This window comes from Gopherus evgoodei, chromosome 12 (genome assembly GCF_007399415.2).
Source record: "Gopherus evgoodei ecotype Sinaloan lineage chromosome 12, rGopEvg1_v1.p, whole genome shotgun sequence".
NCBI lineage: Eukaryota > Metazoa > Chordata > Testudines > Testudinidae > Gopherus > Gopherus evgoodei.
The window spans coordinates 19006267-19527266 of NC_044333.1; the positions used below are offsets into that span (position 1 = coordinate 19006267).

General features: G+C 40.4%; 3 protein-coding genes across 12 annotated transcripts; 2 read left to right on the plus strand and 1 right to left on the minus strand.

The window, feature by feature from the left end:
• Nucleotides 1-4556: 4556 nt before the first annotated feature.
• Nucleotides 4557-211527, minus strand: PHKB (phosphorylase kinase regulatory subunit beta). 6 transcript variants are annotated; one of them, XM_030581827.1, is made up of 34 exons: nt 211356-211527; nt 211177-211184; nt 208554-208614; nt 194821-194838; nt 191204-191293; nt 184281-184419; nt 175963-176062; nt 167618-167725; nt 164791-164871; nt 139087-139202; nt 126647-126710; nt 112980-113075; nt 110039-110236; nt 107998-108055; nt 102480-102557; nt 101559-101717; nt 91059-91153; nt 71186-71241; nt 70863-70956; nt 57501-57584; nt 56901-57005; nt 55411-55493; nt 55237-55327; nt 51387-51448; nt 51136-51298; nt 49115-49196; nt 46003-46060; nt 43780-43870; nt 42324-42526; nt 25953-26087; nt 19963-20092; nt 19441-19548; nt 17749-17889; nt 4557-5650 (listed from the first exon to the last, which is right to left on the minus strand). In XM_030581827.1, the coding sequence occupies exons 1-34, from the start codon at nt 211420-211422 to the stop codon at nt 5513-5515; spliced, it is 3360 nt and encodes a 1119-aa protein (XP_030437687.1). In that variant the 5' UTR covers nt 211423-211527; the 3' UTR covers nt 4557-5512. The 6 variants fall into 6 exon arrangements, with proteins under 6 accessions (XP_030437687.1, XP_030437683.1, XP_030437684.1 ...); XM_030581823.1 differs by lacking the exon at nt 211177-211184 and having other exon boundaries at nt 208554-208623; XM_030581824.1 differs by lacking the exon at nt 211177-211184 and having other exon boundaries at nt 19441-19545; nt 208554-208666.
• Nucleotides 211528-211587: 60 nt separating this feature from the next.
• ITFG1 (integrin alpha FG-GAP repeat containing 1) lies at nt 211588-399001 on the plus strand. The gene is made up of 18 exons (XM_030581828.1): nt 211588-211839; nt 216108-216177; nt 217245-217387; nt 219069-219126; nt 221582-221656; nt 233725-233819; nt 267173-267234; nt 274917-275001; nt 297733-297827; nt 303562-303722; nt 337406-337556; nt 341016-341124; nt 348596-348639; nt 360007-360085; nt 385404-385528; nt 386573-386655; nt 394875-394992; nt 397642-399001. The coding sequence occupies exons 1-18, from the start codon at nt 211668-211670 to the stop codon at nt 397699-397701; spliced, it is 1785 nt and encodes a 594-aa protein (XP_030437688.1). The 5' UTR covers nt 211588-211667; the 3' UTR covers nt 397702-399001.
• A 5680-nt stretch (nt 399002-404681) lies between these two features.
• Nucleotides 404682-449917, plus strand: NETO2 (neuropilin and tolloid like 2). Of its 5 annotated transcripts, XM_030581698.1 has the most exons (10): nt 404684-404804; nt 421709-421765; nt 423691-423831; nt 426226-426474; nt 429388-429432; nt 429522-429649; nt 434284-434512; nt 443752-443865; nt 445727-446329; nt 446441-449917. In XM_030581698.1, the coding sequence occupies exons 1-9, from the start codon at nt 404771-404773 to the stop codon at nt 446305-446307; spliced, it is 1578 nt and encodes a 525-aa protein (XP_030437558.1). In that variant the 5' UTR covers nt 404684-404770; the 3' UTR covers nt 446308-446329; nt 446441-449917. The 5 variants fall into 5 exon arrangements, with proteins under 5 accessions (XP_030437561.1, XP_030437559.1, XP_030437560.1 ...); XM_030581699.1 differs by having other exon boundaries at nt 404683-404804; nt 429388-429411; nt 429501-429649; nt 445727-449917; XM_030581700.1 differs by having other exon boundaries at nt 404683-404804; nt 429388-429411; nt 445727-449917.
• Nucleotides 449918-521000: the final 71083 nt, after the last annotated feature.

A 521000-nucleotide genomic window follows, 5' to 3' on the forward strand; every position in this document is an offset into this window, starting at 1 on the left:
AAACATTTCTTGCCATCTGCAAAAATATCACTTGAATTGAAAGATTCTGATTAAAATTGGCAAGCTTGAAACTCATCATAGCTGGCAATATTGTGTTGAAGGAGTGGATCATGAGTGAAGCAGTCAAAATGAGGGCCAATGGGTCAAACAAGCTGCAGAAATGGCATCCCTGCAGTGTAACAAGCAAAAGAAAAACGGCTATTTAAAGCTTAAAATTTGATTTAAATTCTAAACTCAAACTCCAAACTGGAAATGGGTAAGTGATTCCTGACATTAGGCCTCCACACAAGTTGGCGTCACTAACTATGCCACTGTTCAGCAGTGTCCTGGTGGCTCAGACACAACCTTTTAAATCAGAAACTGGCTTTCAGTAGGATTCAGTTTGCACATAACAGAAGAAATCTTCTTCTTCTTCGAGTTATGGTCCCAATTTGTATTCCACATGCGGGTGTGCATGTGCACCATGCACCTGAGTTTGGAAGGCTTTCCAAGCAGTGTCCACTGACCCGCACATGCATAGTGCATCTCCTCGTGCTCTTGACTGAGGGTATAAGGGGCAATGCAGATCAACACCACTCCAGTTGCCTCTTACCACTGTATGGCCTGATTCAGAAAGCCTGTTCCTTCTTTGCCCTTAGCTAGCTAAGAGTTGCTCTTCATGTTTGCAGATAGTTTGTAGTTTATCGTAGTTTACAGAGTTAGTTAACTTATCTTGAATAGCATAGATTAGTGTAGCATATAACTTCCCTGGTCGCGGGACTCAACCCCTCAGCACCTGGGGACTATGTCCAGCATCCTGGGCTTCAAGATCTATGTCTCCTGTCCTTTTCCTTTCTCCATCAGCAATGAGCATTAACAGTGCCTCTGTTCTCTGGGTGAGGCTCACATCTCGGGCAAAGTGCACTATTTAACTCCTTCCTGCCCAGAATCAGAGAGGTCTGTGAGCTTTGCCTCCCCAGGTACCAGATGGAAGAGGTAATGAGGCCCCAAGTGCACTTGGATCCTGGCCAAGGGAACCCCCCTGTGCAGCAGCTGCTGCTCACCTTGAGTGCCCCTTCAAGCACCCCACATGGTGTGGAGCCACCACAACTAAGGACAAACCCCATCATGAGAGCAAGAGACACTCTCACAGACACAAGAGCAGGTCCCCACAGCAAACTGCTCATAAGCACAGTGTTCCCTCCCTGAGCAGTGCCTGCTCGGGTGAGATGTTGCATGCAGATCCTGTGGGACCAGCGACGAAGGCTAAAGGCTGGAGGGTAAAGCCAAAAAGAAGTGGGATCCATTGGTACCGCTGGTGATCCTGATACGGAGACAGTCAGATCGCCCAGCTGCGAGCATGACCCCAACTTCTCCAACGGTGCCGTCTCACCACCAGGCAGATCGGCGAACTCCAACTACTTCACCGAGTCCCTCCAGAGTGACTATGGGTACTCCACAGACTGCTGGATGCACAGAGACCTTCCTTACAACAGAGGAGGTGATTCTGCCATACCTGCAATCTCCACTTCTCTCGGGCCTAACCCTGCTTCATGGCATTCTCATACCAGAGGATGAACCCCTGCTGCTGCTGCAGGAGATGTCCCTCTCTTCTATACTACATTGCAGCCCTCTGGGTACCCACAGTACCACTTCCTCTAACGGAACTGCCATCCGACTCTGAGGAGTCTTTGGACACAGCACTGCCAGCATCACTGCCACCAATCAAGAGCCTGGACACATGGCCCAGGCACCCTTACCTTCCTGCCCTGAATCCACTCAGGGAAGTCTGGTACTGCTTCTCATGGGGCCCACCGACACGTGGACCCCTCATTCTGGGACCCATAACAGAGCTGTCTGGAGCTGTTACAAGGGTCACTGTGCTTCCTCCACACACCATTCTGCATCATCGATGTACGAAGAGGAAGACATCAGATTTGTACCTCCACCACTGACCATCCCAACCGGAGCTTCCTCATCACCAGAGAGGCAATCATCCCTCTCCCACTCTTTCCCCCAGATGATCACTGTCAGTGTCAGGAACTGCTATAGAAGGTGGCTGCAGATCTGAAGATTTCCTTGGAAGAAATCCAGAACCGACATCATCATCTCCAGGACATTCTCCAGTCACAAGGCCTTTCCAGGGTGGCTCTCTCAATAAACAAGGCCATCCTGGAACTGGCCTGAACCATGTGGCACATGCTAGCCACATTACCTCCACTCCAAAGAGAGTCTGAGAGATGCTACTCCATGCTGGCTAAAGGGGCTGATTTTTTTATTCATGCACCAGGTCCCCAACTCACTGGTTGTTCAGGTGGCCACAGAATGGGCTTGGCAACAACCGATGTCCACCTCACCTGACAAGTCCTCGAAGTGATGGACCTTCTGGGCAGGAAAGCCTTTTCTTCAGCAGGCCAAGAGATCTGCATCACGGACTATCAGGATCTACTAGCCACATAAGATTTTAACACGTACAATAGACTCGCAGAGTTCAACGATGAGCTTCCTACAGATGACCATGCCCAGTTTCGGGCTTTCATAGATGAAGAGTGCTTAGTGGCAAAGGTGGCCCTCTAGGCTGCAGTGCACACAGCTGACATTGCTTGCTCTCGCAAGCCACTGGCCTCATGATGAACAGGGACTCATGGCTGAAACCCTCTGATTGCCCCAGGGAGGTCCAAAATACCATCAAGGATCTCCATTTCGATTAGTCCAACCTCTTCTGTAAGAGACTCCCTGTACTTTTTGAAAGACTTGTGGTCTATCCTGCCATCCCTGGGAATCCCAGCTCCCAGGTGCAAACCCGAGGTAGACCTTTTGGCCATGGCCGCACACGACCTACCCATCCTACTCCCATCATCTATTAGCGATCCATGGAAGTGCCAGAGACCCCAATTCCCTGCCACTGCAAGCTCCTTGACCCTCTCCCAGCTGCAGGCCAAAGGTCTCTTTTGACATGCAATTTGAGACCTACGAACCACCTCCAGTGCCAACCACCTCACCCACTCATCATCTTCAGCTGCTGAATTGCCCGATTCACCCCACAATCAGGGCAAGATCACCCCGGAGAGTTGGGTACTGGAGATCATCCACCATGGATACTCCATGGAGTTTCTCTCCTTCAAGCCTCATTGTCCTCCCACCTAAGCGCCTCTGGAGGATCCCTCCCATCAACTGATTCTTCCACTGGAGGCCGAAGCCCTGTACCTCCTGGGTGTAATAGAGGGCCTCCATCCCCAATACCAAGGGAAAGGCATCTACTCACCATACTTTCTCATCCGGAAAAAGGGCAATGAGTGGAGACCTATCTTAGTCCTTCATCTACTAATTACATTTATCAGGAAGTTAAAGTTCAGAATGATAACATTGGCATCAATCATACCCTCCCTCCAACGGGAGCTTGGTTTGCAGCTCTTGACGTGAAAGATACATACTTCAATGTAGACATCCACCCATCTCATAGAAAGTTCCTCCACTTCATGGTGGGACACCAACATTACTAGTTCCATGTCCTCCCATTCAGCATCGCAATGACACAAGCATTCACAAAGGTATTCATGGTGGTAGCGGCCCACATGAGACACCAAGGACACACAGTCGTCCCATACCTGGCTGACTGGCTCCTGGTGACACAGGCGTAGCAAGAAGTTGTCTCTGCAATCCAGTCTCTTAAAAACCTCCTGGCAGGATACTACTCAATGTGCTGAGAGTTCACTGGGATATTCAGCTGACAGCATTTCATCATTGTTAAACATTAGAAACTTGGTTTTTGAAAAAATTATGAGTCATTGTGAAATCATAAGCTTTAAATCAGATTTAAGTCTTGCAATGTTCTGATAAATGGGTTAATATTTTTACTTAATTTCTCTTGCAGGTGTTTATAAATATTTTGAAACTAAAGGGCCAATGGCACCTATTTTTAACTCTTACTATTAGCCTCAAAACAAGAAGTTTTCCAATTTGTTTTTAATTCTGTCGACCACTTAGAAAGAGATCCTTTCTCTACTTAGCAACCAATTGCCTCATTGTGTGGTTCCAGAAATATTTAATTGTGATCACCAAGAAAAACTCTGTAGATTACTGTAGGCCCAGGACTATCATCAGAGAACACCAGCTCTAAATTCATTTCTGGGTAGGTACTTAAACTGCACCGATCTTCACTCCATCATTTTCATATTATATTCACCATATATCTGTGGCTCAATTTCACTACATATTTAATATAGATTTAAAAGAAATCAATTTATTGTAAAACATTCTTGTGGTGGACCACCATTTATTAGATTACCAACGCTATACACAAATCTCAGTCAGTTGAATATATTTTATTCCGTCACAACATCTGTTTTGATGATATATGCTCAAAAGGGCCTCATCCAATAGCCATAAAAGCCAATGGGAGTCCTTCCCACAAGATTTGGATCAGACTCAAAGGGGATCAACAGAAAAAGCAAGCTATTATAAAGGAATGTGGAAACTACCTTCTTCAAAATAATTCAAGCTTTGTTATTTTAGGCTCTGTAGAGTCTGTATTAATCTTCAAGCATAGGAGACAAATAAACTATCAATACAGGAAAGAACTTGTCAAATGCTTATATTTAATGAACGTCTCTCTTTAGTCATCTTCCCAACATTAATTTCAATTAAATACATTTTTAAAAATTTTCATCCCATATTAACTGTTTCCAGTTTTAATTTATAAATCTCATACAAACTTTTGAACATGTGGCTAGCTGCAATGACATTTATTTAAAATATAAAAAGCAATTCTACATATTTTATATTCATTTTCTGGCAGTCCGCAATCTGTGTAATCAGGTTATAACTAAGCCATTAAAACCCTAAACAATTCTCATACATTTATAACCAATTAAATTGAATTGTAAAGAAAATATTTTGTGCAGAATATTGTTTTTCTTTTACCTACACTTTGACCAAGGTGACCAAATAACGTGAAAGCAAGAGTGGTTTTGTAAGTGTCAATCTATTTTGTGTGCTAACTATTAGTTCAAATGCATTCTCTGTTTTTTAAAAATTCTGGCTGTATTTTACTCAGCATTTACAGTAAACATTTTGTAATAATTACAGTACAAATGGAAGAAAGAGGTAATAAATCTTGCATAAACTGTTAGTTCAAAATTACACAAATAACTAAGTGTATCATTTGTTTTTAAACAGTTGCATAAGCAAAAATACAGGCCCAGCCAACTTTATTGAAATGTCATTGGGCTCATTTAATATGAACTGTATGTCATGTTTCATGCATAATTTTCAGTCAGCACACTATTTTGACATTTAGGTGAAGATTGCTGATTGCAGTTGAGATTTTTTTCTTGATTAAATACATTTATTTTTACTGCCAAATAATCAGTTGTGGCATTTACTACCCTAAGAAATTCTGCTTATCACAGTGAAGGATGGTACAGATTTATAGTACTGCCCATGACTACTCTTCAAAATAGGAATTAAACATCACATGCAAAACTACACTAAAACCTAAATAAGCAACGGTTCCTATATTTCTTTCTGAACTTTAGCTAATGGTACAGGGATCATCACTGCATGGCTTCACTTCCCCTTCCAACAATAAATTCATCACAGCTTTAGTCAAGTAGCTGCATGTTCCTCTTTTTCCCATTGGGGGAGTGTTGTAAAATGAAGTCATGTCATCCTATAAAAACAAAAACAAAAAAGTGTATTTTTCTATCAAAGTGTTGATTGATAAGAATCAAGATTAACCATTGGTACAGAGTAAATCAATTGAAACCATTTTATAGGAGAAAAGTGCAATTCTCATTGTTGACATTGTCAGTCTTTTTGTATGACACTCATTGTTCAATGATCAGAGGGGTAGCTGGGTTAGTCTGGATCTGTAAAAGCAGCAAAGAGTCCTGTGGCACCTTACAGACTAACAGACGTATTGGAGCATGAGCTTTCGTGGGTCAATACATGCATCTGACAAAGTGGGTATTCATCCATGAAAGCTTATGCTCCAATACGTCTGTTAGTCTATGAGGTGCCACAGGACCCATTGTTCAACGAGTTGTCAAACAGGAATTTTAAAATCTAAGATTTTTCTAAAGGTACAATATATATGTGTTCAATTGCTTAAAGACTTTCTTAGAAATCTTAGAGTGCGCCTACTATATTTGGGCATAGTTTTGTGAAAGAACTTATTACATATTCTGGTCAGATAATTTCCTCTTCATTTCCTAATGACAGGTCAGTTTCTTCACAATGTTTGCAAAACATATTAGTTAGGTAATCTCTCTTCAAACATTATGGTGGGGCTGGTTTCAACTCCATGACTAAAGTTGTGTTTAAAAATGCAGCTAAAGTATGGGACTTATTCCATTAACCTTATAAGAAAAAACAAATATTTTCTTCCTAGACTCATATCACATAAAAGAGTCCAGGTATTTTAAAAGCTCAGTTACGGATGAAATGAAAATTTGGACTTCTTACTTATACTTAAGGCCATGTTTACACTACAGAGACTATAGCAGCATAGCTACAGTGCAGAAGCTACACCTGCATCGTCCCTTAGTGTAGACGCAGTCTTCAGTGGGTCTTTCCATCATTCTAGGAACACTAGCACCCGGAGTGATGGCAGCTAGGTTGACCGAAGCCTTCTTCTGTTGACCTGGCTGTCTACACTGGAGGTTAAGTCAGTGTAATAGCACTCAAGGGTATGGATTTTTACCCCTGATCTTTCTTGCTACGTCAACTTCAATTTTAAATGTAAGCCAGGCCTTATTTGTGAGGATATTGTCTAATATACATGAAAGACGAAGTGATTTTTAAAGGTCTTGATTTAGTAAGGTAGTTAGAAATATTATAATTACCTTGCTGAATCAGGGCCAGAGTTTGTGAAAAAACCTGAACTAAGGATTTCTTGTATTTTTAGTTTATGTTTGGGGAATGAATGCAAGTCACCTTAACTCCATGTGAAGCTTTCTGTGCTGGAATAATTATTAATAGGAAAGTATTAACAGGAAAGTACTAAGACGCAGAGCTGGTCAGGAATTTTTTGACAGAAGGATTTCTCATTGGGAAATGCTGATTCATCTACACTGGAACTTTTTTACTGAAACGTATTTCTGGTCTGAGAGAGACACCCAACCAAGCCTAGCTAGCAGCCTCGTGGCTAGGGCCCTCACTCAGGCTGTGGGAGGTGCACAGACTTGAACCTGGATCTCCCACATCCTGGGTGAATACCCTAGCTACTGGGCTACCAGCTAGGCTGGAGTGGGTGTCCCTGTTATGCTTTTTTCATGAAAGTTTTCAAAAGATCTTAGGTTGGTCCTGCTGTGGAACATGAACATTTTTGAAATGTTGAAAATTTTCATGGGTGGAGAAACCATCTGGGTCTAAGTAATGCATTCTGGCTTCAAACCACTATTTTATTTTATGTTACTGACAATTCTTACTCCTAAAACTAAGAAGCTAATTTAATACATTTTCCAAATCTAGGATCTCTCTTTGTAAACAATCATATAAAGTTCCATTCATGAGTATTTAAGGAAAATGCGTTACTTACTAATAACTACTGTTCTTTGAGAGTTGCCTGCGTACATTCGCAATTTAGGGATTTGGCTTCTCAAGTCTTGAGCTGTGGAACTGTATAACAAACCATTTCCCACTGTGGTGTACATCATTGTCTTAATCTGTGTAAGGAGGAATCCTCTCCTCACCCTGACCACCTCAGTTCCTTCTCCCTAGCCTGCAGATTCCTAAGGCAGAGGACAAGGAGGAAGGCAGCATGTGCAGAGGTAGCTCTTGAAGAACAACTGCTATTAGTAAGTAACCCTTATTATTTCCTTAAAGGTCTCTGTGCATTCCTCTGTATGGGAGATTAGCACAGTGCCCCCCTCTCATCATAGACAATTAAGGGCCAGGAGTTCTAGGAAAAATAAACCGTAGCACCAGGGCCACCCGGGGGGGGGGGGTTGAGGGGGGAAATTGGGGCAATTTGCCCCAGGCCCCGCAGGGACCCCCATGAGAATATAGTACTCTATAGTATTGCAACTTTTTTTTATGGACAGGGCCCCCAAAATTGCTTTGCCCCAGGCCCCCTAAATCCTCTGGGCTGCCCTGTTTAGCACCACCTTACCAAACAAAGCACTGGATCGCTGTGCCACATCCAATTAGTAGTGCTTAGTGAATGTATGAACAAAACTCCTTATTCTTGCTTTGCAAATCCCTACAATTGGGATCTGTCTCAGGCAAGCAACATAGGCAGCTACATAGTGCATCTTTGGCTGGAGAACTGGTACCTCTGGGTTTAATGTATAACAATGCTCAGTACACTTTTTAATTCAACAAGAAAGACTCTGTTTACTAATAGGCTTTTCCTTACACTTTTCCTAGTGGCAACACATAATGTCAGATTTTCTGAAGGGCTTTGTAGGTGTGAATGGGAGGCAATTTTTATGAACTTACTGAGATGCCAGTTAGATTTTAAAGGTAGTGTTCCCAGCCCTCTGCTTGCCAGAAACTGGGAATGGGCAACAGGGGATGGATTACTTGATGATTGCCTGTTCTGTTCACTACCTCTGAAGCACCTGGCATTGGCCACTGTCAGAAGACAGGATACTGGGCTAGATGGACCTTTGGTCTGACCCAGTATGGCTATTCTTATGTTGAAATCTAACCAACTTGGTTTGCCAATTGGATAACTGTTATAGCCAATATAGAATGGTATCTAATAAGATGACTTCTTTTTACTGAGTGAGGGGAGCATTAGTTTTTTGGTTTTAAAACTGCGTTCTTTTCAGGTCAACTTTTAAATTGAAGAGTATTTCCCAAATCAGGACATTTGCTTATTCTTAACCAACTAACAATTTATTAATTCGCCCAGAACCAAATTAGTATATAGTCAACGGTTCACCACTCAAGTGTAGACACAACCAGTGTTCTAGATCTGTTACACATCCAGTAGTCTTGCAAGCAGTTATCACATAGTAGAATTGAGGCTCAGTGGTTATATCAAGGAACAACACAAATCACCAAGATTTCTTATTACATTTACTTACTATCATAAATTCTCAATTCCTAATATTTATCACACTTCCAATGATGCACTTGTCTTTAAAGCACTTTTAAGAGTATGATCACTACTCTTTGACTTGATTGATCCAAAAGGGACACGTTTAGAATAGTAAAAGCATTTACTTAAAGCAGGGGTAGGCAACCTATGGCACGCGTGCCGAACGCAGCACGCAAGCTGATTTTCAGTGGCACTCACACTGCCCGGGTCTTGGCCACCGGTCCGGGGGGGCTCTGCATTTTAATTTAATTTTAAATGAAGCTTATTAAACATTTAAAAAAGCTTATTTTCATTACATACAACAATAGTTTAGTTATGTATTATAGACTTATAGAAAGAGACCTTCTAAAAACATTAAAATGTATTACTGGCACGTGAAACCTTAAATTAGAGTGAACAAATGAAGACTCGGCACACCACTTCTGAAAGATTGCTGACCTCTGACTTAAAGTTATGATTTTCAGTCATATGCCAGTTTGTTTGGACTTCCAAAGGAGTTAAAATCTAAAATATGGTTACATGAGGTCTCACTAGAGAGTGCAGACTACAGTTATTTATGTTAAAGAATAAAAGGGTAAATATAAACTTTGAAATGAAATCTAAACACTTGTTATCCTTCTTAACCCTGAGATGGAGGAAGAGTCCTTTCTTCTTCGAGTGATTGCTCACATCCATTCCAGGTAGGTGTGCGCGCCGCGCGTGCACGTTCGTCGGAAACTTTTTTACCCTAGCAACTCCAGTGGGCCGGCAGGTCGCCCCCTAGAGTGGCGCCGCCATGGCGCTCTATATATACCCCTGCCGGCCCGTCCGCTCCTCAGTTCCTTCTTACCGCCGTGTCGGTCGTTGGAACTGTGGAGCGCGGCTTAGCTGTCCTCCACGTCCCTAGCTCTCCTAGTTCTCTATCGTTTATCTATAGTTCATCTCTAGTTCCATTATAGTTGTTAATTAGTTTGTTAAGTAGATAGTTTAGTTAAATAGTTGTTAAGTAGTTCTTCGCCGGGGGCTTAGCCCTTCCCGGCACCCGGCGCCAGGCTCATGCCTGTTTCGCCGGGCTTCAAGCAGTGTGCGGCCTGCAAGAAGCCCATGCCTACCAGCGATCCCCACGAAGCGTGCCTGAAGTGCCTCGGGGAATCGCACAGATCCGACAAGTGCCGCATCTGTAAGGCTTTTAAGCCGAGGACAAAGAAGGAGAGGGATCAGAGGCTCCGAACTCTCCTAATGGAGGCGGCATTTGACCCGTCGGCTTCGCAGGCCGTGGTATCGGCACCGGCACCGGATCGCTCCGGCACCGAGAAGACTCCTCGGCACTGACCCTCTCCGGCACTGGAATCAGAGCCAAGGCCGTCGAAGTCTGATACTCCGGCCAGGCAGACCCGGCTTGAGCGCCCGGCCTCGACATCGGCCACGGCGCCGCCGGCACCGTCAGCACCGTTGACTCCGGGCCCGGCGGGTCCGTTGAGTCCGGTGCCGCCGAGCTCCCCCATGAGATCTGGGGTTGAGGTAGTGGTCCCATCCACACCGGAGACCTTCGCCTCGGCTCGGGACCTTATCACCCTGACTGAGCCCACTCGGCTGCCACCCCCGGTACCTCCGGTGCGGGTTGTGTCCAGAGGCAAGCCCATGATGTCGGCGCCGCCCAGAGACAGTCGTTCGCCATCCAGGTCCCGACGTCTTGGGCGCTCCAGATCCCGACGCCGCTCGCAGTCCCGGCACCGCTCCCCTCAGCGGCACCGGTCGCACTCGCGGCAACGGTCGGCATCGAGGCGGTCGCGGTCAGGCTCCAGTCGGCGACTCCGGCACCGCGACTCCAGGAGCAGGTCCCGACGCTACTCGCCGCACCGGTCGACCTCCCGGCACCGAGCTGGTGGCAGGTCCCGGTCTCGGTCGACCTCCCGGCGCCGAGCTGGTGGTAGGTCCCGGTCGACCTCCCGGCACCGAGCTGGTGGCAGGTCCCGGTACCGAAGCGGCGCCCGGTACCGATCAGGATCCCGGCACCGTGACAGATCCCGGTCCCGATCCCGGTCCCGGCACCGATATGACTCCCTGCACCGGTCCCCGGCACCGAGACGATCCTCCGTGCCGGCCCGCGCAGACCCTTACCATCCGGGGTCAGCCCCACCGTGGCCCTCGAGACAGCCGTCCGTATCCTCCCAGACGGACAGCGGGTATGCGCTGGGCACCGACCGGCAGGCGGTGCTGTTCGGTGATCCGCCGCTGCAAGACCAAGGCCCACAACAGTGGGGATTCTGGACACCCTGGGCATATCATCAGGCCCAGGGCCCCCAGCAGCTCCCTGCTAGACCGGCGACTGCGGAGCGTAGGGCCCCTGAAGCCTCCTTGTCTCGCCCCCCTCCCTCCCCGGAAGGGGAGGAAGGGTCCAAACAGCAGGACTCCGCTGCGGCTCCGGAGGCAGAGGCGAGGGCTGAGGAAGACCCTCAGTTAGACACTCTCGTGCCTGGGGTCTCATCATCCTCCTCCCCGGATGAGGCGGTGGCGGGTACCTCCTCCAACAGTCCCCCCCCGCTGGATCTCAGGGCGCACCAGGACCTCCTCAGGCGATTGGCTCAAAATCTGAGTCTGCAGGCAGAGGAGGTCTTGGAGATAGAGGATCCAATTGTCACCATCCTCTCTTCTGATGCTCCCACCAGGGTCGCCCTGCCCTTTATACGGACCATCCAGGCCAACGCCAATACTATCTGGCAGTCCCCGGCCTCCATCCCTCCGACAGCGAAAGGGGTCGAGAGAAAGTACATGGCCCCTTCTAGGGGATACGAATATCTACATGTTCACCCGACTCCCGGTTCACTGGTGGTGCAATCGGTGAACGATAGGGAGCGTCACGGCCAGGAGGTTCCAGCCCCCAAATCCAGAGAAGCCAGGCGGATGGACCTCCTTGGCCGTAAGGTGTATTCGGCTGGGGCGCTGCAGCTCAGGGTCTCTAACCAACAGGCCCTGCTGAGCAGATACGCCTTTAACTCCTGGGTGGCAGTGGACAAATTTAAGGAGCTGCTGCCACAGGATGCTCGCCAAGAGTTTACGGCCATCTTGGACGAAGGCAAGAAGGTCGCACGCACGGCCTTACAAGCCTCCTTGGACGCTGCGGACTCGGCTGCCCGTACCCTCGCGTCAGGAGTTACGATGCGTCGCATCTCCTGGCTGCAGGTTTCCGGCCTTCCGCCGGAGCTCCAGCACACTATACAGGACCTTCCTTTCGAAGGCCAGGGCCTGTTTTCTGATAAGACAGACCCCAGACTCAAGAGTCTAAAAGACAACCGGGTCATTATGCGGTCCCTCGGGATGCACACCCCCGTGACGCAGCGTAGACCCTTTAGGTCGCAACAACAGCAACAACGTAGGCCGTTTTCCCAGTTCCGCCAGCGGCAGGACCTTTACAGGCGCCGCGGCAGGAACGGTAGGCGCAGGCAGTCTGGGAACCAAGGGGGGCAGAACCAAGGCTCCTCAAAACCCCCGCCTGGTCCTAAGCCTTCATTTTGAAGGTGCGCCCGAGGGCGCGGTAACAGTTTCCCCTATGGATCCTTCCCCCCCATTTTCCAACCGCCTTTCGTTTTTCCTCCCGGCGTGGTCCCAAATAACATCGGACCGCTGGGTCTTAAGCATGGTGCAGACGGGATACCGCCTGCAGTTTGTTTCGTTTCCTCCTTCCCGCCCTCCTTCCTCGTCCCTCTTCAGGGACCCCTCTCACGAGCAATTCCTTTGGCAGGAGGTGCAGACGCTCCTCAGCAAAGGAGCTATAGAGGCGGTTCCGGAAAACGAGAAAGGCAAGGGGTTTTATTCCCGCTACTTTCTGATCCCCAAGGCCAAGGGGGGCCTCAGGCCTATCCTCGACCTGCGAGAACTCAACAAATACCTCGTGAAGTTGAAGTTCCGCATGGTATCCCTGGGGACCATTATTCCATCCCTGGATCCGGGAGACTGGTACGCCGCCCTCGACATGCAGGACGCGTATTTCCACATTGCCATTTGGCCGCGCCACAGACGCTTTCTCCGCTTCGTTGTGGGGGCTCTTCATTATCAATTTGCAGTCCTCCCATTCGGCCTGTCCACGGCCCCGAGGGTGTTTACAAAATGCATGGCAGTTGTCGTGGCGCATCTTCGGCGCAACCGTGTCCACGTGTTCCCTTATCTGGACGACTGGTTGATTCGGGGCACGTCGGAACAGCAGGTCAACAGCCATGTCCGCATGATCACCGCCATATTTGCAAGTCTGGGCCTCTTGATAAACACAGACAAGTCCACTCTGAGGCCCACGCAGAAGGTGGAATTTATCGGGGCCGTCCTGGATGCCACTGTGGGCAGGGCCTCGCTGCCTCTGCAACGGTTCCAGACCATGGCGGCGATCGTTCAACGTTTGCGGTCAGCCCCATTGACGTCAGTGAGGACATGTCTAACCCTGTTAGGCCACATGGCGGCGTGCACTTTTGTGACCGACTACACTCGGCTCCACATGAGGCCTCTCCAGCTGTGGCTTATCAGTCATTACAGGCCGGCAAGGCAACCTTTAGACATGTTAGTCACAATCCCCCAGAAGGTCTTAGATTCTCTCGGCTGGTGGTTAGACCAGTCCGTATTATGTGCGGGTCTTCCCTTTCACCCCTCTCAGCCCTCGGTATCCCTGACAACGGATGCCTCAGATCTAGGCTGGGGGGCCCACCTAGGGACCCTGCGGACACAGGGCCTGTGGTCCCAGGAGGAGGTGGGGCTCCACATCAACATGCGGGAGTTGAGAGCGGTCCGCCTTGCTTGTCAAGCGTTTTGTCATCAGCTTCAGGGTCGTTGTGTCGCCGTGTTCACGGACAACACGACGACCATGTACTATATCAACAAGCAGGGAGGCACCAGGTCCTCCTCCCTGTGCCGCGAGGCGATACGACTCTGGGACTTTTGCGTAGCCCACTCCATTCACCTCAGGGCTTCCTTCCTCCCTGGAGTACGGAACACTCTGGCAGATCGATTGAGCAGATCCTTCCTGTCACACGAGTGGTCCCTTCGCCCGGACGTCGCTCTCTCCATTTTCCGGAGGTGGGGTTATCCCCGGGTGGACCTCTTCGCGTCCAAAGGGAACAGGAAGTGCCAAGCGTTCTGCTCCTTTCAGGGCAGGGAGCCGGGGTCGATAGCGGATGCCTTCCTCATCCAGTGGTCGACCCACCTGTACTATGCATTTCCCCCGTTCCCTCTGGTCCACAAGGTCCTCCTGAAGGTGCGCAGGGACAGGGCTCTCGTGATCATGGTGGCCCCGGCATGGCCCAGGCAGCACTGGTACACCATGCTGCTGGACTTGGCCATAGCCGACCCAGTTCCCCTGCCCCTTCATCCGGACCTGATTACCCAGGACCACGGGACCCTCTGTCACCGAGACCTGCAGTCGCTGCACCTAGCGGCGTGGCTCCTGCGTGGCTGACTGGTTCCGAGCTGCGCTGCTCCACGCCTGTGAGAGAGGTGCTCTTGAGCAGCAGGAAACCGTCCACAAGAGCCACATATTCGGCGAAATGGAAGCGCTTCTCCTGTTGGTGCGTAGAGAGAAATCTCCGCCCTATGGAAGTTTCGGTAACCGAAATCTTAGACTACGTTTGGTCCCTCAAAGGGCAAGGTCTGGCCTTATCGTCGTTGCGAGTCCACCTAGCAGCTATCTCCACCTTTCACCCGGGTGCGGACGGTCGCTCCGTTTTTTCTCACCCGACGGTGTCGAGATTCCTTAAAGGGCTGGAACGTTTATTCCCTAACGTCCGTCCCCCTGCTCCAACCTGGGATCTTAACCTGGTGTTGTCCCGGCTCATGGGGCCCCCTTTGAGCCGTTAGCTACTTGCTCCCTGCTCTACCTCTCTTGGAAAACTGCCTTTCTAGTGGCTATCACCTCAGCTAGACGGGTGTCGGAGCTCCGAGCTCTTGTGGTAGACCCCCCATATACGGTCTTCCACAAGGACAAGGTGCAGCTGAGACCACACCCTGCTTTTCTGCCCAAGGTGGTCTCAGCCTTCCACGTCAACCAAGAGATTTTCCTTCCGGTTTTTTTCCCAAAACCTCACTCCTCAGGCAGGGAGCAGCAGCTCCACTCGCTGGATGTTCGTAGGGCTCTCGCGTTCTACATAGAGAGGACTAAGCCCTTCCGAAAATCCCCCCAGCTTTTTGTGGCGGTAGCGGACCGTATGAAAGGGCTTCCTATCTCCTCCCAGAGGGTATCCTCTTGGGTTACGTCCTGTATCAGGACCTGTTATGACTTGGCCCATGTCCCTACGGGCCGTGTGACTGCGCATTCTACCAGGGCGCAGGCGTCGTCGCTAGCTTTCCTCGCCCGTGTGCCCATCCAGGAAATCTGTCGGGCAGCGACCTGGTCATCGGTCCACACCTTTGCTTCCCACTACGCCCTGGTCCAGCAGTCGAGGGAGGATGCGGCCTTCGGAACTGCAGTGCTCCGTGCCGCGACTTCTCACTCCGACCCCACCGCCTAGGTATGGCTTGGGAGTCACCTACCTGGAATGGATGTGAGCAATCACTCGAAGAAGAAAAGACGGTTACTCACCTTTGTAACTGTTGTTCTTCGAGATGTGTTGCTCACATCCATTCCACACCCGCCCTCCTTCCCCACTGTCGGAGTAGCCGGCAAGAAGGAACTGAGGAGCGGGCGGGCCGGCAGGGGTATATATAGAGCGCCATGGCGGCGCCACTCTAGGGGGCGACCTGCCGGCCCACTGGAGTTGCTAGGGTAAAAAAGTTTCCGACGAACGTGCACGCACGGCGTGCACACCTACCTGGAATGGATGTGAGCAACACATCTCGAAGAACAACAGTTACAAAGGTGAGTAACCGTCTTTTCCACACAGCTGATCCAAGTGTCAGTTGGACTCAAGATTCTGCAGCTACTTGATGGGTTCAGTCAACTTTCTTGAGCACATAGTGACTTCAGCTTTATATACCTTAGTTTTAGGGCTTGATGGACGGGGCCATCCTCTGATTTCTATTGGACATGTGCCTGGTAAATGCTCAGATTTCAGCTTTTCCAGTTTCTCTGTTGCTTCCATCGGTATCCAGTAAATAACAAGTTGTTAGATTTCATTTCAAAGACTGTATTTCCCCTTTTATTCTTTAACATAAATAACTGTAGTTTATATTCTCTAGTGAGACCTCAAGTAACCATATTTTAGATTTTAACTCCTTTGGAAGTCCAAGCAAACTGATAAGAGACATTCACATATAGAAGGATATTGATCTGATTCATAAGGCAATCAAATGTGCAGCTTTTAATCTAGAGTGAGAATACTCATGGTATTTTTGGTTTACAAGGGAAACATACAGTTTAACATGTAGTTTAGATTTCTTGGGTTAACAGGCAGTTTGCCTAATTTCACCTTCATTCTTACAGCCAGTCATTTCTATTTCTCTTAACTTGCTGCTTCCCCACCCACCTCTTGATCCACTCCTAACGTGCAATAGTCACTTTGTATAAGAAAGCAGGGTGTGACTCTTGCTTGATAACTTAGGGTATGTCTGTACAGCAGCTAGACACCCACAACTGGCCCATGCCAGCTGACTCGGGCTTGTAGGAATCTGACTGTGAGGCTGTTTTATTGCTGTGTAGACTTCTGGGTTTGGGCTCCAGTCAGTCAGAATGTCCACACTGTAATTTTATAGCCTTGTGAGCCTGAGTCAGCTGACCCAGACTCTGAGGCAAGCAGTCGCAACAACTAATTAACTGTACTATAAGGAACTAACCAAGAACTAACTATAAGAAGATAAGCTAATTAACTCATGTGCATGAGAGGTAGTTCAGTTTAGCTCTCTGCAGCGGTAGTGAAGGAATTGAGATGGTCAGAGGTACTCTTCCTTGTGTAGATGGAGCCAATCATGTCATCCTAGCATAAGCACGCTACTGCCCTTCTCCAGTAGATAGACCTTTGGTATACAATTGTGTAGTTCACCATTAGAGGCATCAAATTCTGTAAGTGGGAACATACAGAGGCCATTGCAGAAGGAAGACTTTTATATCATTTTGGAATATTTTCTTTAGAACTATTTAGTGATCGGTGGTTAATTAGAAACCAGTGCTGTTTCCTAAACTACTGAAGAAGAAACAGCTCAGTAGGTTATGGCCACCTCCTCTAGAATCAGTAATCAATGGGTAAACACTTTAGATGCAAAACTGAGTTTTTGTTACCACCAAAATGTTCTTGTTGAGGTCAGCTGAAGTTTCTGGGTACTCAGCACTTCTGAATATCTGGGCACTTATTTAGGTGCCTCAGAATGGATTTAGGATCCTAACTTCAGGCTGGTTTTAAATATCATATCCTGCATCTATTTAGATACCACCACTGCTTACCTTCTTGCTCCTCTATCAAAGAGGAAACATTTCATTTTAACACACTAACTTTTTCCTAAACAATCATTCTAACATTCAGTGAGGTAGGACACACTTTATCTCAAGCACCTTTGTGGGCTCGTTGTCTAGCCCTCAAGGACTTGGAGTTCAAAGAGATTTACGATGGCTGTCTCTGTTGCTATGAAGATACTTTTACAGACACTACAAGATCCATCCATAAACCTGTCATATTACATAGTACTTAAATAGAATTAAATTTCATGGATTCCATTTGGGAGTTCTGTATGTCTGTTTTATTTTCAACCTCACACATTTACAATTTGTTACCCAATTTTGCCTTTGATTGAGAAGAACGGTAAATTTTACACGAAGTGAATATTTTACTCACTTGTTTTTCAACTCCCTTTAGCCTGATCTCATCTTTCTGGAAATAATGAAATGCTTCTTTCACCAGTTTGTCCAAATCCACTTTATCCTGAAACTCTAACTCAGGGTTTCTCTCCAAAATAACAGATACAACCATTAACAACTAGAATAGGAAACAAACAAACAAAAAACCCTTGAATTTTAGGCCAGTTTAAGATTAGGTTATGTAAAAGATGATGTTGTAAACACAAGCTCATGCTTGATACAAGCCATATAGCGATTCCTGAAGAAACATCTTCATTAAGGCAATGTAAACAGGTAATATTTGAATTTCTATATATTGAAAAAGCAGAATTTTATATAAAATATAAGTTTGAAATTGATGAAGTAGGTAGAACAGCCAAAAGATCATTACAGTAATCTGAGGAAATAACCAACACTAGGGAATAGACAAAGGCTTAGCTGTAGGCAAGGGCAAGCATTTGTAAATATGAGACACATTAAACAACTAAAATCTAGATGTACTACCAATGGAATCTATATAAGCAACAAACAACAAATTTAAGTCCAAGGATACTGAATTCCTTGCAGCTGGAACAGTTTTAAAATGGGAATAACTGACTTGCCTGACTGACCTGCAGGCCTTAAGAGTGTGACTAGCAATTGGTGGTGGATTGTATATTGATCACTTGTGTCCTTGGGGACTCTAGGCCAAGGTTTCTCAAACTGGGGGTCAGGACCCCTCAGGGGGTTGCAAGGTCATTACATAGAGGGTCATGAGATACCAACCTCCACCCCAAACCCTGCTTGCCTTCAGCATTTATAATGGTGTTAAATATATTAAACAGTATGTTTAACTTATGGGGGGGGGGGAGGTCGCACTCAAAGGCTTGCGATGTGAAAGGGGTCACCAGTAAAAAAGTTTGAGATCCACTGCTCCAGGCCATATCTTTCAGCTGCAGGTTGAGATGTTGTACCAGTAGTTGTTGAGCATGATCAAAATAGTTTTGGACTCCTAAGTGCCAGGGAATATCCAAGGACAGATTCATAGTCGCAGGCAAGAAATACTAGGCAGCTACTGAAGGGAAAACTGCCCCCTGGTTTGCTCAGACAGCATGCCCAGGGCCTGGCTCTAGGGGGAAAGGTACCTAACAGGATGGCAGGACTCTATTGCCTCACTTTGTTAGCAGGTGTTGTAATACTGGAGGGAGCTACTGGTTAAATACTGTTGATTCATTGGGGCAAGTGTGGCTCTTTGGATTGCCCAAGAGAGAGGGGAGGGAGGAGTTGTCATCTGGCAGGTGGAACTGGTGTTTAGAACAGTTGGGCTTTGAAGAAAGGATCCTGTGGCTTAAGTTGGGGGAGGCATACAGTGCTATTTTGGAATTATCATTTTATTTGAAAGTCTGCTGCTCCCCTGGCCCAGTATTATTAACTCTATGGCTACTGTTTGCTTTGTTTGGTGCAGTGTGGGGACCCCAACATCCTGAAATGCGTTATCCAAATACATTAATGTGAACCTGCTTAATATAAAACACAAAAATCTATGGAGACAGTATCCTACAAACTGCCATAGTAGTTTGGATCTGCAAGTGCTTATCTGTGATTTTAAACCACTCTTGTTAATTCAATTCTCTATGGGGTTCAGTTACTCTCTCTCAAAATTGTTACCTAGTCATGTATATAAAACTTCTCTTAATCATATGGTACTGACCTCTACAATAATTTGTCTGTATTCAGGCTGGTCAATATTTTGCAACATGTCTTCAACCAGAAGGGAAAAATTCATCTCATACATAGTCATATCAGATAGTGTTGGCTGCTGAAAAAGACATAATACAAATAATAAAATGCTGCATGTATTTTAACCATTTGATTTCAATAAAAATTTCTAATAGAACTGGTCGGATTATTTGTTGTGGATTATTTATCCAACATTAACAATCTGGGTTCCGTTGGATCAAAGGAGAAGCAAATTTCTAGTCAATGATAACAGCATTCTGTTAGGAGTCTTGTCTGAGATTTTTTTCCTCTTCAGAATATTAAAATATTTTCACTGCAGTTACAAGCAAATAGTAAACTCAAAGCTTCTTCCAGCACCATAATATGTTATTTTACACCTGGAATCCTTTGTTATCTGTAGCACATATTCCATGAAAAGAGAAGAAAAATACAATGGCAATGCATTCAGTAGTTTAAAAACCAATGTGTAACTCTCTGAAGATTTTCTTTTTACCTGTGGTAAATATTTTTCTGCTACTATTACACCATTGGGGGTTCTCTCCAAGATTTGCCACACCCTGTCATAGAAGCCATGGGGAGTTCGATTCAGAGAACCATCTATTTGACGTCTGTTAAGCCAACATCTGTGGACAAAACAAAACGACTGAAGGGCTTGAAAAACCAATCTGTTTCAGATTCAAAACAAAGCTTTCTTTGTGACTTAATTAAGCCATTAGGGTAAGCAATAACAGTAAATATCCATCAATGATGCACACACAGTATGTGTTGCATTTCCTGATAAATATGAAATATGGAAATAAAAATAGAACCTAAAAAGAACAAAAGCAAGATGATTTAGAAGCTGGAGTGTTATGCTTAAATGTGGGATGGTGTCCTCTTCTTCTTCTTATTATTATTATAAGTTAATAATAACTTATTAACTGGTCTAAAACATTTAACACCTAAATTGATTTAACCTAGAAGACAGGACAGGACATAGGCCAAATTAAACTCTGCTGTAACGACACCAAAGTCAATGGAGTTACCAGGTACTAGGGAAGAATTTGACAGAACATCTATAATACGTAAGAAAAAATATATATGTTTAGGGAAATTATATATATATATATATATATATATATATATGGAAAGCAAATTTGCCATTTAATTTACCTGAGATATAATTTGTCAGGCACATGTGTATGGCACCAAAATGTTTACACGTTGCATAAAGAAGAAACCATGATCCATGCTAGAATTACTACAGTATACATATTTCCTTTATTATCCCCTCTACTGTATGTAATACAATTTACAGTGTTAGTATAGCTTTCATATTAAATCCAGCAATTCCAAATAAGAGTGCAAACAATGTACTAAGTTGAAGACACATTTTTATACCAATAAAATAAAAAAAAAATTGAAGTTGGTAAACTGAAATTTTGTTGGTGCTTCATCCCAAATGTTCAGTGCTTTACAGCATTTGTAATTTTAAAGAAATTAAGAAACCTACATTTATGAAGTTGATTCTACTGTTAATTTAATAAAAAGGGTTTAGTAGACTAATGTAGTACAGTATTGCCAACCACGAGCATTGAAAAATCATGAGTCAGATCCCCCAAAATTATGAGATCAGCTTAATAATGAGATTTTGAAGGACAATAAATATTGGATTTTGTTTATTTGTCATCCAGTTTTTGAGCGTTTAGTGGATCATATCTTCAAACTTTTCTTTGCAATTATAAAGGACTACAAACTTACATTTTTTAAAAAGAAAGGTGAGATTCTTACAAAGAAACATGACTCCCAGAGCTGGGGCTTTAAGAACGACAAATATTGCAAGACTAGCAACAAAACTGTGAGAACTGGTAATAATGGTAATGGTTGTAATGAGTAAATTCAGTCTACAAAACTACAGTCTATGGTAGCAATATTTCATAGTTAGTTTATAATACTTTTATTTAACTGAAAAAAAATTTTTTCCTAGCAGCTGTATAGTCCTCAGAGGTCTTCTCTTTGAAGGAGAAAATCTTTTCCCATGCAGCAGGAGTTTGTACAAGCTCTCTGTGCTGAACTGAAAAAACTTTCCTGAGAAACCAAACTAGGTTCTTAGGGTAAGGGCTGTTTTCCTCAGTTATTTTAATATTACTAAAAAAGAGTGCAGAAAAAAAAAGGAATTGTGGACCAGATGCCTCATTTCATACTTCATCTCTCAGCTCAAAGATATAGCTGTTTTATTAAAAATTAACAAGTCTTGTTTAGGAGAGCACAACGTCTAACCTGTATGCATGTGCCAGACACTGGCGGCAGAGAAGTCAGAAAACTAAATATTATGAATTATTTACCATGCCAATTTGTGTAGGTAACCTACATTTTAATTAGTGCTGTGCTGAATAGTTTTATATAATTGAATGAGCTGGTCCCATTAGGCTGTTGGAAAATTTATTATGACCTTAAACTCCTCATTTAAGATACACTCCCACCTTATAACATTTTGAGTGTTTGAACAGAGTAACAGAATAACCACCAGTTTCGGTTACCTTTACTCTCTGTGAAGAATGAAAGAGATATCTCTATTATTATTATTATGAATATTATATATACTGTTTATTAGATTAGTAATCTAATTACTAATCTGTTTATTAGATTACTATGATGCTGTTAGCTATCTGGGATCTAAGAGTTTATTTAATTCTTGGTAGTTATACATATCTGCAGGAAGGCAGGCAATGGCTTTAGAGATAATCCAGTCATGAAAATTTAAGGGAACAAGCCCTGTGAAGTCTTCCTCCAGCCATGCTGGAGCTTCAGGCGGAAGTCGGGAACAAAGGACTTTTTGAACTGTTAAAATGCCTCAGCTCTGAGTTAAGAGTGCCAGATGGTTAGGTCTATCATACTCCCAAAAGGGAGATTCTGGCAGGTGTCAAATATAGATAGGCCTGCTAAGAAAATATGGTTAGTGTGACAAAATGGGAAATTTTCTGCAATATTTTTATGATTCCTGTGTGTGCTTCAGTTCCTCTCTATACTTTGAAGTACTCCCCAGTGGGGGAGGAGGGAGAAAGAGTTAAGTCTGCTGTTGGGGCAGCACAGGTGACATCAGATGGGGTGTCGCCTTGCTGTCTGGGCTACAATGAATGAGTCACTAAGGAACTGGCTGAAACTGACCCAGATCAACAGAGGTTCCAGAAGCACAATGGAAGCTCCTGTGACTGAATGATCAATGCTTTGGGTAGGCGGGGTGGTGAACTCAGCACGTCCCTGTCTGAAGACAAAAGACAGAGTGATGACGGTCAGGGGATAAAGAATGGGCTTCTGGCAGAGGCTGCCTGCTCTTACATGGGACTGTCGAAGGGGTCAGAAAGAGACAAACTGAGTCCATTACAGCTTGGCTGCTGGATTACTCTGGCTTGGCCGGTGGATTGCTCTGGCTTGGCCAGTTGGACTAGGTAGATGGATTATGTATTATTCGTTGTGATATTTGCCTCCTCTCCAGCCAACCTACAAAACTGAATTGGACCAGGGCAGGAAAAGGCCCATGAACAAAGAAGAACAAAGGGACTGTGAGTAGGATTAAAAGAATCCTTCTTTCAAGGGAAGTATGGTAGCTGTTTGGGGGAACCAGAATAACACACAACACTTTGCTGGGATGTCTGAAGAAGTCAGGTCTGCTGAGGTTACCATCAGGAAATGGTATGACAGGTATGCACGTAGACTGTTTGTTGTTTTAAAATCCTTCTTCTTTAAGTTCTTTTTAACTACTGCTAAAATAAATAATACTTTTGTTTTTGTAAGGCTGTCTGAATCAATGTACACAGTGACACAGACAACCTTCTCGATCATCGTATACACCACTCATCACAGACTCCCAAAGAGAGAACATGCAGGATAAGAATGGTAGATACACAGGATACTAGACCAGGCCCCGGGCTATAAGAGTGGCAGAATTGTGAAACTCTGGCAAGAGATCAGGCCTGGTACCTGAGGGGGTGCACTCAGGGGGGCACAGATATGGCTAATTCTGTGACATATTGGTGGCCGTGTGCGTGGGATCATGCCAATAGTGAATCTCCAGTAAGTAACAGCAGCACTAAGAACAAGTATTGTAGAGGAAAAACCAAGAGAAAAATTGTCCTATATTTTAGGGAAGCGGGGGGAGACGAGAAACAAAAAATGAATTGTGAATTGCTCAGGAAAGAGGAGCTAGAAGAGTTGTGCAGCAAAAGAAAGCTAAATTCTAAAGAGCTGAAAAAGACACAGCTGGTTGGCCTGCTGTACACAGATGACCAGAAAAGGAATTGTGGCTCAGAACTGGATGAGGACTTGAGGAGAACACTCAGTTCACTGGCAGTCCAGCAGAGGCCAAGGGAGACAAAGGCCAGAATTGACCATCAGGACTGGGATCCCCGAGGGAGGTATAGAGGATGATGTACATGGTGACTGAAGAAACAACCAGATGCCATCAAGAGTTTCCTGAATCAGCAGAGTCTAGAGAAGGAAAAGCTGCATCTGGAAGAAAATAAACTGGAGCTGGTGCAGTGCCAGCATAAGTAGAAACAGAACCACTACGAGCAGGATGTGAGAGAGAAGATATGAATTGGATCTGGCGCTACTGCACAGTCAGTATATATCAATTTGATAAGTGAGGACAGACACTGAACACCAGCCTTAGGAGGCAGCATAGATTTAAAATGGTTACCTTGCTACAGGTATGGAAATGACATGGATGTCTTTTATATGCTTTGGAGGTGAGCTGTGAATTGAATGTATGGTATTTATCTCCTTTATTGACAGGGAAGACTGTCACCCATATAGCCCAGAAGGACTATAGAAATTATGAGCCACGTAAGCAAGTCTTACTGCAAAAAATAAAACTGTAAGAGGAAATTTCTGACCTCAGTCTCCCACATCAATTTGTGATCAGCATGGAGATAATGCCCTCAGCCTCTATCCTGCTCATTTGTGATGCACCCAGCGGCGGCTCCAGGCACCAACGCTCCAAGTGCATGCCTGGGGCAGCAAGCCGTGGGGGGCACTCTGCCAGTCACTGTAAGGGCGGCAGTCAGACTGCCTTTGGTGGCTGGCCTGCAGGAGGTCCACTGGTCCCACAGATTTGGTGGTGATTCGGTGGCAGGTACGCCGAAGCCACGGGACCAGCGGACCTCCCACAGGAAAGCCGCCGAATCTGCAGGACTGGGGACCTCCTGCAGGTGCACTGCCAAAGGCAGCCTGCCTGCTGTGCTTGCTGCAGCAAAAAAGCTAGAGCCGCCCCTGGATGCACCAATTAAAAATGCTCTCTCTGGCTGCTAATAAAAACCAGGCTACAGCCTTGAAGGAGATGGTACATGTCAGACAATGTGGCTGGGCTTGAGGATGCTGAGGAGACAGGGGATTTAAACAAGGAATAATTACAGTTCAGAAGGAGCTGGTCAACGAGCAGCAGATAAACCCTGCTTTCACTGGTGAAAACTCCTTAAGTAACTAGTCTTGGGATGTTGTTTGGTTTTTAGTGTCAGGCTAGGTTAGGAAAATCCTACACATCAGATGTCTACAGTATCAAATATTACTTTATTGTAAAGTTTCAGACAAGGATTATGGGGCAATAGAGCAGGTTTTTAGACATGTACAAGAAAATCAGAAAAATCACAGACAGCTTAAAGAACAAAACAAATCAATGTGTGTCTTCACTACCTCTATATGCATAACGAAGGCTATGTTTTAGTCACAGGTATTTTTAGTAAAAGCCATGGATGTGTCCCTGACTTGTACGATATATCCCTGACTAAACCTTGGGAGCAGATTTGTGCTGGGGGGGGAGCAGCCCAGGACCCCTGCTGGTGTTGAGAGGGATTGGGGGGGGTGGCGGGCAACGGTGTGTGGACCACTGCTGGTGCTTGGAAGGGCTGGCAGGCTCCCTACCCGGCTCCCTGGAAGCGGCAACGTCCCTCTCGTAGCTCCTAGCTTCACGTGCTGCCCCTACCCCAAGTGCCAGCTCTGCAGCTCCCATTGGGTGGGAACCGCAACCAATGAGAGATGTGGAGCAGTGCCTTTGGGCAGAGGCAGCGCACAGAGCTAGGAGCTGATGGAGATACATGTTGCCGCTTCTGGGGAGCCCCCCAAGGTAAGTGCCTCCCAGAGCCCTCACCCCCTCCCACACACATCCAAACTCCTGCTGCTGCTCCTGGGGAATGGGGGGCGGTGGCCCAAGACTGCCCCAGCAGCAGCTGGTGCGGCTGGCCCAGGAGCTGCCCGAGCTGCTCAGGTGGCCCCTGGGCCAGCCGCACTGCCCACTGCAGAAGTCACGGAGGTCCCAGAAAGTCATGGAATCCCTGAATTCCATGACCTCTGTGACAAACTCACAGCATTATACATAATGTATGACAAACATAATTAATTGCAGACACCTATGATTTAAGATGCATACAAATTATTTCAGAAACACAAAGATTATGCAATTGATCTATTATGAATAGCAGCATGAGATACAAACTCAAATTTCATTACCTCCCTTGCTGCTGCGGCTGAAGAATATCCAACAGAAGCTGCTTCACTTCACTAGGCGACAGCTGGTATAAATCCCTGGGTGGCATATCCCCGGCACGGATTTTTAGTTCATACTTCATAGCATGGATAATCCATCTGAAATATAAGAAGGAAAATATTTATTTATATGACATTACATATACACATACCCTTTAAAATGTATGAAACAGAACTTTTTAATAACATAGTTCTCCTCTATCTACACAGCAGCTGGAGAAAAAAAATCATGTGGTTCCTTTTGAGTATCACTATATATGTTTATATATGGTTCTGGATTACAGAATGTATGCTTTTTACTGGAAGACAAGAAAAGTGCAATTTCCTAAAATAAAATGGTCTGATGCAATACCCCTACAGAACTCAGACAGATCTTTATATGTAACTTGGGCTGCCAGGAGATGCATCAATAACTCGATCAACAAGATGCTATTATACCAATTTTACTTTGTGATGGAGTTTGTTCATTTTCCCACAGTGCATTTTACAAGTCTGATGCAAACTGAAAGTAGTACTGTATAAACAGTTTTAGGAGATGGGTTGTAAAATAATATTGATGTATATGTGCTGTTTACATGGAAGATATGTTTGCCCCATGAATTTCCACTTATATCACTGACCTCCACTGAAAAAAATCATTATCTGTCCTCTGATATTAAAAAAGTCAATTAATATTTAAAATTATTTGCTGTTGTGATTTAATTAAAATAATTATGGAATCAATAATATTTTTCTGTTCAACATTCAGTCTTAGGAACGCAGAACTTGCAAACCATTAGAAAGGAGATGGAAAATGGTTTCTTTTACATCTTACAGAAGCAATTAAGTCCTACAGTCTTTAACTGAATAATGAATATGAAAAGAGACTGTATTGCTAGGTCAATTTGGGAAGCAGGATTACTCAGCTACCCTGTTTTCTTACAAAGTATAGCTCCTTCAGAACACAAGGGTATTTGCTGTCAGAAGTTAAAAGAAATTTGACTAGGTCTGGCCCTCTAGGGTGGGCATCCCATAACATTATACTCAATAAAAGTGGTTGTAGGGCTTAGAGTCTCTGTTCAGTTACCATAGTGAAGGAATGAAGAGAGGATGAAATTCACAAGTCTATTTATAGCAAGTATTTCCTAGGGATTCACTTTTCACCATTGTATTAAACTTTCATGCATATTACTTTGTTGAGAATACAACATATCCTCAAAAGAAATTATTTAACGGTACACAATATATTTATATAAACACATTCACAAGTCTTAAAACTTCATAATTTCACAAGTAAGAGTATCTAGTATTTCTGTGATGCCAGCAAGACTCCTACACCTGGACATATATCCTACATTGCTTTGCAGAGTAGAGCCTGATTAGGAGTCAAGAAATGGTGCAGAACGGGGAGAATAAAAATAAATCAACAGGCAACGTAGGAATAACAGTGGTAAAGGAGAACAAATTCACAAGAGATTAAAAAGTTGTATCTGGAAACTCAGAACTAGCCCACTTTGTTCAGATATAACCAGATTATAATCTCCTGACTCTCACTGATCAGCAGTTAATCACACAGGTGGTCCCACTGGTTTCAACTATGATTACTCATATCTATTTATTTAAAGGAAAGGCAGGGTAGCACATGATATTTGGTACTGAACACACTATTTAAGGTGTGCCTGTTATCCCTATTATTTTGAATATTTTCCTCCTCCATAAAAAAAGGGAAGGCTGGTATTCATAGTCTCAAAAAAGGGAAAATGGAAGAGTTGGTGTTTAAAATGTACTGTATTTATGGGTATAGCTGAAAAAAGTGACAGTTTTACCACACAGTCATTTCTATCAATATTAGCTGCCTTTTAGAAGAACTTGTATGCATTGTTGGTCTCAGCAGATTAGAGAGACAAGATGGTTGAAGTAATATCTTTTACTGGACCAACTTCTGCTGGTGAGACAGACAAGCTTACACTGAGCTCTTCCTCAGGTCTGGGCAAGACCTCTGTGTAAGCTTGAGAAAGCATGTCTCTCTCTCACTAGCAGAAGTTGATCCAGTAAAAGATGTTGCCTTGCCCAGCTTGTCTCTCTTTTAGAAGAACTGTCATAAAAAGCATAAAATGTTAAAAGCAAATTATATTTGGATTGTTTAATGGAATATTGAAACTACTTATAAAAACTGGCCTGTTTCCATTACAAGACAGTATCATTTAGAATGAAATTATCTGCTCACTGGAATGCATATGGACTGAGTCACCTGACTTCAGTTTTACAGACTGAACAAAAAATAAGAGCCTGTATTCAAGTATGTCACTAATTAGTCAAATGGCACTTTTACACCATCAGTAGAGCATCACGATGTATTTTGATACATCACTGTTTATTGTTGAAGCCTTTTTGAAATTAACTTATTTTTTAAAAAATCATTATATAATGTGGTACTCAGATTTTATTAAATTTGGATGACTAACACTTTTTCTTTCTCTATAGGAAACTTAATGTCAAGACTACATTGAAACTTTGAAGCTATGTTTGGGTCGGCACAAATGAAATGCCTGACATTCCTGTGTCATACATATGCCATTTTAATTTAAAAGTGTTTTTTATGAAAAGGTTAAAAACTTGAGCAATGCCCTTCAGAATACAATATACAGGCCTTACAGATAAAGTAACAAAAGAGCAACCTCCTTCAAACCAGTTCTGATATCCATACCTACATATATAAACAGGACAATATATAAAACAAGTATCCAAGATTTAGCACTTTAGTGGAATGTCTCTCAAAAAAATAAATACAAAAAAAAAGTTTTTTTTTCCTACTAGGTGCAAGATTTCATTACAGAGAAATTTAAGTTACAGTTACTAAAAACATAAAAGACAGATACAAGATTTATAACCTAACAATTAAGTCTGATTTTTCGTATTCTTATAAATTCAGTCAGGCTGAGATTATGTTGTTTATTTGAGCCAATAATCGAACGTGAAGCAACAAGACATACTTTTAATGGTAACCACCTTTTGATATGTAGCTCTGATGCTCCATTTGTGTATGTCTTTGTATTGTTTTATTTAAGAGGAATGCTAATAATAATTCAAAGAGAAATATTGTTTAGTTCTCTCAGTTTCCATATATTGTAGCAGGGAATTGGGAAGGAAACTGCTTATAATTTCCCAATTCTCTGGCTGGTTCTGTGCCAGCAATAAGCTGCTGTACACTCTACCATCTGACAGTTATTCCCAAGGGATCACTTGCTAACTTATGACTATAAATGGGCAGGGCATCCTGACCAGGCCCATTCCCCACACCAGTCATAAGCTTTGTGCTGGGCCTGAAGGATAGCTTTACACTCCTAGAATCATGCAAAAGAAGCAGAACAAGACTGAGAATCTGTACATAATGCCTACTCATACATTGGGCAAAGATGGATCATAGTACATGAGCTGTGTGTTACCACCTTCAACAAATGATTAGCAGATGGATATACTGGACTTTAAAAGAAGAGAAAACAAGGAAAAAAACTTGCAGTCTCAAGCCCCCCAAAGTAGTCAAAATTACAAGTTATTAATTCAAATAAACTCAAGACAAATAAACTCATGTTTGCCTGTTTTAACAGTGATTTCACAGTGCAAATTGAAAAGCTTTGTAGTCTCCATTTAAAACTCTAAATTATTCACACAGTTCCTGTGTATGCATGTAGACTGAATCACTGTTTATGAAACTTTTGAATGCTGAGACGCCACTTTAAGAAAATGAAACCATTACACGCCCCAACCTTGCAACTCCACCCCTTGCTGAAAGTCGAGACGTCCTAGTGTATACATCTTCCTTGCCCACTACCCACAAATAGTTCTTATTGCCCCTCATCCCCCTGCCCCACGTTTGGGAAATGCTGATGTAGATCTTCAAAATAGGATACATCATCTTCTTTCTTACATGCTTTGATGAGCCATGATATAGTTAATGTTGACATTTAAAATTTCATCACTGGCACCTAAGTTAAAGCCCATTCCAATGACAATACAAGCCTCAAAGCTATTGTTTCAGACTCTACAAACTCATGCAGATGTCGCTGCATTGCATCAGTTCCATTCATTTCATGTTCGGAAAGTTCTCGCTGCAAACATAACTAGAGACTTTTTAAATAAATGAATTCTGAGACTTTTTAAAACAATTGAGAGATATGTTCATGCCTCCACACTGAGGGTAGTCCTTTGGGCATGCCTCATCTTATGGGAAACGCTGACTTTAATAATACAAGTGCACTTTCAGATATTTTGTTCAGAATATAAAGTCATTCCTCCTTCACTTTCCTGCCAAGTCCTGAGTAGCACCCTGAAACCATAGATGTCAGTAAGACTTAAGTCAGAGCCAGGAACATTTTCCTGCTTCTCTTTTGTGCTAGTTATGTCATCAAGTGCGGTAAGGGACTCAAAGTTAGGACGTATGGCAGGATAAGTGATTTTCAACTATAAAAAATATATTGACTTTTAAATGACTAACAAATACACGTCTGTTGAACATCCTAAATCACCAACAAAGTTTTTGAATAAAGATTTGAAGCTTATATTTAAAAATCACCATGCAACCAAGGGTTTGATATTTTGAGTTAATGAGAGAGATATGCCCAATTTCTCAGTGTGTGGTGAAAGACAGAAACAGGTGTCACCCACATGAAAGGAAGCAGTGTTCTACAAGAGATGTATTATCAATGAAAACATGGTAATTTGAAGGTTTGTGTACTGCACTTGGATAATAATGATTCAGACAGCCATATGATTTGACGATTAATGGATAGGTAAGGTAGATTTAGCCATGTAGATAGCGATTCTTACCCCAACTCTCATATCAAAAGTCAGAAGCAAACCTGTAGAAATTACTTTTAGTGGATTATGGGTTCAGAGCATCAAATTACATTTATTTTCTTTGCTTGGACAAAGCAATGTCATTGTCCTGTTAGTAAAATACAGAATTACCTTTGGAATCGGTTCACTGATACAAAGATGCAGTTTAGGCATCAATAGGAGTTCATTCACTGACAAGGTATTTTCTGTTCATAATTGCTTATGTGAGGTGTTTTGACAGTATAAAATGTGGAGATGAAAAACGTTTTATCAAATAAACCTTTAGAAGTATCTCCTACTAAAACCTGAGTGACAGAGCTTGGGTAGAAAGCAGGTGATTGGAGATCTTTATAGTAATGGGTCTGTCAGGAACTTCATCTTTTTCAACATGAAAGCCAGACTACAAATCAATAATGAGATATCAAATCAAATCATTATCGGACTGGAATACTATTTCTGTGAGAAATTTAATTTTACTTATTGAAGTGGGTGATAATAGAAAATAAAATTGAATCTAAATGATGAAACCTTGGAACAGGGAGGAACACTGACGCACTGAGATTGGTTTAAAGATGATTCTGGGGTGAGTCATGTGAATAAGCAGACAGTGCAGAAAGTATGTTTTACAATGGAAAAAAAAACTGTTGCACTTATGAGCGACTCTACCAAATATGAATGGTTAATAAAACAAATATTTTAGTATGACTAAAGACAAGTTGACTTGAAAACACTGCTACTGCCCATGGGTACCTTGCAAATTACGCGTATACTTGCAGTTACAGTCCTTCTGGCATATCTGCCAAAGAACAGTTATCTACCCTACAATAAATGTGGTCTTCAAGATGTGTTGTTGGCATGTATTCCACTTCTGGTATGCATGTGCTCCATGCACACAAAATCATAACCTTTTCAGTAGCAGTGTCCATTAGGGCCGTACCTGTGCCCTGCACACCCTGTGGCTGAGGTCGTAGAGGGCAGGGTATCTGCAACTGTTCTCCAGTTCCTTTGCTAAAAGAGGATCTAGATTGCTAGGAACTCCATTGTAGTGTGGAAGGAGGCTGGGTTGTAGAACACACATGGACAAACATCTCAAAGAACCACAGTTATTGTAGGGTAACCAACCATTCTTTCTTCTCTGAGTGACTGTCTACATATCTTCCACTTTGGGTGATTCACAAGCAATAACTCATCATGGAAGTGGGTACTCAGAGTCTACTGAAGCAGTGAGTGCAGGACAGCTGTACTGAAGTGGGCATCGTATCTAGAGCCTTATACCAAGCAATAATACTGAGTGAAGGTGTGAACTGAACTCCAGGTAGTTGCTTTGCAAATCCAAAATAAGGACACCTTGCAATGAGGTGGCCTGAGCTCTGGTGGATTAGGTCCTAAATGGTCCAGATAGGTCTAAGTGGGCCATAATGTAGCATGTCTTAATATAATCTAAGACTCATTTTGACAGTCTTTGTCAGATCTGCATCTTGTCTGATCTTCCCAAGGATTCCTGGTATCAAAGGAATTGGTGGGTAGGAATACATGCATCCCAGTGACCATGGAATTAGAAAGATGTCTGACAGAAAACCAAGACTGGCTCCTGTTCTGGAGAAGAAACTTCATCATTTGTTTTTCTGGTCAGATGCAAACAGGTCTAAGCTTGAGTACTCCCATCTGCACAAAAATGGAGTTCCTGTGTGACCATTCATAGTTGTTTCAGTATTAATGACCGTGATGGTCCAATAGGGTATTCTGGGGAAGATGTAGAACCACTGGCATGATGTGGTGTCTGAGGTACCATTCCCCTAAAGATGGATTACGTCATGGTACAGCAGCAACAAGTGAGCTCTTCCCTGCTTGTTGATATAGGGCATTCCTGTGGTGTTTGTGACAACTCAGAAGTGCTGGGAGGAAAGCTGTGCATGCCAGCTGAATAGCTCTCAACTCCAGGATGTTTATAGGAAGGTTCACCACCTGGAGGGACCAGAGGCCCTGGATTCAAAGGTGGCCCAGATGAGCTCCCCATTCTATTATGGATGTGTCTATCACTTTTGTCATACCGGAGAGAAAGGAGGAGGATGACACTCCACTGCAGGTATGCGGTGAGTCCTTCCACCAGTCTAACTAGGAGAGGACTTCCTGTGAAATTCTGACCAATGTAGCATGTATATAGTGTCTGCTACATAGATTCACTGATCTTTGCAACTTTTGCATGGAGCAAGGTGAAGTCTGTTAAAATGCATCACATAGGCACAGTTTCAGGCAGGCTTGGGCCAATATTCTTGGATGAGACTGAACCTGGTTGATGAGATTTAGAATGGTGAGAAATCTGACATGCAGCAGATACTGCCACTATGAACTCTATGCTCTGAGTAGGGGAAAGAATGGATTTTGCTCTGAGGCTCAGTGCAGTGAAGAGAATGAGGATTACTCAAATTGAGTCGTTCACTCGCTGAGATGACCAACCTTAGACCAGCCAGTTCAAGTAAGGGCAGATTTGAATTCCTTGCCTTTTCAGATGTGCAGCCAGAATTGCTAGACAATTGGTGATGACCTTCTGGGCTGTGGATAGGCTAAAGAGAAGAACTCTGTATTGGTAATGAGATTCCCACAAGAAATCGGTGGTATTTCCTGTGGGCCAAGTTAATTACGATATGAAAGAATGCATCCTATCTTGAGGACCCAGAGTTGGAATTATGGACACCAACATCATCATCCTGGACTTTAATCGACAAATGAATTTGCTGAGTTGTCGAAGATATAGGATGGAGCACCATCCCCCTTTCTTCTTTAGGGCCAGGAAGTAAAGCCACCAGCCCTGGAATTTCAAGGACACATCTTCCACTGCTCCAAGTTGCAGGAGGAAGTCTACTTGTTTCCTGAATAATATCTTGAGGGGGTCCCCAACAGGGAAAGGAGAGGGGGTGAACTGTAGGAATGGATTTACACTGGAGTACCCCTTGTGCACAATCTCCAACACCTACTGGTTTGAGGCAGTCCCATTCCAAAACAAAACAAAATTAAACAGTTCACAGTGGGATTGGAGGGAAAATAGGATTTACTGGTTCTGCACGGCTGGAGACTACATTGTCAAACCTATGTTCATGAGGTAGATGGAAGATGGGTGTGCAGTGGAGGCAGGGGCAGAGGGTCTCCTCCCCTGGGACCTCTGCCCCTCAAAGGCTCAGACAATCTCTGCTGGCTATAATGGTACGAGGACGGTTGCTTTTACCCCAATAGGGGTTAGGCTTGTACTATCTCCTTCTGGGAGCTAGGGTTTTATACACCAAGGAAGCATAAGGTTGCCCTTGAGTCTTCTCGTCACTGTTCTTATTAAAGCAGTGGCAGACTCAACACCCTCTTTTTAGGGCCCTTGAAAGAGACTTCGGGAGGGCAGGTGTTAAAATGGTAGACAGGGTGAACTAAAAGGAGTGAGCTTTACTATCATGGCTTCCAGTCCCACTATCTCCTGGGACCACATGATTTACCATGACACCCTTGAGAGCCTCCCTTGTCCTGATCCTGAGAGATGACCTGACCAGACTGAGCCAAACAAAGCAACCCAGATGACATAACCACTTCTGCTGGCTCCAGAAGAGTCCTGAACACCACCTGGAATATGAGACTTGGGTTCCTGATATCATCCCTTCCTTTATATGCCATTTTCCTTTCCCTGCTTTATTTCTTCTCTTTCCTATCACTTTCTCTTTTTGACTTCTCTAGAAAATACAGTTGTATATTTTGCAACAGTGCTGTAGGGCCCTAACCAGCCCAATGCTAGTACAAGTTTGCCAAGTCTCAAAGTGGCACACAAGACAATGTATTGGGTCCATGTTTCTTCAGCACATAGGTTGCAAGTGAGAGTCAGCAGCAGAGACATAAGTAGCATTTTCTATATTTTGTATTTTTTTTTGGAGTCCTTTTGTGTGTGTGTCTGTCTTGTTTTGTCTGAAAGGAAGCAGGAACAAATTTTAAACAGCAGCAGCTCATTTCAACTTACATTTTCTCCCACACACACACACAAAAGGCAGTTCCTTATAAAAACTCTTTACAGCTAAAAGGAATACATGATGTTATCTTTACTAACCTTGGCAGAATTATAAAATATTTTTGCATAGAAAATTACTCTTGAACAGTGTCTCCAATATACAGGCATAAATATGACTTCGCTCAAAATTATGAGTACATTTGTGCCATATCATATTGCTAAAAAATCTGTAATGGCACAAAGCATCTGAAATGTCCATAGCAGGTTACATTGCAACAGAGCAACCTGTATTCTGACTCCTGTGTGCTTACTGAGGATATTACTGTGTTGATAAATACTGTGAAAAGTGTTACATCCTAAACGGGTTCAAAATACAGTAAAAGCTGTTTTATCCGGCACTTCACCAACCGCAAAGCTCTAAAACCCAGCATTTCTGATCTTCATTGAAAGTCCGGTTTATAGTTCACACTGTCCCTGCTGGCCCTGCACCAACTGCAGAGCCACCTACTGCATCTCCGCCTAGGAGCAGCCAGGACAGGTCACTGCTTGCAGGAAGCTGCCTGAGGTGAGCACATCCCTAATCCAGCACCCCACACCCCCCTCATGCCCCAAGCCTCCTCCCATACCCAAACTCCCTCCCAGAGTCAGCACCCCGCTCCCCATCCTGCACCCCAACTCCTATCCCCACATCCGAACTCCCTCCCTCTTTGTTAACTAGCATTTTTCACTAATCGGCACCCCCCATTCCTCCAACATGCCAGATAAAACACCTTTTAATGTAATTTTTTTATTGTGTAAACATATATCTGAAAAGCAGAGTGCATATTCCATCAAGATGCACTGAAAGCATGCAAAGAAAATACACATAGTATAAGACGACGGGCATAAATGTTTACTCCTTGAGTGAAAAAATAATGCAACACAATTCTAAAATACATTTTAGAAAAAAGTTACTAACCTGTTCTGTAACTGTTCTTTGAGATGTAGATGTTCATTCCACACTTGGTGTCAGTTCGTCCAGTGCAGTGCCATTGGAAACCTTTTCCCTCAGCAGTACTTGTTGCGCTGCTTGAGGTACCCCTGCTGCCATGAACCACTGCATGATAGTATAAATGGCAGACCTGTCCCTAGCCCCCATCAGTTCCTTGTTGCTGTAATTCTGATGAAGAGGGGTAAGAAGATGGGTTATGGAATAGACATGTGCAACACATCTTGAAGAACAACAGTTACAGAACAGGTTAGTTTTGCTTCTTTGTATGATTGTACACCTGCATTCTACTCTGATTCATAAGCTGTAAGACGGGGCAGGATCAGAGTTTACTTCAATAAAGATTGGAGAATGACTCATCCCACTCTAGCATCGTATCTGGAATCTTCATCTGCAGCACAGTGGGAGGCAAACACGTGGACTGAGGACCAGGTTGCTGCTCTACAAATGTCTGCAGTTGGAACTTGTGCCAGAAAAGCCACTGAGACTGATTTTGACCTCGACGAGCAAGCTGTGACTGTGTCAGGCAGAGTGACATTAGCCAAGTCATAGCACATGATTATGCAGAATGTAATCCAAAAAGATTATCTGGGTAGAGATTGATTGACCTCTTACTGTGCCTGTTGGAGGTTTTCTGAAAGTGACTGGTTCTCTCCAGGTAAAATGCCAAGAGTCTTCTGACGTCCAGGGTATGAAAAAAACCTCTTCCTTGTTGGTCGGATGTGATTGGTGATGTGTTCGTCGGAAAGAACCTTTCGGATGAAGTTCAGATGAGCATGCAAGTAAACCTTGTCCTTTAAAAACATTGTATATAGAGGACCCAACATTAATGTTCCCAACTCCCCATCTCTTCTGGCCAAAGTAATGGCCACCAACAATGTCACTTTCATTGACAGATGCAGCAGCAATCAGGTAGCCAATGGTTCAAATGGGGACCCATAAGTCTTGACAGAATCTTGGCACCGCATGGACATGTTATTGGAGAAAATAGGAAAAATGTCCATTTAAGGATGGATGCCGAAATAGCACCCAGATGTACTTTGATGGAGTTAACTGCCAAACCTGTTTCAGATATAATAAGTAGTCCAGAATATGTTGAACTGAAGAACTGTTTGATGATACCCCATTATATTGAGACCAGATGGAGATATTTCTCCATTTAGCAAAGTACGGAGCTGTTGTAGAAGGCTTTCTACTATTTAGCAGGACCTCTTGAATGTCTTTTGAGCAAGCCTGCTCTCTATTGTCTAGCCATGGACCATCCATGCAATTAAGCAAAGGGATTATAGGCTCAGGTGGAATAGACAACCACGATTCTGGGAGATTAGGGCTGAATCTAGTGGAAGTGAAATTGTAGGCTTTACTGAAAGCACCAGAAGAGTGGAGAACCAGTGCTGACAGACTCATGCTGCAGCTATAGGTATGACTCTGGCCTGGTCCTGTCTTATCTTTAGCAATACCCCCTGAATGAGTGGGACTGGCAGAAAAACATAAAGGAGCCTGTGTGATCATGTCAGTAAAAATAATCTGTTATGGAACTTGTGCTGTGACCCTGTAGGAAGCAGAATTGCTGACACATTCTGTTGGACTTTGTCAAATAGGTCCACTTGGAGAAACCTCCACAGCTGGAAGATGTACTTGGCTGTTTCTGAGTGAAGAGATCATTCATGAAGACTTGTAAATGATATACTCAGTCGATCTGCAAAGTTATTCTGTACACCCTGAAGGTAAGATACCTGTAGAGCCATTGAGTTGGCAATATAGATCTCCCAGAGTAGAGTTGCTTCTTGACAGAGTGGAGAAGAGCAGCCCTGTTGAAGTAAAACATTGCTGCCATGTTGTCTGTAAGGACTAACAAGCTGCTTTCCCTAATCTGCAATAGAAATGCTTGATATGGCAGTTGGACAGCTTTCAGTTATGTGATACTCCTGTGTAAAGCGAAGTCCTCTGAGGACCATACATGCAGTGTTTGTAGAGAACCCAAATGGGCTTCCCAGCCCAGAGCCAAACCATCTGTCACTAGCATGAGAGTCGGCTGTGGGTGGGCAAAGGGAATATCTACACATACATTGGCTGGATCTGTCCACCAATCTAGGGAGGTTAGGACAAGGGAGGGCACTGACTGCTGAGAGTAAATGATGGCAGCTTGGTGAATAAACTGATGACAGCCAGCTCGAAGAAGTCTGAGTTGCAGTCTGGCATGTTGAACCCATAGGTACAAGACACCATGTCACTCAGAAGCCTCAAATAGTTTAATGCAATAGTGACCAGCCGAGTATAAATCCATAACAAATCCGTAACAATTGATTGAATTGCCTGGAACCCTTGAGCGTGGAAGAAAGGCCCTGGCTTGAGATGAGGCCATTACACCCCTATAAACACTATCCTCTGTACCGGGGAGAAGAAAATTTTTTCTTTGTTGTTTAACAGTCCTAGAGCATTAAAATGTTGACTGAATCCAGGCAACACTGTTCTGCACTTCTCGTTTGGACTAGCCATTGTCAAGCCAGTTGTCTAAGTAGGGGGTAACACTGCACTCCCAGTCTTAGGAGGAATGCAGCTAATACTACCAGGACTTATGTAAAGACCCTGGGAGCTGCTGACAGACTGAAAGGTAGTAGAGTGAAATGGTAATGATTTCAACTTACCAGAAATTGGAGGTACTTCCTGTGAACTTGATTGATTGCCACATGAAAATAGGAATCCTTTAAGTCGAGGGCAGCATACCAGTCCTTGAGATCCAAGAAAGAGATAATAGAAACTAGAGTGACCATATGGAACGTTATCCTTTTTAAGAACTTGTTGAGAAAATGCAGGTCTAAAATTGGTCTGAGACACCCCTCGCCCCTCCTTCACTCACACTGTGATTAGGAAATATTGGGAATAAAACTGTTTCCCTCTGAGACCACATGGAACCTCCTATATGGCTCCCAAGTGAAAGAGAATTTCCTGCATAAGGAGTTTCTCGTGAAAGTGATCTCTGGAAGAGGGACGGAGAGGAAGGGGTAGAAGCAAACTGGAGAGTATATCCCACTTCCACAGAGCTGAAGACCCACTGGTCCAAAATAATCTGGGACCAAGCACAGTGGAAGTGGGATATGTGGTTTTGCAAAGGTAAGGGAGGTTCAGAGATGGAGACCTCACAGTCAAACTGCCTGCTCTGTGGGTGCCCCGAGGGGCCTGGAGCTGGAGCCAAAGTAGCTGGAGGGAGAGGCCTATGTTTATAACTCCTGAACCATTTTTTTTGATAGGTCTTGCCAAGGAAGAAGAGTGGAATATTGGTGTGTCTACTGTGGCCAATAGTGCTTCCTGACAGAGGCAGCTGTGTACAGACTAAGTCCATGGAGCTTGCTGTCCATCTTGTCCGAGAACAGAGAAGGGCCCTTGAATGGCAAGTCCTGGATAGTACTCAGGACTTCATAGGAAAGATCAGAAGACTGCAGTCAGGATGCGCTACTCATGGCCTCTATGGGCCATGGTTCTAGCTGCCGAGTCTGCTGCATTCAGCCTTGCCTGAAGTGAAGTTCTTATGACCAGTCTTCCCTCATTGACCAGGAAAGAGAACTCCTCACTTGGATTCTCCAGGAGCAGCTCCTTGAACTTTTCCATGGAACCTCACAAACTAAAATTCTATCATCCCAACAGGGCCTGTTCATTAGCAACATGCAGCGGAAAATCTCCTGTCAAATAAGTCTAGCCTCTTAGCATCTTTTGACTGGGGGGTGGAAGCTTGTTGCCCATGTCATTTTCTCTTATTAGCTGCTGCGATGACTAATGAGTCCAAATGTGGATGAGTATAAAGGCACTAAAACTTCGGAGGCAAAGAGCATGATGAAGTCTGCCATAAGGCCCTTATCAGCTCTAGTACAGCCTCATTAATTAGCAGAGCTGCCTTGGAGGGACCCACCAATGATAAAGTGTCAACCAAGCAAAGTGAAGACTCCCTGAACTCTTCAACTAATATACCCAAGTCTGCAGCCACTCTCTCTAACAACTCCTCCTGATAAACATTAAAGTCATCAGAAGGAAATGAAGTTGTTCTAGACGAAACTGTCTGGTCTGGAGACGATGAAGAGGAAACAAAGAATGGAGGGGGTAGAACTTCTACTACTGACTACTGCTCTGGTGCTGGAACCTCCTCTTGATCCTCAGTACCTGGCTTGGTGCTGGACTCTGGGGATGGAGCTGCTGAGTGCATATACTCAGCCCTTCTAGATGAGAGAACTGAGTACATGTGATCTGGAAGCTGGTGGGAAACCTCAAGGGTTCCAAAATGGCCACTGATATGGATCAGGACCCCACTGTCCTGGCCACATTCCCATGGAAGTTCTCATTGAAGGGTCACAGTAAATAGGCGGGAAAAGAGGATCTGTGCAGAGACCCGCAGGTCCTGCTTTGGGATTGTGATATGTAAGATCCCACCAGCAAGTCTGACTATCAGAATTCCCCTTTTTCTGACCATAGTCAGGCTGATCCAGTCAGTGCTGGGAACTGGTGCCAAGAACTTGGTGACAGATGGAGTGACTCCATCATAGCCGGCTTTCCCTTGGACAGTACCAAGGGTCTGCCTGTGTGTGAGGCAGGCAACTGTGGTACCAGAGGTTGAATCACTGGCAGAAGTGGCAGCAGTGCTGAGGGACTGAACTCCTATAAGGAAGGAGACACTTGAACCAAGAGGCAGAGCAAGTTTCCTGCCACTGCAAATAACTCCATGGTAGTTGTCACTGAGATGGTCTCTTGTTGCGGTGCCGAAGAAGTTGACAGTACCACTTCTAGAACTTGGTTCAACAGTGCCCCTTGCAGAGCGGGAGCTGACTGTGGCACCAATTTGGAGGAGGAGTGCTTAGGTTTCAGATGCACTCTACTTGACTCCTTCTCGACCTCTTCCCAGACTTAGAGTGGAAACTTTTCCTTGACTGTTTCCTCTCTGGAAGATTTGTATTTCTTTCTTGGTACAGGCAAGGGAGAACAGTGCTGGGATTTGCAATATCTGCAGGTGTGTTTCTTACTTAAGCTGCAGCATATGATACTGAGTAAGATTAGGACAGCTCTGACAGTAGCCTGAGAGCGGCCTCCATTAGCAGGAGTTTCAGCTTAGCCTCCCTTTCCTTCTTCATGCTAGGCTTGAACTCCCTGCAAATCTAGCACCAGTCCTTCATGTGTGCTTTCTCCAAGTACTTCAGGGAGCTATTGTGCAGGTCGCTCACTGGCAGAGGCCTGGAGCAAGAAGCACATGACTTGAAACCTGGTGACTGACGTTTACCTCGATACCAGGAATAGGAAAAAACAAAAACAAAGAACGTGAAAAACAAGTCTTTTTTTTAACACAACTATAACACACACACACACACACACACACACACACACACACTTTCTCTCTGATATCTACATCATATAACCTTTTTCCCAAAAGAGACCACATGGAACCTCCTATATGGCACCCAAGTGAAGCACTGATTAATTTAAAACTGTTCTGGTATAAAAGAAAGTTCCAATGACCATTTCAGGTGGCAAGAAAGAACTGAGCAGGTTTAGGGGCGGCTCTGCCCTTAATACCTTCACGCAGTGGCATGTGGCAGCAGAATAAGCTCAAGTCACACAACACGTACCACTGAGACAAAGGGTTTCCAACAGTCATGTGCTGGATGCACCAACACTCAGAGTGGAATGTACATGTGCAATCACTTGAAGAACTAAGAAAGCTGAAGCTTTCCACTAAGTTTTTTCTTCATGATGATGCTCCTCTACTGTACATAAGTATAATTTTACAGGATATTAGAATTAAATTTTTATCTTTACTGACATAGCATTTAAATAAAACAAGTAATATTTCTCATCCAAAGTATACGGTGAATATAGAACAGCAGAAATAAAATAGCAGGGGACCTATTTTTAGAATAAATTAAATGAATAGTTCACATGAAATCTAAGAAGCTTCAGGACAAAATTAGTAATTCACAAGATGAGGATGTTATCCAACAGAAATAAAATAAATTAAATCTGAAAAAGGTAAATCGGCAATCATGCAGAAACTCCTTGAGAAAGAAAAGATAGCATCACGGAAACAGCCTGCACTTTAAAACTTTGTTTAGGTTTAAATGAAGTGACTCTACCATGTAACACTGCATAAAAGTAATACTCCTAATACTGCACACTGTATACAGCTTCGCAGAGTAACGTGAATCTTACTACAACTTGCGTGATAAAAATGTTTTAATAGAGCTACTACAGCAGAACTACATTCTGCTGAATGATCGGAAGTTTAGGTTGGAAAGACAAGTATATTCTCTGAATAAGAACGTATATGTGATATTTACCTGAACTAGTCATTCTAACTTAGCTGCAAATATTACTATAGCAGAATACGTTATATTAAACTAAGTGCAAAATAAACTAAGACTTAGTGCAAAATATAATAAATAAATAAAAGCTTCAGTGTATTTGCTTAAATAAATCACTAGCACACCAGGGCCCTGATCTTAGCTGGGGCATCTCATTACTACCACAATACAAATTAAAAAAAAATAATCAGAAACAAAGACACGTTACTGACCCAACTCGTATTTTTAACATGCCACTAAATAGTTCAGGTGAGTTTGAGATGATCCAGCCAATATGAATGACAAGTTCTTGTTGAATTACAGCTTCCCTCTCATCCTGTAAATTACACTTGTTGTAGATGATGTTCTTAATCACTCCTGGAGATAAGGGATTAGAAATAACTTCTTCTTCATGGCCAAAAGCTCCAAGAGTAACCTACGAACATATTAGCAACAATGTAGGGGAAAAAACAGGAACAACAGATGACAATTACAAGTTAGACTTCACATTCTAACCTTTCCCTGGTAGTATTAAAACTGCATTTGGGGCAAAATATAGTTTGGTGTCAACTGATTGGTAAGAGTAACTGGCCCAACAGAAGGTGACCTTACTAGGCAATCACTTGTTTGGAACAGTTTGGATAACATGTATCTTTAACTGTTCGACTTTTCTAGATGGTATTTTCATTTCCCATGTCATAACTTTCTAGCAAGCCTTCTTTAAAATTAAGAATCAAGATTCTTGTTACTGTTTTCTTAATATATTTTTTTTAATTGTGTTCTAGGTTTTAAAATTATAATGCAATCAAGATATTGGACTAATTAGCCAAAAGAAAAACATGCTTAAAAATGTAACATTTTAAAATTTCTCATCTACTGTAAGTGAAACAGAGAAACACACACTCTTCCTGACATTTAAAAAAAAATCTACATTAAAAATGTTTTGACCAGGACAGGTTAATCAAAAAAGGTGAAAGTAAGCAACTACAAACCACTCTACATGCACATTGAATTTCCTACCTAGCACCAGAAGCATGCTACCAGCCCTTCATGTTTGGAATGATTTGATGATGAAACTGCCCAATATGTATTTTTTTCTAATTGAAAGATATTTGTAATAATCATATTATAATTACTTTAAACTTTTTGGGCCAGAAGAGCAAACAATAGTGCAATTTAGGGTCTAGGGCTAGGGCAGAAGTGTAAAGACAGAAAAATGTGAACGGTGAAAGGTTCCCCACTGACGGGCTACCCATAGTTCAAGATTTATTAATATCCCTTTTAGCATATTAGCTTCTATATATTAACTTTTTCTTTAAATAATGTTTTACTACTTGTTTCAAAGTCCTTTTATATACTAATTCCTCCTTAACATTTCTCACATATGTTCCCCCTTAACTTTAATCGCAGCATCTCTCTCTTCTCTTTCCCATCTAGTTCTGGTCTGCTCAACTATCTACTCTATGTTGCTCTCAACTTCACTAGATATGCAAACATTTCTTAGAACAAGTATGTGCAGAACATTAGATTTACTAATTTTTATTTTACTCAGTTCTTTTATTTAAAAAATGAGCTTTTTGAGTCTTGTACTTCTTAAAGTATCTGAGACCTACAAAATGAAAGCGCCTATACAGATTTTTTTCTCTTGATTATCATTGCTGAATGCAATTCTGAAAAATGTAGACTTACCTGTTTGCCCTGAACTAAAACATTAGTAATAGATGGTGCAAGGCTGTCCACTAGTTTACCTAAAAGGCTTGCTGCGAAGCGCACAACAGACCTGAGGGCAGAAAACAGAGCAATCCCACTGGATATCAAATGCTAGTTTAATGAATTCAAATACGTATTTGAATTCTGTCACCACATTTGATAAGTCCCAAAAGGCTAACCATGAAAATACATATAATATTTGTTTTTGAATGTCACTTCACAGTTTTTCTTTTTGGGATAAATCCTGGATTTTTATTACTCACTAGAGCAAGTATAGAATAATGGCTGTGTTGGGAACAGTTAGAACTCATTAAACTATGGACTGCAAATACTAAGCTGGCTTTCTTTTCTCTCACATGTTAAGAAAACAGAATGTTATAATTATTTCTTCTATCAAAGAATGCTTGTTTTTGTTTGCCACCAATGTTTTTGTTTGCCATCAATTTGCAATTAGTGAAAAATTTCTCTTTGGTAGATGTTTTGGTTTGTTTTGGAAAGATTTAGAAATTTTTAAGCAAACTGTATTATTCAATCTTTGCAAAGGAAATAAAGCATTTAACTTCTCAGAAAGTTATGCTGAAAGATTAGGCAAAGATTTTTGTTGTAAGAGTAAGTACTGCACGTGCAATGCATATTTAAATGACATTTTTGCCTCCAGGCAATATTTTATATCTAAGCGATGAAAAGAAGGGAATCATGTAAAGTGCTGGGTTTAAAACTGGCTGCAAATTTCAAGAATAACTAGAATTACACGGTATTATTACTATTAGAAAGTAATATTTAACTTTATAAATCATAATTTCATGACAAAATGGAAACTGAAGTTTAAGCTAAGTTTAAGCTTTTTTACATGGGGTGTATAGCTGCAAAGAATCATTTATCAAGAGAGTTAATGAACAAGTTACAATATTCAATAAAGTTAGTACAAAATCCATCAACCAAACTGATACTGACTTCTGTGAAAAAATGTTGTGCACTCTTTGAAAATCAAGAGCAAAGCATTTCAAAACTGCACTAGCTGATCCATCAAAATGCAAGTAAGCCAACAAATCTCAAGCAGCACTATTTAAGACCTCTGTGCACTTTACCTGTTTCCCATGTACCAGCAAAGTAGTAATATGTGGGGCTATAGAGGAAGCAAATTTCTGTGTAAATGCAGCACTGTAGCGTACCATCAACCTAGGTATGCCATATGACAGTCATAAAAGAGAAATGAAAAATAAAACTTTACATATTTTAGTTTTACAACATGCCTCAGTTTTCTAAGTATTAAAAATACTAACAATGAAAACATTTGGTTTATAAGTGGATACAGGTCCATTTCATTCTATTAACAGACTAAAACTAAAACTGAGATAAATTCTTATATTTATATGGTTAATATTTTAAAAAAAAAAACACCTTCTTGATTAACGGTATTTACAAGGTGAGAGTGGGCTTCATCTTGGGCTCAAATCTTATTTTCTATACTAAATAATGAGATTTCTATTCAACTTTCAGTCCGAATAGAGCAATTACTCAAACTACATGTAAATACTATACTTTACTTCCCAACCCTTTAAACATTATTTCAGGAAAGCCATCATCAACTCAAATTCCTTCAGGAACAATAAGCAGTAAACTACATAAATGTATCTACTTTTGTTATTAATTTAATGTTTGTGACCATCAACCTTGCTACTGAAAGCCATTATTTTATACTGTTGTAACATTCTCCCCGAAAGACAACCATGTCAATTACCCTACTAATTCTAATTCTTTTTATTTGACTAGTACTGTATGTTTATCATGCAATTTGTTAAACTGACATATTTTAACACAATTCTGTAAAAAAGTAACACCAGTCACCCCGATTTCAGGGACAATGTCAACAATCACAGTTTATATTAATGGGTCCTCAGATGGCTACAGACCAATTTGTGAAGAATAACATTTACTGGTCTGATCACTGAGCCATTTGCTTTGTGATATACCTGTGACAGGAACAGCTACTCACATATAAATGTATTTCCATTTGTTTCTTTATTTAAGAGATATAGGCTAGATCTTCAGCTGGTGTAAACTGGTGTTGCTGAACTGAAGTCAGCAGAACTGTGCTTCTTTACGTTACCTAATGATCTGGCCTTATGTTTTGTAAACAGGCTGAAAAATAATATTTATCTATTAAACAAAAATGAACACACAAAGATATTATATACAAACCAGAGCTTTTTGCTGCCAGCTCGTCTATAGATTCTTTCAATATGGTCAGAAATAGTACCTACACACATGAAAAGAAAAAAAAAAAAAGGCTGTAGTGGCTTTTATTCAGCAACAAAATAAGTTTGATAGAGACGTTAGTTCATTTTGGACCAGATTCAGTAAAGCACTTAAATACATGTTTAACTTTAAAGTTTAAATTTAACCTGCTACCTAGTTATCACCGGTGTCCTGTGACACCGTTCAAGTAACTGACTAATTTTAGTCAAACCTGTTGGGAGACCATAAGAAAACTCAATAAATCAAATGTTCTACAACAGTTTATAATTTTCGCATAAGCAGCCAGCTAAAATAAATGTAACATAAGAAAATAAAGTTGGTTTCTTTTCTGTTACCAGGTATATAATAACTTTTCCTAATTGTGAGTTATTGGCTTATTCTGCAACAATTTTCTTTTTGATGATTACCTTGAAAGATCTCTGAAGATTTAAATAGATCAAACATGAGCATTGGTAAGAATGTCCACAAAACGAAGTCTGACAGCTTCATTACAAATAGACTGGTAATGCAGCAGCAGTTATAATAGCTAAGTATGCATTACTATACAATATTGCACTGCTCAGAGTTAGTTTTCTACATCACCGTCCCTCAACTCCACAGGCCCTGGTGCACTAAGTTATGGCAAAGGATTGAGAACCTAGAGTTGCACAGGGGACCACTGCGTGAGACAGAGTGGGTGCTGATAACCATTCAATTCCTTAGGCTTGAAATATCCATCAGATTAAAAATTCATAGGTGGGATGCACTTATTTGTATCCCCCAAGTGTAGCAGCAATCTCCCTTCAAAAGGCAATTAGGGTACATGGGAGAGTTGAACTGCAAGATCATAGCTTGTGGATACGTAGATCTGAAGGCCCTGGGCATGTCAGCTGGAAGGACTTAGGTCCTTCAAACCATTATTGGTAGGAAGTGGAGAACAGGCAGGAAGAGAATATTTTATTTATTTATTGTGTACAACACATATTCAGTGTTTAATGTCAGTCTCACTGCTCGGGTGGGATAGCATAAGAAATTGGCTGGCAGCGACTCTAGTCAATGATTTGTATTGATTAATGCAAGATCAGTAGTTAATAAGGTTATCACCATCCACTACTTCATCTTGGATGAGGCCTCTGATTGCACATATTAGTACTATCTGACTAGAAGGCAATGCAGGAATTTTATTAAGCCCAGAGGTCTCCAGATGGGTACTTGGCTCATTATGAGCTGAGGATCAGGGAGATGAGGTGATTGTATTGGTTGCAACTAATCTTGAATATGGGAGGTTTCCTATGAACATTTTCCGTTAGAGCAAGAAACTATATATTCAAAGTAATGACCACAGAAAGCTATTGATGTGTCTAAGTCCATAACAAAGTACTTTCCAGACAATTTGGGGTGGTGGGAGGATGCACACCTCCCTGATGTTCAGAAGTAGACCATGTGTCTGGATATAGTGGCCTAAATTCATAAAATCTTAATATTACATTGAAACACGTTTTTACAGTACAATGAATCAACCTTCCATACATCCTTTAAATCTGTCAAAAATGCACGTGTTCTGGAACACCCTAGTCAGGGCACTCTCAAAAACTTTTAAGAGTTGCTATCTTTGCTGATCCAAGCTTGTGTATTTTAGGGGTTCTGAATGAGCTGGTATTACCAGTTAACATTAAGAAATTGACTGCAGTAACTATTTTAGTGACCAAAAGAGTTATTTTGAGAAAATGGAAATCTGCAATTCCTCCCTCATACACCGACTAGCTGAGTGAGCTCTCTACTACTCCATTAATGGAAAAATAATTCTGTCTAATGGAAACACTTGGAAGAAATATGAGGGTGTCTTGTCACACATGAAACTACTGCATACTTTTGCAGTTTGGTATATATTAATCCCTCATGCTCAGAAGATATATTCTCACTTATTTATCTATTTAGTCACTTTAATAATTGATGCCCTGCATGATCTCTATGGATTAAGGGTTTTTTGTTTGTTTGCTTGTTTTTTGTTTTGTTTTTCCAGGTTTTATAAATAAAGAACATAGAATTTTGTTATTCATATATCTCCATCTGGTGCATATAGTCATATATGTTTTGTTCTGTGTTTATATTGTATATAAAACAATAAAAATAAAGTCAAAAAAATAAAACACAATGAAGCATGTTGTATTTTTTAGTACTTTCCAGGATGTGTTTTATACAGCGATACTGCATGTAAAGTATATTTATACTAGAAGTGCCAAGTCTCCATCACGTGTACTAACATACAATTAGATCATCCTCAGGTAAAGCCCTGTGAAATGAAGTGGTGGGTAAACTATAATACCCTAAGATTATCCAAGGGAGAAAATGTGAAACAGAGTCCTAATTCCACCTCTGATTGCCTCTTTCTCTGGGATGTGTGTGTAGGCTGAGGGGTGGGGAACAGTTTACAGCAGCCCTTGAAAGGGTACAGCATAGCTCTACCCACTCACCAACTCTTATTTTCTTCTTCCCATCCACTTGCTTCCTGAGGGCAGTAGAGCTGGTCCAAATCTAGCATTATCTAGGTTAGCATTACTGGGTTATTATTAGCTTATGTTTTGTAATGTCTTATGTGTATTTAACTCCTGCATTTTAATACAAAATCCTGATATAAAGCTGAAGCAGAATAACCTCTATAGATAATATTCTGAAATAAAATCTGATTTCACAAAATAAGGAAAATAAAGCAAAACCATCAATATAAGATTGCTGATACATTTCAGACTAAGAGGCATAGGCACATACAACCTGTCTTCAGCTTCATTTTATTATACAAAATCAAACCCTTTCTGACAAAAATTGCTTGCTCAGACTTATGAATAGACAACAACATGCTGCATGCAAACAATTTAAAAGAGTTAATAGATTTAACAGCTCATTCCACTCTACAGTACATTGATGTGCATTTTCCATTAAAGCAAAAACTACTTTAATAGAGAAGAAAATAGCTACACAACTTTTTCTAACCATGTCTATTATTCATGTTCATTAGAACTACACAGAAAGCTGCCTCCTCTAATATTTAGAATAGTCACATGAAAGGATATCTGACCTTCCTTGGTGATGAAATTCGGTCCTTCCCTTTTGAGCAAAATACTCAACAGCATTGCTTGACTTGCTAGGCAATTGCAGTCCTAAAAAAGAACAACTTTCAGATTTAAATGACTACCAAAAGACATCACAGTTATTACAAATTTCACACGAACCAGAAGACAATTGTTTTAGAAGTACTAAACAACACACATTTCAAGGAGAAACTCTCCGCTTCCCATAAATTCTTAATCTTCATTTGGTCCCCCCTATAATAGTAACCAAATAGCCAATTTTAGGTTTTCAGTGGGACTTGAGGGCTCTCGGCACCTTACCAGATCAGGACCTTAGTGGTATACCCCAGTTATATACTCATCTCTATCTTCATTTTCTATCTCCTCTGAAGGAAAGAGTGGCACAGCAACACCGGTACAGTGTTTGGTAACTCTCTTCTCACTGCTGCTTTAGAACGGCTTTTTTTGGGACATATTTTAAGGTTCAATAAAGTTGCACCGCTGGGCTCAAAAAGATCATTTGTGTCTTGGTGCCCTGGGCCTCTACCATTTGCAAAACAAATGCTTGTGATCAGATGACTAATTGACATGATAGTTTTCCAAGTTCTGACTAAGACAGAATATTGAAATGTGAAATATTCATTGTTGGTTTCTAGGTACAGGAAAAATACCCAATTAAAACTTATAGTTGATCTTACAGTCAAAAGTCACTAAAAGGTCGTCAGTCTGTCTTAGTATCAGAGGGGTAGCTGTGTTAGTCTGGATCTGTAAAAGCAGCAGAGTTCTGTGGCACCTTATAGACTAACAAACATATTGAAACATGAGCAGCTCATGCTCCAATATGTTTGTTAGCCTATAAGGTGCCACAGAACTCTTTGCTGCTTTTACAGTCTATCTTAGTGGATTTCAACCATTCAGGGTTTTTTTGTTTGTTTTTGGAGCTGCAGTCTAGGTATGAGATATTTATTCATACAAGACACAACCATCTCTCCCCCTTTAGAACATTTCAGGTGTTACCAGAAAAAATTGATAAGGATTCTATTAAAAGGAGTATGGAAAACTGTTAATTGGAATGCGGCAGCTCAAAGAGTTCTGTGGCATCTGGGGAGAGAGCTACAATGAGGAAAGACTCTAGAAGCAAAAATCAGTACAGTAGAATTCTATTTAAAAGCTTCAGAGAACAATTATATGAATTCAAAGAATTATTGACTGTTTCCAGATGCATCAGATAAAAAATGTTGATGGATGCTCAAAGAATGCCAGACCTCCACTCCATCTAAGCCCTTCTCTGTTTCCCTTCGCCTTAGTCCATTCCTTCCCTCCTCTCCCTATTTATGTATGTCGTCTCCTGTTTTATTACCTCCACTCTTAACATGTTATCTCTACATAGTATTGTCTGGTCTTGCAGCTTTGACAAGGGCTGTACGATTGCATTATCGTATAATTCTATTAAAGAGCCTGTGAAGCATGTGGTATTTGAAAATATATACTAACTAGAAGTCATTTATCTTTTTGTACTTTTCATTATCTGTTTCTTTATGAAAAAAATCAACGAACATTTAATAAAAAAGAGATCCTGGCCAAGAAAGCTGCTGGGAGTGGCTGCTGGAGTGACAATGTTAACCATGTTCATCTGAAGAATGTGCTGTTAACTACCAGAATTAAAACAAACAAAATATAGGGCTGGTCTACACTACGGGGGAAAATCGATCTCAGATACGCAACTTCAGCTACGTGAATAATGTAGCTGAAGTCGAAGTATCTAATATCGAATTACTCACCGTCCTCACGGCGCGGGATCGATGTCCACGGCTCCCCATGTCGACTCCGCAACTCCGTTGGGGTTGGTGGAGTTCCGGAATCGATATAAGCGCGTTCGGGGATCGATATATCGCGTCTAGATGAGACGCGATATATCGATCCCCGAGGAATCGATTGCTACCCGCCGATACGGCGGGTAGCGAAGACATAGCCATAGTCTGATGGAAACTAGAACTAAACTATAGAACAATTTCTCCAATTTTCTTACATGCAGTTTCTGAAGAATCTCATAAGTCGACCTGATTTTCCAGTCATTAATATTTACTTCTGGTTGTTGTTCAAGTTCAGAAACATTTGGAGTACTAGTTTGTCTCTTGACTTTTGAATGTTTTGGAAGTTCCAGCTCCTCAAAACTCTTAAAATCGGGAGGCCTGAAAAAATAATTATTTAATTGTCCACAGTTCGGAAGACATTTTAATTGTGAAAAACACTGTAATTAGATCTCCCTCATATCCTTACTCTTCTGTTTCACTGATTCGTAGAAAGTCAAGTTGTTCAACAACTGCTCCAGATATTAATGTCTGGGGAGGAAAAAAAGAAGCACTCATCAAAACAGTATCAGTCTGTACACTGCACATACCAATTCTGAGATCAGGAACATAACAAATTCCCCCCTACTAAACAGGAACATTTGAGTTAGACTTATAAGAAACTGCTATATTTTAAAATACCAATTTCTCTTTAGCTTCATGCACCTTTTCCTGTTCATGAGTAGCAGGTATAGTATGTTATCACCACAAACCAAAAGAGCTTAGGAAGGCCTTGTTTCTACAATTGCAGAAAAACTGGTTACAAACCCTACAGCAACTGTGGTTCTTTGAGATGTAGTCAGTGTGGCTTCCATTGTGGGTGTCCAGGTACCTCACGTTGCTCAGAAATCCAAAGAGCAGGGATAGAGAGCAGGTCATGGGAACATACTGACATTATCATCCTGAAGAACCAGTAATTGTAAAGTAGCCATTCTCTCCTCTTATAGTATGCATTAATGTGCAGAGGTGCACCAAGAGGGGACAGGGCAGGGGACCCAGACCCACCTTTGGTCACACACAGCAGAGACAGGACGTGGAGATGGTGACTCCTCAGCAGATCTGAGCCCAGTAGCATGCAGGGAGTAGGCTTAGCTGTCGGGTATGCATGGCAGAGTGTCCCCTGGGGTACCAAGCCCAGCTGTAGCCATTGTGTGCCCAGCCAGCCCACACCCAGACAGCCAGGGCCCAAGCCTCCCAGCTCCAGAAATCATAACTCTGGGGCTTCCTCTCCCCAGGAGCTCCACAGCTGCCTGGGGTGGAGGAGCAGGTCTTGTCCCCAGTCAATCTCCCGCAAGGAGGGGAATCCCTAAGGCCATAATTCCTGGCTCTGGGTTATTTAATTGCTTTTTACATTTATCTTGAATGAAGAGCACCTGTTATGCCCACAACCTTCAATAAGGTTTCACCCAACTCCCAGCATAGCAAATCTATTGAGATTCCTTATTCTTAGTCATTCCTTAGTCTAGAAGTACTTCTCTCTTGTCACCATACATATATACATATGTACACACACACACACTTCTAAAGACAAATATTTGCACGCTCTCTCTCTCCTGGTCTCTCTCTTTCATAACAATGTTAAGCTTCTGTCATTAATATTTTAGTATGCTTATTGATTACAATTAATTCATTTAATATTCATATGAATTTCAAATGTATGTACTTCTAAAGGAAATCTGTTCTAATAAAGCAGTTTTTAAAAGGACTTTCTTAAAAAACATTGTGTTTTGATAGTTGTCAATAGGAGAAAAAAAAACTGGATGCATGTCCTGTGAACTTTTAAACTCAGTTTCCATTCTGCAGTTTACAGTAAAGTTGATTGTGAAAATAAAAAGCTGCTTGTTTTTTTTGTTTTTGTTTTTTTGTATTGCTGATTTCCCCAGTCATCTTTCTGACATACATAATCCTTCAGAACACAGCTGACGATGGAAGCAGTTACAGACAATGAAAGTAAAAAATATTAAGAACAGTCCTGGAAACCATACAAATTATTTGTAGGCTTGGAAGGACTAGGTTTTTAATAAGTAATTGTCAATTTTACTAGGCACATACAAACAGACAAAAAGTATTTCCATCGATAATCGAAATTTACAGTTAGGCAAAGAAAAATGCTGCTTGAGAACTATTAGAATTTGATTTAAGAATATTTACTTTGTATATTTTGACATGTGGACAATTTAAGTTTTAATAGTTATAAAGTTTAAACTTTTTGAATCTCAACATTTACTGTCATTAAATAGATATTGTCTGTTAAAATTATTAAAAAAAAAAAATTGAATTCTGCCAAGCCTAATTATATGCTGCCTGAAAGGATGAATACATTTTAACGTACGTCACAAGCAAAGATTGTACACCCCTTTTTGTGAATTAAGTTTTTAAAGCCTATCTGTACATGTTCAGACACGTGCATACAAATGTACACACACAATATAAATTATGAAAAAGCAGTATACAGTATATTGTTTAAATAGATAATGCTTTACCACCTTTTTGCAACCTCAGCCACTTTTTCAGGACTTTTTCCTCTTTAACGAAATGCACAGTTTCCAAAATATGACACTATATTCAGGAAATTAAATGACTGAGCTTTTGCAGTTCATGTAGTGGAAATTCTTGCATTTTCTGCACATTTGGCATAAAATATCAGCTGACCAAACTGCATGGTAAGTTTGTAAGACAATTCTTAGACTAAAGGAACATATTCACTATTTTCTATCTAATAAATAATTCTCAGTTGATCAGCAGTGCCTACAAATTTTGGGTGAGAAGGGGGAAAGGGGATAATAAGACTTCCTAAAACTCTACAAAACCTCAAATAAATGTTTAGAATTGAGAGGAATCAAAGATTCAAGATGATCCTTATTTCACCCAAATCAGTTTCCCCATCCTTAGTTTAAAAGTATAGTAAGAAGTAAACAGTCACTGTATCATAGTTAATATAATATAAACCTAACCTAGTCACTATATATTATACTGAATCCTGGGGAAATGATTACTTACCCTCAGAGCTATTTTAACAATATATTCCTGGAAAAATCTCAGTAGGTTTTCAAAGAAATATATCATGAAGAGATACTCAGGGGTGTGGGGCAGAGTATGTAACCTTATTTACTAGTGTCGCATTAGTCAACAATGCTCATCTCAAATTTTTGGTGCCCATGATTGGAATTGGATGGTGAAAACCCAGAGCACATAGAAAACCAAGACACAGCACAACACAACCTTGATGAAAACCATCTTAGAACCAAGCCAGTTAAAAAGGTTACTGAAATGTTTTTGCACCCTTCATGAATAAGAAAGACAACATAAAACAGCAGTGATTGTCAAATACATACAACAATTCTAAAAGGCTTATTAATTATGTAAAGAATCTTCAAGGAAGGGAATTGAATGTGGAGTGGAACAATGGTTTGCTGAGGACTTCGAAATAGTACATTGTGTAAAATAAGGTAAGAGCTCACTGTGTAGATAATGTTTGAGAAATGTTTCTTGTGACAATATATCAGTTTAATAAAATACAAAGTAATAAAAAGGAGGCATTCCAGATAAACATCAAAAGCCCCCTGGAGCCTGCAGGCAGCACTCTGCATGGATTGCAATGACATTTACATCAGGAACTCTAACTTACCATAGCCAGAGATTTTATGAACTAGGTGTGATTGCTGTAATTCACAATTTTTCATTTAAATAGTCATTGAAAGCATTTGTTAGAGCTAGGAATGTTCTCTTTGTAACTTTAACATGTTAGCTGTCTGCAGTAAACCCTAGTCTCCCCCTTAAAATTTATCTTCAACAGCTAATGTATTAAAACTGACTAGAATTTTAATGTTAGTTACCATGTGAAATACACACTTTTCCCTGCTGTTGATATGACCCAGAATAGAGTCCTTAACCCTTGATATCAAGGACTTGCCCTTTTGTGATAAATTCCACAAGACAGATGGCTGGAAGTAAAAAAATAAAATAGATTCCCTGCCACATTAAAAGGACCTTTACAGAAAATATCAAGGCCCTGTGCTCCTGCTTAGAGAAAGCATGATTTATAATATGCAGAAACTGAACAAAGGGCTTTAAAGAAAAAGCAGAACCCTTGACTTTAGCCCATCTTTAATTTTATAACACTCAGTGAGGTATTAAAAAGTCACAGGAGAAACCAAAGAATTTTGATGGAATAAAAATGTCTATAGAAATAATTCACAGTTCATGGACTAACACAGACTAACGCCACAGTATGAATGGAATATTTAGAAGAAAAGAAGGAAAAAAAAGAAAACCAATACCTGCACTCTATCAGCATGAACCTTCACTCCTCCAACAACTCCCTTTTTAAAGGCTGCCAGCATATCTAATATTGGATTGAATCTGCTTCCCCTATAATTTTAAAAACAAACACATTAATATTAAAAATGTGAAAAATCACATTACAAATAATGACCTTCACATGTATTCCATACCTTATGTTATCTTCACGGATAAGCACGAGGAACAGGGGACGACCATGCATTTTCCAATATTGCTTAATGAACTGTAATGCATTCTAGGTAAACATAAAAATGTATGTGATTCATGCCAGGAAACATACATTACAATATATTATAACTTTAACAAACAACCTAAAATAAAGGGTACTGCTATAAACCCAACAGATTTCAAATCCCAAACAATCAATCAATTTTTTCAGTTATTTATTTTTTTCTGAAGAATGTAAGCCATTTGCAGAGACTACATGGCCACAGCTTTATAACAACACTGCTCCCACTATAGGTGAGGCACAAACCAACCAAGTCACCAGGCTGAGCAGAATGAAATATTGGATTACATCTATTGATCTGTATAAATAGGATTCTGATGTGAATAGTCAGTGAAAGCACAGGGGAGATAATTGGCAGCTTTTATACACCAGAAGTAGCTGCTGCAGTCCAGGTCATTTCACTGTGAGGATGGGGGAATAGGGCGGGTGATGTTAGCACTAGAACCAGGTGACATTTTTTCAAATAGAGTATTTGCCAAAAAATGCAGTTTCAGGTCAATTGAAACTATTCACCTATTTGACATGAATTCACTGGTTAGTTTCATCAAAAAAAAAAAGTCAGGATAGATTCATAAGGGGCCTTAGGTGCCATTTTCGAAACTGAAGAGGGTCTGATACTTGACAGCCCCATTGGTTAGAACACTCACTTGGGAAGAGGAAGACCCAGATTCACATCCCTGCTCTGCCTGATTTGAACTTGCAGATGAATGCCCTGCCCCTAGGACTAATAGGTATTCTATGGTGGGTCTCTCTCAATTTCTCCTGTTGATGCTGTCTCACTTTGCATAAATAATTAAATATTAAACTGACCTGAGAGAGAGGAATGACCCTACAGCCTGGTAGCTAGGGTACTGATTTGGGATGGGGCACAGCCAGGTTCCAGTCCTTGCAGCAAACTGAACAACCAGTTATTCACATAGCTCTAATCTGCACCGCTGCCCTTAACTGTGTTTCACCCAAGGAAGGCAAGTTTTAATTTGTGGCCAGGACTCCAGAAAAGCCCCATCAGGTGAGGCTTTCAATCAAAGCATCCCTTAAGTGAACTGGCCATGCCCCTTGCCCCAGCCAAAAGTATCTGCCTTTGGGGCTTGTGCTTGCCAGTTTCCCTGGAAAACAGGGATTTGCGCATGTTGTGCCACTGCATTCTCACCCCCTACTGAAGTTAGCTTTCTGCCACCACAGAACATCCACTAGGGCCTGCACTAGTCTAACAGTATATTAATGCTAATATTTGCATTGTTCTTCTCACCATAACTTTGCTTGCCCACTTTACATAGTAAGGTATCCAGACTACATATTTTCTCATCTCCCCTTTTCAATCCTACATTTCATCAAACCTTTAGAACTGCACAATTTGTTCTTAATATAGGACTTATTTCATCAGGTTGCATAAGATAAACAACAGATAAATACCTTAATGTCATCAATCAACAGCATAACATCCTGAGACATGTAGAAGTCACTTAGATCAAAAATGATTGGGTAGCAAACAACAGTCTTTCCTAGTATTCGATAAATCTGTAGGGAGAAAAAGCTAACATTACCCATTTCTTTAAAATATATGAAACTAACATTAATACAGTTTAAAAAGTGAAAACACAGATGTAGTCTTGCAGAACTGTCAGAGTAATAAGGATCTGTAAAAAGGATAACTGAAAAATCTAATCTGAAGAATCCTTGTTCTTACACAGTGTGCAAATCCACATTCTTTTTCTAATCACAGCAGTTCACCCCATCATGATCAAGCTTGTCTTGGGTGAGTAAATATTGCTGTAATTAGGTGCTTAGATAAGGCGTGAAATAATTGAATTGTGAGATAGCTTATGCTTTGTCCTTAATGGGTTTACAAACTATATTAAAAACATTTTGTAATAAACAATAAGATTTACATGCAGAAAAGAAGATTACATTTAGTAAATTTAACAACTTAAATAGTATTCTGTCTTCACAGAATAATCCAGAATTTGTCTGGAGTATATGCTAATTATCAAATGAATCACTTCTTGCAATGACCTTTGAAGTTCCAAGGCATCCAATAGGCCTGTCGGGTCTTCCAGATAATCCCAGTTTGTCATTAATCCCCAAATGAAAGTAAGCCTGAAAGAAATAATAATTGTGACATTGTAAGACCATCCAGTTACACAGACAAAATTCAGGTCCTTCTTGATTTTGACCCCAGCATTAACACCACCAGAAACATGAATTCAGCTCTTTTTAGAGGAAGGCATAAATATAAAACCATTACAATTCTTCTTCCTATTGGCTTTTTGAACATACATCTGTATCACAGTAAAAGAACTGAGAAAAACAGATAAAACTTGACTAAAAGTGAAACCCAAGGACTGAATTTGGCCCAGTATTTTGATAAATAAGGGAGCAAAAAGTGAAGTACTTATTAAATTCATATAGGAAATATATTGATTACTTACATCTTAACTAATACTCTCTTCACTGACTAACCATGTTCAATATAATGAAAGCCACATCACCTCTGGCAGATCACCAGTACTGACCTTCATTATATCTCTGCTGTGTACCTCTGGGCTATATCGTCCTCCAACCCTCCTTTTAAAATAACGTATTGCTTATGAAAGGAGAGGGATGGATAACAGTTGCTAATATCAGCATGGTGTGAAGTAGGAGCTATGTAAGCATCTCAAAGATGCTCTTTACTAGCATGAGAACATAAGAACGGCCATACTGGGTCAGACCAAAGGTCCATCTAGCCCAGTATCCTGTCTTCCGACAGCAGCCAATTGCAGAAGCCCCAGAGGGAATGAACAGAACAAGTAATCGCCCATTTGCAGCTTCTGGAAAACAGATGCTAGGGACACCATCCCTGTCCATCCTGGTTAATAGCCATTGATGGACCTATCCTCCATGAATTTATTTAGTTCTTTTTTGAACCCTGTTATAGTCTTGGCCTTCACAACATCCTCTGGCAAAGAGTTCCACAAGTTGACTGTGCATTGTGTGAAGAACTACTTCTTTTTCTTTGATTGAGAGCTAGCGAACAGGAGTAGCTAACAGGGGAGTTTCATGAGGGAGTTCTCCAGGTGAAGGAGGAGCGATTACGTGACCCTTGGGGTAAGTTTGTTGTCTGCAGTGTGCGTGTATGTTGTGTGCATGCTGCTTGACTGAAATATACTGTGTGGTCTGTTTGTTTGGGGGACCACGTGCTGGCCGTGTGTGTGCTGAGCCTAGCAGCCTGCTAAGCAAGGCTGAAAGCTGCTTAACGAGGCTTTGATCCCTAAGCCTTTCACCACTCATCAATCCTTAATGAGGGGGCGGGCCTACTCAGGAAGGCCAGGGCTTTAAAAAGCCCACTCCTAAGCGACCAGATGAGCTAGCGAACAGGAGCAGTTAAACACTGTTGTATTGTTAGCAGCTCAGTCATGACCCTGAACATCACAGCACTTATAGTCCTGGGTCTCTTCAGCAGAAGCTACCACACAGAACTGAATTAGGGTCTGATCCTTGAGCTTTGGGTGCACTCCAGAACCTGTGCACAGCACCACTGACTCCTGCCTACGTGCGGCAAGTTTCGGAATTGGGCCTTACGTTGTAATGGGAATTCATGTTCTATTGACTAGGTTGATTCATTCCAAATTCCTATTCAGAAATCTCAAAACTTCCCCAACTTAATCAAACTATCTACCCTAGACCAATCATTAAAGCAAATGTTGATGTTAGCTGACTTAGGCATTAATTTTTGGCTTATACCGTTTTACGAACAGAATATTTTTAGATTAAATATCTTGTTTTCCTGCGTGGCAATGTATTCATTAATATGTGAGGTTTACAACACTGTGCTGTATCAGATCAGTCAATATATAATAGAAATATGTCACAACTATTGAGCCGTGGGTAAATGAGAGTACACATGCAAATTAAATCTTTGAAAAAAAAATATCTGCAACTCCCATTCTGTTTGGGTGATTTTAGATGACAAGCTTACCATTATTAAAATGGAACTAAATTTCCTAGAATTTTATAAGTGACATCAGGATACTAGATACTAGAATCCATCTTAAACCTGGAGCTTTTCCATTTAGAAAGAGGGGTGGGAACCCAGGGAGAGACAAAGGATTCCTGCCTTGTGCCAAAACTATAAAAGGGGGTGGAACAGAACAAAGGGGCTGCCAATCATGGAGAAATCCCTTAGTTCCCATCTGAGCTGGAACAAACAAGGATTGTATCAGGGGTGAGATTTACTTGTATTCGGTTTCTTAACATATTAGGCTTAGATTTGTGTGTTTTGTTTTATTTTGCTTGGTAACTTACTTAGTTCGATCAGTTATTACTTGAAACCACTTAAATCTTACTTTTTATATTTAATAAAATCACTTCTATTATTTAACCCAGAGTAAGTGATTAATACCTGGGGGAGCAAACAGCTGTGCATCTCTCTCTATCAGTGTTATACAGAGCGGACAATTTATGAGTTTACCCTGTATAAGCTTTATACAGAGTAAAACGGATTTATTTGGGGTTTGGATCCCACTGGGAACTGGGTGTCTGGGTGCAGGAGTTGGGTGACTTGCTGAGCAGTTTTTGGTTCAAGTCTGCGGCTTTGGGGGCATGGTTCAGACCCTGGGTCTGTGTTGCAGCCAGCTGAAATGTCTGTCTCATGGTAATTCCAGCATGTCAGGTGACAGACAGTACCAAGGGAGTCTCTGTCACCAAACCCATCAGTGGCGTAGTCAGACACAGGATAAATCATGCAATTGCTGACAGTCCTCCTATGCCTTCCCACAATTTCCCCCCACCTCAGTGTCCCCAGAAAGACAAATATTTTCCCACAATTGGCTGGGAAAGAATGAGAGTGGCTCATCTTATTGCAGCATAAAGATCCATGGGATATGCCCCCAGAAATCCTAAAGACATGTGGAGGAGTACAGCATATGTGAGAACACAGTAGCTTGGGTAGAGTTTTGCAGTGCGGCTGATTACATCTGGGCTAGGTTAACCCATGTGCCAATCACACAGTGATGAGAAGTGATAAGCCAACAGCAACTGTAAATTAATTGTAATAGCAGGAAATCTCACTATTTAGAATATTTGAAAACAACAAAGTCTCACTGAACACATCAACTCTAGCCAGCTCAAATCATCTGCTGTTTTTTTGAGCCTCATATACTGTAGAAAACTGTGGTTACTAGTTCTACAGCAGGATGATCTTCCAGAAGAAAAGTCAACTTGCTGCAAAAAGTAACAAAATAAAGTTGTATCCAATGAAGCACTATAGAACTACCAAGGGAGAAAGGAGAGTTAATGCAAAACAGAGAAAGAAAGTCATGGAATAGAACCTGTTTTGAGGGCTACCCTACCTCTAGTGAACTGAAGCTGATGGGAGAGCAGCTAACAGGCATGGGACTCTAGCTGTCTATCAAACTGAAGGCAGGGAGTTTTTCCTCCTTATTTTGGAAAAAAAAAATCCCACTTCGCTGACCTATGTGTCCATGTTCTGCAGACTAGGTACAATGTAAATTGGCCTTGGAGTCAGCTTGTTTGGCTTTAGCATTTTAAAAAAAATTACATATGTAGCACAAAGGCTATTTTCATTCATTGCAAAGCTGTAAACAGAGATATAGAATTGTCAATCACACTGCTACAATGCAATGAACAAAATGTCCCCTATCACAATTATCCAATCTGAATAACTATACTCAAGTGGGAAAAGATAGAGAGTCCATTCAATGTCAAAAATATTAATACATTTAATATGGTGTCTATACATAACATAAATTAAAAACTGCCATTCACGTTAAACTGATTATTCTTACATAGTACAGAGACCATATGAATGACAAGTAATAAGCACATTATAATGTAACACTAGATGGAGCTCTACTTCCCTAGAACAGTCTATAATATTTTATATATACAAGAATTATCTCTATTAATAAAAATGGAATTCTAATAATCCTATAATACCATATTTTTCTTTGGGAATTCTGCTATGCTCTACAATCTACTCTGCATCTTCCAATAATAGATCTCCTCACCTATTACAGTTAAAAAAAAAATCCGCAAACTGCATCATTCAGATTCAGCCTCATTTCTTTATTTTTGGAAATGTGCCTTTAAGCTAACCAATGTTTTAGTTACCAACTACACCTCTAGTTCAAAATGCCAGAACACTAGTTCATCTCCAAAAATATCTCAAGTACTGTACAATTCACTAATGGAAGTTTTTCAAGTTAACCTTCTCTATCCAGTTGGTTCAATGCAGTGCAGCAAGAAATGATGATAGCTGGAGATTTCAATACAAGTCTGGAGTGATAATGGGTATCCAGATTCTAGAGTCCTTTACAAAAAGTCAAGGGGACTCCTCTGCCATCTGTTTTTCTATTCTTTGATTTTGCTACCACTTAGTCTATTCTCCACTTCTACTGCTCTCTTGTACCAACTGTTTTCTTATTCTACTTACTTGAATTTCCCCATCCTCAGCATTCCTCCTGTCTACCTCATCTTCCTCTTCTTTGTTAACTGTTGGTTATCTTTCTGTCACTCCTTACACTCTTTTTTCTCTTCTTATATTTCTACTTCCATATCTCCTCTTCAGCTCTTCCTTTCATATATACTATTTCTTTGGACAGAGCCCCACATTTTAGAGTTTTAGTTTTAAAATGCTATCACTGGTGGCTAAGCTAGTTTGCAATTTTGTAATTGAGTATTTTGAACTGCAGTAACTGCTCACTGAAGTTGTAGTTATATTCCTGAAAAATGCAACTTTAAGTGAAACAATGTTAAATAAATCCAAGGACATTTTTTGGGAGGCAGACAAAAGGCATTATATACTGCAGTGTACCGTGGTTGGGAAGTGCTCCTGGCTTACCCCACACAGACACAGCCCACTACAGACAAGGATGCTAGGAAGGACCTTTACAGCAACAGTGGCAGCTTCCCTGGAGAAGAACAGGCACCGACTGTGCTGGGGGATGCTCCCGGCCCACCTCTTTCCATCCCCACTCCACTTCCTCTCCAGAGCACGCCACGTCCCACTAATCCCCAAAAAGTGTTTGGAGGCTTAGGATTTTTTTGGGAGGGGTGGGGCGGGAGAGGAGTTGAGACATGGCGCTTCCCTGCTCCTCCCCCTCTGTCCCAGCGCTTTGCACTTAAGACTTTCTGGGAGGGAGGGGAAGGAGCGCAGAAGCGGCACTTCCCTGCTCTTCTTCCTCTCTTCCAGTGCTTCCCTGCCACCAAACAGCTGTTTGGTGGCACTTAGGACTTTCTGGGGGGAGGGGAGGAGTGGAGATGCAGCGGTGGGAGTGAGGAGGAGGAGGGGGAGAAGAGAAACTTGTGCAATGCTCCCTTGTAAAGTCGCTGCGCTTCCAAAGAATCTTACAAGCAGTGGACAGAGCAGCAGCCAAACGATGTTATAAGGGAGCATTGCACAACTTTAAAAGAGCATGTTCCCTAATTGAGCAGCGACGTAACTTTGAAACAACATAAAGTGGGAGGACGTTAAGTGAGGAGTTACTGTATATTAAACATCAAACTGACTTATCTGAAAAATAAAGACAGCTATAGTGGCATTAGGAAAATGACTTTAAATTACCATTTGTGATTATTTTTAGCAGAATATGTTCAAAACAACAACAAAAAGTCCTTCATTATATAAAATGCGTTAATTTAAAATACATTTGAAAGTGTTATATAGTTTATACATTATAATATAAGTAAATACAGCAAATATGATGAAAGGAGGAAGAAGCAGGAAAAGGAAATGAAACAAGAAGGGAGAAAGATGAAAAAGCAAAATAGGAGAAGAGACACTACTAGAAAAGAAAAAGAGACAAAATCCTGCAGCTCTTATTGTTGCAGGTGGTGTGGGAAGGAAATACTCCCTCACATACCCCTGCATCAACAAGATGGGTTAATGACTGGACTGGTAAGTGCCTGGAAGGGAGGGGGGAAGCAAGAGCAAGGGCATATGCTTGATGAGGCAGAAATGTACCCCTCCTCCTGCTCAGATCCTTCCAGTGTCTGGGCTGATGGGCGCTTGTGCTGCTCCCCCAGTCCCCTCTCCCAATCTATTTAAACTTCTTGGGCTTTTCAAAAGCTTCTTGCCCATGAGCTGCTGCCAGATAACTTCATCCAGTGTGGGCAGTGCTGAAGAATTCAGGTGGGAACCTAGCCTCCCTGCTCCTGGGAGAGACAGGGGACAAGAGGCAATGTGTGGATAACTAGCAATCACGAGGGTAGGGATCATTTCAGTACTGCTGGACAGTCTGGAACTGCCCCACCTTTTCCCCACCCTATGGGGCTACCTAACCATGATCAGGAGTGCTGGCCCTCTGCTCACTCACAGGGGCTCAGCCATGGAAGTCTGTTACTCCTGCCTCCAGCACTCAAGGAGGGGGCCACGTTATTGCAGCTGATTCTGTGACTGCTTTGTCCCATGCTTGAGGGGGCCAGATAGCTGAGTCTTGGACTGCCCCCCAATGGAGAAAAGGGAGCTAGGTGACAGCGGTAGTGGGCTATAGAAGCCATGCGGCCAGGGGTACCATCAGCAGTTGGGTGCTGGGAGGGCACAGAGGCTGCAGCAACCACAGCAACAGGAATTAGAATGGTGCCTTAGACGTAAGTGGGCTACAGGGGGTCTGGGCAGCCAGGTGCGGCCAGTAACAGGGTCAGTACTGCCAAGCCGGGAGGATCCATCATTTCCTCCTGTGAGCTGTGGCTGAAGTCATTTCTTTGCTGAGCTTTGTGAAGCAATCACTGGCTCTAGATACCCCTCGACCCTAAGAAGGAACAGAATTTGTGTACCTGCACGCTAGAGGAAGGGGGCAGTGACCCCTCCCCTGGAGTAAGGAGTGCTGGCTGTGCACAGGTGTGGGGAAACCTTCTGAGGCCTGCGAAGGATCAAGAAGTGGAAGCAAGAAACAACCATCACAGCCTGGGGAGAAGAGCTCTGCTGATGGACAGAGGCTGCCAGAACCAGGATTCTGGCAGCAGGTGGTGAGTCAGAGCCCCTCATTCAGCAGGTTTCAAAAGGGAGGAATTAATTCCTCCAGCCATTGTAGTGTGCAAGTGAATACTCCACTCTGAACCACAAAAAGAGTGGGAGGAGGGGCAGAACGCAAGGTGCTTATACCAGGAAACAATGGGACTCAGGCATGGAGGCTGAGGTGGGGAAAAGTGGCAACCAAAGGGTAACTGGGTTACAGCCTCCCTGCAGGAGTATGCAAATAGACAGCTGGGACCCCTAAGCTACAGGGTTGGAAGCGCATGGGAGATGAACAGCAGCACTGCTTCTGGCTTCATGCCACAGGCAGCTGCAGATATACCCAGGTGTAGGGCAGCTGAGAAGCAGCCCTGTGAGGGGCTGGTAGTATTAGTGGACTCACCGGCTCCTCTCCTGCGCGAAAGGTAAGGTCTGTGAGCAAGAGATCACCGATATCAATGCCTATAGACCTGATGGAATGCTGCATTATGAAATCCATTGCCCGACACAGGAGTGCAGGGGTCAGAACGCAACCCTGCCTAACACCAGATACTGGTTTAAAGGGCGCTGACATCCAGTTCCCCAGACAAACACGGGCAGTGGTTCCATTATGCAGCTCCCTAATCAAGTCCAGCAGAGTGGTAGGGACACCTACACCCTTTAAGACTTCCATAACGCGACACAGTCAACTGAATCAAGTATAGCCTTAAGATCAACATACGCTACATGCAGGGGCTTCTTGAACTTGCGATGCATTTCTGACAACAAGCGAAGGGCCAAAATGGCATCTAATGTAGACCTGTTCCACGTAAAGCCCGACTGTTGGGGATGACACATCTGATGTAGCAAAGACTCCAAGTGCGCCAGCAAAACATGTGCAAACACGTTCCCTGGAATGGAGAGCAAGGTGATCAGCCTGTAGCTCTTACATTCACTGTGCCGTCTCTTGCCCTTACAGAGTGAGATCACAATACCGTCCTTCCAGGCAGTTAGCAAGGTTCCAGTTTGCCACACCAGATGAAAGATGGCCAGAAGTGATTCTGCTACAGGATTAATAGCATATTTTAGCAGCTCTGACGGGATGCCATCAGCACCGGTTGCACATTCGTTTTTCAGTGTAGAGATGGCACACTTCACTTCACCCAATGGTGGTGCATCAGTACAAATGTCTGGATCCTGAACCGCAGTGACTGCCAGATCATCCAGCTCTGAACAGTGGAGGATGGTTCAGGAACTGTGATAATCTTCCACCCAGCCTGAGGGAATGGCATCCTCTGATTTACATGGATGGCCTTGGCTGTCATTCAGGATCGTTTGTAGTGACTACCTCTCAACCGCTGAGGTTGCGAATGGCACGGAAAGCTGGCTTTACGTTGAATTTGGCTTAGCCAGGGGCAACATCATCTGCCACTTGGTTATAATAAGCCTTGTGATTGTGGAGTGCCATGCTTCAATTTTTCACTTCAACTGATCACGAGTGCACTTATCATCATGCTGGCAGGCTGCAGCCTTCAATTTAATTATCTGGAAGGCCTCCTCCAATAGCCTTGGTCGGCATGCTAGATGCCTGTATCCGATTGTTTGCTCAGCAGATAGATTGAGGGCAGAACTGAACAGGGACCAGGCAACCCCTATGTCATTTGGCAGATAAGCTAAAGCCAAGAATCTCTTGCTGACATCAACACAAAACCTGTTGGCTAAACCTTGCACACGGAGTGCATCAATGTCAAACTTCATCATCATCGCAGAGGGCTTACCTGCTCATTGGAGCATCAACACCATACGGGTGACCACTAGATGACAATCTGTGTTCGTCATGCATTCTGCACTATGATATACTCGATGGAAGGCGAAGAGATGCCTATCACGTGTAATGATGTGGTCCAACTCCTTCTGAGTGAAGCCACCACGAGAGATCCATGACATGTGATGTATGCGTCACCACTTGAACCATAACCCAAGAACAGAAAGATTCTGGGAGGCACAGAGTGTTAGCAAGCGGCAAGAGTTATCATTGGGTGTGCCTGAACCTTAATGACCAAGGACCTGTTCAAGCCCAGTTCACAGGGAGCCAGTAACTGCATTTTGGTCACCCAGGATCATGAGATTATCATGTGGAGGGACTGTGCATACTAGATGTTCCAATTGATCATAGAAATGATCTTTAACTGAGTTAGCAGATTCCTCTATCAGCGCATAGACTACGACAGTGAGGTAACCATGCCGATGTTTAAGACGGGCAGTAAGTAAACAAGGAGACATGGGCATCCAGGTTGTCAGGGAGGACTTGGCCTCACCTTGCAGTAGTAGTGCTACCCCATATAGATGGTTGGGGCCACCAGAATACAGAAGAAAAGAATCTTCCACCTCGTGATGTCTGTGATCTATTAGCCTTGCTTCTGTTAGTCCTACAATCAATATACCAAGACGGTCCATGTACCTCTTTGTGGTGGAGGGGGTGCAACATCTGAAGTAGGGGATTGCTCGCTGGAGCTATGCCATCAGTGACGAAGATTTGTCTGAAATATCACCTTGGGCATTATGCGAGGTGGAGAGTTCGAATGTGAACTCTGAAAATGATGGCTAACATGAAGATGCAGGGCAGAAGCTGCATCTAGCTACCTGAAGTGAAGGAAGTTGCTGAGAAAGACTCAATGGCTCGGGTCGCACAGCGTGAAGCCCATACTGGCAGACGAGGAAACGGGTCACATTACTGCGCCTCCATCTCATCTGAATGGGATGAGGTATTTGCCAGGATAAGCGTTCACTCTTTTTTTTTTTTTTTTTTTTTTTTTTTAAAACCATGAATAACCTAGTACTCAGCACCATGGTTAAAGCCCCTGCCTTACTTTCAGCTGTAGATGCCTTGTTGGTGCCATTTCCCCTCAGTGCCTCTGGGGACGTGCGTCCTCTGATGTCAGCAGGCATGTCTGCAATACATTTTGACAATGCATCCAATTGTATCTGGGATCTCCAACAGTCCACCAAAATTGCAACTTGGAATATGGCAACTCTTCGCAGATATGGTCATCAGGTCACTGTCTCACACAAAATGGAACACCAAGGATTAGGTCAGTGTAACTGTGTTGCTCAGGAGTGTGGATATTTCACACCCCAAGTGACATAGTTATACAGATGTAAGTTTATCGTGTAGACTTGTCCCGAGTAAAGTTGAAAGACTGAATCAGTATATCACAAGGTGAAGAAAAACACTCTGTATCCATTCACTGAGGAGTCATCTTGTTGAGCAGGGGTATTTCACGGAAGTGTGCATTCTTGTTCCTGGGAAGCCAACCAGCTCAGCAACAGACTACACTTTGGGGGGTGGGGGTGGGGGTGGGGAGTTGATGGGGTTAGGGAACCTACTTTAGTAGTTGTTACCTATCCTATCTAATAAGTGTATGCCCTAGTTTGTGTTTTATGATTTTGTTTTATATTGTAAGCAGGTTCGCTTCACTCTCTTGTTTCTAGTGGCATCTCTATTCTTTCTTAAATAAACTTTCTTTCGTTTTATTGAAAGAGCTCACAGGTGCTGTGCATTATACAGAAGCAGCAATTTAAGGTAAAACTGGTAAACTGGTGTACACTGCTCCTTTGGCAGCAAAGAAACTGGGATTTCTGTAAGTAGCCAGTGTCAAGCACTGAATATCACAAGGGAACTTTGGATCTGGGGTGCACCTCTTGTTAATCTGCAAGGCAAACACAGGACTAACATAGCCCAGAGGAGAGTCACTGAGTAGCTGAAAGGCTGGTGATGGTAGGGAGCTACCACAAGCAAGACTCCATCTCACTAGAGTCAGGGAGTAACAAGGTGACTCTCACTCCTGGATACATAGAGAACCACCACAGAGGGTGCAAGATTATCCACCATTTATTGTACCCTCAATTATCAAATCGGCAGTCAGCAAAGTTCTCATGGAAAATGAGGCCTTAGAGGACATTTGCTTTGCACTGCCTGTTATTTAACATTCTTATCTGTGCAGTATATGTACATAGGTAAGAGCATTGCTGACATTCTTTTGATTTCAAGAGGACATTTTCCAGGAAATTGCCCAATTCACCAGCTAAGGCCCTCAGGTGATGCCTCATCAGTTGTCAAGACATGGCTCCTGACAGCTTTAGAACTGGCAAACAAACAGCATTGCTCCCTCTACCACCACTCCCCACCACCCTCTGCCCCGTCAGAGTGCACAAGGCCAGTTTGGTGGAATCTGTATAATTCTGAGTTAGGGAAGGACTCCAGTGGATCTGCTCCATCCCTGAACATCAGGTGGTAAGAAATGTAGTGTCTTTAATGCACCGTGGATTGGCTTCATCCATAATACTGGGTCACCTTGCTGGCTTCAGGTTTTGCTGGAGGCTAGCAGGACTTACGGACTCAAGTAGGGGATTTTTATTAAGGAAGCTTTTGGAAGGATGTTCCAGAGAAGATGATTGCAGGGAGGAAGACAGGCCCCCCATAACCATACTGATTGGAAGCTTTACCCAGAGTATGCAGTTGTAGGGTGGAAGCAGTTCTATTGAAAATAGCATTTGTCATTGCCTTTTTTTGGTGCTTTTACTAAACTAGTGCCGCAGACAACAGGAGATAGCTTCAGGTGTGCATTAGAACTACTGGATGTGCAATTTACGCAGGAGCAATTTCACTGAAATTGAAGTATTCAAAAACTGATCAGGCAGGAAAGAGGGCCACAGTAGAGCTCCAGGAATATGCAGATCAGCAGGTAAACCCATGAATGCTATCAAAGCCTTTTAAAACATACAGGACCAGGAACCATATGCTCTATTCATATCCGGGGATGGTAGCTATCTGAGCAGGTATCAGTTTGCTGTGGACATGAAGAAGGCATTAGCCTACTTACATCTCAGTCCTGCAAATTCTGGCATGAGTTCCCTTAGGTTTGGGGCAACAAAATCAACAGGATCAGAGGATTTCAACTTCCAGAAGGTCCAGGCAACCAAGCCCTGGAAATCAGATTGTTATAGGATATATGTTCACCCTACCAATAGGCACATCCCAGGTCTGAACTAACTTTGTTGTTTGTGATTGCAAGAGACAGTGGGAGGAGGATTGATGTCTGGATCTGCAGCACTCAGTTGTGAATGGGGCTCACAAGCAGGCAATAAGGTCAGCAGGTGGATCACAACTGAGCTTCAAGGCTAAAACTGTCTGCCTTGAGTGATATAGCAGAACACCTATGTTGTGGAGTCAGCTGATGGCTCTGTTGCACTCACTGATGGCCGAGGTATTCAACTTGGTAAAAATGATCTTGAGGCTTGCACCAGACTAAATTTGAGAATTAGTTTTCAGAGGGATGTGGAACTGATTAAGTGGTAATGATCACGCACAAAATTGGTTTGGTCAGAGATGCTCGCTAAGCAAGTTTGGCAGGGAGGTGTCAAGCCAGCCTGTGTTGACAGAGCCCATCAGAATCCAAACCACAAGACTACCAGGATAATTTTGGGGGCAGGAGGCTCAATGATCACACATAGGTACATTCAATACACTGGGCATAAGCTATAAGGATGATGGACACCATTAGACAGATGCAGGGGTTGGCAATGTCTTCATGACTTTAAGGGCTGGATACAGATGCCAGACAGTGTGGATGGCCATGACCATTCTAATTGCTGGTACCCCCATTAGCCAGTTTCCAGTGCAGATAATGGCTAAAATGGCCAGTTCCCTGAGGTAAATGAGACCCAGGATTTCACTGTTGGACCCTGTGTCTATAGGAGAAGGGGAGACTTTAAGACTTTGCAGACTGAGCTCCCCCCTTAGCACCTTTTATCCTCCCACAAACATGGAGGGCAAAAGGATTCAGAAGTGAACTGTCCTAAGGCATTGGACAAGGAGCATCTTCCCTGAGATATTTGTTATATTCTGGGAGCCCTCTAACTCCACACTCCACCCAAGCAAATACCTGTTGTGTGACAGCATGGGGTGGGAATACAGCACACCTATCCAGTGTTAAATTAATAAAGTCATGGTCTGTTGCTTAAAGCCATCTCTATATCTGTCTCTGATTCACTGTGTGTCTAGATCAACCTTGACTTAGTCCACTGATCCACTGTATTTTTTTTTTAATTCTTTGAAAGGTGATTAGATACTACCTAGATCAGATAACAGATCATCACAAATTACATTTTGGGTTATGGTCAAAGATGTACTTTAAGTGCAAATGCAGAACACAGCCTTCAATTATTTGCTAAATGCTTCAAACAGGCATGCATTATAAACCAATAATGCCCACTTTGAAGTATCTTACAGTTTAATTAAAATGAAACAAAAAGCTAGATAATTCATTGCAACATAAGTAGCATGAGTCTGGTTGTCAGCAAATAAGGAAATGCATTTAAAAAAAAAAAAAAAAGAACGAACCACCACCACATAGATAAGTTATTACTGCAAAATCTCTTACTTTGACAAGTTCCTGTTGAGCCCATATCTGAATAGGTTCCACCTGCTGGGGAGTCTGAGTCTGGATTCCATATGTGTTCAGAAAAACTTGCAGGCTATAAAACAAAATAAATGCAGGGATTTAATCATAGCATAACTACAGTCAGATTTTGTAATGGTCTTGGTAGCAATTACTGAAGAAGCAAAAACACGAATATCATGTCAATTTAAATCTGAGTTAATATTCCCACTTATGTGTCTTTGAAAACTTGTGCCAGACTGTAGATCTAGTCACATTAAATTCTTCCTTAAAATAGAAATTCTTAATAAAACTAGATGTCTTACCGTTGACTTTCTGCTATCAGGGCCACATGGACCACCAAATCATTTTCTAGAGGCCCCTAAAATCAATAAGAGCAAACAAATACTTTTATTAACATAGTTAACCAAGAACAGTTTGTTATCTCAACAAGGACAACATTAACAGTATTAAAACATGCATCCGACGAAGTGGGTATTCACCCATGAAAGCTTATGCTCCAATACATATGTTAGTCTATAAGGTGCCACAGGACTCTTTGCAGACTAACACGGCTGCCCCTCTGACACTCGAGTATTTAAACAGTTCATAGATATGATCAGCATCAACTCACTGCATTGCTGCTTCTCTCTGCTCTCAACTGCCTGCTAATCAGTTTGAATGTGTACACAGGGTAATGGAACACTATAGACCTAAAAGCCATAAATCTCACAACTTAGTGAGTGGCTGCATTGTCAATGGTATTTTGAATGATGCAAGTTGGGGAGATAGGGACCAATTCTTTTGCCATCATTTACATTTTTGTAATGGAAAAAATACAACCATATATGAGATTTATTTAAAAAAAATTGTTACATATGGTAAAAATCCTTCAGTATATATCCCAGAAAAATTGCAAGGTTATACTATTGATGTTTTTGGTATTTTCCCCTTATACATACTGTACCATAGTATTATTTTGATATACTGCATAGACCTTGTAAAGAAGTAATCGTAAAACCGACTGTATAACTGACAGTTTTCATAAAAAAAGAAATGCGCACAGACATGACATGCATGCTGATAGCTTTAATATATTTTTAATCTAAAGTATTTTTGACTGGACAGTTGCTAACTGTATTGTTCTATGAAAGATATAATGTACATTTCTAAAGGGTGACAATATTTCTAATGTTATGATTAACTAGATTGTTAAGAACAAAATAAATGACAGTATTTTGGTAAGTGAAAAGACACGCAAACAGTATTGAATTTAACAGTTTGGGTACAATTCTGATCTCACAACATGCTTCACTGGCTAAGATGTAAGATGTCAGCATTACTCTCATTCATTTCCTTGACAGTATTCAATGTACTCTATATACATACTCTCTGTTTTTTTGGGAGGAAGGGGAGAAGGAGGAGGGAAGGGGAAGTGCTATGGTGCATCTAACAGAAGCAAATACAGTGTTATTTCCAAGATGGTTCTCTCTTACAGCTCAGTTTTAGCTGTAAAAACTCCTCACTTGGAATTTTAAGTTTAACAATGTAAAGGAAAACTGCAGAATTTGCATAGCAAAAGTTAAGTTAAAATTATATTAAATTTTTAAAAATTGAAACTATTTGAAATGAAAGCCTGGAGAAAGATCTTTGGATAAACATTCTATGCCAAGTTACTATGTTTAGATTTGTATACAGCAGACAGAAGGGAAAAAACAGGTTCTAACTAGAATTCCCTATTTCCAACTGACAGAGTATCTAAGTTGGTTGAGTAATTAGATTCTTGACACTCAAAGAAACAGGTAAAATAATTTTTAGCTATAAAATTTTAATACAGAACTCTAGAAAATAATGTCTGGGTCAAAAAAGGGAGTTTATTAAAAAATAAACTACAGATCCCTCATTTCTCATGTCAATCTATTTACTGGTATGCAGGATTTCATGGATTACTGCACCTGATGAAGTACTTTATCAAAAGGTAGATGCTGCAATCTTTTTCTAAGTGACTTGCTGCTTCAGTCATTTTTATTTTAGAGGACCTGGCTTTGCGAAACTTAAAACTTTCAAAAAATACTGTGAGAAACTCAATATAGTGCATTTAACTAGCATACTGTGATATATTAAGCAGAAAGCAAATGTCTTTGCCTTTCAGTGTGTCAAGGTCTGGAAGAAAATACAAAGTTATAGATCTAGAATGTGCCACTTCATACTGTAAACACTGTCAGAATATTCAGTTAGAAGTTTAATGAAATAAAGCCACATACCAGTCTCTCAAAATTATAGTGTGCTCTTTCTCTATACAGCATTAACTACTCATATTCAATCAAAGCTGAATACAGTGGATTTCAGTGTGACCCTACATTCATACCCTACAGACCATTGTAACAATTTTTGCAAAAAATATACCTTGTAAGGTATCATTTGAAAACTAATAACTTGCTGGTCAGTAATATCATGGTGAAACATATGTAGCAACTATGTAAACTTATAAACATCTGCTGAAATTAGGTCAGAAATGTGTTTACCAGATCAATAAACTAGTTTCTCAAAGACAAAGGACAAGCTGACGCCTCTAGACAGGTGTCATCAAAGTTGATGGACAATCGCCTATCATGAGGCCATTCTTTGGCAAGAAAGGGGGGCAGAACAAACAAATCTGCATCTTAGCAAACAAAAACATGGAACCTCTTTCACCACCATGCTCCTTGTCTCTGTCCTCACAGCAGGAATGAATTTTATCTAGGGATAACCCTCACGAAAAGGTGTCATTAGAGGAGGTTTTGGAACAAATTGATAAACTAAACAGTAATAAGTCACCAAGACCAGATGGTATTCACTCGAGTTCTGAAGGAATAAAAATGTGAAATTGCAGAACTACTAACTGTAGTCTGTAACCTATCATTTAAATCAGCTTCTGTACAAAATGACTGGAGGATAGCTCATGTGACACCAATTTTTAAAAAGGGATTCAGAGCTGATCCCGGCAAGCCTGACTTCAGTACTGGGAAAACTGTTTGAAACTATAGTAAAGAACAAAATCGTCAGACATATAGAGAAACTTAATTTGTTGGGGAAGAGTCAACATGGTTTTTATAAAGGGAAATCATGCCTCACTAATCTACTAGAATTCTTTGAGGGGAGACAACAAGCATGTGGAAAAGGGGGACCAGTGGATACAGATTTTCAGAAAGCCTTTGACAGGGTTCATCACCGAAGGCTCTTAAGCAAAGTAAGCTGTCATGGGATAAGAGGGAAGGTCCTCTCATGAATTGGTAACTGATTAAAAGATAGAAAACAAAGGGCTGGAATAAATGGCCAGTTTTCAGAAATGGAGAGAGGTAAATAGTGGTGTCCCCCGGGGGTCCTATTCAACATATTCATATATGATCTGGAAAAAGGGATAAACAGTGAGGTGGCAAAATTTGCAGATGATACAAAACTATTCAAGATAGTTAAGTCCAAGGCAGACTGCGAAGCACTCCAAAAGGATCTCTCAAAACTCAGTGACTGAGCAACAAAATGGGCAGATGAAATTCAATGTTGATAAATGCAAAGTAATGCATATTGCAAAAAATAATCCCAACTATACATATAAAATGATGGGGTCTAAATTCGCTGTTACCACTCAAGAAAGAGAACTTGGAGTCACTGGGGATAGTTCTCTGAAAACAATCCCTCAATGTGCAGCGGTAGTCAAAAAAGCTAAGAGAATGCTGGGAATCATTCAGGAAGAGATAGATAAGACAGAAAATATCATATTGCCTCTACATAAATCCATGGTATGCCCACATCTTGAATACTGTGTGGCGATGTGGTCGCCCCACCTCAAAAAAGATATATTGGAATTGGAAAAGATTCAGAAAAGGGCAACAAAAATGACTATGGGTATGAAACGGCTTCTGTATGAGGAGAGAATAATAAGACTGGGACTTTTCAGTTTGGAAAAGAGACAAATAAGGGGGGATATGGTTGAGGTTTATAAAATCATGATTGAAGGGGCAAAACCACACCAAGTTATCTCTACCTAACCATCTGTCTCTCATTCATCTAAGACGACAAAAGAAACAGCCCTTGGACTTTGGGAGCAGATTATGGCCTGAGAATGTTGTCAACAGTTACTGGAAACATGGTAAGGAATTTCACTCTGAACCAAGTATAGTTTGTTAAGTTTGACTACGAGGAAGAACAGAGAACATTAAATAATGACCAGATGTCACTACAAAGCAAAATATGGGGCATACATTAAAATAATAGCACAAACCAGAACGGCTTAGATTGTGGTGTCATTCTTGTTTCTACTTTGGAACATAAAGTAAAGTCCTCGTTTGTGTAGTGGACTAATTGTATATTGATGATTTCACATTACGTTATACAAACAGACATTTTGCTGCAACACAAAAAAACAATATGTTTAGGGATTAATTAGGAGAGCAAACTACTACTGGCTTGCTATGTACACAAAATGAAGTATTTTATTATGTTTTTGTACTGAAGCACTTTTAACACAGTCTTTACCATATTGCTCATTACGCTCCACAAGCATTCTATAACATACAAGACTGTTGTTTTGTTTTTACAGGTTTTGTAGGATTTAAGATGAGTGATCTAGCTTTAGCTATAATGACAACTAATGCCTTCCATCTAGAACAGATAATATTCCATTTACAAAGCAATCCTTTATAAATCACTTAACCAGACCATATTTTTACATACTATGTAACATATTGTAGGTCTTAAACAATAAAGCATCTTCAGAGACTAAATTTTCATGCCACAACTTAAAAGTGATCCTAAAATAGAGTTTATCTGCAATACAGTGCTAATTCTTGGGACCTAAGAGAAAAGTGTGCTTTGAGGATTAAATAAAATTTTGCTTTCAGTTCCTCAAATAAGAGTAATTTGTGCTCATTAGGCTTCACTTGTACATCCTGCTAGCTAACGGATAGCCAACGTTTTTCGCTACATTAGTGCTCCTTTAAAAAGAGCGTCACATGTAATGTAAGCTACTATGCAGGTATTATGATGTAGTTTAAACAAATTTTAAAATTTTTCAGCAAAAGAAACCAGAAAAGAAGTCCATGAATTTTGACTCAAAATGTGAAACACATAGTATAGAGCACTGAACTACATACCAACTTTGTTACACTAGCAAACTGGAAGGAAGAGCTCCTTCAGTACACTAACCACACATTTCTTTATCATTATTCACCAAGCAAAGGCTAAATGTGGCTCAAACACATAGGTAGTAGATGTGGGCTAAATACAAATACCTCCAAAATATAAGGCATCTATTGAAGTGTAAGATGTGAAAAAAATTGAATATTTATGTCTTATTTATTTCTTTGTGATTTTAGTCATTTTATTACTGAAGGGAAAAAATAAACCAATAAATAAGTATTTTAAGACATGATAATTAAGATTCATTTCTTATAGCCAGTAAACTCTTCTGCTTTCACTGGGTTTTTTCTTTGAATTTCTTTATTTGGAGTTGGAGCAATAACAGACATATGTTTTTGTGCCATGATGGATTTTAATACTGATGGTGAGAAGTCCAGGATGTTAAGAGAGATCAGATGCTGGTAGATTATGGATGTTGTCACATTTCAAATGATTCTGCCTAAGGACAGAAGACTGGAAACATGATGGCAATTTTTAAGACAGTTGGCATCCAGTGTCTCTTTCCTGAGAACTAGCCAGACTGTCACAATATGGCAACGCTCCAACAAGTAAAAACTAATCTGATCACTTCAGAAAAGCTACGGAGTCCCAGTGATGGCAGGTATGCTGGATTTGGTGCAGTGAAGATCAAACCCTTTGTTTTTGAAAATGGAAACATTTACTTTTGCTAGAAGAATCATATTTGAGTATGAAGAGTGGTGGACAGATAAATTACCACGGTGAAATTAAGGAACATTAAATGGACACTGTTCCAGGGGGTTATAACAGTTAACTAATCTCTTGAAGTGGGGATCTGTAGAGGCAATTATTGGAGAAAAGAAAATTAATCACCTGTAATTGTAGTTCTCACAGTATATTTCCCCTTTGCAGTTCCATGGTCACCCTAGCCTCCCCTCCCTAATTCTTCAGGGTCCTTCACTGGTATTTAAAATAAAAAAAAAAATTGGGTCTGCAGCCTGTCGTATAGCCTTTCATTGAAAGTTTGTATCCATCAGAGGATATGAGCATGAACCACATGGTCACTGTTTTCCAGGCGGTTCCAGAGCTGCAGCATAGAGAGTCACCATTTTCAAGAGGGAGCCTCTGTAGAAGCATTATATAGTGATCATCACTGAAACATTAATATTTACCCACAAGTACCACAAAATTGTACCTGAGACAATTCACTAGTTCCCTGCATTTATACGGTTGCACTCCAACTGCACTTATAAAGTAGCCTCTCTCTTGATAGACGTGTTCCCAAGATACTATACACAAAGAAAGTTCATATAGATAGCAATTACAGTTGTCTCTTCTATCTAAATGTTTGTGGAATAAGACTGAGGTCTGATTAAGTTGCTTTATTGCAAATGGAATAATAATAAAATTGCTCTATTTTTTAAACTGAATTTGGGTTGATTGACTTTGTTTCAGTAACTCTAAGTTGCCAAATGCTCTGAAATAACTTTAAAAAAAAAAAAGAAAATGAAATAATTTAATGCATTTTCTTTAATTGTGGAGAAAACGAACAAGGCAATATGAGGAAAGAAGCTGCTTTTGGTTTTTGAAGACATAATTAAGTTAAATGTGTTGTACTTTAGTTTCACATTCCATTTTTACTTGCATACTGCTTTTGACATAAATTGAGCTAAATTAGACAAAAATGACATAATCAAATATTAAGATTAATTGTTGGAGTGGATGTGAAATACAGAACAGAAAACCCAACAAGAAAAATATTGAGCAGAAAAAGAAAAAAGAAGGGGAACCAACAATCAAAGGTGACGCATGGGGGGGGGGGGAATGCAGAGTTAAACCCCCCCCCCCAATTTCTGAGTGCAGAGATTTGCCCTTCTCCTGCTGTGCCTGTCCATGCCTGTCTCTCTCTGCCCCCAGCACTTTCAGCTCTGCTGGGCCCAAGTGGGAAGCTGAAGGGACAGTACAGAGCTTCTAATGCTGGCTGACTCTGTTCAGGGATGCTGTCTGTGACAGACACAGCGCTGGGGAGGCGGTGGCAGCCCAAGACTGGCTGACAAGTTCAGGGGTTGAGAGCAAGCCAGAAATGTGCAGAGCGTTGGGGGTCTCTGGCTCACTTAGTTAGCCCCTGTCCCCAGCAGCTGGGACAAGGGGGAGCAGACTGCTGCTGCCTCCCCAGCTGGGCTCTCTCACAGACAGCTGCTGCTTTACACAGAGGCAGTTACTCTGAATGGCTACCCTCACCCAGCAAGAGAAGTGGCTCCATCCTGTCCCCTCCACTCCCTGTCTTGGCCAGGATGCTGGGGACAGGGACCGAGCAAGCCTGAAACACGCTGGTGGGGAGGTGCCATGGGAGAAGGACTGACACCCCTGCCCCCCATAACTCTGGCGGGAAGAGTGTGGTAGCCCCAGGCCAGGAACAGGGTGGGGTTTGCTGGAGAAGGTGTCAAGAGCAGGGTCCCTCTGCTCAGTTGGAGGTAGAGGCACTGCCCACGCTCCTCCCCCTGCTGAAGTGTCCGCAACGGCACAGGAGCTCTAGGAAGACATTGGTGCTGCAAGTCTCCCCAGGGCTGTGGACAGCCCCAATCTAGACCAGAGGCACATGCTCCCCACTCCTGTGGCCCCAGCCCCCCAGGAGCCAACAAGATTAGCTTCTCTGACCCAGGAATGTGAGACTGGAAGGTTCCTCCCAGAGGCAACACATGGGGCACTCGCATGGCCCCCCTTTACAATGTACACCCCACGCTATTAGCAGGGATGAGTCATCTCTGCCAACACTATATGGGAAAATATGAGTGGTATTAATTTGGAAGGTCAGAAACACAAAGATTATAGAACAAGCAAAAGGGACTATTACTTATACTAGACAGAAGAAATAAAATGGAAATGGCTAGAATGTATTGCAGCAGGAGACAATCAAATGGACCACAAAATTAAAATCTTGAGATAGAAAGTGAAACTGAGATAATCAGACAAAGCTATGAAGTGCATCCAGTAACAGTGAAAAGTAGTTAGTAAGAATTCTCATGAATTCAAAAGTGGAGAGCTATCACCTGAAATTTGTATAGTGGGACACTATCATCATGAAACTAAAACAGTGCCTATTTTGGGGTGTGTGTGGATGAGACACAAGTCCATTCGTAATTCATATTTTATCACAATGGAAAATGACTTGGGCAATAATTAATATTTCATGGTAGGAGAAATTAATCAAGGATTTTTAAGAGGGTCCCATTGTGACCCTCTGCACTCCGGTATTAACACCCCATGCACTGCTGTGATAATCTCTGTACAAAACATACCTTGAAAGGTCTCATTTGAAAACTAATAACTCATTGATCATTAATATTCTTTTTGTCATGTATGTAGACAGTGCGTATTCAGAGTTATGGCTGTATACTAGAATTACTACTAAATCGTGTTTAAACAAAGAACGTCGGGCAAGTTGGCAAACAGGTCTGCCCTAGACAAAGGAATGTGTATTTGCTTCTCTTACCAGCCCAGTTACTCGGCAGAGACAGTGAAGGTCCATTTTTGCATAACAGTGAACAAAGGTATCAAGCAAACAAGTGCAGTAGGAGACAGCATGAAGAACGCACCCAACAGGAGAGAGAAGCCTTGTCTGGGTTTTACTTTTCCAAGAATGCATTGCAAAGGTTTACTGCTATATAAAGACAGGGGGTCTGAACCTCAAGGGGCAAGCAATTGAATCAACTGATTGTATACAATATTACTGCATTATAAAAGTGCATAGTGAGGTTTTTTCTGAAAACTGATGGCACAGTGGTGATTAATATCAGTGTGAAATGTATGTAATTAACACTATATGAGGAAATATGGATACTTAATATTCTCTAAGCTGAGAATGCCTTTTCTAGATAAAAACCTTTATGTGCAAGTTTTACATTCAGAATCACACACAAAAAAATTACATCAAAACATTATTAAGCCTGCAAAGTCAAGCACTCAAAACTTATTCATTCTGACATTTCTTGCCTGTACGCAACCCATTTCTGCCCTGTTCACTCCAACCTGACTCCTGTTCGCAGTTCCATTCTCCTCAACCAGCCAGAACTTCTTGCGGCAAAGTTATACCGACCAAGTGTCAGTGTAGACACTGCGCTTGGTTATGTCACTGTAAATGGTCTCCAGGTGTCCCACAATGCCAAATCTGACTGCTCTGATCAGCAGTTTGAACTCTGCTGCCCTGCACTCAGGTACACAGGCATTCACCCCTCACCCTTTACAGGCCCAGGAACTCTTGAAATTCCACTTGCTGTTAGCTCAATGTGGACAGCTCACATCACATCTTCCCAGCTGACCATGACGGCTCCACACAGCAAATGCTTCCCACTTGGGGCCCACCTGAGTTGCTGGATCTGCTGACACTGTGGGGAGAGGAGGCTGTGCAGTCCCAACTCCACTCCAGCTGCAGGAACTTTGATACCTATGCTCAGATAAGGGCTATGAACAGGACACGCAGCAGTGCTGAGCAAAGATAAAGGAGCTGAGGGAGGCATACCAGAAGGCAAGATAGGCAAACTGTTGCTCTACTGCTGTGCCAAAGACCTGCCATTTCTATAAGGAGTTGGACACCATCCTCGATGGCAACCCTAACTCCACCACCAAGAGCCTCATGGATACTTCAGAAGGGCTGGAGACAGCGGACAGTAGACTCAACTCCAAGGACAAAGTCGTGGATGAGGCAGTTGAGTTGGAAGATTATGTGGACACACGGCAGGGTCATCCAGTGGTGTGGTGAGTCAGGACCTTTTTTCTACTCTGGAGGGGATCTAGCCAGACTCAGAGTCCGTCTCTGGCACGCATGATGCGGGAGAGCAGAGCTCTGGTAAGTGATCTTTTTGAGCTGATGCTGCTCAGTTATATGAGGTAGAACTGTCCTTTGCTTTGTATACTCTAGAACTGGGTGAAAGATAGAAATGTACCAGACGAGCTGTGTTTGTGTGTGCTTCACATTCCCCCATGCAGCTAAGCAGTGCAGTGGAACAGTGTATTAATGTACACTGAGATTTCACAGGAATCTTCCAGAGAGATTTCTAGGAAACCTTCCTGGAGGTAATCCTCTGCCGAAGGTTCCTTGGCAGAGTTGCTTTGTTCCTTCCCTCATTGTAGGAAACATTCCTGCTTCAATTGGCAATCGCTTAGGGAGGAACCAAAGCAACACAGAGGTGAGCAGCATAGGGACTTGGTTTGATGCCGCACAGATACAAGAGATGCACCCTTGCATCCTCGGCTACTCTTGGGAGTGAGATATTGGTTTCAATGACCCCCACCTGTGGAAAATGGTGGCAGAATTTACAATATTGTCCCTAGTCGCATGCAGTAATCCCCTTAAAAAACCACAAGATCCTTTGCCCCATCTTGAGCCCCCCTCACCACTCTCCCCAGCTGAACTCAGCATGTTTAGAGGGTTCCCTGAGCTGGACAGTGAGAAACTGATTCATATTTAAAAAGCAGTGTATTTTACTCTAATGATTCGATGCGATGCGTGAACTAACAATCATGTTTCTGTTGATTGTTTCTTGTGCTTCTGCAGCTGCGGCCTTCCGGGCCTACAGCTCCTACATACTGGCGGAGAGCCTCTATCAGATAAGGAAGCGACCAAGGAGGACATGTTCCAAGAGATGCTCCAGTCCTCAGAGTGTGAAAAGAAGAATGCAGGGAGTCAAGAGACACTTTAAAGGAAACATTTAAAATAGACAGGCAGGCCAAAAAGGAGAGCCAGGAGTGAATTGTAATGGGCCACATGTGGATGATAAAAGTGATGGGAGGAGCACCCTAATCTCACTGCAGGCAAAACACACGAGTGCTTGACCCCCTGCAGCCTATATAGAACTGTTTCCTATGCTCTCCCCAAACTCTTCCCACACACCCCTTGCAACTTACCTGCCCATCTCAGTACCCCATTCACTCCACTCCTTTGGACAGCTTCCAAAATGATAGCTGAACTTACACACAGCTATGACAATCTACACTGCCCTTCACTGTTATCTCCCTTCCCACCAAGCCTTTTGCGTGTGTGTGTTGTTAATTGGTATTTAATAAAAATATACTCTCTGAAAAATAACCAATCTTTATTTTTCTCCAGAACGTGGTAGTTGCTGCTGGAATTAATACACAGTGGCAATTTCATCATTTGCTGACTACAAATCCTGGTCAGGAATCATCAAAATTTTCATGCAAGGCAGCAAGTTAACAAAGCAAGGCAGAGTGCTGTATAGAAAGAGACATTACTGGAGCTCATTGTCAAAATGTTGCCCCAAAGCCGTCAGGATTCAAGTAGCCTCTGCTGTGCTCCTATAACGGCCCTTGTATCTGGCTGCTCAAAATCAGCTGCCCAGGCAATCCGCTTCTGCACTCCATCCTAAGGGAAACTTCTCACTCTTAGCCTCACAAATATTATGGAGCGCACAGCAGGATGCTATGACCATGGGAATATTTTCCTCTTTTAGGTCTAACCTGCCATAAATGCAGTGTCAGTGAGTGTTTAATCCTCCAAAGGCACATTCTGCAGTTGTTCTGCACCTGCTGAGCCTATTGTTGGAGTACTCCTTGCTGCTGTTCAGGTTTCCTGTGTAAGGTTTCATGAGCCATGGGGTGTAAGGCGTATGCTGGGTCTCCCAGGATCACGATGGGCATTTCAACATCCCCCAATGGAATCTTCGGGTCTGGAAAGGAAGTCTCTGTTCGCAGTTTTCTGTACAGGCCAGTGTTCCTGAACATGCATGCATCATGCACCTTCCTGGACCACCCCGTGTTAATGCCAGTGAAATGTCCACTGTGTTCCACAAGCCCTGCAATACCATAGAGAAGTACCCCTTTCTATTGATGTACTCCATCACAAGATGATCTAGGGCCAAAATTAGGATATGCGTGCCAACTATTGCCTTGCCACAGTTAGGGGATCCCAATGCCACAAAGCCTTCCACTATTTCATGCACACAGCTGAGAGTTACCATCCTTTGTAGCAGGATGTGATTAATGGCCCTACACAATGGCGTTAACACAGCCCCACTCCAAACAGATTTGCAACCAACTGGTAGCAGTCTGGAGTCACCTGCTTCCACACACCAATGGCCACATGCTTCTCCAGAGAGGGCAGCTCTCATTTTGGTGTCCTTGAACCACAGTGCTGGGGCAAGCTCTGCACACAGTTCTAGAGAGGTGGCTTTCCACATCTGAAAGTTCTGCAGCCAGTGCTCATCACCCTAGATCTGCATAACAATGTAATCCTACTACTCAATGCTTGTTTCCTGAGCCCAAAAGTGACAGTTCACGATATGCAGCTGCTCCATGAATGCCAAAAATAGTCTGGTGGTGTTTCGTTGCATGGCACACAGCAGGTCAGGCACATGTGATTCCTCTTCAAATTGGGAGTTCATGATATATTACATGATCAGCTGATATACATTCATAACAGTGATCACAACAAGAGAGAGCAGTGCGTGATCCATCCTTTCAGATAGAAATGGTGGGCGCACAGTAAACAGGGATTTGTTGAAAAAATACTACGAAATGCAGTCGGAAGCCCATAGAATGATGCGACAGAAAAAGTGCATTGTGTGATGCTGAGCCCACACCCGATTTCCCAGAACTCTTAGCTGCAGAAGGTGGTGAGTAGCACAGTGGAATAGCTACCCACAGTGTGCTGTTCTCACTGTTGACGCTAGAGCACTAACTGTGGATGCGACATTGTGTGAACAAGTGATATAATTATACTGGTTTTTGATCATTGGTGTAACTTGTGTCAACAAAACTGTGTAGTGTAGACAAGGTCCAAGAATACACCACTGCTCCTCAGATGATCTGTCTCTCTCCCACCCCCTCCCCCAACCCTAGTCCACATTCTCTATCTCCATTGGCTCCTATTTCCCCATCTCCCTTCCCAAATTCATCCTTCAATGTCCGTGTCTGTCCCACCCCAGCTCCTTGTCTCAGTCTCTGACAAGCTAGTGCCAGTTCTCCCCACACGCTGCCTCTGTCAGATGCATCTTCCCTCACCTCCTTCTGTCTGCCCCATGGGTTTTTTGTCCTAGTGTCCTTGTCCAGTCAGCCTCAGTTTCCCCCTGATCCTCATCTAGTCTCAGTCTCTCCCCCTACAACCTACCAATCTCAGTCTCCCCTCTTTCCCATCTCCTTCCCCGGCTCCCAGTCTCCTCATCCAGCCAGTTGCTATCCACCTCCTCCAGCTCCCAGGCCCAATCTCCCTCCCACCCCAACTTCCAGTCCAAGTTTCCCTTACCTCTAGCCTCCAGTCCCAGCTCAGGGAATTCAGCTAGTAAGAAGTGTCTACTGAGCATGTGAAAACTGCAAATTTCAAAGGCTTATAACTTGGTCAAATTTAAGCAGTTTATCACAGGGACAGCAAAAGGTACATCCATGACACCTAGGCCACCCCATGCAAATTTCATGTCTCTGCTCCAAAGAATAGAGGTGTTAGAATTATTCAAATAAAAGGTTATCTGAATTTTGAACACAGGCAAACTAATGCATTTTCCCTAGTCTTGTTCTCAGAAACAACTGAACTATTTTTGATGAGATTTTATAAAAAAAATCATGCCATGGTAGACACCTGGGATGAAAAATTTCAGCCCAAATAGTTAAAGTTTGCCACAGTTATAAACAACTGCAACCAGTATTATTATGGGAAACATCAGGCAACCATAACAAAGGTGGTGCTATCAGCCTTCTGTAATAGGCACAATGTCATTTACAGTACTGCTAATATGAGTAAATCTTGAGGATTGAATGGGAACACAAGAATTACCATACTGGATCAGAACAATAGACTACTTAGTTTGGTATCTCATCTCTAACAGTGTACAATACCAGATGCTTCAGAGGAGGAATAAGAAACTCTGTAATGGATAACTTGGCCAATGGGGAAGTTTCTTACTAACCCAGTCAGTGGTTACATTTATGCCTCGATGAATAACAGTTTATATCCTCTATTCTTTTTTATCACACCTAACGTAACTGTGGATGCTCTTATTATCTATACAATTACCTAATGTTTCAATACTACTTGGCTCTTGAACTAACTCTCTCTTATGGCACTGAGTTCCACAAGCTAATTATGAAATTCCTGTTATCAGTTTTAAAATTCTGTTTTTCATTTTCATTGGTGTTTCCTTGTTCTCGTATTTCACCTCTCAAACTACAAGTGCCGAATTTATCTTCTCTGTATCATTCATGATGGTACATCCCATCATGAAATTAAAATCATACAGGATTTTTGCAAAGAAAAAGAAACACATACTATATAGCATCTCTGATAAGCAAAGTCCTCAGGGCAGAATCTGCTTCTCCCTACACATCTGAAAAATTAACACAGATTTCCTGCTGAGTCATACAATATGTTCCACTGGTTTGTAGAACAAATCCTTTCTAGATTTTCAATACCATTGATCTATGATCACCAGAAGATATTGGTCTCAAGAACCAAGCTGTTTACAAGGAAGATGAAAAGAAGAAGTACTATAAAAGTGGATACAAGGGAAGATCAAGGTAGTGGAGAATTTATGCAAATTGAGAATGGCTGTAAAGCAAGAGTCAATTCTTGTGCTAATTAACTGAACCCAACTTTAGTGCTGCACAACTGACTGTGCAATGTAACTTCTTCTGGTAGCACCCTTAGGTGCTGGGTAAAATGCACAAGCAAATTCCATACATACTGTCAGCAGTTCAGTTTTTGCAGCAGTAAGAACCCCATCAAGTATGAACAAACAGCTGAAGCTGGGAATAAATGAAGTCTTTGAGTTTCCATTATCTCACATTAACATAGCGTAAGTGCTGCAGTGTGAACAATGGAAGTCTCATTCACGGATAATCAGCTAGCACTCAGGCACTGGGATTGCCTAGGCAACAGGAAATACTAAGATACTGGGTGGTTGTAAGAAGTATTTAGATAAATCAAGAAAAAAGGAATGCTTTGGAAGCAGGATACTCATTCGTTTGCATAAGACACAGTAGCTTTTGTTCCCACAGAATAGTTTACGTCAATATCTGATAAACATTTCACAATTTCTTCTGCAAGACTACACAGTAAGAAAACACGTTACTCTGGATGAGGGTAAATTCTCTCTGCAAGAATGCAAAAGGTTTAGAATGTGCTTTTAATAATCTGCTTCACACTTTTTACATGCATGTGGCTCTTGCCTCCATTATAAAAGGCTCATCTACACACAAATTGCAGAGATAGAGTTGGTCAGAAAAATTTGGAAAAAACAATTTTGCATTAGAATTTTCCAATTTATCAAAATTAATTTTTTTTGAAAAATCCGTTTACTTTTGACAAATTACTGCTGGAAACCTGCCTATCTTCCTGCCAGGTCATGCCAAAGGCCTTGCGACTTGACAGCCAGTACTCGGAGAGGTTCGAATCTCCCTGACAGTCCACCAGGTTAGCTGCCATGGAGCTGCAGACTGAAATTGACATAATTCCTAATTCATAATTATTTTCAGTCTTCTGCCCACTACTGAAGAGCAGTCATGAAACTAACATAAATTATGCCAATTTCAGACCACAGCTGCTATGGCTTCCAGGGTTTCTGGCTCAGCTACAGCCCAGCCAGTAGGCAGCTGAGGATTCTGGTGAGCATATTTTGTTTTGGAAACACATTTCAGTGTTTCAGAAAAAAAAGAAAAAAAGAAAAAAAAGTGGGTTTTTAAGTCCTGTGAAAATTTTTGAGGTATTGTTTTTTCGTCCTGAATCTGTATGAAAAATGTGCCTGAAAACTTAAACAAATGCAGAACTAAAAAATGTGGTTTCTCAGCCATCTCTGTGTAACTTAAATTAATTTAAACAATGAAACTTTTCTTTATACAGTCTCATATCTGATTATACCAGTTTAGCATGTCCTTGTAGCAATATACTGTAGCAGACTTACATTATAACATTTCAATGATGACATTAATTCTTATATTCTATTATCCAGGCTCTATTTTTATATATTTTTAACTTAAACTAGTCTACAAAGACTTGCCTACATAATTGAAGTCGAGCAATAGTAATTTTTGTATACATTCGCAAATAAATATACACTATTTGTAGGGTTTGTCTAAATGAGAAAGTTGCACTGGCGTAACCTAAAATGTGAATTTAAACTGATATTGTTTAACCAGTACAATCCCCTGTGGGGAGCTCATTTTGATTTAAGAGTGCCTTTAACTTACACCTATTGCTATTCTACTTCAGCTATAAACAAACACATGAATCTTAAACCAAAATAAGGCACATTTACAGTAGAAACTTTTGCTGGCATTAGAATGTTGATTGGGGTGGGGGGTTGTGACGTTTCAAGGCTGGCAAAAGCCCTAGCGTAGAAATGACTATTTGGCACAAAAAATGCATATTTTATATAGCTTATTTTGCTTGCTGAACCAGTGTAAACTATACAATCAAAAACACATTTTTGCTGGAATAAGCGGTGTCTGAACATCAGGAGGATTTTGCTGGTATAGCTATACTTGTAAACTTTTAAGTGTAGATTAGCCTTAAAAGTATCCACACTGGCTATTTCTTCACTAGGAACAAAGGTGTGTTCTTAAATTGAGTTAACTAATTTAAGATTGTCATAAACAGATGGTTAAGGGTTAATGTCTCTTTTACCTATAAAGGGTTAAGAAGCTCAGTAAACCTGGCTGACACCTGACCAGATGACCAATAGGGGGACAAGATACTTTAAAATCTTGGTGGAGGGAAGTCTTTGTTTGTGCTTTTTGTTTTGTTCGTTGTTCACTCTTGGGACTAAGAGGGACCAGACATACACCGAGGCTCTCCAAATCTTTCTGAATCAGTCTTTCATGTTTCAAACTTGTAAGTAATAGCCAGGCAAGGCGGATTAGTCTTATGTTTGATTTCTCAACTTGTGAATGTTTCTTTTTGCTGGAAGGATTTTTACCTCTGTTTGCTGTAACTTCGAATCTAAGACTGGTGGGGGAGTCCCTCTGGTCTATATGAATCTGAGTACCCTGTAAAGCATTTTCCATCCTGATTTTACAGAGATAATTTTTACCTTTTCTTTCTTTAATTAAAAGCTTTCTTTTTAAGAATCTGATTTATTTTCCTTGTTTTAAGATCCAAGGGGATTGCGTCTGAACTCACTAGGGATTGGTGGGCGGAAAAGAGGGAGGATGGTTAATTCCTCCTTGTTTTAAGATCCAAGGTGTTTGTATCTGTGTTCTCCAGGGAAGGTTTTGGGGGAACAGAAAGTGTGCCAGACACTAAATTCTGGCTGGTGGCAGTGTACCAGATCTAAGCTAGTAATTAAGCTTAGAAGTGTTCATGCAGGTCCCCACTTTTTGTACTCTAAAGTTCAAAGTGGGGAAAAAACCTTGACGAAGGTAAAATCCTAGAAGACGACAAGGTAATCTGTAGTTTTCATATGAGCTAGCAACCTGCTAATTTGTGTGATAACTACAAACTGATTTGACATCACTAAGATTTTACCCTCAGTTAACAACGTAAGAACTGCCTTTTCCCATAGTGATGACAAGGCCACAGGAGTGTGCACTGGTTTAAAACCCATTTAATTTAAACCAATAGAACTTTTGCATGTGGACAAATTCCTAATTTAAAAAATGCTGATGTTTTACAATCTGCATTTACATTACAAGAAATTAGAAGGGAAATTAATTTTGCTCTCCTAGGTTCTGTTCTACTTATACACAACTGCAGCGATCTACAGCTAGAAGGATGGGATTAAACTGATCAACCCATATTTATATTGCTGTGAAATCAAGAAATATTTGCTTGTGTGCAAAGGTACAAATATTAAAGTTGTGTGCACTTGTTTTTAAGTAAAAATAGTAAATTTATATTCAAATTATATTTGACTTTCTGACTTCTGTCAAGCTGAAAGGATGAAATTTAGACTTGCAACACTTAGGCACCCCATTTTAAAAACCATAAACACATATATTTTATATTATATAGTATAGTACAGACATTAATTTTTCCTTGGACCAATTCAGATGGTACAGATGTTTTGTTCCATTTATTTAGCATTTCATAATTATGACTAACTCAATCAAAAGAAAAAATATTTTAAAAAAATGTTCACAGCATTCTGTCTAGAAAAACTAGTGCTCAAAAATACTAAGAAACTCATGTGAAAATTATAAACTGCCTTTGAGGAAAGAAACACTTTTCCACAAATCTCAATCCTACATTATTCATCAAATGTGACAAATATTGTCCAAACTAGCAAAAATAATATTTCAAGTTATTAAATAAGTCCGTTGCCTCAAAATTCTAATAAAGTATCTGTTGGATCGACATGTTATCCACATTCACAGATTTTAAGGTCAAAAGAGAACACTGTGATCATCCAGTCTAACCTTCTACATAGCACAGGCCATAGAACTTCCCTGAAGTAATTCCTGCTTGAACTAGTTCTTTGTCTACACTACACAATTAAGTCAATCTATGTTAGGTTGACATATAACCCTCACAGTAATTACTGTGGTTTTTCGTGTCCATACTATGCTCCTTCTGTCAGTTGTGTGCGTCCTCAGGGGGAGCATTTGCACCAACTTCAGAGGAGCACTGACAGGTGATGTAAGTAACACACTGTCTACAAAGACGCTGTGTCGCCCTAACTACACTGACCTAAGCTCTATGCCTCTCGTGGAGGTGAAGTTATTAGGTCGGTATAGTGGGGGATTTACATCGATGGGAGCAATGCTGTAGTGTAGACACTTATAGAGTTAGGTTGATGTAAGCTGCCTTACGTCAAGCTAACTCTGTAGTGTAGACCTGGCCTAGAATGTATCTTTGACAGAGCTATCTTCCTTTTTTTAATCGGAGAACCAGGGAAAGTTTTGTATCAACATAGTAAAAAGTAAACAATGTGTTTAATTAACCTAAAGTTGACATGAAACAAAAAAGAAGAAGAAAAACAAAGAGCAGTAAGACTACATTAAGCAGGAGCAATTTTATACTTCTAGAATGAGTAATTTTTAAAGTACCTGGAAATGTGTGTGCGTGCATATATATTATAATTTGTTACACCTATTATTCCTACTTCTTTCTGAGAAACCATAACACCTACTCTCTATCATGAAAGGATATAAATGTTACAATTATCATAGCAGCTGAACAAGGATTAAATACTGAACCTTTGTTATTAGGAACTCTAATTTTTTTCATATCTGGACCAAACCCTTGGAAAACAAGTAAAGATACCAAACCAAACCGAACAAAAAAAAGGCCAAACCAACAAAGCAAAAAATTAGCTGGCTCCTCCCTCCCTGTCAGATACCAAATGTTGAATATTTTACAGTTTGCCACACTGAGTGCTCCAGAAACTAGCAGCCTTGCTCCTAAAGTCCTCCAGAGTAAGATTACCTTTTGTAGTTCCAAGGAGGTCCATGTGCCTGGCAGAAGAATGGGTATATAGCAGATACAGGAGGATGCATGCATCAAAGAGAGCCCAACTCCTGCATGTCTTAGGAACTCATTGTAGAAAATCCTTTATACACTTACAACCACAATTCATCTGGAGGTAGAGAGAAGAGCAGGTCTCTCCCGGACTCCCTGTGCACCTCTTACAGTGTGCAAGACTATGGACAACTTTGATTGCCACATAATTTAGGTCTAATGTGATTCCTAAGTCATGGGCATCTTGCTTGTATCATAACCTGTATCCAGAAACAGCTACGGCATGTGACATAATCATAACAGTTCCTGTCCACACTACCAAAGTTGTTATACTACTATACGTAAGAGTTCATGTAGAATGTACTTCTCACCCAAAGTAAGATTTCCACAGGTTTACATTTTCATATTACTACATTGTATCAGTTTCTGTCAAATAGCACACATACAAATCTGAAAGAAAACCAATAATCCATCACTCAGAAGGATCCATTCATTCTTACTGGAAATTGATTTTAAAATAAATAAAAAAGCATAATACATGCGTTTAATTTTGAAAATAATTCTGAATTCTGACATAGTATTGATGCTGTTTTGAATTAAAATATTTTAAATTATTTTTTGTTCACATATCAGATAACAGATTAAATTAAGCATATACTTACTTGATTTGAGTATCTCATGCTAACATTCCGCTGATCTTGTGGTGGTATGTAACGCCCTACTGGGTCAATGTCTTTGGGATTTACTAATCCATCAACTGAAAGTAAACCACAATTGAAACATTATTAAAAAGTCAGGGCACTTTCAAGGTAACATGTATTCTATTACCAATATTATGTAACCCATTAGTATTACTTTCATTAATGCAGACACATAGCATAGAAATAATAGCTTCAGGTCCTATTTTGAAAGGACCACTACAATCTCTAAAGACAGGCAATCAACTCCCAAACTCTTTCCTCATGCAAACTGATCAAATGTTACCTTAAATCCCTTCTCAATAACAAAATCTCTTCCCATGTCTTAATTTCTCCAAAGCATCCTACAGCTGCATTTGCTCCTGGATCGGTGCTCAGATTTGAGATAAGGGACAAGACATAATGTGCCAATACTGTCAGGAGCTCCTAGTACAATTAAAGTTGTGACCAAAACAGCAAACATCCACCAAAGTGGGTATAAAAGCCCAACAGCCATACATAGCTTGTTCAGCCATCATAGCATACCCATTGTAACAAGGAAATCATCAGGTGCTAATGGATGCTGCAAGAGAAGGTGAATTTCCCCTATAAACACTCAACTCTGCCAGCTTGGCACTGAAAGAAAAATTCACTTCTGATCCCAAAACTGACTGTCACCCATAGCCCTAAGCATGATGGAAAGCCTGCAAAAACACCCCCACACAACCTCCCCCCGCCCGCCAACTGTGCTAACTAAATAACAATGTTTAGCAATATAGGTGTATACAACTGATACCAAACACCAACCTGAATGTCAATAAAAAGGAAAGGAGGGAGAGAGTGCAGGGTCATTTGGGAGGGAGGGAGAGAGTGCAGGGATTATGCTCTCTCTCCTTGGAGCTGAACCTTTTATTATGTCATGGGGAAGGGAGGAAATTAACAAGTCATTGGGATTCAAAACTATGAGTAGAGTAGTTGAAGAAATGGAATAAGTTTTCAGGTAAGAGTATTTGTACAGAAAAATATTTGCATTAATACAATACCATGTTACTCATCTGACCAATCAAACAGTGATGATTCATACTGAACACTTGCATAATTGTTAGTGATCAACTGATGGAGTTAAAATGGTTTTGAAAACTATTGTGTCAAATCATTTTTTAACAACATATACATTTGAGGAAATATCTCCATGGATATCCTGTGAACAGAAAAAAGTTTAAATAAACAAATTACTACTTTAAATTGTTTGCTCAGCTATAGTTACTGTACCAGTCTCTGCCTGTTCCTAATGCCAACCCCAAAACAGTCTCTCTCACCTTTAATACACTCCGAGCCAATCAACCACATAGCACTGAATCTGAATGCTATTCATATCTACTCATGGCACCAGCTAAGGAGAGATGCCTAATGAAATGGAGATCTGGATTCCTTAAGAACAAGAATGAACTCCTAGGCAAGCACTGCTGTCCTTCAATGACAAGTCTTGAACCTGAAATTAGTTCTGTTAGCATGGACCCCTGCACCTAAGCAGTTCCTCACTGAAGACAACTGGGCTCCATCAGGCACAGGTATCTGACCTAGTACATCCTATTCAGGGTAGAAGCAACAGTTCTCAGAAAGTTGAAGAAAAGTTTGATCTTCAGATCTGTGCCTCAAAACATAATCAGAACATTGTGATTTTATGACAATATTCTAGGGGATGTTTGCACAGGAGTTAATGTAAAGTAAATGATAAAATGGAGAAAGCTTTATAGAAGAAAACAGCAACTTTGATAGTGCCTCCCTCTCCCATCTCCAGCTCAGTGAAGGGGATGTTTGATTGAACAGGCAGAGGAAAGAGAGAAACTAACTGTGAAGAGCCACCATAAAAGAGGAAGAGTACAAGGACAGAAATTCAATGCAATACTAATAGTGATGGTCAGCCTTCAAAGGCTTTATGTCTGCTTAAGCTTTGAGCTTACACAAATGTCTCAAGGTCTTCCTTTCCCACGCTCTCATCCCACCCCAGATCATTCTCCCTTCTGAGGAAAGCTTCAGCATATTTTAAAAATATGATATTCTAAGCATGCAGTTTTGGACTGGAAAATAATAAAATATTAATTTTCATTATAATTAAACATTAAATGCTGAAAATACAGTTTAAAAATAACACTAAAATGAGAAAATGTAACATACATTTGTCACTGATTTTATACTTTAAAGAATGGGACAATACGAACTAATTTGTGACAACTTTATATTTGGTTAAATTAAAATAAATAAAATACACAAACTGAATAATCAGAACATGATCCACAACTTCAGGTGGATTTTTTCTCAAGTAGGTAAGGGAAAATATGAACTAACTGAAAATATATATATAATTATAACAACAACTGGGGATACTTCCGACCAAAGGTGGGTAGAATGTCAAGTACTTTTGATCATATCAGCACACACACAAAGTGGGTAGAATGTCAAGTTCTTTTGATCACAGGAGCATCAATCTCAACAAGTTAATTCTCTGCCCAGTTAATTAAATGTCTATCACAACTTTCGAGGTTGCAAAACATGCTACTTTATTTATTTTTACTAGAAATAGGACATTTAAAAGCTATACATATTCTGAAATGCTGTGCCCTCCCAAATGAAGAAGAAAGAAAAATTATTGGCAATTTTGAATGCAATTCTGGGTTCTTTTCCTCATTTGCTCAATGTGATGTAAGGGGAATTGTGTTGATTGGCTATGTAAGTAGGTAAGTCTTGCATAGGTTTCAACACAATCAAGAGCTGAACCACTACATTTCCTTTTATCTTGTTTATTTTGATTATATACAACTTGGAAGAAATGCAAGAGAAGTGAATGGGAGAAATACTAAGAACAGATAACTTACAGGAAATAGTCTTGTCATCAGAAATAGTCAAGAGAGCTTGTTTGCTTCTAGTATTGGTTTGGTTTTTATAGTAATATATTCCCAGAATCACCAGCTATTATAGTTATATATATATGTTTTCAATTAGTTGTTCATATTTTTCTTTACCTACTTGAGAAGAAGTGACATGGAAATGTATTATATCACTCTACAGAAGTATGGATCATGTTATGATTACTCAATACCCATTAAAAAGCCCAACCTCCCAAGATTGGTTGACTTGTGAGAATGGCAATGGGATAGTGAAATAATGTGTCTTTCATCTCTAGTTCATGGGTTTGAATCCAGCCTACACTGGTATTTGTTGCTATCTAGGAATTCTGCTACAGTCTTTGTGAAACGTGTCAAACGTGCCCATTTCCTAGTAAATAATTATTTATTACAGATATCACTATAATCAGAACTCATACTGGCCATGTCACAAGGAGTAGTTAAAGACTGAATAAGCACAGAGAAATGTGATGCTACTGACCAAAGAAATGTAATGCTACTATATCATGGTTATGACATACTGACAAATAGGTTTGAAAAGCTTACACTGTTTCACTTCTGTGGCTCAGCTAAAAGATTGTTGTCTTAGTGCTCTTGGACTGGTACTTTCCTCCAGTCCTAATTTGCGCGTGCTCTCTCTCTCTAGTGCAGGTGTCGGCAACCTATGGCAAGCATGCCAAAGATGGCACATGAGCCAATTTTTAATGGTATGCTGCTGCTTGCCAAGGTCCCGGCCGCCAGCCCCGCTCAGCCTACTGCCGAACCCAGGCCAGCAGTGGGCTGAGCGGGGCCAGAGGCCGGACCCCGGCAGGCAGCAGCATGCCATTAAAATACCTGCCCGGCCTCGCCCAATCGTCTCCGCCCCTCCTGCCAGCATTTGCACATGCTTTCCTGACCTCCGTCCCTTCCAGTGGGAGGTTGTTTCCAGGTTAGCGTGTCCATACTGCTACCTGGTGTCAACGGAGTCTAAGCAGCTCCAGAAGCGGCCCCGCCAGTGGAGGCAGGAAGAGGGCCCCACTGGCGGGGCCAGGAAGAGGGACCCAGCCCCATAGGAGTTGCAGCGCCCGCAAAGCCTGTCAGGAGGGGAAGGGTCCTGGGTCCCAGCTGCAATGTGTGCCCGCCCACCCTGAGCACAGTCGGCCCTGCTTCCTGGACTCAGGCAGGCTGCCCTGCGGTTGGATCCCCGGTGTTGGGATGAGCTTGGCTCTGTACTGGGGCAGGTCACATCCCACAACCTGAACCCGAGCCCGGAGGCTAAATCTCGCTGCCTGCTGGACCCTGGGAACAGCTGGGTTGCAGCTCTTTCCCCATCCCAGGTCACTGGACCCCGTTCCCCTCTGGCATTGAGGGTAGAACCCAGGAGTCCGGAGCTCTAGTCTCCATCTGCCCCCAGCCCCCTCGAACAACTAGAGCCCAGCTGGAAATCTAGGAATTCAGAGTCCTTGCCCCCCGCACTCCTCCCCCGAGCGTCAGACACCAGACCCTTCCTGGAGCTCAGAAGTCTCAACTCTCACCCCGCTCCCTGCCCTACACCCCCACCCCCAAGCCCTGATCCCTGCACCCCCGCTCGCACACACCCAACCCTCTGCCCTGACCCCCGCACCCCCCACTCCAGCACCCCCACACATACTCAGTCCCCCAACACCCGATGCCCTGACTCCTGCGCCCCCTCACATGCCCTCTGCCCTGACTCCTGCATTTCCCCACATATCTGCCCCAACCCTGAGACCCTCCCTCATTCTAGCTCCTGGCTGACCCTACATCCCAACACTCAGCCTGCTCCTTCACCCCCAGCCCTTTGCTCAGTGCACTCCCACCCTCAGCTCAATGCAGAGAGACAGGAAGAGAATGGGCCAGAACCAGGGAGAAGGTAGGTACCCACTCTATATGGGCAGGGCCAGGACCCCAGAACGGCAGTGGGCTGAGCTGCTCAGCCCACTGCCAGTCTGGGGTCTCAGCCACTGGCCCTGCTCAGCCTGCTGCTGGTCTGGGGTTCTTGCTGCCGGCCCCTTGCTAGTCAGGGTCCCAGCCGCTGGTCCCATTCAGCCTGCTGCCAGCCTAGGTGAATGGAATCCCAAGCTGGCAGAAGACTGAGCTGGCCGGTGACGTAAGATAAGCATTTTAATTTAACTTTAAATGAAGCTTCTTAAACATTTTGAAAACCTTGTTTACTTTACATTTGTCTATATTATGTAACTAAACTATTGTCAGAGAGAGACCTTCTAAAAAACGTTAAAATGTATTACTGGCATGCGAAACCTTAAATTAGAGTGAGTAAATGAAAACTCGGCACACCACTTCTGACAGGTTGCCAACCCCTGCTCTAGTGTGTGCACTTGTGTGTCTTCTTCTCAGTAATTTTTGTTTGTGGGAGATATCTGTTCTACTCCTCCTCACCAGCACTTCCAACAGCCAATTTGCTCTTTAGCTTTCCTTAGTAAAAGTGGAAGGAGCCAAATTTTCTGGTGGAGGAGAGCAGTACACAACTTTTTCTAAAGCAAGGATGAACAGAGAATGAACTCCCTTTCCATTTTCCCCCCGATCAGGGACTGATAACTTCTGCTATGCTCCCAAGCCTCTGCTCAACTGAGATACAAGGGGAAGAGTCTGTCCTAAACTTGGATTTTGGATTTGTTTAGCTGTTTCTAAGACTCATTAATCTAACTTCACAAACTATGCACTAACCAACTGATGTTATTACACTGCTGATCACTACTGAGTATGAAGTCATGAACAAAGATTTCAAAAGCTAAAAGTGAACAATAACCAGTTGAGCTTCTGGACAGTGCAGTGAACGGGAAATGGAAATTAGTGCTCACCTCATTACCTGGGGTGTGTTTATGAGGGATCCGGGAGCAATGGCCCACCAGGGAGATCTCACCCAAGAGCCACTGGGGCAGTACTATACATGCCCTCCCCCCATATCCTCTTCTCCCTTTCTGATGGTCACACTGCGTGCATCTGGGAGAGGGGGAGGGTCCTGCTTCTATCTCATTTCCACCTCCCCACCTTTTCCTGTGCTATAGGATGCCCTCTCACATGGCATCTGGGTGCCTGACTCATCTACTGCTGCTGCCATTGGACAGAGGGGATCATGATGAGCTGCCTGATCAGTTCTCATCTACGGGGGGATGAAAGCTGCTGCTGCTGCTTGCTCTTGCTACTGCAAAAAGCCATTTCAAACTCTGCTCCCTTGTCTAGGGGGCCAGATCTCTTGTGATACCAGAAACGGGACTAGTGATCAAATTTTGTTTGGGGTCTGGAAGGGATTCCCCTTGTGTGGCAAAACTGGTAAACTGCTATGTGGCTTTTTCCACCTTCCATCTGGCAGCCTGAAGGTCCAGTTTGGTGAGTTCCACTGACATTGTTAGGTTAAAGAAACCCATCTAAGGTCCTTATAGGTCAATGGGCTGCCTGGGCATGGGCTCTGAGCATGACATTGCATAGTACCACCACACATCATGCACTGCATGGCTCCCATCATCTCATCTCTCCTCCTTCCTTTGTTGGAGGGGAAGAAAGGGTTGGGATTCTGGTTTCTAGCCCTGGTCGCTGGGCAGGCCTGAAGATGTAGAGGGGACACAGCCCTCATACCTGCCCTCAAGTCTGTAGATCCTGGGGCCATTGGTGACCAACTGAAATCTGCACTGGAACAGCCTTACCCAGGTAGTTTGGGGAATGGTTCCCTGTTGGTTAATAAAGTTGCGGCCTCCTTATTTAACTATATTATGGTGTATGCGTCTCATTGTTGATATGTATGCAATAATGTGTTTAGTGAAACACTGATTCTCTTTGACCATTGTGAAAGGATTTGTGTGTGCGTGCAAGCGTGTGTGTTTGTTTTAACCAGTCACTTTGACTATATAACTGAGAATACTTGTCTCACATTAAATGATCTAGGAACTGAAAAGAAAATAATACTCAACATGTAAAAATAAAAATGACCTTAATACCAGTCACAACTAAGCATCAAATCCATCATATCTAATTAACACACAGTTGCATTTACAGTCACACTTAAATCAAATAAACCCATTTTTTCCAAGGAAGCTTGCAAAAAGAACATATTTAAGACACAGACACCAGTGAATGTAAAGCACACAGATAAATTATGGAATAGTTTTGAGCTCCTGTCTAGAGTTCCATCATTTAATACCACCATAGATTTAGTTTTAGCTTTGAAGCAGAGCAATGAGCAGCTATCAAAGTGATCCCGGGTCTGGGGTTCTAAAAGGACAAAATTATAACTAAATACTGTTAAACCTCCCTTGTGATATGGCAGCTCCAGAAGATGCCATTCACAATCATCATACCCTCTGCATATATTTTTTTCCATTATAGAGTCTTTTTTATAGGAAGAAACATGCATTTATTCTACAGAAACAAAATGGAGTACTATAATTAGTTAAAGTAGATAGTTAAGGATATTGTAGCACCTGTTCAGCTAAGCTGTAAGAAGCATTTATAATTTCATTTTAAATGTGAAGCTGTCTACACTATGAAACAAATCTTCTTTAGGTATATGCTATAGACGGGTCATAGTGTACACTCAAGTTATTCATGAACGAGCCAATAATTTGTACAGGATCTTGAAAAGCACTATGCAGTTTGACTACCAGGAAATTAACTAGTGGTCAAAAAGAGCAAACAGATCTGCTGGCTACATCAGCTAACACCAAAAACTTCAGCAGAAATAGAAAATGACACTGATTTTGAAATGAAAATGCTCCTGAATACAGAAATCTAAAATGGGTTAAGATATGTATAAACAATCCAAGTACTAATAAAACAAACTGATTTATTAATGCATAGGATAAGTGAATATGTGGGCTCCACTACATGTACATTCATAACTGTAATGCTGAATAGAGTTACTTACAGCCATGCTCAAGCCATAAACTAAACTATTCTTGAATCAATAACCTTTTTGCTTGATGTTTTTGGAAAGCAAGAACCATACTAAAAGTGTTGCTCCAGGATACTTTCAATTTAGCTTACATTTGTATTTAAACCAACTTGTGACTGAAAGCACTTTTTAGACCTACATAAAGCCAAAATCATGTCTACATGAAGTCACTTATACATGAATGCACAATTGATATCCTTGAGGTAGGACTTATTCCAATATCCAATAATCATCATTAGATTTAAAACATCCACCTCAGTATACATTCACCACCACAAATGCATGCTTTGGGTCCATTGGGCTCCAAAGCAGAACCTCCTTTGCTGGTAACATTATTTCTATTAACAAAAGCGGATTTTCCAAGCCTTATTAAATCCATCTGGCTCTTTACTTCATAGGCTGAGGTTCTCAACCTGTGGCCTAAGGACCATTGGTGACCCACAAAGCAGGATACAAGCATCATGTGGAGAGGCACAGAACAGACGAGAGAGAGAGAATTGAAAAAAGAATAGACGATATTTTCCCAAAAAAGGACAACAGTTGTAGTACTAAAACCAGATAAATGCATTGTATCTACTGTTCTAAGTTATCGATCACAATTGGCAGCAGGGCTTGAAAAATCTACTTACCTAATTGAGTAAACAATTTTTCCCAGCAAGTGACATCACCTTGTGCAAAATTTACATTCCCCCCCACCCCCCAAGAGCTTTTAGTTGGAAAGACAACCCTCCAAATGTGAGCCTAGCTTAAACGCAAGATGAGTTCCTAAGGCTACAGAAAGACAGCTCCTGTGCCTCTACTGATCAAAGCTTCCTTAAGATGCAACAGAGCAAAATAAGAACAGAATTTTGTTAGTATTTACTGCTCTTTTTCAGATCTCTGTGGGCAGCAGTCAAACCTGCAAAATCCGGCGAGTTTCATTCTGCTGCAAAGATGTAGGACAAGGCTAAGAAAATATATTAGTAGCAGTAATAGTGAATACAACATGGGAAAAAGTTAAATAAGAAGATAAGAGGAAAGACACCAATGATAACTTAGGAAATGATTCAACATGATTAATTTTAGGACAGAAAAAGGAAAGTAACAACAGGAAGGGAAAGAAGGTAAAACAGAAGGAAGGGGATGTAGCAAGTAGAGCTGGTCAAACAGCACTTGGCAAATATTTCATTTGATATATTTTACCAGTATTCATCAGCTACAGAGCCAATCAAATACTATTTAGCAAACCTATTAGATCAATACCATTAGAATTCATCAAATATATTCAATATCTACTTCTTCCAGCTATCTGACCAATCTTAGTAGGAAATGGCATCTAAAACATTAAGTACAAGATTGACTGCTAATATTACAATTAAATATTACTACACAATAAACAGTACACAACTCCTTTATTCACTTAATTTGCAGCAAACATGGCCTGGTGGGTAGAAAGGGGGTGTGTGTGATACAAGTATAGTCTCCCCCTGGCTAGCAGGCTTATTGCTTCACTAGGAGGAGTCATATACACTCTTCAGCTCTGGTCAGAAGGATGCTGCATACAGGATCATAACTGGCAAGTTATGAAGAAATGTGTCCACAAGACCAACCCTCTATGAAGAGGTCTACTTTGTGAAAAAGTGCCATCTCTACTAATGCACAGGCCAATATTGAAAAGTGTTTGAAAGTTGATAGAACTTAATTCTTATGAATATCCCCCACTCTTTTTTCTTTATTCCCAAACTTTATTCTCTCATGGGATCCTTGACTTTGTATTTCAGGTGATTTACCAGCAATGAACATTTTCTCAATGAAAATAACTAATTAGTTTAATCATTATGGAGTTCTAAGTGGTGACCTAACCTTCTCAGCAGTTTGGAGGTTAGGGCAGTCATTGGCACAATAAACCTTAAATCTGGCATTTCCTGTTTTGAGTGCTTAATTGTACAACCTTCAGGTTTTATTCATCATAAAATATCAAGGTTGGAAGGGACCTCAAGAGGTCATGTAGTCCAACTCCCTGCTCAAAGCAGGACCAATCCCCAGACAGATTTTTGCCCCAGATCCCTAAATGGCCCCCTTAAGAACTGAACTCACAACCCTGGGTTTAGCAGGCCAATGCTCAAACCACTAAGATACCCCTCCCCCCCACTGAGCTACTGGTACAGAATATAATTTTAATGCATTAGAGTGGAGTATGATACGTTATAATGCTGGCAGGGGTGTGAAAGCAAAGGTTATTGGCTGAAAGATAGAAAAGTGCATTTGGGGACAGGGTGGAATCAGAGGAAAGTTTGAAACGTTAAAAGCTGACAGGGTGTTTCACACATAAAGTAACATGGGAAAACACACGCATTCACTGCCATTGTAGGCAGTCCCATCTTACCATACCTTCCATAAACTTATCAAGCTCAGTCTTGAAGCCAGTTAGATTTTTTGTCCCCACTACTGCCCTTGGAAGGTTGTTATAGAACTTAACTCCACATATTTATCAAAGCAGAGGTAGTGACTGATTTTTATATACATACATACACATACACCCCCCCAGAAATAACTATCCCGAGTCCATTCAAAACTTAAATCTGGATATGTGTATTGGTTTAAAAAAATGTTGACAAGAAAAAATGTTTTATTACTAGCAGTCAGATGTGTGATTAACATGGTTTGAATCTAGTTTTATCCATTTCATCTTACCCAAGAGTTTTGCAATGATGTACAGAGCCTGTCCCCACAAGAAAAACTTTCCATCGCGTCCACTGTTGCTTGGAAATCGTTTCTGACTACCAGGATTTTTCTTTTCTAATTCAACAAAGTCAGCTGGCACATAATAATACTTGGGTACAACAGGATAGCCTGTGAAATTTTAAAATAAATACATTACGTAAATAAATAAATCTATTTCTGTTATAAAACTGAAGTGAATTTAAAATGGAAAAAAATATACACTGATGATCTGTTTGAACTGAAAAGTTGCCAGCAGTGTGTTATCCTTCCAAGGCACTGCAAACAGAGGGCGGTATTAAACAGTACTTTATTTATGCCTGAACATACTTTTTACATTATTTCTTTACTGGACATTCTACTCAGGGCAAAGTATAATGTCTATTTATTTATAGATAACAAAAAATGTATGCTGTCTAGAAATGAGCAAAATACTCACAGATAATCAAAATTACTTGAAAATGGAGTATTCTGACATTGGGAATATTAGTAACTAAACCTTCCAAATGTCATCATCGTAATCTTTATAAATAATGAAACAGCCAGAAAAAAAAAAAGAAAAAAAAAAAAAGGTTTCTGAGTAAACCTTGCATTTAAACATCAATTTTTTTCCCAGATAATGAACTCGTTTTCTGATTAGATGTGTTTTTACAGAAGAAATAAATTAGGTTTTATATTATAAATAAGAAAATTATAATACAGGTATTTTATATTATATATTATATTAAGTGCTGTGAAGCATTACTCTCATGACAATATATTCTCTCCATATTACTTGGATCTTCTGTTGCTACAGTATTTGCAATAAAATTTAGAAAAACTTAAGTATACTCTTTAAACATTCCGATAACTCAAAGGAACCTACAATTCATTGAAACTACTATCGCATAGTACCTTCAGATGAGTGTTGAAGCAAATGATCCAGAAGCTCCTGATATTCCTTTACTTGTTGTGGATTTCCTCTAAAAATTCCTACAAATAACCAAGTAAAATTTCAATTAAATAAAAGACTTTTTTTTCTAACATGTGAATTTAGCGATCATGGAAAGGTCTACACTAACACCCTTGATGATTGGACCCTAATGAGTTATCCGCAGAATGGATATAGCACAGGCAGTGACAAAGCAAGTGTCCCCATGATCCTCTGCTAATATGTCTCAATCCTGACCTGGAGGGAACACTCTAAAGTCTTGTCTATGCAGGAAAGTTTTTTGGGGTATAACCTAAACTGTGAATTTAAACCAACATAGTATAACCCCCACATGCTGGCACCCATTTCCGTATGAGTGCCTTTTTTCAATTTAGTTTATACCAGCTGGGAAGAAGTTTAAGCTAAAATAAAGGCACTCTTATACCAGAATAACAATGTCTATATGGGGGACTGAGAGGGAGGAAGACTTATATCAATGTAACAGTGTCTGCTAAATCCCTCATGGTGGAGGGTTAAGGGCAAAATGGTAGTAAAGTCCCTATAGCCATATTCCTTGACCTTTGCTGAGACTGTCAAGAAGGAAGCTGGATGTACCAGCTGTGATTTTTTTTTTAAATGATGCAATATGTGTCCTCTAAAAAGTGGAATGAGGCAATCAGACTCATTACACATAGGTTTCTTAACAGCCACCCAATAGTAAAGCTAGAGAACTAGTATTCTCAAAGTAAACTTTATATCCCAATGTACATGCTCTGAGCGATCCAGTCTTTCCTGGACAAGTTCTAGGTCTTTAGGATGCACTTTTCAGATACCTGAAAATTAGCTGCCAACTCCCATTACATTTCAAAAGAATTCAAGTGCCTAAATCCTATAACATTCTTTGGAAATCCCTGAATACATTTTATGAAGGCACAGTATCTTTAATACCAAGAGCAAAGTTGGGAGGAATCAACTACCCTTGACCTGGAAGGGGTAAAATTGTGACTTGAAGGGGCATGGGGATGGTTACCAGCTAGGAAAGATGGAGGGAATTTGGGATGTGCTAATCTCCTTTAATATACACCTGTCCTACTCTGGAGCTCTAAAGCTGATTCTCTTTTGACGAATAGTAACAGGCAATTTTCAAACTGTCATAACATATTACACATGCTCCTCCATTTTGGCATCAGGTTCCCCTCATACCCTTATCGTGAAGGATTTCTGTAGTTTCCAAAAATCACAGAGAACAACAGAAAACAGGCATGGTACTTCCCAATAATTAAACTGGCTGTCTAGTCCAATCCCCTTCTACACTCTATGATTCATCCACAAAAGATCAAAATTGCTAAATAATTTTATCCTGATAAAGGCCTCACAAGGAAAGTACCCTGTACTGAGTCTTGAAGAAGTATATCTGTGTGTGACAGTGGGAGTCCTGAAAACGTTGTCCACCAAAAAACAGGTGAACTGAAAAAAAAATCATAAGATGCTTGGAAAAAATTAAATAAATACATTTTTATTAAACATATAAAGTTTTTAATCTACATTTTCCTAAAAACTCTAAAATTTCTTCTCATAATCTGTTTTACGCATACCAGTGTGCGTAATTAAACCGGGGCTTTGAAATGAAGTCAGAACTCAACCTTCGTAACAGAATGTTGATGAGAGGTTCTCTGAACACACCATTTAGAAGGTTTTTTCCTCTTCACCCAATTTTGTAATACTAAAGGGCAAGAAAATATCTTAGCAAATATATTTCCAGATACTTTGAAATATTGCTATGTATACAGCATATACAAGAAGATCTAAGGAGAAATAAATGCAACGGAAAACAAAACTGCGAATCTTGGAAGCTGAAGGTTTGTGCAAGGAAAAAGGGTATGTTAAAAAACATTGAGACTATATAGCAGTGACCTCTCATCAACATACTTTTGAGCACTGAGTTGACATGACAAAGAAATGGAATACTTTGACAGCATTTATTTGCAAATTATTTCTATTACCAGATGTTAGTAAAAAAAAAAATCCTCACAAGCTGAAGTGAAAATCCAGTTGTCAATTATACTAAACAACATCTGGAAAAGGGTAAATAATAAGTGTGACGTATGGGAAATTAAAGAGACAGCTCCTATTAGTGTTAATAGAAAATGCAAAACTAATTCCAGAATATATAATTTTCAGAATCTCACCTACTCCTCCCAATTTCAAACATTAGAAAGCTGCGATTTGACAGACAACAGAAAAGCTGACATGTATAGCAATAAAATATTGGAAAACCTGTGTTACTTCACAGTATAACAGAACAAAATGCTTTAAGCAAAAAAATAATTATTGTAGATGTGTATATTTGCTGGGAAACGTGTCATTCTTATTTTAGAAGGGCAGAGAGGAATTTCACCACTGTGATGACGGTTTTATTTTTTTTAAATGATCAGTGACTGACTGCAAAAATCTCTGTTACCACTGAATATATTTTGTTATTCCACTCAAGCCATAAAGCTCAGAGTACCTTTGCTGAAATCATTTCCCCTGTAGATAAGTGGGGACAGGAGGTGTTATGTGATGGCAACCCACTTCCAACAGAGTGAGCATTCATGATAGGGGTAATTCACTCCTTCTTCTGAAATTTAATTTTCCCTTTCCAGTTTTATTAGTCTCTCTCTACATATTGCAAATTTTGTATTAACTTTAGGTGCAGGGATTTGGAGATTCACAGATTTTTTTTCTCCCATACTGAGAAAGGTATACTTTCTTTCATGGTGGTGGTTATTCTGATCAATGTTTTATCCCACTATGGCTTCTACCATTAAATCAGGATATAATGTAATAAGATTTGATTCAAAATCTGAAACACTTGTGTACTTCATGTCTTTTAGCTCATTGCCTCCTTTGATAATTGATTTTCTTCATTTGTTTATTTTACAACCAGTGGACAAGGAACAATATATATTTTCCTGGGTGGCAGTTGGATGAAGGTTTCTCTGGCCTGCCATGGACATTCTGTTTTCATTATTAACTCTCAGTTGTTTTCATCATTACATGAGTTTAATATTACAGACCAATGAGCAATTTGGAATAGCAATTTTTCCACATGCAAATAGAGAACTTATTTTTAGAGTGGCATTATGGTGAAGACACCAAGCAGTCCAACTGCATTTTGTAGCAGAGGTTTTTGAAGCCTAATCTTGATGACAAACGTATCACAAAAATGAAAGAAGCAGATATTAGTACTCTGAATGCATACATGCACCAAGGCAGCTGAATTCACATTTATTTTGTTTAAGGAGATGAAGATATCAGAATCATAGAATATTAGGGTTGGAAGAGACCTCAGGAGGTCATCTAGTCCAATCCCCTGCTCAAAGCAGGACTAACACCAACTAAATCATCCCAGCCAGGGCTTTGTCAAGCTCAGCCTTAAAAACCTCTAAGAATGGAGATTCCACCATCTCCTTAGGTAACCCATTCCAGTGCTTCATCACCCTCCTAGTGAAATGGTATTTCTTAAAATCCAACCTAGACCTCCCCCACTGCAACTTGAGATCATTGCTCCTTGTTCTGTCATCTGCCACCACTGAGAACAGCTGAGTTCCATCCTCTTTGGAACCCCCCTTTAGGTAGTTGAAGTCTGCTATCAAATCCCCCCTCACTTTTCTCTTCTGCAGACTAAATAAGCCCAGTTCCCTCAGCCTCTTCTCATAAGTCATGTGCCCCAGCCCCCTAATCATTTTCGTTGCCTTCCACTAGACTCTCTCCAATTTGTCCACACCCCTTCTGTAATGGGGGGACCAAAATTGGACACAGTACTCCAGGTGAGGCCTCACCAGTGCTGGATAGAGAGGAATAGTCACTTCCCTTGATCTGCTGGCAATGATCCTACTAATACAGCCCAATATGCCGTTGGCCTTCTTGGCAACAAGGGCACATTGCTGACTCATATCCAGCTTCTTGTCCACTTAATCCCCAGGTCCTTTTCTGCACAACTGCTGCTTAGCCAGTCGGTCCCCAGCCTGTAGCAGTGCATGGGATTCTTCCTTCCTAAGTGCAGGACTCTGCACTTGTCCTTGTTGAACCCCATCAGATTTATTTTGGGAAAGGCTATAACTGTTTTTTAAAAGCTATGAAATTTGTAGTTTTTCCTTCAGCTTACAGAAGTGACAGAGACAACATTCTCTTAACCATTCCCATTCATAGTTAGTAGAACAGTAAACATTTTCTGCTTTTCTAAAGCTCCATGTGAGGGGAACCTATCAGAGCCTTCTTTGCAGCATATCTGGCAGGCTTCCTTGTGAAAACTGCAAATGTCCTGTTCCTAAAGGAAATGTTCATTTGTGTACTGGCATCCTTGTCACTCCTCACACTGTAGTCTACCTAACCAAAATAGAAAATCTTATCTACTGCTCTGATAATAAAGGGCATTTCTCAGAAACAAGGCATTTTAGTCCAAGTCTAGAATGACAGAAAAGGCAGGAGCTGTATATGAATTGCACTCTTCCTTTTGCAAGCAGTGTAATTACAAACTTCAAAATATTCAAGACTAAAGATGGGAAAGTGGACATTGTGAAATCTTGCCAGAACTACATCCTTGTACCAAAACTGAACTAAAATACTTTACAAGGTTCTGATCTACTCTATTGAAATCACCTCTACTCAACCCTCTTTTCCAAAACTTCCTTGGCTAACTCCATGAGAGTTTCTGCTTCCCTCCTTTACTTCATGTTTCTCCTTCACACCTTCAACAATTCCAATAACCTCTCTGACATGTCTCCTAAACTTACATGACTCTTATAAAGAAATTAAACTTTAGTATTCTCCTGCCACCAAGAGATCTCTGAGTTGCTTATTTCTCCTCTCCTGCATTGTTTCATTTACCATAGCACACCCATTCTTTAAAAGATTTGCTGCAAAATCCAGCTTGCCTGTATACTGCTCTTTAGAAGCCCCACTTTCACCTCTTTCACACACTGGAGTTTGGTGCACCTCAGGTCCACTGAGAGAGAATATGGGAGGTACCAGCTCTAGTAAACACACATCCAGGCACTGCAGTGAATCAAAAGTGATGGTGGAGTCCCTGATAACCTAAGGAGAGCAAGAATGATGGATGACAAGGGTAAGGAAGAAGATTAACGGTAGGCATCTTAGGCCCCATGGATTAAGGGAGGTGACTGTTGGGGAAGGAAAGGCTAAACAGCTCCCACAGGTTTAATTAAAGACTGAAGCAGGATCTGAACTTTTAGAATTGTGTACTGTGTCTCTGAATCATTATGCATCATTAACTCAAATGATTGCTATTTGTATCTGTGATTTTATAAAAAGAAACAGTTCACTCTAAATATCTGAAATAATTCATTGTATTTGACTCAAGAGGCAGACTTATCAATGAGACATTTGTATTACTGAATTACAGTTGACTCTTGCAGGGAAGGAAAATAATTTCATTTTTGTACTTTAAGAACCAGTCTCTAATGATTTTACCAAACACTAGTATCAAGCCATACTTACCATCAATCATCATGAAAATAAAAAACAGAGGAAATTCACACTCAATCCCATCAAACAGCTAAAAAGAAAAGAAAAAAAAGACATTTGACATTTTAGTTTAAAAGAAATGCATTCAAATATACTTTTTAAACCAGAGGATAAAAATGAATACAAATTATTCTTTTTAGTACATTAGCTCTTCTTTTTAAAATACAGATCATTTTTCTTGTTTCATGGAGAGTTACTGTGCTTTTAACATGTTGTAACATATTCAAGCAATAAACTTACATAATCTAAATTATATTCTCAGCAGAAGATTTATTTATTTAAGGTACATCTGAAAGTATTTGAAGGAAAAATGGAAACTGAATTCAGACAACCTTTACTGATAGACATTAATACTCAAAACACATAGTGAAATTATTTTTAATATACTCAGACTGTAGCCAACTGTGAAATTAAATTAAGTGATAAATAACTTGCCTATTTGTTATGTGAAACCAGCTGTTCATTGAATTTAAATGTAAGCACATTTATCATCAGACAAATCAATGATTAAACTGCTGACTTAACATTCTCTCAGAACAGCACATGCAAAGATACAACACATCTTCTATAAAATGGACTGCACAGTGCTGCCTAATCTAATAACTCAGACGTTTTCCATTTCCTGCTAAAGAGAAGTACTGAAACATTCTCAATCTTAGAAGCGCACATTTTCACTGCAATCATGTGAGAAGGATATGATCTAGAACAAATAATATAATGTTTTGACTCCACATCAAACAAATCTTAAGTGTAAAAGTTTAAGTAAAGCCAGCATTAGACCACAAAGGCAGAGCCACAGGCTCTCTCAGAGGTTCAGAGAGGCCCAGGCCACTTCCAGCTTTTGAGGCTCCTAGCCATAATAAAAATAAATAATGACACGTGGTCTAATCTTGTGCCATCAGAACCGATATATTTTTATTAATATTTATGAACATTTAAAACTCTTTAATATGACAAAATCTATATCAATTAACAAAAAAACTATGTCTTTTACCAAATCACATCTTTTATTTGCTTACATTTGAATCTCCAAGCTGACAGAGTGTGCCACATTTTGGTCCGAGAGGGATGCGCATAAAAACAAGTTGTGAACCTTATCAAATGCCAAAAAAACAACAAGAAGTGTCTCAATTTGAGGCCCCCTTTAAGCTTGCGGTTCAGGCCAAATGGCCCTCCTGGCCCTCCCTCTGAGATAGAGGCAGAGGTAATTCCAAGGTAAGACCCTCAGTGTCAGTACAAGCATTTCCACTCATTGTTTTGCTTCTGTTTTTCAAGACATCTTGAGTACTAACAGACCTTGTTTAAATGTGTCCTTTCCAGCTTCTTATAAAAAACAGCTGTATTTAAGCATTTTGATTATATTATTTCTAGAGAGATGATACAAATCTTTAACAGTCTTAAATATAGCACAATTATGTTGCTTCCATATTATATAAAATGAGAGAATTCCCCCCCCCCGCCCCCTCTATTGGGGTAAGGGTTACAGGGTGAAAATAACATTTTTCAATTTTTTGGCTTGGTAATATGGTCTCTCTAGACTCTTGCTGGAAGTCTAATTTTGTGTCCTATTACACAGGTCTGATTTTCGAGCACTAAGGGATATCACTGGAAAAAAACAGACATGATAAAGCTATTAACTCATTGACCAGTGTCAACCTGAAAGACACTCTTATAAAGCTAGATAAAATCCTTGAAAAGAGAAAACTATACAAGAAGAGCTGACATAAATATAATTATAATGAACACACTATTTTAATGCACGTAATTAGAATGGACGCAGCTATTTTTCAATAAAAATTCTGCTGTTGACAAAACTCACAGGATACCTGGAGGAGTCAGCAGTGAGCAGAACTCTGCATTAACTGAAAATCATAATAAGCAGCAGCAAACATCAGCAAAAACATGTCAAATTCTGTTCTGAATATAAATACTGAAAACTCCAAATCTCTGTTCAGGTCAAAGAGCAGAATTTCTCCCTAAGCATGTTGTGTGTTCCATTAACATATTCCATTACCTTAATTTCTGCTGGTTTATAGTAACGCCGATTTCTGTCCTCCAGTGATGTTCTGTAACCATCTCTCAAAAATCGTTTGAACCCATATTTTCCTTTTAGTTTTCTAACAATTTTATCAAGTGTTTGACTGTATAAAGCATCATCATCCACAGCAAATGCAGGATAACTAATGCAGGGTAGAAGTGCTGCATCAGTGTTCTAGAGAAAAAAATATATAATTCCTCTTCATTTCTTATAAATTATTTCATGCATAATCAAAGAGAGCTTAACCCATTCAAAGAAATATGAAATCAGAATACAAGCAGAAAGACTATTGACAGGAAAAGCTGTTTTATCCAGCATCTGGGGAAATGGGGGTGCCAGTAAATGAAAAATGGTGGTTAACTAAGAGGGAGGGAGTTTGGGTGCAGGAGGAGGTACGGGGCTGTGGGTTTGGGCACGGAAAGGAGCTTGGGGCAGTGGATTGGGGTGCAGGAGCAATGACCCGTCCCGGCTGCTCCTAGACGGAGGACAGCTCTGTGCACTGCTTCCACTCACAGGTGCCACCCCCACAGCTCCCATTAGCAGTGGTTTCCAGCCAATGGGAACTGCGGGGGTGGCACCTGCGGGCAGGGAAGTGTGAGGAACCGCCTGCCATGCCTCTGCCTAGGAGCACCCGGGACAGGTTGCCGCTTGTGGGGAGCCGCCCAAGCTGAGTGTCCCTTGGATCCGGCACCTCGCACCTCCTCCCATACCCTGACTCTCTGTTCTGAGTCCCCTCCTGCACCCAAACTCTCTCCTAGAGCCTGTGCTCTGCACCCCCTCCTAGCCTGGAGCCAACCGGATTATAAACCGGCGTTTCGATGAAGATCAGAAATGCTAGTTTATAGAGCTTTCTGGTTGGTGAAGTGCGGATAAAACAGCTTTTCTGTACTTAGATTATAGTATTGAAGTACTCACTTAACTGCCCTGGAAAATAATACAAGAAGATTTAAAAATCCCAACAATAAAAAGGCATAAGGTTAGAGAAGAAATTGTGTATTTAGTTAATTAGCTAAAATATTTGTTGAGAAATAGGTGCTGAAAAGTAGGATATACAGATAACTTGTTTGGCCCAAAATGTGACCTACTTTTAAGCTGATAACCTGCACTGCGTATATATTGAATATATTCTAGATCTCTATTTTGGTGTTGGTGGTGGTAGTGGCGGCGGTGGAATACCCTTTAAGCTACCCAGTGAACATACAGTAATTTGGGGATCCAATTTCAAGACCAACAATGAACCTTTATTACCTAGGCTGGCAAGATTAAGGAACAAATACGGTTAACCAGAATTTCCTAAAAGCTTTGTATGGAATCTGTCTTCTTCAGCTAGAATAAAAATGAACTTGCCTTAAAGTGGGAGGAAAGGAGGAAATAACTGCATGAGCTGCACCTGGAGGGGAGTGAGGGATCAATAACACTTTATTAAGGATGAAGCTCACCTGGGCAGGAACAGGCAGGACTTCTATAAAGCTAAAAAGCTGAGTACCCAATGGGGGAGTAGCCTGGAGTCAACCCTTGACAGGAGAGAGGTGTGTTGGAGATAATAGGGTTTGGCAAGAAGCAAAAGAAGCCACGGGGAGCAGAGGAAACTTAGACAAATGGTAAAACCAGAGATGCCAAAAAATAGAAGGAGGGAGTAGGACAGAACCCAGGGAAGTAACAAACAGGTCTGGGAGTGAGTAGACCATAGCTGAAGAGCACAGGGTCCCTGGGATGGAACCTGAAGTAGACAGTGGGCTCAGGTTCCCCTTTCAGCCACTAGAGAAGCGGCACAGCCTTTGATGTAAAACAAAGCACTGCCTAGAACAGCAGAGAGACAATTTGTCCAGAGATTCTTTAACAGACCCTGGAAAAGTCACAGAGAGGGAGCAGCTGAGTCCTAAAGAAGAAGACAACCCAGAGTCCTGGGAGTTGACTTCAGAACTGGCTGGGAGCCCAGGTCTGAAGGCATAGCCACTGCCAGCAGCAGCAGCAGCAAAGTAGTAAGGATGGCGTGGTATGGTATTGCCACCCTTACTTCTGTGCTGCTGCCTGCAGAGCTGGGCCCTCAGTCAGCCGCCACCTCTCCAGACGCCCAGCTCTGAAGGCAGCAGTGTAGAACTAAGTGTGGCATGGTATGGGATTGCCACCCTTACTTCTGCGCTGCTGTTGGCAGGGTACTGCCTTCAGAGCTGGACACCTAGCCAACAGCTGCCACTCTCCAGCTGCCCAGTTCTGAAGGCAGCACATAAGTAAGGGTGGCAATACTATGATTCCCCCGCCTACAACTCCCTTTTGGGTCAGGCCCTCCAACTTGAGAAATGCTGGTCTCCTGCATGAAATCTGTATATTATAGGGTAAAAGCACACAAAAGACCAGATTTCAAGGGGGGAGACCAGATTTCATGGTTCGTGACACATTTTTCATGGCCATGAATTAGGTAGGGCCCTACTCATATACCTTATTACAGATGAAATCCAAAATTAAAATAGTTAGAAGTTTAGTACCTTAGGCTTTGGGTTTATTATGAAACAAAAAAAACCTTATAAAACTGCAGATATTTCAGCCACTATACAGTAAGCAAGGTGAATGAAAACAAGCACACCATCCCATAAAACGTCAAAGCCCTTTAAACAACTCTTGGCCTCGCTTATTCATAGACCAATTGGACTTTCTGTTTTAAATTATTTAAGCCACTGTTTTCACCTTGCCCTAATTATTCTTAAATTAAAGAGAGGTTGGCCGTGATAATTCTATTGCAGAGATGGCTCCTATTCTGCTGTAATATTTAAAACAGCAGAACCTAATTTCTTCCCAACCAACAAGTTCATATTCTTTATTAAATAGGATATTAAAATGGTAATAAAGCTAAGAACTATGCTTCTACCAATTTATTTTTTCTATATTCTGTTAACCTGAATTTCATCAAACTACTTACATGAGACCTTGATTCTCGGGGTAGCAATGAGCAAAGAGTTTGTCTGTTTCGATTATGGGCATCAAGATCCACGAATATGATGGACCAAGAGCAGCCCTATAAATAGAATATGAAAGTTAAGTTGAGGTGCAGGGGAAAGGTAACATATAAAAATTTCTGGAGCAGCAAATACTGGAAAAGCTACCAGCCCTCTTGTTTTACATAGGCAATTTAAGGTAACTAGGAATCAGAAGTTAATAATTTTCACCAGATCAGGAATAAAATTTAATTTTTTAAATAAATATAATCAACATATTATTAATAAAGGAATTAAATGCAGTTGGCAGAAATTAAACAGCGAGAACAGTATCTGAGATTACAAAAACATTAGCTCTCCATTCCAAGTAACTACTGTTTGGACTATTCAATTAAGACAGCATAGATGTATTAATTACATTTCCCATAACTTCTTAAACAAAAGCAATTCGATAAAAGAGACCGGTGAAAGCAGAAGTTTTAACGGTTAAGTTGAAGAGACCATATGGTTCCCTTATGAGACAAGCAAAAAGAGAAGATCTTTCCAACACATTACATCTCAATCAGAGTTATAAAAACAAAACAAATATTCTTGTCTTTCAGTTATCACACTGAACTTCATTTTATTAAGGCAGAGGCTCTCAAATAAAACTCAACACTTAGCAAAAATTAGGGAGAATAACCCACTTTGACATAACAGAATCTCTTTTACTTGAAACAAAGCCCTTAAAGCAAAACATTCCTTCAACTTGTCCCAATTATTCCAATACATAAATGTAATGGTCCCATTTGGATCTTTTGAATTTTAAGTTGTAAAATACAATATTTACATTAGAAATATAAGTTTACCAACTTTCAATTTTTGACAAACAAATGTATGAAAGCAGTTTATTGCCAAACAATGTGTGTCACTTAGGGCTGGGCTTGAGTACAAAGGTCCACCAGCCTGGATCTGACAGTAGGTCTGGGTCCTTAGGGTAAAATCCCTAGCCCCAGTGAAGTCAATGGCAGAACTCCCCTTGAATTCAATGAGGTCAGGATTCACCCTTCATGCTTATATTGTCATATTTCATTATCTGAGATGCTATAATTAAAACTCAAAAACCTCCATTCAAACAAATACTTCTTGAAGTGCTAAAAGGACCTGAGTCAAATGATGTTTTCCAAGATTTAAAAAAAACAACAACAAACCATAAAAACACCAGTTTATCTACCACTTTGATGCACAGCTGGTTTAGGCCTTGGAAGACTTTTCTGCTATTTTCAGTAAATGAAGGGCTTAGCACACATGCTGTCAATGCTAAAGATTCACATATTATAAAATTCTGCAACTGTTAATTACAAATGTGTATTGCACAAACAAGATATTTCAGCAGATACTACCAACAGTCTAAGGAGAGATTTTTAGAAGCTACTTATCATCTGTTGTAAATTTTAAAACATTTTTGGGTTCCAGCACTGTTAGCAATTTCATGGTCATCCTTCTGCAGAGGGCTGCCAAAACAATGTTAGAATATGCAGCAGTTCTTTGCAAAAGAGGATGTTTTTGAATATGCAGTGTCCTCTTTCTTTACATTGCTTTCTAGCCATGGTTCAAAAATATTCTTCCTTTCATAAGGGAAAGGAAAGACAATTGATTTATGTTATTATACAAACCTATTCAACTAGTATAGTTTTATTACAACTATCATTGTACTAGCTTAGTATTGTGATACAAACTGACAGTTTAACCTTGTCAAATAACTTTTTCACATGGTCTGCTACATATTATCATCTCAGTGAAACACTGTTGTTCTCTATCCTGGATAAAGGGAGTAAAAGCCGTAACATGCTTTACATGAATACCAGACACATAATCGCTAGGATCATTTTCATAAGGGAGATGAAAAAACTTCTTGGTACGAATATTTTGAGAATATTAAACAGAAAATATCCAGTTTTTAACCCTCATATTTACTTTCAAAATGTTTGTCTCCTCTCCTCTCCTTCCCCTCAAATCAAAAAACAAACAAGAAAAGCAATACCCCTCCCAACAATGTAGATAATTGGTTCGAGAAACACTCCTATCAGTGTTTGCATCTTAAACACCAATGGGATACAAACTTGTAAATGTGACTCACACAAGGGTGTCCCTGCTCCATGACTATCTAATATGATCAATAACAAAGGATGGTTGATGGAAGGAGGCACAACTGTTGATCCTCTCCCCATGCAGGAAAAAAGGATGGGCTGTTAAGGTCTACCTTTTCTTGACAAAAGAAAATGCTGTTGCATCCTATTGGGGGAAATGGAAAAGGCGGGGGCAGGATCCTGTCACACTTCTTTTGGTGAAAACAGGCTTGCTGCAGGTTTATTCATGCTATCTTTTGATGACCAGTGGTCAGAAAGGTGCAACCTTAATAAACATTTGTATAAACCATAATTAAAACAATACAGAACACATTTGCCTCATGGTCCAGATTCTAAACTGGTGTAAATCAGTGTAGCTCCATTGACTTCAATGGGTACACATGAATTTATATCCATGTAGATGGCCAGTTGGAGCTCTGGCCTATGATCTCAGAATACACACTGTAGCAGCTGATCTTCTCTATGAAATGGCATTTGGAATTGCAGCACAAGAGAACCATGATGGCAACAACTTTGCTATCTACCCGAAGAGCTCTGTTAGCAGGAAACTGAACATAAACTCAAACTGCAAAATTGGAAGAAAAATTCAACGTATTGATAACTAGGTCAAAAAAGAATCTGAAAATACAATTGTGATTTTTTTAACCTAACTGTCCCTTTAATAACTACATGCAGGCCAAGCTGAACAGAATTGAATCGAGAGCTGTATTGGCAAAACTAGTCATTTAGCTGAAAGAGAAAATCAGTCTCAAGCATCCATTTTATTTTTAGAAACTAAAAGCTATGATGGACTATCTAAAATGGAGAAAATCCTTCATATACTTGCATAATAGACAGGATAATGCTCTTTAGAACACCAGTGTCTTGGTTTTATATTTCAAAGTAGCAGCCATGTTAGTCTGTATCCACAAAAAGAACACGAGTACTTGTGGCACCTTAGAGACTAACAAATTTATATATAATTTTTTAATCTGGGAAATAACCAACATCTTTGCAGATATTTTTTAAATCAAGTCAAGCACAAGAAGAGACAGCTTCTATATTTCATTTCCAACTGTGTTCTGAGTCACTTTGAGAAGTCCTGCTGAGCATCTTGAGAGGAACTATACTAACACCACCAGACTGAAGGATGCCTGGAAACATGAAGCCACCCAGCCCTTCCAGAAAGATCCTGCACTTAAGCTGTGAATGGTGCGAAAGGCTTCAGGAAATAAAAATAAATAACATAATTAAAAAAAAAATCAATGTGTGGGGAAATTTTCATGTACACGCACACGTGCATGGAGAGAAGATTTATATAAAAGGTATAGTTATCAATTATTGGGTATGACATTACATGATGAAGTTTAAAGATTAAAACAAATCTTGTGAGAGTATGAAAAGCCTCTGTAACAGAAAGATGTGTTTATCTATACAGTAAAAAACAAAAAGACACCCCCCCACTCTCCAAGTATTTCTAACACATCCATCACCATTGTGTCTAGGCACTAACCACAACAATTAAGAAATGGCATTCTGTCTGATAAGAAATTCTTTGCTCTTTACTGCTTCTAGATTTAGCTGTTTTTATTTGAAGGGTTTTTGTTTGAACATTCATTATTTGACCTTCACTATTCAAATGAGATTCAACTGTGTAAATGCACAAACTCATTCAAAACTAACACTGGAAAAAACCTCTGTTTTTAGCAAAGAAAAAAAATAATTTGATTTCTTCTTCCCTTAGAAGACAATTATTCCATTTAAGCCCTACAACATTCTGTAGGGGCAAAGACCCACTCCTGCTTTTTAGGCCGACAATCTATAACTGATTTTAGCTATTTACACTTGTCAGGTGACTATTCATTGTATTTTGGCTTTTGGGGATGAACAGAGGCTTTTGGGTGTGTCTCAAAGTCTCCTTGTGCAGGGCTACAGCTTAAGGGGACCCCATCTGCCTCCTCTTGTGAAGCCATAATGAGGGCCTATCAGCCTCTTCCCAAACCCACAATCCTTAGGAACTTACTTGGACTCCCAACCTATCTTCTCCATGCAAATATTAAGCTCATTCCCCATGAGCCTAAGGCCTCTGGGAGATGAGTTGGCATCCCTGACAAGCCTTCCAAGACTTGCATGATTTGTGTGCATGCCTACAACAAATGTGCTAAGAGACTCTTAAGGTTTACCTATGGGCGATGGGCATAAGCCCCCTAAGATTCATTGTACAGAAGGCTATGGGCATCAGTGAACCTCTGAAATCTTGCAGAGAATGAGGGAAACAGGCTCATTATAACGTTTTTTGGCTGTTAATGTACTTACACAGACAAAGCCATACTTCTGAAGATTGTAATTCCAAAATTCTGCCCGAAAGGCGTTCCCTTCCTGTAGATCTTAGAGGGATCTTAGGTACAAACCTCACATTCAGGAGTCATTTTAAAAACTAAGGAAATTCCAGACAAAAACTTCTTTGGAGCAAAATTAAGGTTGACAGTACGTACCAACAGCCTAAGAATGCTGTAGTTGGGGAAAATACAATCTTTAAAAGACCAGGAAATTCAGAGTTAAACTTACAAGAAACCCAAACATTTGAAAGGACAAACGTTTATTTATGATACTCAAACTACCTCAACTTTGCTCCTATATTCAGAGTAATTCAGTATGCAAATCAGAAAATGGAGGTTTCTTACCTTTAATTGGAGGTTTTTTTACATGTGTGGTCTCTATCTGTATTCTACATGTAAGCATGGATGCTCCTCAGGCACATGAGTTCAGAGATTTTTAGAAAGTAGTGTCCGTTAGTCCACATATGCATAGTTGTTCTCCTCCTGCTCTGAACCAAAGGTATACAGGGCAGTGCAGACTAATAATGCCTTTCCAGCTCCTCTTCTTACTGCAAATCAGATAAGATCTGAAGCAGAGGGGAAGGAAGGCATCCAGGGGAAACAGATAAGGACCACACATCTCAAAGACCCTCCACTTACAGGTAACTAACCTTAATGTTATTCCATGCGTGGGTGATTAACAGGGGGTACAATGATACAGTTGGTATAGATATTTGTAGTAACCTCTACCTTGATATAATGCTGTCCTCGGGAGCCAAAAAATCTTACAGGTGAAACCGCATGCATATTAGGTGAAACCGCACTATATCAAACTTGCTTTGATCCACTAGGGTGCACAGTCCTCCCCGTAGTGCTGCTTTACTGCATTATATCCAAATTCATGTTATATCAGGTAGCGTTATATTGAGGTAAAGGTGTACCGCAGTTCTAACAGTTGCATTTGCAGAAAAGGCTTGACCTAATGTTTAACGCTTCATGAACATCTGGTTTGAGGTAGCCACAGTACGGATATAAAGTATAAACACCTCTCTAAAAGATGCTGTGGAGGTTACTTGGGCCCTACTGGAAAAGGATGTCACCTCATCCAAGGGAGGAATACTTAACAATTGGTAATAAAGAATGATGCCGCCAGAGATACACTTAGAGAGTCTCCGAGCAGATGCTTGTCCTCGCAATCATTCCACTATACTCACAAAAAGTCTTGTTGATTTTCTAATTGGTCGTGTCCCTTGTAGGTAGAACACTAGAAAATCTGACATCTAGAGAGTGAAGTCTCCTCTCCTTCTTGGAAGTATGAGGTTTTTGGAAGAAAACCAGTAAGTGAATGGATAGATTTACTGATGTGAAACTTAGAAATTACTTTAGGGACAAATTTTAGGTGAAGACAAAATGAAACCTTTTTCATAAAAGACATAATATATTACGGATCAGTCGTGAAAGCTCCCAGTTCACTCATCCTTCTAGTCAAAGTGATGGCAACTAAAAAGATGACCTTCATGGAATGGTAAGACATAGAACATGTAGATAGTCATCGAAATGGTGGTCTGGTAAGTACTGACAGTACAAAGGTCAGGTCCTGTTGTGGTGCAGATTTCACCACTGGTGGGAAGATCCTAACTAGATCCTTCAGAAAGCTAACTATTGCTGGACTCTGTCCTCTTGGAAGAGTTTGTCCTTAAAGTCCCAAATCCTTAAATAATTTTGCTAACAAAGCTTGGTAGTTGGCAATACGTAACTGAAGACTTGTAGAAAAAAATATCTTCCCCTCCCCAAAAGATCAAGTTGTTTTGAGTCCTCATCTGCCAGTGTAGCCTTAGAATGTTGTAATTTAGAACTTTCAGTGGCTGCTTGTGCCACCAGGAAGTTGGTTCCTGTGTGTGTAAAGAGGAACTCAGCCCCTTTGGCTGGTACAAATGTCTCTCTCAGCCCTTTTGGAGCCGGGGTGCAGGAGATTGGAGCGCGATACACCATCTTAGCTGGTTCCATGATGGCATCATTTACAAGGAGGACTACCCTACTGGAGGGACCAAAAGATCATAAAATGTCAAGGAGCTGATATAGGGTATCCTGGACCTCCTCTAGTGGAATCTGGAGGTCATTCACCATTCTCTGCAGAGGCTTCTGATATTGCTTGGGGTTGTCAGGTACAGATGGTGAAGATGGGACAACTGTCTACTCTTGGGAGGAAGACAAAACACATGTGGGTACATTTGGATCCAGATCAATCCCCTCTTCCTCATGCTCTGATGGAGCTGGTAGGTGTCGGACAGAAGAGGTACAGTGGATTAATCCGGGATGTCTACTGTATGGATTCCATGGAACCTAATAGGGCCAAGTAGGAAGGATCAATGAGGGGACCTCATTGTATTGGGTACCACTGTTTCCTTAGGTAGTCACATCTGGGTGAAGGATAGACCCCAGATCTTTGCAAGTCTCTGCCTGGACTTACCTCATTATGTGGGGGTGATAGATCACCTGGAGCCTCCAAACAGAATGTCAGTTCCTGCTCCACTGGTACAGCCATCAGTACCAATAACTGAAAGCTCCTGCCTAAGGGCTAAGGAGGGGATCATTTATGTCTCCTGGAAGTAATTTCCTTCCTCTGACGTGCCACTGTCTCACAGGAAGGTCAGATCGGAAGGAAAAAAGAGACTGAGGCTAAGGAAGGGTGAAGCTATCCTCTGACAAGGTGTAAGTTTTGGTCTGTCCCAGAGTCTGGTGCGTTCCAGTAGTTGGGACCTATGGATCCAGTGCATCCACAGTCATCATGGATGGTAGTTCTTTACAGGGAAGGGCCAGTATTGTCAAAGAGTCTACAAGTGAACTCTTAGATGTTGTTGTCAAGTGCCAATCCTTCGGCTTAGAAATCAGACACAACAATAGTACTGGTGGATCCTTTTTCCTTTGCACCTTCCCCTCATAGTAAAAAGGATTTAAGTGAGCTTAATTCCTTAGAATCCACCTGTGAGGATTCACTTGATTTGGAGAGAGCCAGGGAGTGATCTCTTCTGGAAGCAGATCTGGAAGGACATATGGCCTTATGCTTGTCATGAGAAGCCCTGGATGATGACTCCATGAGTTAGCAGCTCTGACTTTTGTTCCTGAGCATGTGCTTGGAGGGGTACTCATCAGCTGAAACTGACATACAAGGGGGTCAGGAAGGTCAGATCGAAAGGAAAAAAGAGACTGAGGCTAAGGAAGGCTGAAGATATCCTCTGACAAGGTGTAAGTTTTGGTCTGTCCCAGAGTCTGGGGCGTTCCAGTAGTTGGGACCGATGGATCCAGTGCATCCATATCAAAACTGAGGTCTCATAGCCTTCTCCATCATATGTTTTTCCAGCCGCGCTCATGAGCTTCATGGGTCTGAGGGAGAAACAAGCACCAAATTCTGAGCTTAATTGAGATAAGTGCCTCTCCCAGAAAACAGAGGCAGCACTGGTGCTTGTTGCTCGTGGAGGAGGAGTGAAGGCAGGAAATGCAGTTCTTAAACTGTGGGACTCTGGGAGTAGTCTTTGTCTTGGAGAGAGACTTCCAGAGGCAGAGAGAAAACTAAGTTATACTAACTATGCTAAAATTATTTACAATACATTTACAGATTTGTTAAGAGAAAGGAAGCATGGAGAAATCTGTGGACACAGAGGATTATAACTCAGGCCATGCAGGAGTAAGAAGGATCTGCACTGCCCCTTACATCCTTGGTTTGGAGCATGAGGAGAACAACTGCATATTGCAGACAATGGATACTATTTTCTAGAAATCTCAGAACTCAGGTGCATGGTGCACATATGTACCCACATAAGGAATACACACAGAGATCAGCGCTTGAAGAACAACATAAGATACCTTTGTTCACTCAAAAAGTTTTTCATCTTATTAGTCAATAAAAAAACAGAAATATTTATTTAGTCACAAAGTGGTTGCGCCAAGTCTGGCGTTCACACAGTGCCGGGAACGTGTGTGTATGGCGAGGGGTGGCAAGACTACTTTAGACAATCTTGTTTAGATAAAAGACACACTTATAGTAATCATTAACTTTTCCTCACTAGGCTCCAATGATACAAGTTGTTGAGATTGATAGGCTCTAATGATGCAAGATTGGGCCCTACGATTGCACTTGCTAACCACTGATTGAAGTATGTACGTGATACAGAGCTAGCATATTTACAGTGGAGATATTATACCATTTACAAAGCAATATTCTGCAGTGAACATTTCTGATATTCACCTGTAAGCTGCACAAATACAGTGACTATCCAAAATCTAAGCCACTAGCTGTGAACTTAAAAAAAAGTCTTAGAAAATGTCTTTGATCCAAAAATAATTTATGCAGCTAGAAAAAGAACTAAGGAAGGAAGAGAGGTTCAAATTGCTAAGGAAGACGCCAGATCTGGGGGGGAGGAGGGAAGAATTACAAATAGATTGAGTAGTGTAAATTGTGAATTTCCATATTTTCAAACATTGATTTTCTTGTAAGGTTACACTTCAGCAGAAATTACCACAGGTGAAATTAAGAGTCTGTCTGTGCACAACTGATGTCAGTGGTAAAATCTGCATTGATTCTAGTGGTGCAAGACTGAACCCCAGAAGCCTGCGTACTTACAAATACCTATAGTTACAAAGTGATACTTTGCATCCTTAAGAGAGAATTATACAATCTTACCGCGTAGAATGGAATCTGCAGCAGGCTTTTTAAAATGATTGTATGAAATTAAAAAAACAAACAAAACCTGAATATTTTGTTTTGCCACATACTCCTCTCTATAATCTACATTTCTGTACTATATTGTCTGTCAGTAAAATAAGAAGAGAAAATTCTACATTAAACACAGTTTAATTTTTTTATATAAAACTTTTGTCTAGTTAAAGTACTTCCAGTAAGAAGAAGAATAGTACTTAGTACTTACATTGCACCTTTCACTTAAAGACCTGAAAATTCTTTACAAATATTAATTATGCCTCATAATACGCCTGTGAGGTACGTATTTCTATCCCCAATTTTACAGATGGGGAAACTGAGGAACAAATAATTTAAGGGGCTTACTCAAAAAAGTCATACAGACAATAAGGAACAGAATTTAAAATGGGAATCCTGGTGTCCTGTTTTCCAGTGAGCAGCGAGGAGGCGTGGCCCCCCTCAGAGACGGAAGCGGAGGGAATGCTGTAAGCCACCTGGGGGGGAGATCCAGGAGTACCACGCAACACACACAGAAGCAGAAGGGTGGGACAGGAAGCAGAAGTATAAAAGACCAGCCCAGCAGCTCAGTTGAGAGAGAGCTGCCGAAGGAGACAGATGCTTCTTCCTCACTGCTGGAGAGGGATGCTAAAGAGAACCACTGCTGCACCGGGGACCAGCCTGAGCTTCCAGAGAGCCCTGCCATGCATGACGCTGAAGAGCTGCTACTGATATCCTTGGTAGTGTATCCTGGAAAGACTGAGGACGACCCCTGGACACAAGTACACCTAAGGGGAAGAAGTAGAAAGCAGCCCAGGGAAACCAGACAAGTTTGGTTGGAAGCTGGCCTGAAACAAGGTCACTGTGTTGTGGGCGAATCCACTGACCCACTGGTGGACAACGCCGCTGCTGTTAGGGTCCTGGGCTGGGGTGTGATGGAGTTGGGTGGGCCTGCATCCCCCCTGCCACCACATCCTTGGGCTGGCAGTACTCTCCCTCCTTAGGCCAGGCGGCCTGTTCTCCTCGGGCACCCCTACCGGAGCCCCATAGACTGTGCTTGGTGCTCACCACTCCTGCTGGAATCCTGCTTAAAGGCGAGGTGACGAGACTGCTACTGCTCTTTCTGGTTGCAAGCCAGAGCCCAGATTGTTTACGGCCTCACCCTGCTTGAAGGCTAATTCTCTTCTTTTCTCTTTGCTTGGAAAAGACTCTAGCAGACCAAACTGGGAGGAGGTATGGTCTCCCTCAGAGGCGGAAGCGGAAGAATGGCACTGCCAGTGCCATACTAACATAAGATCTGTGCTATAACTCCAGCCAGTAACAGGAACAGCCAAAACAGAGACAGGCGGGTAGAAAGTGGGGCCCAACCGGGGCTACCCCTCCAGACTCAGAACTGTGCAGGCAAGACCCACACACACTCTGGGAACACTACAGAATGATCTGCCTTTCTCTGCCCTGTGCCAATTGGCCGTTTGCTCCAGCTCTCCCCCTCCCTCCTCAGGCCCTTCAGCTCAGCTTTATTCCACACCTGCCACTCCTACCCTGCTCTGTCCTCTTCCCTTTTCTTTCCTCCTAACTAACCCCATCCCTCCAATAGCCCACAAAATTATGGAACTGCAGTAAAAGCTCTTTAATCTGGCATGTTGGGGGAATGGGAGGTGCCAATAATTGAAAAATTCTGGTTAACTAAGAGGGAGTAAGTTTGGGTGTGGTGGGGTTGGGTGTGCCGGACGGGGGCACTCACCTCTGGTTGCTGCTTGCGGAGAGCTGCCAGTCTTTGCAGCCCCTAGGGTGGCTCTGCGCATGCTGCTCCTGTCCACAGATGTCATCCCCATAGCTTCTATTGGCCACAGTTCCAGGCCAAAGGGACGGGGGGGGAGGGGCAGGGTGCGCAGAGCCGCATAGCTGCGCTTCCGCCTAGGGGCTGCAAGGACTGCTTGTGAGGGGCCGCCTCAGATGAGTGCCCCCTGGATCCAGCACCCCCCCACACCCCTCAACCTCCAGCCCCGCATACCCCCTACACCCAAACTCCTTCCCAGAACAAGCGCCCTGCACCCCCAGTGCCCCAATCCTGCACAAACCCCCCCCCCCCGAGAGCAAGTGCCCTGTACCCCACCCCCTTGTCCCCCAACCCCGCACCCTCCTGGCACCCAGACTCCCTCTCAGAGCCCAAGGCCTGCACCCCCCATACCCCAATCCTGCCTCCAAACTCCCTTCCAGAGCCCAGGCCCTGCACTCCCCCGCATCGCAGCCTCACACACATCCCCCCTCATTCCACACTCCAAATCCCTCAAGGCTGTTCCTCTACCTAGGAGCAGCGGAGACATGTCGTTGCTTCTGGGGAGCCATGTAGGGAGCCTGCTGGCCCCGCACCAACTGGACTATAAACCAGACTTTATATGAAGATTAGAAATGCCGGTTTATAGAGCTTACTGGCTGGTACACAGCCAGATAACACAGCTTTTACTGTGATATGTTTGCTATCACATGGTTCACTTGGCTTCTGTGTTATATCCCTTCTCCCTGTCTGTCTTGTCTATGTAGACAATATTGTCATTGTTTTCATGTACTCCCATCTGTCTGTGTCCTCCTGTTCTCTCTTCTCTTATACTTAGATTGTAAATGGTTTGGGGTAGGCAATGTCTTTTTCTTCTGTGTACAGCACCTAGCAATGGGATCCTACTCTGTGACTTGGGCTCCCAGGCACTACAGTAATACAAATAAGAAAAAAGTAGTAATAATGAATAAATAGCCACTAGCTCACTTAGAAAGCACTATGTCAGTAAATTGACTCAGCATTGAGTCTGCCAGTCTAAATAAAGGTGACTTACAAAAAAATGTTCAAGTCTCCCTCATCTCCAGTTAAGACAATATTAAGAAATAAAGACCAAAGCTTTTCTTTGGTAACTGTATAAATTTCCTCCCCAACCCCTACATTGGATTCACCATGAGAATCAAATTTTGCTGTATCTTAAAGCAGGATTTTAAGCTTTGAAATAGGCAAGAATTGCCACTCTGCAAGTCAGCTGTGTCTCTGACTTTTGAGGTAACAGAAAAGTACCAGCAGAAACAACAAGGAATACTTGTGGTAGTTGTTTTTGCTGATACAGACTAACACGGCTACCACTCTGAGAAAAGTACCAGTACTTAAAAAAAAAAAAAAAAAAAAAAAAAAAAAAAAAAAGTGCCCACCCTTTTAAACCATCAAGAATAATGTTTTTGAATAAGATTCCCAGGGCTTAGTCAGTCCTTAAGTTTTTGATGTTTTCATTCAGTATACAGCTGGGACAATCCTCTCAGCATATTTGGATATATTTCCCCAGCCTTTGACTTTTAATTAGATCAGATCAGTGCTACTTCACGTACATATGGGTCACATTATAAAATAATTTAACCCTTCAAGGATCATAGACTTTCAATGCACTACTGTTTAACAGTAGCAGTTTTAACTGAGTGGCAGAAGGAGGAAAAAATTAATGGTTTCAAAATCAAGTTTCGGATGATTTTCAACACTAAAAGGGAATTTGCAAAACTAAAACATTACATCTATTAACATTCTTTTTTCAGACATGAAGGCATATGGGTATTCTAGAAAGACAAATACTGCCTGAGAATTGAAAGAATGAATACTTGGAAAAAAAATGCAATGCAGGAGCAAGTTTAAAACATTAAACCATTTTAAACTCACAGCTCTGCTGCTGCACTCACTTTTTTTGCCAAAAGTCACTTAAGGACAATCCTCTGCCAGAGTGCTTTACCCTTGTAATTTGGTTATCTCAGCATGTATGGCACCATCCACCTCTCCTTTATTTTTGTAAAGCCACAACTCCCTTTTTCCCCATTGACTGACAATATTTAATGGCTCAGTGACAAATTTCCTCCATTACTCACCTTTTCGGGGTCATAAGTTTGGGAAGAATACTTTTTGAGTCTAGACCTTTGTGGGTATAATATAGTAAGAGACCTATATCCAATATTTTTGAGAATGTAAAAATGGGAATGTCTGTCAGAGGTAAAGTATGATGAAAGGCTTATATTGAACTCCATTAAAAAACATATCTGGAAAGGGGGGGAGAAACCCAAACCAAATTAAAAAAAACAACCCCCCCAAAATAAATAGACCATGTTCAAGGTTAATAACAGGGAAGATTCAAATGATGGGGCAAACTACTTGAGATTTAAAACACAAATGACAGTAGTTAGATCACAAACAAGATGAGTTGTTTAAAATCTTGATCAAAGGTGACAGGGAAGTAGAAAAGTTATAGACATTTCAATTTTAACCAGAGTTAACAAAAAAAAATATTAAAAAACCATACACAACTGGAAAGAGAAGTAAAATTTGCTATATATAAGGACAAATCTGATTTTATTCAGTTATCATTCTGTACCTGAAAAAGTAACAAATAAATTTACCGGTTTTGTTTTATATGAATTCTACACATCCACTGATCAGGGGTGAAAACAATTTTTTAAAAAACAACCTGTTAATTTTTACAAATATAGACTGAACAAACAAATGTTTTTACTACCTGATTGCCAAAGAGGTTGAATCCATTAATTGCTTCCAGGGCTGCTTTTGCTAACCCAACAGAGCTGAGGGGGAGAAAAGAAAGACATTTGTTATGCTTACAAACCTGGAATTTAACAAATCAATACCTGACGTTTCTTTCAGAAGTAGGATCTCTTCTTGATTAGTATTTTGTGTTTAAACCCTAAACTAATTAACAATGGTGCAATAGGTTGTGTTTATTTTCCAGAATTTTTCTTTTTGGTTTTTAATTTGTCTTTAAAAGTCAGTGACCATCTGGAAAAAATGCATCTAGTTTCATTTTGCTGTTGGACATCTAGCATTCTCTGCTTCAAGGCTTTGGTAGTGGGAGGGAGGGGGGAGAAGCAGAGCTTCAGCGCACTCATGGGAGGAGGTGGAACGCAGGTGAGCTGGGGTGGGGCTGCCCCTGGGAGGGCCACAGCAAGTAATGGGGCGCACAGAGGAACTACTCCCCGCTCCAGCTCATTTCTGCCTCCTCCTCTGAGCATGCTGCCGCCGCTCTGCTTCTCCCCTATTCCCCCTTCCAGGCTTGCTGGGCCAAACAGCTGATTGGTGCACCAAGACTGGAAGGGAGGGAGGGAGGGAGAAGCGGAGCAGCAGTGGCGCACTCAGGGCGGAGGCGGAGGCACAGTGCAGGTGAGCTGGGGCGGGGAGCGGTTCCTCTCCGTACCTGATATAATGCTTCCTCATCTAAAACACGGTGAGATTTTTTGGCTCCCGAGGACTGCATTATATCGGGGTAGAGGTGTACATAAAAGGTTGTTACAAGGAGGAGGGAGAAGAATTGTTCTTAACCTCTGAGGACAGAACAAGAAGCAAGGGGCTTAAATTGCAGCAAAGAACATTTAGGCTGGACATCAGGAAAAACTTCCTAACTGTCAGGGTGGTTTAAGCATTGGAATAAATTGCCTAGGGAGTTTGTGGAATCTCTATAACTGGAGATTTTTAAGAGTAGGTTAGACAAACACCTATCAGGAATGGTCTAGATAATTAGCACTGCTACGAGTGTAGGGGACTGGACTAGACGACCTCTTGAGGTCCGTTCTAGTCCTCTGATATGTATAGACTTTGTGAGAGTGTTTGTTTTTTAAACACACTAATTTTCGATGTTCACTTTTTTGATGTTTTCATGGCTATATATATAGATGATTGTTCACATATAACAATTAGTACAGAGCTTGTTGCCCAGGTTCCATCTTTAACTGTTTATGCTTCCCACTACACAGTAAAAATAGTATCACAAAATGTTATGCATTCTCTCTTGCCTCTGTGGACATTGCATGCAGAACAGAAAATGGGAAACTAGGATTATTCCTTCTAGGAGTCAAACAGCCAGGTAATAGTTCACTACAACATTACTTTTCATTTACATTTTTTAGTAACTAGTTAAGGCCCACATATAAATATTGCAAATTGCTAATCAACTTGAGACATTTTTACAACATAGTATGTAAACAAATGTTTTATTTTTGAAGAAATAAAAAGGAACCATCTATTTACAAAATTCTACAATTTTCTAAATACAAATTGCAAACCAAATTAAAATTTATAAACCTTTCTAAATGAGCAAAACTTTGATTTTAAAATACATAAAGCATTCACAAAGCATCCATTGTAAAGTCAAATGGTTTGTAGTTCGTGGTTTCTTTCATTTTAATAATATATAATCTTATACTTACAGGGGTCACCAACACTTTGTCAATACAGAAGCAGCAGCAATATTTTCTTCTAGCTAATACATTTTTTGGCCTTAGACATATTTTTTTAAAAAGAGTTTAAGGTGGACTAATTCAAATCTACAGACAGTTGACAGATTTATCTGAACATAGATTATTAAAAAAAGCAAAATCACCATCATAAAGAGAAAAAGGACCTCTTAGGGCATCATGAACGTGATTTTTTTTTCAAAATTTACTGAGTAGGTTCATTTTCATTATCACACTTTCTACCTTAATACTCTCTAATAATTTACATTTATTATGGAAGTCTTAAAGCAAAAAACCAACAATCATCCACTACTACAAATGTGGTGAGTCAGAGATGTCATCTTAACCAGAGGAATGACAAAAAAGGCACCATTACTGAAATATTGTTTTAAATGATACACAACTAAACTACATATACCAGAACTTCAACTGTGTCAACTATATTGAAATAAAAATGAGCTAAAACAATAATATATATGAAAAATGATTTTGCATTAGTACAATGGGGGGAGGGATAGCTCAGTAGTTTGAGCATTGGTCTGCTAAACCCAGGGTTGTGAGTTCAATCCTTGAGGGGGCCATTTAGGGATCTGGGGCAAAAATCTGTCTGGGGAGTGGTCCTGCTTTGAGCAGGGGGTTGGACTAGATGACCTCCTGAGGTCCCTTCCAAACCTATGATTCTATGGAAAAAAAAACCAAAGATTAGTTTTCAAAACTCACAGAGCTTCTAAAAAGTAAAATATTAAGATAGCAGATTATAGTCTGTAATAAAACTGTCATTAAACAGACACTACAAAAACTAGGAAGATCTCTTTAGACAGACTGCTTACAAATCACATCTTATTTTCTTCAATGAGTGACCGCTTGTATATGTTTAAAATGGTAATCAAAATGACAGTGTGATCCTTTCATCACTATCCTTGATCTTTAACTTGATCATAGTGTTATCTCTCACCTTTTCCCTTTATCTATCCCTACTTCATAATCAATCTAACATGCTGCCAAGATCATTTGCTGACATCATCCTGCTGATATTCTAATCATATCCTCGCCTTGAATGTCTTCACTGGTTTCCTCTTGCCTTCTCTAGCATCTAATTCCTACCGCTTGTTTTCACTTTCAAGGCTCCACTCAACTCTACATCATAATCATTTGTTTGTTTGTTTGTTTATGTATTTACATGTCATAAGCATGCATAGTGTTTCAGAATTAATTACAAAAACGACAGTACCTTCTTTTTAAGCATATCATCTCATTAATATTAAAAAAACGGAAGATGAACAAGGAATAGGAGAGATGATATAGGGGATGAGAATTACAAGAGAGATTGTGATTACATATGCATCCTGTTGGTTTGTTTTAAAAATGTTGCTTAAATTGAAGAAATGGGAAGAGGAGGTCAGTGATGAGAAGCAAACTGAAATAAATGAGTTTTAAGGTGGGATTCGGTTGTGCACAGGAGTCAGGCAGGATGCACCAGATATAAAGGCTGGCATGTGTAAAGTTGCAAGCATGCCTGTGAGAAGCAAAACAAAAAAAAGGTTATCAAGGGAAGCGGAAAGTGATGAGATACAGGGCATAAATGGGGAGCAGGGTCCACGAATGTTCCAGAATAGAAAGTCTCCAAGGAGGTGACATCAGGAGAGAGAAATAGTAAAAGCCTCACCATCCTATAAAACTGGTGGATCATAATTGGCTCACTCTCTTCCCCATAGTTTCCTAAAGTTGCATCCAGGGAAAGGAGAGACAGAAAAATCTCTTAACACAGGAACTCATTGCTACTGCTGAGAATCTCAGCATCAACCCTCACCCAGACTAAAGTCTGCCCTCCATGTGAAGCTGCTGTCACCATCATTATGCAAGAGACATCGTTTGAAGAAAGGAGCTCCTACTAAGGATAATGAGTTATACCAGTGCTCTCCAAACTTGGGATGCCACTTGTGCAGGGAAAGCCCCTGGAGGGTCGGCTGCTTTGTTTACCTGCTGCGTCTGCAGGTCCGGCTGATCGCGGCTCCCACTGGACCTGCGGATGCGTTAGGTAAACAAAGTGGCCCAGCCCACCAGAGGCTTTCCCTACATAAGCGGTGTCCCAAGTTTGGGAAACATTGAGTTATACTGTTAAGATTAAGATGGTGGGAAAATGCCTTAAGCGATGTAATATACTAATATTGGGAAAGTCTGAAGGATCTGGAAAGTATTAATTGGTGTAATATTGTAGTTTCTTTATTGGTAGCAATACTTGTGTAAATACTGGTCAATTACTTCAAATTACTAAATTATTTAATTTTCTCTACAAAAATGCAACTTCACCTATATGGAAAGACTTTTTTGTCATATTCTGTTTGGGATACGGATTATGTAATTAAGGCAATATAAAGAAATTAGGATACTAGATTACATCAGATCCCCCTGCTCCCCACCCCCCCCAACAGAAATACCACGAGAGTGACCTTGACTCAGAGAAATTCATGACTTTGAGGAATAAATTTGTCTCTAGAGATATTTTGGCATCAGTCCCTTCTGTAGAGAAACTGCAATTAATCACTGCTAGGAATTTATATTTTATAATTTTGACACTAGATTTTTCTATCTAATTAGATTTTTTTATTAGAGCAATGTAAAAGGGACTATTTGGCTAAGGGGAAAAATACTAGTTCATATGAGTCAACGATAAGCCCAATTTTTTCTGACTTTGAACTGATGTTACTTAAAAATGGTTACATTACCTACAGCTAACAAATTATATGATTATGTGCAATTTTTCAAAAAAGATACAAGTATGGATAAGCTATATGTTAAACCTTGCTTGTACAGTGTCAAAAGCATTTTGTCAGAGAAGGTTTGGCTGGGAATTTATACAGACAAGTTTTTCCTTGTAAATATACCACCACATATTTATGGATATTCAATATTAAAATGTTTTAAAATTAAAGTCAGACCCTAGTCAGGAGAGCATCTTATAACTATGCAGAAGATATTTTCAACAGAATGGAAGGGGAAACATGTCTAGTTGCAGAATTGCATGTATTATATTTAGCACACATTATTTCTGTTTGTTTTCATTATCAGCAATGCCATAAAAAAAAAGTTGATTTCAAGCTGTATCATTTTTTTTAAACCATCACCAATAGGTTTATAAAACCTCAGTTTCCCTTCAGAAACACTGCCAGAAATAGTGCTTGTGGGATTTAATTCTAATTGGTTCAACAAGGGAAAGCTGATTATGTTAGCTAAACAACTGTGCTTGGAGCAGCTGCCAGCAAAGACTGGTAAATTCCCTTGGTTTTTAAACCTTCGGATGATTAGAAAGTTATTGTTACCCAAATAATGCAATGAAGTAGTAAGATGAACTCACTGGTGTAACGGATACTAACCATTTCCTTAGTGTCAAGTCTCTCAAAATAAATTTTAACTTTATTCTAGTAGTTTTATCTAGTACAGTTATGAAAGAGCAACTGGTTTAACTGAAATCGGCATAGCAACTTAGGGTACGTCTTCACTACTGGCCGTATCGGCGGGTAGAAATAGATTTCTCAGGGATCGATATATCGATTTCTCGGGGATCGATATATCGCGTCTCCTCTAGATGCGATATATCGATTCCCGAATGCGCTCCTGTCAACTCCAAAACTCCACCAACGCGAACAGCGGTAGCGGAGTCGACAGGGGGAGCCGCGGACGTCGATCACGTGCCATGAGGACGGTAGGTAACTCGAACTAAGATACTTTGACTTCAGCTATGCTATTCACGTAGCTGAAGTTGCGTATCTTAGATCGATCCCCTCCCCTAGTGTAGACCAGCCCTTAGTTAAATCATGTTTCTTGGGTGTTATAGCTATATTCTAAAAAAAACCGGATACGCTCTATGAGCACAAGATAAATCCATTGCTTTGATAACTGGATTACATGTTAATAGAGAAGTCCCTATTTCTTCTTCCAGAGGAACACCTTCAATACACATGAGCAGACATTTTTGGACAGTGAGGGCAAGAAGAACTGACTGGCAAGAACTAACAGAGGTAACAGTTGACTGCAAAGGAAAGAGCAACGACATTAAGGCAGAATAAGTGATCTTATTTGTCTAGGTAAGGGGCGGGAGCTCACAGAGAGTATAAAAAAAATATGGATTCCTCCATAGTGAACCACTTTAACTTGTATTACTTTTACCTGCTCACTCAATATTCCTAGGTAAACAATCAGTATTAATTGTAGCTCACCAGTATTCTTCTACCTTTGCTTATTCAATACTTGGGAGATTTCACTACTTGCAAATAAAAATACTAGTATTTTAAAATTAAAAGGCTGTTTTCATTTCCCCATCATACAATAAATATTCCTTCATGTTAATAGTCTATCAGACCCTTCCCCTATTGTATGCTAGTGACTGCTATGAGTGCTATATTTTGCAGATGACAAATACATAAGGAAGATCCTGCAATACTACAGTAAGGAGGAAAAGTGCTAATATATTTTAACAGTTGAAATAGCAAATATGTCTTAAGATAATGAAAAGCTATTCAAAACAGTAAGCAGTATAAGATTATGTGCATTATGAATGCTATTAAATTTCAGACAGTTGACAATTTAATCATTAATTACTTCTTGTTGGTGGAGTCAAGAAAAAAACAATAGAATTTCTGCTATTAGGCATGTTATGTTCATTTCTCTTGGGTCATTTGTACATTACATACACAATGATTAATATTGTAAGAAATATGTTCTTTTAAAATATACAGCTCTGGTCATAACTCCTAAAGAACTTTTCCTTCTTTTCCCTTTTAGGATGGACAACAGCACAATATGAACATGTTGTAGGAACCGAGTATACGTTATACTCTTTGTGAACGATGTTCTAGCTCTACATGGCCTCAAAACAAAACCTGATCCAACCATTCTTGAGATTTGGGGTAGTCACGACCTGGATCTATTTTTTTTTTGTTTTAAATCCATGTCTTTATTAATTTAACTAACATTTGTACTCCCTAATGCTACTGGCATGACAAGGAAGTTAACTGAGTTACTAAAATGTCATTAATTACAGCTTTAAATTGCTACATCTGTCCCATAACCTTAATGAAAGACAGAAAGCAGGCACTAAAATTTGTACATTATTGCCAATTACTAATCAAAATCTTAGATAACAAAAAGTTCAAGGACCCTTGCTCAGATTGTTTCCCTCTAAACATAATAGCAAGAGACAATGTATTTTAGCATATATTTAGCCAAATGCACATTACTTATTTTGAAAGAAACAATACTTAAACAGTTGTTTCCCATTAAATTTAGTAACAGGTCCTCAATTAGCATTTGTCTGAATCCTCTGATAAACCCAAGATTCTCATCTACACCTGCACTTCTGTTCCTGAACCCACAAGTTGTGGCATTAAAAAGAACATCACAAACGGTGACAGAAATAATGTCCAATAGCATAAGATATTGCACATATACGTGTGTGATTAAAATATATGTTAAAAAAGGCACTAAACGAATTTAAAAAGGCAGCCAGCCAGACCAACAAAACAATTTTAATAGAGGCAAACATGACAGCAGCATATGATCTGCTCAACAAAGAAGCACAAGATCAAGATTCCTGTGCCTTTTTGACCTGGAATATGGAGATGCTGTGTTCTAGAAACATCCTATCAACAGTACATATGGTAGATGTCACAGAAACATTTTTTTTGTGGAGGTACTCAGCAGATGCTTGGAGAACATCTTGATAAAATGGTTGCAGGACATATTAATTTTTCAGAAGCTCAAAACACATGGGTAAGGAAACATACTATTCTAAAAGGTGTTACAACACTTGCCTTTGAACCAGTGAAATACAGCAGACCTGAGTTTCCCCTATTGAGATATCCAAGAGTAAAAGAATAGAGATGATACAGATATTGCAAGCACATTGGGTATTTTTGAGGACCATACTGTATTAAGTTTATGAATGGTTTATGTATCATTCTGGAATTATATGCAACTCCATGGGGGAGAAGACTATCACAGCTTTTTCAGGAACTAAAAAGTGTGTGTGGTCGGGACGGTGAGTAAGGCAAGTTGCTGAGACCGTAAACAAACTCTGGAAAGGTATCACCCTCTGGGGTGATCTGCATAGATCGGTTTAAATCAAAACAGGTTTTCCAAAGACCAATAGTCAAAGAACAAACTTGGAATATATAAAAGCTCAGTATAAACAGACTCAAGGGTCTTTCTTCTGATTCAGAAATAGGAATAATTTTGGCCTACCAGAGCTTCACAGGACTGATAGGCAACTTCTGGTAAATTTAGTAAACATATAGGCCCTTTTATTTTATTTTTAATGTTTTCTCTGTGATGTTTTTATCCTACGAATAAATGTACTTTGCTGAGAAAGATGTGTGGGGTAACCTGTATCTCAGTGGTTCTCAGTCTTTTACCACTGTGGGCCACATATGCAGCTGTCTATGTGCTCTGTGGACCACATCCACACAATATATATATACTACTTGTATGGACCTGAGGATGTCACACAGGCCACAGCTCTGTGCTGATTGGGCCACAAACGGCCTGTGGGTTTAAAACCAATGTTGTAACTACTGGCATTGACCTTGGAGAGAAAGCAAAGCATAGGTGAGGGCCACTAGGCAGACTGCCTTGCTGGGCATATCATAGTACAGGGATCGGCGACCTATGGCACGTGGTCCACCAGAGTAAGCCCCTGGCGGGCCAGGCCAGTTTGTTTACCTGCAGCTTCAGCCAATTGCAGCTCCCACTGGACGTTGTTTGCCGCTCCAGGCCACTGGGGGCGGTGGGAAGCAGCACAGGCCGAGGGATGTGCTGGCTGCCCTTCCCACAGCCCCTATTGACCTGGGACAGCGAACCGTGGCCAGTGGGAGCTGCAATCGGCCGAACCTGCAGATGCAGCAGGTAAATAAACCGACTCAGCCTGCCACGGGCGTTCCCTGATGGGCTGCATGCCAAAGGTTGCTGATCCCTGTCATAGTATATGGCATAGGGTTGTGCAGCCTTAAAATCTGTCGATGGAAGGAAGTGGGACATAGGTCCATGCTCAGATACAGGTGAAAGCTGGAGACCTAACTGGTCATTCCTGAAGTGGAACACAGAGAGAGTACACAGGCGCAGTTATCCTGAAACTGTGCATGGAGGAACCCTATCTTTTCCAGAGTTACATAAAAGTATTTTATAAAGTTCTACATCTTCTTCATAATGATCTCTGACTTCTGTGCTAACTTCAAAACCTTTTAGTTAGAAATGGAGACTTCAATCCCCAGCATGTGCAAATCAACACAGCATCAACAAAGCTGACTTCAGCGTAGCAGCATCTTTATAACTGTGAGGATCTGGTCCAAAGAGTTTTTCACCATTCAGTGGCAATTAGAAACTAATTATCACCAACTTGAAAGTAATCTAAAAGAGAACGCTACCCTTTCGTAAATATTTCAAAGATATTTGCATCTTCTGCATCACAGGCTGGGTTTTTTGGTTATCCCTCAAATTACTTTATATCAGACAGCATCCTTTATGAAAGAGGCCTACATCCATTAAAGATGACAAGAAATAACTTCCAATTCTGAAAGAAAGCATAAGTTATGAGCAGGAATAATCACTCAGATATTAAGTGACAAGAATTCAGTGTCAAAAGTGTACTGAGGCTTAATAGCCTGCTTCATAGTCCATAGCCATTAGAGAGGTATGGACAAACAATTCACCTACAGCCTTGAGTAGCATTATATACCTTTCCTGAATGATTTCTGATATTCTCCTATGCCACTCTACCAGAGCAGTGGTACACTGAGGCAGCGTATGGAGTATTTTGGAGTAACCTAGTCTCTTTTTTTCATCCACACTGATCCCTCAGTGCACATTTCTCACCCACTTTTCCTGAAATTGGACCTCAGCTCTTTCCCATGAAGAATTAAAGGAATAAAACCTCCAAGAAATATTAGAGAGAGTAAGGATATCTGTGCACAGGAAGGGAGATGGAGAGGGAAGCATCTTACACACTTTCTGTGATGGATTAACCAAAAGTCAAAGCTCTATTTCTCAGCTTAGAAAAACAAGCTACAAATGTCATCATCATTTTGGGAACAACAATGCACTCAGTCCCATATGGCACAACAAAGATGTTCTGGTCCGTGGCTCGAGGAGCTTGCAGCCTAACTACACAGAGAGCACAAAAGAGACACTGAAAACACTGGGAGAGACAAAGGAAGGATATAACTTGCAGCACTGATTTTTCAATGGAGGCTTTTTAAATTTATTTTTCATGATGGTGAATGACAGTGGGGTAAGCACTGGTGTGGACTGGCATTTTTAGATTTCATACACCACAAAAAAAAAAGGAACTACTGCAACACTGTGTAATCTTGTAGATTTTTGTTTGCTTGTTTTTTGTATGTTTTGTAATGTATGTAAACAAGACTTCACCGAAGCGTAAGAAGGACATACCTATATTTAGCAGTTTTTAATGCAATGAGATTCACAACACATGGAGTTCCACATCATGCAACTGAATTAAGTAAAATTAATGCACACTAAAATAAGTGCACTGATCCATGATGACAAATCCTACATACTATGGATTTCATTTGTTTCAGACTATCATTCTCAATTTTCTTTTAATCTACCTTTGCAAGCCCATTTTCTCTAGAAAATTATTACAATTGTCATCTAAAAAGCCACAACTCTATTGACTTTATAGCTAATAGAGCACAAATAGTGCTTGCATCTTATTTCAGAGTTTTCTTTCAAGAGGTCATGGAAAACAAAAAAGATCACAGCTAATAAGTATACGGACATTCTCATCATAAAGCAGTTAGACCAGGTCTACCTTATCCAGTAGTCTATGATGTGCCCACACAAAAGTTAAGATATCCCTGGCAGTATAATACTTGAAATGCTCTTGGAATTAAAGAGCTCAACCTGATATTGAAGTACACATTTGAAGTGAGGTAGGTCAACAACCCGCCATTTAACATATCACTACTCTAGAAACCAAAATGACTTCTGAAGCCTCAAATCAGACTAGAGGTAGATGAGAAGTACCCAAAGTGTTTCTTTTTTGTTTCTAGACATGATGATCAAGGTAAATGTAACAGGAGGGATGTGGAAAATTACTATTCTGAATTTATGGGCAGTGGAAACACAACGATTTCCTTTAGATTTTCATGATACCTTCAGCCTGTGCTTTAGGACATTATAATCTATATTTTCTGATACATGATCTCAGAGAGGGCAGTGGATGGGTGAGAGTCCATATGTTTAAATGCTGTGTGCATCCGAGCTGACAAATATTAAAAAAAAAATCAAGACAACTTATAAAAATCAATGCTGCAATGTTTTAAGAATTTAGGTAATAAATACGAACAGAAGAAGCTTCAGATCTGAATTTACATAACTTATACAAGAAATAAAAGTTTTCATTTGTCTTTCAGCACAAACATTGTTTCTTCCACTAGAAGGCGTGGATAGCAGGAAGATGTGAGAACAGACCATGCACTAGCGGTAGCTAGACTGAGAATAAAAACAACAAGTAAGAGATCTGAACAATAAAGATGCACATGTGCATATTTTTACTGGTAGTGGACACAGAACAACCAAGTGTCATACAAATGGACTTTCACACAGAAGTTGGAGGACCTTGACTTTGCGGATGACAACTTGCTATCCCTCACCATATAGATATATATGAGCCAAAACAAATGATCTTCAGGACTATGTACAATTAGTAAGGTTGAAAATCAACACAAAAAAACCCTAAAACTGTGAGAATCAGCACTCCACAAGAAATACAAACTGGTTCTCAAACTGACATAGAAGACCATCCAATATTTCACACATCATGGCAGCACTGTAAGTATTACAGGTGGAACACACATAGACATCAAAATCAGAATAGCAAAAGCCAGACATGCCTTTATAACTCTACAGGTAATCTGGAGAACCAGAAATCTTGACACCCAAACTAACGTTTGAATATTTAACAACATTGTAAAGTTGATCTTCACAAATCTGCAAATTACAGCACCATACAGTAAGCCCTTAATATCAAAACTCAAAGTTTTAACAAACAGCTGCCTTAGAGAAATCCTCAATATCAGATGGCCAGAAAAAAAAGTCGCAAATGAAGAACTCTGGAGGAGGAAAAAACAGAAAACCGTTCTAGTGCCAGTGGCCCCCCTTTTCTACATAGGATCTGGTGCTCCTGCAGTGGCCCCCAAATTGGCCTGTATTTAGTCTGCCATTGCAATGGGCACTAAACTACCTCTCAGTGAGCTGGTCTTCCATATATGAGTGGTATGGTAATGGGAAGTTTAGAGTGCCATAGCATGTGCTATAACTGCTCCATACAAGAGCAGGAGGCTTCAGGTAAATTTTAGTAAAAATGCATATACAGCTGCAATTACAGCAATTTAGGTGCACAGACAGCTACTTACATGTGTATCTGGTTATCTGCACATGGAATGTAGGTACAGAACTGTGCTCATATTTCTCATGAGGTACAGACTACAGTCTCCAGAAGGCCACAGTCTGGCATATTTCATGAGGACTAATTTCACAAGCAGCGTCCCAAGTTTGGGAAACACTGCTCTAGACAATACGTTTTCAGAAGTTGGAATACTACTTTAAATATTTCTATTTTGAAACATTTCCTGAATTCTTTGCATTCACATTACATGCATTTATACAAGCCAAAAGAACTGAGAGTTTTGCCAATTACCTTGAATGCAGTTCTGTGCTGCCATTGTTGTATTTACTTCCTCTTTCCCAGATACCAAAGTCAGGTACGCGGTATGCTCGTTCCACACAAAACACCAGGTTTTGAATGAAGGACACCTATGAGGAAAAGGAAAAAAAAAAATCAAGGGAAACTGAAATATGCCAAAATTTCTTATTTGTATTTTTAAAAAGAAAATGGCATGGTTTTCAGACTGCACAATTGTATTTGTCACCCAATTATATTTTATTTTCTTGTGGAGTATGGTGTTCCCAACTTCAAGGGACCTCTTTGTAAAACCAATTTTCATTAAATATGTTAAAAAAAACACTCCTGAAAACACTGGTAACTTAATTTACACAAAGCCCTAATGAAGCTAGGAATGCAAATAATTGGGTATTAAAGTAACGTGCTAGAACATGAGCGCCAAAACAAACAAACAAAATCTAACATCTTGACTTTTAAAAATAACTGTTAAGGAGCAGAAGAAATTAAGCCCTATAAGTAACACTTAAAATAAAATTTGGGGCATGGAAACTCTGGCATTGTTACTAACTGCTCATTTTAACACAGCTCTGACATGTAAAACAAGTTCTGTCATGTTAGCTCAATATAAATGTGTGCAGCACATCCTTCCATGATAATATAAAGAATGACACCATTTATTCATTTACAATCTGGTCTTAGATTATGAAAATCTACTAGAAAATAGGAAATTATTCATAGATATAGGTGACAATATGTCATGATCATGAGTTTTCTTTATTTAGGTTTTAATTGTACCTGAACCACTGTGGTACGAGTACCCTATGAAATTAACTGAAGCTGAAAACGTAAACAAACATTCTCTCTTCTCCATATCCAGAGAATAGGGTTTTTTGATCCTAGGAAAGCTAGGGTGAAGAGATGAGTCTTACATTTCATCCCAAAGATACTATAGTAAACATTGTGCTCATGCTTAACTCTTCCTGAACAGTTCCATGATTTCAAACATGAAAATGGCCCTGCTATTCTCCACTATCTAACTTCCATCTCCAGCAATCTAACTTTGCAGTTGTAAGCTCCACTGGATAGGAAAAGGAAGAGCAGTTACCAGCTTTGTTGGTTTCTTGTCTCAGGAGTATATGTGAATGTGTATATTTTCTGGTAGCTGACTTGTCCTTTTCCCTTCCTCCACCAGGAGATCAGCTGATAGGGAGCCTCTTTCATTGCTTCATGGTGTCAGAGAGGAAGAGGAGGAAGAATAGGATTGTGACATTGCACCCATATTCTTCACAGCGATATTATTATTATATGATGATAACAATCATAATGTATTTTATGCAAGATAAGTTATGTGAAGTGTCATTGGAAAGGTTATGATTTACTGAATATGATTATCCTATTTGTATGCTATTACTCTTTTGAGACTTTGGCTAGCTGTTCAAATTCTTTTTTGGCCTTCCTAATTATATTTTTTACACTTCATTTGCCAGAGTTTATGATCATTTCTATTTTCCTCACTAGGATTTAACTTTCACATTTTAAAGGATGTCTTTTTGCCTCTGACTGCTTCTTTTACTTTGTTGCAGTGGCACTTTTTGGTTCTCTGTTTTTTAATTTGGGGTATACATTTATGTTGAGTGTATATTATGGTGTCTTTAAAAAATTTCCATGCAGCTTGCAGGGATTTCACTTTTTGCGCTGTAACTTCTAGTTTCTGTTTAACTAACTTCCGTCATTTTTCTGTAATCCTTCTTTCTGAAATTAAATGCTACAGTGCTGGGTTGCTGTGGGTTTTCCCCACCACAGGGATGTTAAATTTAATTACATTATGGTCACTATTACCAAGTAGTCCAGCAATAGTAACCTCTTTGACTAGATTCTGTGCTCCATTTAGGACTAAATCAAGAATTACCTCTCTTCTTGTGTGTTCCAGGACTAGCTGCTCCAAGAAGCAGTCATTTAAGGTGTCAAGAAACTTTATCTCTGCTTCCCGTTCTGAAGTGACACGTATGCAGTCAAGATGGAGATATCTGAAATCTCCCATTATTATTATTATTATTAAGTTTTTTATTTTGATAGCCTCTCTAATCTCCCTGAGCATTTCCCAGTCATTATCATCATCCTGGTTAGGTGGTCGGCAATATATCCCTACTGCTATATTTTATTATTATGAGAACATGGAATTACTATCCATAGAGATTTTATGGTGCAGTTTGGTTTATTTAAGATTTTTACTTAATTTGATTCTATTCTTTCTTCCACATATAGTTCCACTTCCCCACCAGTATGATCTGTTTTGTCCTACCAATATATTTTGTACCCTGGTATTACTGTGTTCCATTGATTATCCTCCACCAAGTGTTGCCTATTATATCAATATCCTCATTTAACACGAAGCACTCTAGTTCATCCATCTTATTATTTAGACTCCTAGCATTGGTATACAAGCACTTTAAAAATGTGTCAATTTTCAGCTGTCTGCCATTACATGATGTAATTGAATGGGACTTTTTTTCATTTGACTTGTTTCTCATCAGATCCTATCTGTATTCTATCATCTTCCATCTTTTCCTCCTTACTAGGGCACAGAGACTCTCCATTAATAGATCCTTCTCTAAGGGATGTCTCTGTCCGAACCATGTGCTCCTCCGTGCTTGTCGGCTTTCCCCCATCCCTTAGTTTAAAAACTACTCGACGACCTTTTTAATTTTAAGGGTCAGCAATGTAGTTCCATTTTGGTTTAGGTGGAGCCCATGCAGAAGTCAAACATTATCCAAAATGTATTTTGCAAACAAATTTTGGCAGTGTACATCTCTTTTGGCTTGATGTGTTAGCAAGCAAACAATATCAGACTTGAACTGTTTGAAACTATCTAAAAGGGAGAACACACTTTTGTTAGGGACTGAATCACTAGGGGACTAGTCACATCTTTACTCCTTTTGCACAACGTTAGTATACTCAGTTTATAAGGCAATACTGCAACAACACTTATGTTACCTGTTTGTCCTACAGTATTCTTTCATAGCTATAATCTGCCTAATAAAGTATATTGCAACAGGGTGTCATATTCTGAGATCGTGCACGGAAAAGCAAAGCTCTTCTGCTCACATACTGATATCAAGTACTAGCACTCTCTAGATCAGAGGTCGGCAACCTTTTAGAAGTGGTGTGCCGAGCCTTCTTTCATTCACTCTGATTTAAGGTTTCGCGTGCCGGTAATACATTTTAACGTTCTTAGAAGGTCTCTTTCTACAAGTCTATAATATATAGCTAAACTATTGTTGTATGTAAAGTAAATAAGGTTTTTAAAATGTTTAAGAAGCTTCATTTAAACTTAAATAAAATGCAGAGCCCCCCTGGACCAGCGGCCAGGACCCAGGCACTGTGAGTGCCACTGAAAATCAGCTCGCTTGCCACCTTTGGCACCCGTGCCATAGGTTGCCTACCCCTGCTCTAGATTAATGCAGTCACTACTCATAACAGCCTGAGGTCAGATCAGATGGATCCTACTATACCAGGAGCATGAAACAATTTGTCTTCCCTCCACCCCCTGCTTAGAGGGAAACAGGAGTAGGGACAGGAGTTTGGCAGAAAATCAAATCATCAGAACAGCCAAGCTCAGAAAAAAGTTTGGGATGAGGTTTATGTTGTATTATTTAACTTAGCAATAAAGAAAACCCATGGAAAGGAGTTAAATTTAGCCCCCTATCCAGTATATTGTGTTAGGAACACTTACCCACCTATGTTTAAACATATATAGACATATTAAAAGTTAATCAAACGTAAGTACAGCCAATGCATGGCTATAAAACCTCAAGACTCTTTCTTAAGTGCTGTACATGTTTAAATAAAATGTACATTTAGAAGGTTTGACTAACATATATAACACAGGAGTTCCCTAGTTCTTCAGACAGACTAGAAAGTTTTGCAGGAAAATGTTAAGATCTTGGACTCCAAAATACTTTGGATTCACAGTAATTGCAAATCAACATGTTTCACTTTGATAGTGATAGTTACATTTGTAATATAAAGACTAACTCGCTAAATGATACTAATGCTAGCTTTTAAAATTAAGACAAAATGTTTTATAAAAGAAATAATATTAGTAACACTGGAATAATGCAATGAACAAAACTTGTCCAACAAAAAAAAAATCATAAGCATAATGGGCACCAAAGAAAGGGTAATTATTCTACAACACTGTTATACAATTGAGTGTAAAACACAGATTATTTCTCAAACTACAACACTTACTTCCTACATAAACTAGCCATTTTGCTCTTCTTCCCTGAAATACTTCTTTCCTGAACATGAAAAATCATTACGATGAGGCCCGAACCAAAGGCTGTGAATCAAAGTCAGGCCATGTATTAAAGTAAATGCTTAGATGTTCACTGTTCTGGTACATGAACTTGGCAAAGGCACTAGCTGTTTACATAAACACATTTTAGAAGGCTAGTGCAAATACACCCCAATCTAGAACAAGATCAAATGGTTTAAAAGAACAATAGGAAAGTTTTGTCTGAGATATCAGGAACAAGAGGAGGTAAACAAATGTCATGAAACATGTAAATTGTTTAATCCCAGTTATTTGTTTAAGTCTATAAATGTTAGGGTGTCTTGCTATAACCCTTTGGGTGGTCGAGGGGATAGCAAAGACTCCCACTGCTGAGTCGCTCCCTGCCACAGGGCACTCATGTGGTAATGTACTTGTGCAACTTGTCCAAGTCAATAGGACTGTGCTTGGAAGGGAACAAACCTGGCCAAATGCCTTTGTCACCAAATCATGCCTGTGGTTTTTCTCTATGAGTAACATTGAAGTCTGCTAAATTAGCAGGCTGCACTCTCTGATAGTGCTGATAACATCAAAGCTCCAAAAACAAAAGCACTGAGAAGCTGCAACTTCTCAGCAGCCTTGACAGCATTCCAACTTCCTACAATCTGAAGCACCGTAGTCTGGAATTCTAACTTCTTATTTTATATGAGAAGAGAGTCAAGCTTATTTTCCTAAATCTGACACCCAAAATGAAAACCTGACATTCTGACCCTGTGAGTAAGTACTAATCAACACGTCATGCAATATTGTCAAGTGACAGAGCCAGGGGTCCCTCAAGTGCGGATTTTTTTACACTGCTGAGAACGTAGCTATGTTGACGTAAGTTCCCAGTGTAAACCAGCTCTGAGTCAGTTCACTGTTATGTATTAATTGCAGGTCCAGCTTCAGGGTTTTTGCTGCCCCAAGTGGCAAAAAAAAAACCCCACAACAAACACCCAACAGGATTGGCAGCTGCTCCATCGCGCCACTTTCTTCTTCGGCGACAATTCGGCAGCTGGACCTTCCCTCTGAGAGGGATCCACCGTTGAATTGCCGCCGAAAACCCGGATGTGCCGCCCCTTCCCCTTGGCTGCCCCAAGCACCTGCTTGCTGGACTGGTGTCTGGAGCCAGGCCTGATTACTTGGCATGTCATATTTTCATATGAGCTCTGAATAATATTCACAATTTCTGAGGAATTCGTAAGTGGCACAGCAGACTCCATAAGACTGTTCTATCCACTGTATCAAAGACTTTTTGGAAATCTATGAAACTCATGTAAAGCGGTGACAGCCATATAATTAACAGTTCTATGATGATGACGGCTATTCTATTGCTATGTGATCTATGCATGACTTCTCCTGTCAGAACCCTGCTTGTTCATATCGTAGCCTTAAATTTACTGTTTTCTTTAGTTTGTCCAGGGCAGTGGTTCTCAAACTGTGGGTTGGGACCCCAAAGTGGGTTGCAACCCAATTTTAATGGGGTTGCCAGCCAGGTCTGAAGCCGAAGTCCAAGCCCCACCACCCAGGGCTGAAGCCCTCAAGCTTTGGAACCCCCCAGCACGGGGGGGGAGGGAGAGGGCTCAGGCTGCAGTACCCTTTTGGGGTCTTTTAGTATTTTTTGTTGTCAGAAGTGGGTCGCAATGCAATGAAGTTTGAGAAACACTGGTCTAGGGTAACGTGTAATTATTTCACTTGAGACAAACAGCGATCGAATGCCCCCTCCAGCCTTTGCACTGACTTACGTCTCTCTTTTTTTGGCAGTCTCAACATATTACCACTTTTCCACTTGTTTGGTACTTTTCCTTCTTCCCATATCATCTGTAAGAGGCCTAACAAAATGTCTGAAGTGTTCGAGTTTGCATTAAGGACCTCCATTGGGATGTTGTCCAGACCCAGTGCCTTTCCACTTTTTAACCAATTGACTGCCCTCTCTACTTCCACTCTAGTGATAGATCCTAATTCCACATCCAGATCTTCTCCTTTCTCTAAATTGGGGTGTTGATTACTGGTTCACCATCCAGTAGTTGACTAAAATGCTGCCTCCATATATTTAATTTATACAAAATTATTTCTCTCTTTTATGTTCCATACACTGTAACTGGGCTGATTTTCCTGCCTCTAGCTAGCACAGCAGTGGCAGAAAAATCAGTGAGCCCTATTGCATTGAATATGAACATGATGGAGAGAAATAATTGTTTAAAAGCTTTTCTATTACACTAATCATTATCATCTAAGCACTTACAAACAAGGGATTTCTCTTCATAATAACATTGTGAATTCAGGACATATAGATAGGTAAGGCCTTTTTTTCGTAGTTCTGTTTGTTTTAATTTCCTTGGAATTTATCATTTTATAATAAAAAAACTTTAATGGGAGAAAATTGGTAAGAATTAAAAACAAAGGGAGGCAGATAGGGGGAATGTTGCCCACTATTCATAGGGGATGAGGAGAGAGGGGTGCCCAGAACTCATGGACCGGGGAGGAGGAGGTATTAACCAGGTGGTAGCTGAGAAAGCTTTCTGCTCTCTGCAGCAGTTGGGCAGTCTCAGCTGCCAGGATCCAGCTTCCTGTCCATCTTGCTCCCCTCCCGCAGAGAGGAACCAGACATGCGCTAAAGGGTCAGGAGGGGTGCAGAAGGCTGCGCCCCATGAGTACTGGCACCTTCCCGACCGAAGCCCCCTGCTGACTTCCACATGGCCCTATCTGCTTCCCCTGCTGTGCTCTGGAAGGGGAAGTGGACAGGCCTCTGTGCTTTGGGGCTATGCTGAAGGGCCAGGATCAGAAGGGGGCTCTGTCTGGCAATGGGTCAAGACTGCTAGGGTGCAGAGACACTTCTGCTACTGCTTGCAAAAGTGCAAAGGAGGGTAACGGCTGGTTGGTGGTTACTGCAACCCAGGGACCGCTTTAGGCCAGTTACCCCGAATCGGGTTCCACGCCTAAGAGGGTCCCGCACCCTAAAGAAGAGCACCTAACTTTTTAATTTTTACTCACCTAGCGGCGGTCCAGGTCTTTGGCAGCGGGTCCTTCACTCGCTCCAGGTCATCGGTGGTAGGTCCTTCAGTGCCACAGAAGACACGGAGTGAGTGAAGGACCCACCGCTGAAGTGCTGTCAAAGACCCGGACCGCCACCAGGTATTGAAATCGGGATCCGCAGTTCCTAAAGCTGGCCCTACTGCAACCATACAGTGGAGAGCAAGAAGGCCAGGGAGTCTGGTCCCACAACTGAAACTGGAGCTCTCGCCAGACTCTGGACCTTCAGCTCAGCCCTGTCTGCTCCCACATCGAAATGCTGGTTTTAACACAGTGTTCTCCTTTTGTGAGGAGCGCCACTCCCTGGAGTGGTCAGGCAGTCTTGGCTGCTATGACCTGGCTCCCTGCCCATCTTGCTCCCCCACAGACAGGGCAGTACTGAAGGAACAGGGTCAGGAAGGGAGTAGAAAGCTGCACCCCATGAGTACAGGACCACTTGCTGGAAAGAGCACCTGCTAACCCCTCTGGTCCTTCAGCGTGGCCCCATCCACTGCTATGGTGAAAATTCTGGGGTCCCAAAAAAGTCAACATTTGGAGAAAACTGGTAAAAACACAAATACTGGCTTTTTTTAAAACATAGGAATTTTTTTGGGACAATTGGTAAACATCATTAAGAAAGGGCCTTATCAATGGGGAACTGAAATGTAGATTTGACCAAAGTCACTCAGTAAATCAGTCGTAGAGCCAGGAACATAATCCTGCATCTTCCAATTCCTATTCTTAGCATTTAAAGCCTGAAGAGATCATATTATCTAGTCTGATCTCTTATATACTACAGGCAATTATATTTCACCCAGTTACCCTGTATTGAGCTAAATAACTTGTGTTTGCCTGACGCATATCTTTCAGAAAGACATCCAGCCTTTATATCTGAGAAATGACCTCATCACCACTGATGTTTTCTTCATTTTTAGTACTGGGAGGAAATCAAATTAGTAGCAGGAATGAGGAGGGCTTGGATTGTTACAGCTAGAGCAGTAGGATAGTTTTGGGGAAAGAGTTGCAGCACCATGAAAAGGAAGAAGGCAGAGATGGGTTACAGGAGAAACTGAAGAAGTTGGAGGGAGGAGAAACTGGAGAGCTGGGCGGTCTCAGAGTTTGTACAACTGAAGTGTTGCAGCAAAACTGGAGCACTCCACTGTATTGATAACACAGCTCTTGACAATTCAAGGTGAAAGGACTAGCGGTTTTTGCAGAGAATATTCATTTATATTAGACCTAGTTTCTAGCAGTGGTTTAATACTCTTCATGAGCATTAACGTATAGTAGCAGCTGTGGATGTATTTACAAGGCAAAAATTAGATCTAAAGAACAGCTTTGCCACCACCATTCATCTCCAAGTGGACTACTGCAAAATACAAAGTTCACTATAATATGACTCATAGTAACCATTCCACATGCATGATCAGAGAGTAGTAGGCATCCTTCAGTTTTGAGAGACCATGGGTATGCACCCCGAAAGGTAAAGAATTTACTCAGTTGGTTTTATGGCAGCCGCGAACATGGCTGAAGAGACCCACTCGAGAGAGACAATCTCTGCTGCATCCGTCACATTTAAAAGGTGATTTTTTGATCTTTTGGGCTTTGCCTTCTGCAAGCTTTTTTCTCCTCTGCTAAATGGGACTGCTACATCTTTTAACTCCGGAGACCTTTGTTAAGCTCGTTTCCAAAGGCCAAGGTCTTGAGTGTGAGCTTCCCATTTGTCCACATCCATGTCCATTTCTTTAAGGTCTTGTTTGCACACATTCTTGAAACACAATTTTGGGCAACTTTTGCGTCTTTTTCCAGATGCCAATTTACCGTAAAGGGGGTCCTTTGAGTTGCGCCCATCATTCATTTGGCACACATGCCCAAGCCAGCGGAGGTGTCTCTGTTTGAGGCATGTTTGTATACTGGCTCGTTTGAGCACCTCGGTGTTGGTGACTCTGTCCCTCCAAAAAATTCCAAAAATTCAACGAAGGCAGCACATATAAAAGCTCTTGAGCCTCTTTTCCTGACGAGAGTATAAGGTCCATATCTCCCTCCCATACAAAAGTGTGCTGATAACACACGCAAGAACACACAAAATCTATGTTTATCAGTCAGTCTGTTGTTTTGCCATACCCTCTTGTTCAGTCTAGACATTGTTGTGGTGGCTTTTCCATGTGGATGCCGAGTTCTGTTTCAAGTGAAAGGCTGACTGTGATAGTGGACTCCAGGTGTGTGAACTCATTCACCGCTTCCAGTTTATAGTTGTTCATCTTCATGGAGGGTGCTTTTTCAAACTCCTGGGAACATTATGTTAGCTTTTTTAGGCTTATTTTTTAGGACAGTTTTTCTGTTCAATAGGCTTTGAAGATGAGCTTCTTTCTGGGTTGTCAAAGCTGCATCATCAGCAAAGAGGCGGTGTTGGATAAGGGCCTCCTGAGTCTTGCAAGACTGAACAGCTTTCCATCAGCTCCTGAGTGCAAGTAGATTTCCTCAGCTGAGGAACCAAAAGCTTGTTTCAGTAGCAGGGAGAAGATGATCCCAAACACAGCTGGGGCAAGAATACAACCTTGCTTAACTCTGCTATGAATCCGGAAAGCCTCGGACATTGAGTTGTTGTATTGGACTGTGCCATATATGTTTTCCTGGAAGGATCAAATCACACTTAAGAGCCAGTCTTTTCTAGAAGCTCGAATAGTTCACTTCTATTGACAAAGTCAAAAGCCTTTCTGAGATCAATGAAGGCTATGTAGAGGGGCTTTTTTTGTTCTCTGCATTTCTCTTGTAGTTGTCTCAGTGAGACGATCATGCCAGTAGTAGACCTTTCAGATCTGAAGCCACACTTTGATTAAGGATAGATTCTGTCTGCAAGCATCTGAGAAGGATTAGTGGTGCCATAAAAATATCAGAATAGCCCCGGCAGACTAATAATTTCAGCTTAATTTTAAAGTAAAATGCTCTTTTCATTTTAACAGTAACATGTAGATTACTCAGGCTGAAAGTCTTCCCTCCCCCAGCTATGGAAGTCTACAATGTGGTGACATAGATACACTCATTAGGAAGCATCTTCCATGAAACAGCACTGCACCTTGTCAGCACTGAATAACCATACAAGGTCATTAATCATACTTAATATGCCACTGGCCATTATGGTTATGAAAGAAGGGTGAAAGTTGTAAATGTTACAAGAGTCTATGGAACATTTTGCATCCCTGTGTTTAGAATACTAAGGAAAAGCAAGCAGCCAAACAGAAAAAAGGTATTGCTGTCAATCCACATGTTCATGGAGCAATTACTCATCTCACAGATGTGTTGACCTAACGATGTCAGTGCCAAAAGGCTCATACAAAAATTAGGAACCGTTTGTGGTAACCTTACATGTTCAAAAGTCAATCAGGTATAGAACAAGCAATTGTAAAGGATATGCATGTAGCTGGGATGAGCGAAAAATAACACCACTGTTATTTCAACTTTTTATGTCGCTACTGTGATCAAGTTCATTCATTTGCATGAAAACTTGCTACCAAACAATTACATACTGCTTTCTTTGCTATGGATTTCAAGACAGAAGAACTAATAATTATTTTTTGCAATTGGCATTGCTCAAACAGATGTAATCTGGGGATAACTCGTGTCATTTTTAGCTGCTACTGAAAATAAGCCGTCTTCTGAACAATTATTTTCTCCTTGCAGAGAGACTTGTGTACAACAAACATCTCCTAAGATGACAGCTTGGTGAATATCACTGCTCCTATACCACGCTCAGATGCATCTGTGGTTACTAGGAATGGCTTGTCAAAATCCGGGGCCCTGAGTACAGGGTCCGACATGAGCGTTGCCTTAAGCTGGGTAAAGGCTTTTTGACACTCATCAGTCCACTTAACGGCATTTGGCTGGGTCTTTTTGGTTAGGTCGGTCAATAGGGCAGCGATTTGGCTGTAGTGTGGTACAAATCGCCTGTAGTATCCGGCCAAGCCTAAGAAGGATTGGACTTGCTTTTTGGACCGTGGGACAGGCCACTTTTGGATAGCATCCACCTTGGCCTGTAGGGGGTTTATGGTTCCTCGACCCACCTGGTGCCCCAGGTAAGTCACTCTGTTTTGGCCTATTTGACACTTTTTGGCCTTAACAGTTAGTCCTGCCTGCCTGATGCGCTCAAAGACCTTTTCCAGGTGTAGTAGGTGTTCGGGCCAGGAGTCTGAAAAAATGGCCACATCATCGAGGTAGGCAACTGCAAATTCTCCCAGTCCAGCTAGTAGACCGTCTACCAGCCTCTGGAAGGTGGCGGGTGCATTTCGAAGGCCGAAAGGAAGGACATTGAATTCATACACCCCCGCATGGGTGACGAATGCTGACCTCTCCTTGGCAGGTTCATTTAGCGGTACTTGCCAGTACCCCTTGGTTAAGTCTATTGTAGAGATGAACTGGGCACGTCCCAACTTTTCCAATAGCTCATCAGTACGTGGCATTGGATAGTTGTCCGGACGAGTTACAGCATTTAGCTTACGGTAGTCCACGCAAAAGCGTATTTCCCCATCTGGTTTGGGTACCAGAACCACTGGAGATGCCCATGTACTGGTAGATGGGCGGATTATACCCATCTGTAGCATGTTCTGGATCTCCCGTTCTATAGCAGCTTGGGCATGAGGAGACACCCGGTAGGGTGGGGTTCTGATTGGGTGAGCATTACTTGTATCAATGGAGTGGTATGCCCGTTCAGTCCGTCCTGGGGTGGCTGAGAACAATGGGGCGAAGCTAGTGCACAGCTCCTTGATTTGTTGCCGCTGCAGACGTTCCAGGGTGGTTGAGAGGTTCACCTCTTCCACGCCACCGTCTTTTTTCCCGTCGTAGTAGACACCGTCAGGCCACTCAGCCTCATCTCCCTGGACTGTAAACTGACAAACCTGTAAGTCTCTAGAATAGAAAGGCTTGAGAGAATTAACATGGTACACTTTAGGCTTTAGTGAGGAATTGGGAAATGCTATGAGGTAGTTTACAGCTCCCAGGCGCTCTTGGACCGTGAATGGCCCTTCCCATGATGCTTCCATCTTATGGGCCTGTTGCGCCTTCAAGACCATAACCTGGTCTCCTACCTTGAAGGAACGTTCTCTGGCATGTCTGTCATACCAGGCCTTTTGCTCTTCCTGAGCATTTTTTAGGTTCTCTCTAGCAAGGGCTAAAGAGTGTCGGAGGGTGCTTTGTAGGTTGCTTACAAAGTCCAGAATGTTAGTTCCTGGAGAAGGCGTAAACCCCTCCCATTGCTGCTTCACCAACTGTAATGGCCCCTTAACCTCGTGACCATACACAAGTTCAAATGGTGAAAACCCTAAACTGGGATGTGGTACAGCCCTGTAGGCAAACAGCAACTGCTGCAACACTAGGTCCCAATTATTGGAGAATTCGTTGATGAATTTTCGTATCATGGCCCCCAAAGTTCCATTGAACCTTTCCACCAGGCCATTGGTTTGATGGTGGTACGGGGTGGCAACCAAGTGATTCACCCCATGAGTTTCCCACAGTTTTTCCATGGTCCCTGCCAGGAAATTAGACCCTGAATCTGTAAGGATGTCGGAGGGCCAACCTACCCTGGCAAAGATGTCTGTTAGGGCCAGGCACACAGTGTTAGCCCTGGTGTTGCCTAGAGCTACTGCTTCTGGCCATCGGGTAGCAAAGTCCACTAAAGTCAGTACATACTGCTTTCCTCTGGGCGTCTTTTTTGGGAAAGGGCCCAGAATATCCACAGCTACTCGCTGAAATGGGACCTCAATTATGGGGAGTGGCTGGAGAGGGGCCTTGACCTGGTCTTGAGGCTTACCCACTCTTTGGCATACCTCACAAGACCGGACATACTTGGCAACATCCTTGCCCATCCCCTCCCAGTGGAAGGACTTCCCCAACCGGTCCTTGGTTCTGTTCACCCCAGCATGGCCACTGGGATGATCATGGGCTAAGCTTAAGAGCTTCTCCCGGTACTTAGTTGGAACCACCAACTGTTTTTGCGGCTGCCATTCTTCCCGGTGTCCACCAGAAAGAATTTCCTTGTATAAAAGTCCTTGGTCTATAACAAACCGGGATCGATTAGAAGAGCTGAGAGGCGGTGGGGTGCTCCGTGCCGCCGCCCAAGCTTTTTGAAGGCTGTCATCTGCTTCCTGCTCAGCCTGGAACTGTTCCCTTGAGGCTGGGGTCACCAGTTCTTCCTCAGACTGTGGACTTGGGCTTGGTCCCTCTGGAAGCGATGTAGGTGATGGGGTTGTTTCCGTTGCTGGTGAACCGCTCTCCGCTGGTGCACCTGAGGGTATTTCAGGCTCTGGCTGAGCCTTTTGGGTATGGCTGTCTGTTGCTTCTGCCAGTTCTGGCTCGCTGGCGCCCTCTGGCGTTGAGTTTGAAGATGTGGTTGCACTTGCTGGTGCTGGTTGCTGTTCCAGTTCCGGGCCTGGGACTGGAGATGCTGTGGCTGTTTCAGTGGTAGGCATGGAATCCGGGTCCACTACCTCTGTCTGGGTCTCTGGTAACACAGACGGGGCCTCTGTGGACGGCTCAGGAACAGGAATGGGTCTGGAAGCTTGCCTGGTTTGGCTACGGGTAACCATTCCCACTCTCTTGGCCCGCCTCACCTGGTTGGCCAAGTCTTCCCCCAGTAGCATGGGGATAGGATAATTGTCATAGACTGCAAAAGTCCACATTCCTGACCAGCCTTTGTACTGGACAGGCAGTTGAGCTGTAGGCAAGTCTACAGCTTGTGACATGAAGGGGTAAATTGTAACTTTGGCCTTTGGGTTGATGAATTTGGGGTCAACGAAGGATTGGTGGATAGCTGACACTTGTGCCCCCGTGTCTCTCCACGCAGTAACCTTCTTTCCGCCCACTCTCAAATTTTCCCTTCGCTCCAAGGGTATTTGAGAGGCATCTGGGCCTGGGGATCTTTGGGGTGATGGTGGTGTAATGAATTGCACTCGCATGGTGTTTTTGGGACAGTTGGCCTTGATATGTCCCAGTTCATTACACTTAAAGCATCTTCCATCTGATGGGTCACTGGGCCGAGGTGAGTTACTGGAGACTGGTGAGGTTGAAGGGTAGGGTATCTGTGGCTTTACTTGGGTGGTATGTGGGGTCTTTGGCTGTCCTCGGTTGTAGGGTTTATGGTCTGTGTGCCCCCTGTGGTAATCGTTCCCCGTGACAGTAGCTTTCTTGCTTTCTGCCAGTTCCATCCATTTGGCTCCAATCTCCCCCGCCTCAGCGATATTTTTGGGATTTCTATCTTGTATGTACCGTGTGATGTCTTCAGGAACACCATCCAAGAACTGCTCCATTTGTATGAGGAGGTTCAGTTCTTCCAAGGTTTGAATGTTGTTTCCTGTTAACCAGGCCTCATAGTTTTTTGCAATGTAGTAGGCGTGTTTGGGAAATGACATCTCTGGTTTCCACTTTTGGGTTCTGAAGCGCCGACGGGCATGATCTGGGGTTATCCCCATCCTGTATCTGGCCTTGGTTTGAAAAAGTTTATAGTCATTCATTTGCGGCTTGGGCATTTCAGCTGCCACCTCTGCTAAAGGTCCACTGAGTTGTGGCCTTAATTCTACCATGTACTGGTCTTCGGGGATGCTGTACCCAAGACAGGCTCTTTCAAAATTTTCCAAGAAGGCCTCGGTGTCATCACCTGCCTTGTAGGTGGGAAATTTCCTGTGCTGTGGAGCAATAATGGGCGCCGGGTTGTTAGGGTTGGCTGGCACATGCAGCCCAGCTTTTGCCAACTCCAGTTCATGTTTTCTCTGTTTTTCCTTCTCTTCATTCTCTTTTTGTTGTTTTTCCAGTTCTCGGTGGTGGGCCGCCTCCTCTTCTTCTTGCTTCCTTCTGTGGGCCAACTCTTCTTCTGCTTGTTTCCTTCGGTAGGCTACCTCTTCTTCTTCTAGTTTTCTTTTGTGTGCTGCCTCTTGGGCTGCCTGTTCTCTTTGGAAGGCTGCCAGTTTGATGCTTTCTTCCTTTTCTTTTATCTCCATCTCTTTTTGTTTTATTTCCAGTTGTCGCCTGTGTTCAGCTTCTTTGATTTGTTCTTCGGCGTCAATTTTTGCCTTAGAAGTCATGGTTCCTGTTTTCTTGTGTTGGGGTGCCCTCCGGTGTTTCTCTTTTGAACTGCAGGCTCTGTTGCCTCCTGAAGTCTGCCTAGCAACAGTGCTTTTTTCCCTTTCTCTCTCTAGCTAATGTTCAATGAAGGGAAACCAGAAAAACCACTTTATTTGCATGCATATAAGTGCTGGTACTTGCCTCCTAATGGGAGGGCTATTGCATGACAAAAGACCCTCAACAGTCTTCTCGCTTAACATGCAAACCACAAACTGCTAGAGAGAGCAGAAAAAAAAATTCTCTCTGGTTCCCTTTTAAAACCAAACTGTTTCTCTCTGCTAAAAAGCCCTTAGCAGAGAAAAGAAAAATATAATATTCCTACTGGCTTCTGGATTGTGTCTATATCCCGCCACTGCCACTCATGTTATAACCTTATTCCCAGATTTGGACCTTAGCGTCCAAAATATGGGGGTTAGCATGAAAGCCTCCAAGCTTAGTTACCAGCTTGGACCTGGTACTTGCTGCCACCACCCAAAAAATTAGAGTGTTTTGGGGCACTCTGGTCCCCCTGAAAAACCTTCCCTGGGGACCCCAAGACCCAAATCCCTTGAGTCTCACAACAAAGGGAAATAATCCTGTTTCCCTTCCCCCCTCCAGGTGCTCCTGGAGAGATACACAGACACAAGCTCTGTGAAACTACACAGAGTGATTCCCCCTCTCCGTTCCCCAGTCCTGGGAACAAAAAGGACTTTCCTATTCCCCAGAGGGAATGCAAAATCAGGCTAGCCAATTCAACACACACAGACCTCCCCTGATTTCTTCCTCCCACCAATTCCCTGGTGAGTACAGACTCAATTTCCCTGAAGTAAAGAAAAACTCCAACAGGTCTTAAAAGAAAACTTTATATAAAAAAGAAAGAAAAAATACAAATGTTCTCTCTGTATTAAGATGATACAACACAGGGTCAATTGCTTAAAAGAATATTGAATAAACAGCCTTATTCAAAAAGAATACAAATCAAAGCACTCCAGCACTTATATTCATGCAAATACCAAAGAAAAGAAACCATATAACTTACTATCTGATCTCTTTGTCCTTACACTTAGAAACAGAAGATTAGAAAATAGAACTACTTCTCCAAAGCTCAGAGACAGCAGGCAGACAGACAAAAGACTCAGACACACAATTCCCTCCACCCAAAGTTGAAAAAATCCAGTTTCCTGATTGGTTCTCTGGTCAGGTGTTTCAGGTGAAAGAGACATTAACCCTTAGCTATCTGTTTATGACACAGGCATCTGTCAGCACCTTTAACCATAGCAGCCCTGTTTCAGTACCATCCTCCAAGAAATGAAAGATGACAGCAAAACCCGTAGCATGCAGTCCTCAGCAAGAACAAGCAGAGAGAACACTATAGTTTAGACAACTTTAAACCCTATCAAACCTCATCGAAGAAGGAAACAGCATAGACCCTGCAATCTACTTTCAAGCAGGGCCGGCTCTAGTTTTTTGCTGCCCCAAGCAAAAACACTTTTGGCTGCCCCCCACCCCAGCCCTGGACTCTCTCACCCCTCCACACCCCCTTCCGCCCCAGCCTCAGGCTCTCTTCCCCCCCCCAACGCCTCCTGCTGCCCCAGGGCTGGGCTCGCTCTTCCCCCCACCCCGTACCCCTTGCCGCCCCAGCCCTGGGCTCCCTCCACCAGTGCTAACTCTGCCCACTCCCCCCTTGCCTCCAGCCAGTCTAGCACTGGCAGGATTGGAGTAAGCAGCGGGGCTCCTGGGCCGTGCCTCAGCCCAGGGTCCCTCCAGCCAGGGCTCCTGCCTCCAGGACTGGCTGGGACCCAGGAGGGCAGAGCCAGGGGACCGCCTCAGCAGGCGGCTGAGGAGCCAGGGGAGGGTAGCCTCAGAGGGAGCAGAGCCCCGGAGAGCAGGCAGCGCACGGCAGCGCCCCGCCCTCTATGGCCCCGCAGCTGCTTCTGGCTGCCCTGCCACAGTCCCTGGGTGGCTCAGGCTGCTTTGCCCAGCCCCAGCTGTGGCGCTGGGGGGCGGCCGCCCTGCAGCACCTGCCCGGCCCAGCCACAAGGTGCGGTGCTGCTCCCCCATGGCATGAACCGCTGCTGCTGCCAGGGCTGACCTGAAGGCTGCCGGAAGAAAAAAAAAAAAAAATGGCCAGAATGCCGCCCTTGAAAATGTGCCACTCCAAGTACGTGCTTGGTTTGCTGGTGCCTAGAGCCGGCCCTGCTTTCAGGGCAAGGTTGAACGGAATCCCAGAAATCTTCTTGGTGGTTTTTTAACATGGAAGAAAATGAACAAGAGGACTATGGAGAGGAAAGTTTAATTTATTTAGCTATTTAATTCAGTGAAACACTTGAGCATTTTATAAAATGCTTTGGCCTCATTTTTCAGTTGTTTATCCAAATAATTCGTTTGATCAGAATATTGCAACATGCACCATTAGGTTTTTAAGATTTTTTTTGCTGGCTTGCTTTACATGCTTACTTGGAACTTCAAATATTTTGGAAGTTACTGTGTTCTACTATATATTTTGTAATAAAAATGCAACAAATAGAAAATGATGACAACTTCTACTTTAAGTGAATTTGACTAAACTTATTATTAATCACAAGGAAACAAACTCCATTAAATTTATATCTAAAATTGTTTAACTTTTCAGCCCTTCCATTTACTAACAGATCTAATTCATTGATCTCTGAGGAGGAAAAAAAGTAGTGATTAACTACTTCACTGCACTCAATGTACAGTACACATCCTACACTAATTAACTTTCTACATGAGAAATAAATGAAACATTAAAAAATGGCCTAAAGGAAGGCTTGACTTTCAGAAAAATGTGTCCTGTATTGTGACAAAGGCTCTCTTGGCTTGAGGTGAAAGAAAACTATTAGATATTTAATAGCAGAGTAATATTTAAACAAAAACTATTTTTTCTGTAGTTATTTTGGTTGAGCTATAAATATAAGAAGAAAACAATAAGGTAACATTTGACAAGTGAATAAAGGATTAAGGTTTTTTCCCCTTTAAAAATTCAGTATCCTACAAAATACACTATCTAATAGGGGAAACGGTTAAGCTGCATTTAAGTTAATTAGGGAAAGGAATTTAAAACTGCATTTTATACACCTGCTTGTAAGGGAACAATTTTGTATGTTACCACTAAATTCATCTTCTCACAGCATAAAAATATCCACCAATGTGGAATAATTTCTGTCAGGTCATGTAGTAATGTTAGAGACAGTTCTTTTGCACTACCACCAGCAAGGTAGGAGATAAAAGTACAACCAAGAAAATGACCCCAGACTCTTAGGATATGAACTGCAATGTCATCATTGACCACTCACATTACTATTAAGAGTTGGATCCTCCACTCTGCAGGATTATGTATTCTATTTGAAAGTTATTTACAGGCTAAAAAAAAAGATGCACTTTAATACATTACCCCATTCACCAATGCGAGCTATTGAGAATTAGTTAGTAGTAACAGTAGAAGACAAAGTAAAAATGAGAACAAAGAGAAAAAAAATGAAGAAAAAAGAAGAAAGGAAAGAAACTACAAATGGCAGCATAGAGGTCTTCAACAGTGCACTATTTGCGAATATATGCATATCAGTCATACAGAACTTGGTAATGGAATCAAAGGTCATGTCACAACTCTGCAGATTGTCTCCATCCATGACACTGCCCTCGATCCAATTAAGAGGATGGGATACAGAAAAGTCTCTCTCAGATATTAATAGCATCCTGTAATTTCCATCCAAATGCCCTTCTGAAATCCAAATAATAGTGCCAAACCATTGTAAAATAGCAAAAAGATGGAAATTAATCTGATTCAGGTGGAGGGATAAGCATATATTCAGGCTGAATTGTAGCAAAGTCCTGATAAGTACTTTATCATGGAAAAATGCAGCACTTTGACTGACAAAGCACCCAACTTCATCATCCTGGGTGTAGAGATTCACAAGCAGGAAGGCTACTTCAGTAGTGACAAGGAACCATTCCTCATTCCGTGGTAGCTGCAGAGGGGGATAACGGTGTTTATAATATCATAGAGACCCCAGCCAGATAAGCCAATCTTAGTCTGGCTATGGGTGAGTCTCGTGAATCTAGAGATTCATGGCTAAAACGTCAGGCTCTGTTCCTACAGCATTCATAGGACACTGAATACTGCTGGAAGCCTCAAAGAGTTGAGACGTAGGTCTTTGAGTGAAACTGAAGAATGAAGACTATGACATCATGACATGAAATAGATGTGTGAGGTTGCCACCAGTGCTGTGGGGAAGCTTGAAGAATTAGCCATTGTAGAAGATCAGTAGCACAGTGGACACATAGCAAGCCCATGATGACACCATTTAGCAATCCCTGTCTAATGCTGCTGTCTTTTCCTTCCAATGTCAAGCAATATCTTGCTGAAGCAGCCATCTCAACTATCAGGCATGGCCAGGCTGCCTGCAGAACAGAGTGTGCTTAAACTGATTCCACTGAGATGAAAGTTAGTGGAACACCAAAATGGCTTGTAGTGCTTGGTGTGGAGACAGGTTCAGCTGATAAAGCCTGACACAATCACAGATTCACAGAGAAAAAGGAAGAAGGAAAAAGCAGGGAGTTAGACAGAATGTTCTCTCATAGTGGAGACCCTCCATTCTGCTAAACTTCAAGCTCTAAGACAGAGAAGATGACTTTGAGATGCCATCCTTTCTCTATCCCCAATAGATTTTTTTTTTCCAGGAAGGGATTTCCATTTTTCAGCCAGCTCTAGACTCAATGCATAGTACAGTATAACTATTGCTGTCTTAAAGAAACTGAGGGAAGTCAATTTTTTCTCTCCTATTATGCTGATGAGAGTTCTCTTTGCTCAATTTTCTGAAGCTCTATACAGAGCTATTAAGAAACCTGACCACTTTGGTTAGAGTTACAGTGACTAACTGTGGTAGCATAGCACTGGAAACTTATACACATTATTTGGCTTCAGTGAATCCCTCTTAAGAAACCTTGACATAAATTTGCATACTAGAAGAAGCATAATCTCCATAAATCCTGCAAATACGGTTTGGTAAGGCGAGCCATCCGAAACAAACATGTTTGTAATTGTAATAGGCACACTAATATAATTTCATCATTTGACATGGTTTCCCATTAACATTTTGGCTTCTTTTACATCTTTTAAAACAGAGAGGAGTGCACCTTCCCCCCTCCTCTTTCCCCCTCCCCAAGAGGTAATACAGATTCAAGCTCCGTGAATCTAAAACAAAGGGATTCCACCTTCCCCCCTCCCTTCTCTCTCCCTGTCTCCCACCAATTCCCTGGTGAGTACAGACTCAATTCCCTTGAGCCTCAATAAGGGGAAAAAATCAATTAGGTCTTAAAAAGAAAAACTTTTAATAAAAGAAAAAAAAAAGTAAAAGTTGTCTCTGTAATTTAGATGGTAAATATTACAGGGTCTTTCAGCTTATAGACACTAAAGAGGAGCCTTCCCCCCAGCACAAATACACATTAAAATCATTCCAGCAAAATACACATTTGCAAATAAAGAAAACAATCAAAAAGACTAAACCGCCTTTGTACTTGTACTCACTATTTGAACAGAAAATTAGAGAGCCTGTAGGTATGTCTGGTTACTCTCAGAACCCAGAGAGAACAATAGACAAAGAAAACACACAAACAAAGACTTCCCTCCACCAAGATTTTAAAGTATCTTGTCTCCTGATTGGTCCTCTGGTTAGGTGTTCCAGGTTCAGTTTGTAACCCTTTACAGGTAAAAGAGACATTAACCCTTAATTATCTGTATATGACACGCCCCCAAATCGCAGACAATGGGGAACCTCACTGGCGGTGATTTCTTCCTAGAACTTTAGAATCAACAGATTAATACAACACATGCACTTTTACATATACTACTAAATGTAAACTACAAGACTTTTTATATTTTAAGGACAATTTTTAACCAGTGGATTCTGGGAAACTTTCACGAGAGAGTGCATCACCTTAACTATCTGTTTATGACAGAAGGTGAGGCTGTTATTTTTTTGTGTAAGCAATTACATTTTTTTCTCTCTTTGTTTAATTTTCTGTTATTTTGCCCTTCTCCTAAGTAGCTAAAATGATTAGCCAAATGACTGCTAAGATTTGTTTGTTTACAGGGCCTGAGAAGAAACACACCTGTGGTTTGTTTTAAGCTTGTCCCAAAATAAATGCTGAATAACCATCACCTGGCAGCTGTGAAAGATCAATGTAGTTTATTCAATGCAAGCGCATATAAAAGGTTTTTTAAAAAATTAAATGATGATGAGAAGAGAAACTCTTATAATGGAAAGTGGTTCAGAAGTTTAAGGAAACAAGAGGTTTTCAGAGAGAGCGAGTTTATGGCTGCATTGCTATTACATCATAACAGACATTTCTGTAAGGCATACTGTTAAAGTCTGTAACCTTCTGTTCTTATCCTAAATGCAAAGATACATAGGCCAGGTCTACCCTGCAGACCTATACTGGTATAACTACTTCGCTCAGGGGTGTGAAAAATACACACACTTGAGCAACATAGTTATACCGATCTAAGCCCTCATGCAGACGGTATGTCGATGGGAAAGCTTTTCCAGTCAACGTAACTATTGCCTCTCAGGGAGGTGAATTAACTATGACAATGGGAGAAGGTTTCCTTTCAACATACCAGAGTCTTCGCTAAAGCGCTACAGTGGCACAGCTGAGCCGCTGTAGCTTTGTATGCAAATACAACCTCATAAACATGAGTTTACTACTAATCTATCACATTAATGAAAAAAACTACTGTTTAGTTCAGCAGTGTTGGAAGAACACATGGGGCTAATTTGAATACATCCTTACATTGCTTGACAACTTGATTGGTGGCAATGTAACAGCCAACCTATTCTAATTATGGATGTCTAGACATAAATCTTACATAAATTAAATAAGATTGATTGCTTTCTAGTCCATTAGAACGTTCTATATCCGCTTTTCATATCAACAACAAATCCTATGATTTCACGTACTACTTGACAGTGCCAGAGAATAAGGAGAATATATCACCCTCAAGTGCTAGATAGTAATAAGTATTTTAAAAGTCTAAGGGTATGGCTACATTTGGAATTTCAAAGCGTTGCCGCGGCAGCGCTTTGAAGTGTGAGTGTAGTCAGAGCGGCAGCGCTGGGAGAGAGCTCTCCCAGCGCTGCATGTAAACCACATCCCTTACGGGTGTAGCGTGCAGCGCTGGGAGCCGCGCTCCCAGCGCTGCTGCCCTGATCACACTGACGCTTTACAGCGCTGTATCTTGCAGCGCTCAGGGGGGTGTTTTTTCACACCCCAGTTGCAGCGCTGTAAAGTGTGAGTGTAGCCAAGCCCCCAGTGTCTCAAACTCTAAACTGAGAGCACCAGCATAAATTACAGTGGAAAAATTGTACGGGCCACATCCCTGACTGGTGTAAATTAGCTTTTTGACATATGGGTAAAAAACAAGATATTAACATAACAATGCATGATAATGTATGCTACTTTAGTAATCAAGCAACTCAATTGCATATATGATTTTAGCATTTAAACGTAGTCTGCAGCACAAAGAACCTAATTTTTGTGCCAAGGAGACCTGATTTCCATAGTACACTTAGGTTAAATCGTGAAGCAAATTAGAAATTCGCAAAAAAGTGTTAACCAATTATAAAATGATACCAGAGGATATAAAAGTAAATCTAAAAATGCAACAAACAAATACTGTCAAGCACTTGCTCTATGGAGGCATCATATACAGATGTTGTTCCAGACCGTTCTAATTTGGGTTGCAGAGAGGAAAAGCTACCCAGAACGTAAGTGCTGTGGAAAAACAAAAAAAACAATGAACCCATTTAACATGGACACCTTCCATTTTAGGTATCTGATCTACTCATTCCTGGGATATGAGATGACAGTGGCAGATTTTTAGCAGCCCATACACCAGCCATAAGCAAAGGAAAGTTTTTTTTAAAAAACCCTCTGTTTACCATCATGGGAAAAAAGTACACAATTAACAAGTGGTAACCAGTAAAGAGAAGCAAACATTCTTGGAAAATATTTAGAAAAATACACTTTTTGTTTTTGTAATGTTGAAGAAATTTAATATAAAAACAGCTGAAAAACACACATTTATAATCAGAAATTAAAGAGTGAAAAAGCCCTGTTTTGGGCACTACAAAATAGATAAGAAAATTAACGTTTTTCCTTTTTTTCCCCTCACTCCCTACTCTATGACAATAAGGAGGAAAGAAAAAGGCCTTTCAACTGTATTTTCTCACAAAACAGACCAGGAGTGCTCAATTGATATTCACTAAGCAAATGCTGATTAATAGACTCAGACAACAGAGGAATCCACATTCCAACCCTAAGAATGGGAATGTCTCACATGCAGGGAACCAATCTCTTCTACACTATCACTTGTCCTTGAGATTGTATAAATAAAGGCAAACCTTTATCGGGTGATAACACAAGCAAAGCAATGTAATATGTCAGGCTAAGTAAATACACAGTTTTAGACAAAATTTTGTCTTCCCATGTAAACACACAAGCTGTTCAATAAATACTACTTATAGCCATTTCACTAGTATCTGGTTAAATAGTGGTGAGCACAAAGAAGGAGAGGTGGGATTCCTAGATGATGGTGTACATTCTCCCCCATGCCATTCCCCCCAAAATACCAAGGTTATCCGGGGTCAACTTTCTAATACACCAGAAGGAGTTTAACAGTAAAATATTTAGATTTTAAATTACACATCTTGATTGTGTAAGTTTGGCAAATAACTTCTAACTAAAAAACAACATCATGGCCAACAGGCCAAAAAAACGATTAACTGCCTGAAATTTTAAATACATGAAGATGGTTTACTGCTTCAAGTTTGTTTTAGGGTGATGCGTACAACTAGCAGTAAATTCTGGTTCATGTTAATAAGAGTACAACTCACTCAACGCCTAAAGTTCTAAGTTGGGTCTTCTGTGTTTGATTAAATACATTATATAATTGTATGATTCACATACTAACACATCCATTTGAAGGAAGCCAGAAACACCTCTAAGCTGATTTATATCAGGAATTCTGGAAAGAACGTGCTGTAACTCAAGAGAAGTGACTGATTAAAGATTTAATTTGAGACCAGTGTGAAATAAGTGAGAGTGATGAAATAAAACCTGAGCTCTGAGGAAGATCACTTTGTGCTCAGATTAAAACTATTAACAGCTCATGATCTATTTGTGTCCCTTTCAAGATCAAAAATGAACATACTTGTCTTATGTAACTACGTTACTTTTATTTAAATAAAATGGCTTAAAACGTCTACTAAAAATACTGAATATAGTTCATTCACATGTATATTACCATTGACTTCAAGTAAGTTCCATCTTCATGTATCAGAGTGAGTGATTCCCACTTTTTCCTACTCAACCTCTGTTAACAGTCAACTGAAATTCACTGGTGGGTGATGTCATCCCAGACTAGGGTTGCCAAGCCTCCAGGATTGCCCTGGAGTCCCCAGAATGAAAGATTATGTCATGCAATGAAACCTCCAGGAATATGTCCAACTAAAATTGACAATCTTATCCCTGACATGTTCTTATCAAAGCTTATTGAACACTTTTCCTTTTCTTTACAGGCTCCACTCAGCCATGTCATACTGTGCAAAATCTCCCAATTTACAGGCAAGGAAGGCCATGTTGCCTTACTAAGATATCCTTTTTTCTTTAAACATACTACAAAACTTCTCTACATTTCCTGGTTTTTGAATTTTTTATTTTGATTTTTTTTTTATTTTTGGTGCATTAGAGCTGCTGTTTCTAACATTCTTATTTAACTCATATCCAAAGTAGGAAAAATGTCACTATAATAACTGATGTTTCACTTGTGGTTCACAATAGTTTGATTTTTTTAATGCATGGAACTTGAAGATCTATTAGGGAATGGGGCAAAAACTCATGGAAAAAAGAGAATGTGAATGTATTAACTTGTTTTCAAGCCACTGAAAAGAGAGACAGAACAGGATAAAATAACTATCACAGAAAAAACTGGTAGATCTCTCATTCTCATGGTTCCCATACAGTTCTATAAGTTGTAAAGTTTATATCAGATCATGTTAAAATGCACTTGTGTAGCTGAGCCATTTTACCACCTATTTGTTATACATTCAGTTTATCTTTAATATGGCAATCATTAAAAAAATAAGTGGCTTTTTGATGCATCTCTAGATGACCAATTACCTAAATGAAGGAAGAAACTCATTCAGTTTTATAGTTAATAAACTAAGTGAAAGGCAAGAGAAATCTTCAACATGCACAACTGATTAATATCAGAATTCAATTAATACCTCATCTGTATTGTAGATAATCTGCAGTCCTGAGGATATCATCTCAACCAGGTAGAGGAGGAACAGTGATACAGCATTTATCTGAAGTGAAGAAAAGGATAAAAAAAGTATATTTTACTTTTATGGGGTCATAGCAGACCAGCTGAGTTTCAAAACAAAAATGTGATAGTAGATAGAGAAAAGGGAGCTTTTGTGCTATGACGTGGTTATGTTCTTAAGAAATTTCATCCATTGTAGTATTACACACGTAACGTAAGTGTACTGATGTGGAACACTTGATCAAGAGAACTGCAGCAAGCAGTGTTGTAAACAACAGCTTTTACATTTGTTTTTAAAGCTTTCCTTGAAAATTATGATATTAAAACACTTGTGCTTGGGAATACTGTTTTGAGCCATAGGCAATTATTTCACAATCACCTGTGACAAGCCATCGCAAATGTATGTAAATGACAGTTATTGGAAAGTGAGGCACTAGAAGAAGCAAGTAGTAGCTTAAACCAGAGGTTCTCAAACTGGGGGTCAGGACCCCTCAGGGAATCACGAGGTTATTACATGGGGGGGTCGCGAACTGTCAGCCTCCACCTTAAAGCCTGCTTTGCCTCCAGCATTTATAATGGTGTTACATATACAAAAAAGTGTTTTTGATTTATAAGGGGGGATTGCACTCAGAGGCTTGCTATGTGAAAAGGATCACCAGTACAAAAGTTTGAGAACCACAGGCTTAAACAGTAGTCCGCATATCTGAAAAACAGACCATTTAAGTCCTAACAAACAAAGCATTAATGAAACCACCTGGAGAGAAATATTAATTTTAATCAACTGTTCAGCATATGATTAAATTACATTGATGAAAAAATGAGTTGTTTTCTTCTGTTACCAATCCCTAATAGACCATTAGGTTATTAACTGCCTTAGCATTCACACGAGTACCATTACACTAGAATATCAGAAGAAACATCAATGAAGCAAAAACAATGATATCATAACATTCTTGTATAATATACGAGTCATATAATTATGGTGATTCAGATACTAAATTAGTGACATATAAAGTGTTCATATTAATCAGTAAGTTGCTTAAGAAATTAATACAAGCCTTAACCTTCAGCGTGTGGGATTTAAAGAAATAGTCCGGACTCAAACTATGACCTTCCTTGAATTTTTTTTAAACGTGCTTAAGAATACTCTCCAAATTCTAAACCTTTTATGATTCTTTTATTTTCAGGCCACTTACTAGGGTGACAGAACTAGATAACAGAACTAGAATGTAACTATTTCAGAAAAAGACTGGCAGATCTCTCTCTCTTACACTTCCCAGATATTTCCGAAAGTTATGAAGATTTACATCAGATCATATTAACTACACTCTTTGTAGCTGTAATATTTTATCAATTTTATTTTAGGTATTACATTTTAAGATTCTATCAGAATCTATTGCTCCAATGTTGTAACATAATTTAAAGGGAACCAAACACAAACATAATGGACTGGGAAAGAAGATGAGGACCAAGAGGCCACAGTGATTTTGCAATATGCCCCTTCCCATCTTTCTACCCCTCAATCTTACAGATGCCCCTGCACTTCCACTCCATGATGCTGATATGCCACACTGTGGAAGAGACTTGCTGGCAGTAGGAGGGAGGGCTGCTCTCTTTCTATGGCATTGTTCCTCTTGCAAATTCACAGGGGTTTTGTCACAAAACATTACACTGACCTTAGTCAGGATTATATCCCACATTTCCCTTTTGTTGTGCATATGGTTTTCATGGCAATCACCAGCTACAGCAACTGCATTAGCTCAAGTCCAGAAGGAGTAGCATTGCTGTGAGGAAGAGATGCTTAGAATACCAGGCAATTTCCCCAGTCTTATTCAGATTTACCAAGAGCCTTGTAATTCCTCTCACAATCTATAGACATGTGCATGTTCAGCAGGTTTCATTCAGCAGCAGATTGGGTCATAACACTCCATCCATGAAATGATGTGCAGGAAACTGTCTTTAACAGAGCTTTCTGACTCCAAAATGGGTATATTTTATGAAGGGAATGATTTGGCTATATTGGCACCAAGAAATTAAATAATTCCCAGTATAACAACCACACTTGATTAACTACACAATATTTTGTGCTTTGGTTCTAGTTCTGCTGTTTCGGGAGCAACATCACTGTTCTCAGAGCTGTGCCAGAATGTTCTGTTATAAACAAGGATACTAATGAACACAAATGAAATTAATTTGGTATCAGTTACATAAGAAACATCATGGTTACACAGTGAAGGGGAAATCAATATCTGGCAAATGGAAAAGGACAAAAAAAAAAGGATAGAATTTATATTTTCCAATCTTAGAAGAGAGCATCACAGACAATAGAGAATAACAAATTAAAAACAAACAAAACAGCAGTTTGCAGTGTCTTTTAAATCTTTTAAAAGTTAATTAAACCTTCTCCGCTTTCTGGAAAATGTGGCTGGGAACATTAATAAAAATACAGTATCCAATATAAGATTATTGCAATCCTTCAATTTACTGATAATACAGTATGTACAGAAACTATTTTTATGCTGGGTTATTTATTGAAAAATTACTTTCTTTCCCAAAAGAAAACTAATTTTTTTTTAAACACAGTTGCACTGATATCTTCTGCACAAGATAAACAGTTTGATCCTTTCAATACAAGTTACAGCAGACATCTCAATTTATAAAATTCCGTAAAGCTTGTCAGACTATAAAGAAACATCCATCATGAAAGAGTATTAGATTCAGTAGTAATATTATATAAAGGCACCCAATTCTGCAATCACATTTAAGAGTTTTGTTTTGTTTTGTTTTACCTGAAGATGGCCATATTCATCATGGGAGAAGACTTCATCTCCACTATGTGCACTGAAAACAGAATGAAGGCATTTGGATGGTCTGGGGTCTTGCTTAAACTGCTGAACCTAAAGGCAAATTTTCATAAAATGAAATAAATGGATTATAAATACACTCCTCCCCAAACAAGTTCACCATCTATGATAGGTATTTTAAGGAGTCATGCAAGTGTCAATATATTAGCGAATTAACACTGAATAAAGTTTTATGTGAATTAGCACCAAATCACAAAGTAGTATTTGACTCCAGTTTATATTATTTTTTTTCTTCAAATGATAGAATTGTTCAGTTTAATGGCTTCTTTATACATATAATTTCATTCCATACTCTGGTTTCATAATCAAGGAGTTTCTCTACTGTGAACACAAGTAGATTGCTTCATAGAGATTCAGTAATTTCCATCTCCTTTCTAGTGCTACTTGCTAAGCATTCACACAATATTGACTATGAGGACAACATTTCAGACCAGGCCTGCAAAATATGCAGCCCCTGGGCCACATGGGCTCACTGTGCAGCCCGTGGGCAAGCGGCGGGGTGGGGCTGCTGGGTTCGCCCCCTGCCAGGGAAAAGGCACCTCACAGCCCCGTGCGCACACACCTCGCTCCAACTGCCCTAACGGCCAGAACTGCAGGTGGCTCCATCTCCCGCTCACCCGACCTGGCATACACTGAGGCGGGAAGCGCCGGGCATGAGGCAGAGTCAGTAAGTGCCAAGCGAGGGGACGGGCGCCCAACCTGGGCTCGAACACAGCTCGGAGGGGTGGGGAGACTGGGCTGAGATCCCCCCCAAGCATCCCTCTTCAGTTGGGGGCTGGGCAGCTACTGTGATGGTTGGTCCCAGGGCAGCCTCCGTAGGGATCGGGGTGCAGGTGGGGGATTGAATTATCTGTGGGCAGCCAGGAAATCCCCAGGAGAAATGTGTGTGTCTCTGTGTGTGTGTTGCACCTGCCTTACCCCTACTGCTGCCTCCTTCCCTGGTCCAGGGACCTTCCCTCTTCCCGGCCCCTATCACACTGTCCCCCTGGGCTCCCTGCAGCCCCTGTGTTTGTGTGTTGGACAGTCATATCCAATCTCTTCACACTGTCCCCCTTTCTCCTCCCCTTAGTTCATAGCCCCAGAAAATCCCTTAGAACTACCCCCTTTTTCCCCTCCTCTTATTTCATGAGGGGATGATGAGCTGAGCAGGCAGTGGCAGCGAGGTTTTATACTTAGGGGGGTGAGGAGGCGAGCAGCGCGTCGATGGCTGGAGGGGGACATCCATTTTAAGTATTTAAATTTTTGGTACTGCTGTGTGCAGTAATATAGTGAGCCCTGGGAGGTTGAAGAGGGGTGTGATGGTGGGGCTGGTCCTATTTTACTGCTGTGATCTGGTCCCCCTATGTGCGCCGTTTCTTTCCCCCCCCACCCCCAGCTTTTCTGCCCACAGTTGTTTTGGCAGGGCGGCGCTAGAGAAAGATGGTTTGTTTATGCGGGGTGGGGGGTTGTTTCCACGGGGCCGGGTGGCGCTGGGGGAAGGGGCTGTGCAGCACTGGGGGTGGTGTTTCCACGAGGCCAGGGGGGTTTGGCCATCAGCTGTTTTCTTTGGAGTAATATGGCCATCGCCTCTTTACAAGTTGTGCAGGCCTGCTTCAGACAATGGTTTCTGCTACATTCCATTTGTTCGGTTATACTGCAGACTGAAAAAGGTTTTCTTTATGCACATTTTCCCCTCTGGGTGAAAGATCTTATTCCATGCTTTCACTGTATGGTTTTATTGCATCCATATTACTTGCGTTTCATACTTTTATTTTTTTTTTGAAACACAAGCTTGCCCTTCCTTGCAATATACCTAGGATTTTCTTAATTTATTTATTTAAAAAGGTAATTACATAAAGATTTAATTGGTGATGTGGTTTTTTTTGGCTGGAAGCATTACCTCCTGCATTTTTAACAGGAAGAATGAAAAAGAGCAATTATGTCACCTGAAAGAATCAGACTTTACTAGCCAAGATACACCAGTGCATTACCACCAGAAGAGGCTTAAAATAGATAATTGGAAAAAAAAAAAAAAAGACAACTTGGAAAAAGCAAGTCAGTGAAAAACATACAAGCACACAAATTCTTAGAGTTCTTTACTTGCACAGCAGCATGAAAGTTAGTGCTTTTTTTACACTTAAAGTCTTACACACACTTTTTTGGTTGCTTCAGACTAAGGTGCCTGGATTATATCAAAATGTATCTTCTTCATCCAACACTGATCGAAAGTGTGCAGATCTCACCTAGTTAACTAAATAACAGCTTCAACTGATCTTCTGTTGCTGTGTCATTTGCATTTTTCTTCTGTACATACAGGAACACAACATGAGAATTTAAATATAATCACTATGCAAAGGGAATAGCAAGTACTAAATGATTCAAGATACTCAAAGGAAATTGCATAACTGTTTTGAGGCCTGAAGCTGTTAAAAAGACTAACTTCAAATGTAAGCAAAAAACAAGCTCTATAAACTTTAGAGATTAGTGGGGCATGGTGTCTGGAAACAAAATGCAACACCATGGAAATAGCAAAAGAACAAGAGAAAACATCCAGCATTTCTTATCCTGATTGGGAATGACAAAAACGAAGATCTGTGTAATTACTTCTCTAGTCTAAATTACATACAGAATATTAAGCATCTGGTTTATCCTTACTTAGATTCTACTTGATATTTTTTAAAAAGTACATCATAACAGCTCTTGGCTAAATAAACTGAAGGGCTAAAGAGCTCATTTTATTGCAATCAAATTGTAGTGAGCTATGGGAAAATATACTGCCGCTCATCACATTCATTCTGAATTCATGGGTTTGAAATGTACTTACAAAATCAAATTTCATTTCATGGCTCCTTTTTCTGCAACAGCACTGTGATAATCAGGGCTCAGATACCCAAAGAGGAGAACAGGGGGTCTGAATCCCGAACAATAAGCAAATGAATCAACTGATGTTATACAATGCTATTGTGTATAAAAATATGTCAAACAAGTTCTTTTATGGAAGCTTTTAAAAGTGCTGAACTCGACAGTCATTTTATACACACACACACACACACACACACACACACACACACACACACACACACACACACACACACACACACAGATTATGATTATCAATGTATACATGTAGAAAACTATCAGAGGGGTAGCTGTTTGAGTCTGGATCTGTAAAAGCAGTGAAGAGTCCTGTGGCACCTTGTAGACTAACAGACGTATGTAAATGTAGCTATGCAATTACAGCATCACCTCACAACAGGGTGAGGAAGCAATCCCCTCCTGCACCCCAACCCCTGCCCCCATACACCTTCCTGCACCCCAACCCCTGCCCAAGCCCTACCCACCTCTCAGAGCTAGCACCACTCACCCCCTCCTGCACCCCAACTCCGTACCCCAGGCTCAGCCCAGAGCCCCTTCCCGAACTCTGAACCCCTCAGCCTCAACCCAGAGCCTGCACGCCTTCCCAAAACCCTGCCCCAGCCTGGTGAAAGTGAGTGAGGGTGGGGGAGAGTGAGCAATGGAGGTGCGGGATGGAAGGACCGGGGCCTCAGGGAAAGGGCAGGGTAGATCCTGGGTTGCCCTTAAATTCAAAAAGTGATCTTGGGTGTAAAAAAGGTTGGAGACTACTGATCTAGACCATTCCTGACAGGCGTTTGTCTAACCTTCTCTAAAAAAGCTCCACTGATGGAGCATCACAAGCATCAGAAAATGCCTTATCTTTTGCTCCCAATACCACTTACCTAGTTTATTTTCTCAACGTAAAGAAGCAAAATATTTTCAAGTAGTTATAATGTGATTAAGATGATGTGTAGTGAATGGGATGTGCGTTTGTAAAAAGCTATAAGACTGGAGAAGAAAGAAAGGAACCAAAAGATAGAATGGAAAGTGAAAAGAAAGAAGGGACTAAAGAGATGGCAAAAAAAGACAAGATTCCTTTCATTAGTGTTGTCAAACTAACACAGAAAAAAGATTTTAAAAAACATTACATGAGTGCATGGGTATAAACTTTGGGCCAGAAGCTTGGCTAGTGTCATTTGGCTTCAGTGTAGCTATGTGTCTCTTCATTAGAACCTGGGTATTACTCCTGATCTGATCTACATTAAGAATCAAGAGAAGAAACAGAACGAAAACCAGATGGAAGTAACGAGCAGAGCAGACAACAGGGCTTGAAAACAAAAGTCTAGATTGAAGCTGTGAAGGGAAAATGAGAATGACAGAAGGAGAAGAAATTTATATGATGGCTTTGAAAATCTCAGTTTAAGGGATTTAGGCACTCAAGTCCCATTAAAATTCGATGAGAGTTAGGCATCTAAGCCACTTAGGCGCTTTGGAAAATCCCAGCCAGAGAGAAAGATTTGTTAAGTGCAACAGGAGGACAGCAGACAAGAAGAACCATGTAAGAAAGAACCACGGTGGTGCCGTATAACTTCCTTTTGCTTCCCTTTTCATTGTGACATACACATTCCATTATTTCACAAAACTACAAATCTAATTTGGACTGTCAAGTAACTGCAAGGAAGACAGAGCATCCCAGGAAAATAAAAATAAAAAACAAACTCTCAGGGAAGGACAAGTGAGGAGCCTTCTGTCATAAACAGATAGCTAAGAGTTAATGTCTCTTTCACCTGAAGCACCTGACCAGAGGACCAATCAGGAAACAGGATTTTTTCAGCTCTGGAGGGAGGGTTTTTTGTGTGTGAGGTTTTTTTTTTTGGTTCTGGTCTGTCTGCCCGCTTTTCTCTCAGCTTTGAGAGGTGATTTCTGTTTTCTAATCTTCTGTTTCCAGTTGTAAGTATGAAAAGATCAGATAGAATTTATATGTTTCTTTTGTATTTACATGAATATAGTTGCTGGAGTGCTTTGAATTGTATTCTTTTTGAATAAGGCTGTTTATTCATATTTCTTTTAAGCAATTGACCCTGTATTTGTCACCTTAATACAGAGAGACCATTTGTATGTATTTTCTTTCTTTTATATAAAGCTTTCTTTTAAGACCTGTTGGAGTTTTCTTTAGTGGGGAACTTCAGGGAATTGGGTCTGCAGCTCACCAGGGAATTGGTGGGAGGAAGAAATCGGGGGAGGTCTGTGTGGGCTAGATTTACTAGTCTGACTTTACATTCCCTCTGGGTGAAGAGGAAAGTGCTTTTGTTTCCAGGATTGGAATTACAGAGGGTAGACTCCCTCTGTTTAGATTCACAGAGCTTGTGTCTGTGTATCTCTCCAGGAGCACCTGGAGGGGGGAAGGGAAAAGATTTATTTCCCTTTGTTGTGAGACTCAAGGGTTTGGGTCTTGGGGTCCCCAGGGAAGGGTTACGGGGGGACCAGAGTGCCCCAAAACACTAATTTTTTGGGTGGTGGCAGCAAGTACCAGGTCCAAGCTGGTAACTAAGCTTGGAGGTTTTCATGCTAACCCCCATAATTTGGACGCTAAGGTCCAAATCTGGGACTAGAGTTACGACACCTTCCCATGTCCAAAGCAGAATGTCCAATAGACGATCTCATTCCATAATTCTTCAAGCAGTACAGCAATACAGTACAATAAGTAGTTGGTGCCATAACCACAATTATTGCCTCTACAAGGTCTACCTTCCACAGCATCACAACGCTATTCTTACACTTCTTGTTCTATCAACAAGCCATATTTATCACAGTACATATTCCAGATGCAACACAGCCTGAATGAGGAATGGAATTCATATACTGGATGACAGCATAATACAGTTTACTTAATATTTATTTGTATGTGTGTAGACAACACTGAGTATATCAGTATATTATAGAGGTTCTTCAGGTTATAGTTTGTCTTCTACTGTGATCGGAAAGGCAATCAGCGTAATTAGTGAGCCACAAGCAATATTATATACTAATTTCAAGCGCAGTTATTTTTGGCATACATACTCATGCTTTTCCTAGTATAAATCTCTCCACTGTAAAAGTACAGTATATGTTTTGTAGATAATTCCAATTGGAATTATGCGTCTAATGGCATCTCATATTGCTTCTGCTACTCCATTGCTTGAATAGAGCCCCCCCTACAGCAACCAAGTTAACAAATGACAGCCAGTATATACATAACATTAAATCAATGCTTATTTACTGTTTATTATTCATATCCCCCTTTGATTCTTTCTCCACAACAAACCCTTGTATGTTAAGGAGAGAAATACACAGCATTTAAAAACAAACATAAAGCAGCAGATTTAAAAGCAGGCACAGAAAAATCCATCACTATTCCATTTTTATCCCCACACCTTCTCCTATGTGGCCAAACATAGCTCTTTAGAAAACTTCAAATCTCAATCTCTTGGGGATACCTGCTCATAAGTAATTCTAGATTAATTCTCTGTCTTACAACAGTTTCATATCATGTTGTGAAATCAACCCACACAGAAAGGATGGGTACTTTATTTTAACCTGACAATGTTAATAAGAATTTGACATTGAACAATTTAAAAATAAACTCAAATTTCAGACAGAAGATCTTTTAAATAGCATGCCTTACATTTATTTCTCAAAGTTACATTTTAAAAAATGCTTTATAAGGGTCTGTTCAAGTAAGAGACAGTGGACAGGTCCAAGCGGATCCTGATCAAACATGTTCATGATTACCACTGTCCCAATTTCCCCTTGGTCACACTCCTGTTTATTACTTTACTTTCAAAAAAAAAAAAAAAGCATGGAAGCCTCCCAACTGCTTCACTCTTTTCTGGAACTTGTAAAGTATGTTGTGCCTTTCATTGCTCAATGGCCCCATATTGGGAAATGAAGGGCTCCCATCCCCCAGCCCTATACAGAGAACTGAAAAGGGGAGAAAAAAAAAAAAGGGGTCTCCCTGTCCCCAGGTTTCATTTTCTACCTGGGGTCTTGGCAGAGGTCCAGGGAGTGAAAGTGTCTCATCACGGTCAGGCTCCTATTGCTCCCTCAGCATTGTACAGAGTCTACAGAGCTACATCTCAGTTCCTGCTGCTTCCCACTCCATGCAGGGGCTAGGAAAAGAGGTCATCCCTTTGACCCAGAACACAGGAAAAGCAACAACCTGGCTGTTGGATTACTGTTTAAATTCCTTCCTGCAGATCTCAGGGAACAGAGTGTATGTAAGGTCCCACAAAGCAGAACATGAGAGTGATGTCATTATATGCTAGAGTACAAAACACTAAGCACAACAGGCAATCAAACAAAACAGTGAAATTGACTATGTACTAAGTTATGTCAAATGCCCAAAGTAAGCAAAATGGAAAAGAAAATGATTTTTTTCTCTATTTCTTTTTCAGTTATACTCTTTTTACAGGTTACTTGGAATAACAATATATACAAGTTTTCAGACAGAGTCCCTTTAACTCATCCACTGTCCTTGGCTACCTTACCCCCTACATCATACACAGACACACACACAAACAAAATCCCACCACTAACAGTGTATTATGTGAGAGAATGTAATTACACAAAATTCTGAAATTTCAAGATATTCCCTAGGAACTTTAACTACGGATGGGGGAAAAAACCACAGTTATAATCCCAGAATATTCAGGGTCTGCTAACAGGGAGATCATGGGATGAGTATATTGATAGTGCTCTGCTAGTACCTGCTTATTACAATGTAAAACTAAGCCACAAAGATAGAGAAGTGATGACCAGTATACTCAATGGCCTGATCAGTTGACCAAGAAAGTTCCAGCATCACTTCAACAGCAGGGTACCTTGCTCTTAACATCTGAAATTCAGTGGCAAGGAAGTACCACCTAGTGTTGAAAGCTCCTTTTCTCTAGGTTTCTGAGGTCAGGAAAGGAAGGAGCTCCCGACAATCCCACATCCTTCCATAGAAAACCACTAAGTCAATGGCCTGATTTTGAAATGTTCTGAGCACTCTCATTTCCCACTGATTTCTATGGGAATTGCTGGTATTCAGCCGTTCTGAATATCAGGTCATAAATGCTGAAAACATTACTCATTACTCATTGTTATGATTGATAGGACCACTAGACTGACTATATCACAAACTATCAACATCTTAGTTAGATGGCTGCCAGTCATAGACTCAAATTTGAATAGTAATTTGAAAAATGTAATTTTGAAATATATTCCATCATTTATACACATGGTGAAGTTTTTCTGACCTTTCGCATTTTCACATGGCTAGGCCCAGAAAATCAGAGCAGTCCTTTCTTAGCTGGACTGCACTGTAGTATTATGTTGCCTTTTTAATTTTATCTGTATTTGGAATATGTTATTGCTTATAGTTAAATTAATCTTTTAGAATTAAGTGACTGCTTGTGTCCACACTGCAGTGTTTTTACCTTATCAGCCTGGCGCATACAGCAGTAGAGAATTCCTCGCATACATTTTATGGCAGAATGTTCCAGCTCATGTGTCCTTCCCTTGTCATCATCAATGCGCCTGAGTGAGAGAAATAACCCATGAAACAAACTGCAAATGCATTAGGAAAAAAGTTAAAGGTAGTAATGCTTTTGATAATTACGTCTTTAACTACATAGTTAAACACTATATTATAGCGACACCCATTAACGTTAATACATTTAGAGTCCTGTCATTTTTTCCATGATACAATCCACATTTTTCAGTTTATGCTGTGCCTTAGCAAAAAGAATTGTGGACTACAAATTTGCCTGTATAACACAGTAAGTGGGTGAGTGCAGAGTGCTATTAAAGCTCTTAACTCAAGTTCCTGGATTATTTATTTTTACTCCAATTTTTTTTCTTATTTTTCCCAAAATGTTCTAAATAAATATAAGTCAACAACATTGTGGAGAACCAAGGATAGTAACATCAATGCAAGAACTGTGCCATCTTCCCCACACTGCAACTGAGTTCTGGCTTATAGCATCTATTTTGACTAAGTCCTGGGCCTCTTGAGAGCAAAGAATGTCCAACCACACTAAACTGGTCGTGCAATTAAAGGGCTGGAAGGAACTCTGTTCTCACAGAAGAAGTGTAATTGCACTACGGGAACACAATTTACCACTTGAAGGCCCTTGAAGAATTCCACCTGGATTTCAGCAATTTCCATCCCACCATCAACCTCAGCATGGATGAGTTCATACAAGAGACCCACTTCCTGGACACTACAGTGCAATAAGTGATGGTCACATAAACACCACCTTATATCCGAAACCTACTAACCACTATACTTACCTACATGCCTCCAGCTTCCATCCAGGATACATCACACGATCCGTTGTCTACAGCCAAGCCTTAAGATACAACCTCATTTGCTCCAATCCCTCAGATAAACACCTACAAGATCTCTGTCAAGCATTCTTAAAACTACAATACCCACTTGGGGAAGTGAGGAAACAGACTGACAGAGCGAGACGGGTATCCAGAAATCACCTACTACAGGACAGGCCCAACAAGGAAAACAACAGAACATCACTGACCATCACATACAGCCCCCCAGCTAAAACCTTTCCAGTGCACCATCAACGAGCTACGATCTATCCAGGAAAACAACCCCCAACTCTCACAAGCCTTGGGAGCCAGGCCAATCCTCACTTACAGACAGCCTGCGAAGCTGAAGCAAATACTCACAGGAACTACACACCACTCCACAGAAACACTAACCCAGGAACCAATCCCTATAACAAACCCCATTGCTGCCTCTGTCCCCATATCCACTCTAGCGACACCATCAAAGGACCCAACCACACCAGCAGAGGCTCATTCCCTTTCACATCTACTACTGTGATATATGCCATCAGGTGCCAGCAATGCCCTTCTTCCATGAACATTGGCCAAACTGGACAGTCTCTACGTAAAAGGATAAATGGACACAAATCCGACATCAAGAATGGTAACATACAAAAGCCAGTAGTAGAACACTTCAGTCTCCCTGGACACACAATAAGAGATTTAAAAGTATCCATCCTTCAACAACAAAAAAAAACTCAAAAACAGACTTCAAAGAGAAACTGCTGAGCTAAAATTCATTTGCAAACGTACCACCAACAATTTGGGCTTGAATAGGGACTGAGAGTAGCTGGCTCACTACAAAAGCAATTTTCCCTCTCCAGGTATTGACACCTCCTCATCAATTATTGGGAGTGGACTACATTCACCCTGACTAAATTGGCCTTCAACATTGGTTCTCCACTTTTAAGGTAACTCCCTTCTCTTCAAATGCCAATTTATATTTATGCTTGTATCTGTAATTTTCACTCCATGCATCTGAAGAAGTGGGTTTTTTTATACCCACGAAAGCTTATGCTCAAATAAATCTGTTAGTCTTTAAGGTGCCACCAAACTCCTTGTTGTTTTTGTGGATACAGACTAACATGGCTACCCCTCTGATACATAATACAAAATAAATCCCATATATCATGCTGTATGTCTCCAGATATCAGGATGCAAAGACTTTACATCACTCCTGCAAGATCTGCATCACTCCTTTTCTCACCAGCCTTAGTTTGTCCGTCAGCTACTGTAAACATCAGGTGTTCAGCACTCCCCTATCAATCCTTCCTTTCCAACATCTCTGTTTCTTCCATTCTTCCAAACAGTTCTGCTTCAACCACAAAGGGGAGGGGTTAAATGAAAAGGAATATGCAAGGAATTCCTTCAATACAAATGGATAATAGGGGCAACAACCATGCTTTTCAAATCATGGCTCCCTTTCAAAATTTTAATGCTCTCAATTACTACATTTATTGCTAGCCTTTCATAATATGTTTCAAGCATAAGAGTGAAATTAAACATAAAACATTTTAAGGGCAACCATTTCAGCTGCCAATTAAAATAAAATCCTAAGGTAAAAGGCGAAAGATTTATACGAACTGATGCTACACTGGTCAAGAAAATTTTATCTTCTTTTGCAGCCACCATGACTAATTAGGGAGTAGTCATAAAAAAATAAGGCTATGCAAAGGTATGTCTGTAACATGAACTGTTATGAAAGCAAAAAAGAAGTTTTGAGGAGTCAAAACAATTTTAAATCCATCTTTCAAGTAAAACCACAGAGATAGAGATATACAATTTTGACCAATAAATAATATAGATTAAGGAAGGGTAAAATCTAACTCACATTTTTATCTATATAATAGATCATCTGCACTTGAACAAAAATTCTCGCTATTATAATGAATTATAATTAGCTCTTCAACTAAAAATATAATTGAATTGTGCTGACAAAAATGATTATCTTCTTACGGTGTGACGCTGGGCTGTCAGTAGGGACTAAATTTTTTATTATTCTCAACTCATTCTTCCCTTCTCATAAATACAGTGCAGTTGAACTAGCACCATCTTGCTTAGCATTGTCTGTTTGAAAAAGAATGTGGAATACTAAACATGTAGAAGTAATGTTTTAAGAAAAAGTACCACATTAGCATGAATTGCAGGGAGTTTACCAGTAAATAATGATGGGAGCAATATAGCTCCCATTATTCTTCAAATCATACTATAAATTAACTCCAGTGAAAAGTGCTGCTCACTTTCCTAGGCTACTGTTCAAACGAGTTGGGGCTGGGAAGGAAGGGTATAAGGAACAGAAGACCTAAGATTTGGGTAAAATTTGGAAAGGAGTTCATTCAGGCAATGATTATAGCTAGGGCCCTACCAATTTAACAGCTCTGAAAAATGCAAGGTGGACTGTGAAATAAGCCCTTCTGTGTGAAATCCAATGTCCCCTTGTTCGGAGGAGCGCCCCAGCAAAGAGTTACATAGCAAAAAATATAGTGAAAAAAAGTTACTGCAATCAATGTGTTGTGATGACCATTTATATAGGTTAGTGAAACAGGGAGCTCACAAGATACTCTCGATGTTCTTGGTAAGTGAAATTTAAAAAGCTGTTTACATAATATTATGGGAACAAAAAAAAAGTGTTAAAATTTTTTATTATGATTGTCACAGGTTTTGGGGTTATACTCCAAACAGAAATTTAGAAAAGAAGCTATACTTATAAAAGTTAGGGAACTGGAATTTTACAAAGCTATTCAGCCCGAAACCTCATTTCAAAAAGTCAGGTAAAAGGAGTGACAATAAAAAGATACATCAAAAGTAGACTTTTTTTTTATAGCTTATTTATTTTTGACTGAGTCTGCATGAACTGATAGGTTGAAACAGATCAAAATCCATCCACCAGGAGACTTGTTGAAGCCTCCGGAACTCATATAATTTAGGTTTCATCAGCTACATCCAGTGCTGTTTCTAGCACCAGTCTGGCAATTAACTGAGAATGGTCTCTAAGGGTATGTCTACACTACGAGATTATTCCGATTTTACAGAAACCGATTTTTGGAAACATTGTATAAAGTCGAGTGCACACGGCCACACTAAGCACATTAATTTGGCAGTGTGCGCCCATGAACCGAGGCTAGTGTCGATTTCCGGAGCTTTGCACTGTGAGTAGCTATCCCATAGCTATCCCACAGTTCCCACAGTCTCCCCCGCCCATTGGGCTTCTGGGTTGAGATCCCAAAGCATGATGGGGCAAAAACAGTGTCGCAGATGATTCCGGGTAAATGTCGTTGGTCAATCCTCCCTCCGTGAAAGCAACAGCAGACAATCATTTTGCGCCCTTTTCCCTGGATTGCCGAGGCAGACACTGTAGCACGACAACCGTGGAGCCCATTCAGCTTTTTTTCACTGTCACCGTATGTCTACTGGATGCTGCTGACAGACGCGGTACTACAGTGCTACACAGCAGCATCCCCTTGCCTTTTGCCAGTTAAGAAAGACGGTTACCAGCTCTACTGTACCGTCTGTTGCTTTGCAAGTTGACAATGACGGTTACCAGTCATATTGTACCATCTGCTGCTGTCATGGGTGCTACTGGCCGGCCTCGGTGAGGTCGGTTGGGGGCGCTTGGACAAAAATGGGAATGACTCCCCAGGTCATTCTCTTCTTTAAGTTTTGTCTAATGGAGAGTCAGTCCTGCCTAGAATATCAGGCAAGCCTACTAAAGAACCAGAGAGCCAAATGGCTGCGCTGGGTCAGAGCCCCAGACATTCTGCAGAAATGATGAGCTGCATGCCATTCTACGGGGTGCCCCTGCAAAAACACTACCCGTTGCTTCCCTCCTCCCCCACCCCTCCTGGGCTACCGTGGCAGTTATCCCCCCATTTGTGTGATGAAGTAGTAAAGAAGGCATGAATAAGAAACAACACTAACTTTATTGCCTCTGCAAGCAGTGATCAAAGGGGGGAGGGGAGGGCAGCCTCCAGCTGCCATGATACTCCAGGCAGGAGTGAATCTCTATTAGACAAAGCTTAAAGAAGAGAATGACCTGGAGTCATTCCCATTTTTGCCCAGGCACCCACAGCCGACCTCACTGAGGTCAGCCAGGAGCACTCACAGGACGACGATGACAAATACCAGTCCTACTGTACCATCTGCCGTCCACAAGGCAAGTAAAGGGAAGAGGGAGGGGCTGACAACATATACCCTGAACCACCTGTGACAATGTTTTTGACCCTTCAGGCTTTGGGAGCCTAGCCAAGAATTCAAATGGTTTTCGGAGAGTGCAGGAACTGTGGGATCGCTACAGTCGTCAGTCGCCCCTCCCTCCGCGAGCGTCCATTTGATTCTTTGGCTTTCTGGTACGCTTGTCTCAGCTCCTTAAGTTTCACGCAGCACTGTGTTGAATCCCTGTTGTGGTCTCTGACCATCATGGCCTTGGAGATTTTTTCAAATGTTTTGCATTTTGTCTTTTGGAACGGAGTTCTGATAGAACAGAGATCAGATTCAGTATCTCCTGTACGGTCCATGCTGGAGTTCTGTTTTGATTCTGGGACTGCACAGTCACCTGTGCTGATCAGCTCTCCATGCTGGGCAAACAGGAAATGAAATGCAAAAGTTCATGGGGCTTTTCCTGTCTACTTGGCCAGTGCATCAGAGTTCAGATTGCTTTCCAGAGCAGTCACAATGGCGCACTGTGGGATAGCTCCCAGAGGCCAATACCGTCAAATTGCAGAGACACTAACCTTAATTCAAAATGGCAATACCGATTTCAGCGCTACTCCCCTCGTCGGAGTGGAGTACAGATATCGATATTAAGAGCTCTTTATATCAAAATAAAGGGTTTCATTGTGTGGACGGGTGCAGGGTTAATTTGGTTTAATGCTGCTAAATTCGAGATAAACTTGTAGTGTAGACCAGGCCTAAGAATGATCTGAAACTGGTTTTTTTGTGTCTCCAGTAAATGTTCTAGAAATGCACTGAGTTTCCCATAATTAATAAAATTGTATTTGGCCATGACAGTTTGGTAATTTGTGACTCTGAATGGTAATGTCGACGACAAATATGCCATCCTGTCAAGCCCAACCGTATGGGGTTGACTTGGCATTATGCTGCTTGCTTCGTGCATTAACCACATTCATTATGATGGAGTTGGGTTGCGGCTGTTGAACAAAGTCTGCCTTTTAATTTAGGCTCTGCTGCTGGTGGTGTGATGGAGGCTGGTGTCTGCCAGATTACTTTGGTAGGATCTAGAATTGCTTTATTAATTGGGAGGGCAATTCTGGATGAGGTGTGCAGAATATCCACCAACTTGTGATGTGTATCTGCCATCTCCTGTTGGGGAATCTGCAGCTCATATGCCATCCTCTTAGTAAGATCCAGACAATTCTTAAAATCACCACCTTTTCCTTTTTTAAACTGAAAAAAAACTTTAAGTCTACTAAACGCCTGGGGGGATGGCAGGGGGGTATGCCCCCAGATAGGACAGGAAACTAAAGCTCTTTAACCTTTTTATTTATTTTTTTAACTCCTTTGGGATTAAAAAAGAAAGTAAGGAAACACTAACTATTAAGGAGAACAAATAAAAAAAACTACTACTACTTATGCGAATGACACAGATAAAGAAGGGATGACTGCTCACTCTGTTCCAGGCCAAAGACTGTTGAGAAGGAAGTGAGCAGGGTTCGCTAGCCCAGCGTTAAAATAGCCTCGAGGCAGACCATGGGGGAGAGAGCACATGTACAGGCTCAACGGACACTGCTACCAAAAATCTCCAATTAGAGGTGCAGGGGTGCACATACACCTACAGTGGAGAACCCACAGGGACATTACTTGAAGAACAAGGTTTTTATTCTCTCATTCATAATCAAAACTACGTTCCAATTATTGGGTCACATTCTGCCTCTAGTTACAAATATACAACAGGTACACAGTAGACGTGCACTGGTATAACTGAAGGCAAAAATTTGGCCTGCAAAACGTATCAGTGTTTATGTCTGAGAAGGAAAGAACCCAGTTTATCTTCCAGGTAACCAGGTTGAATTAACAGGACTTATAGAAAAAAAAAATCAAGTTAAATTGATAAAGTCTAAGCTGGAGTCAAGACAAATGTGGAGCCCTACTACCTAATTTCCTAAACTCACTTTTCAGATTAGAACTGCATTTTAATTTTATCTTCAAAAATAGTAGGGGAAAAGATTCATACTGCAAAAAAAGTCATGTTTTGCTTCAATGCCGTTATCACTTTCAACATATCAACGTTTTCTCTTAAAGGTTCTCTCTGCCCTGTAACCTAATGGCCTGTCTACATTTTAACAAGTTTTGAAATTTTAGCAGTACTGTTATAGTTCAGGTGGCAAAAACTCATTAATGTGACACATTTATACAGGTATATAAAAAGTACTTCTACTGGTAGAGCTCCTTCTGTTTTATGAACCAAAATAAGCTATGCCAGTAAAGGCAAATTTATATTGATATTACTGTGCCTATACTAGAGTTTCAGCAAAACTATGATGGCAAAAATCACACTACTTACTGACATAGTTATGCTAGTAAAAACTGTAGAATAGTCCTAGAAAATAATTTCTTAAACTATGAAAACAGGGCTGCAATAAAAAGACATCCTTTTTCACCTAAGCAGATTTACCCTTCATGTAAGTGTACATTAGAGTTTCGTATCTCAGGATAATAGACTGCCAATTACACTAAACCTATAACCAATAACATCTGTAACCCAAAACATATTCAGGGTGTGTCTAGTTTAGACCCTATAATGGTGCTGGCAATTACTTGAGTTAAGAAACTAGTATAAACAAGCCCGAATTTGAGAGGTGGAAAATGAATTCACACTCCACCCTTTAACAAAATTGGTGCTTTATGGCTGGATTACTAAAATACTCTTTGGCTTCTTTCCTATCAAGAATCATTCCTGTTATTTTTCAAATCTCAGTTTGTCTTCTAGGACTCAATCTAATTGCTTCCAGCTGCCACCATTCTCAAGCCTCTTGTTATCTTTATTTATCATCACACGTTCCACTCACTCAGGAAGTAGTACTTCTTTGAATATTCTTCGCTACCATAAGAATTTTTGGACAACATACCTTAATCATACTGCCTCAAAACACCAGTGACAGTGAAAATTTAGAAGAGGTGCTTACGTGAAGACAAAACATCTTAAAAGGTTATGCTCAATAAAATCAATCAATCAGTTTTCTAAATTACGAAAGTCAAGTGACAGTTATAAAACTGGCAATATGCACATTTATACCATGCTTCTTATACCTTTTGCATTTCCATAGGTTTACAAAACTATTTCTGATAAAGGATGTCTCTCGGTTAAATGCTTCTATGGTATTCAACACCATAAAATCAAAACATGGGATAATTATTAACAGTCTTTACAATCAGAAGAAAAACAGTTTACCTATATGCAAGTGCTAATGCCCAAGCACATGCAGCACAGTAAAGACTGTCTTGCACCTTTGCCTTCTGATTGTCACCAAACGTTTTTGTGGGAAAGAGACCAGTTGTTGGACTTTGATAAAGCAACACCGTTGACTTGACTGCAAAAGAAAAACAAATCTTTAAGATTTCAATTTCCTCCAAGCCTAAGTTAAGCTTAAAGGGAAAAAAAAGTTTGGAATAAAGTGCTGACAACCTTTAAGAGAACTACACAATGGAAATAAAAACAAGAGAAAAAACAACAAACCAACCAGAGATCCAAAAACCAAGGTAATTTCCCATTCTCTCTCTTCTCCCCATATATGCCATGACTTTTATCTTTCTCTCCTACGCTAATATTTCTTCAAAATCAGTATTCAAAGCAAGTTCTGATTAAAAATAAGTTTATAGTTATATCACAGCCTATTTACATTAGAAGCATCTCAATGCGAGCCACTCCAATAGTCTGAATTTGCTTGCATGGGCACTGCATTTTTTAAAATGTAATTTAAATGAGTTTACAGTATTTTGATTTGTCCCCAAAAGGTTTCAAGGACAGAGGTAAAAAAATCGTCTTTGCCCAATGGAAACAATTTCGAATTATTCAGGCATTTTTCTTGTATACACACTGATCACTGTGCACTAAGTCTACGTCTACACTTGCCATTTAAAGCGCAAAATGTCCCTTTTTTGCACTAAAACCGTGGGAGCGTCTACACTGGTTAATGACTTTTTGCGGTGAAACTCAGAAAACGACATTCATGAGAGGCATTCTACCTGTGTAAACATCTTTTGGCCTCTGGAGGATAACCCACAATTCCAAAAGTGACCACTCTGGCCAGCATCTCCACAGCCCTGAGCCCATCCCACAGCCAAACTCCCTCCCAGAGCCTACACTCCGCATCCCCTCACCCCAGTGCTGAGCCCCCTCCATCACCCAATCTCCCTCCTAGAGTTTGAACCCAGCACCCCCCTGCACCCTGCCCCAAGCTCAGCCCAGAGCCCTCTCCCACACTCCCAACCCCGCACCCACCCCCCGAACCACAAACCTCTGCCCCAGCCCAGTGAAAGTGAGTGAAGGTGGGGGAAAGCGAGAGATTAAGGGGTAGGGAAGGGGGAGGGGCAAGGGTGTTTGTGTTTGTGTGATTAGACAGTTGGCAACCCAAACTACAGTACTTGTATGAGGTGAATTGAAAAATACTATTTATCATTTTTACAGTACAAATATTTGTAATAAAAAATAATAAAGTGAGCACTGTACACTTTGTATTCCGTGTTGTAATGCAAATCAATATATTTGAAAAGGTATAAAAACATCCAAAAATTTAATAAATTTCAACTGGTATTCTATTGTTTAACAGTGCAATTAAAACTGCAATTAATCGTGATTAATTTTTTTTAATCGCAATTACTTTTTTTTTTTATTTAATCGTGTGAGTTAACTGTTTTATTTATATCCATAAAAGTAAAATTAAAGAATGTCTGCAACTACTACACTCATCCTAACATTTCTGGGTATTGCAGCACATACAAAGTATGTAATTGTTATTTTCAAGCTTCAACAAGGGATTTAGAAAAAAAAGAAAAAGTAATATTTAGTGTGTTTTAATGTTTAATCCCACTGAATTGTGAAGATTCAAAAATCTGGTGAATAATTAAAAGACTCATGATTTGGTTTAATTTCTTTGGTCATGGCACTTATAAAATAACCTATTCCTTAACAAAACACAACACAAAGATACTTTTTGAATGTGCCACCATGTTTCTCAATGTAGACCAACCTCTATACATTGCTATGTTAGAAATTAACCAAATTTTAGATTTATTTTAATTTTAGGTTTAAAAATTAGTATCACACTGTATAATATCCGTTAGTCACTGAGTATTATTTGACAAATCATTTTGCTAGTAGCTCATTCTAGAATTGATTAAATTCAATAATACATTTTCAGCTGAAACAGAAGACTGGCTGCAGTACAAGTAGAGCCTGAAGTAGATGAATGGTAAACAGCAGCACAGATTTGCCATTGCCAACTGTTAAAAGTAAATTGAATGGTCATCCACTCCACAGGGAAGACAAAAGCAATGAATCTACAAAACAATAACATATAGACTGATCACACATGAACCAGAAATTTTGTTTCAAGGTGTTTCACATGCTTTAATAGAGTATCATCCCTCCTTTTCAAGCTGACGTATCTTTGTTTACTGTGCACTACCAATGAATGATTAAACTTAAAATTTCAGCAGTGAACTGCACAATCATGACTTGATTTGAAAAAAACAGGCATTTTTATAGCTATTTCCTGATAGCATACACCTTTAAATAAACAGTGTGTCTATGATTACGGTTGATCACATATTTAATTAGAAGTGATAAATAATTAAATTTATAAGACAGTTCAGGATAGCTCCCTAAAAGTATTTAAATGTTTAAATAAATCAATGTCATTTATGTTATGAAAATACACTAAGACCATTCATTCTAGTAACTATTGGCATCATTATATCCAGTAGTACAGCAAAACAACTAGAGTTACAGTTAGGGTGACCAGACAGCAAGTGTGAATAATCGGGACAGAGGGTGGGGGGATAATAGGAGCCTATATATGAAAAAGACCTCAAAATCAGGACTGTCCCTATAAAAACAGGGACATCTGATCACCTTAGTTATGGTATGGCTACATGTCGAGGTGGAAGTGTGATTCCTAAATCAAGGGGACATACTCTCAGTAGCTCTCATTGAACTAGCTCCCTTAAACTGGAATACAGCCGCAGCTCAGCGAGCAGCAAAATGGGCTAGCCACCCTGAATATGTGGCTAGGGTCTCATACTTGTATTAAAATAGCAGATTTAAGAAACTATTTTAAGTTCTTAGAACAGATTTGTATTCAAAAGTAACTCAACAATTAACAAAAAGCTATAACATTGCTGATTTCACAAGCACAAGTTCAGCACTATGATGTGTAGAGTGTATTGATTGATTTAAATCACCAATTTAAATCCTGATTTAAATCAGCAACCAGGAAACCCTGATATAAGTAATCAATTTTAATCTTGTTTTGCATTTGTACTTCTGATTATTTTCCTAAAGAAAGGCTGATTTCTCACTGGCTGACAACCATTAAAACATGTTGATTTCTAACTTAACATCACCTTTATGGTTTCTTTTTGCTACTTGGGAGGATAAGCTATATCTATACACATTTATGCAACTATAAAGCTTAACTTATATTTATTCAGAATTTTAATTTTTACTTTTTTATTATGGTGAGTGAGTCATTTCTCATTTACTAGATGAGGATTAATATTTTTACTTGTGATTTCTGTCAAGCTCTATTTGGATGAAAATTCAAATTAAACTAAAAATGTACAAACTGATAAAAATATTAAATGCTTTTAAGTAAAACTACCTTAAGTGTGCTGGATACATAAATATCAAGAAGTTCATCAAAACATGTTGTACTTTTAAAACTGATTTACTGAACAAAGGAACTATTATCTGTAGTTAGTGAGTTGAAGTGATTGTTTTGGATGAACATGTCCTTCAAGATTTTACAATTAGTGTATCTTATTTTCATTCATAGATTGAAGAGGAAACCAAGCTTTCCTGTTTTTTGAACTCCAAACTGGTTTCTCAACTCTGAATAAACTAGTTGGTGAACAGAACTAGTTCAATAAACTGAAAGGAATACATTTTTCTCTGCATGAGCAGAAGTGGTTACTTTTGTCAAAAACTGGTTTAGCATGTCAACAACCTCTAGTTCCAGGTACTTAGTCACAGTTTCTTTAGTTCAGCCAAATAACTTTCTTTAAAACTTTGGTAGAACACATGTATTGTTTAATATTATTTTATTTTAATAGATTATAGTAAAATTAGGCCTCAACCTACATAATTAAATAGGAAATTGACAATCAGTTTAGTTTTAAAAATAAACTTGTATTTAAATAATTTAAATTAGAAAATTAATTAGAAATTAATCAGAAATTAATTTTTGCCCACTGTGGTGATATTGTGTACAATTCCTTTTGTATCCTACACCATGCTGCCCTGTGGAGAAGGCCCCAAAAAAACAGAGTAGTGTGAATGTAGGTTCAACCTCAGAAGGGGTTTCAGATTGGAATTTCAGAGTTCGTGGGAGTACCTCCCTGAGTTGAGGAAAAGTGTGGTAAGTACTAATAATTTTAGTGGCATCTTAGTGGCAGCTACCCTGTTTACATAGTTTGCTTTAGTGTTTTAAGTCTTGAGTTTCACTAAGGGAAATGGCTAGGGACTTTAGCCGTTTTATTTTGGCCATAGAAAATCTATTAAAAAAAACCCCTGAATCCTCAAGAGGGTTTCCTATGCATAACTTTAAACTCTTACTGAGTTTCTGTTAAGCTTTATGCAAGGTCCTTAAATGTTGCTTGACAGCTTTTTCTTTCTTTCAAATTTTTCCACCCCTCATTTAAAGACTATAACCTTTCATAATGGCCCATCATTTTCACCATGACTTACTACATAGTTTGAACTTTCATTCAGTCCAAAAGAACACTAATTACCACCAAAAAAAATTAACAGAAGTGATATGATGCTATATTGAGATGTGTCTCAAGTGTTCCTCTCTTATGGGCTCATTCAATTTAAAATAAAAATAATAAACATAGCTTTTAAAAATAACAAATTAGCAAACACTTTAGAGGCAACTAATAAGAAATAATAACCTATGCTAATCTGGATGGTTTAAAATTGTATGTTGACCAGGACTATGGCTCTGACTTCTGCTAGTAAGTACTAATTTCACCCCCCAAAAATTTAGGAGTTATTTTTAATAAAATCTTAAGGTATTTGCAAATTTTGCTGCCAATTTTTACACTGTTGGCTCAGAGCAAGAGAATAAAATGACACAAAAATATGAAGTCAGAATGCATGAGTGATCTAGTTTTATTTATTGTTTATTTTAACATAACTTCAATACAAACTTTGAAACTCCTATAGTAGAAATATTTGTTCTTTTTATAGAATATTGGACAGCATTTGAGACATATGACGTGTTCTATGGTACTTACATATTTCTGTGACAGTCTGCATCCCAATATTCATCAGTTTTAGAAGACTATGATAAATGTTGTGTAAAGTATGTCTTGTGAAGTATCATTTGAAAACTCATCATTTGCTGATCATTATTGTCCTGGTAAAATATGTGTGGCAACATTGTACATAGTTATAAAATTCTACTGTAAGACATTGCTGAGACATGTTCCAAGTTTAGAAAAGCAGGCACAAATCAGTTCCTCAGAGACAAGACAGTGAGAAATCTACATTTTGGTAAAGAAACAACTGGAGGTTCCCATTCCCCACAGATGTGCTGTCTCCTGAACCTCAACTGGAGATGATTTTCAAAGACAAAAAGAGGACTATAAGGAAAGGGAACAAATGCCCCCAAAAGATCTCTTCCTTCATCTCTATGCACGGCATCGCAAGGAGAAAGGAATCATCACTGGATTGGGGAGCGATCCTGGCAGAAAGGAATTCAGCCAATAAGACTGCTAAAATATGCGGTGAGAGATACTTTTGCTTTGAAATCACTTAGCTTGTTAAATTAGGGGTTAATTACATTTCACCTTTTATTTCTTTGTAACCAATTCTGACTTTTAGGACTCATTAATTGTAATCACTTAAAATCTTTCTATAGTTAATAAACTTGTTTTATTTAAACCAGTGAGCTCAAACTGAAGTGTTTGGGAAACTTCAATTTTGAGGTAACAGGATTTGTGCCTATCACTTTCTATTTATAAATAATGGACTTTATATGAGCTTGTATTGTCCAGGAGAGGGCTGGGCAATACCAAAATGCACATTTCTGGGGGAAAGTCTGGGACTGGGAATTTGATGGTGTTGCTTTGCAATGGAATTCAAGGGTGGCTGGCCAAAGCACTCATACAGTAAAGCTGGGAGTAATATACATGCTGAAGGCTGTGTGAGAGTAGGCCCTGAGGGGAGCGCTGCGGGAGCGCTGCCGAGGCAGCGCTTTGAAGTGTGAGTGTAGTCAGAGCGGCAGCGCTGGGAGAGAGCTCTCCCAGTGCTGCATGTAAACCACATCCTTTAAGGGTGTAGCGTGCAGCGCTGGGAGCCCCGCTCCCAGCGCTGCTGCCCTGATTACAGTGACACTTTACAGCGCTGTATCTTGCAGCGCTCAGGGGGGTGTTTTTTCACACCCCTGAGCACGAAAGTTGCAGCGCTGTAAAGTGTGAGTGTAGCCATGGCCTGAGTGATTGCTCTCCTAGCAAAGTAGTATAAAAGGCACTCAGGTTGGAGAACTGAGAAGACAGCTGTTTAACAGTCCAGATTATACCCTAGGTAATGTCACAATTTTTATGTAGTGACTCATTACATAGTTAACAGGGTCTGCACTGACAGAAGTTACAGATATACATTGGCCCCTTTATTAGGCTAAAAGACTAGCCTGTGAGCTATATCAACTCAGTGAGATGATGCTTAACTTAATATGTATAACAACAGAATCTAGCTGTCTCTCTCATAGTTGCAATGGTTCTGTAAGACTAATATGGGTAAATAAGAAACATTTATTTCTCTCTCTCCATGTTAAACAGATACACCTATGGAGCCATTCTGCTGAATAAGAAGTTGCTCTATTTATGTAGTTATTTTTTAGAGTAGAGCCAATAAAAATCAGCATGACCTATTGAATATGGCAACTGATCAGCAGCAGGTTGCTTTGAAAACAGTTAGAGAAAGATCATGAGTTTTCAAATAGTATACAGGACATTCAAACTAATTCACTATACAATTTTTTTCAAGTGTCATTCAAACAGATAAGAATTTTTTGGCAGTTGAGGAATTTTAACAAGTTACATTGCAAATATTTTTTGACTACTACAAAGAGTTCCCCTTACTTTACTTACCAATTCTGTAATAATGATCCAATTTATCCCACAGACTTTCTCCCTCTGGCCTTGGAAGGTTAATGCTTTTAAGTGGTTCATAAACAGAGCCTAAAGGAAGAAATCACAAAAACTTATTTAAAAATGCAGAAATCAACATCAAAATTATTTCCATAAATTATTATAGGAATATTGTTTAAAAATACTCTTAAATATTTATGCAAGAGAAAGCATGTTAAGACACAAACATAACACTTTGTTCAGTTTCAATTCACTTACAAAATGTCATTTTACTTCTTCTGTAAACCAGTTGATTTTATATGATTGTCCAATACTAAAACCCCCTAGTGTCAGGCTCACAGGCTGTAACCACAGTCAAGTGCTCGCACCAGTTCTTAGCCAACAACAACCACTTTCTAAATGCCTCCAGGGTAAGAGCCACCATTCAATTACCGAAAATCTGAACTTGTTACTACATGAACTACACAGTTCCATTCAGAAGCAGTTCCATTTAGAAGCAGAGAAGAAAGGACAAGAGTCCTATATATTATTACAGGTATTTCTTCAGAACTAGGTTACCTATACATTTAAGATAAGCCTCAGCATTACATGAAAACCATTTTAAAAAGAAATTGCACACCAGTGTAACTTTGCACATTTACACCACAATTAAACTACTTCAGGAGTGACCACTTCATAAGGTCAGTAAAAGCAGCAAAGAATCCTGTGGCACCTTATAGACTAACAGACTTTTTGAAGCATGAGCTTTCGTGGGTGAATACCCACTTCATCAGATGCATGCATCCACGAAAGCTCATGCTCCAAAACGTCTGTTAGTCTATAAGGTGCCACAGGACTCTTTGCTGCTTTTACAGATCCAGACTAACACGGCTACCCCTCTGATACTTGACTTCATAAGGTTAGAGGCACTGAGGTGCCTTCCTTCAAAAGAGAGAGCTAGAATTAATGCATTCTTGTTACAGTAAGGAACATTACATGCTTAAGAAACCAGAAGACCATGAACAGCCAAATGATTATTTAATCTCCTTAAGCTTCAGTTTATTTTTAAAGTTAAGACTTCTTCAGTGAAGCTTCTGTGTATCCATGACATTTTTAACCTCATAACCAGTAAGAACTATATGTGGCATGTTTTGCATCTAGTAAAGAATTCAGGACTTATTAAGGTTAAAAACTATAAACTTATGAAATTGGGGACATGATCAGCTTTGGAGAAAATGCAGTATCCTCTACTCAGATATCCAAAAAAGACACACTGATACCACCACCTGGAGATGTTGTGTCAGAAAATAAATTCCCCTCATCCTGACTGGAGCCTCTAGGAACCACCATATTTTAATCTATATCCATTTGACAGGCATGAGGTTGACCTAATTTTGTATGCCATTAGGGAATATTTCTTTTCCTTCCTCCTCAAAAAGCATTCAATTTTTCCTTCTTACAATCAGCATTCTAGGTTTCATTATCTTTCTCTTTAAAATTATGGGAAAGACTTGACAGTTGTTACCACTGAAATGTATGCTTTCCTTATCTCCAATCTCCAAAAGACAACAGGATCTGCATTTTGTAAAAGTAGTGTTCAATTTTCCTATGACAGGACTCTGAGACACTTTTTGGTACATGGATGTCTGAGAATACAGAGAATACACTACCACTGATGAGTGTTTAATCTGATAATATCTGAGCTATTATGTTAAGTGATTGTATTGTTAAAGTTTTAATCAGAAGCACAGTATACTTAAGTGACAAATTTAGAAACAAAATGAGGACAAGGTAACAAACCTAATTTAGATTCTTCAGTCTTTACAGCCCACTTAGATAACTATGGCTATATTAGTCAAATAAGTCACTCAGTGGGAGTCATAAGGAGGAGGGAGAAACCTTGTTCATCTTAGCCTCTAAGGAAAGAACAAGAAGCAACGAGCTTAAACTGCAGCAAGGGAAATTTAGGTTGGACATTAGGAAAAAGTTCCTAACTGTCAGGGTGGTTAAACACTGGAATAAACTGCCTAGGGAGGTTGTGGAATCTCCATCTCTGGAGATATTTAAGAGTAGGTTAAATAAATGTCTATCAGGGATGGTCTAGACATCATCTGGTCCTGCCATGAGGCTACTGCACTCGATGACCTAGCGAGGTCCCTTTCAGTCCTAGAATCTATCAATCTGTGATAGAGAAAGAAGAGTAGCCATAAAGACTGCCAAATTAATCATGTGGCTGGAACAAATGCACCTGCTGCTAGGATACAACTGAAAACAATTCTGTAATATTTTAAACAAATCTAAAAGAAAATGTGATATAAAAATGAATCATTCACAATAGCTGAACTCATTTTTCCATTGCTACAAGTCTTAGGGCATGTCTACACTGGCAAATTTTTGTCACCAAAAAACTGGCTTTTGGCGACAGACAGCAATAGTGTACACACTGCAATGTGACTTGTTTAGGGGAAAAACGCCTAGTTTTGGTGACAAAGAACTTCCACCCCGTGAGAGATTTTTGTCTTTCCCCCACTTTCAAAGAGAAATCCTTTTGCCAGAAGCACCACTCTCTTCTTTTTTGTGCATCATGCACATGCTTAAACAGTTCTATTGTAATGATGAATAGGAAAAAACCTGCTTTGTGAAACCAGGCAGCTATTTGTGACAAATTATGCAAATATCAGTCTTTTCTTCACTCTTTCTCCATGTAAGTCCTAGATCAGATGTCTGTGACAATCACATACTTCAGCAATGCTCTAATAAATCAGTCTGTAAAAGTAAATAAAACCTTCTGTCTGTACTTCCACTGGAATATTTACCCAAGCAAATTAAAACTACTGGATTTCCACTGCTTTGTGTGGTTTCTTTGCTACAACAAATGTAGATATAGTTGATGTCTCCACAACACTTTCTTTATATTTATTCGGGCTGTAGATTAATCAATTAATTCACATGATTAACTAAAAAAGTTAATTGTGATTAAAAAAACTAATTGTGATTAATTGCAGTTTCAGTCACACTGTTAATACCAACTGAAATTTATTAAAATATTGTGGATGTTTTTCTATATTTTCAAATATATTGATTTCAATCACAATACAGAATACAAAGTATACACTGCTCACTTTATATTATTTTTATCACAAATATTTGCATTGTAAAAATAAAACAAAACAAACAGTACTTCTCACTTCACCTTATACAAATACTGTAGTGCAATGTTTTTATTGTGAAAGTGCAACTTACAAATGTAGATCTATTTTATTACATAACTGCACTCAAACACTAAACATACTAAGTACAAAGTGGTGTGTGTACGCATACACACACGTTATTTGTATTTTTTTAAAGTTTGAAGTAAGATGATTAATCCAATGGTTTCTTTCAGAGAGTATATTCAGTTCTGAAAGAAGATTCTCGCTATATATACACATATGAATGTGCAATGTAACTTAGCTGTTCATGTATCTTTTCACATGCTGACCATTGGAATATCCTATTATAAATCATATGTCTAATAATTTAATTGGTACAGGATTTATTTTAAAACCCATTTAAGAAGCTTTACCTAACACAGCATATATATTGCAGGGATTTTCAAATTCCAAAAGATCAGACTGCGTTCTAACAGTTATACTCACCGGACAATCTGTGACCCTCTGTGGCCAGCAAAGAAACAAAACAAAGTTACCGTCCACAAAGTAATTTCTTTCATTTTTATTTTAAGAATGGAACATATACAAAGTTCATGCACAAAAAGGACTAAATGGAACAGAAAAGAATGAAAGTGTCAGAGTCCTACAGGCAATGAATAGTGTTAAATTTAAAGTGTTGGACATTTTAGCAACAGAATTCAATTAAAACTAGTCAACTTTTTGATAATACACAACAGAAAACCATGAGAATTAAAAGTTCAAGACAAGTAATAAAAAAGGTCCATAAAAGTGATTACATAACATAGTTTTACTCTTAAAAAATAATCATATGGGAGAAATAATATTTATAGGACTAACAAAAATCCATTCCATTTTCAAATACTTCCTATGGTTTTCTTATTACTCCTGGGGGAATTCTGCACCACTGCACATGTGCAGAATTTATGTCCCCCACAGATTTCTTTGCTTCCCCACAGAAAAGTGACTTTCTGACAGGGAAGCAAAGGGAAACCACAAGAGCAGTCATGCGACCCTTCCCAGCAGTATGTTTTGGGGGCTCATGGCAGCCAGCAGAGAGGTAAATCATTGTGGGGCAGGAGGCTAGGGAAGACCCGGCTGGTGGCTCCTACCCTGCGATGGGCTAAGCTTCTAGACCCAGCTGAGATGAGGAGGATGGGACTTCCTCTTCTCCCGCATGGCATCCAGGGCCAGGTCAGACCCACCAACAGATTTCTCCCCCGTCTGTAGGAAGCTCTGCAAAGTACTCTCACTCCCGCTTCTTCCTGAACCCATCACTCCATAGCTGCAGGGGGAGGGATCCCTGTGCAGGGAGCTGCTCCCCCATCCATCCAACCTGCACGCATCCAGACACCCCTCATAGCCAGACACTCCCACCGAGGCCTCACCCCCCACATTCAGAACCCTCCCCGAGCCCCACTACCCTGTAGCTGGAACACCCCGATGAGCCATCCGCACCCAGATCCCCACCCCACCAAGCCCCAACCAGCTGCACTTGGATCCTCACTCTACCAGCCTCTGGGCCCCCCACTGAGCACCCCACACCTGGACCCCCCTGCTGAGTTCTATTCCCTCCACACTCAGATCCCCAGCCACCTTCACCTGGACCCCCCTGCACAGTTACCATTGCACCCAGAACCCCCGCAACAAGCCCCTGTGCATCCCCCGCACTCAGACTGCCCCACACAGAACCCTTCCAACCTACACCTGGATCCCCTCACACTAAGTACCTCCACACTTGGATCCTGCCTTCCTACACCTGGTGCAACTCACACAGATGGGCAAGACCCTGGGGGGTTACTAGGGTAGGCCCAGTCCTTACACTGTGTAAGGGGTGCAGACTCACCGCTTAGTCTGTGTCCTGGGGGGAGATGCACAGTGATCTCCCACCTCTGTGCAGCCAGTAGCCTATGCTCCCCAATGACATGCTGGAGCCTCCACATTTATTTGACAAATTAAAATTTGCAGAATTTTAAAACATTGTGCACAGAATTTTTATTTTTTGGCACAGAATGCCCTCAGGGGTAAAGTTTTATGCAGATTTTGCTCGCTGTTAAAGGTATCTGAATGCACTATATGTTTTGCCTGAACAGCTAGAGCTCTTTGTTGAAGAAATCCTTAAGTAAAACTATGCTTAATCACTATCACAATCAATTCCATAGCAACAAACTGATATAATAAACCATAGGATAATGACCTCACTGCAAAATCAAGCAAGAGGAGAAGCTAGGTTGTGAAAGATATACATAAATATTTTTATTATACACAAGGGAATACAGATGATAACAGCAAATAAGTGCTTTTTGCTTTAAAAACACTCCCTCTCTTTCCCACACCAGTTTTGCTGAGTAGTGAAAATCAATTTTTAAATACATTGCTAAATAAGGCTATTTCTAATTAGACAACATAAAATATGCCTTAAAAATCAAAATGCACAAAACAAGGCCCTGACAGAATGCTGCACATATTTTCTAGTTTAATAAAAAGAAAGCTAGCCAGAATGGATCACAGCATTTTAGAACCATCATGATTAGTTTTGTCATATTCTAGCAAGATCATTTACATTAGAGGCATTTAGTTATTGACAAGGAAAAAATATACACTTTACATTGTAACTACTATTGCATTATATAATGCTATTTTCAATGTTCAGCTTCTATGCAGCCGATAGCCTTTCTATAATGTAACAGTGCTCAACTGTCATTAAGATACATAGGTGACAACTGAAGAAAAGTCCTAGAAGGGTATTGCATGTGTTCTGGATCTTCTTCAGCATAAGAATGATGAACTGACAAAAACCAACATCTAGTTAAACTGCAGAAAAAAGATGGCACTCAAACTCACTGCCAGTTTTGAAACTCCTAAGAAATATCTAGTTAACATACTTTTCTTGGATATTTTAACTAATTAACAGTGTTAGAATGAAGTATTGTAAAGCACTACAATCTGATACTTCAAACTCTGTTTCATACGATTTCTTTCTAGTCTTTGTATATGACATGGCCTCTGGCTCCCTGGATGAAATGTCTGGAACTGCCATCATGCAACAGAAAGTATGGTGTAATGCACAATATTGCCTTAAGAAACCATGATGCAAAGAGATTTATAATATAGCCTAGAAGTTCGGACAATGCAACATTATCCTATTAAAAAAATAGAAAATGGTTGCTTGAAGTGTCACTGACGAAGATAAAGTATCAGACTGTAGTTTGGAATCTGGTTTCTTAACAAATGAACCAACCCGTTGGATATAAGCCAGTGTCAGTGCTGCACAGGCCTAGCTGAACTATTTCCAGCTAGTGCAAGACTGCAGTCCAGATCTGAAAAGGATTATGAAGTTGTGATTTTTTGGTTCAGAAGTCACAACCAGAGCTTGTTAAAGTTGCAGCTTTGGTGCAGTCAGTTCAAGTACCATTCTACAAAACAACCACCACTCCTCTCTGCACCTCCCAAACTGAGTGGCCCCACATCCCCATGTGTCAGGTCACACCACCACTAACTCCAATTTGGCCCAGCCACCCCTCTGCCATGAGGAAGTGACAGTTGGGCTAAATATTAGTGTGACAGGAAGGCTCAGCAGGTGGGGGATAAGCTTCTCCTAAGGCCTATTCTTTTCACTAATGGCCCATTACCGTGAATGGGCCCTTCACAACCAGCTATTTAGACTGTAAACATCTTGCATAATGGGTGTCACCTAGGTGTGACTACATGTGAAATACAGATACATCGTCAATACTCATAACTTCAGATACAAAAATGACACATGCATATAAACAGGATCATCATATTCAGCAAATCATAACTTTTCCACAGACACCTGACAAGACATATAAATGTACAAAATGCATCATAATTATGCCATAAGCGTATCATAATATCATCACTATGAATGTGGGGCTCAGTGTCACACTGAGTTAGTAGCCTTGTGACCCAGTGCATAGGCGTGCAAACCACTCAAATTTGCAGCAACTACATGGTGTGTATGTTGAAAGCTGTAGTTTCCGACACAAAATTTCATAACACTGCAGGGTGCTGAAATTGGGATAGAAGAAGGGACCTGATTCCTCAGAAACCATATGGTTTTCTACAGCGCATTTGTGCCAACTATTATTTTGGGGGACCCCCTCATACCTACTCCTAATTTGGCACATGAAACTGCACCCTGACATCAATGATGCTGGAAAGAAGGAATTCAATTAGAGACTAAGTAGCTGTGGAATGGTCACTGAGTGCATGTCTGACAAACTGAAATCTCTTTGGCACTGCCTACGCATCCATCTGGATGCCAAAATGGCCAACATCATTCATATAATCGGCACAGGTTGCTCACTGAGTGGGATGAGGACAAGTCTGGTTTACAAACTCTGTACATTCAGCTAGATCCCACCCATATACACACTGGGCCTGGTTCTCAGTAGACAAGGGAAATCAGGGCTGCCACATGTGCACGCATCTTCGAACAGCCAGGATATACAGGATAACATCTGCATGTGCAGATGTATGCAGTCACATCCTGTGCAGCTGCTGGAAAAGCACATGACAGAACACATACTTGTGAGTTTACATAACTTTGTGATGGCTTTGTTTCCCTGTAGCCAAAGGTTGTTAGCTGTTTATTCCTGTGACAATTCACACATTAGATAATTATAACAGGGCATCTCCACTGGGTTACCACCTTAGAGTAGGGTTTGTGTTGTGAAGGGTGGCGGCTAACTTGAAATGTGGTCATTGGGCAATGCTTTTGTCTCAACTGTTCACACTTGTTTACAAACTTCTGTTATGGAAAGCACTCAATCTGCCTTATCAACATTTGCTTTGGAGAGTGTGTGCGCAACCATTCTTTTTTCAACCATGCTATCAGCAGTGCTAACTCATGCACTTAGCAGCTATTATAGAGTGCTAATCATAAGGTTGAAGCGGGTCATGGGTGGAGTGTGGGGGAAGAAGGAAAGGCCGTTGAATCAGTGAACAGTGGCAGATGCCTGTACTGCTACCTGAAATGTGTTTCGTTTTTCTGCACGTGAACCTACCCATAAAAATGTTTATCTACCCATTTTCTGTATTGTAGGTTTTGCTGCTTTTAGAACTAGCAGTGGTTTCTAAATGCTCATAACACTAACTGCCCTTTCCGCATCCCTCCCATGTATCCTTGGGACTTCAGGTATTTCTTAACCTGTGTTGGAAGAAGGTTTTAAGTATGGATGAGTCCAGGAGGCAGACTGTGACTCTGCTACTGCAGGAGGAAAAGTGAAGGGAGACATACTTTGTGTCAGCCGTACAACAGGTGCAAGGAACATCACCTGGTGGGTTGGCTCTGCCCTACACATTCTGGGGCAGAGCCACTTGCCTCTCTCTACACAAATATACCCTTTCTGCCTGTGCAGGAATGAATTCAGCTGCTTGGGGTGAGGCCACTTCCTTTTCATCTCTCACCTCCAACCCCAAAAAGGAGGTAGCAAACAAAGGAGAATAAGGAGATGCACTACACCACACCTTACTTTCCTGCATGGGCAGGCAAGACAGGCCATAATCTGCCCCTTAAAAATTGGAAAAGCTAGAAAAATTAGGAACCTTCACCACTATGTTTGTATAAATGGAATCCAAAGCAAAATAACTCATTCTTCCTATACAAGCCACAAGTGCTTCAAAAATGGTAACAAACAATAGTAGTAAACATTAGCAAGTGTATGATTACATATGAGTGACAAAAAAGTCAGTTAAGACTAAAATTTTACATTATAGACAGAAAGCTTGATTTACTTCTACAATAATTGGTAAACAAAGTAGAATACCAAATTACAGTAAAATACAAAAGGTAATACGTCTGTTAGTCTATAACAGGGGTTGACAACCTTTCAGAATCGGTGTGCCTAGTCTTCATTTATTCACTCTAATTTACGGTTTCGCGTGCCAGTCATACATTTTAACGTTTTTAGACTGTCTCTTTCTATAAGTCTATAATATATAACTATTGTTGTATGTAAAGTAAATAAGGTTTTTAAAATGTTTAAGAAGCTTCATTTAAAATTAAATTAAAATACAGAGCCCCTGGATCGGTGGCCAGGACCCAGGCAGTGTGAGTGCCACTGAAAGTCATCTCGCATGCTGCCTTCGGCACATGTGCCATAGGTTGCCTACCCCTGGTCTATAAGGTGCCACAGGACTCTTTGTCGCTATCTTGTAATAATCTCCACTTTCATTTAAAAAAGAAAAAGGAAGTTTCCAGCCCTTGTGGTTGTGGAAGAAAGCTTGAAAATATGAACTATAAACACTGAAAAACTAGAAAGTAAATAAAAGAGCCTACAAATTTAAAAAATAAAAATCATTATTTTTAAGCCAATCACATGATTTTTGGGGGCCCTGACTCATTATTTACAAACACTTAGGATTGACAATAACCAACAGTGGGTGGCTAGTGAACTTTGAGGCAGGTGCGCTAGAGCAGAAAAAAACCTCATGTGTATACAAATTTGGCATCTGCAATCAGGCACTTATGCATTATTTACCTATTTAGAAAGCAACAGGGTCTCACTCTCTGTCTCCAGGCTGGTACAGCAGCTGAGATAATACCAGAAGTGGCAGCTGCAGCAGCAAAAAGTGCCTACTGGACATTGCAGGAGAGTCAAGCCCCCATTTGGTCTGTGTTGTTGTTCAGTGATTTCCTGCAACTTCTCATCCAGCCTGCCTGCAGCACTGCAGATGGAAAGTCTCTGCAGGACTCAATTGCTGAAGCTTGCTCTTATTCCTGAGCTTGGTTCCTCTGCTCATGGGGCAAGACTAGGGGCGGTTCCAGCACGCCAAGCGCGTGCTTGGGGCGGCAAGCCGCGGGGGGCACTCTGCCGGCGCCACGAGGGCGGCAGGCAGGCTGCCCTAGGCGGCTTGCCTGCGGAGGGTCCGCTGGTCCCCCGCAGCCTGCCTGCTGTGCTTGGGGCAGCAAAAACCCTAGAGCCGCCCCTGGGCAAGACACAGGCTATGGTGACTGTAGGGCTCTCTAGTGCGTCAGCGGAGTTTAAAAATTCAAAGTGTACTGTGAAGCAAGATCAAAAATTGTTTTTGCCTTTTGTGTTTTGCTCCTTTTTAATGTAAAACATGACCTCAAACACTGCCCTTTTTCCTGCACATATTTTATGTCTGAAATATCAAACGTCAGGAACACACTCACTTCCTTCTTTACTAGGAGACTGACTAAAGGAGGGGTCTCACATCTCTCCATCCCCTAAACTGGGGAGAAGAGGGAGTGTAGGGAAGGGAGGGAACGTTTACTATTAGACAATCTAATGGTCCCCTCCAAACTGATTTAAGGGGAAGAGACATCTACCAAACTACAGCTTTGCATCATCAACAAGTTCTCTGAAGATTTCACCAAGGTTTCACAACAAAGTAAAACAAACGAACACGTGAAAAGACTTGAAAGCTCTCTCTGTATATCAAAAAGTGCAAACATTTGGTTTGCATGTTTTGTAGTTCACACTTTGTAATTGTATACGTATTCGATACCTATTTTATGTTCACTACCCATTGAAGACTGAACTTTAATGTAAAAGGATACTGAACAACAATGTACATTAGCATCCAACACAAAAACTGGATCTAGTACATGGATGCATTAATCTAAGTTTTCTTCCAAAAAAACTGTGAAGTAATATTTATAGAACTAAATTATTAACATACATCAGAAATGGACTTCTGCAAGTCAGTAACTAGCAGGATTTCAAGTGGCTTAAAACAGGGCATAAAAACATAGCATGTTGTCATTTTGATCTTGGAAATCTCTCATGAGAAGACATTCTCAAGATCTTTATTCCAACTTCCATGAAATTCTCAATTATTTTGGATATTACAATATATACAACCATATTTTGAGTAAAATATTAAGAAACTGACCCCCTACACTTTCAGATAATGTCTCATCTATACTTAAAAGTTGCAGCATTTGAAATGCATTATTCCTGAAGTCCAAAGATCACTAAAATAGTGACAGTTTCCCACAGAAATTGGCAAGAGGTATAAAGCAGCACAGTACTGGTGAAATAGATATCCCTAACAATGGTAATTTATTAATATGGAAATACAGTAGCATTCAGAGTTGAGAAATTATGGCTGTCAGCTATGATACTTTGATAGAGTACAAACATTTTAAAAAATAAGATTAACATGCAGGTGAAATCCACACATGCAGCAACGACAGAGAATGTCAACATGTTCATTGTGCCTTATAAACAATTTTTGATACTGAGAGAAACCACAAAATGGGTATTAAAGCCCTTCTAAAGAGAAGTTAGAGAAATATAAATTTCTGTGTTTCTAGCCATTGCAGAATGAGAAAATTCATGTCATTCTGATACCACATTGCTTTCTCCCCAACTCATTTCAGTTCTAACATTATAGCAGACATTCTCTTCACAGCAATTAGAGATACAAGACATTTGAATACTGAGGCTACCAGCTTTTTGACAGCCTAAGGTCAAAATTTTCATAGCTAGCTTCTGAATCCATATTTTCAGAAGCAATAATCACCCACAAATTCCCCCTGAAGTTAACGGTAGTTGCGGGGGGGGGGGGTTGTTTTTGTTTTTTAAAAAGACACTATGAATTTTGGAGCCCAACTCTAAGGATCCATATTTGAAAATGTTGGGAAAAATCATTAATATCTCATTCTAGCTGTGATTAAAATAATATTAAACTTGCATTGGGAGTAAAGGGAAGCAAAATGATAATCAGAATGATGTGATTTTAAGTTCACTATCTCACAAACTTATAAAAACAAATGCTATACACAACTGAAAAACTGAGAACTAGATTACTTTCTCGATTTGATGATTCATAGGATATCAGATCTTAAATCTGTCACAGTTCCTTACATCTAGCACTCCTCTCTGGAACTAATAAAAGATTTAATATAGAAAGCCCTGCACTTCAGACCAGTATAATTTTAATTTCCCAAAACTAGAACAAAGGCTAATGACTGTTCATGTTCTACAGTAACAATGTCTGTATTTCCTAGGTCATTTTTTTAAAATCTTTTTTCATATTTTAGAAATGGTAACCATATCTCTAACAAGTTATTGTCACTGTCTAACCTCAACCCTGAGCTTTTCCATTATGAGAATGTCTGGCAATGCTTTAAGATTCATAATAAGTAATAAAAATTGAAAAAAGTTCTGTGTCCTAATTGACTTCTCATATTGCAGGAAGGATGGAGTAGAGACTAGGGAATGGGACTGGGACTTCAATTCTTGGCTCAGGCACAGACTTCTTATGTGATCTTGGGCAAATCACTTAAGCTACACTGTGCCTCAGTTCTCTGTACATAAAATAGAGAATACCTAGTTACATCAAACTAACTTTGTGATGATAAAAAGCCATTGGGACATTCAGCCACTATGGTGATGAGAGATATACAAGTACTTAGATCAAAGCATTTACAAACATGCCACTCAGTGGTTAATACATAAACTATGTTCTTATACAGAGGGCCAAATTTCAACTTCAAATTTCTCAAAAGTAAAGTTAAATGTTTGCAGCTTCTGTTTTTCCCAACGGAGAGTAAGGTTTGACAACAGCAGGGTTTTTTTTTTTAAATTAAAACGCTTACAGTATTTCATTACCAGCATCTGAAACAGGCAATTGACGGACTGAACATTACAAGGTCAATTGGCAGGAAAAAATTACACTTCTCAGATGCATACCTAATCTGGTTATAAATGTTTTATGCTTACTTTAGCAAACCAAATTTTCAAATCTAAAATCTAGCACTCATGCACATAATGTAGATTAGCAACATGTCCTGTAAGACTGTAAATCCAGAATTCAGTTAATGAATTATACTAATTCATAAATGTGGTTCTTTCTGTGGAAGACACTCAGATACTACAATGACGGGAGGCAGCATAAAGACCTAAAATAGACAGATATAACATCCTAGAATGCCTTACTTGCCCTGATAGCTAGCTGAAGCTTGAGAGCAAAGTTTAGGAAAAGCAGCCCACTTTTCGCAGCAATTTTAAATATATATTTCATCTATAAAGGTAATACAGAGATAGTACTACAAAGAATACTTGTTTGTAAAGCTATCTGAATTAGCTTTTCACTATTCTCAAAATAAATACTTCAGTAATGAGAAGCAGCAAATTATCATGCAAAACTGCAAAAAAACTTCATCTGCTAACCTAAGAGAATGTAAACTGCAATTACTAACTCATAGTTATCTTTTACCAGGAAAAAAAACCCTGAGTTATTTAAATTATTTTCACAGTTTAATTAGAGGAACCAATTAAAAAAAAAAAAACTACAAATTTTGTTTAAAAGGGACCAAACTTTTAAATGGCCTTTTGTAACAAAGAATTTTGTATGTATGTATGCATATGTCTTTATAATTCCATGGCAAGGAGGAAAACATGCAATATATTTTAACCAGTCTATTCCTTAAAGTATGCCATTAAAAACTAAACATCACCCAAGTAAAAATAAGAGAAGCAGAATTTCCCTTGGAAACAATTAAGGTTTTGGGGAGTTTGCAAGACTTACAATATACAATATTGTTTAAATATAAATTTCCATTGTACTATTTCAAGAAATTAAGCTAACTTCTACCAGTGACCCCTTGTTTCATTGGTGTAAAACCTTTTAGAATCTTTATTACTCCCCTTTACAACACAGAGAAACCAACTCCAAACATATTTCTTTTGCTACATCTTATTAAGTCTCTTCATCTTCTGAAATAAAAGAAACAGTTTATGTAATCCACTGTACTTGGACTTTATAATCTAAATGATCTGGAGAAAGGGGTAAACAATGAGGTGGCAAAGTTTGCAGATGATACTAAACTGCTCAAGATAATTAAGACCAAAGCAGACTGTGAAGAACTTCAAAAAGATCTCTCAAAACTAACTGATTGGGCAACAAAATGGCAAATGCAATTTAATGTGGATAAATGTAAAGTAATGCACATTGGAAAAAATAACCCCAACTATACATACAATATGATGGGGGCTAATTTAGGTACAACGAGTCAGGAAAAAGATCTTGGAGTCATCGTGGATACTTCTCTGAAGATGTCCACACAGTGTGCAGAGGCGGTCAAAAAAACAAACAGGATGTTAGGAATCATTAAAAAGGGGATAGAGAATAAGACTGAGAATATATTATTGCCCTTATATAAATCCAAGGTACGCCCACATCTTGAATACTGCATACAGATGTGGTCTCCTCATCTCAAAAAAGATATACTGGCACTAGAAAAGGTTCAGAAAAGGGCAACTAAAACGATTAGGGGGCCCATATGAGGAAAGATTAAAGAGGCTAGAACACTTCAGCTTGGAAAAGAGGAGACGGGGGGGGGGGGGGATATGATAGACGTATACAAAATCATGAGTGATGTGGAGAAAGTGGATAAGGAAAAGTTATTTACTTATTCCCATAATACAAGAACTAGGGGTCACCAAATGAAATTAATAGCGGCAGGTTTAAAACAAATAAAAGGAAGTTCTTCTTTACACAGCGCACAGTCAACTTGTGCAACTCCTTACCTGACGAGGTTGTGAAGGCTAGGACTATAACAGCATTTAAAAGAGAACTGGATAAATTCATGGTGATTAAGTCCATAAATGGCTATTAGCCAGGATGGGTAAGGAATGGTGTCCCTAGCCTCTGTTTGTCAGAGGATGGAGATGGATGGCAGGAGAGAGATCACTTGATCATTGCCTGTTAGGTTCCCTCCCTCTGGGGCACCTGGCATTGGCCACTGTCAGTAGACAGGATACAGGGCTAGATGGACCTTTGGTCTGACCCGGTACGGCCGTTCTTATGTTCTTATGTTTATCACTGGATTTCAGAATTTGTTGTAACTAATGACATGTAACACAGTAGAAGCGCAGAACAGTAAAGTATAAATTCAGGAGTTTATTCTCAAAACCCATTAACATAAACATACGCATTTGCCAAACAAACCTTGAAATTGCTACAAACCAAACAGGAAACTATCTTGGATACTCAAATGTCAGTATTTTGTGCTGCCTTTGCCCAACCTGAGACTTCAGGACAACATCAGCTTTTAACTGGTATAAATCTGTTTAGTTACCAGTAGGAAATGTTAACTAGCTACACAAATTAAGAAAGTAGAAAGACTCTGGGTTTGTCTTCACTATCGGGGTAAGTTGACCTAAGTTATGCTACTTCAGCTATGTGAATAATGTAGCTGGAGTTGACATAGCTAAGGTTGATTTACCCCATGTCTTCGAAGGGAGATGCTCTCCGTTCGACTCACCTTACTCTTCTCGGGGAGCTGGAGTACCGGAGTCGAATGGAGAGCACTCTGCTGTAGATTTAGCAGGTGTTCATTAGACCTGCTAAATCGACACCTGCATCGATCTCCCTGCTAATGAAGACAAGCCCAGATTCTCAGCAGAGGCAAGAATTCAAGCAGCTCCTTTAACACAGAAGGGAGTGAGAAAGAAAAGTACAATAGAAACTTAAGTGGCTCCTCTGTTGGGATCCTTACAGTGGACAGCTGAAAGCCTTTCAGATGCAATCTGACTGAGGGCTTGTCTACATCAGAAAGTTGCAGCGCTGGTGAGGGAGTTACAGCGCTGCAACTTAGGAGGTGTACACATCTGCAGGGCACCACCAGCGCTGCAACTCCGTTTGCAGCGCTGGCCGTACTCCCGTTTTGTCTCGGGTGTAGAGGATCCAGCGCTGGTGATCCAGCGCTGGTAATCAAGTATAGACACTTACCAGCGCTTTTCTTGACCTCCGTGGAATAAGCAGGTATCGCAGCATACCTGAGGAAGCCTCTGGTAATCAAGCTGGTCTCCTTCCCCGGCTTGCTCTCGCGTTCCCCGAACAAGCAGGTCTCCTTCCCTGAGGTTTGCTGGGTGGTTCCGGGAACGCGAGAGCAAACCGCGGCGAAGCTGGTCTCCTTTCCCGGTTTGCTCTCTCGTTCCCCGAACCCCCGAGCAACCAGGTCTCCTTCCCTGCGGTTTGCAGGGTGGTTCGGGGAACGCGAGAGCAAACCGCAGCGAAGCTGGTCTCCTTTCCCGGTTTGCTCTCTCGTTCCCCGAACCCCCGAGCAAGCAGATCTCCTTCCCTGCGGTTTGCAGGGTGGTTCGGGGAACGCGAGAGCAAACCGCGGTGAAGCTGGTCTCCTTTCCCGGTTTGGTCTCTCGTTCCCCGAACCCCCGAGCAAGCAGGTCTCCTTCCCTGCGGTTTGCAGGGGGGTTCGGGGAATGCGAGAGCAAACCGCAGCGAAGCTGGTCTCCTTTCCCGGTTTGCTCTCGCGTTCCCCGAACCTCCGTGCAAGCAGGTCTCCTTCCCTGCGGTTTGCAGGGTGGTTCGGGGAATGCGAGAGCAAACCGCGGCGAAGCTGGTCTCCTTTCCCGGTTTGCTCTCGCGTTCCCCGAACCCCCCTTGAAGCCGCCCAACAGCGCTGCAGTGTGGCCACATCTAACACCACTTGCAGCGCTGGTTGCTGTAAGTGTGGCCACTCTGCAGCGCTGGCCCTATACAGCTGTACTAATACAGCTGTAACAACCAGCGCTGCAAAATTTTAGATGTAGACATGGCCTGAGACACACCACTGAACATTTGTCCTACTAGTACAGTAGCTAGTAGATTAAGCTAAACTGGAAAAAGGCACTCTTATTCTGGAATAAGAGTACCCACACATGGAGTTGCATATGAATAGATACTGTGCTTTAAATTCACACTGTACCTTCATCCAAAATTTATTTTCAAGTGTAGACAAGCCTTAAGACTGTAACCAGCTACATGAGACATGCCTGGGGGGAAGAAGAGCTATTTGTGGTTTTATACTTAAAAAAAAGAAGAAGCTAAACAATGCTCTAACAGCACCTTTGACTTAACTGTCATTACAAAGGAAAGTTCATAACTAAGACTGCCACCGTAAAAGAACTGATAAATAATAAACAACAAAAGCACACATAAAAACCCCAACACAATTAAGGATTTTTTTTTCCTTCTGAAAAATAAGAGATTTCAAATTTAGAAGGCTTTCACACAAGAAACTCAAACCCTGGGCCTAAATTTTGCTTTAAAAAATTATAAATAAAAGAACTGCATGTACAAATTAAATACTAAAGATATATGCATTTTTATGTTAACATTGCAAGAAAGCAGCAAGAAGCAATCACACTTTTCAAAGTGGAAGATACAAAAACATAAAAAAGGAAAGACCATACACTTACCAAACCTTGAGAAAGTGTGTGCAGAGCTGGCTCTGTCATCGTCCATATTGGCCATTTCAAACTGATGCAGCTAATCACAAACGTCTCAGGCTAAACTACAGCAATTTTCAAAACTGTCCAGTGAAGGTTAGAAGCAATCAGCATTAAATTAGTGAAAGCAGTGTTAGCAGAATTATTAACATGATGCACTGGACAATCAAGGGAATAATTAAGGTTATTTATGTTTTCCTTTTTATACCCTAAAAATTGGTTTTCTTGTGCCTTAATTCTAATAAACAACATCTAACCAAGTACCAGGACCTAGATTTACATAATCTTCCCATATTGAATATTATATAGAAGTAATATTACTTTGTCTTGCAGCACAATTCCTGGTTACTTTATAACAATGCTTTGAATATTTACCCTTTATATGACCTGATCCTACATCACTTAAGCCAATGGGAGTTTTGCCACTGATATCAACATGTGCAGAATAAAGCTCATAGATATTCTTCTCCAGGATTAAATAAATCCTTGATTCATGGGCAGAACTGAACTACCAGCTTGGGGAGGCTAGCCCCCTGCACATGCCTTCTGCCCAAGACCCCACCTGCCTGCCTCCCCACCAGAGTCCCCCCACAGCCACCAGCCCCTGCACTCTCCCTCAGCACTGAGCAACATGAGCACTGGCTCCAGTTGCCTGGAGCCATGTGCCGTCCTCCCCACAACTAGCCCCAGCCCCAGCTTGGGGCCCGGCCACAGAGGAAGAGCCACAGAGCACCATCAGGAAACAGGAAAGGGCCTGGGGCAGAGCATGGACAGTGCAACACAGGGCTGTTTGGGGAGGTTCAGCCTTCCTTGGCCTGTGATACACGCCACCCATGCCTTGATCCAAAAGAAAAGCATTTCTTCTTCCATTAATAGTAAAGATGCAATATTTGTGCTAAAATAAAGCAAGTAATACACTGTTAAACAGCTATTGCAACCCAGTATTCTTTAGGCTACAAATAAACTACAGGTTGTTTTCCTTCTGCAGTATTATACCATGATTAAATGCTGAGAATAGTAATTATTTGAATTGGTGTCTTTTATTTTGGTGAGTAAATACACAAAAACAAGCTATTGTTTTCATAACTGATGTTGAAAACTATGCCCTGATCCTGCACACAAATCTGTGCAGGCAACCCTCTTATACATGTATGAAATCCTGCTAGGGTCAGTGAGGCTCTGTACAGGTTGGATTGCAGGATTGGCCTACTACTGTATTATTTGCAGTACATTCCTACTAATACAGCTATAATCAGTTATTTAATTCATCAGTACATATAAGTTTTTGTTGGCAAAAATTCACTTTAATACTTTTAACGTGTAATTGGAGTATGCACAGATGTCTGCAGGACTGGGGCCTAAATGATATTTTATTTTCTAGGGGATACTGTAAAATGTGAGTCTCAGTGTGACTCAAGTTTACAGTCACAAGTGTAAGTTCTGCACTGAACATTCCATTTAAAAACGTAATTTGTGTAAACAATTTTTTATTTCCTTTTAAATAAGCAAAAGCAGTTACATTTATTTCACAGTCAAGTATATGGTTAAATATGCAATTTCCATTTAGATAGGAACATTGACTGTAAAATTATGCTAAGTTAAAAACTGTCTTGCACATTTTGTAAGTTTAATTAAGTAGTACTGTGTGGTCAGCATTAAAAGTTGAATTCTTCTAATAACTATCTAAATGATAATACAAATATAGAGCTACAAACAAGCTTTTACAAAACCTAACTCTGTGGGTCACAGTGCGGTGACAGCTTCCCTTTGAGTCCCTACAAACTATTTTGTGTTTATGGCAGTGGTTCATGTACCATTGTGGGCTGCATTCAATACTACCTGTACTGCTCTGAGGATGTTACACGGGCTGCAGCCCTGTGCTGACTGAGCTGCAAGTGGCCAGCAGACCATATGTTGAGAACCACTGGTTTATGCCAATAAGATGTTAAGTAAACCAAGGATTTTCATCTCAGGGAAGTGGAATTCAAGTCTAATCTGTGGTTCTCAGCAAAATTAGACAAAAGATCATGATTTTGATGTAAGAATATATTAGTGGTTTCAGAATACATTACTATTCAACAGCTTGTTAAACACAATGATGTGTGAAACAAAACAGTTTCGTTTACAACATGTGCTGAGCTGAACTTTATTGAAATTTAAATGTCTCATTAAACTCATGAGTTTAAAGTGTCCCAGGAAAGTTATGCATCAGCAGAGTAGCAGATTTTTCAAATGACCTTAAAATTAATCCATAAGAATTTATTTCCAAACGAATGAGATCTGGTACAGTTTTTGTTTTTTACTGTGCAAAGAGGATGAAAAAACAAAAAGCTTAAGGCTTTAGAAAGAGATTTAAATTTGAGCGACAGGTAGGGGGTCCTACGTCTGTCAGTTACTGCGAAAGCAAGGACAGATGTAGTTTAATGGGGAAGTGCACCACGGGGCGAGAGAATGCGAGTTACCATAGCCCTGAACAAACCTCCAATTTTCTCTCAGACTTTATCAGCGTCAGGTAAGAAGATGAGAAGAAAACCGTGCAACAGCAGCGGCACTTGTAACTTCAAGTCCACCTCGGAGCTGCCCTTTGAGTGACCTGCGAAGCTGCCGGAGGGCCAAGCAAGCCAGAAATAGTGACAGCCACAGCTGAGATGCGAGGGGAGAGTGGGGCTCGTCTGAGAGGTTAAAAGAACATGGCGAGCCCCACTATCGCAGCGTGGGCGCAAGCAAACAGATCCCCGCAGCCCCCTCCCCGTCCAGGCAAAGGGGTCAGACCTGAGCGCTTAGATCGGGCTCGCAGCTCCAACATCCTCCAGCTCACGTCTGCCAAATGCGACGCCATGGCGCGGAAGAACCACCACTCCTACTCCCCTCCCCGCGCGCCTGTTCCACCGGAGAGAGACCGAGCCTCTGTCCGCGGCTGTTACCCTGGCCAGCCGTAAACACGCCCACGACACTGTCGCAAATGTGTCCGTTCAATCAGTCCGGAAGTGAAGGGGGGATTGTGACGGCCCCTCCCCCTCCGCTGCCGTAAGTGATGCTGGCGGCGGCCGCGGCAGGCTGGGAGTGGGTTGGAGGTGCGAGAGGATGGGGTGCTGCGCCTTGTTTGGTCTGTGCCTGCTCCTGGGGCTGCTGAGGGCTGGCCGGGGGCTGCAGAACGTCACCGCCCAACTCTTCGGGGCCGAGGCTTTCGGGACCCTGGCGGCCTTCGGGGACTTTAACTCGGATAAGCAGACGGACCTGTTCGTGCTGAGGGGCGGTAAGTGCGGGAGGGGCTGGGCCCCTGGGGGACTGGAGCGCGGGTGGGAGGACGTCCCCCCCACCCCAGACTCCAGGGCAGTGGGGTGGGGCTGCCCCCTTAGCAGCGGAGATGGGCACAGTCCACTGGTTATTGAAACGGCTCGAATGCCATGGATCGTCTCTTCTCATACCGCACCTACCTCTGGTCTCTGAGTCCCTTAGCTGAGGAGTGGTGCATCCCATGGGCAGGCCCATCAATTCTGTTTATATAACGTAATAAGGGAGTAAGTAGTGGGTGTAGCTCTTAAATATTAATGGTCTTGATAGTTGCACAAGTTAATTCTTAATTGTATCTTTGATCACATAATAGGGTGTGAGTGTGAACAAGTCCACTGGCCGAGGGCTTTTCATTTCTGTGAAACAATATTGACATTTTTGTCAGGGGGAGACTTTTGGACAATATTGTATTATCAGTGGCTTATATTCTAAAGCAAATAAATTTAATAGTCATAGCCTTACCCCCCAATCAGCATTATACTGAAGATGCATGTAACAAAAATTGAAGTAATGTTATGTCTTCTAGGGGAATTAGCTCAAGTGGTAGAGTGCTTGTTTAGCATGCGAGAGGCTGCAGGATCGATGCCATTCTTCTGTGGGCAAATATAGTGCCCATCTATAAAAAGGGAAATAAGGGAAAAACAGGGAATTACAGATCAGTCAGTTTAACTTCAGTACCCAGAAAGATAATGGAGCAAATAATTAAGCAATTTGCCAATATCTAGAAGATAGAAAGGTGATAAGTAACCGTCAGTATGGATTTGTCAAGAACAAATCATGTCAAGCCAATCTAATAGCTTTCTTTGACAGGGTAACAAGCCTTGTAGATGCGGGGAAGTGGTAGATGTGATATATCTTGACTTTAATAAGGCTTTTGATACTGTTTCGCATGACCTTCTCAGAAACAAACTAGGGTTTAGATAGAGCTACAGGGGGTGCATAATTGGTTGCAAAACCATTCACAGAGAGTAGTTACCAGGGCTTCACAGTCAAGCTTGAAGGGAGTATTGAGTGGGGGTCCTGCAGGGATCAGTTCTGTTCAATATCTTCATCAAGGATTTAGATAATGGTATAGAGAGTATACTTATAAAGTTTGTGGCTGATACCATGCTGTGTAGGGTTTCAAGTGCTTTGAAGGGTAGGATTAAAATTCAAAATGATCTGGACAAACTAGAGAAGTGGTCTGAAGTAACTGGGATGAAATTCAATAGGGACGGATGCAGAGTTCTCCGCTTAGCATGGAACAATCAATTGCACACATACAAAATGGGAAATGACTGCCTATAAAGGAGTACTGCAGAAAGGGATCTGGGGGGTCATAGTAGATGGCAAGCTAAATATAAGTCAACAGTGTAACACTGTTGCAAAAAAAAAGCAAATATTATTCTGGGATGTATTAGCAGGAGTGTTGCAAGCAAGACGCAAAAAGTAATTCTTCCGCTCTACTCTGCACTGATTAGCCCTCAACTGGAGTATTGTGTCCAGTTCTGGTGCCATGTTTCAGGAAAGATGTGGACAAATTGGAGAAAGTCCAGAGAAGAGCAACAAAAATGATGAATGGTCTAGAAAACGTGACCTGTGAGGGAAGATTGAAAAAAAAATTGTTTGTTTAGTCTGGAGAAGAGAAGGATGAAGGAGGACATAACAGTTTTCAAGTACATAAAAGGTCATTACAAGGAGTAGGGAGAAAAATTGTTCTCTTTAACCTCTAAGGGTAGGACAAGAAGCAATAGGCTTAAATTGCAGCAAGGGAGGTTTAGGTTGGACAGCAGGAAAAACTTCCTAACCGTTAGGGGGGATTAAGCACTGGAATAAATTACCTAGAGAGGTTGTGGAATCTCCATCATTGGAGAATTTTTAAGCAGGGCTTTGAAGCGGAGCTTGGAGCGCGGGGCAGCTCTGGAGCAGTAGAGCTGCAGGTTTTTAGCTGGAGCGGAGCCGGAGCACAGCTTCAAAGCCCTGTTTTTAAGACCAGGTTAGACAAACACCTGTCGGTGTGGTCTGTATCAGGTGACTGGACTAGATGACTTCTCAGGGTCTGTTTCAATCCTACGATTCTGTGACTTTCCTAAGGTGTAGGAGAAATATCAAGCGGTGATTATTTTTGTCTTACTCCTCTGAGGCTTGAAACCGATTATAAATCGTATAAATCTTTCTTGAAAGAACTCTTTAAACACACATGCTTAAGAATTTTAAAATATTATTAAATATTGTAAGATCATTTTAATTTATTTTTAAATAAACTGACTGATTGTGAAATGAACTAAATATCTAACTGTGAAGACAGAAAATATGCAACATCGGTTGTGGCAGTGCAAGCTTACTTCTTGGTCTTGCTAATATATCACCCTATTGTGGGAAGAAGCATCTGTGAGGATTGTAGGGTAAATCACTTTCCATTCAGATCTGGCCTTTTCAGACTGCCCTGGGATTCTAGTCTAAGCGAACTCTTGGTGTCAAATTGTATAATAACTTATGATAGGAAAGTCCATCTGCTGAGGTTAAATTTTGTTTAGGCCACATAACAGCTGCCAAATTGTAACAATATCCAATCACTACTGCATATTTACATCAGAATCAAACCACTGAAGTTGAGATGAAAGACTTGTTTTCATACTAAAAAAGGAAATTGGGAAATCATGGATACATAGAAGTGGCAAAATAAATAGTTTTCTAATCAAATTTCAGTGCTTTCTGCAGATGCCAAACTGCCATGTTAAAATGGAAGATTTTGTCCTTCACAGCTATAAGATATTTACCCTGCAAATGACTGGAGTCGTGTTCTGCTCATTTAACTTTTCAGAAGATTGTTCCCAAATATACAATAGCAGCTGCAAAGGTGTGAATTAATTTCGAAGTTTAGTTGGAGTGTTTAAATGTTAGCAGTCCTAAACATGGCTGTATGAAGTACTCAGCTGGAATATGCAGTGAAAAAGTTTCCTTTTAGAGTTAAAAGGAATACAGATAATTGTGTGATTATATTAGAAGATATTTGATGTTTGGCTCATTATTTTTCAGATATATGTATGTAAACATTAAGGTTTTACATAAGATGAGTAACTTACGGTTGCTTTTGCACAGCAGAATTGCATATACATGTTCCTCTTTTCTGGTTTGGCATTATCTGAAAAAGTCCATCTAAAATAAATAAGTATTGCTATTTCCAATTAGATTATTTAAAATATCTGAACTTCAGATTTCATTGACACAAAGTTTGCAAAATATTAAAATAACACAGCTTTTTTTGACTAATAGTTATCTGAAGACCAGTACAAAGAGGGGTTGGTGGGCAGGCTGCTACATATTGGAGGTACTGTAATATTAGAGCTCCACGAGCAGTGCCAGCTCTAATAATTCTCAGGTACTTTTGGCAGCCAAGTGTTGTTTCTAGAATACCGTCTTTGGATTGAGTGTCCATTTTCTAGATTAGTTTCAGACTAGAGTGACTACATGATACCTTGATTCCCACTCCCCAAGATATCTGGAAGGAGAAAGAACTTTCTCTTACACCAGAGCTAAACATAAAAGCTGGCGAAACGTGTATCCTACTGGTGGGGTGTTTTTTTGTTTTAACTCTGGCTTTCAAGTTCTATCATCAGAATAGAGAAGAAGTCTAGCTGCTCCTACTGCATCAAGAATATCTAGATTGCTAAGTAAACCGGTGCAACGCACTGCAAAAAACAAAATTAGCACTTCTATCTAGCCAATTTTCAGACCCAACATCTCTAATTCTACTGCAGAAATAGAGTAGAAATCTAGCTGCTTCAGGTATGTCAAATACGTCCAGACCCTGGTGGAGCAGTACCACAAAAACCCAGAACAGTCACCTGGATCCTTCTGAATCTAGGCAGTTTTTGCCCCTGTAGTTTCACTGACTAAATAGAAAATCCAGGATAGTTGCTCTGAGTCTGCTACAAAAACCTGGATCGAGCATCTGGATGTGACTGGAGCAAGAATGTGGGGGTTTCAGCATTAAGTTCACTTCAATTTGAAATGCAGCTCACAGTGCCCTGGTGAAAAAAATATTCCCCTACTACCTCTCTTTTGAAGCAGAAGGAAATTAGACTTGGTCACCTTTGAATATTTCTTTGTTAGCTGGGAAGAGCAATTATGTTTGGAGGTGCAAACAATCTCAATCATACCTTGTAAATTTTATGTTCGTTCTCATAAAACCAATGTCTAATAGGGTTTATTCATTAATTTAATGCTATCTATATGTTTCCCTTTCAGGCAATGAATTACTTATCTTTCTGGCAGACCAAAAGGAGCCGTATTTTAAACCCAAAGTCAAGTTGTCAATGTAAGTATTGTTACGTAAGATCTTAATGATAATGTAATGGAAACATTCATTTTAGTTAAGACTGACTAAATTGGAAGCAAGATTCAGTGGGAGCATGATTAGGATTCTTTCTGGGTTGTTTTTTTGTCTGTTTAATTGCATGGTTCAGTTTGTGCATAAAATTCAAGCTTAAACTTGAAAGATGAGCTTGCTGAATCATGTCATGAAAGGCCATTTGGTATTTTTTGTACTTGTCTCAATTTTATGCATCCTCTGAGAGAAAGTGGGGAAATAAGGACTTTGTAATCTATAGGATTTATGTTCTGTTAGATACATTTCCTTTTTTTACTTTTCCTCCTGAAATGGATGAAAGTCAGCTTCACTTACTTAATGCAGAATATGGGCCTAATTTCCAGTTCCTGTGCCAATGCTCACCTACTGTGCGCACAGAAAACTGAATATCCTTATTTACATCTTTCATACGTGCATGTATGTGTGTAACTGTATATGAGTTTGAATGAACTGAGTACTCATGCACAGAATAGCCATACATTTGCACATGCCAACACATGAGTACAGGTGCACTGACATTCAAACTTCTCATTTAGAAACAAAGCCCAGATACTCCATGAACAATGTGTGTGTGGACCAAAAGAACGACAGCAGAAAACAAAAGATAATATGGAAGAAGGAGTAAGACAGCAAAGGAGATAAGATGGGGCTTTCTGAAGCCCCAATGTGCGCTTCCGGCCCCAACTGCTCAGACATCATGTTTTATGACCTAGCTACTGGGATCAAACTAGGTTTCCTTGTATCTAAAATAGAGCTTTTAAGGGCCTGCAGTGATAAGTTGCTATGATATGGAATTAGTAAGGTTTTGTAAGTACGGAAGAGTGCAAGAAAACGGGGTTGGAGAATGTCTGCCAAGACTTAGGGCTAAAACTTTCATCCTACAAAATTTCATGTAATATTGCCCATTACAAAAAGAAAATAAATTATTAGTCTGTGGATGATCAATTTTTTAGGGGCCCACAGATTTTAATCACACACCCATTTGCACATTTAAATGTTTAATTTTATAATTGTAGAAATCAGGGTGTCATAACCAGTGTAGTTCCTGGAGATTATGATGGTGATTCACAAATGGACGTCCTTCTGACAACAAAACCACAAAATCATGTCACTGATGAACTATCGGTTATTATTTTCTGGGGACGCAATCAAACATTAGGTAAGTTGGTGTTACTGTTAAATAATAAAAAAATACTTAAGTTATAACTTACTGGACAATATAACTATTATTTGTGTTTATAACACAAATACTGATCAAGCATCTATAGCAGATCTTCAGTTTCACATCTGCATAAAACTTTGGACTAGAACTACAGTGGGTAGTAGGATAAAAACATCAGTCTCTTTTTATAATGGAGTAGCAATAACCAATTCACAGTTTAAGTTGGAAATATATATTTTTTTTAATATAAACCAGATTTCCTCCCACCATCCCCCGCTGCCTCTACCCTCTCCCAACTTTCCCACATCCTTAACAATAATTATTTTTATCCTATTTTATCCTAGGCTAAAGTTTCTCTGGGGAAGATGCGTAAGAAATAGGATACAGTATTATGAAAATTTACCTCTCCTTCATTTGTCAACATTATCCTAGCATTTTTGGGCTCATGACATTTAATAAAATGGTTTGGTTGAGAAATTCGGAGTTTATTCAATTTTTGTTGACCTTGCTGAGAAGCAGCATTTAGGGGGAAGGTTTAGGGAGGGACAAGAAGGCTAAAGAGTCTTTGAGTGTCTTAAAAGCCATGTTTAAACAGTCAATATTTGTGAAGTATAAATTGAGCTACTATTGACTTCAGGTACTGTTGCTGCCGGGCTGAGTCAGAAGTAGGGGGAATGGATTGTGAAGTAGCAAACTGGGGAAATGGTTTGGAGCATGTCCAGGAGAGGACATGAGATGATCAAAGGATTTGGGAGGAATATGAAGGGTTGACATGGAGTGAGGCACAAACAGGAAGATGCAGGCCTCCTTGCCAGTTGGCTGAGAGGAGATTCAGGGGACCTTGAGAACTTGGAGAATGAGAGGCGTAGAATGGTGTTAGTGGAAATGTTATATACCTACACGAGATAAGTGTAGAAGATGGAAGAGTGGGGTACTAGTGCATGACCCAGGAAGTTGGGGACAGAAGATGGGAGCAAATGGAAGTGCGGGGTGAAAGGGAACAATATAACTGACTGCTCTGAGCAGGGATGAACAGAGGTATGCCAGGGACAGCTGGCTGTGGGATTTGAGAGGTCTGTAGGGGGAGCAGTGCAGGACACCCAGCCAGTTTACACTTCCACATGGTCTTCTCATTGATAATTACTCCTTCCAATTTATGTTGTGCTACAGTCTTAAATAACACAGTGAATCAAGAATACTTTTCACGTACATTTTGTGCAAATGTTATATCTGGACACGCTTTTGTCTCAGCAGGTCCAGATTATCCTTATTAAAAGCATTTTCACCTGTTTCAATCTACATTTTAGTATTAATTTATAAGATTACTGACCTAGGTAGAAACTGACTTTTGTTGTAAGGGTTATTTTTGTAATTTTGTTGAGCCACCACATAGCTATGGATAGGTAAGTTCCAGAGTTGGGTCTCTGAATTGCCTTTCTTCTTTGTGCTGGCAGTTAGAATTTACATGGAGATCAAAGCAGTCAGTTATATTGTTTGTGCTGAAGGCTGGCAGTGTTTTTGACAATGGCCAACAAACAAAATCACTGGCCAAAAAACAAAATTACTAAATGCCTTTGGAAGACCTAAAGTTAATAAAGAATATATTAAAGATGGCTGGATGTCTTAATGTCACAGAATGTGTGCAATTTAATCAAGTGAATGCTTTTTCTGTTTTCAGATTCTAATCGTAAGACTGTGTTAAATAAAACTTTTCATGATGAGCCTCTAATTATGGAGTAAGTATGTATGACATCTTACCTTGAACAAAACTTGCAGAAATAAATTGAACATAAATGTTAAATATTTAATGTTTAAGTGTTTAGGTTGTTAAACAATGTCAAATTAAAACACCAAATATCTTACATCTGAAATGTGCCAGATACTAAATACACAACACAAAATCATCCAGGCTGCAGGCTGTCGCATTTCCTTGAGGTGAAGTCTCATGACTCGCAGCCTCTAGACCAGGCATTTAGGCTGCAATTTACTGTGATCACTTCAATAGAACTGTCTTTAATTCTGTATCTGCAGTCCTGGTCTCTCAGGGGCAAGGACAGGGTTAACAAGTGATCAGTTAGTGTTCATAAAACCAAGTATTTATTCTGAACGAAAGCATTACAAAGAAAACAATAAACAGCTTACATGCATGCTTATGAGATAATACTTGTCTGCAACATAGGCTCCTAGTAGGTTCCATAGTACTCCAGGTCCTCTCCTGAGGTTTCTATCTCTTGTCATAGTCTCATGTCAGTTCTTGGATGCAGTGAGAGTGATCTCTCTTCATGTAGTCAGATAGTCACTTTATACTGTTCTCAGCAGGGCCTGCTCCAGCTGTTTTGCCGCCCCAAGCAGTGGAAAAAACCCATAAAGCCGATCGGCTGCACTTTGGCAGTAGCTCAACCATGCCGCTTCATCCTTCATTCCCAATCTTCCTCTTCAGCGGCACTTCAACGGCAACTCAGAGGAAGAGAGGGACTGAGGGATTTGACACCGAAGACCTGGACGTGCCGCCCCTTTTCATTGGCCACCCCATGCACCTGCTTCCTTTGCTGGTCTCTGGAGCTGGCCCTGGTTCTCAGTTCTCTGTTTGACCAGGTGTCTTCAATCAGATCAGTTTATGCAGTTTTCCCCAGAATGGAGGTTTCTCTAGACTTTTTACAAGCCTCTTGATTTGCATTAATTATCCCCGTCCTTGCCAAGTGATCTTAGTTCCTGCAGGAAACTCCTGTACCTCCCCCAGTGGAGCTAGAATATAATCCCTAGACCAAACAGATACATAAAACATTTATAAAGTAGATACTATTGTCTTTGAATATTCCATGCATCTATCATACTACCTACCCTATATACTCATTCATAAGCTGAATTTTTTTAGTAAAAAAGGGAAGCATAAGGTCGGCTTATGAACGAGTATAGAGAGGGAGAGGAGGGACACAGCCTCTCCCCCACCCCCAACAAAGGGAGCAAGGAGAGGTAGCAGAACCAAAAGAAAAGAGGCAGTGCCAGAGTGTCTCCGCTTCTGGACTCTCTGCTGCCCCCCCGCACCCTGCCAAACCTCCGACGCAGTTGCAGCTCCGGGGCTGGGAGACTGCGGCCGTGCCACCCAGCCTGCCGGAGCAGCTCTGGCCTGGCCAGAGACATCCTCACCTGGCCCGCCCCAGCTAAGGTGGGAAGCAATGGGATGAGGAGAGTGGTCGAGCCCCAGGCTAGGGTGGGGTCATGTGGGGAGTGGTCACGGGTTACTCCCCTGAATCCCAGCTTCTCCCCCCTCCCCCCTCCAAAAAAAAATTTCCCCACCAGTTGCTGTTCCGACCCATCAGGGTAAGCCGCTGGCAGGCTGGGACGCTTTGTTTACTTAGGTTTACCTCCGTACTTGCAGATGCTCAAGGTAAACAAACCGTCTCGGCCCGCCAGCAGCTTATCCTGATGGCCTGGGAGCCAAAGTTTGCCGACCTCTGAATTATAGGGTCGACTTATGAATGGGTCATAAAAAAATTTCCATTTCTACTTATCCATCGTGGGGGGGGTCGGCTTATAAACAAACCGGCTTATGATCGAGTATGTATGGTATGTCATCTTTGCAACCTCAAATAAGCAGCCCTTCTGCACAGCCACAGTGATTACTGAACTCAAATTTCACATTTGCTGAGGCTGTTTACTTCAGTGTGTGTTGTAGGCAAGCTTAGAAGTCGTCATTGACGTAGGAGAAGTAGGGTAGGTACCACAACTGATCGGACCTGTGTGGTGATTGTTAAGGTAGGAGGGTTGAGGAGAAAAGTGGAGAGATCTGCTAGAAGGATGGTGGCTGGGAGATAGTTAATAAATCATTTTAACAGGTCTGGTTAGGATAGGGATTGTGGGTGTATAGATTTAAAGTTTCCCTTTATTTTTTTAGTAATTTACATTTAACACAGTATTGCACATATTTGTTCCACCCTCCCCGCTTTTGCTGCCTAATTGCATACTTCTGGTTCCAAATGAGGTGTGTGGTTGACTGGTCAGTTTGTAACTCTGTTCATAACTCTGATGTTCTACTGTAGTGCAGATTAGAACAGAATCTTCATAGAAGAATGCACAGTATGAAGTTCTTCAATTCTTAAGAGTCCCAAATACAAAGGGATGATTTATAATAGTCAGATTGAAAATTGTTAATAAAGGATAAGATAACACAGCTTGTTTTTACATTTTCAGCTTCAATGGTGATTTAATTCCTGATGTCTTTGGTGTCACAAACGAATCAGATAGGCCTCAGATACTGATAGGCAGGTAAGCTAAAATGTTTACTTACTTACTAGCATGTAACGTGAATTTTTATATCAATTGTTGGCACACCCAATTCTGCTGTCAGTGTAAGTGCATAAAATCTCCATGTTGAGTGGGTGGTGTACAGACATGGAGCTCTTGTTTTGACCCTCTTTCTCTTGATATCTTAGGAGCAATGTTCTGTGTACTCCGTGGCACATAGGATCTAATTTCTGTGCACTTCTGTGTAATAAACTAGAAATTCAGTGGCGGTTTCAAGAACCTAAAACTTGAGTAATGGTGGCTGATATGAGAAAGTACATAGTGGTTTCTTGCAGTTGTTATGGTGTGCAATGGTAATGAATTCAATTTCATTTATTTTTATTGTGGTAGAACATAGATGCCAGCGTCCTTTTGATTGGAACTGTACAAATATGTAAAAAAAACCCTGTCATCTATGTACACACTGAAGCCTATAACTTATATTTGGTCTGATACACCACAAGATTCCATTCATGTAAATGCAAAAGTATGTCAGCAGATACCAGTGGGCTGTTCACTATTGATTAGGGAACAGACATGAAAAATATGTGCAATATTTTTCATGTGCTCAGGCTGAGGCATAAAGTGTGTATATTTTTGACCTATACTGAAGTACACTTGGCTGGTTCAGAGATGAATGGTAAAATATTGCCTAAAGATGAAATTTGTTCCCGATACTTTGTTGCCTGAAACCTTTGGAACAAATTTTAACTGAGTGAATGCTGTTGGTTTTTGTTTATAGCAATTACTGTTGGACTAAGTCTATAATTGTCTTGTTTTCTTTTCCTCTTTTCCACTTACTTGTTGGTTCCTTGTGGGAGTAGTCTCCTGTATTAAAATAGGCTGGGGCTCTCTTCTGCACCTTCCGCCTACACTACAGTTAAAAAATCAAATGCATGATATGAAAATATTAAGTTATTCAATTTTTTTAATTTATTTTATTTGCTTTTAAGTATTCAGTACAAATTCCCATGCAGTAATACCATGTAGAATTTTAGCTTTTGAAATTGCCTTATTTAAGCAAGAGGCAATTTACAAGAGAACATTTACTTCCAAATTTGTGGAGGGGGTTGTTTTGTTTTAAAAGCTTTATTTGACTCATTTTTAAATACTGTTATGTATGTGTCAGAATTAACAGTTCCATATTTATTCAGATACAGTTTATATCTTTCTTTTCCTAATCTTATATATTTGCAGGGAAAACAGCTTGACTTAATTATCTTAAGACTGTTCTCTAACTATTTTTTATTTTATTTTATTTTATTATTTTATTTTATTAGGGGTTTCTATAGCACCTATCATTATAGTATCTAATGCTCACCAAGTAAAATATATCTGCACAGAGAAACTATTATGTCTAAGAGGGTATATGTCTAGGGTCTTGAATGGTAGATATATGGGGTGAGTAGCCTCTTTCCCTCTCCCCTCCTCCCATGTTACTCAGGATACACTCTCTATATTTAGTGTGCTAGTTCTATAAGAGCTATTACAATTATGTCGTCTCAGCCTGGGAATAATACCCCCAAATACTTCAAGCTTCAAGAAAACTAATAGTAAAGAATTGAATTCTTTTTCTTTGGGAATTTAGATTAAAAAACCCAAGCTTCAAGTGCTAGATCTCTGTTCTTTTAGGACAGGCCTGCAAGGAAGAGAGATGCATTCTTCCTCAGAATTAGAGCAGCAGTGAAAAAATAAAAGCCCTTTTCTATATCTGTATAACTGCAAACCTATAGTTGTGTGTCTTGTGTTGTAGCATTTCAGGAGCAGTGGAACAGAATATGAATCTCTTTAATAAAAAGCTGGTTTCATTACAAGACTTGCTAGTGAATACCGGAATAAAAAATTGAACTTTATCTGGGATTTCTGGTTATACCCTGAGCAAAGGACTTTCTTTGGTGATTAGAATATGTTGTAGACATGGCTAATTACAGTAAAAGCAGGATAAAAGAACATGCATCCCATCAAATAGTAGAGACAGTTTAAAAAAAATATAATGCCTATAGGGAAAGTGAGAATGAGAAGTTAGCTAAGAAAACCAATAGTAAAGAAATGGTATTCTTTTTCTTTAAGAATTTAGATTAAAAACCTATTTGGCACAGTATGCTCTCAGATACTTAAAACATGGTCCTGGTTCTGAGCTTCAGAAATTGGAGGAGCAGCTCACAGACTGTTCACCCTCTAAAGAGCTAGTTTATGTATCCTACTTGGTGAAGAAAAGGATCACTTGAGCTAGTAATACCTACTGTGACCGGGACTTAACCAGGCACATAAATTGGAGTCTGAATTACTAGCATGACCCTTCCATGAACAACTGTTAAGTAGAGTATGTAGGGCCTACACTTCATATTCTTTACCAAATTATATGTGGAAGGTGTTTTGGTTTCTAGATAGAGGAACCTCATTGAAGATAAAAAGTCTGAAGTCTGTATAGAATAGGGATCTCTATATTAGGCAATTAGGCTCAAATTCAGAATTTACACTTTTACCTTTTACAAGAGTATGGTACAAATTGGAAAGATAGCAGAAAGAGATTTTAAGGGGAGAATTGAAAGAGGAAAGAGAAGCTACATGGCCTATTTGATCAGGAAATTTATTCTGGGTTTAGGGGACCGCATGCATAGGGTCCAAGGTGATTATTGGAGGTGAGCATGAAGGAACTGTAAAGATTAAAAGCAGCTGAGTGTAGGTCATGACTAGGAAAACTGGGAGATGATCAAAGATATAGGTAGAGGCAAAATTGTATAAAGCTTAGAAGGTAGAATAAAGTTTTTGAATTTGAAGCAGAAAGAGAGAAGTTAATAAAAGGAGGGGTTAGAGTTGGCTGAACCACGTGACTTCTGGTTGTGACTGGAGAAGTGCTAGGGAAGAGATGCAGCACAGAGAAGGCTTGAATAATGTAACTTGTTTCATATTTACATCAGATTCATTTTGCATATTCCATTACTCATTCATATTCAGATCAGATTCATTTTGTACTTATTCTGTTTTTAAAATCCATAATTACTTAGTTTATAACTTAGAACAAGGTATTAAACATGGAGTTTTCAAACTGGGGGTTGGGACCCCCCAGGAGGTTGCAAGGTTATTATGTGGAAGGTCACGAGCTGTCAGCCTCCACCCTAAACCCTGCTTTGCCTCCATCATTTATAATAGTGTTTAAATAGAGGCTTGCTATGTGAAAGGGGTCATGCAGTACAAAAGTTTGAGAACCACTGGTATAAAACCAACAACTTTTGAGTAATTAACTTCACAAATTTAAAAATAATTAACGATAAATGCATTAAAATTCTCTAGACGGTCCTGCACTTAACTTCAATGAGTTGAGTTCATCAAAGTTTTATGCACACACAAGTTGAAGTACTGAAGCATTAAACTGGTTGGTGATATAAGCTAATGTTCTTGCATGGTCCATACTGCACCTTGTAACTTGCAAAACTCTTAACCAGAGTTCCAGGATTACCCAAATTAGATCTGATTCTCACTTCTATTTCTCTTCTGCAGGATTCCCGAGCTCTGCAGAAGGTTGGGGAGTATCAAAAGTTATGCAGCAGAAAAGCAGCAGAGACAGCCCACTGTTGTGTGCCGCTCCAGATTTTCTCAGGAGAGGGCTATATATGCTGCTTTTCTTCTGTGAACTTTAGCTCATCACAGTTTTCTTTGTGAACTCTTTTGAGCTCAGCACATGAAGCTTTCTGTGTGAATTGCTAGTAGCCTGGTACATGAAAAAACCCCAACCCATTGTATATCTTCTTTTTTCTCTGATTTTTTTTGAAGTTGTGGGCTTTCTTAACTTACAGAGAATATTACAGTAACAAAACAGCCCTATGTGTTTAAAAATGTGGAAATGACCAGCTAAAGTAATCTGTATAAACATTCAAGTACATTTAAATATGCAATATTTAGTTTGTACCCAACAATTTAATTTAAAGTTTTAATTTTCTAAAGAGAATTTGACTGACTGTGCAATTGATGCTGCATGATTATGTATAAAGTTTATTTAGTTTGGGTGTACTTACTTTAATCAGTAAAATGGAATTTTAACACTTTGCCTGCATAAAGGTTGAGGGGAATACCTGTCGAACAAGTCTTAACCTGTTTAGAAAATCAAGCTGTATTCTCTGCCTATTATATTGTTACCCTGCACAGATTACATATATTACCTAACTCATTACCAGTGGAAGAAAAGAAATAACTGCGAAACAAGATTCTAGAATCAGAACATAGATAGCAACTTGCTTCCTGAAAGTAGAAATGAACACATCTCACTCTTTCACACCCAAGCAAAAAAATTCTAACTTGGTTGCCTCCACTAATAGTAATGTGAGTACTTTTCTTTAGGCACCCGTGTACTAATATGTGCATCTTCAGGTCTGATTCTCTCAAGTGCTGAGTTCTTCCAATTCCTGTCAATTTCCTTAGGCGTTTAGGACACACAAGCTCTTAGATGAATTGTGCATTACTGTTAGATCATTTCACTAGTGCAGCCCCCTCTTCTGTTCACACCTCTGTTTTTTAGTAATGTCTGCTTCAATTAAATCATAAGTAATGAATAGCAGTTTTGAGTCTCAGAACGCGCTGTTTTTGCGACATTTAGGTAATACTACAAAGTTCCAGTTAATATTTGATTATCTGTTTAGTAGTTTGTATGAATACAAAAACGTACAATGACATTTGCTGCATAGTAAATTAGAAATGTAGTTAGTCTCTGACAGCTGTTGGGGGTGGGGGGTTGTGTGTATAATCATCACTATAATCATCACTGGTGCTCATCACTTTAATAGAAATGGTTTGTTGTGAAGTGTTTTGAATTTCCCTGGGGAATTTTTTTAGCTGTTATGTCAAGAGAAGTCCATTAGAACTAGAAAAGTCAATCAGATTATACCTGTTTCCATAGAAACAGTACATCAGTTTTTCTAACTTTCATCTTCCTGGACCTTAAGCAGTGTTTAATTAAATAATTTTTTAAATCTTGATATTAGTCTGATATGTTGTTGTCAAAGAGAGACAGTGAGAGGTTTCAGAAAATCTGTAACCCATTTACTTAAAATGTAATCGTTGCTAGTAGCATCATTTTAATATCATTCTCAGTAAGAGCATTTCCCTTTACTAGAGGGTTAGTTGAAGATTTATAGATCTTTTTCAATAAACAAAGAATTCCAATATAGGACTGGAAACAATATTTTGATTGTTTTTAAATCCTTCAAAGGTGTAATTGGAAGTTCTTATGCCCTTCTAAGAGAGATGTTTTTGACGATTAATCGCTGCTTGAATTTTATCAAGATGGCTTTTATTTAAATCTGATTTATGGAACAAGGCCTGCAAATTCCCCCCAAGGGTGTTTGTGACAGTAAATGTAACCTTGCACCGATTATATCGGAATATTTTTATCAGCTTTCTAAGAGAACAGCACAGTTAATATTCTGTGAAGAAATATTTATAACACTGTGTTGGTACAAAGAAATATATTAATAGTTAAAAAGAAGGTTGAATGTTATAGGTCAGACTATAATCTATGTTTGATAATGTTTGGAGAATGTAGCTTTATTTTTTTGCCTTACAAAACTAATGTTTAGTTTTTAATGGACAATGTTTAGGCTTGTAATGGAGATTTCAACAGTTCTCCATTTTCTTAATTGTTGTATAGTTCTCTAGAAATAAATACTCTGGAATATAATTTAAATTTTTTTTAATTGAACAGGGTGATTTTGTTTCAAAGTTTCTAGTTAAATCTGTGGAAGATAGACTTTGGATACTGATATTTGCCGATCTGAACCCTTACAATTACAGAACTATATTGGGTTTTGGGGAAAACTTAATTAGAGCAATGTTTGAAATAACTGAATCACTACTAACACCCATCATGTAGGATCTGATTAACATTGAGTTGGATTTTTACCAAATGTAATAGTTAAGACTTCTGTATATGAAAAATAACTTCTTGTTCAAACACCATCCTTTCAAAGGCTTGCCACGCTGGAACCTGAAAGCTTGGAAATATTTCTGGATATTTGTTTGATTGAAAAACATGAACCAGGATGGTGATGTGGACATTTTAATAAGTGCTTGGAAATAAGCCCACCTAATTAAACAAACTGCAGCATGAAAGAGTAGAAATGTAGCAAAAAGCAGCTATTCATGGTGAATTAAGGCAGCTGTTTTCTGTGATCATCTACAATGCAATCTTCAGACATTTCCATATTAAATACAATTTATATAATCACAGGTGTGTGTTTTTTCTAGTTCTGTTAAATAATTTCTTTGTAGTTTCCACTTGAAAGTATGATCCATGAGTAGAAAGTTTAGTTTTCAGAAGATTGACACAAACAATATGTTTTAATCAAAAACTTCTATATACAAGGCTTGGTTTTTCTCCTTTTTTGTTACACTGATCTGAGCTCAAAGGAGAGCAGATCATCTTTGCTCTGAATTGTAACTGTTACCACCAGAATAACTTTACAAATATGAAGTCTCTCTAGTTTGAAGAAGATAGGCGGATCTTTGAAATGATTTAGAAACCCACTTGAGTGAAACAGTGGTTCTGTGTCTCTCATTCAAAGATAGACTCGTTTAGATAACAAAAAATAGTCATGCCTGTGGAAAGTAGCAATAAAGAAGGCATTGGAGGAAGAGCTTTAAAAGCTAAAACTGCCAGTGTTGAGTATTCACTTCAAATATGGTCATTGCATTATCTGAGTTAGGTGTACGCTGCTTCTTGCAACTCAGTTCTCGTTGCTAGATTGTGTCCAGACTTATTTAGAAGTGTAATATTTATTCACTGAAGAGAAAAAAGAACAAGACATACGATGAATGTGACCTAGCTAGGCTGCAACTTCACTAACTTAACATCCGGGAAATTATCAAGCAATGACTCTGGTGCATACCTTCCTCCTGTAACCTGCACCATCTGAGGGCTTTTCTACACAATTTACAGCGCTGCAATTTTCTCACTAAGGGATGTGAAAAAACACAGTTTCAGTGCTGTAAAGCACCATTGTTAACTGCATCAGCGTTGGGAGCCATGCCTCTCATGGAGGTGGGTTTTTTAGAGTCCTGGGAGAGCTCTCTCCCAGCACTCTGCTGTGATTACGCAAGCCACATTAAAGCACTGCCGCGGCTGCACTTTAGCATTGCCAATGAAGACTAGCCCTTAGTCAGGACTACTACCATTCCTGTAGTCTCTAGACCTTTAACCTGGTTCCAGCAACACTGTTGTGATTCCACCACCCTCCTCCTCAGACGAAGGTTGAGGATATGCTGTGGGTGGGAATGGCTGGCTCCTTGCTGTACCAACCATTAGGAGCCCTTGTCTCTTCTTCTGCCACCATCTTCAGAAAATGTCCTCCCCTAATCCTTATTTCAATTCCAGTTCATCCATGAAGTAAATAACATATGCACTGGACATACGTTGAGCTGCAAAAACATGACCATCTGACTACCTCAGCTACCTGCCAGATCTCTGGCTTGCTGACAGGAAGCTTAAAAAATCCACATCTCTCAGGCCAATCTGATAGTCAGGAGAAAAAGTTCTTCTCAGCCCCAAAAATGTGGTCAGCAAGGTCCAGAAACATGCTTCTACTCTAATTTGAAGGGAAGAACTGGGAAGGCTGTTACTGCCAGACACAGGATTACATTCTGGGAAGTGGAAAGGGTTTATGCGCTCTCCCTTTAGATGTGCATGAACCAGTAGACTTCTGCAACACCCTTCTCTCCAGCCAATCAGCTGAGCAACCCCTATCAACACCACCTGCCCTCCCACCCATTGCGATCAGCTGTTTTGTGGCGTTTGTAGGCTTTAGGAGGGAGGAGCGAGGATGTGGCACACTCAAGGGAGGGGGCGAAACAGGGTAGGAAGAGGCAGGATGGGGGTGGGAAAAGGTAGGTGGGGCTTTGAGGGAAAGGAGTGAAGTGGGGGTGGGGCGTAGAGCAGAGCTGGGGATTGAGAACCCCCCAGTACATTGGAAAGTCGGTGCCTGTGGTGCAGTTTACAGGCCCAATGTGGCATCACGCAGCATTATCTTATACAGGTAACAGTGACCATTCCCTGGATGTGGATGCTATAGAAAACTATTAAATGACCTTTATATAGACAAACACACTTTTCTTAAAGTTTATTTTTGTTTAACACATTGTCAGTTGTCAAAATCTTAATTGTTTATAAAATATATAATACATTTCAAATTCAATGTTTTGACTCAGTGAAATGTGTGTAGCTTCTTGAACTCCCTTATGATTAACTTTACCCAACATCTGGTAGAAATTGATAAAGTTTGGGGGCTGGAAAATACCAACAAAATACCCTCTTATTTTCACAGCTGGGGCCCTGGTGAGGTTGCCAGGTGATGTTCCAGCGTCTGTGTGCAGAGTAGTCACTGGAAGTCAGATGGGCTCTTTGCCCAAATTTAGTCTTATGCTCAGGTAGCAGGCTTTGATCCTGAGGGTTGCCGTAAACTTTTGTGCTCACTTTCCCAAAAGTATAGCAGCATGAGACAGAAGAGATTGGTTTTATTGAGTGCACCAACTTTGATGTTGAGTCCATGCAGCAAGCTCCTTGAGATGAGGGGACTCCATTCAGAGCACACTTCTCCCTCCACTGCACCAAGGAGACAAGTAGGAACCAAGTCATAAGGCAATGCCTGGCTTGGTACTGTTACTCGGTACTGTGTTAGTTGCTGTGGTTTCTTTGGAAGATATCTCTGGTATCTGGGGCAGGCTACATTGGATTCCTGTTCCCTGGTTTCATGTTTCTCTGTATTGGTGCTTGAGCATTAGTTCCCCTGACACTCAATGCTGTGGGATTTGGTGTTGAGTGCTTCTTTTGTTGATATGGGCAAAACAATATAAAACTGTAAAATCAACCTGAAGACGTAACTATTCAAATATGCTGCTAATCTGAACCAACGGTATAGGACAAGGGCTAATTCAGTTGTTCTTGAGAAAGTCATCCCATGATGGATGAAAGGAATCAATGCTAATTTCATACTAAAAGTAAGGAATAGTAAACAAAGAGGTGGCCACAAAACAGGCAACATCAAGCCTGCCAAATACCTGAGATTTGTATTGTGTCCTGAAAATAGCTAATAAAGAACTCCAAATGGCTGTTCTAGGAAGGGCTGAATTTAGGGGCAGGTGGCTGCCTGGGGTGCCGGGTTTAAGGTCTCTTTTTGTTGTACAGATCCTAGTGTGCAAATAATTTCACAACAGACGGACCTTACCAAAGAGAGCCATTATTGCCCACTTCTGACTGACCCTACCGAGTACAAGCAGACCCCTTCTGACTAATAGTAACTGTATTACAATCTGTTTGTAACTTGTAAGATTTCAAAGTTGTTGTGGTTCTTCCCCTTTGAGCTATTGTATCAAATGAAGGAGATATTTTTCCATTGTCTGAGAAATATTCTGATACTGTACCTTGTTTTGACTTGATATGATTTATGGTTCATACATTGGGTAATTTATGAACGCCTATCTGCACAGCTTGAATTTCAGACTGGACTGTTGTGACGGATTATTTTATGCTTTCCTATTAATTCTCATTAATTTTAGTTTATGCGCTGTGTTGCAGCCTGAGTGTTTCTTTACTTATTTTCATAACACATTACTTAGGTAACTAGAGTAGCTCCTGCCCATTCATTTTTCTATAACTTAAAATACCGTGTTTCAGAATTCTGGAACAACTTAACAAGTAGTCCTTTATTCCAAGCAGATATGTTGGGCCAAGGTCATCCCTGTGTTGTGTTGTTTTGTTTTTTGTTTTTGTTTTTTTTGTTTTTTTTTTTTAATGTAGGATCTCAAATCATCCTCTTCAAAAGGATTGCAAGGGTAAACGTAGGCATTGAGAGAGAAAGGGATGAAAATGGAACAAAGGAGGGGAATAATATTGCCTGAGTCTATTTGAATAATAGTTCTAATTATTAAACTTAAAATGTGATTAAAATTAGTTGAAAGCCAGTCAAGTAAAGTAACGCTTGTTCCTGAAACCTCTTAATCCACTGTAACATAACCCTACAAAAATCCATTAAAAGAATGTTAAAGTTGCCAAGTCAGGCACTCAAAATTAGGAAGTAACAGAATTAAGCTTGTTCATTTCTCTGTTGTTAACATTAACTCTATTATTTGGCAGCAGTAGTAGGCATTATGTAACTTCACCAGTGGATTAACTGTGCGGAGGTGGCCCCATTTTACAGACTGCATAACCAAGCATCTGGATGTGGCAGATTGTCTAGTATGGCTAGGTGAATGAGACTTGAGTTCCCCATTGGAGAACCAGGTTATCTTCACAGCTTCTGCAAGAAGTAACCTTGTGCAACTTATATTTCGCCTGTAAAATGGGGTAGAGTTAGGAGAGACCTAATACTTGCTTTCCTCAGAGGGCAGTGATGTGGGGACTTGCTCAATAAGGAGTGTGTCTTGTGTAGTGTACAGAATTATTATAACCAGTTGGTAGAAGAGAAGACTTTCAACTCATGGTGCACCTTTCACTGAGGATCAGGGAAGGAGGATCAGTTTTGCTTGTGTACCATTGTGTGGCCACTGCAGAGCAAGGGCGGATGCACAGTGCAGTTGGAGGGTTCAATAAATGAAGTGTGCAAGCTACTAACAAGTGCTGCTGTGCAAGTAGTGGTTTTCTTCAACTTATATTACTTATTTTCCACTAGCCTTGTTCTCAAACAGTTCTCTAAAATTTTGCTAAAATTTTAAAATTAAAAATCTGAGGTTAAAGAATGTCAGTTATAAGCAATTATAAAATGATTCATAATGAAAAATGTTATACAACTTGGATATTATTCACTATTCTGTCTATGACTGTCAATTAAACTACCAATTAAATACAGCTTCTTAATTACATTACACTTTGGCTTTTTTGTCTAACTGTGATAGACTAGGTGAGAGGCTTTCTATTTTATTATGAAAAAATAGATATTTTTTCAATGGCACATGGAATAGATTTCAAATAAGAGCACCATATTCTGGTAATGTTTGGAGGCATAATTAAACTTTCACAGCCCCATTTCACATGAGACTCTTAAGACAGTTGATAAAGTTAAGTTATTTAAACCTCTCAACGCTGCTGGCAGGTAGCTAGTTAAGTATTATCCCTATTTTACAAATGAAACTGCAGAACATGGAGGTGACCTGACCAAGATCACCAAGGAAATCAGACTGAACTTGGACCAAAACACAGATCTCCTTATTTGCTGTATTTTCATCATTCATAGTTGTAAAATACTATTTATGACTCTCTCTCTTTTATGAAATGTTGCATTAGTGTGATTGTATGATGGTCATAATTCAATATGAGAATGTTTAAAATAAATGAATGGTGTAATTTTCAAATCTGCTTATTTTGAAATCAGTGGCTCTTCAGTTATACTGAAAGCTTCCTGGTAGTGATGCAGTGAACTCCATTCCATTTCTTGTTATGGGTTCTCAGGCAGGGTACTCTTACCAGCCTCAGAATATTTTTAATATTTCAGTACACAGATACTGTAGAACATGTCTGGTGTATTGTTTATATTACTTATACTGTGGAAACTCAGTCTTTAGCAAAACAAATTTGCTTAAACATAAAAGGCACAAACTGCTTTTGACAGGAGGTTTATTTCTGGTTTTGTTGATCTTTAGAAATGCCACCAAGGTAAAGACTTCACAAAATAATGTGATTAAAACAAGTTATGAAAGCAAAACAAGTTTTTATTTTTTTTTCTTAATTTTTTTTTTTAAATATGGTAAGACTTTTGAAACTATGCTCCATTTCCTTTGGGTGTTTGTAATTTTGTTTAGTTTGAATCAAGTTAGTTTAAATAGCCAGGTATTACAAGCAACAAGGTTAAAAGTACCCAAGGGTAAACCATTGTATTGACAGCATTTTATGTAAATATTGTCAAGAATTTCTCAGTATATTATGAAACCTATAGTAAAACTGAATAATAGTGAAATTTTGCTACAAAAAGCGAGAACTGTGTGTTTCACAGTGTTTTAAAGAGGAGTATCAAGATTGATAAGTCCTAAATTGTAAACACATAAGAAAAGCTTTGTTTTCTTTCTCTCAGGAGTTTATCATGGCATCCTGCATTGGACACTAAGAGTAAAATGTACATACCGCACTCTCATGCATTTATAGATTTGAACAGAGACTTCACTGCAGGTGAGTCACAAATATTGTAATGTTTTATTTAATTGCTATAAAGATACTAATGTTGCTTTTAAGAAACAGGTCGATTGCATTCAATAATAATAAACAATAGATTTTTGAGCTGTCAGACAGGAAAGAAAAATTACATGATAAAAGGAATGTAATAGACTACAGTGTATTTAATTTAATGGATGGCTTATTAGTATTAGTTGATCTTTTTAAAGTAATTCGTTACATGTAGTTTACTTTTAATTTTATTTATAACTATTATATTATTCATAGCAAGTTTAAATACACTGCTGGGTTTGTTTGGTCTTTTTTAAAGACATTCCAGAAAGTGTTGTTCATTCAAAGAAGTGTTTTACACAACTTGATAGGTTTTTGAATATAAGGCGCTGATTTCTGTAAATTAAATGGCTCTGTTTCTTTGAAAATGACTGCCAAATTGAATAAGGGTAGTAAAAGCTTCTAGAAAAGATGTCTCCCAGCCAGCATACCTTTCGTCTTTTATTTCGTTCTTTAGTCCATCCTTCCTCTTTAAAAAAAAAATGTTGCAACTACAGCTAACTCTAGATAAATTTAGTGGCCACTGTTAAAACCACATTTCTTATTCTCCAGTGGTACTGTAGGTGCTGCTTGTGACAGTGAATACTTGGCTAAAGGTGCCCACTGTAATGGAAAGTTGAAGAGAAACAGTGTTTCTAGTTCAGGGGTAGGCAACCTATGGCACGGGTGCCAAAGGTTGCATGTGAGCTGATTTTCAGTGGCACTGTCACTGCCTGGGTCCTGGCCACTGGTTCGGGGGGCTCTGCATTTTAATTTCATTTTAAATGAAGCTTCTTAAACATTTAAAAAACCTTATTTACTCTACATACAACAGTAATTTAATTATATATTATAGACATATAGAAAGAGACCTTCTAAAAACATATTAAAAGGTATTACTGGCATGCAAAACCTTTAATTAGAGTGAATAAATAAAGACTTGGCACACCACTTCTGAAAGGTTGCTGACCCCTGCTCTAGTTTGTTTTCTGCAGATAGCTGAAATGTTCATTCTCCTTACTACCACCTTCATTGTCACCATCTTTGACAAAACTAATATTTTTTTTTGCATTTTTAAAAAAGGGAAACTTTAATGTAATCACACTTCTCATGACATTAGAACCCCTTTACCCACATTAATTTTTAATATAGACTAATAAGATCTGTGATTTGTGAATATGATGGTACAAGCGTGTTGTAAAGTACTGTGTAAAATCTTGTGTAGTTAATTGCCTCTGTTGTGGGCTTTCCCTTATCTTGATACTTGAAACATTGCTGCTTTAATTATAAATGCTTATTTTCATCGCTTAGGGTACCAGATTTATATGTTACTTGGTGCACAAGGATTCCATTAACATCTCTTTATCCATTCCATTTTATAATCTCTATATTGGAGTGTGTTCTGCCACTGATGCATGGGAAATTACATGTGAAACTCTCATTTACATTATCTTCCGCATAATTCCTCCATTTCTGAATAGAGAATCTTATAATCAACTTAAATTTTAGTGTTTTATAAATGCACATATTATACATAACTTGTTTTAGCTTTACAAATTGTATATAGTGTGTTGTATGAGTTTAAACATATAATTTAGCGTTAGGGACCATAATGGATACATTGTCTAGTACACTTATACCTGTTCAAACGCATTCCCTCATTCACAGTTAGTTTTGCCTTGGTTCCCTGCATATCAAATGAGTATTGTAATTGCTGGATCCTCTTTGTAGATACCTGTATTCTGTTCATAAAGTAACTTTCATAAACGCATGAAATACACTTTTGGGAAAAAAATAAGAAATGAAAGTGTGATGGTCTATTTCAATTAATAATCTGAGTGTGAAGGGAAAGGAAAGAGAGTCCACAAGTCAATTTAAACAATCACATTCTGAGTCTTAGGCACTAAGTTTTGTGCTCTAGCTCACAGTCAAACCTTCGTTTGCAGTTCTGAGACACTGTTGGACCAGGTCTTTGTGTGATACTGAAACTGGAAGAATTAAATACATTGTTAGTATGGTGAGTGTGCATTATATTGCAGCAATGACCATTTTTGTTAAACGTATTCTATAAATCTTATGCAATGAATGTTTTATTAGTGACAGCTAATTTGTAAGGTGATTATTTTTTAGGAAGGTATATTAAAATCTACATACAGTATATGGTTTAATTTTTTGGCTTCTCTCTGTTGTTTGTGCATATCAGTGCAGAGGCTAGCCTAGAATAGTTAATGGCAGGATTAGTTCTTGGCAACACTCAAAATCATATACAGAGGGGAGGTAGCTAATGTGCTTGGTGGTGGTAGAGGAATTTACATCTTCTATATACTAGCTATAGTAGATTAGGCAGTGTTAGAAACACTATCTATTATTAAGGTTGCCTGATGCTTCCATTCTATACTTCCTGTTTTCAGTTATTCATAACTTTTTTTTTTTTTTGAAAACTCCAGCCAGAATAGTTTAGCTATTTCTGAGAATGAGGCGAGAGGGATATGTTTTACCCATGCTTCTAAAAAAAAAAAAAAAGAAAGAAAGAAAAGAAAAGGAAAAAAAAAGTGTCTACCTTTTCTCCGAAAAGCTTTGGTACCTCTTATGCTTTCGAGTAGGAGCTTGAAATTTCAAGAAGGGACTGGACTCTGCTATTCCTATGAAAATCCACCAATAGCAGACCAAATTATACACTTCTGAAAAATAGCCTTTCACACATGTTCCTTAAAGAGTTAGATCAGGCCTTCACAACATGTGGCCCGCGGGGGCTCACTGTGCGGCCCATGGGCAAGCAATGGATTGGGACTGCTGGGTTCGCCCCTTCCCCCCCCCCCCCCCCCCGCAACAGATGACGGGTGCAGAAAGCGGCGGAGGGAAAAAAAAAAGCCGCTGGCACAGAGATATTTATAACCCAGGTGATCTCCCCCAAGTGTCCCCCAGCCCCGACTTGATCCCCTCCTACCTTCCTGGCCCCAGAGAGTCTCTGTCTTTCTTCTGTAGCTCCATGTGCCCCCTATCTCGACTGCCAGGGCAGACTGACTCTGAGCCTGCCCTTCCTCCTCAGACCCTTTCATTGTCCTATGGGACCCTCCACCAGCACAGGGGCCTCCCCTCACCCACAGTCACCGCTCCTACCCCATGCTGGGCAATGAGGCAGCCCCATCACTCACCCCCAGTGAGGCTACCGTCAGGGGCAACAGCAGGGGAGGAGGAACATCTGCTCCCACTGGCACCCATCATGGGGGAGGTGAGGGATATTCCTGAACCTGAGAGGAGCCCTAGGAGCGCATGCAGTGACAGTGGTGGGAGTGAGTGTGCTGCTGGGGATGGGGGCAGGAAAGGGGGGCTCCTGCCCCAGAGCTTGCTGCTGCTGGCAGAGAAAGGGCTGGGGGGAGTCCTCTCTGGCCCCTGTCCCAGAGCAGCTTGCCTGCACCCCAAACTCATCCCTAGCCCTGCCTCACCCCAGAGCCCACACCCCCAGCCAGACCTTTCACCCCCCCACCGCACCCTCTACCCTAGCCCTGAGCCTTTCCAACACCCCAAACACCTATCTCCAGTCCCAGCCAGAGTCCTCACCCCCACACCCCAAACCTCTGTCCCAGCCCTGAGCCCCTCCTACACCCCAAACCTCCAATTCCCAGTCCCAGCCAGAGCCCTCATCCTCCACACTCCTACTCTCGTCCTGAGCCCCTCCCACACCCCAAACCTTCCTTTTTGGCCCACTGCTGTTTTAGCAGAGCGGTGTTGGGGAAGGAGGGTTTGTTTCCGTGGGGTGTGTGTTGTTTAGGGGGGATGTTTTGGCGGCGCTAGGGGGGAAGGGTTCGGTCCTCAGCTGTTTTCTTTCGAGTAATATGGCCCTCGCTGCTTTACAAGTTGTGCTGGCCTGTCCTAGAATATTCAGTACTTCCTTTCACAGCACATGTAGCCAAAACAGTGAAGTCAGCTAAACTGTTTTTGACAGCTTTATTATTGTAAACAGCTTAACAGATTTAAAGTATGTTAAAGAGAGCCTCTCTAGGCTGGAAACCTTTGTGCCAAGTTTCTGCATAATCAATTTTCAAACTACCAATATATTAAACCCTCAAACTAGGAATTTATAATGGAATACATCTACATTGGCTATAGTGAAGCTGTTAAGTCATTATGATTTATTATATAAGTACATGGTCCTAAAGATGTGTTTTATCCCTAACAGCACTTCATAAAAGGCTAACTGTATAAGGATTTTATAAATCCAGAAAATATGAACATAACCCAGAACAAAGATAACACTAATCTTTCTCAGGGAGATAGTATCTGAAACAACCCTACTTATAATACTGGTACATTTTAATCATTTCATCTAATGAAATACTGAGATGATTACAGCATTACTCATTGCCTTTGAACTCTTTATTATCTGACTGAACAAGCTTGAACTCAGTAGAAATTTATTTTACATTTTAAAATTTGCATTTATGTTTAGAAATTCTCTAGGTGCTAAGTACGTATTGGGAATGAGTTTGAAGAAAACACAGATTTTCAAAGAAATTACAACAATATAGTTGTAAATAAATACCACTGCCCACATCTCTGCAATGCTTCATATCCTTAAGGGTGACTCAGGACCATTCCTAGGTGAAATTTTAAGTAATGTATTTGAAACAATGCAAATACTAGTCTTAACTTTTTGTGCTGATGATGAAAATTCTGGAGAAACACTGGGTACAAATATATCCTGAACAAATTGCGCTGTTATCCAGTATTTTAAGAAGTTCTGTGTACACGTTTACTTTTAGTGAGAGTATCTTGCATTGTAATAGTTAGTATATGATAATTGATAATATTTTGCAGTGACAGTGGTTGCTGCACAAAGTCACCGTAAGGTAGAAGGTACTCCAGGGAGGTTGGGCCCTTCAAATCTGGGCTTGTTAGGTATCCTCAACACAAAGTGGACTGATGCTGGCTCTTTGCTTAACACTTTTGAGGAGGGGTTCTGCCTAGGTATTGTGCTCCAAACACTGCAGACTCAGGAGACTCTTGAAGGGTTTTTCTTTGTTGTGCAAATCAAGTCGGTGAATGAACAGGCATGATATTCGCTTCTGAGGTTTTAAAAATGTTTTGTGAGTCTGAAAGTGTGTCATTTTTGATGACAATGTATTAAGTGGCTTTGTGCCAGATCATGTTGAGAGTTGCTCTGTGAAGAAAGACCATGTTTCTGTTGATTGTTCATGAAGTTCATCTTCAGACAATGAGGAGCTCATTCTCAGCCCTGATATAAGACTGGAAGAAACATTCTTCCCCACTATTCAGCTTGCTAAAGATCATCTCAATGAAAATTTAATCGTTTTGGAACAATCTGATCAAACAAGCCAGATATACCCGGTGAGATGCATCCACATTACAGCAGAGAGAAATTGTAAGCAGTGTTTGGGTTTTCTGGGCCACTCACCCTACTTTCCTATGTTCCAAAGAAGGCAAGTTGGTAATAATGTAACAATGACACATCATGACAAGGTTGTAGAAGGAGACAAAAAAAACCACCGCAACTATAATGACACTAAAAGAGGTGTTGATATTATGGGCCATCTAGAAAGAATGCAGGCGCAAAATAAATAAGTGGCAATGGGTCTTTCATTGTTTGAGTCAGCAACAATCCTGCTTGGCACCATACTCGAACCAAGACAAAGAAGGCGCTTGTTCCCTGTCAATCTAGGAGAACAGCTCCTAGGTATATGTATAAAGAGAAAAATATTTGATACTCATCATCTCACCAAGTCCGTCAAAGCAGCACTCTCATCCCTAGGCTATCATCAAGCCACCGTGGGAGCACATAGCAAACTAGGCAGTAGATGCTACCACACTTGCCCAAGGCCAGCTGACCAGAAGAGCGGCACACAGTGTGGCACATACAGTTTATTTGTACACATTGACCATTCTGCATTAATACTGGTGTGTGAAATTTGATTATAGGCTTACGCTGAATGAAACTCCTGCTAATTTTCAGTTTGCTACTTAGTTTTTTCACCTAAAGTATTAAATGATGGTTTTTAGTTTTTCGGTGCACTTGGAGGGACAGAAGTGCCCACAACACAGTTAATGTAACTTTTCTTATGACTCTGGATTTTAAATAATATTTTGTCCTAAAACATTAAATGTTTGTTATTGGTTTCTGAATGTGTTTGGAAGACAAACTTCCCCCATAACTCTGTTATTGTTTTATTGATTTTTTTTTTCTCAACACTAGATGAGGATTAATAGCTATCTGCATTTATGTATCCAAGGAAATAATAGTATAAGAGTATAGAACAGGAACATCATTGCTGACCGCAAATGTCCAAAATGATTTTTTTTGTAAAAATCAACATTGATTTTCTCTGCATGTTTCTTTCAGGTTAACTTTTTTTTTTCCCCTCCAAATTCTCTTCACAACCATGACAGCTGGAAACTTCTTTTTTAACGTGAAAACTGAGTAGTTTCATGATCTTATGAGCTGGGGCTTTAAGAACACCAGATATTGTGAGACTCAAGACAAAATTGCAAGCATTGGCATCATTGTAGGGAACCACTGGTTTATTATACTTATTTTTGCTAACTTAGTTTGAGTCTCCTTTTCTCACATGATGATAATCCTGCGCGCAGCTTCTCATGTTTCTTCCTTGGGGAGACTTCCTATAATTGTGTTTTGCGTGACATCTTTAACTATAACTTTTCATCACTAATTTTTTTTATTCATAATATGCTTTAAACTTTAAGAAAGGGAAAGCCTCTGATTACTGAATAGTCTCGGTATATACACAATGCAGTTCTGTTTTACTGTTTGTTTAGTACAGCCTCTATACACTTGAAAGTACCTATTGTGCATGCAGGTACTGCAGTATTCAAATATTTACTTAACAAGTAACTTGAACTATTTTTAAGAGCGCTGACTACCGAAACAAGAAGAGGAAAATATTATGGTACTTGGTTTACTAGGACACAAACTGGTGTTCAAGATTACTGAGGCTTGTTATGTAATTTGATTTGGTGTAATGCAATATGCCTCGTTATATTGAAAAGATTTTTATGTTCATTAAGGATTATTTCCCATTTACTAGAAACAAAACCATAAATGCACCGCTGAACATTAGACATAGTGAGGTATCTGTTTCTTTTGCAAGCTATATTTGAATTATTGCTGAGTTATGTGAAGTGATCCTTTAGAATTTTCATTCTTTTCTTTCATGCTGGGAAGTTAGAAGAGTGGAATATAATTTAGTTTGAAAAAGATACAGAACTCGTGCATCAGAATTTCAGCCTTGATGCTTATTTTTCAACAAAAGTTATAACACTGTGGTTAACATCTTTGCTCCTCTGGCACCATGGAACTTTGAAAATAAAAGTAACATTTGTTGTGTTAAACACAGAACCTTCTCCAGGGTGGTTTGAGACTGTGGAATACACTTCCACAGGAACTAAGTACCACTGCAAACCTCACCACCCTTCAGGAAGTTGCAAGCTGTCAGCCTGTACTCCAAACCCTGCTTTGCATCTAGCATTTATAATAGTGTTAAATATATAAAAGGTGTTTTTTTAATTTGTAAGAGGGGTTGCACTCAGAGGCTTGCTATTTGAAAGGGGTCACCAATACACAAGTTTGAGAACCACTGCTCTAAGAGCAAGGCACATTTCTTTTACCTTTCCTTCTCTTTTATAAACATGTAGCAACAGGTCTGTGTATTTAACAAATAAAAAAAGCTTACCAAAACAAGACACTCCACTGCACGTGCTTCTCCCAGTGGGTACAGGATGAAAGAACAAACAACTTAACAGATATGTAGTCACTTTGCTTTATGAACTACTAGGAGGCAATCAGATATTAAGGTGATGAGTGCAGCATAAAGATCCATATAGAGTAGACCCAGTCATTGCCTTCAGAGGAGCACTATGAGCCAAACTTCAGTTAAAATTTTAAAAAGTGCATTTATTCAGCTTCTCATGTGTGTGTATATAGTTGGAAGAACATAAACGCAGATTTGTTGTTTTATTTAAATGGGTGTATTTGGAGCTCCACATCTTGGTTTAAAGGATTGGGATTTTGAACTAAATGGACATCCCTATGCATGAGCTGTATTTTCTTTAACTTTACTGTTCATGTAACTTCATTATTTCTAATCAAAATGTCTTTAAAAAATATTAAATGCTCTTACCTTTATTTAGGACTAAGCCCATTGCAAGGGTAATTTGAATTGTTTTCCAAGCCGGAAAAGTATTTGAACATCAAAAAGTCAAAAAAATTGACTTTTAGTTTAGTAGAAGAGCCATTGTTACATATACAAAGCTGCACAGTACAAAATTTTGGTTTTAATACATATTTCAGACTGTATTAAGACAATCTTCCAAAAAATTTAGGCTGTGATCCTGGATACATCCAGGATCAAGCTTAACTTCATGCATGGCAAGTAGTTCCATGGAGATAGGCTACTTTAAATTGTAAATTCTTCTTGAGATCCCCCTGCATTTTCTGTTTTGTCAAACATCTAATATGTTTTTGAGCAAGATAGAAATAATTAAGTAGTCCTTTTCTTATTTGGTTTTGGGGGGCTAAAGTGATATGAAATAATGCTTAATTCTGCTTCAGCACTAGCATATTAGGTGTAAATATTACCAGAACTGCTTACAAAACCAAACACAAATCTAGATTAAAACTCAAGAAAACTAAAATGAAGAAACGATTAGGAACAGTTTATTATAAACTGTTAACCACGCTTCTCCTGCTAAAGGATATCTGCTAGCTAATTTTTTTCACTCATATTTTGCATGAGGCATTTAGAAGACCTAGTATCCTGGAAAATACACTGTGCATGCATATATTTATTTTAGTTTACTATCCTAAATTTAACAGAGTACAGAAAAAAGTTTATTACCCCTGTGCTAGAAAACTGACATCAGTCAGTTCTTCTCTGTAGCCTAAATGTGGAAGCTGAGGACTGGGTCTTGGTCTTGATCTTTTTGAAACCATGATTTGCGTTTCTTGAAGACTTATTTTTACATCAGTGTAGGTAGTTTCAGAACTTTTGTAGTACTGGCACTTGAGGGAACCTGATATCATCTTTCCACATACTTATGTTGTTTTTAAGGTTATGATACACGACAAATGTAGTGAAATCCTGTTAAAATCACTAGGTTCATTAACTTTTTACCAGCAGATGCTTCTGTAACCTTTGTTTGTTAATCACATCTGATCCTTTTTAAAAAGTCAGTTCAGTCGGTCTTTGTTCAACAGCCGAATTGTTCTTTCTCATTTTCCATGTTTCTTTTTAAACCTGGAGTAAGCTAGTCAAATCAAGTATTCAGTAGTGATATTAACTACCTCATTCATTGTAGTAGACATTATTTTAAATTACTTTTCTCCACAAAAGATCACATTTTTGTAAGTTTTTTCTGTTTCTGGACATAATTTTCATTGTCATCTGTTTACGGATCAGTTAACAGAGCTCATCTTTTATCACAAATAGAGAGGAAAGCAGTGCATTGTGGAAGATAGGCAGACTAGGTTTGAAAAAATCCAATCTAGAGCTTATTTTCTATTTAATTTTGCTACTTACCATATTGCTCAGCTGTCTGAATGCAAATTATGTGTTGAAGATTATCTTCCCATATCCAAGTTCTCCAAAGCCCAGTACCGATGGTCCACCATAGCAAGCTAATCCATGAATGCCAGAAGCAATCTTGAATTATTGGTTTCCATGGCAGAGAGCAGGGCAGGTATCACTGTTTTGCAGCTCATGAAATACTTCAGGACCATCTGTGTTGTATTCATAATGCTCGTTACCAGAATGGTCAGCAGCTCAGGAACCAGGCTGTCAGGCAGCGATGGCAAGCATAGAGTTTAAAGGGCTGTTGGAAAAATGGCACAAAACAAAGTAGGTAGCCCAGAGAATGATGGGACAAAAAGAACTGCATCATGGGATGGCAAGCAGATCCCCATGATGCACAATCATCCATCCCCAGAGCTCCCAGTGGCTGAGTGTGACAGAGGGTGTAGAGTTGCACAGTGGGATAACTACCCACAATGCAATTCTTTCTCTTCCAATGCAAGAGCAACAACTGTGAACGCACTCAGCTGACACAAGGAGCATTTGCGTGGATGTTGTCCATCAGTGTTGTTAAAGCAACTTACAATAGTCAACAAAACTTAACTTAAGTCTGTCATGTACACATGGACTTACTAAACTTTCTAACTCAGACCTTGAGTTTGAGAATGAACTTGAGAAATTTCACTCCTATTACAGTGGAACCTCAGAGTTACAGATACCTCAGGAATGGAGGTTGTCCATGACTCTGAAATGTTCGTAACTGAACATAGCACAGTTCGGGCTCCAGACTTAGAAGCTGATACTACAGGCCAGGTTTCAGCAGCAGCTGAGCTCCCTACTCCTCACTGGCATGGGTTTGAGCTTGTCCCCCTCCCGGCTGTGTGTGTATGTTTGAGAGAGAAAAAACTGCGCTACCCACCTCCTGCCCTGCTAGGGGGGTAAAAAACAGCATCTTTCCCTCCCAGCTGTGTGTGTGTGTGTGTGTGTGTGTGTGTGTGTGTGTGTGTGTGTGTGTGTGTGTAAGTAAAAAAAACAGCATGGCGCTCTCCTGGCGGGTGGGAGGGGTGAAAGTGGCACAGACCCCACTGCTGCTCCTGCTGTGCTGGCTCCACTGCTTTGAGCTGACCATGGCTGTAAGTGGCTGCCACACACCAGGGGTGGGGGTGGATTGGGGACAGGCTGTCCAGATGTGCCTACCTGTAAGATGCAGTACAGGCACAGTACAGTATTTGCCTCCCCACCCCCCACCGGCCTGCTGCCTGATTGGTTACTTCTGGTTTCACAAAGTCTGGTTGACGGATCAGTCTGTAATTCTGGTGTTCGTATATTTGAGGTTCCACTGCAGTACTTAATTTTGGAAGTTATAAGCACCTGCAGAAGTCTCCTATGAGTCTTCTTCTGAACCATACCAATAACTTCTGAACCCCTACTGCAGCATTTATAGAGTAATATAAATGTTATGTTGTTGATTTGTATTTAATGTATAGAGTGAATTTACTCATCCATAGTTAAGTTTTTGAGGCAGTTAACCCTAGACATTTGGGTTTCTTAGGACAGAAAGCAAACTGACTGTTGACATTTGTTTTTTTGGCTGAGCGAAATTTGCTTTAACTTCTGAATTCTGAGATGCCATACTGTCTTCACAGGCAAGTGTCTACAATCCGTGTTCATACATATTTGGTAATTTAACATCTATTAATTTCCACGTAGTGCACTGGAATCCCAGTGCACAGGTACTAGTCTGAAGGTGCAGCAGGTGCATATACAAACTTTGGGGACTAGTTAGCCTTCTTTCTTTGAAAACCTGGCCCCATGTTTGGGAAAGTAAGATGGCTTTTGCTGAAACAAATATAGGCAATCAGGATAGGATTAGAGTAAAATGCCTGTATGAAGAAATCCTATTCAGCAGCAGCTGCATAGATAAATACATTTTACTTTTTTTATAAAGCTACTTTACCATTAGAATTGCAAAAATTGATACGGGGATGCACTGCTGCTGAAAATTCAAGAGACTTTGGATGCTGTTGCCTATGAGATGTATTTTCATTCTGAGAGGTTTAAGAAAAGGAGACTGCAGTCTCTGTATGTCTCTACCCAATATTTGCATACATAACTAATTGTAATGTCTTATTTTATTGCTATCTTTACCATTTGTTACTCTCTCTAGCAATAAATTGACTAGCTAACCAATAGTTCACCTATATATTCTGTGATCTATTCAACACAAAACTTCTGAAAATCTTGAATTTGAATGTGTTATCTTAATAATCTTGCAGTCAGAGTCTAAACATAAAACAAAAAGCATTCTGGGTCAGATGATCATTTTCCCCAAAACAAGAGGATATATGCACTAGAAATATTCAAAACTGCTATAATGATGCAAAATCAATGCTGAATGGAGTGAGACAAATAGGATCTTAAAACAGCTGCAGAAAGAACAAATCAAGATCCCTGCATCATTAGTAGTGATTGTCTGGTTGTAGAAAGCAATATGTTAGTTCAGTGAAGAAAAGGCTTGATGACAAAGCCTTTAACTCACTGCCATATCCTGATTACAAATAGAATTGGTCTACAAAATTTCATTTTTGACAATATTCCAATATACCATTGTAGCTAATTCTTAATGGAGAAATAGCTTCTTTCATGAGCAACTTGAGTCATGCAAAGGAACACTGAATAGCTCTGATGCCAAATGGAGCAAGGAAATAAGTGTACTATATGTCTCAGGATGAAAGGTCTTTAGGAGAGCATCACAATGTTTGTGGATAACGTTGGAGCACTTGAGGCAAAGGAAGTTAAGTCTAGCCAAAGTCTTCTGTCAAATAGTTGCACCCTTATACACTTTCAGCCTTTTCAATGAATGGTCTGATATAGTATAATGGGTAAGAAATTAGACAATGTTGTGTGGTTTTATATAGCTGAACACTTGTTTTTGATCATGAATATAGTCAACCTGATATCAAGGCATGAAAATAGAGTGTATTAGGGGGACCCTAGATAATAATTGCTTTGTTATTCATAAAGCTTGGCAAGACTGATATGCATTTATGGCACATGTGCTAGGTGTTGTCATATAATTATCTTCAAATTCTGCTCATGGAGGGGCCCAAATCATTTCTTTCCCTTTATACAGTTGCCTGTGAAACTTGAAGCTCAAAGACTGTGTAAATGCATACCAACTATAGCTCTATAGCCATGCACTGTGGGTTTCTGGAGGCACAACTGTTGGAAAACAAGACTTACTGTTTTGGTAGGAAATCTTTTTTTAATTATATAAATATGCCTTGATTCTGTAAGTTTGGACTCATAGGAGAACTCACGAAAAACAGTCACACTTGGTCTCTTTTTCAACCTGAATCTGAAATTCTTTGGATCTTACATAATGTGTAAGAAGAATGTAGTTTATCTGGAAGCACCTAAAGATTACTAAGGCTACATCTACATTGCATACCACTGGCAGAGGTGCATAGAGTATGATAGCTACATGTTCAGCCCAGGGAGGTAGGGGAAAGAACTGCTGCTGAAAGGGTTCCTGAAGGAAGTAGCTGGGGAAGCTGCCAGAGGAGCTGCTTTGAGCCTAGAAGTACAGGCCCTAAGAAGGAGAATTATGCCTCCCCCTGAACCTGGGGACAGAGACTGGAGGCCAGAGAAACTTTATTTGAAGCCTCTATTCAAGAGACTTCATTTGGACTTAATGAAGTACAGCCCCAGCATGGGAATTTCATCTTAAATGTTTGAATGGTGTGAAGTTATCAAGTGGGAAAGAGAGAAGGGTAAACTGACACAGTGTTGCAGATTCACTCTTGAACGACAGGCGGTGCTATGGGCAGGCCTGCCCTTTTTTTACACGTTTGTTAATTCTGGGCTGCATAATAATCATAGATTGCTGTTTTCTAGAGCATGTGTAGATCTGAGAAGGTGACAAACATGAATGTGTATGTATAGTTTTACATTATAGTTCCTGGTTTTGAATTGTTCTTTAGCAACTTTAGGTGGTTTTGACAAACTTGTTTGAATATAGAACCAGAAAAGCATAGTGGTCATTTAGTCCAGGCTGCAGAACACTCTTAGATTCCTTGTTTAGCATGGGTACTCTTTCAGATCAATGCTTTTGAGCAAATTAGAACTTGAGTCTTACTTACATAAAGTAAATGAATTTTTTTTTATTAAAGACTGAAATCAAGGAACTTCATCTTATTAGACAGACTATGTTTATTTACTGATGAAACTAACTACTTTTGTAAAAAAATTTTTTTTGTTTTTTCTTATCACCAAGCTTGGGGGGAGGATCAAGTATACGCTTAAATCTAATCTTCCCTTTCTCTGGTGCTCTGAGACATACATATGTTGTAGATTTAGCACATAGGGCAGCTTGGGAAAGGTAGAAAGGCAACCTTCAATTTTTATTTTAAGAGTTAATTTTCTCTCCTTGAAAAATTTGGGACTGGCCTTACGGGGGTCTATATAAAGCCAGATTTTTGTTCGTACTGCTGATATAGAGTGGGTCGTCTTCCATTGCTCATTGCAATATTGCTAGCTTTAGTCCAAGAATCAGTGGAGTTTCCAGTGTGAGGATTGACATGATTTTGTTAAAATCCCAGAGGATGAATCCCCATTGTTTTACATAATCAGAAAGATAATATGTCTGTAGAGAACTGATTTTAAAATGTAAATGTTTAGTTGATATTTGAGGGTTAATATGTATTTGTTTTGCTGCATTAATTCTTAAAAATGTAAAGGAATTAAATACTTGTTTTATAATTATTTGAGCCTTTACTTTAATATAGGGCAGTGATGCAACTCTTGAGCCTCAGTCTGAGTAAGTGGCTCTTTAATGTGTCTTCTGCAGTTCTTTGCAGCACAAGATATTAAAACACTGTGATTTTATTATTAACCAATCAGGATGCTTTTACAATGTTACTAACCAATGGTAGTTGATAAAATAATACTTCATCAATCATTTTACTGTGAGATTTTTATATATATAGATGTTTCCCTTCATGCTGTTTAAATATGAATATTTAGTACTATAGTAAATGAAACTATGAATTCACACTACTGTGGCTCTTCTGGGTAATGTTGATCGCTAATTTGGCTGCTGAACCCCTGAGGTCTGAGTATCGTTGATATAGGCTTTACACTTGTGGTAATGTAATTGTTAAATTTTTAAGGCTTTGAAATGTTCGTGTATTCTGAAATCATCCTCTGAGGCTCTAGAGCTAGGTGAATACATCATATAAAAAAATCTGCAAATATTTATTGAAGAAATTTCTTGGCCCTTGTCTATCCCTTTTGCTTTCCAAGAATACTTGAGCAAATGAGTTTCTAGAAGAAACACTTGATCAAACATCTAATTTTAAATAAATATTGCAAAATATTAATGGAAAATAAATTGCAAATTTATAAGCGTATATGCCATTGAATCTGAATTTTATAAAAGTTATATTAATCTGCTTAGGCCATAAAAACATGCCAAGTGACCTGTTACAATCTGAATATCAAGTGCTTGCAACAAACGTCTCACAAAGGAGTTACAGGCCAAAAGTTACATTCCGAAATTATTCAGCACATTAGGGTGGATTAAAAATTAATTTTAAAAAATCAGATTCTTAATTTAAATTAAATATATTTTTAGAAGTCTATTTGAAGTGACATTTGAAATTATGACAAGGTATGCTAAGGCCTGAACTTTCTATAATATTGTCAAGGTTCCTTCCCCACTCTGAACTTTAGGGTACAATTGTGGGGACCTGCATGGACACTTCTAAGCTTAATTACTAGCTTAGATCTGGTAACTCTGCCACTATCCAGAAATTTCAGTGTCTGGATCACTTCTTGTCCCACCCTCAAAACCTTCCCCTCCCTGGGCAGCCTTGAGAGGCTTCACCAATTCCCTGGTGAACACAGATCCAACCCCCTTGGATCTTAAAACAAGGAGAAATTAACCATCCCCCCTCCTTTCCCCCCACCAGTCCCTGGTGAGTCCAGATCCAATCCCCTTGGATCTTAAAACAAGGAAAAAATCAATCAGGTTCTTAAAAAGAAAGATTTTAATTAAAGAAAAGTAAAAAAATCATCTCTGTTAAATCAGGATGGAAAATACTTTACAGGGTAATCAGATTCATAAAGCCCAGAGGAACCCGTTCTAGCCTTAGGTTCAAAGTTAAAGCAAGCAGAGGTAAAATCCTCTCAGCAAAAAGAGACATTTACAAGTTGAGAAAACAAAAATAAAACTACTCCGCCTTGCCTGGCTGTTACTTACAATTTTGAAACATGAGAAACTGATTCAGAAAGATTTGGAGAGCCTGGACTGACGTCTGTTCCCTCTTAGTCTCAAGAGCAAACAACCCCCAAAACAAAGAGCACAAACAAAGACTTCCCTCCACCAAGATTTGAAAGTATCTTGTCCCCTTATTGGTCCTCTGGTCAGGTATCAGCCAGGTTTACTGAGTTTCTTAACCCTTTTACAGGTAGAAGAGGCATTAACCCTTAACTATCTGTTTATGATAAATATATTTATCATTTAAATTAAATAAAAATACTAATATTTAAGCAGTATACATTTGCTGCTGAAGTTTTAAGGAAAGTCAAACCCTTGTATTGGTGGAAGTCACTGGCTAAGCAGCTGGAACCAGACTTTATTGAAATGATAAACCAGCTTTTGACAACAATAACCTCGTCTGCATCTGCAGAGAATATTTCCTTCATTTCAGTTTATTCAATTAGTTAGTTCAGTAACTAGTTCTTTTAAAGTTCAGAAAATAATTGGGAGTTTAAAAAACAGAAAAGCTTGTTTTCCAATCTGTGAATAAAAATGAGATGTGAGAGAATAAGATCTATTAGTTCTAAAGTCTTGAAGGAAATGTTGATGAAAAAATCCATTAAATTCACTTATTATAAGTAATACTTCCTTTGCTTAATGAATCAGTTTACTTTTTTCATATGTATCCAGTTTCTAAGATATTATTATTAGTTAACTAAAACTAATTTTAAAATGCTGCTCATGTACCTTTTAATTGAATTCCAATTTCAATCCAAATGTAGCTTGACATAAATAATGATTTTTAAAAAAGCTTTCACTATTTTCCAAACAATAAAATATTGTAAAAATTAAGAAGGCAAATTAATGTATTTTAAGCTATATGATTGAATAAATGTTTATAGGTGTAGAACATCAGCAAAATACCAAATTTAATGTAAAGGTTATATTGACTTGTAAATCAACATGTTTTAATGGTTGCCAATTAATGAGAATGAATCTTTCCATAGAAAAATAACTAACAAGTGAAAAATGCAAAACAAGATTTAAATCAAGGTTACCTGCTTGCTGGTGTTAGATCATGATTTAACTTGATGATTTAAATCAATCCACCATACAGAATATAGGTCTGAATAGCAAATAAAAGAGAGGCAAAATTTTCCAGACAAATTTGTTCCAAAATATTCACCCCAGCTGCTGTTGACACTATCCTATGATGCTGAAGAGTTACATAGCCTATTTTAATATTTTGCTAACTCAGATAATTGTTAATGTAAAATAAGGCTTGTGCAAAGAATGACTTCTGTATCATGGTTCATGTTTTCATGGAACAGAAAGTGTGTTCCTAAATCTAACCACTCTACTGGCTTCTCTAATATAGCCAACTTTAGTGGGAGTTTTAATCAGGAAATAATTTTGCTATCTAGTTTTCATACATTATAACATTTGTTATGAGTTTTACAGTTTGGGGGAGGCTATACAAGTGCACTTAATAGTTTCAAATCTATTGCTTGAGCGTTGGGTGCATGAATTATGTGCATATGTTTGTGTGTTCTTAATATGCATTCATAAACTTGGAGTACATAAACACATAGCCAGTTAGATGCCATGTATAATGAAATATGCACAGAATACCTGATTTTTTGCACATAAATTAAGAAATTGTGTGTGTATTTTGGGCAAATGTATGTACTCAGTGGCATGAGCTTAATCTTGAAAGGGACACTGAGCAAGATGTTAATTCTGCTGTATTTTGGGACAGTCTTAGAGGAGTCAAACCTTCTAGCTTTTAAATCAGCAAAATCTCTTTTTAAGGATCTCTCAGACAATTTAAATTTAAAAACCTAGCATTGAACAAATCATTGCTTATTTGGTACCCTGGACACAGTTTAAAAAAAAAAAAGTAAAGGTCCTGAAATACTGAAGTTTTCAGTTCTCATATAAAGCCCTTTGACATTAAAGAAAAAGGTCAAGTCTATCATTAGTGAAATGAACACTCAGCTTAACCTATAAATAGCATTCTGCTTTTATAACATGCAAAGAAGAATGACTGGAAAAAATAACAAGGATAATTAGAAGCTAACTGAAAGTAACAAGTAAATTTTGTCTTTTTGTTTTTCCCTGCCTGTCTTTTCTGTTAGAAAATAATATTGTAGCTGGGACTGGTCACCGTGCCTATTACTGAGATTGCCTGACATTTCCCATTGTAAGGTCCTTTTTTCAGCTGTATATAGCTAAGGCTACGATTTAATCACTGGTATTTTTAGTAGAAGTCATGGAGAGGTCATGGGCAAGAAACAAAAAATCCTGGCCTGTGACCTGTCTATGACTTCTACTATAAATACTCCTGACTGAATCTGGGGGGTGAGGAGGCATTGCTGAAGGCGGGGGAACCCGCGGCACCAGCTGCAGTTCCCAGAAGGGGCATTTGTGAGAGGTAGGTGCCATGCCATTACACTGTCTAAGTAAACATCTGGCCAAATTAGATGCCTCTGAAAAATAGCAGGTTGCACATGCTCAGTAGAGACTTCTTAGATTTTTGCAGCTAAATTCCCAGAAAATTTCATCCACACTGAGCATGCTCCAGCAGGATTTCTCTGTACTGTTGTGAGCATGCTCTGTTTGGGCACCTGAACTGAGAGCAGGGAGACTCTTATCTTCTTTCCTCTCAAACCACCCCACCCACCTGTTGCTGGGCTCAGCAGTGATGCAGGAGGCAGATGCCTGATTTGAATGTACAGAGGGCAAGAGCTCAGCAAGTTGGGGAAATAGATTGGGAAAAGAAGCAAGGGTTTGGAGGGGACTGGGACTGGAGGTTGCTGAGGGAAAAGAGGGAAATTGGAACTTTGAGGGGAGACTGAAATTGTCTGCACATGGAGTCAGTAGATGGAAGTTGGGGAGGGACTGACTGGATGTGAAGCCAGAGAGTGGGAGAGACCAAGCCTGAGAACCAGTGGGGTGGTCATAAGGAGAGAAAGGTAAGATGAGAAGCTAAGGTATGGGGTAAGAGCTGGAACAGGCTGAGCAAAGAGACTATACAGGAGTGGATAATGACACTGCACAAGTTCATAGGTGAGGGAACTAGGGGTGTGGAAAGTGCTGCAGCATCCCCAGTTTTTGTGTAGGGTCTTGCCTTCTATGCCTCGCTCAGGGTCCCGGCATTCTGCTCCTGGCCCTGCATTTGGGCCCTGGCTTCAGGACCTGCCCCCGGGCTTTGTTCCTGCCCCGCACACAGGGTCCCAGCTGCTTCTGGACCCACAGTTGGACCCGCGCCTGGGAGCTCAGCTTCTGGCTGCCGCCAGCCCTGAACCAGGGGCTTTGCTCTAGCCCCGCACATGGGGTACCAGCCTTGGACCCTTATCCCTGCCCACGTCTCTCCTCTTCCCTCCCCCCTGCCCGGCCATGGCCCTGCTTCTGGCCCCAGCTCTGGGGGTTGGGGGGAGCATGGACAGGAGTAAGGGGGAGTGAGGTAAAAAAAATTTGGGGTGGGGACCGCTGGCTTTCAGCACCTCGTCCCCCCCCCCCCCCTGTAAAAAATGTTCCAGCGCCACTGCTCAAGTAGTCTGGGGAGGGAGATTGGGACAGGAAGCCAGTGGGGAACAGGGAGAGTGGATCAAGAGGTGGACAACTTAAAGCCAGGAATAGGCAGAGAGAGAAATTGTATTAGGAGGCAGAACTGGAAATGGCTAGGCATTGACACTGCTGGGAGAGGGGGTAGACTGTGATTGGGATAGGGAGTTCAGATGTGAGAATAGGAGTTGCTGGGCAAGGAGACGGTTATCCCATTTTACAAATGTGAAGTGAGAGACAGAGATTAATGTCAGAAGTAACCACTAATTTTGGGTCCCCGATTTGAGACAGCAAGCACCTTCAACTTTATATAGCACCTTCAACTTTATATGGTCACAGCATAGACTCTATTGTGCTTATCACTTTTGCAAATGGTACCGCAGTACTTCAGATTGGACATGGAGAAAACAAGGAAAACAGTTTACATGAATTGCCTTGCCTAATGTAATAACTCTGTGGCAGAAACAGGGTTAAATCTAATTCTCTAGAGCAGCCTTAGTCTGCCTTAACCAGTCCTCTGCCTCATTCACTACACACCTTACAATTTGTGCAACAAATGAAGCAAGAGTCCTACAGAAGTAGTCTCCATTACACAACCCTGATTCATCCCCAGGTCAGATTCATTCTGGACACTGAATGACTCCAATGTCCTATGAAAAAGTTAGTATGTGGTCATATAATTAAAGACTCTATCATAATACATTTGTCTCCTGGGGCTGGATTAAGGTTGCACAGACAGCCTTTTGGCATTTCTGAACTTTTGAGTGCTAGACTTTGAAATCTTACTTAGTAACATTTTTAACATAGTACTGTGAATGCAATTCTAAGATAACTATAATCAAAAGGGAAAATACCTGAATAAACAGGAATTTTGATGGTAGTTGACATTCTAGCTCCACTGTACCTGTTGGCTCTAGAACATTAAGTCATTGATACCCACGTCCATTTTGTCTGATCACAGCCTTCAGCCCTTATCAGTTTTTTTTCCTACAGACACATTTTTTGTAAAACTAAAACATTGTCCTTCAAATATCCTAAAACTATCCTGTGCAATGTTGTCTACAAAACATTTGACAATGGGTAGGCAATTATTGTGCTGAGCCTACTGGTTATTACATTAATCATGATAGCTTCACAGTTACATTGTCTTCTTCCCCTCTCCACTTCACTATATTTCTTTCTAATCCACCTATTGTGTCTCATCAAACATTAAAGTTGGAAGTTTTTTGGGGTAGGGACTGTCTTTATTACTAGTGTGTAAAGTGCCAACCACAGTGGGCCGCAGATCCTAGATACAGGTGTTGATATACTTCCACAGCATGAATAGTAAATGATTAAATAGCCCATTGAAACCAAGAAATTAACCTACTTATATATATCTGTATTCGGGTAATGTCTAAATTAAATGAATCAAATTTGCGCATTTACAAGCCATGCAGAAAGACCTCTGCAAAATACATGTATACATCATTCAGAAGAAAACAAATGTACCTGAAATAAATAATGCTCATTCTAAAACACATCTAATCAGTCCAAACCCTAATTTAAAAATCTATTTCAGGCTATGAAATTTCACTTTTTTGCCATTTATAACAGTTTTGAGGATTGAAAGGCAAATAGTGTTCTAAACTAAGACATATGCTGCAGATACAATGGAAGGAAGACATGTATGTACCCATTTAAGAGAAAAGTTCTCTACGCAGATAGAAGATTGCTATTTGAGGAATTGCAGAGGGAAGCTGGAAAAGGATTTACTTCCTCTCTGCAGAGCACTTAATTACTGACCATGACAAATCCTGCTGCTTTGTACAGGTAGTGGGAATTGTCCAACGGGAAGCACCCTTCCAAGTGTCAGTGTACATTATCTGAAAGTGACATTGGATCTTACATTAATATGTTGTAAGTGAGACAGTTGAAAGGAGTAATAAGATCTGATGGGAAGCATGTGGGATTCTGAACTATCTTTAGTTGTGTTAAACTTTGCATAATTCTAGTATTCCAGCAGATGAAAGTATGTTAATTTATACTATATGTGTAGTAAATTCAAAAGATTATGCATGCATTGAATATGTGCATGTACATGCAAATTGAAATTTCCAGTAATGTTACATTTGTTACTCTTAACTTGCTACAAGTATACTAGTAACATGTTCCCCTCTTGCTGTACTATAGATTGTATGTGATTAAAATTATGAACCCTTTCTGTCTTCATTTTCAGGGCATTTAACTATCTAGTCATTCATGTGTTGCTAACAACCAATTATTTGGGATTTATTCCTCTAGTGTAAGAGTTTCACGCTTACAATCAAAAGTAGATCTAATTTTTTACTTATTAGAATGACGTATCAGTAAATGTGAACCAGACTGAGAATGTATGTGCCCGTAAATAAAAATCCAATTTAGGTCTTCACTTTTAATGAAGAAATAGATTAAGTTATTACCATATGACCCAGAAGTTTGAACTTTCGGTGATTTTAATTTACCTCTAATTATGGACCCTACACAACACTCAGACAAACAGTTGAAAAGAGCACCACAAGTACACAATTTAACAAAAGCTCTGCGCAGGTCACTCTGAGAGACCCTGTATTTTACAAGAGAAACATGTATTTAATTTTTAAGATTTCTGCTGCCATGAAGTTAAAACCCACTCACAAACATGACAGAGCTGTGTTCTAGAGTCTGTTTCAATTTTGAACAATACAAAATAACCTTTCTAGCTCTTATCGCTGGGGCAAAACCTCCTAAATGTGAACTAAATATAATTCATTGCAATACTGTCTTCGTCCACCTTCAGTTGGGCAGCTTGAAATGGTATTTTGGAGAAGTATGAACTGTTCCCGATATCTCATTGAGGGTGTTAACTCTGAAGCTTAATTATCATATTTAGATGTCACCCTTTAACTCTTTCATGGCTGATCATTTTAGAAGACACTTCTAGCTAAAATATGCGTAGCCACTGTTTGAGAGAGTGGGAGCTGTTCTGGAAGAGGGTAGTTGGGTGTATCTGTGAATTGACTGCTGCTGTTAAAGACTGGCTGATTTTTAAATGAAGCTGCCACAAGAGTACAACAGAAAAAAAAACATCTTGCCAGGGAATTTAGGTACAGCTTGACACAGAAGGTTTGTCTAGACTACTCTACGATGTGGACTATGGGGATGTGAATTTTAGAGTACATCCAAGTGTTCACTCTTAACTGCCCTGCGTGGATGCTCCTAGTTCCAATTAAAAGGTACCAAGTTCACATTAACATAGTCCTCGTGAACTAGGTAACTTTTAGCTGATGCTAGCAGTGTCCACAGAGCAGTTAGAGCACAACACTTTGGTGTGCTCTGCAGTTCACACCCACATAGTCTGCCCTGCAGCTCAGTAGACATAGCCAGAGTATCAGGGGCCTTGACCATATTATAGGTTGTAAGTGGTAGCTTGCAAAGTAGTTTTAACATCTTGAAAGCCAGCAAATTCAAATATCTTTTAATGCTATTTATTGAAGTTTTATTCAGTTGAATATTGTGCTTTAATACAACATTTAATGTAAACCAGGCAGTTACTGTATTCAGGTGTTTTAATTTACTTAAGTAACTGACTGGTGAAGATTAGTGAAAATTGTGGTGATCTTTGTGCAACTTGTATCTATTAACTTGAAGCTAATATTAAAATGCTCAGCCATTTTTAAGATTAAATTTAAGTGACTAGTTTATAAAAATTCCCGTGCTGCTTCCTACAAGATTATGGATGTTAACTTCAGTGTTCTGGCAGAACTCGTTGGCTGCATTTAGACTGAAGATTTTTGGAAATTCTCACACCATTGTTACCAGTGGTGAGAGCGAAAATACTGGCAGCTAGCCTATTGGCTGGCTGCCAGTATTTTCACCACTGTGCGATGTAACCCTACTTAAATTGAAAAACCAGGCCTTCTTTTTGTAAAAGTGAGGCTCCTGAGTAAAAACACTCAAGACCACATTCTTCTGTTGGCAGTGACTACCACAACCTTATTCTGAAAAATGTATTGATTGGTTTGTTTAAAATGCCAGTGTTCAGTCCTATACTTGTTACCTTTTTGTTCATGCTTTGTTCCCAACCTTTTGAATTTAATTTTTTCCGTCAGTTTTGTGGTTATCTATTGATTACTGCTTATTAAACCAATAATATAAAAGTAAAACATAGGCTTCACCATTTACCACCTCCTTTAAATGTGTTTGAGTGGTAAGCCTCCTTTTCAGAGTGTAATGCTTTCCTTAATTCCAGCCATTAGATTAGGATGTGGAAAACATATATTACAGCAAATGCGCCTGCATCTGGCTTGAGATTATTTTCAGAGTATCAAGGATTTCATTTCTACGTTGTATACTAGTTGAATGTCATTTCTGTACAATTCAGACAGTTAATATACATGAGCTTTCATTTGTTGATTATCCAATCTTAGACTATAAATATCCCCACCATGCCTACTGCCATCAAACCCATCAGCATTTGAATAGAGTATCTTAACCAGTGCAAAATACTTAATTTTCTGTGCTTTTCAGAATAAAAGACACACATTCAAATGCTAGTGTTTTAGCAAAACTGCCAACATAAGATACAGTGAGGCACCCTTAAAAACTTGTTAGCTGATAGTGAATTAGTGTTTTGGATTTGTAGTATGCTAGGTATTTCAGAATAGGTGTGAAGTTTAGTTGACACTACAAATAATTTCAAACATGACCTCTACAGTTTAAATCTAAGGATGCATGTACAAGTCTGAATAACATATACTAATTTAGTAGCTCTTCAAAATTCAAATGTTAGCTGTTCATTGTGATGTCTGTCCACTCCTTTTTCCCTCCATCAGGCATCATCAACACTATTAGAGAACTTAATGGTTCCCGAAAATTTTATTAAATCATACATGTCTTAGCCTTCCCCTTCAGTCATAAGTTTCTGTACCTAAAGAAGAACCAGAAGCATGCAAGATTTCTGTGCAATAATCAGAGTCCTGGAGAGAGAGAACCTTCTGGCCCTGCTACTACTTTTAAGGGCATGTCTACATGTACAGCTGCTGAAGCGCATTTGGTGAAGACACTCTCTGCCTACAGGAAAGAGCCCTCCTACCGGCATAATAAAGTACCTTATAAGCGTCAGAAGCTGTCCCGCCGACATAGCGCTGTCCACACTGGCACTTATATGTATAACTTGTGTTGCTCAGGGGGGTGGTTTATTCAAACACCTGAGCGAAGCGAATTCTGCCGACCTAAACTCTGGTGTAGCCCAGGGCTGCCCAGAGGATTCTGGGGGCCTGAGTTCTTCCGCAGCGAGGGGCCCCCGCTTCAGCGGTAATTCTGCGATGAGGGGCCCTTCTATTCTGGGACCTGCTGCCGAAGTGCCCCAAAGACCCGCGTCAGGGATCCCTGACGCCCAAGTACAGCTGGGTCTTCAGTGGTAATTCGGTGGCGAGGGGGCCCCCCACCACAGGTCTTTGGCGGCGGGTCCTGGAACAGAAGGGCCCCCCGCTACTGAATTACCGCCGAAGACCCGGCTGCACTTCGACGGGTCCCACTTCGGCGGTAATTCTCCGGCAGGGGGTCCTTCCACCCCGGAGCGGAAGGACCCCCCCACAGGCGAAGACTGGGAGTGGAAGAAGCTCTGGGGGCCCGGGCCCTGCAAGAGTTTTCTGGGCCCCCCAGAGCGAGTGAAGGACCCCGCTCCAGGGGCCCGAAAAACTCTCTTGTGGGCCCCTGTGGGACCTGGGGCAAATTGCCCCTCTTGCCCCTCCCTCTGGGCAGCCTTGGTGTAGCCATGGCCTTAAAATACCGGGGTCAGAGAGAGAGGAAATGGATGAAAGCTGTGTAGCCAGTTGGGATTGTTGATGCTGTACTGAATGGAAAGCCTTTGTCACCATCTCCTAGTCCAGGTCACATCTGGAGCATCCTCACTACAGGTGGTCTAAAGATGACTATTTGAACTGATGGCATCGTTTTGCTTAGCAGGCTCTTTTTGTTTTATCTGAAAACAGAGAAACAGCTGCAACTCTGAGCACATTAAAATTGGTTTATCTAAATTAGCATTCTAAGTGATCATCTTCTGTTGAATTCTCATGTTTCAGACAGTGAAATTTCATTGTTGGGGTTTGCACGGACAGTGTAAGGGAGATTAATTGCTTTGCACTGCTGTAGTTCCTTTTCACTTGCTTTAGACCTTCAGGTTGTGTTTTAGTTCATTGAGAGTGCACAAAAATCAGCAGAATTGCATTCCCTAGCATTGTAAAACACTGGTCTGTGGACTGAATCCAACTCATTTGATGCATTTGTGTGGGGCCTATGTGGTAAATTTGGGATTTTAAGAAAAATTGTAGCCTTCATGTTTGCAGAGAGGACTTTCCACAAGTAAACTGTGTGTAAACCAATGCCATGTTTGCATACAGCCTAAAACAATGATTCAGGTTTGAAATTCTTGGTCTTGGATAAGCTGAGAAAACTTTGCTTTGAATTTAACGTAGTTTAAGTTAGGAACCAGTTGCATTTTATCTTTATATTTCTTGTAATCATTTCTAACTTTTATGCGTCATTTCTTGTACTCACTAAAAAATCTCTTTGTAGTTAATAAATTTGTTGTATTATTTTATCTAATCCAGTGTGTTTAAAATGAAGTGTCGGGGAAACTCAATTTGGGGCAACAAGATGTACTCATTATTTCTGTTGATGAAATGGGGGGCTTTTTTTAAACTTGTTCTGTCTCGGAGAGGAATGGGAAATAAAGGACATACGTTTCTGGGGGAAAACCTAAAACTGGGAGTCACTTGGGCTCACACTGCAGTATAATGAAGGATGATAGGAGCCAAGGTGTGGCTGGTAGCAGCAGAGACAGAGACATACCCCTCTACCCCGATATAACGCTGTCCTTGGGAGCCAAAAAATCTTACCGTGTTATAGGTGAAACCACATTCTGTTGAACTTGCTTTGATCTGCTGGAGTGCGCAGCCCTGCCCCCCTGGAACGCTGCTTTACCGCATTATATCCAAATTCATGTTATATCGGGCCGTGTTACATCGGGGTAGCAGTGTAGCTGGAGTGACTTGCATGCTGTACCCTGTTTTTGAGCAGTCCAGACTGGAGGCTACAGCAGCAAGCCATTTTAAAGAGCACCCTAGATTAGAGGGCGGGGTGACAGAGCTACCTCTTAGTCTGGATTGTACCCTGGCATGTCACACACTTTCACTGCTCATTTTATCAGTAAAAGGGCTTGAGTGGGAAACTGAAAGTTACTATATGCAGGGAAAGGCAGAGATAATGAAGTCTCAAAGACCAAGAAGAAGGAGAAAATAAGGAAAGGAGGGTGTGGAAGAAAAGGTAGAAGGAATGCTGGCCCTAAGGGCAAGGGTGTTTTTTTGTGTTTTTTTTTGCTGAATGATACTGTATTGATTGGTAAGGTGCTGAATAAATCAAAGTTATTTAGGTACTACACAGGCCATATGCTATTCATGATCTCTGTGCAAACCATATAGGCACGCATGACTTGCATTTGTAATTTAGGCTGTCACCTTTGAAAACTTGGCCGAAAGTTTTTTGAAACTTCCAAAATGGAAGACCAGCCTTCCCAGTATACTGTAGTAGCTGAAAAAATACTTTATAATGTACTCACCTCCACACTTTCATTTAACATACAATTCAGACAATTTAAACGATTATCTTTGCATTAGCTTTTTGTAGTTTGTCTCAAATTTAATCCCGGATTTATTTCTCCCACACACCAGATAGCTTAATAATAAAAACAAAACACACATTTCAGCTAACTGACATCGTAGCCATTGTATTCTCTTTCTATTTTTTTCAGTAGTTAATTCATTTTAGAGGTATTTTTTATGCTGGCCCTATCATCATGAATTTTATATGAAATACTTCTTTATTTTTAATTTGCCACCTAGTGTTACAGTAGTTCCCAGTAGCAGTAATATACATCTCTGTTCCCATTATGAAATTATAATTCGAATAGTGTATAACATGACTAATTTAATCTGCATCAGGATGAAACTTTTTATAAGTCTTTATTTTATTTATATTAGAAAAAACCACTTCACATATTTCCATTCACTACAAGCAATTAGAAAATATTAAAGTACAAGACATGCACTCTAAATTACAGATATTAGAGAAAATAATACAAACTAACATGGGAGTAAACTGATGTTCAAACCCACTCTAATGCAAAATAATCTTAAAAACGAGGATGAGCCATGTGTGACGTTAGCTGGTGCATGTATTGTGAAACTCATACCAGTAGTGAGACAAGCTATAGTATTATATAGCAATTCTCAAGGCAGACAGAAAGGATTGATCCCATCTGAAGTAGGCAGGCCTTCCATTAACTTCACTGGATGAGAGACTCCGCAGGATGAAAAGAACCATGCCTAAAAATATTGATTTAATTGGTTTAATGTATTTTCTAATTAGAGGAAAAAAATAACTTGGTATATGGTGCAACTCCAAAACAAGAAGTTATTTTTAACAAAAGAGAATTACATTCAGTTAGTCCTTTAAGTATTATTTAATGGCTAGGGCTTTTAACTTTCTTATAGTAGATAATATGCCTACACTTCCTTTGCAGGTTTTACCGGCAGACTTGCATCATATATATTAATGTATAGCTTCAATCCTGTAAACCTCATTTCACCAAGATTACTATAGGCAAGAGTCATCTCTCTTTTGATGGATTACATTATAAAACATTTTAATTATTCCAGCAATCTGAAGGCAAACTTTTAGCCAGGACAATTCATTACATTTTAAATGATGGTATTTATGTGAAAAAGAGGGCTTACAGGTATTGACAGGGACCAAAATTAGTGGCAAGCAGCTGCATGGGGAAACTTGCTTCACTGTTTTCTCCATATATCTCATGACTGGCATTTTGCTTTTCCAGACTTTATCCTCACCTTATCGAAAACTTAGTCATTCCAAATTGCATGTTATGCTTGTAATAAGATTAGGTTGAGGCCTCCAAAATATTTTTTTGCAAATTTCCAGAAGTAAAATCTAATGTACTGATGCACCCTGCCGCTATAGGTGCTGGAACTAGGTGTACAGTAGCACCTCCCACTTTGAAGTGGTCTCCATCATTTATAGGTTTTGCAGTTTGGTTCAAAGGCTCTCCGCACCCCCACTATACAAATTGTTCCAGCATCCCTGCCTGCCACCCATCTTTGTTTGGTTTGTCTTGGGTTAATGGCATGAAAATATAGAAATGGAGGGGAAGGCTGTTTTTGTTTAAAAAATTATTTCTTAATAGGATGATTTGAGCTGTGTGGTGTGTAGTCCAATTTTAACTCCTATTCATAGGAGTTAACGAAGAATAGACTATATTATGGACTGTCTTTTAAAATAGCTGTCATCAGGATTGCAACAGTTATTAATTCATAACTTGAAAATATGTCTTGTTTATGAACTCATAACTGCGTATAGTGGAATGATTTATTTGAGAAAAGGACTGTTATTAAAAAAAGGCATACACAGATACTTATTCAAAAAGCTTCAAAGAGAAGAGATTAAATTAGCTATTTACAGTATATGTTAATTCTTAGTAGCTTTAATTTCTTGGAATTTTGGTAAACACACTTCATCCATATTAACTTAGTCGACTTTAGGGAGAAAGAGAGAAACTATTTGGCTTATGCCGCTGTACAGCAGCATATTCTCATATTAGAGGGGAGGAATCCCAAGAAGTTAAATCATGAGATTACCAAAGGCACCTGATTTTGACTTGTGCTTAAAAATCGCACAACTATTTCATTACCTATGTAAAAGAGTTCTATAATTATGTTAAAATTTTGTCAGTCTATTATGATAAAAACAAACCTTAGTCCAAGAACTTCCAGAACTAAGAACTTCGTAACAGATTCAGAATAATTCACTATGCGTAGCCTTTGAATCTGGCTTTTCTACACTAAAAACACAACAGTGTTTTGTAAATAGATTGACACAATCATCTGACCCATTTACAACGAAATGAAAGTTCAGCCTCATAACAGTCTGTGAGCCATGTGAGTGCATTGGCAGTTATCCCATTTTGGCTAAGTAGGGCATAGTTTATGGAAAACAGGCACATGCAATGCATCACCAGCAGTAATGGGATAACATTGTCAAAGATGCCCTACTGCACTGAGAGCTGGTGGGAAGGAGGACTGGTTAATCAGTTACACTTAAGAAGTCTTGTATGCACTGTGCAAAATCGTACCAAACAGGTTATGTGAAGACTGATATATAGTGCCAGTGTGACTGGAGGCCAGCTATGGTCACTCAGTTAGGGTGAACTGCAAAGAATGGGGCAGCCAAACCCCAAAAAGCTGACGGATATTCCAATACTTAGATTTACCAACCCAGCATAAAACAGCTTCTTTATTACTTTACTGGTTACTGAGAAGTCCAAACAACACAGTTCCCTTAAGGTGATCCAGCCTCAGGCCTACATCCAGGTACCCATGTCAAATATGATGAAAATTTCTGTCAATCAAGTTTCATCATATAAAGAAAAAGTTCTACCAATCCCAAAGGATTAGACACATTACCTCCCACATTATTGAATATTTCAGATCTTACCCAAATACACACTACAGCCAATTCTTATTAACTAAACTAAAATTTATTAAAACAAAAGAGAGAATATGGTTAAAAGATCAATATACATACAGACATGAGTTCAGTCCATTGAGGTTCAGTTCATAGGTCACAATCCAATGTCCAAATATCATATTCAGGGCATACCAGCATAACTGGGACCTCAATCGTGCGACTCAAACTTCCCCCGATGAAGCCTAAGCAGATCTGAGATGACAGAAGCAGGACCGAAGGGTCTTTTTATACAGTGTCCTAGTATCCACTTGACCACACAGTTCTGGTTAAACAATAGGCTTTTGATATAACCTTTTGCTTTCTAACACCACCAATAATTAGTTACACAAATTAACATAGGGTAATTTATCCATTAGGCAGTCTATTACAAACTTCAAAGAGACATATAAACGACATTATTTTACTCAAGATTCATCCAAATGTTAATATTCCCTTTTGATCTCTGAATCAATAGTTACAGTGACAGACAGGAACTCTCTGTTAACTGGTAGCATCTAAGATACACACAATTAGTATTACTTCTAACAATATAGGTTTGCATTTCAAAGTACTAGCCTAATTAGGGCCATTCATGCTAAATATCATTTGCATACCTTTTTAACATGACTTTAAAGATGAGCTTTGGGTCATTCAGCCTGCAAGCTGTTTAACCCTTTCTAGCCATGCGTCACAGCCAGCCAAGGTCTCTGCTAAAGAAGAAACTGTTGTTAGCTGCCATTATTACTCACCAAGTATTCTACATGTGGTATGGAGACACACAGAATGTTCAGAGCAAGGGTTCTCAAACTAGGGGTCGGGACCTCTCAGGGGGTCACGAGGGCATTACATGGGGGGTCATGAGCTGTCACCCTCCACCCCAAATCCCGCTTGCCTGAAGCATTTATAATGGTGTTAAATATATTAAACAGTGTGTTTAATTTATTGGGGGGGTCGCACTCAGAGGCTTGTGATGTGAAAGGGGTCGCTAGTAAAAAAAAGTTTGAGCTCTACTGGTTTAGAGCCAACCATGACAACTACTGTTTGCAAATGTGCTTAAACATTTTATTGTGGAGAACGTTTTGTGTGTTTTGAATGTTAAAATTGCTCTTACTTTTGAGAATCCCTAAGTCTTTCATTGACTTTTCAGTGGGAGTTTGATTGGGCCCCATATGTATGGCCCTATCAAATTCACAGTCCATTTTGGTCAATTTAATGGTCACCAGTTTTTAAAAATTGTAAAATTCATTATTTCAGATCTTTAGATCTGAAATTTCACAGTGTTATAATTGAAGGAGTCCTGACCCAAAAAAGAGTTGTGAAGGGATTGCAGTGTTATTGTAGCGGGGTTGCAATATAGCTATCCTTAACTTCTGTGCTGTTGCTGGTGACAGTGCTGCTGCCAGCAGAGCTGGGCAGCCAGAGAGCAGCAGCTGCTGAGCCCAGCTCTGAAGGTAGAGCCTCTGCCAGCAGCAGCACAGAAGTAAGGATGGCAATACCATGACCTCCCTAAAATAACCTTGTAAACCCCCCCCCACACACACACACCCTCTTTTGTGTTAGGACACCCAGTTTGTGAAATGCTGGTCTCCCCTGTGAAATCTGTGCAGTGTAGGGTGAAAGCACACAAATGACTAGATTTCATGAGGGAAGACCAAATTTCACGGTCCGTGACTCATTTTTCATGGCCATGAATTTCATGCCCCTACCCATATGCAATGCAACTGCCAGGTTCAGCAGAAGTGAAGAAAAAATGTTTTTTGTTTTTTGTTTTTGTTTTTTTTTAACTAATCACTAGATTATTCGCATGGCTATAATAAGTGATCATCCTTGCCTTTGTGGCTAGGTTTTTTATTTTTTAAGATATTTATCAAATCCTGTTCAGTGACTACATATAAATCCATAATTTTCCACAGACAAAAAGTTAAACGTTGCCAAGTTGAAATTGTTTTCTAAGTTATAGTAAGTAAATTTAAAAAAAGAGAAAAAGAGTCCTTGTGACACATCATATTTTTATGCATCAGTCTTGATTATTTCAATTTAAAATGCATATGGATTAATACAGCTTTAAAATTCAAATAAGGCAAATTATCATTTTAAGGCCTTCCATTTATATGCACTGAGTAAAATTGTCGCTATGGTATCATTATACAAACTAACATAATAAATGAAGTCACTAGAATGGCTTAGGGGCTAGAGTGCATCTTGGTTTAACTGGGATGTTTAATTAGGTTGTCATCTTTGCTGGTATTTTTAAATATTTTTAAAGCTCTAATTGTAAAGAACCATTGATTATTAAAAGTTAACCATAGACTATCTTTTTGTGAGTCACATTTTCAGAAGGTCGTCCATTCATAAGTCTTAAATGCTTGATAGACATTTTTAAGGGTCTAGAAAGATAGAGTAAAATGTTGTAGTTTTCAGGGTTTTTTTTTAAAAAGGGATTCTTTAATAGAAAAGGACACTTATCCTTAATGTCGCTTTTAAATTTTCATATAACATATTCCATCTGCTTCTTCAGGATGATATCAGGGAAAGGCATTAATTTAACACTTTGAGGGTTCTTACTATTTACAAAGGAACAACTCTATTCTACCCTGAATAGTGACAACACTTGAGCACAGTCATGGAGCTCCTTTACATAAGTAGTGAAATAGTTTTGCCATTTTAAATTTAAAATAGTAAATGGAAGAAGGAAAAACTAACAAAATGGGCCATCAGATTGCTGAGAGGTGATTGTGTTTAAAAAGGTTGTCGTCATTCTTTCCCCCACTTTCCCTTCCCCCCTCCGTCCTCCCATTTTCTTTCTCTGGAAATCTTCCCAAAATTCTTCCAATCAAAAATATAGATTCTTCTGTAAGCAGTAATGTTCTGATGAAATTTTTTTTGACTAATCACTGGAGAGCTAAATTTGGTGCCAGAGAAGCTAGAAAAACATTATGATGTTTAGCAAATCATAAAGATTCTGTGTGATGTTTTCTTCAGTTTTCAGACTTATTTAGCTCTTTTCCCTAACTAATCTCTTGTAATAGCTAGCTCTCTTTAACTCGTCACTTATATGCACGTGGTTTTCTAGCGCTTATATGTGTACATCTTTTTTATTTTTGTTTTTGTTTAGGTATGTGTATACATGCACAGGCATTAGTATACCAAAAGTATGTATTTCCACACAGTTGTACTTGTACAAGTAAAGGCCCAGGGCTGAAAAGAAGCTCTTTTTTTTTTTTTTCATAGTTTTGATCCGTTTGTTTATACATTCGAAAACCACTGGACTACTAAATAAACTAATTTACATCTATTATATGCAGGGTTAAAAGCATGTGTATAATCAAATATTAAGTTTTCTAATTGTATTATGTTTGTCTTTTCAGATCTGTTCCTTACTACATTATCAAGTTCCCAAAAAATTCAGTTTGAAACATGGGTAAATAAGGTAAGGAATAAAATACAGCAAACATCTTATGCTAAAATGTATAGCTTTAAGAAATACAAAACAAGGAGGTAGCTGATACTGATTTCAAGAATAAACAGAGCTGACATTAAGAGATCATAGCTGCACTATTGTATTCCAAATGCTGAATATTGCTGGAGGAGATGATGATGCAGCTCAGCATCAGTTCCTCTGCAGGATTTTAGCATGACTGCCAATTAAACCAATCAGTCTGCCCTAATGCACATCTTAACAGGGCTCCTGTGGTTGTGTCAGCTGTCGTAAGAGGTTACTGTCATTTAATCTGTCAGCATGATGGTTTATGAAGAAAAAGATTTTCAAAGAAGTAATTTTTCCTTGTTGCCTTCAGTCTTAGATATTTTTAGTTTGATTTAAATGTGGCTAAAAAGATTTCAGGGCTTTTGTGCGTGAGATATTTAGATAACACACTTTTTCCTATGGAACTTGTATCTAATTATAGATAGGAAACTCCCAAGTAGATATCACAGCACAACTCTGAGTATTATGAAAAAAGGAAAAACAAACAAAAGATATTAATCTTTTTCAGCAGGAAGACCATTTTTTGATTATCTGCTTTCAAGATGTTTCTATATAATTAAAAGCTATGATTCAATTCAAATTGGCTTGTAACAGTTAATAAAAAGCCATTAGGTAGTATGAGATAAAAATGAAAGGTTTGAATAGGCAATCTTTAAGTAAAATATAATTGGATAATGTCATTACCATTGCTTTGTGCACAAAATGGCATGGAGATCTTTTGGAAATACTACTCACTTCAGGCATTTTCCTGGGTGTGGAGGGAGTGGAACATTTAGAAAAAATCAATTGAGAATCAATTTGGTAAAGACAGACACTTCTAGAATGATGTGACAATATCTAACATAGAAATATTGGAGTGTGAGGTTTTTGGGTGTGGACAGCAGGGTTAAGGATATGATGATGCTATAGTACAGCTTTGAGGCATGGAGGTGTCTTAAGTTGTTTTGGTAGCTTTAAATTTTATGCCTTTCATTCATGTTTAAATAATAAAATAGCTGCAGTACAGTGCCCTTCAGCCTTGACTCAGGCTCTGACCCTACAGTTAAGACTTGGAATAGTGCCACCATAGACCTCTTATGCCAGGAAGGCCCCTTGTACAGAGTACTCTTGGGGGCTGTTTCTAGCTCCTTTACTCTGTCAGAATATTATTAAAGGGTATTAGTATAAATGATGATCTAGATTCAGGATTATTATTGAGTTAAGACTAAAATCGTATCTTCCCATACAACAACATGTGCTGTAGCCATGCTATCAAATCAAGCAGAGATCACCTTTTATAGTTTATACTGTAAATTAAGGCTGTAATAGAAGCTGAGTAAGAAATCTATTAAAATCTTAAGTACAATATATATTACACTGAACTTCCTTACAATGCCTTTTTTATAGATGCCTTGCTTAACATGTGCATTAGTGTGGGTGGGGAGATTAATTCACCATCACTTAAATTTATTGTGTAGTAAATTTTTAGCACAGCTTAGCATCAAAATTATGAGAATAAAGACACGCACCTTTTTCATCTAACCATAATTACCTTTACTTTATGTTGAAGAGCGGTAAAATGGAGAGACTTCCAATGGTCAATCAAGACTGTATATTTAACATTACTTAATAGTACTTGCAATTAGTTTTTCCTAAAATACCAATAATATAAAGAAACAATATGTGCCCCTTTAAGTCTTTAATGAAAAGTATAAAAGTATGGTTTTATGCATTCCAAGCATATTTGAATGCAGCTTTTGGTATAGAATGCATGTATTCTGTGTACACTGTTAGCTGATGAGTGAACCTCCTTATCTGCAGAAAAGACACAGTTGGCACATGAAAGGGCGCACGGGATCACATGCCCCCTCAGGTTTATACATTCCATTTAGCAACAGCTTTGAGAGGTTTTTAAATTGTGGGGCCACCGTCTTAGGGGAGTACAGATGAACAGTTGGAGGTAGGGATGGTGATACCAGGTGGCTCAGGGCAGCCCAGCAGGGCTTGGGAAGGAAACGCCACCTCCACTTCTGACTCACTTCAGCAAGCCACTCAGCCTGTCTGGGTTGGAGAAGGGGGTGCAATCCAAGATTGTAACTCAAAGCAGGGGCTCAGCTCAAAAAGTTTGAAATTGGCCACTCCACCCCCCGAATGAACGTTCCTCCATGCCCCACAATTTGAAAACATCTATACTAAATAAAATGTGTTGTCCGCCATTACAGGATTTTTCCTCACGTACCCCCTGATAAGAGCTTGCATACCCCTAAGGGTATGCATACCCCAGTTTGAAAACCACTTTGATAAAATATTGATGCCAGAGCTGTATCAGGGATATTGTTTCCCACCACCACTGCAAATTCCTATCACTATAGCATTAGGAAAATGTTCTGAAATTAAACACAGGTACTGTGACATTTTGGAGAAAACCCAGACTTGTAAAGAGTTCTGTTACTACCTGCCCTATAACTTTATGGTCTGTGGCGCTGTGCAGCTGTGATTGAAATCCCTGACACAGCCTAGTTCCTGTTTTCAAGGTGACACCAATAACCCTTCCAGTCCCGAGTCTCTCCAAATCAGTCTTCCTGAGTTTTCAAACTATTCCTCTCTGGTGGGGCACCCCCCCAGAGGTGTGAAACCAGTCCCACTGTTACCAGTTTGCTTTGGCATACACACTCCACACAGTTTACACATCAGATCTGCTTGGGATAAAAACAAACAAAAAGTTTAATAGAAAAACCACAGATTTAAAGATGAAAGTGTAAGGGAAAGGAAACATATGCAGGTTACACAGAAAATAAGCATAGACACAACTTCAGGCTTTACACTTCCATGTATTAGAAAAGGGATTTTATCTTCTAAGTTATCTGTTTTCTGGCTGGACAATTGATGGGCACTTGAAGTTGGTTTGGAAGGTGTCCCTCCTTGACTGACTGCTCCCCACCCTTCCTTGCTATGAACATTGAGCACAGTTTCTGTATGCATAAATTCATAACCATGATGTGTATACATCTCTTATAATGACTATCAAGTTCAGAACATTACAAGCTTTCAGAAAATATTTTACTAAATAGATTTGTGTAGTACAATGACATTGTGTACTATCAGTTGCTTTTAACTGTATATTTTGGGCGTTTAAGCCTTCTGTTCCCCTTCCAGGGTGTCTGGACTTCTTTGTGCCTTCAACCAGTAAATATTTGCCATTGTGGGTGGAAAAACAAATGTCAGCTATAGAAATCTGGCAGACAAGAATAAAAGAATTAAGAAAAATACAGTGATTCACTGCATGTATTAAATTAGCTGCACTATTTCAGGAAAGATGGATGAAGTACAATTAATTAAGGCTTTGTCTACACTGCCACTTTACAGCGCTGAAACTTTCTCACTCAAGGGTGTGAAAAAACACCGCTCTGAGCAATGCAAGTGTCAGTGCTGTAAAGTGGCAGTGTAAACAGTGCACCGATTCCGAGCGCTGGTAGCTACTCCTCTCATGGGGTGCGGCTTTTTACAGCGCTGGGAGAGCTTGCTGCCGCAACTGCATAGCCATGTTAAAGTGCTGCTGCGGCAGTGCTTTAATGTTGGTAGTGAAGACATACCCTACTTAAAAAAGTAAAATAAAAAGTCACTGTAACTTATAATACATAGATTTACTGTAGCCTATAACTTGTGCAGACATATCTGCTTTATTCCTTTATTTTATGTCTGGTATCTGTTTTAATATTTTGATAGTGATTTTCTTCAACAAACCCGATCATCGTTAATAAAAATCTTAAATTCAAAGTATATCAAAACAAATAGGTTGGTGCAAATTGCTTTCCAAATTAGTGAGCTAAGCTGTATAACAATACTGTAAGGTAGGTATTAGCTCTGTTTTATAAGAGGGACAAATAGAAGCAGAGATCAGTTATAACTTGACCATGATATCAGAGTAGTGGGATAATGTGCTCTACAGGAGTGTGATTTTTAAAGCACAGTAATGTGTTGCACATTAATTGGTCTGTGTAGAGTCTGGTGGTGTGGTTTATCGTAGTGCTGCTTGAAACAGTACTATGTTAAAGTACACTAAGGAAGCTTTGTATGGACCAGCAGGCTCTACACTCACCAATTAATGTGCAAAGATTATTGCACTTTAGAAATCACATCCTCAAAGAGTGAACTACCCCATTGTGTAGACAAGCCATTTTGAGAGCTATAATTCCATATCAGTGTTCTGGTGACGGTACAAACCATTTGAGCTTTGCCCTCATGTTTTATAGTGTCACCAGACTTCTGAGGTGGCTTTATATACTCATAATTCAGTTTGCTAACTCTACATACAAAGCTATGTAACATAATTAATATTTTTATAAGCAAACTTCCATACTTTAATGGAATTGTCCAGTCCAGTAAAAGATTGGTTCTGACTTATTTGTATTGTGGATCAGTTCTGTTTTAGTTATGGATTTTAGAAGGCTACAGACTACAAAGTTTTAGACAAGAAAAATGTTATTTACATGTTACCTACAGAAAAAGGAACCATCTTCCCCCCCCCCCCCTGAAAACCAGCATCCACTGTTGAATGGCTAGTGGAATAAAATCCATAATATCTTCTTTTAAATACTACAGTCTTTAGTTGGAATAAACAATTGCATGTCATTGATATGGTTCAAAAGTGAGAATATTTTACATGTAATTAAAACTCCAGTAAATAAATATTTGTAGTTAAATTATTATCACATATATTGATTGGCTTCTGTTCTAGATGTTGGGAAGAATTGGGGATAATGATTTATAATTATAAGAAAAATATAAATAATTTAAAATATGTTTTCATTAGTGCAGTCCATGCATATGTATGTAGACATTTCTTTCAAAACTTTACTGGATAAAATATAACTTTTGGCTTACTGAAAACCTAGATTCAATAACTCAAATCTTCATCTTTGAGCAGAATTAGAGTAATCGAGAAACATAAATTTTACTGTTTCAGAACTAAGTATTTTCTTCCTTTTAATCTGAAATACATTTCTGTCTCTGTCATCAAGGGATCAAAGGTGACATAAGAATTCAGTGTTTGGAAGCCCTTATTTCATGTTCTCAATGCAAATGGCTGCAATCGAACTACCACATAAATAAAAACCACATGCAGCATTTATAGAGGTCTCAAATGTAAAATCTAAATTTACTCAAATCAGTCAAGAAAAATAATTTGGATATTGGATCCTTCAGAGACTTTAAGACATAATACATCTTTCTGAATAAAGATAACAATTGTTCAGAATCGAAACTTTCTCTTCTTTTGCTCTACCACAAAATGCTTTAGAGGTATTGGCCTCTATTCTTCTTTTCTGGTCACTTGACGTAGGGCTTAGTCCTCTTTACTGCAATGAGATAACTAGCATCTGTAGGGATTACAGAGTCAGCTCTGCTGTCAGATAATTCTACTGGAGCTGTTCATGGATAACAATATGAGCTTAACAGTTCTGGGGAAATCACTCTGTTTTTGCATCCATATTGATTAATTTGTCCTCTGAGCCATTATCAGTTACAGATTATACTCCAAGAAAAAAATTAGCTATAATCAGATGTCAAGGGAAAACTATCCCAAAGAAACCTCATCTAGGGAGCTAAGTCTCTAAATCTAAACAGCGTATGAGTAAGAAAAATATGGACAATCTTCAAAATACAAATAATCGGAGAAGTAACGAGAGATCTGACTCAGTTTTAATCCCTCCTGTAAAACTAGTTCTATGGATATACCTTTCAAACAGATAACCTGTTATTAAAAGGGAGATCAGTCAGATAAATTGTCTGAGTGTAATAAAAATCAACCTAAAATAGTAAGTGGTAGGGCTTTTTATATGCTTCTTAAAATACCATAAAAATATTTTAAATCTCACAGAAGTCCACATGCCATCAATCAGGGACAGAGGAATTGATGCCTTGAGATAGATCGGTCAGTCAGCAGCAGCTTGTGTGTAGGGAATGGGTCCAGGAGGTACCAAGGACCTGACATCAGCTCCAGGGGAAAGAGTGGAAGTGTGTTCTTGGGTGACAACAGGAGATTTGAGGGGCTGATTGGACGAGGTTGGAGGGAGGAAGAAGAGGACAAAAAACTTTGGAGTATGTCTTACGATAGCTCTCCAACAGATGTTTGGATGAAGTGCTTGAATTAAAGGAGATGTATGAACATTACCATATTAATTTGATTCAGTGCCAGCCACTGCAATGGAGGGGTACACTAGTGAAGAAAATGTAGGATAGTGGCTAGTACTTATACCACTATAGTGTTATTTTTCAATATGAATTCATAAGATGCATCTATTTACATATTCTGAGGTCTCATTTCAGCTTTGTTAGTTTCCATCATAAATTTATGTAAATATTTTTAGAGTTTACAGTTTAACATAAATGAGTTCTGCACTGAAACTGCATATATAGCACCAGGGCCAGCACTACCATTTTTGCCACCCCAAGCAAAAAAAAAAGAAAAAGAAAGCCACTTGGAGTGCCGCCCAAACTGCTGAAGTGCAAAAAAAAAAAAAAAAAAAAAAAAGGCTGCTTAGACTGTGCTGCCCCAAGAATGGACGCAATGCCGCCCCTTAGCGTGTGCTGCCCCAGGCACGTGATTTCTCTGCTGATGTAACAGGTGCTTTTGTTGTTATATAACACTGAAGAAATTGTAACATGAGAATAATGTATAAAGTGTGGGTTAAGTATGAAACACTCCCTGGGGTTTTTTAGTAGTACCTTTTTTTTAATTTATTTATTAATAGAACAAAAATACACAGGAGGATAAAACACAAAACACAAAATTACAACTGAGAAAACTCTGAATCAATAGGAGGAACTCTTAATTTTATTATTCCTAGATTTCCAAAATATATATGTCAGATTTGATTAAATGTTAAATATTTCATGATGTTTTTGCAGTTGTTTTCTGAGATGTCACACCTGTTACATTTTGACTCAAGATATTAATTAATATATTGCATTTTACAGGTTTCAGGTACTCAAGTGAGCATGACTTCCAGTAAAGTGATTGGAGCACTGGGCCTCAGATCTTTTTTTATTTAATTAAAAATGTACCATTTTTTGTTCAACAGCTGGGGCCTGACCCTGCACTACACCTAGTGTCCTCCACTCCTGTTATTTCAGCGGGACTGGAAAGAGGCTCTGCACTTGGCAGTATCAGGTTTTAATTCATAATATTGCATGTTGTTGAAACAAGCCCTGCTCAGCACTAGTATAATCAGAATAATCTGGAAGCTAATTTCTATATTAATAGAGTAATTTCATAAATTGTAAATCTTACTTCATTACATTGCTTTAAATATTTAGACATCTTTATCCTATGATTATGCCAATGAACTAACTAAATCTTTTCCTACAAACATATTCAAATGTGCATACTCTTACTCATTCATGGAGTCTTGTTGACTTCTGTGAGATTCTGTGCAGGACTAAGGGTCTGCACATCAGATTTGTTTGGCAGCTTAGGCTCCAGTATTCCAAACAGTGTAAGTTTTCCCAGTTAAGACAGTTTTTCACCTATTAATCCTTTTTTTAAAAGCTATTTTTAGTCTTTAGTTTACACTTCAAATTTTCATTGGTTTGTTTGCAGTTCATTAGTGTAATTTTGTATGGTGTATGTTTATTGTATTTGATAGGATGGAAATTTCTCCAATGCCACAGATACAAAGCAAAAACCTGAAGACACGATGGTTGTTGGACAATCAGTGTTTGCAGATTTTGGTGAGATTCCTCTTTTTTTCCCCTTCCCTAAGCTATCTGACACTTGCATATTTATTTTTATTATTAATTAGTTATATTTTTCTAGATTATTTTTTTTAATGTTTTTTAATGTTAAGTTTTTGTCCAGCAGATTGCAGTGGTTCCTTTGCAGGCATCATAGTCATGTAAATACATACTACATCAGTGGTTCCAAAATTTTAATAACCTGCAACCCCTTTCACAAAAATGTCATCAGTTTTTTATCAGTGATTCAGGTAATGCACATATTAAATAGGATAAACACACAATTTATTCTCCGGAACTAGATGATTTCTTTAGATAGTCCTTTGTCCCACAGCGGTAACTAGTAGTTTTATGGGCCTGATTCTGCTAACACTACTGCACATTAGTGGATCTACTTGTGATGGTTAGCTTTACCCTCATTAATGAGTATTTGCAGGATTGAGCCCTTATTTAGATGTTGTGACATGGTTCCTCTGATGTGTGGTACAGCAATTTTTGCCTTAAATATAGTGATGCTCTTGAGGGATTAAGAAGAGAGCCAGTATTAGAGGCAGACAATTCGTCTTGTTTTATGCTGATACTTAAAAAATGCTCAAGATTTTTAGCACAGTTTAGTTTGACCTTTAAAGATCACCTCTCCTGGGTGACTGAATTTTGCTGGTCTGTGGTATGGCTGCTGAATACAGGTTTCATGTGTAGTATAACAGAGTAAAGTAGAAGTTCAATGATATGTAGAGGTTATGCTAAGAATTTTTATTTAATGTATTGTGCAAAAGTCATTAAAAATTAAAGTTTTAATTAAAATTTAGGCCATCTACAAACATTTGCCTATTGTGTGCCGTTTGAAAGAGAGAACAGAACCTCAAAATATTCCAAAATGCTTTTTATCCATGTTTTCACGGTTTTGTATTGCCCTGATGGACATGGCTGTTAATCATTCCAAAAAGCAGATGCTTTTGATTGATGCTCTGTATATTAATATGCACAAAGTATATGTCAGCTTTCTTTTGAAAGATGTAAATCCTAAGGAGCAATCTGCAATAGGATTTTTTCTTACCATGTGTTGTAGCAAACAGAAGTGTCTTAATATGGCCAAAGGATGTATCATAATTTTAGAAACTTTGTCATATTTGATGGACATTTAAATTAACTTAGATCCTAGGATATCTGGGATCTTGAACATTCTTAAATTATTCTGATTTTGTGAGCATATTTTATAGGAAATATAATAAATATGTTTATCTAACTTGTTGAGTGAAGAATCAAAATTTAGATGTTAGATATTAAACCGCAGTGTAAATGCAGAATTTGGTTCTAATTACTATCAAAAAGTTTTGTAGATTTTCATATTCCTTTTGTTGTAGAGACAAACTGAAAAGTTACTTTTCACATACTGTAGTCCCAGAGAAGGCTCAGGGATAGCTTCAGCTTCTGATAATTTGAACATGATTATGAAACAACACAACATGTTGTATTGTTTTAGGCTCTTTTGATATAGCTAGGTTTAGAGGATAAAAAGTGAGAAGTTTCTTGCTTGGTTTTATAAAAGAAATAAAATACTTTCAATCCTTTTTGATCTGAGAGAGACAGCTAAAGGTTCCTTGGACATTTTTTTTTCTCTGAAAAGATTATACCAGTGAAGTTGCAGTGTAGAGCGTCTGAAAGCAAACTGACTTTCAGAAGTGTGTGTTCTGTTGTTTTTCCTCTGGAAACTAAAACAGAACTCTTAAAAGCATAATTATTTTTTCTTCTCTTTGATCTTTCTGTGGCTAATCTAAATCAATATCTTAGTAAATTAAAAGTTGAGTACATAAAATGACTGAAAGATAACAAAGTAGAAAAACCTGACCAGAAGGATCTGATTTACAACAGTCCTTAATATATGACTTTAACCACTGGAGAGACATTCCAAAATATGTGAAAACTGAGCATCTCAAACTATTGATTCAAAGAGACAGTGGTATTTCTATATGGTATTTAATCAAATACAGAAGTATGGCATTAAATAAACATTGCTTGTAGATGAACTAACCAAAGTAAGGAAATATAAAGGCTAAGGTGAACAGAAAACTGTTTAATACAAAATAGTAGTTGATCAGGATATGCAGGTGAATGAGACACAAACTTGGGGATGGATATTAAAGCAGAGACCACAACTTATTAATTAATTTTAATTGGAATATCAGTGGGAGTGAGTGCAGCCTCCTTGTCTCCCCTCCCATCAATACCAGACACCTTAATGGAGTCCAGCATGGGTTTAAATGGCCTTTTTCCATATAACCAATAAATCAGGGTTGACATCCTTCAACCTAACTCACTGGACTCAGACCACCTCTGAGTTCTCTTGTCCCACAATGGAGAATGAGAGTACATCAATCTGCAAAGACTTAAGGTCTACCCTTCTCCTTACCAGCCGTTAGGAACACCAGCCATATCCTATGTCTTCATTCATGTTTACTCCAGGAGTTGGCCTTTTCAGACTTATATCCTCATTGGACATTGGCTGCAAGATGAGATGAATTAAGACATTCCCATTTTAATTCCCAACATTACATTTCTATTCTATTTCTTAAATCTAAACGTGGGCTACTAGGGTGTCAGAGAAAGCTCTCCTTCCTCCCCCGAAATGTATTCTAAGGCAGGAAGAGAAATTCAGTGAGGGAAAGGCTGCAGTGTGATTGAATATAAATACTCCCCACCATCCCCCCATCAGGGCCCCAAGTGAGGACCTTTCTCCTACTGATCTGGTCAAACTTCCTCACGCCCCCATTGAGATGGTGGGCAGAGGGGCATTGTTCCCCCTCCATATGTTGGGAATTTTCTTTGCACTTTACATTGCTAGAATTCATGTATTCTCCAGAAAGCTGCATATACAGTACGCACAGAGCTTTCTGAACTCATATCTTTGCCAGCTGGAAACAAAAAATTCTTTTTTTTAAAAATATATATTAACCTGTAAGTTTAAGGCCTCTCAGTCAGTTAATGATTTTAGACATTTAAACACTTTTTTTCTAAAATTTGTTTAGAAAAGCACTTGAGGCTAAAACTCCAACCTTAACCTTTATCTTTGTGCAAGAGATTTCCATATTCTAGCAAACTTTACGCTGCCAATACGTTGGCACAGCCTTTGAAGGGAAGGCTATAACCTAAAACTTAATTCTAAACTTCTCATGTTTTTGTTTGGGATTAAGTGCTTTTTTTGTCTAACATTTATTTTTGTTTCAATTTGTCTAAAACTATGTACAAAAATTTAAATAGCATGGGAAGCTGAAAAAGTTCAAGTCTAGTATAACAGGTAAATAACTGTGAAATACATTCACCTGATTAAATGTAACAGAGCTTTAGGGGAATTAATATCTGTAGTGCAAGTACAAATTTAGATACTTTAATGTTATACATGTATCTTATCAGTATTACCTGCAATAGGGAGACTTATTGAAGCTGTGCAGTAAAAATCCTTATTAGAAATAGTTATTGTACATACACACTAGCTCTCTTTCAAAGTAAAATATCCTAAGTTTTCAGTTTTTTTCTGCTTAGAATTTCATGTTGCTTAATTTAAGAAATTCTTCAGATATTAATGTTCAAGACTGTCTTAAACCTCTAAGCTATTTGTTCGATGTGGATGGGATAAAGTTGCAAATAAAACCAAAACGGTGGTTTGGGGTGTTTAAAGGAGTGAGGGTTGAGTTACGTTTGTAAAACACATGCAATTTCTGTGCAACTATGGAAAAAGTAGAGCTTTAGCCTAGAGTACATTTTTTCCAAGCAACTGACATGTAAAAAAGATGAAGGGTATGTGTTTGTACATCAGGAAGAGGTCACACCATTGTAAAGCTCTGTTCTGGAGTGTACCATTGTTTTGCTTATTTAATACAGGGTTGAAATTTGAGAAGTGTTCCCTAGTGCACACTATCATTTGAATCTTTTAGAAGTATGGTGGAGTAGTATATGCTGTCCAGATCAAAACTGAGCACTAAAAGACAGTCTTTCTTCTGTCTTAATCATCAAATAGCAAAGATGGCAACTTGTTACCACTAACACTTATAATTTGTTTTGCTGAAATGGAAATCTGTAACATGGATTACTTGATTTCAGGGTACAATACTATCTGTAAAACAGAATAAAGCTACACCTATCTGATTTGTGAAATACACTAGTTAGTGTGGTGGTACAGTTCACAAGAAAAAACTTATATAATCAGGCTTTATCCCAATAGTATATTAAAACTAACTTCATCTTGAATATAAAAATGTTCGGAGGGATGACTTTCTGCATCCCAAGCTCAATTGTGTTTTTAAACAAATAAAAAAATAATGGGCATTAAAAAAGAAAACATAGAGCTTTTCTGCAGTCTAGAGTCAAACAAGGAAACAGTATAGGGAGCCCACTGCTTTGGCCTTAATAAAGCTCCTGACCTCCCTTCCTGCTTCTTTTAAATACCGCACTATTTGGAGAGTTAGACATTATTGCCAAGTAGACTTGTTAACATTCCTTCATGGTGCTCCTGCTGATTTACCAACCCTTTTAAATGTATTGTGGGGTTTTATGGCTCTTGAACATGGGGTTCAACTATCACTGCCATATACTAAGTTGGATCCACCCATACAAGTTTTCCTGAAATCAGACATTAACAGCTTAAGAATCATTGGTACACCTGAATGCATAGAATCTGGAGCATTGTTACTGTTCATGGCAAATGACATTTTTGTACTCCCCAAATGAACCTGTATATTTATTTAGCAAGGTGACCCGCTTCCCAGAATGATTAACTCCCTAGATCTGTACTTGTAGTATGATGGAACTTGAGAATAAGTCATGGAATGTTGATTTCTGAGATTTAGAATTGAATAGCTATCATATTGGAATTTTGCTGGTTGTTGTACTTATTTGTTGTTAACTAACTTTTATGTACATTAATTCCAATTTTAATTTTTCTTTTCTGAGATCATAGTGCTGGGACTACACATAAGAACATAGATCATTAGTGTGCAGTCTTGAAATATTAAATAGGGAGTTGGTGGCTTATCAAGGGTCTTAAGTATCTTGGGCTTTCATTGTCCTCTTGTCTGATTCAGTAAACTGGTTTACCTTGGTGATATCAGCTTTTTAGTTTTAACTAATGTTGCTCTTCTAGTGATTGCATTCTACTCTAGGTGTATGTTACTCAGGGAATTCTGAGTATCAGTGAATGCACAGAATTCCTCTGTCACGCAGAATTTTGTATTTTCCCAGCATAAAATACATTTTGCCCAAGCGTTCTGGTGCCACAGCAGCCTCTTGTGGGCAAAAGATGGAACCACGGCACTTCTGGGACGTGATATATTTTCCATGGGGAAAGAAAATTCTGTGCCCAGTGTTGCAGAATTCCACCAGGAGTAGAAGTTCATCACAGCACCCTGCCTACAGAGCCAGATTAGGACAGATTAGGGAGTTTTAGGCAGCTGTTTTGATGGGACACTCGAGGATGCCATACCAGTTTCTGTGATTCCTGTTTCTCCTTCATTTGCAAATTGTATGTCCTACTTCCTCAGTGCTTGGTCACGTATGACCACAGCCCATTGGGTGTTGAGCACGGTGGAAGTGGGATACACCCTCCAGCTTATTTCTACCCCTCCTTCCCACTTTCCCTCCCCATCTCTTCTCAGGGACCCCCCTCATGAAGAGGTTCCACAGAATTTAAGAGGGAAGGGGTTCTACTCCCATTATTTCCAAATCTCAAAAGCCAAGGGAGGTCTCAGACTGATTTTAGACCTGCCTCAGCTCAACAATTATCTCAAGAAAATAAAGTTCCGCTTGGTCATTATCCCATTGCTGGATCCCGGAGATTGGTACAAAGCCCTCAATTTGAGAGATGCCTATTTTCATGTATTGACATATCAAGGACACAAAAGGTGCCACAGATTATTAGTGAATCACTCACATTGCCAATTCACGGTCCTCCCATTTGGCCTTTCTGCAGAAAAGTGGGTGTTCACAAAATGTATGGTGGTAATGGTGGCTTTCCTGAGAAGGTTAGGGGTGCCAGTCTACCTTATCTAGAGGCCTGGTTAGTCTAGGGCCGGTCCAGGCTCGTATAGTATCCAAAGTTTGACTCATCCAGTCGACATTCAAGGCCCAAGGCTTTCTGATAAATGCAGAAAAGTCTACCCTCGCTCTGATGCAAGGATAGAGTTCATTGGCGCCAGGGCCTACCTCCAAGAGGTACAATTCCATTCAGTCAGTTCCCTGATCACACATCTCAAAGGTCATCCACTCACAACAGCCTGAAATTGTATGTGGCTCTTAGATCACATGGCTTCATGCACATATGTTGTACAATACACAAGGATGCATCTCAGCCCTCTTCAGATGTGGCTGGCCACATTGTATTGCCAAATTGCCACCATCTGGACATAGGTTCTTGCCTCTCTAAATTGGTTGTTGGATCCACTTACAGTTTATGCGGGCTTTCCCTTTATGCGCCCTCACCCGTCAATGACCCTGATCTCAGATGTGCCAGTGCTATGGTGGGGAGCTGAAGTGGGGCCCCTCAGAACTCTAGGCCTTTGGTCTCTGGTGGGATATTCACTCCACATCAACATCAGAGAACCAAGAGTGGTTTGCCTTTCCTGTTAATCCTTTCTGCTCAACATTATTGGCAGAAGCTTGTTTTTTCTCACAGACAACACTGCAGCCATGTTTTATCTCAATGGGCGAGGATGCGCTCACTCTTCCCTCCTTTTCAAAGAGCAGTGCAGCTGTGGGAGTTTTCCATAGCCCACTCAATCAACCTTGAGGCCTCTTACTTTCTGGGAGCACAAAATGAACTGGAAGATCACCTCAGCGGGTCTTTCTCCAGTCACTGTGAGTGGTCCCTTTGCCTGGATATAGTGAAAGACATTTTCCAGCAGTGGCGGACTCCCCGGATAGATCTATTAGCAAACCGGTACAACAGAAAGTGTCATCAGTTCCGCTCCCTACAATGCCGCATTCTGGGTTCTATTATGGATGCCTTTCTACTACCTTGGATGGAACATCTTTGCTATCCTTATCCTGCTTATACACAGAGAGCTGCTAAATATCAAGTGCGACCAGGGCTGGGTTATTCTGATAGCACCAGCATGACTCTGTCAGCACTGTTTTTTCACTCTGCTAGACCTCTCAGTGGCTACTCCAATCCCACTTCTGTTGCATCCAGACCCGATATCCCAGGACCACGTTTGGCTGCTCCAGCTGAACCTAAGCTCCCTTCATCTAATGGCCTGGAAGCTCCAGGGCTAAATCCCAGAGAGCAGGCTTGCCCAGGACAAGTTTGTCAGATCATATTAGGTAGTAGAAAGCACTCCACCAGGGCTACCTACCTCTCAAAGTGGAAGTGGTTCTGTGTTTGGGAATCTCAGTGTAGAATCTCACCCATGCTTGAATGTTTGTCGCACCAGAAACAGCAAGGCTTATCAATCTTCTCTGTCAAGGTTCACCTTGCAACAATATCCACCCTCCTGTAGATAGCCAGTCCATTTTTTCAAATAATTTATCTGTCTGATTCCTCAAAGGCCTAGAAAGGTTATACCCTTGAGTACGGGCTTACCTACATTACCCGAAGGATCAACGGGTAGTGATTGATCCAGCAGGGGTAGATTTATTGCATATAGTATAGATGTGATAAATCGACCACGGAGCGCTCTCCCATTGATTCCAGTACTCCACTAGAGGCGAAGTCGATGGGGGAGTGTCAGCCGTTGACTTACCACAGTGAAGACATTGCAGTGAGTAGATTTAAGTACATCATATTCACGTAGCTGAAGTTGCGTAACTTAGATCGATTTCTCCCCCCACCCCACTCCTCTAGTGTAGACCAGCTTGAGAGATCTCATTCCTACCTGGGACCTGAACTTAGAATTATAGAACTGGAAGGGACCTCGACAGGTCATCTAGTCCAGTCCTCTGCACTCAAGGCAGGACTAAGTATTATCTAGACCATCCATGACACGGGTTTGTCCAACTGCTCTTAAAAATCCCCAATGATGAAGATTCCACAACCTCCCCAGGCAATTTATTCCAGTGCTTAACCACTCTGACAGTTAGGAAATTTTTCCTAATGTGCAAGCTAAACCGCCCTTGCAGCCCATTGCTTCTTGTCCTATCCTCAGAGGTTAAGAAAAACAATTTTTTCCCTCCTCCTTGCAACAACCTTTTATGTACTTGAAAACTGTTATCATGTCCTCTCTGTCGTTTCTTCTCCAGATGAAACAAACCCAGTTTTTTCAATCTGCTCTTCTAGGTCATGTTTTCTAGACCTTTCATCATTTTGCCATGTCTTTCCTGAAATGTGGCGCCCACAACTGGACAAAATACTCCAGTTGAGGTCTAATCAGCACAGAGTAGAGCAGAAGAATTACTTCTTGTGTCTTGCTTACAATACTCCTGCTAATACATCCCAGAATAATGTTTGCTTTTTTTGCAACAGTGTTACACTGTTGACTCTCATTTAGCTTGTGATCCACTATGACCTCCAGATCCCTTTCTGCAGAACTCCTTCCTAGGCAGTCATTTCCCATTTTGTATGTGTGAAACTGATTATTCCTTCCTAAGTGGAGTACTTTGCATTTTTCCTTATTGAATTTTGTTCTATTTACTTCAGACCATTTCTCCAGTTTGTCCAGGTCATTTTGAATTTTAATCCTATCCTCCAAAGCACTTGCAACCCCTCCCAGCTTGGCATCATCTGCAAACTTTATAAGTGTATTCTTTATGCCATTATCTAAGTCATTGATGAAGATATATGACAGAACTGGACCCAGAATTGATCCCTGGGGGACCCCACTCATTATGCCCTTCCAGCATGATTGTGAACCATTGATAACTACTCTCTGGGAACGATTTTCTAACCAGTTGTGCACCTACCTTATAGTAGCTTCATCTAGGTTGTATATCCCTAGTTTGTTTATGAGAAGGTCATGTGAGACAGCATCAAAAGCCTTACTGAAGTCAAGATACAACACGTCTACCGCTTCCCCCCATCCACAAGGCTCGTTACCTTGTCAAAGAATGCTATCAAGTTGGTTTGACACGATTTGTTCTTGACAAATCCATGCTGACTGTTACTTATCACCTCATTATCTTCTAGGTGTTTGCAAATAGATTGCTTAATTTGCTCCATTACCTTTCTGGGTACAGAAAGTAAGTTAGCTGGTCTGTAATTCTCATGGTTGTCCTTATTTCCCTTTTAATAGTTGGGCACTATATTTGCCCTTTTCCAGTCTTCTAGAATGTCTCCCGTCTTCCATGACTTTCCAAGATAATTGCTAATGGCTCAGATATCTCCTCAATCAGCTCCTTGAGTATTCTAGGATGCATTTCATCAGGCCCTGGTGACTTAAAGACATCTAACTAGTCTAAGTAATTTTTGACTTGTTGTTCTCCTATTTTAGATTCTGAGCCTATCTCATTTTCAGTGGCATTCACTGTGTTAGATGTCCAATTGCTACCAACCTTCTTGGTGAAAACTTAGTCTTAGAAAAGCTTGTGAGACCACCGTTTGAATCTTTGTCAGTGTGCTTATATCTGTCCAGGAAAGTGGTTTTCTTAGTGGCCATCATTTTAGCCAGAAGGGTCTTGAAATTGTGCCGTTACATCAGACCTTCCATACACAGTCTTCTTTAAAGATAAAGTATATTTACGTCCTCACCCCAGTTTCCCCTGAAACTGGTTTAGCAGTTTTATAACAATCAGGCTATCTGTCTTCTTCCCAAAACCTCATGCAAATAGGAATGAACAACATATTCACTCATTGGATGTTAGACGAGCCCTAGGTTTTGGCAGAGAACAAACCATTCTGAAGGTCTACCAAACTGTTTATAACTATAGCTGACAGGATGAAGGGTCTCCCAGTTTTTTCACAGACAATTTTGTCCTGGACTATTTCATGTATTTGCACTTGTTATGATTAGGGAAGTGTTTTGCCACTAGTTAACCTGACTGCTCATTCCACAAGATCTCATCCATCCTCTGCAGCATTCTTAGCACAGATCCCTATTCAGGACATTTGTATAACAGCAATTTGTTCATTGCTGCACATGTTTTCCTCCAACTATGCCATTATTCAGCATTCCAAAGATGATACAAAATTTGGTTGAAATGTTCTGCAGTCTGTATGTCCATGAACTCCAATCTCTTCACCTATTCTACTATTTAGGAGTCACCTAGAATGCCCATGTGCAATCACTCAGAGAAGAAAAAACTTAATAACCTTCTGTAACTGTTGTTTTTTTAAATGTGTTACACATGTCCATTCCACGACCTGCCCTCCTGCCCCTCAGATCGGAGTTTCCAGAAAGAAGGAACTGAAGGAGTATGGGGTCGGCTGGGCGCTTTATACAAGTGTTATAGGCATGGGCTGGCAGAGAGTACTTGATCTGCCATGACGGGTACTGTGGAAGGAAAAATTTCAGGCGACTGTGCTCTGGGCATGCACATATTGGAATGAACATGTGCAACACATCTCGAAGAACAACAGAAGGTTAGTAACCATTTTTTATTTCCTGTCTCCAAATATGTATGGACATTCAGCATAATTTCTTTAAATGACCCCTGCCCATCACATAGATGTCCTTAACTATTGTAAAAAAGAAAAATCTTTAAAGGGGCTTTTGTTGGGTTATTACACAGGCAGTTTGTGTTGGATAAGTTCCCCATGCTTAAACTGAGCTATTGAGACAAAGGGTGCTAAGTAGAAATTATTTTAATGTAAGTGGGTATTGAGAACAGAGACACTCCTGTGTTTAATAAAAAACTTTGTACCATGCATCCATAATACGGTTCTGTCACAGATATTAACATCTAATCTTAATAACAGAGTCCCTAGACTGTTCTATTAGTATTTCTGAGGTAAAATTCCTAAAATATCTCAATCAGATAATAAATATTATTGATATTCATGCAAAACAGACATGCAAATACATGCTCAGAAATGTACTAGACCTTGGGGCTTCAACTTGATGAAAACCAGACTCTCTAAAATATATTGCTCTTTGGTCTGGTACATGATGGTGATGGTTTATACTGGGATAGGCAACCTATGGCATGTGTGCCGAAGACAGCACGCAAGCTGATTTTCAGTGGCACTCACACTGCCTGGGTCCTGGCCACCAGTCCGAGGGGCTCTGCATTTTAATTTAATTTTAAATGAAGCTTCTTATACATTTTAAAAACCTTATTTACTTTATGTACAACAATAGTTTAGTTATATATTATAGACTTATAAAAAAGAGACCTTCTAAAAATGTTAAAATATATTACTGGCACATGAAGCCTTAAATCAGAGTGAATAAACGAAGACTCGGCACACCACTTCTGAAAGGTTGCTGACCCCTAGTTTATACGTTAACTTGACCAAAAGGACAGAGAAACAATTGATAAAATTGTATTGCCTTTCTAAAAAAATAAAAACCAGAAAAAGCTTTGAGACATACATTTACTATAAATGGCGTCTGAAGTGATTAAGGTGAGAAGAGCTGTGCACTGGAGAATTCTGCTCTTCTTTGGAGCACTTTGTCAGCCAAATAAGTAAGAGCTCTTCATTATTATTTTTTCTATTCTCCCCATGTCACTATGGTAATTGCAATGCAGTGGTTGCTATAGCAAAAATGATTAATTCTTCAGTTGTTGCTGTCTGTTATGTTAGCAGAGGCTTTCATGAGATACCCATATTCTCTTTATTATGAATCATAGATGTCAGATATGAATCTTTTATAATTTGTTGTTAAAAAGTGGTTTTGGGATTTCACATTTTGGGAGCATCTCTGAAAAATCAAGCAATTTCTATTTAAATGCCTCAGTGTAGATTTTGGAGCCCAACCTTAGGCAACCAGGTTTGGCAACTTTTGGCTCTTTTGTTTAATAGGACATATTTTTTTCATCTCTTTATACTATACAAATGTAGCAAAATTATGAGAAATGTACATAATTCACCAGAGTACAAAAGATAGAAGTTATTAGGTGATTGTTCAGGGATAAATTCAATTAAGTTGCAATATATGAGTATAAAGGTGATTCCTAAATAAAGGTGATTGACCGTTTGAAATGACCTCTGTGGATTTGATAATCTTCACAATTTACCATTAGGTTTTCTAGTTTGTATTGGGTCTGTCCTCTTCATATATGTAAACAAGGCAATTAAGTGCTTATATACCTGGGGGAAGTATAGCTCAATGGTTTGAGCATTGGCCTGTTAAATCCAGGGTTGTGAGTTCAGTCCTTGAGTGAGCCATTTAGAGAACTGGGGCAAAATCAGTACTTAAATGACTGCTTCATGGAGCAGCTAGTACGGGAACCCACAAAGGGAGGAGCAACTCTAGATTTAATCCTGAGTGGAGCACAGGAGCTGGTCCAAGAGGTAACTATAGCAGGTAACTATAACTATATACCGCTTGGAAATAGTGACCATAATACAATAGCATTCAACATCCCTGTGGTGGGAAGAACATCTCAACAGCCCGACACTGTGGCATTTAATTTCAAAAGGGGGAACTATGCAAAAATGAGGGGGTTAGTTAAACAGAAGTTAAAAGGTACTGTGACCAAAGTGAAATCCCTGCAAGCTGCATGGGCGCTTATTAAAGACACCATAATAGAGACCTAACTTCAATGTATACCCCAAATTAAGAAACATATTAAAAGAATTAAAAAAGAGCCACTGTGGCTTAACAACCATGTAAAAGAAGCAGTGAGAGATAAAAAGACGTCCTTTAAAAAGTAGAAGTCAAATCCTAGTGAGACAAATAGAAAGGAGCACAAACACTGCCAAATTAAGTGCAAGAGTATAAGAAGAAAAGCCAAAGAGGAGTTTGAAGAACGGCTAGCCAAAAACTCCAAAGAAAATAACAAAATGTTTTTTAAGTACATCAGAAGCAGGAAGCCTGCTGAACAACCAGTGGGGCCCCTTAATGATCGAGATACAAAAGGAGCACTTAAAGATGATAAAGTGATTGCAGAGAAACTAAATGGATTCTTTGCTTCAGTCTTCACGGCTGAGGATGTTAGGGAGATTCCCAAAACTAAGCTGGCTTTTGTAGGTGACAGATCTGAGGAGCTGTCATAGATTAAAGTGTCACTAGAGGAAGTTTTGGAATTAATTGATAAACTCAACATTAACAAGTCATCGAGACCAGATGGCATTCACCCAAGACTTCTGAAAGAACTCACATGTGAAGTTGCAGAACTATTAACTAAGATTTGTAACCTGTCCTTTAAATTGGCTTCGGTACCCAATGACTGAAAGTTAGCTAATCTAATGCCAATATTTGAAAAGGGCTCTAGAGGTGATCTCGGAAATTACAGACCGGTAAGTCTAACATCAGTACCGGGCAAATTAGTTGAAACAATAGTTAAGAATAAAATTGCAAGACACGTAGAAAAACATAAACTGTTGAGCAATAATCAACATGGTTTCTGTAAAGGGAAATCATGTTTTACTAATCTGTTAGAGTTCTTTGAAGGCATCAATAAACGTGGATAAGGGGGGTCCAGTGGACATAGTATACTTAGATTTCCAGAAAGCCTTTGACATGGTCCCTCACCAAAGGTGTTACGTAAATTAAGCTGTCATGGGATAAAAGATAAGGTCCTTTCATGGACTGAGAACTGGTTAAAAAAAGACAGGGAACAAAGTTTGGGAATTAATGGTAAATTTTCAGAATGGAGAGGGATAACAAGTGGTGTTTCCCAAGGGTCAGTCCTAGGACCAATCCTATTCAATTTATTCATAAATGATCTGGAGAAAGGGGTAAACAGTGAGGTGGCAAAGTTTGCAGATGATACTAAACTGCTCAAGATAGTTAAGACCAAAGCAGACTGTGAAGAACTTCAAAAAGATCTCACAAAACTAAGTGATTGGGCAACAAAATGGCAAATGAAATTTCATGTGGATAAATGTAAAGTAATGCACACTGGAAAAAATAACCCCAACTATACATACAATATGATGGGGGCTAATTTAGCTACAATGAGTTAGGAAAAAGATCTTGGAGTCATCGTGGACAGTTCTCTGAAGATGTCCACGTAGTGTGCAGAGGCGGTCAAAAAAGCAAACAGGATGTTAGGAATCATTAAAAAGGGGATAGAGACTAAGACTGAGAAGATATTATTGCCCTTATATAAATCCATGATACGCCCACATCTCGAATACTGTGTACAGATGTGGTCTCTTCACCTCAAAAAAGATATACTGGCACTAGAAAAGGTTCAGAAAAGGGCAACTAAAATGATTAGTGGTTTGGAGAGGGTCCCATATGAGGAAAGATTAAAGAGGCTAGGACTCTTCAGCTTGGAAAAGAGAAGACTAAGGAGGGATATGATAGAGGTATATAAAATCATGAGTGATGTGAAAAAAGTAGTAAGGAAAAATTATTTACTTATTCCCATAATACAAGAACTAGGGGTCACCAAATGAAATTAATAGGCAGCAGGTTTAAAACAAATAAAAGGAAGTTCTTTTTCACACAGCACACAGTCAACTTGTGGAACTCCTTACCTGACGAGGTTGTGAAGGCTAGGACTATAACAGCGTTTAAAAGAGAACTGGATAAATTCATGGTGATTAAGTCCATAAATGGCTATTAGCCAGGATGGTTAAGGGAATGGTGTCCCTAGCCTCTGTTTGTCAGAGGATGGAGATGGATGGCAGGAAAGAAATCACTTGATCATTGCCTGTTAGGTTCACTCCCTCTGGGGCACCTGACATTGGCCGCTGCCGGTAGACAGATACTGGGCTAAATGGACCTTTGGTCTGACCCATTAGGGAGTAGCTGATTGAGTGGATAGGGCACAGAACTGGGAGTTAAGGCATTCTTTTCCCAGCTCTGCTACTGACTTACTGTATGTCTTTAGGCAAGTCGTTTCACATCACTGTGGCCTAGTTTCTGCATCTCTCAGATCAGGACAATGATGCTTACCTTGCTTTTGTAAAGTGCTTTACAGTTCTTTGGCTAAAAAGCATAATATAATTGTGTGATGATATTAGAAAGCTGGCTTTGGCTCCATTGTGGAAAAGTTTATGAAAATAATGGTCATGTAGACTCTATATAATTGGGCTTTGTTGATGGTCAGTGAGTTTAAATTAACCAAGTGTGTCTGTGAAATGAAGTGACTGAAAACTGATTTGCATGGATTAATGAGTATTTTGCTATTCATTTAGATCTATTCACTTCAGTAGAGCTTTAAAAATTTGTTTCATCATGGACATTCGATTAATTAGTTTAAATGTTTGAGCTCACATAAATCAGTAATTCTGCTTTGTTTAGGCTGTGAGAGCTACTGTTTGTATTGCTGACTCAGTGTTAAGTAGTCCCCCAAATGAAAGTAGCTTGCGCTGTGTTGTCATAGTCTGTTCTGTAGACAAACATGACAAGATTCTGATGATTTTCTGAGAGCAGCATATACCAACCTCCTCCATGGTTCTTTCCATTCCTCCTCCATCATTATTTTCATTTGTTGTTTTCTTTGCTTCTGCCAGGGCTGCTTGGTATACTACTAACTGGTATAGGCTCATGTTCATGATAACTCTGATAAGTTTTCCTCATTGACAAAACCCAAGCTGGGGACATTGTTGTATTCAAGTTGCTTAGCTGTACTTTTAAAGAAAAATGAGAGTGGTTAGATTCCTCTGATGCTAAAATCAGTTTTCCAGCAGCAATATTATGATTCTCAGGCAATCCCCCTCCTTTCCCTCCCCCACAATAATTAATGTGAAATGAAGGTTATGTAAGTTATTTAAAGAAAGAATCACCTAAGAGAATGTTTTTGGAGAAATGATAAAAACAAGAAACACTAGTGTGGATGTTCAAAGTTAATTATACTTAAATGTAAACAAATTATAAAGTATGGAAATGCACATTTGAGATTACCCAAATAACCTTAACTCTGCCCTTAACCCAACATACCTGTTGCACATTGCATGAAAGGTAAATATAATTTGATTACGGATTTTTAAATAAAATGTGTTCTGATAAGCCTATAACTGTGAAAAATCTGAAATCCACTATATTTGTTTAATCTGCCTAAAGCAGTGGTCCCCAAACTTTTTACTTCACATTCCCCCATCCTCGTCCGCGCCATCCCCCTCAGAGCTTGGGGTGGTGCTGCAGCTCCAGGAGTAGGGGACACAGACAAAGGGGCTGAGGCTGGGGCTACAGCTGGGGGTGGGGACCAGGGCCAGGAGCAGAGCTGGGTGGCACTCCTTCCCCATCCTGTTGTCTCACTTTCCTCTGGAGTGCCCACCTCCCAATCTCATGTTGCTCTCTCTCTTCTGCATGCCTTAAATTCTCTTAAAACTTTCATTTCCTTAAAACCATCCTTCCTCCTGCAAGAGCCACAGAAACCTCTCTCCTTTTGAAATAGCAGCCAACTCTTTCCAGTCCTAAAGCACCGGCAGAAGATGTATTACTATAGACAAACTCTTCAGCCACTTTCACTAGAAGCCAACGCTCCCTCATAGGGAGCAGCTCAGCACAAGGCAGGAATAACAACAGAACAATGCTGCCTGGATCACAATTAACTTGTTGGCTAATCTTCTGGAAGGGGAAGATGCCACATAAAGCAGCTTGCTGCTACCCACCTCTCCACATGTCCTGATCCCTGTGGAGGTGCTACTTTGATAGAAAGGGAAGGCAGCATCCATGGCAAAAACGGCAGCCATTTCCTTCCATCCTCCCTTTCACACCTCTCAGCAGGGATCTCTTATTTTTTTGTCCACTCCACCAGCATAGGCAGAGAAGAAAACAGGAGTCCTAATTTGTTTTTTCCTCAAACTCATTTGAAATAGTTTTTTAGTTGACTACAGAAAGGGTATGATTTTTGCCCGTGTGTTTTGAGTTTTAGTTTCAGATCAGTGGCTGTTCCTGGAAAATTTTCTGTTTTCCCCTCCTTTGTCAATTTGGTGTAAGTTGCTGGCACGGTGCAAATATCTTCAAAAAATAAATTAGTATTACTTATTTTTTCCACAGTGCTTGGTATGTTGGCACAATTGTGAATTATTTTGCTTTCTTGCAAGCAGTAAACTCATAGTGACACAGTGCATGACCCTTGTCTGTTCTTCCTTGTTAAACAATCTGATCTCATAACATTGAAAATACCATTGACAATATTACTTGCTTAACAATAACAAAACATCCCTTATCCAAAATTCAGTAGCACAGCAGTCAGCATTTTGCTTTTCCTCATGTTTTTATTACTAGCAAAGACAATAACGGTACACTTTGTCACAACAGTCAGCTATCTGTAGAACATTGGATGGTTTCATGGTATGCAACCAGGCCTTGTTCCATCTGTTTCAACAGTGGTCAGGCTATCTGTTTCAGCATAAACTTTAGCAGAAATTTGTGTCTGACATGGGTCTCTTTGTGCATGCTTCTCTTTTTTTTTAAGTTCCAGTTAATTCTCTGTTCTTTTAAAATCTCACCATTCCAGCTATGGCATGACCTTGGATGTTAGGCCCTGTCCTTACTGCCCAGAGAACTATTGTTTGCAGATCTCAGTTGAGCAATGGTTAAATGCTGTTCTTGTTATCAAGATGCTAGTACAGTTTCCTTGGAAAGGTGTAGTCAGGGACTTGAAAGAAGGAGAATTGATTTGCTTCTAAAAACAAGAAAGCTGTGGAGTTCTGTAATGCCTGGGGATCCTTGACTCAGCTATAAAAGCTCTTTACATCTGCTTGAGATGTTGTGATTCACATCTCATATACTTCTTTAGGAGAAAGATTTAAGATAATCAACAGCTACTTTAAGTTAACCTTTATTTTGTCTGAATGTAAAAGTACTGTGGGTTGTCTTTCTGACTGCCCATAGGCCAATATTTTTGGTGTTTAGAGCGCTGTCGAACATGATTTTTACCTCCCTATTTTATTACTGTTCTTAGAATTTTAAAAGGCAGGATCAAGGTGAAAGAGGATGAAACTAGTGTACAAAGTGACAGGGATTAGAAAAACAAGAAAGAACCATATACAGAGTAAAACAAATCTGAACTAATATATATATATGAAAATTCATTAAAAATAATCTCTGTTAAATGGAAATAATAACTTGTCTATGCCTATGACTTTCAGAACCAAATGTCTCTTGCATAGTCTTTCTTTCACCCAGGACAAAAACAAGCAGCTTCCCTTCCGGTACTTAAGGGAATTTTTCTTCTCTCACTTCTCTGTAAAGAACTTACAGAAAGGTATGTTAAAGTCCTTTGTTATTTGTGATATGAGCGAGACAGCACACAGCAGAGGCTTTTTTAGCATCTATATCCACAAGGACAAAGAGAACAGAAGATGCTCGGGGCCAGACTGTTTTGCTATATCTAAGATTCCAGCTACAGTTATGTTGCACTCAGATTAAAGCCTAGCTGCTTACACTTCTCTTACTGTTTTAGCCTATGTTAATTTAGTGCATGGTTTTTGGTTTTTTTTTAATTTTTCACCATATACCAAAAACGTTGCCTTCACCTAACATATTTGGAGTAGGTTGTGAGTAGTAATCACTGTCAGGTATTTCAGAAAGGAGTAAATTGAATTCTGACATCAAGGGAGGAAAAAGTAGGATTGAGGTGTAACTGGTCTGAGTACCCAGTTAAAGTAAAAGTAATGTGATCACAACTCCAAAAGTTCCTATGGAAGACCTGACTATTCTTCTCTTAACCTCTACTCCTACCCATTGTGTCTTTGCTTTATGATATAGGCTTCAATTACATGATCATGTACTGATTTCGACAAGTCTCCAGCTTTATTCGGGTAAAGGTTGGAAAGCATGTAAGATACCTTTACAGAGAGGAAGGGTTTCTGTGGAACCATGCATCAGGTTGGACCAAATTCTCTTTTAATTTACCATTGTGTAAATCCATTGAAATCAAAGGGCTTACAAATCCTACACTGTAAATTTAGAGTATCTTCAGTGCACAGCTTGGACAATGTGCAGTGAATGATGTGGGAATCAACATCTTTATCAATGAAGATAAAAGTAAATATTACATAAATGTTTGATTCACTATGATCAGCCATCCTATGCACTGAAATTAGACAGGATCCTGCAGAAATTCTAGTGACTGTAATTAAGGATAGTATTAAATGCATGCACATAATAATTTCAAATCAGAGACATGTTAGTGATATATCATTTTAACATTAGTTCTTATACTATAATCAGTAAAATACAGTCAGTGAGAATATTCTCTTTTGAAATGCCAGCACATGCCAATGTTAAGTTTGGAATCGGTTAAGAATAAAAGACAGTAGATAGCTTTGTAATTTTTTGAGTATTTTACACAGCCTGCTGCACAAACTCCTATCTAGATTATAAATAAATGTTTACATAAAATTGTATTATAACGTATATGGGGTAGATCATCATGTTCAGGAGGAATGGGAGCTGTTACCAGATGAAGCTGACAGGGTCCCAGTTTTTTGAGAAAGGGTTTATGTCAATGCTGGATGATTATCATTTGTTACAGCTTTGAGGGCGAAAGAAATTAACAAATCTGCTGCAGCAGTTTCTTTGCTGTTAGAGCTGAAACCACACAGATCCTAGTGTCACCATTATAATTCAGCTGACAGGACTATACCTAGATGAAGATGTGTAATTTACTGAGATTCTAAATGCCAGCAGAGCAGTGAACCTCAGAGTGACTGGGAAGTCTCTTTGGAAAACCACTTGCTATGTGATTTTGTTTTAGAGTATGATATGTTTAGGCTACAGTAATATTGTGTTTTGTTTTTTATAGTAGATTATAACTTTCCTTTAGTAACTGTAATGTTTATAATCTAACTTCAAACATGATTGTTTTCCCCTCAAGTCTAACTTGAGGGTAAATTGAAAAGATTTGAGCCATGTAAGTGGCAAGTGTTTATATTTATAATTAATTAGAAAACTTCATCTGCAAGTAATTTTTTTCATAGAACTACTGTCATTAAGTGTTTAAAGCTGTGTTCCCAATGATTATTTTCTAGAGAGTGCACACTTTGAGTCACAGTGCTTAGAGATCAGATTGATAAGATGATTTAATAAATGTGCCTGCTATTTGCAGAGTTGGGCAGGTTATTATAAAAGTCTCTTTCATTCATGAAGTTTGTTTTGGGGATGCATAAAAGCTAATGATTATTTCTGAATTTTTCTCATATTATTCCTGGGTTTCATAAGGTTTGCCTAATATATTTTTATAAAAGTTGAGATAAGTATGCATTTACAACTCATGTGTGTGTTCCCACACTTTTCTGTAAAACTTGATCTGTATTGATGATTTGAATCTCAACACTAAGGGTCACAATTGTATCGTGGGTTGGGCGGTGATATTGTGAAGGGCTAAGACTGGTCTTTCACATGCATGTTAAAATTTCAACCATGTTATAAGAGGACATGGGCCAGAGTGTAGTGCATTTCAAATCCAGAAAATGTTTAGGTTAAGGTTTGGACTCCAAACTGAATTAAGGCTCCAACTCTGATTAATATGAGGTTTCCTCAGTTTTGGATTGAAATCTCATTGGATGAAATTTTCACCATATGCAAACTGGAACCACTTTCAAAATTTAATCTTACACACAACTAAAATGTATCAGCGGATGGTTCCCAGTCCGCCAAACCATAAAAACTAAAAGGGATTAAGAACTGGGGTTCTAGTTTTGGCTAGTGTCTAGCAATAATTAAAAATTCATGTTCTGACAGTTAAAAACAAGCATTTTTTCTGGTTTCCTTTTATTCATTAGTTTATTTTAATTCAAAGAACATGTAGAACACAGTGTTGGTTCAATTTACACAGACATGAATCTATATGAAAGCAAACTGTGGTTTACATTGAGTGGCCTATAGATTATTGTACATATATTTAATCTTGTCCATGTGAGAACACCTTTTATTTGATTGGGGGGGAAGTGGGAGAGTTGGATTTATTTTGTTTTGGGATGGACTTTCTGTATGTGTACATTTTGTGTTTTAGTGAAGTATTAGGTTTTTGGGTTGTTACTTTTTGTGATTTTTTCCCCCCATACATAAGTGTCATTTGGGGAAAATTGATCCAAATTAACATAGTGGAATGTTTTTGTTCTGTTTTGCTTTCTCCTAGAATGGTATACTATGCAGAGCTTCATTTACTTATTTGAAAATATAAATGTAAACCTTTCGTGCATGATTAAAATGTGGCACTGGTAAGGTTTAAATGTAAATAAATCAACCCCAAACTGCCATTCCGTTATCAAATGTTTCCTTAATAAAATAAAGTAATTTTCCTGCTAAAAATCTTAATTGCATAATGGAAAGGCTGCAGCATTGTCTACCATTTGTATCGATGCATCTTTAAGATGTAAAGGCAAACTAAAAGACGTAGTTAAACTATTGGAATTGTTATTTTCATGCCTGTTAAATTAGATCTGCAGTAATACTGATTTATGGTCAGTGAAATAGCTAAATTCTGTTCTAAAGTTTTAGTATTGTGAGATTTATCAGGCTTCAGTTTGTAGATAATTTTTTAGTTATTTCAGAGGTATTTTACTATGTGCTTTAAGTTTTTATTTGGATAGGGCTAGGACATCTGGAAGTCAGTATCTTTTGAAGATCAGCAGAAAGCATTTGTCTATGTGAGTTAGGTTGTGCATTGAGATGTGTTCTGTTTGTTGGATATTCATGCTTTATGGTCTTACAGCTCATTCTGCCAGGTCTAAGGAGGTATCAGTGGTATCCCTCTGTAATGTTTCTATCTTGTAAGGATATGCCTACACTACGAAATTAAGTCAATTTTATAGAAGTCCATTTTACACAGTCGATTATGTATGTCCCCACTAAGCACATTAAGTCGGCAAGGTCGATTTTAGCATTACCCCCCTCGCCAGGGAGGAGTACAGAAGTCAATTTTAAGAGCCCTTCAGGTCAATGGAACGAGGTTGCTTGTGTCGACTCATTCATTATAAAATTGACCTAACGTGGCTAAATTCAACCTAACCCTGTAGTGTAGACCAGGGCTAAGTCTGCAAGATTGCTGTCTGGAGGTCTGTACACACGTTTACATGCTCAACTATTCACTCAATTTAGCCTAGGTCTCAGGGTAACTTTCATAAGGTTAAATATGTAAAATGGGATGATTTTACTTTTGAGTGCTTGGAAATGTATGGAACAAATGTGTGAAAAGTGACATTCTTGAAGATTTGTGAACTTGCACAAGGTAAGTCTGAATTCACATAGAAGCCAAGAGCAGCTATCTGTTGTAACGATGTAACTTGAGCACTGTTTTATTTCTTTACCCGACATGTAGGTGTCTATATACACACACTTTTGCATGTCTGTCTGTCCAGTGCATCATTCACAGCAGAAATCACTTCAAAAATGAAATGCATTCTTTGTAAAGATGGACTGCTGTAAAAACTAGTCATTCTCAAAGGCAAACTATGAGGACAATGTCAATAACTCTTTTTTCATTCTGTTGAAATGTGTTTTTACATTTAAGATTAGAAACTGGAACTTTTCTGCATAATGAATCAAAATTAAATTTCTTTAACAAAGAGAAATGCAGTTGCAGGTTCAAACAAAAGTCAAACAAAAGACATGTTGACAAGATTAAGTATTTCAAAAATTCTAATTTTTCTTGACACTTGTCTAATTTGTATGTTTTATCAAGATTTATACAGGCTATTATATATGCACAGTTCATTTTATTTTCTGCTAGAAGAACGTTTGATTTTGCAAATGTTAATGAGCTGATAAGTTGTTTTTTTCTCTTTTTTGGCAGATGGGGATGGGCAAACTGAACATTTACTGCCAGCCTGCGCTGATGTAACTTGTCAAAAAAGTGTCATCTACTTATCTAAACCAGGACTGACTCAGGTATGCTGAGCTTCCATTTGCAGAGACAAAATTGAATACCCTGTTTAATGTAGGGAATAAGAAACACAACTCAGAAGAAATCCAAAACAAATTTCCTGCATTATTAGCTTCTAATGAAGGGAAGAAATTTTTTTCTGTAATAATTGGTTAGAAGTCGTGTTCTTGATAGAATACAATCTATAGATCTTTAAAGGGGGAAGGAAAGGAAAACTGTTTACAATGGACATCTTTTTTTCTTAGTGAAAAGAAAAAATACTTGAAAAAAATACAATTGATACCTTTGATAAAATGGCCTTCTGCATGTACTTCTCCATGGGTAGATGGGGCAATTAACAAAGCTTTTGTCTTATAATGGCCCACTTAATTTATGCTAATTCTCCTGGATGGGCTGTGGGGGGGGGGAGACAATTCCTGTGCCTGGATTCACTACATCAGAAAAAACATTTTCAAAGTTATAAAGCAAAACACACGTATTTCTGTATAGCATGGAATACAGACATTACAAGTGAGATTAATGCGTGCAGCAACTTACAAAATTTCAGTCTAAACGCTAAATACATTCTTATAAGACTAATGCCTATTTTGTACAAAACTAACATACAGGGGAGCTGGTTTGGTTTCCAGCTATAAGTCTGTCAGTTCTTAGCTAATGTCTACAGCGTTGGCCAGAGGTGACACTTGGTTACCAGTGTCATACCACCCACTCAAAATGGTGCCTGAACTGAGCAATGTAGTAGCATTGGTGCTTTTTAAAGACCAGTTTTTGGTTGAAAAATTGGAAAATTCAGGCTGAATTAATCAAATGAGTATTTAATCTCTTATGCCCATTAAATAAATGAGTTGTTTTAATGTAAAATATTCATTAGCATAGACTATACGGAAAAGAATGAAATATTTGAGGTATCCTGTTTAAATAATCAGTTTTTAAAGGATGTGTCAGTTTTTACATTTATCACAAAGTAGCAAAATATTTGGGGCTAAATTTTTATGTTTTGCACCATTTACACATCTGAACAATGGCTTTTAATCATAGATGTGCATTTTTACACTGCACCCCCTGCAATTCTGCAATAACATTTTTGAGATGTGGTGACCAATTCTGTACCTAAGTCCCATTATCAAAAGCGATTTGGGCTCTTAGGAGCCAAAGCCTTATTGAAAATCAAAGAGATTTAGGATCCTGTGTCACTTTTGGAAATGGGATTTAGGTGCCAAAGTAGAGCTGTTGGAAAAAGCACGTTTGTTGAACCTGAAATTTCTTACAAATCCAGTCAGGTTCAGCAAACTTTCCTGGTTCCCTGGCAGCTCAACAGGGGAGTCTGGCCATGTGAACTGCCCTGGAGACATGGACCCAGGCATCTAGGGTCTGCAGTTCTGGGATAGCCACACCCCCCACCCCATGCTAGGGCTTCTGTGCAGGCCGGATCCTGATAATTCCAGAAACCCTAGGAAACCTGGCTCTCGGAACCTAGATGGCTGTCTCTATGGTGCCTGGAAGTAGGGAGTCTAGAAACTTGGGGGACACTCAAGAGCTTTCAGGATTATTACCATGGAGCTGAAAGCCTGGAGGTCCGGAGGTTCCAGGGCCAGAGACCCCAAAGCTTCAAGTCTCCTGGGCCAGCTGGCTCCCTGTGTTGTTTGCCTAGGTAACTAATAGCAATGGTGAAACTGACAAGAATGTCAGTTTCGGTCAGCCGCTCCTAGCCCAGGCAGGGCCAGCTCCAGGCACCAGCACAGCAAGCAGGTGATTGGGGCCAACTGAAAGGAGCGGCATGTCCAGCTCTTCGGCGGCAATTTGGCAGTGGGTCCCTCAGCCTCTCTCAGAGGGAAGGACCTGCTGCCGAATTGCCGCCGAAGAATGAAGCGGTGGGGTAGAACTGTCATCAAAGTGCCGCCAATCGTGGCTCTTTCTCCGCCCCCACCCACCCCCCGGCGCTTGGGGCAGCAAAAATGCTGGAGCCAGCCCTGAGCCCAGGAAACATATTTTGGTCCAGAAACAATGTGTTTCCAAAATGAATTTTTCCAGGGATTCCAGGTCATGAAAATTTTGAAATATTTTGTTGAGTTCCAGAACAGAACAACCAAACAAAAAACTCAGATTTCTCACAAAACTGAAATCCTGTGTTTCAGTAGTGCTTCTCTTAAGTTACAAAGTCACAGAGACACCTTTTGAAATTGTACCCTAGGTATTATTTTTTAATTATGTAAAGTGCTCATGAAAACAGGGATGACAAAAAAAATGTGGTTGGAATTTTTATTATTTTCAAATCTTTCTGTTTTAGCATCTAGCATAGATATTTTGCCATTAATAGTTGCTCATGAACAGGAAAACACAGAGCATTCCTTATAAGTAAATCCATTTTCCTTCTTAGACTAAACCACTGTCCTGTTAAGTATCAGGCGGTAGCTGTGTTAGTCAGTATCCACAAAAACAACAAGGAGTCCGTTGACACCTCAAAGACTAGCAGATTTATTTGGACATAAGCTTTTGTGGGTAAAAAAAACCACTTCTTCAGATGCACAGAGTTTGAGAAATGGGTTTTTTACCCACAAACGCTTATGCCCAAATAAATCTGCTAGTCTATAAGGTGCCACCAGACTCCTCACTGTCCTGTTTACTCCTTTAAAATATATAATATACACTCTTAGAGTTTGAGAGTTAAATTTTATGAATTGCCTAGAATAAATTAAAGCATGTAAAATGTAAATACCTCGTATAAAATACAGGACTGAAAATGTTTGAATGTAAAATTGTTTTAGGACAGTATGGTGCCAATGATGCCATATGGTGGAAATTAACAAAGGAATTGAAGAAATAAGTCTCTTTTATTATCTCATAATATTTTGCATTTTATTTTGTTTTTAAGGCATATGCATTCCTTTTTTGAGGCCTTCTATTATTTTCCTACATTGTAAACAAAAATCATAGAATCGGAAGATTTTCAGTAGCATTGTAATTTCCTCACTACATCAATCAATCTGCACGTCAGTCTTACAGTAATAAAATAATCAACCAAAAACCCTTAGACCATTTTCTGCTAAAATAGTAAATAACAATAATAATCTGCTGTGTCTTTCCCCAATCTGAACCTTAGAGTCCAAAAGTTGGGGTACCAGCATGAATTCCTCTAAGTTTAATTACCTGCTTAGATCTGATAAGCTACCACCAACCAGGAACTCCAGTGCCTGATACACTCTGGTCCCCCCAAAACCTTCCCTGGGGACCCCCAAGACCCAGACCCCCTGGATCTTAACACAAGGAAAGTAAACCCCTTCCCTCACCGTTGCATCTCCCAGACCTCCCCTCCTTGGGTTACCCTGGAAGATTACCGTGATTCAAACTCCTTGAATCTTAAAACAGGGAGGAATGTCCCTTCCCCCACTCCTTTCTCCCTCACCCAGAGGCAATACAGATTCAAGCTCCGTGAATCTAAAACAAAGGGATTCCCCCTTCCCCCTCCCTTCCCCTTCCCTGTTAAGTACAGACTCAATTCCCTTGAGCCTCAACAAGGGGAAAAAATCAAACAGGTCTTAAAAACAAAACTTTTAATAAAAAAAAGAAAGAAAAAGGTAAAAGTTATCTCTGTAATTTAGGTGGTAAAAGTTAAAGGGTCTGTCATCTTATAGAATCTGGAGAAAAAACCTCCTCCAGCAGAAATACAATTTAAAATACTTTCAGCCAAATACACATTAAAACTCTACCAGCCAGATATACATTTGCAAATAAAGAAAACCAATTCAAAAGACTATAACTGCCTGTTCCTTAATACTCACTATTCTGAATATATAGGAGACTGTAGCAGAGAGATTGGCAAGAAACCTGGTTGCACGTCTAGTCCCTTCCAGGACCCAGAGAGAACAAAGCCAAACCCAAAAAACACAAACAGGCTTCCCTCTACCGAGATTTGAAAGTATCTTGTTTCCTGATTGGTCCTCTGGTCAGGTGTCCGCTTCACTATTTGTTAACCCTTTACAGGTAAAAGAGACATTAACCCTTAACTATGTGTTTATGACAGAGGCCTTCTATTATTTTCCTACATTGTAAACAGAAATCATAGAATCGGAAGATTTTCAGTAGCATTGTAATGTCCTCATTACATCAGTCAATCTGCACGTCAGTCTTACAGTAATAAAATAATCAACCAAAAACCCTTAGACCATTTTCTGCTAAAATGGTAAATAATGATAATAATAATCTGCTGTGTCATCACTGGCAGAAGAAAACAATAGGCTAATTTTATTGACTTGTATAAAAGTACTTTATGTTTTTGTGTTCTGTAATTTAGAATATATGCACCCATTGGAAACAGAGCCTGCAGTTTATAAGGCTACTGTTTATGAAGTAATATTCCTGTGGGAGTGAAAACAGAATAATAATTCATATTTCCTCCTAGCAGTTTCTTTTCAATGAGGTACTGTAATGAGTATAAATGCCTTAGTTTCTCTAAAATCACATCAAGTATGAGAAAATGTATATGATAGGTCTTCTACAGCTATAGAAACTTGGTTTTTTGCCATAAAGGTTATATGAGTGAATGATGCCATGTGACATAAAAATTGTATTATTCTTTATTGTTCTGACTTGAACAGTGGTTTTTTAAGATACTCTTTTGCACCATAGTACCTGGATATTTTATGTCTGACAAATTAATGTTAGGGAATCTGTTATTCCTTTGACGTACACATGTAATTCCCTTAAGAGAATTACACTGTCTATTAATGCCGTCTATTTCTCTCTTTCAGATACATTGTCCTAGACTTTTCAAAAGTCTAGCTATTTACAATAACTAAAAAAATAATTATCAAAACAAATTAGTATATGGATGCCAACAATTTTTGAAAAACACAACAGGAATCTACTTATTGATTTCCATTTTGGTGTGGTTTTTTTTTCCACCCTTTTATTTAGGCAATCATAAATAGTTTTGTATATCTTCATGATACCACCAGTTTGGTAAATAGCATGTGCAAACATTTTCTATTCAGAAACAATAACAAAACAACAAAACAGTATTTCAGACCATAGGTCTAATCCTTGGGTCTTCTTGAGTTGTGCTGGTGGCAAGACAAAAACATCTGTCCCTTTTATGCTTCCTCCCAGTCTTAGAACTCCTTTCGCTCCAGTGCAAATTTGAATAACTTTAGGATTGCTGAAATTTGTGTCTGTCTGATTTCAGCTCAAGGAATCATTCCAGCATCAAGGGATAACTGGCATGCAACAGAACTCCTATTACACTTCCTTCTCTCAGCCACACTTTGAACACAATCTCTCCAGCAGTGTTCACCAACCTGTCGATCCTGGAGCCTCTGCCAGTTGATTGCAATCTCTGGGCTGCTAAAAGTCCAGTGGTGCAGCAGGACTCAGGCAGACTGGCTACCTGCCCTGGCCCCACACTGCTTCCCTTACTGCCCCAACACCATCCCCATAGCTCCCATTGGACAGGAACCGGCCAATGGGAGCTGCAGGGGCGACGCTTGTGGGTGCGGGCAGGGCACAGAGCCCCGTTGCTCCTCTTTCCCCCAGGAGCCGCAGAGACATGCCAGCAACCAGCCGCTTCCAGGATCAGCATGGGGTCAGGGCAGGCAGGCAGAGTCTGCACTTCGCAGCCCCTCCTACACCCCTGCCCCAGGCAGAACAGTCGTAGATGTGAAATGATGATCTGTTTAGTTGCGTCAGATACTTTTAGCAAATAAAACGTATACCTCTAACTCCAGTTACTTGTTACTTTTTCAGTGGATACCAGTGTTACAGGACTTCAGAAATAAGGACACGCTCTGGGGTTTTGTGCCATATAAAAACAATCAATCCTCAATTCCAATTACTCTTCACATTGGAGATTACAATATGGATGGCTACCCAGATGCTCTTGCCATACTAAGGAATACTTCTGGAAGGTATAGTATATATGAAGCTACAAGTAAAAACACTGTTGAAACATATATCGAAATATCAGTTCATGCAATTTTAAAAATTACACCATTGATTAGAATAATGTGTATGAAATTGTTTTAGTGTTAGATTATCTCTTCTTTATAAAATGAATAGTTAATTTTATATTTACTAAGCATTTGCCTTCTTAAAAGGTTTAAATTTTGCATGAAAATTGTAAAATCCATAATAGCATATGGCCAGATTGTGGCTCAACATGCAGTAGTGCACAGGGAAGTTGAGGGAAAAAGGGACTTCTTGCTTCAGTGTTCTAGATCACCAGGAGATCTTTTACCTTTGGAGAAGCAATTGATTTAGAGGCATCTGTTATATTGACAATAGTCGTGTATGTTCCAAGCTTAATTAACGTTAATAGTGGGGTTCTCCAATGCAATACAATTATTTTTTATTTAACAGGAAAAATAATTCGGTGTAGGGGTAGACCTGGGGACTGGGAAACTCTGGGAGGGTGAAATTATTTATTTGTGAATATCTGCAAGTTTTTCTTGAACTTGTACCGCTTCAGTCTGATGAATTGCTCACATTGGAATCTCCTTCACCTGCCTGATCCTCAGTTCTCAGTGAGCACCTGAACAGTGATTTAAATAGGAGTTCACTCTCCATTATGACTTGTGGAAAGCTTAGCTCATTTTCCAGTCTCCAAAGTTCAGCAGTCTGGTTTCTTTCTTCCATTTGTTTCTGTCAGTGCTGAGGTTTGATGTCTTTGTCCTTGTTCTGAATATTGAATCCATCTCACCACCCAGTAATTTCCCTTTCTTTCATCTTTCTTTTCTTTCCAAGACACTTACAGTTAGTGAAGATTCACCTTATCTAAATCTATCTTATTTTCCCCGTCTTCCCTTCATTTTCATCTTTTCTTTTACTCCTTTCTCTGTTCCTCAACCACTTTGTCATTTTTCTCTTTGTTTTCTTTCTCCTTTCAATCTCTTCCCCATTTGTTCTTTATGGCTTCTTTCCTCTTTCCTTCCCCCCCCAACTCCGTTTATTCTTTCCCCAAGGAGTTCTGCATCACCATGATGAAGTTAATTTTTCTGATGTCAGCACATAGCTCTTAGCCCCCATACTGGGGGAATAGAGGAGAGTGTCCCACACAAATTTCCTTGCCCTTTACCCAGCCCTACTTGTGTTGGCTGTAGGGAGTCTAGTGCTGTAACAAAATATCTTTCCACATTCTTAAGACTCCATTACTTGTATCAGCAAGTTGCTCATATTTATTTCTTCATTTGGATATTTCCTCCATATTCTGGTCAAGGGGAAACTATAGCACTATTTAATACTGTTAAATTTCAGTGCAGATCTATGAAAGCCTCTCTGAAGGCCTTTGAGCCAACTTCACTGATTGCTTCCTCAGACAACCAGCAGTTCCCTTTCATATGCTTGGAATTTTGGGAGATGAACTGACCTTTGGCTGGAAAATATTCCTCTGGTTCTCCTTAGATCTGTATTTTGAGTCTTCTCTTTTTCTTTTTTGAAATTGATAATAGCAAATTGACAAAGCCCTTCTCCATTCAGGTAGTCGGTGTATGCCTCGCCCGTAGCAGCTACTTCACACTCAAGCAGTTGTTGACCCATTTAATTTTAATGCAAAAAACTGTAAATACATTTTATTGTGGCTGTCACACGTTTCTCTGCTCAGTATCTCCAGTTCTTTGTCACAGTAATGCTGTCCCAATATGACCCACACAGCCATAGCAGCATGCAGAGTAATAGTATTTAGACTAGCCCATTTCTCTGGATTTTAATAGTCTGCACCAGCTGAAGAAACCAGAGTTGGCACACAGTACTCCAGAAGACATTATGCCCAGTCACTTATGTTCTAATGTAAATGTTGTACTTCATACATATGTACTTCTTGCATTTATGTGCTTTAGGATTTAATAATAAGTTGTAATACATAAAACACATAATTTTACCTAATTACTGTGTGTTATCACACAACAAAAAGGCTAGAGAGAAACAGGAAGCAAGAATCAATTCCACATATTCAGTAGCTCTTTACAGCGTAAAGTAGGTATACAGCCAGAAAGAGACCCCCAAATGCTCCGTTTACACAGACAACTGTGTTAGTTTCCGTTATCCTCCTACAGTCCATCTCTTCAAGACCTTCAAACAGGTGATACAAAAATCCTTCCTTCCCAAACTGCTTTCCCAATGCATCTATTGTCATCACTTTCTAAAATGTGTCTGTAATATCACACACACTCTGTTGCTTAGTCCTCTGTGCTATCATAGTACCAGAAAAGAAAAAAGCATCTCAGGAGTCCCTGTAATACTTTAAAAAATCCCTACAATCCACATTTTAAAAGCTCCATAAACTCAGATTACTGAGATAGTCATGAAATCTAATCCACAGTAAAAGGAATTTTTAAAATGCATGTCATTAAAGGTGTATCTTGTAAAGCTATATTTAGTATCCTGTCAGTCTGCTGTAAGTACCACTAGGATATTAGTATTTGCAAGTTGTGCAAATTTTAAAAATCTTCTCATTTTATTGATAAGTGTATGGAGGGAATGGTATGATAAGACTTCCTACAATATGATCTGCAACTGCTAGCAGCAGATATCTCCAGTGGCTGGTGATGGGACACCAGATGGGGAGCACTCAGAGATACTACAGAGAATTCTTTCCCAGGTCTCTGGCTAGTGGGTCTTGCTCACTTGCTCAGGGTCTAACTGATTGGTATATTTGGGGCTGGGAAGGAATTTTTCCCCCCCCCGGTCAGATTGAGGGAGACCCTATGGGGGTTTTGCCTTCTTCTGCAGCATGGGGCATGTGTCACTTGCAGGTTTAAACTAGAGTAAATGGTGGATTTTCTATAGTCTTTAAATTATGAAGTCTTTAAATTATGATTTGAGGATGTCAGTAACTCAGCTAGAGGTGAGGGGTCTATTACAGGAGTGGGTGGGTGAGGATTTGTGATCTGCAAAGTGCGGGTAGTCAGACTAGATGATCATGATGGTCCCTTCTGACCGTAAAGTCGATGAATATATTAACCTTTGGCCCTGAGACCTAGACCGTATTGGGCACTCAGCCCTGTAAGGGCTTGAAGAGTTGGTACACCTGCCCAGCAGTCATACTATAGACCGATGCCCACATGTGGTGCCAGGGCTGTCCTTAGGATTTATGGGGCCCTACGCAGTATTATTAAACTGGTGCCCCTATGCCAGATGGCAGCCCAAGCTCACAGCCTGGTGGGGGAGGGGGAGGAGGGACTTGACAGCAAAGGATAATGAGATGCCCAGCCTGCCTCATGGTGGCGGAGAGTCACAGTTCCCCGCAGAGACTTCCATGCACTCTCCCTCATGCAGAATGGACATGAAGAAAGTACCTAATTAAAAGCACTAAAATTTGGGGAAAAAAAATGTCAGTCACAGGTTTTTTGATATGCCCTGAAGTTTGTCAGAGATTTATTTGCAAAAACTTCATAGTAAGGGTGAGTCAGCTGTCCTGCTGAATACAACATTACATATAATGGAATACATGATGCAGCTCTTCTCTGTTTTACATTTTCTTCATCAGTATTTCTAAGTTCAATTTATATTTTAAATGTACTCAAATCTTAAGCCAGCATTCCAGATTACTACATATTTAACTCACTGAAACAAAGACATTCTTTTAAATTAATCAGAGAGGCTTAGTGTGTTCATAACAATGTTCATTGCTTTTAGAAAAAGGGAACAGTAATTTACTTTGTGTGACCTCCATAACAAGAGACATGGTTATGAAATTTCACCAACTTTAAAAAAATATGTTTCCAAAGATTTTAGGTATAACAAGGATTTTGTCTTACTAAGCTACTGATTTTGCTGGAGGGTTCTTTTAAAACTAGTTTGTCGGATAGTCAGAAGTAAAGAAAGGGAACTCTTTGTCCAGCTATCTGGAATGGAAGGACTGTTGTCCCTTTAAGGGCTCTCTTCAGTGGGGTGTGGGGGGAGAGGTGGTGAAGGGATGGACAGAAAGGACAGGAAGACTTGGAAGCACTTTTTTTTTTAACTATAGTAATTAAAATGTGTATTTTAGATAAGGGAGGTCTTTTGAAGGATTTATTTAAAAAACTATGTGTGAAGATCCACACATTTAAGGCTAAAGATGATTGTGCGTCTAAAACTCTATGCAAGCATTTTTTAGAAATGTGATTTTATAATCTTCACCAACTCACTAATGAAATATTTTTAAAGCAAATTTTAAACTAAGGTCCTGTAGACTGACATGTTCTGTGTAAATATTACATTAATGCACAACTGTTTTTGTCAATAAAGTCAGAAACTGACAGTATAAAAATTTATTTGGGCATAAGTTTTCGTGGACATCTGATGAAATGGGTTCTAGTCCACAAAAGCTTATGCCCAAATAATTTGTTAGTCTTTGAGGTGACACAAAGACTCGTCCTTGTTTTTGCTGATACAGACTAACAGGACTACCACTCTGAAACCTGTCAGTATATACCTTGGGGTTGGCAAATGCCTGTTAAATGGCTTTATTACCCCTTGAATGTCTCTTTAACAGTTTCAATGTTGTGCTAATAGGTCTGGCAGGCTGGAGGTTTTTTCACTTTTAACTACTAGATTCCCTCCCAAGGAAGACTCACCAGGCTAGAGCAGCCATCTGTGGGAGCCTGCAGGAAGGGTCAGAACAGGGATAGGAAAACAAGAGGGTGGACACTAAGACCCAGTGGTGCCCCAAATTTTCAGGTGCCCTACGCAGCTGCCTATGTTGCCAATGCCTAAGGACGGCCCTGATTACTACAGGGTAATTGGAAGACCTGGAGCCAGTTAAGGCCCTAAGACCTAATAAAAAACTTTTTGCCTGGAAAAGACTCAAGCTCTTTAGAAAAAGTAATCAATCGTTTTTTAGTATATGAGGAGAGGTGCGAGAGAACACATTACCAGAAACTTTCATACTCTGCTAAAAGAATGTTTAGAACATTGCTACATCTTAGCTAAGAAACCAGTATCTCATGGCTTGAAGACCCACTCCACAAGAGCCATCACAGCATCAGTGGCATGCCTTATGCCAGTTCCCATATCAGAGAGAGATAAAGCAGCAACTTGGAGCTCAGTGAACACTTTTACCAGATATTACTCCTTGGATTTAGCATTGTGCTACAACACCTTGTTTGGGAGAGTGGTGTTGTGTACCTGGGGGAGCATGAACCTGTTTTTACACATATTAACTAATAAAATTAGTTTTCTATAGTACTCATTGTATGAGGGAGTGATGCACATTTTTTTTAGTAAAATGTCAGTTTCCCCTGAATAGTTGAGAGAGAAAGTCTTTCAGAGATCAAAAATAATCTTTACCACCATTCATTGTTCTATGAAAATCTTTACACCTGCCTAAATGTAAATGAGTAACTTTTAATCCATGTTTCTTCTTCGAGTGCTTGCTCATATCCATTCCAGTTAGGTGTGCGCACGCTGCGTGCACGTTCGTCGGAGTTTTTTACCCTAGCAACACTCGGTGGGCCGGCAGGGTGCCCCCTGGAGTGGCACCGCTATGGTGCCGGATATATACCCCTCCGCTCCTCAGTTCCTTCTTACCGCCCGTGTCGGTCGTTGGAACAGTGGAGTGCAGTTTAGCTGACCTCCACCTCTCTAGCGATTCGCTCGTTTCTATTGTATTGTGTATATACTTCGATTTCATACAAGTATAGTTAGTGTTTAGTTATTAGTTCTGTAGTAGTTATTGTATATAGTTAAGAGGGATCGGGGTTAGCCCTTTCCCCTCACCTGGTACCGGGGCCCATGCCCAGTTCACTGGGCTTCAAACCATGCTCGGCCTGTCATAGGCCGATGCCCACAGGAGACCCTCACGACTCCTGTCTCAAGTGTTTGGGTGAATCCCATCTCACGGACAAGTGCCGCATCTGTAAGGCTTTCAAGCCCCGGATTAAAAAAGAGTGGGACATTCGCCTGAAGCAACTCTTGATGGAGGCAGTGCTGACTCCTCCGTCTTTGGCACCGCCTGCGGCACCGGGAACAAGTGCCTCTTCTGCACCAGAGCGCACGCCAACAATGAAAGCTCCTCGACATCAGCCATCACCTGCCCAAGCTCCTGCCCGGCACCGCGCTCTCTCACCAAGCAGCAAGAAGCACAAGCCTCCTGCGGCTACTGTATCTACGCCGCAGTCTGAGCGCTTAGCTAAGTCGGACCGCCCGGCATTGACAACTGCCGTGGCACCGATGTCCTCCGCACCGTTGATTCCGGCCTCGCAAGAGCTGTCGAGTCCGGTGCCTACCAGCTCCCCGGCACGCGCCGTGGCTGAGCTTATCGTGCCCTCCACTCCAGAGACGTTCTCCATGACACAGGACTTGATGGCCTTGACAGACCCTAAGCTGCCTCAATCTCCGGCACCGCTGGTGCGGGTTGTTCAGTCAATAAGCAAGCCGGCCCTCATGAGACCATCTTCGCCCAGTACCACTGAACGTCGCCGGTCCCGATCCAGGTCCCACAGGCACTCTCGGTCCCGTCATCGATGCCAGTCCCGGCGCTGCTCGCAGTCCCGGTACCGCTCCCCATCGAGGTACCGGTCGTACTCGTGGCACCATTCGAGGTCCTGGTCGCCGACCAGATATTCTCGGCACCTCTCTAGGTCCAGACACCACTCGCGGCACCGTACCTCTCGCAGCCGATCTCGGCACGGCGATTCAAGGCACCGGTCGACCTCCCAGCACTGCGCCGGTCACAGCTCCCAGTCTCATTCCCGGCACCGATACGACTCCCGGTACCATTCTCCAGCACCGCGGGGGGACAGATGGAATGGACACAGGGACCAGCATCAAATGGTCTCTGCCCCTCTGTGGCCTTCTCGTCATCCGTCTACCTCCTCCCATGCAGACAGTGCATCCTATGGGGATTCGGATACTCACAACAGGTTCACCCAAGGAACCCTTGGCCTGGACCAGGGACCTCATCAGTGGTCCTTTTGGACACCTTGGGCTTATCACCAAGCCCAGGGTGAACCCCCTATACCATCGCGCTCCAGCCCTTCCGAACACCGAGCGCCAGAGGCCACCATTAGCAGACCTCCCCTGGCTGGTACGGAGGAATCTCCTGCCCACCTACCAGACCCACAAGATCTACCGTCTCCAGACATTCCTCAGGATCAGGAGTCAGTCCAGGACCCGCTTGTCCCCAGGGTTTCATCCTCCTCCTCCCCAGATGAAGCGGTGGTGGGGACGTCAACATCAGGATCACCTCCAATCGACCTCAGGTCACATCAGGACCTTCTGTGGCATGTCACCCTTAAAATCAGCTTACCCGTAGAGGAAGTTCCTGAGGTGGAGGACCCGGTAATCAGTATACTGTCGGCGGAGGCGCCAGCTAGGGTGGCCCTCCCCTTCATTCGTTCGATCCAGGCTAGAGCGGATACCATCTGGCAATCCCCGGCATCCATACTGCCCACAGCCAGAGGGGTCGAACTGAAATATATGGTGCCTTCCAAAGGGTATGAGTACCTTTATGTACATGCCCCTCCCTGTTCATTGGTTGTACGGTCCGTCAATGAACGGGAGCGCCATGGCCAGCAAGCCCCTGCACCTAAATCAAGGGAGGCCAGGTGAATGGATCTATTAGGAAGAAAAATCTATTCCGTGGCAGGCCTCCAACTCAGGGTGGCAAACCAACAAGCCCTCCTGAGTAGGTACAGCTATAACACCTGGGAGGCGGTAGGGAAGTTTACGGAGTTGGTCCCACAGGACTCCCGCCAGGAATTCACAGCACTCCTGGAGGAAGGGAAGAAAGTTGCGCGGACCTCCCTCCAGACCTCGCTGGATGCTGCCGATTCGGCAGCTAGAATGGTCATCTCTGGAATCGCCATGCGACATATATCATGGCTGCAAGTGTCAGGCCTGCCACCTGAACTTCAGCAGACTATACAAGACTTACATTTTGATGGCCAGGGCCTGTTCTCGCAGAAGACGGACCCTAGGCTACAGAGTCTAAAAGACAATCGCGTAATTATGCATTCGCTGGGAATGCATACGCCACAAACTCAAAGACGGTCTTTCCAGCTGCAACCTCAGCACCCCTACCCCCTGCCTCGGCCAAGGCAAGACTTCACCAGAAGGCGAGGTCATACCAATTGCAGATGTCAGTCTGGGCCTCAAGGGGGTAGCAATTCCGGTCCCACCAAGCCACTAGCGGGACCAAAACCAAACTCTTGAGGGTGCGCCCGAGAGCAGTGTACCAATGGCCTCCCAGGATCCTCTTCAGTTCTACAACCGCCTTGCCCCATTTCTCCCTGCGTGGTCCCAACTAACCTCGGACCGTTGGGTCCTACGCACGGTGGAGTTTGGATACCGTCTTCAGTTTATTTCAAACTCCCCCCCTCCCACTCCCTTCCTCGTCCCTCTTCAGGGACCCCTCTCACGAGCAACTCCTTTTGCAGGAGGTTTGGAGGCTCCTTGCAATGGGAACTATAGAGGAGGTTCCGGAGGAGTTAAAGGCAAGGAGTTCTATTCCAGATATTTCCTAATTCCCAGGGCAAAAGGGAGCCTCCGGCCTATCCTGGACCTGCGAGGACTAAACAAATTCATGAAAAACTAAAAGTTCCGCATGGTATCCCTGGGAACCATCATCCCTTCCCGGGATCCCGGAGATTGGTACGCCGCTCTCGACATGAAGGACGCATATTTCCACATCGCTATTTACCCCCTGCACAGATGGTATCTACGCTTTCTGGTGAATCGTCAACATTTCCAGTTTACGGTCCTTCCCTTTGGCCTCTCCTCGTCCCCTCGGGTATTCATGAAGTGTATAGCAGTAGTCGCCGCCTCCCTCCGCTGTCGTCGAATACATGTCTTTCCATACCTCGACGACTGGCTTATTCGAGGGACCTCTGAGGCACAGGTCACCGCTCATGTGAGCGTCATCAAGGACCTATTCACCCATCTAGGCCTGATAATCAATTTGGAAAAATCCACTTTGGTGCCTACGCAGAGAGTAGAATTCATAGGGGCCATGCTGGACTCCAATCTTGCAACGGCCAGCTTGCCTCCACCTTGGTTTCAGGCTATAGTCTCCCTTGTACAAAGACTACAAAGCTTCCCAACAACCTCTGCCCACACTTGCCTTGGCCTCCTCGGTCATATGGCTGTATGCACTTTTGTCACAAAGCACACCAGACTGCACATGCATCCTCTTCAGACTAGGCTCGCCTCAATGTATGGTCCACGCAGGAACGCCATAGACGTGATACTCATAGTTCCATCGAGCATTCTGGGCTCCCTCGACTGGTGGCTGACGGCATCCCTGGTGTGTACAGGTCGACCGTTCCATCCACCGCAGCCCTCCGCGTCCCTAACAACGGACACCTCATCTCTCGGCTGGGGTGCTCACCTAGGGCACCTTCGCACTCAAGGCCTTTGGTACTCTTGGGAATTGGCGCTTCACATCAATGTCCGCAAACTGAGAGCAGTCCAACTGGCGTGCCAAACCTTCCAACGTCATCTACAGGGCCATTGTGTTGCAGTGTTCACAGACAACACAACGGCCATATATTACATAAACAAGCAGGGAGGGACGCAATCTTCCCCCCTTTGTCAAGAGGCGATGCAACTGTGGGACTTCTGCATAGCCCACTCAATAGACCTGGTAGCCTCCTTTCTCCCGGGAGACCAGAACTCTCTCACGGATCACCTGAGCAGGTCCTTCCTGTCCCACAAGTGGTCCATCCATCTGGACATTGTCCATTCTGTATTCCGGAAGTGGGGCTTTTCCCAGATAGATCTCTTTACCTCCCGAGAGAACAGGAAATGCCAGGTGTTCTGCTCCCTGCAGGGTCACTCCCCAGGCTCCCTCTCGGATGCGTTCCTAATTCCTTGGAAAGGTCACCTATTTTATCCCTTCCCACCTTTTCCCCTCGTCCACAGAGTTCTACTGAAACTCCGCAGGGACAGAGCCCAGCTAATACCGATTGCTCCGCATGGCCGAGACAGCACTGGTACACCCTGCTGCTCGACCTTTCTCTGGCAGACCCGATACTTCTGCCACTCTGCCTGGACCTCATAACGCAGGACTTCGGCAGGCTTCACCACCCGGACCTGCAGTCCTTCCATCTGACAGCATGGCTGCTGTCTGGCTGAACCAATCTGAATTGCGTTGTTCCACCTCTGTGCAACAGGTGCTACTGGGAAGCAGAAAGCCTTCCACACGGGCAACATATCTCACCAAGTGGAAGCACTTCTCCCGCTGGTGCGCCCAGCATGACTTTATTCCCGAAGGTGTATCAGTCCCCATTATCTTGGACTACTTATAGTCCCTCAAGGAGCAGGGCCTGGCGATCTCTTCTATAAGGGTGCATCTTGCAGCTATTTCCACCTGCCGTCCTGGGGAAACTGGCAGTTCGATCTTCTCTCACTCCGTAGTTTCCAGATTCCTCAAGGGCTTTGAGCGACTCTAGCCTCAGGTAAAGCACCCATCCCCTACCTGGGATCTCAACCTCATATTAGCTAGGCTCATGGGCCCCCCCCTTTGAGCCTTTAGCCACATGCTCGCTGCTGTACCTGTCCTGGAAGACAGCCTTCCTCGTCGCTATCACCTCGGCTAGACGAGTATTGGAACTTCGCGCTCTGATGGTGGATCCTCCACGTATGGTATTCCACAAGGACAAGGTACAGCTGCGACCGCACCTGGCATTCCTCCCTAAGGTGGTCTCTGCCTTCCACGTTAATCAAGACATCTTTCTACCAGTCTTTTTCCCGAAGCCGCACTCATCGTGCCGGGAACAACAGCTGCATACCCTGAATGTCCACCGGGCCCTTGCCATTTACATCCAGAGGACCAAACCTTTCAGACGTTCAGCTCAGCTATTTGTAGCGGTCGCAGAGCGCATGAAGGGCATGCCAATCTCTTCCCAACGGATCTCATCTTGGGTGACGTCCTGTATCCGGACATGCTACGACTTGGCCCACATTCTGACTGGCTATCTCACCGCCCACTCTACTCGGGCTCAAGCCTCATCTGCCACTTTCCTGGCCCATGTTCCCATCCAGGAAATATGTCGTGCGGCTACCTGGTCTTCCATCCACACCTTTGCATCAGACTGTGCATTGATCCAGCAGTCCAGAGACAATGCCGCCTTTGGCTCAGCAGTCTTACATTCCACAATGTCTCGTTCCGACCCCACCACCTAGGTAAGGCTTGAGAATCACCTAACTGGAATGGATATGAGCAAGCACTCAAGGAAGAAAAGACGGTTACTCACCTTTGTAACTGTTGTTCTTCGAGATGTGTTGCTCATATCCATTCCAAACCCGCCCTCCTTCCCCACTGTCGGAGTAGCCGGCAAGAAGGAACTGAGGAGCGGAGGGGCCGGCAGGGGTATATATCCGGCACCAAAGCGGCACCACTCCAGGGGGCGCCCTGCCGGCCCACCGAGTGTTGCTAGGGTAAAAATCTCTGACGAACGTGCACGTGGTGCGCGCACATCTAACTGGAATGGATATGAGCAACACATCTTGAAGAACAACAGTTACAAAGGTGAGTAACCGTCTTTTTCTGTGTGAATCGGTGAAATCCTGCATATTTAACTTATTAGCATATAAAATGCTCTTTTAATGGACAGAGGCTCTTAGCAACCAAACCAATTTATATTTGCAATTTACTGAAGTCTGTTCAGTCTTTAATCAATCTCCTGAGGCAATTACTTTTTTTCTTTGAAGTTGCTCCCGGAATGGAATTTTGCCATCCAGTTGTTTTCCCTGAAAAATGGTTATTGAATCAGTCTGTAATACACAATTTATAATTAAATATAATAAAATCATTATTGCCTACTAAGCATTTTACTTTTCAGCTCTAACATAAATTAAGAATAAATAAATTAGTTATAAATGAACTATTCCTTGAAAAATGGTTTGTAAGGTACTAGGGTTTTATTGTTTTAAATATCTTATTTCATTATGTTATTGCTTGTATACACATAGTTCATCCTTCTTAGCTCTAAAGATGTATTTTGCATATAAAGAGAAATATTAATCTAATGAGTTTCCTGCAGTGAGAGTCAGTAGTAAATCATTGTACAATGCCAACATTTCAGATCACAGTGGCATACACAGGGGCCAAAACCTCTTTTAAAAGAGCAATCTTATATTCCCTATAGTAGCATTCTGACACTTCCTCTCCTTTTGAGATCCAAGTAATATCCCATGCCATCTGTCAGAGGGGCCTCAGCCCACAAATGTGTGTGTAGTGAAGTGGACTACATGCTCTAATCAGGATTTAATATCAAGTTGCTGCTGTTTTTAAAGACTCAGTTGTATAATATGGCAGAGTTGCTCACAGAATCATCAAATGCTCCATTTTAATGTACAGCACTGACAAATCTCCCTTTGAAACAAATGGGAAACTCACAGGCTCCCACTCCCATCTTGCCAATCAGTGCTACTTTTCTGTTACCCACATTGTACCACACAAGAAGGAGGCCTTTTTCTTTCAAGTGTCATTTGGTGAATGAAACAAAATTGTAAAATATGGAAGAATTATTAAATGTAAAGTATTTTTGAATTTTTATATTTATCCAGTCCTGCAGTAATGAAGAGAAATGTTTTACTTCCCATAGCTCAGAAAAGTTAGGATGTAAAGGAAGAAGACCTATGAATTAGACCCCTACATAAATGTAATAGAAAGAATTCCAATTAAATTATCTTTTAGTGTCGCAGTTACCTAATTTGTCATTGTCTTGTACTGCTTGTTTTTCATAGAGTACCTTTTAAAAAGTCAGTGGTTGTAATGGAAAATGCAACATTGATTCTTTAAATATTTGTTTAATTTTTCTGAACATATTTCCAAAATGTCAGTGCCATGTTTCTGAAATTTCATTGCAGCTATTTTAAGATTTTGAGTCAATACAAAATCATCCTGTTTGGGAGTTCTATTCAAGTGTTGTATCTGCTACAGATTCATAAATCCAGTGTCTGAACCTATATTATGCTTAGGCATCAACATGTGGAGGCTGAAACATGGGTAATGGTGTGCCATGCCAGCATTAGACCTTGTAGCAGGCCGTCAAGAATAGACCTCCTCCCTAAGAGGAAATGGTGCTTTAAATTTAAAATCTTGCTTCCTCTTTCTCCCGTAGTTCCCATTGTGTAACACTCAGGGTCTAGCTCTGCATTAGGTCTCAGTGATGCTATACTGTCTCTTCTACTCTTTTCACATAGGCTTTCGATGTAGAAAGACAAGATATGAGTAAAGGGAAAACATTTCAATAAAAACATATTGTGTTCCAGGCAGACTTTTCTGCATATGAGCTTTTTGCCTTCCAAAGCTTAAATAAAATATTAAGCAAATTACATTTTTTAAAACTTAATCTCATAAACTTTACCAATTTTGTGTAGTATAAATGTGGCTTAATTGTTATCCAACCATTCTAGAGATAAAGGGCCTGTAACTCCTGACGCTGCATCTGTATTGCTTCTAAACAAAAGACTGGTAGTTCAGAATATGCAGCACAACATGGATTGCGTTTACTCTTCTTAGCATATCACTTCATGGATTATATAGGTCTCAATAAGCCATAACAAATTCTGGATAGCCACTAGCACTTGAATGAGTCTCCAAGTGCAAGTGGTGGGAATTATTTTTAGACAATGTGAAATGGGCATAATTTGTGAAAAGTTATTTGTAGCAGAGCCTCTCTGCTTTTGTTTTTGTTGTGCTATTCTATTCAAGTAGTTAAATGAAAAGTGATTGATTGAAGAAAAGGAAGAACTAAAAGTTAGGAAGATGAAAGAGCAGTAAGGCCTTCTTAACACTAGGAAGATTTTCCTGGTATGTATAGTTACATTAGTATACCAGCAAAACCTCTAGTGTGAACACAGTTATATTAGTATGAATGTTCCCCACACTGTCGTAAGTTTGTATCTGTACATCTACACAAATGCATCGACAGTAAGGTTTTTACCAGCATAGCAATGTCAATAAAAAATCACATCCCTACCTGACTTAGCTATGCTAGTAAAACTTTCAAGTGTAGACCCGGGCTAAGAAAATTAACCATATTGCTTTTGCATTTTTAAATTGCTCTTTGGCTGATGTGGCCCGAGCCTGAACGGTACTTCTAGGCTTCTTCCACATATACCTGCCCGGCCAATGAACCGTAAGTCTCTACTGCAGTATCCCAATTAGCAAGTCTTGTGCTTCTCCTGATTACAGATTACTTGTGGTGTCAAATGATGTTGATTCTGTGATACAGATAAATGTTGTCTTGGAACTCTATTAGGTCACTAACCCTTTTTCATATGTACCCTAATTTAGGTTAAAAACATATCAATTAATGCACTATGTTCAGAACATAGCAAAGATAGGTTATGTGAGCAAATGAAGACTTTCTACATTAATTACCATACAGTGCATGATGTAGGATAGAACAGTGCCTAGCCCACCTCCCTCAGAATATTTTCTTTCTCTCATGCCCCACTTTACATAAAACTAAATTTGTTCTTTTTTTATTACTATAAACTGCATGGTAAAATAATAAGTTCTTATATTTAGTAATTCATCTTAGTCAGACATAATACTGAATGTTGATATTAATAAGAAACAAGATGAATGTTAGATGAGAGGAGATAAACAATCAGAAGTCAGCATGTAATGCAGTTTTGTTTGCTATTACAAGATGTCTAGACATGATTTTATGACGTGTTCAGGTTTTGTAACTAAGACAAATAAGTAGGCTTCCCTGCATTCTGCATTATTGCCTTTGCAAACCAGTTCTTCAGAATACTTAAGAAACTGGCTGAAGAGATCTGAGTTATTAGCATTTTTGAGAATTCGTGGATGACAGGAGAGAATCACAGAAGACTTGGAAAAGGGCTAATATAGTACTTATTTGCCTTTTCTATAGATAAGGACAATCCAGGGAATTATAGACCAATCATCAATTTGTAAACATCCAAAGATAATAAAGTGATAAGTAACAGTCAACAGGGATTTGTCAAGAAAAAATCATGTTAAGCCAATCTAATACCCTTCTTTGACAATGTAATGAGCCTTCTGGATAGGGGAGAAGCAGTAAATATATCTTGACTTTAGTAATGCTTTTGATACTGTCTCACGTGACTTTATCATAAGCAAACTAGAGAAATGTAGCCTAGGTGAACCTAGTGTAAGTTAGTTATGCAACTGGTTGGAAAAGCATACTCCGCAGTTATCAATTGTTCAGTCAACCTGGAAGGGCACACTGAATGCAATCCTACTGGAATCTGTCCTGGGTCCAGTTCTGTTCCATATCTTAATAAATTATATGTATAATGGCATAGAGAGTACACTTATAAAGTTTGTGAATGATACCAAGCTGGGAGGGATTGCAAGCACTTTGGAAGACGGGATTAGGACTCAAAATTATCTTGACAAACTGAAAGAATGGTCTGAAATAAATAGGATAAATGAGGATAAATACAAAATACTATACTTGGGAAGAAATAGTCCACTGCATGAATACAAAGTAGGAAATGACTGCCTAGGACCGAGCACTGCAGAAAAAGGATCTGGGGGTTATAGTGGATCACAAAATAAATATGAGTCATCAATATAATACTGTTGCAAAAAAGAAAGAGCATCATTCTGGGATGTATTACCCAGGAGTATTATAAACAAGACCCAAAAAGTAATTCTTCCACTCTACTCTTCTAAAGAAGGAATAATCAAAATTTGGTTTATGTGTATGATATAATGTATTTGCTCTCTGATGTATAACAAATATTGAAGACAATAGAAGCATTTTTTTAAAACGTTCTGCTAATTTTAATACATATGTTCAGAATGTAGGAAGTTCAAAATTGCTGTTGTATCTTTAGAAGCATGCCTTTCACTATTCTAATTGTTAGCTTATCATTTTGTGATTTAGTTACCAATCTGAGATAACCCATTTTGTGTAGAATCAAATCTTTAGGGGATGTCAATTTTTCTTTCTAGTATACTCACTTTGTAAGATTCTAAATTATCATATGTGATACTAGGTGTAATAGATCAACACTAATCAACTCTAATTATCTGAATTAATTTCTGCAGAACCCTGACTTTTAAATTGCTAGACTTGCTAGATTAAAAAGTGTGTTGCATTGTTTTCTCATACTATTTGAAGAAATATGATCTCATAATTAAAAAGTCCAAGACTGAGAGTCAAGAGATCTGTTCCTGTGTCTGTCATATTTTCATGAGATATTTGTTCCAGTTGTAGCCATTATTTTAAAATACAGTATTGGAAAAAATTAGGGAGATGAAAATCTGTGGACATGTTTTGAATAAATGCTCCCCTCAGTATTTTTAGTTCCAACTGTTTGGGGTTTTCGGATGCAGATGGATAGAACAACTGATGTTATGGGAATAGCTGTCATTGTTTTCAGTGAAGCTGATGTGTATTTACTCTGTGGTTGTCATAAAGTACTGTGTAGCATTTTATGATGACTTACTAAATAATTTTGCCAGCAAGTTGTGATTGCAAAGATACTATTATGAATGTTTGGGGAGGAAATGGAATAGCCATGAACTGAGAATTTTCTTAAATTTTACTCTCCCAAAGACAGTCTGGACCTCAAATTGGGTTGGTCTATTTTTTTTTATTAATGTAGGATGTTTGTGTGGGTGAGCTGTCACTTCCCCAAGGACAAACTGCTGATCTCATTTGTACTCAGATATACTGGTTGCATTCAGTAAATGGTGTCTTCAGCCAGTGGCCAAAAATGAAAACTTGACCTCTCACCTTATAAATAACAATTGTGGTTCACAATTACTTTAGAGAGAATACATACATAATTAACTATGCTTATTTTTTCCAAAATGGCATAAATGTATCACCAGTGCTAGTGAGGGAATTTAGCAAAGGAACTGGCTAAGTGACCAACTCACTTTCTTTTGCTATTCGGTAATGTTTACAAAGAAATGGAGGCAGAGTGCCAGTTTTCATTTGCATTTCCAGTTTGATACCATACTTCACTGATGCATCCAAGATTTAGAAGCGCAAAACAATAAAATCAACAGTTGGCATTGTCTATATTCATGAATTTAATTTTACTTGTCTAGGCTGTAGTTTTGACTATTCCAGGTTGCTGGAGAATAGGGTTTTCTTAATGCGAATAGGATTGGTGAAAATGCTTGCTTGCCCTAGAAGCATCTTAAACCAGGATAACTTCCATGGCAAACAGTGACTGGGATGACAGAATTATATAGACTGGCAAATGTTATCAATTATGGAGATATTGTGGATAAGCCACAAGGCTGGAAGTTAAGAAAGCTGGATTCTGTTGCCAAATCTACCACAGACTGACTCTGAATTCAGTTCTCAATTTCCCCATTTGTCAGATGTATATGTATTACCTGCCTCCTAGGCTCAGATATATGAGGCAAGTCAGTTTTACATAGTCTGATTGTCAGGATAAAGTTTTGTAAAGCTTTCTGATATCCTTATATAATAGGCACTGTACTGTAGAAGTACACACCTTGCTGGTTGCCTAACCACAGTATCAAGCATAGCAAGCTACATAAGAAATACCTCAATAGAGCTCTTCTTTTGTCCTCTTTAAAGTGCATGCAAGAATGTGTGTGCACATGTGCACCCACACAGACGCACACGCAGTCTTCTACATAATACAGTTTTGGGAAAAAAAGATGCTTTTGATGTTGCTTGACGTATTTATCTTTTACATCCAACCTGTTTTTATGAGCAACTGGTTGTTTCAAGAAATAAAAATTTGAAAACACTGTTTTGCTGCAGACAAAATCAAAGTTGATATTTATATATCAGGTTAAAATTCCTAAACACTGCATCTTTGATCACCTGAGTCTTTGTAGGAGGAATGCATAAAATGTTTTTGTTTATTTTTTAAGAGTGTTATCATGTTGGGTGCAGTAACTGCTTCTGTAAATGTTGTAGTTCTGCAAATAAAAGAACACCTATAATACATACAAATGGAATATTTTCTTGTTAATGTCCAATGTGTCTCTTTACCCTATTATTTTAGTGCTGCAGTGCATATATATACTATTAGTGTCTGTGTCAGCTCACAGTAAAATAATACACATAGTGTTGTTCGATGCCTTTCATCCATTTGTAGTGGAAGATTATGTTTTACTGTAGTTTCTACGGAACCCGTCTAAGATCATAGCTTTGTTGTTCCAGGTACTGTACGCAATCATAATAAAACAGCTCCATTCCCTGAGAATTTCTAATGTATACAGTAGGTTTGTCCCACTTTCTCGATTTATCCCATATCAATATGTATGACCTGCCAGTTTGTCCCACTGCTTTGTTTTTAAGTTTCCTATCCTAGCAGGGTATTGCAAGTCTTTTGCTATGTGCAATCATGATCTGATGAAGCTACATCAGAACAACTGATTCTGACCTTTTAAAATTGTTTATTTTTTTTTCAATTTGTAGTTTAGAAGTCCAAGTATTAGATTTGAAATACGTCCACTTCCTGGTCCTGATTCAGCAAAGTCTATCTTTATTAACCAAATAAGTGCTTGGCTAAATCAGGGCTTCAGGAACCACTCTCTGAAAGAATCAATTGAGCCCTTTTATCTGTCTGATGTAAATACATTAAATTCTATATAGTGCACATAGGTGGTTGGTTCTTCTTAAAAGGCTGGGTGCTGTCAGGTTTTACATGAATATTAGGGACACCACCGAACTGTTTCCAACACTATCAGTTAGCTTTGGTAACCTCCCATCCTATCTCTGTTCTCTGAAGTGCTCTATGTTTTTGTTTCCAGCTTGGTATTGTTAGAGGTGGCTGCATTTCAGTGGTGTTCTATAAAGCATTTAGGTCAGAAAGATACTAGATAAATATAAAATGCTATTTTATGTATCCACGCAACCGAAGTATATTCAGTTTGATATGAAAAGTAGTAAATCAAAGAGTCTAATAGATTTTTAAATGTTGGATTATAGTTTGCTTTTCAAGAAGTGAGTAAACACTGATACTGACAGGGAAAAGAAGTTCTGTAAATATGTTGGGTAAAATCCTGGCCTCATTAAAGTCAATGGCAAAAATCCCATTGACATATGCTGGGTCAAGAGTTTACCCTTGATGTTAAAGGAGATGAAGGAGTATATTAAGTTGTGTGTACATCCCTTTAACATGAATTTGAGTTAACTTGTAAATCACAAGGGGGGGAGATAGCTCAGTGGTTTGATCATTGGCCTTCTAAACCAAGGGTTCTGAGTTCAATCCTTTAGCAGGCCATTTAGGGATCTGGGGCAAAAATCTGTCTGGGGATTGGTCCTGCTTTGAGCAGGGGGTTGTACTAGATGACCTCCTGAGGTCTCTTCCAACTCTAATATTCTATGATTCTATAATATATTGTGTAGATCTTTTCCCAGGAATATTTTGATAGGAAAAGGCTCAATGAAATTTCCAACTACTATGATGGGTTTAATAATGCTTTTTAAAAATTATTCGATGTATAAATTGTGGGGAATTTCTGTTGCTAAAGAAGGCTTCGATTAGTGGGTTTACCTCTTGGACACATTCATCCTGAATGTGTTGATCTATGCTCTTTGGCTCTAAGTTCTTAATGTATAAGATGGCTCTGACAGCTATGGTTGCGGGGAGTATGTCCTGGTAGGTCCAACCATGCTACAAAGGTGTCGGACTATTCAATGCAGGGAGGGAGAGGAAGGGGGATGGCTCTCTCAGAAAGAGCACATCTCCTTCTCCTTAAGGGTTGAAGGCTAGCTAAGCTTGAGGAGGTACACATGCCTGCCCACCTAGCCAGTGGGATGGCTTGAAGTTAGCGGCTAAAACAACATGAGTAAATGGGTCTTAGTTCCCTGCGTATCATCAAACCATTTTACGGTGGCGGAGCGGAAAATGGGCGACGAGAGGCTGCTAAAAATGTCAGGTGCTAGGCCAACATGGGAAAGGACAACCCTCACTGTGTGTACTTACAGTTGTAGATTTCTGGCGAGGGAGGAAACGTTAACGCATCTGATAGAGGAGAAGAAAAGGATAAGATGCGAAACCTGGCGAAAGAAGCAGTTGGAAGTCAACTGGAAGGATGGAAGCGCTATGAGGCTCGGAAAGGGAGATGGTGCTAGAAAAGTTGGAGGAGTCCGATTTATCGTCAGTAAAATTGGTCTTTGGAAGTCACATTATGCCAGCTAATATCACATCTTGGTGTGTTGCATCTTCAGATGGAGTCAAAACCTATCCTCAAGGTCATCCAGGCCTACACTCCCACAAGTGCAAGTGAGGATGAAGAAGTGGAAGAATTCTACCGAGAGCTCAAAAGAGCCCTTGCGCAAAAGTCCACTTACACTGTCATGATGGGAGATTTTAACGCCAAAGTCAGGCGAGGGAAAGCTGGTGAAAAGTTCATAGGGAGATACGGCAGTGGCGAAAGGAATGAAAGAGGAGAAAGGCTAGTAGCGATGGCAGAAATGAAAGAACTGTATGTGGCAAACACCTGGTACAAAAAGAAGACCACAAAAAGGTGGACGTGGATTATGCCAAACGTGAAGAGCAAGGATGAAATCAACTATATTTTAGTCAATAAAAGGCACATCATTCAAGACGTCTCTGTGGTGCAGCCTTTCAACACCGGCAGTGACCATCGCCTGCTTAGAGCAAAGTTGGTTTCGATGAAGTGGTGGAAAAAGAAGGCATTACAGATGGCAAATAAGAAATAGCGGCCGAAGACATTGGATGAAGCAAAGCTGAAGAAATGATTTTGGATTTGACTGGAGCCAGATGGAAAAGTGTGATGAAAACTATAGCATCTTTGCTAACAAGCTGAGACGTTGCATAAAAGCAGCTGAAATTGAAAAGCTGAAGAAGACAAAGGGAAGAATCTCGAATGAAATGAAAAGCTTGTTGGAGAAGCGGAGAAATATGAAAAGGAGCTCGAATAACAACCTTGAGTACTCCATTTTGTGCAGGCTTATACTGTGAAAACTGAAGGATGACTTTGAGAACTTCCAGAAAGAAAAGTTCCTCAAAACAGCTGAATTATGCAAGAGCCTCAAGACATGCAAGCGGGAATTGACGCAGTATAAATTGAGCATAACAGTATTGAAGAACACGGATGAAGAGACAGTAATCTATAGAGCAGGGATGGAGGAGGTCTGCAAGGACTTCTATACAGACCTGTTCAAATCAAGAATCAACGTCCCTCTCCCAATGCTCCAAGAGTCAGAAAAACGCATCCCCCCAGTAATAGTCAGTGAAGTCTGAAGCGCACTAGACCAGATGAAGGGAAAATCTCCAGGCAAAGATGGAATAACATCAGAAATGATCTCTGCAGGGGATGAAAAACTTTGGAAGGCCTCGCTTTAAGATTCAGTTGATATCTTGAAGAAGGAAAAATACCATCAAGCTGGAAGGAGTTGAACACCATCTTGTTGCACAAGAAGGGCAGTCAAGAAAATATTAAGAACTACTGCCCTATATGCCTACTCTCACATCTACAAGCTCTTTACAAAGGTGATAACTAACCGACTCTTGCAGAGTCTGGATGAACAACAGCCGAGAGAGCAGGCAGGATTTCGAAGAAATTTTAGCATGATCGACCATATATTTACCCTTAGCTGGCTTCTAGAAAGACCGAAGAAATGCAAACTCCCACTATGTATTGCTTTCATCAACTATGAAAAGGCCTTCGATAGCAATATTAAAGGTGCTCACGGAGCAGGGTATTAACACACAGCACATCAGTTTGCTGAAGGAAGCGAATACTGGATGTACAACAGACATGACTCTCCTCGAAACTCCCCTCCGCATCCCAATCGAGAAAGTCATAAAGCAAGGAGATACGATTTCACCAAAACTATTCACGGCCTGCGTCAAAATGGTTATGAACAAGATGAATTGGAGGAGTGGTGTCAGCATAAATGGAGATCGATTATCTCATCTCAGATTCGCGGACGACATCCTACTAATTGCCGAAAGCAACAACCAACTGCAGAGCATGCCACAAAGACTCGACAAGAAAAGCAGTCAGGTCGGCCTGAAGATGTACCTCTGCAAAACAGAATGCATGTGATTAGACGTCTTATGAAAAGCTCGAATAATGATAACAGGAGAAGAAATCAAAGAAGTGGAACAGTACATATATTTGGGCCAAGAAGTTAATATGCACCAAGACCTAAATGGAGAACTCTTGTGAAGGATTCGGGCAGGATGATGTGCGTTTAATTCCATCAAGGACGTCCTCCAAGGAAAAATTGACAAGACCACACATACAAATATCTTGAATTCAGCAGTGCTGCCAGCCATGCTGTATGGCAGTGAAATGTGGGCACTGATGAAGGGAGAAGAGCAGCGGCTGTTGGTAGCTGAAAGGGCAATAGAATGAGCTATGTTGGGAATTTCCCTTCTGGATCACATCCCAAATGAAATGATCAGAGAATGCAGCGGTGTGAAAGATATTGTTGTGGAAAGCAGATATAACAAGATGTGATGGGCAGGCCACACAGCATGGCTCACAGATAATAGGTGGACCACAATGATTGCTGAGTGGTACCTGTGAGAACAGAAAAGACTACCAGGTCAGCCTCCAAGAAGATGGGAAGATTACATTGTTAAATGTTTCGGACGAACATGAGAAGAAAGGCAAGAGTATCAGAAGAATGGCAGGTGTGTTGTGATCGGCCCAGTTTTAACGACAGCAGAAGACCAATCGAGGTGATAAGTGTCATTATTATTTCAAATATAGTGTGTGCTTTTTGATGCTGTAATTGCCTCATCAGAACAGCTCTTAAGAAAACAAATGAAGGACAAGGTCATGAAACGCCATAATCAAAAAAGACCCTGAAATAAAGGAAAACATTAACTGCTGGAACCAAGAGAAACTACTAGTATAATTCTTATTTGTATGGGGTATTACGGTTGTGCTAAGACAGTTTTAGTCCTTTTGTCAATTCAGACCATATTTTCAGTGCTAACTGAACATTTTAAGAAAGTACGGTAAGTTACTTTTCAGGGAAACAAATTGTTCTGACTTTTAAGACATAATTGTACACAGCTGCTTAATTAAAGATAATTTCAGAGTTGTCAACCTATTTAAAATGCAGGAAGTGAAGAAAAAAGATTCAGGAAGGCAATAATAGCTAGAGTGCAGATGTGATCTATGCTTCACACAAAAATCAATTTAAAAACAGGATGAAATAACCAAACCAGTAATTATTCTTTGAGTATTGCCTGTAAGCTCTAACTTCTATATATGCCTACTCATGCCACATCTTTACCAAAACTTTCTTGAAAGCTTAGATTATTTGAGCTGCACACGTGTCCTCTCATGATACCAAATGTTCAAACAGCAGGTATTCTAAGTCGTCATGGGCATACCACTCAGTTCCTACAATTGGCTGTTATTTTTCTTGTATAAACTATTTTATTGTTTTCCCATAGTTAGATTAGTTAGATGGACCTTTTGTGCCCCTCACAACCAAAAATATTGATAGTGAACCTTTAAAATCTGGTCACAAGGATTGAAAGACAGTACTTGGGAATATATAAACTTTAGAGTGAATATCCCTGTGTGTGGTAATTGGTGAACTGGCTGTTTTGTATTTGCTTAGAAGTTGGATAACTCATTGCCAGGTCAGATGAACAAGTTTAATTAAAATAAAGTTTAACCATTTTTAAAAAGGTCAGCTTTCTAAAGAACTGTGACATACAAAATATTATGGTGAGAAATGTTCAAAGATGGAAGAAAAAGGATATAAAGAGGTCTCTGATGATAACTCCTAAAATGTCCCATCACTTTTATAGATGTCTAAATATTTCACTGCCAAGCCACCGATTAACATTTTTCCTTTTTTGACCATTACTTTGGTGCACATGGCAATTAGTACAAAGGATAGTTGTTGTGTATACGACAATTCACTTGAAGTCCAAAGCTAGGGAATAACAGCAAATGGTTTTTGTGCCTTTTTTAAAAACAAAAAGAAGCATAACAAATAAATGTGAGTTGAATGCAGTGCAATAATTTGTTCTTTAATTGATCGGTTTATGTATCTGAATATAATCAAAATCTAACTTTAGCACGAGAGAGAAAAAACATCTCAGTGGGGCATTATCATTTACTAGTCTGTCATCCACAGAACAGCAAAATTTATTGCAGCAAATATGGTGTTAGCTTGTTTTTAATAACATTCCAGTCTATTTAAACAAGTGAATTTAACAAATAATTCATTACAGACAATTGTGGTTGCAAGTCTTTTACATCTTGTAGACTGAATATCAAATGTGAGGATCAAACAAATGTAGTGAGGTTAACAATTACTATACTTAGTGAGATTAAATCTCATCTTCATTGTTGTTTCCCAACAGTCCAAACTGTTTTTCTTGTTCTTTTGTTTCCTCAGCCATCACATTATTTGTGGTCTCAAAAGTAGTCACTTTTCTTTTTAATATGGGTGATTCTGAGCTTGGCAGCAAAACACCATTGAAGTCTCTGCTCCCTTATTCATTCAGAGATAGTGGCTGTAATTCTGTAGGTTGAGCTCAGCATTTTGTCACAGGCCCAGATAGACAGGATTTTTTCAAACTGTGACTCTGAACTGTTTCCATTGCTATTGTTTTTCTCTTTTCAAGAAGCCAGTATACACATGCTACCCTGCCTAAAAAAGGGAATCCCCTGTTTAGAAACTAACATTTTTGCCATATGTTATTACATGGAAAGTTCCTTGCCTTTATGGAACATCCAGCACCCAAAGATTTCCACATGAAATTTGGATTTCCACATGCTTGTCCAGTGTCAGCTATATGTTTAATTGGTGTTAGAGCATCATCTACACAACAACCTTTCATTCCACAACTTTCACTATTGCTTCCAAATTTTTATTCAGCTTCACATTGGCCAGATTTCTGATGCATAGTTAGTTTATATATTTAAGGACATTAGATTAGAAAGCAGTGTGTCCAGTAGACAGTAGTAAGCATTAATCCCAGAATTGAGTGAATTGGGCCGTTATCTGTGAATTATGGTAACTGAGGTAATAGTCTTAAGTTGCTTGTAAAGATGGCAGGGTCTTTGTAGGTGATGCTCCTGATTTCAAGAAAGCAATTTGGCTTTTGCAGACTTCATATTTCCTGAAGTATATGATATACTCCTTCTGATGCTTTGTATCAGCCTGCAAGGATCCTTTGTTTTCCCAACATACAGGAAAAAGCATCACCAAAAAGCATCCCTATAATGCTGCTAAGCCTTACCAGTGTTGGAGTCATAGACTTCTCTTTCTTCTTGAGCCTGTTTTATTGTCCTTTGCTTACTGCTTCTTTATAGTGACTAGATTTTTTAACTGAGAAACCAAGATTGGTGCCCGTTGGCTTGCTGGGCTCAGAGAAAGTTTTATTTGATGGTGATAGTATGCACAACTGTTTGGGGGGAGGGGAGAAGGAAAAGGGCCCTCCCTTTCCTGTCACATTACTCTACTATGCAACGCCTTCTTCATTCCCTCTTCCTCTTATCAACCTCTCTCCACATTTCTCCTCTCAGCAATGTGCTCTGCCACAATATGTTCACATCTGCTGCAGAGATGGGGAAGAAATGAGACCACTTGTACAGATCTGGACAGTAGCCACTTGCATGTGGTGGTGGTGTGGATGCATTGCCTGTAATGCCACAATTTCAGTCATTGCTTAGAGACTAAGTTTTCAACTTAATGGAAATGTGCTTTTACGTACCAGGGTGGGCTGGCTCAAGTCTATCCGTTCCACACATCAGGAGGTTGGGGTAGGGCAACATAAGAGCTAGTCTTGGGACAGCATGGTCCCTGAAGTACATATGTACTTAGCTGGTGTACTCTCAATTTCATCTGCTTAGTGGACTGGTAGATTCTTCACGGGATGAGTCAGCAGAGACTTATGAAATCAGGGAAGTCAATTTTCAGGGACACATAGTAACCCTATATTTGTAAAATCTTTTCTTTTTAGTTTTCTTATTCTTGTGCTTTCCCATCTCTTTTTTTCTTTTTCCAGGTTCTACTGTACTCTTGGGTAAAAGTGTGTGAGCACGCACTGTCCCCCACCTTTCTTTTCTTAATTTTTCTTTTACATAAAACTTCTGAAGAAAAGTAAATGAAAAATCAGTTCTAAGTTTATTTTCAATATATGTTTAAGATGACTCTTGTTTTGTACAATAATTCAAATGCAGTGGAACCGTGTTCCTTGAATGTAAAATTTTTTTTTCCTCAGACAGTGATGATAGATATTTTAGATTTCCCTTTGAAATTCTTAGGATGCTTCCTGAGCTTTGCAATAGCTATAGAATATACAATAATATCTACATGCTTTGGATGGTTTAAAAATATTTCAGAATAAAAGAATGGAAGTGACTTACATTTCATTGCATGAATTACTGGTGCAGCACATTAATTTTAATTCCTATTTATCTCCTATATATTATTTTTACATTCAGCATCACAAATATCAGATATTAATATTGGTTTTATCATACAAAAGTTATTTGCAGGCTTGAATCCTTCAAAGCCATGTAGCGCACAGTCTGACCTAGGGAACTAAAATTGCAGATGGGGTGGGGGGGACATGCTGAGAGGAAAGATCAGAAGAACTCAGGGAGCTGGGGAGTTCTGTCAGACTTCTCAGGAAAAAATGAGAGGCTAGAAGAGCAAAGAGATTTAGCAGGGACAGCACAGATGTGAAATTAAGAGCTGAAAAATACAATACTAGAAAAAATGCAGCATATTTAACTGTATGCATAAGAATCACAGAAGCAGCTTACTAATATTTTCCAATAGAATAAGCCTTGATAAAATTACATTTTTATTTTATTTTATTTTATTTTGCAGGCCCAGTATCATTGTCACATTTTACTTTTAGCAGTGTTAATTCATAGTTTTAGACAGATTTAAACAAATGCATCATTGGCTCAAAGGACTCGTGGAATTCACATAGACCATAAGAATTAAATTTTAAAACTCTACTTGAAATAAAACAAAAATGGAAACCTCAGCTAGTTTCTGAAGAACCGTCTATTTGGATCAAGCTATTTAATTATTTTTCCTACAACTTTAATACTACTACTACACATCTAATTTCAGTGATTGATTACTATGATTAAGTGATAAGAGCTTTTTTCTAAACCTTTGACTTGAATCTGTGGTAGAGTCCAGGAAGCCTAGTTTTTAATTGCTATGATATTGTAACTTAGTGGAATTAAAGGGGGCATTCAGCATTTTATTCATCTGAGACCATGCTGATCTACAACAATGGCTTTCTGACATGGAAGAATAAAGATAAAATTGATTATATGCATTTAGCATCCTTCTGAAAAATTGATTCAAAGTGGGTTTTTGCAATTCTCTACAAAACATTGGAGTAGAGATAATATGTTTTGAGATGATCAGGGATGGCTTTGGTTCACTCTCCTTCCAAGTAAATAAGAAGAAAAATGATGGATAGCCTCAAGTGTTTTCATATCTGAAATAAGACCATGCTGTTTCATTTCCTGCCAAATCCTATTGATTTTGAATAATAGCCTTGTAACATTGACAGCATGAATATATTTAAATAAATAAATTCATTTTTTTTGGCTCCCAAATGTCCCTTTGAACCCCAAAAGTCCTTGTACTTGAAGAGGTTTAATGCAGAGTGGGCTGCTATATGTTTTTCTGCCTTTGAAGGATGATTTACTTAAATACTTGAATCAGAATCTGCAGATTAGAATTCCAATCTATGTGCATTTGTATTGCCTATATATAAATCTATAGGCAATACAAATGCATGCATCTTCTTTCTTTTGAATAGGATTGTATTTAAAATCTTGGAATTTCCAATATTCAAATTATAATAAATAGGTAAGAGGATTTAAATCCGGTAACTATACAACAGTTAATCTCTTCAGTGTTGTTCTAATGTATTCATTTCTTTGTACTCTGTCTTTAGAGAGAGTAATAATATTCAAAACTTTTTTTTTAAATACTGCATATGCTTCTCTATATTATTTGCTACATTCAGCCTCCTAATTAGGAGTTCTCTAAGCTATAATAAAATTAATGGTAACCAGTTACTTTTAACACAGCTTTTCATTTAACATCCCAAAAAGCATGGAAAATGGGTATTAAACTATAAACATAAAACCTAACAAATTATTTTCCAAGGATACACTTTTTTTGTTCAAATGTAGTAACCTAGGCAGTTTTACTGGCTAATAGTATATTATCATGTTATTGTACATGAAATATATATATCATGAGTAGCAGTTTAAGAACAGTGAACCATATAGTTCATAACTAGGAAATTGAACACAACTACCCATATTTGAAGTAAACAACCACTAAGTAGATAAAATACAAAACTGCATATTTGTAAGCAGCTTCTCTTCATGGTATTCTCTTGGTAGAACAAAATAATACATTTGCAACATACTGTATGATCCTTTGCATCAGCATTACTTGAAAACATATTTAATCAAATGTTTCTTAGTAGGTCATTATTGGCTACAGGCTGTCAGATATAGGGTAAAACAAGGGATATCCCTTAATATACAGGCTGGACAGGCAACCTAGAACTGAGTAAATCTAAAAGTTAGAGGCCAATATATATGATCATGAATGTCTGGAGCTAGATATTAGTCATTCAGATTTCCTTTAGGTAACAGGCAGTCATTGTAAAGTACGCAGAATAAAGTTCATAGAATGACCCAAGGTCAGGTGCGCATGAGAAACTGAGCAGTGGATATTTACTACTATTTCCCACAAAGTATGTTAAAATAACCGTAAGGTGGACACAAACAAAACCATGAAAGAAAGGTATTCTGATTTAAGCCATGCCACCCGTAACCTGACCCTAGTAAGTCTAGCTTTGCAACAATATACAGCCTTTTATTAGAAGGTCACACTACACTAGACATTACATTCCCTTGACTATACTTCATAAATTGTTTGGAATAATGTTATGCAGGTGGTAAATAAATTAGTTATACCAATCTGTATACTCAGCACTGGCTGGAGAACTAAATATTTTGTTAATATTGTGTGTAGCATGCTACGGGTGATGTGGCAGTCCTAAATCAGAGTTCCTGTGCTTGGTGGGCTTATATTGCTCTGCTGCATATCAGTACTTCAACTTAATTGCTGTATTTTCTTTTTTTAACATTAGCATAACTTGCAGTGACTTGACATTTTATCATTATATTATGGTCTGCTCATTTTCTACCCCCATTTCTCCCCACCCCTTTTTTTTTGTTCTTGAATTATAGACTCTCAGGGATATTATTTTGCCATTTAAGGACTCTCTTCCTTTGTCAGACTCAAGAGGTTTGTTTTGAGATAGTAAAGCCACCAAGTGTCATTAAAATAATAGGAAATTGACCTTGTCACAACCTTGCTATAAGAATTTACATATGTTTAGATGGCCATAATAGACAGTGTTGTTCTTAGTACATTTTTTTACCCCTTACTTAAATAACTGGGTGGAGAATTCTAATCACGGTAGAGGTTTTTTCACAGTTGTTTGTATTTTGTTATATTACTTTCATTATTATTACTTTGGGGGCAGTGTTGTTGGTTTTTGCATATTCAGAATCAAGGGACTCTGTTTATCCTTTAATTTTGTGTACTATTTTTTTTTTAAATCAGGATAAAAAAACAAACAACAACCTCTAAGTATGTACAGACAAAACCTAGATTTGTGCCTATAAACAACCACTGTTCCTGGTCTCTGCTCATCCATGAGAGAGACTCAGCATCTCTGAATTTGTGGTTTTTGTCCTCTGTCTACTGGATATTTTTCTATTTGTGTGCTTCTCAGCTTTCAACATATATTTAAGTTTTTCCTTACATCATCTGCTTATTTGCTATGTTGCCTGCCTTCCAGTTTTTCTTGCCTTTCTCAATGCCATTTTATTATTAATATGTTTTCCGTGTTTCTTTTTTTGCAATGTAACTTCCATTATTGCTTGTCCATACTATGAGCTTCAGATATATTCTTTTGACATGGGACCATATTTCTTGACTACATGCTTCAACAGAAAAGCATTCAGGCAACCAAAGAAGGAAAATGTAGGATACAGTAGTAAATAAGTTTCCTATGGTTTCCATCATATATGCCATGGGGTAAATAGTCAGTCTTGAACATATCATGCAATTCAAATCTGAAAAACCATCTGTCATAAAAATTAGTATCTAATCATATAGATTAAATGATAAAACAGAATATTGTGGTTGGAAACTAAACTGGGAGAAAGCCTCGTCGTAAAAGTTCTTGCAAAGTAACAAACGTCCATTTACAAATGAATGTATCAAAAGACCATGAAAAAGGTAAATTGAAACAATATGTTATACTCGAGCTGTGTCACCATATCATATACTAGCCTTACCTGACAAGGTACTAATATAATACATAAAGAAATTACAATATGCTACCATTTTTATGATAATAAGGTGTGGTATTAGGTTTAGACAGTACAATGTCAGAAAAATTGCAGAGGTAATAAAATGGTGATGATTCATACTAGATACAAATGCAAAAATTTTCTTGACAATATTTTTAAAGAACGAAATTGTTAAAGGAGGCTCATAGTTTTATAAAAGTTTCATTAAAATGTGGAGTGTAGTAATAAACAAAGGATTGAGTCATTTGTTTTGTATAGGAAGTATTAATACATCAGGGAAGAAGGGGATTCATATAACCAATAGCGCACCTCAAATTATTAGCTAAGAGAATGGTTATTTAAATAACCAAACAAACTATTTCTGGATTTCAGCCTCTCCCTCAATCTTAGACATTTTGTTGTATATTTCTTCCAGAAGATACTCGGTGGTTTCAGACTAGTCCAGGAAGTTGTAGGTCTTAGCCACATCCCTTTGGTAGTTTTTTTGTTTTGTTTGTTTTTTACCAGATTCTTTGTTGGTGGTGTTGCAAGCAGAGCAGCAATTCAGTAGTTCCATCTTATCCATTGCAATTGTAGCATTTAAATCTGTTTTGGGGGCAGCAACTAGCAAAATCTTTCCCCCAAAATCATTCTCCTTTCCCCCAAAAGGGATCAGAGTTTCACTGGCATTCCTCCCCAGGTGGGCTTCTTTGTATTTGCTCTCTCAACTTTCTTTTGGTGGAGCAGGTTAAGTGAGGCAAGCAGAAAGCCAAGAAGTGTTTGTTCATTAAGGAGACACTTGCAGGGAATCTTTGTGACTTGCCTTTTCTTCCCAGGAGGAAGATCTGGGCTCTCTCAGGGTTGTGTTATGCCCTCTTCCAATTGTTCTCTTTTCATCCTCCATAAAGGTGATGCAGCAGTGGCATCCATGGCAAAGGGTATGGTATTCCTACCGGGGAATTGATCCCAAAATACACTGTACACAGAAAGAGGAACTTTTACGCTTCTTCAGCAGCCTTTAGAGCCCTCATTGGCAAGTGCATTCTTTTCTAGGCCATAATGTCCAGTTGTGGCAACATAAAAAGCCTTCTCTCTCTCTCACATTCATACTCATATACACACAGAAGCACAACAAATTTAAGTCCATGAGAGAGAAAATATCCCTAGTTAATGCCTTGTGGTAGTCATCCGTGGATTCTGTGATGCTGCCAGTGAGAGCCATAGCAATTGAGTGGCCAGGCTCCAAGTTTTGCTTGAAACCCTGGAAAATAGTGACTTTTTTCAAAGAAAATCCTCAATCCACGCCCCAAAATACCGACTATGGATGGTAGTCCTTGAGATTGGGGAAACACTCTTAGGTCACTGCAATACATTATGCTGTTTGTTGCTCTGTAAAATGGAGATACAAAACTTCTGTGAGGTAAATAGTAAGTATTAGCTAATGTTCATGAAGTGCATCACAGATTGTCAAGCACCTTATAGCATCCCAGCTGGCTAGTGTGGCTTTGCTGAGCCGTTAATTCAGGTTCTACTAAAAAAGTCCACACAGGCTATATATTCAAAACATTCCTTTTTGGTGTCCAGTTTATTAAGTCCTGCACAAAGTCTTTCCGAACAATCTTAAACTTACGAAGTCTTCATCCCTGTTTCAGCTTGGCCCAGCCCCTCCTCCCTGAGGGTCTGTCCTCTCTTTAAAATTTATTTTCTTTCACCCCTGTCCCAAGCTGGGGACAGCTTCTCCTCCCCGGGGCGGGGGAGGGCGGGGTCCTGTCTTTCTGCTTTCTTAGCAGCACCTTTTGCCTGGAGTTTGGCCTTCTCCATGGGCCTCTCTTTCCCTTGCTGGCTCTGGGCCCTGCAGGAACCTTCTTACTCCCTGAAATGTCTGTGGGCATTTAACAACAACCTGCAGCTATCTCCCCTTTTATAAAGCCCAGGTGCCTTCTCCTGAGCCCTGTTGGGCAGCAGGTAATTAATCTATGTGCACACACACTCTTAGAGGAGCCAGTCACCCTGTGAAAGACATGAATAATGCAATGTAAACACCAGTATTGTCATCTATCAATCTTTGACTAACAGCCCTGGCAAATAGTCCTCTCTATTAGTATGGTTGTCTACCCATTGTCTTTTTCCCTCCACCGCATATCATATCCAAATATAGCAAATAACCTGGTACACTGGCAAACTTGTAAGATCTTGTGAGCATGACGTGAGCTGTGCCCCCACTCCCAATTCACAAATTTGTTTGGATATTGTTTTAACATTTTTTTAACTACAAACATCGGCCTTTTAGATTTTGTAGAAAGCTGCTGCTTTCTCCCAAATTTCAGGAGAAAACTTAGCGTAAACAGGGGCAGGGGGGAACTTTATAAGGCAGAGGTCTCTGCATTTGTTAAGTCTGTAGACTGATGATATTGATGAGTTTAGTACCCAGGTTTTGATCTCCTTGTCTTTATCACAACCTCACTGTATCATGTGTCTTTTTGGAGGATAGCAAATGTCTAATACAGTTTATTTCTATATCTTGTTATTATTGTACCATTGGTTTATAGAAGTTATTGTTTTAGAACAGTAATGAAAAATGTAGTGATTAGGAAATTAGTGTAACCTTAAATTACACTGAAATTAACCTTAAATTTGAACAAAAAGTTCCTAAACCTTAAGAGAATCATTTGATTCATAAAGTTATTAATATATTGATGCAAGGGTGGAGATTAATTTTCTTCATTTATGTAAAAGCAGCAAAGAGTCCTGTGGCACCTTATAGACTAACAGACGTATTGGAGCATGAGTTTTTGTGGGTGAATACCCACTTCATCGGATGCATGCATCCAACAAAGTGGGTATTCACTCACGAAAGCTCATGCTCCAATACGTCTTTTATTCTATAAGGTGCCACAGGACTGTTTGCTGCTTTTGCAAATCCAGACTAACATGACTACCCCTCTGATACTTCATTTATGTAGTATTTCAGTTACATTTTTTATTCAAGGAAATACTTCAAGTTGGGCTGGACAGTATCGAGCATTACAATATTTTTATTGATTGGCTTGGAAAATATCAACAATACTTTCTACTCCAGGACCAGGCTTCTTCACTCTCCCTTTAATCCTTAAATCACTTTAGTACAAATGACCTCTGCTCCAGGGATAAAGTGAAACAAGTTGTGTTTTCAGGAGGTGATTAGTAGTAGGTAGATATAAAGTATCCACCAATTGTTAGCTTCTTTTTATTATAGTCATTTTTCAAGAGGTATGAAGTTATAAATATTTAAGTAGGAGAGATTACAGATGAAATATGATATACAGACTTTCTTTATATGGGATAAACTGTTAATGGCTTTTTATTTTACAGCAATCAGCAGGCATTTTTATTAGAGAATGTCCCATGCAACAATGCAAGCTGCAGAAGCGTACATCGTATGTTTAAAGTCTACTGGGAACTCTCTGATCTAAATCAAATCAAAGATGCTGTGGTGGCAACCTTCTTTGACATTTATGAAGATGTGAGTTCAGAACCCTTCACTGTATTTCTGCTTTTAATAGCTATCTGCTCATTCCTATTTGAGCTTTCATTCTAAAGTACTACTACTTACTATTTGACTAGGAAATCTAAAAAGCTAATGAAAGCTAATGAGTTAATTAAAACAAGTCCGTTAAAGCTGAAGGGTAAGCAATAGAATTTGTGAAAGAACTGCCTGATTGATACACTACGTGATACAAATACCTTGAATAGATTTATGTTTGTTAACTTTTTGGCGTAATTTTTTTACATTTATGCTAAACGGGGGTTCAGCAGCCCTTTGATATTTTTATCACTAGAGTGAAAAAAAACTGCTCATTCTATGACTAATTAACCAAAATACCCAAAGATTTACAACTTCGTTGATTTGAAAAATAATTTATTGCTGCATTAAGAGAATTTTGCAATTAATATTAAATCTTAGACCAAGTAAACTCATTGCAGTATTGTACTCCAACTACAACCACCAGAATTACTCTATCCAACCCCTAGTGACTGTTTTAATCCTTCGAGAAGCATTCAGACCCCTATCTAGCAGGGACTCCTTTCCTCCCATTGACTATTACCTTTGACAAGCTCCAAATCCAGTCACCTGAACCATCATACTAAACTACTCCCTACATAAAACATACAGTGATATAAAACACATGATCCCCATCTCAATGCCAGGCCTTCCCTAAATTCTACTTCCTGTCAGACTTCTAAACCTTCAGTTATCTCCATGCCCTGATTAACTCTTGAGACCCAAAACTAACCACAGGCTATCTTTTGGTATATTCTCCATCTGGCCCCTAAATAACTGCCCATTCCATCTTTCCTAGACTACAGACTTTCTTGGAAGTAAGATAGGATTCCAAGGGCTATAGGTGATTGTCAGTTTTTGCTGTCCTCTAAGTTTTGGAAAATACTTTTATATTACCTAGTAATTTAGATTGAAATAAGTACTTTAAAATATCTTTGAGTGTAAAGCTGGTAACTACTTAGCACAGCCATGTTTTATGTTAAGAATTAATAAAAGTGATATAATTCCCATTAAACATAACAAAGGATTCAATGGCATTGCACGGTACATGGCACTTGGTACTATTGTCTGCTGACTAAAGCAGTGCAAAATTAGATAAGAAAATCCAAAAGCTAACACAAATTTAAGTCAAAGCTGAAACTTTAGCTCAGTTTGCAAACTTAGCAAGTATTGACCTGAGCCTAATTTCAGGTAATTAGGAGGCTTATTTGATTTTGATTGCAAAGCAATGAAAATCCAGCTGTTTCACATACAAATTTTGGTATTAAACTCCTAATGTTCAGTGTCGCTGTAATAAAAGATCTGATTTTTTAAAAAGTGTGTCCCTAATTACTTGGGGAATGGCCTGTTAGGTGCATAACTAGCCATTAGTGCATGGAGTACATGATTTGCATATGCAGTCAAAGTACACGTTTTTGTGCTTTGAGAGAACTCATTTTTGAAAATCTAGGTTTCTGATATAAACTTTACAATCTGCCCTAAACAAGGTAATTTGTAATTTACACTTATTTGGTGGACAGAGTAATAAGAGGGAGTAAAACCCTTTTCCCTGTGTGGATCTATTAGGTCTCCTTACATCATGGCTCAGTCATAGGAGGAAAAGATGGGGCTCTATGTTTGATCTCCCCAGGGAGTAGGCAGAGTGTAGATCTTTCTCTCTCACCTCCATCCGCTTGTCAGCAGTGCAATAAGTTTCAGAGCTTTAGTAAGTTATTTCCCCCTTTCCCTGTCCCTGACCTCCCAAGGTAAAGCTTGTGCACAGGGAACAGGGAAGTAACTGTAAAATTCCTTATCTGGTTTTCTCCTGGGGTGATGCGCTTTACATAGGGTTGAGCCTTAGACACAGTCAAGCCCTAGAAAACAAATCTGTTTCAATCAGAGACAGATGTGTGTAAATTGTTGTCTGTAATTGATTAAAAAATATTTTAAGTGACACTTCCATTGTTACTGTACCTAAAAATAGAGTACTTAAAAACTGACTTGTAAGTCTTGAATTCATGATTTCGTAGGATACCATTTTTTAAATTAGATTTTTCTTAAAAAGCTATGTTCATAAATAACTCTTGACAAGTTCTGAATAACTCCACATAATTGGAGGGCATTTTATCTCCTCAAGGCAGTTATGTCTGATTCCCAGCTGTTACTCTTTGCTGTGTCCAGAACATAGATGAAAATGGTTTTTGTAACTTTATCTTCCTTTTCTTTTTAAGTAACTCGCTTGGGGATATTTAGTTACTTTAATATATACAAAAATGAAACAACAAATTATGCAAGAAAATCATGGAAGGAAACCAAAGCAGAGGGAGTCAACCTTGCTACCTTTGAAAGCCATTCTTTCAAAGCTATTTGGATATCTGGTAATTTGGCTCCACAGCAGTCACTGAGTCAATACACCTTTCAGACAAGATCTGCTGGGGTAAAACTATATGTTATGGTTTTGAGTCATTCTGATCTCCCATTTCACTCCTTAGAGAGCTTTGAGCTGAAGGCAGAGATCACCATCCCTTGTTCAAGTCACGCGTCAGCTGCTGGTAATTTACCCAGCCAGCCTCTCAACTCAAAAGTAAAATTGTTCTCTGTAGAGTTGACATGGTGACATAGTGTTTGATGCTTATAGACAGAGCAGTTTCATGAGTATCTGACGAGCACTTGTGCTTTAAAGTTGCATAGGTAGTAAACCAGTTAAATGAATTCCCCACACAAAATTGGGTGTTTTTATTTTTTCTTTAATTTTTTCATGTGTCCTTGCAAAGATTAGTTTAACAAAAACATTACTAGAATCAGGTATTCTTCAGGTAGATATGTTTTCAAGCTAAACTGATTGTGTCAGCTGTAAAAAAATAAATACAATCTTTGATTACATGTTGGTTTATATATAGCAGATATTTAAAAACTCAACATTTGCCAACTGATACTATAGTTATTCCAAGTATTTCAGATATTTTTTAATAGTAACCACTTTATATGCAAATAGTTAAAACACCTCAACTTAAGTTGAGAACAGAGTGTGCTCATACACAAACAGAATTTGGAAGAAGGTTCCTTTGTTGGTCTACAACCATTGGGCTCCAGAGGGAGTCATTTTCAGCTGTCCAAGGTGCACATGGCTTTGAGGAATAGGTATGTCAAGGGGGAAAGTTGTTCAGAACTGGAAAAGGGGTTTTATGGTCTAATTTGCCCCTCTCCTCTGACTTGGGATTAGAGGTTGGAGAAGAAAACTGATTCTATTATGTTACATGTAATTATTTAATCTAGATGATTTAGAATCTTAATATGAAATCAAAGTTGTTTGGTGTCTTATAAATCTCACAAAGCACATAAATTGAGAAATAGTTTCTCTCCATGAGGATTTATGTTTACTGTATTTAGATGTTATTTAGCTTGCTAATTTATTCTAATCTTTTGATCTTTTCCTCCCAGGGAATCTTGGATATCATTGTACTAAGCAAAGGCTATTTCAACAGTGAATTTGCCATCCACACATTAAAGAATAACTTTGAAGCAGATGCTTATTTTGTTAAAGTTATTGGTAAGTGATCACCATAAAATCATATAAAAATGGAAGTATTAATGAAAGCAGTATGAATACTTTAACTATTATACTAAGTGTGATAATGCAAGAAAAGAAAAGCATAGTAGTATTAGTATATCAAAAGTACTGTATATATTCATTCATAAGCTGAATTTTTTTAGTAAAAAAGGTAAGTACCAAAGAAGGGGGTCAGCTTATGAACGAGTATAGAGAGGGAGAGGTGGAACACAGCCCTTCCCCGCAACAGAGGAAGCAAGGAGAGGCTGCACAGCCAGCAGAGTCAGAAGGAAGAGGCAGGGCCAGAGTCTCTGCGCCTCTGGCCATGCTGCTGTCCCCCGAGCCTCTGAAGCAGCTGCAATTCCGGGGCTGGCGCCTCTCGTCCTGCTGGAACACGCTGCGGCCGTGCCACCTGGCCCAGCCTGCTGGAACATGCTGTTGCCTCACCGCCCAGTCTGACCCACAGGAGCAGGCTGCGGCCGCACTGCCCAGCCTGGCGGAGCAGCTCCAGCCAGGCCAGAGACATCCTCCGCTGGCCTTCCCCAGATAAGGTGGGAAGGGATGGGATGTGGAGAGTGTGGGGGTCTCGGGCTAAGAGTGGGGTCACGTGGGGGGTGGTCACAGGGGTTACTCCCCTGACCCCCAGCTTCTCCCTCCCCCCCACCCGAAAAAAAATTTCCCTGGCGTGCCGGGACACTCGAGGTAAACAAACCATCTCGGCCCACCAACAGCTTATCCTGATGTCCCAGGAGCCAAAGTTTGCTGACCCCTGAATTATAGAGAGTCGGCTTATGAACGGGTCATACAAATGTTCTATTTTTACTTATCCATTTTGTGGGGGTCGGCTTATAAATGAACCGGCTTATGATCGAGTATATACGGTAAGTCTTAAAAATGGAGGGGGCTATTGCAGATGAATAATTCTAAATATTATACAGAACTCTGACAGGTTATTTATCCTTTTTATCTTGTTTTTCTATTTTAATTAATTCTATTATCTGCATTTAAAAGGACACTATCAAGTATTTTAAACACAAATTTTGACCAACTGTATCTTAAAATAATATATGCAATACACTCCAAGTCAGACAGTCTTCACAGTAGGGCATGCCCCATGTCCATGGCATATCAAATCTTCACTCTGAGCCTGTGCTTAGGCTTGCCCCTTAGAAGGTACGCTCCAGAATTCTCTTGCTCCAAGTGGCACAAGCAGCAGAATCCATCTTTTCCTTTATAGCAGAATTTTCACAGAACTTTTAAGATTCTTAATTAAGTTTTTCTGCTTCTTCATTAGCTTCAAAAGTTTTTTCAGAAATGCTAAACTCAAAAACTTTTGAATTTCTAAGGAGAATTTGAAGGACAGCATTGCTTGTTTCTTCCTTTTTCCCACTCAAAAATTGCAGACCGAGACAGCAGACTGCAGGAACTCAACTCCCAGCTGGCTTGTGGGCAAGGTCCATACCAGGACAATTGAGCAAGCTGATGTTAAACTTGACTCCCACCAGCATGTGAGCAAGGTCTGTGCAGAGACAATTGAGCAAGCTGCAGCAAAATTGGGCCCCCAGCTGGCCTGTGGGTGTGGTCCACACTGAGACAGCTGAAGAGGCTGTAGAGAAACTGGTTCCCAATGATCATAAAGGTGAAGTCTGTGCTGAGACAGTTGAGCAGGCACTTGGAAGCTTCCCTCACTGACACCAGGCCAAAATCGGTGACTTGTGAAACCCAAAACAGATTTGAAAATATTCTTCTCTTATATACAAAAACATAAATTAGACTTATATATTTCCCCTAGTATAGTTAATTTCCTTAACATCTAAAACAGTGTAAAGAGTAGCAAAAACCCCTGCACTTGGATATTGGATGTGGAATAGTTCTACCTTTAACAGGTAATGATGGATTTCAGAGACTGTAGAGTAATCCAAAAATAATTTGATCAAGATGGCATACGTTCTTGGTGTTGGTCCTAAGAAATAAATTTTCTTTTGTGTCAGTTTTTAAAACAAATTTGGAATGTTAATCTGTAGTGTAGAGAGAGGCCTTTCTATTTTTTTTTTTTTTTGGTGAGGTAATCATTCATAGGCAACTGTGTAATATCTTACCCTATTCAGTATATTATGTGAGATGGTAGGTGAGGCCAGTGCCATCAGTATACAGATGACATATAGGTTTATGACTGTCATTCAGCTTAGATATGCAAAAGCAGCAAAGAATCCTTTGGTACCGTATAGACTAACAGATGTTTTGCAGCGTGCGCTTTCATGGGTGAATACTCACTTCGTCAGATGCATGTCTTGACAGCTTAGATATGTCTTTTTTAGTGCCTGGCAATGGCTAGGACTGGGAAGAAGGTTAGCTGGTTGATCACAGTTTAGAGAAGAATATGGTTATGTTTGTCGGCTGAGGAAAAGAACAAGAAGAAATGAGATATTAATTTGCACTCTGCTGATGAAAGTCTTGACTTTTTCATGGTCACCAAGATATTTCCTCAATCATGTGTCTCCCGAAACTGTTACTAAGAAAGATATAATATTGACTTTACAGCACTGTTTAAAGGGGCAACTTAAAAATTACACTTCTGTTCAAGTAACACTGAATGCTACTATAAATTAAAGAGATTAGGATGGCAATTTTTTTTTATTAAGTTTATTTACTATGCATACCTTGATAGCACTTTGTATAGTCAGTTTCACTGTTTCGCCTGAGTGTTCAGTCAGTTCCTCATTTGTCTAGGTCTTTCACTCAGCAACAGGAAAGAAAGAAATATCTTGAAGGAAAACATTACTGTAAAACCACAAAAATTGGCAGGATGTCCAAAGTAGGTTTATTTTCAAACTTCTGTTCACTTTGTTTTTTTTAACTGAGTTCATTTCAAGTTGGCAAACTTAGAAAAAAGTTTCAAAGTTACTGACAGTAATCTGACGACATTATCTGGCACTAATGTGAGGCAAAGACCTGTGATTTTGAACACCATATTTCAAAAACTAACAGTTTGTCTTAAAATGAGGTGGGGGAAAGGAAATGCAAAGTTAAGGCAGAAACTCTAGTCTGCAGTGTTGTGCTGAAAGATTGTAGTGCCCATGGTATGATGATTAATTTTGTTGAAATTTGGACAGTATTTAAAAGAAAGTGGAGGTGAGATACAAGACTAGCTTAGAGTATAAGGTCCAGAAGACAAATATATTCCACTGCTCTGAATACACATTCATAGTAGTAAATATTTTATATTAGGGATGCATAGTACTATAAAAATATAAAGGGAAGATAGTAGGAAAATTTTTTTTATTGAGCTCTGCATTAGCTAAGTTTAATGGAATTATAACTTTTTAAAACCCCACTGGTGCTCTGTGCTTTACCTCTGCATTAGTCTTTATACTGGGAGTTCCAGTTTGGGAAGGATTCTTCCAGCAGCACAAACTGAAGAAGACAGTCATAAGGCTGCATTCCAAGGACCCTTTCACAAGCCCTGGTGAAGGGAGCATCCTGGTTGTGGGGCTGGGAACAGGAAAGGCAGTCAGGGACTAAGGGTATGTCTACACTACAAAATTAGGTCAATTTATAGAAGTCGGTTTTTTAGAAATCGTTTTTATACAGTCGATTGTGCATGTCCCCACACAAAATGCTCTAAGTGCATTAAGTCGGTGGACTGCATCCACAGTACCGAGGCTAGCATCGACTTCCAGAATGTTGAACTGTGGGTAGCTATCACAGTTCCTGTAGTCTCTGCTGCCCATTGGAATCCTGGGTTGAGATCCCAATGCCTGATGGGGGCAAAAACAGTGTCGTCGGTGGTTCTGGGTACATGTCGTCAGGCCCCCCTCTCCCTCCCTCCCTTCGTGAAAGCAATGGCAGACAATGGTTTTGTGCCTTTTTTCCTGGGTTACCTGAGCAGACACCATACCATGGCAAGCATGGAACCCGCTCAGTTCACTGTCACCGCACGTCTCCTGGGTGCTGGCAGACATGGGACTGCATTGCTACACTGCAGCTGCTTATTCCCTTTTGGCAGCAGACAGTGCATTACGATTGGTAGCCATCATCATCATACTCCTGGGTTCTCTTTTAGCCGATCTTGGTGAAGTTGGTATAGGGCGCCTGGGCAGACATGAGAGTGACTCAGCCAGGTCATTCCCATTTTCTGGCGAGCACCCAGGAGATGACGATGGCTAGCAATCATACTGCACCGTCTTCTGACGAGCAGCCAGGAGATGATGATCGCTAGCAGTCATAATGCAGCATCTTCTGCCAAGCACCCAGGAGATGACGATAGCTAGCAGTTGTACTTCACTGTCTGCTGCCAGCCTAAGATGTAAAAGATAGATGGAGTGGATCAAAACAAGAAATTGACCCGATTTGTTTTGTGAAATTAACGGCCTACTAAACCCGGGGTTTTGAGTTCAATCCTTGAGAGGGCCATTCTGTGTGACAGTTGTTTGTGTTTCCCCTTGATGCAAAGCCACCCCTTTTGTTGATTTTAATTCCCTGTAAGACATGTCATCAGTCGCCCCTCCCTCCGTCAGGGCAATAGCAGGCAATTGTTTTGCACCTTTTTTCAGCGCAGAACCATAAGCTGCAAAAGCAAAACCAGGGTAGGAGGCAGTGGCAGCGTGGTGACGGGAGTGATGAAGACATAGACATGGACCTAGACATCTCACAAAGTACAGACCGGACAATGTGCCCCGGCAATGTGCACATCATGTTGATGAGCTCTGCATGAGCTCCACATGTTCACCTGTGCTGATCAGCTCGCCACGCTGGCCAAACAGGAAATGAAATTCAAAAGTCTGCGAGCCTTCTCCTGTCTACCTGGCCAGTGCATTTGAGTTGAGAGCACTGTCCAGAGCGGTCGCAATGGAGCACTCTGGGATAACTCCCGGAGGCCAATACCGTCGAATTGCATCTGCACTACCCCAAATTCGACCAAGCAAGGTCAATTTCATTGCTAATCCCCTTGTTGGAGGTGGAGTAAAGAAATTGATTTTAAAGAATCCTTTAAGTCTAACAAAAGGACTTCGTCATGTGGACAGGTCCAGGTTTAAATCGAGGTAATGCTGCTAATTTCGACCTAAAATCATAGTGTAGACCAGGCCTAAGCCTCACCATATGCAGCACTGCTGTAATTTAGGCCACCCAAGGACTGATTAAATTACTCTGTGGGCCAGAAGTAGTCCAGAATTGGGAGAGTAAAAAGGTGTTTAGGCCTGGTCTGCATTGAAATGCATTTCTGATATAACCTATATTGTGAATTTAAACCAATATTTATACTCTCAAATCCTCCATATGGACACTTTCATTCTAGTATCAGAATGCCTTTTTTCAGGTTTACTGCATGTTGGTTGGGAAGCTTAACCAAATAACTCCACTCTTTTACTGGAAAAAAGTACCCACATGGACCTTGCATCTGTATAACTATATTAGTTTAACTGGTAAAACTTTAGAATATAGACAAGCTTTCAAAATGCAAACAGGCCCCAGCATTACTAATTAGTAATTGTTTAAGAAGAAGTTCAAGATAAATTACATTTTTTAGTGTGTTAACCCTATATAAAAAAATATGTTCATTATACACATTGACAATCCCATACTGCTTTCTTAAGGTAGATTACAGTTGTATGTCCTATAGAAAATACTAACTGTAAATTTGAGATATTCTTGTATTATTCAGACACTGATTTTATATCCCAGTATATTTAGAGAACTAGGCTATGATATATTACATTGTTCAATAACATGAGCACAGCTAATTTACCCAAACCATTCTTTCAATGAGCTAGCCAGATGAACCTCCATAACAATAATTAATGTCGGAATTATAAATTGATTATCAGTTAAACAAGAGCTTGTCATCGTATTAGACTGATTGAAAGTTCAGAAAACAATGTTCTGTTGTCTCTGGTCTACAGTTGGACTAATTGATAGCTATGATTCAGGAAAAACTTAGATTTCTGTGTTGCATACGTTTTGTAACGGTTTAGAACCCACCATAAAACAATCACTGAATTGAGTTTTTATAGATGGGACTGAGTATTGTGTAAGCAAATTTCTCTTAGTAAAGCAAATTAAGATTAGTGACTAAACATTTTAGTGGTGTGATCCTGTTGCATATTTGAGCAAAGTTCAAATATTTTGACATCATGGATCAGATCAGTGCTCAAAATCAAGCATAAGTGAATTTGGAGGTTGTTACTGTTGGGGTTTTTTCAAATCTGTGTGCGGTTAAATGAAATGATCAGCAGTACTTCCTGCCATTCATTTAAAATTTTTTAGTTATTTCTGAAGTCAATGCTTGCTGTTCCAAATTTCAGCTAAACACTGGGAGAGACTTTAAACAGCATCACCCAGGTTCAATGGCATAGATGCTCTGATCTGTCAGTTATCTGTAAGTTGTAAGTTTGGTGTTCTCGCTGGAGGGTCCTCAATTCTGGAGCTTGCACTTCGTCTTTCCCCCCAATTCACAGACCTACCTTGGAATGGCAGAGCCCAAATCTGCAGCCATTTGAAATCTGAGGGGTAGACTTTCACTTATGTTACAGGAAGCCACAAGGAAGTTACATTTTAATGCATTAGCAGCACTTGAGTAAAAGCTGGATGTACTTTGTGCAGACTCTCAGTATTGAAGAACTGTTATGACTAGATCAATTGGACAGATAACATCCCTTATTCAAAGAGCTAACCAGAAATGACAGGACAAAGGAGGAGGAGATATCTTGGTCTTCTCCAATCAGAATGATCCAGTGTGCTTTTTTTTTTTTATTTGCACTAGGTGATGTGACAGAATACATCTGATGATGCATCAGACAGCTTTCATGTCCTCCCTTTAGTTAATTATCACTAAACATTTAAGTGACAACACTTACTTAATCTAGTAAGATTTAAACATAATCAGAACTGTCAAATACATTATGCATTACGTGCAACTATATACATTTGTCAATAACAGTAGTTTCTAACTGATGGGATAAATGATTGTTAGCAATTTGCTTGATATATTATAATTTTTCACAAATATAAACAGTTTTATTACTACCTTGAAGTTTGATTCCTTTTTTTAATCTGATTTTTAAAAAAGTAAGTAAATTGTAGGAGTAGTCATACAATTGAAATGAAGGATAATGAGCAAAATATACAATGCAACTATTTTTAGCATACATTTTAATTTGTTTGCATTTTTCTTAAGTGGCAAATCTATCTTTGGTTAGTATAATAAGTGTGATAGAGCAGTGATTAGCTTATTACCTTCTGCAAAGTGGCATAATTTAAATGGATCAATAGTCTTTTTAAATGTTAATGTAAGTTATACAACAGCAGTTTATTCTTTTCATTAACTATTTTTACAAGAGAGGCAAGCTAAGTATACCTATATAGAGAGGCCTGAATTGATGCTGTACACTAATATATTCAGAGAGAGGTAATGCTTACTGTAAAATTGTTTGACAATATAATAACTATAAACCCCACTTCTGTTTTTCCACAGTTCTTAGTGGCCTCTGTTCTAACGATTGTCCTAGTAAAATAACAGTAAGTATAATTATTTACATTGTTAATGAAATTAATATCTAGAGGGCCCAGTCTAAATGTGGCCCCTTTGTCCTGATTGCAGTACAAACATACAAGAAACAGCCACAGCCTGGAAGAATTTACAGTCTAACTTAAGATATGGAGCACCAAGTGGATGTAACTGACTGAGGGAATGAGAGCGGAAGAGTAGGAGTAACATTAACAAGTATATCTGGTTCCCAAGACTGATTACATCCAAAATCTGCAGACTTTTTACAAAAGACAATAATTCCTATCAGTAATCGCTAATAGCCACCCACCTAGTTCTTATTAGTTGGCAGTTTTCCATATTCACAGTACAAGTGGGTCTGGAAGAGGAGCTTGAAGAAAGTAAAATTAAGGTTTTTTTTGTTTTTTTAAAAAAATAATTCAGGTTTATATAATGTATAAGAATTTCATTTTGACAAGACATTGATTATCCTGGTGTATTTAGTAGTCAAGAAATTGCTTTATATGGAACCAACTTTCCACTCAGATCCATTTACTTATTTAGGAGACATTTTGTGATATGAAAAAACAAACCATTCTCACAATATTAAAAAGTCAGCTGAAGGAATAAAAAAGGAGATCATATCGGAAATGAACATTAATAAACAGATGTTGGGGAAAGGTTATTACTCACTGTCACTGTTACGGGGACTGCTATACTCACAGTTCAGCAGTATCCTCCTTGTGGTTCATCCAGGAAACTAGCTCTTTCACTTGGTCTGGCACCCCTTCCTGTGGTTATGCAGTCTGTCATTTCCCTCAGCTACTCCATGGCCTCTCATGTGCGAGGAGCGGCAGCACTGTCCTCTTCATAGCTTAGCCCTCTGGCTAAGTCACATTAAAGTTATTCCCCCTTCTGGGGGATCACAAATCCTTTGAACTAAACTGTCCCAGGCAGTCTGCTGTCCACTGGATGGTCTGTGCCACTCCTCCAGTGGCTGGTAGGGGAACCTGGCCCATCCTCTACACCAGATTCTAATTCAGGGACTTTCAGCCAAGCAGCTCTGGGCTTTTACTCTCCCAGACCTTACTGCTCCCTTCCTGGACTGTTTGCTACTCTGTCCTTGCAGCTTCATGCTCTTCCCCCATGTATCAGGGAGTGTCACTGCAGGTTTCTTCCCCCAGCCTGCCAACTTCCTCTCTTTTAGATCCTGCCCAGCTCCTCCGCTTCCTCTCCTCCCCTCCCCCCCCCCCCCCCCAGCTGGACTTCATCTGCAGTTAGGCCCTTCCACTTCCTAGGTTTCTTCCAGCTGCAGCCTAAAGTTAATGGGCCTAATTTGCCCCTACAAAGCTTGTGTGGGTAGATGCCCCATTGCAGCCACTTAAATAACACTGAATGTAAATATAATTCCCCTACAAAAAAGTATTAGGAGCTGTTTGTTATAGTATAAGTAACCTTTTATGACAATATCAACATGAAACTTACCTTATACTTTCAGCTCTCATATCTGCGTCAAGGTTTTCCTTAATGTGTCTACTTCTCTTCACACCCATACTGTTCATAAGTGTTCCTCTGGTTTTGGTCACCTCCTTCTTCTTCTATGCCTTATTCTCATGACTTCAGCTACTGTCTCTGGGCTTGTCTACACTACGACTTATGTCGATGTAACTTATGTCCAAATTCACAGCCATGAAAAATGTGTCACAGACCATGAAATCTGGTCTCCCCCCATGAAGTCTGGTCTTTTTTTTATGCTTTTACGCTATACTATACAGATTTCACAGGGGAGACCAGTGTTTCTCAAATTGGGGTCCTGACCCAGAAGGGAGTTGTAGGGAGGTCACAAGGTTATTTTAGAGGCATCGAGGTATTACCATCCTTACTTCTGCTCTGCCTTCAGAGCTGGGTGACTGGAGAATGGCAGCTGTTGGCCAGGTGTCCACCTCTGAAGGCAGCACTACCAGCAGAAGTGTAGAAGTAAGGGTGGCAATACCATAACTTGCCACCCTTACTCCTGCACTGCTGCTTTCAGAGCTGGGCGGCTGGAGAGTGGCGGCTGCTGACTGCAGAGCTGGGCCCTCAGGCAGCAACGCAGAAGTAAGAGTGGCAATACCATACGATGCCATCCTTACTTCTGTGCTGCTGCTAGTGGCAGCGACTCTGCCTTCAGAGCTGGGCTCCTGGCCAGCAGCTGCCGCTCTCCAGCTGCCCAATTCTGAAGGCAGCAGAGCCGCCAGCAGCAGTGCAGAAGTAAGAGTAGAAGTACTGCAACACCCCTTACAATAACTTTGTGACCCCACTCCCCACAACTCCTTTTTTAATCAGGACCCCTACAATTAAACAGTGTGAAATTTCAGATTTAAATAGCAGAAATCATAAAATTTTTAAGTTCCCATGGCCATGAAATTGACCAAAATGGACCATGAATTTGGTAAGGCCTTACTTATGTCGCTCAGGGGTCTGAAAAAACCACCCTCCAAGTGACATAAGTTGCATAGACTTAAAGCCATGTCTACACCACTTTATGTCGGTGGGAGAGCTTCCACCTCTGACTGAGGAGTAATTAAGTCTACGGGAGAGCTCTCTCTCGTCAACATAGCACATCTTCATCAGATGCACTGCAGAGGTGCCGCTGCATTGATGCAGTGGCGCCGATGTAGCGCAGTAGTAAAGACAAGCCGTAAGTATAGATCACTACCAAATTTCCCTCTGTCTTCTCCCTTTCTGTTCAGTCATACATCTGCAGATTTCTTTCTGAGAGATCTCTTGCTGAATGTTAGTGCATCAGCTCAAACTCAACATCGTTACAACCAAACATCTGCCTCTCCTAAACACCATTTCTCCAATTCCTTTCCTGTGTTCACAAAAATGATGGATAATTCAACAGTTTTTCCCATTGCTCCTCCAAACTCACTCGTTAATATTCATCGCACAATGACCCACAAATCCCTTTCAGTTTTCTATAATTACTTTATCATTATTTAACACCTTCTTTTCTCCTTCAGAAGAGAACATTAAGCATTACATTTTAAAATTTTACACATTGGCATTTGACAATAAACTTTATCAAGTAGCATTTTATTGAGTAAATAAAACAATAGTAATGAATAAATGCTCATGATTTTTAAGCTACTGTTTCCACGTACAGTTTCAGACAAAGCTTTGACATTAGAGAAATCTGAGAAAGCATTAAACACTGGCTGTGAATTTTCAGAAGGAAGTAATTTTCAACTCCTTTGAATTCCTAGTCTGTTACTTGATTGCACTTGTAACGTTTCAGGAAATTAATTATTCACCCTAAGAGAGTGTAATGTCTTTTTGGTTATTAACAACAATAATTTTCATGCTGTCAAAATGGGAGGTAGATCCCCCTTTGTCTGAAAAACTGAACTAAACTGTGGATCTGCTACCAATGCTATCGTATTAATGCATGAAATAGTTACATAAATGTACCCACTGCAACCTTTATATAATTGGGTCTTTGTCCAGCTAGCTGGAAGAAAAGGGGCATTGCCCCTTTAAAGGCTCCCTTACAGCAGGTGGGGAGACGGGGAAAGTTAACAGGGATGAACAAGGGCAGGAAGCAGTTGGGGTGACATTAGCACAAGATCTCTGCATTACCTTTCCTGCTGACTAGAAAATGGGGTTGGTATTTATACCCCTGGCAGCCTTGTAGTGGCGCTCTTTACCAGGATTGGGTTGACAGCACCCAGACACCTGTGTACATGAAAGAAGGCCTTGGTTCCCATTTTTACCTGCTGTGGCTATTACGCTTGTTGCCCCTCTTCCTTGGGGGACTGGGAAGGAATTTAGCATTTACTGCCAAATTGGTCCGGGTAGGGTGAGTTTTTTTTCCTTCCCCACAGCTAGTCTGGGACCCAGTGGAGTGGAATAAGGGGGTTAGGTTATAACATAGCAACTTGCCGCACAAAACTTGTGGCAGATGTCCAGTGCAGGTACTCAGTATGGAAGGAATATGGTTATTGGATAAAATGGATTGGAAAAGGATTTGAAGGAAAGCATCTCTTAAGGGAGCTTGAGTAATGGAGGGGTTCAAGCCGGTGGGGGAGGGTTTGAGGCTCCTACATCTTGTCAGCATGAAGCCAACCCGCCTCCATTTCCTAATCCATTTTCAGGGGGCTGAGGAAGGGAGATTGGGGATCCTGCATCTTTGAACAGCAAGGCGTCAACTACCTCCTTCCTGCAGTGTACAATTTGTTGCTAGGTACTCCCAGATAGTATGTCGGGGTGGCCAACCTGTGGCTCCGGAGCCACTTGCGGCTCTTCAGAAGTTAATAGGCGGCTCCTTGTATAGGCACCGATTCCGGGGTTAGAGCTACAGGCATCAACTTTCCAACGTGCTGCGGGGTGCTCACTGCTCAATCCCTGGCCCTGCCACAGTCCCTGCCCTCACTCCACCCTTTCCCAGCCCCTCCCCTCAGCCTGCAGTGCCCTCACTCCTCCCCCTCCTCCCCGAGCCTCTGCATGCCACAAAACAGCTGATCGGGACGTGCAGGGACGGAGGGGGAAGTGCTGATTTGGTGGGGCTGCCGGTGGGCAAGAGGTGCTGGCGGGGGTGCAGGACCGGCGCTTGGATTTAGGCGGCCTAGGCAATCGCCTAGGGCGCCAGGATTATTGGTGGGCGGCGTTTTACCGGAGGGGCGGCAGGCGGCTCCGGTGGACCTACCGCAGTCGTGCCTGCGGAGGGTCTGTGGCTCTGGTGGAGCTGCCGCAGTGGTGCCTGCGGACGGTCGGCTGCTCACGCGGCTCTGGTGGACCTCCCGCAGGCACGACTGCGGCAGCTCCACCAGAGCCGCGGAGCAGGCGACCGTCCGCAGCCACGACTGCGGCAGCTCCACCAGAGTCGCGGAGCAGGCGACTGTCCGCAGCCATGACTGCGGCAGCTCCACCGGAGCTGTGGAACCAGCGCGCGGGGCGGCGAAATTTCCATGCACCTACAGTGCTAAAACCCCTAGCACCAGTCCTGCGGGGGTGGCTGACGAGCTGCTGCTGACACTTTGCTGTGGCTCTTAAGCAATGTACATTGGTAAATTCTGGCTCCTCAGGCTCAGGCTGGCCACCCCGGTGAATAAAGTTGTGGCCTCGTTAAACCACATCAATGGCCTCATGTCTTTCTTCCCATGTGGACAAACATTGAAGAAGACTCAGTTCAGCTGGGACAGTTTAAGGAAGCAGCAAAGAATCCTGTGGCACCTTATAGACTAACAGAGGTTTTGGAGCATGAGCTTTCGTAGGTGAATACCTACTTCGTCATATGCATCTGACGAAATAGGTATTCACCTACGAAAGCTCATGCTCCAAAACCTCTGTTAGTCTGTAAGGTGCCACAGGATTCTTTGCTGCTTTTACAGATACAGACTTACACGGCTACCCCTCTGAGTTTAAGGAAGTTTACTGAACTCCCACAGCCCATTTGCAAAAATAAGTTTTATTGTGGGGTACAGCTTCAAAATAAACCTGAACTTACTTTTTAAGAAATCAAATTGAAAATCATATCAGGTCCAGTTTATGAAACTGCTTTTAAATAATGTGCCTGACTGATCCTAAAGCTCTATTGCAGTTGAAACATTTGCCTCCAATTTATCCCTTTTTGACTTTCTTTGAGGTTCACGTGATTTGAATGGCTATTTGTATTCTTTACCTTCTCCTCCCGAAACTTAGGAGATAACACAACTACACTGACAGCTGAAAAAGATATAAAAAGTGTACTTTGCCATTACTTCTCCTTCTGACTTAAAATAATTTTAAAAGTGAATGTAAGTCCCTAGAAATGTTTGTCATGTTGATTTTTACTTCAGATTATTTTCATTATAGTAGAAAGTGTCTGTGCCTTTGCCTAGTATCACAGATAGTTCCAAAAAACAATTTCAGTACCAATATGCATATATTTTAAGCAGCTGTTCTTCAAGTCAGATCATATGTATTTAATACTTTAGGAAACTTGACTGAATATTGTGGCGTTCTGAGCTAAAACATTTCTTTATAATTAATTCCTCTGATTTTTTTATTTTTTTATTGTAAAAACAAACTTAATTAAAAAAAAAGTTACAGTCCACTTTCAGATAAGGGCTCCTGGCCCAGTACTTACTGCCACCGATGCGTTTCCCGTATTCCCAGTGGCTTCCTTGGAACCTTTGGGATGATCCTTACTCTGCAAGGTCCCGCTCTATGTCCTAGACCAGAGCAAGATCACCAGTCCTGGTTGTAGTTTCTATTCCTGAGCCATCTCCATTGGAGGCACAGTCTGATGCCATCCCTCCTTAGCCAGTTTATCCTGATCTCCTTGCACAGGAAGAAGTGCCTGCACTAGCACTGCATCCTCTTCCTCAACAGACAACTCCACTGTACCGGACCCGTCTTCACCTGTGCCTGATGATTTCAAGTTGTACCAGGACCTTCTCAGACATTCAGGTTGAGTTTGTGCAATAGAAAACACATACATTGTTGGTCATCAGCTCAGGGAGGACGACCTTCCTAATAAATGAAGCTCTCTTAGAGCCTGCAATACCCCAGCTTCATTGCCTACTACAGCAAAGAGTTCTGAGAAAAGATATTATACAGGGCTTCGAGAGTTTTTATTCCCATCCAGCTTCAACTCCCTCTTGGTAACAACGGTGAATGACAGATCACAACAGGGAAGATATAAGTCTACCCCCAAGGACAAAGTCTAAGAGGCTGGACTTGATGTGGAGACATGTAAGGTTCTGTATGGTCACCCTATCACCTGTCCTTCCTATGTTAAATCAAAATGATGGGTTTGCTGCTCTGGATCTTCAGGATGCCAACTCTGTCCACATATCCATTCAAGTGACACCATCATAGGACCTAATCACATCAGCCACACCATCAGGGGCTCATTCACCTGCACATCTACCAATGTGATATATGCCATCATGTGCCAGCAGTGCCAAACCAGACAGTCTCTACGCAAAAGAATAAATGGACACAAATCTGACATCAGGAATCATAACATTCAAAAACCAGTAGGAGAACACTTCAGCCTCTCTGGCCATTCAGTAACAGATTTAAAGGTGGCAATTTTGCAACAGAAAAGCTTCAAAAACAGACTCCAATGAGAAACTGCTGAACTTGAATTGATATGCAAACTAGATACTGTCAATTTAGGCTTAAATAGAGAGTGGGAATGGCTGAGTCATTACACACATTGAATCTATTTCCCCCATGTTAAGTATCTTGTCAAACTGTCTTAAATGGGCTATCTTGATTATCACTACAAAAGTTCTTTTTCTCCTGCTGACAACAGTTCATCTTAATTAATTAGCCTCTTAGAGCTTTCATGTTCTCTGAATGTATATATATCGCCTCACTATATGTTCCATTCTATTCGTCCGATGAAGTGGGCTTTAGCCCACGAAAGCGTATGCTCAAATAAATTTGTTAGTCTCTAAAGTGCCACAGGTACTCCTGTTCTGTTTTCCATGTGATGATTCTCCCAAACCACAGAAAGTTTCTGAGGTTTGTCATGGGAGGTCACTGCTATCAGTGCGCTTTACTTCCCTTTGGCCTTCTAACGTTTTACCAAATGCATGGTTGTGGTGACAGCTCACCTCAGAAAGGAATTAATATCTTCCCATAGTTGGACAATTGGTTAGTGAGAGGCTAGTCCTGGGAGCAAATCCTCTCATGTCTAGTTCACATTACGTCTCTTCGATCGTCTGCATCTCATCTTGAACAGAGGGAAGTTGACATTAATACCAACTCAAAAAATGGAGTTCTTTGGGACCCTACTAGATGCTACAAGTTTGAGAGCATTTCTGCAGAATGAACAGTTTCTAACAATTCCTCAATTGCAGTCTCAACCCTCAACTACACTCTGTCTTCCTAAGTGTATTAGGCCATATGGTGGCTTGTAAAGACTGTGCCCTCATCCTCTTCAGGCTTGATTAAGGTTGTTCTGTCACCTCACTTGTCAATAATTAGACAGGTACAACAGAGTGCCTTAGTCAATCCTGCATTCTCTATAGTGGTGAACAGTTCAGGGCATTGTATGCCAAGATGTTCCGTTTATTTGTCTTTCTCCAACCAGGACTACAGCTGTCAGTGCCTCCTTAATAGGTTGGGAGGTGTATTTGAGGACAATGAAGATTCAGGTTTTGTGATTGGAACTAGAAGTTTCCAACAATATCAACATGGCATGCTCTCTACCAGCTGTGTCAAGAGGCAATGGATTTCTGGAAGTTCTGTATCAAGGAGAGCATAATTCCCACAGCTGCTCATTTACCAGCGATCCAAAAACAATTGGCAGATTACCTCAACAGAGATTTCTCCTAGGATCACTGGTGGTCTCAGAAATCCAATGTGCTGAGTTCAATCTTTGCAGAGTGGGGCATTCTGATTATCAGCCTCTTTGCAATGAGAGGCAAGAAGTGCCATCAATTTTGCTGTCAAGCAAGTCTCAGCCCAGGCTCCCTAACCAATGCCTTCCAACTCAGTTGGGGATAGACTCTGAGATATGCCTTCCTCCTGATTCCAGTCATCCCACAGGTCATTCTTAAGCTGAAGTTGGATCATGCCAAACTGATTCTAATTGCTCCAGTTTGGCCGAGGCATTGTTGGTTCTCTGACCTACTGTCTATTGATTCATCCTCTCAGATTTCTTCCTCTTCATCCCGACCTACTGACTCAGCACCACTGTTGAGTTTTGCATCAAGCACTGAACACTGTACAGTTCATGGTGTGAATGCTGCATGGCTATTTGGGGAGAAGGAACAATGTTTGGAAGGTGTTCAACAGTTGTGGTTTAGCAGCTGAAGCCATCTACTAGGATGACTTTTTTTTGTCCAAGAGGAAGCAGTTTTCAGTTCGGTCGCTTGCTCAGAGGATTCAGCTGATGCTGGTCTGCATTCAGAACATTTGGAGTGCTTAGTACACCTTCAGTCATCCAGTCTCTCAATCAATTCATTGAGGGTTCACCTAGCAGTGATCTCAGCCTTTCATCTACCTATCCAAGGGAGGGCAGTTTTCTCAAATCCTGTGGTAGTGAGATGTCTTATGAGAATCATTAGTCTCCATTTGCCTGAGAAAGAACTGGTTCCCTTGTGGGACCTTAATACTGTCCTGATAGCCCTTGTAAGACCTCAGTTCAAGCCCCTGGCAACCTGTTCTCTGTCACTCCTGTGCCAGAAGATGCCCTTTCTTGTGGCCATAATCCATGCAAGGAGCATATGCAAGCTACAAGTCTTAATGCCAGAGTCCCTGTGGAGCCAGTTTTTCAAGGACAAAGTGACCCTACTGCTGTATCCAAAATTATTGTTAAAAAGTGGTTTCACAATTTCATCTTAACCAATTGATTTATTTACTGGTGTTCTTTCCTAAACCACACCACACTGCAGTGCAGATGAACACTGATTTTGCATGTTGGATTCAAGAAGATGTTTGGCATTTTACCTACACAGAAGTAAGCCTTTTTGGGCATCACCTCTTCTGTTTGTCTCTTGTGCAGGCTCATTGGATGAGGGCCCAACCTACATATATAGCATTCCTCAGTGATTTTTCAGTGGACAATTTCAGGGCTCCTACCTGGTTTTCTGCACATACTTTTATCAGACACTATGTGATTGCCATTGCATTTAGATCAGATGTAAACTTTAGGAAGGCAGTCCTGCAAGCATTCTTTAAGTAGACTCTGAACTACACCTCCTGTGAGTGCTGTTTATGGATCACCAGAGTGGAATACACGTCTACAACCACTTGAAGAAGAAAAGATTGTTACGTACCTGTGTTGTAACTTGTTCTTTGAGATGTGCATGCTAACGTGTATTCTATGACCTTCCATCCTCTCCACATCAGTCTCTATTCCTGACATTCAGAATGAAAGAATTCAGGAGGATCAGGGTGGCGCTGCCCTTAAATAGTGTGGGGAGAGACTAGAGTCAAATGTGTGAGCACCACCTGTATGGGTACTGCTAGGCAAAGTCTTCTGGTTTCAGTGCACTAAGCATGCGCACACCTGAGTGGAATTACAGGTCTGCATCCAGATTTCGGAGAGCAATGGTTACAGTATAAGTAACTGTCTTTTTCCAGCAGTCATCAGACCTATTTTTAGCTTCTCTGAGCCAATGTGCCATTCTGATATTACCATTTAAAATCTTTTAAAATTAGAGTTTAATCAAACTAATCGTGAGTCCTTTGCTCAGGAGTTCAACCAGAGATCTACAGTAAATTAAGTTTTATTCCTTTTTTTCCCTACAAAATGGCAGAAAAAATGGAATTTTTGAACTCTGGTAAATACGTCAATTATTGGGATGCCATAATTCAGCAATACCTTCTTGAATTTACTTCCAACTTGGAAAAAAAAATTAAACCTCAACCCCAGATGTGGCCTATCAATTTTGAAGCCTGTATTCCTTTGTTTGTGGATTTTTAGGGGGTCAGGATTACACAAAATCAGATTACAATAGAATTCAGTTGCAGCCTTACTTATGGATTGGCTATCACCGCTCCATAATATATCTCACCGAGAGGGTATTCAAATTATCAAATAATTTGAATAATTTATAAGATTTTGTTATATATATATATATGTATGATTTTATTCCCAATGAGTTGTTGCTGTCAAGGCAACCATACTTAACACTGAAACTGTGAAAAGACCTTATACAGTGATTGCTAGCATGTTATTTTAGCTAATGGCCAAATAGCTCAAAATTACGTCCTTTACAAGAGAAAGGTCAAATTGTTTGGTTTCATTTTGGGGAAAGAATTTAAGATAGATTCTAATAAGATTGTTTGTATAGTCTGTGACTTTAAACCCTAGATGATCAGCTCATTTAAGTTCTTCTGTCACTGGCTTCTACAGTTCCATCAAACTGTCAGGTTGCAGTCAATCCTTCCCTTTACATTTGCACTAGCTGATGAAACAGCATCAGTACTGGCAACACAGTTTTCTGCATCATTGACTAAAAACATCTGAAAATGATGCAGAATGTTCCAAACTTGGCTTTTACATGAAACTGACTGGATTCATTGTTTCATTTGACTGCATTTAGTCAAATCAACCGCAATTAAAGGTGCTGTGATGGAGTGAGCACTTGATAGAGTGAACACTTTTACACGTTATCATTTTTGATCGTGTATAATAAAAGTATTTTTACAATAAAACTTTTAGAAAAGTGTGTTTAGAAATTAACTGAAAGGAGTATCATTACCTATAGCAAAGTGTTTATCATATTTTAAAAATGAATTCTACTCTGATATAGTAAAAATAAGTAAAGAGTTGTCCACATCTAAGGTGTGATCTTAACAAGGAAGCCACAGAAATTCGCCTTTAGTTTAATTTTATTTTAGCTGTGCTAATTCCTAAACTTGAAAAAAATTGAATCAAAGTTTGGATGTTGAATTTCATTTTTGTATTGCAGCCCTTCGGTGTGAATCAGCCTGGACCTTACATCATGTACACAACCGTAGATGCAAATGGGTATCTGAAAAATGGTTCAGGTAGGACCAGTATTTATTTCTTAATACATGTAATTATGATCTTTCTGCACATAATCATCAGCAACATATAAAGGGTTACAAAAAATCTACTAAAAAATTAAATGGGTCCGTTTGTTCCTGAACAGCTCTTCCAGTATACAAGGCAAAAATACAGTATGTTTTCCATTCAGTTTTCACCTTACATATTTATTGAGACCATTGTCATTACTTCCTTTCATTTGTCCTATGCAAACAGAGTTTGGATAGCTTCCACTTTCTGTCAGAGTCTGGGCATGGGACAGCATCATGAAAAGTTCATTAGGTGCAATTTCAGTCTTTCATGAACTGAAACTGTAAATGATCAGGTTTCCTACTCATTATGTTACAGTTACATTTATCAGGACGTAGCAGTGGGTTTGAAACTTTCATGCACATGCCAGTCACTAAATAAAATCATATTGATTAGCTTCTACATGTATGATAATTCATTTAACAAACAGAGTATTGTTCAATGCGTGTTGTAGTATCGTTGAGTTTTTAGTACTGGTGATTCACGTACTGTCTGCTAAGGTAAAATTTGCAAAACTGAATGCCTAAAGTTAACCATGTAAATCCATATCTAACCACCTAAATAAGGGCCTGATTTTTCTGAGGGGCCATGTACTTGTATCTCTCATTTAAGTCAATTTAAGTCACATTACCAGGTTCCAAATTAACAGTAACCAATCAGAAAAAGACATTGGTGTCATTATGGAAAAACTGCATAGCAGCTGAAATTAAACAAAATATTGGGACATATAAAGAATGGGTTATAATACTACAAGTATTATTATGCCATTATACAAATAAGTGGTATGCCCTCACCTGGAATACTGGGTTCCATTTTGTTTACCCTAATTCAGAAAAGATATAAAAGAAATAGAAAGGGTCCAGAGATGAGTGTCAAAAACATCTGCATGAAGAAAGATTGGTAAAATAGGGACTGTTTAGAGGAGAGGATGTGATATGAGTATAACCAAATGATGGGAAGTTATAAAGGAGGTAAATTTGGTACTTCTATTTACCCTTTAATTGAGTATAAGAGGACGGAGACATATAAAACTAAGATGACAAATTTAAAGCTGATAAAAATAAATACTTCCTTACACTTATAAAGTTTGCGGACAATACCAAGCTGGGAGGGGTTCCAGGTGCTTTGGAGGATAGGATTAAAATTCAAAATGATCTGGACAAACTGGAGAAATGGTCTGAGGTAAATAGAATGAAATTCAATTTGGACAAATGAAAAGTACTCAATTTAGGAAGGAACAATTAGTTGCACACATACAAAATGGGAAATGACTATCTAGGAAGGAGCACTGCAGAAAGGGACCTCGGAGTCATAGTGGACCACAAGCTAAATATGAGTCAACAGTGCCACAGTGTTGCAAAAAAACCAAACATCATTCTGGGAGGTATTAGCAGGAGTGTTGTAAGCAAGACACAAGAAGTAATTCTTCCGCTCTACTCTATGCTGATTAGGCCTCAACTGGAGTATTCTGTCCAGTTTTGGGTGCTACACTTCAGGAAAGATGTGGACAAATTGGAGAAAGTCCAGAGAAGAGCAACAAAAATGGTGAAAGGTCTAGAAAACATGACCTAGAAGGGAAGATGGAAAAAATTGGGTTTGTTTAGTCTGGAAAAGAGAAGAAAGAGGGACATGATAACAGTTTTCAAGTATATAAAAGATTGTTACAAGGAGCAGGGAGAAAACTTGTTGTTCTTAACCTCTAAGGATAGGACAAGAAGCAGTGTGAGGTTTAGGTTGGACATTAGGAAAAATTTCCTAACTGTCAGGGTGGTTAAGCACTGAAATAAATTGCCTAGGGAGGTTGTGGAATCTCCATCATTGGAGATTTTTAAGACCAGGTTAGACACCTCTCAGGAATGGTCTAGATCAGAGGTTCTCAAACTGTGGTCCATGGATGTTTCCCTCTAAAGTGTGTGCCTGGGTGGCTGCACATGAGAGAATGAAAGGCCACCCACCTAATTAGCGTAGCTATGCAGGCGTGGCTCCACTAATTAGGTGCCTGGACCCTGGAGAAAACGCACATGTAAGGTGAGGTGGTGGCCTTGGGGAGAATAGTGGGCAGGTGGGAGGGGGCAGTGGGGTGAGAAGAAGGGGTAGGGGGAATTTGGGACGTGCAGAGCGGTGGTGGCCAAAGAGGTGACTTTCCCCAACTCCAGGGCTGCAGCTGCCATGGAGAGATAGTCCTCCTTCCCAAGTTCAGCTCTGTGGCTGCTATGGCAAGGGAGAGACCCCCCTCCTTTCCAGCCCCAGCTCGGGGGCTGCTGCGGTGGGGAGAGGGAGGGCACATCCATCTCATTAGAAAGGTAAGACTACTGATATTAAAATATGAGTTGTGTGCTTTTATTTGTAGAACAAAAAAAGTTATTATTAAGGGGGTTTTTTTTATATAGCGCTTTTATCCAAAGCACTTTACAATAGTTAGCTAATGGTACAAACAACATTTGGAAAGCTCATTAAGGGGTCCACTGAGACCCTCAGCAATTTTCAAGTGGTCCGTGGTGGGGGAGGGGAGTTTGAGAACCACTGGTCTAGAAAATACTTACTCTTGCCATGAGTGCAGGGGACTGGACTAGATGACCTCTTGAGGTCCCTTCCAGCCCTATGATTCTATGATAATACATAATTAACCTGTGGAACTCATTGCCTCAAAAGGATAGCTCAGTGGTTTGAGCATTTGCCTGCTAAACCCAGGGTTGTGAGTTCAATCCTTGAGGTAGCCATTTAGGGATCTAGGGCAAAAATCTGCCTGGGGATTAGTCCTTCTTTGAGCAGGGGGTTGGACTAGATGTCCTCGTGAGGTCCCTTCCAAACCTGATATTCTATGATTCTATTGTGATGAAGAGCTTAGTAAAATTTTAAAAAGGACATAGACACTAGTATGGTCAAGAGAACATCCAGCGTTTCAATCGGTAGAATTTAAAAATAGTTTTTTATGATCTGTATAAATCTTCATGCTAAAAGGTACAAGTCAACCACTAATCTATAGAGGAAGAAACTTCTTCTATGGGCAGGATATTCCACAGTAGTCCACTGTGGGATTTCTTGCATCTTCCTCTGAAACACTGTCTTAGACAGGATCCTGGACTAGATAGACCGCTGGTCTGATACAGTATGGCAGTTTCTGTTTTCCTGTATGCTTAAATATATATTTAGGTGGCTAACTTTAGACAAATTAAATTTGAAAATGTTAGTGTTCATTTTTAATGAGATGCAGTAATATTTCATGCTAATTCAAAATTCCTTCCTAATACATAGTAGGAATTCATGTTAACTAGTAAATCATTCTGCCAGTGTTTTTCATCTCCCATCTTCATCACTGCAAAGCAAGCTTCATGACCTGAATTGAAAAAAGAGCTCTTATATTCTGCTACAAGCATTCAGAACTCCATGATGAGTTCAGACACCTTTTCATTTAATTTTACACTAACATACTGTATTGAAATTAGACCGTGCCCTAAGGGGATAATTTCTAATTGACTAGCAATACATCTCTAATTGTTGTCCTCTATCAACTTTCAAACTTGAGAGGCTTGTCTCAAAGCTCTCTGAGTTGTAGTCCACCTCATATCAGTCACACTTGAAAACATTGGTAAATCTTAAATATAGAGTTCCCTTACTCTTCTTTAAAGCCATTTTGGCTCAACATAAGTGTTTTTTTAAGGAGGTTGAATGCTGCATTGTCTGTTACTTTATTTCACACTGGACTGCCTTATTCTTCCCATCTTGTCTAGTTGGTGTCTGGATGTCTTGTCTTTTGTGTTTGCAATACTCAGAAGCAAGTATTGGACTTGGAAGTTAGAGATATTAAGATATACATTGTTTAGAGATATTTTAAATGATTGGAGTTTTCATTGTGTTTTGTTGCCAACGAACATTTTTGGTCTTGTGTGCTTAAAATCTGAGTGTTGTCTTTGGCAAAAAAAAAAAATCTATTTTTTCCATCTTTTCTGAAAACAGCTTGGAAGGTAATTACATCTGGCCATATGTTTTACTCATCTTTTTGTTGTGTGGGTATCTCCATGTGTTACACAGAAACGTGGAAGTAAAAATGAAGGACTGGAGTCTGCTGATAAGCACTTCCTCTAGTTGTCAATAGAATACTTTTTGTTGTATACAGATCATATAGTAGTAGGCTAGTGTGAGACTAGCCTTCTAGTTTCCAGAAATGTGGACCTATTTATAACACTTCCTTTTGAGAATTAATTTCTAACTGAGGTCTTTGAAAATATTATCCTTAGATTACATCATTAAAGTTAGGTCATTGTATTGGTTAGGTCAGGACCCAAGTCGAAAAGAAACTAACAGTTATGCAGTGAAATGTAGTATACTTGCTTCCTGATGTGCATTGAGGCAAATAGTCTTTATTGAGCTATGAATCAATTTCTTCATTAAGTGCCAGAGGACATGTGACCAAGGAATATATAACCATACTACTTGTATTTTCAGAGACCTAAGACTGCAGATAAGTAACTCTCCTTTCTTTAGCAAACAGTTGTGTATTTCGTGAGGGGGAAAAAAAAGATTAGGAAAATCCACCAACCTGCGCAGCTTTATCTCCTTTGGGGGTGAAGTGTGCTATAAATCAAATACACCACAACATAATATTTCTTTAGATTTAACTATACTCATTTGGGTCAATTGTTTATCCAGTCATGGCTCTTTCTCACTCTGTTGCTTGTGAATAATAATACAGTCAGCACAAACTCAGGTTAACAAATCTAACATTGCAAGTTAGTTAATACTATAAATGTATATATTACTGTGGGTATAATATTTAACTATTTAAAATTGAAGCTGACTCAAACTTGTCATGCAGATTGTCAGCCAGAATGTGTTTTTTTTTTACCTATGTTGGTTTAATAAATTAAAACTTTTTTCATTAAAGGATGGCAAAAACATTCCTAGTTCTTCAAGTATTGTCCCTATGGGTGTTCCATTTCAGGTGTGCCCACACCCTTTGCACCTTTAATCAGAGATTTTTGGTATTAGTGCCCATTCAGTCTGGCCATGTGCCCTACTCTTCCTTGTGCCCTGCTCCAGGCTATATAAGGCTGCTCAGGTGAACTGCTCTCAGATTCTCCTTAACCACTTCAGCCTGAAAAGAAGCATTAGTGTCCCTTACTTTTTGAAGTTACTTAGCCTAGTTACCCTTCTTTAGTTTGTTTTTTCTTTAGTTATTTTATTTACTTTTATTTAAGGGGACTTTCTCTCAATCTCTTTCCCCTTTCAGGAGGGGAACTTTCTCCTGTTAGATTCTATTTCCCCTGATATGCCAGGCTCTTCAGACTCCAAATGGTGTGTCTCTTGCCAGAAGACCATCCCCAACAACAAAAGGCATTCCTGATGTATCCACTGCTTGAGAGAGTCTGATATCCCACAAAAGTGCTACATCTGCTCTGCTATTAAGGGCAGGGCAAGAAAAAAATGGGAGCTAAAACTGTGACTCTTAATGATGCAGCATTCCCTCTAAATGGCCTCAGATTCAGCCACAAGACACTTACGGATGTTGATCGCTGAGTGAACACTGTGCCCTGTCAGCTTCAGCACTTTCTCCTAGGTTTACCCAAAAGAAATCCACAGACAAAGCCCCTAGCAAAGGGAGTCATTCTCCAGAGAAAGAGTCCACCTCAAAAAGACTGGTCCCCATGGAACAAGACTGCGGCAGAAACCTCACATCCCAAAGTGAGTATATCTGAGATTCCAGACACTCTCGTTACCGATCCTGTGCCTGGGCTCCATGCTCAACATGATACAGTCCCACTCATAAATTTATCAGACTCGGTCTTAAAATGAATTAGGTTATTTCCCCCCACAGTTCCCGTTGGGAAGCTATTCCAGAACCACTCCTCTGATGATTGGAAACCTAATTTCCAGCCCAATATCATGGTCAGTTTATGCCCATTTGTTCTTGTGCCAACATTCTTCTCTAGCTTAAATAGCTCTTCACTCTCCCTGATATATTTGTAGAGGGTAATCATATCCCCTCTCAGCCTTAGTTTTGCTTGACTAAACAAGCTAAGTTGTTTTAGTCTCCTCATAAGATAAGCTCTCCATTCCCTGGATCAACCCAGTAGCTCTTCTCTGGACCTGTTCCAATTTGAATTAATCAGTCTTGAACATGGGTGACTAGAATTGTACACAGTCCAAATAAGGTCATACCAGTGCCTTATACAGTGACATCAGTACTTCCCTGTGTCTACTGATACTGCTGAATTGCAAAAGACACAAACCTTCACTAGATGGAGAAACTTTACCCAATCATGATAAATCCTCTTCTGGGTGGTAGCGTTAAGGAACAACAGAACTGAATTAAAAGTGCATGATGGCCGATATGGTGACCCCATATGGTAATTCAAAATATTGTTTTTGATAAGTTTCTGCAACTTCAATAGATTTTTGAGGCTATATAGTTCCTGTGCATACATCCCACAGCCTTGTTTTCTGACGCTATTATGTATCCATAAAACTATAACTAAATTTTGTTCTAAAATATTTTCAGGAATTATCTGTCTGACTTGTACAATACAGCAGATGGTCCTCTGAACAGAGTTAGTGATCTGCAGATTCTTATTGTCTTCGAAGACATAGTCAATTGGAATCTTAAAGCCAATCAAAAAGCAACTCAAGCAATAAAGTAGTATTTGTGAGCACTAGTTGATGATACTAAACTATCAAGTAGAATGATACGAAAGGATGGATATTGCTTTCGAGGAGCTGTGTGAAGAATTTTAAATTACCTATCCATTTAGTAAGTACATAGTCTATTAAATGAGTTCAAAATACTAAAATATTTTGGATGAATCTTTGTTTTTAAAAATAGTGAAGAAAATGGAGACTATAGACAAACTGATAAACATTTCCTTCATGATAAGTTATTTATAGAATGGATTCTAGTGCAGTATCTATTTCATATTGTGATTTTTCATATCTGAGAAAAGAACAACCAGCTTGCAGAATACATTGTTGGTTTCTATCAGTATAGTCCTTGATAAAAGATACTTTATGATCCACAGAATAGCATACTTAAAAGCAGAAATTGTGACTAGTATATTCTGTAAAGAGAATTGGCTGAGATTGCATTTGTTGTGTAAAAGCATGTCATATGAGGTTTGCCATTTTCTTTTGAAACTGCTTTGCTCTCATTTTAGGATTAAGCTTACAAGAAGAGGATTTGTTTTAAGTGAATGTTTTTGCTTTAAAAAATTAAGAATTTTAGAATCCCATTTGAAACAAATTGGTTGGACAATAATAAAGTGAAAAGATATTTGTGCATGCTTAATAGGCGTTTGCTAAAAATCTTACTATTTGACCTCACAATGCACATTCTTTCTTTCAGGAATGACAGGCACAGGGATTGCTCCTTGGTTAATTTGAAAGCGAGTCTGTAAATTAACATCATAAATAAAAATATATTAAGACATATAAGATGATCTGATATTCCCTTCTGGCCTTCAACTCTAGCATATTTAACAAGAAAAACAGGAATACAAATTCTAAACAAGTGCAATGTAGCTGAAGAGACGTTCTTGTAGGAATCTTAATGCTTGCATTTCCCAACTTTTTTATTTTATTTTATTTTAATTGATTTGTTTTGTTTTTATTTTATGGCAAGAGTTTGGTTCCAAACTGTTGTTCACATTGGTGGATGTACGATGTGCTGCATGATGTATGAAGCACATTCTCCCAGAAACATTGTGTCCTAGACAAGCTTAGAAACTCTGAGAACACTTGGGAGTATGGATCTGAGCAGTCGCAGTATACCCTTTAACATGGTGCAACAAAGACTCCTGCTGTGCTAGCCTAGTTCTGCTGCTATTGAGTATGATGGGAGGGATGATTATCTTCTCCCTGCTTTGAGTCTGGTGCCACTGTATTTCTTAGACTCCCTCAGCTGTTGCTTAGCAGGGCACAAAGATCTGAATTTTGCATGGCCCACACTCATGCAAGTGAGGGAGTCTCCTTGTGTCTTCAAATATATATGCACCTGTGCAGAGGTAGGCACAATTTAATCCATAAAACTTTGTAAGTAATGTGGGTTTAAAATAAACAAAACAAAATAAAAATACTTCTTGCATTGTAAGGTTCCATCTCCTTCTCTTAGCATGCAAAATTTTGACTATTATTTTCCTTAGCAACTACAATTTCAAAAAGGCCAGTAGAAATGCTGGATAATATCTTGCTGTGTTTGTTACCATTCTTTATTCTGGAGTGAGCTGATAGGAGATGTGTCTATATAGACAAGAGGCAAGTTACTTTTCTCGTCAGAAATATCTGCCTAACTGCTTGGCTAGCAAAGGTCATAATATATTATCTCTTGAGTCTGGCAGATTGTAGACACTTCCTGTTATATTGCACTTAGATGAAGAGAGTACATGCTCAGAAATGTTCTTTATTTTAAGCCTGTAGTCACAATCAGTCAGGGAGGACAGAGTAGGTGTAGTGGTAAGAATCTGGCAAGAACACTTTCCAAGAAACAAATGCTTTCACTTTACAATGTGTGCATATATATATATATATATATAGGGGGGAAAGTTATTCTAAACTTAAATGATATATATTTTGGGTGTGGGGGGAGAACATAGTTGTATAAGCTTATCTTAAAAACTACTTAAATTATCCTCAGAAGAAATATACTGTTCATATGCTTGTACAATTTTTCAGTGTTATCCTTGCTTAATATAGTAGAGAAGGTCAAATGTAGAGCCATTCCTTAATTGGAAAAGAATCTGAAATACTTTTTATCAAACACAATGCAGTAACACATTATATATTTCACTATCACCCACAATTAGTGGGTGAATAAATATCGTTTATTCATTAAAAGAGAGAACAACAATGGGCTGATTATTATTTAAGTGTTTTGTGTCCTTTCTAGGTCAGGAATGGCTCTGTATGTGAACTTCTCAATTAAATGCATAGTAAATATTGTTGCTGAAAACATTTAAGCTGAAACTTTGATGTTCAATTGCTACTAACCTTTTTAATTAAAACTGAAACAAAAAAAGTCATTTAGCATGGAAATATATATATATATATACACACACACCTAAGAAAAGCTTGGCTACATTGGTAACTCCAAGTAGTACAATGTGTACAATGCTAATCAATTAATAATTCTAGTTTAGCATAGAATATCAAATTGAAAGTAACACCCAATCTGAGAGTGGCACTGCACATTACGTGAATGTCAGTGTACACTACAGTGATTTGAATATCTGAAATAAATATTATGTTCCATGTATAGCAGCTCTTTGCAGATTATGAGTTATAGCAATGTGAAGTACAAAGACAACTGCAAATGTATGGCGGGATAAACAGGGCCCCCTAGTCTCAGTGGGCATAGGTCACACCAGCATGGGGGTGACCAACCTGCTGGGTCCTATAGGAAGGAAGAGCCCACATGCTTAGTCTCACTTCAACATTTCTTCTCTTCCTGACTCAGAATACACATAAGGAATTGCTGGTGGCAGATGAGAGAATTGGCTTTCTGACCACTCATCTCTAGTCTCCTTTGTATTTAAAGCCTTCCTGCATGTCCAGCAGCTATCTTAATGCTATTGTTACTATGCTCTTCCTGTCCTATATTTGAGTATTGCCAGGGTCCAATTTCAGGACGCTATGGGTCTGAACAGATCACCTGTTTAAGGATCAGGAAGGAATTTTTGCTTCTAGGCCAAATGGACAGGATGTCTAGGGAAGGATTTTGCTTTCCTCACCACATCCTGGAGGCCCAATTTTTAGATTAAAAGAAATAGATAGAAATTTAATATTAGGGAGTAAAATCATAGAACTGTAGTACTGGAAGGGACCTTGAGAGGACTTCTAGTCCAGTCCCCTGCACTCATAGAAGGACTAAGTATTATCTATGCCATTACAAGTGTTTGGTAACCTGTTCTTAAAAATCTCCAATGATGGAGATTCCACAACCTCCCTAGGCAATTTATTCCACCTTAGTCACCCTGACAGGAAGTTTTTTCTAATGTCCAACCTAAACCGCCCTTGCTGCAATTTAAGCAAGTTGCTTCTTGTCCTATCCTCAGAGGTTAAGGAGAACAATTTTCCCTCTGCTCCTTGTAACAATATTTTATGTACTTGAAAACTGTTATCATGTCCCTCTGTCTTCTTTTCCAGACTAAACAAACACAATATTTTTCAGTCTTCCCTCACAGGTCATGTTTTCTAGACCTTTAATCATTTTTGTTGCTTTTCTCTGGGCTTCCTTCAATTTGTCTACATCTTTCCTGAAATATGGTGCCTAGAACTGCACAAAATACTCCAGTTAAGACCTAATCAGCATGGAGTGGAATGGAAGAATTACTTCTTGTGTCTTGCTTACAATACTCCTGCTAATACGTTTACCAGAATTTGCCAGAATATTTACCTTTTTTGCAAAAGTATTACACTGTTGACTGTCATTTAGCTTGTGATCCACTATGACTTCCAGATCCCTTTCTGCAGCACTCCTTCCTATGCAGTCATTTGCCATTTTGTATGTGTGCAACTGACTGTTACATCCTAAGTGGAGCACGGTGCATTTGTCCTTATTGAATTTGATCCTATTTACTTCAGACCATTTCTCCAGTTTGTCCAGATTATTTTGAATGTTAATCTTATTCTCCAAAGCACTTGAAATCCCTCCCAGCGTACTCTTATACTAAAGTCAAGATATACCACATCTACCACTTCCCCCCATCCACAAGACTTGTTGTTCTATCAAAGAAAGTTATTAGGTTGCTTTGACATGATTTGTTCTTGACAAATTATTGCTGACTGTTACTTGTCACCTTGTTATCTTATTATCTTCTAGGTGTCTAAAAACTGATTGCTTAATTATTTGCTCCATTATCTTTCCAGGTACTGAAGTTAAGCTCACTGGTCTGTATTTCCCTGGATTATCCGTATTCCCCTTCTTATAGATTGGCACTATATTTGCCCTTTTCCAGTTCTCTGGAATCTCTCTTGTCTTCCATGACTTTTCAGAGATAATCACTAATGTCTCAGATATCTCCTCAGTCAGCTCTTTGAGTATTCTAGGGTGTATTTCATCAGGCCCTGGTGACCTGAAGACATCTAACTTGTCTAAGTAATTTTTAACCTGTTCTTTCCTTATTTTAGCATCTGATCCTACCTCACATTCACTGACATTCATTAAGTTAGATGTCCAGTTGCTACTAAACTTTTAATGAAAACTGAAACAAAAAGTAATTTACCATGAAATGTTTAATTCATCTCATCTTGTGGCCAGTGTGGATAGAAGTTTAAAAGGCCCAGCTCTCAGGGTAAACATGAATGGAGACCTGCAATATGGCAGGTGTTCATATTACCTTGTAGGGGGAAGGGGAGACCTTAGGTTTCACAGGTTGAGGTCCCTCATTCCCCATTGTGGGGGAAGGGGCAAAAAGATTCAGAAGTGGCTGAGTTTAAAGGGTTAGTCTGAAGGGTGCCAATCTGGATTAAAAGGCATGGGGCCATTTAATTGTGCATTGGACCCAATAAAATGCCTGTATTTTCAAGGGGGATATGGATAGCCTCCCTCACTTCCTTGTTAAAGTTAATGAAGTGGGGCCTGCTGTTTTAAATCCATCCCTGTTGCTCTTTGGCCTCCATCTCCTGATCAGTAATGACATGAAGCCACAAATCTGTTTAACCAAAATTGAAGTCCTGAGATATAAGTATTGAGGAAGTGGAAATACTAGTGTTAAAAATATGATTAAAGGTCTGTTTGAAGGCAATACCATAGGGAGGCTGTGGGTGTCATAAGAATTAGTCTAATCATGTTTCTTTAATAAAAACCAATTCCAGGAATTTATAAAATTAGTGTCATCTTGCTCTAGATGAAACTTTAAAGTGTTAAAGAAGAGCTGTATCACTGTTACTTGTTTTGTATAGTTAGTTGGTGAGTAAATCTAGTAGCTCCTATCTAAAAATGATTCATTATCTACGTAGACTCTAAAAAGACCTGATACAAGTCATCAGAAGCAAATAACTCCCTTGTTCGTTTTCCATTTGAAACATGGTAGGATTGGATAGGATTTTCTTTGATAGGATAACGAGTCTTGTGAATAAGAGAGAAGCAGTGGATGTGGTATACCTAGACTTTAATAAGGCATTTGATTTGGTCTTGCGTGATATTCTTATCGATAAACTAGGCAAATACAATTTAGATGGAGCTACTATAAGGTGAGTGCATAACTGGCTGGGTAACCATACTCAGAGAGTAGTTATTAATGGGTCCCGATCCTGCTGGAAAGATATAACAAGTGCGGTTCTGCAGGGGTCTGTTTTAGGACTGGCTCTGTTCAATATCTTCATCAATGACTTAGATATTGGCATAGGAAGTATGCTTATTAAGTTTGCAGATGACAGCAAACTGGGAAGGATTGCAACTCCTTTGGAGGACAGGGTCATAATTCAAAATGATCTGGATAAATTGGAGAAATGATCTGAGGTAAACAGGATGAAGTTTAACAAAAACAAATGCAAAGTGCTCCCCTTAGGAAGGAACAATCAGTTTCACACATACAAAATGGGAAGAGACTGTCTAGGAAGGAGTATGGCAGAAAGGGATCTGGGGGTTATAGTGGACCACAAGCTAAATATGAGTCAACAGTGTGATGCTGTTACAAAAAAAGCAAACATGATTCTGGGATGCATTAACAGGTGTGTTGTGAGCAAGACACGAGAAGTCATTCTTCTGCTCTACTCTGCGCTGGTTAGGCCTCAACTGGAGTATTGTGTCCAGTTCTGGGCACCGCATTTCATGAAAGATGTGGAGAAATTGGAGAGGGTCCAGAGAAGAGCAACAAGAATGATTAAAGTTCTTGAGAACATGACCTATGAAGGAAGGCTGAAAGAATTAGGTTTGTTTAGTTTGGAAAAGAGAAGACTGAGAGGGGACATGGTATCAGTTTTCAGGTATCTAAAAGGGTGTCATCAGAAGGAGGGAGAAAACTTGTTCATCTTAGCCTCTAATGATAGAACAAGAAGCAATGGGCTTAAACTGCAGCAAGGGAGGTTTAGGTTGGACATTAGGAAAAAGTTCCTAACTGTCAGGGTGGTTAAACACTGGAATAAATTGCCTAAGGAGGTTGTGGAATCTCCATCTCTGGAGATATTTAAGAGTAGGTTAGATAAATGTCTATCAGGGATGGTCTAGACAGTATTTGGTCCTGCCAGGAGGGTTGGGGACTGGACTCGATGACCTCTCGAGGTCCCTTCCAGTCCTAGAATCTGTGAATCTATGACCTCCTCATACACACACACACAAAATGGCACCCTGAATGGTAGCCTTAATAGAGAGGCAGAGGATTGAGTGGTTCATGGCAACTAAATTACCCTGTCATCCCATCGTGATCCCTCCAGCTCAGGGTTGAGGCAAATCATCACGGTGTTTGAAGAAACTTTCATTATTACAGCCTATGCTATGCCTCTTCTGGAGGTCTCCAGGAGTGTTAATTTGGCACCTCTTATATAGGCTACATTCATAGAAAAAGCAAAATAATATAAATACCTCCCTCATTCTATACACACCTATCCATTAAATAGCATAAGATGTTGAAATTCCATTCTAAACTTTTCTTAGATATGAGGTATCAGACTACTGGAAACATATGTAACTAATTTTAGAGGGGTAGCTGTGATAGTCTGTATCAGCAAAAACAACGAGGAGTCCTTGTGGCACCTTAGAGACTAACACATTTATTTGGGCATAAGCTTTTGTGGGCTATAACCCACTTCATCAGATGCATGGAGTGCTAATGAGGCCAATTCAATCAGGGTGGATGTGGCCCATTCGCAACAGTTGACAAGAAGATGTGAGTGTCAACAGAGGGAAAATTACTTTCTGTAGTGACCCAGCCACTCCTAGTCTTTATTCAGGCCTAATTGGATGGTGTCGTGTTTGCAAATTAATTCCAGTTCTGCAGTTTCTCGTTGAAGTCTGTTTTTGAAGTTTTTTGTTGAAGAATGGCCACTTATAAGTCTGTTATTGAGTGTCCAGGGAGATTGAAGTGTTCTCCTACTGGTTTTTGAATGTTACAATTCTTCATGTCTGATTTGTGTCCATTTATTCTTTTGCGTAGAGACTGTCCGATTTGGCCAATTTACATGGCAGAGGGGCATTGCTGACACATGATAGCATATATCACATTGGTAGATGTGCAGGTAAATGAACCCCTGATGGTGTGGCTGTTGTGGTTAGGTCCTATGATGGTGTTCCTTGAATAGCTATGCAGACAGAGTTGGCAACGGGATTTGTTGCAGGGATTGGTTCCTGGGTTAGTGTTTCTGTTGTGTGGTGTGTAGTTGCTGGTGAGTATTTGCTTCAGGTTGGGGGGCTGTCTGTAAGTGGGGACTGGCCTGTCTCCCAAGATGTGTGAGAGTGAGGGGTTGTCCTTCAGATAGATTGTAGATCCTTGATGCGCTGGAGAGGTTTTAGTTGGGGACTGTAGGTGATGACTAGTGGCGTTCTTTCTAAAACACATGGTGCCCCTTTTTGACCTGAGCAGCAAGTCAAAGTTTGAGGCCCTGGGTCCGTTCCGGTTGGAAGCAGAAATTGATGAAGTCTTGAATTCATTTTTTATGCAGCCTTGTTTATGTACAAGGAATGTACAAAGTCAGTTTCTTAGTCTACAGCACCATGCCTCTTTAGCCAACACCAGACCCAAAGGTGTTCTCTCTAGTTTTTTCCAGTCACAGTGTGCTCTGTATACTGCTTGGCCATCTTACTTTTTACGCGCGCGCACACACACCGGTTCTTGTCTGTTTTCTCACACACCCACACATGGTCACAATACCCAGTGGAACTCCCAACCCACATGGTGCTTGTTTCTGGATAGATTTTAATAGGCCTAGTTTTAGGTGTGGCCCTTTAGCCGTATTTTACAACTATATTAAATGAAGGGTGCGTTCTCACATCAATTTTAATGAGGTTTCAACTCCAACCCATAACAAGATTTCGCCCAGCTCATTTCAATACTATATTTTTTATGAATAATGTAAAAACTGAGAGTAATAATAACTAGCACTTGCATGGAATTTTCGTTTTTACACTCTTTACTAACATTATCATATTCTCATAATTCCCCTGTAACAGTGGTAAATTGTAGTAGCCTCTGTTTAATTACAAATGGGGGGAAAGTGACTGGCCTAAGGCTACTGGGGGGGGGTAGTAGTTGTCAGAGTGGCCATTAAAAATGATCTGGTTCTCAGTCTTGGTCCTGTGCCTAGACCATTGCAACCATATCTCTTCGAGAGATATTCAGTTGCAGCAAAACTGTTACAATTAGAGGCCACAGTTCTCCAGTGCTTTCACTCAGTTTTGTACCATTTAATCCTGGCAGAAAACAGATTTAAACACAGTGGATCTGAGGATTCACCTTGGGTGGCACAGAAAACGGCAGCACCAACTACTATAACACCTTCCCTCCTCGCACCCCAGCAATTTGCTGTTGCCAGTGCAACCTCTGGCACAGCACAATTTACAGCAGTCTTTAAACTGCTCTAAGCTGTGCATATGGACCAGTCTGGGGCTCACTAGTTCCGTATTGGGGAAGCACAAAATGACTTAAAATTTTCGCCCCAGTCCTGAGATTTGCCTTGTGCCCAAGATCTGCCCAGAATCCAGCTTAAATTTGAAAAAATGAGACTTCAGCCAGACATTTTGAACTATTTCCAGAAATGAATGAATTATCTTTTTTTAATATTTTAAACTGACTACATACAGTAGGTTAAGGATTAATGTTACCTTGGATTTCTAGCCTTAACTGTGAATTTCCATGCTGTTATGGATTTATAACAAATGCTTCGCATTATTTTAACAGTGTTTTGCAGCTGAAGAATAGAATTCTAAGCAACAGTGCAAGCCGTCAGTTAGTGTATTGTAGCTGAAGCTAAGCACAAAGTAAATTGAGACTGTCCTGAAAAAAAGAAGATGCATTCAGTAAAGCTAACCAGCTATAGAAAGAGGAGGAATTTTTTAGTAATCGTTTTCTATAATGAGTGATTTTGCTTGCTGTAATGAGGATATTAGCTTCCAGTCTTATACAGTCTAGCAGTAAAAAGCATGTAACGCTTTTGGATGTAGTCTAAAAGAACTCCTACATGCAATCATTTTATAGGTTAAACCTAAGCAACAGATTCAGATGTTCAGCACACACTCACATCTTTTCAGCAGTTAACATGTTAAGTATAAAAGATCAAAGAATTTTGTTTTATCTCTGCTTTACTCGTAGATGGAATGTGGCATATGATAACATTGATTAGCCTTTTAAATTTAATGCATTCATTCAATAAATTGTCAGGCACTGAAATTAAAATTGCTGTAAATTCAGTAATAATCTCTCTTTTTATATCCCAAAGTTAATTAATTGAGTGGATATCAGAATTATTTGACACATTAACACTTTTAAACCCTATTCTTTAAAAATGCTATTATATAGTAAAAAATCAACATTTTAATTACATGGCAGGAAATTTAGTATGTTTTATTAGAGAATTACAAAGAAAACTAGTTTGAAAATTGCCTGGATACAAGATTTTTTGAGGGGGTGGGGATTTAAGTGTTTTGGGTTTTTTTAAGCAGTTGATTTTCTGTACAACAAGGTAAGTAATGGTTATTCTTTTCAGTCATTGGAGCCAGAGTGAATCATTTGGAGCAATAGCAGCATAATCGTTCAGAACATTAAACTTCAAGGTGAAAAGCTCACCTCACTCAACAAATATCTTGTTTTCCCCACAGTAAGCAGTGTATCTGAAATGTTCCTCCAAAAAAATGTGCTATCAATTTTTGGAGGGCTTGGGTTGGATCACAGATGCATGTTTCCACTGTTAGCCATATTAGAATTAATAGCAATAATAGGTTTCTAAAAATAAAAACCAAATGCTACACCATTAGTGACATTTGTCTTATTGATAATTGTCATAGTTCTAATGTGTAGGCATTCTTCTTTATACATTTGTTTTCACAGTGTTCTACAGAGTAATTCAAATTAGACTATTGCCCCAAGGAGCACACAGTCTAGTTCAGTTGATACATGACATGCAAAAACTAGTTAATATGACATACAACCTCTACTAACATTTTATTTTTGAGGGGGAAATGGAAGTTTCTTTTTTTAGTTTTTATATTGCTGGGGGGGGGCGGCAGGCACTCATTTAAACTGTCAGGATTATTTAACAAGCTGCCCTCTAGCTGAGAAGTTTATTGTCAACTCTTTGGTGTTTCAGAAAATGTTTAAGCCAAATGAAACAGCTGTCTTTCCTCTGCATTTTTATTTTTAAATACATGTTTGCTCAGTGATTTAATTAGACAGAGCAGATAAGGTGATAGAACCAGTACTGCTAAAAAATACTCCTGTACCCTAATACTTTTGCATATGTGTCATCAGCATATTTAACAGTTCTTCTGCTGATTAAAATGTTGGCATGTCATTAATGCAAGCTGTAAAAAGCAGAAACCCCAATATTCATCCTTTTGGCCTTCTTTTCAGGGATATATGGTTCTTTAAAGCATTTGATTTCATAATCAGTGAGTTATTTAAAATTATTTTCTCCAAAACAGATGTTCATGTGTTTTTAAAACATCGTAAATAAAGTCAGGTCCTTTTTAAGTTAAGAATCAGCATTGCTTGAAGTATTTTCCCCCTCCCAAGCCTTTTGAAACATGACCTAAACTGTAATCCTGTAGTTCAGGATATTAGAATTAAAAAGCTCTGTTTAAGAGATTAGACCATTATTTGAGTAATAGAATTAGTCCAGTTAGGGTTGCCAACCCTCCAGGATTGTCCTGGGGTTTCCAGGAATTAAAGATGAATTTTTACTCAAAGATTGTCATGAGATGAAATGTCCAGGAATATGTCCAACCAAAATTGGCAACCCTAGCTCCAGTATTGCCCATGCTTGCTGTTTTATGGTGAGCATAATGATGTTTGCAAAGTTGTGTAGGTTTTTACCCAAGATGGCCACCATCTCCCAGTATTGTCAACGGGACTGAAGCAACGGGCTGCCCTCAAAGAAAATGGTGCCCTTTTAGTTCTCATGTGAGAGCCAGACTGGGGACAGTGACCATGGAGGTGCTGTCAGTGAGACTGAAGAGGCAACAGGGAAAGGAGTGTGTTAGGAAACTAGACAGGATACTGAGGAATCAGAGGACTATGGGGAGCATGAGGCAGATTGAGATGGGTTTTGGGGGAACAGGAGAGAGACTGAGGGGAATGCTGGGAAATATGATATGGCAGAGCAGGAGAATGTGATGGGTATGAGACTGAGGAGAAAGAGGGGAACGAAAGAAGGTAGGTGAGGAACAGTACATTTGGGGTGGAGCAGGCTAGGTGCATATGAGTGAGGCACTTCAGTAGATAAAAGAAGTTAAGTGAAACAGAGTGAGCAGGGAGTCCTACTTTTTTGTCTCCATCTGATAAAGTGGGTATTCACCCATGAAACCTTATGCTCCAATACGTCTGTTAGTCTGTAAGGTGCCACAGGACTCTTTGTTGGTTTTTACAGATCCAGCCTAACATGGCTACCTCTCTGATGCAATTTTTTTGTGTGTGCATTTACGGATTAATTAAGAACCAGAGATTATCACACACAAATTGGGGTTTGGCAACTTCCCCCTCCAGGTAAAAAAAAAAAATAAATCAAAAAGCAGATAAAAGTAAAAACAAGAAACTTAATCACAATCTCATGTCTTAAGGTGGTCTTTTGATTTTGGGGGGCCTGACTCAAGATTGCTGAATGCTTGAGGCTGTTGATACTATTAGTTTAAAAAAGTAATTGGCCCCTCAAAACAGATAACAAGGGAGAAGATGATATATCAACAATACATGATGCTCACACTTAGTACTGGAGATGATTTACAAAATGTTTTTTACAAATGATATTGTATAACCATAACAGAAGATTTTTATTACTACGTGTATACTCTGCCCTCTTACTATTCTTTGCTAGTCTATGAACCTGTGTCACTTTTATTGGTGGCCTGTAACTTTAGAGTAACTTAATTGCACTAGTGGTTCTTCTTGCCCAAGGATCTGCAGACTGAGTAACCTTTTCAAGCTACTTTCTATAACATTGTAAAGTTAAAATGAGTATTTTGTATTATTTGTTTATTTTACTATCTGCAAGTAAGTTAGTGGTTTTTGTATCTGAAACTTCATCTTCAATCAAAAGAGGAAATTTTCACTATTGTGGAAATGTAATAAGTCAACTAGAAATTTCACCCTACTGCTTTCATAATCACAGTAGTTCTAATTTACATAATAAAGAATAGCCATCTTGGTATCTTTGGCAGAAGTGCTAGTGATCTAGGTAATGAAGCTGAACAAAAACTCAAAAGTATGTTGAAGTCACTGTAAGGTACTGGAGACAAGAGTGGCATTTTCTACATATTGCTTGCTTGTTCATAAAGCAGCAGTAGTGTCTATCTCAAAAGAAATTGCTAGCCCCAATGTCCTGCCTGAAGGATGAGTGGCATGTTCATAACCTTTTGGAATGGTGAATGGCCTAGGTTTAGGATAGGGCAAATGGAACTAGAGGAATGCATATAAAGATACTGTGGAAGTATTGCCATACTCAAAAAAAAAAAAAAAATCACCTTTTAGATCGAATTCAAACCTTGCATATTTTAATTGGACAAGCAACACATGCTAGGAATGACTCAGAACTGCAAAAAGCTATAACAGCTTACTAGAATAGTTCTTTCAATAATTTCCCTTTATTTATTTACTTTTTAATGTTTGATCCAAGTTCTTGCATCCATATCACTCAGCCACACATTTGTAATTTCAAACAAATAGTTTGCAATTCTAAGCACAAAAAATGAGAATATGCAAATAAAATGTAACAAGTGACTGCCAAATCCTTTATGACTCTAATATATACATCCAACAGAGGATTTAAATGCAACACATCAAATATTTGAAACCTGCAAACTTGTATAAGATACTTTTTATTTTAAGTAATTTTTTTAAATCAGGAGAGTTGTCAGCAACTTAAAAAGATAAGGACAAGCTAAGCTGTATCAGACCATTACTCCATTAAGTCCTGTATCCTATTTCCAATATTGGCTAATGTCTGATGCTCTTAGAGGAAAGCAACTTAAATTGTAAGGCACCTACACACTTCCTCAATATTGTGCAGAGGAAAACATTCCTTCCTGATCTTTGCAAATGATCAGTTTACATCCTGAAGCAAAAAACTTGATTACTCTAATTTTGGCATGCATAAAGACAAATGTTATTAGCCATGAAATTATCCAGCATTTTTAAAAAACCAGATATAGTATGTGATTCTCTAATCACCTTAAGGCTGACTATACATTATGTGTAGTATTTCCTTTTATTAATTTTAACAGACATTAATTTCATTTTTGTATGATGGAACAGAGTAAAAAAGGAGGGCCTGCTCAGTTCCAGTTTCCTCATAATCCTAAATATCTCAATCAAATCCCTCTTTAACAGTTCTCCTTTAAATGCTAAATATCCTAGTATTACAGAAGTATCCCTTCTGAAAACTCCTGTAGAATTTAATACTGATGAAACTAAATAGGGTTTTAAAGAAAATACTGTGAAACCCTATAGAATAATTAGTTGTATCAATGAAAACCCCTTTTATGGATTTACCTTTAATCAATTTAGCCTGCATTGGTTTTTGTTATTAATTAAGCTAAATTGATTTTAGGTACTTATATGGAACCAATTACCATTGTATCTGAGTGCCTTATCTTTAATGTATTCATCCTCCCTACATGCCTGGGAGTAGAGAATTAATCCCGTTCTAGATGGGAAACTGAAGCACAGAGAGACTAAGTAACTGCCCCAGATCAAACAGAATCCAGATTGTCAAATCATAGAATATCAGGGTTGGAAGGGACCTCAGGAGGTCATCTAGTCCAACCCCTTGCTCAGAGCAGGACCAATCCCAGACAGATTTTGCCCCAGATCCCTGAATGCCCCACTCAAGGACTGAACTCACAAACCTGAGTTTAGCAGGCCAAAGCTGAAACCACTGAGACAGGAAACCTGTGGCAAAGAAGGGACTTGAACTGAGGTCTCCCCAGTGAGATGGTAGCACTCTAATCACTGGACCATCCTTCCTCCCTGAGGTGAAAGATGCTCAGTCTTCTCAGCTAACACCTCCTAGATCAGGGATTCTGAAACTGGGGGTCAGGACCCCTCGGGGGGGCTGTGAGGTTATTACATAGGGGGTCAGGAGCTGTCAACCTCCACCCGAAACCCCGCTTTGCCTCCAGCATTTATAATGGTGTTAAATATATAAAAAAGAGTTTTTAATTTATAAGGGGGGTCGCACTCAGAGGCTTGTTATGTGAAAGGTGTCACCAGTCCAAAAGTTTGAGAACCACTGTCTTAGCTATCGAGAAGATGATACTGAACTGAGTGTTAGATTCCCCAAATCCTCAGAGTTCAAGAATGTAGGAATACATTTAACATAAATTAATATAGGGCCCTCTTATCTGAACTAATAGTATCAGCACAAGGGGTCTCCAATGATAACTAAATCATTGTGTACCAATTTAACTAAATCTGTTTAGAAACTGTGTAGACCAGTCCAGTGTATCTCACTGCACAGTGACTTAAATGTGTACTGAAAGCAGGTTGGGGCCACCCTGCATTTTCACAGCTATATTGCACTGCAGAAAATTCTATCTAGAGAGGCTGACAATTCCCATAACAGTTTGGGTTAGCTTTTAGAGAAGTGGATAGTGCAAGCCTGGCACCAACCCTCATTTAAGCAAAAGAAAGGGGAGGAGAATTCTAGAGATTGAATAGGAGTAAGAACCAAAAAAGAAAAAAAAACAGGAGAGAAGAGTTCGAAGGGGGAGAGAGATTGTGTGTAAAACATGGAGATGGAACTGAGGAAAAGAGCGAGAGAATACATAGTGAGTAAAAGACAAGCAGAGGAGCAAGAAAATAAAGTAACAAGAACAGAAGGAAAGGGATGGAGCTGGAGAGTAAGAAAAAGGGCAGATAATTTTGAAAAGAAAGCAGCAAAAGACTGTGTTATCCTTAGAACGCTTACTGTGAGCACAGATATTCTTATGCACCCATACGTACACTCTTTGTGGAGGACCATCAATGTTTTTGCTTGTTCTATAGTTTCTTTAATGGAAAGCAATGGATTTACAAGTATAAAAATACTGAGAGAAAACCAGTCTTTGAGAATATGGAGTTAGCCAGCCTTGTGTTTTGGAAAAATGTCCACTTCCCAGATTTGTGAACACAACTATGCTCTCAGTAAGAAAGATCAATGATTATTTTTGATTGGTTTGTCACTGCGTTCCCTTATGTTCTCACATTCTTCGATCTGAGTCAGACATAGTTGAGATCAGAATGTAATGGCAAGTCTGACACTTGTATTGGATTTTATGCAGATTCCCTGACATTTTTTCATTACTGCTGCTATTATGTATTCCAATAATAAAATCTTCACTGTGTAATGCACTTTTGTAATTCATTTGCTTCTTTATGCTGTGACTTTCCAGTTGGTTGATAAATACAATACTAACCAAATCACCTCAGTTTATATCATGGGATCTTTTATCCAAAGAGGAAGTTTTCTTTTTTAAAAGACTAATTATCTGCCCACACCACACTTACTTGTGGGAAAGTCTGTAATTTTTCAGTCCTGTCTGACAAGCTAAGACTGAAAAGAAATTAAATCCTTTTACCAAAAATCTATTTATTTAAAATAATCATTTTTTCTCAGTCTGTGTATTCATTTGTCATATTAAAGATGTCATATGTGGTTACTTTATTTATTTAGGAAGAAAAACATTTTTAATATTGTTTCTATTTAGTGTTGTGGTATCCTTGATAAATATTATAATTCATTCATCCTTATTACAGTAGAGTTAATTGCAATTTTTGCCTGACTGATATTTGGGATTCCCAACCAAGAATACAAAAATGCAGTTTCATTATAATAGATAAGATAATTTTTAAACTCACCATTTGCACATTTAAACCATGTAATATGAAATGATAACCATGAACACACAGCTACCTAAGAAAAGATCATAACACCCTAGCATCTTACATCTGTGGCAATCATCACCTGGCTTAATCAGTCCTACCTCCTTGTACAATGTAATATAAGCCTTACAAGCAGAAGAGCTCTAAGGCAAGCTGGCAATTCAAGCCAATAGTCACTGGGCCTATGGTACTCTCCCTAGGGGGAAAAAAGTTAAACTTCAAGTTAAAATATACATCATGCAAGGCACTGGATATATGGAGGTGTTTGGTTTTCAGCCTTGCAAAGGGAGCCAGGGATGTCCTGGCCAAACTGGTAGAAATTCCGTATCTGCAGGGAAACTGGGGGTCCATCCTGTGAGTCTCAGAACAACACACTTCTCTGATCCCTCTCCATCATGCAGCAGAAGTCAGTTAGGTACCATGCTGTTGTTGAATTCTACCTTCCGTACGAACATAGCTAGAAAATAGAAAGTCAGAAGTGACTGTCAAAGTCGTTGCTGCCATAAGCAGCAGTAAATCCAGCAGATATGTCATCTTGGCGCTATGATGGAGCACAGTGTAAAGAATGGCTGCTCCTCAGCTGAGTCACCCAAAAATCTGGTTTCCCCAAATGCAAAAAGTGTGGTGTGGGTATCTTAAATCGGCTTCCCACTTCTTTGGGCTCATATACAAATTATGTTGTGTTTCAGCATCTTGACTTGGGCTGAACTTACCTTCAGCCTTTAAGTGGAGCAGTTCTAATGCTGCTGACAGCTCCTGTGAAATTTCCACACCTTGGATTGAAACCAAGCTCATTTAAATCAATCACGTTCTGATCCAGTTCCCCCCTCCATCCCCACGAACTGAGCTGTACTTTGAGCTAAAATCTGAAACAAAACTAGTTGGTTATTTGAAAACCTGCTTTTCAAAGATAGTCTGGTTTCTTTCTAAGCCCTCATTTCCACAAAAATGTATCCATGTGTTTAAGCCTTAGAATTATGATTTTCTTCTGTATTAAAGTTGAGTTCAACAGTACAAGATCAGAGTTTAAGGCATTTCCCCATCAGAAGATAAGCAATGAAGGCTTTGTCCACTCTAGTAAAATTACATATTGCTGACAACTCATGTCAAGAAGGAATGCAGCTAAACCAGTGCTAAACAGAGTGACAGGCCAATACAAACTGAAAATAAAATGAAAGTGCTCAATGGCTTTAAACACTCCAGGGTCATAAAGTCAATAGTGTTTCAGAATCCATAAAATTAAAATAGAAAACATGTCAGAATATCTTGATATCTTTGCTCTTGAGTTTTACCCTCCTGCCAATTATTACTTCCCTTGGTGGTGGAGTATATTATTTTTATCTAAGAAAGGACTGCAGGGATTGAATTATGTTATAATAATTCATGCCTAGTTGCATAGACAGAACTCAGCCTGCAGCCTCCTACTCTAACATACAAGATGTGAATTACTGCACCCAAAATTCACATCCTGTCTTGTCTTATTGCTTAATTTGAGATTCTTGATTTAAAATATAACCTATTAGAGCATATCAAAGCAGTGCAAGAATTTGAAACTCAAATTCTTGTTTAAAAAAAAATTGTTAAACAACTACTACTCACCATTTTGAAAACTTACCTCATGTTGTCACCAGCCAGTCCCCTCCTCCAGGTTGAAATTATTTCTGTTATCTTGGTGAAGGGCTGGAGTGGTTTTAATGTTTATCTTGTTTCTATTATGACAACAAGAAACAAATCCTTTTATAAGGGGCTTTTTAGAAAACAAAGGATCCACACTGGATTCAAGTTAATATATTCTGTATAAGTGTTTGTAGAAGATAAAGACTGTAAGAGATTTTGCTAAAATGCAGTAAGTAATATATCTGGAGATCATATGTTGTTAATGTATCTGAAGCTAGCTAAGAAAAATGTGCATCCTTTTCCTGCTTTCACTTAATAGAAAACATCTGTTTGTTTTCAGTTGTTTATAATTATCTGTTATCAGTGGAGCCAATTTCTGCCCTGGCTTGCAATTAATATAACTCAGGTTTAAATCAGAGGAAAATTTGGTCTACAGTGTGCTTGTTACCTAGTTCTGAAATTGTTAGTGGAATAAATTCATTCTTCTTGTTGAATGTCCACAGATTATTTGGAAATGCAGGATTTGTCACTTAAGAACAGATAATTGTATTGTTTACTTATAATTTTAAAACATTATTATTGCTGCAGGCAAAACATGTTTTTGTGATGTAAGTTTTAAGAAGTAGATTCACTGCAGCTTCTTTTTTAAATTAAATTCTAGCTGGACAACTTAGCCAGTCAGCTCATTTCGCTCTCCAGTTGCCTTACAATGTGCTAGGTTTGGGACGCAGTGCTAATTTCCTTGATCACTTATATGTTGGAATTCCTCGTCCTTTAGGAGAAAAGGTAAGTTGAGATTTACCATGGGTAAACTATTTTTTCAGGTATTTTCCTTGCCCAATGAAGCTTTGAGGGGTGTTGTTCTTAGGAGTGCTCTCTTTCAGAAGTCAGAATTATAAAGAAACATTTTTTGTGGGTGTTGAAAACGGTTTGCTGAAGACTACTGTGTGTTCATTTTCTCCATCATATAGTATCATTCATTAGCCTCTGAAGTAAACAATAAAACAAAAATATCACTCATGAGAAAAACAAAGTAGTATGCATTTGTGTGCTATTTGCATAGAAATACAGAGCTGGTTTATATTAATAACATTTCAGTTTGCTCTAAGAGTCCAGTTATGCCAGCAACCACACTCACTAATACTGTAATCCCATCAGATCTCCCCAGGTGGATGAGGCCCACCTGGCTCAGTACTTGGCTGGGAAACACCAAAGAATTCCAAAGTAGGGCAGGAAAACAATGTCTGTCACCTATTGAATCACCTACTTCCCTCTGAGTTGGTATTGTACTCCTACCAGCATGGTACAAGGGGAACGGTTCTGCTGGAGGAACCTTCCTTCAGAGGAAATGTAAAACCATGATCCTGACAATTTGTGGTGATGAAAGATCTCACAATGCTATTTTTAAAAACAGATTGTTTACTCCAGTGTCCTGACTACATTTGGATAATTAAATTCTGCCTATATAAAACTACCCTGCTGAATCAGTTGGATATAGTATTCTTCACTTCCTGCTCTAAACTGCAGTACTAATGTGCACTTTTTAAACACTACCATGTTTTACCTCAGAGATTGTGGTATTTCAGTGGTGGATGAAGTTATCCTTATATATCGTTTTTATTCAGTTTGTAAATTGCTTTGGGATCTTTCAGTAGAAAAAAAAATCTTTATATTAATGTTAGAGAATTATCACTATTCTTTCCTGTCTCCTGGAAAATTAATGCTTTGAGCTTTTTTTTTTTAATTGTATAACATTAATCAGAAAAGTTCAGTATATTTAAAATTTGTATTAATTTGTAAGAAGTGGACATACCTTCTTTCTTTTTTCAGTCCATAAGGAAACAGGAATGGACAGCTATCATCCCGAACTCCCAACTTATAGTCATTCCATATCCACACAACGTTCCTCGAAGGTAATATCATTGTTTGAAGTAGATTTTGCAAATGATACTATGGATGCAGAACTGTAATTGTGTGTCATGGAATATGAATGAATGATGTGGAATGATTATAGAATAATTAATTGATAAAAATGCTAACAGAAAAAGTCTTTTCTTTTCACGTGTAGCTAGTTACATTTGATTATCTGAAGAGCAGAGTAGCATATTCAGAACCTGATGTGTCTGCTCAGGGCAACTGCAGCTGTGTTCCCCCTCTATTGTCCATCAAGGGCAGACACTTTAGTTTCCAGACACTCCAGTTGTCATCTGTCTTGGGTGGAGGCATGTTTCTCTCTCCCTTTTGACCATGGCATTTCCAGGCTGCACAATTCCATGCCTTCACTGTGTCATTCCCAGCAGAGACAGGCTGCCCAGGTATGCCTGTCTGCTTTCTCTGCAGAGACTGATAGGTATAATTGTTACAGTTATAAGGCACCACACAACACTTCCTATGCAAGCCTACTTTATTCTTAAGGCAAAAAGCATTCCACACTGAAAACAGTAGAAGATCCTATATGAGTGCTAATAAGCTTACCAGAGTTCACCCCAATCCTAACATGGATTCTAGCAGGAACAGTCCTTCAGACCCCACATAAGGGGGATTCCTTGTGGTTACAAGTTAATCACAGCTTCTGCTTAGAATAAGCACTCAGTCTTAATGAGGCCTCAGGAGGCACTGTCCTTCCAACCCTCCTGAAAGGATTGAAGCCCTCCATGGACCAGGGATCCTGTCCATTTGCTGTATCAGGTAGAAGACCCTAAGCCAATTTAAAACCAGGCTATTTGTCCAAAAAACCTTACTTTGTCTGGTGCCTGGAGATTCCGGTTTGAACTAGTATGTGCAGATTTCTCCAGGTGAGTTGCTTCAAAGGGTTGGTAATGGAGGAAATACATTAGCATCCCCCCTTCCCTACTAAAGAAGGTAAATACACTGCCCCAATAACACACACTTGCATTTTTTATACTGTTTACCCCAAAGTACTGACCCTAGTTCAGTCAGGTTTAACTTAATTCAATAAACTTTATCTTAATTCTGTAAAGTTTGTTCAGGGTTCAGTGTGTCATACTTCGTATATTATAGATGTGTTCATTTGTGACCATTGCTAAATTGTGGGGGAGGAAGCAGATGGAGAGAGAATATGTATATGTCTACATGTTTATGTGGAATATATTTACATATTCCCTCATCTGTATGAGAGAGTCTTGTAAATAAGCACGCAACTTTATTTCTTTCTGCAGCTCAAGACAGTCATATTTAAAATATATTGCGCATTTCACACTATGGTAATATTGGTATTTTCTCTTTAAATTATTGAACATACAGGTATTTGCATAAACATTTTATATATTTACAGTGAGCGTCCATTAAGTATATTCCTATAAATGAAAACATACCTGCCAACTTTCTTTTTGATCAAGTAGAAAGCATGGTCATGGGAAAAATAGACTTTTTTGGTTTCATCAGATGTATTTTCAGTGTGTCCAGTTAGATACAAAGGTTTCTATTCAGCCCTTCAACACATGGTGTGTGTTGCCATGGAAATATGTATTTTCCTGTAGCTAGGGGGTCAGAGGGTTCATACTGAAATCAATTGAGAATAAAAACATTTATACCAAAAATATGGACTTGGCCAGCACTTTCCTGTGCTACTTTTGCTGTTATTGAATATATCTGTCATAATTAAGTGTCTACTTAAATCGTGGAGAAATCACACATTTTTTCACAGATTGGTCATGGCATAAATAGCACATTTTGCAGATGTGTAACCCATCCGTGAAATTTGCTATTTATACGGTGACCAACCTATGAAAAATGTCTGTCTGATTTCTCCACAGCATTTCTCAGACTGGGGCCCTAACCCAAAAAGAGGTCACAAGCCTATTAGGGGGTTGCAATATTGGCATCCTTGCTTCTCCACTGCTGCTGCTGACTGTGGCGCTGCCTGACGCTTAGCGGTGGGAAACCTGCTGCTGCTGCCAGAGCACCCAGCTCTGCAAGCAGCAGTGCCGCCATTAGCAGCAGCAGTATTGAAGGGCGGAGAGCAGCAGCTGCCATATCATGCCACCCTTACTTCTCCACTGCTGCTGGCCACAGCGCTGCCTTCAGAGCTGGGCACCAGGCCAGCAACAGCTGTTCTCCACTCTGCCTTCAGAGCTGGGCAGCCAGGGACCAGATTTTACGTTCTGCGATGTGATTTTCACGGCTGCGAATTAGGTAGATCCCTAGTCATAATAAAGACTTTATTAGTCACATTCTTGCTTTCTCTTCTGCTTGATCTTTCAGTGAAGTCAATTTTATATATAATGAAATTATTCTTATATCACAATTTCAGCATTACAACTTTACTGTAGAATCAAATATGAGAAGAGTTGAGACGTGACATCACTTTTATATAAACTATGTTGCATTAGTAATTAAGCACAAGAATAACATCAGCCTTAAGATTTAATATTCTAGCCTTATGTATTTTAGAAGTACCTCTATACAGAAATCTCTCTAAATCCTCTTGTTTTCAAATTATTGGGTTTAGTTTTCTCATAGAGGAAACACATGCAGATATGGACACTGTAGAATGACAGTAGGCGGAACCCAAAATTGGAGATTACGTGAAAACAGGAGAAATATACATATTGAAAACTTTTACTACACAAAGACATTTCCTAAGATTATGTCTAGATTGCATTTAAAGGGCATGATTGCAGCTCAAGTTGACATACCTGAGCTAGCTTTAATCTAGCTACCTGACGTCCCAGAGCACTGAAGCTGCATCAGCATGTGCTTTAGTGCAGACTAGCCCTACGAGTAATTAACCAAGATTCTGTGTGGACTTAACTGCTCCGGGATCCGAGATAGCTAGAGTAAAGACAGCTTGGGAATGTCTTCTCGAGCACCAGTCACACCCCATGACTGCAGGTTTTGATGATGAGAAAAATGAGTGAAATGATGTCATGTGTCAAGAGAGGAGAAGAGGCGTTTAGTCAGGCTGTTTAAAACTTTCTTATATAACTTCAGTGACTGACATTTCAGAGAAAGGAAGTGTTTATTACAGATTTAAACATACAGATTGAAGCACATCCCTCTGTACTTTTGCTTTCAGTTAAGGTGGGAGTGCACACAATGCAGCTGCTCTGACACATCAAGGAATAAGGGAAGACTAGACTTTACACACCTGATATTCCTAAATGGGAAAGAAACCCCTTTTAAAAAAAATCAATTCTTCTTTCTGCATCTTAGAGAAGAATACGGGTGCAATCCCAATTTGTATTTAAGTCCTTTTCAGATTCCTTAAATCCTCAAGCAGGTACTTCCACATTTTCTCAAAAGGCCCAGTAAATCTTTGGTCTCTGTGAATAGCCTTTTCCAATGATAAACAGGCATTAAGGATATTAATCCATTCTTCTATTGACAAAATTGATTCTTTCCTCCAGTAACATAATAAAATAGGAAGAACTTGCCTAAGAAATGAATCCTCTATTCTCTTCAAATATACAAATTATCAGGACAAAATGGTCTGTTCTCTCAAGTCTGCAGCCAGTCAAACTGAACAGTACCACTTTAGAGAGAACTGCTTAATTCATCTCAATGGGGTTTTAACTTTGAATCCTAATGAAGATTTATATGTTTAAACTTTACTATTTCACTGATGATCAATTTAGCTGAAACATCCAGCTATTCTGCAATTGTGAGTGGAGCTTAACATCCCCTTTTTCTGCCAAATTTGACCCATGTCATCAGACATAATCCATAATCCTTCTCCATAATAAAAGCTCCCTTCCCTGTCTCTTAACGACAAAACATTTTTAAGGGCCAAGGGCCAAAATTTCAGAGCTAAGCATAATGAATTGAGAACAGACGGGTCAAATCCCGGAGGGAAAAGTTGCTACTCAGTCACCCTCACTTTCAGAGTAGTTGCATTAATCAGCAGTGAAATATAGAACAGTGCTGACTGATAGGTAATCATCCTCATAAGGCTTCAGAGTTAAATCTGTGCACTTGCAAAACCCCACGTGTGCACCACAAACAGGGCCACTGCAGGTGCAGGAACTGAGAGTCTAGCTACTCTGTTACCACATTTGTTTGTTTACACCCATAGTTGTACTTTTTTTTTTAAGCCACAGTGGATGTGTGCATGTCTTGGGTAGGTCAACCAGTTGTACCCTCTTTTTGAAATTTGGCCTTACATGTGCTCCATTCCTAGCATTAAAAATATGTTGAAGTCCCCTCACCCCAAGAATTCAAATCTGAGATAGGCATAAGCCATATGTTCAGCTCTGGATCTGAACCTGTGTGTGTTTGGATGGGATGAGTGGCATTAGGCGTATGTGTCCTTCAAGTATTAAAAGATCCATTTTTCTTTCTATCTGTACTTCTATGCAATAGATTATTATCTGTAGGATACCAAATATTCATTGTATATTAGCGGATTTGACTGACTTAAATTTTTAATTGAGTGGTCAGAGAACCCAATCTATTTAAAAAAAAATGTGTATGTGGACCATGGGGTTTCCTCTAGGATAACCCTGTGACCTATTTGGCCCTCTCTTTAATTTTATAAACTGCTTTAGAAGATATTTTAAAATTTGTTGATTCTTACTGGCTAGCCTACAAATGGTGCCAGAATAAGAAGTCAGGTAAATTACTTGCTTCTTGACTCAATTCAATGGGACCTAATGGATCACTGGACTGGGACTCAGAAGAGCTGAGTTTCATTACCAGCTCCAGCATTGTCCTGCTGGTGACTCTGGGCAACTCAATTAATCTCTCTATGTGGACTTACATAGGTGCTCATTTTAATACTCCAAATGGGAGAATATTGAGTAATTTATGCAAATAGACCTCGGTTCAGCAAGCTACGTAAGCACTTGTCTAAGTTTAAGCATGTGAGAAGGTCTGGAAGGATTCATAGATTTTTAAAGCCAGAAGGGGCCGTTACCGCCTGTATAACACAGGTGATAGAACTTCCCCAGTGATTTCTGCATAAAGCCCCTAACTTCTCAGTGGGACAGACCATTACTCTTTAGAAAGACAGACTGCCTTACAGTACACTTAAATATTTTTCTAAAAGATTTAAAAGTTTATTAGAAAATGTTTAAAAATAGATGGTACAGAGAGTTTAAAACATCAGTTATTGGTCATCGGGGGTAACATACAGAGTATAGGGGGATGCTAGTATTTTGGTATTGGACAGCACATAACATATACAATCTGCAATGTCCCCAATGGGGGGTACACTCTAGTGCAAACAGAAATTGATGCAGGAATTACTGGGTGAAATTCTTTGGACTATGTTACGCATGAAGTCAGATTAGAAGATGATGATGATCATGATATAATCTTTTCCCGCCTTAAAATGTTTTAATCTATTGACATGCTTAAAATTTGACACATTCTTAAGTACTTTGCTGAACTGGGGCTGTGGCCAGCACTTAGTCACCCATGCCAAAAATACGTGCACACATCTCCAAATACAAAAATTGTAAACATATTAGGAATCCTGTTTAAAAATAAAAATCTCATTGACAAAGTGTACTTTGCAAGTACTACAAGTGTACTGTTCTTCAAATTAGCAATAATTGATTTTCTGTGCACTCTCACTGCCACTGGTATTTTTATAGATTCTATTGTACCACTTTCAGCTACAACCAACCTCTTAGGCACTTTTATTTCTCTCCTTGTGTTTCTGAAGGAATGCTTACTCCAAATTTATTTATAAATTGATTTCATTTTTCAGTCTATTTCAAGATTTATTGACTACAGAGACTGACCTCATTAGTCAATAAATTTTGATTTAATCTAAATGTAATTGCTGCTTGTTAGAAGAATCTTAACTTTAAACTTTTAAATGAAAACACAACAGTTCTCTAAACATGAGAGAGAGAAAGTTGCCTTTGATTCTTAATTTGTTACATAGAGACTGTATGTCTAGGTTAAAGCAGGGGACAAGGAGTCGACTCCTGGATTATAATCCCAGTTTTGGCACTGACTGACTATATGCCGTTGAGCAAGTCACTTAAAAAAATAAGATATGCTCAGAACTATTGCATGCAACAATCATGTAGTATTTGAAATAAACAAAAAATGCTGTATTTTTAAACATATGTCATAAGAGGTAAGCAGTAATACGTACGTTACAAGATTTTGCCACTGAAGTTTGAAGCAGGAACTGGAAGGTGAGGCCTGAATGGCAGAGTTATTTGGTCACAAGGTTTGAGCTGAATGTTTAAAATGATGTGAGCTTTAAAGGTGAATTATTCCTATTTGAAAATATGACAAACTTGTGATGGGCTTGAATTTATCTTTCTTCAAAATAACTTAAATATTTTTAAAAGATACAAGTATTAGCTAAAGTTACAAAAACTTAACAAATCTGTGCCTCAGTTTGTAGGTAAAAAAGGCATGAGGCTAAAGAAATGGCTGTAAAGTGCCTTGAGATTTTTGGATTCAAGGAGCTATAGCTCAGAGGGGTTTGTGTCAATATTTGGACATGCAGGAAATGAACTACTTAAGCTAAGCATACTGCAGACATGGACTTTACATTGCAAGCCCAGATCACCCCTCTCATAGACACAGTCAGAAGAAGGCATCAGGGAGGCTGATAAATTGTCCCCTAAGGGGAAGGTGCTGGAGAGCTGCAGGATAGGAAGGGATGCAGTTCCTTGTGAATCCATCTGTTTTTACAGAAATTCTGTTGATTGTGCCTAATGTGTCAGTTCTCTAAAATGCTAACATTTTTATGTTTGCAGGTTGAAAACATTATATCTCATCACCACAAATGAGGCAGTTGCAGCTAATTTTGCTGAAATACTTAAGTAAAATCAATATCAAACAATTCGTACTTCAAGGAAAGAATGAGGTGACATTTGATTGGCTATAGTTGTCTTACAGCCTTATGTGACTGTATTGACATCTTGTTTATTAACTCCCTATGATCAATAGGGCTGGTCTTCATAAAACACCATATCACACTAGCACATCTGATGTATATGAACCAATAAAACTATATTTTCGAACATAGTCTTTAATGGCTCAGGAGTAAACTTTCTGGGTCCTAAACTCTTTTATTATCAATGGTAAAAATTATTCTGATGTGAAAAATCTTTCCAGTTTCATAGTCTATAGTGTACTGTGCATAAGGTACCTACTACATGTTTTAAAATCAATTGTTATGAATACCCAAGCACAAAAAAGTGGAATAAAACAGATTAGAGAGACTAAACCACTTTGTCTCTTAATACACTGTAATAGTATGGGATGTGCAAAGACGTTTGTCACAAATACTGAAATTGTTGCTATCTCTGTATCTCATAGAAATGCCCTGTTATAACCTGATTTAAGGCCACATTATTTCCTGATGGAGTAAAACCAAGAGCACTTAGGAAACTCCACAGAGTTTGTCAGGCAGACTTCTTTATAAATTTTCCCTCCAAATGCAGGGGTTTTGTGGAGGAGACAGGAAGCAAGGCATCCGTACCCTATGGAACCCCCATTTCTCTATCTACAAGGAAATGAAGCACTACTCTACAATGTGATGACCCTCCACAATGCTGCCTGGCCTCTCTTTTTCCCTGAAAGTACAGCTGTCATTGGCTGCCCTTGCCATGCCTGCACAGTGGGTTCTGAGGCTTATGCAGGCACAGACAGGAACCTAATGCAGCATTAATTTCTGAACAATGTAGATATGCAGATGACTGATGGAAATGTACAATGACTGCTCCCCATGTCCCCTGCAGTGCTGTGTTGCAGCAAAGGGGCTTTCTTGGCAAAAGAGGCAGCATGCCAGGTGGACTGTTTCTCTGCTCTTTTCCCTTCACCTAAGTCTCAGGCATGGTTTTTTGGAGGCTTATCCTGTGCATTTTATTTTGCTCCTTCCCACTGCAAAAGGAGTGCCACATTAAGGAGTGCCTTAATGAAAAAGTCGGTCCCTGAGGCTACCCAGGGCACTTCTGTGAGTAGTTCAATAGAAACTAAGCTTAGAGATGGCAGTACTTGGAAATGCTAATTATATTAAACCCTATATTTGTAGGTGAACATTATTAGGGTAGGTCTTTCAGTAAAGCCCTTAGCTTTTGAAGACCAAGTCATGGGTCACCTTACTACCTATATATTTTTGCAAACATAATCTCTATTGAATCTACTCTTTTTCCTAATCAAGCGTTACTGAGGTTTCCTTTGCTTTTCCTCTTCGCTGTAGCTGGAGTGCCAAGCTGTACCTGACCCCAAGTAACATTGTGCTGCTCACAGCTATAGCCCTAATTGGTGTCTGCGTTTTTATCTTAGCAATAATTGGCATATTGCACTGGCAAGAAAAGGTAAGCTTAATTAAGTGGAAGTGATTTTACAGATGTATCTTTACAATACTTTAAACTTCCTAATATTTTAATATATGCACTATGCTGTGTTGTTTTGAATAGTGTTTCAGTTTAAAAGTTTTGAGGGGTTTTCACTAAATTAATCTGTAATAATCCTCTCATGCCTGAAAGGTATCAGACTATTATTAGCCACAAAATTAGGATAATTTAGGATTTGTTGAAACCTTAGAAACAAATATTTAGTATTTAGTTTTAATTCTGAGCCATAAAAATGGAAATTTGGCAATAACTGGTAAGTGGTCAGGGAAAACCATAATTCATAACTAAATGGAAAATGTTCAATTCATATTAGGGTGACCAGACAGCAAGTGTGAAAAATCCAGGATGAATATCTTGGACATCTTGCACTCTCAGCCTTTGATCAGAGTTTAAAAGAATAATATGAGTCTGGAAATCTAATCATAAACACCCAGTTTACCTTTCTTCAGTTCCGCTGGTAGTTCAAACAGAAGGAAAACATTCCTTGTCATTTTGTATCCTCACTGACTAACATTAATATTTAAGACTGTGTGTGATTTTATCATGGACATACTGGCTCTTTTGTTGAATATAGCTGAAAAACACTACAGTGTATAGAAATTCATTGATTTGAAGAAGCATTTTGAGAGGGTTCTTTCATGTCACAAAAGAAAAGTGTTCCCATTTTCCTTAACCACTCTCAGTTCACAATAATATTCAACTGTCAGGAAGGCCAATAAGTGCTACTACCTAGCATACCATAATTACAGCTGTCAAATAAAATTACTGCATTTTTGACTTGGTATGCCTGGCAGTGTTTGTGAACAAAAAGGCCAGTTAAACATTCAGATAGATGTCAGATGAGCAAGGATCCTGGAACTCCTGAGTTCTAATCCTCCTTTTGCCCTGCTGTGTGACTTTTGAGCAAATCACTCAGATGCTCTGATTTGGTTTCCCCATCTGTATAGTGATCATGATACCACATAGAAATAATGTGATGGTTAATCAGTTTACATGGACAGCACTTTAAAAGTTAACTATTAGTATTATTATTGTTAATTCAGAAATCGTCTTTAACACTTTCAGAATGCCTGAAAGCGAGAACACAACTGAATGGAAATTGTTTTTAAAGTGGGGGGCTTTAACTACACTGAGAACTGTAAGTCCATCACAGAAGACTAAAACAGCAAAATCCAGTAGAACACAACCCAACAGGGTGCCCCATTGTAAACTTGTGTGGTCTCTAACAAGGAAATCTTTGGAATGGAACCAAAGCAGGTGGTATCATGCTAAATACACAACCTAGCTTTCATTATAGAAATGTGGTAATTATCACATAGATACCTAGTAAAATTGTTGTGAAAGGTTACCAGCTCAGGCACATGCCTATGTCATGATGGTGACAAACAATAACAATATTTTACTCACTCTTTAAAAAAAAAAGAAAAGTGTTAGCCACAAGTAGAGAGCAAGCAAGAATTGTGCAAGTCAGATAAATTGACAGAGCGATTCATTGCTTGCTCATATATATGTTAGAAATGCTGTTAGGACTCTGTAGCTGCAGACAAACAGTTTATTTCTCACATAAGGCTAATCTCAGTTCCCAATAAAGTTCATCCAACATTAGTATACTCTGGACAGAAGTGCATAGGCAAGATATTCTGCACTGGAGAGAGGAAATAAAATAGATGGAAAATTACTACTTGTAACTAGAGACCATACAGATACAGGTACAAGCTGAATACTCTCCTTATTTATCCAAACACACACGTCAGTAACACTGCTGTTTTGACAGTTCTGCATGCATAGCATCCAAATAAGGAAAGAAATGTATATATCTTCCCAGTTGTTCTCTGTTTATACACATGTATGTGTCCACAAAGTGGAGCCCCAATTTTTCATCTGCAGTTCTTACTGCTAGTATTGGTTGAATTGCTGCAATCTTACTGTCCCTTTTGCCAAATTTTTCAATTTTGGTTCTGTTAACAGTAATTTTAAGAAAACCTAGTTCTTAAATTACAACAGAGCTGGGACCATGTATGGCTGCTTCAGAGCCAATTCGCCATTCATCATATTTATATTCTTTTACAATGCAGATGACATAAAAGCGTAGTAAGAAGCATTTTTCATTTAACTACTTAAGCAATAATCCTTGAAAAAAAATTAATTAAAATAACCCAAAACATTAGGTGATTAATACTAAAACATCTTGTCATTAAGGGCAGCAGCCAATTTTGAGCAGATTATTTCTATTATAAACTGACACCTCTTAAATGTTACACCTCTACCCTGATCTAACGGCACTGGATATAACACAAATTCAGACATAACGCAGTAAAGCAGTGCTCCGGGGTGGGCGGGGGGGCAGGCTGCACACTGCAGCGGATCAGATCATGTTCAATATAATGCGGTTTCACCTATAAAGCGGTGAGACTTTTTGTCTCCCAGGGACAGCATTATATTGAGGGAGAGGTGTAATTGTTGAGGCACTTAGCTTTTTGTCTTCTGTGGAGTGACTGAGTTGAAAAAACAGCCATTCTGTGGCATTTGATAACTAATTTTCTATTAGAATGCAAGATATGTGCTATACTGTCTCTTGTATTCTGTAAAGTGTTATGGTTTATTTTTCAGAAAGCAGATGACAGAGAGAAACGACAAGAAGCCCATCGGTTCCATTTTGATGCTATGTAACATGCCGTAAGATCTATGAAGAAGCTGCTATTCATTTGCTTAATCAAAATACGAAATTCCAATTTGTAAAGGAGATCGGGGGAGGTGGGGTATTGTTAGTGTGTTGTTTGTAAATGTTGCATTCTTTGTTATTTATTTGAAAAGCACTAAAATCAGACCTGAATGTCTCAATATGAGCTTTCAGTGAACAGTTTGTATATACTGGCAGTTATTGGCCTTTATTTAACAACGCTGTCAATTTATTTTTCTTAGTAAGGGATCATACTGCATATGTTCTAATGTTTACATACTGCCACTTCTTCTAGTACAACATTTGATGGGAAAGAAGTCACATGTAAATAAAGTTAGTATTTCAGTGAGAAGAATCCTTTAGTGCCAGTTGAATTGGTCTTGTCATTTATATATTTCTGCAATATAAATTATATTTCTGTAAATGAACCTAATGCAGATTATCAGATGAGACATTTTACATCAATTACTATAACTGTGCTCTCGGGGTGTCTAATCTAAAGTGTCTAGATCTTTTTTTTCTTTTTAGTCCTTACATGCAATAGTTAGATGAGAATTTATTTACTGAATGACTAAAATAAATCTACAAAGCTAATAGCCAAATAACCAATCATTGGACATCTGTACTGTTGACGTATATTAGTTCTAGGCATGAACCATTCAAATTTAAAAAAAAATAAATAAAATCTAAGTTTATACTGAAATTAATCATTATAATCCAAACTATGTAAAAAGTATGCCTTCCAAGAATGGATGGGATCAGAAGAATTTTGCTTGAGTATTGATGCATATCAATGTGACTATACTTAAATTTAACTATGAAAACAAATGGCCAGCAAAATTATGAATGGAATTTGATTTTCTTGGGGAGAAGCTTAAAGAAAAACCTGTAAGGGAGACTGGGGTTGAGTCCTACGTTTGGCCTGCCTGTTTCCATCTCAAATGCCATTCATGATTAAGGGCTGAGGTATTCTATGGTTCATATAAAGTCCTTGATATAAACTTCTTACATGAGAGCACGTTATGCTACTGACCCCACATTCTTTAGGAAGAGAGTGATGATCATGTCTGAAGAGAAGCTCAGTTCTGTATATTCAAAATGGTCAATAGCTTTCCATCATTCAGATTACACTGCAGCAATGGTAATACATAGTCCCTGAGAACCATCATGCTTTTGTTTTATGTAATAACAGTTTTCCTTTGTTCTTAAAATGATTTGCATTTACATGATTCACTGTGTATTTAAATCTCTTAATGTTTATTAAATCATAATAAATGTTTATTAAATCAAGCATGTTTGTTGCTTAAGTGCAAACAAATATTATTGTTGGTGCTATCTTTATATTATAGCCTTGTTGGTCTGTGTCACTGTGCGAGAGATCACTGCCTCATAACCTGTTGTCACTCATTAATCTCTGATACTATAGTCACCTGTCAACATTGAGCTGTTAGTAGAGGACCAGAAGAGGAAAACAGGGCTGGTAAGTTAAACTGATTATGTCCACCGTAAATCATAGTTAGAATAATTTAACTCTGTCACTGTCGTGAGACTTAAAAATGAGCTCTAATATAAGAGGAGAAGAACCATCCATGATACACTTCTACCAATCTGTGAAGCTTTCACTAGTACTAGCTACTTGTGTATGTGTAAATATAAAGTAATTGGACATCTCCCACATGTACTGGTCAGTTTCTTAGTGAACATCTCAATGAGTTGAATGACTCAGTTTTATGCCTCTCTTAAATTTTGTTTCAGGATATTTTGCACATTCAATAATCCAACATTGCATCAGTTTATACTCAGATTATGTTTTTAAAATTTTATTTATAAACAGACTAGAAGCTTTTCTAATAAAAGCTTTATTATACAACAGATCCTAGTTGCAACACACAGCTTCCCTATAATTTTAATGAACAATACATTGTAAGTATTACATATCATAAGCATTAAATACTGCTTTATTGTTAAACATTAAGTTACAATAAGATGTTTATTACCTTACTTAGGCTTTCCATACTGCAGGTGTCAAAAACAAAAATTTTCAGCAAGATTGCCATCACTAACAATAAGATCAAAGTTGCAACTGTAATTAGACTATGTATTTCCAAGTGCTCTTCACAGTAATTGAGTGGTGAGAACTTGTTCTAACTTGTTCGAAAGTTTATAAACTTTCAGAACACATCCACGGTACAAAACCATGGTAAACAATCCTAGTTGGAGGCTTCTTCAATGTAAAATCTCACCAATGCAGAAACAGTCAACTAGCCAGCTGACAAATGGTTGCTGAAATAAATATCAGTCTTCATTGTTCTCATCTCCCAGAATGCAACTGCACAGTTAATTTCTCTCCAACAACTAATTGTGCCTGCTGCCCCATTTTCCCTTTAGGTGGTGGTATTTTTGGATAAAGACTTCTTTTATAATGGTGTAAGGAGATCTACAGCTGCAAGACATCTTAAATTGGGAAAAGCCACTATATGGTTCACTGACTATACCACTGCCGTCCTCTTTTCTTCTCCACATCATGCTTTTCTCATTTTCTCAAATTTAGAGAAGATGTTGGACTAATACAATTTTCATGTATCACTTTAAAAATATTAGCCACAATTATTAGTTTTATACATGGATTTATAAATACCTGTAGATCTCTCTAAACCATTATTAAAAAAGTATGATGCCAAGTATACATGATGCCATACACTAACCTTTGTTTCTACGCTATTGCCCAAATTTCATGAGCTGGGCTCATTCTGTGCCTAAGGCACATGTGTAATCAGTGACATATGAAATCAACTGAGGAGAGGGGAATGATTGCCTTCAGACCAGGAAAAGTATGTATCTTTCTGTGGACGACATTTAACCATAAAGAAGGATGGACTCGGCTCAACCAATGTAAAATAGAAAGGGATTCTTGGTCGCTAATGAGATCAACCTGTCCTGAAGTCTCAATGTTTTTGTTCTCAGGCACAGTTCTGGCTATGTGCATGCAGGCAAGGAGCAATGATCCTGTAAAGCTTTATGTGACAGAGTTGCATGTGGGGGCATTGCAGCTCAGCCAGTTGCCTGGCAAACTTTTTAAGGATTGCCGGAGTCCTCTGAGACACTTAAGAAGTTGGTTAAATTGTGAGGTTCCTAACTCTGCACTGAATAACTTTTTCAACATGACATTAAATATGTTTACATTATGATAGCAGATCGGGGCCCTTATGTTTTCCAACATCTCATATTTGGGGGCTGTATCTCACTAAGAACTTTCAAACAAGCCACTTATAGTCTGTCAGATAAGATCAGATAACAAAATAGTTCTGTATCACTAAACAAGTTCCCAACTCCTCTCCAACTCTCTGCTTAAGACCTATTTTTGTATTTGCCTTGCATAAAAAACAGAATATCCTAAGCACTTCAAATTTGGTCAAAAATTGTTCACTAGCTATAGGATATTGGTGATGTATAACATAAACAGGCACCAGTCTGCTTCTCAGCATGCCTCTGACATTGTTTCAAATACTAGGTTTGGCTACTTAAAGCCTGGGATTTTTGTTGTGTTTTTTCTCATCACTAGCTATTGCCAGGACAGCTGACAAATAAATAGATGTTTTCCTAAGTGCAAACTCAAACTGAGATTAAGAATCAAGAGTGTTTCTTTACCTCTTGTGCATCATCACCAGTAATAAAGATGCTGCAAGCCAAATTTTGCTTTCAGTTATATCTGTGCAACCTAGGGTGACCAGATTGCAAGTGTAAAAAATTGGGACAGACTGTGGGGGCCAATAGGTCCCTATATAAGAAAAAGCCTCCAAAATTGGGACATCTGGTCACCCTAGTGCAAACCATTGCTGAAGTTACATCAGTGCAATCCCAGAAAATTCTGGCTCACTTAAACCTGTTCAATGGGATAGTTGGATTTTAGACCTGTGGTTGTAAATTGCATAAAAATATTAATACACAAACAGGAATAGAATCTATATTCTCTTGTAGCTGTGTGAATTCTGCAACATTAACATGGTAAATACTTTTTGTCACTAAAGTCAGCAGACATGCAGAGAGCACATCTGCTGAATAAGGGGCCAGTTTTACAGTGACTTTGCATGGTAGAACTTAGTCTCATGCTACTACTATAAAATATGAGCATAAGATGGATATGTAGGAAACAATTCACCCACTGCTGAAATGCAACAGCTATTAACTAATGAATAGAAAAAACTGCACATCAATTTTGACCAGTGGTGCCAGTTCAGATATTTTTTGCCACTGCTTTAAATTGGTTGGGCTAACTATGGCTCCTTTGGCTCTGCCACCTATAGAACTTTGAGCAAGTGTGAAAAATTTGCAGGGGGAGCATTCCTCCCCCAACCCATCCTATTGGTACCACTGTTTATCCTGTACTGCAATTAATGTATTGCTTTGAAATTGCAAGGAAATGTTGAGTAAGCAAAGTATCAGTATGTGATTTGAAATTTGGTCAGTGCACCAAATTTAACAACCCTATTCACGTAACATTGCTATGGAATCTTTAATGACCAGAAACAGTCAGGGTTATAGTTTTAAGTTTCATCAGATGGCCCCTCCAGTAATATAGTGACCCTCATCTTTGTGCTGGACACAGGAGCAATACTGATCAGAGGGAAGGAAGAGTGCCACCTACTGCACTGCCCACCACTTTGTAAGCATTTCTGTATTATTCCTGACTCTTCTACCACTCATTTACTGTTCCAGCCCTTCCTGTTTAACTAGCTATAACTGACAGTACCAGGTTGACTAAAACATATTGAAACATTTATCTGATAAGCTAAAGGAAGGCCCTCATCTCTTATAACGGGCTGCTGACCTTCTAATAAAATATTAAATCAACTGAAACATCAGGAAAAAAACATTGTAAGATTTAAATCTATTATGTTTGTGTCTCTAGTGAATATGTACAAAATATATGTAAAATACAATAATTGTAAGTGTCCATTAATTTACAAGCAGTTTGCTAGATTTATTAGCTCTGAAGTCAGTTCCAAATTGCTGCATAAAGTACTGGAACACTGACAGGTGAAATGCAGGAAGGGATCAATGATAGGGAACTACTGACTGCTTTGAAGTTTAGAATTGCAACACTATACACTACTACATGGCTGTTACTGGAAAAAAAGATGCAAATAAACAGTCTGTAGGAATTTATAATGCTATTTTTTTTTTTGGCCAAACGTCACCAGATGCTAATCTTAAACATGATAGACATACCACCTTTAGTCTGATATGGCACAAAATACAGTAGCAAATTTTTAGGGACAAGTAGCAATAGCGGGAAACCTCCGAGGTGAGACTCTAACAGTCATGCTGGTGGAACGGGAGGGTATGTTATGTTCATAAAAACAAAAGAAAACCTGCCGTAACTAGCAACTCTTCTGAGGCAAGGTTCTCCACATATCTGTGACCTGATAGAGTCCTGTTATTCCATTGCTTGGGGGTCCTGACCAAATGGTTATCAAGCACACCAAACAGTGGGGTATTTTTGGAACGAAGACAAACGTCCACTATGAACTAGGCGGAGAAATCCCAATTCATTTCACTTGTGACATTTGAACAAGAAAAAAAAAAGACTAAATGTATTTACATGTGCCGCCTAGCTGCTCACTTGAGAAAGCACTTGCGCGCGCATGAAGAGTCCTTACAGCCTGTTACTAATCTAACCCTTCACAGCTGTGCCCATCCTCCAGGCTGTGTGTGTGTGGCTGGAGTAGAAACGCTACGTGCCCTTTCATGTCTCCACTTGTTTAAAAGTGCTCCGCACTCCAAGCCTGAAATAGACAAACGCGTCCATTGCGATCACTAAACAAAGCGGAGTTTCTGGACACAGGTCAGCTCGTGGGTTTGCTGGCCAGGATTTGGTTCTACGAGGCGCTCAGCTGAGAGCCATAATCACTTCCCTTCCTTTCCCTGCTTTCCTAGGCACTGCATCCCCTGTCGTCTGAGGAGATTCCTCCCCCTTTCCCTTCCCGAGCCCGCTGGGATGGATCACCCGAGAGCGCGGAGCCGGAGCCAGGGCCAGGCAGCCTGCTATGTGCGCCTTTTTAGCAACTCCGTGTAAAGTAAAAGCTCCATTGCTGCTGTCCCCCACCCCCCGGCAGCAGCGTGCGCTGGGCTCTTCTCGGCCCCGACGCTGCAGGCAGCACAATGGAGCGGGGCGAGCAGCCGAGCCCGCCCCACGCTGCCTCCCCTCACAGCTGACGCGGCTTTTCTGCAGCCACCCGGCTTCGGGGAGCGGCTCCTGCTCCACCCTGAACGGACACCGCACTTGGCTTCGCGGGGACCCAGCCAGCGGGCTCCCGCCTCACCCCGGGCTCCTGCCCCTGACCCGCGGCACAGCACAGTCTCCCCTTCCCGTGTGTTTCGGGCACGGCCGCCGCCGGGCTCCCTCAGGGAAATCCCTGAGCCCGGGACGGGCCCACACGGAGTCTCCCCCCTTGCCCTGTGTGGGGCGCCCCCTGCCCGGGCGGGCTCCGAAGGGAGCGGCCCCGCTGGCCAGGCTGCGGGGGGGGGGTGGGCACATGCGTACAAGCGGCTTATTCCGGCAAACTCCCTCCCCCCCCCCCATCTTAAATGAGCTTCAGTGAACGGCAGCGGCGTCAGCCAGCTCGGAGCCGCCGAGCTGCTGCGGGTGGGCTGCCAGGCGGCCGGCCGGCCGGCCCCGGGGGAGTGGCGCGTCCCGGCCGGCACCCTGTGGGACGGGCGCGGCACACCCCCCGCTAGATGGGACTGAGCGCGGCGGCAGCAGCAGCAGCAGCAGCAGCAGCAGCGAAGGCTCCAGGCGCGGAGGGGTTTGGCTGAGCTCGCTCCGGGCGGGGCGGCACCCCTGAGCCCGGGGCACCGGCCATGGCCCGGCAGGAGACCTGAACCCGCCCAGCCGCACGAGCAGCTCCCCCGCCGGACGGCAGCGGGCGCGGGGGGCGGCGCTCGGGCGCCCCCGGCTCTGCGCGGACGTGGCTGTGGCTATGCCTCGCCTCTGACTCGCTGCCCCCGGCGCTGGGTCCCGGGCCGGGAGCCGCAGCGCCGCGCCGCGCGGGAGAGAAGATGGCCCTGGACAAACTCTGCTCGGTGCTGGAAGGTGAGAGCCCCGCGAAGGGAAGCGCGTGAGGACGGGCGGCGGCACCTGCGCCAACTCCCGGGGCTGCCGCGCCTTCTGCCCGGGCCCCGGGGCTGTGCACGCTCCAGCGCTCCTCGCCCCTTCGGGAGGAGGGTCGGGTCGGGTCTGCCGGCTGGCGCCCGGGCGTTTGGTTTTCCCCCGTCCAGCTTCTGCTCGCCGAGTGGGGGAACTAGCTGGGGAGGCTTCGTCTTGAGCCCAGGTGGGCGGAGAGCTGAGCGCTCAGGGCGCCCCCAGCCCAGTGGCTGTTGCTGCTGGTGGGTGCCTGGCCTGGGGCCAGAGGGAAGCACCAGAGCTTGACTTTTCAGGGTGCTGAGTGCCTGCAGTTCCGGCTGAAACGGGGGGCAGTTAAGGGTGCTTGGCAGCTCTGAAAATCGGCCCTTGTGGATGCTCCAAAGGAGTGACCACGTCTGAATATGTGGCTATATGAGAACAGGATGGGCAGTGGGAGGCAAGGGACCATCTCTGGACACATCCAGAAGCCCTGCCAGATGCCTGCTGGCTGCCTGTGTTCTGGTGGGTGTAGGGGTGACCAGAGGGAGGGTTATGGTAACAGTGACTACTGAAATGCACAGTATGGCTCTGAGGAAAATCAAGAACTCCATATTCCTCCTTTTCCCACTAAACTACTCTTGCTGCTCTGCTAACACTCCAACACACTGCATGGCTCTGGTCAAGTATTTATTATTCTTAGGCAGAGCAAGATCTGGTTCTAGCAAAATAACACACAATCAATAGAGTGTCACAAACTACCCAGTCCTGTTTGCCTCCTGATCCACCTTTGTTTTGGCTTTCTCTTCAGTTTTACTTCTCCATGTTCAGAGGTAAAGGTTTAGGATGAGGCTCCTTATCTGAGCATCTCATTGTCTGTGGTAGCATGACTTCTATACCTCAACAGTGGGGAGGAAGGTTTATTTTATATGAAGCCAGACCTGACAGTTAACTTTGTCTCTGAGATAATTTGCAGTATTCTGTATCTTTTGTAGCAGTAGCTGATTTAAACCATCAGGGAGCCTTTGATTCTTTGTTTAAATGATAGAACATTCTGTTAGGAAATACTGTTTAGGAATGTTTGCTTGCTTGAAACAGGATAAAACAGAAAGGCAGATACTGCTTTCCACCTGCAGTATCTCTTGTGTAGTGATGATCTATGATATGAAAGTTGCAAAGAAGTCTATTTTAAACCCAAAATGAGTCCATATCACATGCAGTCCATTTTCTTACACTACAGAGTTGCTTTGGCAAATTAAATTTAAATTATTTCTCACTTGCTTCCCTCTACATCTAGGTAAATATTTATTGCAAATATCATGTTTTGTCCTTTAATGTAATGTATTTTCTTTAATGATTACATTAACATTCTTCTGCTATTGCTAGACAGCAAAGGCGGGTAAGGTGTGTTCAATCTAAAATCTTTGACTTTTTTTTAATTCTCTCTGAAAGACAGCTATGTTCATAAAATACAGTTGGCATAAGCACTTATTGAATTATGCTCCCCAAGTGCAATTAATCCTGTATGTGTACAGTAGGTGCGCTTACTCTGTATGTGTGGGTGTAAACTGTCTCCGAAGAAATGTCTGTGTATCTGCGATCTTCTTAACACAATCTACTGGAGACTCTGTAGTGTTGATAGATTTTCTTAAGACCTTTTTCAGGTTTTTTTGGGAGTTTTTATTTGGTGTCTGTGACTTGAATATGCTCAGTTAAAATATATAAACTGTATGAAGAGTTGAAATGTTAGTGAGCTCTTAATTCTAAATACACCATTCACCCCTGACTCTAGAAATAGTCTCTGATTACTTGACATCATGTGCTATCTTCTGTCCTATCCAGAAGAAAGCTTTCTATAGCCAGATTATTATATCTAAAAATGAGATTCCTATAAACAGGCGCATAGTTCACTTTTAAAATTAAAACTATTATGAGCACTTTTCAAATTAATCTTTAATTTTAAGTTGCATGTTGTAAGGGATTTTAGAAGCTTGCAAGATATTTACTTGAATTGGTGAGAGTACTGGGCTATCCTGCCATCTTTTTTGTTTGTTTCAAGAGAACTTCCTGTTGAAACTGAGGGAGAGTCCTGCTTTGAACATATATTAATTACTAGTATCTTCCATCAGATCTTAGTGTATTGCTGTGGCAAATCATTCTCTCTAACATTTCAGAACATTTTTCTCTTTTGTTCTTGGCATTGTGAAATGCATAAGCGTTTTGCTCTCAGCCATCAAACGTATTTTGGGTTGCAAATGTGAGGGGAGAATCAGGGCCATCATTCAGTTTGTAGTTTTTATCTTCTTCTAATTGCTCAGAGCAAAGATGGACTTCCTTCACTATCAGTAATGCAGACTGTGAGTTAAATCAACTCCCAAATCTGATTTTAACGCACAATACTGAGTAGAAGATTTGAAGATTATTCTTGTGTATATTGGGGTAGCTGGTTTTAATTTGCTCCCATCTTGCTCCACCAAGTGATAGCCAATATTTATTGAAAGAAATGGAGTAGGACAGTATTAAGGTTTGACCACTGCAGGCTTTGCTGAAGTGGAGCCCAGCCAATGCTGACCTGTTTTCTTAGTGATGCACATTACTTCTGTGTGAGCAACTAGACTCCAATTCCAAGTGGGATTTTTATCTGAGAACCTATATAGTTCACTAGCCTGAGAAAGTGACATGCTTTCCCCTCTCCATATCTCAATGAGATCTTCAAATGCGCTGCTCTAGCCATTTTGATTGACATGCGGTACGTGGAACATAGCTGGTCAAGTGCAGGAAACACTAAAATAGCATATTACAGCTCTTTTTGAATTTCTCAGGAGGGAGACATAGGCCTTTTTATAATTAAGGTCATGATTCCTTCATCTTCTAGAAGCTGTAACTAAATATATCTATCTTTAGTTTTAGTACATCATCTTATTTTCCTTGAAATGTAGCAGATAAAGGGTGGTTTTGTTCCCTTGTCCAGCCCATGCATCTCTCCCCACCACACATACACACACTCCCTGCAGACAAAACCCTCAAATAAACCCCCCCCCCCAAAACATAAATGCTGACATAAAATTATACTTGCTAAATTTAAATCCTGGATAGTGTGGAAAAAACAGTGCTAGCCAGAGGGATCAGTGGATTTTTCTGGTCTGGTATTTCTCAAACAGCAGAACTAGAAGTAAACATCTGTGCCCCTTGAAAGTCAGCATTCCCAGTTTTCCAGAGATGCACAGTATTTAACTTCCATCTCTGGCAGGTTGCAGGAGTATGGACTTTGAAATAAGGTTGCCATTCTCCCCAACCCATCATTTGGATTATGGCATAATTTTAGTACCTAATTATTCATAACCAGAGATTAATGCTTTATTCCACTTTAAGGCTGGTAATCCCACCTTGCTGTTTTCAGATTCAAAAGGTGCTACAATGAGCCAATAACGCTGAAGTTAAGTAGAGAAAATATTTTAAAAATAGAGAGGCTGTTATTTGTCCAGTTATAAACCAAAGTAAGAACTACGAGGGCTCAATGAAGTTAAATGAAGGAAATTTCAGAATGAGGGCAGTTAAGCAGCTACAAAAACTTTATTTTTAACTTAAAAAATGGGAACTACATATGATCTCAGCAGCAACGCTTAAAAATGCTGAGGACCAAGCAACTCCCTTTGAGTTCAGCAGGAGGTTTCACATGTGAATGAATTACAGGATTGGGCCACAAAAGCAGCTTTTTTTGTACCTTTATGTGCTTGGTGGTAATCATTTTCCACTCTTGCTATTAATGAATTTACAAGCTTAAAAGCATATGAAGAGTACTGCTCGCTCTCAAAGTAGTGTAACTTAATCAAAGGTTTGTTTGATTTACTGATTTCCCTAAGACTGCACAGGCACTTTTAAAAAATCTTATAGCAAAACTGTTGAGAACATTTCTCGGTTCCACACTTGTAGTCTTCTTAGCATACGCACAACGTGCCTCAGGTGGCACGTGACCAGGATTCATAACTGAATTTGGTCCACTGTTGGGATTATTAGCTTCCAACCTGACCCAGGTGGGAACTGACTGGGAGTGCGATATGAACACTGATCCATGCCCCCACAGTTGTAGTGAGAACAGAGAATGATCTAGTATTGATGCTAAGGGAGATTTGGAAATATGTAATCAAATTTATCATTTAACTAATGAAAAAGCCATGATTTTCTATTTCTCTTTTCCCCAGTTTATTTTATGGAGAGAGACTTTACAGAAGGATTTAAAAATGCAGCTTCTCATTCCATCTGTCTGATATTCACCTATCTCAATTGCATGGCTCAGTGCAGTGGAAGATAGTCCTTTTCAGGGAGTAGTTACTACTGAAAACTGTATAATTGTTCCTGAAATTGCAAAATCTTATTTACAGAATAATCTAATTTAAGGAAATAACAATACCCTGAATTGCATGTGTCATCTTAGGACAAAATATGCTTCTTTTTATGTATGGTGCCCTACATACTATGGGGATAGGAGTCTTATAGATAAGCTTCCTGCTGCTCTGCATGGAGGAGTGTAACTTCCCACCAATTTGCTCTTCTCTAAGCATCTGCAGAATTGGATAGAATATCATGTAAGTGGCCTGTCTCAATGTATTACCAGCAACTATTCATATCCTAAGATCTGAAGACTAATTGGAACTGGTAAATAAATAAAATTAAATGAAAATTTAAACAAAAAAGCAACTATATTTTTTGGGAAGGTTTTTCTGTATTTATTTGACAAGTTATATGCTCCACTCCATTTCCTGGTTCTTACAGGACAGACCCTGTATTAAGTGTCCCTGCTCTGATATGTGGCAGAGAGGGTTTACCAATGTTTTAATAGGTGCCCATCACAAAAATTCCCTCCTTTGTCTATGATAAAACCCAGGAACCAGGACCAGTGTCTGCTCATGGAGAGCAGGAGTTAGGGACAGGGAAAAATAATTTGTTTTTCCATTTAGACACACTCGAGTTCTCAAACAAGGTGTGGGGCAACAGCACTTGCCAAACAAATGTATTCATGTGGACTTAGCTGGAAGTGTGTTGGGGGTATTTCCCCTCCTGAAAAATATACTGACTAAATTGATAGTAAAGAAGTCTGAGGATATAAATAGGAGGGAACAGACAGATGTCTTCCTCCAAGTCACTGTTAGTTGTTAAATACCTGTCATTTGGTTTAATCTGCTCTATTCCTGCTTTATACTGTAAATCAAACACATGCTCTTCAGAAGTATTTTTAGGAATCCCAGGAATAAGTCCTTTCTAGCAGTAGCCAGAGCAGGTAAACTCTGTCAACAGCAAGGAAACCACCCCAACATCCCTTTAATTTGATGACAGACTTTTAACAAGTAATTTTCTGGGGACCCCTTGCCAGCACATTATGTACATGCAGCCTTCCCAGCAGCCCACTGCCACAGGCAGCTTGAAGAAACAATGAACAAAAATGCATTCTCAAAGGAAAGCACATTTTGGAAGCTGAATGTTTTTCTCCTTCCAGTGGAGGATATACTTGTAGATATAAACAGGACCTGGATTGACTGAAATAACAAGGCACCCTACAGTTGCTTGTGAATTTTTGGGGGAGGAGGGGGTAAGAAATTTTGCTGGCCCTCTTCAGGAAAACTGAAGGTGGCCATTAGAAATGTGGATTAGCCTATCCGTTCAGGCACAGCTTGATCTGCCACTGGTTTTGAGTAAAGGAGGTTGGGAGAACTGTATTACTACCTGAAACTAGTTAACTTGCTTTCAGTGAGCTCCCACTTGCCTCTATAGCAGTCTTCAGAGGAATTGTCCTGGAAACAGCTGGAGTGACATGTAACTGCAGCATGAGTGTACAAAACTCTGGGTGCATTCAAACATCTCACTGGCACACCTTATTTTTTCCAAGCTGATGAAGCTCACTTTTGATATACAGCTTTTGTAGTGCAAAATAACATTTAAAAAAAATTTTGTTGACAACTTGATTAGCATGCTCTAGGCTGGGATGGGCAATAGCTTTCACGGGGGGGGCACTCCATCAATTTTGGTAAGTCGTCATGGGTCACATTGCTGCTATATTAATGGAGGGATGCGGCATCTGGAAGGGAGTTTGGTGCAGGAGGGGGCTCCAGGCAGGGGATTGGGGTGCAGAAAGGGGTGCGAGGTTCAGGCTCTGGCCTGGAGGCTCTTATCACAGGCGGTTCCTGGCCGGCAATACAACAGGGCTCAAGCAGGCTGCCTGCATGCTGTGGCCCCATGCCACTCCCGGAAGCAGCTGCTGCTGGCATGTCTCTGCATGCCCTTGGGGGCAGGGGAGAGGGGCAGTGGGTCTCTCTGCACTTCCAGCCCCTGCAAGCACCGCCCCTGCAGCTTCCATTGGCCAGTTTCCGGCCAATGGGAGCTGTGAGGAGGGTCCTGGGGGTGGGGGCAGTGTGCACAGCCTCCACCACCAGGGGCACACAGAGACATGCCAGCAGCAGCCAGCCACTTCTAGGAGCGGCGTGGAGCCACGCCAGGCAGGCAGCCTGCGTGAGCACCCTGCTGCGCCGTGGGACTTTTAGCGGCCTGGAGATCGCAAGGGGGCAGCTGAAGAGCTTGGTGGGCCAGACAGAAATGTTCGATGGGCCGGATCCAGCCTGCGGGCCATACTTTGCCCACCCCTGCTCTAGGCAGAGGTGACTGACAAACCAGCAAAGACTCACCTTCCCCTGGTTCACACCTGCTCAATTACTACCATATTCTGTCATTCCTCTGCCACGTAGAGTTGTGCACCAAAGAGAATCAATATAAACCACTAGAGCTACTTACTCGTGGGGTAAACTCTAGCCACCAGCTCTTGATGCTTACTCATTCAACAGCTTGCAATACTCTGTGAGACCACAAGAAATCAGGGAAACTGCATTATGTAAACCACAAGAATCAATGTAATCATGAGGTGGTAGAACTGATAACTAGTAGACTTGAGAGCCTGATTAAACAGTGGTGGTTCAACATTCCTTTGATGCATTAATAAGTATTGCTGAATGCCAGTAATAGACAGCAATGGAGTGGGAATTCTTACTGACCCAGATGTTACCACTTATTCATTTCATGCGCTAGACACAGCCTGAGGCATGCCATTTGTGTGCAGACCAACTTTCTGAAAGGAAAAGAGATGACCCCCTTTTTTAGGATATCTGTTCATCAAACTCCACAGTGTGTCTGTTTGCCTTCCCCTGGACTCCTGTCTATTTAGACTTATGCTCTCCAGGGTAAGGACTGTTTTACTAGGTATCCGTGTAGTGCATAGCACCATGGGATGGATGGTGGTTAGGGCTTCTAGAAGCTACTATGAGAAGGAGCGAGAGAATACAGAAAACGTCCCCACTACATTAATAGCTAAAATTAATGTTAGACGTAGATAGACAAATCAATGGATGTGTGCGCTATGGTAGCCCTCTTAGCAGTTACAACATGCTAGGATTAATGTTAGTTTCACAGAACAAATTAGCTAGATTTATGTATATGCAAAAGAAATTGCTCCCAAAGGGGGAGAAGTGGTTTCCATTAGGATCAAGCATGTGCTATTTTTTTTATTATTTTTTTTTTCCTGTATCTGTCAGAGAGTAGCACATCTCCTGGCAAGGCTCTCTCTAACATCTATGACCTGTGTGTCACCAGTTATTATGTCTGGGCTATATGAATATCTGGTACTTCCTGGCACAGAAGGTCTAGCATGGAGATAAAACAGTGAACCCTTAAGTAGGCAGTGTCTGCATCACTCTTCTCCCTAGGATCCTGACTACCATTACATATGTATAATGTTCTTTAAGTGACCAAGTGTTTCTTTTAAAAATAGAATTTTTCCATGCTGTTTCTCAGGTCTGCATGGCTGCTCTCAAGATTGATATTCAGATTTCTCTGCATGTGCAGCTCCCCTATTGACATCATTGATGTAAGATTCTGTTCTTGGAGCCACATGGCAGATTCTCATCTCTGCTTTTTGCTAGCTCTGTATGTGCAGATCCCCAGAGCACACAGAAAGAGGAGAGGTGAGATATGCCATGCAGCAGATGGGAGTGCGGAACTGTGCCAGTAGAATCAGGAGGATGTTTCTCGACAGATAGGTACAGGCATATGTCAAATCAAGTGCCCAATTCACTCGTATCTCTTTAAGCACAGTACTTGGGTACTCAGTTTTTTCGTGTAAGTAACTCAGTTTTGCTCTAAAATAGATTGCAAGCATCTGGCCTCTTTGTATAGTAAAAATAAAAATGTGACTTGAACTCTCTGTACTTCAATAAAGAAATGAGTATTTTATTTTTCATCTTATATATTCTCTAAAATGATTCAACAAAGAAACCATTTCCCCCTCACCCCCCAACAAAGCATTTGTTAAACTGTTTCAGATGAGTATTTTGATAATACAACACAGGCCTCTTTTAAAAAAAAATTGAGTAGTAATATTGAATAAAAATGTATATCAGAATGCCTTCTCTGCTGAAGAATCCCAAAGCTATGGTGGCTAAATTATTCTATGCAAAGTCAGGGCAGAGAGAAAAAAGAATAAGTAGTGATGCTAGGAAAACAGAACAAAAGCTCAAACTTTTTTGTGTGTGTGTGTGCAATCTGTTACTTTGGTAATGGTGTGACTCCCGCTGTAGAATGAGCGGGCAGTATGGCCTTTCACAACCAGGGAACTGAGATTTGCAGCAAATGCCAGATCCATGCACAATGGAAGTGTCATTGAAGTCCTCTCTTCCCCACTGGAAGTATGGCTGTCTCAGCAGCGATACTGCCATTGGTTCCCTAGTAGCCTCGTTTGGGTATTACACATCATGGAACAGAACTGATGCTGTTTCAAAGTAGCATTAACTTTCCTGATCTTAACCCTACAAACCTTTAGTCAGTAATCAGGGGAGCATGCCCTAAAGCGGCTACTTCCCATCCCTCCATTTCTTCTAATAGGTCTCCCACAACGAGCCTTCACCCTCTTTTTTTTTTTTTTTAAATCCTTGATCTGTACGATGTGGTCTTGAATTGGTGTGGTGCAAGACTAATCATATGCACTAGCCTCATACACCCAGTATTGGTAGACAGTTACTCCCTTGCACAGTGCGCATCAGCTTGGAATTATATACTATAACAAATGCATTTTGCACTCCCACTGAAATGCAGCTCTTTCTGGTGCACAGCAATGCTACATAATAGGTTAAAAAAGGACACAAAGAATAATACTATGTCGTATTATAAATGCAGGGCACTTTAGTCAGATACAGCGTAATGACTTAATCCCATTATCTTTGATAAATTGGCATTTAACTCCTTTGTTTTTGGAAGATGTCATGGGACCTTTAATGCAAGTAGTCAGGACCTCTTTAGATCTTCTCCAAATGGTGGCTCTGTCTGAGCCCTATATGCCATACTGGGAGACTAGTTCAGCACTGCCTACCTCACCAATGCCCCTTCCAGCAGCATCTTGGATTGTCTCTAGTGGAACCCCCTCCACCCCCCCCCCCAATCCATGTACTGATTGGCACAGTCTTGATTAGCATTTGAGGTCTGACAAGACTGTCAGAAGGTGGTGAGGCTTTGGAACATATGCTTTCTATGTTATCAGAAAAACACAACTGTACACAAAATATGGCTTCCTGGAGGTGACATTGCAAACCATGGAGGGTTGAAATAGGTCCTGGATGATTTTGTTCTTTCAAATCTTGTGCACTCATTGACTCAGCCCACTTCTAGCCAGACAGCTACTCTTCATAGCTTCTCCACTTCTGTGGTAGCCCTACCATAAAACAGGTTCTCAATGTTTGTTTGTTTTTTGTTTTTTGAAGCCTCTCCAACATGCTATTTAAAAACTCCAGGGCACAGTGAGGGGGGGGGGGACTTGGGGCTTCTGTCCTACAGGTTGGGGGGGTGGGCACGCGCTAGTGGCTTCTGCCATGGGCCCCGGCCAGTCTAACACTGACCCTGCTTCACAGACTCCCTGAAACCAGCTTGCGGATCCCCAGTTGAGAACTGGGTCTTCACAGCTGCTGATATGGTCCCATCTCTGAGGCTTTCTCTCCCTTATATTTATTACCAGAGGTAGGAGGAACAGCGAAAGGATGCCTTGTAAATGTCTGCAGGGACTGAGAGTCCGATAGCAAGAGATGAAAGGAATAGGGGTAAAGAGGAGGAAAGGAAAGAAAAGAAAGGAAGAGAGAGGGAGGGATAAGGAATGAATGGAATGGTTTCAGGGAGGGGCACGGGACACAACCAAAAATTGTAACTCAGAGAGGGCTTGGCTCAAAAAGTTTGAAAACTGCTGGGCTAACCCACTTTTCTGCTGTAATTGCCTACTTATCTGCTACTTATTCATGCTGTTCTGCAGGATGTGTGCCCTGTTCTCTTACACACACATGCACACAGAGCTGTCATCTATTTATAGAATCGGCATGAGCTCTAGTGAAAACCAATCAGATTTTTTAAATCCTCCAGGAGGTTTGTTTCTGTAACAGCACCCTTTAAAGAAGGGAAATCACTAGATAGGGGTACTGAAATACAGAGCCTGGTTTTGTCTTCATTCAGAATGCAAGTGAGGCACTGAGCAAGTACCACTGAAATAAACATAGACACCCACTGATTCTTTTTTAAAGGCTGGGGGAAAGGCATATAATAAAAGTGACAGCCATAGTAGATATCTGTACCTAAAAAGAGGGAAACTGGCTGTCTGAAATACTGAATTACATTATGAAAAGTCTATATTTTTCTGATTGTGATTCATTCAGTTTGAAAAAAACTGTCCAATTTTTGCATTGTAGGAAGCAGTACAAAGCTATAAAAACGGAAGTAAATTGATTTCTCTGAGATTGCTGAATCCTTACCCAGCAGAAGCACAGACATGCTGCATCTTTTAGAGAAGACCATAAATTCAGTAGTACAACATGGATACATTATTAACAAGAAATTGTGGAACTACACAATACAGAGATACAGGCCAAGTTCAGTTTAGCATTCCTGTCCCTAAAGATGATATAGGAGAGAACATATCAAAATCAAGATAATTTTATAGCAACTGTCAAGCTGCTTTGTGGAGAAAAATTGTAACAGATGAGAGTTCAGATATATGTCTGGAACAAACATCTGCATTATCATTAGTCTCTCTGTAGAGCATTTACATGTCCTTGAGTTTCACAATTTAAAAAGATACTATCAAAAAATAGAATGGAGTTTGTCCTGTACAAGAGATAGTAAATATCATCATTAAATCGACAACTTAGACTCTGAAAACTAAGATGTCAAAAATATAGCTCTTTTTGTGTGAGAGTTTAATATTTTTTAAATAATTAACTACTGGAAAAACTTGGCTCTGGGGACCAGTAATGGGTTCTAGACTTTCTTCCCTATAATGCCTCTTCCAAGTCCAAGGCAGATGAGTTTTGATCAAGGGCTGTTACCATCTATAACAGATGAGATACAGTCTGTTGGGAAATTATATTTGTTGTAGATTAGTATTAATGAAAATATGGTATAACTGTACACATGGGGATTTGAAGACTATGGACAAGTCTGTCCTATTGTCTGAACTAATCCAGGGGAGGCAGAGATGCCTCTAGGAATGTTACCCTCATTTGAAAGATTCATAAATCAATTGGGACACACAAGGCTACACAGTAATGATCTAGCCCAACAGGGGAGAAAACTGTTGTCTGTGAGGAAAGGCAGATACCTGTATATGTAAGTTATTATGGGAAGTGAAAGGAGATGAAGAGTAGAGATGCATGTAACCCTGAATAAAGTCAGAACCTATAATCAGGCTTGGGGACAGATTACATGTCTAAGAGCTCAAAGCTTATTTGAGCATTTTCTACATGGCTGCCAATATGGGCGGTATCGCAAAGGGGGAAAAGGCTGATTCAGTGGGAGCCACTGAGCTGCTGGTATGCTGATAGGAAGGTGGTGGGGAGAGCCTCATGAAAGATGACAGACTTCAGAGTAAATGCAATTCACTGTTCTGCAATGGTGAGATTATGCCTTGGCTGGCTGAGCTACTACACAGGGTTAGGACTGAGGCCAGCTCTGTGCTGCAAAGGTAGTTGGACGTAAGCTGCTTTGTGTTGACCTAGCTGTGCGTGTCTGTGCTTAAATTTGTCTCCCACTGATGTAAGTGCCCCATTACAGCAACACAGTAACACCACCTCTTCAGGTGGCATTGAGCCATGGTTGATGTGTTGCATCAACCTCAGTACAAGAGTAGACTCTACGTTGACCCTAACAGTCCTCCGGCAGCTGTCTGTCAGTGCTTGACTCTGACTGCTCTGGTCACAATTGTGAACTCTACTGCCAAGTGGTCACGGATACTGGAAGCCCTCCACTTCCCCTTTTAAAACCCTGCGAATTTTTGAAATGCCTTTTCTGGATTGCCAAGCTTGGAAAGCACATCTTAGAAGCCCTCCACTGTTGTGCAGAACTGCCTGGCTGACCATGCCAGCTACATGCCCCAGACGTGCTCTGGTCTGGAGTAATATTAGATCTCCTGGGCCTGTGGGGAAAAGAGGCTGTGCCAGCATAGCTACGGGCCAGCCACAGAAATGTGGACATCTGCGAGCAAATTGCATAGGGGATACAAGGGAAGGATGTAACGCATGGAAGTGAAGGAACTGTGGCAGGCATATCAGAAGGCCAGGGACACCAAGTAGGTATGGTGCCACGCTGCGAATTTGCCACTTTTTACAAAGATCTACATGCCACGTTCAGCATGTGGATACCGCTGAGGAGCCTGAGTCACAAGCCTCTGCTGTGAACAGAGCACTGTGAACAGTGGGGGGTGTGAAACGGGGATCCAAGTATGCTGCAAGCCAGGAGCTGTTTGAGAATCCACCGAAGTCCAGTCAGTCCCAGCAGTTGAGCTATGGGTCAGCCTGATGCAGGTAAGTATGTAAATGTATTTCCCGTTACAATGATGCTGGACACAGCTATTGCCTTTTCATTAATTTACTCATACTAGAAGAGGTAGCAGCACAACAAAGAGAAAGAGGTTTTTATCTGCTTCTCAATCCCCTGTACAGTTAGAGGGGAGAGCTATGCAGAGCTGTTTATGTACACAGGGATGTCTCTTGAATCCTCCTGAGATATCTCGATGAAACTTTCATGGAGGTACTCTGCAATCCTCTCCTGTAGGCTTCTAAGGATGGCTACCATATTCTCTCTCTGCAGTGGCATGCTTTCCCATACCATTTGGTGATAAGTTTGGCGGACAGCATTGCAGTAAACAAAGTATGGACCCAAGTGCCTTCTGGAAGCCAGTAGCAGCTGTGCTTTGTGCCTTTGTCACCCTCGAGTAAGATATAAGCTAAAATCTCTATTGCCTGTGGAAAATGGTGCCAATATTCAGTACCGTTGCCCTACAGTCATAGAATTGTCAAGAAGCATGTCTTATTTAAAGCTTTAGGGAACACAGGAATGAAGTTCTAAATCTTAACTTTGACTTTTTGTTGTGACTATACTGACTTCACATACCACAACCATGGCTCTCTCAGATCTGTGTGTGCGTATCTAAAATGGACATGAATGTTCCTTCACCTTCTTTAGCTCTGTTCCATACATCTAAGTTTTTTAATGTATTTTCTTTTAACTTGCACAGAATATTTTTGCAGTGTTTTTGTTACTCAATAAAATTCTATTGTTTGGAAAATAATTTAATCTTTATTCATTCCCAACATATGCTGCAGAACGCCTAGCAGTACTGAAAGCACCCTCTGACTAATCATTGTAGAGTGTGACACAACTCGTACGATCAGTAACAAATACCATCATAAATGTACACCATAAAAATTAATAGGTTCCTTGATACTGCTATATTCATAGATACGCACCACGAATCACACAATTCCTAACAAGTCATCAAACCGCAGGGACAGGTAGAGCACAATACACCACAATGAATTATTGTAACTCACAGTTAAAGGGCTCTTTCAAAGCCTCCCCCAACCAAATATAGCTCTGCTAGTAGCCCTTGTATCTGGCTGCTCAAACTCAGCAGCCACCCAGTCTACCTCCACCCAGGTGGCACTTTTCCCCTTTGCTTCACAGATATTATGCAAGACACGGCAGGCAGCTAGAACCATTGGGATTTTTTTCACTGAGATTCAGTTGTAAACAACGCAAGCATTTCTTCAGTCCTCTGAAAGCGCATTCAACTGTCATTCTGCACTTGCTGAGCCAGTAGTTAAATCTGTACTTGGTGCTCTCAGGGTGGCTAGTGTACTGCTTCGTGAGCCAGGGCACGAAGGGGTAGGCTGCCTCTCGCAGGTTTGCTATTAACATTTCAACATTGCCAATGGTAATCCACTGGTTGGGAAAGCGAGTCCCTGCTTGGTAGCTTTCTGAACAGTCCTGTGCTCTTAAACATGTGAGCATCATGCACCATCCCATACCGACCAATATTGATGCTGGTGAAGCATCCCTGGTGATCCACCAACACTTCCATTACCATAGAAAAGTAGCCCTTCCTGTTGATGGTACTCTGTGGCAAGATGGTGTGGTGCCAAAATAAGGATATGAGTGCCATCTATTGCCCTATTGCAATTCAGGAACTCCACTGCTGCAAAGCCATCCACAATGTCCTGCACGTTGCTGAGAATCTCAATCCTATGTATCAGGAGACAAATTCTGACCCTGCACACTTGCATGACACTGACCCCCATGTGGATTTTCCAACTCCAAAACGATTTCCCACTGACTGGCACCAGTCTGGTGTTGCGAGTTTCAACAGTGGGATTTTCAGTTGCTTCTCCACTGTCAGTACCGCTCTCATTCTGGTGTCCTTGCGCAGGAGAGCTGGAGTGAGCTTGGCACATGCATTCAGAAGTGTGGCTTTACACATCAGAAATTTCTGCAACCACTGCTCATTGTCCAAAGTCTGCATTATGATGCAATCCCACCAGTCAGTGCTTGTTTCTTGGGCCCAGAAGCAGCACTCTACTACCTGCTGTTGCTCTGGAAACACCAACAACTTTGAATTGGTTCTCCCTATGTTCCTCAGCCATCTGTCTTCCATGAAATTGTATGCCCCCCCCCCAAATTCTGTTGTTCTTGCAGCTCTGCAAATACTACAGGATCATGAATCTTGCGCTTGCAGTGCTTGTGACATTAATGCAGAGCTGTGCAGGATCTACACTTCCATCATAGATGGCGGACAGCAAGAATGGTGTCCCAGGTGTTTGGGATTTTTAAAAAAGGGGAAAAAATCATGGGATATAGATGACATTTTGGGATGGTGAAAGTTGCATGCTAGGAAACTGACCCCTTGCTCCCAGTCACCCACGTGACTCGTTTCTGCCCCACCAGGCATTGCCAAAACTTACCAAAAGATAGTGTGGTGAATGGTGCTGAATTGCATGCTTAGATACGTATCCATGCACTGCACTGTTCATTGACACAAGCACTCCTGGTGAGCGCGCACAGCGGTGACACAAGGAGTTAAGTGTCTCTTGTACATTAAAACATATACTGTTCCCATTTTCAAAAAGAAGTTGGTAGAACACTTCTCCAGAGGTGATTGCTGCTCCCATAAAGACCTGTTCAAGGACCTGTGCTATTAGTACCAGCAATGCAGGAGTACTGCAGTGACTAGAGAGAGAAATGTATGTGGGCATATTAAACAGGTTTATGTGTATCTCAGGCACTGCTGCAAGTTACAATAATTCCTTGTAAAAGTACAATTCTGTAACGCAATCAGGATGTATGATTTGACAGGCTTTGTCCAATTCCTAAAGGACTTGTCAGTTCTGCCACCACAACTGATACCCGTATTGGAAGTCTCAGTAAGAAGTGAGGTTTGAATGAACATAGAAACTAAGCTACCCTTTCGCTCCTAAAGGTGGCTCTCTAGCTTCGTAATGAGAGACATTGGCAAAGCCACATGGAGAAGCCTAAACTACTGTTATGAGCTGGGTAAAACCCTGTTCAAACTGTGAATGAGCAAATGAGCACTTAATGTAAGATAATTTAAGACAGGTAGGGGGCCACACCTGAAAAAAGACCTATTAGGCTATGTGTACATGTCGAAGAAAAACTGGGGCACTGAATCTTGGAGCCAGGGTCAATTGACTTGGGCTCATGAGCTGCAGGGCTAAAAATACAATGTAGACATTCCTATTTGGGCTGAAGCCTGGGCTCTGAAATTCACTGAGGGTCGGGGTGTCTGAGCGCAGGTGCCAGCCTGAGTGGGAACATGTACATGGCTGTGGGGCTAAAAACAACAAAGCCCAAGTCAATTGTTCTGGGCTCTGAGAGTTGGTGCTACAGGTTTTTCTTTACAATGTAGACATGCCCTTAGAGTCTGCCCAGAAACTCGCCCATAGCCATGGGGCATTGTGAATAGCTGGGGTGTGGAAGGGGAGGATTTGAGAAAACACACGAACTGAGAACAGACCAGAACAGAGAGGCAGGAAGGCCAAGCAGCACAGTGATCCTGGGAAAGCTAGACATCACTTTGGATCTTAAGTTGGCAACAGAGACTTGGGATTTGTGAGCTAAGAAACTGCTTCTTTTGTTCTTGATTCCTCCTGCATTTGGAGGAGCAGAATTTTTTTACATTCCTTGTAAATAAGATTTTGTCAAAGAAAATACCAGATGTTTCACTTTCTACTTCTATCTGGAACATACCTAGAGCCCTGAATGTTGAGTAGCTTCTTTGGGTCAAAAAGTAGATTAAAGTCCTCTCTCTTCAGAACTGTAAATCCAGCACTTTTCACAAGCACAAAGTTTTTCCTAGGAATTACAATAACTGATTTGCTTTTAATATACTGGTATATGTATTTTGACTGGTGATTTGGATTCCTTTGGGTGTTGCATGAGTAAGGGCTGCAGAAAAAGCCTTCTGGGTTCTGTTTCCATTATTGATGTCTTACCTGTTCTGTTTCTCTCTCCAGTGTTGTTAATAACAATACTTGTAGTGGAAGGGATTGCTGTGGCACAGAAGACACAAGGTACAGTATTGACAAGATTTTCTCAAAAAAAAAAACCCTTAAATTTCTTTTAATTTTAAATAAAGTAAGCTGGGTAGATACAGGAAATCAGAAATGCTTTCTTAAGATATTTCACTTGCACTAATAGTACTTTGTAAGATTTACTTCTGTTTTTATATTTTTTTCTTCATTGCATTTCGTTTTGCCAAATAAATACAATTCTTATTGCAAATAAAAAATAGTTAACTGCAAATAACCAACTATCTTTTTCATATCCAGATCAGTTCAGTCCTTTATAGGTAGAACAAAACAGTAGAGAGCCCTCCATTTTCTGTGTATGTCAGCAAGCCTTTCCAATTTTTTTAATAGGTCTCCATTTCCCCCAGAATGTTAGGAGACAGTCCCCATTTGGGGATGGGGCAGAGGCAAATGGGTTTACAAGCCAGTTTCTCCCTTGGGTTGGAATAACCTGCATAGGAGAGAGAGAATTCCTTGAGTTGACACTTGCAGAATTTCTTTTGACTTCTTCTGCAGAAGAGATTGAGTCACAACCCTCAGGCTCCAGAATTCTCCCAAGATTCTTGTGTATTTTGGAGGGACCCACTAGAGAAGGGCTCGACAACCTTTCAGAAGTGCTGTGCTGAGTCTTCATTTAGTCACTCTAATTTAAGGTTTTGTGTGCCAGTAATACATTTTAACGTTTTTAGAAGGTCTCTTTCTCTAAGTCTATAATATATAACTAAACTGTTGTATGTAAATAAGGTTTTAAAAATGTTTAAGAAGCTTCATTTAAAATTAAAATGCGGAGTCCCCGTCCCCCACAACCGGTGACCAGGACCCGGGTAGTGTGAGTGCCACTGAAAATCAGCTTGCATGCTGCCTTTGGCATGTGTGCCAAAGGGTGCCTACCCCTGCACTAGAGGCTGCTAGAAACTCCTTTCACCATGGAATCCTTCTCAAAAGCCCAGTTCTCCAGTGTATAAGGAAAAGTTGCATATGTACATTATGGTTGCTTCCCTTGTGAGAAAGGGAGAATCTAGCAGAAACCCAGTTGTCCTGCCCTACCCTTTCAAAGCCTGCAGTTCTTAAACTCCACCAAGGAATATCCTAGTGTTGAGATGGTAGAAAGGTGGCAGGGAAATCTGTGCCTGGAGGGCCCCCTCTGTATGCATAGCTCCAGGGAGGAATCTGGTATGGTATCTTAATTTATCAAACCAATTAACCTCAGGGCAGGGCTCATAGTTTTCTGTGTCTATACAGATCCCAGTTCCAGATTAGGGCCTCTCAAACTAGTGCAATATTTCTTGTTTAGTATTAACACTGCCATGTTTAGCAATAACTATTTTAAACTTTGTAAGTATTGTAATGAACCACGTGCTATAGATGAAGGTCTTTAATTCAAGAGCATGTGCTTGAGTGCATTCCTGAATCAGGCCAACAGCAGTAATGTGAACAGAGAAGTCAAGTGTCCAGTCCTGCTAAGCCTTGCCCTTGAACTTCAGTGGGTCAGACTTGCATATGAATGGGGAAGAAAACTGAGTGGTAATGTTGAGTGGGTTTTTTTTTTCTGTACCAGTTTAGTGCATTGTAAAGGAGTACAGCAGTATTGCATGCCACAGTGACTTCATTGAAAAGAAGAATGTACTCAAGATTCTAACTCGCATCACAGGTTCCCTGCCACTCCTCAGTAGTAACTATGCAGATTTGAATTTCCAAAATAGTGGGTAGGATATGTCATGCTGCTAAACTATAATGTGCTTTTTACAGAAATAAAATCCCTTTGCTAAATAGGGACAGCTGGCTAGTATGATAAGAGGATCTGCAGGTAGCACCAGCTGTCTCTTCCCTCTGACAGTGCCACACCCTAAGAGATACTGTTCCAAGTGGATTATTTTTGTTAAATTCTCTCGTCGTAGTATAGAAGTGTGACTTTTTTCTTTTTAAAGGTGGGCAGAATATTGCCGTGAACCACATACCATCTACCCAGTGTGACAACTGGGTTCGGACAAGCAATGGAGGCCATTTTGCTTCACCAAACTATCCTAATTTGTACCCACCAAACCAGGAGTGTATCTACATTTTAGAAGGTACTAACATAGTCTTTCTCCTTTGGTGTATTGTATTCTTACTGTTGACAGTGTAGGAAGTGGAACTGTTCGGCTATTCTGTTTATATTAAGTAAAGTCACTTGGGCAATATTGGTAGTATATTGATTCGCTTCTGCAGATGTTAAGCTGAATAAGGAGGGGACACATTGGGGCTGCGAAACAGTAACTACAAATTCCTGGAATATTTAAACATTTATGAATTAACACACAAAAACCCTTATTTAGTGACAGGGATGTATCAGGTCCCACCCAAATCCTTGAAAGCATAGAAATAACAAGTTTAAGAAATTTTCGGCTTTCCCCACCACTTCACATCATCTACAGTACTAATGCACTCCAAAAGGGACACTCCGTCATCTCCACCACTTCAGAAAGATCTATCCCCATCTTCGTCCAACTCCGTGTCATGCAGAACCTCAGAGCTGACTTCATGCTCGCGTGTATCCAGGGCTGGCTCTAGCAATTTCACTGCCCCAAGCACAGTGGCACGCCGCGGGGGGCGCTCTGCCGCTCGCCGGTCCATGGCTCCAGTGGACCTGCCGCAGGCATTTCTGCGGAGGGTCCAATGGTCCTGTGGCTCCAGTGGAGCTGCCGCAGGCGTGTCCGTGGGAGGTCCACTGGAGCCGCGGGACCAGCGGACTGTCCACAGCCGCGCCTGCAGCAGCTCCACTGGAACTGCCTGCTGCCCTCCTAGCAACTGGCAGAGCACCCCCTGCGGCGTGCCGCCCCAAGCACGCGCTTGGCGCGCTGTGGCCCGGAGCCAGCCCTGCCTGTATCAGCAGGTAGACATGCATCTGACTGTCATGTAGCCTGTTCATTTGCAAATGTAGGGTGCTCCAGTGTGGCTGAGCTCACTCTTAAGGTTGTGTGAGATGGGGGGGGGGGAAATCCCATTAACTCAAAACAAAAATTACTGCAGTGAGAGCTTGCAGAGTAAGGACTACAGGACTTGAGCTACACTGAACAGATTCCTCTCATAGGGATTAACATAAAACCAGTTAAGTCCATAGAAAGACCCCCACACTGACTTCAGTGGGATTGTCCTCAAGCCTCTAGTGATGAAACTAAGTATTCAGGTGTCACTGCAAGTCTCCTTTACAATATCCTGTAGTGAGTTTTCAGTTTCAGTGGTGTCTTATCCATGTATGCTTGCTATATAGTGTTTGGGTTTTCTCTTGTATGCGTTTATGGTCCTTTGTGTCTTATTTATGACTGAATATACTTAGAGGCAGATATTCTGCCATGCTCTGATCCCTTTGCCCTGCGCAGGCCACGTGGAATGTGCTGAGACTGGCCACAGACTCCTACCTGGAAATTTCCCCGCAATGAGGGAGTTCCTAACAGGCAGAGAACTGGTTCCTCTGCCTCCCTCCCTACAGCCCCCAGTGCAAGGATGTGGAAGGGGCATGGGCAAGTACAATGCCCTCCAGCAATTTCCAGATGGTATATAGTCCCTTAGGTGTCACTGCAAGCTAGTAGATGTTAGAGCAGCTCCATGCTTCTCTATTCCGCAAATCAAAGTCGAAAAGATTAATTTGATACAGTATATACCTGGTGTGACTTGAGGTGCCCAGGGTAGCTCACAATTAAAATGCCCAGTGCAGGCTTCAAAAAGGAGAGCAGATTGTCCCAAAAGTGGTGGTTAACATTGTAGTTAGATTCACACACTGTGCTCCTCATCCATCATGCTGGTTATCAAGAAGCTTTTTTTTTTTTTTTTTTTTTTTTAAAGGGCAATCACGCATTGAATAATGAATGTGTATATGCATCCTGGTGTATATTGTAGGTGCTATTTAAACTCTCAGTTAAGATTGTTATGAAAAGCCTGTTCAGGTACCTTCTACTCATGTAGTTGAAGAGTTTGAAAAACAGTAACTTTGAAGAAATCTGGGCTTCATTTTTAGAAACATTTGACTATTGAACACCAAGAATTCAGCCATAAGTCAAGACCTCCTTTTCCCCTTTCCCTCCCTGCCTTCTCTGTGTTATCTCCCAATTAGCTGTAAAGTACTGACTGACTTGATTTTTGTAGTTTAATATTAAGGCTGTTACATATGCAAAAACATTTTGTTAGAGGTGGTAATTTTAAGCTTTTTGGGGGGGTAGAGGTCTTTGTGATGTTTGTATTAAAATAAATGAATAAAAACCTTACAGCCTACTGAAAAATGCAAAGGTTACCTGATTATGCAGAAGGTATTCTGATTATACAGGGTTTCAGTTACTGCAGTAAGCTTACTAGACTTTTTTGAGAAGTGTCACATGCCTCTGATTTTTACACTTTTCGGGTTTTGTTGCTTCAGTATTTCACTGCCTAGTGTCAGTGTTTTACACATCTATTAATTTGTACTGTGTTGAAACTTTTATTGTTTGTAGCTGCTCCACGCCAAAGAATTGAGTTGACCTTTGATGAACCTTATTACATAGAACCCTCATTTGAATGTCGATTTGATCACCTTGAAGTTCGAGATGGGCCTTTTGGTTTTTCCCCTCTCATTGATCGTTACTGTGGCCTGAAAAGTCCTGCACTAATTAGATCAACAGGGAGGTTTATGTGGATAAAGTTTACTTCGGATGAGGAGCTAGAAGGAGAGGGATTTCAAGCAAAATACTCATTTATACCAGGTAAAGATGCCTTATTAAATAGCTTCTTACATTGTCTAGTTGTTGTTTTGCTCATACAGAGTTTCAAACTAATATAAAGGTACAAATTCAAGATTTTAAATTTCATTTTGCAAACAGTTAGGGCTCAGTCCTGTGAGAGGCACAGTTCCCTCTACTCCCATGAACTCAATAGCTGTGTCTATACTGGCAATTTGGAGCTGTATTTCATGATTGGTATAGCTGTGAGCAGGGTTAGATAACATGGTGGCTAAAAACATCTGAGCACTGTCAACTCTACACCTTCCTCTGTTGATAAAGCTGTGGAAGCTAAACCGGTTTTTATTCTCAGAATAAAGAGGTCAATGCTGAAGATTTTAGGGAATTCTCCCACAGTTGTTCTACAACCCGCACAGTGATATGGGTGCTGTAGTAGGAATGTTTGTGTAAACTAGCCACTCGCAATTTCCCCAACATATTCTCTATGTTAGCGTGACATAATGTCAAAAACATTAGCAGCCAGTCTACACCACCATTCCAACCTTTGTAGCACTGGTGCTAGAATAGCACTGAAGAATCCTTAGCATAGCCAGTCTGGGGGTGGAGGGGATGGGAGGGTGCTCAGCACCTCATAATGGTTGCACAGCACCTGACAGATTTAGTCCTTTAGTCTGTGGTGTGGACTACACCTGTCTTGTGTCTTCTTTTTTAAAGAGATCCTAAGTTGACTGAACTACTAGAGTTTGAAAACCGGTTACTGAAAATATGTGGTAACTCATTAAACATTAAAATTGGCATCCATCAAATCACTATTTGATTATTTCAGAGCTTCATAATAAGGACTGACACATTTTCATATTGACTTGAGTTCTTAATATTTGGTCAAAAATCCGCATTTATAAGGATGCCTAAGTCGGTCCATTTGTGGTCCTATCCAGAGCCGCCTTAATCTGTGAAGAACAACATAGCTGTATAATAGTGTAAATATGTATTTTTTTTCCAAAGAGAGCAACATGCCTGAGGAAGGCATTAGTCTGCAGCCCTGTCTACACAAGCAATTGTAAACCATGGTAAGAACTGTGGAAACAGAGCATAATTGCTGATTCACAGCTTGTATAGGGCGCATACTAACAACTCTAAGAATGGTAAGAGTTTTATTTACCACACAATCACTTTCCGTACTAGCACTAAGCTAACCCAGTCTTGAGAACAGCCTCACATAATTTAAGAAACTGAACACAATAAAGAAATTTAGGGTGGCTTAAAAGAGGATAGCAAGGCTTGCATTTAAACTGTGTTGCTTTCTCCAGTATGCATCGTACTAGTCAAAAGCTAGGGCCATGTTGTGGCTTCTAAGCCAACATTTACATGGGGCAGAAATAGCAGGGAGGATATAGCATGGAAGGGCTGCTTCAGCAGCTGTAGTGAAGCACACTGACTGTCTCTGAAGGTGCTAGAAGCATGTTCCTACTTGTTGCCTCCTTAAATGTGGAGCGCATATTCGCTCTGCAGGCCTCAGACCTGTAGCTCAGTCTGTGTGCATTGGGCCATAGTCCCCTCCCCTTCCCTACTTATGTAAAGTGATAGGATTAGTGCAGCTTACATTCAAGGAGCTCAAGAATATGGATTCTGCCGTCTCCCTGTGCCAATGCATCTTCCTTACACCCTCTTTGATCCTGAGCTGTGTGCCCCTGACTAGAGGCAAACAGAATCTGGTTCTAAATGTATCAACTAGGGTATAATCTCAAGCATGCAAAGCTGGAGGAAATGGCCTAGTGGGCTAAGCATCAGCTTTTGAAATACGTAGATTCTCTGGAACCATGGTTTCAGATCCTAAGAGTGTTGACTCAGCTCTTTGTTCTGCTGAGGCAGATTAAACGGTGAGCAGGTTATAGGGTGGGGGAGGAATATTTTTAAGGTCATTTTTAAAAACTAACTGAGGTTATGTCTGCTCTGTGTGGTTATTAAAGTTCTTATGGCACTCTTGGTGAGAGAGGATTTGATCCAATGTCCTTGTGCAGAATGCTTTGCTCCAGGTGGCTGTATTTTAGATAGTGTACATATACAGTTATAAGCACTTCAGGATCGTTTTGGGACAAAAAGTAATATATAAATGTCAGCTATTATTACAGATGTTGTATACCTGGGTATAACTGCTTTATGTTCCCTCTTTCCCAGACATGCCCTTCATTTGCAGAATCATAGGAAAATATTCTACATTAGTACAAATGTTTTAACAGAACTGTTTTCACTCTGCTGTGGATTTAGTTTCTCATGCTGTTCCGATTTTGCATGGGTCACTAACCCTTTGGGAACCATGTGGGATGTGTTAAAATGTTCCTGCAGGGGTTGTATGGATGTGTGTGGCAACCTATGTTCCAAAGCAATTTAACCAATATGTCATTCTCAAAACCAAGTTAGTTTAGTGCTAGCAAGGTTTGGGCTTGTATTCTAAATCTGCCACACATTTATTTTTGTGGTGGACTGTAATGAATATGAAAGAACCATTATATTTTTGTTCTCATTCTTTTACATTTTCACAAGATGTTTAAATATTTTAAGTACTAGTGACAATGAACAAAAATCAGAAAAAGAAATTAAGCCTCATAGAACACTTAAGTGACACTAAGTACTTGACTTAAATTCAGAAAGGAGGTTGAAACTCTGACATACAGAGGTTTCCGTACAGTGAATATGTGTGCCAGACTATATAGCTCAATGAGAGTGGGCTATATTTAACCATCTTAGTGAGGTACAGTCACTTATCATGGAATCAAGCATCCGGTAATAAGAGGATCACCTCTCTCCTATTGATCCAGTATCTGTTCTAGCACTTTGTATTTTGTGGTGTGTTAGGAAATAGATTCTCTAGATTGTGTTAAACCCTGAAGTGACTCAACTGCCAGCCCCAATGATTTGTGATTTCTTCTGTTGCAGATCCAGACTTCACTTACCTAGGAGGTATTTTAAATCCCATCCCAGGTCTAGTATTACAATACCAATTTATTTGTATATGAAATTTTTAATCAATCTCATTTTGCATTTGACAGCAAGTTATATGTTCTTTCTAGACTGCCAATTTGAGCTTTCAGGCGCTGATGGAATAGTACGTTCCAGTCAAGTAGAACAAGAAGAGAAAACAAAACCTGGACAAGCAATTGACTGCATATGGACAGTTAAGGCTACTCCAAATGCTAAGGCAAGTCCATTTGTATCATTCAATATATAATGGGCTTCTTGCCCATTAGTAATAGGGAATGGTCATTAGTAACTTACAAAATGTCTCACTTGTATTTAAATTAGCTATTGGCAGTTGAAGAAATTAAGATAGATACTTGTTTCTAAAATAAATGTAACTGCAGGTCCTTGGTGGTGATGTTTTTCCCTGACCTGAAATTTATAATGTTTAGGCACTTGAATACTTTTATGGACCACATGTTTTTAAATGGTCTGCAACTTGGCCTCAAGTTTAATGAGTACAGTTAGCTGCAGACAAGGGGTAGTCTTAGGTTATGTCTGTTGTTACCTGATATGTGAGCAAAATATAAATTACTACATATGAGTGTGTCACTGAAGTTTTACCATCTTATGCATTGACCAGGTAACTGTGTTTCTGAGATTCTTCCTGGAGTATGTGTCAGTATAGATGTACTTGTGCCTAATGCACGCAAGACTGGATTCTTTCAATAGCCTTGGCAGTCAGGGTCGAGCACATCTCCAGTGCCTCCTTGCCCTCCCATAAGAGGGCATAAAGGGTGGAGTGGCTGTGACCCTTCCTCAACTCTCGAAGTCAACGTGGCAGCAAGACAGAACCCAGTGAATGTCCAAGCTCCAGTTCTCTAGAGAAGAAATCTTACCTTCATGCTCTCAAAACATGGAAGGAGATTTATAAAAATAAAAATGCTAATCCTCCTGTGCAGTGGGACAAAGTGCATTGCACCATGATGAACTTCAAACCCTGGCTCCTACAAGTGACTGATCTCAGTCAAGGTCGATGTCTCTCTTGCATACAAGTGATCCACCTTTCCTTCCAGGGCTTATAAATGCAGGTATGCTTGGCTCAAGCTGCAGCTGCTAGATCAGTCCACGAGGGTCATTTTGAGCTTATAGAATGCTCCTTGCTTCACCTCACTCAGAAAACTGTCTTCCTCATGGCTATTGCTTCAGCCAGCAGAATAAGTGAGCTTCAGGCACTTATGGCTAGACACCCGCAGAAATATTTCAGAGAGAGATAGTGCTACTAATTCATTCAAACCAAATCAACCAGCCTACCTCTCTTCCCAAAACCACACTCCACACACTAGATGTATCCAGGACTTTGGTTTAGTCCTGTCAATGTAATGAAGCAGTTGGACTGTTGTCCTATCTTTCTGGCTATAGCCAAGGTAATCTCATCAAAATGACTTGCATTGAATTAATTATTTTGAATCTCACTGTTACACAGTTGGTGTACCTCACCCACTGAACATCAAGGCTAATTCCTCCTGCTTCAGAAATGTATCTGTATCAGAAATATATCTGCAAAGCAGTGATGTGGCGTAAACCACTGACCTTTTGTGAAATGTTAGAGCTGGGATTTAGCTGCGAGGTCAGATGCCAAGTTCAGGAGAGTAGTGCACAATTTACTGTTCAGTGGATGCAACAGGAACCCCATCCTTAGGGAATGGGGATACTGCTTACTAGTCACCTACAGTGGGGTCTAAGCTCTCATATACTCTAAGAAGAAAGAAGAGTTACTTGCCCTACAGTAACTGTAGTTCTTCGAGATAATGTAGGCAGCGTCCAGCCCATGACTCTCCCTCCATCCTTACTTTGAAAGAATCTCCTCTCAAGAGTGGGATCCACACTGACATCATCTTGAAGAACTACAGTTCCCATAGAGTAAGTAGTGGCTGTTTATGCTGCATGTCTACGTATGATAGGAATAAAAAATTGCGTGATGCAAGGAAAAAAGTAGGGAAAGGAAGTAAATATTCTTCAGTAGAGCTGATCAGAAAATGGGTAGTTTCCCTCCCCCCCTCCCCCCAATTGACTTGGTATTTTCAACAAACTCTTTTTGGCTGAAACCTTTAGCAAAAACTCAATTTTCCACAGAAAGCAGACACTTGGATTAATCCAGTTGAAAAGTTTTCTGTCTAAACTGATTTTTCAACAGCTCTGGTTCTCCAGCTTCCCAAATAGTACCAAAAATAACTACCTAAACCATAAGAATAACTGGGAATAAAATAACTTTATTGCTTGTTTTGAGGAAGTGACTCATAACTTCCAAGAGCTCTATCCTAGAGTGAGTTACAGAAATTGTCCTTCCAGAAATGATTTTGCAAAAATCATTTCTCTCTGTGTTTTCTATTTGGAATACCCCATGCCTAAATTATTTTAATAAATATTATTGAATGTTGCTTAAAGCAAGTTTCTGTAGTTGAATGGCTCTTGAGATTAGATTATCTTCCTAAATGATTTGAACTTTAGCATGACAGTTTAAAAGTAAGTGTAAAGTTGATCCTCCTGAGTTCTGGTTTTGACAGGACTACAACATTGAACAATTGTATGGAGCAGCCTCAGGTGTTTTGTCCTCTTATATGAGAGGAAAAGTTTGGAAAATATAAAAATTAATTTTTTGTAATAAAAGTAAATCTGAAAATTGACAGTTATTGAAGACTTAAAAAGCCTATGCAACATTGAAATTCTGAAAATAACCTTCAGGGATTCAGAAAAGTTCTATGATATATTAATCAATATTCTAATGAGGAAGCCTCTGATACTGTTACTGTCTCTGTGGACAGCAAAAATCCTAACGCCTTTTCAGTAGGCAAAGAAACCAGATACATTTTTACTGAGCAGAAACTTTTAGGAATAATTGTGCCCTTGATTTGTGTACACAACATAGAGCAAAGGTGCAATATGAGTGCCAGATTGCGTATTAAGGTTTTATTCCTTCCATTATAGTCCCACAGCAAACATAACATTCCAATTAAGCAGTAGTTATGAGAATTATATATTTTAAGCTAAATGCTGAGCACCTGCACCTCTCTTCAACTTCAGGGGGATATGAAGTCAACAAAAGCTACCACTGCTGTAATAATGGGGGACAGTGAGGAGAGACACACACTCCCCTAAATGGTACTTTACAATTTGCAATACTGAGCACAGACTGAAGCAGGTTATAGTGAAAAAGTTTCAGATATAAACTACTAGAGGAAGTATTTTTTCAGATGAAGGGGAAAAATAATATGGGACAGACTGGCTTTCTAACATGGTGTATAAGGGGCATAGTACCAGCATCTTGCCTGGGGAGAAAATTGGGAGGTGTAATGGCTTGGAGGTACTAAGGGGAATATGGACCACCCATTAAGTTGCCTGTGGGCCTTGCTACTGTGTAGACATACCCTAGTGCACTGCAATAAGACATCTGCAGCTGGCCTGTGTCAGCTGATTCAGGTTGTAGGGCTATAAAATTGCATCGTAGACAGCAGAGACCAGGCTGCAGCCCAAGCCTGGACATCTGCATTGCAATTTTATAGCTCCAAACCAAGTCAGCAGACACAGGCCAGCGGCTGGCGCTCTATTGTAGTTCAGACATACTCTAAAAGTTTCGTAGTGCACTTTTGTTTGACACAGCAGTATGTGAAAGCATGCTACAGAACTTTTAGTGCCCAGTGGCACAGTCTACAACCATTTAGTGCATGGCAAGCTAGTGTCCTGTACATTCATACCCTGGTTTGCTGCGCACTAGGTCTCTGTGCAGATAAGTGCTTAGTATGGTATAAGGATGAAATTTTTAAAAGCTCTAAAAAATTAAGGAGCACAAATCCCACTGACTTTTTACTGGTCCCTTTAAGTTCCTTTGAAAATTCCTCCCACCCCCCCAGTATTGTAATTCTGATGTAGGCAGTTCTGGAATAGCTTGCCCATATGAGCAGCTTATTTCTAACCTTGCATCAAGTAGAAGTTAGCACCTGCCCAGAAATCTCCTTAGTTGTTCCCTTTATTCCTTGCAAGTACAGCAAATCTACTGAGTCTCACAGGTTTCAGCTGCAGATGCATCTGAAGGCAAATAGTTTAAATTTTGTCTATTTGCACTTCAAATTCCACTTAGTCTTCCTAAATTCCTTATGTATGGTCTGCTGTAATATATGGTCCTCACTCTTGTCTTTGTTTGGGCAGGTTTTCCAGCCTCTGAGGGATACCAGTTTGACACTCATAACCTCTTGAATCTTACCCTTTAACTCTAATTGTTCAGTTTTTGCATCTTCTGTGACTGATTTATTTAATAGCCTCTATGCAGAGTTAAAGGACTTCTTGTTTCCTTATTTTTGACTTTAGTACTCAAATAGATTTTCTCTGGTTGTTTTTTTGAAATCTGTCTTTCTAAAGTTCAGAAACCCTCTACGGGAAAAAAGCTTTTCCCAAAATCCTGAAAAATAAATCCTTGCATTCTTCCTGTATATTCCTTACATCTGTTCTAGAAGGTGCTTGAGAGCAGCTCTCTTCAGCCTGCACCATTTTGTATTACGAGCTTTTCTTTTCTTGTAAGCTTATGCAGAGAAAACAAGTTAATCATCAATTTTCATTGGAAAGTTCTTGTCATTTATTGATACTTAGGATAAAAGTAATTGCAAATAATAATCCATAATGTCATTTTGTGAGGGAATCATTGGTTATGAAACTGTAAGCATACAACACAAGAGTTTGTGAACAGAGTTCCGTGCCTATATAAGGACAGAATACTGTAATCAGGGTCCACTAGGAGGTGAAGAGAAAAACTCCGTCCTGTTTTATTAAAGGCATTCTGTTTTACTTTTCTTAGAGGTTTTGGGGTTTTGTTTTAAACAGATTTATTTGAGATTCCTGGACTACCAAATGGAGCACTCAAATGAATGCAAGAGAAACTTTGTAGCTGTGTATGATGGAAGCAGTTCCATTGAAAACCTGAAGGCAAAGTTTTGCAGCACAGTAGCAAATGATGTGATGCTGCAGACTGGAACAGGAGTGGTACGGATGTGGGCAGATGAGGGTAGCAGACTCAGCAGATTTAGAATGCTGTTCACTTCATTTGTCGATCGTAAGTACATCCTCAGTTACATTCTTAGTAGCCAAGCGCTGAATGTATTTAAGAAAAAGCATCAGCTTTGTGTTATATGAGCACCAGGCATAACAAAAAATGTTGATTCTTGATTCACACACCCCTATTCAGAGAGAAACAAAGTACTCGCTTTATTATTGTTCATGGGCACTGTTCCTGGGGGAAGATTCTCTCATAAAGGGCTGCCTTACATTTGAACCAAGTAATAGCCAGACTCAGATGCTAAGCCTTTTCTTGTAAGGTGTTCCATAGCCAGGGTCCTGCTCTTCCCCAGCATCTGATAATTAAATCTAGATTCCCCCTGCTGTGTTGCCTGTGGAGCAAAGTTCTCTTGGATGGGGAGGCAGCTTTTGAGTGAGTTGGGTCCCAATCTGTTAAGGACACCATAGGTTAAGACCAGGACTGTGAATGCTGTTCTGACATTCTGTATGGATTGCATATAAAAGGTTTAATGATGCTCACAAAGCTTATGATTTAAAGTGTTCTAAAAGGATATTTTAGGTGGGACTACATTTAGAAGTAGGTTAATATACTATCCCTAATCTGGCTGAGTTTCATAGCCTCAATCTGTTCCCATGTGCACGCACATCCTATCACACCAGATAATCTGAAACAGTTGGCAGGCTCACTACAAGAGAGGCCAGAACTTGGAAGTGGAGAGCAGGCATGAGGTATGTTGGAAGAGCAGTAGAGGAAATCTAGCACCAAGTTTGCTTATTGCATACCTGCTGTCTGACTCTAGTACAATCATTCTTGCACTTTTCTTAATGTTAAGTTTCCAATGAATGTGACCTGAATAATAGATACTGTACAGGTTTGGTTGTAAAGAGAGCAAAACTCATTGGCAGTTTCTTTGTCTCATCCTGGAAGTGATACTGCTCAACATCTCACAGGGTTGAACTTTTTTTTTTAAAGTCCAAATTATCTGTTTGATAGTGTATTTTGTTGTTTCATAAAACATTAGAGTTCAAGATATACACTCAGATAAAAATGTACTTGCCATGAAATAATCCTTTTGTTGTGATGGTGATTTTTAAGAGAAATATGATATTGCTACTTTATGGATATGACATTAAGAAACAAGTGCAGATATTGCAGAAACTTGTCTAGGGTTTTAATACGGTTTTCACATTTCAACATTCCTTTTCTGTAACTACCATGTTTAGGTACTGGTTGCTAACCAAAATTACAAAAACTGTTGTGCTTGTTTCAGTTCACTTCTTCCTCAGCTACAATGATGAATAATAATGGTTGTTCTGGTGAGGCTAGGCTCTAGCTTCAAATTTAAAGGATGCGTTTTGACAGGTCAAACAATCAGTTCATATTATAAATATTGATTTAATATATATTTTTCCCATTCTTGTTTCTCGAACAAGCTGAAGTGATGAACAGGTATTAAGATAGATTCCTTTCTTTGAAAAAGCCGATAACTAATCAAAAAATCATTGCCAAAAGCAAGTCTGAAGATATGTATAGTTTTTGCCTATCTCTCAGCTTCAGGTTTGATACCTAAGGAAAAGGAGAAAGATAATGAACTGACTAAAAAAAAAAGGCCAATGAAACAGTATTTCATGTATATTAAAATATCCTTGTTATAAGCAAACTTCAGTGCTCAGAATAGTGAAATTATGTGCTTATTCTTTTTTTAGATCATTGAGCACTTTTTTCCCTTCTGCCCTGCTACTGATTTGTAATTGTATGAATCCATCCCTGAAAACAATCAATATTTCTGAAGAGGTTTACATAAATGAACTAATTCTGCATGACATTCAGTTCATGCCTACTCAGTGCAGATGTGACTGAAATAGTGTAACTCAGCTAAAGGGGACAAGATAAGATAAAATAGCGTGTTTTTGGTTTTTCTGCTGATACAATAGATGAACAACTACCTATATTAAAAGAACCTTATTAAGTTTGCAAAGTCAAAAATGCCAGAATTAAGGCTGCATGTGAAACCTTAATTTAGCCTTGTTGTGCACATAGGTTAAGTGATCACATGCTAATTTTTTTCCACAGGTGCCCTGACTTATTCAGTGCACTGAATGGATGGTGCTCACTTAATGATAGTATTTCAATATTGTGTTCTCCTCAATGTGTGGCCCTAAGCCTTATTACTGTTGTTTATTTCCTCATGGACTCTTCCATGGTGCTCACTACTCAGACACTAAACACCTCTGAAGTGAAGGTATAACATTGTCAAGGTTCCTTCCCCACTCTGAACTTTAGGGTACAAATGTGGGGACCTGCATGGACACTTCTAAGCTTAATTATTAGCTTAGATCTGGTAATTCTGCCACCATCCAGAAATTTCAGTATCTGGAGCACTTCTTGTCTCCCCCCGCCCCCCAAAACCTTCCCCTCCCTGTGCAGCCTTGAGAGGCTTCACCAGTTCCCTGGTGAACACAGATCCAAACCCCTTGGATCTTAAAACAAGGAGAAATTAACCATCCCCTCTCCTGTTCCCACATCAATCCCTGGTGAGTCCAGATCCAATCCCCTTGATCTTAAAACAAGAAAAAATCAATCAGGCTCTTAAAAAGAGAGGTAAAAATCAGGATGGAAAAAATACTTTAATCAAATTTGTATAGCCCAGAGGAACTCTAACTCTGAACCTAAGGCTAGAGAGAGAGGTAAAATCCTCTCAGAAAAAAAGGACATTTACAAGTTGAGAAAACAAAAATAAAAACTAATCCGCCTTGCCTGGCTGTTACTTAAAATTTTGAAACATGAGAGACTGGTTTAGAAAGATTTGGAGAGCCTGGATTGATGTCTGGTCCCTCTTAGTCCCAACAGCGAACAACCCCCAAAACAAAGAACACAAAGACTTCCCTCCACCAAGATTTGAAAGCATCTTGTCCCCTTATTGGTGAGCTGGTCAGGTGTTAGCCAGGTTCACTCAGCTTCTTAACCCTTTACAGGTACAAGAGGCATTAACCCTTAACTATCTGTTTATAACAAACATGCTTCACATTTTACAGATTGGGTGCTGAGGTACTAAGAAATTAAGGTCAAAAGTATCCACTAAGTCTGGGTGCCTAATGTGAAATGCCTAGGACCAGAGTACTAAGCACTTTGTATTCAACCACAGCTCCCATTGACTTCAGTTGCAGTTGTAAATGAGCCCCACTTGTATAAATCAGGCCCCAGGGTCCCAAGTGGGGCATCCTGAAAATGAGGAATTCTTAATCACTCCACACACGCACTCAGTTCTAGCTTACATGACAGGCACAGCATCACACAGGAACTTTGTGACAGGGATCAAATCACAGTCCACCAGAGTGGCATTCAGTTGCCTTAACCATAACACCCTCCTTTTCCAGCAATTCCCTCTCATTCACTATGTACTCTCCAACTTCTTGAACAACTGAGAAAGAGGGTCCTACAGAAAAAAAGCTTTAACTCAGCCCCAGAGCACGGGTCCTGTGGGGGAAAAAAAAAAGTAGGTGATAGGATATCTCCAGTCTCCTAGAACTGGAAGGGATCTTGAAAGGTTGTTGAGTCCAGATCCTTAAGTGGCCCCCTCAAGGATTGAGCTCACAACCCTGGGTTTAGCAGGCCAATGCTCAGACCACTGAGCTATCCCTCCCCCTAATGAAAGACTGTATTGTGTGCAGGAAACCTTAAATCTGGCATTTTCCTACCTTTTCAGTGTTTGCTTTTGCAACCTGAATAACATTCTTCACTGTAGTTTCGTGTAGGAGTATTCTTATGGCTCTCTGCTCTCAGTTCCAGTGCCTGGATCAGCGATTACCAGAAAAGTCCAGCTTTACCCCTGTAGCCTTGGACTGAAGCATCTTCAGTCATTCTTGTGGGGATGGTGCGTATGCAGTCCAATCAGCCACTAGGAGCTGGGAGCATGCTCAATAGGGACAGAACAGTTAGAAACTTCAGCTGCTAACAATTTAAGTCTCTGAGCATGTACGAACTGGGTTTGTTGTTTTTGTTTTTCAAAGACTTATCAGTTGGCCAGATTTGAGCAGATTTTAACAGGGATTGCAAAAGTCACATCCCTGATACAAGGCCACCATCAAAAAACTTCAGGACCCTGTTCCAAAGCATTTGACTGCTGGAGAATTTCAAAGAAAAAAAATTTAACAAATTATATTTTTTACTTAGTCGTTGTCTTGGAAACAGCTGAACCATTTTGGCTGACATTTCAAAAAATTCAGCTTGAGGCAGACACCCAGCATGGAAAATTTCAGCTCAGATGGTTGGGTTTTGCACAGTTACATGCTGCTGAAAACTGAGCCCTATAATGGGAAATGCTGAGCAACCTGCATAGGTGGCACTAGCAGTATCCCATAATACTTGGCTATCAGAAGCATGAATATATTGATGGGGCCAGTTAGTCCTTGCCCCTTGTGCAGCAAAGAGAAGTTGCAAGGAGCCTTCTAATCCCTGCCCCCTTCTGTGCCCTTCTTAACAAGTTTCCAAGTATAAGTGATGGGGGTGGGGGGAGTACAGCCCATGTGTTCCATCCAGACAGATGTGAGATTAGACCTTCTCTGTTGCCTCTTCCATTCCAAAAGGAGAGGTCAAACCCTTGCTCCTTCTCCATACCAGTCCACAAAGCTGGGTGGGTGCAGAAAAACTCCCCTGAACATCAGGTAGCTAAAGGAGAGATTGTGCTTTCTGGGGCATAATTCTTTTAGTTCCCCAAGAAGTGGGATGGCTATATACCACCCCAGTCACTAAATAGCACCATCTGGGCAAAAGTTTGTGAAAGGAACAGAAGGCATTTTTCAGTAGAATATTCAGCGCACAAGCAACTATACAGAGACACATCATCCTCTTTTAGTAAAGCACAGTTAAACTATCTGAAGATAGATGAACACTGAAGAGCATTTAGCTATGTGTTCGTTATCTACGATAGATAACATTCTGACACAAGAATCAATGTACCATTGGACCAAGTATTAACACTCCGTGTACATGGAGATGATACTAACCTCCTTCGTAAAGCCCTTTAAGATCTTCAGATAATACATGCTCTGTAAAAGCCAGGTGTTCTTATGATGATGGTGTATTATAGTTAGACCATCGGTTCTCAAACTGAGTCATGACCCCTCAGGGGTTGTGAAGTTAGTAAGTGGGAGGTTGCTGAAACGGGGCTGTCAGACTTCACCCCAAGCCCAGCTTCACCTCCAGCATTTATAATGGTGGTAAATATTTAAATATGTTTTTAATTTATTGGGGGGCGGGGTTTGCTGTGTGAAAGGGGTCACCAATACACAGGTTTGAGAACAACTGAGCTAGACCTAGGGCTCCTAGTTGATTCATAGCTACTTGAAAACTGAACATGTCATGAAAAATCAATTTCACTTACAGGATGTCCAGGACTTGGGGGATAAACCAGATTCTTAGTTGCCCAATATTATTAGAGTCTCCAGAAATTTTGGCTAAGTATATTAGGGCCAATCGCTACTGTTGAGGAAAAATGCCAAGGTCTTCAAAGTCAACCTCAGTTTTTAAATTCTCATTCAAAAGACTCTTCCCCGTTCTCCATTTGCAGTAAACTGCATGGTACTCAACTGATCTTCCTTGGAAGAATAAAGAGATTAGTTTCCTTTGCCAGGACTTAAACTCAGTTCTAGGTATGTACATATTTCAAAACCAAAAAGGCTTTTAAAAAAAATTAGGGACAGAAAAAGGAAAGAGAATGTTTGTTTAAAATTCATCATTCATCATCATTCATCATTTATATTTTAGACCTTACAGTGAACCTCAAAATGACATGGCTGAGAGAAAATATTACAAAAGTTCAGTTTTCATCAAAATCTGGTCTGATGCTATGTCCCATAGTTATTCTTCCCTCAAAAAGCATTCAGTTCTATCCAACAACTACTCTCTTTGGTGTTCCAGAAATTACATCTTGCAGGAGTACGTGGTCAATTTTATCTCTTCTAAATTTAAAACAAATCTAGTCAGTTCTTCCGTCCACATGTGCTCTGTCCAAGAAGCTTAATAGTGTTAGCTTTGATCTGGATCTCCAACATTTCCACTCTAATTGGCAAATTTTTTTCTCTTTATATATGCTACTTGAAATGCTGGATACCTACCCCCATTTTTCACTCTGAATCACTTAAGGTCTTTTTCTATTTGCGCTATTCAGTGCTTGGTGCTATCCAGTCTAACCTCCATGTTTCCAACCAGAAAAGTAGCTGATCCAGTTTCAAATTCATAAGTACTATAGTTGCATGAGTTTTATCCTCTGTCATTCCGGATGAAGGGCATGTAAGGTGTGACTTGGACACTAGCATGAGAACAGGTTCTCTTTCCAATGAAGGAGCAACTAGTTAAGTACAGTAGAACCTCAGAGTTAAACACCTTGGGAATGGAGGCTGTTCTTTCAAAAGTTTACATTGACTTAAAACAGCTGAAAATTGACTTAAGACAGCTTTGAAACTTAAAAGCAGCATTTTTGTTCTGAAAAGTTAAGACTTAATTTAAATGAAACAAGCATGGAAACAGTTTCCTTACCTTGTCAATTTTTTTTTTAATTTTCCTTTATTTTTTTAGTAGCTTACATTTTAACACTGTACTGGCTTTTCTGGGCGGGGAAAGGGGGTCTCTGCTGCTGCCTGATTGCATACTTCCGGTTCCAAATGAGGTGTGTGGTTGACTGGTCAGTTCGTAACTCTGGTGTTCATAAGTCTGAGGTTCTACTGTAGTTAAGCAGCCAGAGTTTGAGGAGGCAAAAACCTTGGGACCTTATTCTTCACTATTGGCATTTGAAAATCTGGCCCTTCATTTATTTTAAGAGAGCTCAAGATCCAGCATCTCCCACTGAGAACAAACTGGCCCTTATTTATGCACTTAAACGAGAGCAAGCTTTCTGGAAAATTCGGCCACTTATTTGGATGCTTAACTGTTGGGTGCTCAGCTCTTTTGCATATTAGCTCAAAATTGCTACACATTCAAACTTAATAGTAAAAAGAAATTAAATGGGTAAGTATAAGTTGCTTTGAAAAGGCAATGGCTCTAATATTCCCTTCCTCCTCTACTGCCTTAAGCCTCTCCTCCACAACTTCCCATGAATTAATACTACTACAAAGCATTGTTCTTCAAAGGATCTCAAAGAACTTTCCAAGTATTTCAATTTTTGCAACACCCACTAAAGGTGTAAAACAACTGATATTTAGAAATATTGAAATTACTAAGCTAAAAATTGGGTAACATGCATCTTCTGAGAAGTTGCTAAATTATGTATGACAAAAGGTTTATGATTCAAAGAGTTGAGACTACAAACAGGATCCTCTGTGGATCTATTTCTTTCCAATATAGAGGAACCGATTGATAACATGAAAATAAAGCTCAGAAGCCCTGTGCATGAGCCTGTGGAATTCAGCACAGTAAGAAATAGGGTCGCATGAAGCAGCAGTACAAAGACAGTTTTAAGGAAGGCAAATTTAGAGAGGTAAGAAATATAGGCTTAAAACCTCCATTAATTCTGCAGGCAAAACTCCAATTGAAGCAATTAGGGCCCAGGGGTTTAACTGAGGGGAAGATATGGTAGAACTCTTTTTTCCTACTTGCCATCCTCTCCATCACTCACCCCTTGGATTCACCTCTGCATTTGTGAACCCCAGATGCTCACGCATGAGTTATCTGGGAAATATGTAATAAATGGGCAAGACAGGCCACTACCTCCTGGACAGAATTAGAACTACTGAGCTGTACACCACTGTCCTTACATTAAAATCAATGGTGATATGTAACTGACTTCAAGCAATACAGAAATCGCTAGTGTGTAAATATTACATTATTGATGTAGAAAAATGGAACACACACACTGTATATTGGGTAGAATATCAAAAGCAATGTCCTAAAGCAGAAAGAATGCTATATATACTGAAAATGGATGCTTTGACACTGTTCTAATGTCAAGGGCATGAAATATGATAGAAATTTAAAATCCTCTTTAGAGACCATTTATTTCTTCAAATTTCTTATAAACAGCTGCCAGCTAAAGGCTGGTCTCCCTTGGATCCTCTCTTGTCTCTAATGGGCCTGCTCATGAGCAGGAGTTCACCTCTTTCATCATGAAGGTCCAGATGACCACTATACAGTATAGCAATAACCATCAAGTCACAGGTGGCAGGTTTGTTAGTGTTTACACTACTAGTGCCTACCTGACAAGCAGTTCTAAATGTTTATAAAGCACTTTGAGATCAGAGGGAAGGCACTATAGAAGTGCTGCAAGCTACTATTTATTACCACCACCAGTGGATCTCCACTTTAGCTATATAAGGTGTTTTGGTTTTTTTTTTTGGTACTAGCTTCCCGGTTGCTTTTGGATTCTATTCATTTAATCTACAAAGTCCAAGGCCAAGCGACATCTCGCTTCATATGGACTGTCTCAATGGCTGGTAGCAGCAGGGATGTTCTGTTTGAAAATGCCAAAATTTGAATTCCTGAGGCAAGAGAAGAGAGTTCTTAGGAAAGGGACCTCGAGTGGGGAACTCATTCCGTCCCAGTCTGCAGGAACTGGAATTTGACCTTCACTTAACAGCCTAGGTTCTGGAAGTGCTGGAAGAAGGGTAGGAACTTCAGCTGTCTCAGACCTACACAGCATCTCCCCTTGATTTTTCATGTTTCAGAGCAGGAATTTGTCATGTGTCATTCATCTGTAAAGCATGATGCACCTATGGTATCCTATACAGGTAGGAAGTATAGTCTTCAGGGAATAGGGTGACCAGATGTCTGGATTTTATAGGGACAGTCCTGATTTTTGGGTCTCTTATGTAAGCTCCTATTACCCTCCACCCCGTCAGGATTTTTCACACTTGCTGTCTGGTCACCCTATCAGGGAAAAAACTGACTTCTTGTGAGTTTGGAAAGCATATGGCACATTTTGGGCACTACTGCAATCTAAATAATCAACAAGCAATTCAGAGTACAATATAATGCTATAAGACAGGCATTTAAGAGGATAGAAGCTTTTTCCATCATGTGCATTGAGTGGCCACCCAGCGTATGGCTCTTATTGCTAACCAGTTTGATCAGTACTGTTTTGTTCATAGTCTGTTTGTGCATCCAGAAGCAACCCCAAATGGGCATATAAAAGCTATTTAATAAGGGATATGTGGGGAAAACTCATTTAACGTGAAATCTTAGATCAGTCAGTGAAAGAATGAATATGCATACTGAGAAATAAGGCTTTTTCCCAGACTTTGTGCACTTTGAGCTCTTAACTTGCTTTTTCTTCTCTCCTGCAGCTCCATGTTCAGGCAGCACTTATTTTTGCCATAGCAACATGTGCATCAATAATTCTTTGGTCTGCAATGGCATTCAAAACTGTGCATACCCTTGGGATGAAAATCATTGCAAAGGTGAATATAGTGCAAAGCATAACCTTGGTGATCCAGGATTGTCAGTTAGCCTTTCATTTAGAAAGTCATAAAACATCTTCTCCTGCAAATGTGCTGAAGACGGCAGTTCTTCTAAACTCAGGGAGATGTTCCAAATTTTTAATTTAAAACCAAGAGGCCTACGAACAGGGTTGAAGAATGTGCCTGCCCTATAACTGAACATCTCATGCCCTTCACAAAGTATATTTTAAACTTTACACAGAACATTGGGCTTACTGAGTATATGCTCCTGTATTTGCCTGATTTATACCACTACCATCTATTCCTAAACCTTGATGCTTTTGCAGGGAAAAATCCTTGATTTTTGAAGGAGGCCCCTTTTATGTTAGTAACTACATTTATATTATTTTCACACTAAGCTAAAATGTATCATGTCACAGCATCTTTGTTTTATTTATTACGGTTAACAAAACTGATCAGTGGCTCCCCAAGTTTCTATAATAAAAATCAAGTTTGCTGCACCTGAAGCTCTGCCTGTGCAAGTATTATACACATGCCTAATCAGAAATGATTTTCTGAGATGTTTGCCTTGACTACAGGTGCTTTTCTGAAATATACACCTTTCTTAGAATGCTTAAAGCAATACTATCTTGCCCCGCATTTTTAATTACTGTGTGCTGTACTAAAATTACCCACAATATTTTAGCTTCAGCTGTGAACAGAATCCTTAATATGTAGCAACATAGAGGGGAAAAAAACAAGCCAGAAAGCAGTAAATATTTTTACTGTTTTCTAATGAATTTTCTGTTGTATTCATACATATTTCAGTCATCCAGGACAAATACTTTTTCCAGAGCAAAAAATTGCTAGAAATTTGTCTCCAAGTGTGGGAAACCTGCTGTAATCAAATACTGCCATCTTGTGTACTTTCATAGGAAGTGCTATCAAGTAACTTTTTTTTAACTCATCTTATTATGTGGACTGTTAAATAACTTGCAACGCAATACGTAGGTACAGTTTAGTTCAGTCATGAAGCCATCCAGTGAAGTCAAGATAAATAGTACAGTTGGATTTTTTTATATTGTTTTTTAAAGGACAAGAACATTTTGGGGACTGCTTTTCCTCCATTCAAATCAATAAGATTTGCCATGGGCACCAGTGGGAGCAGGATTGGGCCCTTTGTGTATGAGCATTTGTAGCTCTGCAAGCTAAAGTAATTATATGCTGTTTAATCAAATTTTAGTTTTCAGACTGTAAACTGGTTACCACAGGGGTCAGGAAGGAAACCACACCCCAGCTAAATAGGTTTGTTGGATTAGGGGAGGGTTCCACCAGCCTCTGAAGTATCAGGTGTTCGGATTGAATTTTATTCAGTGTGGCAAATCCCCCAAATCTGTAATTTCATTACATTTCTAAGGTAACTTCTTTCCCCAAAAACTATGGGCCATATTCTGCTCTTGAATATTTGTTTGAACCTCAGGGAAAATAGCACCACTTACGCGAGCAGTGCATGCTCCTCAGCATAGAAAACTTGCCTGAAATTGCACGCTGTTCAGTGGGCTCAGTCCTGCAGTCCTTGCTCATCCAGTATGAGATGAAACTCCATTGTAACCAGTGAGTTTTGTCTGAGTCAGGACTAATGCTTAAAACATACAGAGCCAAATTCTGCTCTCGCTCACAGGGATGCAGTGCCCATTACTGGAGTCAGTGCTTAATTAATAGACATTTGTACCCACATGAATGACCTCAGCATATGACCTGCTCTGTCATTTTCACTTTCCATTATCTTTATACAAAGATTTAAGTCTAACCTCAAATTTTACTGAATTATTTCTGATCAGACATGTTAGACTCAAAAGCCAACCGTTTCTCTTTTTTGTAGAGAAGAAAAAAACTGGACTGTTTGAACAAATCACCAAAACTCATGGAACCATCATTGGCATTACTTCAGGGATAGTTTTGGTTCTTCTCATAATTTCAATTCTGGTGCAAGTAAAGCAGCCTCGCAAAAAGGTTATGGCCTGCAAAACTGCTTTTAATAAAACCGGCTTCCAAGAAGTATTTGATCCGCCGCATTATGAACTGTTCTCATTAAGGGATAAAGAGATTTCTACAGACTTGGCTGACTTATCAGAAGAACTTGAGAACTATCAGAAAATGAGACGCTCCTCTACTGCTTCGAGATGTATTCATGACCATCACTGTGGCTCTCAAGCTTCCAGTATAAAACAAAGCAGGACCAACCTCAGTTCCATGGAACTTCCTTTCCGCAATGATTTTGCGCAACCTCAGCCAATGAAAACATTTAATAGCACCTTCAAGAAAAGTAGTTACACATTTAAACAGGCCCATGACTGCCCTGAGCAGGTCATAGAAGACAGAGTGATGGAGGAGATTCCTTGTGAAATTTATGTGAGAGGACGAGAGGATGCTGCACAAGGCTCATTATCTATTGACTTTTAATCTCCTGCTAAAGGTGAAATTGGTATGTGTGGCTGTGTATCTGACATGCACACCGTATATATAAATATACTATTGTAGTGTGTATAGGTATACACACTTTTTAGCTTACTGTATCCAATTCTTTTTTTTAAAGAAAAGATCTTCGTAACCAATAATTGTTGCAGTGGTGGACTTTGCCCTCATCCCCCCACAAGCTGCCACTTCGATTGAGCAACAGAAGAAGATTTTACATGGGAACTATTAAGAATATTTTTAACTAAATCTGACAATTACTAGATTATTTTTCTGTTCTCCCTTTGATATTATTTCTTTTCCTTGGTTAAATAGTTGGTTTTCAGGCCAACAGTTTTAACTAGCTTAAGTAAATAAGTGGTTAAAGGCACCACCTATTTTGACATGTCTTATCATAATTTATCAAATTGCAGCTAGAGTTACCGTGGTAAGTGCCCATTAAGACGAGTTATATTACATCCACCTGTTGCATCTTGACTAGTTTTTATATTGCTGCCTTTAATTATTGGCTCCTTAGTCTCTGTGTTGTGAGAAATGTGAAATGGTCTGTTGCCTTTTAACAGTATTATCTTTGCTATATTCATTTTAGTATCTTTGGGAATATATGGCTTTCGCAGTTTGTGGATAAGATTTAACCCAATTGTCAAGTATGTCTTTTTAGACACAGACTTTACACAATGGCATCTTTCAAGAAGATGTAGATTTTCAAAAGCATAGGGTGGGCCAATTTCTGCTATGTGTTACAGCCATGCAACTCTGGCTCTGTCTTTTTTCCTATTACATGCATAAAGAAACTCCATTGACTGTTCTATATATTTGTCTCCTGTAGTGATCCTAATGCTATATTCCTTATGCAGCGCGCACGCACACCCTCCCACCCCCACTGAAATCTAGGCCTAATACTCAATTGGTGTCTTAATTGCACAAAAAGTACAGGATGAAGCCTGGTACATGTTACACTGAGATCTATGTGATAACTAAGGTGTATGAAATTGTTGAGGACAGAGAAATCTGAAAGTAGCTGAATGAACCTTTTAGCACTTAAGACTATCACATTTTTCTAGCACTTGTGTCCATGGTGCAAAAATGCACATTTCATATTTTTTAAATGGCAGGTTAGACCTTGTTTTTTACAGCACAAGACAATTTGTAAAATAACAGTTCTAATGGATTTTTTTAGACTTGATATAATTTGATACTAATACAAACTGTTTATTAAATCAAGATTTAACACCTGTACAGTAAGCCTCTTTCAGTGTCCCCATTAGCAGCATTGAATAACAAGTCAGTGCTTGGTGTGTACAGTGTAACCTGTAAAGAATACTTAATGACATACAGTAGCCTTTCTACTCCCTGATTTGTTTGGATTTATTTTTTTTGTTTGTTTACACAGGAACTGTTACTTTTTCACTAAATGTGACCTTACAGTTCTCAGTTACTGGACATATGATAATTTTGTCTTAATACAGGATCAGTTTTTTGTTGTGCTGACTGCAATGAAATTTAATTCAGTTACTGGAGGTTTCTGCACTGCAAGGACATATCAATTGCTGGGAATGTGTGTAAAACATATTTTCCTTTTTAAGATTAAAACAAATGAGACTTAATTGCTGGTGTCCTGCTGAGGTATGATGTGATGGTGGCAAACAAAACTATTATTTCTGTTCCTTTATAGCAATGGTGTTTAGTTAAAGTTAGGAACACTCATTCTCTGTTTTGCTTTATTACAAGCAAGATGAAGTTGATACTGAATCCAAGAATCAGAACATCTGTTAGACTGCGCATACCATTTCTATCAAAGCAATGCAATCAGGCTTAGTTTACCTAATAGAGATGGACAGTAAATGAGAGTGCAGACATTCATTGAAATGTTATCCATAAGATTTTCAGCTGTCTTAAGAAAATAACAGTAATTATCTCAGCCTGAATTCCATTTCCCATGAAACAAAACACTGATACCCACTTAGCATTTCTCTTTGGGGCCAATCAGAATTCTGAGAACAGGGATTTGAAAAAAGAATCCAGTATCTTGGGTTAGTGATAAGTCTTTTTTGGCTTTAATTAAAAAAAAAAACAGCACAACCTTTCAGATGCTTACAACTTAAAGGATCACACAGCCCTGTTCCCACTGTCTTTCCTATCCACTCATTTTTGCAATATTTTGATTTGTTCTCACTACATGTTTCATGTATGTAGACAGCATCAGAATTTGGCCAGATATGATTTTCCCCAGACAGTGAGCAGTCATCACTAAAAAGCCAACATTTACTGAGCAGTAGTACCTGTGATACTGCCATCTATTCCATGGGTGGCCAAACTTACTGACCCCCCAAGCTGCACCCAACAGTCTTCAGAAATTCGAGAACCAGGGCACACCTGCCAGAGCTTGGGCCTTCTGCCCCACAGGAGGCACCTGCTGAAGCCCCAAAGCTGCCCTCCCTGCTGGGCAAAAGCCCCATCCTGCTGCAAGGCAGAGGTCCTAAATCTGGTAAGTGGAAAATGGAGCCGGTGTGGGCAGGGGGCTCTATGAGCCACAATTTTGGCCACCCCAATCTATACCTTGTTACTGAGATAGCTTAAACATCACACTGCTACTGTCTGTTGCATGATTTACTGCTTGTTTACTGGCCCTACAATTTTTTACCCTTTAATACATATATAAGAGGAACAATCCAGGACTCTTGTCAGAGGTGCATGCAGGTATCTAGAGTTGTATATAGCTATGATTCATCATGATACTAAAGTGCCACAGGGTCAACTCAAATTTGACACAGAGACCAACTCTGAACTGCTGCAGCATTTCAAGGATCACAGGAATCTTTAATTTATACAAGAAAAATGATATTTTCTTGCTTCAGAAGAACATGGTCTTCATCCTGTGTACTAAGGACAAAGGAGCAGTATACATTCAATACCCAATTAAAGTGAGAGAAGAGCTATGATTTGCATAAAAAACTCTTTATAAGAACATCTGTGCTAAAATTCACATTTTTATGTACTGAAAAGCCTACCTTATCCGTCTGTTAGTGACTTTCCTAACTGTGCAAAGACCTATGTATCAACAGTGATATAGGGAAAAGACACTTCCAGTCTTAATAAATCATACATCAGTGCATGGGTGGATTACTCAACTTTCCTATTTAGCTAAAGTGCTGCAAATATCTCATGCTCTACTGCCTATATGCTCCACCAACACTGTCCAAGTAGTACTTGTCACTGGTGACTGAAAAGCCAAAGTGAAGTTGAGACTAGAGGAGTGTGAAATTGAGAAACTTCAATTCAGAAGGGCTCATGCAAATATTTTATTCAACTGTGATCTTCCCTTGTTTTCAGCTCTGCTTTTCAGATGCAAATATACTCATGCCAAAATTCAGACAAAGCCACTTACTCTCACCTGCTTTCAACACAAATCCATGTATCACCTCAAAGCTTGCTGATTTCACCCAATGAAAGGTTCCAATCACTAACAAAGCCAAACGTATACAAGTTACACCGTACACAAGTTAAGACTACTCTAACTGTAACCCATTGGAGCAGTTAAATGTATGTAGTATTAACAGCTGTAAATTACTTATCTATAAAAAAATCTACTTAGTCATCTGTCTGTTCCTGCTTTGAATGTGATTTTGTTTTATCAGTTCATGAGCCAGCTGTGTGCTACAAACTGATATCAGCAAGGTTTTTGCTTTTGTGATGATATTTTCTCTCCTCTTAACTGCCCCGTAGAGGATAAATGCTGATAAAAATGGACTCCAGTACACTATGTATTTTGTCTCCAATATGAGATTAGTGTAGCCATCAAAGTGAAAGGCTATTTTCATTGTTTCTTTTGCTACACTCCATTTTGCAGAATCGGCTTAACTAAATCTGTTTTCTATCTGCTTTATAGATCAGCACTAACAATCATTTTTGAATTCTCAACTTGTTCTCCTTTATCCAGCCCTTGATGATGATCCAAAATACAGCAGATAAAATAACTTAATTTCTATATGCCTGGTTGATCCTATAAAATCAAGCCTGGAGACAAACAAAGTGAAGACCTCCTGTCTTTGTATGTCTTTTTATTATCAAGGTGTCATTTTTACTGGGGTGGGGGTTAATCAAAGAAATGCATGTTGTTTATGGATCTGATCTGACCAGGGAGAGAAAAGTGCTGTGGTAAAACAAACAGGTACATAGCACATACACACTGCAAGATAAATGTTTAAAGTCACTGGATCTTGGCTGGTAGCTGCACCACACACAGTCACCTACTGCTCCTGGCTCCTCTTCCATAACTGTAAGGGTGGTTGTCTCTAGGAGTGGATATAGTAGGTACATAAATGCATGAGGCCAAATTCTCTTTTCTGTTCCAACCCCTTTGCACAGCACTTCTGGTGCAAAGGGAGAAGGGGGTAGCAAGCGTTGCCCCCCACCCCCTAAGAACACCCACTCAGAGGGGCTGGAGACATGCACCAATTTGAAGAGATTAGATTGTAGACACATGGAATTTCCCTCTACCACCTCTACTGTTACAGCCCAGGTTACTTGACCTCAGTTCCTCAAATCTCACAGTCTGGCCTAAAAGGTTTGTTTTTGAAAACCACTTCAACTGGGTCACATTGTAGAAGCAATCCTCTCTGATTTTACCTGAACTTTAGAATTGCTTTGTCCTGGCTGGGGCAGCTGTCACAAGAAAACAGCCTCACACTCTATCCCACAACAAGCCGGAAAGACGCAGAGGAGAACACGGGGCAAAGAGGAATGTCAGGGGTAGTATACTGGAAAAGGAGGAAAAACATGACCACTGAATACAGAGGATGGACTCGGGACAAGACACTGGGGGGGGGGGAACATAGAAGAAGAATTAAGTGTAGCAGAAGAGTAGGTGGGAAAGAGAGACATATGACCATGACGCAGGAGGAGGAAAGAGATAGAATGACAGCTTCTCCCCCCTCCAGGGCTAGGAGAGGTTTAGTGTATTCCCCCATGTAGCAGTTACCAAAAAGGCCCCTATGCCCATCTCCACCTACTCATTAATCTAAGCTGGAAGGATGGGGTAGGGGTTGAAGACAGATCAAGATATATATGCTAAAAAGTCATGGACTGCACTCAGGGACCCTCAAGCTCATCCTGGTACACTCTTCCCACATAGGTATTTGGGGAGGGAGACTGGAGGTGCAACAGTTGAACCATGTGATTGGCATCACAGTTTTTCAGATGTTTGTCAATGTTTAAAAGCACTGTGCTAAAATTCTGGTTTCAGAACACAAAATCACCTTTCCACCACACAGGACCGGCTCTAGCCATTTCGCCGCCCCAATCACAGTGGCTCTGCCGCTCGGCGTCCCTGCGGAGGGTCCACTGGTCCTGCGGCTCTGGTGGACCTCCCGCAGGCGTGCCTGAGCCGCGGGACTAGCGGACCCTCCGCAGGCACGCCTGCGGGAGGTCCACCGGAGCCGCCTGCCGCCCTCCCAGCAACTAGCAGAGCGCCCCCCACGGCATGCCGCCCCAAGGTGTCAGATAAAAGAGCAGGTGAGCCCCACAGATATCAGAGCTCCCAGGGTTACTTCCTCTTAAAATGTTTTGCTATCTTAAAGAAAGGAAAGCTGAGACACAAGAGTGTCTCTCCCCTTAAACTAACATGAATATAGTAAGATTAGAATAAATGAATCAATTATTTGGCAGTTAATGTCTGGAATTGTATTATAGAGAAATTGTTTTATCACTAAATATGCAAGTGGTTTTTTATTTTAGGCACATACTATGTCCATGGTCTGCTACCAGGCTCATCTGAACAAGTCAAAAAGAAAGAGCAGACAATTTGCACATAAACACTTGTATTCAATTTCTACAGCACTAACCTGTGGAAACTACAACAATCCAAAGCATGAACCTTCTTTCAGGTCTATTGGCAAAGCCAGTCACCAGTCTGAACCTCTAAGAAGGTTAAATCCAAATGAGATGTGAAACTAGATTATGCTTCATTCTAAATGCAAACTAGTTGACAAATCAACCACTGGATACTGTCCTTTCTGAGGTGATGGCCAATTCTCCCTTGAATCTAATGACACTACTTTGAAGGTGGTAAAGCATGCAATTCTATTTAATCAATGTTAGATTCCCTCACTTCATTAAACATCCTCAATACATCCCGTAATGTTGAGGCTGCCAACAGTTTACTGGATAGCAGTCTCAGTTACTGCTGGATTACTACCTGAAAAGATGGTTCAAAGACTGATTTGTGGGGAGAAGAAAGATTCATGAAAACATTTAGCAGGGTAAAAGAGATTCTTAGAAATCAAATGAAAAATAGATGAAGGCCAGGTCTCTTAAACGTGGTAGTGAAACTTGTAGTTAGAGTGAAGAGAGGGGACATATCCAATAGCACTTGCTGTTTGAGTCTGCTATATGTTTAATAAACCAATGGAGTAGGTCAGGGCCTGAGGGTGAAGCCAGATCATTTTTATTTTGCCTGTTGTGACGGAAAATAAAATAATCTGGTAGAGCAAAAACATTGCTTGTTTTGCCCTTATCAGAGGGAGCAGAACCTGTGCAAGCTTTTTATTAATCTTCTCTAGTTCGTAACATTTACTGTTGATTGTGAATGGAACGCCACAAGCTACAATGACAATACAGGAGGTCTATGTAAAAATCAAATGCATCATAAATTAATTTAAAAAGCTGAAGCTTCAGTGTAGGTACAACTGCTGCTAATGAGAGGGATTCTTCCATCCACCTAAGTACTCCACCTCCTTGAGAGGCGGTAGCTAGCTGAAGGAAGAGTTCTTCCATTGACCTAGTGCTGTCCACATGGAGACTTAGGTCAGCTTAACTACCCCACTCAAGGGATTTTCCACACCCTTGACCAGTGTAGTTAAACCAACCAAATTTTCTTATGTAGACCAGGCCCATAGACTTGGAGCCAGGATTCCTCACAGACCCTTTGGGCCTCACACAATTAGAAGTCCACACTCCCTGTGCCCCTTTGTGTGGCCAGCAAACCCATCTAGGATGGAAGAGTACATCAGAATGCCACACAAAACTGGTATTAGTTTTTCTTCCTTTCTTCTCCCTAATTTCCTTTTTTTTCCCAGCAGCGTGGTGTGTTAGGGCTGCTTTATGGGATGCATAATATGTTTATGCACCTTGGGATCTTTGAATGGAAAGAAAGACTTACACCAGTGTCAGCTCTTACTTTGTTTTTATTTGATCAGAGAGGAGCTCAATCTTCAACATTTCTGAAGCAGAGCCACATTTCAAGTACTCACAAACCTGAAGGGTGGAAGGGGTATATAAATTTATTTATTATTATTATTTCCTCTTACTTATGATTTGTTAAAGTCTGACTATCTGCTGATCGTTTGAGAAGCATTTATCAAAATACTTAAGTGGATCCAGTTACTTAGAAGATTTTATAGGGATGTCTGACACCACAACACAACAGACACAGAAAGGCAATGTCTAATCCTGTGAGGTGTGTGTTGTTTCCAGTGAGATACAGGTCAAGATCAAGCCCCTAGTCCAGGGGTGGCCAGCCTGAGCAGGAGCCAGAATTTGTCAAGGAGCCATAGTAATACGTCAGCAGCCCCCCAATCAGCTCCCCCACCCCGCTCCAGCACCTCCCACCCACTGGCAGCCCTGGCAATCAGCACCTCCCCTTCCCTCCCCACATCTCCCAATCAGCTGTTTCATGGCATGCAGGAGGCTCGGGGCGGGGAGGAGGAGGAGCGAGGGCACATCAGGGGAAGGGGTGGAGTGGGGGCAGGGCCTGTGGCAGAGCCAGGGGTTGAGCAGTGAGCATCCCCCCAGCACATTGGAAAGTTAGTGCCTGTAGCTCCAGCCCCGGAGTCGGTGCCTGTACAAGGAGCCGCATATTAACTTCTGAAGAGCCACATGTGGCTCCAGAGCCACAGGTTGGCCACCCCTGGTCTAGTCAAATGGTTCTCAACCTGTGGCCCAATTAGCACAGAGCAGAGGCCCATGTGACATCCTCAGGGCCATACAGGTAGTATTGGCTGTGGCCCACAATGGTAAATAGACTCAGAACCACTGCCCTAGTCTGTGAACTGAACAGGTTTTAAAAGAGCTGTCACTAGCAGAGGCAGCTCAGAAAAAAGAAGCATTTGGTGAAAAGTGTTAGCTGCTAATGTGCTCCTTTTAAACAATAAGTTGTGGCTCAAAACAGGACTTGGAAATAGTAGGACAACAGCCTTCACTAAACTGTGGCTATGGACACTTTTTACATTTAATATGAACCAACCATTTTTCTTTTTTTGGATGGTCTTGGGGCTTAACTGAGCCAGAACACGATGGGTATGTCTTCACTACCAACGTTAAAGTGCTGCCACAGCAGTGCTTTAACATGGCTGTGTAATTGTGGCACCAGCGCTGGGAGAGAGCTCTCCCAGCACTATAACGAAAACCACTCCCACAAGGGGCGTGGCTCCCAGCACTGGCGCACTGTCTACACTGCCACGTTACAGCACTGAAACTTGCATCGCTCAGGGGGGTATTTTTTAACACCCTGGAGCGAGAACGTTTCAGCACTATAAAGTGGCAGTGTAGACAAGGCCTACAATACCACAGGCATTGTACCCAGCTATGTACTCTGACATCTTGTTAAATAAGTTGTTTTAATCACAAAGATTTAGATAAAAAAAATACCAGACATTAAAAAATCACATCTATCATATTACCATAACAATTACCCACCAGGATACAAATGTAAAAGGAAAAGCTTCATGTCATTAAAGGTGCAGTACTTAAGTATGGAACAAGATAATTAAAAGACACTCCCCAACAAGAGCTCTGTTCTGACTTTTGTCCTTTGCACCTGTACTATTTTGCCTCACGCCTCTTCTGCATAGCAGGAATGGATGGTTTGTTGCAACATGCAGCAAAGGTATGTCCAACAGAGATAAATGCACACTGCAAGCCAGACACAGCTACATTATTTCAGAAAGGAGTTCAAACCTGTGCAAAAGGAATGCCTTTTTCACCATAGACAAGAATAAACCTAACCTGAATGCCAGTCAAGGATGGAGAATTCATCAATAGTTTATATCAGCATGTCATTCACAAGAATGATGGACAGATTACAGCAGCTAGTTTGATCTTTTGAGGTCATGCATGAATAATCTGTCTTGGGCATGTAAATCCTATTCAGTTATTACTCAGGCATTCACTTGGGTCAGCAGAATGAGGTGTACTTACTACCTAAGACCTTGTAACAGTTTACTTCAGGGAAGATTTTCCTACACAGTCTACATGTGGCACAGTAGAAACACCTAGGACTAAATTCTGCACTCAGTTACATTCTCTGAAACCTTTCTAACACATTGTAAGTTTACCAGTAACCATTCCTGAAGGTCTGAGGAGGATTTGGCCCTTCCTTTCCCCATTACAACACGGGATGAGCTTAAGAAGACTCTACTCAGACCGGTAACATTAATTTTATATTTTTGTCTCTGCAAATACAGTGTCCTTTGAACCATTTCAACTGACCTGGCAATACTTCTATCCAGAGGAGAGTAACTAATGCACAATTAAAAAACAAAATTATCTGATGTTAACTAACTTTCTTATACTTCCCAACTGCATCATACCACAGAGGGGAGAGAGGAGAGTCCTTAGCCATTGCTGCTTTCTATAATTTTGTTGGCACTGGATAATGAAGAGCTCATTAGAAAGGACAGATTAATATGGCAGTTAAAATATTAAATATTAAGGAGACTTACTTGCTGAAGGGAAGGAGTAACTGCCACTGACGTCAGAGGGACCTGCTGGGTAGTGACACACTTTGAAAATCCATCCCTTGCTTCTGACTTAGAAGCCTAACTTTAGGCACCCATTTTGGAAAATCTTGGCCTAGAGCTTTAGAGCCAAAAATTATATGAGATTAGCAAGTATCAGGGAAAGGCGACCCAAGTTAGACCTCCTTAAAGCCGGGGATTGATTCAGACTATAATAAACTTGGATCTACCAAAAACCTGACTCTCTAGGCATCTTGGCTGACTCGCCACCTCCCTTTCTCTTGGTCATATCATGACAAAATTGGAGAGAATGAAAAAGATGCCATGGCTCTAGTGTGTTCTGCCTCCTCTCCGGGACCTATGGTGGTAGCCAACAGTGTGGGACCTGTTGCTTCCTACTGCTGACTCACTCTCCAGTGGGGTCCTGAGCACAAGAATACAATCACAATATTTGCCTGGCCGATAAAGAACTAACCTCAGGAAAGGAACTGTGGTTTGTTCTGGGTTTGTATAGCACCTAGCACAGTGAGTCCTGGTCCATGACTGAGGCTCCCATGTGCTACTACAAAACAATCATCATCAAGCAAGCCTTTTTTTTAAAACTCGGTGCACAACAACTGGGACTCACGGGCAAATGGCACAATCATTTCGTTCCCAGGTCCGCACACCAATTGCAGAGGGGAGAAATAGGACAAAGAACCATGAGGAAATACGGTGTGTGTGGGGGTGTGTGGGTGTGTGTGTATATATAATTTTTAAACAGAGAAATATAACCAATTTCTTTTCAGAAGTGCAAGATATCACTTCACCACACACACCATGTGCTGCTGAAATATTTTAACACTTTTTTTTTTGTTTTTTGGGTTTTTTTAAGTGGAACAGTTACTGCAACATACACAATTATGTTCACAGCATGTCTACCAAAATGACACTACATGCTTGCAGAAAATGAATTTAAAAAAATAGATAACATTACTAAAAAAAAAAAATTAGCAAAGAGCCACAAACCATTTATTTTACAGCTACTGGGATAAATACAGTATGGACTAGGCCAGTCGACACTAATAAAAGCTCTCATCCCAAGATATTGGAAACTATTCAAATGTTTAAATGGCCGTACAGTGCCATCAAATCTTCTCTGACAAATACGGTCACATACAAAATCCTCCTGGTTGCTATTGTTAATCAGGACTATAATTCATTAGTATCAAACCAACAAATATGAAGTGCTGTTAAAAAATGCCAGCAATAGTCCAGACCTGAACTAAGACACTATTTACTGAAAAACCTCAGCTTGATCTTCATTATGATTTCCCCTATTATCTGAACCAAGCTATCCACATTATTTGTGAGGGATTTTTCCTTTTTAATAACCAACAGTGTAACCTGATATATAATAAGACCAGTGCATAGCATTTGCATGGTGTTTTTCATCCACAGCTCCCAGAATGCTTTAATAAAGAAGGGTAAGCATCATTATATTTATTTTACTGCTGGGAAAGCTGAAGCTCAGAGAGTTGAAGTGACTTACCCAAAGTCATACTGCATGCTAATAGCGAAGTTGGGATTAGAACTCCTGGGCCAGATTCTTTTTCCTGCTACGGCCCCTTTGCAATGTTCTGTCATCACAAAGGGACCATATAAAGCCTGCTTCCAAGCACCCAGAAGAGAGCCTAAAATGGCATCCATGGACATGTCACATCATTTCATAAAACAGAGGGGTTTGAATCACACATTAAGGTGATGTAACAGTTGGAAAAAACATCTTTGAAAGTCACAACCATGTAGTTTCCAAGAGGCATGAGGGCAAAGAGATCAGAGATAAGGACAGGGTGAGGAAAATGTGTGTAGGAGGACAGGAAGAGAGACCCCAAAAAAACCAACAACAAACAATCCGAAAAATGTGTCCCTTTCCATTTCACTTAATTCAAAGTGTATTTCAAAATCTCTACGCTATTTTATTACTGCCTATAAAGTAAAGTCACTTAGTTGGCATTTGCTTTTATTTTCAGTGGCCAAACCCTGAGGTCCTTAACTCAGTTTTCATTCAGTTCTTGTTCAGGATAACTCCCCCCAGACTCCCAAGGTTGGTCTCACTACAACTCAGCAGACACTTCTGAGGGAATCTTACTCTCCCCCAGATTCATGAGGGACATATATTCATCCCCAATTAAACATTGCTCTAGTTACTAAGGGACAATCACTTTATCACCATCTCCTTTGATTGTTTGTCAGCTTTAAGGATCTCCAGTCTCTTCTTCACCCGCACCAATCCTTGCCCTAGAGCTTCACCTTATTAAAGAAACCAAACTCCACAAACAGTTTCCTCAAAATCAATAAAGACAAAAAAACTATGAAAGCAGCAAAGAATCCTGTGGCACCTTATAGACTAACAGACGTTTTGGAGCATGAGCTTTCGTGGGTGAATACCCACTTCCTCAGATGCATGTCTGCATCTGAAGTGGGTATTCACCCACGAAAGCTCATGCTCCAAAACGTCTGTTAGTCTATAAGGTGCCACAGGATTCTTTGCTGCTTTTACAGATCCAGACTAACACGGCTACCCTCTGATAAAAAAACTATGGTTTTCTTGGCCAAGAGCAGCTTGTAGGCCATTTTTATTCCACTGATACATCAGTTATCTATTCTCTCGTTCCTTTTTCTCCTCTCCTCTAACAGTCTCTCTCTCTCTACCAATGAGAGAGAGGCAGGAATGATCACAGGTTTGAGCGGTCAAACCCAAACTCTCCCACTGACACACTGTGTGGGCTTGGGCAGCTCTCTGTATCAATTTCCCCATCCTCAAAATGGGGATAACAACCCCTTACACCTGTTAAGGGTGAGGTGAGGCTTTATTAGTTAAAATGTCTGTACTATACTTTGAAGATATAAATTGCTATACATTTTAAGTATTTCTATATACATGTTAAACAGGTGTCCAGATCCTGCAGGGTTCGTCACAGGACTGTAACAAGCAGCTTTTTCACTCCTCAGAAGGCTAATTTGTCAACAAAAAGAGTATGTCTACACTACAGTAGCATAGCAATGGCACTGCAGCTGTGCCATGCAGCACTGTAGTGTAGATGCTTGCTACGCTGGCAGAAGAGATTTCTCCATCAATATAGTTAATCCACCTCTCCAAGAGGCGGTAGCTAAGTTGACAGAAGAATTTTATAGGTGGGGGTTTACAGTGGGGGATAAGTTCACCTAACTACGTCCCAAAGGGCATGACATTTTTCAGAGCCCTGAGTGCTGTAGCTTGGTTGATCTAATTCTTAGGTGCAGACCAAGCCAAAATGAAGTTTTAAAACATTCAGTATAGTAAACATCACAATTATCAGTTAAAGTTCTAGCAGTCTTTACAAATTCTCCCCCCAAAAAGTGTTACCTTTTTACTCCATGGGATAGAAAAAGAAAACCTCAAGAGATACTATTTTTACCATAAAAAAAATAGTATTCCCTGAAAAGTAGGTGAATTTTCTTTAAAGCTAAACTTTTTGAAAATGTGAAGACAAGATGGTTTTTAAAAGGCCAAATTTTATTCTCAGGTAGACTGGTGTAAAGGATTTAATTTTGGATTTACTGGTACATCTGAAAGCAGAAACTGACCCATTATTTTTATGCAGTTCCTATTTTATATAAAAAGTTTCAGAAATTTCTCTAAGGAATAATCTAGTGAATGTGAAATCCTAGATCAAAGTTCAGAAGGAAGGCAAAGAGGTGTAAATGAGTCCATACAGTGGGAGGAAGGATACCCTGATGTGCAGCTAACATAAGGCATGCCCAAAATGGCAGCCTTTGTGCTAAGGTTTCCATAAGGACTGCTACCAACTTGCTCTCCAGGTGGGCAACTCACCAGAAATGGAGCAAGGACCAGGTGGCATAGAACCCTGACTCAGTTTCCTTCCTTCCTTCCTCACAAGAATCCAGCTAGTGGAACTGGCCAGCCACACAGGGAGGAGTATTCTGTACTCTTTAAAAGCACTGTACCAAATCACTCTCCCCATAATGAAGCCGGGGAGCTCCAGGATGCATTTTCCCTCTATGAGGCAGATTGCTTCCCAATGCTCCCTGTGGGAGGGTCTGCGCTGCTGTATACAATGGCCCATGGTTGAAAGGCATGATCTTATCCTGTACGTCCTTTTCAAACATTCTTTCTCCCACACACAACGTAGCCTTCAAAAAGGTTACAGTACCTTATTTCTAAATATTAAAAACGAAATACTCCTGTAAGCTGGGGAAGTATCATCACCATTTTACAGCTATGCAAAATGAAAAACAAAAAGGTTGCCAGATGTGTCCAAGATCTCACAGTAAGTCAACAGCTAAGCCCAGAATAAAACCTCTGAAGGTCCTGATTTCTTGCCTCTTCTCCAATTGATCGAGAATGGTACTCTCTTGTATATTGTAAAATAATATATTATTTTACACTTACACAGTGCTTTTCAGAGGATCAAGTACATACCGAACAAAACAAAACAAACATCAGTCAAGCCCACCACTTCTGTAAGAGACTAGATATTTTCCATCTGAAACAACTTTACATCTATTCAGGTGTAATGAAGTAAAAGAAGATCAAGAAGGCCTGGAAGGAAGGCTCTCTCCACTACAAAGAGATGGAAACCAGAACTTTTTAAAAGAAAAAGGAGCATTTACTAAGTAGAACTGTTCCTATATCACTGACAGAACACAGATATTTGCTACATTTTATTTGAGGACTGTAACAGCATAAGTTCCATATTTGGGGATGCCTTCTGCCTTCTTGAAATGGCTTATGTCTACACTATTCTGTGATCGTGAACTGAATGTTGTTCACACTTTTACATGAACAGATGGAGAATCAAGCAGATGATGTGCCCAGTAAATGGAGGGCCATGCAGAACAGAACAGTTGCAGTGTTAATTCATATTCAGTACATTCTTTTCATCATGGTAAAATTACTTGGCTGATGCAAAAAGGACTGGGTGTCTGTAAGTGAGTCATACAATCTTCCAAACTTTGAAGCATCCTCCAATTAAGACAAATAGCTGGCAATTGGACCTGTACATGGCAGTACTGTAAATATTACAGTATTTATAATAATATATAAATAAATACAGTGGGAAAAGAGTAATGGAGGGGCAGAAAAAGGAAAGGTGGTACCAAGACAGGAATGAGGGGCAGAGACCTAATCATTTTGCATCATTTACTTGAGTGATGCAAGTCTATGCCACAGTTACACAATTTATACAGATATTCTATTCTGTCCTTTAAATAATGGCATATACCCGGGAGACCTTGGCACACAGCAAACATATATCCAGAAACGCCCTCACTTGACTGCCAAAAATCTGTAAGTTCCAATATAAGTATCTGGGAGGAAGAGTGGTCTTGTGGTGAAGAACACAGGACCAGGAGTCAGGAGATTTGAAGTGTTAGCGCTCTCTGACACTTCTCGTATGCCCTTGTGCAAGTCACTTAACCACTATGGTTGGGATATTCTCATTGATTTTCAATTATACTTTGGTTCCTAACTCCCTTAGGCCCCATGAAAATCCCAACCTCTGTATCTCTGTTTCTCCAGGTATAAAATAAAGGGGAAGGGAGCAGTACATCCCCAACCTTGGTGATCCCAGGCAACTGGAAAGACCCCCACGGGGGTGTGAGTAGCTAACATTTATTAGAGAAGCTCTGAGCCTGCTCTAACTTGTACCATGCCATGGACCAGCACAGACTGGTCTCAGGATTTAGAGGTCACAAAAGTGACTTAAGATTGTTTTAACCTCCTCCTAGAGTTTTCTGCATCTCAGTCAGACAAAAGGATCTGGCACTATATTTTGCAGGAAAAGGAGCAGAAATTAAATGTAAAAAAAAATATAAGATTGAAAGTAAGCTAAATAAGCTAAATAAAATGGCCCTTTTGTCATTCTTTCTAACAGCTATTGAAATTGAACTATTTGTTATTTTATTTTATGTATTCATAAATCAATGATTAAGGAAACAGCATTTTTTTTTACACTTCTTTAGATTTCAGTAACCAGAACACAGACTACTTTTGCTACGCAGCATCCTAGAATGAACTCTGCATCATCGTAATTGCTGTCATTTAAGCAATATGGACACAACAGACTGTGTGTGTCATACTGGGATCATGCAATAATGCAAGTGAATTATATCACAAAAGGGAAAGCTAACTATCTTTGGTGGCTTAAGGAATGACACTTTCCCAGGACAGCAAATGCCCTGTTGAGCATAAGAGCTTTTAGAAGCTATCACTATCCCAGCTAATTTACATCATTGGCATTTCCAAGAGGATAAAGCCTATATGTGTGGCATTTTGGTAATAGCTTCAGGCAGCAGCACTGTGGAAATTAAAAGCATTAGAACCCCGACTGACAAGCAAAGTGTGAGGAGATGGAAAGTAAGCAATACAGAGGATTTATACATTGTATACATCTGTACATTTTTAGCAAAGGAGGACAAATAAGTAGTAATAAAGAAGAAAGACTTTCCATAAAGAATATTAATGATTGTGGCGGACTAATAAGAAAAAGCAGACCCACAGAGAACTCTGTTTTTCTAGTGGAGGTGAAGATAATGAGCCTGACTTTGACCTCATTCACACCAATGTTAGTCTGAGCTAAGCCCAGATTTAAATCTGGAGAGAGAAGAAATTAGCTCTGTTAGTCCAGTGCTGTTATACACAACTGATGCTCTTTAGTGGATCCATGTAATTGACAGAGGAAGTTTTTGTGAATGGAGAGTGTTATTACAGAGAAGAGTGTACAATATGTTGCCTTTCAACTGGAAGGAAAGTACAATTCTGGCTTGATTTGGTTAACAAGATGCCATCAGTTTTTCAATGCATTTTGAGTGCCATTGTAATATTACAAAATGCTGATGGTAAAAGAACATTAGTGGAGAAGAGCTTGCCTGGAAGCTAAATGAGAGGGTGGTGCAAACATGAACAAGAAACTGCAAAAGAGTGTGACAGTTCTGAGTTTCAGTCATTTACCCCAAGATACATTTGAGTATTTGTATCTATGTTGGTATTTTTCCTCCCTACTATTTTTTTAGACATTTAAACAGATATATTCACAAAGGGGGCAAGTTTTAAAGAGGCTACTGTGTGACATAGCAAGGATAACAGCACAGTCACCACTACTGAAGGAAGCAAACAAACAGTGTACAAAATAATAAATGTCTGCACTAGGCATTTTCTAAAAGTTCAGAATGAACTGATCTCTGCATCTTTCATTCTGGCTTTGTCCTCTCTCTTTTCCTCTAATTCTAAAATGGTGGTTTTCTTTTTATGGTAATTTTATTTAGTATTCACGGTAGTATATATTACACCCATAACAACAGTACATGGTTCCTGTTCCTATTGAAATCACTGTCAGAACTCCGATTGACTTTAAGAGAAGAATTGGGCCCTTTGTGAGTACTAGGGTCAGAGAATAGCTACACAGAGCATAACAAAAAATACTCTCCAACAGGAATCCACACCCACGCTCAGAGATTTCCAGACAAGTTTGGCCATCTGCAGTGCTGTCATGAACAGTAATATAATAGGTAAGTGACTGTATTGATTACCAAGCAGACCCAATTATTAAGGTTAGATGTGTTTATTGATTTCTTAAAGGAAGACCTTGTCCCAGTATTAATAGCTAACATCTAGCACTGCAGCATTCTTCACTGAAGGGTCATTTAGCAAACCAAATTAAACAAGGTTCTCTTTTTCCCAGCAGCCATAAGAAGGCTATATGAGAAAAAATGCCACTTTTAATCTTGTGGTTTATTTCTACTGTGTAGAACCCTTTCAGACTGAGCGTAGCTGGACTGGAATACAGAAGGTTAAATTACAAAACTATCAGATACACAATGACAGGGGTGAAAAATTCAATTGTAGTTCTAACCCAAGGCAATACTCATAAGTCTTACTAGCATCAATATAAAGCTGAAAATTGGAAATAACAGGCTATAGCTATAGCTCAGATAACTTCAGTGTCATTGAAACACTGCAATGTTTTACAGCAATGTTTGCCACATTTGTTACCAGTAGAGTTTATCACCCATCTAATGATCTAATTTTCTTATACTGATGCCACTGAAAGGTTTTATTCTGTGACACCAAACTGGAGAATTGATATCACTTGGGATTCTGATGTTATTTAGAAGAGATGAAGGGATGACAGGCCAGGATCACTTTTATTTTGAAAAGTATTTTCCTTGCAGTCAGACAAGTCTGCTTCTTCTGTAGATATATTCTTTCCTTTGACTTTCTGTTGTTTAATAAAGATTTAAATGAATAAACAAACAAGTCCCTGTGAACAGGGAGGACGCTGCCTCCAATAACGTCTACACCTGATGTATACGATGAAACTTTTCTCTGCATGGAGTTTGACTTTACAGGTAACTAAAATAACAGAACAAACTTCAGATTCTATCCAAGCCTGGTTGCTCTTAGGGTCCTGCTGTCTCTGGGAGCACGTCTGGTGTCTTTGCTACCTCTAACAGGATTTTCCTGTCTCTGCACCTTGTTTTATCTGACCAGAGGCTAACACACTCACTTGTCCTGTATTTGGTGTAAGTAACAAGCCCATATAGCTGGAGGGAAGGATCAGGCCATTACCTGCTTCCCACTCCAGTCCCATCCCCAGGGGAGGAGATAGGGCCATTTTGCAGATCCCACACAGCTGCTAGCTTTTCTTCTACTAAAGCCTGGTCCTGCCCACCAACAGAAGGGGGTAATTATTAGGATGAAACTTCATAACTTTGAGGGCTATGTTTTAAAGAAAAGCAAAAGACGGTTACTCACCTTTGTTACTGTGGTTCTTCGAGATGTGTAGCTCATATCCATTCCAGTTAGGAGTGCGCACGCCACGTGTACGTTCATCGGAAGACTTTTACCCTAGCAACACTCGGTGGGCCGGCAGGACGCCCCCTGGAATGGCACCATTATGGCGCTTGATTTATACCCCTGCCAGCCCATCCGGCCCTCAGTTCCTTCTTGCCGGCTACTCCAACAGTGGGGAAGGAGGGCGGGTTTGGAATGGATATGAGCAACACATCTCGAAGAACAACAGTTACAAAGGTGAGTAACCGTCTTTTCCTCTTCGAGTGCTTGCTCATATCCATTCCAATTAGGTGATTCCCAAGCCTTACCTAGGCGGAGGGGTCGGAGCGAGACGTTGCAGAATGTAAGACTGCTGAGCCAAAGGCGGCATCGTCTCTGGATTGCTGGACCAATGCGTAGTGCGATGCAAAGGTGTGGATGGAAGACCAGGTAGCCGCGCGACATATTTTCTGGATGGGAACATGTGCCAAGAACGCGACAGATGAGGCTTGAGCCCAGGTAGAGTGGGCGGTGAGATGGTCGGTCGGAACGTGAGCCAAGTCATAGCATGCCAGAATACAGGATGTCGCCCAAGATGAAATTCGTTGGGAAGAGAATGACATGCCCTTCATGCACTCTGCCACAGCTACAAATAGCTGAGGTGAACATCGGAAGGGTTTGGTCCTCTCGATGTAAAAGGCGAGAGCCCTGCGGACATCCAGAGTATGCAGCTGTTGTTCATGACACGATGAATGCTGCTTTGGAAAAAAGACTGGCAGAAAGATGTCCTGCTTAACGTGGAAGGCAGAGACCACCTTAGGGAGGAATACCGGTTGCGGTCGCAGCTGTACCTTGTCCTTGTGGAACACCGTATAAGGGGGATCCACAGTCAATGCTCGAAGTTCCAAGACTCGCCTAGCAAAGGTGATAGCGACGAGGAATGCTGTCTTCCAGGACAGGTACAGCAGCGAGCATGTGGCTAAAGGCTCAAAGGGGGGACCCATGAGCCTAGTTAATACGAGGTTTAGATTCCAGGTAGGGGTTGGGCATCTGACCTGAGGGTAGAGCTGCTCCAAGCCTTTGAGGAATCTGGAAACCATGGGGTGAGAAAAAATGGAACTGCCAGTTTCCCCAGGATAGAAGGTGGAAATAGCTGCAAGATGCACTTGTATAGAAGAGATTGCCAGGCCCTGCTCTTTGAGGGACCATAAATAGTCCAAGACAGTGGGGACCGATACAGTTTGTGGAGTAAGGTCATGCTGGGTGCACCAGTGAGAGAAGCGCTTCCATTTAGCGAGGTATGTTGTTCGCATGGAAGGCTTTCTGCTTCCCAGCAGCACCTGCTGCACGGAGATGGAACAACGCAACTCCGATTGGCTCAGCCAGACAGCAGCCATGCTGTCAGATGAAGGGACTGCAGGTCCAGGTGGTGAAGCCTGCCGAAGTCCTGCGTGATGAGATCCAGACAGAGTGGCAGGGGAATCGGATCTGTCAGAGAAAGGTCGAGCAGCAGTGTGTACCAGTGCTGTCTCGGCCAAGCCGGAGCGATTAGAATTAGGCAGGCTTTGTCCCTGGGGAGCTTGAGTAAAACTCAGTGGACAAGAGGGAATGGTGGTAAGGCATAAAAAAGGTGACCTTTCCATGGAATTAGGAACATGTCCGAGAGGGAGCCTGGGGAGCGACCTTGTAGGGAGCAGAACAACTGGCATTTCCTGTTCACTTTGGAGGCAAAAAGGTCTACGTGGGGAAAGCCCCACCTCCGGAAAACCGAATGGAGAATGTCCAGACGGATGGACCACTTGTGTGACAGGAAGGATCTGCTCAGTTGATCTGCGAGAGTGTTCCGGACTCCTGGGAGAAAGGAGGCTACTAGATCTATGGACTGGGCTATGCAGAAGTCCCACAGTTGGATCGCCTCCCGACACAGGGGGGAAGACCGTGTCCCTCCCTGCTTGTTTATGTAATACATGGCCATTGTGTTGTCCGTGAAAACTGCAACACAATGGTCCTGCAGGTGGCGTTGGAACGCTCGGCACGCAGCTGGACCGCTCTCAGCTCTCGGACATTGATGTGTAACGTCAACTCCCGGGATGACCAAAGGCCTTGAGTGCGAAGGTCCCCTAGGTGAGCACCCCAGCCCAGGGATGACGCGTCCATTGTTAGGGATGTGGAGGGCTGGGGTGGATGGAACGGCAGACCTGCACACACCAGGGATGACATTCACCACCAGTCAAGGGAGCCCAGGACACTCAGCGGAACTGTGAGTATAAAGTCTATGGCGTCTCTGCCCGGACGATAGGCTGAGGTGAGCCAGATTTGTAGAGGATGCATTCGCAGTCTGGCGTGCTTTGTGACGAATGTGCATGCAGCCATGTGACCGAGGAGGCCAAGGCAAGTGCGAGCAGAGGTTGTTGGGAAGCTCTGATGTCTTTGTACAAGAGAGACTATAGCCTGAAAACGATGTGGGGGTAAACTGGCAGTCGCAAGGCGGGAGTCCAGCATGGCCCCGATAAACTCTATCCTCTGCGTAGGCACCAGAGTGGACTTTTCCAAATTGATTATCAGCCCTAGACGCATGAACAGGTCCTTGATGATGGTCATATGACTGATGACTTGTGCCTCGGAGGCCCCTAGAATAAGCCAGTCGTCGAGGTATGGGAAGACGTGTATTCGACGACGATGGAGGGAAGCTGCGACGACCGCCATACACTTCGTGAAGACCCGAGGGGCCAAGGAGAGGCCAAAGGAAAGGACCGTAAACTGATAGTGTTGATGATTCACCACAAAGCACAGATGCCGTCTGTGCGGGGGGTAAACTGCAATGTGGAAATATGCATCCTTCATGTCGAGAGCGGCATACCAATCTCCGGGATTCAGGGAAGGGATGATGGTTCCCAGGGATACCATGCGGAACTTGAACTTTTTGATGAATTTATTCGGTCCTCGCAAATCTAGGATAGGCCGGAGGCCCCCTTTTGCCTTGGGGATTAGGAAATATCGGGAATAAAACCCCTTGCCCCTTAATTCCTCCGGTACCTCCTCTATAGCTCCGATTGAAATGAGCATCCGGACCTCCTGGAGAAGGAGTTATCTGTGAGAGAGGTCCCTGAAGAGCGACAAGGGGGGGGTGAGAGAGAGGGGGTGAAACAAACTGAAGATGGTATCCAAGCTCCACCGTGCGTAGGACCCAACGATCTGAAGTTAATTGGGACCATGCAGGGAGGAACGGAGAAAGGCGGTTGTAGAACTGAAAGGGATCCTGGGAGCCAATTGGTACTCTGCTCTCGGACGCACCCTCAAAAGTTTGATTTGGGTCCCGCTGTCGGTTTGGTGGGACTGGAATTGTTACCTCCTTGAAGTCCAGACTGACGTCTGCGGTTGGTACAACCTCATCTTCTGGCAAAGTCTTGCCTTGGCCTAGGTGGGGGGTAAGGGCGCTGAGGTTGGAAGCGGAATGACCGTCTTTGAGTCTGAGGTGTATGCAGTCCCAGCAAACGCATAATTACGCGGTTGTCCTTGAGACTATGCAGTCTGGGGGCCGTCTTTTGTGAGAACAAGCCCTGTCCATCAAATGGCAAGTCTTGTAGGGTATGTTGAAGTTCAGGTGGCAAGCCGGACACTTGCAACCATGATATACATTGCATGGCTATTCCAGAGGCGACCGTTCTAGCCGCCGAGTCAGCAGCATCTAGCGAGGCCTGTAGGGAGGTCCACGCAACTCTCTTCCCCTCCTCCAGGAGTGCTGTAAATTCCTGGCGGGAGTCCTGCAGGACCAACTCTGTAAACTTCCCTACCTCCTCCCAGGTGTTGTAGTTGTACCTATTCAGGAGGGCTTGTTGGTTCGCAACCCTGAGTTGGAGGTCTCCCGCGGAATAGATTTTCCATCCCAACAAATCCATTCGTCTAGCTTCCCTAGATTTAGGCGCAGGAGCTTGTTGGCTGTGGCACTCCCGTTCATTGACGGACTGTACAACCCATGAACAGGGAGCGGGCTGCACATAGAGGTACTCATACCCCTTGGAGGGCACCATGTACTTCCGTTCGACCCCTCTGGCTCTGGGTGGAATGGATGCTGGGGATTGCCAGATAGTGTCTGCTCTAGCCTGGATCGAACGGATGAAGGGGAGAGTCACTCTGGTTGGTGTCTCCGCAGACAAAATGCTTATCACCAGGTCCTCCACCTCTGGAACTTCCTCTACCGCTAAGTTAATATTCTGGGCAACACGCCGCAGAAGGTCCTGGTGTGACCTGAGGTCAATCGGAGGTGGGCCTGACGATGATGTCTCCGCTACTGCCTCATCCGGAGAAGAGGAGGATGACAACCCAGGGACGAGTGGGTCCTGCACTGACTCCTGATCCTGGGGGACCTCCAGAGCCGTAAGATCATGCGGTTCCGGTGTGTGGGTACTGGTTTCCTCTGTACCAGCCACAGGAGGTCTGCTTAAAGTGGCCTCTGGCACGCAGTGCTCTGAGTGACCGGAGCGTGATGGGCCAGCCGGTTCGCCTTGGGCTTCATGATAAGCCCAAGGTGTCCAAAAGGACCACTGATGAGGTCTGTGGTCTGGGCCATGGGTATGCGTGTCCGAATCCCCATAAGAAGCACTGTCCGCATGGGATGAGGCGGATGGGTGACGAGAAGGCCACGGGGGAGCTGAGGCCGATTGGATCAGGTCTCTGCGTCCAGTCGATCCTTCTCTACGTGGTACCAGAGAACAGGACCGGGAGTTGTATCGGTGCCGAGAGTGGGATCGGGACCTGCGACCAGCGTGGTGCCGGGAGGTCAACCGGTGCCTTGAATCTCCGTGCCGAGATCAGCTGCGAGAGGTACGGCGGTGCCGGGATCTGGACCAGTGCCGAGAGTACCAAGACGGCGACCAAGATCTCGAGCGGTGCCGCGAGTATGACTGGTATCGAGATGGAGAGCAGTACCGCAACTGCGAGCGGCATCGGGATCGATGGTGGGACCGAGAGCCCTGCGGGACCTGGATTGTGACCGGCGACATTTGATGGTACCAGGTGAAGATAGCCTCATCATGGCAGGCTTGCCCAATGATTGAACAACCCACACCAGCGGTGCCAGGGGGTGAGGCAGCTCTGGCTCCATCAAAGTAATCAGTTCTCGTGCTGTGGAGAAAGTCTCCGGCGTAGAGAGCACGACAAGCTCGATCACACCATGTGCCGGGGAGCTGATAGGCACCGGACTCGATGGCTCTTGTGAGATCAGATTCAACGGTACAGAGGTCTGCGGTGCCATGGCAGTTGGCGGTGCCGGGCGGTCCAGCTTGGTAGTATGCTCCGACTGCGGCGTAGATACAGGGGCCGCAGGAGTCTTATGCCTCTTGCTCCTTGGGGAAGAGGGAGCGGTGCCGGGCAGAAGCTTGGGCCGGTGAAGGCTGGTGCCGAGGAGCCTTTACTGTAGCCGTGCGTTCCGGCACGGAGGAGGCACTTGTCCCCGGTGCCGCAGACAGTGCCGAAGATGGAGGAGTTAGAGCTGCCTCCATCAAAAGTTGCTTCAGGCTAATGTCCTGTTCCTTTTTTGTCCGGGGCTTGTGTGAAAGCCTTGCAAATTCGACACTTGTCTGCGAGGTGGGATTCGCCCAAGCACTTTAAACAGGAGTCATGTGGGTCTCCTGTGGGCATCGGCCTATGACAGGCCGCGCAGGGTTTGAAGCCCGGTGAACTGGGCATGAGCCCCGGTACTGGGTGAGGAGAAGGGGCTAAGCCCCAATCCTCTTTAACTATATACAAAAACTACTACAATAACTATTAAAACAAAGTTAACTAGAACTATAGAAAATCTAACTATATACACAATAACTATATAAACGAGCAAATAGCTAGGAAGGTGGAGATCAGCTAAGCCGCGCTCCACTGTTTCAATGACCGAAACGGGCGGTAAGAAGGAACTGAGGGACAGATGGGCCGGCAGGGGTATATATCAAGCGCCATAGCAGCGCCACTCCAGGGGGTGCCCTGCTGGCCCACCGAGTGTTGCTAGGGTAAAAGTCTTCCGACGAACGTGCACGCGGCATGCGCACACCTAACTGGAATGGATATGAGCAAGCACTCGAAAAAAACTATGTGGTGCCTGCAAAAAATGTGCATTATGACCTTTAATGGATGGAGGAAGAGAAAGATTCTCTCTTTAGCTAACTGGAAGGAAATGTAACCTGGAAGGACTCAAAAATAGCAGCAGACATCATTGTTTCCATTTGTTCTTGCAAAGCGTGGAAGAATTGCAAGTTTAAAACTGACCAAGCCTACATTAAATTTTCAAAAGATGTTTTTTGAAATTCTGCATGCAAAACCTGGATTTGTGCAATAAATTAGGACACACAACCTGGTAAGAGTGTGCCCATAGACCTCTTGAGAAATTTGCACATGCAACTAAGGAGGGCTACTTTCAAAAATGTAGCCCTTTGGGTGTCTGTTCTATCATCTGATTTTTTTTGAAGACATTCCCACAGTATTTACAATCCTATTATGTGCTTTCAGAATTATTTAATTCCTATATACAGTATTAAAGCTTTTCACTCACCTTTAAATGTATTTTCTAACAGAAATGAAAGTAGGTTCCAAAGCAGGGATCCCTGAAGTGCCTAAAATCCATGGTCACAAGCTATTGCTTGGGGAAGTCAGAAAAAGCATGTTTTCATAACAGTGAGAAATCTGCCAAAGGAGATACAGCTGTCCTCCTGAAGGAAGTGACAATGTTTTGCAAAACATTTATTGTCTATTGTCTGAATTAAAGACTTGCATATCTGGATATCCAGGAAATTAATAACCCAACAGGTCAGTTTGGATAACCCATCATTTCAAGCATATGGGGAAATGTGCCAAATCTGATTAGGTTTACATTATGACTACACATTCAGGTTTTAATATTTCATTTGTAGTTAATTAATTTCAAAGGGTTAGGAATACTGATAAAAATAGTTATGTTTTACTAATTTTACACATCACACAAGTCAACTGACTTTAAAATTAATCTTTGGAAAGGAGTAGCCTTGTACAAATAGACATATATTGCATCTAACTATGCAAACCAGAAAAATTCTTTATGGTGGGGAAGTGGCATGTGCATAATGGGAGAATGGACACAACAGACCCTTCCAAGCACTGACCTGTCCTAGATCCATACATAAGTAAGAGAGAAGGAAGTCATGCCTCAAAATAAACATGTCCTTCCAGAACTGCAGACTTTTGGAGAGATGTGTGGCAAGTCTAATCAATTCCCACATCCTCTGATTTCTTATGACTTGGTGAGAGGTGCAAAGCAGAAAATAGTCATGGTCTTGGAGAAAGGCACATTGTGTTCACTCTCCAGCTGTGCACATGCTATTTCCCACCTAAAAAGGTGAAAATTCTGTATATTTACTGCACATAATGTATTCCTGCTACAAACTGGAGTGAGGCAGTACAGAGCAAGAGCGCCTTCTGTGCCTGGTTCTGACCTTACTTACAGAAGTTGTATGTTTATACACCTCCATTGACTTCACTAGACTTGCTCCTAATTTACACTGGTGTAAGTGAGCAAAATCAAATTCTCCTTTTCTACTCCCTAGTTGGCATGCTGGTGGAGATGGGAGGTGTATCAAGAATTCCCCACTCAGCTCCTGAAAAGCCCTACTTGGCACTGTGACCCAGGAATCCTGCTGCCAACTGGTAGAAGTTACAGGGGATACAAAGAGTTTTACAGGGATCCCTGGATCAGACATATGCATAATAATTCATAAAAGGGGGCATGTGAGTTCTCTACTAAGAGGCAGTAGCCCACTAGTCAGCATAATCATTGCTACGTGTATGTACAGATAATATTTAAGGAGTTGTGTCCATACTAAAAATTATGTTCTTAAGACAAATAACCAGGATGTGACATGTCTAAGAAGAGGTTCCTTTCACACAGAGGGTAGCAGATACTTATCCCCCTATCTAGTCATTGTGTCTTGTGAGCCTCACAACCTAGGCCTATTTACATTCTGAGCCAGAGGGTGATTCAGAGATTTGGGAATCTACAAGAAAAGAATAAACTGGAAAACACAATCGGCAAGGGGGCATCCTGTTTATGAATAGGACAATGGATTGTTCTGATATAATCTGAGAGAGCAGATAGACACCCAAACATTTAGGAGAGCAAGACGACACTGAGACTTGTGTCTTGAATGGAAAATCACAGCCAAACCTGGCTGTACGATGCTGGAAGGACTTTGGGTGAGCTTTGCTCTAGAAGACATGGAAGTATCTAGTTAAGTAAGTCTAAGTTCTAGAATGCATCTTATGATTTTATTTCATATGTAACTCTTTGTTTCTAAGACTTCTACTTGCTATCACTTGTATTTCTGAATACTGCGAGTGTTAAGGAGAACAGGGGCTGGACACTCCTGGGAGATACTGGGAGGACTCAGGGACTGAAGTGTGCCCTATTGCTAACCGGTAGAGAGTGAGCACAGTTTGTGCAGGCCTGGAGGAGTGCTTGTGTTCCCCATGGCTGGTGGATTTGGGGAGCTAACCCACAGCAGACACAGACAAGGCTTCCTCACACTGTTGGCAGGTGGAACTACCCTGGGTTCCCCTGAGAAGCTTCACAGGCACCAGGAGAGGCAATAAAAGCAGGGGACAAACAGGGACTGATAACATTGTGCAGCATTGTGAAGCTCAGGGAATTTCTGGCACCTATCCACAGCACCAAGTAAGTGAATGGGCAGTGAGGATGACCCACCAGGGATTTCGTAACATCAATGAATTCCAGAAATCCACCTCTAGAGGCCCAACATGTGGGTGCATTTTTTAAACAGAGGGCTCAAAAGTTTCAAATTCAGCTCTGTGTGCACAACTGAATTGGTCTATAAAAGCTGTACTGCAAACAAGTCACAATATAGCTCTGATTGAAGAGAGCTGGATAAAGGCAGCCAAGACCCACTAGATTAGGGCACCAGACCTGGTGTCCAGAGATCTGGGTTTTACTGCCCATTCTGCCACTGACTCATTTGTGACCTTGGTCTAGTAATAATAGTATTTACCGTTCATCTTTGTAAAAGCACTTTGCAATCTACTGTGCTAACTATTATCATTTTTCTAGATGAAACAGCAAATGATCTCATCTGTTTCTGTGCATTAGTTTCTTCATACTAATTAACTGCAATATAAATATCAGACACATTGCTCAGCTTAGATTTCATTGTTATTTTCAGTTTGTGCATGTGTAACAACACACTTTATAAATAGCATCAGTAAACAACTCAGTGCCATGAAGCATTTGGTTGCAAAATTTTCATGCAAAGAGAATGTTTTAAAGCCATTTTGTTTACAGCTTTGGTTCATATTTAATACCTTAACTCAGAGTGCTAGATTTATTGTTGTGCTGACATTTAAAGCAGATGTTTAGTCCCATAAGAAAAGTCATAATTATGTTTTCAAGATGCAGCGTTAAAATGTTAACTGTCACTGTGTACATACCTTGTACTTTACACATAGTTTGACAGTACTTAACATTTCCTTAGCAATGCAGTCGTACTTTCACACATTACATTAGACACTGAAAAGATTCTGCTTGTTCTCTCCAGTTTTCGTATGTCTCCCGCTCCCAGAAAAGAGCATTCACATCGTTTAAAGAAAAGAAAAGAAAACTTTTGCCCATAAAATTCTCCTCTGAAACATACTGATCTTGACTAGCCAGCACTATTTCCGTAGCAAAGAAAAACATAAGGGGTGAAACAGTGAATTCAGGAGCACATTCAAAATAACCGTCCCTGCTTTAATGATACTAAAGGAAAAGTGGGACAAGAGTATGATTCCCCATGTACATAAGAACAGATCTTTTTCTAGTAACATACCCTCTTCCAACTGTTGAGCACTTGTTTTTGTCACTGGGACATGTGCTGTCGCTACCTCACTCCTTTCTACTATGTAGCGAAAGTGGGGGTGGTGAAAATGGAAAAGTGCCTTTACTACACACCATCTCTACTGATACTGTGATGGGAGCCTGCAACATGCCTCGATCTTAGATGGCAAAGTTACAACTGAAGGACTCAAGCAGAGGGCAAAAAAATGTAGTATTCAACACCAGAAGCTCTTCTATGCATTAGATTGAAGAGGTCCAGCGACAGAACCAAATGGTCAGAAGGATGGTGGGATTTCTTTACATCCAAGGCTGGAAAAGAAAATTATAGAGGGATTCTGAAAGGTCTTCTGCCCTATCTAAGCTGATCCTCCTTCATTCCCCACCTCACATAATATGAAAAGTAAGGGGATATTTGATTAAATGGCCGTAAATTTAGTACCAATAATACAGGGAATGATACATGCACAGGCAGAAAGCCTGCCCAGGGGGAAGTTTCAGTGGCACTCAGTTCACAGCCCACAAAGTGCCCCATGGGTGGACAGTGCAGCCTCAAAGATTGGAGGTGCAAACACAGGCTTGTGTTCCGAATGGCCTGATGGAGGATGTGCTGATTCAGCATGTCCATCAGCAGCTTCTGCAAATGGGTCTCTTATGGAGTTCAAATGATAAGTTTAAGTGCCCTTTTGTCAGAAAAAAAGCAATGGTGAACTCCTCACACTGATAGGTGTGACTGAGCATGCCCCTATTGAAAATACTGCTTGTGTGGTGACAGAAAATAGCAGATGAAATTGTCGCACACAGAAAGGAGGATGAGAGGGAAATGTGCCCTAGAATGGAGCAGTAGTTTATTAAAAGGTAAATGAATTTCCTTTGTTTTCTAAAGAGAAGGAAGCATAGGCACACAGGCTCCAGAGAGAGAAGGGCTGAGAGTTCTGCAGGAAGCAGGAATTGTTGAAAGATAAAGTAAAATAAAAGAGGAAGGCAAACAAGACACCTTTAAAGCATCAGCATGGCTTTGTATCAATTGTGAATTTTATCTAAGCTGATACAAACACAGAAATGGAAAAAAAAAAAAGGCTGATACCAGTCAAGAGACTGAAGATGCTGGGGACTGATAGTAAATTCTGGTAAACCTGTACATTATTTTTATACAGTAATTTTGTGCTTCTTAGCTTGTTTTCAACTTAGAGTGAAATCTGCTTCTGCTGCATAGATCATTGGAATTTTAGGGCAATAACGGAAGTCTGATGACATGTGCAGCAATACTGAGGAAACGTGTGTGACCATAAACCTGCTTTAATATTTATCACGGATGGATCCAAGCTGGAAAGTTCTGATCTGGATCAGAATTTCCCCAGGACTGGGGATGTTTGAGTCTAAGGTTTTGGTTCAGGACAATCTCTGTTTACTGTATATTAGGACAGTGGTTCCAAACCTTTCCAGGCAACAGCCCTAGCTCATAAGGGTAAGACTTCAAGCATTAACAGCTGGTGCCCAACCTCCATTTAATTAGGCACGCTTTATCCCACGATGGAGGTTGAGCTATTCTAAACCTCAGTCTTGTGATCTCAAGTCTGATTGTGAAATTGGAATTTGGAGCAAGTTTTATAATGAAAAGAGGCAGTGCCCAGTTGAACGGAAGGTAGGGTCTCTAAAGAAAGCCCCAGATAAGGAAGTGGAGCTTAGAGCAATTGTCACAAAAGCATGAGGTGCCCATCACTGCTACATGTACTGTATCAGTGACTGTGAATTATGTATTATGAACCTAAAATCTGTTGTCTGTATATGAGCAGTGACTCATCTACAGGGTGGAAAGTGAAAAGAACATTGCCAGGGAGAAGGCAGCTTGCAAGCCCAGAGTTACTCAGCTATATAAGATAAATGCACGGTCCATTCCTTGATGAAAACAACATATGACATTTTCTTAGAAAAAACAGCACCAAAATAATGGCTTGTTTAAAGCCTTTAGGAGACGTCCGCTTTGATGAAAACTAGGCAGAAAATTAGAGAAAATGGAAACATTTATACCTAGTGGATACAGAAGCAGGTAAAAAGAGAGGAGATCAAAGGCGGCAAGCTCCATTTTTGATCATTCTGAGCCACGACAGAATGGAAAGCTCAAAAGGTTATACCTGCATTTTTACTTTAAATGTGAGAAAGAGAGAGATTATAAGTTCTAAAATATAACTTCTCTCCCAATGCTTTCAACAAGGGCTTAACAACAGACATATTTTAATAGGTATCAAGAGGACAGATGAACAGGTTAGTATAAAAATGATTTCTAACTGTCTCCCATACCATGTACATTTGAGGAACTGGGTAGTAAAAGAAGAAAGCAGTTCATATAGCATTATACCACATGTATTGCAAGATGATCCCTTAATAATTCTCCAACCCCTCTGGTGCATTCATTGCTAGTAATGGAAGAACTAAAAACAAAAGACAACTGCAATGTTGAAATGTAGGGTACATCATCATAATAATACATACTTCTATAGCACCTTCCAGTTGAAGATCTCAACATGTTTCACAAATGTGACTCTTACACTATTGAGCAGTTACGCACATGAGTAGACCCCCATTGCTTTCAGTGAGACTGCACAAGTAACTGATTAAGCTTCACAATCCACCCTTAAGGTATGGCTAGTATTATCATCACCTCCATTTTACAGATGGGGAAACTGAGGCACTGACTTTTCAAAGGTCACACAGCAAGTCCATGTCCGCGCTGGAGTCAGAACTCAGATTTCATTGCCTTTCCATAATATCACACTGCTGCCCTAACACGTATAAAGAAAACAGCAACTGAAAAGGCTATGAGTTTCACCAATGTGCAACCAAGTCCCAGTGCAATCAATGGAAGGATGGTCCAGTGCACAGAACACTAGACTGGGATTTGAGAGACCCAAATTCAGTTCCCTGCACCACCACAGACTTCCTGTGTGACCTTGGGTCACTTACCCTCTCTGTGCGTTGGTGCGCCATGCAAAATGGGAACAATCCCCAACCTCATAGACATACATATAGGGAGAATAAATATGTTAAAGACTGTGATGCTCTCAGATGCTACAGGAATTGTAGAGACATCATGTAAGTCCCTTAGATAGATAGGTCCAAATTCTGCCTTCAGATATGTGTACAACTCCTAAGGGAGTTAGGCAAAAATGTCCTGCATATTTAATTAAATTCAACATCCACATTTCAGCTTTTTATTTTAGCAGCAAAAAACAAAATCCAATAAATTCTAGGTGATCTTTTGTATTGAATTTACCTAAAACATAAAATTCTCCAATTCCAAGAATTGCTCTCATAGCAAACCATGGGAAATGCAGCACGATAGCTCAAAAGATTGAGCTCTGAATTCATCTTACCATTCAGCTAAATTCAGAGATACAACAGGTCAAAGGAGAACGGTGTTGAAATAAAATAAAAACAAACAAACATACAGAAACCAGTATGGATTAGCACTTCTTTTGGATTACAGTAACCAGATTCTGTCAACAGAATAAAAAACAAGGGTTGAGGATTAAATAAAGAACAAATTTGCAGTAAAGAAGAAACTTCCCTTAAAGTTAGTTATTAAGGTATTATTCTTCCTACTCAAGGGCTTGATCCCAGTAGGTGTTGAACACTCTCAACTTCCACTGAAGTCAATGGAAGTTGACATTGCTTACTGCTTCTTAAGTGGCACTCAACATCCTGCACAACACAGTCCTCTGTTTTTCCTAGGTTTGTGAAGGGGCTGTGATTCAGGGAAGCTTGTCCTTCCTATTCTCAATTATCCCAATAAAGGGATCACTTAGTTTAATATAGCTGCACCTGCACAAAGGAAAACAGCTCAAGCACTGTATGTACAAAAAATAAGCAATATGAACAAGATCACACTGAAAAAAATGTCTATAGATGGAGTTGCAGAAGGATGAATCGCTTTTCAGATGTGGTCTTCTGTCAGGAAAGTAAAAAGGGCTCAGTCATTACACCACAGAAATAACTGTCTGAACACTGTTTGAAATCCTTTCTGAAGATAATTCTGCTGTCTATGGTATCCAAACTCACAGATATAAACAAATAGGACCATATCAGGAACACAGTCAAGTTGTGTGTAAAACTCAATTATCTGATCACCAAGATAGCCTAAATTAGACCACAATAATGGACAACACATTTTCAGGAATCAAAGCATCTCTGCAAGTCTCCACAAAACAGCCACATGAAAGGGTGAATGGACTTCAAATCAATTAACAGCAGTGGAACAAAGACAGGAGTACTGCCTGAAGTATGCATATCATTGAGGGTAGACTGATTTAAAATCACCCTTTTTAATCATGATTCAAATTAGCAAATACATAACCTTTATTTTAATCAACAATTTTAATCTTATTTTGCATTTGTCCATTTTATATTCCTAGAGGAAAGCTCATTGCCATTGGTGTAACCATCAAAACATGTTGATTTGCAATTATCTGTCATCTTTACACTAAATTTGGTACTTTGGCTAACCAGGAGGATGTCGTATATCTATACATACACTTATTTATGCAATTAGCTCAACATACATTTATTCAGATTCTTGATTTTTGCTTTTTTATTATTCGCCTACTTGGCCTGAAAGGGTAACCAATACTGTGGGCCTTGTTTTGGGTTTCCATTAGAGGAGAAATTGATAATGACCAAGTATTTCTTTGATGTAATCCTGTGTGTACATTCTTTGTAATAAAAAGTCATGTTTCCCTGAACACAGTGGGACTCAAAACAACAGGAAGCACTTTGCTGGCTAGAAAGAGGCATAGAATTGCGTGCAAGAACTCTGCTCAGAAATCTCTCTCTTAAGGTCACACTACAGAAGCTTCTCTTGTTGTTTCCTTGGCTTTCTGCTTCCTGGTTGTTTCCAGTTCACACAGAAATAGACACACAGCTGCAATCAAATCAATACACAGCCTCCCTGCAGGCCCAAGTGCTAATTCAAACTCCTTGGACCACATGGCTCATCCACTTCTCAACTCCTGCACATGGTCTAGTTTGTGGGAGATCATTAAGTGATAGCTGAAGCCAGGGCCGGCTACAGGCACCAGCCGACCAAGCAAGTGCATGGGGCGGCAACTTGGTGCAGGGCGACGCTCGGGTTTGGTTTTTTTGGTCCATCAGGGCAGCGCTGGACGGGGTGGTTTTTTTTGTTGTTTCCGCGGCTCGGCGCTCAGGGGGCAGGACTTGGGGCGGCATGGCGCTGCGCTCAGAGGGGGCGGGGCTTGTGGCGGCATGGCGCTCAGGGGGCAGGGCTTGGGGCGGCGTGGCGCAGCGCTCAGAGGGGGCGGGGCTTGGGGCAGCGCTCAGAGGGGGCGGGGCGTGGGGGCAGGGTTTAGGGCAGCGCGGCGCTTGGGGGCTGGGTTTCGGCGGTGCTGCTCTTTTCTGCTTGGGGCGGCAAAAAAATTAGAGCCGGCCCTGGCTGAAACAATGGAAACTAAGGGGCATTTAATTTTTCCCTCATTCAGCCTGAACGGAAGGTGGCTCTCGAGTTCAACTACTTTAGTGAGATGGTGTGACTGCCCATAGATCAAAGACATGCTTATGGAGAGCAACCCAACTCCCTCCCTTTTAAAAAACAGTCAGACACACAGTTCTGATTTACCAATTATCTTTTTTCCTCCTCATTTTGTGTCAAGCTGCATTTGGATGGAAACTGGAATTAATTCAATTAAAAATGCATAAAAATAGAATTTTAAATGTTTTTTATTCTGTAAATAAAACTACCTTAAATATGCTGGATACATAAGAAAAAATAATCAAAACGACATTTAAAAACTAATTTCTTAAACTAAGGTAGTATTAACAGTAGTTAGTGAAATGACATTGTTTTTGATCACTATGAGACAGATCTGCAAAGATATTTAGGTTCTTAAAGATACAAGTAGGTGCCTAATGGGATTTTCAGAAGTGCCTAAACAAGTTAGGTATCCAATTTCCTTTCCAGCTAACCTGCTTAGGCACTTGTGAAAATCTCACTAGATGCCTATCTGCATCTTCAGGTGCCTAAATAATCTTGGAAATCTGACCCCATATCCTTCAAGTTTTTAGAATTAGTAGGTCTCACACTCTTCCAACTGACTTTTATTCATAGATTGGAGAGGGGGAAAAGCTTTTCTGATTTTACAACTACCAATCAGCATCTCAAATTTTGAATGAACTAGTCCAGATGAAGAAGATACTGTCTCTGCACATGCTAACTAAACTTTACCCAAAATAATTAAGGCAAAAACTTTTCTGCACAAAATAGATTGAAAGCACTTACATTTGGAAAAAATGTAAATGCCAGTATTGGCTCTGTTGTAAAGAGTTAATGCAGTATATGACAGTGTGACATATTTATAAAGCTTGAGTTGACATCAAAAGATAAACAACAGTTCTTATACTTTAAGAAGCAGTAACCTTTAGCTCATTAAAATTTGGAGAACTCGATGCTAAAAAATTTTTATTTATTTAAATTATTTCAATAAAGCATAGTAAGTTTGGGCCTTAACTTGGGTTTTCAATTTCAAATTTAATTTAAAAAAAGTATTTAATTTAAATATTTTTTCAAAAATCAGATATTTTAAATCATGGATTTTTATCCATTCTGACATTTTATTCAACTGGACTAAATCTGCATGTGCTTTTAATTATCTTACATCTAGTTCTTCAAAGACAGTTAACAGTAAGAAATGCTATGTGTGCCTGAGTCAATTTGATAAAACTTAGTATGCTTCCCTATGTGTTGTTCTTCCTACAAGTCTTCTCAGTACTTTTTTTTTTTTTTTTTTTTTTTAAATACCAAATAGGCAGAAGAACTAGACAAGCTATTTGGCAATTTTATATAGCACAGAAAGAGACTGAGCATCAGCTTACTGAGGTTCCAGAAATAAAAACAAAAGGCTGTATTAGCCACCCCAGCCAGAAATTCTATAAATTGGGCAACTGCAATTTGTTATGTTTGGAAATGGTAACATTTTATAGACACTCAAAACCACAGTACCACAGGGGAAAGGTGATAAGGAGCATACTGTATATATTGATCTCTTTTTATTCTTTCCTAACTCATTTGTTGTGAAGACACTTTGCTCCCTCAGGAGATCACATAATAGTCTATTAAAGGCCTACTCTGCAAATATGAAACAATGGGCAATTGAGAACATTGGCATAGTGCCAGAATATGCACTGAATACGCAGACTAACAGATTTTCACATACTATTGGAAGATACTGGCTTTAAGAAAGAGGATGACAAACATCTGCTGATCTTTGGAGACTTTTTCCCAGTGCAAATATTTACTGATATTAAAGCAGCTCAGAATTAAATTGTAATCCACCATCTCTGGATTCCTATTTGTACCTACGTATCAGACACTTCCCGGACACAGTCTCAAAAAAGAAACTAAACAACTAGGACAGGACCAATTAGTAGAAACTTGACAGTGGCTAACCCAAGAAAGCTCTTATCTCTCTTGTACAACTTCTTTAAACACTCCCACATGTATACTTAAGGTTTTGACACTTTAGATCTATCTTAAAGATAGTCAATGGCACAAAGCATTCAAATATCCTTCTGAAGCCTCTATTTGCAGCAATTACAGATGGAGTATTTGGTGCTACACAAACGGCACAATTTTCCTTTAATTTTGACCTAAATGAATCCAGATCTACACTGAAGATGCTCTAAATGTGATTATCAATCATCCTCCCTTGTACAATCTTTATGGAGCTGCCATTACAAACAGTGATTCACCAGTTCATATGTTCCAAGCTGGCAACTGACTCAGTTTTTAATCCTATATTATATATTTGACCCACAGAACTAACTCTCTGGTACCGACCTAGGAGCACAGAAATCTATTGGGTAGATCCTCAGTTGTGGGACCATCGGTGGCTTTTGGCTCCACCACCTAATGCTTGGGTCAGCCATCGGCCAGCATGGCCTCCAGCACATCTAGCGATTGCTCCAGTAACCTAGGAGAGCATACTTCTATCTTGTCTCCTCTACCACCACGGTTGCTCCCAGAAAACCACTTACGTTTTGGAACGCTAGGAACACGTAGCATAGAGTTGAGAAGTAGTGAGATTTTTTTACCCATGAAAGCTTATGCCCAAATAAATCTGTTAGTCTTTAAGGTGCCACCGGACTCCTTGTTGTTTTTGTGGATACAGACTAACACAGCTACCCTCTGATAATTGACAGAGTTAACTAGGCCATCTGGAAAATCCCCTATGCACGATGAATCCCTAGCTGCCCCCATTAGGGCAGCTTTCCAGCTGCTTTGCATTACCTATACAATGTAAAGCAGCAGGAGAGAGTGGGCTGAGTATCTCACCCAGTGACTATATTGGACAAAAAACAACAACTTATTCTTCTTAATCTACTGATTTTACTATCAATGCCCACATAGTTGGCATTGTGAAATCTAAACCTATCCTAACCTACTCAACAACAAAGGGAATCAACACATCTAAAGGATGCTTCTATAAACTACAAGAAGCATATATAAATATCCTAGGACTTCAGTAAGTTATAAACTAATTGACTGTGACTCTAGAATCTAGATATACTTGACTCATGTCCATGGTAATCAGTCTAATGCCCAAAATGTTATTATTTGATCTTTACATTCTTAATGAAGATTAGATGGATGTGCAGTAAAATTTATTATTTAAATTTCAATAATGTTAAATGTTAAGTCATATAAAAAAACGACAACTAATATTTATCAGTACTGAGTATTAGATGAGGTAATACAGTTTTCCTATTCAGTGCTGGCAGATTCCTACAGAGCTGCTCCTCTTTTCCTTTATTTTGAGTGCAGTCAAAATAAAATCTGGGAGAGGAAAAAAAGTCAACTTAAGAAAAGCAAATGTGACTATGTTTCTGGCACCAGACCACACTCCCATTTCTACAGGGCTTTTCATGTGAAAAATTGGAAGCACTTTGGACAGAGTAAAACCAAATAATATTTTAAAGCATATATAACATCAATGAGGCTAAATCCAGAGGTCTTGATTCAATTTTCACTCAGCAAAACTCCCATTGGCTTTACTTAAAATTGCCTAAAAAATGAATAAAAACTGAGCAAGCACATCAACATTTGGCACATGGGCTTTCAGACTGGATGTAAAAATTAACAAGCCAGTCAAGTAAGATAGAATTTATCTTCACTTACACCTTTGTGACCACACTGACATTACTTTTTGGTATCACATGGGATATAAATTGGAGCAGAATTTGGCCCACTGATCTGAAGCTTCATAGGAAGCATACATCAAAAGGTGAGGTGCTAAAGAAGCAAATCATAATGGGTCGTGTACACCTCAGTGTAACTTCACTGGTTTCACTAGAGTTACAGAAGGGATGAATTTTACTAATTTCACCCTAAATGCTACTCTCAGCTGAGAGGTCATTTGTGTCTTTAAGGCACTGGCCCACAGAGGAGACAGTGCAGAGCTGCACCACTAGGAGCTCCAGGAGGCATTATGCCTCCCTGAGGCAAATGAGGCTGCAGAGGCTTAAGCAAAGAAAGTTCCTTTGGACTTTCTCCCCTACTTTGTTCACTTCCCTAAGCACCATCCACAACCTTACCCTGAATAGACAGTGGAAAAGTCCTTCGAGTCAAGGACACACCCTGAAGAGTTTCAGAACGAGCCTGCTCAGCTTCTTGTGCTGTATGAACAACACAAGACAAGGAATACAATCATGCTGCTGCAGTGGAAGACACCTCTGGAGTTCTCTCAACATAGAGTAATGTGCTCACTGATCCTGGCTCCAGGAAGCATTCCAGCAGGGGACTTCTCCACAAACAGCAAATGCCTATGAAGAGGTATTACAGCAATCTGACTAGCATAGGGTGAAGGCACATAAAAAGGTCCGATTTTTCCAAATGGAAAACAAATAATAGGTTGTAAGCAGAAGTCTCTGAGAGGGAGAACCACAGCTTTACAACTCAGTAAATAAAACAGCTCAGAAACGATTGCAAAGAAGAATACTACCATAATCAAAGGAAACAGCCCAGAAATATACCAGTCCTCAGAGAGAAATGTTTCAGCCTTCAACTTAAGAAAAATACTAGAAAGACTGTGATGTTGACTAGGCAAGGAGTCATAGAAAACAAGGGGGGCTGTTACAGAGTTTGCAGGAACTAAGATCTACCTTGGCACCATCTGCATGTGGATAGCAGAGACAGCATATAAACGCAAATTAAAAAAAAGTTCCAGCAGAACCTGGATGTTGAGAAAAATAAGAATTAATTAATATAAATGCAGCTCCAAATAAACCTACACAGATTCTCAATTGCTGCCATAAAAATGTATGGCTGTCAGCATTGCATGAAACAGATCCAAAAAACAATAATGAAGAAATACAAACCAGAGTAATGGAGCATATGTATGACACCATGAACTTGCGCAAAAGTAGCTTCCATTTTATGAGCCTAACAGCCACAAGCCTGGAATCTCTCAAGTAGATCATTACACAGAAGCAGCCCTCGAAACTATAGTATATCTCTTTGAAAATCTTAAAGAATACCACTACATTGATTGATAACTAGATTTTAAACAAACACTTTTGGGTGTGTTTTTTAAATTATTACCACCACCACCTCTTTCAATCACAATTAAAGAAGCCTGTCTTGAGAAAGGAAGGCATCACACTATGTGAATTGTAGGTGTTTGCAAAAGGTTTCACACAACATTATCCATCTCCACATTGGAATCAGAGATGGAAGAATTGTGACACATCAACACTAAAGGTAATTTACTAACCTAGCTCTTTAGGTATAATTCATACTCATCTACAATAAAAACACTGCACTTAATAGCCCTGTCCATTGATAATGTTAATACTGTACATTGTTTAAGATCAATACATAAAGCTTATGACAGTCAGTGAAACAGGCACACATGCACAGATAGGGAAATGGAATACAGACAAGTTAAGTGACCTGTGTAAGATCACACAGCCAGTCAGTGGTAATGTTAGGATTAGATCCAGATATCCTGATTCTCAGTCCTCTTATTACAAAAGAGCACTCACAAATACAGTATGTCAGCAGCCAGGAATATCCAGGGTATACCAACACCTCAGCCACACACTCTTCTCCCAACATGCCTCTTGCACCAACATGGTGTTATCAGATAACTACACTGATCCTGTGCCTGCCAGACACTCCCCATATGTCAAGCCTTTCGGTAGCTTTACAGCCAATTTATGCCAGGACAGTCAGTGTAAAGTAGCTGCGGGACAAGGATGAATCAGGGTCATAGTGGCCGTCGCATTCCTGAAAAGTAGTTCTGTAGCAGAACCGTATGTTTTTTGTGTTACTGTGATGAGCTGGACCTCTAGAAGTGTCACCTCGTGTGCTAGGATGCCACTGAGTCAGACTATTCTGCCAGCCTCAGCCCCCTTTTAGCTGGTCTTGCTGGGCTAGGCTCCCCAGCCTTTTCCAGTCAAGCACACAGGCAGGACCACACCCAGCTGCACAGAGAGACAGAGATCCATTCTGGAAAGGCTCAGGTTAAGGGGCTTGCCACAACACCCAGATGTCCACCTGCCCCTTGGAGCACAAGCCCAAAATTATATGAAATTTGCCTCTTCCCTCAATGTGGAGGAGGGTATGCACAACTTCTCGCTCTCCCCTCCTCTCCCTGTTAGAAATCACATAAACTGGATTATATTATAAACCAGAAATAAATTTATTAACTATAATAGGTGCATTTTAAGTAATTAAGGAGGTAGCAGACAGAACAAGGCAGATGACTAAGAAAATAAAACAGAGCACACAAACGAAGCTTAATACACTAAAGAAACTGGTTACATGCGAGTTCTCACCCTAAATGTGGTTCTAATAACCTTCTTCACAGGCCAGACACCCTTCCAGCCTGGGCCCAGTTCTTTTCCCCACTTCAGTCTTAGTTGTTTCCACCAGTCATCTTGGGTAGGGTAGCAGGGGAGAGCAGACGACCAGGATTACCTCACTCCCCACCCTTAAATATTATTTGCATAACGCAGTAGTCCTTAGCTTCCTAGTTTCCCTCCCCTCCCCCAGCTTCTCATGGAAAAGTACAGAATTTAAGATGGGTTCCAGTATTAGGTGACATGGTCACATGCCTCTGAAGGGCCCCTGCAGCCATTCTTCACAGGATGACCCACACCTTCATAGGAAGACTAAGCTCTTTTACAGTCCACTGTCTTTTGCCGATGGGTCATCAGCACTGACCAGCTTTTTCATTGCTGTATCTTAAGTGTTAGCAGGGGGCGTCACCCAAAGTAGCATAATTGAAATACAGATACATAGTCAATATTCCCAACTTCAGATACAGAAATGATACAGGCATACAAGTAAATTATAACCTTTCCAATGATACCTTACAAGATCCATCCTGCATGAAGTACATCTCAATTATGTCATAGTCATATCATAAGCATATTTTCATAAAGAATATGGAGTGAAGTGTTACAGTTACCATTTTTTTTGTTTCTATACATACATCTAAATAAAAAAAAATCAGAACACCTAAGGCAAGAGCTTTAAAGATCTGCCTTATCCTCTTAAGAAGGGTACATTGGTGGATTTAAAAAACAACCACCAAGTTGAAAAAGGATGCGTTATAATCTTAGTGCTACAAGAAGTGAGAGAACAGAAAGAACAATAAACCACAGGAAGTGATCAGGGAAAAATGAGTTGTAGGCTTAAAATTTGCAGAACTAGAAGCAAAAAGAATAAAATATTGCAAAGATTAGGAAATTTAATTTAGAGAAGAGAAAAAAGAAGAAAAGTCAAGATAGAAACATACAAAATAATGAATGACAAACAATGGACTTCAGCTCTACCGGTTGCTCGCTCTAGTAATACAAAAACAAGGGGAACCTGAATGAAATTAAAAGGCAACAAATTTAAAATTGATACAAAAAAATTTAACACAACCTGTAGAAGTCATTGCCATATGAACGGTAAAATCTTGGTAGGATTTAAAAAAAGATATTTTATACAGATAATGAAAACATGCACAGCTACAATAGACATTACTGGACTTTGAACATCGACCATATTAACAAAAGAAAGAAGGCATTCAATAAAAATTATAAACTATTCAACCAGTTTTTCCTCTGGAAAAAAAAAATTGAAAAACCAGCTTCCTGGTGCAACTGAAAATCTTGAAAGGGGACACTTTCTAGTTTTTTGAAATCCTAAAAATCCAGTCTCCCAAAGGATCCAGTTATTGAGATACAAAATCTTAACATAGACATGTTAAACATATATGCTACTTTACCTCTGTAAACCACAATATGATTACAAAAACATTAATGAAAAGGAAAATAGCTCTGTGTAATTTAAAATAACTTTCTTGCAGAGAACTCATTTGGAAGCAGACAAGGCTGCTAAATTGAAGCTATGTTCATAGAAGGCTACAGTTTCAATTTGTATGCATAAATGTGAACAATCACAGTAGGAGACTACAGCCCATTTTTGTAATTAACAGAGGGATTTCTCATTAAGTAAGTATTAATTAAGAAAGAAAATTACACAGATTTTTCTAGCAGGATAAAGATTTAGACCACAGGAGTTGTGTCTAGGAAATGTTAATTTTCAGGTCATGGGACTCTTACATTAATTGCTAATAAATGCAAATATACACTGTGAAATGTAGAGATGGATTGCTCTATATATTGCAATCTTCGCTTCTGAGCGTCTTAAAAATAAAACACTTTAAAATAAAATTTTGTATTTCCTTTAGAAATATTTTAAATATATAACTAGCAAAAGTACGAGAGCTTCCAATTTGGCAGCAAATCCCGCTGTCTCTATTCAATGTTTACACAGTTCTGATTTCCTTGGGCTATCTTCCCTTTCAGTAATACAGTACAATCAAACTAAATGTTGGTTTTTGGAAGACCCTTTTGGAAAAAGAGAATGAGATTGCAGAGGCATGCGGCTGGAATTCTGCTTCAAGTCTTGATAAAAACTCTGTGTGGGAGTAGGATAAGGATATATTGGCAAACTCCAATCTGCTAATCATTAATTTGCCCTTTTAACTCTGCCAATCATGTTATGATTTAAGATCAAAATATGTCCACTTCTTCCAATATTCATTAAAACTGTAGAGCTTCTTATCCACAGCTCAGCTATCAGACAAATTGCTCATGACAACAACAACTTTGAATGAGCCTTCAAGGATTTCCATCATTTCCTGCATTAATCTGAACTATTTTAAATATACAAAACCTTATTTTTATTATACAAATATATACAATATTTTACTTTGAGAAACCTTTGTTATTTAAAAAAATAACTACTTATTTGGGATTGTCTTAAGGGTGAAGAAAAATAAATAGTGGCACTGCACCAATAATAGTAATACGGAAATTTTGAGAATGAATATCTAGTGTAAAAAAGGCTTTAGCGTCACCTGTGGTGGTGCATTTGTGATGTGGACGTGTGTCCACTAGGAGCCACAATGAATGAACCCCTGTGATGAAGTGGTAATTTTCTGTAATATTTTTATGAAGCCTGAGTGTGCCTCAGTTTCCCCTTTATGTTGAATTGTTACAAGTTGGACAGCTTGCTCTTAGGGCAGGCTAAGAGACACAAGTATGCATGTCACATAGCTGTCTGAAGCTTGAATGGGCCATTTAAAAAAGGACTGGAGAGGCATGAGGTGGGCGATAAGACTTAGCTGTTGGAAGGAGTTGGGGCTCCCACCTGGAGTCTAGCCAAGGAGGTAAGACTGTGAGATTGATAGAGCTTGAACAATGGGATTCACTACAGCTTGGTTGGGCTCTGGGCTAACCAGAATGGTCTATGCTTTGATCTTCGGGTCTCTATCCGAACCTAAGAACTTTCTATGCTGTGTTCCACTTGACTACTAAACCCTACTGTTTTGACAATGCTGTGAGTGTCACTGCAAATGCTTGCTGAGGAGCATTAATCCCTGAAGAGGGTACAAATCTCTAGTAGGAGTCTACCTCAGTTGTACTCGCTGAACAGGGATCACTACTTGAAGCAGGGGTACTGAAGACCCAGAAGTCCACTCCAAGGAGGCAGTGAAGTCAGTTGGCTCATCTTGGAGGAAAAATGATACCCCATGGGGCCTGGCAACTGAAGGGGTTTCTCCTAGAAACTGTTCCACATCTGATGGTATAGCACTGATCCTATGGATCCATGGCAAACCCCAATTCATCTCGCATACATAAATGAACACTCATCAGATGGTAAAACTTCCACTGACTTGAGCTGGATTTGAACTGGCTACCTTAAAAGGTGGAAGGGTTACAAACAAAAGTTAAAGCATTACCAAAATCCACAATCTGGAGGAGCTCTTCAAAATGGAATAAAGAGATTTATTTAGCTGTTTTTGTTTTAAAGTATAGCATTGTTTGCCAGCAACCACAAGAGCCAAAAGAATGCTGGAGAAGAGCAATAAAGGAGGAAAGGAATATGGGGAACACCAGGGAGCTGTGTTAACTATGTTACTAGGACCCCTTGATGTGTATATTATCTTGTAATACTCTTGCCTTACAGAAGTACTCTCTATATATTTGCATATCAAACATTTCAGACCCACACAAAGCAAAAATATAGATTTCTTTCTGACTGCCAACGTGCCAGACCCCACATTAAATATCTCAGCTGTGGAGTGAGACTACACTTGCAACTTATACAAGCTTCTTGAAATCCGACAGCAATATGCAACTTCCACATACTGAACAAGGTAAAAGAATATTATATGTTGTAGTACAAGCCTAATGCTCACGGAGTGGACACTGGACAACAAACAGCCTTTTCATGCCATCCTCCAAACATACTGATGTTACCTTGTTTCCTTAGCTATAGTTGGGATTGCAGAAGTAAAAGAAACACGAAATGTATTTCTTTTTCACATTTAGGTCCCACACAGTGTATAGGTATGATCAGCAGTAAGCCCATAATACAGATTTGGATCTGGGTTCAGGTCTGGATTTTGAATATGCCCTCATCAAATTCAGAAGTGTTTAAAATTGGGGATTGTGGTTCAGACCATCATACAACTTGGTCCTAATCGTGACATTTGAATCTAGTGTTGACTCCTTAGTTTGAACTACCTGAAGTTCCGATATGATCCCAAACTAAGGACCCCATCTCTGTGTGACAGAGTTTATGGACCAAATTATCTTCTCCATTGAAGTGAAGAAACTCAATTAACCCCAATGGAGTTGCAGCAGCATAGAAGTCCATTACTTTTGTTAGCTCCATTTTAGGATTTTATCCTATGCTTATATTCTTCAACTTTGGCAAGCAATTTTTACTTCCCAATCTAATTTTGTTTTTCTCCTTCAGCTTTGACTTACCACAATACATAAAAAACCTAAACATTTTTATGTATGTAGTATCAAGCCTGATATATATAATTATATTGCTTTACCCATCTTGGATTTACCTTCTTGGATTTCACATATTTATTGTCTGTATAACCTGAAAACCCAATAAAAGAGAGTCACTGTGGATGGAAATAAGACCCACTAAATTTAACAGTATTGTTTGTATTGTAGGGAGAAAGGCAAAGTGACAGGAGGTTCTTGTCTATATAATGATCATTATGTAGCTAGTGAGCTGTCCTTAAGTGCTTCTCAAGCCAAATTCACTAAAAGTGAGAGAGGAGTTAAGAGTAAATTGCAGTGTCATAGACCTTATTTTAATTAGCTAATTGGTAAATAAGCTGAACTGAACTTCTATTGTTTCTTGGTAATCAAAGTCTTCATCAGCCATGTTATTTATAAACTTCCATAAGCTAATAGGCTACATTTGTGGGAATCTTGCCAAAAAAAGCTTATTTCCTAAGTAAACAGCTTCAAAAACATCTTAAAACAAACAAAAAAAAACCCAACCATCTCTCTCTATTCAGATAAGAGGGTTTTTTCCTCTGTTGAAAACTGGATAGATTCCAGCTCCTTCTCTAATTCAGTACTTATTTTTAAATTATTAGGTCAGAAATTCAGCTTGTTGTGCTTCTTGCAATCTGTTCTCTTCACAGACTAGGCCTTAATTGGCTTACCGATATTTCACTTGATGCACAGAACACAAAATTCAATTCCAGTATCATTTCACTGTTCATAATCAAAACCTTACTAGTATCTGTTAAGAAATCTGTCAATCAAATGGGGCAAATGCCTACATACCTTTTTAAGTAAGGAGAGCAGGAGTTATTTATGCAGAGAGCCAGCATTTATCATACACAATAGTTGAATCTTCAATTACAATACTTGACAGAAAGCAAAGTCATGAATAGTTTTTGGACAGGAAACTTTTTTTTTTCAAAGTACTTACTTTTTCAAATATGCTACAGCAACGCATAAATGTACAGAAATCCCATCTTTGTAGGAAGCAAATTCATTTAATTAGCCAAATTCATCCCTGATGGAACCCCCAAGGCAAGCGGAAAAGAGGCCGTCCAAGAAACACCTGGCGATGTGACCTTCAAGCTGATAGCAAAAAAATGGGCTATACCTGGAACCAGTTAGAATGAATGGCCCAGGATAGAGGACTCTGGAGATCTGTTGTTGGCGGCCCATATCCCGATTGGGGTGACGGGCATGAGTGAGTGAGTGTGAGTGATAACCTCAGGGGAGTTACACTAAAGATCATGCACAAATAAGCTACATTTCCATCACTGATATAGAGAACTTCCATCTTACTGGGCATGAACAGCCATTTATTCTGTAATTTCAAGATCATCTGTGACAAATTCCTTTAGCAATTCCCAATTTTCTCCCAGGGAGCTACAGGCTACCAAGCATTCTTCTTGTTCCCTGCATGATCTCACTATTTTCCCTTGCTTTATTTAGATGTTCTTTCCCAAAGATCCTGCCCCACAGTAACCAAGAATCCAGCCATTAGGACTTAGGTGGAGTTCCCTTTCCCAGTGCTGCTTCTTAATTAGCCAAAAAAGTCAGTGCTAAATGAGGCAAAACAGGCTCTCCTGCATGCTCACACCCTGTCTCTGGGGCTAAGTGGACTGCCTCTGCAGTACTCCCAGATTCTGCTGTGCCAGCCCAGAGTTCAAAAGATCAGGACCAGTGGTTTCCCATTTTAATCACTGCAGAGAAGGAGGGAGCTATGTTTTATATAAATATCATGTGCTCCTGTGTGATATTAGCTGGCTTGACTGCCAGCAGTCAAATCAAAATAGGCTGTTAAGCTCGAAGCAAACAGGAAACAAAACAAGGAGCTTTATCTTTGCTGGTAAGGGAGCCATGATAGTTGGGGAAGTTATTAATTGGGGAACACCCCTCCTTGGCTTCCACCAGACTACAGGGCTGTCCTTAGCCATAGGCAGAACAGGCAGCCGCCTAGGGCACCACTAGGTCTGGGGGCATCACTCTGCCGGGAGCCCAGACAGACGGGAAGCAGTGGAGAATGTAAGAGCAGGGCTGCTGAGTCCTAGAAAGCGCCGAATGCAGCACAGTCTGAGGGAGGGGATTGGCTGCTGGGGTCTCTGGGAAGGGGTGGGAGAAGGAACTCACTGTGAGTGTGACTCTTTCCCCCGGCCTGAGGTGAGGCAGGCTTGGTGGTTCTGGCAGTATCCTTTGTCGTCCCCATAACGTCTATTCTTCTTCCCCCTGCCCCACGAAGCACCCTCCCATCCCTTCCCCCCACGGAGCACCCCTTTCTCCCCCCTTCTCCTCTGTCAGAGCTGGGTTGGGTGAGGTGCTGGGGGAGGAGGGGAGGCTGGCTGCCTGCTGAGGAATGAAAGTGAAAGTAACTCACTTCCTCCATAGGCAATAGGGGCGGCTCTAGGGATTTTGCCGCCCCAAGCACGGCAGGCAGGTTGCCTTCGGCAGCGTGCCGGTGGAGAGTCCGCTGGTCCCGCGTCTTCGGCGGACCTCCTGCAGGTGTGCCTGTGGGAGGTCCGATGCCACGGGACCAGCGGGCCCTCCACAGGTACACCTGCAGGAGGTCCACTGAAGCTGTGGGACCAGCAGACCCTCCACAGGCAAGCCACCGAAGGCAACCTCCCTGCCGCCCTCGTGGCGACCAGCAAAGCACCCCCCGCAGCTTGCCGCCCCAAGCACGCGCTTGGCGTGCTGGGGCCTGGAGCCGCTCCTGATAGGCAATCAGAATTGGAATGGTCACACAAGTCTGGGCTGGGGATAACCAGATAGCATGTGCGAAAAATCAGGACAGGGGGTTGGGGTAGGGTGAGCAGATGTCCCGCTTTTATAGGGACAGCCCCAATTTTTGGGTCTTTTTCTTATATAGGATCCTATTCGCCCTCACCCCCAGTCCTGATTTTTCACACTTGCTGTCTGGTCACCTTAGGTGGGGGTAATTGGTGCCTATATAAGACAAAGCCCCAAATATCAGGACTGGCCCTATAAAATCAGGACATCTGGATCTGGTCACTCTAGCTGGGGAGCACGTCTCTCTCCCGGATGGAGCTGAACAGGGCAGGATGAGCTGCTGTGGCTCCATGGGTGCCCCGTTCCTGAGATCAGATGCTGTGCTAACTTCACCATGGTCCGCTGGGCTGGTGGCAGTGCCCATTGGCGTGTGATTGGACCGGAGGGTTTGCTGCTGCTGTTGCCGCTCTGCATCCCAAGAGGTGGATTTTGGGGTCCTGCAGCTTTCCACCTATCTCTTTCTCTACTGCAGCTGTTGGACCAACAGGCTGGGGGGCGAGCCAAGCATGAAAGCAGTACTGTGCTGCCATTTAGATTGTCATTTAACAAATTTGTTCACCAAAAATGCTTGCTAACAATCCTGAATTCAATTTCAATATTTAAAAAAAAAAATCAATATCTTAGCCAAAAACAGAAAATTAAGTTGTTGACAATTATTTGTCACAAGTTTGGTATGGGGAAGGGGGTGGGCCAGTTTTCATCAGAGAAACAAAAAATGTTGACTGACTTTCCTATAGCCCTGTTACTGCTAAATAGAGCCCTCCAACAACCGTAGTATGCTCATCTTCTTACTAGTGTATAGAGCAGGGGTCGGCAACCTACGGCACATGTGCCAAAGGTGGCACACGAGCTGATTTTTGATGGCACACAGCGGCAGGCTGAGCGGCTCAGCTCGCCGCTGCTCTGGGGTTCTGGCTGCTGCCCCATTGCCACCCGAGGTCCCAGCTGCCGGTCCCCCTCAGCACCCACTGCTGGCCTGTGGACCCCCAAGGAACCCCAAGCTGGCAGTGGGCTGAGCAGGCCGGCAGTTGATACCCTGGCTGAGCCACTCAACCTGCTGTCAGCCTGGGGTTCCATTCACTCAGCTAGTAGCGGGCTGAGCAGGACTAAATTCAACAAAATAAGAAAACAAGAGCAACTAATGACAAAGTGCAAGAACCTAGAGCAGTGATCCCCAAGTTTTTTCGTCTGGTGGGCCAGTACGCAGGTGCGCTGAGAGGCCCCTGTGGGCGCCATGGCACCCGCAGGCACCGTGTTGGGGACCCCTGATCTAGAGAGCCTCCTGAAGCACGGCGATAGTTTTGATTTAAATGGACTTGAACTGTACGAAGAATTGAGTACACTGTCATCAGTGTTGCCACATGCAAAATCAATGATGGACATTGTACAGTTTACTCATACCAGCAAACTTGCTGACATATATCCTAATGTGTACGTTGCCACTCGTATTCTACTGACAATTCCTGTAACAGTAGCATCAGGAGAACGGAGTTTCTCAAAATTAAAGCTCATTAAAAACTATCTTCGCTCTACAAGGAGTCAGCAACACTTGACTGGTCTTGCTATTCTTGCAATCAAACAAGACATCATTTTGTCTTTGTCATACGATGACATTCTTACTGGCCAAAAAAGTCAAAGATTGCTTTTAATTAAAAACTAATCCTCGTTTCAATATCTCTTCATAGAAATTTCCAATACTATGTCGACAAATTAAAAAAATTATATTATGTGCATCATTCTGTCAAATCAGGATTTTTTCTATAGTGCTTACTCTTTAGTGCTAGTCCATCAGCATTACAGTGTGCTTAACTACGCAAAACTGGTTTTAATAAAATGCATGTGGCAAGTTTTCCAGTAGTGTCAACTTATGTTTGTGTTGCTAAGAGCAAGACAGGCACAGGGGCACCAGTTTAATAATCCTGCCTAGGGCACCATAAATCCTAAGGACAGCCCTGCCAGACTAGCCTGGTTTACTGTTCCTAAGCCTAAGAGCCAAGGCACAAAGGGAATCCTAAACCTTAAAGATACTGGCCTCGGGAAGAAGGGGTTATGAGTGGGCAGATTGAGGCAGACACACAGGCTGACAGACACACAGTCAAAGAACAGGCTGTAAGTAGGACAGTGCACTTCCCCTCAGCCCAGCTAACTCTCATCTCTGGCTGTGAGAACTTACAAATGACTGCAAGGAAAGATTAAGATGTCGATAGGGGAAAATGTGTACAGAACTCTGCTGTTTCACCTTCTGCTCTGTATCTTTGGGGGAAAGAATAAATAGTGCTTTATTTTGAATCACTTTGCTCCTCTGCTGTTTTTTGAGCCACATTACCAGTTGGGCCTGTCACATTCACACAGTTGGATAAGAGGGGTGCTGATACCCAGAAATCCTGTCCCAGAATGGTTCAACTGCAGGGTTCTGCCCTGAGAAGAGTCAAGATCGTGAGGCCTGTCCTCATAGGGGTGCACTCTAGAGTCTAGAGGAACTAAAAGTGTTCTGAAACACAATCGTATTAGTCACAAATATTGCAGGTAAGAAATAGTGGAGGAACTGCTGCATCCTGGATAGAGTAAGGGACTGGGAATCAGGAACCCTAGGTTCTACCCACAGTTGCAGACTTGGGAGTATGTCGAGGTTAAAATTAAAGTGTTGGTTTACAAAATAAATAAATTAAATAAAAGTTAGCTAACGTGTTTAAAAAACTTGACACTGTTGATATGCAAGCTGTATTGTAGCACCTGTTAGCTGGTTGAGGCAATTAATCTGGTCTTCACCAGGGTTTTAAAAAAAAATACTTTTTTTCCTAGACTAAACATATCCTAGTTCATGGCATAGCCTTGGACAAAGCTCTTAATTTACCCATCTGTAAAATGGGGATAATACTACCACCTCAAAAGACAAAGCTTAATTCAATTTTTGTAAAATTCGGCGCAAGGGGCTGCAGAAGTAAAAGTGATTACTATAAAAATGGATATGCAAACATGAAGGAGGAGACTCCAGAATTCATCCAAGGATTCAGTTGATATCATATATTCCAAGAGCAGAGATTAAGGGTAAAAGCTTCAAAAGTGTCTAAATAATATAGGAGCCTAAGTCCCATTTTCAAAAGGTGACTGAGGCACTCAGGAGTCTAAATCTCATGAAAATGCGATCTGGGCATTTTTTTAAACTGTTGCCATTAAGCTCTTAAGTCAGTTGAGTACTTTTGAACATTTTCCCCGGTGCTTTGTTGTTAGAAGCTCCAAGTGGAAATGTCTTCATATACATTCTTGCATGTATATAATACTAGAATAATTGGTATTTAACTGAAGCATTGTGTGTTCACAATCATTATTAATCTTCAGTCATTACATTCCTTTTGTCCAGTTCATAGTATCTCTTTGGGTCTTAGCCTGAAGTCCTTTGGCAGACAACACTCCCATTCACTCCAGTGCGAGCATGCACTACAGTGCCTTGTGCTTGGGCCCATCCTTATTGATTTTATCCCCAAGACTCCTCTTTTTCCATAAGGAGATTGCGGAAAAGGTGGGGAGGGGTGGAATTCAGCATAGAGCAGTGGCATACCTGGGAAAGAGGCTGTTCCACATCTCCACCTGCTCCTGTGTGTGGCATCAACTTCCCACTAGCCTACCCTGGAGAGTGCACACAGAGGGGCTTCAGCAGTCTCTGAAAACAGAGGGGAAAATAGTGTGGAACCACAGCTTCTTCTCCCAGTCATTTTAGGGCATTTTTGCCTCCCATTACTGTTTTGTTTTCTTCTGTGCCTCCCAGTGCAGGGGAGTGCCAATGTTCTCACTATTTGAATTGTGCCATGTTGAGACTTCACTGATATGACTATTTTGTTGGCTGCTCCTCCACGGGGGTTTATAGAACCCAGCAATTATAACAACGTGAGAACACTTGGGATAAATGTGACAAAATGGTAACTGCTAATGGCATTATCAACAACTGAGGATTCCGGATAATCTTGTAATTACAATGTCTGCTTAACGGCTATCCAAGAAACCATTATAAAGCAACGAGAACAGCAGGTGGCAACTACCCACGGCAGGTGTCTGGATTGATTTTTTTTTTTTTAAAGGAGGAGCTTGTGAAGCAGAGAATTATCTTCTTAACTTTTTGGTTTTCCTTCAGGGTCAGAGTTCCTTCTGTTATCTTAGTATTTATTGTGCTACGACAGGGCTGTAATTTTATGTATTGTTATAAAACCAAAAGCTGAATTTAGAACAGAATTGCAATGTACGTTCCTGACAATCTGTGACTCAGGAACCTACTTAAGAATTACTGTCAATGGGCACTGCGCGCCAGGATACTAGAGTTTGACTCTATGCTTCTCAATACATTGTGGGCTTGAGCCTCAGCTCCAGACACGCTCCTCTAAGTCATTCAGACGAGAGGAGAAAGCGGACTTCATGGCATCTTTATATCCTCTGATACTGGGGAGCAAGTTACGGCAGCCACTCATGTCAGCCATTATGTGAATTGAGGATTACTGGAATGCAGTAGTACAGCCCCAAAACATTTCCTATGTTTGAGACTGTGAGGGAGGTGGTAAGAGTCAGCACAGAAAGCTCTACGTAGCCCCAGGATTCCCACACGCTGGATGGAGTGGATCCTCCACCAGTTGGTTAAGCCAGAGCCGCCCAGAGGATTCAGAGGGTCTGGGGTCTTCAGCGGCGGGGGGCTCCCACCACCAAATTGCTGCCAAAGACCCGGCACTTTGGCAGCGGGTCCCGGGGCAAAAGGTCCCCCCGCCACGGGTCTTTGGGGCACTTTGGTGGCAGGTCCCAGAGCAGAAGGACCCCCTGCTGCCGAATTGCTGCCAAAGACCCGGAGCGGAATAAGCTCCAGGGGCCGGGGCCCCGCGAGAGTTTTCTGGGGCCGCCAGAGCGAGTGAAGGACCCTGCTCCAGGGGCCCCGAAAAACTCTTGTGGGGGCCCCTGTGGGGCCCAGGGCAATTTGCCTCACTTGCCCCCCCGCCCGGGCAGCCCTGGGTTAAGCAGCTTTACAAAGGGGCCATGGTGAGGCCCAGGATCTTGGCCTGTGTGTTCAGAATTGAAATCACAGGTTAAAGACAAATCCAGGAAGCCTGAATTTAACCAGCCCTTTAGCAGGAAGAGATCTCAGGGTCTCATCAACCCTGGCACCCTTTCAAGGACTGTACTGCCAAAAAGAATTAACTGCTTATTTACACCATTTCCAAAATGTTTGATACAAATACCCACCCCCAACATCATGAGCTCTGACACACCATTCATTTAGAATTCCATTGAACTCGATGAAGTTACCATGGCATAAAACCAGAATAAGTGAAAGGAAAATCAGGCTTCATGTGTCTTTTCTTTTCACATAGTTTCTCCCAGTCACTTACTAGGCTAGATTCTGATCTAGATATGACGTAAATCCAATTCAATTACTCCAGAATACATTGGTGTAAATTAGAACAGAATCTGGTCCATTGTGGTCAATTTCAAGCCAACCTCAGTAACAGTATCCTACCACAGGAATGTAGTTAGTGTTATTTTGGAACAGACATGAAACAGCTAGTGGTGTTTGATTCTCATTTCAAACAACAGATCCAGGTTTAGGAATTGGTGGAGGAGAATTATCCTGATCTTGGAATAGCACGCTTGCCACATCTTTCAAGACTGTGCATTGTGGCACCAGGTATCATAATCAGTAGTATAAGCAGCTTCACAGTTATTATTAACACAGCAGCAAAAGCGTAATATGGTACATTGCAGACAAAAACAGACCTTGTCCCAAAGAGCCTGCTGTCTAAATAGATAATGAAGAGACAAGAGATGGGAAATGGAATGAACCCAAAGCATAAGGTGAGCAGCAAGCTGCTTATTAATGATGAGTTTTTGGTTTTCATATTTTTTTCCATTTATTCTTTTTTTAAAAAAGAGGCAGTGTCTAGAGTTTTATGCTTCCTTGTAAGAAATTTGTTTTAAAGAGGGACTTGAAGGAAAAGGCAGGACAAATGACAGACAGATTCAGGGAGAACAAGCCACTTATCACAATCCTCACAGAAACAGAAAGATACAAAGATCATCCTCCTTTGGGAAACTCAGTTGGTCCAAATCAAAGTACAGAGTGAGAAGCGATGAAATAGTGAGGTAGACTCATAAAACAATGTTCTGCCTCATGTTTCTCAGGAAACCTAGCAGCTCCCGTGCATCCTCTACTGATCGCAGGAACCATGTAAAATGTGCATTGCATATTCTGGCCTGTGCTGTTTCTTTCTACAGACTGTATATTAAATATGCCTGAAGTAAACTACAGCAACGTACTCCCTCAGAGCCACGTCTGACTCGGTCTTGGTTTCCAGTACAATTCTGTTTGATCTTTATTTAAACAAAAGCCTCTCCCCATGCAATCACATTTTGCTGGTTTCCTAGAGTAGTCACTTCAAGCAGAGTTAATAGTAACCCTATCCATAGTTCAGTGCATCACTATTTATATATTGTATATTGAATACTGTACTGTCAAATCACTGGTCCTGACACACAGAGTCTGGTGATGGGAAAACAAATCTAATACCAAATTTGTAAATCTGTATGTAAAGTGTTTGGATACTTTTTGTTTATATTCTGAAACTATACCTATACCCAGAGCATGATTTCTTACAAAGCTAGCTGCATTATCCTGCACTGAACTGTGGACTCAAAAAGACACAAAGCACAAATAAAACAAAGGTTACTCTGTATTTTTTCAAAAAACAGAGATGAACTTCTCCTTTATCATCTTTTAACTCAATCTTTTTATTTTGTTTTATAATATTTGAGGGAGAACATAGTGCTTATGAGTAACAGCACTACCTAAAGAGACAAGATGGGTGAAGTAATATATTTTACTGGACCAACTTCAGTTGGTGAAAGAGACAAGCTTCTTGAAGAACTCTGTGTAGCTCAAAAGCTTCTCTTTCACCATGGAAATTGGTTCAATAAAAGATATTACCTCACCCATCTTGTCTCTTTAATATGCTGGGACCAACAACAATACTGTAAACACATTATCTAAAACCAGGCAAAAGGCAGACAGGTGCTGAATAAGCTTCCCCTGCAAGCTGTGCTCATGCATCTCAATCTTAATCTGCAACATCTATGTTATTTCAGATCCTGGAGCTCTGACAAGCAGAGCTGCCAACTGTACAAGAAGAGCTGCCAACTGTACAAGACTGTTCCAAATAACCAAATGATTTTGTGATGTGAGCAAATATTTTTCTCCCCTAGGAACAAGGATTTATAAGACAGCCGAACACACTTCCTTTTGTGACATAAATTTGAACCCGTATTTCCAGAGCAAAAATCCAGTGCACTGAGACACTGAACTATCATAAAAATGTGTTTATGTGCAAGACAGAATGAAGCACTGTTGCCCTGGAAATTCCAAAGGGATAACACTGGAGGGTTGCTAAGGTAACCACAGTATGCAGATTTTGCATCTTTGAGCTGGTTTTCAAGTGACACTGAGCTGCATTGGGGTCCACGTGCCACCAATACAGTTGAGAGAGAAGGCAAAGGGAAGAAAGAGGCTTCGAAAACCAAAGGAATCCATTAAAAGGAGGAAGAGAGGCCTGTTAGACATCAGTCCTTCGGGAGCTTTAAAGAAAGGGGCAGTCTCTTGGATCTGAGACAAGGGGTGAAGGTCAAACAGGAAGGTACTCAGACTACCCAGAGAAATATATGATGTGGGAAAAGATGACAAGTCAGTTACTTTCGCCTGCAGTTACTATTTTAGGCTATGTTAAGAACCAGCTGGTGCAGCCTTACATATAATATTACTTTAATAGAACCCTGCTTTTCAGTATGGCTTTGAGAATTTAATTTTCAAATAGTTATGCAAATTCACAAAAAACTGTGTATGCATTTGCTCAAGTTTACCTGTATAATTACTGCCATTGTACAGTGTTTGGTCTCACAATGACCAGTTAGGGGCATTTGTGCATGTAAGCTAGGGTGACCAGATGTCCCAATTTTATAAAGACAGTCCCGATTTTTGGGTCTTTTTCTTAGATAGGCTCCTATTACCCCCGACCTCCGTCCTGATTTTTCATACTTGCTGTCTGGTCACCCTAATGTAAGCACACATGCAAATAAGGCGTGCAGACATATATGCATGCCTAAAGTTTTGAAAATCAGGGTTCTATTTTGTTTCCTTCCTGGATGTTATACACAATACTTTATATTTGTTCTACTTTTTAAAATATTTATTAGCCATGGCATAGACTAGTAAAGTCTCTCACCAGCCCTGGAGCAAATCACTGTCATGTCATTGCCTTAGGACACAATTTATTGGTTAAACAGAGCACTCATGAGTAACACCAAACCTAAGCAATTGCCCTGCCCTGCCTGGCTGCAGTCCACAAAGACTTTTCCCTGACCCGTGCCTGTCTTCACTGGTGGAAGGACAATACATTGTTCCCTTAAGTCCCCTGCTGCTGGGTCATGCAAGAGGTATGCAATTATTAATCCTTTCCTGGTTGTCTTAGATAGTCACACATGCTTGCACTTTTTAGAATATATTTATACTGCATATTTCCCTTGTATTCATCATGCCTTTTCGCAATAAAAGGTTGCCTTTAGTTTTAAGGGAATCTTTAAAGAAAATGATTCAGCTAATTGTGATTTCCACTCCATATCACAGAATCATAGAAGATTAGGGTTGGAAGAGGCCTCAGGAGGTCATCTAGTCCAACCCCCTGCTCAAAGCAGGACCAATACCAACTAAATCATCCCAGCCAGGGCTTTGTCAAGCTCAGCCTTAAAAACCTCTAAGGATGGAGATTCCACCACCTTCCTAGGTAACCTGTTCCAGTGCTTCACCACCCTCCTAGTGAAATAGTGTTTCCTTATATCCAACCTAGACCTACCCCACTGCAACTTGAGACCATTGCTCCTTGTTCTGTCATCTGCCACCACTGAGAACAGCTGAGCTCCATCCTCTTTGGAACCCCCCTTCAGGTAGTTGAAGGCTGCTATCAAATCCTCACTCACTCTTCTCTTCTGCAGACTAAACAAGCCCAGTTCCCTCACCTGCTTGTAAGTCATGTTCCCAGCTCCCAGATTATTTTCGTTGCCCTCCGCTGGACTCTCTCCAATTTGTCCACATCCTTTCTGCAGGGGGGGCCCAAACCTGGACACAGTACTCTTGATGTAGCCTCACTGGTGCCGAATAGAGGGAAATAATCACATTCCTCGATCTGCTGGCAATGCTCCTACTAATGCAACCCAATATGCCATTAGCCTTCTTGGCAACAAGGGCACACTGCTGACTCATATCCAGCTTCTCATCCACTGTAATCCCCAGGTCCTTTTCTGCAGAACTGCTGCTTAGCCAGTCAGTCCCCAGCCTGTAGCAGTGCATGGGATTCTTCCATCCTAAGTACATGACTCTGCACTTGTTCTTGTTGAACTTCATCAGATTTCTTTTGGCCCAATCCTCCAATTTGTCTAGGACAGGTCACTCTGTACCCTATTCCTACCCTCCAATGTATCTACCTCTCCCCCCAGCTTAGTGTCATCCACGAATTTGCTGAGGGTGCAATCAGGGCCAGCTCCAGCGTTTTTGCCACCCTAAGCAGTGGAAAAAAAAAAAGCAAACCGCGATTGGCGGCACTTCTGCAGCAGCTCTACTGCTGCCACTTTATTCTTCTGCGGCAATTCGGTGGTGGGTCCCTCACCAAAGAGACGGACGTGTTTCCCCAAACACCTGCTTGGTGCGCTGGTGCCTGGAGCCGACCTGAGTGCAATCTATCCCATTGTCCAGATCATTAATAATAATTGTAAGAGTGATCTAAGAGGATCAGGGAAATTTTCTTTACTGAATAACTAATATAACCTCAATGAGAGAGTGGTGGCAGGAAAATTTTTTATTAATATTTCTCTTCAAAACTAGCTTTGTTACAGACAGCATCTGTGAGTGAGCAAATGTCTAGACAAAATGATAATGAAGAGCAAAATTTCAAAACGTGGGTATTATTTGTTGGCACACAATTTTGTATACATATGCAATATTCTTTGCTCTCACCTGCATGCAAGTGATAGAAGCATAAACTTAATCTGCAGGCAAAGGGAGCGGAATATGCAAATGAGATTTGCTCATATAAATTATTCCGCTGTCATGCGCAAAGTGACTGGGCATTTACAAAAACTGCATGCCACAAACAGAGATCGTATTTAAACTTTTGACCCTAAGATCTTTCAGACATAGTTTGCTCTTTTATCTTATCTACGTGCTTTCTTATTTCCCTTTCAGTTTTCTCAAGTCTTTTTTGAAAATTGCAAATTAAGGAAGAATAATTGAGTGATAAATACATTCCTAACACCAGAGAAGATACAGGATTCTTCTTCAGTGAAGATTTATGGTCCCCGCCTTGTTCCTCTGTCACTTCACACTCAGCTTGATGTCATTATAAACCAGAATAGAGGGATAACTAGATTCATAAGCAATCCTCTTTATATACAGAATGTTGGTGTCACTAGGCATAACCCTAGGTAACTCGGGTGGGTGGAAGGCCACGAGTGTGGATGAAGCCCTCCTGTTCTAGGCCAAAGCAAACCAAAGCCCCTCCATGTTGAACTCTACTCGACCTAGAAAGCTATCCGTTGTAGCACAGTTCATACCGGTCTAAAGCAGTAGTGATAAGGCCTCCGTGTTGAAGGACAAGATAACTAGCAGAAGGAAAACTTACTAATGAGCTGCTGCGGCCAAGATTACTTAATGCACCTGCGCTTACGTAATTCCTACAGGGAAAGGAGGGGGGAAAGGAAAGAGAATTTAAAAAAGGAAAAACTGCTTGTGTGTGTGTGTGTGCAGGATTTGAGATTGTATTCTCCCTTGCACCTTATTTGAGCTCAAATAAACTTGTGTTTTGCTTCTCCACCATGATGTGTTTATTCGAGCCGAGCGCACAGGGCCACGAACCGCTGTTGCTTGGCCTCGGGCACTGTTTGTGCCGGCAACAAGAGGATGAAGTTTACCCTGTGCAGAGGACCTACACACCCCATGTATCCCTTAACATCTAGCTCTTCTTTCACACGTTTCATGCATACACCTCAAAGGAGATGGCTCTCCTTTCTCAAGCATCCCCTCATGGCAGGCCTTGTCACAACCATTATATCTGCCTCCATTTCCCCTTCATTTCCCCTTCATAAAAAGGAACACAGCCTCTTTTGGTGTTCATTCAAAGTCCCACTTTAGGCATAAATTATTCATGTACCTGTGATATAATCTGCAGAATCATGGTAATAAAACCACACTTCCCAAAATCCCAGGATACAACTGAATCACAGTAGTTTTCCACGCCTCTTACAGAGACATTTCCAGCATGGGAGGCAAGTTTGTAGAAATTTTGGTGGTGCCCAGAACCCACCCCCCCAACTCCGCCCCCTCAAACTCCGCCTCCACCTGCCTAAGGCTCTGGGCGGGGTTTCAGGGGGGAGGTCTGGGGTGCAGGTCCTGGGCTGGGGATTAGGGTGCAGGAGGGGTGCAGGTTTGGGAAGGAGTTTGGGTGCAGGTCCGTGCTGGGGCAGGGGGTGGGTGTGCAGGAGGGGGTGAGGGCTGCAGGCTTTGAGACGGAGTTTGGGTGCAGGCTCTGGGCTGGTGGTGGGGGTGTAGGAAGGGGTGAGGGGTGCAGGCTCTGGGAGGGAGTTTGGGTGCAGGCTCTGGGCTGGGGCAGAGGGTGGGTGTGCAGGAGGGAGTGAGGGGTGCAGGCTCGGCTTGGGTTGGGGGTGTAGGAAGGGGGAGGTGGTGCAAGCTGGGGCAGAGGATCAGGCTTCAGGGGAATGAGGGTTGGGGCTGAGGATGAGGGGTTCGTGCTGCGGGGGGGAGGCTCAGGGCTGGGGCAGAGGATTAGGGTGCAGGGGGATGAGGGCTCTGGCTGGGGATAAGGGTTTGGGGTGTTGAAGAGGCTCAGGGCTAGGGCAGAAGGGCAGGGTAAGGCCAGCCTGCCTTGCCATTAGCGAATGGCAGGCGCTAGGACCCTGGGGCAGCAGACAGCAGTTCTGCCAGGAGCCGTTCTCTGACAGCACGAGCAGGCAGGGACGTGGCGGAGGGGGGACGCAAAGGGAGGGGTGGAATGCGGAGGCTGGGACCCGCTCCAGGCAGGGACGCAGCGGGGCGGGGCGGTGGGGGGAGACCCACGGGGGCCGGGGCCCAATCCAGGCAGGGCCAGGGGAGAGACCCAGCTCCAAATATTGCTGGAGCAGGGCACCTGGCCCTGAATATTCCTGGAGCCCGAGCACAACAAACGTATATAACCTGCCACCTATGATTTCCAGCTCATCTTCCCAAGTTCTGTTTCCAGTCTGTTCCCAGTCTCTGTGCCCCTGTCCTATGACCCAACTCTCCAGGCCACCTACTTGAGAGTTCTCAGACACACTTCTTTCCCACGATTCTTCCCCAGTTGACCCAACTCAGATGTCCTGTGAGAGGAGGGCTCCCCACAGCAATCCACTCCACAGACCTCCTTGTCCCTGGATCCTATCCCTGCTCAAAATACCTCCCTACAAGACCAACCCCTTGCCCTGGGCTTGCCTTCCCGCAGCCTTCCAGAACTCAAAACACTGCCACGCTCCATGAAAAGTAAAAAATTTAAAACCAAGTTTTTTTTTCCTTTCTTTACATGTTTTAACATTTAAGAGACACTGTCACGTAGATTTAAACTCAAAATTAGAGCTGGCTGAGTACGATTCAAATTATACATTGACAATAAATGGCAAAATTGACCAAACAACATATTTAGCAAATGTTTTCTGCTATTGGACCAATTCTACTCAAAATTCACTTGTTTAGTTGTTTTGCTTTTTAAATCATATTTACGAACCCTAATATGAATAAGGTTCAGCTTTTTGCAGATGTTTTTTTTTTTAAGAGATGTTAATGAAAAGAGATTATTTTTTCCCTGCAGTGTTGGAAAGTTAATGCCATAGTGCTAGTGCACTGGACACAGAAAATAAAGATGTCTATAAAACAAAAGTGAAATTGATCTTTCAACTGAAGCAGAACCGAAGTTAAGGAAGGATCACTCTGTCACTTGGAGACCTTGAAGTGAAAGAGAATCTGCAGTAGAGGAGAGCTTTAGCTAAGTTACTTAAGCAATAACACAGGCTGTTCCTGGCACAAATTTTGGCTGTGTGCACGGCAAAATAACCATTACAAAACAAAAACCAGAGCAAAAAAAAAAAATCTCGCTCAATTTCATCCCTGCACGCACACACACAAAAATCACAAATCTAGGTTCTCCAGAAAAAATTTAGCTCCTGCATATAGCCTCCTGTGCATGTTGTGGGATGTGATGGGGTTGTGGCTGCTCACAGCAAGAATAATGGATGCACATTAGCACAGCTTTTACACTATGCAGATGACCTGATTTGAGGGTGTCGTTATGCACTTGCCGCAATTTGGTCCAAATACTGTAAATCTGCCAGAAATTATGCAGAAAATACCTCCTGCTCTGGGTCAAATCCTGTATTCTTAGACCTGTGTGTGGAGGACCGCTGATCTTAACTCCTGCATGCGGAAGGGGACATAAACACTCAGCACCAAGGGAAATCGATAGCATCCCCCTCCAATCCCAAGGGAAGTTACAAAGACAAGTTAATACAGCAGTAGGCTGTATTAATATTTTTGGAAATCTCCCCTGACCTTCAGGGTATCCAAGGGAAACTACAACCAAAGCAGGTTCCTGGTATTGTGATTCCAGTGAAGCCATGCTGCCAAGGAAACAGTAGGGCCACCTGGGACCAGTGCTGCTGCATTGGCACAGGACCTCCTGCAGATCCTAAGGGATGTGCCAGGTTTGGGGGTGGCTTTTCAGTGGAGAGTCAAATCTTAGCACCCAACATGGCATACATCCTCATGGAGACTTCTTTTTAGAAAGTTCTCATCCTATGTCTTTTCCAATAGGAGGAGACGATCAAGCCATCTGCTATCAAAACCAATTTGGAAGTATAATCAGAATTGGGTCAAGCCAATGTCCAGTCCTGTTTTCTTAACCCTTACATTTTAATTCCCTTGTTTTCTTATGCATCCCAAATTGCAGTGCACTCACCACACTGTCATCTTCCCCTAGCCAGCTCCGATGTTCCTCCCTATAACCAGTCTCTTCACTCCAAACCTCTCCATCTTTCTGCTATTCCACTAAACAGACATACAGTTGTAGCTCCTCTCCTATGCAAACTGGCACTGCTGCAATTACGTGACCTGTGCTGGGTGGCCAGCTGCTCTTTAGGTCACCCTGCGTCTCTGGTTCCTCTTGTCGCAGTCTACCCATCTCTCCTAAACAGCATGCTCAAAATAGCTACCCCCCTAGGACTAGGCTTTTGGGGCCTGTTCATTAATACAACCTTGAATTGGTTTAAAAACAAACAACAACAACATCACATTCATATTCTCCCTGACCTCATCAGCAAGAAAGCACCAGCAGAGACAACTTGCTTTTACCAAGATCAAAGATGAGTATGTTGTTGTTTTCAGCCAGTCAAGCTTTGAAGAAGATTGCAATAGAAAATAATCTTCATCACCACACTGCAGAAGGTCAACAAATGGCAGACAAACCTTTGCATAAATGTAACTGCAAAAACATGATCAATTTTCCTTTGTTCTAGGTGGTGGGGATTTTTTGTTTGTTTGTTTTCATGGTTTTTTTGGGAGGGGTGGGAGGAATAATTGCTTGCTTTTCAATAAAGCCAGTAAAAACCAGCAGTAAGCATATATGAATTATGTCAAAACTATAAAGTGTGTGGGTCAGAGCAAGACCTTCTTAAAGATATCCATAAATAAACAAACATATCAAAAAAATGAAGTGTTGCACTGAATCAAGAGGCAGGGATATAACCGAGAAAAAGCAAATGATTCATTTAAACTCTTGGGGCCAATCCTGGAGCCCTGATGCTTGTAAAATGCCCATAAGAGTTTTATTTGCATTAGGACTGGAGGATTGGGCCCTACATGGATGTCTATTAATGTTCTTTCATTTATTAATCTTCAGTACTGATAGATTCTACAACTTATTGTCATGGAATACTGTTGAGACCAATAATTTAGTGAGATTCAAAGAGAAACTGGACTACTATATGGATAACAAGAATACCCTAAGTTATATTAGTCAGTGTTAAAAAAAAATAAGTGCAGAAGAACAGACATAACATCTCATGTTTCACATTGTACGCCAATTTCTAATGATTAGAGATTATAATGAGACTTTTCATTATAAGAATTATCTCACATCTGCCTGCTGTGGGGTTTCTTGCACCTACCTGCCTATCTCTATAGTATTTGGTGCTGTCCACCGTCAGAGATGAGAAACTGGGCTAGACAGACCATAGGTCTAATCTAGTATGGTAATTCCTATGTAAGTCTGTTTGTTAGCCTAGGACATAAGGAAGATTTTAGCCTCTTGGTCGGGCATAGACAGGATAAATTATTTTTAAAAAGTTCATTAGCTATAAAAAAAGTTTATGGATATCGGAGATAGAAAAATAGTTACAACTAATATCTATGCATGATATCTACCTGGCTTGATATGGTCTGTTACTGTTTTATTTAAGTGTGGGTTACAAGCTGATTAGTGACTGGGCTATGAACATATTTGTGCAGGGGATAATTGACATATGTAGGTATCATTTGGTTGTATGCGGTATGTTACTAAAAATCTTAACACAGATTTAATAGGAAATAATCTAAAGCCTCATTCTGCCACCTTTATTCAGATAAAGTAGTATCTTGCATCACAAGGAGCTCACGGACTTCAAATTAAGGTTGGCAGAATCAGGTCCTTAAGGTGAAATTCACCTCTTTGCAGTCTGCCAAATTAAGGCCCATGAAACATACAGGTCTTAAAACTGGATTTAAGTGGTGCATAAATTTTGGGGTGACTTTCTGAATTTCACACTTAGTAGCAGAACTAGTAAGAATGAATGATTATTCAGGGATGGAATCCCTAGCTTCTGAGTGCCAGAAGCTGGGAATGGGCGACAGGGGATGGAACACTTGATCATTACCTGTTTTGTTCATTCCCTCTGGGACACCTGGCAATGGCCACTGTTGGAAGACAGGATACTGGGCTGGCTGGACCTTTGGTCTGACCCGGTATGGCCGTTCTTATGTTCCATAATATTTGAAGACCAAATGTGGCATTCAGGGAAAACTGAATCTGATTATAGTCTCTTCATCTTCACTTTTTAAAATATTTTAAACTAATAATTAGTATTATGACTGGCTCTTCACATGCAAACATCAAATTTGCAGGTGCAATTGCAGAAATAATATATGTAAATTAGGCACACAGCTACACAAACATTTTTGAATATGCAATTGAATATTTTTAGGCCCTAAATATCTTGCTGCTGGAGGGGGACTGTTTCTTCTGTCCCCTCTGACAGAGCTAATCTTGATATATAAGGGTTTTTAAAAACAGAAAAGCAAAGCAGTTTACAATCATTCATAACACTGAATCAGCGTCGAAATTGTTCAGGTCTGGGAGAGTTCAATTCCCCTCTTAATTGTCCATTTTATACAGACAGAACAAAAAGTTTGATTCAATAACTTTTCTATTTCCCTTAGTACACGAGCAGGAACAACAGAATACACAATGTAGTGCAGGGCATGTGTCCCCTCCCCCACCCCCCTAAAGAACCTATTTTTATTGACAAAAGAAAAAAAAACCAAGCCCAATTATCTTCTAAGATTCCCTTTTTATGAGAGGAGAGCAGAATCCGCAAATGCAAGTAGCAGCCAGAAGCTGTGTACAAACCTTTTCTGTTATTTACCTATAGGGTCAATATAACAGTGTATGTGAGAGACTCAATTTGCTAATGCCCTATTTTAAATGACATAAAATCGGATCTGTTAATGAATTTTCTCCATGGCTTTGCTATCTAGATGGTGATTAGATTCTAAGTTATTTCTGTAAACAGATGATAAAGCATCATGGCTTAGGTTTTTTGGTTTTCAGAGTGCCTTAATTTTTGCAGGTTAATATGACAATTATAAGTCACTAAGCCTCTGAAATGTAGTTTGCTTTGTTTGGAAGATTTTACAGAAAGTGAGTATACCATAATATACTGAAATATGTAAAGATTTTTAGATGTCCAAAACTGTTTTGTACTTAAATAAAAGATGAATTACTTATGCACAAATCTGACAGTGTTTATTTATAAGTAAAAAAAGCAGCATGGTGAAAAACCATGTATGGGAAAAAACAGAGAAGTAGTTATATCACTTTTCACAATCTGGACCTATAATTAAGTCTGCCTTTTTTATGAGAGGAAAGCAGACTCTATAACTAAGACTGTTAACAAGCCTTAAAGTGGTATATATATTGTACATACAGACCCCTTTGCCATGAATACTGAATATATAGAATTAATTAATTAGAGAAAAAAACAACTTATTGCTGTGGGGGAACATAGCATTTTAATTTTAGAGGTTCCTGTGGCAGTGTGGATGAAAAGCCTTCATTTATTTAATGTGAATTTACATTGCTTCACAATTTTAATTTTAGTTGAAATGTTCAGTATTATTAGAGTTCATGCATATTCCTGGCGTTTCCCATTAATGGGATTCTTGACTGGAGTCCCAGAGCAACCTGAGGTGTAAAAGTATACATCCGTGTAATATGAAAATGGCTAATGCAAGATGGCTGGCACATTTTAGAGCCATCTGTTATTGATTCGTTTTAATTCAAATTTTTTTTTGGCTATTTTTATTTTGTTTTTGTGGAGTTTGTGTACTGAATTTTAACTGGTGATTTAAGCATGTATTTAAACCACAGTAGCCATAAAAGGTGCTTTGGATACCTAAAAAAGGGAGCTTTTATGCCCCGAATGGATGCAGACTGTACATCTGACTGGTACTCTATTCACTGCTCTTCTTTAAAAGGAATAGCTCTGGACAAGCCAGAGGATTTAGGACTTAAGAGTTTATCCTTATTGTCATCTTATTGGTTTTTGGATTTAGTGTATGGGTGCTGAGTGATATTGGTAGCCTGTGATATACAAAGGATTGCCAACTTTCTAATCTCACAAAACTGAACACCCCTCCCTCAAGACACTTCCCCCACCCCTTCTCTGAGGCCCCGCCCCCACTCACTTCATCCCCTCCTCCCTCCATTGCTCACTCTCCCCCACCCTCACTCACTTTCACTAGACTGGGGCAGAGGGTTGCGGTGTGCACTTTGGGATGGGGCCAGAAATTACGGGTTCAGAGTGTGGAAGGGGGCTCGGCCAGTGCAGGGAATTGGGGTGGGGGCTCTGGCAGGGGGTGTGGACTCATGAGTGGGGCTGTGGCCAAGGGATTTTGCATGCAGGCTGGGGCTGAGGGGTTTGGCATGTGGGAGGGGGTTCCAAGCTATGGCTGGGTGTGTGGGCTCTGGGGTGGGCCAGGGATGAGGTGTTTGGGGTGAAGGAGGGGGCTCAGGGCGGGGGAAGGGATGTGGAGTGCAGGCTCTGGGAGAGAGTTAGGGTACAGGAGGGGGTTCTGACCTGGGGCAGGGGGTTGTGGTGTGAGAGGGGGTTCAGTGTGTGGTCCAGGCAGTGCGTATCTCAGGTGGCTCCTGGTTAGCAGACAGCGGGGCTAAGGCAGGCTCCCTGCCTGCCCTAGCTCTGCATGGCTCCCAGAAGTGACCAGCATGTCCAACTCCTAGGCACAGGGGCCAAGGGACTCTGCGCACTGCCTGTGCCCATAGGTGCCACCCTTGCAGCTCACATTGGCCATGGTTCCTGACCAATGGGAGCTGCGGGGCTGGCACTGGGACAGTGTGCAGAGGTTACCTGATTGCCCCTCTGCCTAGGAGACACAGGGACATGCCGGCCGCTTCTGGGAGCCATGCGAAGCCAGGGCAGGGAGCCTGCCTTAGCCCTACTGCACACCAGACTTTTAACAGCCTGGTCAGAGCCACCAGGGGACCCCTATGACTATTACACTGACAGTAATTTCTCATCCCATTGCTCTAATCAGGGTAGAGATGGGATTTAAATTACTGATTTTAATCATGATTTCAAACAGCAAGCTTTGATTTAAATCATGTTTTGCATTTGTACTTTATTTTCCTAAAGAAAAGTGGATTCTCATTGCTTGGTAACCGCTAAAATATGTTGATTTGCAGCTAAATACAGCCTTTACACTAAATTTGGTGCTTTTTTTTTTGCTCACTGGGAGGATACACAATGCTTAAATAAATATGTATAGGTAACTGTATAACTTACATGTATTTAGAGTCTTGATTTTTACATTTTTATTATGTTACAAAATGATGAATGATATTTCTTTTTATTAGATGACTTTTAAAAAAATGTGATTTGCTTGAATGGAAATTCAAACTTAAAAATGCACAAAACCAACATTAAGTATTTTATCAAATTAAACATGCTTGATACATAAGACAAAAGTTAACAAGTTTATTAAAAGCATTTATTACATTAAAATTGATTAATAAAAAAATAAACAAATTTAGACTGGCCAATTTTTATTGGACGAATTCCTGGAGGTTTCATCACATGACAAATCTGTAATTCTTGGAGACTCCAGGAGAATCCTGGAGGACTGTCAGCCTTAAATTAATTAACTGTAGCTATTGAATTTAGCTGAATGTTTCTAGTTGTCATGTCCTTCAAAATTTTTAGAATTAGTAGATCTTATCCTCTCGCATCTAGTTCTCTCTCATTTTATTCTTGGAAGAGTAGAAACAAATTTCCTGCTTTTTCAACTCTCAATTGATTTCTTAACTTTGAATGAACTATGGTAGACATTGAACTGAACTAGTTGAGTAAACCAAAATGAAGAAAATATTCTGTCTGCAAAGGTTACTTGCTGTCAAAAGCTGCTTTAGCACTTCAACAAACTTTGGTGCCAGGTGCTCAGTCAGTGATTTCCACCAGTCCAATGGTTTGACTTTCTTTGAAGCTTGGTAGCAAACATGTACTACTTGGTATTATTTTTTGTGTTTAATTTAAATGGTTTTAAATAGATTATATACTAAATTTAGGGCTTAACACAGGTTGTAAAATTCCAATTTAAAAGAGGCAGATTTAAAAAAACAAACAAACCTGTATTTAATTTGGATTTTAAAAATCCTTTTATTTTTAAGAATTATCAATTTTTATTCATTTTAGCTCTAACAAGCACCGAGTTTAGAATCCTCCCTTGCAATTGCACAGACAGAACAGTCTCCCTATGCGCTTTCCTGTCTAGTACACCCAATGATCTGGTGGGTAGGTGCTTGTTCACACTTTAGAAAGCCTCAAGTCTTACCTCTAAATGACTTCAAAATTCAGTGTAATGAGTACTCTTGGAACAGTTAGCTAATGCATTAGTATATTAACTCTGAAGATGTAAGGTAACCTAGACTGGACCCCATAACTGAAATCCGGTCTCCATCTATTTGCCAGTGGATGCTTGTCCACATCTCCGAATCACCACAAGTTTGCTACATAGTTGCCCTTGCTTAGCAGAAGCACAGAACTAGGAAAGCAAAGGCATTGCAAGCGAGCAAAATAGTATTGGCATGTATGTGTGTGTGGGAGCTCGGAACAGCACCTCCTCCATTTTGCCAGGCCAGTACTACTAACCCTTCACTTATAATGAACATAGAAAGTGAGCAAATATTTACCAGAAAAATATCCTCTTTGATTTGTATGAAATCATTTTTATTTTAACCTGGTTTCTCTGAACTTACACATTTCCTTGCCAAAGCAATATTAAAACATTTAATCACCGACTGCTCCTCCTTCCACTCATCTCCCCTAGTCACATCACACTTCTTTTGGTCACAGACTCTGCCAGCAAGGGATGAAATTATTTGATTTTGCTCACTTTGATGCTGCATCACAGCTAGGCTCTTTGCCCTCTGTGTCAGCGTGACACTAGCAATGGAACTCCCCTGAGGGTTATGGCAGTGGCTGTCTGTGTCACACATTAATAGTTTAGATGCTTCCTTTCAGGAGCATTTAGCTAATACTGTCCATAGGTTTCCACAGTTGACAAAGAAACTCCGTGCTGAAGGTAGAGCATTTGCAGGCTTCAGCAGTGCTGGAGGGCATCTGGGCTCATTACTCATTTCACCGTCTGGAAGCAGTGTGTGTATTGTTATGAGGCTTTACCTCTGCCAGGGCATCTTATTTGAGAGATTATCAATACAGTCATTGTAGGCCAGCTGCTCTGTTAATTGACTATGTGCCAAATCCATGTACTGTAATTGCATTGACTGAGCAAAATCAGCTTGTTGATTAAACGTGATTGTTTTTGGTTTTAACTAATAGAACTGAATGAATTAGAGGCCATTGGCATTCTGTTGTTTTTCCTGTGGCGTTAGCAGCCACTCTCTATTAAAGTTTAATAAGGTAATAAATTAATAGCAATGCACATAAAAAGTAATCATCTACAGGCTAAACAGGGTTCTTCCTCACAGTTCTGTAAGCACAGCTAAGCTGTGATCTGTAACCTGTCTGCTACACCACTTGCAGACTTTTCCTGCATAGAGTTTAAAACATCTGACAAAGTTGTGTGGTTCGGGATATTAAAAAGGGCCATCAAACACTAAAAAGTTTTATCACAAAATTCACTTTAGTAGTTTGTCAGCTAAAACCTGCCTGAAGATGAAAGACTCGTCCTTGAGGACCCTCATCTTGTAGCAGTCCCAGAGAGAATTATAAAATGCCGAGAGTTTTTCTAGGTTGTTGGCTCAACTAAGATAACTGTCTCCTTAACTGACTGAACACAACACGCGAATCCCTTGCAATTATTATGCACATAGTGTGACCATGCTAACCTGCTTATGTGCGAACCAGAATTGGCTCACAAAATTTGTCATCCTGTAAGGACACTCCAAAATGCAAATTCTAGAGGGCAAATTCACCACTGACCTAAGTGGTCACAACTATAATGATTTAAATTGAGTTACCTGGAGTAAACTTGGCTTTAGAAATATGCAGACAACTATTGTATCCTCCATATGTTGGCTTAATTCCCTCCAGATATCCAGCATGCACCATTTTATTAAGGGAGATAAAGTATTTAGTGCATGTAGTGACACTGGAATAAAGTCCACAGAAAGATACAGGTTCACTGTCAAGAGAACATACGGTGACAGAATCCCTCAAGAAGTTGGACTCTTTTTGAAGGTCCAATCTTACGCAAAATAAAATATCCAGGGCTCCTCTCCTCTCCATCCAGGACTTCCCAACTCCCTGGACTGTCTACTAACTGCCTAAGCTACGGCTCTTCCAGCCTTACTTTGGGAGTCTCCTCAAATTCTGACAACCTCCTCTCTCCAGGGACCAATAACAGAGCACAAGAGCAGCTTTCTAAACAGGAAGGGAATTTAGGATACCAAATTCTGCAACTGATGGTGGGATCAGATGAATTAAAGGACTGGTTTACTATGTGGGTTTGTGTATAGGCACGGTGGGTTTGTGTATAGGCACGGTGCCTCTGGAATAGCAGAACCCAATATGATCCTTTACGTAGAAAAAGGCCTAAAGCCCTCCTCTAAGGGGCCTTCCTTGTCCCCTAGATGTTAGTCTTCTCCACTCCTGTGTCAGTGACTGAAGTCTTCCTCCTGCTCCCTAAGTGACTGAATTGGAATTGAAGGGGAATCAAATTTGGGTGTATAACATTAGGGTCTAACTAAGGTATCTGGGGATGGGATGTTACACGCCCTGGCTACACTCACGAGCTATGAAACATCATTCCTGCTTTCATTTTACACTAAACAAAACAAAAACAAAAAACTAAAAATCAGCAGCAGCAGCTTGCCCAGCTAATGATACCCAAAGTGTGGGCAACCGTGTACTGTATGCTACTGCACTTGTACATTTCTAAATTTATGTTTTATTGCAAAGATCAGTCAGTCGATCTCAGATCCACAATTCCAATCTTTTGATGTTCATCAAGGAAATTTTCTCCTTCCACATCTTACCTATAGGGCTCTAGCTTGTATTCTTTAGATTTCTTTGAAGTTCTGATCTTATTCTTCTTGCTACTATTTTCCATGCCAGCTCAAAAGTGAGAGTGATGGATTGGATCCAAACACAGATTTTCTGCACAGTACAATGTCGTGTACTGCCAGAGCTACTTGGCCAGCTAGCATGGACCAGATTTTGATCTCACTTTAATAAATGAAGAGAAAATCACACCAATTTCAGTGGAACTACTCCAGAGTTAATTTGATGTAGCAGAGATTTTGTTCTTAGGTGTATGTGGGGTGGGAGGAGGTTTAAAATTGCTGCAGAGACAATTTATCAGCTACGACAAAAATACCAGAATGCTGAATTTCAACAGATGGATAATCGCTGAGCTTTCCTTCTTTTTTTACATGAAAGAGTGTGTGTATATATATATATATATATGCGCACATGTAAAATTATTTAGCAAACAAAAGCTCCATCTGGTGGCAAGATCAAGGGAAGGTTGACAATGACTATTTAAATGAAAATCAAAGAGCAAGAGTTCACAGTATTTTCTGATTCAATTTCCACCCCCCAAGTCAGTTTCAAGACTACAGACAGGCAAAATGTCACCCCTTTAGTGACAAGAGAAGAGGAAAGATAGGGAGAAAAGAGAAACATGATAGCAAAGGAAAGATAAGAGCCCATCACCATGAGGCAACAGAATTCAAATAGTTTTAATGAAGTCAGTATGAGGAAGTCTTCCAAATCACTATCTCACAGATATGGCTAACATTAATCAATCACTTTAAACAAGGTCACATCACCCGTTGAAGAAATCCAAGGAAAAAAAGACCATCCTCACCCCCTTTGTGGAGCATTTTATAATTAGAGTGACAGTGGGCAGCTTTTCCTCAAGCTGAGTCCTCTGGCTCAGACTCAGAAAAGCGGGGGATACACCGCCCACTGTTTAGGAGGGATGATATTTTGGCCCTTATTTTATCTTGTCTTTTGGGATCTCTTTTCTTGTCCTGATGGAACTAATGGCTGGGAGCTTAGGGGTTTGTCTGTGGATATCCCAGGGGATGAATTACAGCTTTTCCTTAGGATGCCTGCCCCACAACACTCTTCTCTGTTGGCTTGAGAACCTAAACAGGGGAATCCAGAGGATGTTCTAACCGAAAGCAGGTAATAGCTCAGCTGAACATGGTCTACCAAATTTAGAGGGTGCAAGCAGGGCCAGGAGGTTGGTGGGAGTGGTCATGTCTTAAGGTTCTCTGGTCTGAATGATTATCCCTTGACCTGGGAGGCAAATGTCAGAGGCAAGGTCTGTAATTAGGAACACTGGCTGCCAAAATGGCCGTGGGCAGCTTTCAGCCTTGTGAAGCAAGGGGAAAAGGAAGCTTCTTTGCATGTCCAAGGGAGATTTATCTAAAACAATCCCAGACTAGCTTGAGACCCTATTAATGTGCCTGGCTGCAGGCTGACTATGAGGCAGAAGTCTTCTTTGTGCTTGTTAGCAAGAGGAAGAAACCTTTGCCCTCCTCTTCTTTTGGGGCTCATCTGCTATTCCTACACACCTTGTGGTGTGGCACAGGCTGCAGCCACTACAATACTGTAATGAAAAGGAGCATAATTTTTAGTGTTTTAAATTAACAATTCCAGCATCCAGCAAAAGGCAGTGATTGGGGAAAATTCTCTGGAGCACCACCTGCCATCTAACTGGTCCTAGAAATGTCACAGACCACAGACCATAACAACCTTAGAAAAGGAGTCTTCTAAATTCGTAGCTGGTAGCATTCATGTCTGTGAATGAAACCAGCCTTCTGTAGATAGAGAGCAAATCATCTTCTGAATCCCTGACCTTCTGAAAGAACCATCTCATTGCATCCTCTCAGTCATCCTTTGCCATCCATTGAAATGAAGAATGCAACAAACTGTGGAGCTGAAAACCAAGCTGTGCTACTATTTGAAAAGATAGCTGCCTGACCTTATTAAAGCTGATAGTGTTTTGTGCTGATGGGAAAAAGGATTTTATTTTATGTCTGCTGCAGACCTTTTTCCCTCTGGAACTGAAGAGAAGATCATTAAGATAGAAAACAGACTTTATGTGTTGGCTTTTTTATACACTATAGGTCAAAAATGACTTTCATTAGTCAAGGAAACGTGTGAGGATATATACACGAGTTAACACCGTTATTTGTAATGTTTTCTCAGAAAACACAAAGGGAAGAGATGTGTGAACTAGTAGTCCATTTTTTAAAATGATAAAGAATATCTGCAGACTTATTTTGTTTTACTTGGAGGGTTAATAGTAAAGATTTTTAAAAATAAGTTATGTATTGCTCACAAAGGCTATGAGGTTTGGTGGCAGTTAAGAGCAAGGGGGTAAATCTAATGCTTTAGATACATGGCCCATACTATAAAATAAACTGCAGATAAAATTTATTCTCATTCTAATATTAGTTATTAAAAAGTATTTCAGAAATTCTGCAAACCCAGGAGAGACATGTTAAAGTGCCAACTCCTGCTCCTGTTGAGATTAGTACCAGAATTGTCATGGGATATATTCTTGCTCCTGCTGAAGTCCAAGTCACAGTGTAACCTTTAGAGCTAAAACAAATAATGCCAATAGGGCGTGGTTTAATAAGCTCATAAAGAATTCATATATGAGCCTCAACTTGCCCTTTAGGGTACAGCTATGAAACACCACTTCTTAAGTGGTTAGAGAAATGCTGCCCCTGGCTTAGAGTTTTCCAGAGTGGAACCATCTTACAGCATGACTATACACTATATTAAGGTATCAGTACATGGAGCTCTATATCCAACACAGGACTTTTATTGGATCATCTTACCAGAAAATTAAACTCTAGAAGTCAAAATTGTTGCTTTGTGACTGAAGGAAGACAGCAAAAAGGCTCTCTGCTCACTTTTGTAAACCAGTAAAGTAATATTTTCTGACAATAGTCTGGAACTGACAGAATTCACTCACTGAATTAAATAATTTTAAGTAAACTGTTTTGGCCCTAGATAAATTATTGCTAGACGATGCCTAAGTCTCTAGTGGTTTTGACAGACAGTACTCCTCAGAGAGCTTTCATGACAAAAGATTTGAATGCTTCACAGTTGCTAACTGACGTCCTTCAACTTCTAATAAACTGGTTACTAATTTCTCATACCCTATCAGTAAAATTATGAGAATTGTTCTAGCGGCAGAATTGTGCAGGTGAAAGTGAGAAGTCAGGGTTTCTCAAAATCATGAAATATTGTATTTGCTGGGAATTTTACAGGAAACTGGAACGCTTTCCCCTCTTCCCTCCAGCAATGAGAAATTCCTTTCTGATTGGATAAAAGCAATGCAAACTGAGCCTAGGAAGCCTTGTAGACCTAGTTCAAAAGAAATATTTTAAAGAGCACCTCTGATCTGTATAATCACAATACTCCATTATCACCAAGGGGCATCTACCCAGTTCCCTGCTTATTGTTTTAGTCTACCAGCCTGAACCCATTGGGGCACTAAGGGGTAACTTAGTTTTTAGTTAACTAGAAAATTTCATTGCTACTGCATTAGATACAGCACGAGGGCGGATGGAGATGCTGTAAGTGGTGCAGTTTTTCTATATCACGTAATGTTTAAACATTATTGGGCATACAATCAAAAAAAATCATTAAAAAAAATCACAAAAAGGACTATTATTCATAGAAACAGGCCCTGCCCCCCAATTATAAAACATATATTTTTGATGTATCTGCTTGGCTGGAGAATAAGTCTAAAGCATGCATAGTTCAACTGTAATTATCATCTTACTATTACTTATATAACAATAATGACTCTTGGAAAAACAGGGTTGTAGAATGTCATTTGACCATGCTGTATGAATAAAATATAACTGTGAACTCTTCTGTAACCCCCACATAAAACTATGAACTACTGACTGTCTAACACAATATCCCTTCAAGCTATATTTACTCACAGAAATAGTCACAGTAATTCACAGATAGTTGAAACATTTTTACTTCCCCTCAGAATGTGCATGTGTTGTGTTTAGTTGCTACACTCATCACTGTCCCAACTGCATGCATCGGTGCTTACCAAATCTTCCCTGCGGCATTGGCGTCTACTTGTTGCATGGGTTCTTTCAGAGCCACACTGCACAAAAGGTGAAGATGGCTTCTGGAGCAAATGGCAGCGCTATCATGTTAGGAACAAGATGTTCCATGCTTTCTATCTTTGAGG

Excerpts from the sequence above, each read along its gene's own strand:
- PHKB (XM_030581827.1), bottom strand. The coding sequence starts at position 211,422 with ATGGCGTCGCATTTGGCAGACGTGAGCTGGAGGATGTTGGAGCTGCGA. Across the intron at positions 102,558-107,997 it reads TATTTTCATGATGATTGATG|GAATTTTTAGAGGAAATCCA; the intron begins GTAAGTATGGCT and ends GGTTATTTGTAG. Across the intron at positions 43,871-46,002 it reads GCTGGCAGCAAAAAGCTCTG|GTCTGTTGTGCGCTTCGCAG; the intron begins GTTTGTATATAA and ends TTCTGCCCTCAG.
- ITFG1 (XM_030581828.1), top strand. The coding sequence starts at position 211,668 with ATGGGGTGCTGCGCCTTGTTTGGTCTGTGCCTGCTCCTGGGGCTGCTG. Across the intron at positions 303,723-337,405 it reads CTAAGGAATACTTCTGGAAG|CAATCAGCAGGCATTTTTAT; the intron begins GTATAGTATATA and ends TTTATTTTACAG. Across the intron at positions 360,086-385,403 it reads GTATCTGAAAAATGGTTCAG|CTGGACAACTTAGCCAGTCA; the intron begins GTAGGACCAGTA and ends ATTAAATTCTAG.
- NETO2 (XM_030581699.1), top strand. The coding sequence starts at position 404,771 with ATGGCCCTGGACAAACTCTGCTCGGTGCTGGAAG. Across the intron at positions 421,766-423,690 it reads TGTGGCACAGAAGACACAAG|GTGGGCAGAATATTGCCGTG; the intron begins GTACAGTATTGA and ends TTCTTTTTAAAG. Across the intron at positions 426,475-429,387 it reads AAAATACTCATTTATACCAG|ATCCAGACTTCACTTACCTA; the intron begins GTAAAGATGCCT and ends CTTCTGTTGCAG.